The sequence below is a fragment of the Schistocerca americana genome, chromosome 1, assembly GCF_021461395.2.
Source record: "Schistocerca americana isolate TAMUIC-IGC-003095 chromosome 1, iqSchAmer2.1, whole genome shotgun sequence".
Classification (NCBI taxonomy): domain Eukaryota; kingdom Metazoa; phylum Arthropoda; class Insecta; order Orthoptera; family Acrididae; genus Schistocerca; species Schistocerca americana.
Window position 1 is genome coordinate 556,791,789 of NC_060119.1, and position 576,716 is coordinate 557,368,504.

At 42.9% G+C, this 576,716-nt stretch overlaps 2 protein-coding genes and 1 pseudogene across 2 annotated transcripts; 1 reads left to right on the plus strand and 2 right to left on the minus strand.

The window, feature by feature from the left end:
• The first annotated feature begins 342 nt into the window (after positions 1 to 342).
• LOC124576936 (peroxidase-like) lies at positions 343 to 169,346 on the plus strand. The gene is made up of 13 exons (XM_047131216.1): positions 343 to 418; positions 16,157 to 16,376; positions 27,908 to 28,122; positions 39,783 to 39,968; positions 50,122 to 50,303; positions 63,931 to 64,135; positions 115,525 to 115,722; positions 129,474 to 129,621; positions 146,058 to 146,214; positions 151,744 to 151,917; positions 162,231 to 162,429; positions 168,327 to 168,432; positions 168,789 to 169,346. Exons 1-13 carry the CDS (start codon positions 361 to 363, stop codon positions 168,853 to 168,855), a joined length of 2,115 nt encoding a protein of 704 aa, XP_046987172.1. The 5' UTR covers positions 343 to 360; the 3' UTR covers positions 168,856 to 169,346.
• Positions 169,347 to 206,245: 36,899 nt separating this feature from the next.
• LOC124606296 (cytochrome P450 3A8-like) lies at positions 206,246 to 469,185 on the minus strand. The gene is made up of 14 exons (XM_047138281.1): positions 468,958 to 469,185; positions 273,074 to 273,170; positions 256,315 to 256,367; positions 241,064 to 241,160; positions 221,364 to 221,474; positions 220,108 to 220,199; positions 218,488 to 218,645; positions 213,886 to 214,010; positions 213,660 to 213,785; positions 211,756 to 211,887; positions 211,519 to 211,607; positions 211,278 to 211,415; positions 207,859 to 208,027; positions 206,246 to 207,651 (listed from the first exon to the last, which is right to left on the minus strand). Exons 1-14 carry the CDS (start codon positions 469,026 to 469,028, stop codon positions 207,571 to 207,573), a joined length of 1,539 nt encoding a protein of 512 aa, XP_046994237.1. The 5' UTR covers positions 469,029 to 469,185; the 3' UTR covers positions 206,246 to 207,570.
• Positions 469,186 to 529,936: 60,751 nt separating this feature from the next.
• Positions 529,937 to 530,054, minus strand: LOC124560019 (annotated as a pseudogene).
• Positions 530,055 to 576,716: the final 46,662 nt, after the last annotated feature.

Consider the following 576,716-nt stretch of genomic DNA (forward strand, 5'->3'; position numbering starts at 1 on the left):
TATGCCTACCGTTCAGTTACACCGACCTATAGGACCGCTTGGGGGACGGGATGCCCTTCGGGACAGTCAAAAACAGCAAGGAAATGGAGAAGGACGTGAACCGCCCAGCTGCAAGTCCCTCCGCGGCTGTAATGGCAGTCCACCGAGTGAAATAAAGACCGGTGAGCGCCGGGACTCCCAAAACAGCCGGCGGCGGCGCGTTTTCAGCGGAGCGCGGCTCAAGGCAGGCGGCGTGCGCAGTGTTGCAGGATGTTGCTGGCGGTGACGGCGGTGCTGGCGGCGGCTGCGGTGGCGGCGGCGGGGGCGGCGGCGGGGGCGGGGGCGGCGTGGGGCGGCGTGTGCGGGCCCAACGTGGTCGCCATGGCGACCGTGCGCAGCGCCGCTACCCCCTGTCCTGGCGCAGACCTGCTGAAACAGGGTGAGTTCTGTAACTGCAGTCTGATAGCAAAGAAAGCTGTGGTGACAGTACAGTGCAGGGTCCTGCTCAGTGCCTCAGCTAAAGGCGCCCGTAAACGAGCGAACAGTTTGTTAAACTTCGCTACTTTCACAAATTATCATACTGTGTGAGGCTTTTTTTGACGTGTTTGTCAAACATAGACTGCATCTGTTTGTGAGAAATTTTGGTAGACGGTCGATTTGAGAAGATGTCGGACGTTGTTTGTGTTTGATGTTTTGGCGCACATGTTTAGCGAGAAAGCGTTTTTATAACAATTTATCTCACTTAGCAAAAGATTGTATGAACAAAAACAAAAGAGCACTTGCAGTTACTAAAATGGTAGAGGTGTTGCGTCTTTCGCAGCCATAATTTGGGCAGGGAAACGTTATTAAGCAAACCTGTATTTTAGGGTGAACATAGCCAATAAAATTAAACAAATAATCGAACCCCTCTGGTTCTTCCACAGGCGATGTATACGTTCCCATCTTGAGGTATTTTAATAAACTTCCTAAATCTCTTAGCAAGTTTTCAGGGATGTGTTTATCTCTCAATTTAAACCATCCCCTGAGCCATCATCTTGTTTTCTTTTTCTTCTTTATACACAATGTTAAAGTAGTGTCAAATATTACTCGACGCGATACGCACATTGTGACATTTGCGTCAAAAATGAGGTTAAATTTGATGAACTTTATTGGCTCATGTGCGCGCTTATTTACAAACCTGTGGATGGGAAACAGCGAAGCTTACAAACAAGTCTAAATCGACATCCATTCCTGCAGGACTGCTAATCCTGAAAGATATGCCAGAGAACGTCTGTGAAATTTGGAATGTCGAACATAAGGTATTGGAAGAAGTAAAGCTTTGAGGCAGGTGTTGAGTCGTGTTTCGATACCTCACCCGGTAGAGCACGTAGCCACGAATGGCCAAGGTCCCAGGTTCGAGTTCGTCTTTTTTTTTTTTTTTTGAATCATCAGTCGTCATACCGCCCCTACTTCTTGTCAGTGTTTTCTACATATTAATTTCCTCTCCGATTCTGTTCAGAACTTCCTCATTCTTTACCTTATCTGTCCACCTAATTTTCCGCACTCGTCTATAGCCCACATCTCTAATACTTCGATACTCACCCGTTCCGTTTTCCCACAATCAACTTTTCACTACCATACAATGCTGTGCTCCCGTCTAGTACAAAGTTTCAATGTGCCAGGAAGTTTCATATTAGCCACACTCCGCTGCAGAGTGAAAATTCATTCTGGAATGTTTGATCGTTTACAGGGGCTACAAGAAGATGTCCTGTCTATGGTCTTTACGTGGCACACTCTCTGGATCACGGGGTCCCGGGTTCGATTCCCGGCCGCGTTGGGGATTTTCTCTGCCCGGGGACTGGGTGTTAGTGTTGTCCTCATCATTTCATCATCATCATCATCATTCGTGATAGTGGCTCGATTGGATTGCGTGAAAAATTGAACTGTGTAAAAACTGGAATCTGTACGGGCTCTGATGACCGTGCAGTTGAGCGCCCCACTAACCAAACAGCATCATCACCACGTGGCACGCTCCTTAATTGTCACGCCGTAGGCAGCCTGCGACACATTTGCGGACACTACCTGCGCCAACGCCGCAAAAATACGTCGTTCCTCCGCAGATCCGGATCAGCCAGTCACACATTTCCGTTATCGCTGGTTGGCTGTGTATGTGACTGTAGGTGTGTGTTCTTCTTTTCTGTTGGCTTTGTTAGCAACTGTGCAATGTGGTGTATTCTAGGTGGAAAGAAAGATGGTAGAATCTACGTTTGGGGCACAGCATTGAATGGAACTGATATATGAACCGTAGACATACTGGAAAACAAAAGAATCGAAGTATCTAGATGTGGAACTATGTTGAAAATTAGTTGAAAAGTTAGAAATGAAGAGTTTCTCCACAGAATCTGCAAGGAGAGGAATATGTGTAAAACAGTGCAAAGAAGAAGGGGCAGGCTAAATGGACATGTTTTAAAACGTACAGTAAAACTTCCATGAGGGTTGAGGGAACTGTAGAGCGCAAATACTATAAGAGAAGATGGAGACTGGAATGTATCCTACAAAGGAGCGAAATTTGTGGCAGCTCATATCGACCAGTCAAAAGATTGATGACCAAAAACACAAAGAATGATTTTTGTAGGATACCGGAGGGAATACTCTAATAGCACTTACGTTTTTCAGTTAAAGCATTTGATTCAGTTAAGCTGTGTAATTACATTTCAAAAATTCCATTTTATTTATCAGTCCAATTTTTTCCAACGTCCAATCATCTGTTCAGTTGGCAGCTTATTTGAAACTTCCTAGCAAATTAAATCTGTGTACCGGACCGAGACTCGACCTCGGGACTTTTGCCTCTCGCAGGCAAGTGCTCTGCCAAGTGAGCTACACAAGCACGGCTAACGCCCCCTCTTCACAGCTTTACTACCGCCAGTACCCCGTCTTCTATCTTACAGAATTCACAGAAGCTCTCCTGCGAAGTTTGCAAGACTAGCACTGCTGCAAGAAAGGATGTTGCGTTACTGCCTGGCTTAGCCACAGCCTGGGGAATGTTTCCATAGTGAAATTTTCACTCTGCAGCGGAGTGTGTGCTGATATGCTCCATGGCAGAGTAAACATATGTACCGGACCAAGACTCGAACTTGGGACCGTTGCCTTTCGGGGGCAAGTGGTCTACAAACTGAGCTACTCAAGTACAACTCATGGGACCTGTCCCCACAGCTTTGCTTCCGCGAGTCTTTAAGTTTCGCAGGAGAGCTTCTGTGAAGAATGGAAGGTAGGAGACGCGGTACTGGCGGTAGTAAAGCTGTGAAGACTGGTACTTGGGTAGCTCAGTAGGAAGAGCATTTGTCCTAGTAAGGCAAAGGTCCCGAGCTCGAGTCTCGGTCCGACTAACAGTTTTAATCTGCCAGGAAGTTTCATATCAGCGCACTCTGTTCTGCAGAATGAAAATTTCATTCTTGAAGCTCATTTCTTTGTGGAAAAAACGCTATTTCTGGAGCCTATCATCGCCATAAATCGTTTGCAACGAAAGCATTCGGTCTGGAATCAGTTAAAAGAGATGATGCCTCGGTGCGTATCTGTGTCACCCTTCAGGCAGGAAATGAGCAGCTGTGCCCTGAGGCCCATTTGACACCGCTACCAGGGTAGCCCGGCACCCACCGCCAGTACTGAATAGGTCTGCAATACAGAACGCCTTGAGCAGGGATCAATACTCAGACTGCAAAGACGCTCATCACAAGGATTTCATAGTTTAGAGTCAACACGGTGGTATCGGTGTTTGTAGACTCCGAATACAAGAAACTCTCGTTAGGCAATCTCAGTATAGATGCTTAAACAAACCATTCAGGGTAGGCTTTAAGTCCCCTGTAAACGATTTGACTTGTTAGTCAAATTCGCTGTTTCCTATCCACTGACTTCCCAAACAAGGGCTCAGACGTAGCGATAAAGTTTGTCAAATTTAACCTCACTTTTGAAGCAGCTGTTACGCTCTACAAATCGTGTGACGAAATATTTTGACACTAGTGAGAACTGCTACTAACGCAGACAAAGAATGTCTTGCGTCGTCTTTAGTACATGCATCAAATACAAAAAGAAAACTTGACGTTGCTCATGGCGGTATACTCTACATCGCCTATCGCCCGTCCCTATTTTAGCGAAGGCTAGTTGTTGGTCTTGTTTGAGCTCAGTTGTTGTTTCGTTAATCAGTTCAGCTCTTATTTGCAGTTGTGTTTAATGTTAAGTGCTACCGTTTATTGTTTTTGTGCCGTGTGTTTTTGTGATAATTTCTAATTATGGATAAGCTTGTAACAAGAAAGAAGAGGAAAATCGATTTTCATCCACTAGCATTAAGATAACTACGCACTACTGTAATAGCCTAATTACCTATCTGTAGCAGTATAGCGTTAGCACTGGATTCATTATTTGGAGGCTGGTAGAGCTGTATTTCAGTATTTCACAAGGCAACGGAGCGGTAAATGTCATTACAAATAACATTAAATTAAAATAAGGGCATAAAAATACACTTGGATTCGTCTGTGTCGTCCAAAACTCACTTTGATTGATAAAAATATCGCCCAAACGATAATGGTTGCATATCTTTAAAAAAATTCCTCAATGTTCTATCATTAGTAGCCCATATGGCAAAATATCGCCCAGTCTGGTCACCTGGGCGGTACTCAATTATGAAAACTAGTTCTGATACGGAACAATGGGTGGTGAGCTTGTGTAGAGTGGAAGAGGTACGGGCTGACAGTACGCTCTCTAGATCGTTAGTTTCTAAAAGATTTTTCCAGCGGGTTGCTTGAATTCGTCCGAACCGATTGAGATCTGAATCCTTCCCTCCCCCTTTCGTCCAAAATCTATTTATGCTCCAGTAATACTGTAATAACTGAAACTAGCAATTCCATGTGCATTTAAATCTTAAAGTATGAGTGCATTCATACATTATCAAACGACTAAATATGCACAATTAAAGGAAAAAGAAGCAAAGTCAGAATTAAGTCTTTATTGTGATGCATTTTATGTTATTTTAAAATAATGTACAACCAGTTTTTCTAAATTCTCCACCGACTTGAGGTAACTCTGAGTCAGGTCGCTGAGCTAGCAATCCATGGATTCAGGAGGCGAGTTGGTTTGAGCCATCAGCCAGCAACACTGAAAATGATTTTCTATAGTTCCCTTTTTTCAGTTTGGACAAATATTAGGTTCAGTCCCTTACAATAGGCCCGCAACAAAATCCTTCCAATACCTTTCTTTTCTGAAAGATTCCAATTTCCTTAAACATGCATCCTCTCTGCAAAATTCTCCACATTTGAGCTCATGTATTTGTCTGTAGCGACATTCTTTAACGCAGAAAATGATCTTTCTTACACGGCAAGAGGAGAGAGAAGCGTACTTAAATCAGGAAATTTGGGAAAGTCTAGCATTGAATGATTCCGGATGCTTTGCGTTTTCGCTACCAAAAATTGTTCTAGCTTTTTTGTAGAAAAGAGGTCTCTTTATTCCAAAAGCCCTGTCGACAACAATCACGGTCTCCCGGTTTCCCCAAAATTAGCGCTCGTCCGTTCCTGATCACTTCCTCAGCTCAAGTCCAGGATGAAAGAAGAAGAATTAAAAATGACCCTGAAGGCTGAAGGGAGACTGGAGCGTGCCTGATTCTTAGTGGTTTGCCAAAATACAGCACTCCTAAGTAACGAGATTATCTCTTCACTTGATGAAAGCCCCAAGATCATTGTCGAATAAAATGGTTTATCGTCCTTTTTGCAAATTTTAAGAAAAAATGAAAAACAGGAGGTCTTTTTAAAGCCCTCTTTAACAAATCAGATCTCCCCTCCCCTATGCAAAATCCTGGCTTCGTGCTTGCGGTGCCCCAGGGAGCGATGAAATTGAGAGATAAACATATCCATGAAAATCTGCTAGAGGTAACCTGACGGCATCAACTTACTCCGCACGGAGCGTCAAACTTTTAATGATTAGTTAGAATTACTTCGCACTCACATTGAAAAAGAAGACACAGTTATTCGAAAATGTATCTTTTTGCACATGGTCCTCTAATGAAAGTTTATTAAAACACCGCAACGTGGGAAATATATCGCCCGTCGAAGAACCAGAGCTTCGACTCTTTTTTTTTTCCTAATTTTATTACACTCTCGCTTGCATGCTGTGCGTAGTCTGCGAAAGACGCAACACCTCCACCATTTTCGTAATTGTCAGTGATCTTTTGTTTTTATCCTTGATCGTTATTTGCACAGTTGTGGAAACGCACTATACAGTCAGATCAACTGAAACAAAGCTCTTTCTCGCTGAACGAGTGCGGCTAAACATCAACACAACAGCGTCCGACATCTTGTCTAACCGGCCGTCAATCAAAAATTCTCTCAAACACGTCAGTCACAGCCCCTTTGACAAGCATATCAAACAAACCTGCTCGCTGCCAAGTAATATGACACACTAGTCGTGTTTGAGAAGTTGTTTGATCGTTTACAGTGGCGCTAAAAATCCTGGCAATAAAGCTACTGTGCCCACAGGTTCCTCTAACGAGCGAAACGCAAGGAAAGCGATCTTGTTCTGTGTAGCATCGGAAGAATTGTACTCCATGCTATTTACAGACCTGAGTCACCTACTCATCTGTTATAATGGCCTCTCCTCACTTCTCGCATTTATCTCTCTCGCCCCTCTTAACCCCATACTTCCTACATAAATATATTACAATGTACTCAACTAGCAACTTTTGCAAAATTTATGTTTTTTTAGCTGTGAAACCAAGTGATCAAGGCCAGTGTATTCTTTACCGTCTATTTCTGTGCAAAGTCTTTGTTTGTTTAATTAAATGTAGATATCTGTAAAATGTAGACTGGCAATGGCAAGGAAAGCGTTTCTGAAGAAAAGAAATTTGCCGGCCGAAGTGGCCGTGCGGTTAAAGGCGCTGCAGTCTGGAACCGCAAGACCGCTACGGTCGCAGGTTCGAATCCTGCCTCGGGCATGGATGTTTGTGATGTCCTTAGGTTAGTTAGGTTTAACTAGTTCTAAGTTCTAGGGGACTAATGACCTCAGCAGTTGAGTCCCATAGTGCTCAGAGCCATTTGAACCATTTTGAAAAGAAATTTGTTAACATCGAGTATAGATTTAAGTGTCAGGAAGTCGTTTCTGAAAGTATTTGTATGGAGCGTAGCCATGTATGGAAGTGAAACATGGACGATAAATAGTTTGGACAAGAAGAGAATAGAAGCTTTCGAAATGTGGTGCTACAGAAGAATGCTGAAGATCAGATGGGTAGATCACGTAACTAATGAGGAGGTATTGAATAGAATTGGGAAGAAAAGGAGTTTGTGGCACAACTTGACTAGAAGAAGGGACCGGTTGGTAGGACATGTTCTGAGGCATCAAGGGATCACCAATTTAGTATTGGAGGGCAGCGTGGAGGGTAAAAATCGCAGAGGGAGACCAAGAGATGAATACACTAAGCAGATTCAGAAGGATGTGGGTTGCAATAGGTACTGGGAGATGAAGAAGCTTGCACAGGATAGAGTAGCATTGACAGCTGCAACAAACCAGTCTCTGGACTGAAGACCACAACAACAACAACAACAACATCTGTAGTACAATATACTCAGTTCTCGAGTCCAATATGAGTTCTTCCTGACACTATGGTAGTGATGTCGCCCTTCCTTTTCGATCAAATCCCCCCCTTAATTAGTTACCCAGCTCTATAGCCGAAGTTGCTCGTGCACGTCTGCGCAGTGGTGAATGACTCGGTGTTCAGCCGTTCCGAATCCTGGTGACGGATGGTATTTACATGGCCAATAATTGGACGGCTTGGTGAGGAGATATGGTGGTGTTTGACGGTGATCCATGCGTCAAATCGGGACGTTAAACTCGGTGGCTCCCCTTGGTACTATTCGAGAGCAGTAGGCTATGTGGCGGTACTGGGTTTCACCCTCTGTGTTCTCTAATCATCCTTATACAACACAAATAAAGCGTTACGCTACACACGCATCCATTACACTCACCTACACTCCACTGTTAAACATACAGAACAACTCTCACATATCGGCAAGGAAAGTGATCAGTGTATATGGAGGAAGAATACCCTTTCCGATAGGCAGCTGAACCCACCTCGTGGGATACCTCAGTCAACAATGCTAAACGATGCTCTTTTTCTTAACTAATATAACAATTCCGTAGTCAAGTCTGCAAGTAGAATGTAGTAAGATACTTTTGAGGCTACATGGATCTCTTTTTTTTTTTTTCGCTTGCTTCCTGGATTTAGAGGAACTGACAGCCAAGGTAAGTGTACGCAATACGCTCGAAAACCAATCTTGAATGGTGGGTTTAAGTTCTGAGTCTAGGTTAGTCAGGTGAGTGATCTGTGCCACCGGGCTCTGCACCGCGAAATCTTGGAATGACATTGTTTAAAATCTGAATACAGCCCCCAACTCAGGGTAAGACTACGCAGCACTGGTGGTGCCTTGTGCAGTGTTTCAGTTTCAATTCTCAAGCAGTGCATGGTTCTAGCCAGTGCCGGTGTACCCCCGTGTTGGTGAGCTTGGGTCAAACGGGGCACGCGAAAAGGCTGAGCCCTTACTGTCGGAGAAGTGAGGTACGGTCACACCACGAGACGTCTGCAGCGTGAGCATTGATGTGCACGGTAAGGCTCAGTCCCCGCTGTGGCGACACAATACGCAGTACGACACGTTGCAATAAAGGTCGCGTGACAGGTTGGTTATCCATGCGACACTCGTGTTTCAACTGGACCAATTCGACCAGCCACAGACTTCACGAATCTGCCTCTCTGTTCCAATGATCAGCTGCTCTGAAGAGGACGTTATTGTTGTTTATCGTTATTTACAGCTCCAAAAGCCGAAAAAGAAAAGGAAGTAATGGGTGCACCAATACAATGCTGCAAATCCAAAATGTAATTTCGCTGTGGTTTTTTGTGATCTCTCTCAAGATGAACACTAATTTCACGAATTCTACCAAATTAATCCAGACAGTTTTAACTTTTTACAAAAGTATCAGCTATTCAGACGAAGTATGACAAAAAATTTTGACTTACTGTTTCTCCTTTTGAGAAGCTACTCATCACAAGAAGGTATTTCTACAACTGTTCAATTTCACAAGGTAGCATATGATTCCACTTAGCTTAACGCGAATCCAGAAGCAACGTTGCTGGATCTGTGTAGCAGTGGGCGGCGAACTATGCACAGGTGCAGACATCTATCTAGCTTGAATACACATACGTGAGTGAATGCCTCAGCTTGTATTGGCAACATCAGCATGTGCGAAACAGAAACATGAGATTTCTCCGCGCTCATGTTTGGTGTGTCACTGCTGACCTCATAGAGGACAGCCTTCACCTATACAGGGTGTCAGGGGTGTAAGTGCAGATATTTCTACTCATGACTGAGGACACTGTACTGAACGACATTACATCAGCATATACTTCATTTTCAGATTAATAATTGTAGCTGTTATGAGTAGTATGTTTTTAGGTTGCTTAGTACCTCCAAGCAGATGTGGCACAAGCAAGCCATTAAATGTTTATTTGTCCCCGAACAGCAGGTCAGTTATTGAAGTGTGAATGTACAGTGAATAGTATATACTGACAGTTCAGACCGTTCAGAAAACATCAGGTGGTAAATTATGCATTGTGTTTGTAGGAAAACTGTTAGATGCAGATGAAAAACAACTAGACAGTGAAGTGGGTACACATTAACGTTCTAATTATCACCTGTACCCCTAACACCCTGTATATCAGATCTGTACTGAAGACTGGAAAGAGGTACCGCTCTCCTTCCAGTATTAAAAATAATGTCCATATATTAACTACATCTCGTATGCAGCAACATAAGATCTAAAATCCATCAAAAGGAAATTGGTGATCGACTACGTTTTTCACTGCAAGCTTTTCAAAATATGCGCCACTTAATGCTAAAGCATAACCAGCAAAAATAAATCCAGTTCATTAAGGAGCTACGATGCAATACTATAATATGTGGAAAAATCATGTTTTAGTGAATAGTTTCCTTAGAACTGAATGTGAAAGAATGCGTACAGGAGAACACAAGCGAACCTAAGATCAATGGTTTTTAATTTTTTGTGCAAATAGTAAAAGATTTACTGAGAGACTAAGTAGACAGATGGATATAGCTTTACTTTATTCGCAGATAGCAATCTCTTTTCAGGAAAATCGTATTGCTTAAAATTTGGTTTTCCCCTCCTCTGTCCATCCACGGTGTGACACTGTTGCATGTAGCGACCAGCACTTCATTTTGCGCCGAGTGATGTGACAGAAACACATGATGGCGTTGTTTCACTGTTGTCCCAGTCTGAGTCAGTCAAGTCGCTTCAACTAAGTTTCTGTATGGGTTGTTTCTGCATTGTATCGCGAATCGCATCAAGTATCATCGCATATTGTATCACTTCAGTGGGAACCGCACTTGGATGAAAGTGCCTTGTATGCATGCGCAACATGAGTAACCGAGTCCGAGCAGCATACATCAGCTGTCTTACTTTCACTATGGTACGTAGGTCAATGTCAGCAGTTCGAGTTGTAACGCTGACGCCATCTGACATTCTCACAAGCTGCTGCAATTTCTTCTGTCGCATGGTTAGCAGACGAAACGCTAAGATCGTGGAGCGAACAGTTTCCTTATAGGAAAATCAGTCAACACTCGGAAGAGTGATGAGTTCCAGAAATCGCTTGGTTTCTCCAAGGTAAAAAGTCACTTAGAGCTGAACAGTGGGGAAAATGGGACTGAGAAGTGAAGTGGTGTATTTACAATAATTGTGCAGCTTAATTGAATTAATCATCAATTAAACACATAAACTGTCGAAAGTCAAGTCTATAGATTTTCATTCTTAATGCTTCACTCATTTACTTGAGATTTTTCCTCAGGATATGAGCATCGGTTCCCATCCTTCCACGATGGAATTCTTACTTTCTTTACCGATTTCAGCCATCAGCAAACTATTCGTGACTGCGAAGTTGCTAACAAAACTACCAGAAACTAAGAAACTGTCTCCTACGGGTAAATGAAGAAATTCACGGAATCCACAGAAGCGTCTGCATCTACACTCCTGGAAATTGAAATAAGAACACTGTGAATTCATTGTCTCAGGAAGGGGAAACTTTATTGACACATTCCTGGGGTCAGATACATCACATGATCACACTGACAGAACCACAGGCACATAGACACAGGCAACAGAGCATGCACAATGTCGCCACTAGTACAGTGTATATCCACCTTTCGCAGCAATGCAGGCTGCTATTCTCCCATGGAGACGATCGTAGAGATGCTGGATGTACTCCTGTGGAACAGCTTGCCATGCCATTTCCACCTGGCGCCTCAGTTGGACCAGCGTTCGTGCCGGACGTGCAGACCGCGTGAGACGACGCTTCATCCAGTCCCAAACATGCTCAATGGGGGACAGATCCGGAGATCTTGCTGGCCAGGGTAGTTGACTTACACCTTCTAGAGCACGTTGGGTGGCACGGGATACATGCGGACGTGCATTGCCCTGTTGGAACAGCAAGTTCCCTTGCCGGTCTAGGAATGGTAGAACGATGGGTTCGATGACGGTTTGGATGTACCGTGCACTATTCAGTATGGAAATGTCGTGTGGCTACGGCCTCCCGTCGGGTAGACCGTTCGCCTGGTGCAGGTCTTTCGATTTGACGCCACTTCGGCGACCTGCGCGTCGATGGGGATGAAATGATGATGATTAGGACGTGTCCCCTCGACGATCACCAGTGGTGTACGGCCAGTGTAGGAGATCGTTCCCCACACCATGATGCCGGGTGTTGGCCCTGTGTGCCTCGGTCGTATGCAGTCCTGATTGTGGCGCTCACCTGCACGGCGCCAAACACGCATACGACCATCATTGGCACCAAGGCAGAAGCGACTCTCATCGCCGAAGACGACACTTCTCCATTCGTCCCTCCATTCACGCCTGTCGCGACACCACTGGAGGCGGGCTGCACGATGTTGGGGCGTGAGCGGAAGACGGCCTAACGGTGTGCGGGACCGTAGCCCAGCTTCATGGAGACGGTTGCGAATGGTCCTCGCCGATACCCCAGGAGCAACAGTGTCCCTAATTTGCTGGGAAGTGGCGGTGCGGTCCCCTACGGCACTGCGTAGGATCTTACGGTCTTGGCGTGCATCCGTGCGTCGCTGCGGTCCGGTCCCAGGTCGACGGGCACGTGCACCTTCCGCCGACCACTGGCGACAACATCGATGTACTGTGGAGACCTCACGCCTCACGTGTTGAGCAATTCGGCGGTACGTCCACCCGGCCTCCCGCATGCCCACTATACGCCCTCGCTCAAAGTCAGTCAACTGCACATACGGTTCACGTCCACGCTGTCGCGGCATGCTACCAGTGTTAAAGACTGCGATGGAGCTCCGTATGCCACGGCAAACTGGCTGACACTGACGGCGGCGGTGCACAAATGCTGCGCAGCTAGCGCCATTCGACGGCCAACACCGCGGTTCCTGGTGTGTCCGCTGTGCCGTGCGTGTGATCATTGCTTGTACAGCCCTCTCGCAGTGTCCGGAGCAAGTATGGTGGGTCTGACACACCGGTGTCAATGTGTTCTTTTTTCCATTTCCAGGAGTGTATATTTGCATATGCACAGGAACGTCTCACTCACTGCTTGCAGAATTGTCGCGTCTGACTACTACACGGTAGTTACTCAGCAAACTGGCTGACACTGACGGCGGCGGTGCACAAATGCTGCGCAGCTAGCGCCATTCGACGGCCAACACCGCGGTTCCTGGTGTGTCCGCTGTGCCGTGCGTGTGATCATTGCTTGTACAGCCCTCTCGCAGTGTCCGGAGCAAGTATGTGGGTCTGACACACCGGTGTCAATGTGTTCTTTTTTCCATTTCCAGGAGTGTATATTTGCATATGCACAGGAACGTCTCACTCACTGCTTGCAGAATTGTCGCGTCTGACTACTACACGGTAGTTACTCAGCGAACGTTACCAACACAGCTGGGCAAGTACCGTGTTTCGAACAGTAGCCAGCCCTTCACTGCCCATGTGGCAGAATGCATGTAGAATTTATCTTGAAGAAATTTTTAGTCTGAAAGACCTGCATACTGGACAAAATGCTAGGCATCCATAGGAAAAATCACGCAAATGCGATGTAATACCGCCTCGAGCCCTCATAATGTCCTTGATTCAGCGAGGAAGAGAGTCCACAAGTTTATTCCGGTATGACGCATCCAGCTGAAGCCACTCATTAGATTCCGTGGAGCTACCAAATTGCATCGATATTGGTTGCCACGTTAACCCTCGTTTTCAAATATCCCGACACATTTTCTGTGGGATTGTGATCAGGTGACGTAGGGGATAGTCAGGGTGTGGTAAGATGCCTGATGTTCGTCAAAACGAAAAACTGCTGTCGTCTTAGAAGATGGGAGTACCCACAGCATACTTATCATGCGGAAGTGGAAGTAAAGGTGACAGTTGGCCATTAATAAGGTGACCTGAACAACTCTGTTCATGTTCACGGTAATCTGAATAAGTGGACCCAAGTCACAATAAGGAAAACACCTCTCACATGAACTACACCCTACAAAGTCTGTCTGTTAAGCACCTCGGCAATGGGTCACCAGTGCACTCGACACCTTGCGTTATTTGAGAAGTAAAGTCACCACTCATCCAACCACAATATTCTCCTCAATTTTGTGTGTTGTCTGAGCCGCTGGAGACCACTGGAGATGTTCAGCATTATCTACCACTGTGAACAATGACCTTTTTCCGAGTTACCCAGCTCCGAATGTGCATTGTATTTCCCTTCGTAATCTTCACTCGGAAACTGGTAGAGATGGCATTGCATTCTTTGACAGCGGCGACTTCTGTCTCGTTTGAAACCGAATGTTAGTGACAAGGCGTGGCAATTGACTCCAGTCCCTGTCGGTCAGGATATGTTTAGGATCATATTACATGACTGTGAGTGGTAAACATTCCTTGTAAACGTACTGGACAGTCTGCGTTGAAACGACAACAAATCGGGTACCTTGACTTTCGGTGTGGTTGTGGGCGCCCAAACAGAATAGTTTCCTTATGCCATTCTGTCACGTCTCCAGGTCGGCCCATCTTACTACACTGCTTCCACCCAACCGAATGCTAAGTGCACGCAATTTCATTGCATGACTTACGTTAGTGGTCGAGAACCGCATAAAGCGTACATCATTTACAGCAGTGGTTCCTAACCTTTCTTAGATCAGTACCCCCCCCCCCCCCCTCGCCATCTGTTGACCCCTCCCCAACATTTATCTCCAACTTTAGCATCTAACTAAATTGTGGAATGAAAGACCTTTCTTGGAACACTTTTATTTTTAAAATGATGAAAGATGAATGATATTTAGTTGTGTGTGTGTGTGTATGTGTGTGTGTGTGTGTGTGTGTGTGTTGGAAAAGTGATGAAGGAATTCGTGGTGTATCGTAAGTGCTACCCAGAACTCCTTCTCAGAAGAGAAAGCTTACTATCCACAGTAAGGGTATACACTTGATACAAAACATGCTTCCCCTGCATTACTCCACTACACTGGGTACTTGCTTGACCTGCGCACTGGAACGTCATTTAACATGAAACAAGTTCAGATGTGTGCACTATACTCACTGTTCGTAAGTCATTTCATTGCTGCACTCCTTATTCTGAACTGGCAGAAATTGGAAGACGTCAAGCTGTTAATGCTTTGTATGTATCCACGCTAATACCACTATTACTATAATGAAACTGTGTACAGCACTATATTAGCCCTTATGTAGTTACCGCTGTGTCATGCTGTCAATTAATTCATTTCTCTGTTCTAAGCAAGTAATGAACAGTTTCTGGACTACTGCAAGTACTACACTGAAGCGCCAAAGAAATTGGTACACCTATCGAATATCATGTAGGACCCCCGCGAGCAGAAGTGCCGCAACCCGACGTGGCATGGACTCTACTAATGTCTGAAGTAGTTCTGGCGGGAATTGACACCATGAATTCTGCAGGGCTGTCCATAACTCTTAAGAGTACAATAGGGTGGAGACCTCTCCTGAACAGCACGTTGCAAGGCATCCCAGATATGCAGTTTGGCAGACAGCGGAAGTGTTTAAACTCAGATGAGTGCTCCTAGAGCTACTCTGTAGCAATTCTGCAGGTGTGGGGTGTCGCATAGTCCCGCTGGAATTGCCCAAGTCCGTCCTAATGCACAATGGACATGAACGGAGGCAGGTGATCAGACAGGATGCTTACGTACATGTCACCTATGAGTCGTATCTAGACGTACCAGTGGTCCCATATCACCCGAACTGCACACGCCCCACACCGTTACAGAGCCTCCTCCAGCTTGAACAGTTCCCCGCTGACATACAGGGACATGGATTCACGAGGTTGTCTCCATACCGTGCACGTTCATCCGCTCGACGGAATTTGAAACGAGACTCGTCCGACCAAGGAACATATTTACAGTCATCAACAGTCCAATGTCGGTGTTGACGGGCCCAGGCGAAACGTTAAGCTTTGTGTCGTGCAGTCGTCAAGGGTACACGAGTGGGCCTTCGCCTCCGGAAGCCCATATCTAAGATGTTTCGTTGAATGGCTCGCACGCTGACACATGTTGATGGCCCAGCATTGAAATCTGCAGTAATTTGCGGAAGGGTTGCACTTCTGTCACGTTGAACGATTCTAACAACTGCGCCAGACACTTGTTGCCGACCGCGGCGCTGTATTCTGCCTGTTTACATATATCTGTATTTGAATACAAATGCCTATACTAGTTTCTTTGGCGCTTCAGTGTATATGTCTCACTTTTATCATCAGCCGTGTGTTGGACGAAGCCCAGTATATGTGTTTAGTGGATGGACTATGTGAGGAATCTGTAACCTCCATAGTATTAACTGCGAAAATGTAATTATTGCTAACTTATACAATCAATATTAGAGTCTTACAAAATGGTGATAATAGCAGTGATATTTAAAAATGATTTAGTTTAGTGAGTGAAACAGAATCAAATCGTTTAGTTTTTGTCACTCAGAAAACTTCATTTTAGCCCTCAGGGGATAATTATTCCCAGGGTGGGGACCACTGACCCACAGCGACGGGTGTGCTCTTTTAAGGGATGGCTATATAGCGTCCGGTGAGCTTATGTTGATATTCTGTTTAGAGTTACGATTCCAGCAAGTTGTTAGTTTCCTGTACGTGCAGCTGACGTGGAGAAGCTGTCGCGGCTGGCATGGACTGATGATGAAGAGGAGCCCGAGGACGCGGTGTCGGCGCGGTCTGCGGCCAGCTCGGGGACTGCCGACGGTCTGGTGTTTGCCGGCCACCAGGCGCTGCCGGACTCCCCGGAGGTGCGCCAGCTGCTGCAGCGCGCCGCCAACATCAGGAGGCGAGCCAGGCAGCTGGTCGCACACATCTCCAGCCTGTGAGTGTACATGTCTGCCTCTCACAAGCCACATCTTACTAAAGCTTTTCAGTCTCCACAGCAGCTCTTGCTCCAAGCTGTTCCTAGAATCAAGTTATCTCAGAGAGTAAGTTTCAAGCCTAATAACGATGCAGATTAACCGAATGCTAGTTCGAGACATCCAACCTGACACCCAATGTTTGTCAAACATCCATGAACATATTGACCTCACATTGAAAAAATAATTCAATTTCCAGCCCTGACCAAAAATGTCAGAGCCATCTGTACAAGGTAGTCAATGACACAGTTCTGACACTGGGAAGAAGAAGGAAAACATAGACTTCACTTGATTCCTAGTACACTTTCTAACGTTTGCAACTTGGAGGCGACTATATGACTCATGTTGTTTTATGCATGGAACACATTGTAATTTGTAATTGGACGAGAAAAACGTTAGTCGCTATCACAAGGACTGTGCCTGGACGTACTTTCTAATGCAACACGCAACTCTTACAGTTGGTTTTCCGGACACTTCCCTGGTTTTGGTAACTAGCCAGGCACTGACCAACAAGTGAACGGCAGCACCCAGTGCTTGCCATGGCGTGATGGTGTGCCAGTGTATTTCTGCAAATATCCTTTATAAGGCATCGAGCCTTCTTCACTCTGTTAAACATGCAATAGGCTTAGTCATGTAAGAGCATTTTCCTATAGCGTGCCATTCGTTGAGATGCAGAGAGCTGAAGTGATTCGCTTTGCATGTGACCGTATGCATCCATTCATAGGTACACAGATAAGTTTAAAAAATAGGCGGGACAAGGACCTAAAGGCTGCAACATTAAAAAAAGAGATACATTTTCAATAATTAGGTAAGTATTTCCGTATAATATATTAAGAACAACGTAGATAAACTGATACATCTGCAGTCAGAAGCTCATCAAATGTGCCAACTTTGGGCTGGTAATTTTACCAATATGCTTCAACAAAATATTAACTGGCGTGACAAGAGACTTTACGACCTCATTCAATGGGCGACAAGGGTAAACGGAGGGGGGGGGGGAGGAAAATCGCGAAACATAGTTCAGAAAGCAGCAGTGTGGTGTTAATATACAACAATGAGGGCCACAGGGATGAGAATTTTCGAAATGTTCAGCTTGGACATGCGCTAGGTGTCTCTTTGGTTTATCAGCTGATCGGAACCTACTGGCACACCATATTCTGACTTACTTGCGCTATCAGAAACTCATTTCGGAACTTTCATGTCGACTACCATTTCTGGAGTGATATTTATAATCGATAATGGGAGAACAGCTGACTTACATGATGCAGAGTTGCTATTACAGAGTGAACATTAATAAAATCGACAAACTACAGGGACGGATTCCTGACTGTAAATGTAGGAAGGAAGGTCCTATGAACATGTGTTCTCAAAATGCATTGTTGCCACGATAGATGGCGCTGACGAATGACAGTTTCTCTGACCACGTGCCCTGTGTTCCTTGTGTGTTGCAAGCTGTGTGATTGACGTAGCCTACTGTAAGCAGCAGAATGGCCCGGTATTCATGTCGGGGACAAGCTGAGATGGTGTTGCGTGCGGCTAAGCACATACAAACGGCCGAGACGCAGCACGGCTATACAAAAGCAAGTACTCTCACAGACTCCAACCACATTACACAACATTTCAAGCTCTTTCCGGACGTTAGTGTGACCATGGGATCTTTCAGAAGTACGAATATGCAGAGAGGTGGCGCACTTTGCGAACAACAGATTTGGAGGACCGGGTTCTACAGGATGTTAAGACGAATCCTGCTACAAGTTCCAGCCACGTGGCCCGCCAACATGATGTGAGCCACAGTACGATTCTGTGTATCCTGCATGACAACTGCTACAATCCCTACCACCTGAAATCCCATGGAGGCCCTTTGATCGTCTGTTGTGACTTGGATGCAATGCTGCTCTGTTCTGTGTTCTGGGACGATTTGTTGTTGTAGCACGCATACCGTCCGTTTCTGGACACATCTTCACAGGACCATCTTTCCTCCATTTCCAGTCTGGAATCCGTACCTGCAGTTTGTGAGTTTAGATAATGTTCGCTTGGATGGGCTCGTAATGGATATGACAACAGTCATATAAATAATTATGGATGTTTCTTAGAAACACTTTGTTCAGTACCGCTTGTCGTGTATAATGTGATCTGGCGATGCACATTTGTGAAAATAAATTTAAATTTCTTCGAGTAGGTTCATTCTTTTACCTTTGTTGGCCAAGTGAAGCACGTGTAGGTTGTGTGCTATGTCTGTCACTTAACGTTCGTCTTCAGCTATGTATAAAGCAAATGTAGATTTGATTAAGTTCCTTTAAGTGAAGAGCATCCATGTATTATCAGAATCGTATATTGAAATTTCTTCCTGTTTGGCCAATGTATATCTTCGAAGGTGGAATGAAGTTAAGTTTGTGTATTTCTGGCAGATCGAATGACTTACTGTTATTGTTAATATTATGGATGGCTTTGTCCTTTATTTCGTTATTTGTGCAAAAGCTGATTCTGATATTTGTTCCTCAGAAAAAGTTTGCTACTTTATACGACAGTTTTCCTAAAAAGTGCCTGCATACATATTTGGATGTTAGTTGAGCTGTGGTGTTATTTGGTGTTGGTTTGTCTTTTTGATTGGTTATATGAGAATTCATTTCATTTCATTTGGACTGTAGTTATTACTGTAAACAATTGACACTATTAAGTATTAGTTCATCAATTTGGTCAGCAGTTTATTATGAGACTTTGTGCTTTCTTTTGAGCATTGCTGTTTATGAAGCCAATTAGTACTTATCTGAGTGGCATGAGTTTTTATTGATTGTAGCATCTGTGTATGTTGATTTTCTGTACACTTGAAGTTTATGTCTGTTATTGAAACTACTTTGGAAATCCCGGAAATTTAAATCTTTGACTGCCTGGTGTCCAAAATGAAGATGATTTTTTGTTTTATTTTATTCATTTCTTTTGCAAGGTCCTAAATTTTTTTCTGTTGTGCCACCAAATAAAATTATTATCTGATCAACAAATCCTTTATAATAGCTTTTATTAACTATCTGGCTGTTTTCTTTAAATAACTTCCATTTTAAGTAAATTAGCAAGGCAGCTGCCCATAGCTAGGCCATCTTTCTGTTGATAGATTTCATTGTTAAATGAAAAGTAGGTATGTGATAGTACTAGTGTTAACAAATCAATGTACTCAAATATTTCTAGTTAAATCAAGATTTGTGCTTAAGCAAGTCACTTTTACTAATTTCTATTGTTTTCTTGACAGGTACATTTGTGTAAAGGTTAGCTGTCTTTGGAATCTTTATGTCCTTTATATCATTCATTAGTTCATTTTGTACTGAGTGTGTCTCTTCAAATCTGTACGTATTGCTGTAAACCAAATTCAGTTTCTTGTTGATATTGTAAGTTGGGCTGCTCTGAGAATTTACAATAGGTCGCATCAGGCAACTCTGCCTGTGAATTTTAGGTTATGTTCACAACTGTGGTGCTGAAGGATTCATAACAGTGCAACCGATCAGCTATGGAGGAGGTGGTATCTGGTTGGGAAAGCAGAATAATAGTCACCACAACTCCAGAGAGCGGTGAAGCTTGACCAGAATTTATACATGCCTGCCACTATATATTCTAAATTAAAGCTATCCCCCCACTGGGTTTTTCTTCTGAGTATTTGGAAGTTAAATGACATACTGATTCACAAGGAAGATTTATAAATATTTTGTGCAAATTGACTGAAAACAGATGATTCAAGTCTGTATGCCAAGTCTAATATCAGTACATACTGGAAGGATTTTTATGCATTTTCCACTAACAGATTCACTCATTCACAAAGAAGGTTTGTGTGTAACTAATAAATATTTCGTAGGAAATGGGTAAACTCTAAGAATTTAACCACTAGTCCCGTTTTTCTTTCGGAATATAAAGATTAATCGCATGAACTACTGTAGGGATTTTGTTACAGACAGACTGATTCTCGAGGAGGGTTAGAATCTATAATTTATTACCACTATACTAGACAAGTCATATGGCTATAAATACTTACTGGTACCTGTGCAAAGCAGGGGTAAATCGCCACAAGTTTATATTTTATTTGAACACTGGAGGAAGTGTTCTCCATTATTACTGTTAAAATGTGAAATATCAGAAAATTTTTCAATTTGGACCCAAACAGCATGAAGGTGTACACCTTTCCTTTCCCCACTGCTCCGCTCACTTCGCAATATCTTTCTTATAAAAGTTTCCATTGGCTATGTGATTTCGCGATATGACAGGTCCCTTAAAGCCTCTGAAAATGACTCTCAATGATCCACACTTCTGCGATTAAGAAGATAAAAAGTGCTGGATACATTGAATTTGATCATACCTTGCAAGCTTGGTATTTGCTTGTTTCTGATCGCCTGTTAAATATTATATTTTCACGTACGTGTAAAAAAAATAAGAGCAAATAGTGAAAAGTTCAGGAAGGAGCATAAGCTCATTTTTAGGGATAAGTAAACTTCAAGAGGCACAAAGAAAATGCACAAAGAAAATTAAGATATGAAGTGTGTGTGTGGAATGTTGACAGAAAAACAAAACCTATGCAAAAGTGTGGTTTTTTTATTTGTCCCCATTTGTGCTTTTTTATGTGAAAATTACAAGTAGTTTCATCTAATCAGAAAGATCATTGTATATTTTCTAGATACCTATTGCAACAAATAATCGTTGCCGTTTTCCCAAACTTCGTTCTGATTCTTAAATTATGTGGTCTGCTATACCCCACTAACGTAGTAGTGCGGCTTCAAAGCCAGCATAGTTTATATGTAACCTGGATAAATAGACTAGTATTTCAAGTCCCCTCCTCTGAATACTAATTACTTAATTAACTACTGTGACACCTCTCACAATTTCATAGGACATTATCGACGAATTCAGAATAATGATGATTATTATTTATTATTGTTATTAATGTTTTTTTGGGTGTACAGCATACTCAGTTTCATGCACGCTTCGACAACCAGCACGGTCGTCTTCTTCAGGTGGTCTCCAACCAGATTGTGAAGTACTGTTGATGTCGAGCCGTTATTTATGGCCGTGTTAGGGTACCAGCACCCATTACGAAGTTTGATGTTCTTTTGCTACTCAGAGAGCTCACTTTTATTTCCATGAGACATATGTCTATATTCCCTTAGCGTTTTCCATCTTTGATGGACGGGATGGCCGTGGTGATGTTAGTAAAGTGAGTACTGGACCAAAAACCCTGTTTAAATCTAAACCTCCATCATAGATTAATATGTTTAGCGACTCCTATATTTCGATAGACTCCTTAATTACGTTGTCGCGGAAACTGGAAGTATTATGCTGTGATACTCGTCTCATTGTGTTCAGTTTTGATTGTGTTTGAGGCAGTGCTAAGGCAGAACTGGTTTGCTTGGTTGTTTTAGTCGGGTGTGTCGCTAATGTTCTGTGTGCGTCTCCACGAGTGCAGCAATAGCCTCCCTAACGTAAGACATGCCGTTGCGTCAGTTGTCGAAATATTGTGCATAAAATTAAACCGCAACTCATCTATATGCCTGAAAGCACACCACTAATCAATCTTCCTAAGGAAACCCAAGATCTAATAATAATAATTATTATTATTATTATAATGGGTAAATAAGTCAACAAATCACTTGGGCGTTACATTATAGAATATTGCTCAAGTGTGTGGACCCATACCACATAGGACTACCTACATCTACATCCATACTCCGCAAGCCACCCAACGGTGTGTGGAGGAGGGTACCCTGAGTACCTCTATCGGTTCTCCCTCCTATTCCAGTCTCATATTATTCGTGGAAAGGAAGATTGTCGGTATGCCTCTGTGTGGGCTCTAATCCCTCTGATCTTATCCTCATGGCCTCTTCGCGAGATATACTTAGGAGGGATCAATATACTGCTTGACTCCTCGGTGAAGGTATGTTCTCGAAACTTCAACAGAAGCCCGTACCGAGCTACTGAGCGTCTCTCTTGCAGAATCTTCCATTGCAGTTTATCTGTCATCTCCGTAACGCTGCTTCCTTTGTTTTCGGACTGCATTTCCTTAGGATTCTTCCACTGAATCTGAGTCTGGCATATGCTTTACCGACGATTAATTTTATATGGTCATTCCATTTTCAATCACTCCTAACGTCTACTCCCTGAAAATTTATGGAATTAGCTGCTTCCAGTTGCTGACCTGCTATATTGTAGCTAAAGGATAAAGAATCTTTCTTTCTGTGTTTTCACAGCACATTTCATTTGTCCACATTGAGATTCAATTGCTATTCCCTGCACCATGCGTCAATTCGTTGCAGATCCTCCTGCATTTCAGTACAATTTTACATTGTTACAAGCTCTCGATATACTACAGCATCATCAGCAAAAAGCCTCAGTGAACTTCCGATGTTATCCACAAGGTCATTTACACTCCTGGAAATTGAAATAAGAACACCGTGAATTCATTGTCCCAGGAAGGGGAAACTTTATTGACACATTCCTGGGGTCAGATACATCACATGATCACAATGACAGAACCACAGGCACATAGACACAGGCAACAGAGCATGCACAATGTCGGCACTAGTACAGTGTATATCCACCTTTCGCAGCAATGCAGGCTGCTATTCTCCCATGGAGACGATCGTAGAGATGCTGGATGTAGTCCTGTGGAATGGCTTGCCATGCCATTTCCACCTGGCGCCTCAGTTGGACCAGCGTTCGTGCTGGACGTGCAGACCGCGTGAGACGACGCTTCATCCAGTCCCAAACATGCTCAATGGGGGACAGATCCGGAGATCTTGCTGGCCAGGGTAGTTGACTTACACCTTCTAGAGCACGTTGGGTGGCACGGGATACATGCGGACGTGCATTGTCCTGTTGGAACAGCAAGTTCCCTTGCCGGTCTAGGAATGGTAGAACGATGGGTTCGATGACGGTTTGGATGTACCGTGCACTATTCAGTGTCCCCTCGACGATCACCAGTGGTGTACGGCCAGTGTAGGAGATCGCTCCCCACACCATGATGCCGGGTGTTGGCCCTGTGTGCCTCGGTCGTATGCAGTCCTGATTGTGGCGCTCACCTGCACGGCGCCAAACACGCATACGACCATCATTGGCACCAAGGCAGAAGCGACTCTCATCGCTGAAGACGACACGTCTCCATTCGTCCCTCCATTCACGCCTGTCGCGACACCACTGGAGGCGGGCTGCACGATGTTGGGGCGTGAGAGGAAGACGGCCTAACGGTGTGCGGGACCGTAGCCCAGCTTCATGGAGACGGTTGCGAATGGTCCTCGCCGATACCCCAGGAGCAACAGTGTCCCTAATTTGCTGGGAAGTGGCGGTGCGGTCCCCTACGGCACTGCGTAGGATCCTACGGTCTTGGCTTGCATCCGTGCGTCGCTGCGGTCCGGTCCCAGGTCGACGGGCACGTGCACCTTCCGCCGACCACTGGCGACAACATCGATGTACTGTGGAGACCTCACGCCCCACGTGTTGAGCAATTCGGCGATACGTCCACTCGGCCTCGCGCATGCCCACTATACGCCCTCGCTCAAAGTCCGTCAACTGCACATACGGTTCACGTCCACGCTGTCGCGGCATGCTACCAGTGTTAAAGACTGCGATGGAGCTCCGTATGCCACGGCAAACTGGCTGACACTGACGGCGGCGGTGCACAAATGCTGCGCAGCTAGCGCCATTCGACGGCCAACACCGCGGTTCCTGGTGTGTCCGCTGTCCCGTGCGTGTGATCATTGCTTGTACAGCCCTCTCGCAGTGTCCGGAGCAAGTATGGTGGGTCTGACACACCGGTGTCAATGTGTTCTTTTTTCCATTTCCAGAAGTGTATATATATTGTGAATAGCAACGGTCCTACGACACTCCCCTGCGGCACACCTGAAAACACACTTACTTCCGAAGACTTCTCTCCATTGAGAATGACACGCTGCGTTCTGTTATCTAGGAACTCTTCAATCCAATCACACAATTGGTCTGATAGTCCACGTGCTCTTAGTTTCTTCATTAAATCACTGTGGGGAACTGTATCAAACACCTTGTGGAAGTCAAGAAACACATCATCTACCTGGGAACCCGTGTCTATGGCCCTCTGAGTCTCGTGGACGAATAGCATGAGCTGGGTTTCACACGACTGCGTTGTTGAAAGCGTAGCACTAACATGGCGATCGAAATTAATATACGTATAACAGGGGGCATACCGACATATCTTCTGACTTACTTCAATTACTCATTAAATTAGCGTGGCACAGATATTCCACTGCTCTGATGATTTAAACGAGTTTTGTGTTGTCAGTAATAATGATTTGATACTCAACCTATCTGTTTAGAATGCTTTTCTAACAAGAACTTACAAATAAGTGGGCCTACAGACGCTGCTTTCCATGACGCACTTAACGCTTTTCTATTCTTTATTTCTGCTTCCCTTGTTACATGACAATGGAAATTGTGCATAATACACCTAGGATCATACCTTATACGATACTATAATTGCAATATTGCTTGTATAATGTATTAAAGTTATATTTAGCAAAATATTACAAATGAAGAAAATTGACCTTTGCCTAGACCTGGAGTCAAAAATGCATTGTTATGGGGCAAAATTCTACACAAAAAGAAAGTATTACAACTATAACAGACTAAAGGAGAATTACAGTATTTGTCAAGTTACTGCCATTATTAACTTGTATAATGTTTAACTATAGCAAAATCATCACAGTCATCATCATCATCATCATTGTCTCCATCATCGTACTCCTATTCAGTATCCAAACATAACACTAACATATTTTTATACAAAGCATTTTAACATAAGGAAATACATTGTATTATTATTATTGTTCTTATTATTATTATTATTATTTAGCCTTTTCGTGCCACCATTTTCTGAAGTTTTCCGGTGCAGTCCGTATTTCTGTTGCGTCTTCATTATAGACTTGATGTGGCGGAAAATTATATTTAGATTACAAAGTTTCCAAGTTGCTGAAAGAGGATTCATTTTTATTTTATTGAATCCGACTGTCCTCCCGATACTTTTCTTCGGCTGAATCAAAATTAAATTATGACAAGCGATGAATGAGAGAGCCCAGTCTTCCCCTGCCTCTTGTGTTTCTATATTCAGTGGGTGTTTTACGTCATTAGTTTCGACAGACTGGTATGGTAAATGTTGGAAGTGTTTAAACGTAAGGCCATAGAACATAGAATCCAGACTGATACAGCGCTCCATCAATTTAGTTTCCCCTGTGAAATAGTGAACTATAAGTTAAGGTCCATTCAAAATATTAAATAACATTAAAACCAAAGAAGTAAAAGAAAAACGTTTTCAGGCAAAGGTACACGTTTGGACATTTGCCCTGTGGCGCTGATTTCTGAACTTCCGGTATCAGCTGCCATATATGGCAACTTGCTAAACTAACAAGAAGCTTAAAGCGTGAGTTAGGCTATATATTTAAATACGAGGTGTTAGTGATTCTTTGGGATTTTGTTATAGCAGGTACCCATCAGTTACATGGTAAATACTTAGATCGAAAGCTCCAAAACCCTAACTCACATCATATCCCGAAAGCTTCAAAGCACAACCCACTAACACAATACACCTGACTCTTCCACAATAAAAGCTCTCAACCGAAGTTGCAGAGCTGCCACACTACACTTACATGTAGGATAAACACTAGATGTAGATGTTTGTCCGATGTATCCCTTTGCCCTCTCTTATCCCTATTTTTTTCTGGAATGTATTTAGTACTCAAGATTAAAGATTGAAACTACTTTTTTTTAGTAAGCCGAGTTTACCTATGTGATTAAAATGTTGGTTACGGCTGTCAGCTTTTTTACCTACTCTATTTAATTTATGCGAAGGGTAGTGAAAAGAAATATTCATTAGTTATCAGAAGTTTTTATATTTCAGCAACAAATTTCTGAGTTCACTTACTCATATTCTAGAATCTGTGGAAATGTGATTATAGTTTTATTTTGTTGCTTATTCTTACAGGCACACATAAATGCTGTGCAGTTAATTAAATCTGTTGTTTGATAACTGCTAAACAGTGCAAGGAAATTCATCATCACATTTTATTTCCTCATACAAAAATTACTGAAATGCCTGACTCTAAGTATTAGTTGATGAAGGCAACATGATTTTTGTAACATCGAAGAGGAGTAATATAGCATTTGCGTAATCTCGCTTGCAGAACCTCAAGAATGTACTTGGAGTAAGGAATCTCTGAATATTCTACTGCCCCTTTGCGTCACCCTCGTAGGAACCATGAAGACTAATTACAATACACACGGAGGCTTTTAAGCAATGATTTTTCCCATACTCCATAAGTGGATTACGAGGGTCACTCCAAAAGAAATGCACACTATTTTTGTAAAAATACAGTTTTCATTCTGCATGTGTGAAAGTTTTACAGTGTGTAGATACATCCTTCCCGCTTGTTTTCAAACTTAGTTCAACCCGTTACCGTGAGTGGCGCCGTCACAGCATGTCTTCAAGATGGCTGCTACACTTGATGTTCGTCAGAATCAACGTGCTGTCATAGAATTCTTGTGCTGTGAAAACGAGACAGTGAGAAACATCCACAAGAGGTTGAAAAAGGAGTATGGAGATGCTGCTGTCGATCGCAGTACAGTTAGTCTGCGGGCAAGCAGGTTACGTGATGAAAACGGGCACGCCAATATTGAGGATTGTCCTTGCAGCGGCAGGCCTCGTACTGCACACACCCCAGACAATGTGGAGAGAGTTAAAGAATTGGTAACTGCTGACAGACGCATCACAGTGAACGAATTGTCACGCTACGTTGGGATAGGCGAAGGAAGTGTTTGCAGAATACTGAAAGTGTTAGCGTTAAAAAAAGGTTTGTGTCAAGTGGGTTCCCGGGATGTTGACAGTGGCTCACAAAGAAACAAAAAACCAACAAAAGACACTGAAACACCCGCCTTACAGCCCTGACCTGGTTCCATGTGACCTTCATCTCTTTGGGAAACTGAAAGACTCTCTTCGTGGAACAAGGTTTGAAGATAATGATTCCCTTGTGTACGCTGCGAAACAGTGGCTCCAACAGGTTGGTCCAGAATTTTACCGTGCGGGTATACAGGCGCTGGTTCCAAGATGGTGTAAGATAGTCGAGAGGGATGGAAATTATATGGAGAAATGAAAATATTGTTCCTAAAGGATGTATCTACACTCTGCAAGACTTTCAGACATGTAGAATAAAAGATGAATTAAAAAAAAGTAGTGTGCATTTCTTTCGAAGTGACCCTTGAAATAGGAAAAAGTGGTAAAAGATGAGTCCTCAGCGGTACACTTCGTATCAGATTTCAGATGGTAGTTATAGATGTAGTAGATGTAGATGTAAATGTGGCTGTATTCCACAGACAGTGGGATCCATAGTTTAAAGTATCGTAATAAGCAGTGTAGCTTTAGCAACTGGCGCCCACCGTGTGATCGCGTGGTGTGGCGCAGCGCACCTCGTCCACCCCTTGAGCGGCGTGCCGTGTGCTGCAGGTGGCCTGCCCCTCTGCCCCTGGCTGGCTCGCTGCTGGGGGCGCTCAACCTGAGCTCCGTGCCCGCCGCCGACTGCCAGTACGACCGCCGGCCCAACTGCAGGCGCAGCCTCCGCTACCGCACGCTGGACGGCACTTGCAACAACCCGCTCAACCCCGTGTGGGGCGCCGCCAACACCCCCTACACGCGCCTCCTGCCGCCTGTCTACAGCGACGGTGAGTACCAACTCGGCCGCGTACTTGACAGTTGTTGTACAGCCCAACTGATCGACTTCATAGCTGGGAAATCCCAATAGGTAGATTCAGCCACCTAACTCAAAAGGTTTTTTTGCCTTTGGAAAGAGCCAAAGTCGTCTCATAGTTGTATCAGTTGAGTATCGACATGTCATTTTTGTGTTGTATGATGATGACAGAAGGAACACTGTACCAGCATATATCACTGTGTTGCACGCTGGAGTGTGTGCGCCGCCCTCGATTGTAATTAAAGCAATGGTGTTCGATGTCTATCGATCTTCTCCACTTATAAATGCAGCGACTGCACCACTCGATAACGCGATGACTCCCTTGATATGAAATGATAACCAAAAGTCCTTTGGGTGTTCGCGTCAGACTTTTCAGTTTGCGCGAACTTGCTGACTGTAGTTCCTATGCTCAGTTTGAGAATGGGCATTCAAACGTTGAGAATATAATGTCGTGAATCATCAATCCATCACCCAAGCCGATGTCACATCATGATTTTTGCGAGGATATTGAGTTGTTAATTATTATTCCGTCGTCAAGGCGTCACTACGTCGTGTATTCGACAAATACACAACGTAATTCCAGAAATAACATACCCTTGAGCAATGTTCAGAATGAGTCGTATTTCGGCGTAAACTTATTGCTGTTTACAGTTAAATTGTCACTAAATCATTTTTCACTTTTATGTTATCTGAAGAATCAGTTAATTTCACAAACACACTTTAAAGGTCCATTAAATGATGTATGCGATACGAAGAATTAAAGCTGAATTAAAGTTTATTGTTCTTCGTAATTATTTGTCCCTACACTGAGCACACACATCGATTTTTCATTCAGGAAATTTCGTCTGTTAGCATTAGCAATTTTCACTTTGGCGATAGCTTCTGACAACACGGCGCAATTGTAAGTACTTCATGATATTTATCTATTGCCTACTCAAGTCTAATAATTGAGTTTATGTCGACGATCAGTCTCTTTCTGTGTCCTTTGATGTTCGTGTCTATTAAGTATCACGAAGGCTAAGTCGAATCACATATCAGCAATCACACGAGCTATTTTTCTGTGTCATATATCAACTATCCCGTTATCTGTCTAAACGGTGAAGATGATTTTACTTCAGTCCGACTTCTGACTAATACTTCCAACCGTAACACTTTTAAGGGGACACAGTCGCGAACAGGCTCAAAAAAATCGATTTTTTTAGTCTTAATCTATGCTCCAGTTATTTGGTTACAAAATGCCGTTTGTTTCATACAAATCTGATTATTAGATTCGGAGTTATTAATTTGTTCGTGAAGCATGGTAACTAGCGCCACGTCCATTTTTGCTGTGTCTTGCGCAGTAGTCAGCATTGACTATAGTACAGCAATCAAATATGTTCCACGGATATAAATACTCTTTATTTGGGTTGCAAGAGAGAGTTGTTATTTTGATGTTTGCCAGCCTGTCTGCATTGTCGACTATCGTTTGTCAGTTTCTTCATCCTAGTTGTTTAGGTTTTGGTGATACAAATGTAATGATTTTGTGAAACGTTATAGCACAATGGGTAGGATAAGGAAGTTTGGATATAACCCTAAGTTTCGTGGAAATAAATATGTAAAAATAAACCGCGAAACTGCTAGTTTTGAGCAGATAGTAGAAAATAATATTGAAAGTGAAGTCAATGCGAGTGTCAGTGCTTCAAGCAAAAATCTTCTAGGTGCTGCTGGTTTTCCAAGTGTCTCTCAAATGCGTGACAATGCAATATGTGGTGTGAACAGTGTTTCTGTTGTTACTGACACAAACATTCTGTTCTTCATGAGGTTATTTCGTGAACTTATCGAAAAACACACAAATTGTAAAAACAGTGGTGGAAACTTTACTTTGCACGAAGATGTGGTGAAAACCAAGGGAATTGTTTGTAATTTAGTTTTTACATGTTTGGAATGTAGCTGTACTGCCAATACAATGTAATCCCACGTAACAAGAAGCAGATTGTACGAAAACAATATAGGATTAGTGTATGCACTTAGATCTATTGGAAAAGGGCGAAGTGCAGGTGCTGTTCTTTGTGCAGTGATGAACATTCCTCCACCTCCAAGAAAGTTTGATGTTTACAACAAGACTATTGGTGCAGTTGTAGCTGAGGTAAGTGAATCTACAATGTTGAAAGCAGCCAAAGAAGCAGTTCAGCTGAATGATACGAAATCTGATCCAAGGCAAATTTCTGCTGGTTTTGATGGCAGTTGGCAGAAACGTGGGCATACATCCCTAAATGGCATTGTGTCAGCAACTTCTTTTGATACTGAGAAGGTTCTGGATATTGAAATTATTACTAAGTTCTGTGACATCTGTAGCAAAAATCCCATTATACAACATGTGTGTAAAAAGGACTATGATGGTTCTAGTGGAGGCATGGAAGTGGCTGGTGTTGCTAACATTTTCAAAGGGTCTGTGCAGTCAAGAGGTATCCTCTATACAGACTATCTTGGGGACGGGGACAGTAAGGCTTATCAGAAAGTTGTAAAAGATAAACCTTATGGGCCTAGAGTCAAAGTTAATAAACTGGAATGTATAGGACATGTACAGAAAAGAATGAGATCACGACTTCTAAAGATATGTAAAGAAAAAAAGTTAGGTGGTAAAGGGGGCCTGACAAAGGCTGAAATAGACAGGATCCAGACTTATTACGGTATGGCCATTAGAAATAATTGGAACAATGTAGAAGCAATGAGGAGAGCCATCTGGGCTATATTCTTTCATAAAATTTCAACAGATGAGGAATCACAACATAACCTTTGCCCACGGAGACCTGACAGCTGGTGCAAATTCAACAATCCAGCTACATCTTCCAGCTATAAGCACAAACATTCAATTCCAGAAAAAATCCTGCTAGCTGTGAAACCCATTTTCAGAGACCTTAGCCAACAAGAGCTCTTGAAAAAGTGTTTCAATGGAAAAACTCAAAACCCAAATGAAAGTTTGAATTCTGTGATTTGGACAAGGCTACCAAAAACTGTTTTCGTTAGAAAAGAAACACTAAAATTTGGTGTTCATGATGCGGTGATGTGCTTCAATGCTGGTGTGTCAAAGGAGACTGATGTATTAACACTCTTGGGAACAAAGGATGGTATCAATACTGAAAGGGGACTGAAAAAGATTGACATGGACCGTATCCGTTATGCTGATATTTCTGCAGGAAATGCTACCAAGGAGGCCAGGATAGCCAGAAGATTAAAGAAAAGAAGATAAAGATCAAGAAGCTGAGCCACAGTATAGCCCTGGAATGTTTCAAAAGTGTGTCTGTACGACATTGTACATTATTTTCTTGCATGTAAAACTTTAATACCATTTTTCTCAAAACTACATTTTTTGACCTTCTGGTACACTTTTCTCAAAAACTATGACTGCTACAGACATCAGCGGCCGCCAGAACAAGTGTTTTGCTTAGACCATGAAGTGTTTAGGAAGAAGAGAAAGAAAAAAAAAGAAGAAGGAGAAGGTGCCCGTCATCCAGAAAGACATATTTACGAAAACATTTCATTAGCCATAAATAGTTCAACTACTGATAAAGCTCATTTTAAAAAGTGCGCATAGAATTTATTGGTGGACAATTTCTTCTACTGCAATAACGAAGTTCTTTGTTGTTGTTGTTGTTGCCTTCGGTCCTGCGAATGGTTTGATGAAGCTCTCCATCCTACTCTATCTTCTGCAAGCTTCTTCATCTCCCAGTACTTACTGCAGCATACATCATTCTGAATCTGCTTAGTGTATTCATCTCTTGGTCTCCCTCTACGATTTTTACCCTCCACGCTGCCCTCCATTGCTACATTTGTGATCCCTTGATGCCTCAGAACATGTCCTACCAACCAGTCCCTTCTTATTGTCAAGTTGTGCCACAAACTCCTCTTCTCCCCAATTCTATTCAATACCTCCTCATTAGTTATGTGATCTACCCATCTAATCTTCAGCATTCTTCTGTAGCACCACATTTCGAAAGCATCTATTCTTTTCTTGTCTAAACTGTTTATCGTCCATGTTTCACTTCCATACATGGCTACGCTCCATACAGATACTTTCAGAAACGACTTCCTGACACTTAATTCTATACTCGTCGTTAACAAATATCTCTTCTTCAGAAACGCTTTCCTTGCCATTGCTAGTCTACATTTTATATCCTCTCTACTTCGACCAGCATCAGTTATTTTGCTCCCCAAATAGCAAAACTCCTTTACTACTTTAAGTGTCTCATTTCCTAATCTAATTCCCTCAGCATCACCCGATTTAATTCGACTACATTCCATTATCGTCGTTTTGCTTTTGTCGATGTTCATCTTATACCCTCCTTTCAAAACACTGTCCATTTCGTTCAACTGCTCTTCCAAGTCCTTTGCTGTCTCTGACAGAATTACAATGTCATCGGCGAACCTTAAAGTTTTTATTTCTTCTCCGTGGACTTTAATACCTACTCCGAATTTTTCTTTTGTTTCCTTTACTGCTTGATCAATATACAGATTGAATAACATCGGGGACAGGCTACAACCCTGTCTCACTCCCTTCCCAACTACTGCTTCCCTTTCATGCCCCGCGACTCTTATAACTGCCATCTGGTTTCTGTACAAATTATAAATAGCCTTTCGCTCCCTGTATTTTACCCCTGCCACCTTTAGAATTTGAAAGAGAGTATTCCAGTAAACATTGTCAAAAGCTTTCTCTAAGTCTACAAATGCTTGAAACGTAGGTTTGCCTTTCCTTCATCTATTTTCTAAGATGAGTCGCAGGGTCGGTATTGCCTCACGTGTTCAAAAATTTCTGCGGAATCCAAACTGATCTTCGCCGAGGTCGGCTTCTACCAGTTTTTCCATTCGTCTGTAGAGAATTCGCGTTAGTATTTTGCAGCTGTGACTTATGAAACTGATAGTTCGGTAATTTTCACATCTGTCAACAGCTGCTTTCTTTGGGATTGGAATTATTATATTCTTCTTGAAGTCTGAGGGTATTTCGCCTGTCTCATACATCTTGCTCACCAGATGGTAGAGTTTTGTCAGGACTGGCTCTACCAAGGCTGTCAGTAGTTCTAATGGAATGTTGTCTACTTCTGGGGCCTTGTTTCGACTTAGGTCTTTCAGTGCTCTATCAAACTCTTCACGCAGTATCGTATGTCCCATTTCATCTTCATCTACATCCTCTTCCATTTCCATAATATTGTCCTCAAGTACATCACCCTTGTATAGACCCTCAATATACTCCTTCCACCTTTCTGATTTCCCTTCTTTGCTTAGAATTGGGTTTCCATCTGAGCTCTTGATATTCATACAAGTGGCTCTCTTTCCTCCAAAGGTCTCTTTAATTTTCCTGTAGGCAGTATCTATCTTACCCCTAGTGAGATAAGCCTCTACATCCTCACATTTGTCCTCTAGCCATCCCTGCTTAGCCATTTTGCACTTCCTGTCGATCTCATTTTGGAGACGTTTGTATTCCTTTTTGCCTGCTTCATTTACTGTGTTTTTATATTTTCTCCTTTTATCAATTAAATTCAATATTTCTTCTGTTACCCAAGGATTTATACTAGCCCTTTTCGTTTTACCTACTTGATCCTCTGGTGCCTTCACTACTTCATCCCTCAGAGCTACCCATTCTTCTTCTACTGAATTTCTTTCCTCCATTCCTGTCAATTGTTCCCTTATGCTCTCCCTGAAACTCTGTACAACCTCTGGTATAGTCAGTTTATCCAGGTCCCATCTCCTTAAATTCCTACCTTTTTGCAGTTTCTTCAGTTTTAATCTACAGTTCATAACCAATAGATTGTGGTCAGAGTCCACATCTGCCCCTGGAAATGTCTTACAATTTAAAACCTGGTTCCTAAATCTCTGTCTTACCATTGTATCACCTATCTGATACCTTCTAGTATCTCCAGGATTCTTCCATGTATACAACCTTCTTTTATGATTCTTGAACCAAGTGTTAGCTATGATTAAGTTATGCTCTGTGCAAAATTCTACCAGACGGCTTCCTCTTTTATTTCTCTCCCCCAATCCATATTCACCCACTATGTATTCTTCTCTCCCTTTTCCTACTCTCTAATTCCAGTCACCTATGACTATTAAATTTTCGTCTCCCTTCACTACCTGAATAATTCCTTTTATCTCATAATACATTTCATCAATTTCTTCATCAACTGCAGAGCTAGTTGGCATATAAACTTGTACTACTGTAGCAGGCGTGGGCTTCGTGTCTATCTTGGCCACAATAATGCGTTCACTATGCTGTTGGTAGTAGCTTACCCGCACTCCTATTTTTTTATTCATTATTAAACCGACTCCTGCATTACCCCTATTTCATTTTGTATTTATAACCCTGTATTCACCTGACCAAAAGTCTGGCCGGTCGGAGTGGCCGAGCGGTTCTAGGCGCTACAGTCTGGAACCGCGCGACCGCTACTGTCGCAGGTTCGAATCCTGCCTCGGGCATGGATGTGTGTGATGTCCTTAGGTTAGTTAGGTTTAAGTAGTTCTAAGTTCTAGGGGCTGATGACCACAACAGTTAAGTCCCATAGTGCTCAGAGCCATTTGAACCATTTTGAACTAAAAGTCTTGTTCCTCCTGACACCGAACTTCACTAATTCCCGCCATATCTAACTTCAACCTATTCATTTCCCTTTTTAAAATTTCTAGCCTACCTGCCCGATTAAGGGATCTGACATTCCACGCTCCGATCCGTAGAACGCCAGTTTTCTCTCTCCTGATAACGACGTCCTCTTGAGTAGTCCCCGCCCGGAGATCCGAATGGGGGACTATTTTACCTCCGGAATATTTTACCCAAGAGGACGCCATCATCATTTAACCATACAGTAAAGCTGCATGCCCTCGGGAAAAATTACGGCTGTAGTTTCCCCTTGCTTTCAGTCGTTCGCAGTACCAGCACAGCAAGGCCGTTTTGGTTAGTGTTGCAAGGCCAGATCAGTCAATCATCGAGACTGTTGCCCTGCAACTACTGAAAAGGCTGCTGCCCCTCTTCAGGAACCACACGTCTGTCTGGCCTCTCAAAAGGTACCCCTCCGTTGTGGTTGCACCTACGGTACGGCTATCTGTATCGCTGAGGCACGCAAGCCTCCCCACCAACGGCAAGGTCCATCGTTCTTGGGGGTAGGAAGTTCTTTGTACAAATGATTAATGTATATACGAGGGTAATCCCAAAAGCAAGGTCTCCTTTTTTTTATAAGTACAGAACTCTGTTTGTGTGTTAGTTGGTCACACTGTTATGAAGAGTGCTTCACGCGCTGTGTGTAAACATGCGCACGCCGCGTTGAGGCGCTCAGTCTTGGCTTGGCAGCCGTTGAGAATGGAGCTCCCGCTGGATGTTACTTCAAAGTGCGAATTGCGTGCAGTTATTCGGTTTTTGAACGCAAAGGGCACTGCGCCGATTGAAATCCATCGCCAATTGACGGAAGTGTATAGTGAGTCGTGCATGGATCTCAAAAATGTTCGTAAGTTGTGTAGAGAGTTTGCGGCTGTTCGGACGGAAATTCACGACAAACAAAGGAACGGGAGGCCGTCAATTTCCGAGGAGACAGTTTTGAAGGTTGAACAAAGCATGCGTGAAGATAGGCGGATCACCCTGGATGATCTCTGTATGTTGGTTCCTGAGGTTTCCCGAAGCACCGCTCATAGAATTTAACAGAAACATTGAACTACTGGAAGGTGTGCGCAAGATGGGTGCCACGCATGCTGACTAAGGACCACGTGCGGCAACGAGTTGGTGATTCCCGCGCATTTCTTCACCGCCTTGCAGATGAACAGGACAACTTTCTGGACTCGATTGTCACGGGTGACGAAACTTGGGCATACCACTTTACACCTGAGGCCAAGCAACGATCACACCAGTGGCGGCATCTTTCTTCACAAAAGCCGCGGAGGTTCAAACAAACACAGTCTGCCGGTAAAGTCACAACAACCTTTTTTTGGGGGTCCGAAAGGGGTATTGCTGGTCAACTTTATGCCCACTGGGGCCAGAATTAACGCTGACAGGTACTGTGAGACTCTGAAATCTTCATAACTTTCTGAACAGCATGGCGGCGAGCTGGTATGACATGGGCATACAAAAACTGCCACAGCGTCTACAAAAATGCATCGACAGAAATTGTGATAATTGTAGAAATAAACAGGTCTATGTACTTACAAAAAAATAGGAGACCTTACTTTTGGGATTACCCTTGTAGTATTAATAATATCAAATAACATAAGTGTTGCATAAATCTGACTTTTGCACATATATGTAATATGTTCAATGTAAACAACCTGCCAAATGATTTTCTACTTGATTACACAATGGCCTAAGGATTATCATATTCACCTCGGAGTATGAAAATTCATATGTTTTGTGACAACTCGTGATTCTTTCTTAAAAGAAAATATGTTTCAGTTTTTTATCTTAATCCGCACCCATGGGGGCTATTTCACTTAAGAGCTATGAAATATATATTAGCAAACCTCTTTCTTTTGCAAATATATGTTATGTATTGTTCTTTTATGACACCTACATCCTTGAGAATATTTCATGTACGTCGCTCATATACTGGCGCTGAATATTTCTTTCACCATCAGAATTCGAACTACCTCCAAACTGAGCTCTAGTGCACAGGCGTTGCGTTAGAAACATGAACTATGGAGGCGGATACAAAGATGGGAGAACTCAGGTCCCCGACTGATATTGATAAGGCGCGATGGCTCCTATCACATGTCAACTGGTTCTCGTGTCAGTTGTCTAAAATATTTTTAATATCACTCCTTCTGCCATTTTCTCAGTGGGGAGATATCTTCAGAAGCGAGAGTAACCCGCAGCATGCCTCAAGATTGTGTGACAGAACAATTGCTGTTCACCATTTTATAGAGTCTTTCAAATGGACATAGACTGGTATTCGAGACATTGTACATACGGGCCCTTGAAGTTTGCGTGTGATACGAGGTGCGGCTAGAAAAAAACCGGACTGATGCTGGAAAAAACATTTATTTACAATTTCATGTTATCTCCTTCAATGTACTCTCCTCCTCGGTCTCTACACCGCTCCATACGAATTTTCCACTGTTCATAGCAATGCTGCAGATCATTTTCGGTAAGTCCATACATTACTTCCGTCGCCTTTTCTTTTACTGCTTCAACAGTCTCAAATCTAGTTCCTTTCAAAGCTGACTTGATTTTAGGGAAAAGAAAAAAGTCACAGGGGGCCAAATCAGGTGAGTAGGGTGGATGATCTAAGATGGGAATGTTGTGTTTTGCCAAAAAAGTCTTCACTGACAACGCACTGTGAGCTGGGGCATTGTCTTGGTGAAGGATCCATGACTTTTTTCTCCACAAATCGTTCCGTTTTCTCCGTACTCGCTCACGTAGGGTAGCCAGGACGCTAATGTAGTAATGCTGATTCACTGTTTGTCCCTCTGGTACCCAATCAATGTGCACAATCCCTTTGATGTCAAAAAAAAAAAAACAATCATCATTGCCTTGAATTTCGATTTTGACATTCGTGCTTTTTTTGTCGTGGAGAACCAGGAGTTTTCCAATGCATCGATTGGCGTTTAGTTTCGGGATCGTAAGTAAAAATCCACGATTCATCGCAAGTAATAACATTTTGTAAGAAGGTGGGATCACTTTCAATGTTTTCCAGGATGTCAGAACAAATCATTCTTCGGCGTTCCTTCTGTTCAATTGTGAGACACTTTGGAACCATTTTTGAACACACTTTGTTCATGTTGAAACTTTCATGAAGAATCTGCCTAACACTTCCCTTGTCAACTCCTGTTAACTCAGACACTGCTCTGATTGTTAAACGGCGATCTTGTCGAACAAGTTTACCGATTTTTTCAATGTTTGCATCAGTTTTTGCTGACAATGGTCTGCCAGTGCGAGTGTCATCACTGGTGTCTTCGCGGCCATCTTTAAATCGTTTAAACCACTCAAACACTTGTGTTCGCGATAAACAATCATCGCCGTACACTTGTTGTAACATTAAAAACGTTTCACTTGCAGATTTTCCTAGTTTGAAACAAAATTTGATGTTAACACGCTGTTCTTTCTGTACACTCAACATTTTCCGACGCACAGACAAAACGTCAACTACTTAAAACAGACGCCACGGGCAGACTGAGTGCAGGAGGCAGATGAAACTCGAGCAGTAGGCGGAGCGAGAGTCAATTCACAGGCCACGCGACTTTCAGCCTTATTGCATTCGTTTTATTGTTTCACCAGTACTAGTCCGGTTTTTTTCTAGCCACACCTCGTACACCGGCTTCTGACCAGTGCAGTCTGTCTAAAAGTAATGTACAAATTCTTTGAAGGAGCAGCAGAACCACATAGATATGCATTGCCTTACAGAAAAAGCACTTAAAAGGGGATGAGGAAACGAAATGAAATGCCATGGACTGAGGGGGTACGTGATATTATTTCACTGATAACAAAATCGACTCAAATTTACAAAGAACTTGGCAGTGTGAGACCAATTGTCATTGTGACGCTGCACCCCCCTCTCGCCTGGATACATGCACTGACTCGGTGGGGCAGGGTGTTATAGAGCAGCTGCGTCCTCTCCTGAGGCAAGATGCCCACGACAGTTGTAACTGGTAATCGATATCCTGGGCAGCGACACTAGGACGGAGTTGACGACTGCTCTGTTCACATACATGTTCTGTCGAGGACAGAGCCAGGGATCTTGCCGGCAACGTGGATGCCTCAACACCGCGCAGTAGATTCATACAGACTAGCGTCGTGTCGTGGACCAGCACTAACCTGTTGAAAAATGGCGCCAAGATACTGTCGTATCGGAGACAACTCATGTTTCGGCGTCAGGTTCCCTCAATCGCTTCCAACCGCTATCTGCGGTCGCACCCGATGGTTTTTTTACACAACGATGCCAGGAGTAACATCGCTGTTCCTCCCCGAAACACTGGAAGAACGGGACCTCTTCTCAGGTCGCCGCCATACTCACTGACGATGGCCATTCGGGATAGTGCATGATTGCGATTCATCTCTGAACACAGTGCGATGCCATTTATCAGCAACCCACGCTTACCAGACGCCAAACCGTGCCGTTTGTGTAGAGGCGTTAACGACAGCCTACGCATAGGACTGTAATTCCCTAGTCCGTCTGCTGCTACTCTTCGAGCAACGGTTAGGAATGGCACAGAATGTTGCAGGAAATGCTTTACTTGTCTTCGGATGCCAGGCGCAGAAGTGACAGAGGTGTGATGTGTTTGGTGCGCGATACTGCAGCGCTACCTTGTGGTAGTCAGACGTGGTCGACCGGAACCTTGCCGACAAGTAAGCCTGCCTCATATCTCCATGCAATCCAATGTCGGACCGCTGTCACAAAAATGGTTCAAATGGCTCTAAGCGCTATGGGACTTGACATCTGAGGTCATCAGTCCCCTAGACTTTAGAACTACTTAAACCTAACCAACCTAAGGACATCACACACATCCATACCCGAGGTAGGATTCGAACCTGCGACCGTAGCGGTCGAGCGGTTCCAGACTGTAGCGCCTAGAACCGCTCAGTCACCCAGGCCGGCGACTGTCTGGAGATAGTACTTGTCACGATAAGTTTTTGACTGCTGACGTTAAACGTTTGGTTCGAGCTGGCCTTACAGAGCGGCGCCGGTGTTGCAGGGGTGCACGCGCCGCGGCAGTCTGCTCGCGGCGGTCCGCTGCCCACGGCGCGCCTGCTGAGCGCGCAGCTGTTCCGCGAGCGGCCGGGCCCGGCGTCTAGGGACGAGGTGCTGACGCTGGCGCACATGCAGTGGGGGCAGCTGCTCGCCCACGACACGGCCTTCTCCGCCATCCCAACCGCCGACGGTGAGTACCGACCCCAACACGCACACCCACCACCCTCGAGCACTAAAAGCGGATACACAAATGGTTATTAATGAACCGTTTCAGCTCTAATTAGTCCTTATTTTTAAACAGAAGAGCTAAAGGAACTGGTACACCTGCCTAATATCGTGTGCCACAACGCAGAAGTGCCACAATACGACGTGGCATGGACTCGACTAATGTCTAAACATTAACACCGTTAATCCTGCAGGGCTGTCCATAAATACGTAACAGTACGAGGGGGTGGAGATCTCTTCTGAACACCTAGTTGCAAGGCATCCAAGATATGCTCAATAATGTTCACGTCTGAGGGGTTTGTTGGCCAGTGGAAGCCTACAAACTCAGAAGAATGTTCCTGGAGACACTTTTTAGCAATTCTGGACGTGTGGGGCGTCGCATTTTCCGGCTGGAATTGCCCAAGTCCGTCGGAATGCACAATGCACATCAAAGGATTTTGTAACAAACATGTTCTTTTACATTGTAAACTAAACTCTAGGTAATAGGCACTATTATACACAATAATTAGAACACAAAGTCCTACTTTATCATAGGATATGTGGTTATGACGCCATAACTGAGAAGTAGCAACTTATATTGAGAAACAAATATGTTTCACTTTGCAAATAACATTTTTATGCAATGGGCTATATTGAACATAGTACAAGTTTAATATACAGTATTAAAGTATTACATGCTTAATTGTTGAAGTCTGTGGGGTAAGGAATAGAAAGGTCTATAATGTTTTAGTTTTGTGTATCAGTATGTGTCACAGTGACCGTTTGTGTGTATATGGTGGTTGATAGCATCAAGTGAAGCTTAAAAGTGGGGATCCGCTCAATTGTAATTGATCATTTAGAACCAGCTGCGTATTTTCAGCTAGATGAAAATTTATCTGAAGTGCTTCTAATAAGTCTTAGTTTTATTGCTTTTTTGGCTGCGTGTACTACTTAAGTGTGGATACGGTATTTTTGTCCTTTCTTCAGCGCATCTTCGGCAAGGGTGGAGTCTGACCTGCAATCTGCAGCTGCGTTTGTGTTCAGTCAGCCTAGTTGTTATGGCCCTGCCTGTTTGACCAATATGCAGTCTGTTGCAGTCACTGCAAGTGATTTTGTAAACACAACAGTTAATATACCTTCTTTTTCCTTGCTATTGATTAGGATATGGGCTGTAGTCTCTCTTTTGCCAATGGTATTAATCAGAACCTATCACGGTCATTTGCTAGCTTTTACTTATTGATTCCCTGAGACAAATGTACGACTGGCAATCAAACTATAAGTCCAGAGGGGAACAGAGCCCCCTGCTAACGAGCTAGCATCTGCGACTGGGCCACACTGATACGGGCAGCAAAGCCTTATATTAATATTAAATTAATTTTCACAAATCAATTTCGTGACATGGATCAGTTTCAACTAGTGCTGTTTTAAAGAAAATATGTCCATTAAGCTGCCATGACAGGAAATTATGCTAAAATTTATGCACGAATATGAATGCTGGGCCCATACAAGAGTTTTTGATTTACTTATATTGATAAATGTTATCTGACATGACGTCGCCCTCTGTTCCGCTAATGATCATTGCACTCGGGACCAATGTAACGAACAAATTCCGATCTGAAGGGAAGTGGCTTGCAAACGCTAGCACTCAAGCTGCACCACTAGGAGCGATTTCTATGGTTGTGCCCATGCACGTAATTGGCCATCCCAGGTTATTAATCTCACCAATAGAATTACTTCACATGCACTTCCGTAGTTCTGTACCGTCCCCTTTTTCCTCCACGCTAAAAAGGGACACACTCAGACACACACAAATACAAAGTTTCCCGTTTAAAGCATTCCTCCACTGTTGTGGATTATATTTCCTGGGAAACCTCCAAATCTCCTAAATTGTCCGTTTGAAACCTCTGTTCCAAAAGCTTGTGCTGCGGTGTACATATCTAGGTCCCTGTAGCTCCACGTCTGGTCTCCACCTAGACATACAGCAGTGCTTGAGGGCTACCTGTGAGACTTAAGCTTGGCGCTCCGTCTTGTCTGCCTGATAGAATCCTTTCGCCTTCATCGTACTAGGTTAGTCACAATCAACCACACCAACTCATAGATCTTTCACCCTGCTGCTAACATAGATAAGTTATCTGTCGTGTTCCCTCTCCTATATTTTCTGTACACTATAGACACTCCTAAACTCCACCTCCCATCTGTCTCCTCAAAAACGTTGAGACACCACTTACCTAGCTACGCGTCACCCCCCCCCCCTCCACTCACCCCAACTCCCCAATGTCTACCTTCAGCGCAAAATCAATCTCCTTGCATAGAGGTGCCACAAGTAGAAATTCGTTATACACTTGGGCATACTCAAAAACGCCTCACAGTACATCTACTCCCTTATGAAGGTCATCGTGAACAAGCAATAACATCTTGACAACTACGGTAACATTCATAAATATGGTACTTCAGCAAGAAGTAACTTAAGGTCGATTAACAATAGTTGTCAACGCATCGGAACGGAATGGTACGCGACGACAGGACTTTTATTAAGATCTGCAATACGTCCTAAAACACAGGAAAACTGCTTTTTATGAGTCCAGTATTCGTTTTAGTGCACAAACGTTACTATAATTTCCATTAAATGTGGAACTCTTTCATGGCAGTATAATGTACATAAAACTTTAAAGCATCACTAACTGAAAGTAATGTACGCCTCGAAGAAGATTTAAGGAAACGAATTTAACATTCATATGTGGCTCTGTTTTATTTGCATGAAATTATCATCTTTAGAGGCTCATCAATTGGTATGTAATGCCACGGTACGGACACAGTCACGTTAGATATATACGGAGGCGACAAAAGTCATGGGATACCTGCTAATATCGTGTCCGACAGCCTATTGCCGGCGTAATGCAGCACCTCGCCATGATAGAGGATGTAGGATCATTGTGCAAGGGTTTTACAAAGCCGGATCATGTTGTGGTAGTGGGTGGGGTGGGAAACAGTATCGATAGGGATCAGGGCTACAATATTGAGTGTGACCTAGCAAAAATATCATCTGCAATGAACTGTACAAATGTTGGCTTGGTTCCTGCTTTCATGCAGTATGATTGGCCCCAATTGAACAGCTCTGTTAGTGGGGTCAATATGGAGCTATATCAGCTGCTTCAGGCGGCTGGTTTGTCAGCCATAGGTTTGGTTCCTGTTGATGGAAATGGTAGGTGGGACTTCACAAGACATGGACTGCATCTCTGCAGGAAAGGGAAGGGTAAACTGGTTGGGATGATAGCAAAATCTTCAAGGGGGGAGGGGTTCAAATGGTTCAAATGGCTCTGAGCACTATGGGACTTAACATCTGTGGACATCAGTCCCCTAGAACTTAGAACTACTTAAACCTAACTAACCTAAGGACATCACACACATCCATGCCCGAGGCAGGATTCGAACCTGCGACCGTAGCAGTCGGGCGGTTCCGGACTGTTCGCCTAGAACCGCTAGACCACCGCGTTCGGCGGGGGGAGGGGGGCACTGAAACTCATGGGAGTATTTTTTTCGGTTAAGAACACTGGCCAATCATCCTACATTGATTGAAATTAAGCTTAATGAGAAGTTCAGAAAGCAGGTACTAGGGATGTGAAAATATCACAAGATTCTCACAACCATACAGTGAAAAATGATGTTAGTATGTCACAAGATTCAAATAAAAGCACAGTGAAAAATAAAGTTAATATATTGCATCAGAATATCAGGGGATTAAAAAAAAACAAAGTAGATGAGCTTCTTGTTTGTTTAGAAGATTTAGAAACTGAGGGAGGAATAGATGTACTATGCCTGTCTAAACATCATAAAGACACAGGTATGGAAATGGTAAATGTAATTGGATATAAGCTTTCAGCATATGTAAGTAGAGACACTATGGAAAGGGGAGGAGTTTGCCATATATGTTAAAATCTGCCATAGTGTGAAAAATTTGGAAACGAAAAAAATTTTGCATAGAGAAACATACGGAAGGTGTGCATGTGAGCTTAAACTAAATAATAGTACTTTTATAGTTGCAGTCATGTGTAGGTCCCCATTGGGAAATATTCAACTATTTTTTAAAAACTTGGATTCTTTTTTATGCTTTCTGTCAGCCAGAGGAAAGCAAATTATTGTTTGTGGAAATTTCAATGTCGATTTTCTGAAAGAGTCCAATAGAATGCTTGACCTTGAAGTATTACTGGGTTCTTTCAAGTTGACGTCAGTTATTGATTTTCCTTCTCAGGTGGTACAGGAAAGAAGCACATTGATAGATAATGTTTTCACAGACCAAGATAAATTTAATCAAATAAAAACTTTTCCTGTTAAGATTGGTCTGTCTGATCATGATGCACAGCTAGTTACAGTATATGATATAGCTCTATAGAGTAATGCAAAACAATCCTCCAAAATAGTGCGTTCAATTAATAATTTAAAAATTCAAAATTTTAGGGAAAGCTTGCAACAGTTAGACTGTGATGAGGTGTACAAGGAACATAATGCTAATTTAAAATTTAACCTATTTCATGATACCTTTTTGAGTATATTTGAAAACAGTTTCCCTAAGAAAACAGTAAAATATAATTGTAAGAAACCATGTAAAAATCCATGGCTTACTAAAAGGATAAAAAGTCTCATAAACAGAAAAGGTAAATGTATCTTATAGCTAGGAGGAGTAATGATCCAGAAACAGTGAAACATTATAAAAACTACTGCCCTGTTTTATGAGAAGTTATTAAAAAGTCCACAAGTATGTGCATTAGTCTGAGATTAGCACATCTGATAGTAAAACAATTTGGAATATTGTTAAAAGGGAAACGGGGCAACTGAGAGCAAAGGAAGACTGTATTTCTATCAAACACTATACAAAGTTTGTTAACGAAAAGTCAGAAGTAGAAAACATTTTTTATAATAATTTTTAAGTATTGTAGAGAAAACAGGATCCAGCTATTCAATAGAAAATGCAAGGCAGTATATGGAAGAGGCAGTACCTATGCAATTTGATAAAATTGAAATTCGACCCACCTCTCCTACTATAATTAGGAAAACAATAAAGTCACTCAAAAGCAAAAGCTCACATGGAATTGATGGCGTTTACACAGACTACTAAAAGCTTGTTCCCAACAAATAAGTACGATTCTCAGCCACATATGTAGTAGGTCACTGAAACAGGGCATTTTTCTGAATAGACTGAAATACACAGTTGTTAAACCATTGCATAAAAAAGGGGATAGATCTGATGCTAACAACTACTGCCCAATCTCACTTCTGAGAACATTATCCAAGATTCTTGAAAAAGTAATGTATTCAAGAGTAACATCATATATATGTAAAAATGAAATACTAACAAAATGTCAATTTGGTTTCCAGGAATGCTTTTCAACAGAAAATGCTATATATGTTTTGACTGATCAAATATTAAATGCATTGAATAACCGAACATCAGTCATTGGAATATTTCGTGATCTCTCAAAGGCTTTTGATTGTGTAAATCATGAAATTCTTCTAGATTAGCATAAATATTGTGGTATGAGTGGGACAGTGCACAAATGGTTTAATTCATACTTAACTGAAAGAATGCAGAAGGTTGAAATTAACAGTACAGATAGTCTGCAAAAACCAGCAGAGTCCTCTAACTGTGGAGGTATCAAGAACAGTGTCCCATAGGGTTGAGTATTGGGTCCCTTAGTGTTCTTATTATATATTAATGACTTTCCACTCTATATTCATGATGATGCAAAGCTAGTTCTTTTTGCTGATAATACAAGTATAGTGATCACACCCAAGAAGCAAGAATCAGCTGAGGAAATTGCAAATAATGTCTTTCAGAAAATTATTAAGTGGTTTACTGCAAATGGACTCTCCCTAAATTTTGAGAAAACACAGATTATACAATTCTGCACAGTAAATGGCGTAACACCATTGATAAATATAGACTATGAACGGAAGTCTGTTGCTAAGGCAGAATACTCAAAATTTCTGGGTGTGTGGATTGATCAGAAATTCAATTGGAAGAAACACGTCGATGATCTGCTGAAAAGGTTAGATTCAGCTACTTATGCTATTAGGGTTATTGCAAATTTTGGTGATAAACATATCAGTAAATTAGCCTACTATGGCTATTTTCATTCACTGCTTTCTTATGGCATCATATTTTTGGGCAATTAGTCATTAAGAAAGTACTCATTGCACAAAAGTGTGTAATCAGAATTAAAGCTGGAGTCCATGCGAGATCATCTTGCAGACATTTATTTGAGGAACTCGGGATATTCACAGTACCTGCGCAATACATATATTCACTTATGTAATTTGTCATTAACAACCCATCCCAATTTAAAAATAACAGTGAAGTGGATAGCTATAACACTAGAAGAAAGGATGATCTTCACTATTCTGGATTAAATCTCACTTTGGCACAGGAAGGAGTGAATTATGCTGCCACAAAAATCTTTGGTCATTTGCCAAATAGTAATAAAAGTCTGACAGATAGCCAACTAACATTTAAAAGCGAATTAAAAGAATTTCTGAATGACAACTCCTTCTACTCCATAGATGAATTCTTAGATATGAAGTAGTAAATGTAAAAAAAAAATTATTACTTTGTGTAAAGAAAACTTATTTTAAAGTGAGACGTTCCACACCATTGCGAAATTTCGTATTCATGATCTATGGAACAAGGATTAATGTATGTATGTATGTACATAGGCACAACAAGTCGTTGGAAGCCCCTGTAGAAATATTGAACCACGTTGCCTCTATAGCCGTCCATAATTGCGAAAGTGTTGCCCAATCAGGATGTTGTGCACGATCTGAGCATTCGATAATGTTCCATAAATGTTCTATGAGATTCAAGTAGGGCGATCAATGTGGCCAAAATATTCGCTCGAACTGTCCGCCATGTTCTGGCCTGAAGCATTGTCAGCTATAAAAGTTCCATCGTAGTTTGCGAATATGAAGTCCATGAATGGTTACAAATGGTCTCTAGGTAGCCGAACATAACCATTTCCAATTAATGATCGGTTCAGTTGCACCAGACGATGCAGTCCATTCAATGTAAGGCAAAGCCCACACCATTTTGGGACCGCCACTATGTAGCACAGTGCCTTGTTGACAACTTGGGTCCATGGGTCTACGCCACACTCCAATCCTACAAGCTCTTACCATCTGAAACAAGGACTCATCTACCCAAACCACGGTTTTCCAGGCGTCTAGGCTCTGAGCACTATGGGACTTAACATCTATGGTCATCAGTCCCCTAGAACTTAGAACTACTTAAATCTAACTAACTTAAGGACATCACACAACACCCAGCCATCACGAGGCAGATAAAATCCCTGACCCCGCCGGGAATCGAACCCGGGTACCCGGGCAGACGTCTAGGGTCCAACCGATATGGTCAAGAGCCCAAGAGAGGCTCTGCAGGTGACGTCGTTCAGTCAGCAAAGGCACTCGCATCGGCAATCTGCTGCCATAGCCCATTAACGCGAAATTTCGCCGCACTCTCCTAACGGATACGTTCTTCGTACGTTCCAAATTGCTTTCTGCTGCTAGTCAGACAGTTTAGCCTGTCTGTTAGCACTGACAACTTTACGCAAAACGCCGCTGCTCTCAATCTTTAAGAGAAGGCCATCGGCGACTGCATTGTCCGTGGTGAGAGTTAATGCCTGAAATTTGGTATTCTCGCACATTATTGAGACTGTAGACCTCGGAATATTGAATTTCGTAACTATTTTCGAAATGGAATGTCTCATGCGTATAGCTCCAGTTTCCACTCCGCGTTCAAAGACTGTTAATTCCTGCCGTACGGTCACAACCACGTCACCTGAGTAGAAATGACAGCTCCGCAAAATAGCAGTCCTTCTATACCTTGTGTACGTGGTACTACCGCCATCTGTTTATGTGTATATCGCTGTCCTATGACTTTTGTCGCCTCTGTATACCACCTGTCAAAAAAAAAGTTAAGCACTCAGGAGGGGAGGAGAAAATGAAATGAAACTTCAGGGGTTGAGAGAATGTGTGGTGTTATTTCAGTGATAAAAATTACGAGTCAAACTTACAAAAAACTTGGCAAAAGGTGCCCACTTATCTGTATGAAGCTGGACTCCCTCTAGCCTAAATGCTAGCTATTGTAGAGCTATTGTAACCTCTCCTAATGTACACTGACCCACAATTGTTGAACCTGGTCCTTGATATGCTGGATATCGTCAGTAGGATGGAGTTTTGATCCAACCTGGTCCTGCCAGATATGTTCTATCGGGGCCAGGACTGTGGAATGGGACCTCTCCCCATGTGGCCCCCATACTTAGCAACGACGACCAACACCCGGGATAGTGAAGAACCGCAATTCGTTGTTGAACACAATGCGACGCCATTCATCAGCAATCCATGGTTCCCGGTCACGACACCATTCCGAATACAGATTTTTTGTGTCGTGTTGTTAACGGCAGCCTACACATGGGACGGTAATTCCCAGGTCTGGCTGCTGATAGTATCAAACCATAATGTCTGAGAGAGTCCATTACTTGTTCTCTGATCTCAGACGCAGATGTGGAGGGGCTATGATGTTTTTGGTGCATGAACCGGCGATCCTCCCTTGTGGTAGTCAGACGTGGTCGACCGGAATCTTGATGACGAGCATACCTGCCCTCACGCTGCCTTACAATCCAGCAGTGGACCGTTGTCAGAATGGAATGCCACAAAATCTGGATATTTCTACGACTGGACCAGCCGGGGAAATGAAGACTTTCAATGGGGTCCCTTTCACATTCTGTCAGTTTGAAATGTTCAAATGGTTCCAAGCACTATGGGATTTAACATCTGAGGTGATCAGTCCCCTAGACTAAGAACTACTTTAACCTAACTAACCTAAGGACATCACACACATCCACGTCCGAGGCAGGATTCGAACCTGCGACAGTAGCAGCCGCGCCGTTCCGGACGGAAGCGCCAAGAACCGCTCGGCCACCGCGGCAGTTCTCCTCCAGCCAATGAAATTTCAGGTCGAAGACGTGTCTGGAGACGACCCGGACAGCGGTGGGATACCAACCTCACTCTCGCCCGCCATACGGCCCGACAGCCAGGAGTGACGGTCAGGGGTGCCATTTCTTTTCGAAGCAGGTCCCCTTTGGTTGTCATTCGCGACATCCTTACAGCACAGCGGTACGTCGACGATATTCTACGCCCCATTCGGTTGCCCTTCATGGTAGGCCAACATGGTCTTACATTTCAATAAGATAATACCCGCCCTCAGACGGCGAGATATTTTACTGTTGGTCTTCGTGCTTGTCAAATCGCACCTGGACCCGCAAGGCACCAGATCTTCCCAATTGAGAACGTTTGGAGCATGATGGGCAGCGGTCTCCAACGAGTTCGGGATTTTGACGATATGACGTGCCAACTGGACAGAATTTGGCACAATAATCCTCCCGAGGACATCCAACAACTCCGTCAATCATTGCAAAGCCGAATAACTGCTTTCATACGGGGCAGAGGTGGATCAGCGCGTTATTGACTTCCTCAAATGGCTCTAAGCACTATGGGACTTAACATCTGAGGTCATCAGTCCCCTAGACTTAGAACTACTTAAACTTAACCAACCTAAGGACATCACACACATCCATGCCCGAGGCAGGGTTCGAACCTGCGACAGTAGCAGCAGCGCGATTGCCGACGGAAGTGCCACACCGGCCAGTTTCCGTCAGGTGCTGATAACGCTGTCACGAGTATGATTACTAGACTTCTGACGCTATTCACGCTCCTTTCGTGCCCTACCAGGACCAGTAACTGCACAGAACACGAAAAACATTAAAGTGCTCTAGTGACCGTTCTTCCTGTCACAGACAATTACAGCTCTAAGCATTTACAGAGCCGCTGATGGTGAGTACGTCAACGGAGTTACATTGGTATTCAACCTTGTCTTATGGATGCTTCACTTTTTTAATCAGGCTACGGAGAACTTTGCTAGTTCAGGAACATCCGAGATTGAAGTGGACTGTGCCGCCAGCGAGCAGGTTGTACTCCTAAAAGTTGTTGCACATGCATCAGTTCGTTTTTGTTTGTCGAGGACACTGTTTTCGACTCCGTGCAGCTTTCCATTTTGTCGGCCACCGCTAGCTGCTGTCGTGTGGTGTCCACAGAGCAGGGCCGGCCCATCAGCTGCTGCTCGGAGACGGGCCAGCTGCTGGAGGACCCGCCGGACACGTGCATCGCCATCCAGATCCCGCGGGACGACGCCTTCTACTCGCAGTACGGCCGCCGCTGCATGACCCTCGTCAGGACGCTGACCGCCGCCGACTGCACCCTGGCGCCCTCCGACCAGGTCGGTACGCAGCACCGCTGGCGACTGTCCTCAGCGCTGCGTGTCCAAGTCGCCCAACTGGCGCCAAATACAAAAACTTGCAACAGGTGGCTCAACTACTGCAGACGGGGTCTCCCGGTCAAAAATGCGATAATGCTTTTTCTTTTCTTTCTACTCTACATGTTGTGTGGAAAACCGTACTCTGGTCTCTCGGTTGGTATAGTACTTTGTACGACCTGAAATGTCGCGGCACAACAAAGCCGTTGTAACAAATGTACCAGACGCCACCTGTCGGTAATACACTACTGGCCATTAAAATTGCTACACCAAGAAGAAACGCAGATGGTAAACGGGTATTCATTGGACAAATACACTCCTGGTAATTGAAATAAGAACACCGTGAATTCATTGTCCCAGGAGGGGGAAACTTTATTGACACATTCCTGGGGTCAGATACATCACATGATCACACTGACAGAACCACAGGCACATAGACACAGGCAACAGAGCATGCACAATGTCGCCACTAGTACAGTGTATATCCACCTTTCGCAGCAATGCAGGCTGCTATTCTCCCATGGAGACGATCGTAGAGATGCTGGATGTAGTCCTGTGGAACGGCTTGCCATGCCATTTCCACCTGGCGCCTCAGTTGGACCAGCGTTCGTGCTGGACGTGCAGACCGCGTGAGACGACGCTTCATCCAGTCCCAAACATGCTCAATGGGGGACAGATCCGGAGATCTTGCTGGCCAGGGTAGTTGACTTACACCTTCTAGAGCACGTTGGGTGGCACGGGATACATGCGGACGTGCATTGTCCTGTTGGAACAGCAAGTTTCCTTGCCGGTCTAGGAATGGTAGAACGATGGGTTCGATGACGGTTTGGATGTACCGTGCACTATTCGACGATCACCAGTGGTGTACGGCCAGTGTAGGAGATCGCTCCCCACACCATGATGCCGGGTGTTGGCCCTGTGTGCCTCGGTCGTATGCAGTCCTGATTGTGGCGCTCACCTGCACGGCGCCAAACACGCATACGACCATCATTGGCACCAAGGCAGAAGCGACTCTCATCGCTGAAGACGACACGTCTCCATTCGTTCCTCCATTCACGCCTGTCGCGACACCACTGGAGGCGGGCTGCACGATGTTGGGGCGTGAGCGGAAGACGGCCTAACGGTGTGCGGGACCGTAGCCCAGCTTCATGGAGACGGTTGCGAATGGTCCTCGCCGATACCCCAGGAGCAACAGTGTCCCTAATTTGCTGGGAAGTGGCGGTGCGGTCCCCTACGGCACAGCGTAGGATCCTACGGTCTTGGCGTGCATCCGTGCGTCGCTGCGGTCCGGTCCCAGGTCGACGGGCACGTGCACCTTCCGCCGACCACTGGTGACAACATCGATGTACTGTGGAGATCTCACGCCCCACGTGTTGAGCAATTCGGCGGTACGTCCACCCGGCCTCCCGCATGCCCACTATACGCCCTCGCTCAAAGTCCGTCAACTGCACATACGGTTCACGTCCACGCTGTCGCGGCATGCTACCAGTGTTAAAGACTGCGATGGAGCTCCGTATGCCACGGCAAACTGGCTGACACTGACGGCGGCGGTGCACAAATGCTGCGCAGCTAGCGCCATTCGACGGCCAACACCGCGGTTCCTGGTGTGTCCGCTGTGCCGTGCGTGTGATCATTGCTTGTACAGCCCTCTCGCAGTGTCCGGAGCAAGTATGGTGGGTCTGACACACCGGTGTCAATGTGTTCTTTTTTCCATTTCCAGGAGTGTATATTACAGTAGAACTGACATGTGATTACATTTTCACGCAATTTGGATGCGTAGATCCTGCGAAATCAGTACCCAGAACATCCACCTCTGGCTGTAATAACGGCCTTGATACGCCTGGGCATTGAGTCAAACAGAGGTTGGCTGGCGTGTACAGGTACAGCTGCCCATGCAGCTTCAGCACGGTGCCACAGTTCATCAAGGGTAGTGACTGCCGTATTGTGACGAACCAGTTGCTCGGCCACCGTTGACCAGACGTTTTCAGTAGGTGAGAGATCTGGAGAATGTGCCGGCCAGGGCAGCTGTCGAACATTTTCTGTAACCAGAAAGGCCCGTACAGGACCTGCAACATGCAGTCGTGCACTATCCTGTTGAAATGTAGGGTTTCGCAGGGATCGAATGAAGGGTAGAGCGACGGGTCGTAACACATCTGAAATGTAACGTCCACTGTTCAAAGTGCCGTCAATGCGAACAAGAGGTGACCGAGACGCTTAACCATTGGCACCCCATACCATCACGCCGGGTGATACGCCAGTATGGCGATGACGAATACACGCTTCCAATGTGCGTTCAGCGCGATGTCGCCCAACACGGATGCGACCATCATGATGCTGTAAACAGAACCTGGATTCATCCGAAAAAATGATGTTTTGCCATTCGTGCACCAAGGTTCGTCGTCGAGTACACCATCGCAGGCGCACCTGTCTGTGATGCAGCGTCAATGGTAAACGCAGTCATGGTTTCCGAGCTGATAGTCCATGCTGCTGCAAACGTCATCGAACTGTTCGTGCAGATGGTTGTTATCTTGCAAACGTCCCCGTCTATTGACTCAGGGATCGAGACGTGGCTGCACGATCCGTTACAGCCATGAGGATAAGATGCCTCTCATCTCGACTGCTAGTGATACGATGCCGTTGGGATCTAGCATGGCGTTCCGTGTTACCCTCCTGAACCCACCGATTCCATATTCTGCTAACAGTCATTGGATCTCGACCAACGCGAGCAGCAATGACGCGATACGATAAACCGCAATCGCGATAGTGTAAAATCCGACTTTTATCACGTGATGGTACGCATTTCTCCTCCCTACACGAGGCATCACAACAATGCTTCACCAGGCAACGCCGGTCAACTGCTGTTTGTGTATGAGAAATCGGTTGGAAACTTTCCTCATGTCAGCACGTTGTAGGTGTCGCCACCGGCGCCAACCTTGTGTGAATGCTCTGAAGAGCTAATCATTTGCATATCACAGCATCTTCTTCCTGTCGGTTATATTTCGCGTCTGTAGCACGTCATCTTCGTGGTGTAGCAATTTTAATAGCCAGTAGTGTAGTTTTATAATTAATATAAATGACGTGAATTCTGCTAGCCAATTTAATGTGACGCAGCATGTGAAGGTTGCTGTGTGTGGACGGTTACTCCTGTAAAAGAAATTATAGGTACGTTCTGGTACATTTGATGTTGATCGGCCAGGATAAAAAAAAGGTTTGCATTTGTGAAACAGTAAATCAGTATCATTATCGTTTCAGACCTGAAGATGGTTCTAGAGGAACTGAAACCGGTCATCTGAATAAACATTTTTGCAATCAAGACGGATTATAAGTAACATTAAATACGGAAACAACAACTTGACTGAACGCCTGGACGCTCACCATTAACCAGTCCCGCAAAGAAAACCTAAGAGATCACAGAAAACGGAATCACTGATGATCTTTCCAAAATGACTCTACGTACATGCAAAACCCACCACAGTTCGTGACCAGCCCATCGGTACTGAGCCACCGCGGTGTCATCTTCTGCCAGTTTGATGTGGTAGAAAGGAGCGTGGGGTAAGCACACCGCTCTCCCGGCCGTCGTCAGTTTTGGTGACCTGGTGCCGCCACTGCTCTCCCAGGCAGCCCCTCAACTGGCAAAACGAGGCTGAGCGCACCCCGTGCCTTTCTCACCAGCAAAAAATCCCCTGGCAGTTCCGGGAATCGAACTCGGGTCCTCCGCATGTGAGTGAGCTGTGCTGACCAGTCAGCTATGGAGGCCGACAAACTGAACGAGCAACATGAAAGAACTCGCGTTACTGGCCGAGTAACAAATACGCCACTTAGTGTCTATAAAACAACGTGACTACGCGCCTACGCAACTGAAAAAGTTTTATCAAAGCTTTTCTTCTTCTTCTTCTTCTTCTTCTTCTTCTTTACTTTTCGACCCTGATGTTGGTTTGCATCTGTACCCCATTCAACTCTTCTACCTTATTTCCCCATGATTTCCCCATACGTAACACAGCCTATATCATTAACACCCCGCTGCATCTATTACATCTTCGGTCGTCCCTGGCGATTCCTCATTATGCTAGTGTTACAATGATGTTTTGTGTCCTATGAGTTTTTCTTCTCTTACTTGGGTGTGCATTTACCGACATCTGGCTACCTATATTCTTATCAGCACTTCTTCACGGGTAGTTCTTACTCTCTTTCTGGTCTCTTAGAACCAAATATCCAAGGCTTCTAGCCGTGTTCTCTCTTGTTTCCTATTGTCCCAATTTCACAATCTTATAGGATCACACACCAATTAAATGCTTTCATAGTCCGTTTCTGGATTTCCAGACTGATGTTCTTGCTAGTAAATTCTTTCCCAAACTAAACGAAATTTTGGTCTGCTGCACTCTTTTCACAATTATCATTCTTGCTTCTACTATTCCTTGTCATCCTGCTTCCAAAATAGGCAGATTCCTGCAGTACTTCTAACTGCTCTCTTCCAATTCTTATTCTTAGAGGTTAATATCCTTCTTCAGCTCTTTCTCTTGTTAATTCTCATACCATGCTGTTTACGGGAAATCATTCACATTATTCTGAGGACCTCCTCTAGTACTTTTTCGTCTCCGTGACCAGAGGACTATGAATATCTTCTGCATATAACAGGAAGTCTGTCTTCCGTCCATTAATTTTGATACTCATCTCAGTCGTTTCGCGAACTTACTCTATAGTTTTATAGATATAGTTATTGAATATAAGAGGAGAGAAAACACGTCCTTGCTTTGCGCCTTTCCTAATTTTTTATTCTTGTTCCTTACGAATATTCCTAGTCAGTCACTTCGTCTTTGTAGAACCCAGGTAACTTTCTCATGTTTCTGTATTTTCACGTGCTTTCTTCAGCGCTCCGGTCAGCTTCTGCCAGATAACATTATCAAATGTCTTTTCCAGGCCTGCAAAAATAAGTTGGTTCATTTTTCTGCAATTGATACTCGATAGGATGACGATGAGTTTGGCTTTAGGAAAGGCAAAAGAATCAGAGAGGCAATTCTGACGTTGCGGTTGATAATGGAAGTAAGACTAAAGAAAAATCACACGTTCATAGGATTTGTCGACCTGGATAAAGTGTTCGACAATGTAAAATGGTGCAAGATGTTCGAAATTCTGACAAAAATAGGGATAAGGTATAGGGAGAGACCGGTAATATAATATACGTACAAGTGCCAAGAGGGAATAATAAGAGTGGACGACCAAGAACGAAATGCTCGGATTAAAAAGTGTGTAAAGTAGAGATGTAGTATACCACCCATACTGTTCAATCTATATATCAAACAAGCAATGATGGAAATAAAAGAAAGGTTCAAGTGTGTGATTAAAATTCAAGGTGAGAGGATGTTTATTATACGATTCACAGATGACATTGCTATCCTGAGTAAAAGAGAAGAAGAATTACAGGATATGCTGAAGGGAATGAACAGTCAAATGAGTACAGAATGTGGATTGAGAGTAAATCGAAGAAAAACGAAAGTAATGAGAAATAGCAGAAATGAGAACAGCGAGAATCTTAACATCAGGACTGACGGTCACAGAGTAGATGAACTTAAGGAATTCTACTACCTAGGCAGTAAAATAACCAATGGCGGACAGAGCAAGGACATTAAAAGCAGACTAGCACTGGCAAAAAGGGCATTCCTGCCCAAGAGAAATCTACTAGTATCAAACATAGGTCTTAATTTGAGGAAGAAATTTCTGAGAATATGCGTTTGAAGCACAGCATTTTACGGTAGTCAGACATGGGCTGTGGGAAAACTGGAACAGTAGATGTGGTGCTACAGACGAATGTTGAAAATTAGGTGGACTGATAACATAAGGAATGAGAAGGTTCTGCAGAGGATCGGAGAGGAAAGGAATATGTGGAAAACACTGACAAGAAGAAGGAGCAGGATGACAGGACATCTGTTAAGACATGAGGGAATGACTTCCGTGGTACTAGAGGGAGCTGTAGAGGGAAAAAGCTGTAGAGGAAGACAGGGGTGGGAATACGTCCAGTAAATAATTGAGGACGTAGGTTGTAAGTGCTACTATGGGATGAAGGGTTTGGCACAAGAGAAGAATTCGCGGAGGATTGCATAAACCCACCTCAAAAAAAAGAAGAAGAAAAAGGTGTCACAATACCATCTGTCTCACAATGCCATTGTCATCATCGGGATTAGCTGAGCGGTCTAAGGCGCTGCAGTCACTGACTGTGGCGCTGATCCCGGCGGAGGTTTGAATCCTCTCTCGGGCATGGGTGTGTGTGTTTGTCCTTAGGATAATTTAGGTTAAGTAGTGTGTAAGCTTAGGGACTGATGACCTTAGCAGTTAAGTCCCATAAGATTTCACACACATTTGAGCATTTTTTGATTAAAGGTAGTGAGGGTATTTTCCTTGTCACGTACCTATCTCAAGGTTTCTGAGTTTCCAGTATGCACACGTATGCGGGAAGGAGCCGATATTGTTGAACTGGCATAGCATGAATGAATGCTGCTATTATTGCATATGTGATAGGTAAACTGACGGCTGCGGTTGTTTGCTAAAACTGTTGGAAATTAACAATCGGATCCATTCACTTACTTACAGACATGACCGTTTTGTCCCAGAACATGAAATTGGCTGGAATGAAAGCAAAGCAGAAAATATGAGAACACCACTACAGCAGTTTCAACAAAATAGCATAATCAGAAGGCAGACATGTGGTAAATAAGAATGTTGAAGTGTTCAATAAATAACGAAATTTGTGCAGAAAGGTTGTCGCTGACAATATACGAGGTTTGTCCGGAAAATACGTATAAAAGTTGAATAATGTCTTTATGTTACAAGTTGCAGTCACCGCCAAGTGGGACTACTGCTGTAATCAATCCCATCAACGCTCAGTTCGAGTCAGAGCACTCTGCGTGAAGGTGGGAGTGTGCGGCAGCTTGTTGACAGTTACCGTTTTTCACCTGCCATCGGCATGGGGCTCTCTCTGATTGAGGAACAGCGCGTCAACATCAAGTTTCTTGCAAAGCTAGGCAAGAACGGCCGTGAGATTTTTGAGTGTTTGAAACAGGTATACGGAGACAATTCTCTGAAGCAACCAACCGTGAACAAGTGGTTAAAAAGGTTCCGGGATGGCCGAGAAGAAGTGAACGATGACCCTCGTCCAGGACACCCGTCGACATCGAGTTCCGATGCAAATGTTGAACGAATTCGGGCTTGTGTTCTTAAAGACCGTAGATTGAGAGTCGGAATGATTGCTGACGAGCTGTCAATCCCCAAAACAATCGTTCACGAAATCCTGACACAAAAACTTGAAATGAAGAAATTGTGTGCGAAAATCGTACCGAAGCTCTTGACGCAAGAACAGAAAGCAAAGAGGGTTGAGTGCTGTGAGGATTGGTTGGAAACAGAGGAACGAGGGGACTTTCTCAACCGAGTCATCACTGAGACGAGTCCTGGTTTTACGAATTCGATATGGAGCTCAAATCTCAAAGCAAGGAATGGAAACTAGCAGGAGAACCGAGAACAAAAAAGTCGCGAAAATCAAGGTCCAATGTGAAGACAATGTTGATTGTTTTCTTTGATTCTAGGGGCATTGTTCACAAGGAATTTGTTCCTCCCGGCCAAAGAGGGAACGGAAATATTGACGTTGAAGTTCTGACACGTCTCAGAGCTCGTGTGGCCCGAGTTCGACCGGAGTTGGCAAAAGGGGGCAGGTGCATCCTTCATCACGACAATGCGCCCGCTCACACGTCGCTCGTTGTGCGCGAGTTTTTGGCCCGAAGTTCAATCACCGTGACAGACCACCCGCCTTTTTCCCCCTATTTAGCCCCGTGTGACTTCTTCATGTTACCGAAATGCAAAATGGTACTTCGGGGGCGGCACTTGGGAGATCTGGAAGCCATCAAGGCGGAAACGACACGGCAACTGAACAACATCACAACTGAAGACTTTCAGCAATGTTATCAACAGTGGAAACGGCGTTGGCAGAAGTGTATCGCGTCTCAGGGCGAGTACTTTGAAGCAGACCATATTGTAATACCTGAATAATTGTAAAATAAAGTTATTATTCAACTTTTATACGTATTTTCCGGACAAACCTTGTACAGTACTGACAACTGTACAAAGCAGCTACTGCAGCGTAATGTTTCATGGGAATCGTTAACAAAAATTTTAAACGAGAAATTAAAATAGGGTCTGTCCCAATCGCAAGCAAGGTAGTGAAAACAGCCATAACTGGTTGTGCCCCAAGCCTACTACCGATATGAGAAACACAACTTAAGAATAATATCCAAGCCCGATGTATTGATAAATGGTTGGGAAGAGCAAGGGAGGTTTAGCAAGGATGATAACTCTTGTGAAGAAGTGAGCTCCCGACACGGGTTGTTTACCTGGCTTGGCTGCGAGTTATGACTAGTAAGCGGCAATATCTGACGATGCGGCAGCTACGGCGGTGATCAATTACTAATAACATCGCGTCATGGTTGGTGAAATTAATATTGCGTATAACGCGGCTTAATGCACTGAGGATTGCTTCAATTCCTGGGCTAGACAACACTTGCTAAACATGCGCTCCAGTCTGTATAGGAAACAGACCAAGACGGATGCCCCAGGCTAACAGCTGTTGAACTGATGGTCCGTCTCCTTTGCCCTGCGTGACATATGATCTGAACGAAGAGCAGGAACAGTGTGACAGTGAGGCTAAGTGTGCTTGCAGTTTTATTTGATCCACTTCCGAAAAACAGATGAGCGCCTACGTCTGCTTGTTATCAACCCTCTAGCGACGTTGGACGCGCGCCTGTAAGCACCCTCTGGAACTGGGAGGAACTGGTGGAATGGCATTCGGCAAGCACCTATTGTACATAGTAGGGAGGAGATTCTAAGTGGGGGAACTCCCCATTTCAATCCCCTCGGAGTTAGTGGTAAGATGGCCCAGCAGACAGACCGTCAAAATCTGAACACAGATCAAGCAAAAAAACAGGAAGAAGGTGTACTGAACCACGAAAAAAAATGGAAACAGTGAAGGATCAAAGCTACGGAAGAGTAATATTGAGCAAGCGTGAATAGCCGCGGCGTCGTGGGGAAGTGGTCTCGAGGTTCGGCCGCAAAGGGGGGGAGCCGTGTTCAAAACTCTCTCTTGCTATTTATTTTTTTGTTTCACAACATTATGAACTGTCCGTCCGGTCACTGAAACGTTTGCTCTCTTTCTGTAGTCTTGGCAGTTGCGCACTATACATTGGTTATAGAATATGGGTCTGTGGTAAGAATACGTTACCGTCGCAAGTAAATGTAACGAATAGTGTGAGCAGGCGAAATACCACACACACGTCTCAATGAAATGAAAACAACAACAGTCGGGTGTGAACTATGTTACAACAAAAGAATTCAAGTCAGAACTTCCAAAAAGAGAAACTGTTTAATTGTGAAACTGTTGCATTCATTTGTTGCACCTTGTTTGATTACTATTTTGTTTTCATCATTTCCCTGGTAGTGGTCACTTTCACATACAAATGAATACCTAAATCGAGCAAGAAGACAAATCTCACTTACTTTCCAGGGGTCCATTCTAGGTGTGCCGGTAGGAAACTCCTATCATATGACACATGTACTATCACTAATTCTGTGTGTGACACACCAGACGTGTTTCCTGGTTGACTCGTTGCCTTGTCATCAAACGTTTACGGTTCCCATTCGAAATGGTTCAAAATGGCTCTGAGCACTATGGGACTTAACATCTGTGGTCATCAGTCCCCTAGAACTTAGAACTACTTAATCCTAACTAACCTAAGGACATCACACACATCCATACCCGAGGCAGGATTCGAACCTGCGACCGCAGCGGTCACGCGATTCCAGACTGAAGCGCCTACAACCGCACGGCCACACTGGCCGGCCCCATTCGAAAGCCACTTGCTTGCGGCTATTAATAGAGAAGTTGTGTGGAATCAACTGACATTATGGATCCCTTCCTTACATATCGCTGTTGCGAATGAACCTTACACCGCGACACAGACACAAATTTGAATGCAGCGAACAGGGAGAAAAAGTGACACAACAGAGGTCTGAACACGGCTCATGTGCTTGGCAGTCCAACACCATGATCATATTTTTTCTTTACTAGGAGCACAGGTGGGGAATTAACCACGACACCGTTGCTCTTCCCGATTGCGCTAGTTGCACTTTTTGTCCCCGGACCGTTCAGGCTTTCTGTTTAGCTGTTTTTCAAAGTTAAGTGCAGCTTCTTCCTCTTTTCATGCTTGACCTTTGTTCGGGTTTTGACGGGCTATCCACTACGCACTCTTACCAATAAATCTGAGGGTGGTGCGATAGAGAATTTTCCTCGCAAGCAGCCGAGTTCAAAGCGTGCAAAGGCTGCTTCTCACTAGTCGCCATCTTGTGGATTTTAATTAAACAATTAACTACTACTGCATCAAACTGAAACTTTGGATACAGGGTGTAAATTTTAAGTTGACAAATCAGAATAACTCGGAAAATAAGCTTCACACGAAAAAAATGTGTAGAATCTAAAGTAGATTATTTTCGAGGGGGACATCTGCTGGTGCTAAAATTAGCCCGCCACCCCAGCCCCCTGCGGATGGGGCGGGAGGCAACTTTAAAATATCGAATGGGAACCCCCATTTTTCATTGCAGAATCAGATTATACATAAGAAAACTACGTACATTTTGTCTTAAACATCTGTTTTGATTCTTGGTAGTTGGCGCTGTTATTCAAGAAAAGTCATGTTCTCATTTGTGCGTGGAAAATGGTTACGGATATATAAAAAATAGTTATTAAGTACGTAAATTTTGATTCGCTGAAACTAAAACTCTCCCTCTCTCCCCATAGGGTGGGGTTTAAGACAGAGGAATTAGAGTTTTACAAATGTTGAGCCAAATATTAATTTTTTCCGCAGATTCAGATAAGTTTTGTTTGTTTCGTGGTCACGAGGCCACACAACTTCATATTCGGGTCAATATTTGTAAAATGGGGAGAGAGGGAGAGTTTTAGTTTTAGCGAATCAAAATTTACTAAGGAATTAAGTATTTTTTATTTATCCGTAACCATTTTCCACGCAAAAATGAGAACATTGGTTTTCTTGAATTACAGCGCCAACTACCAAGAACCAAAACAAATGTTTGGGACAACATGTACGTAGTTTTTTATGTATAATCTGATTCTGCAGTAAAAAATGACGGTTCCCATTTGAAATTTTAAAGTTGCCTCTCGCCCCATCACAGGGGGATGGGTTGGCGGCCTAATTTTAGCACCAGCAGATGTTCCCCTCGAAAATAATCACCTTTGGATTCTGCACATTTTTTCGTGTGAAGCTTATTTTTCGAGTTATTCTGGTTTGTCAACTTAAAATTTACTCTCTGTGTAGTGACTCCTGTACTTGGGGACGTTATTGATCACTCTCCTTGCCCGCATCTCGTGGTCGTGCGGTAGCGTTCTCGCTTCCCACGCCCGGGTTCCCGGGTTCGATTCCCGGCGGGGTCAGGGATTTTCTCTGCCTCGTGATGGCTGGGTGTTGTGTGTGATGTCCTTAGGTTAGTTAGGTTTAAGTAGTTCTAAGTTCTAGGGGACTGATGACCATAGATGTTAAGTCCCATAGTGCTCAGAGCCATTTTTGATCACTCTCCTTGCTCAGTCATACGTAATTAAACATATAAGAGAAGATGCAAAGAAGAGCGGCGCGTTTCGCCACAGGGTTATTTGGTAAGCGTGATAGCGTTACGGAGATGTTTAGCAAACTCAACTGGCAGACTCTTCAAGAGAGGCGCTCTGCATCGCGGTGTAGCTTGCTGTCCAGGTTTCGAGAGGGTGCGTTTCTGGATGAGGTATCTCCCTACTTATACCTCCCGAGGAGACCACGAATGTAAAATTAGAGAGGTTCGAGCGCGCACGGAGGCTTTCCGGCAGTCGGTCTTCCCGCGAACCATACGCGACTGGAACAGGAAAGGGAGGTAATGACAGTGGCTCGTAAAGTGCCCTCCGCCACCCACAGTTGGGTGGCTTGCGGAGTATAAATGTAGATGTAGATAAAATTCGACCGTAAAATTTTAATGAATCTAAACCAATCAGCAAATTAACATAAAAATTACGTTACTATTAAGGGGCTCCGGAACGCCCTATACTTGCAATGTTAAAATAACGCTTATAAATTACATCTTTCCTCACAAAGTATTTGAGGTAGGAAGTTGAACTTTTTACAGATTATTTATTGGAATATGGGCTAACACTTAACACAGGGATTTTACAAAATTTTTGTTCAGTTATTAAAGATGATTTTTTTTCAATTGTAATGAAAATTGACAACGTTTTTTTGCAATTTTTTATTTATATATTCAAAAATATACAGTTTTTTGGAAAAAGGCTGTGTTAAATTATGCAGAAGGTACTGTGTAACATTTACTGAAAGTTTGAATCAAATATGTTTGGAAGAGCCTTAGAAAACATGTAATTAGTATGAGAAAATAAAAGTTTTGGGAATCGAGCGACAAAGATTGAATTAACTTTTTAGTGCATTCCAGGTCCATAGGATGGATTATCTTCATCCTCTGCAAACTCCTCCTCCAGCTTCCTCTTGTTCCTCCTCCTGTTTACTCTTGCTTGTATTTCTAGACCCTTTACAGCCCTCTCTGCAGCCCGAAGGTGTTCCTTGTCTAAAGCAAGCATCGCTCGTTGTTGTGTTCGTAGATTTTGCTACCATTTTCTTCAGTTGCAGTTACTGCAACACTGTTCCAAAAGGTGGTCATGTATGAACACTTATCGCATTTCAGTTGTATTTCACTAGCAAGTCCTACGTGCTTTATTATGGAGAGTTCCAGACCAACTTCAATACAATGAATACATCTTACACAGTTTGAAAAAATTCCTTTGAGAACCGACATATCAAATATTTCATTCACATCCAATTCGCCCATAAAACATTCATAGTTTTCACTCATTGAACCAAGCTTCTTCTGTGAAGTATTTTCTTTCCCACTTTGACTGCTATGGGCAGGTATACTTGAGAGGTTAGGTTCACTCACTTGGTTATCGTCTTTATTGTTTACAGTAATAACACATACCTTTGGCTTTCCAACATTTCTCCTTTTCTTAAAAGCCTTCAGGGGATTTCTAATAACTTTACTTTTACTCATTATTATACTTCAACAAAACAGAGACTCAAGAAACAGAATTAATTACGAATATTTTCGAGATAACGACAGAGTAAATAAACATGAAACAATCGACAATCACACCAGCGATACATATTGAACCATCACAGGTTAGCCACAACACATACTTTATCTCACATCACTAAAATGTACCTGATGAACACGGACGTTAATAATAACTCCATTTGACAGCAGTTTAACAGCGCCACAGTGGGTCACGCCCATGCAGAACACATTTCAAAAAAAATTTAAAAATAGTTGTAGTCTTCGGAATTGAATAAATTACATATCTATTAAAAGGTAATAGTCTGCAGATTCAGAAAACGCAAAAAAGTAGAAATTGAACTTTTCATGATTTTGAGCCTTTCCGGAGCCCCTTAATATTGTAAGGGACATTGAGGAGCTACACGAGGTGTGAGTAAGGTGCGGCGTGTGTGGCCGGCAGATGAACCGGATGAGCTCGTTCCTGGACCTGTCCATGATGTACGGCGCCGACGAGGCGGCGTCGCAGCGGCAGCGGCTGCGGCAGCGTCGCGGCGGCCTGCTGACGTCACAGCGAGACGGGCGCGGCCGCGAGTTCCCGCCGCAGAGCGCGCGCCCCGACCAGGAGTGCTTCCTGCAGGCGCAGAACGACACCTGCTACACCTCCTGTACGTACCGCCGACTGGCCGAGAGCGCTTCTCTCAAGTAGTCATACTTTACTGGCATTCAACGCCTCTTAAAGCGATAATCGCATAACAAAGCGTTTCGAGGATCGACGGTCTCACAGTCAGGCTGCCAGTGTCCAAACCATCGCACGAAAGATACTAAAATGTAAAACAACCGTCATAATGTAAATGTATTGAGGAAGAAGTCATTTTCCTCCAAAATTGTTCTTTTCAGTCCTCGTTGCGAGACTCATCCCAACTCCCACCTAAGTACTTGACATTGAAGTTGACGAGTACTCTGATTCAGTAAACAAATGGTTCAAATGGCTCTGAGCACTATGAGACTTAACATCTATGGTCATCAGTCTCCTAGAACTTAGAACTACTTAAACCTAACTAACTTAAGGACATCACACAACACCCACTCATCACGAGGCAGAGAAAATCCCTGACCCTGCCGGGAATCGAACCCGGGAACCCGGGCGCGAGAAGCGAGAACGCTACCGCACGACCACGAGCTGCGGACCAGTAAACACTGAAATAAGTCACAGTACAGCAGCGGAAATAGTTTGTAACACCTGAAAGGCCCCAGACACTAAAACAGAACAAGACAGTTTCCAATATACTGAGGCGACAAAAAGCGATACACACGTATATACAGTACATGGCGGTAGTATCGCGTGCACAAGGTGTAAAAGGACAGGGCTTTGGCAGAGCTGTCATTTGTACTCGGGAAATTGACGTGAAAAAGTCTCCGAGGTTATTACGGCCGCATGACGTGAATTAAGAGACTTTGAACGCGGAGTGGTAGTTGGAGCTAGGCGAATGGGACATTCCATTTCGGGAATCGTTAGGGAATTCAGTATTCCCAGATCCACAATGTCAAGAGTGTGCCGAGAATACTAAATTTCAGGTATTACCTCTCACCACGAACAGTGCAGTGACCGACTGCCATCACTTAACAACAGAGTGCGGTGGCATTTGCTTATACCAAATTTCAGGCATTACCTCTCACCACGAACAATGCATTGACCGGCACCTGTCACTCAACAACAGAGTGCGGCGGCATTTGCTCATACCAAACTTCAGGCATTACCTCTCACCACGAACAATGCAGTGACCGGCAGCCATCACTCAACAACAGAGTGCGGTGGAATTTGCTTATACCAAATTTCAGGCATTACCTCTCACCACGAACAATGCAGTGACCGACAGCCATCACTCAACAACAGAGTGTGGTGGCATTTGCTCATATCAAATTTCAGGCATTACCTCTCACCACAAACAATGCAGTGACCGGCAGCCATCACTCAACAACAGAGTGTGGTGGAATTTGCTTATACCAAATTTCAGGCATTAGCTCTCACCACGAACAATGGAGTGAGCGACAGCCATCACTCAACAATTGAGTGTGGTGGCATTTGCTCATACCAAATTTCAGACATTACCTCTCACCGTGAACAATGCAGTGGCCGACAGCCATCACTCAACAACAGAGTGCGGCGGCAATTGCTTATACCAAATTTCAGGCATTACCTCTCACCACGAACAATGCAGTGGCCGACAGCCATCACTCAACAGCAGAGTGCGGCGGCAATTGCTTATACCAAATTTCAGGCATTACCTCTCACCACGAACAATGGAGTGACCGACAGCCATCACTCAACAACAGAGTGTGGTGGCATTTGCTCATACCAAATTTCAGGCATTACCTCTCACCTCGAACAATTCAGTGGCCGACAGCCATTACTCAACAACAGAGTGCGGTGGAATTTGCTTATACCAAATTTCAGGCATTACCTCTCACCACGAACAATTGAGTGGCCGACAGCCATCACTCAACAGCAGAGTGCAGCGGCAATTGCTTATACCAAATTTCAGGCATTACCTCTCACCACGGACAACGCATTGGCCGATTGTCTCCTCTTAAAGACCTAGAGCAGTGACGTTTATAGAGACATGTCAGTCCTTAGCGCAAGGGATACCGCAGAAATTAATTTAGGGTGTTGGACGAACTTGTTCTTTAAGATAGTGGGGCGAAATTCGGCGTTAATGGGCTATGGCAGCAGATTGCCGACGGGATTGCCTTTGCTAGCAGCACGACATCGCCTGCAGCACCTCCCCTGCGCTCTTGAGCATATCCATTGGACCCTGGGCGACTGGAAAAACGTGGTTTGGTCAGATGAGTTCTGGTTTCAGATGGTAAGAGCTAATGGTATGTTTCGAGTGTGACGCAGACACCACGAAGCCATGGGCTACAGTTGTCAACAAGGAGCTGTGCATACTGGTGGTGGCTCCGTAACGCTGTCGAATGTAAGTAATGAAATGTGCCCTCTGGATGACTATTTTCAGCCATTCATGGATGTTATGTTCCCAAACAACGATGCAATATTCATTGATTACAATGCGCCATGTCGCTGGCCAAAATTGTCTGCGATTGGTTTCAAGAGCATCCTGGACAATTCGATCGAATGATCTACCCACTCATCGAACATTTATGGGACATGACTGAGAGGTCAGTTCGTGCACAAAATCCTGCAGAAGCAACATTGCATGTACACACATAAATTTGAGTTTTTAAGACAGTATTTACAATTTTGAAAAACAAATGAAGTTTTGTATGTGTACCTTTTCACCACATGTTGTGGTTTTCCTGGATGTTTATGTTTTTTGTTGCAGTTGTGTTCTTTCACGATTTGTCCTTTGCAACCACATAGAACTTAACGTATAACAGTAATTTATTTCGAAATTTTACTACCAGAAATGTTGTGGTTATGCCTAACATTAAATAATTCTATGTGGAAGATTGTGTGTGTGTTTTTGCAATAGATTTTACTTACTTTTTCTGGTTTCCCCATTATCTTCACTGTGTAATTTTTATTGAAGATAATCGTGAAACCAGAGAAAGTAAGTGAAACACATAGCAAACACACACACACGCACACAGTCTTCCACACAGAATTATTTGATGCTAGGCGTAACCATAATGTTCCCAGGCGTAGAATTTCGAAATTAATTATTGTTCTGCATTAAGTGCTATAGTGTTGCAGATGACAAACTATGAAAGAAAACAACTGCAATAAAAGAAACATTAAAATGCAAGAAAACCACAACATGTAGTAAAAAAGTAAATATACAATACTTTGTTTGTTTTTCCAATTTGTAAATACTGTTTTAAAACTCAAATTTATGTGCGTTCAAGTATTAATGAGCTTTTCTCCAGCTTTGTAGAAAGATGATAAAACGCCACTGACGATGCTGGAACTTTAGCGAAACATGTCTGGGAAATAAAAGTAAAGATAAAAATCATGTTTTGCTCAAGGCGGATCGTTTCCCAAAGAAAAAAAAAAATGGATTTGAGAGGAAGCGCGGACAGAGGAGCTCCAGCCTCAAGAACGTTACCTACAGCTTGTACTGAAACCACATTGCAGTTATGAGAGCCGAATGACATGAAAAGGATTGTAATTACTAATGAAAAACACCTCAGTTGTATAATTATATGTTTATTGTCCTATGACCGCTTTGGTTCTGAGAAGATCTGTATTGATGTTCTAAGAACGAAAACGTTTCTAGCATAATAGATGTGTAATTATACAGCTGAAGTGGTTTTCATTAATCATTAAAATCTGTCAGCTGCGGTGCTCAATACGATCAGGATTCTTAACGAAAAGGAAGCAGTGGCTGAGAAGGCAATGAAACAGGATTGTAACCTGCAGGCGATGTTATTCAGTCTGTACACAGAACAAGTAGAAAGCGAATGACAAATTTGGAAACGGAATTTAAGTTCAGAGAAAAGAAATAAAACTGTTGAGATTTGCCAGTTACGTTGTAATTTTGTCAGAAATTTCAAATTACTTGGAAGATTAGCTGAACGAAATGGATAGTGTCTTGAAAAGATGTTATAAGATGGAAATTAACAAAATTAAAGCAAGGGTAATGGAATGCAATTGACCGAGATCAGGTTATGGCAGAGGGGATAAAACACTAAGAGTAGTAAATGAGTTTTATTATTTGGGTAGCAACATAACTAACCATGGGCGAAGTAAAGAGGACATAAAACGAAGAGTATCAGTAGTAAAGAAAACGCTTCTAACAACAGGAAATTTACTAACATCGAATATAAATTTACGTGTCAGAAAATACACTGAAGCGCCAAAGAAACTGGAGGAGGCACGCGTATTTAAATACAGAGATATGTAAACAGGTAGAACACGGCGCTGCGGTCGGCAATGCCTATAATAGACAACAAGTGTCTGGCGCTGTTGTTAGATCGGTTTCTGCTGCTACAATGGCAGGTAATAAAGATTTAAGTGAGTCTCAACGTGGTGTTATAGTCGACGCACGAGTGGTGGGACACAGCATCTCCGAAGCAGCGATGAAGTGGCCATTTTCCCGTACGACCATTTCACGAGTGTACCGTGAATATCAAGAATCCGGCAAAACATCAGATCTCCGACATCGCTGTGGCCGGAAAAAGATCCTGCAATAACGGGACCAACGACTGCCGAAGAGAATCGTTCAAAGTGACAGAAGTGCAACCCTTCCGCAAATTGCTGCAGATTTCAGTACTGGGCCATCAATAAGTTTCAGCGTACGAAACATTCAACGAAACATCATCTGTATGGGCTTCCGGAGCTGAAGACCCACTCATGTACCCTTGATGACTGCACGACACAAAGCTTTACGCCTCGCCTGTGCGCATGAACACCGACATTGGATTGTTGATGACCAAAAACATGTTGCCTGGTCGGACGAGTCTCGTTCCAAATGGACGTGTACGGATATGGAGACAACATCATGAATCCATGGACTCTGCATGTTAGCAGGGGACCGTTCTAGCTGGTGGAGGCTCTGTAACGGTGTGGGGCGTGTGCAGTTGGAGTGATATGGAACCCCTGATACGTCTAGATATGACTCTGACAGGTGACACGTACGTAAGTATCCTGTCTAATCACCTGCATCCATTCAAGTCCATAGGGCATTCGTCGGACTTGGGCAATTCCAGCAGGACAATGCGATACTCCACACGTCCAGAATTACTACAGGGTGGCTCCAGGAACATTCTTCTGAATTTAAACACTTCCGCTGGCCACCAAACTCCCCAGATATGAATATTATTAAGGATACCTGGGACGCCTTGCAATGTGTAATGTGCTATTCAGAAGAGTTCTCCCCCCCCCCCCCCCCCGTGCTCTTACGGATTTATGGACAGCTTTGCAAGATTCATGGTGTCAGTTCCCTCCAGCACTATTTCAGACATTAGCCGAGTCCACGCCACGTCGTGTTGACGCATTCCTTCGTGCTCGAGGAGGCCTTATCCAATATTCGGCAAGTGTACCAGTTTATTTGGTTCTTCGGTTCTTCGGTGTAGTATCTGAATATATTTTTGAAGGGTGTAGCGTTATACAGAAGTGAATCGTGAACGATAAACAGTTCAGACAAAGACTTGAAGCTTCTAAAATGTGGTGCCATGGAAGAATGCCGGATTAAATGTATTGAGGGCTAACTAAAGAAGAGATTGTAAGTGGAATTTGGGAGAAGAGAAATATACGACACAAGTTGAATACAAGAAGCTGTCGATTGATAGTCACCATGAGGCATCAATGGATTGTCAATACGGTAGGAGAGGGAAGAGTCGGAGGTAAAATTGTGGACGGACACTAAGGCTTGAGTACAGTAAGCACATTCGAATGGATGCCGCTGCAGTAGTTATGCAGATACGGAGAAAATTGCACAGGATAGAGTAGTGTAAAGAACTGAATCAGAGTGAGTATCCCGTCACCAGCATTGTGAAGCCTAGTGCAGGGTTGGCTCAAGTGACTGACAGCATAGGGGAGTTGCGTACGGATTTTACGAAGGAGGATGAGGTAGTGGTAGTGGGCAGTGCAGGGAACAGTCCTGATAGGGATGGGGAATATGATGAATGTGTTGACATGGTGGAGATAGCTACTCAAACTGGTTGCACAAATGTGCATTTCGTGCAACTGTTTCACCGTCATGATCGGCCTCATCTGAATGCGGCTGTTAGTCGCGTTAACATGGCGCTGGGGAAAGCGCTGATGACAGAGGGCATAGGTCACATCTCAGTGGTGCCAGTTGAGTCTATCAGTAGATCGGGATTCACTAGGCATGGCCTGTACCTCAATAGGTATGGGAAGGGGAGGCGGCAAAGCTTATAGGTGACAGTGTAGTGGGGTGTGATGGGATCACTCAAGGAAAAATTCCTTTAGTAGTTGGTGTTAGAGTTGCACCTTTTTTGAGACTTAATTCAGCTGACAAGTATACCTGCTTTAAGGAAGTTCCTCTAACTAAGGGCTCGCCTTCTGAGGATGTAATGTTTCCAAGTAGAGAAGGAATTAACATATTTCATCAAAATATAAGAGGTATTAGAGATAAAGTTAGTGAACTGCTTATAGATGTTGTCTCTGAAATTATTGGTATATCAGATCAGCAGTTAAATAATTTCACAATGCAGAGGCTTCCTTTAACAGGATACAGATAAGCTGGCTGTTTTTCAACGAGTTCCTTGCGGGATAGGGGAGTGGCTATGCACGTAAAAAACAGTATTCCATTTGACTCCGTAGATGTGTCACTGCACTCCACTGAACAGATATTGAAATGTTGTGCAGGGGCAATTGAATTTAGCGAAACTGAACTGCTAATTGTTGTTGTTTATAGGCCCCCTAACTCTGACTTCAGAGCATTTCTGCTCAAGCTAGAGATGGTTCTTGATTCACTTTGTAGGAAGTACCAGAAATTAGTTATATTGGTGACTTCAATATTAATTTCTACACGATTGTGCAAGAAAAAGGATGCTGGTGGATCTCATAAATTTATATGATCTGATGCAGACGGTGTTTTTTCCAACTAGGGCGCAGTGGAACAGTAGCACAGCCATAGACAATATATTTATTCATTCTTCATTACTAGATGGGCATTCTGTTAGTAAAAGGGTGAATGGCCTTTCAAACCATGATGCACAAATTTTAAGACTAAAGCCTTTAGTACTCAAACAAATGTCACATTTAATTACAAACTATGTAGGAAAGTTAATCCAACAACAATAGAGAGTTTTTTAAACCTTATCAAGGAACAAGGGTGGCAGGATTTTTATAGTGCCGATAACATAGATGATAAATACAGGGTAATTCATTGATAGTGACCGGACCAAATATCTCACGAAATAAGCATCAAACGAAAAAACTACAAAGAACGAAAATGGTCTAGCTTGAAGGGGGAAACCAGATGGCCCTATGGTTGGCCCGCTAGATGGTGCTGCCATAGGTCAAACGGATATCAACTGCGTTTTTTTAAAATAGGAACCCTCATTTTTTATTACGTATTCGCGTAGTACTTAAAGAAATATGAGTGTTTTAGTTGGACTACTTTTTCCGCTTTGTGATAGATGGCACTGCAATAGTCACAAACGTATAAGTACGTGGTATCACGTAACATTCCGCCAGTGCGGACAGTATTTGCTTCGTGATATATTACCCGTGTTAAAATGGACCGTTTACCAATTGCGGAAAAAGTCGATATCGTGTTGATGTATGGCTATTGCGATCAAAATGCCCAACAGGCGTGTGCTATGTATGCCGCTCGGTATCCTGGACGACATCATCCAAGTGTCCGGACCGTTCGCCGGATAGTTGCGTTACGTAAGGAAACAGGAAGTGTTCAGCCACATGTGAAACGTCAACCACGACCTGCAACAAATGATGATGCCCAAGTAGGTGTTTTAGCTGCTGTCGCGGTTAATCCGCACACAAATTGCGCGAGAATCGGGAATCTCAAAGACGTCGATGTTGAGAATGCTACATCAACATCGATTGCACCCGTACCATATTTCTATGCACCAGGAATTTGGATGGCGACGACTTTGAACGTCGTGTACAGTTCTGCCACTGGACGCAAGAGAAATTACGGGACGATGACAGATTTTTTGCACGCGTTCTATTTAGCGACGAAGCGTCATTCACCAACAGCAGTAACGTAAACCGGCATAGCATGCACTATTGGGCAACGGAAAATCGACGATGGCTGCGACAAGTGGAACATCAGCGACCTTGGCGGGTTAATGTATGGTGCGGCATTATGGGAGGAAGGATAATTGTCCCCCATTTTATCGATGGCATTCTAAATGGTGCAACGTATACTGATTTCCTACGTAATGTTCTACCAATGTTACTACAAGATGTTTCACTGCATGACAGAATGACGATGTACTTCCAACATGATGGATGTCCGGCACATAGCTCGCGTGCGGTTGAAGCGGTATTGAATAGCAAATTTCATGACAGGTGGATTGGTCGTCGAAGCACCATACCATGGCACGTTCACCGGATCTGACGTCCCCGGATTTCTTTCTGTGGGGAATGTTGAAGGATATTTGCTATCGTGATCCACCGACAACGCCTGACAACATGCGTCAGCGCATTGTCAATGCATGTGCGAACATTACGGAAGGCGAACTACTCGCTGTTCAGAGGAATGTCGTTACACGTATTGCCAAATGCATTGAGGTTGACGGACATCATTTTGAGCATTTATTGCATTAATGTGGTATTTACAGGTAATCACGCTGTAACTGCATGCGTTCTCAGAAATGATAAGTTCACAAACGTACATGTATCACATTGGAACAACCGAAATTAAATGTTCAAACGTACCTACGTTCTGTATTTTAATTTAAAAAATCTACCTGTTACCAACTGTTGGTCTAAAATTGTGAGCCATGTGTTTGTGACTATTACAGCGCCATCTATCACAAATGGAAAAAAGTGGTCCAACTAAAACATTCAAATTTCTTTACGTACTACACGAATATGTAATAAAAATGGGGGTTCCTATTTAAAAAAAACGCAGTTGATATCCGTTTGACCCATGGCAGCGACATCTAGCGGGCCAACCATATCGCCCTTTGGTTTCCCCCTTCAAGCTAGACGAGTTTCGTTCTTTGTAGTTTTTTCTTTGACGCTTATTTCGTGAGATATTTGGACTGGTCACGATCAATGGACCACCCTGTATATTGCTATCCTCAACACATTTCTCATGCTCTTTGAGAGTTTCTTTCCATTAGAACGTTCTAAACGGGGTACTAGCAGTAATAGGCAGCCCTGGTGGCTGATTAGTGGGATAAGGAATATCTTGTAGAACAAAGCGGGAACTATATCAAAATGTTAGAAGTAGTCACAATCAAGCTACAGTGGCCCATTACAAACAGTAATGTAAGGTGCTTAGTAATGTTATTAGGAACGCAAAAAGTATGTGGTATGCAAATAGAATAGCTAATTCGCAGGATAAAATGAAAACCATATGGTCAGTTGTGAAGGAAGTGTCTGGTCAGCAGCACAAGGTCGACGATATTAAGTCAGTTCGCAGTAAAAATATTTCTGTTACTGATAAGTCCAATACATATACGGTATTTAACAATCATTTTCTGAGCACTCCTGGTGAATTAAATAAAAATTTAGTTTCTACAGTGAGATTGATGTCTGAAATACTCCTCTGTGTTACAGACAAGAGGAAGGTTGAGTCAATAATTAAATCACTGAAGACTAAGGGCTCTCATGGTTATGATGGAGTGTCTAGCAGAATATTAAAGTACTGTGCTGCACATATTAGCCCAGTATTTAGCCACATTTGTAATTTTTCCTTTAGGAATGATCAATTTCCTGAACGATTAAAGTACTCAGTAGTAAAGCCGCTCTATAAAAAGGGAGAAAGGAATAATGTTGATAATTTTAGACCTACTGCTACGCCATCAGTGTTTGCAAACGTTATTGAAATGGCTGTTTATGTGAGTATAATTGAACATTTTATATCACACAATTTGCTGTCAAATGTACAGCTCGGGTTTAGAAGTGGTTTAACTACTGAAAAAAAGGCATATTTTCTTTTCTCTGTGCCGGCCGGTGTGGCCGTGCGGTTAAAGGCGCTTCAGTCTGGAACCGCGTGACCGCTACGGTCGCAGGTTCGAATCCTGCCTCGGGCATGGATGTGTGTGCTGTCCTTAGGTTAGTTAGGTTTAATTAGTTCTAAGTTCTAGGCGACTGATGACCTCAGAAGTTTAGTCGCATAGTGCTCAGAGCCATTTGAACCATCTTTTCTCTGTGGGTACTGGATGGATTAAACAAAAGGTTTCGAACGCTTGGTATATTTTTTGATTTAAATAAGGCTTTTTGTTTTGATCATAAGATTTTGCTCCAGAAGTTGGACCATTATGGAATACGGGGAGTAGCTCACAGTTGGTTCACCTCATACTTTAGCAACAGACAGCAAACGGTCATTATTCACAGTGTTGAGAATGGCTGTGATGTGTGGTCTGAGTGGGTTACAGTCAAGTGGGGGGTGCCCTAGGGATCAGTGTTGGGGCCACTCCTGTTCCTTATTTATGTAAATGATATGCCCTGTAGTATTACAGGTAACTCTAAAATATTTCTGTTTGCTGATGACGCGATTGTGCTAATAAAGGAATTTGTGGGCAACATTGGCTCTGTTTCGAATAGTGCAGTTCATGACCTAAGTTCGTGTCTTGTAGAAAATAAACTAACACTAAATCACAGTAAGACTCAATTTTTACAGTTTCTAACACACAATTCGACGAAACCTGACGTTTTAATTTCACAGAATGGTCATATGATTAGTGAAACTGACCAGTTCAAATTTCTAGGTGTTCAGATAGATGGTGAGCTGTCGTGGAAAACCTACGTTCTTGTTCAAAGACATAATGCTGTAATTTTTCCTATTCGAACGATATCTGTAGTGAGTGATCGTTCAACGCGAAATGTAGTCTACTTTGCTTATTTTCATTCGCCTATGTCGTATGGTGTTATATTTTCGGGTAACTCTTCCCATTCTAAAAGGATATTTTTGATTCAGAAACGGGTGGTTCGGGCAATAAGTGGTGTAAGTTCACGAACCTCTTGTCGACCCCTGTTTACGACTCTGGTTATTTTGACATTGGCCTCTCAATGTATATATTTCTTACTGTCATTTCTTGTTAAGAATATTAGCTTGTTGCCAAGAATAAGCAGCTTCCACTCAGTTAATAGTCGGCAAAAATCAAACCAGCATTTCGATCGGACTTCCTTGCCTCTTGTGCAGAAAGGTGTACAGCATACTGCTGCATCCGTTTTCAATAAGCTACCACTTGAATTCAAAAATCTTAGCAGTAATCCACGCACTTTCAAATCTAAACTGAAGTTTTTCCTCATAGGCCACTCCTTCTATTCAGTCGAGGAGTTCCTTAAGAAATTAATCTGATTCTTGTTGTATTGTTGATTGCGTTTACTGAAACTGATGATTGATTTTTTCGGGTTCATTAACATTTATTTTTATCTGTTATTGCTTTTCTGTTGTAATTTCGTGTAGTGACACGTTCCATGACCTTGGAGATTTGCTCCTCAATTTGGTCCTGGAGAACTTGGCGTGTAAATAAATAAATAAATAAATAAAAACCAGTATTCTGACTCAAGACCACAACAACAATGTTTGTTTATTTATCGTGTGGTTTTTAAGCAGAATATTAAACATAATATAAACAATGATATATATAATCAATTATGTCGCTTGTTGCCATCTGATGGGATATTCTGTAACTATGTGAGGAACGGTTTACCTGGCTGCTCCACAATCGAATTTTGCAGAAGGAGTCTTACTCCAGGTATGAAGAGAGTCCATGCTTCTGCCATGACTGGTGTCTATTCTATTAAACATTGTCTATGTTCTGCACAGTTGTTCAAAGACAGGGGCGTTCTTTATTATGCAGGACAAGTTCTGGCAATGTGGAGGTCAAGCCTCTGTCTAGTCTCGTTCCCATGAGTCTGTTAAGTTGAACTGAAACGTATGCCGTTCCATCAATGGCTGTTTTCATGGATGATTTTCTTGATCGAAATCGATTTCTGTCTGGCGTACCAACAGTCGTTCCTCTTGCACACCATTCATTACTGGAGCAAGAAAGATAGAAGTAATAATGATAAATGAACTATCCAGCGTGACACACCTTAATGTGGCTTGTGGAGTCTTGATGTATTTGCGGATTGTTTGTTCTTTAAATGCAGTGTAGCCATCAGATGATGATTTTTTTTGAGTCATCAGTCTTCTGACTGGTTTGACGCTGCCCGCCACAAATTCCTCTCCTGTGCCAACGGCTTCACCTCAGAATAGGACTTTCAACCTATGTCCTCGGTTATTTACCGGATGTATTCCAACCTCTGCCTTCCTCTACAGTTTTTGCCCCTTACAGCTCCAACTAGTGCCATGGAAGTCATTCCCTGATGTCTTAACAGACACCATATAATCCTGTCCCTTCTCCTTGTCAGTTTTTTCCTCATATCCCTTCCTTCTCCGATTCTGCGCAGAACCTCCACATTATTTACTTTATCAGTCCGTCCAATTTTAACATTCGTCTGTAGCACCACATCTTTTGTTCCAGTTTTCCCACAGTCCATGTTTCACTACCGTAAAATGTTGTGCTTCAAACGCATATTCTCAGAAATTTCTTTCTCAAATTAGGCCCTATGTTTGATATTAGTAGACTTCTCTAGGCCAGGAATGCCCTTTTTGCCAATGCTAGTCTGCTTTTGATGTCCTCTTTGCTCCATCCGTCATTTGTTATTTTCCTGCGTAGGTACTAGAATTCCGTAATTTCATCTAATTCGTGACCATTAGTCCTGAAGTTAAGTTTCCCGCTGTTCTCATTTCTGCTACTTCTCATTACTTTCGTCTTTCTTCGATTTACTCTCAATCCATACTCTGTACCCATTAGACTGTTCATTCCATTGAGGGGATTATATAATTCTTGTTCACTTTCACTCAGGATAGCAATGTACTCAGCGAATCGTATCATTGATATCCTTTCATCTTGAATTTTAATTCCACTCCTGAACCTTTCTTTTATCTCCATCATTGCTTCTTAGATATACGGATTGAACAGCAGGGGCGGAAGACTACATCCCTGTCTTATATCCTTTCTAATCCTATAATGAATGAACTATTCGAAACCGCTAATGGCACTAAACAATAACACGGTTTAGTGGTTGTTAGGAATTTTAAAACTTAGCAAGCAATCACAATACCATCAAAATTTTGTCGACGTTTCATAACATATCTTGGCATACAACTATGGTGCGTAAAAATGTCATTTACTGACCAAGTAGCCTTAACTTCGCTACGCTGTTGTTAATATATCATATGGGAGTCTAGAGGGCCCTGTGCCGGCGTCCAGCTGTCTGTTTACGAGCAGCCTTGGGCGAGGTCGTCGCTAGGTCGGTCACCCTAACGGGACGTGCTCAACATGACAGGTTATGCTAATGTGCGACCAGCCGGCGGACTGGTTAGCGAACTGCAGCCCAAGATATGCGACCGCGCCCTGCTCTCCTAGGTCACGGCCGCAGCCACAGCTGGGCCACGCGAGAACGCTGAGTCAGCTGCCGGGACAACCTGTAAGAGCACAGCCTAGCCGCTTACTGCCGCCCGCTGGCACCGCTACCTCCCCCCGCCGTCATTAGCGAAGTGCTCCGGCCACCGTCGTAGCCAGCGCGCTACGCACATGCTAGTGCAGGGCTTCCCAACGTGTGGTCCGCGGACCCCTTCGGGGTTCGCCGGCTCTTTCTAGGGGGTCCGCGGTCGCCCTTCACCAAATCGTGTAAAATAATGAGTAAAATTGTTGAATAAAAATGTGAAAAATTCATCACTATTTTTTTTCGTACTTCAGGTCGTATTCCCAAGCAGCCTTTGCGATTCCTAAGTGAGAACGCATACACAGTTTAGTGCCGGAGAATAAGGCTTCTCTGATCGACTGTTTCGCAACAATACGGGGGTCATTTGAGCGCTGGCTCACGGCGGTAGGTGCGCTTAAACCTTGGACGCATGCGCGGAGCAAGCTTTGTCAACCAATCACAGTGCTCGCTGGCACGTATGCGGCCCCAGGCATCATTAAACGTTAAACTTGCTTTGTCAGTGCACTACCTATTTCATAAGTAAACTTTTGATCTTCAAGTTGTTTTCATTCATCTCTAAACCAAAGACTATAGATACTTCGGGGTGGGGGGTGGGGGGGGGGGGCGATGGGAGTCATTGAGAACATGGAACTTGCATTAAGAAGCTTTCAGTTCCCATGGGTTTCGCTCTGAAATTTAAAGTTACTGTGCTCTTGACTGACTAGGGATCCGCCATGGATTTTCGACTCAAGAAGGGGTCCACCAGCTGAAAAGGTTGGGAAGCCCTGTGCCAGTGGTATAGGTGCGAACGTTGTCGAAACAAGACGTTCCTTCCCAGAATGCCTTCATCAAAGGAAACAAAACCGTTTAGTGTCTGATTGCAGGATTACTAGTGAACATCTTGAACATATCACCTCGTATTAATATCCAACAATATGAAATGGGACGATCATGATAAACAACACAATTTTAAAGGTTGTCCATTCATCTAAATACCTAGGGATTATATAATAATTTATTACGCCCAAAATCGCTTAAAAATAACATTCTTCACATTACCGATTTCGGTACCTGATTGCCATTTTCAAATACGATTAATATGCTCTGTCAGTATCTTTTAATGAGTGTCGATGTGGTATATATTCATTGACAACTATTCTACTAGATAAATTTAAGTCGTTGTTTAACGTTCTTACCTAAAAACTCGAATCTTTATTGACCGAGTCTCTTCAGCTTTTTACACGATACTCTAATAAACGTTCGGATGGACAGAGGCTACATATATTTTTTTGAATATATATAAAGAGGGATTGCTGTTATCAAAAATCTCGAAAAGAGCTTGCCCTATTGATCGATATACTTCAGATTTTTGCACGACAATCTAATAAACAGATTGGCAAAGCCTACATTTTCTTTTAATATATGTTGTTGTTGTTGTTGTGGTCTTCAGTTCTGAGACTGGTTTGATGCAGCTCTCCATGCCACTCTATCCTGTGCAAGCCTCTTCATCTCCCAGTACCTACTGCAACCCACATCCCTCTGAATCTGTTTAGTGTATTCATCTCTTGGTCTCCCTCTACGATTTTTACCCTCCACGCTGCCCTCCAGTACTAAATTGGTGATCCCTTGATCCCTCAGAACATGTCCTACCAACCGATCCCTTCTTCTAGTTAAGTTGTGCCACAAACTTTTCTTCTCCCCAATCCTAGTCAGTACCTCCTCATTAGTTATATGAGCTACCCATCTAATCCTCAGCATTCTTCTGTAGCACCACATTTCGAAAGCTTCTATTCTCTTCCTGTCCGAACTAGTTATCGTCCATGTTTCACTTCCATACATGGCTACGCTCCATACAAATACTTTCAGAAACGACTTTCTAACACTTAAATCTATACTCGATGTTAACGAATTTCTCTTCAGAAACGCTTTCCTTGCCATTGCCAGTCTACATTTGATATCCTCTCTACTTCGACCATCATCAGTTATTTTGCTCCCCAAATAGCAAAACTCCTTTACTACTTTAAGTGTCTCATTTCCTAAACTAATTCCCTCAGCATCACCCGAGTTAATTCGACTACATTCCATTATCCTCGTTTTGCTAATGTTGATGTTCATCTTATACCCTCCTTTCATGACACTGTCCATTTCGTTCAACTGTTCTTCCAAGTCCTTTGCTGTCCCTGACAGAATTACAGTGTCATCGGCGAACCTCAAAGTTCTTATTTCTTCTCCATGGATTTTAATACCTACTCCGAATTTTTCTTTTGTTTCCTTCACTGCTTGCTCAATATACAGATTGAATAACATCGGGGATAGGCTACAACCCTGTCTCACTCCCTTCCCAACCACTGCTTCCCTTTCATAGCCCTCGACTCTTATAACTGCCATCTGGTTTCTGTACAAATTGTAAATAGCCTTTCGCTCCCTGTATTTTACCTCTGCCACCTTCAGAATTTGAAAGAGAGTATTCCAGTCAACATTGTCATATGCTTTCTCTAAGTCTACAAATGCTAGAAACGTAGGTTTTCCTTTCCTTAATCTTCCTTCTAAGATAAGTCGTAGGGTCAGTATTGCCTCACGTGTTCCAACATTTCTACGGAATCCAAACTGATCTTCCCCGAGGTCAGCTTCTACCAGTTTTTCCATTCGTCTGTAGAGAATACGCGTTAGTAATTTGCATCCGTGACTTATTAAACTGATTGTTCGGTAATTTTCACATCTGTCAGCACCTGCTTTCTTTGGGATCGGAATTATTATATTCTTCTTGAAGTCTGAGGGTATTTCGCCTGTCTCATACATCTTGCTCACCAGATGCCAGAGCCTTGTCAGGACTGCCTACCCCAAGGCTGTCAGTAGTTCTAATGGAATGTTGTCTACTCCCGGGGCCTTGTTTCGACTTAGGTCTTTCAGTGCTCTATCAAACTCTTCACGCAGTATCGTATCTCTCATTTCATCTTCATCTACATCCTCTTCCATTTCCATAATATTGTCCTCAAGTACATTGCCCTTGTATAAACCCTCTACATACTCCCTCCACATTTCTGCTTTCCCTTCTTTGCTTAGAACTAGGTTTCCATCTGGGCTCTTGATATTCATACAAGTGGTTCTCTGTTCGCCAAAGGTCTCTTTAATTTTCCTGTAGGCAGTATCTATCTTACCCCTAGTGAGATAAGCCTCTACATCCTTACATTTGTCCTCTACCCATCCCTGCTTAGCCATTTTGCACTTCCTGTCGATCTCATTTTTGAGACGTTTGTATTCCTTTTTGCCTGCTTCATTTACTGTGTTTTTATATTTTCTCCTTTTATCAATTAAATTCAGTATTTCTTCTGTTACCCAAGGATTTCTACTAGCCCTTGTCGTTTTACCCACTTGATCCTCTGCTGCCTTCACTACTTCATCCCTCAGAGCTACCCATTCTTCTTCTACTGTATTTCTTTCCCCCATTCCTGTCAATTGTTCCCTTATGCTCTCCCTGAAACTCTGTACAACCTCTGGTTTAGTCAGTTTATCCAGGTCCCATCTCCTTAAATTCCCACCTTTTTGCAGTTTCTTCAGTTTTAATCTACAGGTCATAACCAATAGATTGTGGTCAGAGTCCACATCTGCCCCTGGAAAGTCTTACAGTTTAAAACCTGATTCCTAAATCTCTGTCTTACCATTATATAATCTACCTGATACCTTCTAGTATCTCCAGGATTCTTCCATGTATACAACCTTCTTTTATGATTCTTGAACCAAGTGTTAGCTATGATTAAGTTGTGCTCTGTGCAAAATTCTACCAGGCGGCTTCCTCTTTCATTTCTTAGCTCCAATCCATATTCACCTACTGCGTTTCCTTCTCTCCCTTTTCCTACTGCCGAATTCCAGTCACCCATGACTATTAAATTTTCGTCTCCCTTCACTATCCGAATAATTTCTTTTATTTCACCATACATTTCTTCAATTACTTCGTCATCTGCAGAGCTAGTTGGCATATAAACTTGTACTACTGTAGTAGGCGTGGGCTTCGTGTCTATCTTGGCCACAATAATGCGTCCACTATGCTGTTTGTAGTAGCTTACCCGCACTCCTATTTTTTTATTCATTATTAAACCGACTCCTGCATTACCCCTATTTGATTTTGTATTTATAACCCTGTATTCACCTGACCAGAAGTCTTATTCCTGCTGCCACCGAACTTCACTAATTCCCACTATATCTAACGTTAACCTATCTATTTCCCTTTTTAAATTTTCTAACCTACCTGCCCGATTAAGGGATCTGACATTCCACGCTCCGATCCGTAGACCGTCAGTTTTCTTTCTCGTGATAACGACGTCCTCTTGAGTAGTCCCCGCCCGGAGATCCGAATGGGGGGCTATTTTACCTCCGGAATATTCTACCCAAGAGGACGCCATCATCATTTAATCATACAGTAAAGCTGCATGCCCTCAGGAAAAATTACGGCCGTCGTTTCCCCTTGCTTTCAGCCGTTCGCAGTACCAGCACAGCAAGGCTGTTTTGGTTATGTTACAAGGCCAGATCAGTCAATCATCCAGACTGTTGCCCCTGCAACTACTGAAAATGCTGCTGCCCCTCTTCAGGAACCACACGTTTGTCTGGCCTCTCAACAGATACCCCTGCGTTGTGGTTGCACCTACGGTACGGCTATCTGTATCGCTGAGGCACGCAAGCCTCCCCACCAACGGCAAGGTCTATGGTTCTTGGGGGGAGCTTTTAATATATGTACTACCTTTAATATACGTAGTACATAAATATACAAAATCTATACTACTATACAATGACAGATTGTTCTTTAACGTTGTTACCAAAAATCTCGAAAAGTTCTTGACCGATTTGCTTTAAGTTTTTACACGATACTCTAACGAACTTTCGGATGGCCATGTGCAGTATTTTAATATATGTAATACATGAAGGGGAAGCGGGGAAACCTTCTTTCCTAAACTCGAAAAGTTCATGACCAGTTTTCTTCTCATGTTTACCCGATACTGTAATGAACTTTTGGACACACATAGGCTATATATATTGATGTATGTAATATGTATACATATTACTTTACATATTATATATGTAAAAATATGTCAAATATTTTTCGATATACTTGACAACAACGCTTAGGGAAAGCGTTGTTGTCAAGTATATCGAAAAGTTCTTGACAGATTTACTTCAAAATTTTACATTATACTCCAAAGTACATTAGTACAGACATAGGCTATATTTTTTTAATGTACCTAATATATAAATATATATTTAATACAGAAACGGAAACGTTGTTAGCAAAATTATGGAAAAGTTATTGACGGATTTCCTCCAAACCAAATTACAGGCCTGAAAATCTGGATGAAGACACCCACCCATGGGTGGCATTGCCTGACCCCTATGACGATGGATTTGCTGGTTCATTTTCTTGAAGTGGTGGAGATAATGTCACAAGGAACCAACGCAATATACTGAGATATTACGTGGCAATAGAAGCTAGATGCCACGAAACACGGGCCATAGATTGGCGCAATGTAGCATGTTGCTGTGGTGTATTTCCTCAAACTTGTCCGTCATTTTCAGATATTGTTTAAGCACGTTGGAAAATCGAACGTGAATTTTTGGATGCATGAAAACGTGCTCTTTTCAGCTGAGATTAGTTTGAAATCTATTGTGGAAAACATATTTTGCAAAAGCAAAATGAATATGATCTGTTTTCGGAATTTATACGAAAATGAAGTCTGAGCTGATTTTGCAAAAATTTACAAAGCAGTACGTGAATGGTATTTTATATTAGAAAATCTAATGTTGCTTAGTTGGTGTATTCAATGTTTCATGTTTATCATGCCCATAATGAACGATATATAAAGTTAAAACTTTACTCGCAACGTGATTTTTCCTGCTAATTTGCCTCAGTTTATGTAGCATTGTTAGGCCATGTTGGAAATAAAACCAACTGTTCGGGGGGGGGGGGGAGGGGTGGCCTTAAACATGTTGTTTAGAATGAGACTGGTTTTCAAGCTTTAATAGGAAACAGTATTTGTAAAGTAAGTGTGTAATATATCTTATTTAATAAAAGTTATCATCTTCTTGCCGGATTTGTAGATTACCGGAAAATAGTAGGTAAATGATGTAATGTGATGTTTTTATCCACTTGACATCTTGTGTACGAGGTCAGCGTAAAATAAACATGTTTTACAAGAAAATGGTTTTAAGACCTGAAGATGACAGTATAGTATGTTGAAACCGGCTGTCTTAAATTAAAAAAATATTTTATGCGATGTTGGCTGTTGAATGGTTTTCAAAAATTAAACAGATCGCTCTTCAGCTCTCTCAAAATGAGAAAATTCAAACTTTTGCTGCTGTCCTGATAGTGAAGTATAGGTCTTCAAAATATAGGTGTGGAATTGCAATGCGGTGTTCAAAGCAAACAGGAACAGAATGTGTACAACTGACTAAAGCAACATTTTCGCATTCAACATGTCTTCTACGTTCAAGCGTAATGTGCCTTTTCCAAACATGTAGTAACAAGTGCTTGTACTTCGTTGCAGAAATTTCATTCTATAAGCCACGACATGAAAATATGTTTTCACTTCATCCATCCTTACTCTGAGGGGTGCCAGGACAACAGCCGATATAAATATAAGCAATAATAAATAAACCAACAGCTGTATACTCATCTCTGATTTATTCCAGAGGCAAACGGCCCTGTGAACAACATGTTAACAGCAATGAAACACCTGTGGGCGCATAAAATTGTGGGTAACAAACTTCATATGAATTGTACATAATCATTATACATAATTATATTAAGGAGCTTATGACATTGTTCCACAACAATGAGCTTGTTTCTTCTCAGATGTACTGGGTTTATTTTATACACATTGTTTCGGCTACATGTAAACTGTGGCTTGCGGCTACATACAAATATTATCGAGAGATTTATCCTTTACTCCATAAAATACACTGACCAGCCAGAACATTATGACCAACTACCGAACAGCTGGTATGTCCACCTGTAGCAGAGACAACAGCGCCGACGCTCTAGGAATCTTCGTATATCTCTCGAGGGAATTGGCACAGCACCTGAGCGCACAAGTCACTTAATTCCCTAAATTCTGAGGTGCAGTGGGGGGGGGGGGGGGGGGGAGGGGGGGGGGCATGAGCTATGACGCAACGTCCAATCACATCCCAGATGTGTTCGATCAGGTTCAGATCTGATGAGTTGGGGAACCAGGACATCATTTGGAACTCGCCACTGTGTTCCTCGAAACACTCCTTTCACACTCCTGGTTTTGTGACATGGCGCATTACCTTGTTGAAAAATGCCGCTGCAGTCGGGAAACATGATCGTCATGAAGGGGTGTACGTAGTCTGCAACCAGTGTACGATACCCCTTGGTTGTCATGGTGCCTTGCACGAGCTCCACTGGACCCATGGACGCCCACGTGAGTGTTTCCCAGAGCGTAATGAAGCCGCCGCCAGCTTGTCTCCGTCCTGCAGTACAGGTATCATGGAGCTGTTTCCCTGGAAGGCGACAGATTCGCCCCCCGCCCTTCCCCCGTCGGCACGATGAAGAAGATATCGGGATTCATTAGACCATGCAACGCTCTGCCACTGCGTCAACGTCCAGTGCCGACGTCGTGGTGTTAACATTGGCAAATGCATGGGTCGTCGGCTACGAAGGCCCATCGTTACCCGTGCTCGGTGCATTGTGTGTTCACAAACGCTTGTATTCTGTCCAGCACTGAAGTCTGATGTTAGTTCTAGCACATCTCGCCGCCTGCTCTGTTTTGCCAGTCTGCTCAGCCTACCACCTTCGACGGGTGGCCATCCAACCCAACAACATCTGCAAGTGGTTTCATCTTGGTTTCGCCACGAGTTGAACGCGCTCACCACAGCACTCCTCGATCACCCGACAAGTTGTAGGTTTTCCGAAATGCTCGTGCCGAGCCTCCGGGCCTTCACAATCTGCCCTAGATCAAATTCAGATAGATCGCGCGCGTTCCCCATTCTACGCACGGACAGCAGCACACTCGCTGGTACTACATGCACCGTGCATGTGTCTGACTAGCAGTCATTTCTCATCAGGTGACGCTAATATCGCATGGACGGGTTTATATCGATAGTAGATCAGTGGTCATAATATGCTATCTGAGTGTCTGTTCCTTCGTAAGACAGACACACGCAGATTCCGCTGCTGTGAAACACTATACGTAAATTGAAGGGGGATCACTGCTATCAGCTGCAAGCGGGACACTAAGCGGAATCAACGACGACGAGCGAAAATGTGTACCGGACCGGGTTTCGAACCCGAGATCTCCTGCCTACTAGGCACGTGATCACAGCGCCATGCGGGCCACAGCGTGCACCAGTGTCCAGTGCCGATGGTCACGTGCCCATGTCAGTCTTAGTTGCCGATGTCGTGGTGCTAACGTTGGCACTGTGTGTTCAAACACTCTTGTAATCTGGCCAGCATTAAAGTCTGACGTTAGTTCCACCACTGTTCAGCGCCTGTTGCGTTTTTCCAGTATGCCCAACCTACGACGTCCAACATCTGCAATGAATGGTGGCAACCCAACCCCACGACGTCTGGTTATGTTTTCACCTTGGTTTCGCCAGGTGTTGAAGACACTCGTCACAGTACTCCTCGAACACCCGACAAGCGCTGAGCCTCCGGGTCATCACAATCGCTCGATCAAACTCAGACAGATCACACTCCTTCCCCATTCTACAGACGGATAGCAGGCTCACTGATACGACATGCACTGTGCGTGTGTCTGATTTGCAGTCATTCCTCGCCAAGTGACACTGCTAACGCCTGGACAAATTTGTATCGATAATAGGTCGGTGGTCGTAATGTTCTGGCTGATAAGTGTGTTTCTGGTGTTTCTATTGTTTCTGAGAAGTTTTGACTGGGGGATTTTTACTCTGTACCACGTCTGCCTGCTACTTTATGATACTGAGGAGTGTCGCTAACTGTTCGATTTAGATGTTACGTCCCATACATAAGTAAATATTGACGAAACTGAGAAGCGACTTTGCTCATTTTTGTGCCATTAATTTTCTTGGTCGGTTCTTGCGCTCGTGTAAAATGTATATCCGATCAGAATCTTCTTTGTTTTGGCACCACACACTATATTTGAGACGAATCTTTATCTGTTACAAACCGCATATTCTATTTTTTCAGTGACGACTTATGTGGCGTTGTGTATGTATGTCTCTTACTGCTTACTCACACAGTAATTTTTTCTATTTCGCTGCCTTTATTGGTCCAAATTTTGGATGATAGTTTTATTTTATTCATATCTTATTTTATTTCTTTCAGTAAGTAACATATTTGGATTCTGCACTTATTGCTTTGATGATATAGTACTATTTTTAAATTTTTCTATGCCAGATTGTTACATTTAGTTTTAGGGTCCTTACGGGAAGTATAAATAGCCAAATTCTTGAAAAAAATTAAATTTTTTATGTGGAAACGTTACGTGGAATTTGCTAATTAATTTTGTGACTTTAAATATATTTAATTTAATTTAGTTTATCTATCAACTATCAGAATACTAAATTCAAGCCATAAGAAGCATCGAAAATAATCTAGATGATATGAAGAAGGCTGTGTAGGCTACCTTTTTCCGTGAAATATCAAGATGTGACAAGCCGATCCATGACCTTCGTTCAGGTGAGTCTTGTAAATATAAAAAAAAATAGCTGCATCAGAAGTTTACCCACAAGAACTCTTTACCTGAGGCTACTAGAGTTCATAGACGTTTAGCAAATGCAGATCTATTGAGAAGAAATGCCTGGCAGGGAAAACACAAAATGTGAATGAGTCATGCAGAAATGTAGTGTGAACAAGAACACCTGAAAACGTGTTTGTGGAATTCCATACGTTGAAGCTTGGTGTGTATCATACTGTCATCACATTTAATGTCACATTTAATGATGATAATACTGGTTGACTGAAAGTCTTGGAACTGGAAGTGAAGACTGGTTGGAATACTCAAACCATACTGGAGGAACTGGACAGGGTGTGAACTACCAAAGCTGAGCTACGAGCCCAAAAAGTGTGCATGGAGGCAAGATTTCACAAGAGCGGGAAGAGGATGCATTCAACAATGTAGATGTTAAAGACTCCAGTGATTCCGCTTTTAATTATTGTTTCTAGTAAAACGTGAATTTCAGTTTAAAATAATTTGTAACTGCAATTTCCGAAAATCTAAATTTTCTCAGGCAAATGAACCGTTTTCTCAGGAAGTATAGGAATAGACTTTCGATTTTTTTACAGTAAATTTATAACACATTTGTGATACTACATCTCTACAATGGTAAATGTTGCCTGTATATTTTCAGTATAATGCTCAAAAATTTGTAGAAAAAATATAACAGAAAGATACAAAAGAAAAAAGTTCTATCCTAACTCCTAGAGTATATACGAAGCCAAGCTAGAGGACTAAATACACGAAGCGTGTATAAGTAACCTACAAAAATTTCATTAAGTTGCGTGATATACTTCTTGAGAAAATGGGTCGTTAAATTAGCAAATTTGAAATACTCGCCTTAATGTAATTATGTGTAATGTTAATATACAAATCGTATGAACTTTGTTACCCACAACATTATGTCCCCTCAGGTGTTTCACTGTGTTACTATGTTTTTCATAGGTCCTGATGATGGAATAATGAAAAAACGAAACATGTTGCCTCTGGAATAAATCAGAGATGAAAATACAGCTGTTGGTTTATTTGTTGCTGGTTACGTTAAGAAATGTGTGCTTTTCGTCCTATTATATCGATATTTTTTTCTTCGCGTTGTCAAAGTTCCTCTCTTAGATCTTGTATATGCGATTCCACTTCTGGTAAGAGGTGCAGTTTTATATGTGAATTGTTCACACCATTGCCTTTGTGATGAGCGACTTATGTTCAGAGCACATGTTTGTGCGGTTCTGAGCGTTCGAAGTCACGCACTTGCCTTGTAACTGCCACGGGAAGCGTAAAGCAGGGTGGTCCGATGGTAACATGAACCCCACTGCTCCAGCATAAGAGCTGTGTTTGTGAGTAGTCTAGCTGTGTTCGTGCAGGGGCAGCACGAGGTGAGGGTCAACGCGCAGAGTTCATGTCACCTGCAGAGGTGGCGCGGGGCGCCTGGTGGGAGCAGCACGATTGTCCTCCCGCCAAGACATGCAACACGAGCACTCCCACACCAGCCGCCGTCAGGACCCGTTACCTCGCCTAGGCTGTGGGCAGCCGAGAGCGGTCGCGGAAATGCCGGCGCGACGGCTGCAATTGATTCACCAGCAGACGGCCGGATCCAGGTGTGGCGGTAACGGGACCGCTGCTCTGGTAACAGGGCACATCGTCAGCAGATCCTGCTTACTGTGCCATTTCACTGCTCGGCCGTTTACGATTTGGGAAATGGTCGACGGGTGGAAGCTCACGATAAAGTGCATCGTGTTGACTCCTATTTTCACACGGAGTCCGCCCCTGTTAGCTGAGTGGTCAGCGTGGCGGAATGCCAAGCCAAGGGGCCAGGGTTCGATTCCCGGCTGGGGCAGGAGATTTTCTTCGCTCAGAGACTGGGTGTTGTGTTGTCCTCATCATCATTTCGTCCCCATCTCCGACGCGCAAGTCGCCCAATGTGGCATCGAATGCAATAAATACTTACCCTCGGCGGCCGAACTTCCCCGAATGGGGGACTCCCGGCCCCACATTGGTTCAAAAGGCTCTGAGCACTATGGGACCTAACTTCTGAGGTCATCAGTCCCCTAGAACTTAGAACTACTTAAACCTAACTAACCTAAGGACATCACACACATCCATGCCCAAGGCAGGATTAGAACCTGCGACTGTAGCGGTCGCGCGGTTCCAGACTGTAGCGCCTAGAACCGCTCGGCCACTTCGGCCGGCCCGGTCAACATTGCCGTACGCTCATTTCCATGTTCACGCGAAGATCTTTGGGATAGTGTCAATGTCCTAAGAAACAATCAGACGTCTAGGCTACATACAGCTATAGCTATAGTTAGTGTTCAGCGTGATGCGTTGTGACATAATCACATTGAGGGTCACAGCTATCAATTATTTCAAAATTTTTAAAAGTCTTTGGTTGCAAAAATGTTTCTTCACTCTATTACTGGTTTATATCGAGGAACCCATCATCAGATATGTCTAAAACAAGAGAACACAATCTGTTTGGTTACCTTTGATACAGAGTAGTACTGGAACTGGTAAAGGATGGCGCACGAAAAACCGGTCGAGATTATTAGATTGCTCACTGTCGCCTGTCAGCTGTCGTCTTCGTTTTGAAGTTATAGTTTACATTAGCTTATTTGTAATTCCCTTATAATCTAATTGTTTTTATTTATTTTTTATTGTATGTGCTCGTGGCGGTCAACAATTATTGTGTAATTGGCGAGCAGTCTGTACTCGGAGCCGGATTTTCGTGCGCCATCCTGTGTTCAAGTAAATGAAATGACAAGCAGCTAAAAGTCGCCAAAGGGCAACACACTTGGGTTCCTAATTTACGAGGGACGTTCGATAAGTAATGCAACACATTTTTTTCTCTGCCAGTTTCGGTCGAAAAAATACGGAATTTCTTGTGGTAGATCGTGGAATATTCCCGCTTAAGCCCCTATAGCTTCATGAAGTTCCGACAACGGGACGGAGCTATAAGTAGCCTTCAAAATGGCGTCTGTAACGGAGGTGTGTTCCAAGCAGAGAGCTGTCAGTCAGTTCCTTTTGGCGGAAAACCAGAGCATCCCAAATATTCACAGGCACTTGCGGAATGTCAGCGGAGACCTGGCAGTGAACAAAAGCACGGTGACTCGTTGGGAGAGGCGTCTGTCATCATCGAAACAAGGTCCGATTTCCCGCATGCTGGCCGGCCGCACACAGTTGTGATAACCTCATCAGTTGAAGAAACGACTTCAGCGTCTTCCTCGTCACAAAAGTACCAAAAAACTTCTCCTTCTCCATGACAACGCAAGACCTCACGTAAATCTGCGCACCCGAGAAGAGCTCACAAAACCTCATTCACCCTGCACCCTGGATCTTCCATCATCCCCGTTCCATGGGCTTGGCGCAATGAAGGATGCATTCCGCGGGAAGCAGTACCTGGATGACGGGGATGTTATTCATGCAGAAAGACGTTGCCTCCTACATCGACTAGTAGAGTGGTTCCGTACGCGCTTACAGGGCCTCCCAGTAAGGTGACCTAATGCATTGGCATTGAGCGGAGATTATGTTGAAAAATGGGGTTTTGTAGCCAAAAGCGTGGGAAATGATATGATGTATTGGAATCCTGAACAAAACCAACCTGCGTTCAGGAAAAAGTGTTGCATTGCTTATAAAATGTCCCTCGTAGTATGTAACTTGCAACCCACCCCAGCTTCGCGTGGGTAGCACTATCCACGGACGGACATCTCTCCGTAGCGGTAATAACCTGCCTTGTGAATCACTCTATCTAGTGGTGAAAACCATGTCAATATCCCTACAATAGTTCCAGAAATTAGGCTTCACGTACAGACTGCATAAAAAGGGCTGGGGTCTTAAACTTATAACATCTATAGATGATATGTAAGGATATGTAGACATAGCAGTCCACAAGCGGAAACACTTACCATCTCCCCTAGAATCTGGAATACAGAGTTTTTATCCATTAAAATCGTTACAAAATTCTTATGCACTTCTAGAATCCTCTGGGATATAATAAGTTTTTTTGTTTTATCTATAAAATTTAGTTATTATGGTACGACATGTCTTGAGACTGACCAACTCATTTATATAAAAAGCTGCAGTTTTAAGTCTTGCACCCCCGACGGATAAACTTCTGCTGACGCCCACGTATATAGATTTCGGTCAACCATTGTCGCTCTCTAGAGTTACGGCGACTGTTTACTTTACTGTTTTTCCCGCCAGATACTACCTTCTCTGTAGCTTACTAATTTGAAGCCTCCATCGTTGACACGTTGCCAATTAAATATGGAACAGATAACAATACATACATTACACACTCATTAATAATAATTATAAAAAATTGTATACATAAGTCTTCCTCGTGGTTTAGTCCATCTACTAATCAAGACCGTATCAAAATCCCTACAGTAGTTCCTGACATTAGTCTCCAGATACAGACAGAAAAACGTAGCGGTTGATTTTAATTGAGAAATATGTATAGACACGTAAAAAAAACTGGGCCGCGCGGAATTAGCCGAACGGTCTCAGGCGCTGCAGTCATGGACTGTGTGGCTGGTCCCGGCCGAGGTTCGAGTCCTCCCTCGGGCATGGGTGTGTGTGTTTGTCCTTTGGATAATTTAGGTTAAGTAGTGTGTAAGCTTAGGGACTGATGACCATAGCAGTTACGTCCCATAAGATTTCACACACATCATAAACAAAACTGTAGTTAAGATGGGCACTGTTAAAAGATGTAAAACATAATAAAACATTATATGGGGTACCTCAAAACGATTCATGCGGTAGGAAAAGACTATTTTCTAGATGAGCGAAGATAGAAACTAGAACTAAACTTACGGATAGAACTCCAGAGATTTTAGAAGGTGCAACTTTTACACGTATCGACATACAACCATGGAGTTCTTTATATAATCAAGTTTACAATCAAAGTTTTCACTTACCTTTCAATGGTCAATGTGCCTTCCATCATCTCGTACTTTTGGGAGCATTTCTGAAGTCTGTGCATTTATTGTTCTTGCTATGTGACGTCACAATTCACCCAAAGTTGTTAGGGGGGGAGGTACATGGACCAAGTCTCTCGCAAAGCCTGACAATAAATATTCACATATATATACTAAGATGGTATCTGTTCTTTCGGACTTGTTCGAAAAAATAGATATCATCGGTGACCATGCAGCTCGTTAGAATGAAATTACAATGAAATGAATACCCTTAGCTGCTTACAGGCGTTGACATACGTCAACGGGGACAGATGAAAATGTGTGCCCCGGCTGGGACTCGAACCCGGGATCTGCTGTTTACATGGCAGACGCGCTATCCATCTGAGCCACCGAGGACACAGAGGATAGTGCGACTGCAGGGATTTGTCTCTGGCAGGCCTCCCGCGAAACCCACATTCTCAACGTATTGTCCTGCACTACATTCATAGTGGCCCCGCCCATTATACTCATTACTCGCGGCGCGTTGCCGATTCCCGTAAGAGTTCGGGCACTGTTTGTGCATCCGCACAGAAGAAGAAGATGGTCAAGTGGCCGGTGAGTCTTAACTATATATATACTATGATGGTATCTGTTCTTTCGCTGACCATGCACTATGAATGTAGTGCGGGACCATAAGTTGAGAATGTGGGTTTCGCGGGAGGCGTGCCAGAGATAAATCCCTGCAGTCGCGCTAACTTCTGTGTCCTCGGCGGCTTAGATGGATAGAGCGTCTGCAATGTAAGCAGGAGATCCCGGGTTCGAGTCCCAGTCGGGGCACATATTTTCATCTGTCCCCGTTGACGTATGTCAACGCCTGTAAGCAGCTAAGGGCGTTCATTTCATTGTAAATATTCACATATCATGAGGTCAAGCGGCCTTAGGCACTGACGAGGCAATCAGCGTCATCGTCGAGTGATTTGGGCTCCACGAGGTAGGGTGCAGCAATGTAGACGAAAATCACGTCGCGCAACTGAATCTGAGCTGCACCTGTTGAAACGTAGAATGTAAAATACCTTTCACAGCTGTGTTATTGCCATCACGACTCGACCTCCGGTGGGTAATGAACTAGCGAAAACGCTGCGTGCACCAGTGGGATCCTTATACCGGAAATCAAATGAACTGACAACTTGCAATGGAGCCAAGCTAAACTTTTTGTTTCGATGCGTAAGTTAAAACTCTTCCAAACTCATATCTCCATTCGTTTGGAAGTGTTAGTATTGTGAAACCGGATAAAGTTTTTAAATCTCATGCATTTATTCAGTGCGTTCTTTTTGTTGTGATTTTTAGACCGAAGACGGATGCCCTCCACGCTGGTCAATCTTGTTTAAGCCTGTTCATTTATGAGTAGCTACTGCAACCTATATCTACTTTCACCTGCTTGAAGTATTTACATTTTGAAAATTTGTGGTAAGGTCTAATGGGACCAAACTGCTGAGGTCATCGGCCCCTAAACTTACGCACTACTTAATATAACTTAAACTAACTTACGCTATGGACGACACACACATCCATGGCCGAGGCAGGATTCGAACCTGCGACCGTAGCGGCTGATCGGTTGCAGACTGCAGCGCCTAGAACCGCACGGCCACTCCGGCCGGCTATTTACATCACACACTACAATTTTTTACTCACCTCCCTCCTTCGCGCTCGCCAGGCACACATTTCCCTGCGTCATCGTCCTTGATTCCTCAGTTTGTGTCCTATCAACCAATTCCTTCCTTTAGTGAAGTTATGCAATAAATTTCTTTTCTCTTCAGTTCCACTCACTACTTCCGTATTATTTATTTGATGTGTCCATCTGATCTTCATGATTGTTCTGTAGCACCACATTTCAAAAGCTACTGTTGTCTTTTTGTCTCAACAGCTTATCGTCCACGATCCATTTCCGTACAAGGCCATACTCCATACAAGTACTTTCAGAAGAGACTTTCTTGCACTTAAATTTATATTAGTTGTTAACAAATTTCTGTTTTTCAGAACTCTGTTCTTGCTGTTGCCACTCTAGATTTTATAGCCTCTCTACTTTCGCTTTCGCTATTGTCATTTACTCTGCTGCCCAAACAGCAGAATTCATCAACGACTTTTGGTCTCTAATTTCCTAATATAATATAATTCCCTCAGCATCGCCTGATTTAAACGACTACATTCCTTTACCATTGTTCTACTTTTGTAGATGTTTATCATATAATATTATAACAAGAGACTATTCTTTCCGTTCAACTTCCCTTCCAGGTCATTCGAGCTCTCCATTTTTCTGAGGGAATGTCGCCTACTCCAGGGGCCTTGTTTTCACAAATTCCTTTCTGTTTGCTGTCAAATTCTTCTCCTACCACCGTACTTTCCATCTTATCGTCACCTACTTCCTCTTCTTCTTGTATCATATTGTCCTCAGGTTTGTTTGGTTTGTATAGACTCTCGATATATTCTTTTCACCTTTCAGTTTTATCTTCTTTAGTTAGTATCGGTTTTCCATCTCAACCCTTACTATTCGTACAGCTACTTGCTTATTTTCGAAGAGCTCTTCAAATTTCCTGCAGGCGGTATCAATCTTTCCGCTAGCCATGTATGTTTCTACAGCGTTGCATTTGTCCTCTAGCCATTCATGCTGTCACTTTGCATTTCCTGATAATTTTATGTTTTAGGCGTCTGTATTTCCTTTTGACTGCTTTATTTGCGTAATCGCCATACAGCACGCAGTAAAGCAATGCCAACACAAAGCTACGCGTTTCGCGTATTGCATCTGACTGCCTGTGCGTAACCCTTTCAGATCTTTTACTTTTTTCGGAGTGAAAAATTTATTTTCTTATAAATTATGTTGTGTTTAGGCCTGAAAAGAGAAGAATGAAATATCTCCAGGAAAATACATTTCAGATTAGAAATCCAAAAATAATTCCAGTAGACTTCATAGCGACAGGGTAACGTGTTTGGGAAAGCAAGGAACCTCCCAAACACTATTATTTTACTGTTACAGACCGAGGGACATAAGGTATAAACGATACCTGTTCACAGCGTACCTGAGTGGTGTAGCTGAAGTTGAGACGAACAAATTGACACAGGACGTTTGTGGACTGGCAAGTCGCGAAACAGCCTCAGGTTGGCCTGCAAAAGCCACCTAAGCTGCAGCGCATGCCCACCGCCCGAGATTTTGTTTCAAATCGTCTTTGAATGTTAAAAATCTCTTGTTCTTGCACCCAAAAAATCTAAATTTGACGTTTATGTAAATCTGACCTAAATTACTCCCACTTTAAGAGCATTTAATTGGCAATTCAAAATTTTGTTTGCCTGGCCGTCTTAGACCTAGTACGAAATTACTGCGTTTGTAGGGGACAAGTTTAGATCGAATTGTAAAGGTAACTAGTTTCTGCATAACGTTTGTAAAAGTCTTTTTTCTTCCATTACGCTAATCGAAAAGTTTAAAGCAATAATGTTAACAAAATAACCAAGGCATAGGCATTAGAGAGGGAAAGGATTTAGAAAATCTCAAGCAGTTTTTGTAAGCCGATTTCAGATGGTTTCTCGCTCCAAATGTCCTGCATAAAATTATTTGTGTGGACTTTTCTCACACCGCTGTGGTACGTTATAAACAGTAACCCTGTCTTGTTTACTAGCAACAGATAATCGTCCGCCATTTTCGATGGGCTCTTTACTGTAATGCTTTGATATAACGTGAGTTACCTTACTGCCAAACCATTCAAATAACGTGATGTTACCTATATGTTGTAATCAAAGAAGCATCAACCAATTTCTTTCAAAGAATCATTTCTTTCGATCGGTCATACTGCCATCAGTACCTACTTACTGTTCACTCCAAAAATACATGCTCGTATCTAGCGAGGAGTCAGGGCAGGGCAATGCCCCCACCCGCACCGTCCCAAGAAAGTTCACAAATAGCATTGTACACAGATAGATCTATTTATCATCATAGTAGCAATCTCGAGAAGGCCAGAAACGTAATGGATATTGTCTAGAAGCAAGTGTACGTAGCGCAATTTAGCGTGAAATCTCGAAGCTATTTCGCCAGAATTCTCCATGTAACTGGAAATGCGAGATGGGTCTGGATTCTAAAAGCTTCCACTAGCGAGACATCAACTAGCGATAATTTTTGGTTAAACAAGTCAATATCAAAAAGTTCAAAAATGTTAATATATAAAGTGATCGTATGTGTCTTAACGACATCTGCCTCGCAGAAGAATAACATGAACAAATCCCATAGAAACTATATTCTCTCAGTTAAGTACATTTTACACAGTAGGTACTTATTGCCAAGTGGCAACATTGGTTTGCTTTCGTGATTCATTTGATAAACATAGTAGCTCAATAGTTTTGAATTTTATTTTGTAAGAAATTGTGCTTCGATTCTTCTATCCCGATTTCCTCCCCTTTGCACAGAACTAATATAAGATGCACTATTTTGAAAGACCCTGGCAGATTGTTCATCGATGAGCCAAAACATTATCATCACATGCTTACTAGCGTGCTGGTTCATCTTTGGATTCGTGTGGCATGGATTCGACAAGTCCATGGCAGTTTTCCAGATGTATGTAGCGCCACATGTCTACGCCAGGTCACGCAATTCCCTTAAATTACGGACCGATGGTTTGTGGGCGCAGTATTATACTCTGGGGAACATCCTCTGCCCCCCCCCCCCCCCCCCCCTGTGGCGCCTGAGAGCGACCTGGGTGTGTTCCACTGCGTTCAAATGAGGCGAGTCTGATGGCAATTACATCAGCATGGCTTCACTGTCCGTCTCCACAAATTACGATTGCGGCCTTGTGATACGGACAGTTATCCTGCTGAAATATGTCATCGCCGTCGGGAAAGACGCCAGACTCGTGGCGATGCAGGTGGTCCGCAATAATGTTCACGTAGTCCACAGTTATCATGGCGCCTGCGGTTACTACCACAGGTCCCACGAGGCCCCGGAGGATATGTCTCCCATAGAATAATACTCCCCCGCCAGCCTGCGTCCGTGGCATTGCGGATGTCTCTTGCAGCCATTCGCTGGATGACGGAGTATACGTACACGACCATCGATCTGGCGTAAGGAGAAACGTGATTGATGCGGCCAGATTATCTGTAGTCAAATCTCGATCGTAATCGACGAAATTGTTGGGTCAGCCGGCCGCGGTGGTCGAGCGCTTCTAGGCGCTTCAGTCCGGAACCGCGCGACCGCTACCGTGGCAGGTTCGAACCCTGCCTCGAGCATGGATTTGTCTGATGTCCTTGGGCTCGATAGGTATAAGTAGTTCTAAGTTCTAGCGAACTGATGACCTCAGATGTAAAGTCCCATAGTTCTCAGAGCCATTTGAACCATTTTGTTGGGTCAACGTAGGTACACGTAGGCGTCTTCTGCTGCGGACCTTCATGCTCGGCAATGCCTACTGAAAGATGTACTCCCCAACAAATGTGCCTGCACGAGCACTGAATGCGGTCGTCAGTTCTGCCAAAGGGAGGGAAAGCTTTCGTCTTTCATGTTGTGTGTGAAGAGTTGACATCCAACACCTTTCCTACTCGTGGTTCCACCGTTCTACAACAAATTTCCGTAGATGCTCACGATAGTAGTACGCGAACACACGATCAGCTTCGCAATTTCCGAGGTATTCCGAGTACGCCGTCGCATAACACTCCATCCTTTGTCAAAGTTGCTTATGCCAGTCCTCATCTGCGCCTCTTATTGGCCGTTAGAATGATTCCCCATTCCTCTCCGCTCCCGCCAGGATGGAATAAAACGTGTGAACTGCTTTTTGTTAGATTCGTGTACAGCTAGTAAGTACGGAAGTCCGGCGGGCAGCTGCAGTGGACACTGTGCATCCTCCTCAAGGTGACCGCTCCACTCTCTGCTTGAAGGGCAGCACTGATCCGCCAGGGAACGGCAGTCATTTATGTGCGCTCAGGAGGCTCGTGATTATACGGAGCGACCGACCGACAAGCCTCACTAAAGGTGGGGTGAGAATATTTAGGGGAGAGAAGCATTAGGTGGAGTGATGTTTTACGCATAGGTGTATTGGGTTGTATCTGTGGCGATGAGGGTAGCTGCTGGTGTGGACGCCGATAATACAGAAAGGTAATAAGAGGTTGAGACAGGGCCAAAGTATGAAGGTGAAAGGAGCAGGAAAGGATTTAGAGGGAAGGACGAACCTTGATGTGGGGTGCGACAGATAGGGATAGAGTTATAGCAAATAGGATGTAGGGCCAGATTACATTGTCGAGATGGAGTTTTCGGGGGGGGGGGGGAGGGAGGAGGATATGGAATGTGTGTAGGTTTAGGGTTGGTAGAATCTGTCGGTACAGACGTGGAAGCGTGTTAGGACTGAAAAACGGACGAGAGAATAGTATTGTTGTAGTAAGGGAGAGTGCATAGCGTAATTCTAGGATATGTAGATGTGTTCAGTGTGCACGAGGGGAGATAGGAATGTGACCAGCCGGTATAAGGTTCAAGTACCAATTCTTTCATGGATTTAATTTCAAGAAGGTTCGCTACAAAGCACCAATTTTGTTTCTAAAACACTGCCTGAAAATATGAAATGAAGCTGTCAGCAAGGGAACAATAAATGAAACGAAACTTCATGGTGTGAGAGGGCATATGATGATATTTCGATCACTACAAAACCGAGTCTAATTCACGAAGAACTACCTATCAATATGAGACTACTTATCAGTATGACGTTGCGCTTCCCCTGGCCCTGTTTCGTTTGGGAAGGATACCAGAAAGCTGTTGTATCCTCTCATGTGGCAAGTTGACCCACAACTGGTACTTAATATGCTGGATATTGGTGCTTGAATGGAGATGATGTCCGGATTGGTCGCCCACATTTGGGACAGATCTTGGATCTTGCTGGCCGCGCGAGAACATTACCATCATGCAGTCAGGTCATAGAAACAAGTGCTATGGTAGACGAGCATCACCCTATCGAATAATGGCACCACGACAATGTTGCTGCTGCAGCTCGCTATGCGTTTAAGGACACTAAACATCTAATGCCATCAGTCTCCTACCCACCCCCCGCCGCCCGCCTCCAGGACGGAATCACTGTAAGCCATATGTTTGCATTTAGAGTAAAATGCAAGTTCAAAATGGTTCAAATGGCTCTGAGCACTATGGGACTTAACATCTATGGTCATCAGTCCCCTAGAACTTAGAACTACTTAAACCTAACTAACCTAACGACATGACACACATCCAAGCCCGAGGCAGGATTCGAACCTGCGACCGTAGTGTTGTAACTGTTTGCTAACGTACATCTTAGGCGGGACGTGTGTTCCAGCCCGGTATTAATCTAGTGTGATGTAGGAAACCGCCTGAAGCCATCATCCAGACTGGCCGGCACACCGGCTCTCGTCGTAAATCCGAACTGGGACCGGGGGCCCTACTCGTTCTGGAAGTGGGCGCTTCAACGCTCAACCACACTGTAGTCGTATGGGAGGTAACACATGAAGGCACACGATGTCCATGACGTATCATTGTGTCGTGAGCGTTCCCTCACTCACTACCAGCTGTGACCTGAAATCATACCTTATGGCCTTCCATACCGACACGCCAGGAGTAACATCGCTGTGCCTCTTCAAAACATTTGAAGAATGGGACGTCTCTCCAAGTCCCCGCCATACTCGCCCGCTATGGTCACCTGGGGTAGTGGAGAACCACGGTTCATCGCTGAACACTGTACGAGGACATTCATCAGCAGTCCATGCATCTCGATTAAGGCACCCCTGCAAACGCAGCTGTTTTTGTATGGTCGTGTTACCGGCAGCATAGGCATGGGTCAGCAATTCTCTAGTCCGCCTTCTGCTAGTCTCCGACTAATAGTGTGGGTGAACACGAAATTATCCGGGGGGTCCATTACTTGTTCTCGGATGGCAGGGGCAGATAAAAAGTTGTACTTGATGCACAGAACGGTATGCAACAACTTCCACCACCAAACCTTAGCGAAAGGTCTTACTGAGAGCCCGAAAAATTCTATCGCACCTAAACTCATTAAGTGCGTCGAAGGTCTTCATCCACTTACTTTTCAACCAGTCTGGGAATGCAATAAAAGACAGCAGAAGGAAAGGAGAAGTCTTAAAATTTCACGTTTAAGAAACCATTCTCGTAGGAGGATCGTACAAACATACCGTCGTTTGACTGTCGTGCAGATTCCCACGTGGATGACACAGAAATAGGCATCCGTGGCGCAGAGTAAAAGCTGAAATCAAATAAACTGCCAGGTCCAGATGGAATCCCAGTTTGGTTTTACAGAGAGTAGTACGCTGCAACATTGGCCACTTATCTAGCCTGTATTTATCGCGAATCTCTCGCCCAGCGGAAAGTCCCAAGCGAATGGAAAAACTCACACGTGATTCGTGTACACAAGAAAGGCCAGAGAATTGACCTACATAATTGCAGACCAATATCCTTAACATCGGTTTCCAGCAGAATTCTTGAACAAATTTTGAGTTCGAATGTAATACATTTTCTTGAAAGAGAAAAGTTTGTGTCCACAAATCAGCACTGATTTAGAAATCATCGCTCGTGCAAAACTCAGACTGCCCTTTTCTCACGTGATATGCTACAGACGATGGATGGAGGGAAACAGGCAGATTACATATTCCTACATTTCCGGAGTGCGTTTGAAACGGTGCCCCACTGCAAACTTTTGACGAAGATCCGAGCAGAAGGTTCAGATTCCCTTATATGTGAGTGACTCGAACACTTTTTACGTGATAGAACCCAGTTCCTTGTCCTCGACGGCGACTGTACGTCAGAGACGAGCGTATTGTTAACAGTGCCCCAAGGAAGTGTGATAGGACCACTCTTACTGACCATACAGGCTGAATCACCTAAAACTTTTACCGCAAATATTACGAAAATGGGGAGTGCTACATAATGGATTGACAGTCAGTGGTTCGTATTTTTAGCCAATAAACAGATTCTAATAAGACTTAGAAAGTGTATTTTGGCCAACATACACTTTTTTTTGAAATGGAACAATGCCCGTTGACATTAACAGACTTAAAGTAGGGGAACGCAGAATGTCAGCGGTATTTGCTGCAGGATTAGAGTGCGCATCGTTTACGAGATATCGTATTTCGAAAATCTGCAGCACCGACACTCGTTTGTTTGTTTGCAGTGCGCTTGTATGTTCTATGAGAGCATTGCGACTTGCCAGTCAATTATATGTAACAGTCCAAGCAGTAGGTCGTGACTGGGCGATGGGATTTATCAATGCACAAGAAGCCTACATGTTCATGGTGTACGGAGAGCGTAGGAAGAATGCTGTTCATCCTTGTACGGCGTATGCGGCAAGGTATCCCAATAGACGTCAACCATCTTGGCAATTGTTCATCAGTCTCTTCAAACAGTTACGTGAGAGTGGCAGTGCAACACCTAAACAACGTAACAGAAAGAAACAACTGACGACAGGAGAGGGGAAGAGAGGAAATTAATGTTCTTGCTGTTGTAACAGTTGATTCGCACGTTAGCGCCCGCGGAACCGCACGACAAAGTGGCATGGTTCATGCAGATGTCTATGCATTGTCCATCGATATAGGTTCCATCCCTATTACATTTCTCTCCATTAAGAGCTGCATGGATACGATTATGAGAATCGTGTTAACTTTTGTCATAAGCGTTAAGACAGGATACTCCAGATATATCATGTATCTGCTGACAGTCACCTTTGGCTTCGTCGGGTGGAACCTCAGCGTTCATGTAATGTAAATATGTGGTGTGGGGTAGTGAACTAATAGCTCATAGGCCCGTTTTTCCTAGACGGAACACTGAACGCCCACAAGTATCGCAGTCTCCTAACCGATCATCTTCCACGGATGCTAGAAGACATGCCTCCTCATACTAGGAGGAACCTGTTGCACCAACATGTGGCTGTGCAGCCCCATAGTGCATGAAGTACTACAGCGTGTCTTCACGAATTGCTTCCAAATCGTTGTATTGGGCACAGAGGACCTGTACCTTGGCTGGCACGTTCCCCGAATTTGACGCCTGTAGAGTTTTTTTCTGTGGGGGACGCTAAAAGACGCTGTCTAAAAGGACATACCAACTGCATCCTGTAGTATGCAATGACATATTGCTGCAGCCTGCTCGGACATATCCGCTGCAATGCTAGCACGTATGCGCCAGTCGTTCCATACCAGACTGGAAGCGTTTATCTCCGCAGTCAGTGGTCATTTTGAACACAGCCTGCGACGGTCAATTGTCTTCTTACTCGTGAGACTCCACATAACTAGATATGCACTTGTGTTGTTCCTTAGCATGTGCTACGTATTGTACAAATGTCAGCGTGGGAACTTTTCAAAATACGAGAGCTTGTAAATGCCTGGCATTAGAGTCCTGCAAGAAACATCACTGACATTCTAATTTACCCTACTTTAAGTTTGTTATTGTCAATAGGCATTTCTCCATTTAAAAAGTGTATGTTTGCACAAAAAATACACTTTCTAAGTATTATTACGGTCTGTTTATTGGCTAACAATACGAGCCCCTGACTAGCAGTCCATTCCGTGAAAACGGCACATCAATAGAACTTTCCATTTCCGCAATATTTGCGATGCAAGTTGTAGGAGATTCGCCCTGCATACACAAATGATCTGACGGACAGAGACGGCAGCAATTTGCTGCTGTTTGCTGATGACGCTGTGGGGTATGGAAAGGTATCTTCGCTGAGTGTCTGGAAGAGTACAGAAGATGACTCAGACAAAATTTCTAGTTGGTTTGCTAAATGACAGGTATCTCTAAAAGTAAAAAAAAAAAAAAAAGTAGAGTTAAGGCAGACGAATAGAAAAACCAAACTTGTGACGTTCGAATAAAGCATTAATGGGGTGCTACTTGACACAATCAGATGGATTAAATGTCTACGCATAGGACTGCAAAGCGATATGAAACGGAATGAGCACATCAGGTTGGTAATAGGAAAAATGAGTGCTCGACTTCGTATGATTGGAAGAATTTTGGGGATATGTTGCCCATCCATGTAGGAGATGGCTTATAGAATGCTAGTGCGACCCTTTCTGGAGTACTGTTGGAGTAAGATTAGAGAAAACGTCGAAGCAACTCAGAGGTGTGCAGGCAGATTTGTTACCAGTAGGTTCCATAAGCACGCAAGTATTCCGGATATGCCTCGTGAACTCAAATGGTAAACGCTGGTGGGAAGACGACGCTCTTTTCGCATGGTACTATTTGCGGAAATTTAGAAAATCGGCATTTGAGGCCGACTGCAGAACGATTCTACTGCCGCCAGCGTACTTTTCGCGTAAGAACCACAAAGTAAAGATACGAGAATTTAGGGCTCGTACGAAGGCTTTTAGACAGGCCCCTCTCTCTATGTGCGAATGGAACAGGAAAGGAAATGAATAGTATTGGTACGCGGTACCCTCCGCCATACACCGCACGGTGGCTTGTATAGTGTCTATGTAGATATAGAAAAGGCGATCCTCCCTTGTGATGGTCCAATGTGATTGACCGCAATCTTGACGAATACTAAGCCTGCTCACACATTCCCATACTTTCTAATATGGAGTCATCGTCACATCTGAATGCCCCATAAATCTGGGTATTGCCCTATTCGAACAGCCGGTCAAATGGAGAGCCACAATGGCGCCCCTTTCAATCCCTCTCAGGACTGATGACGCTGTCTGACGCGAGTAAGCAGCATCTCTGTGTTCTTCACGGTGATCATTTAATATCTGAAGCTGTTCACTCTCCTTGTATACCCTGTCAGTCCTGAAAACAACACTAAACATCAACATCAATAACGCATTCTGGTGGCCGTTCTGCTTGCCACAAGTCGTAGTCATATTGACGACCGGCAGTGGCTTCTGGATGCTTCATTCTTTTTGCCAGCCATTGTATTTTTAGAGCAGGCTCATCTACTTCAAAGAAAAATTATAAGCTTGGAAATATCGGTACAGAATCTACCAGTGGTCGCTATCCACAGGCAGCGCAGCCTGTTGTTGATGGCAACACTGAGCGGCCGAGACCGCTTGCTTGGATCCTACGCTTTATTGTCGGACCTTCACACAAATCGTGACCCCCTGACGGTTTTGTTGATTACTCGGCATCATTCAAGGAGCCCGTAAAGCTGTAAACAGGGCGCGCCGTGTTGTAATCCCAGCACTGGGAATTACCACGAGTCTTGCCGGTCTCTCCGTATATTCTCGAGTTTCCCGGACCGTAAATACGGCTGCCCTTCCTTGCCGGATCAGCGACGCCCTTTCATTCCCACAGAGAGCGCGGCGGTCACCTTGAGGAGGCTGCGGAGTTCCCGCTCCGTTGGCACTAGGTGCGCGCGCTTCAATCTAACCAGCAGTCGTTCAGAAGCTCTCGACTATTTTGGCAGGTTCACACGGGAATTCTAGTCAACAGAACGACAGCCGTTATCACTTCCCGTTTATGTAACGACAGTCTTTGCTTTGGAACGAAGGGTAGCGACATCTCAACAAGTGATCACTTGGTGATTTTATCACCTGTCTGGAAATCTACTTCAATACTCTGCAACCCACCTGACGATGTCCAGCGGAAGGTACTTCTGGTACCGCTAACTGATCCCCGCTACCCTGTTCCACTCGCGAATAGAACCTGGGAAGAATGATTGTCGGTAAGCCTCTGAATTAGCTATAATTTTTTGGTCGTGACTATTTCGCGAGATGTACGTGGGAGGAAGTAATATGTTGTACCACTCTTCCCCTTGAATTGCTCTCTCGAAGTTTCAATAGTAAACCGCTTCGTGACGTCTGCCACTGGAGTTTGTTAGGTATCTCTGTAACGCTCTCGTGCCGACCAAACGACCTCGTGCCGAATCGCCCCGCTCTTCACTGGACCTTCTCTGTATCATTCTTAACTGGTAAGGATCCCATATTGATGAACAACACTCAAGAATCACTGGAACAAGCGCCCTATAAGCCACTTCTGCAATGGATGAGTTACGTTTCCTTAAGATTCTTCCTATGGCTCTAGGTCTGGCATCTGCTTTTCTTACTATTCGTTTTATGCAGTCATTCCTCATAAGGTCGCTCTCTATAGTTGCTGCCGGCCGGTGTGGCCGAGCGGTTCTAGGCGTTTCAGTCTGGAAGAGCGTGACCGCTACGGTCGCAGGTTCGAATCCTGCCTCGGGCATGGCTGTGTGTGATCTCCTTAGGTTAGTTAGGTTTAAGTAGTTCTAAGTTCTAGGGGACTGATGACCTCAGATGTTAGGTGCCATAGTGCTCAGAGCCATTTTCTATAGTTGCTCCTAGATATTTTACGGCAGGTACAGTCCTCAGTAATTTTTCATCAGTAGTGTACTTATGCATTACTGAATTTCTTTTTCTATGTAAGCTTAGTGCGTTACATTTATTTACATTTAGGATCAACAGCCGGAGCCTGTAACGTTCGTAAATCCTCTGCAGGTCGTGCTACAAACTCATATTGTCTTCTGGCGTTTCTACTTTCTTATGTACCATAATATCATCTGTTCTAGCTCTTTATTCACATGAAGTGTTCAGTGCTATTGACAAGGGGTTTCACATCGATTCCGTATTCTTGGATTTCCGGAAGGCTTTTGACACTGTACCAGAAAAGCGGCTCGTAGTGAAATTGCCTGCTTATGTAATATCGTCTCAGTTATGTGACTGGATTTGCGATTTCCTGTCAGAGAGGTCACAGTTCGTAGTAATTGACGGAAAGTCATCGAATAAAACAGGAGTGATTTCAGGCGTTCCCCAAGGTAGTGTTACAGGCCCTTTGCTGTTCCTTATCTATATAAACGATTTGGGAGACAATCTGAGAAGCCGTCTTAGGTTGTTTGCAGATGACGCTGTCGTTTATCGACTAATAAAGTCATCAGAAGATCAAAACAAACTGCAAAACGATTTAGAAAAAATATCTGAATGGTGCGAAAATTGGCAGTTGACCCTAATTAACGAAAAGTGTGAGGTCATCCACATGAGTGATAAAAGCAACTCGTTAAACTTCGGTTACACGATAAATCAGTCTAATCTAAAAGCCGTAAATTCAACGAAGTACCTAGGTATTACAATGAAGAACAACTTAAATTGGAAAAAACACATAGAAAATGTTTTGGGGAAGGCTAAGCAAAGACTGGGTTTTATTGGAAGGACACTTAGAAAATTTAACAGACCTACTAATGAGACTGTCTACACTAGGCTTGGCCGTCCTCTTTTAGAATACTGCTGCGCGATGTGGGATCCATACCAGATAGGACTGACGGAGTACATCGAAAAAGTGGAAAGAAAGGCAGCACGTTTTGTATTATCGCGAAATACGGGAGAGAGTGTGGCAGAAATGATACAGGATTTGGGCTGGAAATCATTAAAACGAATACGTTTTTCGTTGCGACGGAATCTTCTCACGAAATTCCAATCACCAACTTTCTCCTCCGAATGCAAAAATATTTTGTTGACACCGACCTACATAGGGAGGAACGATCACCACGATAAAATAAGGGAAATCAGAGCTCGTACGGAAAGATATAGGTGTTCATTCTTTCCGAGCACTATACGAGATTGGAATAATAGAGAATTGTGAAGATGGTTGATGAACTCTCTGTCAGGCACTTAAATGTGATTTGCAGAGTATCCATGTAGATGTAGATATGAACAGTCTTAACGAGCTTTCGAAGCTTTCTCCTTGATCATTTAAATACACTGTAAACAGTCACAGTTCTACTCACTTTCTTAAAGTGCCCTGGAAATTATCTATATGTCTGTCGTTTTTGTTCCGTTAAGGTCGATGTGTTGAGTTCTGTCTGCAAGTAAGTCTTGAATCTACCTGCAAATTTGGACCGATACTGAATAAGCTCGTATTTTTTCAGTAAACGCCAGTCAAATGTCTTCCTGAACTCAAGGAACACGGCATCAAGCTGAGCGCCGTTGTCTACGGCGCCACAGACCTCATGAAGGAACAGAGCGAGATGAGTTTCGCAAAAATCTCTGTTTGCAGTAACCATGTTTACTTTTATAGACGAGATTTTCGTTCTCCTAAACCGTCAAATTCTTCAGCATAAAACATGTACCATAATTCTGCAACAGACTTACGTCAACGTTAATGGCCTATAGTTATGTTCATCTCTCATACGAGTCGTCTTGAAAACGGGAATGACCTGCGCTTTTTTTTCAGTCGCTAGATACACTTCGTTGCTCGAGCGAACTACGATAAACTGCTGGCAGACGGGCAGCAAGTACTTTCGCATAATCTTTGTAGAATCTTACAGGTATCTCATCTGGTACTGATGCCTTTCCACTACTAAGCGGTTATAGCTGATTTTCTATTCCGCGACCGATTATCTAAATATCTGCCATTTCGACATTTGTACGATTATTGAATGAAGGGACCGTATTAAGATTTTCCGCGGTGAAAAACCGAATTCGGTATTTGGGCCTTCTGTTTGTTACCTTGCCTTTCGGTGCCAGTACGATTACTGAGTGATTCAAGGGGTGATTTCGAACCAGTTACGATTTTACGTAAAACCAAAACGTCTTAGCGTTTTTAGTCAGATCGACTGACAAAGTTTTACTTTCAAAGTCATTTAACGCCTCTCTCATTGCTCTCCTTACACTCATTTTCACTTTTTCAGATTTTGTTTGTCAACTAGGTTTTGCCTTCTCTTGAATCTGTAATGGAGCTCTATTTACATGGAAACGAAACGTGCTATTACGATTTATTTGATCGCAGCTGGCTGACGTTGGGCAGTGTCTCGTTTCAGCTACTACTTTTGCTACTCTGGATGGTATCATTTTCCTCACTGTCTATTACTGTTAAGATTATTTAATTATTTGGTTCTCGGCAACATACAGCCATTTAGCAACTTAAAAGGCAAATAGTTGACGTATGTTACAAAACATAAACTGATCACATAGTAGCGGTACAATTATAACAGAGGACTTTAGAAGCTAACTGTGATTAACATGCACGTAATATATTTTAGAGTAGGTTTTCGTATTTTAAAGGAAAAAATGGAAGAACAATATTACAACATTAACAATTATCAGTGTTGTAGGGGGACAAATACTCTTAAAAATATACACATATGCATTTAACAATGATTTGGACAAGCTGTGGAAAAAATTTACACTGCTATTTACCAGAGTTAATTGTTCTGCCAACGTAAGTTAATAAACAAAACGAAAACAACAGGAGCACTAGGAATACAAATGGTCAGAGGCTAAATCGAAATACTATATACGTATAAAATACATACTGACATGAAAACATGAAACACGTAAAACAAAAAATTTTTTGTAAAACAATAAACTGGTAGTCAAGATCGCAGGAATTCTTTTTATTCCATGATTATCGGTTTCGGCGAAACTAAAGCTGCCATCATCGGATCTTAGGACACATACAGGTTACAACATTAGGGCAAACAATGGTGATACTAATAGCTGCCTATAACACGTAGGCCTTACAAAATTGTCGTGAGTAGCATATAGGCGTCCATGAGAGATGTGCTACTTACGACAATTTTGTAAGGCCTGCATATTATAGGCAACTATTAATATCACCATTGTTTGCCTTGATGTTGTAACCTGTATGTGTCCTAAGATCCGATGATGGCGGCTTTAGTGTCGCCGAAACCGGTAATCATGGAATAAAAAGAATTCCTGCGATCTTGGCTACCAGTTTATTGTTTTACAACCATCTAGATCGCTCCCACATGAGCACAATGTGCTCCCTACAAAAAATTTTACGAAAATATTGTCTTGTTTAATTAACTTGATGAAATTTTTCCATGTTGTCACCGGTGTCGTGGCGTCGTCTTGGCGCTACATACTTAAAGTGTTCAACACTATCGGACGGGGTGGTTCTCCCTCTTTGTGTATATTCGTACGGCTCTAAACCCATGGCGTTACCAGTGCTCTAGGATACAGCATCTGCGCATATCCTTAATTCAATTGACTGAATTGTTTGGTGTTGCCTAGCATTATCTGCAGATACATAACAAAATAAAACTTTTATCCATTATCGACGTGGAACACTGCGACTGTGATGAATAAAGGTTTCCAGAAATTAATGTACCAAGTCGTTTTTTGTGTTAGTCTTCAATGTTTGTTTCCTATTACTGGTTTCGAATCACCTAACGATTCATCATCAGAAGGTGCATATTTATTGCCGCACCGGCACGTTCACAGGAGCTCAGTTCGTCAGTTCACCTGATGATGGCGACATGTATGATCGCCGAAATATTGTGCCCGTTGGACACTGTAGACCGGCAGTACACCCGTGGATATTTTGATTAAAATAGAATCTGATTCTACCCCAAAATACCAAGCTAAAATAAAAAAAAAACTGATGGAAAGCTGCAATTTTCTCGTAACATCCAAGGAACCAAACACTGCATAACAATGAACGCTACAACTCCATATCCCAGATCATAGTCCAGAATTCACAAACAAGGGCATCTTATATGTTCATTAGTCAACTCAGTACGCAGCAGTGGATCAAAAATGACTAAAATACTTCATGAAGTTCTTATAAATAGTAGATATTTACAACCAACTACTTTGAAAAAAAAAAAAAAAATATGAACTGACTGATAGAATCATAGATACTACCATAAGCAGTACAGCGAAGTTTACATCCCTTGACACTGGTAACCTCTACACCAACATATCCATAACAGAAACACTCCGAATAATCAATACTATAGCTGTGGCTAAGTTCGTGAAGTGCTGTAAACTTAACTTCACTGGAAAACATTCGTTGTGTTTCCCAGAATAATGTGTGCACTAAGAACAAACCGATAGCCACTTATAACTGTAAGTGATGCCACTAAACAGATCTCATAATGTGAATATATCCCGCCACATTCTGTACTTACATGTTTCGTGTTTACATCTCGCCACGGATGAACGACCCCACAGTGCTGCATGCATGCAGTAAATATGTACTACCCGAAGATGAATCGCCAGACGATCCGAAACCGGTAATGGAAAATAAAAACTGAAGACTAAAACAGAAGGCAACTGGTTCCAGAAATGTTTGGAGGCCTTTATAAGAAAACACTTTCTCTGGGAATGGTCTTTGAAACAGGCAACAAGACACTCAGAAACATCGGCCTATATTAGCCTCCACGCAGCTCCCGATGATTAGAGACTCATTAGGTTTATTGTTGTTGTTGTGATCTTCCATCCGACGGTTTGACAAAACTCCGCACGCTATTCTATTCCGTGCAAGTCTCTTCATTTCTGCATAACTGTTGCAAACTACACCTAATTGAATCAGAGAATTGGTGATTCTTTGAAGCTCAAAGTGTGTCCTATCGGTCGAACCCTCTTTTTAATCACATTACGCCATAAATTTCTTTACTCCCCAGTTCGATTAAGTACGTCTTCATTAGTTATTCGATCCAACCAGCTAATCTTCAGTGTTCTCCTGCAGCAACACATTTCATAAGCTTTTGTACTCTTCTTCTCCGTAGTATTTGTCGTCAACGAATTACTTCTGTACAAGATACGCTATAGAGAAATACCTTCAGAAAAGACTTTGTAGCCTTTAAATGTATTTTAAAAATTAACAAACTTCTCTTCTTCTGTAACGCTATTCCTGCTAATTGCCAATCTGCATTCTATATTCTATCTGTTTCGACCATCGTCAATTATTTTTCTGCCCAAATGTTACTTTTAGTATCTCATCTCCAAATCTAATTTTCCTCAGCACCGTCTCACTTAATTCGGCTACAGTCAATTGCTTTGTTTTATTTTCTTTACGTTCATCTGATAATATCTTTCCAAGACATTTCCCACTCCATTCAGCTGCTCTTCCAGGTCCTTTCCCTTTGTGTTAGAATTACAATGTCACCTGGAAATGTCAAAGCTTTTAGTTCTTCGCCGTAAAGTTTGATTCCCTTTCCACATTTCTGCTTGGTTTCTTTTACTGGTTGTCCAGGTGGCAGATTGAATGACATCGGGGATAGGCTGCAACCCTGTCTCTCTCCCTTCTCAACCAATGCTTCCCTTTCATGTCCTTCGACACCTAAAAAGGCAGTCTCGTTTCCCTACAAACTGTGGATAAGCTTCCGCTCCTTATATTTTACACCTGCTACCATAAGGGTTTAAGAGCCCACGTTCCAGTCAACCATGTCGGAAGCTTTCTCTAAATATACAAATCCTATTAACTACAGGGTTACAATGATAGTTTGTGCCAAATCCCTTGTTTATAAGAAAGGAACACATCAACATTATGAAATTGTTAGTGACGTCCCCATGGTAACTGGAGTACCTGATAATCACCGGATTTCGTTAACAAAACATGCAGTGACAGCAGCTGGTTTATGGAACTGATAACTGTGACTGTGGCTTTCTAGGCTCTAAACGTTCTGGCAAGGAACCACTACGACCGTCCTGCACGTCACTGCACTGCCCTCTCATTTCAACGAGCAGTCTGCTGATAAACACCCTCACCCACCCAGTGGGCACTTGCTACTTGTGAGCCAGCGCGTCACTTTTCAGGAGGGAAGGTCATGAAGATTTAATTATCACCTCAAAAGAGTGAAGCTACGTAATTAATATTTTGTTTGTTTATTGGTACATACGTGCAGCTCTGGCAAACACTGAAATCCCGGCGCCAGAGTACCGTAGCAAGCTGCTAGAGGACGCAAAACAAAATAACGGAGACCACTGAAACAGTGGTGTATCCTGTGGAAATTCGTTTTCCGCAGCGACGGAAGTATCACAGCTGTCTCAAGACAATCCGCGAGGTTAAAAAAAATCATCTGGATTTGCGTGACACAACTGCGGCCGAAAACGAATTTCCGTATGATACTCCACTCTTTCAGTGATATCCGTCATTTTGTTTTCCTTCCTCCAGCGACGTGCCACGGTACTGTGGCACAGAGATTTCAGTATTTGCCAGGCCTGCTGAAATGTACCAGTAAACAATCAAAATATTAATTGAGTAGCCTTACTTTTTCGAGGTCGTAATTAAAACTTTATGACTACAGCTCGTGTATAACTAAAACATTACCACTTCACTCAAGCCGGACGAGGTGGCCGAGCGGTTCTAGGCGCTACAGTCTGGAATCGAGCGAACTCTACGGTCGCAGGTTCGAATCCTCCCTCGGGCATGTATGTGTGTGACGTCCTTAGGTTAGTTAGGTTTAAGTAGTTCAAAGTTCCAGGGGACTGATGACCTCGGAAGTTAAGTCCCATAGTGCTCAGAGCCATTTGCATTTGCCACCAGTTCACTCATCATTATCCCGCTTTCGTACTCGAGGCCTTCAATTCAGGCTTGTGTAGTGGCGCTCGACTCGGAGAAACAGCGATTCGAATACTGGTGGTGGAAACCCTTCAGTGCTAGTGTTTGCTCATCAACGAGAGAAGAGGTGGTGGCGTACAATACCTCATCACCAGTCTTTGTGCCAGTATAGTGGATTAAATGCCAAATCTCTCCGTAGCGTCTTGTGAAGTGAAGGCATAGAAAGACGTGACAATAGTCGTGGCATACCTCGTAATATCGTGTCAGATCTCCTTTTGCTCGCCGTAGCGCAGCATCTTGCCATAGCAAGGGCTCAACAAGTCGTTGGAAGTCCCCTGCAGAAATATTGAGAATGCTGTCTCTATAACCATATAAAAGTGCAAAAATGTTGCCGGTGCAGAATTTTGTGAACGAACACACCTCTCCATTATTTACCATTAATGGTCAATGGGATTCTCGTCGGGCGATATTGGTGGCCAAATCAATCGCACTAACTGTCCATAACGTTCTTCAAACCAACCGCTAACAGTTATGACCCAGTGTCATGGCGCACGTCATCTATAAAAGTTGCATTGTTGTTTGGGTACATGAAGTCTATGAACGGCTGGATATGGTCTCTAAGCAGACGAACATAACCATTTCCAGTCAATGATCGGCTGAGTTGGCCCAGCCCATTCTCTGTAAACACAGCCCACACCGTTATGGAGACACCAACAGCTTGAACATTGTCTTGTTGACAACTTGGGTCCACGGCTTTGTGGGGTCTGCGCCACACTCTCACCGTACCAGCTCTTACCACCTGAAATCGGCACTCCTTCGACCAGGTGACGGCTTTCCATTTGTCTATGGCCCCAGCGATGTGGCCACGAGCCTAGAAGAAACGGTGTAGGCGAAGTGGTGCTGTTAGCGCAAAGGCACTCGCGTCGGTCGTCTGCTGCCATTGCCCGTTAATGCCAAATTTCACCGCACTGTCCTTACGGATACGTTCGGTACGTCCTACATTAATTTCTGTTGTTATTTCTCGCAGTGTTGCTTGTCTGTTAGCACTGAAAACTCTGTCCGCCCCGATAGCTGAGTGGTCAGCGTGACGGATTGCCGTCCTACGGGCCCTGGTTCGAATCCCGGCTGGGTCGGAGATTTTCTCCGCTCAGGGACTAGGTGTTGTGTTGTCTTCATCATCATTTCAACCCCATTCGGCTCGCAGGTCGCCCAATGTGGCGTCGAATGTAATAAGACCTGCACCACGGCGGCCGGACCTACCCCGTAAGGGGCCTCCCGGCCAATGACGCCAAACGCTCACTTCCATTTCCACTGAAACTCTACGCAAACGTCAATGCTTTCGGTAGTTAAGTGACGGTCGTCGGTCACTGTGTTGTCTGTGATCAGAGGTAATGCCTGAAATGTGGTACTCTCGGCACAGTCTTGATACTGTGGATCTTGGAAATCGACTTTCCTAACGATTTCGAAATGGAATGTTCCACACATCTAGTACATCTCCATCTATTCTAAATTGGTTAATTCCCGTCGTGCGGTCATAATCACTTCGGAAACCTCTTCACATAAACCACCTGAGTGCAAATGACAGCTCCGCCAGTTGACTGCCCTTTTGTGCTTTGTGTACGCGATATTACTGCCATCTCTATATGTGCATATCGCAGTCCCAAGACTTTAATCACCTCACTGTGACACAGTTGATGGTGATCCATCCATCGGATGGCGACCTTAAGCTCGGCAGCCTTATTGGTGCTATGTGAAAGGAACAGGTTGTGTGCCAGCACTCGGTCTCACCCTGTCCCTTCATCCATAACAATAGAAACCCAACATTACACTGTATAGCAACTCATCACAGTCATCCACAGGACACAGATCTCACACACACAAGTCAGAGGAAGGCAACGGCAAACTACGAGGGTGAGTCAAATGAAAATCTTAAATATTTTTTTAAATATTATTTATTGTGCAGAAGTGGTACAATGCTGTATCACTTTTCAACATAATCTCCCACGCTCAATGCAAGTCCACCAGCGCTTACAAAGTGTATAAATTCCTTTGGAAAATAATTCTTTTGGTAGTCCGCTCAACCACTCATGCACCGTGTGGCGTACCTCTTCATCAGAACGGAACTTCTTTCCTCAGATTGCGTCTTTGAGTGGTCCAAACATATGGAAATCACTTGGGGCAAGGTCTGGTGAGTATGGTGGATGAGGAAGACACTCAAAATGCAGGTCTGTCATTGTTGCAACTGTTGTACGGGCAGTGTGGGGCCTTGCATTGTCATGTTGCAAAAGGACACCTGCTGACAGCAATCCAAGTCGCTTTCATTTGATTGCAGGCCGCAGGATTTTTTAGGAGATCTGTGTATGATGCACTGGTGACAGTGGTCCCTCTAGGCATGTAATTCTCCAAAATGACGCCTTTTCCGTCCCAAAAGAGAGTCAGCATAACCTTCCCTGCTGATGGTTCTGTTCGAAACTTCTTTGGTTTTGGTGATGAGGAATGGCGCCATTCCTAGTTCGCTCTCTTCGTTTCCGGTTGGTGGAAGTGAACCCAGGTTTCGTCCCCAGTAACGATTCTTACAAGGAAGCCATCAGCTTCTCGTTCAAAGTGCCGAAGAAGTTCTTCACAAGGATCAACACGTCGTTCTCTCATTTCAGGAGTCAGCTGCCGTGGTACCCATCTTGCAGACACTTTGTGAAACTGGAGCACATCATGCGCAATGTGGTGTGCTGACCCATGAGTAATCTGTAAACAAGCTGCAGTGTCATTCAGTGTCACTCGGCGGTTTTCCTTCACTATGGCTTCAACTGCTGGAATGTTCTGCGGAGTCACAACTCGTTGTGCCTGATCTGGATGAGGAGCATCTTCCACTGAAGTCACACCATTTGCGAACTTCCTGCACCATTCGTAGACTTGCTGCTGCGACAAACATGCATCATCGTACTGAACCTTCATTCGTCGATGAATTTCAATAGGTTTCACACCTTCACTACGCAAAAACCGAATAACAGAACGCTGTTCTTCCCTGGTGCGGCACAATGTTTTAGTGTGCCCGGAAGTGTGACGTGCTGATTTGCTTCGCCGAGAGCGTAACGCGCTCGTCTGTGTGCGCGTGTTGCAGCGGACCTGCGGCTGAACCAGAACGTGCAGCTGGCGTCGCTGCACACGGTGCTGATCCGCGAGCACAACCGCCTGGCCAGGGGGCTGGCTGAGCTGAACCCGCGCTGGGACGACGAGAGGCTCTTCCAGGAGGCCCGCCGCATACTCGTCGCCCAGTACCAGCACATCTCGTACGCCCACTACCTGCCGCCCATACTGGGTGCGTAGCAACAGGTCTGGCAGCTGTCAGTCACACAGCTGTCTACTGCAGCTCTACACTATTGCATCTACATGACTTCTCTGCATTTCGCATTTAAGTGCTTGGAGAAGATTAGTTAGTTAGTTAGTTATATACATGTTCCATATATCGTTTCCACGATTCTTTTATCGAAATTACGTGGAACGAGTCAGTTTACAAAATATGTACTAGTGATTAGTGGCAACATTAATAAGCACATATCATTTTTAGTTCTACTCAAGCAACTAAACGAAAAAGTAGCTCCTTTCTCTCTTTCTCTACTTGTATCTCTCTCTCGGTCTCTCTCTTTTTTCTCACTCACTCTCTCTCTCTTTTAGAAAAAAAAGAGCGCCAACAGTTTTTAAATCGAAATTCGTCCACGGAGTTGAAGTAATTGTGCAGGACAAATGATTTTATGTTAGGTTGGATTTAAAGTTTCTTGTTACTGGGCTGCAAACTGAACCAGCTTCTGAACCTCTGATAGATTTAATAGTGGGTAGTGAAGGTTATAAGGTTATATTTTCTTCTAGAGTTGTGCTTACGGCCCTCACTGTTCTCTCTTAAATTGTCATGAACTGTTTATGACGAATTTTATTGCAATATATGTATGGTATTGTATTGTATGTTAACCGGGAGCCTAGAAACGACGGAGAGGCTCCGTCCCCGCCGCAGCCGCAGTGGTCCACAAGCCCCACGACGACTATCGCAGTCCACATCACCCCTCCGCCTCCCCACACCAAACTTCTCTTTCGGGGTTATTGTGCAGTTCGGTCCGCGGTGGACACCTCTCCCCTCCCCCCCCCCCCCCCCCCCCAAGGGAACATCTTACACCAGACAAGTGTGACCCTCATGTTTGCGCGTGGTACGGTAATGGGGATGTACGCCTACGTGGAGGAGAACTTGTTTACGCAGAAATCTCCGACATAGTGTAGCTGAGGCAGAATAAGGTGAACCAACTCGCATTCGCCGAGGAAGATGGAAAACCGCCTAAAAACCATCCAAAGACTGCCCTGCTCACCGGACCTAGACACAAGTCTGCCTGGTGGATTCGTGCCGGGGACCAGGCGCTCCTTCCCAGTCTGGAAAGCCGTGCGTTAGACTACACGGCTAATCGGGCGGGCTAATATATGTACTGTGACGAAGCAGTTAAAATACCTAGCTCCTTGGAGAGGTACCTATGTAACAAGGTCCATTGAACCACTTTCAGGCTTTTCATGACGGCTATACTCTCGAATAGCACCTACATTTTTCCGTAGGAGCTCTGTTTCCTCTTATGTCCGTGATCACTTCTCCCTGTGTAGGTGGGAGCCAAAGAAATATTTTCGCATTCGGGGTAGAAAGTTGGTAATTGAAATTTCGTGTAAAGATCTGGCTGCAGTGAAATACTCTTTTCTTTTAATGACAGCCACTAAAAATCGCGTCTCACATCCATAACACTCTCACCCCTATTTCGCAATAAGACAAATATGAGCCGCTCTTCTTTGAAGTTTTTCAGTGTGCTTCTTCACTCGTATCTGTGATGATCCCATAGCACGCAGCAATACTCTAGAAAAGGACACAAAAAACGTAATGTGGGTAGTTCCTTTAGTAGATCTGTTGCATCTTCAGAGCGTTCTGCCAATAAAACTCAGTCTTTGGTTCGCCTGCCCCACAACATTATATATGTGATCGTTCCAAGTTGTCCGTAATTGTAATCCCTAGGCATTTAGTTGAATCGACGTTCTTTAAATTCGAGTGATTTATCGTCTAATCGAAAATTATTATTTTTTTTTTAGTACTGGTGTGGAGCAGATCTTACTTTTTATTGCTCAGCGTCAGTTGCCACTTTTCGCATCATGCATATGTCTTGTGTAAATCATTTTGTAATTCCTATCGATATTCAGACGCCGGCCGGGGTGGCCGAGCGGCTCTAGGCGCTACAGTCTGGAAGCGCGCCACCACTACGGTCGCAGGTTCGAATCCTGCCTCGGACATGGATGTGTGTCATATTCTTAGGTTAGTTAGGTTTAAATTGTTCTAAGTTCTAGGGGACTGATGACCTCAGCAGTTAAGTCCCATAATGCTCAGAGCCATTTTGATATTCAGACGAATTGACTAGGCGGTAAACGATAGCATCATCTGTAAACAGTCTTAGAGGACTGCTCGTATCGTCCCCTAAATCATGTACACTCCTGGAAATTGAAATAAGAACACCGTGAATTCATTGTCCCAGGAAGGGGAAACTTTATTGACACATTCCTGGGGTCAGATACATCACATGATCACACTGACAGAACTACAGGCACATAGACACAGGCAACAGAGCATGCACAATGTCGGCACTAGTACAGTGTATATCCACCTTTCGCAGCAATGCAGCCTGCTATTCTCCCATGGAGACGATCGTAGAGATGCTGGATGTAGTCCTGTGGAACGGCTTGCCATGCCATTTCCACCTGGCGCCTCAGTTGGACCAGCGTTCGTGCTGGACGTGCAGACCGCGTGAGACGACGCTTCATCCAGTCCCAAACATGCTCAATGGGGGACAGATCCGGAGATCTTGCTGGCCAGGGTAGTTGACGTACACCTTCTAGAGCACGTTGGGTGGCACGGGATACATGCGGACGTGCATTGTCCTGTTGGAACAGCAAGTTCCCTTGCCGGTCTAGGAATGGTAGAACGATGGGTTCGATGACGGTTTGGATGTACCGTGCACTATTCAGTGTCCCCTCGACGATCACCAGTGGTGTACGACCAGTGTAGGAGATCGCTCCCCACACCATGATGCCGGGTGTTGGCCCTGTGTGCCTCGGTCGTATGCAGTCCTGATTGAGGCGCTCACCTGCACGGCGCCAAACACGCATACGACCATCATTGGCACCAAGGCAGAAGCGACTGTCATCGCTGAAGACGACACGTCTCCATTCGTCCCTCCATTCACGCCTGTCGCGACACCACTGGAGGCGGGCTGCACGATGTTGGGGCGTGAGCGGAAGACGGCCTAACAGTGTGCGGGACCGTAGCCCAGCTTCATGGAGACGGTTGCGAATGGTCCTCGCCGATACCCCAGGAGCAACAGTGTCCCTAATTTGCTGGGAAGTGGCGGTGCGGTCCCCTACGGCACTGCGTAGGATCCTACGGTCTTGGCGTGCATCCGTGCGTCGCTGCGGTCCGGTCCCAGGTCGACGGGCACGTGCACCTTCCGCCGACCACTGGCGACAACATCGATGTACTGTGGAGACCTCACGCCCCACGTGTTGAGCAATTCGGCGGTACGTCCACCCGGCCTCCCGCATGCCCACTATACACCCTCGCTCAAAGTCCGTCAACTGCACATACGGTTCACGTCCACGCTGTCGCGACATGCTACCAGTGTTAAAGACTGCGATGGAGCTCCGTATGCCACGGCAAACTGGCTGACACTGACGGCGGAGGTGCACAAATGCTGCGCAGCTAGCGCCATTCGACGGCCAACACCGCGGTTCCTGGTGTGTCTGCTGTGCCGTGCGTGTGATCATTGCTTGTACAGCCCTCTCGCAGTGTCCGGAGCAAGTATGGTGGGTCTGACACACCGGTGTCAATGTGTTCTTTTTTCCATTTCCAGGAGTGTATATACAAGGTGTGTCTGAAAAATTTCGTAAATGGTCGCAGAAAATAAAGGAACCAAAAACTAAGCCGGTCGGAGTGGCCGAGCGGTTCTAGGCGCTACAGTCTGTAACCGCGCGACCGCTACGGTCGCAGGTTCGAATCCTGCCTCGGGCATGGCTGTGTGTGATGTCCTTAGGTTAGTTAGGTTTAAGTAGTTCTCAGTTCTAGGGGACTGATGACCTCAGAAGTTAAGTCCCATAGTGCTCAGAGCCATTTGAACCAAAAACTAAAAACAAAACGCCTTTAGTGGCCTTCAAAAGAATGATCGTTAATTACAGTACACTTCTGACATCGATTGTAAGACTGTTGCAAACTGTTAGCAAAACGCTTTCTGTGCAACAGCTCGAAGCACCGCGGCCACGCATTTTGAAATATCCGCATCATTACAAGAAATGGGACCGGGTACTACTAATATGATCTGGCGACCAAGCGACAGTGAGTGGCGTGGTGTTCATCGTCTTCCCCGCCTCTCATAAAAAGACGGCTGACAAAATCCAAAATCAAGAAGATGTTGATTGTCTTTTTAGACAACAACGACTTAATCCGTAATGATTTCTATTCGAGGAAAGTGAAGAATACGATGAACACTGTGCCACTGACTGTCGATTGGTCCCCATATCGTATTGGTAGCACCCCGTCACGTCTCCTGTAATGATGCCCATCTCCAGCAAAGCGCGACCACGAGCGATTCCACAGAGTGGTTCGCAGTAAGTTTCCAACAGCGTTACAACCGATGTCAGAAGTTTGCTGCAGCTCATGGTGATCACTTTGAAAGTCAGTAAATCTATTTTGTATTTAAGCCTGGTTTATTTTCTGTAACCATTCACCGAACTTTTCAGACGCACCTCGTGGTTCAAGAATAGCATATGGCCTATAATACCTTCTTGGAGAACCCCAGATGTCATTTCTATTTCACTGTGTGATTTCCAGCCCATTACTCCGAAGTGTGACCTTTGTGACAGGAAATCACGAATCCACTCGCACTCGAACAACTAAGACGACACTCTGTGGCCACGCAATTTCTATAGAGAACATTGGTGAGGAGCGGTGACAAAAACTTCTGAAAACCTAGAAAAATGGAATCAGCTTAAGCTTTCCTGTCGACAGCACTCATTACTCATTATTTCATTGACGAAACCTTAAAAGGGATTACGCAAACTCCCTCATTAATAAAACTTGTAACTCTCTTTAATAATATAACTTTGTGTTATCCAAATTTACTGAGTGATGTGCTGTTGACAAAATGGTGTGCTTAATCAGTTTTATTGTAATCCAAAGAAAAATTAAACAACTTAATCTGGAAAAGCAGCATGTAACGCTTATAATGAAATCAATCCCTCTGAAATTTACTCAGTCTCGTGAGCACCGAGTTCATGGCCCTGTGCAATAAACTGATAAAATTCCCTATCCAAAAAAACAATGAAATACAATTTTCTTAGCTCTTGAGTCGCAACGGATGTAATCTTGGTATTCTGTTCTCTCCACAGTAGGCATACAAAACATTCAATCTTGGCTCAACGAAGTGCAATGCCGGCCGTAAAACAGCTTCATGCAAAGAATGTCAACGAAATCTTAGAGGACGAGGTACTGATAACAGGATATGCTAAGACCGAATTGCCGCACGGGATTAGCCGAGCGGTCTAGGCACCGCAGTCAGGGATTGTGCGGCTGGTTCCGACGGCGGTTCGAGTCCTCCCTCGGGCATGGGTGTGTGTGTTTGTCCTTAGGATAATTTAGGTTAAGTAGTGTGTAAGCTTAGGGACTTATGACCTTAGCAGTTAAGTCCCATAAGATTTCACACACACACACACACACACACACACACACACACACACACACTAAAACCGAATTCTTCATTTCGAAAATTGTATTCAAAATAAAGTTTCTTCTTCACAAAATCTAACATGAAACATTTTACGTTAACTTCAAAATCAGTGAACTTCTCAATTGTTCTACAATTCTCACTTACTGACGTAGTTAACAATACTTGGATTGTTACATGACAAAAGGTCTAACATCGTTTGACAAAACAAAGTACAAAATTTAACTTGTCTGTATCAGGGTTAAAAAACACACAAAGTATTACGAATCGGGTATACCTAATTAACCTATACATTAAATCTGATGGCAAATACTTGGGTTCTACATTAAAGGGACGGTACTGTTAGAATTAGCAAAAGCCACATTGCGTTGCTGCTTACTGAAAACTAAATATACAAAATTTCATTACCTTACAAAACTGTATTATGCTGCGTCCATAGGCCAACAGCTAAATTCTCACAGCTAGCCACTGGCTTAAAGTCTTACATCCTACCTCTAAGAGAGTGCAACGGGAACGTAAATCACATACAGGGTACAAAATCAAAGAGAAAAAACACTGAACTATGAGATCAATGGAAAACAAGGCGGAGCATAAGAATGCCGATGAACTGTGGAAGAATTTTTATACAAGTTAGTAATCTGCGTTGCGAAAAAAAGAAATGTAACTACTATTATTGCTACAGAGTGGTTGAGGGAACAGAATAAAAATATATATATGACTATTATAATATGAAAGAATTCTCAAAGCGAATGACTGGCAGAGCTGTCGCCAAGTGTAACGTTCTTTTAAAAAATAAATGGCTTAAATGTTATGTTGAATGTTGTCTGAAATGTAGAATGGATAGAAAACTCGAACTGTCGTGTGACGTGATGTAACTGCAATTGGCGTGCTTACTCTATGTTATTGCTTTCAAAACTTTACACGAATCGGTTGGGCAATGCAACTCTCAATACCAATAAAGAAATAAAGTCACTGCAAAATACTTTCAGCCCCTTAACCAGTGAATCCTAAGGCCCTGTTCAAAACTAATAAGTTTGGTCCCTGTGCATATAACAAATAAATTAAATTGTCTTACCTCTAAAGCAGCAACGGTGGAACGCGACATATTCTGGTCTCTCACAAAAAAATATGAATTCTAGCTACAGACTCAGCAGTGTGCAATGCTGGCCATAATACTTTAAATGCACATGCAACTCTTCTGGTTGAAAGAAAATTCAGCTTCTTTAAATATATATGACCTCGACTGGGAGGCGGTACTGATTACTGATTATGGAGAATTACTAACACTCAGTTTTTTAGCAAAATTATATTGCAAGTTAAGTTTGGCTTTTCAAAAAAATCTGACAATTGAAACTACATTACTCACAACTGATTCACAAACAATGAAATTTAAACAGCAAGTATTATATAACTTCATTAATCCAACATAAATGCAAATCATCAAATTACACATAGCTCTGTCAACAAATCTTAAAAACACTACAAAAATGAAATATCTAACTAGACTTTTTATCAAAACCGTTTACGTACATTCTGGGGTTACTCAATAATTACAAATTATCAGCCGAATCACTTATACTAACGGGCTGGAAACAACAGAAATACACTCCTGGAAATTGAAATAAGAACACCGTGAATTCATTGTCCCAGGAAGGGGAAACTTTGTTGACACATTCCTGGGGTCAGATACATTACATGATCACACTGACAGAACCACAGGCACATAGACACAGGCAACAGAGCATGCACAATGTCGGCACTAGTACAGTGTATATCCACCTTTCGCAGCAATGCAGGCTGCTATTCTCCATGGAGACGATCGTAGAGATGCTAGATGTAGTCCTGTGGAACGGCTTGCCATGCCATTTCCACCTGGCGCCTCAGTTGGACCAGCGTTCATGCTGGACGTGCAGACCGCGTGAGACGACGCTTCATCCAGTCCCAAACATGCTCAATGGGGGACAGATCCGGAGATCTTGCTGGCCAGGGTAGTTGACTTACACCTTCTAGAGCACGTTGGGTGGCACGGGATACATGCGGACGTGCATTGTCCTGTTGGAACAGCAAGTTCCCTTGCCGGTCTAGGAATGGTAGAACGATGGGTTCGATGACGGTTTGGATGTACCGTGCACTATTCAGTGTCCCCTCGACGATCATCAGTGGTGTACGGCCAGTGTAGGAGATCGCTCCCCACACTATGATGCCGGGTGTTGGCCCTGTGTGCCTCGGTCGTATGCAGTCCTGATTGAGGCGCTCACCTGCACGGCGCCAAACACGCATACGACCATCATTGGCACCAAGGCAGAAGCGACTCTCATCGTTGAAGACGACACGTCTCCATTCGTCCCTCCATTCACGCCTGTCGCGACACCACTGGAGGCGGGCTGCACGACGTTGGGGCGTGAGCGGAAGACGGCCTAACGGTGTGCGGGACCGTAGCCCAGCTTCATGGAGACGGTTGCGAATCGTCCTCGCCGATACCCCAGGAGCAACAGTGTCCCTAATTTGCTGGGAAGTGGCGGTGCGGTCCCCTACGGCACTGCGTAGGATCCTACGGTCTTGGCGTGCATCCGTGCGTCGCTGCGGTCCGGTCCCAGGTCGACGGGCACGTGCACCTTCCGCCGACCACTGGCGACAACATCGATGTACTGTGGAGACCTCACGCCCCACGTGTTGAGCAATTCGGCGGTACGTCCACCCGGCCTCCCGCATGCCCACTATGCGCCCTCGCTCAAAGTCCGTCAACTGCACATACGGTTCACGTCCACGCTGTCGCGGCATGCTACCAGTGTTAAAGACTGCGATGGAGCTCCGTATGCCACGGCAAACTGGCTGACACTGACGGCGGCGGTGCACAAATGCTGCGCAGCTAGCGCCATTCGACGGCCAACACCGCGGTTCCTGGTGTGTCCGCTGTGCCGTGCGTGTGATCATTGCTTGTACAGCCCTCTCGCAGTGTCCGGAGCAAGTATGGTGGGTCTGACACACCGGTGTCAATGTGTTCTTTTTTCCATTTCCAGGAGTGTAATAATTATTGAACATCCTTATTTGCCTGAAGATTTCTGCTTCCTTGTTCAACAATATTGACATACCTACATTAATCTAACTCTTGGTGGCTCCACACAGCACACCACAAAAACTGCCTACTCCATCGTCCTTCCATCACAGACAGCTACCTACGACTGAGCGCCCAGCGATCTCTTACTCCAACAAAGCAGTATCTTTGGCTTTGCAGTCGCGCGCAGTCAGCGATCCACGTTATCGAGCCTATCAGAGGCATTCATCGTTTATAGTATACTAGTTTCATTTTAATTTATTAATATTCTTATCTTATTCTGGTGCCACATACAAGTGTGCCCGAGTACACGCCTTTCAAACTCATTACCAGAGTAACAGATTTTCTGCACTGACATCGAGCCTTCTTAGCCAGACGAGATAGGGGTGGGGAAGAATAGAGGATGTTTCAGTTAAGGGTGAACACTTCTAAAAATCCGTAGACAATTCCTAGGGATGTGATACGTTTAGTGTAACTATTAAATTAATACTGTTACTGGGTTACTGTCTTGATACGGTGCCCCACTGCAAACTGTTAACGAAGGTCAGGGAATTAGTATTAGGCTTCCAGATATGTCAGTGGCTCGAAGACTTCTTAAGTAATTGAAACCAGTATGTTGTGCTTGACGGTGAGTGTTCACCAGAGACAAGGCTATCATCAAGAACGCCTCAGGGTAATGTGGTAGGATAGGTCTTATTCTCCATACATTGGGGGTGTGACGGGTAAGTGCAGATACTTCTATTGGTGACTAAGGACGGTGTGCTCAACAACATTACATTAGCATTTACGTCATTTTCAGACTAATAATGAGTTATTAGGACTCTATGACTTTAGGTTCTTTAGTACCTCTAAGTACACATGACAAGAGCAAGCCATTATTGCTTATTTTCCCCTGGGAAGCAGGTCAGATGTTGAAGTTTGGTGAAGTTACGACTGTGCAGAGAACATCAGGTCGTAAAAACTGTGAAGCGTTTGTGGGAAGACTGTTCGAAATCAAGAAAAAACAACCAACACGCTGATGTACGAACATCTTAAGGTGCCACAAATGAAAATATCTGCACTTGGACCCCGTGTAAATGGTCTGATGGACAGGGTGAGCATCAACTTGCGGCTATTTCGTGATGCTGCTGACGGGTGTGGGTAATTGTCAGTAAATTGAAGGTGGCGAGGGAAAGAAAGAACAGGAAAGGTGAGGGATCGCTGTTGTGAGCTGCTTTGGGACATTACGCGGAATCGGCGGCGACGAGTGAAATTGTGTACGGGACCGGGGTTCGAATCCGTGATCTCCTGCTTCCTTTTTTTTTTTTTTAAGGGATAGTGGACCGGTGGGGGCTGAGGGTACAAAGTGGGCAGGGGTCGAAACCCGAGGCCTGACTGCAGTGTCCCCTCATCACCACCGACCCTGTGGGGCACAGAAAAGTGGCAGACACAGGAATCAACAGAAGTGGAAGGCGTTGTTGTTGTTTATTTATTTGCATTTGGTCTTTGTAATATTCATTATTATTATGAATTTATGTGGAACATTGACCAGTGACAGAGAATAAAATATAAATGCTGAGCAAGAAAAAGAAAAGAAAAAAAAATAAATAAAATCCGTGCAAATCTACGACGCGCTCTCCCATCCGCAGAGGTCGGAGGTAGAATTGATCAATCGATCATACGTGGCTTAAACTCCGACACAGCCTGAGGGAGGGGGGGGGGGGGGGGGGGGAGGGGGTAGGTGCCCTCAGCTCCAGGCACCCCCAACTTAGTGGAGGCTTAACAAAGATCCCTCGAAAATAATCAGCAAATAATGTTCGGTAACGTAGCCTGTTTCTGAGAGCTGCATGGTCTGTTCGTAAATAGTTCCAGAAGTCGAGGTGGGATTCAGGTCCCTCATGAAAGAGATAAAATCCACGTAATTGCATGACATTTGGCGGCAGAAAATGTTTGTCCCCGGGTATAGAAACATTCGCGGTTCGATCGAGTCTGGTGGCACTCGGAGATAAAAAATGTAAATGTCTTGTGACTAGGGCCTCCCGTCGGGTAGACTGTCCGCCGGGTGCAAGTCTTTCGATTTGACGCCACTTCGGCGACTTGCACGTCGATGGGGATGAAATGATGGTGATTATGACAACACAAAACCTAGTTCCTGAGCGGAAAAAGTGTCCAACCCAGCCGGGAATCGAACCCGGTCCCTTAATATTGACATTTCTGTCCCGCTGACCACTCAGCTACCGGGGGCGGACACTCGGAGATAGCAACCAATGATTTGCTGCACGAAGTGCCAGACATTTTGCGAAGAGGCGCATGTCAGACAGTATTCATCAGTGTCGAGCTGCTGGCAAAGGAGACAAAGAAGGGACTCGGACAAACCAATGTTTTGCAGTCGCTGTTTCGTGGCAAACTTCCTGTTGACTGTGTGGTAGCACAGTGCCCGGACGTCCGTAGGGAGGAAGGGCTGGTGGGTGGTAGTCCACACTATGGGCCACTGGTTGGAGGGCTGCTTGGTCTCCATCACATTCCGGGGAACATGGCGCAATAGTATACTGTAAAAATCCTTAGTCCTGGGTGGGCGCGTATCCGGTAGACTGGTATGAGTGTGACTGTAGTCGACGAAAAAGGTCGAAATGTGAGACAAATGAGGCATGATGTGACCGACAGACACCGGTGGTGAGGTGGAAGCAGGCAGGAGGACGTCAAGCAAGCTGCGTGTTAGTGGTGTGCCCCGTCTGGTCCACTGTCTTCTCATGGTACTCATATACAAGGCCACAGCTCGCATACGGACATGGACGAGCCCGAGGCCACGATCCTGTAGGAGCAGGGTAAGTGTCTCATAACGGACTTTAAACATGGAACCAGCCGTGAGATAATAGCCAAAGGCCGCCTGAAGGCTACGCCCAATCACCGTCGGCAGAGGGAGAACTTTTTGTTTTTATTTTGTTTTTAAAGAAAATCTTTATTCCATTTCTGCGAGTTACTACCATGGTCAATGATAGTGTTTCCGGTAATTGGCAAGTGTCATGATCAATTAACCTTTGTGCGATTTTGCCTTCAGTAGTCATATTGAGATTAAAAGGGAGGAAGGAGGATTACATTACAACGTCTCGTCGTAAGCGAAATTGAACGTGAAGCAGAATCTCGAACTGGGAAGGATGGGGAATGAAGTCATCTGTGCCCCCTCTAAGGATTGCTCCTGTCATTTACGTAATAAATTTAAGAAGGTCATCGTTAACCTTAATCAGTGCAGCCTGATGACAGTTTGAAGTGCTGTATGGTAACTTCATAAGGAGAAAACAGTGGGAAAGCCACAACAAACATTATCTCAGACGATAGCCTGTACACGTCCACAAAATATATTGTTACTGGTACACATCTGGTGGCGCAAAGGACGTATTGTCTGCTACTAACTTCTTCACGGGGATGTGTCCTTTGCAGTTGACAAGTTGTACCAACAAATGAAATGCCTTTCAGTCTCTGAGTAACAAATGCGACCTGGAAGACAGCATCAAGGAGCTTGGCTGGGGAACATGCCTACTGCACTGCTTCTGATCTGGCACCCTCATGTGTTTACCTTGCTCGTCCCTTATCCAACCACCAAGAAAGGTGGTTTTGTTTTCTGTTGTTTGTTTGCTTGTTTTGTTTCGGCGATTGAGCTTTAGTCTCGTCTAGTGTCTCATCATAATACCATACAACGAATCGCTGTCTTAATTACACGTGAAGTCTTTTGTTATACTCAAGTATCTTTACCGGAATACCACGTAAATGCAACATTGTGGCTGTGAGAGTAGTTGCTGGATGAAACGCAGTTAACAGAGTAATCAGTGATACGATTTCATTAACATATTTGTTTATTTTCAGTAACAATTCCGCAGTGCCGGCCGGAGTGGCCGAGCGGTTCTAGGCGCTACAGTCTGGAACCGCGCGACCGCTACGGTCGCAGGTTCGAATCCTGCCTCGGGCATGGATGTGTGTGATGTCCTTAGGTTAGTTAGGTTTAAGTAGTTCTAAGTTCTAGGGGACTGATGACCTAAGAAATTAGGTCCCATTGTGCTCAGAGCCATTTGAACCAATTCCGCAGTCTTTATGTTTCTTACCTCTAGAGCTACTGGTTACTGAACGTAGCGAGACGTCGTATGATGTCAAAATTTCTAAAGATGTTCTGAGTTCGATATAGCTGTTTGTAGCTCTATCACAAAGCAGGTAAAATGATACCCTCACGCCAGTTCAGAGCTGAAAGCGTTCATCGCCTCCTCATTGCCCCTGTGACGGCTGATATAGATAATTCACAATGTAGACAACGAGTTTAGTTGTAGTTGCTGCGTGAAAATAATCTCCTTTATCTAAAAACATATATTTCATAAGTCGATGACACACCAAACTGAGTGGAAATCATTCAGCATCTTTGATTGGTATATCACGAATATATCAAGTGAATCTTGCGAGCTAAGTCTCTATCATCCCAAGACGTAAGAAAACTATCACAGCGTCACCAGACATGTTCCACTATGTTATCACCATCCTACCGTAGTCGTAGTAGGACGATTATATTTCTACAGGCAATGTCTTTCTTGAATGGGCCCATAATTTAGGAGTGCATCTTGTGCATCAATGTTGCAACGGCTTAATTACTTTTACTACGATGGCGTGAGGAGTTTTCTCGTATTTATGGTGATAAAAGGGGATGTAAAGTTGCACAGACTACCAGGTTGCAGGTCATCAATCACATCACACCAGAGGTTCACTGAGAAAGTAACTTGGAATCTTGTTTCCCTAGTGTCATAATACACAGGAAAGGAAACAATCGTAATCCACTGAGTTCAGATTCATTTTACTGACGGCGACATTTAGCAGGACATGTGAACAAATACTTTGTTTCAAAGTTGTGAAATACCCCGAAACACATTACCTATCGACATCAAACCAACATGGATTTGGAAAGCATCACTCTTGTGAGAGACAGCTGGCACTTTATTCGCAAGACGTACTGAGTACAGGGGCTCTCAAATTGATTCCGTATTTATAGAGTTCCAAAAAGGCTTTTGATATAATTCCTCACAAGCGGCTTCCAGCCACATTGCTTTCCATTGGAATTACATAAGAACGTCCAGGTCCTTCTGGTAAGATAACGCACGTCCCTACAATCATTTTGTTGCTCAAGAAATTCCCTAAACTCGTCAAAGTGAGTCGGTGTATGTTTGTTATACCCTGTAGTTCATGCTTCTGTACACGGAGGGCCTTGTGTTGCAGGAGAGCGCGCGATGCGGCAGCTGGGCCTGCGCCCTCAGCGGCAGGGCTACACGTACGACTACGACGTGTCGCTGCACCCCGCCACCATCAACGGCTTCAACGCCGCCGCCTTCCGCGCCTTCCACAGCATGATCGAGGGCAACCTCACGTGAGTACGCACATCTTCCCACGTATCAAAGTTGCTAGAGCCAGTCAGCAACCTCATGAATCCATGAACCCTGCATGTCAGCAGGGGACTGTTCAAACTGGTGGGGGCTCTTAAATGGTGTGGGGCGTGTGTAGTGGAGCGATATGAGCCCTGGCACGTCTAGATACGGCTGTTGACCGATGACTCGTACATAAGCATCCTGTCTGATCACCTGCATCCATTCATGTCCATTTTACATTCCGACGGACTTGGGCAATTCCAGCAGGACAATGAGACACCCCACACGTCCAGAATTGCTACAGAGTGGTTCCAGGAACAATCTTATGAACTTATTCACTTCCACTGGCCACCAAGCTCCACAGACATGAACATAGTTGAGCATATCTTGGTTGCCTTGCAACGTGCTGCTAAAAAGAGATCTCCACCCCCTCGTCTCTTACGGATTTATGAACAGCCCTGCAGGATTCACGGTGTCAGTTCCCTCCAGGACTAATTCAAACATTAGCCGAGTCCATGCACGTCGTGTTGCAGCACTTCTGCGTGCACGCGGGGGCCCTACACGATGTTAGGCAGGTGTAACAGTTTCTTTGGCTCTACAGTGTATATTACTGAGATGCGTAATAGTACCAACTGAAAAGCATCGAGTAAAGAAGTATCCGTGTCAGGGCGAAAGAGCATCATACCAAGAATTTTCGCTACCTTTTCCATGAATCTAGCTGATTTCCTCAGTAGCATCATTTCAAACCTTTCAAGCCATTCAAATACCTATCATCATTTCATAACTGCGATGCCAGATCGGATACGTCCAATATATTGCTTCAACCTTTGAACAGCACCCTACTTGTTATTGAATACCACTTAGCTCCCTAGAAGATATTAAACCTTAATCTACTTTATCTATTATCACTAGCTTCACACTTGGTATATTTCACCTATTTTCTTTCTGTGTCACAATGTAAACTATCTGTAGTTTTCACATCCTTTTCTATTTCTGTTTTCTTCTTTCCACCTCATCTGTTGATCTTTATCCTATCATTTCTTGCTCTACCTATGAATAGACCACTTCATGTACACATTAATTCCTTCTATACGGCGTCTAACTTTTCCTTTAGCTGTGTGTCACTACACAAATTCAACAAGAACGTAATGAGGAAATTGTGTTACAAAATTTACATGTGCGTGAATAAAACGGCAAAGAGCCTCCAAGAGCCCTCAGTTCATGAACATTGTTGATGTCACCAACACAGCATTGTTCAGCACTTGTCAGGAACCCCGATACCAATTCTACTGTAGCGCTTGAGGGTTAGGCAACCCCTTCGAAACCCTGTAGGTGGAGTTTGCCTACTTTCAGGCGCCACAGCAGCCACAACGCTGATTTTGTTCGAAATTTCTGACAGCAATGTTTTTAACAGGCTCATTAACGAGGGTGTTAATTCTGCGCCGCCCCTCCTCTCTCCCCCCTCCCCCCCCCCCCCCCCAGGTGGTCGTGGCACAGGAGGCCTCGAAATAGGAGAGCTGTAAAACCATGTACTCCCTTTGCTTCTTCGGATCATGTTCGAATTTCGTAGAATCGTTCTGAACGGCCATCTAGTGGTTCCATGCTGCATGCCAGAGCAAAAACTGTGGTCGCACTACACTCCAAAGGCGTCAGATCACATTCAAGGGGGTTGCAGCCCTACGATGTTCTTAGACGGTGAAACGCCTAGGGGGTGGCAGCAGTGCGAACGTTATCAAGAATTTCGTCCTGGTGCTCATAGCACTGCGAACTGCCATTTTCGACCGCGAAATGTATGGGAATCAAACTCCTAAGGGAAGGGGTCGTTCAATTGACGTCCTTTATGCCACCCTCTGAGGCATTCTCGTGTCGATTCTAAGTGACGATATGTCTCTAATGTTTTTCTCGCCCACCCATAAGAAAACGACTTGATTTCAACGCTGGTTGTCGCAGTTCCGACCTACACTGCAAAGGCATCGAAAGAAGGGATGACATGCGGGTAACAGCGGGTGTGACACCCTTCCCATCGTGTGACACGTCCACGGTGGCTTTGGGGAGAATTGTGGTGTAATTTGCTGTCAATGTGACGTCAGTGCAGCTCACGCAAACTTCTGAACTCTGGTCTTGGTGTTTGAAGCGTCACCGTGCCCAAGGGTGACGTCGCAGGACGCCATGCTTTTGTACCATCAGAGCGGAAGGTTGTAGGCACCTTTGAACTAAATTTCAAACTTACGCTTCGCAATAGGAGACAATTACGGAGTTTCGAATACACGCGGTTTTGGTTCAAATGGCTCTGAGCACTATGGGACTTAACATCAGAGGTCATCAGACCCCTAGAACTTACAACTACTTAAACCTAACTAACCTAAGAACATGGTTCCGGACTGAAGCGCCTAGAACTGCTCGGCCGCAGCGGCCGGCCACGCAGGTTTTTGGGAGTATAAAAGCAGGTATTTTTTACTAGTGACTGAGAGCAGAGTACTGAAAAACATTACGTCATTTACACTAATAACTATAGCTATTAGGAATACTATGTTTTTAGATTGGTTTGTACTTCCAAAGACATGTGGCAAGAGCAAGCCATTAATGCTTATTTTCTCGTGGGCAGCAGGTCAGGTGTTGAACTGTGATCACGTGGCCGCAAAACAGTCTACACCGACAGCCGTAGTCCACTTAGTGGTGCAGTTACACTGTGAAAGCATCAGGTAGTAAATTATGTGACACGTTTATGAGAAGACTGTTAAGTCCAGAGAAAAAATAACGAACACACTGAAGTGAGTACCAATGATCACAATATCAGGCCTTACATTCCTAACACCCCACATATACAGCGTGCTCCAGAAAGATGAGACAAACATGGAGGGTGTTTTAGAGGGTGTCTTGAGGAACCAATCGAGAAATGTCACTCAGCGACGCTAGACAGCGTCGAAGCTATAGGCGGCCGAACCTGCTGCTAGGCCACCCCTTCTCCAGCAACCATGTCTCTGTTCGCGAAAGAACCATAGGCGGAACGTCTCGCAGTTTTGTTTGTTAATCAGTGATCGCGAGTGAGTACTACAGTCGCCAGTGGAGAAGACGGAGCTGTCTGCTGCGTAGAAACTCCTTAACTCCTACGAATGCGATACTCTGTTGCCTTGGTGGTTGTTGGTTTCGGACATGGGTTTCCATACGCAGTTTATTTTTCTCCCGGAAACCTCTAAAATTCCCATTGTTTCTGGGTATACACGAGAAAAATAAACCGCAGGCGGAAATCCGTGTCCGGAGCTGTCATCCACCAAGGCAACAGAGCGTCGCATTCGTAGGAGATAAGGCCTGTCTACGCAGCAACTAGCTCCATCTTCTCCACTGGTGATCGTGGCAATCAGTCGAGATCACAGAATAACAAACAACATTGCGAAACGTCCCTTCCTCCGCCCGTCAGTGTACAAAGGCCAGCGCCTGTAACTTCTAAGCTCTGTGCCGTCGTTGGAAGACGTTTCTTGATATGAGTTCCTACCTCTATTTGTGTCCAAAGATACCTTCTACAACCCTTCTAAGGCTGTCGCAACGTTTCTGGGACACCCTGTGTATATTATGACTTGGCCGATGGCATGTGATGCCTCATCCAAGTTCAAGACAAAAGTGTTTGTATCAAAACCTAGTCCTGCCAATAGGTTTAATAGAAATGTGATTTACAAAACGAGGTTCTGGCGTGGCTGTAACTGCGTGCAGCGTTGCCAAGAGGAGGTAGCATGAACTATGTGCTGTACAGGAGCTGTACTATTAGATTAGTGAGACGAAGCAACGCCGTCGAAAAAGGATAAGCAGACTCGCGGATGTTCGAATTGCGTTCGCGCCAGACTTTTCCTTTTCAGTCAAAGGACCAAACTGTATCCAGTTTACACCTCCACAATGTCGTATCTTGTATATTTCTTTCTATTACTGTTACTTTTATTTAAACATTAGGAAATGATACGAACTTATTACAGACGTAAACGATCACTTTGTTTCGTCAAAGACAGAAATACAGATAACAGAAAATAATAGTGGATTCACAAAGATTGTCGGTATCGAATAAGGTACGAAGAAACACGATAGGTAGACAGCACTAGACAGCATTATTCCATTATTTTCATAATTCCATTATGTAGATTTGCCGCTACTTAAAGTACGAGCAACATTCAGTTTAAAGACATTCAAAGCGACGTCTTGCATATGCAAACACTTCGCCGTTCGCTGTATCGTACTTCGCTGGAGCCTTCTACGCAGGCACGCGAGTTATTAGGTCGTATCCATGTATGGGTAGAGTGCTCTAAAGTGATGGCCCCACAAATAAAAATATAGAGGATTAAGGTCCGGGGAACGTGGAGGCCAGAACATTGGGACTCCACGACCAATCCGTTTCCCTGTAAAGGCTATATTTTAATAGTTATGCACATTCATTCCAAAATGTGGTGGTGCATAATTATGCTGAAACCATAGCTGCCGCTAAACACCACGTGGAACGTTTTCTATTGCGTCAGGCAAAGAATTTTTGCAAAGAAACATACGATACAGGGGCGCATTCAACTTCTCCGGCGATAGGTAAGAGCCCAAAAACACTCCTCCTACGACTGCAGCCCATAGGTCCACGCCAAAGTAAGCCTGAAACCCACGTTCACGGGTGACATGTGAGTTATGTTCCGATCAATCCACGTTCAAGGGGACATGTGGTTTATGTTCTGATTAATAATGGCTGTTATGGAGGTTGAAAATTCCTCCATGAGTGAAGCTAGGTTCGTCAGTCCATATCACGTTATTTGTAAGATGTTCGTTATCTTCCACTTGGTGCAAAAGCCATTCACAAAACTGTACTCGTCGAATGTGGTCTTCTGGCCATTGGTGTTACCGTGTAATGATACAGACGCAGTTCTTCATCGTGCAACGCTTCAACAACTAATCTTTGAGATATTTGAAATTGCCTTGCAATATCGTGGATACGTCGCCGATGTGAATGGTTTCAAGAAACGCGTCCTCTGTTTGTGAAGTACGTCAAGTCCTTGGACGACCTCTGTACACTACTTACGGACAAAGATTACCGTTTTGTAGAAGGCGTTGCTCCAGGCGACGAAAAACATTCTTATCGGTATGTCGCCTTTAGGGTACCGTACAGCGTACGCATGAGCAACAGCAGCAGCAGCAGCTTGGTTTTCGGATGCACCCAGCAACGATATATATTCACGAAGATACGCAAATATTTCAATATGTTATTCTACAAGTAAAAGGAAAGAAAAGAGTTCATATAAACATAGGTTTGCAAATGTTTGGTTACCGAGTTACGGCTAATAAAAGATTTTCCTTGACATTTAGCAACTTCGCTAAATTAAAGGCATCGCAAAACTTAAAGTAAAGCACGATTTCATTAATTTTGTTGTTATTGATCTGGTGAATCTAATAGAACATGTCCCAGACGTGTATCTGCATTAGTTTTCCAGAACATCCAGAGAAGCAAGGACATAATGTTGTAAAATTTTTAATTTATTAACTACTTCGCCCAATTTCTTTTTTAGATTCCAGACAATTGCGCAAAGTTTTCAAAAGAAGTTGTAGAGAATTTAATTTTGGAAAAATGATAGTAATAACGTTAACTGAAACTGTATGAATGTGTCAGATAATCTGCTTTTATTAATAGCATAGCACACGTGAATTCATGTTAAACCGGAAAACTAACACGTTTCAAGGTTAGGAACCGACTAAAACAACTCACTATCGGTTGCCAACAATGACATAAACGTTTTTACATTCTTAATGGAAAGTAATTAAATTTACTTGTACAATAATCTTTGCTTCTCTGGATGTTCTGGAAAAGTATTGCATTAGATTCACCAGACCAATAACAACAAAATAAATGGATATCGTGCTTTATTTTAACCTTGTACAGTTTTGCGATCGCTTCATATTAGCGAAGTTGCTAAATTTCAAGCAAAATCTTTTATTAGCCGTAACTCCGTAACCAAACATTTGCAGACCTATGTTTATATGGACTTTTTCTTTAGTTTTACTTATAGAGTAACATACTGAAATATCTGAATATCTTCGTGAATCACCCTATGTATGTCCGCCCCCGGTAGCTGAGTGGTCAGCGCGTCAGACTGTCAATCCTAAAGGCCCGGGTTCGATTCCCGCCTGGGTCGGAGATTTTCTCCGCTCAGGGACTGGGTGTTGTGTTGTCCAAATCATCATCATCATTTCATCCCTATCGACGCCCAAGTCGCCGAAGTGGCGTCAAATCGAAAGACTTGCACCAGGCGAGCGGTCTACCCGACGGGAGGCCCTCGTCACATGCCATTATTATTATACCCTATATATCACTGTTTATTTTGTATTCAGTAGAACGTTCTTCATCATGATCAAAGGAAAGAGTTTCCTGTTATTAGTGATAATGTGAAAGTTTTTTTTATGAATAACAGAAACATTTTTTACGTAAGTTCGACGAAGTATTGGAGCACTGTTTCATATATTTTTGTTTTGTGGGTCACAGTCTGCCTTCGGCGGTGCTACGGCACGGACGTCTATTTACGTCGCTGCCGGAGACGTTCGCGCTCGCGTTGTTTACCTCTTCGGCGTACTCGCGCGTTTAGACGACTCGATATAGAATGGCACATGCATACCGAAAGTCGACTCTCAAGATCAGTTTTTCGAATGAATATGCGAGACCGAAAGCCTACGAAATCGAAATGTTCCTACGAGACGAAGTTAAACTTGACTACAACGAACTTGTCGGAATACACCTCTCCATAGTGAGCAGTGTCCTTTACGTCAAGCTGATTAACGATGCAGTATGTGACAGAATCATCCGAGATACTAAACATGGACTCAAATTTCGTCACTCTGATGGACATGTTGGAGAAGTAACTATTGATCACGCAGGACTGGGCTTACGAGACATACGTATTTTCGAACTTCCCTTCGAGGTTCCTTCTGACTTGGTCATTGACGCCTTACGCCCATATGGAAGAGTGCTTAGCCACGTTGAGGGAAAATGGTCCAACTTCACGACTTACCCCGTTCTCAATGGGGTGCGTCAAATCAGAATAGAACTGACACAACATGTACCCTCTTACTTGTTCATCGGCGGATGAAGAGCTATAGTCATCTACGATGGACAACCCAAAACATGCTCAGGCTGCGAGAAAGAGGGCCACGTCCGTTCCGAATGTATGCAGCGGAGGATAGTGCAAGTTCCAACCGGCGAACCCTTGCCTCAGTCCACGTTGACGCCGCTGACACTAACGTATGTGGACGCATTTCGAATAGATCCCATCCCGAAGAATGACCAGCTACAGAATCCTGACAGTTTACGGCAACCGACTGCAGCAGAGACCGCCTCCAGTGACGAAACGACGCACACTTCTACCGCTCCGGAGACGATGACGACCTTAACTGGACGGAAAGGATCGGTAGGAGGTACGGAAATTGATCCTGCGGTTGTGCCGACAGCTGCTTTCGTCCCTGAGCACCGGGAGTCACTTCCGCACTCGGATACGGAGGCGTACACGCGCAAACAACGATCGCCGAAGCGCCACAAGAAACGACGACTAGCGCCGTCGGATACCTGCTTACTGCAGTCCACGTCAGACGGACTTGGGTGTGACGCCGATACAGTGCATCCGGATGTGCAACGAGAGGTTCTACCTCCCACACAGCAGTACGACGCGAATCATGCTAGACAGGGGTTGAATACAGACACACCGGACGGAAAGCCGACGGAAGGAGTCCCTCCACCCACCGGAGCAACGCCACCGCCATCGGTCAGCCATGCCGGAGAAACACGGCGGGAGCTGGACCTCCAGCACAGGAACTGGGCCGACGAATCCGATACTGACCCACAGACCGACGACGCACCCGCAATGGCGAGTGCTGCGTCCACCGGATGTTAACCACACAGAAGATGCAGACTGCCGCACAGACAGCATGTCGCCGAGCAGCGGCACACAAATTAACATAAGCGTTCATGTGTGCTTTACGCACTGAGGAACAGGTAATTCGAACAGCCTTTATTAATATTAATACGATCAGAACGCCTGTCAAATTGCAATTATTACGTTGCATGCGTCGGACTTCGACATCGTTCTTCTGCAGGAAGTATGTGTTGAGAGCTTCCCCGACCTATATGAGTACGATACACACATTACACCTACTACCGACGGCGGAAGCGGAACAGCGATACTTCTACGTAGTGGCATTGTAGCCGAGGACGTGGTGTACCTGCCGTCAGCGCGAGGACTGGCGCTCACAGTGCTGGGAGTACGGGTCGTTAACATTTACGCACCGTCGGGGTCCTACAGACGGCGCGATCGATCCCGATTTTACGCAGAGGAGATTGCAACACTATTCTTAGGTCGGTATGAACATGTCTTATTTGGAGGCGACTTCAACTGCGTGCTCGCACCAAGAGATCACCACCCACGTTACACTTCATGCCCGGAGCTGCGGCAACTCATACAGGACATGAATCTCATTGATACATGGGAGACGATACATGGCGACAGACGTGGATACACCTACGTCACGAGTCACTCTGCAAGTCGTCTCGATCGCATTTACGGAACACGTCGTCTCGAACCTGCGATCCTCGATGCGGAATTGTGGCCTGTCGCCTTTTCAGATCACATAGCGATACATACATATGCACGGTCTCCCTGAGTCGTCAAAAAGTGTGGGGGAGTCGCAGTGTTTGGAAACTGAATACTGCACACCTCAGGGAACCTGAGTGCAGACGCTTAATCGAAGACACTTGGCACGTGTGTGAACGACGCATCCCGACATATCCGACGACGTTGCAGTGGTGGCTGGAATGCGTTAAGCCTGCATTGCGGCGAGCGTTAATTGCATACGGAAGAGAGCAGATGATGTGGAGGCGACACACGACGGAATTTTATTTCACGATGCTCCGCGAACTTTCAGTACAAGCACCTTCACAGGAGCGTCGTGCCGGTATAAAACGAGCACAGGCCCAAACAATTTCCATAACGCGCCGCCGTCTGGAGGGTGTCGCAATCCGTGCAAGGGCCTTTGAACGAGTCCGTGGAGAATCACCGTCGATGTATCACATTATCAGAGAAAAACAACGTAGCCGCAGAACCTTAATACAGACGGTCGTACTGCCAGATGGTCGCCGTATGACAACGCAAAAAGACATTGCCAGCGCTTTTGTGGAACACTACGGTCATCTCTGTGACGAAGCGGAACACGATCAGGCAGCCTTTCATGAGGTCCGACGAACGCTCTCCGCGTGTCTCGACGAGACGGCCAACCTGGAGTTAACAGGTGAAGTCACAGTTGACGACGTAATGGAAGCGATTGATAAGGGAGCGTCGCACAAATCGCCGGGGACCGACGGGTTTCCGTTGGAGTTTTATCGTACATTTAAAGATCTCATGACTCCACGATGGACTTCCATGTGCTGCGAATTGATGTCTCCCAACGTGCCTCTTCCACCCGCCTTCGTGGAAGGAATGATCATCCCCATCCACAAACCATCCGGCGGCACAGGGATACAGGCCTACCGGCCACTGACCCTTCTTAATTGCGACTACAAGATCTACGCCAGGATACTTGCAGCACGCTTTAAACGCGTAATACGCCAAGTGATTTCACTCGACCAAACCCAGCTAGGAGGAGATAGCAATATACAAACGGCACTCAGCGACTACCGCGATGTTATCGCACTGGCAGCAACATGTCGTCTCCGGGGAGCATTGGTATCGATAGACTTCGATCGCGCATTTGACAGGCTGAGCCATGCTTATCTCACGGACGTGATGACGCAAATGAAGTTTCCGGAAAGTTTTGTCACCGTCGTCATGAGACTACTCCACGGCGCCGCATCCAAAGTGCTCATCAATGGACGCTTGGTGGGGCCCATCACCATCTCACGATCGGTCAGACGAGGGTGCCCGCTGTCAACGATATTATATGCCATCGCTGTCGAGCCGCTGCTCTGCGGGCTCCGGAATCGACTCCAAGGAATGACCATAATACACAACAAGTTTATAAGCAGAACATACGCGGATGACCTAGTGTTTTAGCACGGTCAGGCGACGAGGCAAGAGTGGCCTTGCATTGGATTAATTTTTATTGTATGGCTACGGGAAGTCGCCTGCACATGGCAAAGTCGGGAACGGTGAACATCGAGAGAGGACTCCCGCCAGCAAGTGTAGCACCATTATAGCCGATTAACAAGATGAAATGCCTAGGAATTATCTTCACTACAGACGTTCGACGCATGGCGGCACTGAGTTACAGACATCTTCTGCGAACAATTCGTGCGAGTGTCCGAAGCCACAGGTTAAGGGCACTGGATAAGATACAACGGGTCATCTTTGCCAACACTTATCTAGCCTCTCGCATCCCCCACCTGGCACAAGTTCTTCCTATGCCGGTGGTGTTGGCCCGCCGAATCCTGGCGGCACTAGGATATTTTGTGAGCACAGGTCTGCTTTTTAAGGTCGGATACGAAACCCTCACCCTTCCTCGTAGTCGTGGAGGTCTTGGAATAGCCCACGTACGCGACCGAGCAGTGGCTATTTATGTAACCACAATGATAAAGATGTGGACACGACACCAGACAAGTCGGACGGGCACCTTGATGGACGAACTCGCTCCACCTTCACGTTATGCTCCGGTAGCGGTGTCTCACATCTCACCATCGCTTGCCCATATGCGAACCTTTTTTGTGGAACACAGTTATGTACATATGGAACTACCGACTACCAGGACGGCAACGGCACGTGATATATATCACATCTTGACTCGACGACGGCCAAATAATGCCGTAGAGCGCCGCCAACCAACAGTTACGTGGTCAGTGGTATGGCGTACAGTGCACCACCCACACCTTGATACGGGAACGCGCGCACTGTGGTCTCAGGTGATAAATGGGAAATACGTGACTCGTCCCAGGTTGCATACAATTCATATGGCGGACGGGCCACTGTGTCCGCAGTGCAATGTTATAGACACAGAGGAGCATCGCCTGATATGCGGACCTTCGGCGGACGTATGGTGTTTGGTCAAAAAAATGATAGCCTTCCTCCTTCGGGTGAGGCCGCAGGCAATAGAACCACGCACACTACTTCTCCCAGATAGGACATATTATCCCCGAACAAAGACAAACGCAGTGACCTGGATTCGAGGTTTGACTGTGCGTTATCTTTTCCGAGACGGCAGTAAGAATGTGCTCGACTTTTGGGCCTTACTACAAGATCATCACTCACAGCTTATGAGACATCCGAGATATCGAACATATCACGCAAATTTTTTGGGGAGTGCCTTGCTTGATCCTCCACCCAGTTGGGGTGTCCCGGGTAGGAGAATGTAATTATTGATTATAAGTAGCAGAACAAGAAAGGACCAGGACAGTGGAGAGGATCCACAACCACCCATGAAGACGTACCCGACACCAACGCGAGGTATAACTGGATTAGCGAGGTACGCGCCCAAAAGAGGAATGTAGACCGTAATTGTTTTGTACTCACAGAAGTAGGATTTTTTTTACTATTATGTAAAAAAAAAGTCCACTTATTTACGTTTCCCAGAAATATTTTATTTTCTAAAGGTCATCGTCTTATATAAAAAAAAATGCTAGCAGCAGTTTATGTTTGCTATTGTTACCCCATAAAAAAGATGGTAGAGCACTTAAAAAAATAAGACTGTTCGCTATAAGCGGGAAATCCGGATTCGAGTCACGGTCCGGCATAAAAATAAAAAAAAAATAAAAAATAAAAAAAAAAAAGGTCGGCGCGTCCGACTGTCAATCCTAAGGGCCCGGGTTCGATTCCCGCCTGGGTCGGAGATTTTCTCCGCTCAGGGACTGGGTGTTGTGTTGTCCTAATCATCATCATCATTTCATCCCCATCGACGCGCAGGTCGCCGAAGTCGCGTCAAATCGAAAGACTTGCACCAGGTGAGCGGTCTACCCGACGGGAGGCCCTCGTCACACGCCATTATTATTATACCCTATATATCACTGTTTTTATTTTGTATTCAATAGAACGTTCTTCATCATGATCAAAGGAAAGAGTTTCCTGTTATTAGTGATAATGTGAAAGTTTTTTTATGAATAACAGAAACATTTTTTACGAAAGTTCAACGAAGTATTGGAGCACTGTTTCATATATTTTTGTTTTGTGGGTCATTTATTTTACCATTTTTAATAGAAAATTGCATTGTGAAGTGCTATATGATACATCTGTATGATTTTATTTATTCTTACTGAAACATCCCTCTATTTCACTTTACATTTCAACAGTTTCCGAATAAAATTTGAATTAAACATCGACAATTTCAATTTTGATATAAATACTATTTATTTTTAAGTATCAGAAAAGAGGGTTAATATGTAGAACAAAAATGTTCTGTTGGTTACGCGGCCATTTATATATCCGCATTCAGTTTCTAGACAGTTGAGCGGTTCCGGTTTCTAGGGGAATCTGGTAAGACACTGATCGTAAACGTAAAGAAAGCGATCCGAGGTAAGCCGGCCAGAGTGAACGACTGTTTAGGCGCTTCACTCTGGAACCGCGCGACCGCTACGGTCGCAGGTTCGAATCCTGCCTCGGGCATGGATGTGTGTGATGTCCTTAGGTTCGTTAGGTTTAAGTAGTTCTAAGTTCTTGGGGCTGATGACCTCAGATGTTAAGTCCCATAGTGCTCAGAGCCATTTGATCCAGGTAACTACCGATAGGCATGCAACACACCTACCATATAGGTAACGCGGGTACAAACTTAACTGACCGAAGTTAGTTGGAAGACTGCCGTAGCCTACACTTACTTACGATAGCCCACCGTATTTTTACAACTATACTTATGTTTAAACGTTTATATGGTGTAGTGTGCCCAAAGTATTTTTGTATGTCTGTGGTGAGTTGGTGAGTAGATGGTTCATTATTACATATGTTCATCGGTATCACATGCACTGCCTGACACACACACACACACACACACACACACTCACTCACTCGCTCACACACACACACACACACACACTCACTCACTCACACACACACACACACACACACACACACACACACACACACACACACACACACAGAGAGAGAGAGAGAGAGAGAGAGAGAGAGAGAGAGAGAGAGAGAGAGGAGAGAGAGAGAGAGAGAGAGAGAGAGAGAGAGAGAGAGAGAGAGAGAAGGGAGGGTGGGAAGAAAAGGTGCTAAAAAAAGAGATGAGTTAGGAGCTACCTAGTAAGGAAGTCAGAGAAAATCGGTTCGGCACTTAATACTTCCCATTGCTCTATCAGTATTATGTGTAAACAGAGATGTGGATGGAGTTAAACTGAAATATAACGAAGTAGCGTTAGAGCACCGACTGAGCAATTGAGGTAGCATTACTCCACATCAGCACTGCTTGGTTGGTTGGTTGGTTTGGGGGAGGAACCAAACAACGATGTCATCGGTCCCATCAGATTAGGGAAGGATGGGGAAAGAAGTCGGCTGTGCCCTTTCAAAGGAACCAACCCGGCATTTGCCTAAAGCGATTTAGGGAAATCACGGAAAACCTCAATCAGGATGGCCGGAAGACGGTTTTTGAAAAGTCCTCCCGACTGCGAGTCCAGTGTGCTAACCACTGCACCACCTCGCTCAGTATCAGCGCGGCAACTGGCTATTGCAGTCCGTGCATGATGGAGAGGCTGATACGGAAATGCCCTTTTCTTTTTATGAAACACGGTCCCTTTTGTTGCGATATGTGGGGCAGGATAATCGACACTGGAGTTCGGAAAATCACCGTCATTTACATCAGCAGACTCTGCATGATGTGAAAATAAGAGTATGGGGTGGAGTTGGTGGAGCACAGATTACTGCACCGATCTTTTTCCACCAAACTGCAAACTCTGGTAAGTACAGGGTTATTACAAATGATTGAAGCGATTTCACAGCTCTACAATAACTTTATTATTCGAGATATTTTCACAATGCTTTGCACACACATACAAAAACTCAAAAAGTTTTTTTAGGCATTCACAAATGTTCGATATGTGCCCCTTTAGTGATTCGGCAGACATCAAGCCGATAATCAAGTTCCTCCCACACTCGGCGCAGCATGTCCCCATCAATGAGTTCGAAACGGTATGGCTTCTGCTTTAGCCTTTTCCGTAAGATTTTCCAAACCGTCGGCTGTGGTACGTTTAGCTCCCTGCTTGCTTTATTCGTCGACTTCCGCGGGCTACGCATGAAACTTGCCCGCACGCGTTCAACCGTTTCTTCGCTCACTGCAGGCCGACCCGTTGATTTCCCCTTACAGAGGCATCCAGAAGCTTTAAACTGCGCATACCATCGCCGAATGGAGTTAGCAGTTGGTGGATATTTGTTGAACTTCGTCCTGAAGTGTCGTTGCACTGTTATGACTGACTGATGTGAGTGCATTTCAAGCACGACATACGCTTTCTCGCCTCCTGTCGCCATTTTGTCTCACTGCGCTCTCGAGCGCTCTGGCGGCAGAAACCTGAAGTGCGGCTTCAGCCGAACAAAACTTTATGAGTTTTTCTACGTATCTGTAGTGTGTCGTGACCATATGTCAAGGAATGGAGCTACAGTGAATTTATGAAATCGCTTCAATCATTTGTAATAGCCCTGTATATGAACAACGTGCTGCAATCTATCTTGAGTGCTTACAATGAATGAAGCTATACAGTTATTTCGTGAGGACAAAGCAAGAACACTCATCGCCATTGCCCTTGTGACTATAATACAGCTCTTTTTGAGTATAGGAACCATTCTGCTTCAGGAGTCTGAAGTGCCAGACAGCGCAAGGCCTAATTTGCAGAATGAATTTTCAGTCTGCAGCTGAGTGAGCGCTGATTTGATACTTAGTGGCAGATTAAAACCGTGTGCCGGATGGGACTCGAACCCATACAGTTGCTTTTCACGGCCAAGTGTACTGGCGACTGAACTATCGAAGCACGACTTACGCTCCGCCCTCGCAGCTTTACTTCCGGTAGTATGCTTTCTTCCACGTTCTTCCACATTTGCATACAAGTCCGGAAATGAAGTACCAGTCATCGGAATGGCATCTCTCCCGGAAGAAAGGATATTGTGGAGAAATTAATTAGTTACACCGTTTCATTCGGGAAATAATCCCCTGCGGCTATGTCATTTCTTCACAATATCCTTTCTTCCAGGTGTGATAGTCCTGCAAGGTATGCAGAAGGACTTTTCTGAAGTTTCAAAGGCAGGAGAAGAGGTACTGGCGGATGTAAAGCGTTGAGGTTGGGTCGTAGGTCGTGAGCCGGTTGTAACGTCCCCTTTGAAAATTAAGAATGACTGTGCTGGTAAACCACTACGTTATTTGATACAGAAACAGCTGAGTAAAACTCAACGTACTCAGACAGTTTTGTCTTTGCTTATTCTGATCATCACTAAACTGGCACACAATATTTTAGCGGAACGCAATCTGACTTTCAATAATCCCTACCAAAGGATAAGCCCTGACTAACAATAACCTTTACCTTACATGAATCACTTACCTCACAAAAATCTTCGTTACTCGAACTACTGCAATACAGCTAGCGCCAATACTGCCAGCTAAATAAAATATTCTAACTACTGAAGGCACTAACTACTGAGAGGCATAGTTAGCAAATTAAAGATTTTGATAGAGAACAAACAATGTATTTACCTCAATAGTGTTCAAAAGTCTATATATATATATATATATATATATATATATATATATATATATATATATATATCAGTTCGTGACATTTCCTTTTTCTGACGGACACACATCCAGATCGTCCGCTCATAGTAACCTCTCAAAACTCTGCCATTTCTCTATCCACACCCACCACTGCTGGCGGCTCACCTCCAACTGCCCAACGCTACGCGCTGTTCGCATCCAACTGCCCAACACTACACTGGCGAATATTCCAACAACGAGTCCAGCCAGCCACAGACTGCACACAGCGCAGTCAGCGATGTTCATACAGAGCGCTACGTGGCTTCACCAACATAAAAACCTAAACAGCCTACTTAGACGGTAGCCACCCTTCCCCGCGAAAGGCAAAGGTTGCAAGATGGAGTCCTGACCGGCACAAAGTTTTAATGTACTAGGAAGATTGAACTAGTTTAGTTTATTTTTTGATTGCAATCGATATACCACCTGCCACACTGTCTGAGCAACGAGGCAGAGCGTCGTGTGGTGATTGGTGCCGGTTTATGGGAGTACAGTTTCCCTCTCAGCGCCGGGGACCGTGCTTTCGTTGAATATGAAACAACGTATATCAAGTAGACTGCCATTTAGAATGCACGCCCGCGGGTAGCCGTACTTCCTATACTGCAGTTGAAGTTTGCTGAACTCTAATACATAAATCTGGTGTTTTTAGTGCATTAATGTATGCAAAGTTTGTATGACCTTAATGCAGATCAGTGCGGCGCTTAGTGAAGAGTGCCTGTGTTTTTGCCGACAGGCTGGTGGACGGGGCGCGGTGCCCGGTACGCCACTACCGGTACAGCGACGGCTACTTCCGGCCGGCGGCCGTGCAGCGCGAGGACAACCTGGACCTGCTGCTCAACGGCATGGCCCACCAGCCGGCGCAGAAGCTCGACGACTCCTTCACCACAGAGGTACTCCCCAGCCATCCACACTAATCCTCTAGCGACAGCGACTCTAAAAAGTAAAGAGCGTTTGTTACTCCGGACTTTAAGATATCGTAACAAATTTTTTTACTATCGAAAAGAGTCTTGATCACAATTTATTTATTACGATGACCGGTTTCGACCACTACTGTGATCATCCTCAGACCTACAAGTCGTATACAAAGCTTTAATTTTTTTCTCTGAGTGTTGATCTGTAAGAATTATTATGTAATCTATGTGAATGGAGGTCTCTTACTACACCAGTAAATCGTATCTGTGCAGCATGTACTATACATGTTAGTTAACAATATTGCAGCCTACTCATTGAAAATCGTTTCAGTAAAGACATGTTGCTGCTTAATTGTACATCGTCTGACGTGACAGTCTTTGCCATTCCACTTTCGCAACAACTTCGTTAGAAAGAAGCCTGCTGCCACATCTTTGCACTGGGGTTTATCCTCACCATGGCAACCACTAGTTTGCCTATCGACTTTACAACAACTACAGTGGAAAGAAGCCTGCTGCTACATCTTTGGAACGGCGTCCAACTTCGCCTTGGCAACCAGTGGTTCCAAATGGTTCACTAACAGGCCTTGAGAGGGCAACTCATGTACTGTCAAAACGAAGTTCATTTGTCCTACATGTTTAAATATTTTTAACGCTTCTTAATTGACAATAACTGTTAATTAAGCTAAGTTTAGTGTGTGTTTATTTTCCTTTCATGACAATGTTTTTTTAACCAAGAAATTTTACATTGTTATTCGACCTGTAACCCATTGGTTACTAATGACATCATTCCGTCAGAAGTGGGCGGAGCCTCCTTTATATACAGTAAGACGTGCACTGGTTTCTCCAGCAGTGATTCTCCAGTAGAAGGAGGTCTTTACTGATTGGTAATTCATCGTTTTATAGCTTTATAACTTTATGTATTTTATTTAATGTATGTAGCCCTCTAATTAAAGCTTTGTATACGACTTGTAGGTCTGAAGATGACCACAGTAGTGGTCGAAACCGGTCACCGTAATAAATAAATTGTGATCAAGACTGTTTTTGATAGTAAATACTTGTAACGCTTTGATCACTGTTCACTCCCACAATGTATTCAAAAGCAAGTAATAAAATTATTCTACATGGACTGTGCGGCTGGTCCCGGCGGATGTTCGAGTCCTCCCTCGGGCATGGGTGTGTGTGTGTGTGTTTGTCCTTAGGATAATTTAGGTTAAGTAGTGTGGAAGCTTAGGGACTGATGACCTTAGCAGTTAAGTCCCATAAGATTTCACACAATTATTCTACAATTTATATTGATATCTTGGTTATTTTTCTACGGAGTCGCCGTTCAAATTCAAACATCTGTCGTACCGTTCAACAAGTTTTCCTGTGCCTCCTCCATACTCAGTTGCTACCAAGTTGTTGAAACAGTCACTAACGCCCTCTTTCAGTTCGTTGTCACTTCCGTTCAAAAAAGCCTTCAGTTTAGGAAGAAACATGGTAATCACTCAGTCAAATCGGGGCTATAAGGTGGATGTTCAAAAATGTCTCACTTATACTGTCGTAGAAAATCTGCCGTCAACGCAGTAGAATACAGGCGAGCGTTATGGCGAAGAAGGCTAATGCCGCTGGGCGACAACACACGCCTTTTGTTTTGAACGACGCTACGTAGACGGTGAAGGGTCTGGCAGCTGACCACCGCGTTATTGTCTCTCCGGTAGGTGTAAAGCCGATAAGTAGGATGTCCTTTCGATCCTAAAACGCTATGGCCATAACCTTTTTGGTGCTCAGAATTTATTTGGCTCTTTTCGGTTTTGTTGGGCATGGTGATGTCATTCCAGTGACTGGCGCTCTATTTCAGTGCTTTTATGCGAAACCCAGGTCTCATTGTCAGTAACAATGTAGTTCAAAAAATGCTTGCCATTGCTGTCGTGCCGAGTGAGAAAAGGCAGTGGAGTTCCCATTTGCAGTTTTTTGTGTTCTGTTTAAAGTCGAGAATTCCACACTTTTATATAGCCCAAATATTCACCAATAATTTCATAAAGAACTGACCGTCAAATTTTAGAGAAGCACGAGGCCAATCTATGAATAGTGAAATGCTGAATTTTTTCATCACTCCTTCAGTAGATAGTCGATCTGATCATTCAAGAATATTCGTTCCTCAAGTAAATGATCTTTCTTTCCATAAGCTTTTGCTATCTGAAGTTCCGATAGAGGGGGGTGGGGTACTTTTCTTGAATTTTATTACACTAGGTACCTCACACGTGACGGAATCTCTAATTTTATCACATATTTTAAACTCTCACAAATAAACTGTATACGACCGTTCGTGGCCACTGTTACCGTTGTTCATTATGCTTGCTCCAACGCTTATTTACATCTACGACACGGCGACGTAAGTGGGCGGGAGGGGGGTGGTGGAGGGGAGGGGGAAGGGGTGAGGAGTGGACATTGCGCAGCCCATCAGATCAATTTTTTTTTAAATTTTGAGAATGACTCTCGTCGCACTTTATTTGTTTTGTATGGCTATGTGGCACCTTCCGATCTAAAGCTCATGCTCACAAGTTATAAACTTTATAGAGAACGAAACACAGTCTGCAGGAACTACATGGATTTTGGAAATAACAGTATTTCAGAATCCAGCTCGTGCTGTTCGGCCACTAGACACAGAAAGCAAACATACGGACGCCAACGTTAATGTCGCGTTCTTTGACTTCCGGAGGTGTCCTATGCACTTGTCAACTGTCAGCTAATCGACAATATACGACAGTAGCGAATGTCAGACCAACTATGAGCTTGGGCTGAAGAGATCATAGGGAATAGTTTAAGAAATCATCAGACGTAACTCTGCACTTACCACAATGGACCACTGCTCTGTTCACAACAGATGCTGATGAGACAAAACATCATGAATTTGTGGGTACGTGATGCGGTAAGGAGAGAGTACAAACAGAGGAGAGACGCGTGGGGAACCACTCTAGCGACGATAATGGCCTCAAATCGGTAAATCCACTCAGATAAACGACTTAGAAAAGGGTCAGTTACTTATGACCCGACGCCTGGGAACGGTGGAACTACGAGTAGGCAGAACGCACACGCGTCATCGCAATACGTGGAGGAGGGGGACAGCGGGGGGAGGGGGGGGGGGGGGAGGAAGCGTGCCCGATCCTTAAAACAGGAAAGCGGTTATTTGTGGCAGATTTGACGACAGAGGTTGGTGCAGGTGTTGGGTGCAAGCACAACTGTTTCGGAGCACACCTTTCAGAGCACACTCAACACCTTAAATTACGACTGAAATGGACAAGAGGGCATATAATTTGACCGTGGATCTGTGGAAACGTTTCAACTTGTGGGATGAATCACGTTCCTTGTTACTCGAGGTCTGTGGTCGTGTCGGGATGCTCCGTCATCCAAGCAAAAGTTTGCTCGAAAGATCCACTAGCCCACAGACGCAAGTCATGAGGGTAGTGTTATGCTATGGGAACATTCATCTGGACCTTCATGAGACTTGCGGTGGTAGTCGAAGGCACCACGAGCTGTGCACTACGTGAACATTGTTGCGGACCCTCTTCATCACTTTATGCTTGCAGTCTTCTCCAACGGCTACGGTATCTTCCAGCAGGATAACTGGCCATGTCACTAGGCCATCGTACTTAAGTAGACTGAGAAGCACGGTAGTGAAATCATGTTCGTGCTTTGGCCATCAGATTCGCGTGGGGCACTATCAAAAAATGGTTGAAATGGCTCTAAGCACTATGGGACTTAACATCTGAGGCCATCAGTCCCCTAGACCCAGAACTACTTAAACCTAACTAACCTATGGACATATCACACACATCCATGCCCGAGGCAGGATTCGAACCTGCGACCGTAGCAGCCACGTGGTTCCGGACTGAAGCTCCTAGAACCGCTCGGCCACAGTGGCTGGCTGAACATGTTTTGGTCAAAAGGCATACTTGTAAAACCGAGGTCTCTTTCAACTCATCCATGTTGTTTTTGTGGTCTTCAGGTCTCCATGTAGAGGAGTAACTCTATCACGAGATCTCATGGTCACAGCTCGATTTTTCAAAGTGACGGAACTTTATGACTACCCTCACATCTGTTGTGGATGCAGCTGTCAGTTTATGCCATATCGCAGAAGCGTGGTTGGAGTACCTTAATTGGAATCTTTAATTAAATATCTGAATTTCGCCCTTTATGTGTGACACGAGCAAATCATTACATCAAAACAATGATAAAGGAATTCATCGACTATGAAATGAGGGAAAGACCTCAATAAACTCATTTTATTGCATATGTACATAATTAAATTGATAATAAAGAAATGGAATGAACGTTAAAAGTGGGAAGGCTAATGCCGTGGCAATTGGATAGGAGATCTTGAATGTGATTCAAGTGAAAACCTATCTGGACAATACATCTACATTTGCGAGAGTCGTAATGTGTATGCCGAAGATTAGTGCATAGAGACAGAAAATAGTGCAGAAGGAGAGGTGTGTGCATCTATTGGTGGATTTGAAAGCAGATTGAACCTGTCATCACAAAGAATTTTTAATTTCCTTAATATTTTGGTTTGGCGGCATCTGGACGCAGTGTTGGCCTTCAATGTGGCCCTAAACTTTCTGTTCTCATTCCTCTTTCTAAGATATTACCTTAACATCCCGTGTTTTTCAACGAATTTTGCTGGCTGTTACTCTCGACAATGGCGGTTCTTCCTGGATTCTGCCGTTAAGTGGCATGCATTCTGTGACTTCATAGCTTGCTCAAAGTAATCTCTGTTGTCCCTGCATGTACTGGAGATGTAATGTGCATTGCTTGGCTTCGGACGCCGGCCGGTGTGGCCGAGCGATTCTAGGCGCTTCAGTCTGGAACCGCGCGACAGCTACGGTCGCAGGTTCGAATCCTGCCTCTGGCATGAATGTGTTTGATGTCCTTAGGTTTAAGTAGTGCTACGTTCTAGGGGACTGATGACCTCAGATGTTAAGACCCATAGTGCTCAGAGCCATTTGACTTCGGACGGTTGGTGCCAGGGCAGCCTCCTTTCAAAACACAGCCCTGCCTGTCTCTATACCTGCCTGGCGCTTTCCGCCGCACGCGGGCCAGCGCGTGTTCTGTGAGTAGGGGTGGGGGATTGTCTCCCTGCAGATTAGGCCCCTACTGCGTTATTCCACGTTCTCTGCGGAGTCCATCGTGCTTTCATAGTGACTTCTCATTTGCCTGTGGATCAAATTTAAACAGGAAATTTTAATCGAAGTAGTTAAGTATTGGCAATTACTGGTACTGATTCACACTTCATTATCCGGCGAGGATTAATTTATTAGAATTACATTTAATCTCCCTTTTTTGTATAAGTTACGAGGCAGTTTGGAAAAAGCAGTCATGTAACACAGTATGGTGATGATCCATCTACACGAGACGCCATTTGTTGTACCTCTAGTGTGGGAGTAGTCTGCAGAGTAGTATTGTGCCTGCCCGTGTTAGAGCTCGTGTGCTGGTGTCTGGACAGTGGTGAGTTGTGGGCGTGTGCAGGTGACGCAGCAGCTCTTCCGCGCCGAGGACGCTGCGTTCGGCATGGACGGCGAGAGCCTGGACATCACGCGCGGCCGCGACCACGGGCTGCCGCCGTACCCCGCCTTCCGCGAGCTGTGCGGCCTGCCACCCGCCAACACCTGGAGGGACCTCGCCAACACGCTGGGCCACAACGTGAGTCGCATTTACCGGGACATTATCCCAGCTGAGTTCCTGGCCCATTTTCTCCTGTATATTTTACGTGTCGAACATCTGAAGAGCGCAAGTGGATAACGCTATAACGAGAGGACCATTAGACCTTTAAATCACGGATTTTTATGAGTTTTATATGTAAACTACTGGCCATTAAAATTGCTACACCAAGAAGAAATGCACATGATTAACGGGTATTCATTGGACAAACATATTATACTAGAACAGACATGTGATTACATTTTCACGCAATTTGGGTGCATAGATCCTGAGAAATCAGTACCCAGAACAACCACCTCTGGCCGTAATAACGACCTTGATATGCCTGGGCATTGAGTTAAACAGATCTTGGATGGCGTGTACAGGTACAGCTGCCCATGCAGCTTCAACACGATACCACAGTTCATCAAGAGTAGTGACTGGCGTATTGTGACGAGCCAGTTGCTCGGCCACCATTGACAGACGTTTTCAGTTGGGGAGAGATCTGGAGAATGTGCTGGCTAGGGCAGCAGTCGAACATTTTCTGTATCCAGAAAGGCCCGTACAGGACCTGCAACATGCGGTCCTGCTGAAATGTAGGGTTTCGCAGGGATCGAATGAAGGGTACAGCCACGGGTCGTAACACATCTGAAATGTAACGTCCATTGTTCAAAGTCCCGTCAGTGCGAACAAGAGGTAACCGAGACTTGTAACCAATGGCACACCATACCGTGACGCCGGGTGATACGCCAGTATGGGGATGACGAATACACACTTTTAATGTGCGTTCACCGCAATGTCGCCAAACACGGTTGCGACCATCATGATGCTGTAAACAGAACCTGGATTCATCCGAGAAAATGACGTTTTGCCATTCGTGCACCCAGGTTCGTCGTTGAGTACACCATCGCAGGCGCTCCTGTCTGTGATGCAGCGTCAAGGGTAAAAGCAGCCATGGTCTCCGAGCTGATAGTCCATGCTGCTGCAAACGTCGTCGAACTGTTCGTGCAGATGGTTGTTGTCTTGCAAACGTCCCCACCTGTTGACTCAGGGATCGAGACGTGGCTGCACGATCCGTTACAGCGATGCGCATAAGATGCCTGTCATCTCGACTGCTAGCCATACGAGGCCGTTGGGATCCAGTACGACGTTCCTTATTACCCTCCTGAACCCACCGATTCCATATTCTGCTAACAGTCATTGGATCTCGACCAACGCGAGCAGCAATGTCGCGATACGATAAACCGCAATCGCGATAGGCTACAATCCGACCTTTATCAAAATCGGAAACATGATGGTACGCATTTCTCCTCCTTACACGAGGCATCACAACAACGTTTCACCAGGCAACGCCGGTCAACTGCTGTTTGTGTATGAGAAATCGGCTGGAAACTTTCCTCATGTCAGGCGCCAACCTTGTGTGAATGCTATGAAAAGCTAGTCATTTGCATATCAGAGCATCTTCTTCCTGTCGGTTAAATTTCGCGTCTGTAGCACGTCATCTTCGTGGTGTAGCAATTTTAGTGGCCAGTAGTGTAGCTACTATGCTGGCGGTACTGGTTCAATCCTGATCAAATACTTTTTTTTCAATTTAATCGTAGATAATATCGTTATACAGTACATGTCACGTAGATCGGTACATCTGGTGACGTTAATGAGTCCGCCCATCGATTGCTCGTCACAATTCTCTACTTCTGACGGATTTTCTTGTTGCTGTCCTGCTGTAGAAACGCTTGCGTGTTCCATTTCACTGTACTGTTTTGACACGCACTGCACTGACGATGCATTGCGAACACCTGATGCTAACGAAAGATGCCTGATGGCGGTTTACACCGTCCGGGAAATCCGTAACCGCCCGACGGCGATAAAGGTTATTTTTGAATAATTTTGCATGACTTATAGTATTTAATGATATTCTGTTCGATGAACTTGAAAAAATATAGTATACGGGGGCAGGATTTGAAGCCTTATAGCCAGCATGGTAGCCATGAAACTTAGCCGCTGGCCTACGCTCGCTTGGTCGAAACATGACCAAAGCTGCACAGATAGGAGACACGCATAAAACTTCAGTATCGATTTTCTCGGAAACTGGGGGCCTTCGTACGAAAAGCTGCTTCCCAGGTACTGGACAGGTCCACTACTAAGACTCTACAGAATCCGAGATTAACGGGCCTGATGGTCCCCTTAACAGTGCCAAATCCGACATTTGTCACCAGAATGATCAACAATGTATCTGCAGAGTGAATTTTTCATTGTGCAACGGAGTGTGTGCTTGTATGAAACTCCCTGGCAGATTAAAACTATGTGCTGGACCGGGACTCGAACAGGAGACCTTTACCCTTCCCGGGAAAGTGCTCTACCGACATTTTTGTGGAAGGATTGGGTCGGAGGGCACAATGTGCAGGGGTCGTCTCGAGGCCTGGCTACGGTGACTTCGCACCGAAGGGAAAAAGGAGGGAAAGGTAGGTTCAGGACAAAAAGAACAAGCTAAACGCTATCCACAAGTAGGATTTTTTTATTTATTTTATTTGCATGTATACAAAGTCACGTTGTGCTATGAAGAAAGAAAAGGAAAGAGAGGTCCATCCTCCGATTGACTAAAATAAACATTCACTCTCCTAATAATTGCTAAGTAGAGTCCTCGCGTTGCCGGATCATTCTCGAGTATTTTCTAGTGTCTTTTGTTGAATTACTGCTGGCCATGGATGATGCAGCTGCGCAGCGGGTTGTGTAGTGCACTCCAGATGTAGTTCGAAAAATATTGTCTATATTTGTGGTTCCTAACTATCGCGCAATGCCGTTCCTGCACGTATTTTCAAAAATCGAGTACATTCTTTGGACCGTCACTGAATAAGTAATGGACTGCATGGCCTCGTATCCACGTGAAGGCATTGGTCTTGGCCATCAGACACTACGTCTATGACGACAAATGTCGGAGTTGGCACTTACAAGGTACCATCAGGCCTGTTAATGTTCTGAAGAGTTTCAGTGATGTTGTAGAGAACGTTCATAGGATTTGTCGACCTGGAAAAAGCGTCCGACAATGTACAATGGTGCAAGATGTTAGAAATTCTTAGATAAATAGGGGTTAACGTATAGGAATAGACGGGTAATATACGGTATATACAAGAGCCAAGAAGGAATAATAAGAGTTAACGACGAAGAACGAAGTGCTCGAATTTAAAAGGCTGTATGGCAAGAGCACCCTCGATGACGCATCGCAAAGTAAGCGGATCATCACTTCGATAAAGCGGTCCAGGTAACACATGCTCCGGAGAACAGCAATGAAGAATGAGTAATCAACTAGGTCAAACGGTTGATAACGTCGATAGATGCCTGCGCACTTGGTATTCATCGAACCTTCGCGAGCGTTATTACGTCCCTATATCGACAGAGAGCTACACGTATGTTTTGGGGACCCGCCAACAATCCTTGAATCTGCGAAACACCGTACTGTATTGTCCTCTTGAAACGTGTAGCCACCAATCCGGTGAAAAATTTTATGTCACTATTCAGCAGCGTCAAGAGCAGGCAATCATAGACATGAGACCCACCATTCGATTTATGAATAGGCACTGTCAGTCCTTCTATGTGACACTAAAAAAGTATTTAGAAGTTGATCCTCGCAGAGAAGAAAACATCAACCAGCTACTGTCAGTAACTTTATTTATTTACACAAACAGGGCCGTTACCAGTTACGTACCGCCAAGTTCACCATCAAAGGGCTGTGTATTAGATTTGTTGTTGTTTGCATTAGTTGTTGGCTGGTTTTTTCAACAACTAATGTAAACAACATCAGATGTAATATAAACGTGAACACCCTCTGACGATAAACCTTTCGGTTCGAGACTGATAGCAGTGCTATTTGTACGAATAAATGCCATTATTAACGGTGGCTAGTTGCTGTTTTCTTCTTTGCAAGGATCAACTTGTATTTTCTATACAGCAACTGCCTCAAAAATGTCATTTTTCCACAAAACAGCAGGAAGAAAGACTTTGCTACGATACAAATACCATTAATACTGACGCACAACGTTTCATTTGTGATGATACGAGCACAGACACATAACATTAGGTTTTTAACTAGCAGAACTGTAATCAACAAGCACCACTTCTCATGTATTGTATATTTTGGAGCTGTAGATAGACGCACACTGTGACTCGAATATCATGTGCCATCTACTAACACATGTTTCAAACACTTTCTTCATGGTTTAGCCCCACATGAAGTTTTGGAACATACAACAGAGTACCAAGAACACAATAGCACTGAAGACGCGTTTTATGAAAACAATGACACTTACAACGTTTTCTGTACCTCCACCGATGGATAACTATCCATTTAGTACTTTTACGATTTATCACTTTGATACCTAAATGATTTGCGTATTTCAATATTGCATACAATCTTTTCATAATCAGCAACCTGAAATTCTATCGTCATAATATTACACACAGAGTAAGAAGTATCTTACGAAATACGGTTGGAAAATATTCACAAAAAAATCGATATTCCAATTATGTAAGCAGTACCATATCGCGGGCAGGGTGAGATATGCGCCTACGGTGAAGGCGCAGCGACAGAGGGGGCGCAAAAACTGACTGAAAAGGACAGTCAAGAAAGAAAAACCTACTATAAGAACCTTTACCCTCGGCCCGCGATGGAAACGTACGCTGTTGCCACAGTATCATTTCGTCCAAGTGGCGTCGATGATAAATTGAACTTCTGACAGATGATATAAAGTATCAACTTTTGAATTGTCTGCGAAGTGCTGCATTCTCTACATAATTTCAGAACGATGTCTACTCATTACCTTTCGTAGGAATGTTCGAAAAACGGTGAATCGTAGGACCGGTAGAAATTTATCCGTGGGAGTTTCACCAATCACATCCACAAAATCAATCCAAACAACCGCTTTATTTCGTCCTTGCTTGTTGGCATCCATTGATTCAAACGTTTGGAATCCATTGTCGTTTGTGTAGCATTAATACTTGTTTGTCCATTGATTTGTTGAAATATTTCATGTGACAAAAAGTCCATAAAAATCTTCGACTTTGTTTCTGCACATTTTCATCACTTTGGCACGTTGGTACTCATAAAACGCACAAGGTTCGGCTTCTTGCCTCAAGGGTCAAACCACGTACTTTGATCAAACATCAGCTGAAGTCTCACTTTCGGATGATGGCAATCGTATTACACAGTGACGTTTACGTGGTAAAAATAACGCATTCGATTAATCACTGTATGCTCTTTGCGATATTTTTGCCATTACGGGCAACAAAGCTTTTTGAAAGTAATCCATGTGAACTGGTCCCTTTCTCAAACTGGACGTCCCTTGGAGGTTGTCTTCTTACCATGCCACGCCCATTTATACTCCAGCTGAACAATCGTCGAGTGGTGCACTTACATTTTGTTTACTTGCCCTGTTCGGCGGCAGCTGCCGAGCGAATTTTTTCGAGGGCAACGCCTGTGCGCCAGGTGGCACATACTGCGCGTCCGTAAGACGGGTTGCAGGCCTGCAGGCGCAACATTACGCGATCGTTTAGCTCAACACATGTCAAGTGGTCACCGGCACGCGGGACTGCCGCCTCAATGAAAAGCGCAATAAAATCGGCTCCTCGCTCAACGTGTTAAACAATGATGCTTAAATATCATCTTAGAGCAAAGTGATCAACAACTAAAAAGTGAACTAATTCATACAAATTTAAGTTGGCCGGTCATCTCCCTAATAGTGAAAAGGTAAAAATCGGCAGAAGTTTGAAGGGTTCGACCAGTAGTCATTTATTTTTGGTTAGCTGATCAGATAGCACTGTGTCAGCCAGCCATTGTTGACTGTCGTGTTACTGCATTGAACTTGGCTGTATTTCATAGTGACATGGAGTTTCTTTTCCTCGTGATAAGTGTAGAGAATTGTTGCAGTTAGGATCTTCGTTAAACATTAGCTGACAAGCTCAACATTGTCCAGGTAGTCATTTTGCCAATTTTGTACTAGAAATGGTAATTTCGAAAGAATTTCATTTACATACATTCGTGGAAACATCTTTTAAATTATGAAACAGTGTCTGTACGCTGGGAGCAGCTGTTCCGATTGTCTACAGTGCCTCTATGGTAACGCCCCTTCATAGCTCACAGACAGCTATTATTTTCGCCTGCAGCCGTTTGCGCTTCGCAGTTGAAAGCTGTAAAAAGCGCTGCAACGTGTCAGGGATTTTCTTAGATTGACTCGATGACAGGAGTGTCTTAGTAATGAAGATAAATGTACTAAAACTTCATGCATGATGCGGTATTTTCTCAAGCGTCTCTGATTATGATGTCATGTCTCCTGACATATATGTCATACAATGGCATAATTTTATAAGTACATATAGCGGCATATGTGAATACTGTCTGCAAAATGTGTTGCCGCTAGAGTTGGTAGCAAAGAAGTAACACATTTAAATTACATGCACAATACGGCAGTTTTTCACGCATCTCAGTGTTTAGAATGTCATATCTCCTGAACTATGTGTGGCGTCATGACATACGAGGGCGACTCAAATGAAAACCTTAAATATTTTAAAATGTTATTTATTGTGCAGAAGTGGTACATAATCCCCCACGCTCAATGCAAGTCCTCCAGCGCTTACAAAGTGCATAAATTCCTTTGGAAAAAAATTCTTTTGGTAGTCCGCACAGCCACTCATGCACCGCGTGGCGTACCTCTTCATCAGAACGGAACTTCTCTCCTCCGATTGCGTCTTTGAGTGGTCCAAACATATGGAAATCACTTGGGGCAAGTTCTAGTGAGTATGGTGGATGAGGAAGACACTCGAAATGTAGGTCTGTGATTGTTACCACTGTTGGACGGGCAGTGTGGGGCCTTGCATTGTCATGTTGCAAAAGGACACCTGCTGACAACAATCCACGTCGCTTTCATTTGACTGCAAGCCGAAGATGATTTTTTAGGAGATCTTGTGTATGATGTACTGGTGACAGTGGTCCCTCTAGGCATGTAATTCTCCAAAATGACACCTTCTCCGTCCCAAAAGAGAGTCAGCATAACCTTCCCTGCTGATGGTTCTGTTCGAAACTTCTTTGGTTTTGGTGATGAGGGATGGCGCCATTCCTTGCTCGTTCTCTTCGTTTCCGGTTGGTGGAAGTGAACCCAGGTTTCGTCCCCAGTAACGATTCTTGCAAGGAAGCCATCATCTTCCCTTTCAAAGCGCCAAGGAAGTTCTTCACAAGCATCAACACGTCGTTCTCTCATTTCAGGAATCAACTGCCGTGGCACCCATCTTGCAGACGCTTTGTGAAACTGGAGCACATCATGCACAATGTGGTGTGCTGACCCATGACTAATCTGTAAACATGCTGCAATGTCATTCTGTGTCACTCGGCGGTTTTCCTTCACTATGGCTTCAACTGCTGCAATGTTCTGCGAAGTCACAACTCGTTGTGCCTGATCTGGATGAGAAGCATCTTCCACTGAAGTCACACCATTTGCGAACTTCCTACACCATTCGTAGACTTGCTGCTGTGACAAACATGCATCACCGTACTGAACCTTCATTCGTCGATGAATTTCAATAGGTTTCACACCTTCACTACGCAAAATCCGAATAACAGAACGCTGTTCTTCCCTGATGGAAGTCGCAAGTGGGGCGGCCATCTTTATACTGTTTCTGCGACGGTATGTATGCATCTGCACTATGCTGCCACCCACAGGCCATTTTGCACACTGTTTGTAGCACGCATACCAACTTACAGGATAACGGCGCGAAATTTCGATTTGTTATTACAAATTTAAGGTTTTCATTTGACTCGCCCTCGTAATTTTGTAGGTGCATTTAGCAGCATATGCGGATACCGTCTTGAAATTTAATACGAATAAAAATTATTAGTACAGAAGTAATACATTTAACCGTCACGCATGGAGCGACAGCTTTTCACACATTTCATTGTTTATGATGTCGTATCTCCTAAACTGTGATAGGTAAGTGGTTCTTACGCCCACAGCGACGGAGCGAGGTGGCGCAGTGGTTAGCACACTGGACTCGCATTCGGGAGGACGACGGTCCAAACCCGCGTCCGGCCATCCTGATTTAAGATTTCCGTGATTTCCCTCAATCGCTTCAGACAAATCCCGGGATGGTTTCTTTGAAAGGGCACGGCCGACTTCCTTCCCCATCCCTCCCTCATCCAATGAAACCGATGACCTCGCTGTCTGGTCCCTTCCCCCAAACCAACCAACCCCCACAGCGATTGTTGCGTAACAGTAAGAGACATGTGTACCAAGTCTTGAAGTCGGTTAGGAGGAGATATGAAACTGCTCACACACACACACACACACACACACACACACACACACACACACACACATCCATCATTATCACATGTGCGGATCTCAAAACATGAGACGATTTCAATTTTGATCATGACACCATTTAAGCGTTTCTTACCACCTTGTGTGGCTTCTGCTTTTGAGAACGCATGAAGCATAGGGTTAAGGTGCCAGTACTGCAGGCGACAAGGAGGCAAGTGTGTCTTGTCCCCCCTTCCTCCCCACCCCCTCACCGCACAGATTCTTACGGTGTAGCAGTCTGTGTGGGGCAGGCTTTCTTCCACCGCTTCCTGCAATCCTCTGAGGCATTAGCCAACTTATAGTTAACACACAGAGTTCACATTGCTTCAGTGATCGCTATTTTACACAAACGCTTTATGCACCACACACAGTACACATACCCTAAATTACACACACACATTTTCATGCAACATTAGGACCATGACGATTGTATTGTATTGTATGTTAACCGGGGGGCTAGAAACGACGGAGAGGCTGCGTCCCCGCCGCAGCCGCAGCAGTCCACAACGCCACGACGAGTACCGCAGTCTACTTGACCCCTTCGCCGCCCCACACCGAACCACTCTTTCAGGGTTGTTGTGCGGTTCTGCCCCCGGTGGACCCCCCGAGGGTACGCCTCACACCAGACGAGTGTAACCCCTATGTTTGCGTGGTAGAGTAATGGTGGTGAACGCGTAAGTGGAGAACTTGAATGCGCAGCAATCACCGACATAATGTAGCTGAGGCGGAATAAGGGAAACAAGCCGCCATTCGCCGAGGCAGATGGAAAACCGCTTAAAAACCAATATCAGAATGGCCAGCTCACCGGACCTCGACACAAGTCCGCGGGGCGGATTCTTGCTGGGGCCCAGGCGCTCCTTCCCACTACTGAAAGCCGTACCATGACGATAGTCTTGCCTTTTTGTTGTGCACTTTCTATCTTCCCATCTGTCTGGAAAGATAAGTTCCTTTTCAGTTACCTGTCTTCTGACTGGTTTGCTGCATCTCACCACAATGTCCTTTCCTGTTGCAGTCTTTTCATTTCAGAGTAGCACTTACGATGCTCAACTATTTGTTGTGTATAAGGTGTTCGGAAATTCCCGGTACAAACTTCTAGGGCTTGTAGAGGTGTATGAGTACACAATGCTTTGAATGGGACTCCATGTCCGCATACTAACCGTTTCCATTATACGAAGGTTTCAATTCAGGTGTGTAACACGCCCACTCCTGCTGGAGGGAAAGAGAAAAGTCTCATAATTGGGCTCGTATGCAAAGTGTAATTTGCGAGGCTCCCGCAGCGTCATAGGAAGATCTGCTGGCACGAATTATGGTTGCTGTACAAGAAATGGAAGAGACATCGGCTATGACGGAGAATGCGTACAGAACATGCTTCGTAGGTACAATGTCTGTAACAATGTTGATGGTCGCCATATGTGACCGCTGTTGTAATGTATCAGTGCTGTTTGTACGTACAATGTACTGGGTTCTTTTTTGATTTGGAATAATGTGAATACGTAATGTTTAAGTGTTAATACAAACTGATGTGCTTAGGTGGAAAACGGATGATTCGCTATGTGTCCTTCCTAACTGTTATCTAATACTTGTAGTTCGTCACACCCGATTCAGTTCCTCGGGGGTACTGGATGAGCAGGTCAGTGTGTCCTCAGCGTGGTGTTATCTTCAATCAGTTTACCTGACGTAAGCCTGTAATGAATACTTGCAGACACGCCTGAACTATACTTCATTGTGCAAAAGTGTTTATGGCTCGAAACCGTGATATTGGCACCCCATTCTGTACCGTCTCGTTCCTATCACCTGCCCTTAACAGCTTATGTGAATGCCACAATTCTAAATGCATTGTTAAGTGTTTTGATGGCTGCGTACAGTGTGAACCGACCTTAAGATATCCCAGATCCTTTGAGAGACAGTGAATATATGAATAGTGCAATGTAAGATGTAAGAGCGTGTTACACTTTTTTGCGTGGTTTTCCACAGTCGGCGCGGCGGCTGTCGCAGCTGTACGACAGCCCTCAGGACGTGGATGTGTTCGTGGGCGGCCTGCTGGAGCCTCCAGTGACCGGCAGCCTGCTGGGGCCCACGTTCCGCTGCCTGGTGGCCGAGCAGTTCCACCGCTGGAAGCGCGGAGACCGCTTCTACTACGAGATGGGACAGCTGCCGCACTCCTTCAGCCCAGGTAACGCCAAACCACGAGCTGCTTTACTCACACCTGACCAGCTGCCTGACCTCAGGCTGAACAGCAGCTGGCTGAGCAGGCACTGATCGACGTTTCGTTCCAGAAAAGGAGGGTCACACGTTGTCACTGTCTACTCCCCCTCCCCTCTCGTCCCTCCAAATATTCTCGCCGCTACCCTTACATTTAACACACTACAGATGCTTATGGTTTAATAAATATAAACAGTAAAATACTAAAAAGTTTTTATTTATTAATAATAAGCAATCCAAAACATAGCGGCTGGTAGATGCCCAAAGTGATCTCACAGAAATCAGTATTGACCCACTTGTAACTACATAGTCTACATGTAGAAAATGAATAACATAACTTTATACCCAACAAGAATGAATTTGAGACGCAAGAAAGAAGACGGGCCCGAAGTGAAAAGTTGTGGAATTTTTCTGAAGATGAGAAGAACAAGATGGCCAGTGCTAAGTAATCGTTGCACATGCTCCACAGATGGCGAAAAGAAATATATAATAATAACTTGTTTAAATATAATAGAATATATACAGTATTTTAATACAATATTAATAATAATAATAATAATAATTTCTTGTTGTAAATGTATATTTATAAAAACAAAACTAAAACACTACACCACAGTGGTAAGACCAGAGTGTTTATATGGATCTGAATGCCTAACGATGAACTATAAGATGGATAAACTAGAGGTACTGGAAAGAAGGATTATTAAAAAAATAATGGGTGCAATGAAAACAGCAGATGGTTGGAAAATAAGAAGTAATGATGAGATCGACAAAAATATAGAGAAAATATCTGAACTAATGGCCAAACGAAATTAACCTTTTTTGGACATCTCTACCGAATAGATGGAAATAGACTAACAAAACAAATGCTCCTATATTTCTGGAAGAAGAAATCGACTATAGCGTGGATTACAGAAGTAAGAAAATGTCTTGAAAGAAACAAAGCCAAAGAATCGGAAATAGCAGAAAGAAACCGTTTTAAAAACAAAATACTAAATTTGGAAGGCTTTCAAAGCAGAAGAAATAAAAAATCGGGAACAACATGGACAGAAGAAAGGAAGAGACTTCATGGGGAGCAAATGAGGGAATACTGGAAAAATAGGAAACAACAACAAAAGAAGAAGAGGAACTGAAGTTGTTAACGTGATCCTAGTTGGTCAATACGATTGTAAAAAATAATAATAATAATAATAGTTTCACTTTAGCGATTAGTACAGTGTTTTAACAAGCGTCCTATAATTTACAAATGGCTCTGATCGACTTAACTTCTGAGGTCATCAGTCGCCACGAACTTAGAACTAATTAAACCTAACTAACCTGAGGACATCACAAACATCAATGCCCGAGGCAGGATTCGATCCTGCGGCCGTAGCGGTCGCTCGGTTCCAGACTGTAGCGCCTAGAACCGCACGGCCACACCGGCCAACTATAATTTACACTTCAGAGATACAGCATTTGAGAAGCATCAACACTATATTTGACAAGTACATGTCCCACGGATTTAATTCACTATATTAATAGTAGCAACAAACTCTCACAATTTTGACAACACCATAATTGACAGTATATAAAATTGAAGTTCACCTGTGTTCAGGATATCAGTCTGTCTTTCGTTTTTCTTAGTATACGATGCTTCCCCCCCTGTCTTCCTTTAATTACCTTCCTGTGATTTGCCAGTTCTTGCTAGTAGATTCAAGAAAACGGATATGTTGTCAAGAGGAGGTAAAGTAAGATTGTAAATGGGCGCTTTTAGCTGGCTGGAATGTTAACTGGCAGGCCACAAGCCTATCCATAAGTGCAGTCCCTCCCGCAGCAAACGGAGAAGTATCCTGTGTTAAGCATAGCTTCTAATTCCTAGAATTCCTGACGTTTTAGAGACTCTTAGTTTTCATACTCCTTTACGAAATTTAGGTTAGTTCGAAATTTGTAAACTGACATATTTAAAATACAAATACTTCTACCATGAATATTTTCTGCATAGTCACACACTTAAATATTCTCATACGTAATGGCTTTCATAGTTAGTTTAAAAGTGAAGTATCTCTAGAAGAAAAAGAACTTTTCTGCTGTCTCCACGATCATGAATGGATAAAAGTAACCTATTGCCGCCCCCCCCCCCTTGTCTTTTTTGTTGTCTATGTAGGTCGTATGTATGCAGGGTGTTACAAAAAGGTACGGCCAAACTTTCAGGAAACATTCCTCACACACAAATAAAGAAAAGATGTTATGTGGAAATGTGTCCGGAAACGCTTAATTTCCATGTTAGAGCTCATTTTAGTTTCGTAAGTATGTACTGTACTTCCTCGATTCACCGCCAGTTGGCCCAATTGAAGGAAGGTAATGTTGACTTCGGTGCTGCAATGGACGAGGCAATTCTTCGTGCAATTGACGATAACCCTAATGTCAGCGTCAGAAAAGTTGCTGCTGTACAAGGTAACGTTGACCACGTCACTGTATGGAGAGTGCTGCGGGAGAACCAGTTGTTTCCGTACCATGTACAGCGTGTGCAGGCACTATCAGCAGCTGATTGGCCTCCACGGGTACACTTCTGCGAATGGTTCACCCAACAATGTGTCAATCCTCATTTCAGTGCAAATGTTCTCTTTACGGATGAGGCTTCATTACAGTGTGATCAAATGGTAAATTTTCACAATCAACATGTGTGGGCTGACGAGAATCCGCACGCAATTGTGCAATCACGTCATCAACGCAGATTTTCTGTGAACGTTTGGGCAGGCATTGTTGGTGATGTCTTGATTGGGCCCCATGTTCTTCCACCTACGCTCAATGGAGCACGTTATCATGATTTCATACGGGATACTCTACCTGTGCTGCTAGAACATGTGCCTTTACAAGTACGACACAACATGTGGTTCATGCACGATGGAGCTCGTGCACATTTCAGTCGAAGTGTTCGTACGCTTCTCAACAACAGATTCGGTGACCGATGGATTGGTAGAGGCGGACCAATTCCATGGCCTCCACGCACTCCTGACCTCAACCCTCTTGACTTTCATTTATGGGGGCATTTGAAAGCTCTTGTCTACGCAAGCCCGGTACCAAATGTAGAGACTGTTCGTGCTCGTATTGTGGACGACTGTGATACAATACGCCATTCTCCAGGGCTGCATCAGCGCATCAGGGATTCCATGCGACGGAGGGTGGATGCACGTATCCTCGCTAACGGAGGACATTTTGAACATTTCCTGTAACAAAGTGTTTGAAGTCACGCTGGTACGTTCTGTTGCTGTGTGTTTCCATTCCATGATTAATGTGATTTGAAGAGAAGTAATAAAATGAGTTCTAACATGTAAAGTAAGCGTTTCCGGACACATGTCCACATAACATATTTTCTTTCTTTGTGTGTGAGGCATGTTTCCTGAAAGTTTGGCCGTACCTTTTTGTAACACCCTGTATAATATCCATCAAAATACCCGTCGGAGACGTATCCAGTTGAATTTCCTTTGAAGTTTTAGTTTTCATGACGTAAAGTGCATAAAATAGAACAAAGTGAATTTAAAGATGACCCTAACGTAAACGTTATGCTATGCTTCCACTTAGTCCCAAACTGCAACCTTTATTTTGCATTCACTTTCATTTGTTTCACCAACTTCACCAAATTATCGCCGTCCAACAAAACGTAGACCTCGCCCTTTACTACAGATCAATCTGAAACAACCTTGCATATTAAAACTGTGTGTCGGACCGAGACTCGAACTCGAGAGCTTTGCCTGTGGCAGGCAAGTGCTGTAAGGAGTCAGATACACAAGCACAACTCACGACCCGTCACTACACCTTCAACTCCAGCAGTACCTCATCTCCCACCTTCCAAACTTCACAGGACCTCTTCTGCAAACGTAACAGAAATGGCAATCCTGGAACAAAGAATATCCTACCTTCCAAACTTCACAGGAGTTCTGCTAACGTAGCAGAAATAACAGTCCTGGGACAAAGGATATTGCGGAGACATGGCGTAGCCACAGCCCGGGGCATGTTTCTTGAATGGAATTTTCACTCGATCTCGGGCCCTGAGCTCTGCAATATCCTTTCTTCCCAGAGTGTTAGTTCTGCATGGTTCGCAGGAGAGCTTCTTTTAAGTTTGGAAGGTAGGACACGAGGTACTGGTGGAATTGAAGCTGCGGGAACAGCTCGTGAGTCGTGATTGGATAACTCGGTCGGTGGGGCACTTGCCTGTAAAAGGCTAAGGTGCCAACTTCGAGTGTCAGTCTGGCACACAGTTTTAATCTGCCAGGAAGTTTCATATCAGATCAATCTGTTACCCCAATCAATAGTTCAGGTGGGCAGGGGACTCCAATTTCAAGCTCTGTCTCACGAATGTATTACACTAGATGTTTCACACACCTGCAGGAAAAGAAACTGAACTGTTTCAAACGTGAGCTGCTGTGAATGCACAATGTAGGTAGCTGGACAATGTAGCTGTGCATATGTATTTATGTGTACCTTATAGCTCTGAATTAGGATTCATCCGAAAACTGAAAAGGTATTCAGTGGTGTTTATGTCCCTGTCAATGAATCCACACCTCAACACTTATCTAATTTTTGCTTACACTACTTCTAAAATTTATATTTCACTAAGGACTTTCCATTACCAAATAAAAAATAATATTGTAACTATGACTAACAACAATATGTACAGGTAGATAGACTGGAGCTCATGTGATTTTCAAACTTAGGGTATTAAAGTAATGAATTTGAAAACAGTGTGCATAGCCTGGACAATTCTCATGGATCAGTGATAAGCTGGAAGGGAGACTCATGTCTCCCTCCCAGCTCTTATTCCAGAGTGACAATTGCCTTATACAGAAGATAACTCAGTGTTGTGTGTTGCGTTTACAAGGTCTGATACGAGGTGTTGACATCAGGAGATACTGCTTTAAAGCTCATGTATGTGAAAAATGTGTATCAACAGTGAGGAAGAAACTGGAGTTCAGCACCTCATTGACACTTACGTCAGTGATGTTGGAGTACATGCTGGATCAGGAAACGAAGCAAACATGGTCTATTTAAGGAATCGGTCCAGGAATGAGTTAGGGCCACCACAAAAACTTAAAGCCTCGCTCTCTCCCACCCAAAACCGTAAAAGAATCGTGAAAGAAACACCTAGTGTACTTCCTTAACCACTCTGAAATAGGTTCAATAAAATAGGGCTCTCTAACACTGAATTCACAAGTGCAGGATGATTTAATCGTGTATGAAGGAAATGTGCTAAGCATATCCTGCAGTTTCCCCCATTACAAGCTGTTCAGTTTGTCACTGAATATCTGGTATTCAATTATTTTGGTGAAAATTTGGTAGCCCTATCAGCACACGTTGGAAGCACTCAAAACATCCATGTAAGTGCCTGAGTAAATTACAGTTACTAATGTTTCCATTAAGAGGCTAGCATTCATTGCTGCATCTCCTTATCCTGACTGTTTTATATGTAATATTGCTGCAGTTAGGAAAGAAATATTGTGATAAACTGAGACTAAAATCCGAAATCACTCACAAACATTTGAAAATAAGGAAATATAATATTTTATTGAGCACAAGTAAACTCGAGTAATATGTATATATTGAAGAAAAAAGGCATGAATTAAATTGTAGTAGTCTCAAACCAATGAAATGTTTATGGATAGGATAAACTGGCAAAGGATGAAAAGTGATCAAGTATGCATGTGGGAAAAGTGGATTACAGACTGAAATACATTAGAAAGATTGTAGTAAGATATGCCTATACAATAGTGCCTACAAAACCTTCTCTTGTCTATGCTCTAGCAGGTTGAGCTGTGGATTATCTCACAATGTATTCTTTTGTAAATTTGTTTCTGAGCAACATGAGCTTACGTAATTGTCTGTATGTTGCAGCCCAATTGAAGCAGATACGAAAAGCATCACTTTCTCGGATGTTATGTGACAATGGTGACAATATCACTATGGTTCAACCTGATGCTTTCCGCCTTGTTTCTGATAAGTAAGTTGTATTTCTCTGAATAATGTAGAATTCTATCTGTTTAATAGCCCTCTCTTTGTTGTAGTGGTGTATCACTTCGTATTCCAATAATGTGACTGTTTTAATTCTTGGGGCTCCCTTCCTGTTGTTTTGTACCCCCTGGCCCTCTTTTTAGAGAAATTTGAAGTTTTTTGAGTTATTGGTAAATATTTTGAAAGGATTGAACAGTTCTTTTGCTTTTATCTGTCTTCTGTAACTTAATTATCTGTAAAGTTAGCAGTATTCTTTATATTTGCAGTATTTTATGTTGTTTTTCATGTTACTCACCCAGTTTTAGTGTGTAACTTTGTATTATCATGATGTTTGTATTTTTGCAGGAACCCACTGAAACCATGTGATAGTCCAGCAATTCCAAAGCTAGATCTTGGCCCATGGAAACAGTGATTCACTATCACAAGAAATTTATTATATTACTTTCATATGAAAATTTGTCACCAAAGGAAATCTTGTGATTTACCTAACAGCTCTATGTCAATTAAAAATGTCCACATTTTCATCTTCTTAGGTAATAAGCAGCATATGTTGGTACAGAAATCGTAATAATTTGGGAAAAGAATACAATTTTTGTACTGTAGTTGTGAGGCATATTTAATTCAGTTTTAAGAAACGAAAAATGCCAGATTGTTTTCATGTAATAAAGGCCAAGGCCTTTAATCATGCTGACATACTAGACTGCACCTACAGAAATAAGTTTTTAACTTAGTAGTGAGCCACAAGTGCAGCCCTTTACACTAACTTTCATTCCCGCAGAACTTCTCTGAAGTGATGAAACAGCTACTCATCAGCATTTCAGAAGAGTTTTTTAGATCATAACCATTTTGTTTACTGCAAAGTGAGGATGGGTGTAACCATGCACATCATTTAAAAATGTATTTATGGATTCATTCCACATTTCTGACATGTTCCACATCCAGGAGGACCTCCTCACTACGGATCAATTGGAATGAAAGTAAATCTAATCTAATCTAATTACAGATAATATCTCTGTAGTGGACTTCTTTTGTGATAAGCCCTGGTAACAGCCATGCCTTCTCCTCTTAGGATTCTAGCAAGTGCCTTTGAAAGGCCTTTAGCTCTGCAAGTGCATCTTCCAGTTTCTGTATCACCTTTGTAATTTTTGTTGTTGGAGTACTATGGCGTTTGTTTGCTGGGCTGCATTTTTACATCATGTGATTGTAAGCAAATAGAAGAAGAGGTACATTTCTAGGGTTTTCACACAAATCTCCAACTCAGTGTTCCATAAATTGATAACAAAAGCGAGTTACCTTTCTTCCCACGATTTTCATGTAATTGTTCTGCACACCTCTATACTACATTTCCCTTACTAAATTTGACACTTTGAGTCATAGCGAAATATTTTTGAATTTTTTTCATCCCATCAATCAGACTCAGTTTACAGGAACATGCATACTATATATGACATTTAATGCAGTATTTAAAAGAAAATTGTACAGATATCTAATCATAACTTTTTCTTGTTAGTGCAAACTTTTTCAGCATGAAAGAGTATAAGGATCCATCATCTAAGCAATATATGTAACAAAAGGTGTTGCTCTAAATTTTAAACATTGCCTTGATTTGCGTCAGAAGAGCCCATAGAACTGATTATTTAGGTGTTTGTTGCATTTTTATTGATTTCTTTCAAAGGAGCTAAGGTAACCAGAGAATGTAATCTGCACCCAGCACATAAACTGTCAATTTGTACTTTGTGCCAAGCACCTACAAAAACAGAAGTTAACCTATGTTTCACTAATTACTATAACCCTCTTCTCAAAAGAGTTGTAAGTGGTGCCCACGTGGACCTGAAATTGCTTCATCTCTCATTTTGAAACAAACAAACTGACAGCATAGCACAACATACATTTCATCCACCTACGATGCTACAAACGCAGTACTGCTACTATTAGACATGTAAGATTGGCAGTGGCTGGACACAAAACACTAATGTTCTGAAGCTTTTTTTTTTGAGGCCTTATAGCTTATACAACTTAATAAGTGGGAATCTCAGTGATCAAGATAAGTTGCAAAAATAGTATGTGCATGTGGGTTCCACATTTGTAATGCATATACTCTATATATAAATGCCTGTCTTCCAAAGACTGCACAATCGACTGCACTGTGAAACTAAAATAATGATGGAAAAGTATTATAGATAAACATCACAACTGACAGTCATATCATTTGACATTTTTGCCAATTCTCAGGAAATAAATGCAGATAGGTTATTTTGTAGCTGTACTTTGTACTAGATATGTCATGAATATTAAGTTGATACTAAGAGGCAACACTTTGTACTTGTCACTGTTCATAGCTATGGAACAATTAATCATTAATTTATTGAAATAAATTTATGTGATATTTGTGATTTTTAAACTAAGTTTTTATGTATGTTCATTTCTTGAACAACCAGATGTCAGATCTTTGTATCTGTTAGAGTAATGAATCACTATGTTTGTTGTTATTTATTTTTATTTAAGACTGGGTTCTAAAGAGGCTACTTTTATATTACCAAATATGTAAAATGATCATTTTTCAATAAATGTTTCTTTCTGTTTTTTTACGCTATAAGTTTTATGATAACTTATTTGAAAGTATTGGATTAAATCAATGTCACTTAGTTTTTATGAAGATGAGAATCCTTACAGAGGGGAATGGTGCAGTGATTACTCATATTGAGTAGGAACAGGATCTAAATCACTGCTGTGATCTTGATTTTCATTTCGCATTGTTCTTCTGGATTGCTATTCTGATAGTTTCAGGAGGCTTCCTACCTTTATGATTCCTTCAATTGCACCACAAACAATTACTCCTCCCCTTCCTGTTTTTTCATCTTTAGTAACCCTGATATTGACAGACATTTTAGCACTAATCTTTCCTTGGTTTTCGTACTAAACTTTTGGTATTTTGATGAAACCTGGAATATTCAGCAATTCTACCATGAACGTTTTGCTGACAGACAGATTAATTGCTAAAATGATGTGCTGATCACAAGTATTGTGTGAAATAAGACGACTACAAATGATGAGATGCATAGATGTAAATTCATAAGAGAAGGGGACAAAGATGTTATTTTATCTCTGTGGTGAGCACTGAAGGTTGAAAGGACACTTGCTAATCTCAACTGGAATTAGCATGGGCCATCATTCCTTATGCAAGGTTAGCGCAACAAACTCCGACTTTATGAGAAAGCTGAGTATTTCAGAATTACTTAGCTTACATCACATTGTTCTCATCAATGTCGAAACTATGTAGTTGTCTACTCCAGGATCATTTTCTGAACTGATGAGCTCTAGATAAGAGTTCTATGTTGTTACCAATTAAACACTGGCCTTATATTTAGTTGTAATCTTTTATTTATTAAAACATCATGTTTACTTTAACTCAAGGTAATAAAATATTTCAGCATAATAAACATTATTGCACAACATAATGAAATAAAATCACGTCTTTCATCTGTCACATGCAAATGACAAGCCACCAGCAAGACTGAACTACCTGAAGATGTCGGACAGTTGCTCCGAGGAAATATTGTGGAATTTGCACAACATGATCCGGTGGCAAACTCATGAACACTATTTACAATTTTGCCTTCGTTATGATGTGTAGTCACATCTTCAATTCCAGATTAATTATGGGCAGGCCATCGAAAAATACCAATGTTTGTACCAGAACTCCAAGTAAAAATAACAGCTGAATCTCGTTCCCATATAATTTCTTTATAATCTTTGAAAAACCTACCAAATATTTCTAAAGGATGAAGTACTTCGTTTTTCTTACTTTTTGTCTTCCCATTATTAAGGGCATGACCCTCCATGGTTAACTCGCTGGCTAGAGATGCAGTCAGTCTCATAAGGACAGATGAAGAAATAACAGGATGCTCTGTTCTACACAAAAAAATGTTTCCTTTCTTCAGCTACACCACATAGTTATCGATTAAATGTTTATTGGATATTCTATCATATGTTGCATAAACTGAACCATCAGTTCCAGTAATATAAAGCTCATATACAGTTGAGCATCATTAGGTTGAATCCAACCCTCCCCAATTTCTGTATCCTCTATGGAAGATTTAGATTATATTTAGTCTTCTCATTCACAGGGGATGAGTAAAACTGGTGGCTGTCAATCTTATTCATTTAATAAGGCTAAACTTTAATTAACACATTTTAAAACAATTGTCACACAAGGACTGTTGAAGACAATAAAATAATCATTTTCATCAGTAATAGTTATTTCTAAATCCTGTATAGTATCAATAATTTGTATATATACAGGATAATGTGGCTCATGAATTAGCGGTGCACCAAATTCAGTATTAGGCTTGAATTAAGCAATGATAGCTTCTCAATGAAAATGACTGGTATGCTTCACAAAAATTCCATCAACAAAATTGAAATTTTTATCAATTAACTCAAATGGAATAATTTTAGGAACGTTGTTAGCAACAGTTTTTTTACTAGCTTCAATAGTCTGACTCCTAAATCCAAGCACACTTCCAGTATTATTTCTGTATCCACATATAATTTAACATTGCTCTCAATATAACTCTATTTAAAATTTCATCTACTTTAATGCGTACATTAGACTTTCTTGCATTAGTAAATTGTTTCAAACTTTTCAAGCTGTATTGACTAACAAGAATATACATCGTTCCTCCATCAGAATACAATTAATTATTTTTTGTGTAATATTTGGAGTTAGAGTATATATAAAACCAACTAGCGCAATATTGCAATATTACTACAGTGAAGAGCCAAAGACACTCATACACCTGCATAATACTGTGTAGATCCCCCACGAGTACGCAGACGTGCTGCAACATGATGTGGCATAGACTCAACTAATGCCTGAAGCACTGCTACAGAGAACTGACACCATGAATCCGGCAGTGCTGTCCATGATTCCATAATAGCACAAGGGGGTGGAGATCTCTTCCAAACAGCATGTTGCCGACCGTGGTGGCCGAGCGGTTCTAGGCACTACAGTCTAGAACCGCTCGACCGCTACGGTCGCAGGTTCGAATCCTGCCTCTGGCATGGATGTGTGTGATGTCCTTCGGTTAGTTAGGTTTAAGTAGTTCTAAGTTCTAGGGGTGCTGATGACTTAAGCAGTTAAGTCCCATAGTGCTCAGAGCCATTTGAACAGCATGTTGCAAGGCATCCCAGATATTCTCAATAGTGTTCATGTCTGGGGAGTTTGCTGGCCAGCAGAAGTGTTTAAACTCAGAAGAGTGTTCCTGGAGCCACTCTGTAGATATTTTGGACGTGTGGGTTGTTGCATTGTCTTGCTGGCATTTCCGAAATCCGTCGGACTGCACTGTTAACATAAATGGATGCAGGCGATCAGACAGGATGCTTATGTACGAGTCACCTATCAGATTCGTATCTTGATGTATCAAGGGTTCCATATCACTCCAACTGCACATGCATCACACCATTAAAGAACCTCCACCAGTTTGAACAGTCCCATGCTGACATGCGGGGTATGTGGATCTGTGAGGTTGTCTCGATACCTGTATTCACCCACCCACTCGATACAATTTGAAACAAGACTCATCTGAACCGGAAATATGTTTCCACTCATTAACAGTCCAATGTTGGTGTTAATGGGACCAGGTGAGGCATGAAGCTCTGTGTCATGCGGTCATTTAGGGTACAAGAGTGGGCCTTCAGCTCTGAAAGCCCATATCCATGATGTTTCATTGAATGGTTCATATGCTGACACTTTCGATGGCCCAGCATTGAAACCTGCAGCAACTGGCGGAATGGTTGCACTTCTCTCATGTTAAATGATTCTCTTGAGTTGTCGTTGGTCCCATTCTTCCGGGATCTTTTCCTGGTCACAGCAGTGTCAGAGATTTGATGTTTTACCAGATTCCTGATGTTCACAGTACACTCGTGAAATGGTCATACGAGAAGATCCCTTCTTCATCGCTACCTTGGAGATACTGTATCCCATTTCTCATGTGCCAACTATAACACCATTTTCAAACTCACTTAAATCTTGATAACCTGCCACTGTAGCCACAATAACTGATGTAACAATTGTGCCAGACACTTGTTGTCTTATGTAGGTGTTGTGGGCTGCAGTGCCGTGTTCAGCCCGTTTACATGTCTCTGTATATACCAGTTTTTTTTGTGCTTTGGTGTATAACTGTCTTCTACAGGCACAGTCAATCTTGTTTTGAGAACAGATGAATTACCACTCAGTTGAAAAAGATGACTCATTTAACACTAATAAAAATTATATAATAAAATGACATTCTGGGAACGAGAAATTCTACATCTACATCTACATTTATACTCTGTATGCCACCCAACGGTGTGTCGTGGAGAGCACTTTACGTGCCACTGTTATTACCTCCCATTCCTGTTCCAGTCGCGTATGGTTCACGGAAAGAACGACTGCCGGAAAGTCTCCGTGCACGCGCGAATCTCTCTAATTTTACATTCGTGATCTCCTTGGGAAGTATAAGTAGGGGGAAGCAATATATTCGATACCTCATCCAGAAACGCACCCTCTCGAAACCTGAACAGCAAGCTACACCGTGATGCAGAGCGCCTCTCTCGCAGACTCTGCCATCTGAGTTTGCTAAACATCTCCGTAACGCTATCACGCTTACCAAATAACCCTGTGACGAAACGCGCCGCACTTCTTTGGATCTTCTCTGTCTCCTCTGTCAACCCGACCTGGTATGGATCCCACACTGATGAGCAATACTCAGCTATAGGTCGAACGACTGTTTTGTAAGCCACCTCCTTTGTTGATGGACTACATTTTCTAAGGAATCTCAATGAATCACAACCTGGCACCCGCCTTACCAACAATTAATTTTATATGATCATTCCATTTCAAATCGTTCTGTACACATACTTCCAGATATTTTAGAGAAGTAACTGCTGCCAGTATTTGTTCCACTATCATATAATCATACAATAAAGGATCCTTCTTTCTATGTATTCGCAATACATTACATTTGTCTACGTTAAGAATCAGTTGCCACCCCCTGGACCAAGTGCCTATCCGCTGCAGATCTTCCCGCATTTCGCTGCAATTTTCTAATGCTGCAACTTCTCTGTATACTACAGCATCATCCGCAAAAAGCCGCATGGAACTTCCGACACTATCTACTAGGTCATTTAAATATATTGTGAAAAGCAATGGTCCCATAGCATTCCCCTGTGGCACGCCAGAGGTTACTTTAACGTCTGTAAACGTCTCTCCATTGGGAACAACATGCTGTGTTCTGTTTGCTAAAAACTCTTCAATCTAGCCACACAGCTCTTACTTTGTTTATCAGGCGACAGTGCGGAAATGTATCGAACGCCTTCCGGAAGTCAAGGCAAATGGCATCTACCTGTGAGCCTATATCTAATATTTTCTGGGTCTCATGAACTAATTAATTTACGATTGCCTTGAACTTTTTCCATAAACACTCAACATTGTCAGTGTCGGAAGAGAAATTTTCGTTTTGATCTGTTAGGTAGTCTGAAATCTGCGTCCTGTTACTCTTGCTAAATATATAAACCTTGCTCCCTTTTTTTATATTCCTATTTACTTCCATATTCAGGGATGCTGCAACGGCCTTATGATAACTGATTCCCTGTTCTGCGCTTACAGAGTCGAAAAGTTCGGGTCTGTTTGTTATCAGTAGGTCCAAGATGTTATCCCCACGAGTCAGTTCTCCGTTTAATTGCTCGAGGTAATTTTCGGATAGTGCACTCAGTATAATGTCACTCGATGCTCTGTCTCTACCACCTGTCCTAAATATCTGAGTGTCCCAGTCTATATCTGGTAAATTGAAATCTCCACCTAAGACTATAACATGCTGAGGAAATTTATGTGAAATGTATTCCAGATTTTCTCTCAGTTGTTCCAGAGAGGAAATAAAAACATAAACATGGTAAGCTATCAATGAATTCTATTCAGTGTGTAATCATAGAAAAATTGAATGTGGAAAAATAACACTAATGAATGACACTTATATTTTGGCTCCAGGACAGTTAAATTGGAATAAAATCATACTCAGGATTATGAAAAGTGCAAATTCGAAAGATAAAAATAACGAAAAAATTGCTTCTTTTATTCAAAATAACGATGAAATTGTGCCCTGTATCAGTGACAAGCTAATTTGTTTGTAGTATTCGCCGATTTCACTCTCAAAAATGAGGATTGGTAAGAGAATATTTTACCAGAGGTAGACATATAGGAACAGATTGTTTTTATTAGGTCAAATATATTAAAAAAACGAAAACAATTAGTAAGAGATACTTTAAATTTTTTAAATAGTTTTAGACAAACTCAAACTACATTTATCATGAGTTTGTTGCTGGTGATTTAAAATCTGATGATTTTAAGAAGATTTGTAGTATATGTTGGAAAAAGGATCAGTTTGGTTCTTTTTACAGTAGACATGACAAGGAAGCAAAGTGAAGGTAGGTACAGATATCAAATACAAGATTTTTTACATCTTCATAAACATTACTGTAAATGTCAATGTAAATACAAAAGTTAAACATGTTAAACACAACTATAAAATATAAATCTTTAAAATTTTTTATCTTTAACAAATGTTTGTATTGTACGACACAGAGGTTGTTAAAATAGCTAAGCAAAATAGAAATAAAAAGGGAGATTTAGGAGAAAAATTTAAAAATTAAAGAAGCAACCACAAATGGAATATGACAAGTGTAAAAAAGAAGACCACTCTATTATTAATACAATCGAACATGTTAAACAAAGAATGAAAGGTTTAGGTGATAATGTTTTGAAAGTTATTGAAAGAAACAAAGAAGTAAAAAAATATATGGGTCCTTATACTCACCATCATTTACAAGAATTTAAAGATTTACCCCCAATTAAAGGGTACCAAAGACCACAATGTTATTGCATGCTAAGTGAATCAGGATTTTAAGATGCATTGAAGAAGCATGAAGTGGTTAAACATATAAAAAATATTTATCAAGCTCAGGGCTCTGTTAGGAAAAAAAAAGAAATATGATGCTAGAAAAATAAATATAAGTGAAAGACCTTTAAAGTATATCAACCTTGGTGAAGACACCGTTTTTGGATTGAAACTGTCTTCACAAATAAATGTGTTGGTGAATTAGCAGTGAAATTTGATGGAGGTAAGTTAACAATCGATGGAAAGAAATATGAAGGTAAAGATAGACTTATGAACCTTTTAACTAAAAAACAGATACTATAAATGGTATGGTCATTAAATTTGATTCAGTTTATTTATCAAATTATGTGCATATATTATTTTATTCAGCAGCATTAAATTATGATAATAATCCAAATAAAATAAAATTGAGAAGAGGTAAAAATTACAGTAAATTGATACAAATAGACCGTTGATATCTGTTTCCCAAGACCAAGACTATCACAACAAAATACAGATGATTTATCAGATTATTCTGCAAATGAAATTATTGATACCACTTACCCAAAATTAACATATTCAGATTCTTCAGATGAAAATTTGGTGAATGTTTAATAAAGAAATGTACAGAAAAACCAAGGGAATATATTTGAATGAATAACATGAAGGAAATAATTAACAGATTAGCAGCAATCCATGGAGAAAAACTGACTGAAAATAAAAATTATCATAATGGAAAAGTTGGCATAACACAAATGTTGACAAATAAATTTAATGTTTTTGTAATCAGCAATCCAAAAGAGATTTTCTATTTGATTAGATTTCTCAACAACATTCCTCACAAATTTTAGAAAAGTGATAAATATGGTAAATGTGAAGTAAACACTTTGATTAACAAACTTTCATTCGAAATGCACCTTCCTCCATGTGGTCCATGAACCAAGGTAGATGAAAGTTAAGCCAGGAATAAATGCACTAGATGAATTTTTAAAAAAACATCACATTGCCTATAGAGATAATAAAGATTCAGAAAAAAAGACGTTAAGCAGATAAAGATCTTCAGTTAGATGCAACAGGAAGAATGCATAAATCTGATGCTTTAGTCGAAAAATTATCAGCCGTAGTAGTCAGAGGAATAATGTATGGAAAAAAAAAGGTACAGGCATTTAACTTGATGAAAACAAGTGGGGTGTATAAAAATTTCAATATTCATTTTATACATTTTTTATCTATACTGGGTGTTACAAAAAGGTACGGCCAAACTTTCAGGAAACATTCCTCACACACAAATAAAGAAAAGATGTAATGTGGACATGTGACCGGAAACGCTTAATTTCCATGTTAGAGCTCATTTTCGTTTCGTCAGTATGTACTGTACTTCCTCGATTCACCGCCAGTTGGCCCAATTGAAGGAAGGTAATGTTGACTTCCGTGCTTGTGTTGACATGCGACTCATTGCTCTACAGTACTAGCATCAAGCACATCAGTACGTAGCATCAACAAGTTAGTGTTCATCACGAACGTGGTTTTGCAGTCAGAGCAATGTTTACAAATGCGGAGTTGGCAGAAGCCCATTTGATGTATGGATTAGCACGAGGCGATAGCCGTGGCGCGGTACGTTTGTATCGAGACAGATTTCCAGAACAAAGGTTTCCCGACAGGAAGACGTTCGAAGCAATTGGTCGGCGTCTTAGGAAGCACGGAACATTCCACCCTATGACTCGCGAAAGCGTCAGAGAAATTGCTGCTGTACAAGGTAACGTTGACCACGTCACTGTATGGAGAGTGCTACGAGAGAACCAGTTGTTTCCGTACCATGTACAGCGTGTGCAGGCACTATCAGCAGCTGATTGGCCTCCACAGGTACACTTCTGCCAATGGTTCATACAACAATGTGTCAATCTTCATTTCAGTGCAAATGTTCTCTTTACGGAAGAGGCTTCATTCCAACGTGATCAACTTGTAAATTTTCACAATCAAAATGTGTGGGCTGACGAGAATCCGCATGCAATTGTGCAATCACGTCATCAACACAGATTTTCTGTGAACGTTTGGGCAGGCATTGTTGGTGATGTCTTGATTGGGCCCCATGTTCTTCCACCTACGCTCAATGGAGCACGTTATCATGATTTCATACGGGATACTCTACCTGTGCTGCTAGAACATGTGCCTTTACAAGTACGACACAACATTTGGTACATGCACGATGGAGCTCCTGCACGTTTCAGTCTAAGTATTCATACTTTTGTCAACAACAGATTCGGTGACCGATGGATCGGTAGAGGTGGACCAATTCCATGGCCTCCACGCCCTCCTGACCTCAACCCTCTTGACTTTCATTTATGGGGGCATTTGAAAGCTCTTTTCTACGCAACCCCGGTACCAAATGTAGAGACTCTTCGTGCTTGTATTGTGGACGGCTGTGATACAATGCGCCATTCTCCAGGGCTGCATCAGCGCATCAGGGATTCCATACGACGGAGGGTGGATGCACGTATCCTCGCTAACGGAGTTCATTTTGAACATTTCCTGTAACAAAGCGTTTGAAGTCACGCTGTTACGTTCTCTTGCCTTGTGTTGCCATTCCATGATTCATGTGAATTGAAGAGAAGTAATAAAATGAGCTCTAACATGGAAAGCAAGCGTTTTCGGACACATGTCCACATAACATATTTTCTTTCTTTGTGTGTGAGGAATGTTTCCTGAAAGTTTGGCCGTACCTTTTTGTAACACCCCGTATAAATGAATAACTTCATAATTGATTGTGCATTGTTAACTAGTGGAAAAACTAAATCTAAACCAATTAAAATTAATCTCATTAATGATCGACAACGCGGCTTCCATAATTTTTTCATTGATGTACAAAAAACGAGAGCTAACAAAAAACGAAGAAGATAAAGGGTTAGCAACACAATAAGGGCATTTCTTCCAGTACTATTGGCTGCATTTTCATATTTAACTGCTCTTGGAGCAGTTGGTTCATTAGCAGGTGGAATAGCTGGTATTGAAAAAGCAGTTTGTAACAAACAAAAAGAATCATGAAGAGTTAGAAGAACAAAAAAAGAAAAAAAAATCTAGCAATGGAGAAGAAAGGAACTGCACTAAAAAAGTTCAAAAAATAATTAATAAGTATCTTAGTGTATTAAGAAATTTTGATGTAGAAAAACTTGTTAAACAAATAAAAATTGAGCACTTTTATGGAGTATATATGATTGCTGAATTACCTAACAGACCAAGTAATAATGAATGTGGTATACTAAATTTAGATACATCTGATCATTTTGGCACTCACGGGATATGCTATTGTAAGAATAATGATAAAAAATTGTTTTTAAGTCAGTTGGAGGAATTATTCCTGAAGACCTGGTTAGATGTCTTGATTCAAATCATATGTTCTATGATGGACAACGAATATAACATTTTAATGAAATAATAAGAAGTCATTTGTGTCTATCCATTTTAAAACTGTTTTCAGATATTTATTGGTTTAATGATACTTTTAATTTAATAAATGGACATTTTTGGAAATACGTTGTAGCCAAAAGATGGTATAAATAATGGAAAATAAGCTGGAATGAATTAGAAGCAAGAACTGATTCAAAAATCGAAAATTTAATCACATATTTTCATAAAGAATTACATAACATTTTAAAAGAAACTATAGGTTATATTAATATTAAAGATAGGAGCTTAGTAGATTTAAAAGATCCAATAAGTAGTTATGATGCAGTTACTAAAAAATACTAAGAAAAAGAATATGTTGCAAAACCTCAATCCACAAGTTTTCTTACACAATGAAACAACAATGCACTGTTTAATTCAACAAATTGCTTTACAAGAAATGAGATTAAAAAAGCTTTTACAGATTATTTCTCAAAGGAAGATTTGCCACCATACCTAAGTCATCTAAGTGATCTTCAAAAAAGAATGTGTGACAGACATAAATTAAAATTTAATTTTATCACTGGTGATAAAATATTGATATGTACATTTTAGAATGATGTAAAAATCGAGAAAACTATTCATTTTGTAGCCAATATTGATAGTGATCCATCACCTATAGATTTTAAAATAGAAATAAAGAGATATAGCGTTGTTGAACTGAAAATTTTGTAACAAACACAGCTCAATAATCCATCATTTGAAATTAAAATGAAGGATAAAATTTGTATATTTCGTAATCAATCTGTTAAAACTGTACCTGTTTCAGGTGAATTACTCATATTTGGTGAACTGACATTAGAATCAAATGATGATAAAGGCAAGTATGGCAAGCTGATCTAGCAGAAACAGATTCTGGCAAGTTGAAAGAAATATCAAAATAAATAAAGGATATAAAAATTTATTACGTGTTATTCATGTGTTTTCAAAATGTGCTTAGGCTACACCAGTGAAGGATAAAACTAGCAAGAATGTAGATGATGCATTTGAAAAATGTTTAAAGTAAGAAATGTAAGAAACTTACAAAGACATAATGGTACAGAATTTTAAAATAAATATTTCAAGAACAGGCAAAGAAACACAATATTAACCATTACTCAACCTTTACTGAATTAAAAGCATCTGCAGTAGAAAGATGTAACAGAACACTAAAAAAAGAAATGTGGAAGAGATTTGCTCTTCAAGGAAATTGTAAATGGGTAAAATGGTTTCAAAAGCAGCTGGTGAAAACAACAACACAAAACGTGCAACAACTGATGTTTCCGGTAAGACCAGTGAAGAATCCTGTGGACAAATCACAAGACAGGCAGAAAGTTATCAATGTGAAACAATGGTACACACCCGAGCTCAGTAAAATGAAGTGTATTGTAACAATGTGTAAGGACCGAATGAAATTAGCTTTTGACATTCCAGCTAAGGAATTACGTCACCACAACTACCTAAAAGCCAAAAAAGCTTATAGGAAGGCAGTAGTGGAAGCAAAAAAGGAATATAATGATACATACATTACAGAGGCCCAAAATCCTTGTAAAGCTGCCTGGAATCTTGTAAATGAGAACAGAAAGAAGACTACATCCTGCTTAAATTCATGTAGCCCTGATGACTTCAATGAATATTTTATCAGAATAGTGGAAAAGACAGTGAGTGAAATTCCACACTCTGACCTAGATCTGACTGCAAACTTAAGAAACGCAGACAGTTGCAGTATTCAAAACTGGAAGGAAGTACACCCTGAAGACATGATAAAAATTGTGAACTCCTACAAACATTCAGAAAATGTAGACATCTATGGCATGTCCTGCACACTGCTAAAGAAAATTATTACAGAATTAGCTCAGCCACTAGCCATAGCTATAAACACATGTCTATCTTCTGGTGTCTTCCCAGACTTCCTTAAACTGGCGAGCACAGTACCAATATATAAGAAGGGTACTGAATTACATTGAGGAAAACAACTTATTTCAAAACACACAGCACGGATTCCGCAAAGGGAGATCAAAAGTGACAGCCACACTGGACTTATTAAAAACAATTCAACAGAGTTTTGAGGAGAGAGACAGTGTGGCACTGACACTCTGTGACCTCAGCAAAGCCTTTGATTGCATATCACACACAACACTAACAGCCAAGTTAAGATGCTATGATGTTGGAGATGTTGTTCTATCAACATTCCAATCTTATTTCGAAAACCGAAAGCAGGTAGTATCAGTGCATGGAGCAACTTCTCTTGAACAAAAACTGGAACATGGAGTGCCCCAAGGATCAGTCTTAGGACCTCTCCTATTCCTCATATATGTCAATGATAGGAGCTGTAATAGTCAAATGTTGCAGTTAGCAGATGACACTAACCTTATTGCCAAAGGACATACAGCTGCAGAAGCTCTTGGTGCATGAATATGTATATATATATATACACGACTTTATTCACTATGAATGAAAGAATTAACATTTTTATTTTTTAAAACTGTTTTATCCTGATGATGAAGATACGTTTGCTACATCCATAGATCAATTAACTGATGAGAATGTGAATTATTTATACAATTTAATAAAGAAGACATTTGTATTGTTTATGAATATGCTTAGATCAGATTACTTGTACATAATGTTCATTTTTTTTAGTTTTGCGGGGTCTGGCTCTATAGACCCTGCAATTCCATAGCAGGCTCTGGTTTTCCAGGCCCTGGAATTCCACAGTGAATAAAGCTTAAAATATCATTAGTTATTAATATGGTACAAAAAATACAGTAGTTGTTTTTGTATTAAGTGCTTAGTTATACACCTTCTCTTGTTTTACTGTATGGGTATGTATTCTATTAACAATAACATAAATATTAAGCTTTCCCTCATCAGGATTAATGTGAATAAATTTACGCTTCAATTGCTGTTCTATGAATTTTTGTCTTTTAATTTATACTCTTAAGTTTCGATCATTATGATCGTTTTCATCATGCTGAACTGCAGTACTATATTCTGTGAAGTATAGATCAATCCTGTACTTTCCAACAGAGAACTGTGTTTCAAATTTTTGTCATTGAAATAGTTCATGATGATACCAACAAATTATTGTTGTTTTATTTGAGACACCAAATTTAGTTTCAAATCAAATTTACTTATAAGATTTTCTATCATATTTGTTGTTGTGATTGTCCTGTTTTTCTGTACAATTGAAGTAATGTCAATTTTGTTGATGAAGACTATGTGAGGATGCATCTTTTATGGATATCTAAACTGATTTTTAACTCTTTGAAAGTTTTCTTGTCGTTTTTTCCCACTTGGTCATGAATTGCTTTCTAAGGGTTAGTATATTCAAATATTTTGTAACATTCTTAGCTTCAAACCATGGGATATTCTCTATACCAGTTATATCAAACACTTGCTCATTATTAAATGTAAGCTTATTGTTGATGATGACTAGAAATGACTTGTTCAGAAGTAAACAATTATGTCAGTATTTTTAATTTACTCTCAGCTTCTTATTTTTGAAAAGATTTTTGAGTTTTTTTTGCCTTATAAAAATAAATCTAATAAATGGAAAGCTTAAAAACAAGTGAATTAGATGCTAGGGCAAACGGAACCAGGAATTAAAGTATATTCCAAACTGAGGAAAAAAATAACCTATTTATCTTAATAATAAGAATAAAAACAATACAAATGAACTAACAACTACCGAAAAGCAAATTATTCAAATGATTCATATTTTGTTTGAAAATTTAAATTTTGAACAATTATATTATTTGTATACAACAAATTAATCATACAGAGATATTGTTCTTGACTATATAAAAAAAGAAAAATGCATTTCCTGAATTTATGTGAAATATCCACTATCTGTAAACTGCACAAAAGACAGTCAAGATGGAATAGGTGGGCAGTAATACCACACAGTCAAAAATTGTCTGAAGGCTCTGTAAGAGAATTTCAAGGCAAATTAGATTGGGTTACTATGTCAATGTTCCAACCATTACCTAAAGATTTGGTGAGAGGATATCAATACAAAATCGATTGGGTTGATATATCAAGTGCACAAGTATTGTCTGAAGATTTTGTAATACAATTTGAAGATAAACTGAATTGGAATAGCATTTGGAAATGTCAAAAGTTACCAGTGTCATTCATATAGAAAATAATAATCACTTATGAAATAATAGATTCTTCACGGCAGATTTTTCATGTTTAATTAATCAAAATCTTAAATTTGTTAAAAAATTATAACTATGTGTTTCATGAAGAATATGTTCAAAATGGTTAGCAGATCATTAATTTTGTCCATTGTGTAGATATTTTGTGCAAAAATACATTTAAAATTTGGAGGTTGACAAATATTTCAAGCCCTGTTTATTCTTTGTAAATCAACTGTTTTGATGAAGAGTGAATACATCATTAATCAGTTCTCCTTGAGCCTAATTAATTAAAATATTGAAATAATTATGATAGCAAACAACTGGTAAATTATCTCTCATTTTCTGGTACAAGTTCATTGAGTTTGGATTATAGTTAAGTCTTAACATTTATGCAAAATCTGGATATATTCCTCTAATAATATTTAATTGTTTTTGTAGATTTCTTCTTTTGATGTTATGACATATTAATTATAATCATAGTCAAATGACCTTAAAGAACCAAAGTTGTTCTTAAATTCTGATCAGTTGTTTGAGGAACAACATGAGGTAATAATCTACTTCTCTGTTTATCTCTAATACTATTTCTAAAGCTTCACCAACTTACTCAGTTAAATACTGTATATGGTAACCTATAAAATGTCATTTGGCATGTTTTCCACCTGAGCCCTTCATTAGACATTAGATCTATCTAACATAAATAGCCCATTGGTACAAAACTACATGGAAATTTTTTCCATGCAGATTTATGTACACTGTAGAGCCAAAGAAACTGGTACACCTGCCTAATATCATGTAGGGCTTCCATGAGCACACTTAAATGCCACAATACAATGTGGCATGGACTCAACTAATGTCTGAAGTAGTGCTGATGGGAGCTAACACCATATATCCTGCAGGGCTGTCCATAGATCCATAAGAGTACAAAGAGGTGGAGATCTCTTCTGAACAGCACATTGTGAGGCATCCCAGATATCATCAATAATTTTTATGTCTACGGAGACGGTGGCCAACAGAAGTGTTTAAACTCAGAAGAGTGTTCCTGGAACCATTCTAGCAATTTTGGACATGTAGGATGTTGCATTGTCCTGCTGGAATTGTCCAAGTCCATCAGAATGGACGGTGGACTTGAATGGATGCAGGTGTCACTCATCAGAGTCATATATAGACATATCAGGGGTACCATATCACTCCAATTGCACACGCCCCACACCATTACAGAGCTCCCACCAGCTTGAACAGTCCTCTGCTGACATGCAGAGCCCGTCAATTCATCAGGTTGTCTCTACACCCATACATCTACATCTACATACATACTCCGCAATCAACCATACGGTGCATGGCGGAGGGTACCTCGTACCACAACTAGCATCTTCTCTCCCTGTTCCACTCCCAAACAGGATGAGGGAAAAATGACTGCCTATGTGCCTCTGTACGAGCTCTAATCTCTCTTATCTTATCTTTGTGGTCTTTCCGCAAAATATAAATTGGCGGCAGTAAAATTGTACTGCAGTCAGCCTCAAATGCTGGTTCTCTAAATTTCCTCAGTAGCGATTCACGAAAAGAATGCCTCCTTTCCTCTAGGGACTCCCACCCGAGTTCCTGAATCATTTCCGTAACACTCACATGATGATCAAACCTACCAGTAACAAATCTAGCAGCCCGCCTCTGAATTGCTTCTACGTCCTCCCTCAATCCGACCTGATAGGGATCCCAATCGCTCGAGCAGTACTCAAGAACAGGTCGTATTAGTGTTTTATAAGCGATTCCTTTACAGATGAACCACATCTTCCCAAAATTCTACCAATGAACCAAAGACGACTATCCCATTTCATATTGCTCTGCAATGTTACGCCCAAATGTTTAATCGACGTGACTGTGTCAAGCGCTACACTACTAATGGAGTATTCAAACATTACAGGATTCTTTTTCCTATTCATCTGCATTAATTTACATTTATCTATATTTAGAGTTAGCTGCCATTCTTTACACCAATCACAAATCCTGTCCAAGTCATCTTATATCCTCCTACAGTCTTTCAACGACGACACCTTCACGTACACCACAGCATCATCAGCAAACAGCCGCACATTGTTATCCACCCTATCCAAAAGATCATTTATGTTGATAGAAAACAACAGCAGACCTACCGCACTTCCCTGGGGCACTCCAGATGATACCCTCATCTCCGATGAACACTCACCATCGAGGACAACGTACTGGGTTCTATTACTTAAGAAGTCTTCGAGCCACTCACATATTTGGGAACCAATCCCATATGCTCGTACCTTAGTTAGGAATCTGCAGTGGGGCACAGAGTCAAACGCTTTCCGTAAGTCAAGGAATATGGCATCCGTCTGATACCCTTCATCCATAGTTCGCAACATATCATGTGAAAAAAGGGCGAGTTGCAACTTCTCTGTCTCAAGGAAATTCATTATATTCCAACTGATAATATGTTCGAGAATCCTGCAAAAACCAATGTTCTACCCTTGTTATATATGCGTGTCACCTACACTTTTTTCCAGTCGCTTGGGACTTTACTTTGGGCAAGAGATTTGCAATAAATGCAAGCTAAGTAAGGAGCCAATGCAGTAGAGTACTTTCTGTAAAACTGAATTGGAATCCCATCAGGACATGGCGATTTATTTATTTTCAACCCATTCAGCTGCTTCTCAACCCCAGGGATGTCTATCACTATATCCTCCATACAGGAATCTCTACGAGACTCAAACGGTGGTATGTTTGTACGATCCTCCTGCATGGAAGATTTCTCAAATGCTAAATTTTAAAATTTCAGCTATCATTTTGCTGTCTTCCATTGGCAGGCCAGACCGATCAGTGAGTGCCTGGATGGAAGCCTTTGACCCGCTTACCGATTTTACATAAGACCATTCTCCTGATCTTTCTTGTACCACGAGTGCAACTGTCTTTGCTTCCTTAGCATTCTCCAAATTGCACTGTTAAACCACGGTGGGTATATTCCATCCGTAACCCACTTTTTCTGCACATGCTTCTCCAATGCATGATTTACAATGTATTTAAAATTTGCCCCTAATTCTTCCACGTCCATCATACCAGAAGTAAATGAAGTTGATTCATTTACTAAGTGAGGTGCTAACAACTGCTTATCTCCTCTTTCTAGTAAGAATACTCTCCTAGCCTTCTTGACCAACTTTTTAACTTTCATAACCATAGTCGTAATGACAACATCGTAATTAGTAATCCCTGTCTCAGCACTGACACTGTCGATGAGGTCTGGTCTGTTCGTGGCTACCAAATCTAAAATACTTCCATTATGCATTGGCTGTCGATTTAGTTGCTCAAGACAGTTTTTGGATAATGTGTTCGAAAGCAATTCACACGACGACTTGTCTGTACCACCTGTAATGAATCCATAGACATCCCAGTCTATACTAGGTAGTTTGAAGTCGCCTCTGACTAGTATAGCATGATCTGGGTACTTCTGCGATACAGAGTGTAGACTCCCTTTGAATGATTCTAGAACTGTCACGGTGGAACCTGGTGGCCGGTAATAACACCCAACAATTAACTTTATTTCTCCTAACCCTGTTAAAAGTGTCCAGATAACTTCACAATCACACTCTACTTCGACCTCAGTAGACACAATATTTTTGTCAACTGCAACGAAGACACCACCTCCTATGGTGTCTAATCTGTCTTTCCAATACACGTTCCAACCCTCACTAAATATTTCAGAATTTCCTATCTCAGGTTTCAGACAGGTCTCAGTCCTGAGAATAATTTGCGTGCCACACGCTTCCTGGAGGGCAGTAAATTCAGGAACTTTATTCCGAACACTCTGAAAATTTACTGCTAATATGTTGATAGCTGAAGTGTCTTTACACTGAGCGCGTCCTGATTTCCCTGCCTGCATGTCGACTGGTGAGTGTTCAACAGGACACCCCGCACTACCGCCTAGCCTGAAAAACCCCCATGTACACGCCACAAGTACTCTGCTACCCAAGTACCCGCTTCCTATATGTAGGGCACCCTTGACCTATCTAGGGGTGTCCTACAATTCCCCACCCAATAGCGCAAGTCTAGAAATCTGCAGCCAAGACCATCACAGAGTCGACGAAGCCTCTGGTTGAGACCCTCCACTTGGCTCCAATCCAAAGGACCCCGATCCACTCTGGGAATGATGCTGCTCAATGTAACTTGAAATGACACTCACCTGACCAAGCAACATGTTTCCAGTCATCAACAGTCCAATGACGTTGTTGACAGGACCAGGCGAAGTGTAAAGCTATGTGCCATGCAGTCATCAAGGGTACATGAGTGGGCTCTCGCCTCCAAAAGCCCGTATCAATGATATTTCATTGAATGGTTCACATGCTGACACTTGTTGGTGGCCTAGCATTAAAATCTGCAGCAGTCTGCGGAAGAATTGCAGTTCTATCACGCTAAATGATTCTCTTCAGTCGTCATTGGTCCATTCTCGCAGGATCTTTTTTTGGTCCCAAGAGTGCCAGAGATTTGAAGTTTTATGAGATTCCTGATATTCATGATACGCTTGTGAAATGGTCGAACGAGAAAATACCCACTTCATCACAATCTTGGAGATGATGTGTCCCATCGCTTGTGCGCTGACTATAACTCCACATTCAAAATCACTTTTATCTTGATAATCTGCCACTGTAGCAGCAGTAACCAGTCTAACAACTGCGCCAGACAATGTCTACTTGACTTTAAAAAATTTTTGTAGTCACCACCCTTCGTACTACAGTCAATTTTAGCGCTAATTGTTGTAATGTTATGAGAACTATGTAATATGAAGTATGACTATCATTTTTAGTGTGAAAAAATTTTTTTAGACTTAAGTTAGGAGAAAAGGTAAGTGTACTAGAGTAGGATACTTTGTCTAATTTTTCCTGTACTGTGGTGGGGGAGAACCACATCCAAGGGAACTGACTGCAGTGCATTTCCTTGCTAACTGTCACTTGGACCTGTTGAAGGTGTGGACTACTTGGTGAGAAATTATGTTAATGGTCATTAAAAGTGTGAAAGTGCTTGTGAAAAATAATAAACACTGAGTAAGTGAAATTTTCTGTCTAAGCAGTGAACTTCAATGCACAGTGTAATTTAACTTTTTGCAACCCATGAGGATTTACTTTCTGAAGCAAGAAAGGACTTGTATCAAGTGATACGCATCTTAGAATGTAATATTTGTTTACCCAAAAAGGACATCACTTATGGTGAAGATGCATAATTTTTGATAAAAGTATAACTTGTGGATATTTTGTGTGATTGTACATTACACTACATGTAAGTATTTTGTATGGGGATTTACATATGGCCATTTCATATAAGTACAAATTTGGCAAAACATATGTTCTGTAGTTTTAATAAGATTTTGTATGTAATATTTTTGTATGTGTAGATTGTTAAACCCAATTTCTGGGATCACTCGTGGTCATTGACTTTTCCAGTTAGCTATTTGCAATATCTATTTGGTCAGTCCAATGAGGGGGTGATGTGATGAAGCAAGCTGGGAAACTTTTTTATAGGGTGAAATCAGTAATTGTTTTTTAACTTAAATTCTGTTGTTGACATATAAACAAATACAACTTCTGTACTAATTATAAACATTTGGACAAACGACTAATAGTATTCTTAAAGGATCTTTTTGGATCTATCCGAAAACATGTTAGCAAAGACAGCCCTTAATTAATTACAAAGTAATTAACAATTTTGTCAAAAGTATTGTTTGTATAAAGATAATTGTTAATTTCATGATTTAAACAAATAATTTGGCTTAACCCTTGTAGTAGAAGGAACTGTTAAAAAGAATCAATTTTTCAACGTATTCAGTTAATTTAATGAGTTAAGTTTTAATTGTAATTTCTGTAAACTTAACTTCGAACAATGTGTTGTTTCAGTACCTATTTTTGTGAGGATATATAAGGGCCCGATTTTTGGTCCCGAGACAGTCAGTCCATGGCTGAGTTTCAGACGAGGAACCTCTATTGGTTAGATCAACAACAATGCATCCACTTAACTGTGAAATAAGTGTTACACCAAGATGCCATGTGTTAAAACAAAGGCAGTGTCTGTTAAATACATACCTTCTTATTCTTCAAGAACTGTGTGGTTAAGTTTTTACTGCTTGTAGATGTACAACAGCAAACTATTGAAGCAGTATGTGGATGATCGTTTGCAACCTAATAATTAGACTTCTCTGAAATTAAACAATAGTACACTGATCATATAACTGTGTACTTTTGGGGGTTGGTGAACAGTGAAAGTAAACATTTGTGAAATGCAGATGTGAACCTGTTGGCTACATCATTTACAGTAGACAGTACTGCTCTTCCACCCCCTATTATTTCAGCCAGTGTAGCAATGCAGTATGTCGACACTGAGGACAATCACTGAAGAAATAAAGTGGGTGAACTGTCACAGTTGGCAAATTGGTCATTTTCATATGCTGAATGTGAATAACAGTATCACCACAACCATCATAACCAATGTGCAAAGCAGGTTTAATAATCTTTTGTATTTATTAACATGATTGTTTTTTGCAACACTACTTTTGTCAAACATTGTATTTCTGCATACATCCTTATGTCTTCCAGTAAGTAACCACTGACATCCTATTTCTTAAGAACATTCGGTTTAATAAACCAGTTTCTGACATAAATTCTCTCTCTCCAATATGTATTACTTGCTCTGGGTGTTTAATAAAATACTCAATTGTATCATCATACTCACAGTCAATTGTTTTGTTATTAGCTGCTTCTGAAACTTATTCAGTGGTTTCAGTAACATCCTTACTCTGCTGCTCTGTTCTCAGCAACTGTAACTGTTGATAAATGGTTTTACATACTGCAATAATTTTCTGATTTGTCTGCCAACAAGTTGTCACACACTACTGCTTATGCCAGATTTTTTTCAGTTTTTTTCTTCATCTAATCATCTGATTAGTTTTTATGTTGAACACCTTCTGCGTGTTATTTGTCACATACTAAGATCTGTAATACATTCTTCAATCACTGTAAGTTTTATGTCAAGACACAAACAAAAATTTTGTTTCCACGCTCTCTCACATATTGTATGGGAACTTCTTGCAAATTCATCCATACTGTGATGTACTGACACTTTTTCCTCATTTGTACATAGTATAGCAGACAGGCCAAGATCTATGAGGGGGGGGGAGGGAGGGAGGGAGACAGGGGGGGAGGGGGGGGGGTAGACCGCAGTGCTTCAAGTGGCAATTTCACGGGGTACAAAATTCATATTCTTGAAGAAAAACACCTTGCTTCATATTGTTTTATGGATTATTAATGTGATTTTAGTGTGCATCCCAGTTGGTTTTTGAACATTTTTGAACACATTCCAAGTTGAGTTTTTAACAAATCATAACTTGATTTTTGAATGTGTGTGTAGTGTACGTGATGTCTCTGCCAAGGGAATCCCCGTTGCATCTAGAGACAAAAAACTTAGAGAAAGTTATTAGCTAACAGGCAATAAAGAATGCAAATTTTCTGAAGACTTCTTATTCTCCCAGTCACAAATAATCCCACCCAGTATTATTTGGAATTTTTTTGAGGGGAGGGTAGGATGTCAGACTGGCTGAGTGGGAGCAGGAGAGGCACCACAGAATATTGTAATTTCCTGAATATATGTTCGACGGCTTCCATTACATAATATACATGTTTGAATTCCACTGAGTGAAATGCAGTGATGTGATAGAAGAATGCTGAGTGAAGAGGTGTGGCACTGCAATTTGGCACAGTTAAGACCGAATAACATGTCTTACATGTCTCTTAAAAAAAAAAAAAAAAAGAATAATATAAAGGAAAAAGCATATGACCCTACTCCCAAATTCCATGATAAAATTAAAAAGTTACTTAAAAACTGCAACTTCTTGTTGACACCATTAGAAGCAAAACACTGTATAGTGATGAACCCATCAGCACCAAAACTGAGATCACAGCCTAAGATTCACAAACCAGAATGTCCAATAAGTCCCATTGTGAACTCTATAAAATCACCAAAAAACTTAATGATATTATCCATAAGGCATATGTATTTGAAAATAACTACTCCATTAAAAACAGTTATGAGCTCATCAATAGTATAAAAGATATCCCCATCCCAGTCACAGCTAAATTTGCATCTCTTGACATAGTAAATCTATATACAAACATACCTGTCAAGGAAACAATTAGTTTAGTAAGGAATAACTTACTGAAACATGGGACAATGGGTAGAGCTAAAATCTGTGAACTCATAGAGATCCTGGAACTTAAATTGTCACACAACTACTTCCTGTTCAACAACAAGTTTTACATTCAGGAAGATGGGCTGGCAATGGGTAGTAGTCTTGCTGGCTTGCTAGCAGACATATATATCAATAACCTTGAAAATAACTTTTTCAGGTCCCAAACCCAACTAAAAGATAAGCTGCTTTATTACAAATGCTATGTTGATGACACACTCATTCTGTTCAATGGAGCAACAGAAGAAATAGATAATCTAGCCAAAGAACTTAATAAAATACACAATAAAATCCAATTCACAGTAGAACATGAAACACCAGAAGGCATTAACTATCTTGATCTAACAATCTCAAATAAAAATCAGGAGCATAAATTTCAAATTTTCAGAAAGCCAACAACCACCAATGTTCCATACACAAATCCTCTTGCCATCCAGACCAACATAAAAAAGCATTCTTTAGAACAATGGTTAATCACATGCTTAAAATCCCAATGGACACAAGTGAAAGACAAAAAGAAACAGAAATTATTAAATCAATTGCCTCCACCAATGGGTACAACCCAGCAATAATAGATAAACTAATCCATACAGCAAAACTAAATCAACCAACTGCTAAACAACCACCCACAAACAAGAAAACCACATTTGTTTGCCTGCCTTTCCTAGGGAAGATTTCTCACCAAATTGCCAACCTCTTCAAGACATACAACATAAAAATAAGTTTCTTCACCAACAACAAAATACAAAATAAAATCATACACAGCACCAAAACCAATATACAACAATATCAAAAGTCAGGTGTGTACAAGCTCAATTGCAACACATGTTCAAGCTTCTACATTGGACAAAATGGTAGAAGCTTCACAACAAGATTTAATGAACACATAGATGCACTCCGTCTTAACAACCTGAACAAGTCCAGCTTTGCCTCACATCTTACCCAACACAATCGTTCTGCAAACAACATAGAACAGAATCTCCAAATACTACATTTTGCCAACAAAGGCACAATACTTGACCTTCTTGAAGAAACTGAAATATTTATCTACAGAAATACAGCACCTGACAACCTACTCAATGATCAAACTGAACTGAGAAACAAATTTTTCCTTCAGAACTTCGAAGATCTACTAGTTCAAAACAAGTAACCACCCAACGAACCCTACACCGGCTCCCCAACCCCCCCTCCCCCTCCCAATGACCCACCCCCTCCCTCTCCTTACATCCTAACCACACTGGTGTCAATGTAATATACTACCACAGAATAAGACATGTGCCATATCTCTAAATGTTAAAGCCCTCCATTGCTAACATAAATCAGTACTTCATACATATTAATTCCAGCTGGAACAAACAGAAGCTGCCTTTACCAATATCCCAGATCACTCTAATGTTAGAATAAAAATAAGTCAACAGTTAAAGAATTTTTTTTCATGATTTTTTAAATATTAAATGTACAGCCATACAAACAGGTCTAATCCATTACAATCATTGTAACTCTTATACATATACCTTTAGCTAAAATAAACAGAATCTGCTCTTGATAATACCCCAGATCATGTTAACGTAATAACAGAAATAAGCCAACAGTTCATCTGAAGATTTGTTATTAATTTAAATATAAAGGTCCTAGTCATACAGACAGCTGCACCTCACTGCAGATACAATAACTCTGTATTATTGATTCCTTGGGATTCATGTTAATGGCAAACATGATAATTGCTACTAAATTAAAAAAAAAAAAGAAAGAAAAAAACTGCCTGTAATATACAAGTAGAAATAAGATATCAGATCACCTGAAATTTGTTCTTGTAGTAATTTATTTATTTATTTTTTCTTGTGCTCTCATGTTATCGCCATTCTGATTAAAATACTTGCCCTTATACTGACTTTAACACATGTAAAGAACAACAAATTACATCTCTGTACAAAGTAGGCTTATGCCATATCTTTCTGTCAAGATCTTTGTTACAAGCAACAGTTGTAAAGCGCATGCTGGATGCTGGTAAAGTGTCACTGCCAAAGTGTAAACTAATATAGTTTGTGTGAAAGTGTTCTGGATGTCAAAATGGAGGCAGACAGATACGAAAAAAGCTGCCTATACTGCCGCAGTAAGTAAAAACTAAATTTACATCCATATCGACAGATAAGCTATAGTCATGGTGATACATTATATTAAGTGTGACCCACCTTTCTGCCATAGAACCAGCACCCAGCATTATGCTACTACCAGTAATGGTGTAACTTCCTGAATCCTCCCGAAACCATCTGAAGATGCACCTGAAAAGGTTCGAAAACCGGTTCATGTAATAAAGCATTATTATCGGAAAAAGTGACTGGTTGCAGTTGTGTATAACTTATTTAAAATCAGTTCCTGTCTGCATATCCTTTGGTAGACGATATTTGGGTTGGAATAGTGTTTTTGAGAAAACACTCTCAAAATGGAGACATTCTGGATGGAGTACTAATGTCATAGTAACAGTCACCTGACCACAATCTGAAGGATCAACAAATACTTAGTGTATATTACTGGGTGCTGCCCCCCCCCCTTCCCCCCCCCCCCCCCTCCTTCCTCCCACATGAACCATGGACCTTGCTGTTGGTGGGGAGGCATGCGTGCCTCAGTGATACAGATAGCCGTGCCATAGGTGCAACCACAACGGAGGGTATCTGTTGAGAGGCCAGACAATTGTGTGGTTCCTGAAGAGGGGCAGCAGCCTTTTCAGTAGTTGCAAGGGCAACAGTCTGGATGACTGACTGCAAACAGCTGAAAGCAAGGGGAAACTACGGCCGTAATTTTTCCCGAGGGCATGCAGCTTTACTGTATGGTTAAATGATGATGGTGCCCTCTTGGGTAAAATATTCCGGAGGTAAAATAGTCCCCCATTCGGATCTCTGGGCGGTGACTACTCAGGAGGATGTCGTTATCAGGTTAAATAAAACTGGCATTCTACGGATCGGAGCGTGGAATGTCAGATCCCTTAATCTGGCAGGTAGGTTAGAAAATTTAAAAAGGGAAATGGATAGGTTAAAGTTAGATATAGTGGGAATTAGTGAAGTTCAGTGGAAGGAGGAACAAGACTTCTAGTCAGGTGACTACAGGGTTATAAACACAAAATCAAATAGCAGGAGTAGGTTTAATAATGAATAGGAAAATAGGAATGCGGATAAGCTACTACAAACAGCATAGTGAATGCATTATTGTGGCCAAGATAGATATGAAGCCCATGCCTACTACAGTAGTACAAGTTTATATGCCAACTAGCTCTGCAGATGACGAAGAAATTGAAGAAATGAATGATGAAATAAAAGAAATTATTCAGATTGTGAAGGGAGATGAAAATTTAATAGTCATGGGTGACTGGAATTCGGCAGTAGGAAAAGGGAGAGAAGGAAACGTAGTAGGTGAATATGGATTGGGGGTAAGAAATGAAAGAGGAAGCCGTCTGGTAGAATTTTGCACAGAGAATAACTTAATCATAGCTAACACTTGGTCCAAGAATCATGAAAAAAGGTTGTATACATGGAAGAAGCCTGGAGATACTGACAGGTTTCAGATAGATTATATAACGGTAAGACAGAGATTTAGGAACCAGGTTTTAAATTTTAAGACATTTCCAGGGGCAGATGTGGATTCGGACCACAATCTATTGGTTATGACCTGTAGATTAAAAGTGAAGAAAATGCAAAAAGGTGGGAATTTAAGGAGATGGGACCTGGATAAACTGACTAAACCAGAGGTTGTACAGAGTTTCAGGGAGAGCATAAGGGAACAATTGACAGGAATGGGGAAATAAATACAGTAGAAGGAGAATGGGTAGCTTTGAGGTATGACGTAGTGAAGGCAGCAGAGGATCAAATAGATAAAAAGACGAGGGCTAGTAGCAATCCTTGGGTGACAGAAGAAATACTGAATTTAATTGATGAAAGGAGAAAATATAAAAATGCAGTAAATGAAGCAGGCAAAAAGGAATACAAACGTCTCAAAAATGAGATTGACAGGAAGTGCAAAATGGCTAAGCAGGCATGGCTAGAGGACAAATGTAAGGATGTAGAGGCTTATCTCACTAGGGGTAAGATAGATACAGCCTACAGGAAAATTAAAGAGACCTTCAGAGAAAAGAGAACCACTTGTACGAATATCGAAAGCTCAGATGGAAACCTAGTTTTAAGCAAAGAAGGGAAAGTAGAAAGGTGGAAGGAGTATATCGAGGGTCTATACAAGGGCGATGTACTTGAGGACAATATTATGGAAATGGAAGAGGATGTAAATGAAGGTGAAATGGGAGACGTGAAGAGTTTGACAGAGCACTGAAAGACCTGAGTCGTAACAAGGCCCCGGGAGTAGACACCATTCCATTAGAACTACTGACAGCCTCGGGAGAGCCAGTCCTGACGAAACTCTACCATCTGGTGAACAAGATGTGTGAAACAGGCGAAATACCCTCAGACTTCAAGAAGAATATAATAATTCCAACCGCAAAGAAAGCAGGTGTCGGCAAATGTGAAAATTACCGAACTATCAGTTTAATAAGTCACGGATGCAAAATACTAACACGGATTCTTTACAGACAAATGGAAAAACTAGTAGAAGCTGACCTCGGGGAAGATCAGTTTGGATTCCGTAGAAATATTGGAACACGTGGACGATAAATAGTTTGGACAAGAAGAGAATAGAAGCTTTCGAAATGTGGTGCTACAGAAGAATGCTGAAGATTAGATGGGTGGATCACATAACTAATGTAGGATTGGGGAGAAAAGTTTGTGGCGCAACTTGACTAGAAGAAGGATCGGTTGGTAGGACATGTGTTGAGGCATCAAGGGATCACCAATTTAGTATTGGAGGGCAGCGTGGAGGGTAAAAATCGTAGAGGGAGTCCAAGAGATGAATACACTAAGCAGATTCAGAAGGATGTAGGTTGCAGTAGGTACTGGGAGATGAAAAAGCTTGCACAGGATAGAGTAGCATGGAGAGCTGCATCAAACCAGTCTCAGGACTGAAGACCACAACAACAACAACAACATTACCGGGTAAGAAGTTACTATTTCTATTCACCTTTTACTTAGTAATATCACACGACCAATCATTTACAATAAGCTGTTAGTGGAGAAGGTATTTCATCCATGATGATATGCTGCAGAATAAATGTTTCTATTACCTTGTAAGGGACTTTATAGATAAAGAGCAAAACACATACATGGTTTATATTTTTTCATTTATTTTGAAGACTTATGTATGATTGGGTACATAAACTGCTTTAAGTAAGACTAAATTCAATTCCAGTGTCCTGTATGTTGCACTTGTGTTCAGTATCACGTATCAATCACAACAGGTGATGTAATATCTGGATATAGATTCTTCTGATGGATGATATTCACATCATGCAATTTCAGTCACTTTTGCCATTAACTTCTCACATAAACTCTGAACACATGGTTGCCAGCTGCATCTTTGACAGATTGGTTTCTCAATTTCATAACTTGATACACCAGATTTTTAAAAGTATATTCCACTATGTGTACACTTTCACTATAATCATAAATTTTTTACAGAATGTGGACATCAGCTTTCACACAATATGTGATGTTCTAAATTCACTATAGGAGTCTGCATATTTCAGATAAATGTATGTATCTTTTATATAGTAGATTTTTCCCCCAATTATTCCCACTCATAGCTAATGAATATCACTCTTCTTTTACAATATTGCATGTTTGGAAAAACAACCACTGAATAAAATTGCTGTAACTACACTAAATATAAGAATATGTTAAGAAATATTATGCATGATGGGAGTCAAACCCAAGCCTTACAGCTAAAGAGCTGTCAGGCAATCAGTTGGATTTGAAATTGGGATTGTACTCTAGTGCATATAGTTATTTTCATTGTGAAATTTTACCTAAATTGGGTGAAATTTAAGAAAATTAAACATGACAAGATCAAACCAACAACCTTCTGATTAAAAATATGTTCAGAAATAGGGTAATCTTGCGCAGGAGTGAAAGGAAAAAAAACTAGACACTTTATGAGGAATTTTTATTCTCTAAATATGTCATTATGAAGTGTATGGGTCATTGCTCATTGCTAACCCAGATCTTATCTTCAAAAGTAGTGAAAGACATTTTTCAGTTTCTTTCAGTAATAGGCAATCAAGAGATTCACCCATTACCACATTACAAGTAGAGGATCTAAGGTGCAGCTGGGACCATTTAGTGGCTGTCTGTATCTGTGCCATTAGGGTTAATTCACTTTCATATACAGCTACTTGTACTAGCAGGAGATTCTGGGTTTCGTCTCCATCATGTGTAAGTTTCTTAAAATTCATTTTGCCACCCTTAGTGTCTAAACAGTTGCATTCCATACCTGCTGCCACAGCCAGGGCAGGGATTGTACAAGTGTATATAATACCCAGCAGTTCACCCATGTAGATAGTTCATTTCAGAATGTTGTTCACTATGACATTATTTGACTTCTAAAGGGTTGAAGTGAATTAGTATAGACATAGCAGCTGGTACACTGTGATGTAACAATACAATCTGAAAATGTTTGAGGTTGTATGATGGTGCAGTCCACTGAGACTGAGTGGGATTGTCTGCATGACTAATTATAGTCCATAGAGGGTCTGATGACTACAACAGAGTGTGACCTGTGTCTTCAAGAAATCGACATATTCAGCAACAGTCATTCCATTGCCAACTTATACTGAGGTGCCACACTAAACTTAACACCATCAAAGTCTGCGTACCGTGTGTATTTAAAGATATTAAGTGCTATCAACTTGAGCAATTTCTACAGTGCAATATAGTTAGCTATACAGATTCTGATCCTATGGTGACTACTTGCTAAAACAAATTTTGAAAATGTCATAAAATATTTAACAGAACAAAAAGTGACACATAAGGATGAATTAATAGACAAATATGTAGTTCCATATGTGTATGATCCTATAGACTTGAATTCTAGTTCTCCAATTGGGCTGAATGTGATACATACAGAATTTGTTTCTAATAAATAATTAATATTTAAACAATATAATATTTTTTTTATGAAGGCCTTTTTGGTTTTAAGCTCATTTTCTTTTTGATGCATATATCTGCAGTTCAAAAGTTAAGTTATTCATTTATTTGTAAAAATCCTTGTCCAAACCACAGAACATGGATGATATTTTATGAGTTTTTTACTTCTATGAATTCCTTCAACCAGGAACTCTGCCTGAATTCAGAAACTTGGATTGCTCTAACAGTTTCAAACCCAAACTGAGACATTGCTGGAGGTTTCTGTAATTTTCAACATCATTTATTTTGTTCCCCAACTGCATCATCAGCTTGGGATGGAACCATGTCATAGAATTTGGTTATCTGGACATACTGGTGAATCACTGTGCTTGTCATTTATAACACGTAATTTAGTACGCTGCCACAAACGGTATGTGCTATTCTGTGAGAGCTGAATACAAGACAGTAGGGTTTTCCTCATAGCCTGCTACAGGAATGAGAAGGCATTCACAGTCAGCATATATAATGAAATGTACTCAACCCTTGTGTAGAAATTCTTAAAGTTCAAGAACTTTTTAGCCTTAGTAGGTATCTCTCCAAGCACCAGGTACTGAGAGTAGTGGAGAATTGCAGTCTTTGGTACAATCTCAGGTCACACCATAATTACACTACAGTACTACAATTGCCCTTGGCAATGGAACTGGGAGTGTTTTGGCTCACCTCTTGCCATATAGAATTTTCAGAAATTTTAACACAATTAACAGTGACAACTTCCTAACACTGGAGCCAAAAGCTCTGAGTTCAACTCCTGTCTTGTTTAATTTTCTTAAAAGTAGTTTTTTTTCTGCAAATTTTAACACTCTCAATGTCTAAACAGTTACATTCATCATGTAACGCTCCCCCCGCCCCTGTCCCCACCTGTTCCATCCCCAGCTGCCCTTGCCCCTTGGAAGCCCTCTTTCTCATTTTTTTAAATCAATATATATCTTCAATCAGGTATGCTGATTGAATGCAATAACATAAGTGACTCTGCTGAGTTCCATCCCAAACTTGAGGCATTTATGAAGTTTTCTATAATGTTGTATGCATCTTGTTTCCCCCTCCAGCATTGTCAACAGCTTTGGGTGAGAACTGTTTCACGGTACTTGATGCTATGGACATAGTGGCAAACCATTGTGCGTGTCATGTAAACTATTAGTATACATCACACCTACCTACAAAACATATTATACATCAATATCAAACACCATGGTTGAGAAATCACCTAATTTCATCAAGATGATGATGATGATGATGATGGTTGAGAAATGACCCAATTTGCCAAATTCAGCACCAGAAAGCTGCTGAAAAGCTGTAAGAGGAAGAAACTGTTGCATGGTGTACCAGTATAAATTGATAACATCCAGGTACATGTTGTAACTTTAATCAGCAGATGTTTGATTGAACAGTTCATCCACTCCTTGGTTATTTGCCTTTGCATCTATGGAAAAATTGGCAAAGTCACCTGCTAATCTTGTAAGCAGTAAGTAGCAGCCTGGCTTGTAACCATTGGTTAAGAGTTTGATTCAACACTGATGTATTTGAGAAAGGCATCTCACAAAAGCTATGGCATGATGTAGTAGAAGGCAGGATCAAATGTGTATGTTTCACTGCATACATCCCAAACTTGCACAACAATATCTACAAGTGAGTATATGTCAGTGTTTATATAAAGTATTGCATATTCCCCTATGCCAAGAGATATTAAACTCCTGCCAGACATGCACCACATGTTCATATTCTGCATCCATTATGACATATCCTCCAAGTATACTAGAAAAAGCAGATATCAGGTAACCTGGTTTCACAAAGTTCCTCCACTGAGTCCAGATGGTCATATGGGAAGGTCCATTTCTTTGTTATAACCTGAAATTTAGTGTCATGAGGGTGTGCAGCTCAAAAAAGACCCATATACTCCTGATTCATGGTTTCAACAAGTTTCTCAAATGGTATCTGCACGAATCTTAGCAATTCCAGGAAGTACAAGTAGGTGGTAATTGTTCTTTCCAGCACAATTCTAGACCATACCCTAATTATATGAACCCACTTTCATAGTTAAGCAATTGTCCTAGGTATTAAACAAACAGACATGATGTAGTCCACGTCACAAACAGCTCAAGAATCCTCAGATAGTCCAAGATTATATGACCCATACACTTCATGATGACATATTTAGAGAATAAAAATTCCTCATAAAGTGTCTGGTTTCTTTTTCCTTTCACTCCTATATACTATGACTTCAGGTTACAAAATTTAACATGAACACCACAGTTTAGCGTTCATTGTTTGGCAGAGCAGCAATAGCTGTGGTGGTGGGAGTCAAGGTGGGAGATTTTGTAGTAAGTCAATAATCATAAAGCAGTATTTGGTAAGTGTACACTCCATAGTAAAATGCAGGTGTGACTACATAGTATTAGCCACAGCTCAATGACAATTTATATAAACTAGCTTCATCATGTCGTGACTCAACTGATACCTCTAAAATGAGGCAATATATCCTGGTGGACAGCTGGTTGGGAGAGAGGATGAGTGGCCACTGCCAAACTGTGGCCAAGAGCAAATTAGACCACCTCGTGGCACAACATGCAGCTGAACATCACACACTTGATTTCAATGGCTGCTTCATTACCAAAGCCATCTGGATTCTTCCCTCCACCACCTGCATTTCTGAACTACGCAAATGGGAGTTATCCTTACAATGCTCAGAGCCATTTGAACCATTATCCTTACAACACATTCTCTGCTCCCGTAATTATCCTGACCTCAATCTACAGTAGCACACTGTCCCCACACCCTCAACCCAACAGTTTCCACTCCCTCCGTCCTATTATTTCCTCCCCATTCTCATCTCCCACCCTGTTTATTTGCAGCCCTCTGCCAATGCTTTTCCCTACTCCATTCCTTTTTTCCCCCTTCCCTGGCCCATAACCTCCCAATGCTATGCCTGTTGGTATCTTAGTCCCTGCACACTCCACCAGACAGCATTCATCTTTCTCCCCACCCATACACTACTATCCCTTCCCCTTCCCTAAGAGATCAAGATTGCTGTTTGCATCCCACCTGACAGTTGCATTCCAGCCCAAGATGCTGGAGATGGCAGTCGTGTTCATCAGGTGTGCTTGCTTGTTTGTATGAATGATGTGTCTCTCTCTTTTACTGGTGAAGGCTGTGGCTTAAAGCTTTGTGTGTCTTTTTAACTGTGCCTGTCTGCAACTGAACATGTCTTCCTTATGGTAAATAGTAATCTGTCTTTTCCTACATTGTAGAATTTGCACTTAAATTGTTGTCGCTGCCACTAACAATGATTAAATAATGTGTATATTTTATTTTGATTATGCAATCTGACTGGAAATTAACATATAAAGCTACTAATATAATAACAAAACTGTACTTAAAATATGTGAATAACCAACTTAAATGCTCACATTACTTCAACTTTCAATATTGCTTTATAGAGACAGAGAGTGAGTGAGAGAGAGACAGAGACAGAGAGAGAGAGAGAGAGAGAGAGAGATAATGCAGTTGACCACAGTGGTACAACAATGGACTTGCATTCAGAAAGATGGCAGTTCAGACCCCCATCCAGTCAACTAGGTTAAGGTCTTCCACCATTTTCTTAAATCACTAGAGATTACCGGAGGTTTCCTTTGAAATGACGTGGCTGACTCCTTTTCCCTCACTCCCCAATCTCAACTTGGATCCACGTCCATTGACCTTATCAACTGGATCTTAAATGCTAATCTTCCTGATTTTTTTTCCTTTTCCTTCTATGTTGCTTAATCTAGGTAGACTTGCACAAATTACTGCAGATTGACACTCACTTTGAGTAAGTGATGCGCTATACAAATTGTACAGGTATTGTTTCAATTTGCTGAGCACTTCTGAGCAGAGGCAGCATTCCATTCAACATATCATGCAATTCTTGTTCACTTTCACTGAGAACAGAGATGTAGATAGTGAATTTCATCATTGGTATGCTTTCACACTGAATTTTAACCCTACTCTTAAACCTTTCTTTTATTTCCATCACTGCTTTTTCGATGTATAGGTTATTCATTCCATTCAATAGATCAAGTAACTTTTCTCCACTTTCACTGAGAATAGCAATGTAAACAGTGAATTTTATCACTGATATCCTTTCACACTGAATTTTAATCCCATCCTTGTCTTAGACACTTTAGATGCATCTCTTTCTTCTTCACCTTCCTTTCTTTTGTTCCTTCTTGGTTCTTCGGTATTCTATGGTACCTAACTTTCCCTATACTTTACTCTTATTTTCCTCAGAATTTCAAACATCTTATATCATTTTACATTGCCAGATGTCTTTTCTATGTCAACAAATTCTATGAATGTATCTTGATTCACCTTAAGTCTTGTATCCATCATCAAGTGAAACATCAGAACTGTCTCTCTGTTGTCTTTACCTTTCCAAACCAATTATAATCTCAAACTGATTGTCAGTTTCCTTTTCTATATTATTCATCATCAACTTGTCCAGTAGTTCTCACATTTATCTGCCCATGGTATTTTCAGGATTGCATAGATAACATTTCTCTGAAAGTCTGATGGCAAGTTTCCAGTCTCAAAGATTCTCCACACCAATCTGAATAGTTGTTTGGTTGGCACTTCCCCCAATGATTTTGGAAATTCTGAAGGAATGTTATCTATCTCTTTTGCTTTATTTAATCACAAGTCTTAAAAAAACTGTGTTAAACTCAGACTCAGTCACTCAACCGCCTGGGACTTCCACATGCCTTCTTCCATTATGTCATCAGACAAGTCCTCCAACTCATAGAGGCCTTCAGTGTATTCTTTTCCACCTATCTGCTATCTACTCTATATTTTGTTCAAAGGTTTTAATGACATTACGTGCATTTGGTCACTGAAATGAATTACTGGTAAAGGGTGAAAATCGAGAATCGAAGACAGATCTTCCACGTAACAGGAGTGGTTATGTTAACTGCCTTGGTCACCCAAGCATGCTTCCCATCTGACCCAAATTCACAGCCCGTTGTTACACACTACTGACTTAGTGTCACATACTCATGAACCCCTTGTTCACAGTTCCTGATTCCAATACGAGACTGAGCATTGTGTGCATCTGCACTGAAAAATAGGATTATTGGCCATCAACACTGTAGACTGGACCAATTCTTCCCATGACTATTTCTCCGCATTTTTCCTGTAGTCACTTCCTGCTAATTTTTTTCCTTAGTCACTTATACTGCTGAATTCCTGCCTTTCCCAGAACATTTTTGTACTTTCTCCTCTTGTCAATTGAGTTACTTATGTTTCCCAAGGTTTTTCCATAGCTACCTTTCTTGTACCTACACTTCTGTGATTCCTCATTTTAGAGATGTCCATTCCTCTGCAAATAAACTGCCTACTGTATTATTCATTATAGCATTATGCCCCAATTTGTAAAATATTAAACTTTTGTTGGTTATTCAATCTTTTTCTCATGGTTACTTCATCCTTGGGCACCCCTTTCTGGGATACAAAATGGGAGCTAATTCATAATCTTTTTCCAATGGAGGTAACACCAATACATTTTTTCAACTACAGGCCACTTACTGCAGTAGTTTCCATTGCCTTCAGCATCCTCATGCCATTGATATTTATTGCTGATTCTCCTGCCTTTTAGGGGTTGTTCCCTACCCCAAGGGCAAACAGTTGCCTTGAAGTTCTAGCCTCTTTGATGAGGCTGTTGGCAGAATGAAGGTGCCCATGTCTTCATCTGCCACTGATGATGATTTTCATTCACAATTTAGTCAGTGGCTGGGTTCAAACACTTGACTCGGAACATTTCGATTAGTAATCAGAGATGCTATGTTATACCATAGTTAACAACTGGTTCAAGTACTATGATCCAACAGCCTTTCATTTATGGCTTGTACTATCTACTGCAGGCAGGTACAAAAATGATACAAAAATTCTGGATACTGGTGATCTCCAGAGAAAGCTCTTTATTGTTCAGTAGTTGAGGAATGGTTGTTGCAGTTGTACTGAAAATAATATTTTTGCATTGAATATGATTGAAAAATAGTTTTGTGTGAAAGAAATTTTTTATTCAGAAGTAAGAAGACAGATCTCCACAAAATTAATGACAAAAATTTATCATAAATTACATGTACTCCTTAAAGAAATGATGTTTACAGTGCAGCAATCAAATACATACTTGAATTATGTTTATAAATACCATTAACAATACTTTTTCATAATTATTCACTGGTTTGTATCCTCGTGAAACCAAATTTGGAATACCAACATCACACTGTGACATACAGGCTTTGTTTTACAAGGAATTTGATTCTTACATGCTGTTGCTTGTTTCTAGTCTTGGCTAGATGTCCTGTTAAGTAATAACAGCAAGAAATTTATTTTCTTTAAAAATTATTATATAGATGTTAAAAAAATACCTGTTCTCATAAATTCAGCACCATAGCATTCAGTCTCATTTTATTACGCTTATCATTGGTTCTATCATTTATTTATGCTGATACAAAGGCATACATGACCAGTAATGACACTGTTTTTGATATGCAGTCTTTTACTGGTGTATGTCTCAATAGCTGCCATTAAGAAGCATTTGAAAATATCTCAAGTTACATGACTATCAGTATGTTTAACTGAAGAATGTCACAACTACATCAACAAAAATGTAGAATTTTCTGTGTTTTAATTTGTGTAAGTGTCTCATATCTATTATGACAATTTGCTACAGGAAAACTATACCCTACAGGGTCACATTCAGCCATTTTGCAGAACAAACAAATCCAGCAACTCAAATTTTATTGGTAGTTCATGGGGTTTAATGAAAATGTATTAAGCTACTTAGATACATTTGAAATGCATTCTTTGTTGCTCCCATGTGAAAGAATGCTTAAGCAGTTACGTACTTCTGTCGATTGTTAAGCATAATTTATATAGATACACATACTTTTAGCGTATTAAGAGGTTTCTAACCTAGCCACAATTTCAATTTACCATATGAAGTTGAAAATATTCTTATGCACCTGTCTTTCCTTTTAATTGGCCTGCACATAATATTAATTGCTGCTCTGCAATGTGGAATGTCTTCCTCTACCAATATACAGTAATTTAGGCACTTCTTAAGAAGTCAAACCAATAATTATATTGTATTGAAGAAGTCTTGAAATATTTCTCCCCTTTTATCAAAACTGTAAACTGAGTCTTGAAAAGTCTTATATGTGATAATACAAAAGTGGTAGTAAAAATAAAATTAAACTAGAAATGTGTAAACACAAATATCAGTGTTAACATTAATGGCTCAATGACATACAAAATTTAATTTAGTTGCTGTCAAAAATACACTGTGTTCCATTCAGCCTTGTGATCTCATATGTGTGCTTATTTGCGAAGCTCCACACTAATTTTCACTGGTTTTGGCTTCATGACTCCAGTGATCCCCTCCTCCAAAGGTGGTGGTATCTGAAAATATATTACCAGAAGCATGGGAATCAGCAGGCAAACAGGAAGGGCTCATGTTTTAATGTGGCTGTTCCAGTTACTAACTTTTAGTAATTTTTACTGCCTCCCACCAATAAATAAGACATCACTTGTGAACTTTGCAAATTGTAACAATAATAAATGATGTTTAATATTTAGCTGCTTATGAGTGAGTGATATAGTTCATACCTGAGTCTCCTCAGCTGGCACAAACTTGAAGTTCTTGATCAGTGTTGCAACTGCCAACTTAGCTACAAGGACACCATACTGAACACTGACATTAGCCGTATTGGAACCAGCCAGACCAAATGGTAGGTATGTGTATGGGTGACGCTTTTCAGCAATGGCTGGAGAAAACCTAAACATAAAAATAATCTATAGGAGCCTCCAAATGAACTGTATGTCCATAATCTAATGTGGCATAATATGGTATTTTTAGTTAGGTTTTACAGCATGATGGAGAGCGGAAACAATTCTGAAGAATAAACAAACTTAATTAATTGGCCAATGTGTCTTGATACAGTTCTGTATCCAGAAATTACAATCTGAAACATTGTCATTAAAAATGTAAGTGGCCCAAAGGGTAATATTGACAAATCAAGTACTGAAAACATAATTTATCATACATCTCAATATAGTCCTTTCCAGCATCAAAGGAAAACAATGACCAATTGAAACTACTGCTCAAGAAAGCCAACTGTTGATCTGGCTGTAGCAGTAACTAAGTTGTTAAAGTGATAAGGTACACACACTTCCATTTCAAAGTGGTGTGTGTTGTTACATCACAGTGGAAGCATAGAAAAAATGGCTCTGATCACTATGGGACTTAACTTCTAAGGTCATCAGTCCGCTAGAACTTAGAACTACTTAAACCTAACTAACCTAAGGACATCACACACATCCATGCCCGAGGCAGGATTCGAACCTGCGACCATAGCGGTCGCGCGGTTCCAAACTGCAGCGCCTAGAACCGCTCGGCCACCCCGGCCGGCAGAAGCATAGAAAATGATCACAGAAATATCAACACCGGCAGCAATGACAGTTGCTGCAAACGTCACTAAATTTGTTGATGATGAGAAGGAGAAAGGAATGACAATACTGATAGAACAGGCGATGAATTGGGGAATGTTGTAGTTGAAAGTCTGTGTATAGAACAGTTGATGAACTGTGGGATGTTACAGAAGAAAGTCTGTGCACGGCCAGTCTTGTCATCGTCAGTGCAGTTCCTGTCAGCCCTGTCTTCGCTGCCGCTTTGGCTGGCCCTGTGGCTCATCTCTGTGCACCTCCAGGTGTCACCAGGTGCTCCTGCGTGTCCACACACACCCCTGTGAGTTCCATTGTTGCATCTCACATACACAGGTGCCAGGGCGTTCAGTTCCTTTCCTGTGTCCCCTGGCTACCACATCACATGCATTTGCACCTCCTCTCATTGCCTTTGCCTCACTTCTCATGTGTTGTTTTTTTTTTCTTTTGGCATACACTGCACCTTCCACAGGTCCCCCTGTGCTGCTCTGACCCAGCCACCATTCCCAGCCAGCCACCAACAGCTTCTTCCAGGGCTTCCTCATCGGAGTTCTGTTGCAATCTGTGCCCTTGACTCTCCTGCTGCCTTTGGCCTTCCATGACAACAACCCGGCACCTCTTCTTTCACTGTAGCCACCCTTGCATTACCTGCTTCCTTCCTGGTGGGGGCCTCTCTTACAATGGCTGCATAATCTACAGAGGAAATAATGGAAAATAGGCACAGCAGAGACCATGCATCCTTAGCTACTCCTGATTGTGGCTCAATGTCTGCATCCTCTGGGTTGCTGCTCCTTCTCCTACAAATGCTCAACCTTCAGAGACAGTTATGTGTTTCACCAATACATCGCATGTTTGCATTTGGTGCTGATAGTAAACATTCTGTTTATAGACTCAGTGACAGCATGCAACACAACCACTAGGGACTGCTAACATCATCCATAGGCAGCACATGCAGCAACAATGATGGTGCTGCTATCGTGTTCTATCTTCCATCTGCGAGTCATGTGGTTATCAAGAGCCCATGAATACCCCTTCATCATGGTATACTTTAGCCATGTGCACCCCGCAGCAGCCAGCTGCAGTCACAGCTCTGCTCCAGGCCACTTGTACTGGTCACCTATGGCGTCCCATCTACAGCAGCCTCAGCTAACTCTACACCACACAGCATCATTCTGCTAAGCCACCCAGAAACCATCAGCACTCTCCCTGGAATCCAGTGCTACAATGTCATTGTGCAGAAGTTATTATGTCATGACATATGTCATGACCATGTCACAGCTGAGGTCTGTACAGACACTTGGTTTGCTACATTCATACTAGATCAAGGAGGAATATTTCGTTTACTGTTGTTTATATGGCACTTCACTTTTCTTTGTGAGGCTGTAGCAGATGTACAATGTCAAACCAGCTGCTGAAAATCAATCAGGTGTTTGTGAGTGACAAACAACAGACTCTTGGTTTTGCTACATTCACACTATACTAAGGATGGTCATTTCCGTTACTGTTATCTGTGTGAACTTCACTTTTCTTTGTGAGGCTGCAATAGATGTAGATTGTCAAACTACGTGTGGAACATCAATCAGCTGCAAGCAAGTGGCAGGATAAAACAAGTGTATGTGACCTTGTCAATCACCAGGATATCACATCGCATAAACATCATAATAACGATAGCACTGTGACTGTACCCGATGAACACCCTGACAATGTAACCTGAGGAGATTATGCAACATTAAATATCCTTACATTTTGTAATTCCAGTTACATATGACATTACTATGTTGCATATTTGTATTGAATGTCTATCACTTGTTAGATATAATTCACAGAATGGTGATGATTGGAACTTTATGATAAGGCAGTTTAGGAATAACTGAGTCGACTTTGCTGGGTAATTGTTCTGCTAGTATTACTTTGTTTCATTTCCCATCATTTACCTTTGACATTTTCAACTATGTTGATTATACTGTCAAAATTCTGTAATCACAGCTCACTACAGTGTATCAAGAAAGAGAGTCAAGTGATAAACAATAAATGAAGAAGCGAATGGCACTCTTTCCTTTCTAAAATAACATGCAAAAATTCATTTCTGTTGTGTGCACCCATTCTCCTTCCTTTCATTTCATATTCCCAAATTTTTTTTCCACTTCTTCAATCATTATTTTCAGAATTTCTTTTCTATACATCTAAATTAATTTTAAAATTTCCAGTAATTTTTCATGTTTGTTTTTCATTATTGTTACCAATCCACTATGCTAATTTTTTACTTTCATTTATTGCTTTTTGTGCTTTATGTATTTGATGCTTCTAAGGGTTTCTTCATACATTTCTCTGTACCTTTATTTTGACGTCCTATGTCACACTCTTTACAACAATGCAAAATGGAGCCCGTCTTCATGATAAAGTTGCTGATACAGATAAAGATGACTTGATGCTTGAAGTCATGATTGCTTGATGTAAATAATACAGAATTACAAATAATCATCAACTTCTCTCAAATGCCCTCCCACCCTTATCTCACTTTCTCTATCTCACCCCTTTGAAAGACAGATTTATGATAAGTTTTAATACTGTGCAGAGTATTTCACCTGTCTGGATTGAAAGTATGTGGCTCTGGATAGTAGTCCTCCAAGTGATGAAGAGCATACACTGGAATAGATACTATGGTTCCCTTCTCAATCTTCAGATTCTCAAACTCAGTGTTTTCCAGGCATTCATGCTCAATCCTGCAACAATTTCCAAAATGAAATCAAACTATTCCTGTTTATTATTACTGTAAATAAAATCCATAAATAAAATCCATAAATAAAATCCTTGTTCCCTAAGTACCTGTATTCAGATGGATACAAACGAAGCATCTCTTTCAGGAACATGTCGAGATATTGTGCATTCTGCACTGTCTCAAAGGATATCTCCGTCTGTGGAATGAGAAAAAGTCATTAAATTGCTGCTATCTTCCACCAGATCTTACATCTACAAGGGAACAAATTTTTATATACACTTGGAAAATTGTCTTGTGGCCAAATAAGTGCAGTACTCTCAGTTAAATATACAGTTTGTACTTACAGATGTCTGTAACTGCTTGTTAAGTTCAGAATGCAGTTTATCCTGAATCTCTGGTTTGGAAGCTAATGTGGCAACAGACAGTGCAATTGTAGACTTTGTTGCCTGTGCTGTATTCAGAAGAACAGCTAGTGACTGAAAAATATAGAATCTAAATAACAACATTGCATTTGCAGAGATAAATAATAAATGTATGCTTAAAATATTTAAGGAAGGATATCACTATTGGTAGATAGTCCAGCAAAGACAATAAATACATTTTTTAATTAATTTATTTTTTACTAAACTGCTACACAGGAAACGGAACATTTTGTAGCAAAGTAAGGATTTAAAGACCACTTACATCAGCATCATGATTGGGTCATCCTTAACGCACAATTTGTCACTGTACCAGCATGAATATTACAGTAAACTATGTTAGTATAACTTATTTTCTGTTTATTTGCATCTACAATCCTGCAATATTTTGTAAATGACAATATTTTGCACATAGACAGTTCAGGCTGGAAACATTTATGGTGTAGTCAATGTCTTAAAATAAAATAGCTGCTATTTGAATTTAAGATATGACAACAACATGTGTTCATCCACTTCAGCACTTGTGCTAACATATATTCATGTATTTTATATGCTGGTTCAATGACAGGACTTACTCATGGCATTGTATTTCCTTATTTTACACATGGGCTTCGCATCTATGATAGCTGTGCACTTGTGCTGCCCTCTTATTAGCGATGGCACCACACATTGGTTTTTCTCCACACTGTTGTGTGGATCATAACATGTTGCAGCTTGATAATGCCCAGATGAGCAAAATTAACTAATTGCTGATAATTGTTAATAATAATCTATTTAAAATTAACAGAACAGCTGATGCAGGAAAATGACTTCTTATAAGGAAATAATGTGGCCCTGGACCCTTACATAAAAAGAGAAGCACAATAAATACATGACATAATTTTAACCTTTTTTAGGAAGTTTATGGATCTAATATCACTTGGAACTGTAAGCTTGCCTTCACTTTCTAGCTGACAGAACGATTTTCATCTTATTTTGCAAATTGCATTGGAAAATCCACTATATTGATTGTTCCTTGAACATATGTTGAAATTAATGTATCTACAATTCATCAACTATTTTTATTGTGATTAAAAGAAAAAATTGCTGCTGGAAAATGGTTTCACTATTGTGCATTCAGCCCACTGTGATCAACTGAGGAACAAATTTTGCCAATTGATTTGAAAAATTCAGATGTTCATACAGATTATTTAACACATATTCATAAGATTTCTTTAAGTTCTTGTATAAGCAAAAATTTCCTTAATTTTGGTTTCATACTTATTATACATGATGCAATTTCGAAGGTGTAATCTGTCTTTGCTTAGCCTTGGAATAATCATTCTCAAAATATGTAAGAGTGTTTCTTTCTTTTTTTTTTCCCTCATGTATTATATCTTTCTAATGGTGTCTTCCAATTTAATTTGTACAGCATTTATGTAACATTCTCAAGCTGACAAAATAAGTCTATGAAAATTCATGCACCTCTTCCCTGAATATTCTTTCTTTATTCTATGTATTGAACTTGCTAATGGCCCAGACTTGGTAATAATAATGATTAACTGGCATTTTATGAAGGGTGAACCACAGTTCCATGAGATTCTTCTGATGAATATTAGTCAGTATCTACCTTCTGCTTAAACAGTTCTTATGTGGTCGCAGATACTTACGGAAATTTTCCATCAATGATAAAATGGAACATGCTATTTAAGTGTGGCATGCAGAATTACTGGCTTATTGTTTTTAATCTCCAGTTGTATCATGATTTGGACTACATTCTTAGTACTTCAAGATATCAGACACTGCTAATGAAAGTGAAATTAAATTTTCCATCTTTCTCAATATCTTACCTGAGCTACAATCGCTTCTTCATTCACAGCAGCAGCACTTTCTACCTCTTTGCCTTCATCTTTTGTTGTCTGCTTCTGTTCAGAAACTGTTTCCAATAGTAAGTCCACCAGATCAGGAACTCTCTTCTGTAAGTTCAATGCATGTTCCTCAATACAATTTTATACACATTTCTACAATAGAGTTCCTACTAGGAAGAAGTATAAAAACACACCAACATTTTCTTACCTCATCTGTTGACTTCTCTGCACTGATTTTTTCCTTAACAGTGTTATGGATTAAAGGAATGAGATACCTGGCAGCACTATTTCGTAGGACGAAACAGTCTTGAGAGTAAAATGCAGGAAGAACAACTGAAAAATAAATAACAGTTTTACAGTACTACCTGGGAATGGTTAAAATGCATTTCAGTCTCCCATGAGTGCTCAGTTGTTGTCCTAACATTAAATCTCATTCATTGATGATACTTTAGTTTTCCATTTAATTAAAAATAAACTTACTTGCATACAACAGAGAATATAGGTTTTCATGACTGTGTGGCAAAGTACACCGAAATAAGATGCATTCAGAGTTGTTTAGAAGTTATCCCCTATTAGTGACTGCATACCGCTCACAAGAGTATGGTGCAATAGAGAGGTTTACATAAAACTTGTATGTTGTTGTCCTATGATGTATGGTAGGTGTACTAAAACAATCTGAAATGATAGCTATAGTGCTTCACTCAGATCAGCTAAGAAAAAATTAATTTCAGAAGCTGTGATGATGTGTCATATTCAAGGAAGTACGTCAACATTTCTAAGTGTGAGCTGTGCTTCATGTCATTTTGAGACAATCAATATGAAAATGCATCATATTCACCAGCTGTGTTATGAGCATCAAGTCCATGATAATTCCATGGAAAAAACACCTGTGGATATAAACAGGCATATCTCCACAATCAGCCAATCCCTCTACCATGATAACCTTTTTCCAGCCTGAAATTATGTGATGCTTCTTGGAATAATATGGCAAGTCAACATTTTCTGAAACATCTTCAAGGAGATCACAGGATATATATTTTACAACATGTAGACAAAGAAAAATAATGTAATGGCAATGATAAATTACTACCCACCAACCAAGATTGGTTTGTTGGTGAAGGGTGGTACATATATTTATATGATAAGCCTCTACAACTACACTTTTCAGAAGACTACTCTTTAAAATGTACGAGATAATGTGAAGTCATGAACAAATATTGTAGGCAAGATATTTAATCCTGTCATACGTACTGTGTTCTTCAAAAAGTATGACCTGATTTCAAAAAGTTACGCTGCCTTTAGAAAAAGTACTGCATTACTTCAAGCAAACCACAGGTATTCTACTTATACGCTTTCTTCAATATTTTTCAAGCAATTATGCCTCAAGAAGTGTGATTGTGGAAGGTATAAAGAACAAACCTGAAAGGACACATCTGACTAAGGGTTCTATTACTGGCTGATGTTGTTGTTGTTGTGGTCTTCAGTCCTGAGACTGGTTTGATGCAGCTCTCCATGCTACTCTATCCTGTGCAAGCTTCTTCATCTCCCAGTACCTACTGCAACCTACATCCTTCTGAATCTGCTTAGTGTATTCATCTCTTGGTCTCCCTCTACGATTTTTACCCTCCACGCTGCCCTCCAATACTAAATTGGTGATCCCTTGATGCCTCAGAACATGTCCTACCAACCGATCCCTTCTTCTGGTCAAGTTGCGCCACAAACTTCTCTTCTCCCCAATCCTATTCAATACTTCCTCATTAGTTATGTGATCTACCCATCTAATCTTCAGCATTCTTCTGTAGCACCACATTTCGAAAGCTTCTATTCTCTTCTTGTCCAAACTAGTTATCGTCCATGTTTCACTTCCATACATGGCTACACTCCATACAAATACTTTCATAAATGACTTCCTGACACTTAAATCAATACTGGATGTTAACAAATTTCTCTTCTTCAGAAACGCTTTCCTTGCCATTGCCAGCCTACATTTTATATCCTCTCTACTTCGACCATCATCAGTTATTTTTCTCCCCAAATAGCAAAACTCCTTTACTACTTTAAGTGCCTCATTTCCTAATCTAATTCCCTCAGCATCACCCGACTTAATTAGACTACATTCCATTATCCTTGTTTTGCTTTTGTTGATGTTCATCTTATATCCTCCTTTCAAGACACTGTCCATTCCATTCAACTGCTCTTCCAAGTCCTTTGCTGTCTCTGACAGAATTACAATGTCATCGGCGAACCTCAAAGTTTTTATTTCTTCTCCATGAATTTTAATACCTACTCCGAATTTTTCTTTTGTTTCCTTTACTGCTTGCTCAATATACAGATTGAACAACATCGGGGAGAGGCTACAACCCTGTCTTACTCCCTGATGATCAATATGAACTTCCCAGTATGTTGGTGTCAAACTGAACAAACAAAGGATGTTAATGGAACTATTAATGGTAGTTCTTATTTATGTAGTTATGCATTAATTTTGTGAGTTTCAATTTCACTCATGCATTTTTTGAATGAATTGCCTTGTGTAAACACGTTTCATCTAATGATGGGACATACATGACAATCAGAAGTGGCTGCACTGACTGGGGCCATAAATGGCTGGTTTCTGAGGCCTCTATTAACTTTCAATTTGTCAGTGCTAGGCATCAGAATTGTGGCATCCCGAATCAACATGCTGATCATTCCATAAACATTTTTATGAAAAAATTACTAATGGATCAAAATGTTAGAAGACTGTATAGAGATCAGAAATCAGAGTGTGATATTAATAAGACAAACCTAAATTATTAGTAAATTAACACATTATTATACACAGTTTCTAGTTTAACCGCCAGATACAGTGCTAAAAAAAAAAAAAAAAAAAACCCTAACTAACCTACAAACTTCAATAATTTCAATCATAATCTGCTTGCACAATCAAAACAAAAGTAACAATGGTGTTCATGCTCTTCACAATGACAAGTAGGATTATTTGTATTGTCTACACTCTGAGCGAAACCTATAAAACGGAGATAGAGAGGCATTGCTCCAACACAGATATTACTGATTTTTACTGATATTTTAAATCTTGAATTCACATTTGCAAAAAAAAGGTTGTAAATTCTAATTTTTTAAATATTTTCAAACATATTCATTTAGCATCTCCACATTTCTTTCTTACTGACTTTGCTTTTGGTATATGACTTTATACACATGCATAGATCACTGAAACTGCTACTCTGTTCTCAGTTTTATTCTTTGACCAGAATTAAATGTTTGCATAGTTATTTCCTACATTAAGTGCCCCAAATGCTTGTAAACTACCACGAACAGTCAAACATCATGTGAGTTTAATGCTACTTTCATGTCTGCGGCATCTTGCTTTGGCTAACTGTTTTGCCATTATGTTGCATACACACTACCGATCTCCCATTTTGAGCCAATTAGGTCATGTACTTTTTGTACAGGTACATTGTTATATGCTATTTCATAATATATACTGTATCTGTTGAGTGTAGCTTTTAATCGTTATTTTTATGCCTATATTGACACGAGAATGTATAAGTACAATTATCCTGTTTCCATATTTAAACTTTTCAAATTTCAAAAAGATAGACATAGCGAATTTTCACTTATTAATTACAAAGAGGTGACTGAGGTTGTACATAAACACTTAACAATGTCTAGATTAGCTGAAACTAGATGTGATGAACAATAAGTTTCAGTAAATAATATAGACTCAGTGGAAAAATGTCTGTTTCATTCAGATGATATATATTTTATCAGTCCATATTTCAATATTTCAAATTCATCAGATTTATCATTACTAAGACATGTTTGTGTATATGCACACTGTCAAAATGATCAAATGGAAGCCCTTTTTTCTTTTATATTCTGAGCCACTTCTATATCCTGAGCCATGTCTATAATACATAATTTTTCCATTTAGTTGGTCTAAAAGATCTGCACAGTGTCACTAACAACTATTTTACCCTTTGACAGATTATCAGTAAAAAGATTCCCTTTTGCATCCCAGAAAGAATTGGCCATAACTTAACTGACATATTAATGTCACCTGTAGACTTGATGGCTACTTCATTTATGGTATTAACTAGTAGACGCAGGTCTCAGCAACAGAACAGATCAGTAAAAAAAATTAATTGGGCCCTTCTGAAAACAGTTAAAACATTTATTTTCTCATATGATATTGGTCTACGGTCTAGAACAATTGAAACAATCTTGTGCAAGTCTTTCTCTTTGTTAACTCTTTATGTAAAATTAGCCATATTTCCTTTCTTGATATGACTGTCACCAGATATTTTGTCCACATATAATTACCAATTGTCTAGTGCTGTCTTGTTCACTTTCACAATGGTATTATCTGTGATTGCACTTTTAGGCATTTTCATATAGTTCCTCTTCAAAAGAAGTATGATTGTATTTATAGTTCATTCAGCAATTACTTAATGGTTGAAGTTAAGAAGCATCTTCCTTAAATCATCTGCTATATTATGACAGAAAACAGACCACCAAAAATAAAGAACTTCTTGATTTTTTAATACTTCTGTTCACCTATCTGAATTCAGCACACACAATATGATTATATTAAAAAGTTGTATGAACAAAGTCAGTCCACAGTCTACTTCAGTTCCATTATTTCACAGCATTACAAACGTGAACCTTCAACGAAAGCATTTCCATCCTTGTGTATTTCTAAAAAGTTGCAAGACTTTTGTAAAACTAAGTTAACAGAAATACTAAACTGTATTTGCAAGCTTGGTAATGGAGAGCTTGCAGAAAATCACAAACAGTCTGGAAAACTTACATGGAAAAGATGCAACTGGATAAGTGGGATTGTCAATTTTAAGAACTTGTTCTAGAGTTCCAGAAAGTGCATTTTGGTCCACCTTGGGCTCTTCTGCCTGCGAATCCTTGTCCAGGAGAGTCAGAGCCAATGAATGAGCAAGGAAGTTACGAACAGCACTAGAAAAAAGTTATGTAGTTATTAGTATGCATACTCAATTTCATACCACTGTGCAATTACAGTATTCAAGTCTTAATGCGTTAATACCGGTAATAATACATTATCACTATATGCTCCTTAAGTATTACATCATGTCAATGCCCATTACATGTCACTAAATGCATTAGTAATATTACTATAACAAGACAGTTGTTTAATAGGAGGATCTTCCTTCAAGTTAAAAATTCATATATAGCAAGAAGGCTGTCATACTTATTATAATTACATATCTTTTAACAATATACAAGTACCGATCTTTATGAACCCTTGATTTCATCCTGAGGTACACACACACACACACACACACACACACACACACACACATATATATATATATATATATATATATATATATATATATATATATATATATATATATATATATATATATAAAAAATAAAAGATTCCATGACTTACCAAACGGGAAAGCACTGGTAGATAGGCACAATAAAAAACACACAAACACACACACAAAATTTCAAGCTTTCGCAACCAACGGTTGCTTCGTCAGGAAAGAGGGAAGGAGAGGGAAAGATGAAAGGATGTGGGTTTTAAGGGAGAGAGTAAGGAGTCATTCCAATCCCGGGAACGGAAAGACTTACCTTAGGGGGAAAAAAGGACAGGTATACACTCGCACACACACACACACATATCCATCCACACATATACAGACACAAGCAGATATATACAAGAAGCAAGTGGTAAAAAAATATCAAAAGTCTGATAATATAAAAAGGTTAACAGCTGTTAAAAACACACTACTGGATCACAAATGACAAAACTCAAATGGAAAAATAATCTAGCTTTCAGAACTATCAGTTCCTTTGCCACAGTAAAAACATAATGAAGAGAATGATGCAAGGAAGTAACACACAAAAATGAAGGTAGGAACAAAGGAAATGTAAGCTGAATACATAAATGAAAGACAAATATGTATGTTTGTACAAATGTGAAATTATGCAGGGGCAGAAAATAAGATTTTGAATACAAAGCTACAAAATGACAGGAAAAAACCAACAGCTGAAACCTGAGATGAGAACAGGCACAGGAATCTAATGTTAGATCTCCAAAGTGAAGTCAGCTCAGTACTGAGACCCAAACACACTGTGAAGGACCATTTTCTATTTTTACATCATTTTGGAAGTACTGATGCTGGAGGGATTAGCTGAGAATTATATTAAATTCCATATGATATTTCTGCACATCCTCTTTTATAGCATATATAAAATGTGCTAAAAAATTCATATCTAGTCTACAGTGTCGACTGGTATACATTCTAAGCCCACAAAATGAATTTACAATTATTTTAATCAAGTTATGACAAATGCAGTTCTCAGATTAATTTCAAGAATAAAATATTGGTTAGTGCATTTATAGTGATAATGCATACCACAAAGTAGCAACACAAAATATTATACTCACTATGTAATGTCAATGCTTGGTTCTGAAGCTTCAATGGATTTCTTAAGATTTTGTGTGAGAAACTCAAGAGACTTCAAAATCCTTGGAGTAAGCTGAAAAAAAATTAAAAGGTCAAAATTTTAAACTAGATTGTTATGTGTGTGCTAGATACACAATGATGAAACCTGCAGCAACATTTCGAAGCCTAATGCTCACAAAATGTGGATCAGGCAATGTACTATACATACACAATATTAAATGAAAGACTTTTAATATTTTTAAGAGAGTAAAATGTGTCTATAAACAGAATTTCACTCTAATGCACAAGGTTCCAGCAAGATACAGCTATGTTCATCCATATTGTGGATGTATATTCTCCATTAACTGTGACACTTCAAGTTTATACACTGCAATTTCTTTGCATTTCAATTCATGTTGCAAGGTACATCTCAAGTCCATAGAAATGCTGAATTATCATTTGTATGCATAAAATCTGATAAAATAGAAATTTATGGGCATTGTGATAAATAAACATCTTAAAGCTTCATCTATAAAGAGATTGGCAATAAGATTGTCTTAATAAAAGCCTCATAACCATAATAATACCTTCTGTACTACAACAAATCTACTTCAGATTAATCATCTCACATCTACTGTATGAGATTCAGATTTGGTGTGAGTCATCTGCAGTCTACCTTGAGAGGGTGCATAGGCTGCACAAGAGAACAGTCAGAGTAAATACTAATACAGGTAGATAACAATAAGAGTCATTCCATTAAATATAATTTGCTACCTATGTATTCTCTATGTATCAATTATGTTCACAATAGGATAACACAGAAGTAAGAAATAGAAAATAAATAATAAAAGGTAAAAAATATCATAATGATTAGACACAATGATTTCTATGCGGGGACCCAAAATGATTGTCATGATAAACAGCAAAACAGAAGACATATGATTCACATTCCATTTGCTGCCAAAAGACATTAACATATTTCCAAATAGTATTAGTCTACAATACTTAAATATTTTTAAGAACAAATTAAAGTAGTTGGTAATTAAAAGATGTTTACACACAAAGATTTCTGAATGACATTATCTATGGTACTATGTTTTGTATGTGCCCACTTTCACTACATAATTTGTTGTAAGTATCTGTCTAAAGATACCTGAATTAAAGTATCATATTTGAAATATGATTTTATTGATGTGAATCTACAAAAAATGAAGCCCAAAACAGAAGCTCACAATGAATCTCAAAATTATTGACTTACCTTCCTAAGTTTCTCACGGCTCAGGGCCACAACAACATCAGGTGATCCTTTTACTTCCCCTGCCAAAATAGAAAGGCTCCTCTGCACTAGAGGATTCTTGACAGATGCAGCCTGTAGATAGTAAACAGAACAGATGAATAAGCATCTGTTTTTCATACTGGTAGTAAGAAAACAATGAACCAGCACAAAGAACTACTTTTATTTATCAGATCAACTGCTAGAATTGCAACAATACTATTTATGTGCAAAACTGAAATGATGGAACTAGGTTTAATTGGTTGTCTACTGTGCCTTAAATACTTTTAAAAAACACACACACACACACACACACACACACACACACACACACACACCACCGCCGCCAACAACAACAACCATCTCAAAGAATTAGGGAATAAATAAATAAAAATTTTTTAAAAAATAAGGAAAACATAAATATACATTTTGGATTGCTCTTTGCTAATAAATTTTAGTCTATTTGTAACTTATTTCTTCTATAGTATGCTCAGCTGTAATTTTTCCTTTGTGTTTGCATTTACATACTAGTAAATATGGTAGGCTATACTATTTCCTTTCTTCATTTACACCTTTCAGAGGCCAGTCTTTCTGTATCTGTATAGGTACTCCATATTGTCCTTTTTTATTACCCTTAAGATTCAGTTTTCACTTGCTTGTAGGTACCAAATAACTCAAGTATCGTGGATGGAATTTCTTTGATTGATGTAGAAGTAACTTGGAGTGTGCCACAGTGAAGTGTATTAGGACCTTTTCACATTTTATATTTCACATAATGAAGACGCATAGTATTCTAGGAAATGGTAAACTCATAGAAACAGCTGGGTGTAACAGTTTGTAATTCTATGAAATGGAGCAATTACAGAGTGTCAGTTGTAGGCAAAGCGGGTCACAGACTTCAGTTCATTAGTACGAGGAACATTCAATAAGAAAGGCAACACAATTTTTTTTCTCAGCGAATTTCGGTTGAAAAAATGCAGACTAAGTTGTGGGACATTGTAGAATATTTCCGCTTCAGCCCCTAAGTTTCATGAAGTTCCTATATGTATCGGAGCTATGTGTAGCCTTAAAATGGCGTCTATAATGGAGGTGCATTCCAAGCAGGGAGCTGGCACTGAGTTTCTCTTGGTGGAAAATGAGGGAATCGGAGATATTAATAGGCTCTTGCAGATTTTCTGCGGAGACCTGGCAGTGAACAATAGCACAGTGAGTCATTGGGCGAGGTGTCTGTCGTCATCGCAACAAGGTCGCGTAAACCCGTCTGAATTGCGGCGTGCTGGTCGGCCACACTCAGTCCTGCATTGTTGGAATGTGTGGACATACTCATTCGAGGTGACCAATGGATCACGATCAAAAATCTCACTGCTCAACTGAAAGTCTCTGTTGGTAGTGCTAACTGACTCACCCACTAGTTGGGATACTCAAAGGTTGTGGCTGCTGGGTTCCTCACGACCTAAAAGAAGATCATACAGCACAAAGAACCATCTGTGTAGAACTGCTTGCGTGTTACGATGCCGATCGTCACAACTTTTTGTCAAAGATCGCACAGATGACGAAACATCGATCTATCACTTGGAACTGGAAACAAAACGGCTATCCATGGAATAAGGCAACATCACCTCTCCTCTGAAGAGAAAGTTCAAAGCTGCACCCTCAGCTGGTAAAGTCATGGCGATGGTCTTCTGGTAGGCCCTAATATGAAGGTGATGTTCTGCTGATGTCCTCCCTCATGACGTAACGTCCAACTGTGAAGTGTATTGTGCTACCCTAAGGAAATCGAGGAAGGGGCTTCAACGTGTTAATCGCCACAAAAACTGAAATGAACTTCTCCTTATCCATGACAACGCAAGACCTCAAATAAGGCTGCACACCCGAGAGAACTTCACAAAACTTCATTGGACCATTCTTCCTCATCTACCCAACAGCCCGGATCTCGCACCTTCTGATTTCCTTCTGTTTGCACCAGTAAAGGATTCATTCGACAGGAAGCAGTATGTGGATGATGGGAAGGTTATTGATGCAGCAAGACATTGGCTGTGATGTCGACCAGTAGAGTGGTACCATGCGGCCATACAGGCGGTCCCAGTAACGTGGCGTAAGCTGTCGCATTGGTTATTTTGAAAAATAGGGCTTTGTAGCCACAAGAGTGGGGAAGGGAATAATGTGCTGTACCATAAATAAGACTAAAACCAATCTGCTTTCAGAAAAAAATGCGTTACTTACTGAGCGCCCCTCGTAATGTACTGGGGAAATACAATCAGTAGACAAAGGAGATTGCTTGCGAAATACTTGTGTCATCTAACTTAGAATATGGCTTAAAGAGTGTGGGACTCACAACAGATAATACTGTCAGGGGATATAGGACGTGAACAAAGAAGGGTGACGAAAATGGTCATAGTTTCTTTGACTCATGGGTGAGCATCACAGAAATACTACAGTAACTGAACTCGCAAGCTGTTTAAGATAAACGGAAACTTTCCAATGAAAATCTACCTACAAAGTTTTGTGAATCATGAACCATGAATCAAGGAACGTACAACTCCCTAGGTATCATTCGGTAGGGACCACAAAGCAAGATTACCGCCCTGCTACGATGTCATTGTGCTTAGCCTACCGTGGTCGTTATCAGAAACACGTTACAATAGACAAGTAAGTGATGATACAGGAAAGCGCATCGCGTTGTGAATGGTTTCAACATAGCTGTTCATATCGAATTAAGTGGTACAGAGTGTCCTCGTGAAATATGACTAAAACTCACGATAAACCGTCGTAGCGCCCACTCTCTCAGGTGTAGTAATTTTGTGGTCGGCTAACAGGCTAATTCAATGCGCACGGAGACATTTGAGTAATCGTTCTTCCTTCGCTCCATACGTAAACGAACGGTAAAAAGCGCTATTAATTACTAAACCGGGAACTATTCTTTGTCGTATAATTCACCGTGGTTTGCAGAATATTGATGTAAATGTAGAAGTACTGCTAGCAATTCCATTTTTTTTTTTTTTTTTTTTTAGTAAACCAGTCCCATTGGCGTTTGTAAAATCTTTTTCGTCGAGTTCAGACAACGTAAATTGCAGCCAGTGTATACTTGTATTCGACGAAATTCGAAATTTGCTTCACGGCAAACATTTTTAACACTATGCTCTTTCTGTTTCTTCTTTTCTTTGAAAGGTTGCATCTGCCGTTTATTTGCAAAATTTCTACTGCAAGTTCTTCAGTTCTTCCCAGTTTTAAGTGCCATAATATCAAAGCTAGCTGAGACCTACCTTCTCTGGAAAAAAATTAATTCGTGTTTAGCTGTTATATTTTATCTCAGGTCCGAACACACTTCCTCAAACATTGCCGTGATTATATATCTGTTTTAATTACCGGTATCGTCGACTGCAGGGCCTTAGCAATTTCAAACTATTCACAAATTTCTCATGAGCTACTTTAAATATACCCATCTTCATTTTAAACAAAATAGCAATTTGTTTTTGCTGAAACTTATGTGCCATTGCGAGTAGAAGAATCAATTTACAGTACCTGTACGATACTTAGAAACAAAGAAACACGGAACTATTTTGACACTAAATTCACTGATCTCGACACACAGTTCACCACCTTCGAAAACTAACTACAGTGTTTTTGGCGATGGTGGCACTCAAAAACATACCATTTTTTACTTTAACAATGTAGGAAAACGTAGACTGCTACTTACCGTAAAGTAGAGACGTTAAGTTGCAGACAGGCAAACCTGAAAGACTCTCATAAAGCTTAGCCATAGCCCTCATCAGCAAAAGAGAAACACACACCATTCATACATAAAAGGAGGTACATCTTACGCACTCATGACCGCCAACTCCAGCATCTCGGGCCGGAATGCCTGTTTATATTCCTACATAGTATAGTATTTTTCCGGGACAACAGGGTTATTTCGTGTTACTTATTTTTCTTGTTAAACTTTATTCTCTGTATTAAAAATCTGAAATTTCACAAACGAAAAATACACCGACTTCAGGACTGTCCATACCTACGAAATCTATATCAAGAAACAAACTTGCTGATCAACATTACGCTAGAGTAGGCGTATGTGGGCAGAACAGAGTTGCCGATCAATATTATAAATGAACTGTAACTGTTGATTTACATACTTACAGAGAACAGTCCATATGAAACTCTTTTAAACTTCACTGTGAATTAAAAACAAAATAATAATTAAACTAAAGGAAGTACATTCGCAAGTGAAGATGTTTACACAGTGGCAAAAACTAAATCCGCTTTTGGGTAGCATTCAATAGCGTGCTGCGGCAACTCCTGCGTTATAACATGCTTAGCTCCTCTAAAACTTGGAGAGCGTAGCCAGAGGACATAACTCAGGCCCAACGCTGTGTTCGAAAGATCGCGGCGGAGTACTGTTTATGTCACAATTTTTCTCGAGGCGCGAGCCGCTTGTCTCTCGAAAATTCGTATGAGACCAATATCCGGATGTTTAGCTACCTGTTCCTTTACAGGTTCTGTCTTCTGTTGTCAATTTCTAGAATTATTTATAAAGAAACATTTAGCGAACATAAAACTGCTCAACTATTGTCGCGAATAGCAGAGCCAGTACGTGATCGCGTAGACGTAATTACGTGCATGTACTCGTTAGGTTCGTAGTTTGTTGTGACTCAACAATAAATACGTCACGTTTGTTGAGTGGAAGCTCAAGAGGAAGAAACTGCTCAACAACTCACCTCAGAATTTTTTGGAAGAATAATTGTACTTTCGTCATCATTATTTTAAAATTTGTAATCTATCAAAGAACTAAGTAAATATGAAAAATAAATCTTGAAGCTTGGTCTTTTTTTAGTGCGTATTACTCTTGAAGATATGTCAATTACATATGTGTCAGTAATGCTTTACATAATGACATAAATGGCCGGTTTTTTAGATCCGACAGTCTTTTTAGTGGTCGGTCTCCAAATTGCAAGACTTCGCTGCTCAATCTGTCCCCCAATTTTCGACGGTAGGTCTCCCGAGGTCATCCAGTGTGTGAGCAAAGTTTCTTCGAGTATGTACGGCAAATATCAACTGGTCCCACGTAAGAGGCCTGTGACCATTTTACAAATTTATAAAATTTAAATACTGTTGTGAGCGGAGAAAAAGACTTTTAGTCACTTGAAGTTCATAAACTCAATTTCATTTACGCGTATCAAGTAAACTCATCTTCAGAATATTAAAGATGCTTCCTATACCCCATATGGCATCATGTCTGAGTCATTGGTTTCAGACACTGTAGGCCATTCCATTCTGTTGGTTCCTGCCTCTTGGACGAAGATGTTCACAAGGTGATTGTGATGTGCCCTTGCGTTATTGTGAAGATGAAATACAAATCGAAATGTTGACTGAACGACTGGACAACAGAATGGAGGATCCTGTCCTGATACAGCACAACCCTCAAATTACCCTCGGTAGCGATGGGGGACGTCCAACATCGTACACGATATGGTCTCCAAACACAATTATCCCATCTTCCTTGTATATCTGAGACGTGCATCTGGTATCTGGCTCCCTCCAAACTCTTCTATAACGATCAAATGTCAGATAAATCTTCCACGTGTCGGAGCAGAGGACCTGACTGCATTATCATCGTTCTATTCATGGGCATCAATAAGGAAGACAAGAAGGGGCACTTGGCCCCTCTAAACATAAATTTTTTTATGCATAGCACAGTTCTTACGAATTTCTAGTAATGGTTGTCTGCAACTCTAGTAAATTGCAGATTTAACATCGCAGAAAGCGGCGGAAAATCATGAGACATTAGCAGTCAGCAGCCCCTACCGATGTCGTTTTATGCAACCTCTACTGTGTATGTGTTAGGAACCATATCCAGACAGGTGACAGCCACGTAATCGATGTATGATACACATTCCCTCCCAGAGTTTTGGTGACTCTTAGCCAGCAGAATTTATAAGGATTGGCCATGAGTTGCAAGGAATTTTTGGACCAAGATGTATCTTACTTCTGCCGTACTTACCAACTCTCTCCAACTTTCCTTCGTGTAACGAGTGCTGAAGTTATACAGGTTTAGGATGCCTCTATAGTTTAGTTCGTTTATAGTACTAAATCTTTTGCAAATGGCTCAGGAACTTTGCCTTATAAAGTGTGTTTCATCACAGAAAACAACAAAATTAACAGGAGATATCAAGATGTGAAGCATGGAAGTAACATGTTTCCAGTAAATAACCCAATGAAAAGATGATTCACCGCTTTTTGTACTAAAGTAGTACCATAAACAAAATTTTACGGTAGGTCCTAGATGTCTTTATACAGTTTATCAGTTGTTCTGAGGCATTTTGACATCTAGAGAGTGGACTGGCCAACGACACTGTTCAGACAATTAGGTTGCAAATGGTTCAAATGGCTATGAGCACTATGAGCGTTAACTTCTGAGGTCATCAGTCCCCTAGAACTTAGAACTACTTAAACCTAACTAACCTAAGGACATCACACACATCCACGCCCGAGGCAGGATTCGAACCTGCGACCGTAGCGGTCGCGCGGTTCCAGATTGTAACACCTAAAACCTCTCGGCCACCCTGGCCGGCAATTAAGTTGCATAAAACGACATAGGTAGGGGCAGCTGAAGCATGCTATATTGGTCTTGTCTCTGGGTTATGTGCTGGTAAGTTTTTACTTCCACACTTTCCATTTTGATATCTCTTGTCAGTTTCGTTGTATCAGATGGTGAAATCCACTTTATAGGGCAACGTTTCTGAACAGTATACGAAGATTAAGTACTATAAATGGAATAAACGTACAGAGACATTAGAAACCTGTATGATTACGCCCATAATTACACAAAAAAACTGAAGACACTTGGATAAGTATGATAGAAATATGGTATATCTTGTTGCAAAAATGTTTTGTAACTCATGGCCAATCCTCACTTGTATTTTTTATAGTATGACTCTGCTTGCTAACAATTGCCCAGATATCTGAGAGCGAACGTCTATCGTATATCGATTAAGTTAGTTGGGTTGAGTTGTTTGAGGGAGGAAACCAGACAGCGAGGTCATCGGATTAGGGAAGGACGGGGAAGGAAATCGGCCGTGCCCTTTCAAAGGAACCGTCCCGGCATTTTCCTGCAGCGATTTGGGGAAATCACGGAAAACCTAAATCAGGATGGCCGGACGCGGAATTGAACTGTCGTCCTCCCGAATGCGAGTGCAGTGTGCTAGCCACTGCGCCACCTCGCTCGGTATCGATTAAGTGGCTGTGTCCTGTCTGGATACCGTTCCTGATACAGATGTAGTGTAGGTTGCATAAAACTACACCGGTAGGAGCAGCTGAATCATTATGTATATCTTGAGTTTTTTAGTTGTCATACTAATCATGGGAAGTTATGTCGATTGCTTGACGTGGCGGCGGATTTGTGCCGTTGTAGTGTCCTCCATCCTTTGTCCATGGCTTCCTATGGGAAATGAAAAGAAAGTATGAAACCGGGGACCTTCTTAAACCGTATGCTGTGCAAACGGCATGGCTTCCAAGTAAAGTGACAGACTGAAGAGACAAGAACAGCCCAATATGAGGGTGGTTTTGGGAGATTTCACGCATTCTTCTTGTCATGTACTGGTCCTAAGTTACACTTAGTCATATAAAGTCCAAAACAAGGAGACAAAGTGTCACCAGAGTTGAATAAGTGTCTTTTAAAGAGTATACCCTGTTTCTCCACTTCCAGGAACATTCATGTTTTTTGATATTCATGAGGCTTTTCTCAATCGTTCTGACTTCTTTAAATTTCATAGGTTTAATTTTGATCTACCCTAACATTACTGGAATACGATCAATTTTTTTTTACTATATTGTCTACCTACATTATTAACTCGTTGGCTGCCTTGAATGTGATAGTAAGAGAATTAAACTTTTAAGACTGTAGAAATCAAAATGGTGGTACCCATATCCATACAACTAATATAAAAGATCTCTTTTGTACGTACCACTGAAGTACGCTTACAGCTTAGGTATAAAAGTAATCTACCGTACAAGTACTAAGAGATACGTTAACTATCAATCGTTAGATATAGAATAAGTTTTGAATACATCTTGTCAATATTACTTCTTGGGGCAGGACGCGTTTTCAAACCTATTCGAATGAGCTACACAAGAAAACGGTAATTTAGAATATCTCCTCTTTTGTAAAAATTTCTGCCGACGCCCATGGTTCCATTCCAGACGGTAGATAGATCTCTGTTGTTTTTCTCTGCCTCCAACGTAGCAATAAGTCGTATCGATATCTAAAAATTAAATGGATTCTACCAGCTACGATAAAGCACGGAAAAGACTCGCATTACTCTCTACGCATACTTTTGTCTCCCTCCTTTCGAAGACAGAGACCACACGATGACTATTCCTGTGAAGTTCTCGTTCGTCATTAAAAGTAAGAACGCGCTTTTTGTTAACAGGTCCGCCATTATCTGATCTCCGCTATTATGTGAGGCGTAACTAACATTATTTTTATGAGGCGTACCGGTGCTTAAACGTTATTTTTAGAGAACAGAATGCAACTCTTATTACTGCACTTAATTATTACTCGGAATATATCTGCGCTCAAAAGACAATAAAACAACGAGGTAATTTGAAAAGTCAGTCATGTCTTCTTTGTGTTACGATTGAAAAAGCATTTTATATTTCCAGAATCTTATCCGAACTAGCAACTTATTGTAGTATTCCTAGACCCAATTCAGAAACTATACGTTACTTAAGTCATTTAATTTTATGTGAGACAAGCGAAGTAAAGAAAGAGTCAAAAGAAATAAGAAGACGCACGAAAAGTATAAATAAAAAGGAATACTGTGAGCTCCTTTGCATATCGCTATATTGGAGTGTTGTATTGTTGTTGGTCGTGGCTGCCTCGACGCCAAATTCATCGGGCAGAGACAATTGCATACTATTCGGGTTGCCACAGCCCTGTGAGTTGCCTCCAAAAAGGCAGCAAATAGTTCTGTTGCATTCTCCTCGGGGGACTTGAGATATAATTTGTAGCTAGAGGTCAACGACTGGTGTTGCCAACAGCAGGCGACCACTACGAGGCGTTTTGTCTCTCAAGATTGCAGCTGAGTGTTTGAATGGCGACGTCGCCGTCGATGAGCGGCCGGGGGACCACATCTGTCCCTGATCTGCCTGGAATTGATCCTCCGCGTACATTTCCTGCAGCTGCTTTCACTTCATAGCACTGAAAATGTTGCTGACATCTCCGTCCGTATATTCTCCCTTCGTGATACTTTTCTCCATGGATTTCGTTCGGCAGTGGGGGACTGACGATCTCTTAGTCTGGTGACTTAGCCTTAGCCAATCAACAACCAAAACTGTGTAATTTATCCTTTCTTTTGTGTGAAACGTCCTGGCTATAATATGGCGGGAGAAGTGTGAGGCTAGCTACTTGGCTGCTACGAGACGCTGCAGCCTTCGCTACAGGATGCTTCTATTTCTGAATCGCAGCGCTGTTTATCGTCGGACACTGTAAACGTTTACTTCCAGCCCGTGCTAAGAAGCTATAATTAGTCAGTAACAGATCGTATGAGCTATGTCCTTAATGCCAATGGTCACTAGAGTATCGTGTGTTTTATTCGTCACATTCCTACAAGTCGCGTATGCTGATTAATACGAGTTTACTGTGCATTGTATGGAGAATTGTGTGTGTGTGTGTGTGTGTGTGTGTGTGTGTGTGTGTGTGTGTTCGCGAGCGCGCGCGCGCTCTCGCGCGTGGGTGGCTATTGTTATTGTGATGGTATGCATCAATTACAACAGCGAACTCAGAACACATCTGAACAAAAAAATACACTATATAAACATTTAAGGGCACAAGCTACTCACGAATGTCAGAAAACTCAGTCGAGTCGAACGTCCCGTCGGATGCTTCATATAGACCCTTGATACCATCACGTGGACGTCTGTCTGAGAACCATTTATAATGTAGGTCATTGTCTGAATATCGCCACAGTCACAGGTACTGTCAGTGCGATACACCCACTTGTGCATGCAAGGTATGGTCTACGGAGAACTGATGTATTTGCTACCCATTTACTATCTGCCAGCTTCATCACCAGGTTCACTTGTGTTTTGTTAGGTGATTATGTTATGTCAGTGTTCTGTGTAACGTGACACCAAGGTATTTTGGCTTATCGTTGTTTTTGACTATGCCAAGAGGGCCAAACCATGAGGTGATCTTTGCTGATGTTAGACGATTAGGGAGAGAGAAAAAGACATTTCTGTTCTCGAAGCATTTCGATCGAACTTCACTGCGCTCTAAATAGTAATTCTATGACACTGACTGTTAGCATCCGTGCAGTGATTTGTAACATCAGCCACATAAGATCCAACTGCTGAATAAAAGCCTCCTTTACATTGTTCCACAGATAACGGTCTTCAACGAAACGCAACCATGCCGCCCCTGCAAATTTATGGCTCTCTCACACCTTACTTTAGGTCGCCGCCTGTCTTTTCTCATTTGTGGGTCCAGCAAGGAATTTCCAAGAGCCATCTGCGATACGTTCTCCCTGCGAACTGTCTCGCCCCTCTCCATTTCTTATGTCTTCCTCTCCAGTCTGCTCTTCTTCTTTCTTCTCCTGCCTCTCTCTCAGCAATTTCATACATCCATCAGTGCATTCCTTGTGTACTAGCCGTGAGTTTTTGGTTTGCTTTCACATTATACGCCCATGCCCCACTTCCGCAAGTCTAATTTTGAAAAAAAGTATTTAATAAGACTGAATCACTCCAAAACGTGTTTACTCCTGTTTACGGACCAATACTTTTAACATGCTGCAGAATTCTTCATCACATTCTGTGTACGAATACAACTTTCTTTGAGAGAGAAAATCTTCTGCCCACAAATCAGCACGGATTCGTGCGAAACTCAGCTTGCTCTTTTCTCACACGATGTACTGCGAACTATGGGTGAAGGGCAAAAGGTAGATTCCACATTACCAGATTTCCAGAACTGCAGACAGATAACATAGATCTGAGCATATGGAATAGGTTCCCAGATATGTGCGTGGCTCGAACACTTCTTAAATAACAGAACTTAGTACGTTGTCCCGGACGCTAAGTGTTCATCAGAGACAAGGGTATCGTCAGGATGTCACAGGGAAATGGGATAGGCAGCTGTTGTTCTCTGAATACGTAAATGATCTGACGGATTGGGTGAGCGGCAGTCTGCGACAGTTTGCTGACGCCGCCGTAGTATTCGGGAAAGTATCATCGTTGAGATGACTTACCCAAAATTTCTAGTTAGTTTGATTATAGCATTTTGTTCTAGATCCAAAACATATAAGTTACTGTATATTGGAAGGAAAGACGATCCTGTTGCGTTCGGAAGCAGTATTACTCATAGTGGTGTGCTGCTTGATACAGTTACGTCGATTAAATATCTAGGCATAGCGCTGCAAAGCGATATGAAATGGAGCGAACGAGTAAGTGCGGCAGTAGGGACGGCGAATGTTCGACTTTGGTTTATTGGGAGAATTTTAGGAAAATGTAGCTCATATATAAAGGAAACCGCATGTAGAGCACCTCTGTGACTCATTCTTCGAGTGCTGCTCGATTGTCATCGAAGCAGCCGACTGCAGAGAAATTCTACTGCTGCCAACATACAGGGTGAGCGCAAAGTCTTTCCCTGATTATGACAATTTATTACAGAATAGCCGTTTGAAATAATAAGTTACATTTCATGCCATTACATAGGTTAGTGTAACTAGTTTTCTTTAAGACCACTTACGTTAGTAAACCTCAATGTGTGCTCAGTTGGTAGCTCGGAGAACGTCGAGGTGGTATTCCAGTTCCCGTCAGGTGTTTCGTAACATGTGTTCTGTCACAGTACCCACAGCTGCTTGTATCCTAGCCTTCAGTTCGTCGACGTCAGCAACTGGTGTGACGGGTACTCTGTACCTGACATAGCCCCAGAAAAAAAGTCAAGGGGCGTAATGTCTGGAGAGGGGAGTAATGTCCGGATCGGTGGATTGGAAGGAACGGTCCAACACCCTGGCCACCCCGCTCTACAGACATTACACCCCTTGACTTTTTTTTCTGGGGCTATATGAAGTTCAGAGTATTCGTCACATCAGTTGCTGATGTCAACGAACTGAAGGCTAGGATACAAGCAGCTGTGGGTACTGTTGTGAGCGTGGGGTTGATCTGCTATCCTGTTATTCTGCGCGACGGATTAATCTGAGATGTACCCTTTACCCTGTGGCTCCTGCAAGATGCAATTTCCACCCCGACACTACTACAGATGTCAGACAGACGCTCCTAACGTTCTAAAGAGAAATGCCTGAAAAACTTTCAGCAATAAATATCTTCTGGAGTCGTCCGCTGTAAGGAAATGACACAAAAATTCATAAAATTTCTTACGTAACTAGTGGGATACTTGGGTACTGGAGTAGTGCTAGTTAGTGCAAGAAAAACACGAAACTAACGAAAATTATTATTTATTTTGCAAAAAATTCTGAGAAATCACAATGGCACTTTTAGTTATGAATTGAACAAGTTATATCCTGGTTCTGTTCGGAATGTGAAGTTACCTCTCAAAGGTAGGATTCCCTAATGAAATTTCTATACAAAGTTTAAGATTGTTATTAACCTGGCAGAATGGCTGAGAGCCGCACCTACTCGACTTCAATAATTATCCGTTAGAATGTTGCTAGGTACCGTCGAGGCTGTCGCATGCGAAATGCAGTGAAGGGTACTGTTGTGGAGGAAATACGGGGCTCGCAATAGCTGTAGCGCAAAATACCGTAAGCTGCGATGACTGCTGTCTGCGCCGCTCGCTGCTGACAAATAAGATAACTCTCGTTCTATCTGGATTGACCTTCGCCAATCAAACTCTCCCTACGCCTTGATGAAGTCAAGGATTCCTATTTGCCCCCAGTCTAACTAATGGCGTGGTACACCAGTCAGATAACCATTCCACCGCGATGCCACTCAAAAATTCGCTCGCAGGCGTTTAACTATAACTCTGTCCGTTCACACCGCACAATAAATGTGTCGACCAACACAGTGAACAATGCTTTATCGCAAGGACACAATATAGAGTCGCACTTCGATTCGCTCTCGACAGAGGTGCTCTCCCAGTGAAGTACTGAGGAGAGACTTGTTCCTCGCTCAAAGAGCGGCAACGGAACGGCCTCTCTCCACGCCAGACGTGAAGGAGTATATCTTTCAGTCTCTTCCATTACTCCTTCAGCTCAAGGCGTCAGAAATATCGTCTGCCAATCAGCATTGTTCTTCTAAAACGGGAGAATGACGTTTCGTTTAAGGCGACCAATCCGGAAATCTGTAGTATCGGCGTTTGGCGTTTGCTGTCTCCCTGTGAAAATCTCTGAAACTGCGTGCTATGTGTAAAGAATGCGTAAGCTGGCCGCTCCCACACAATGTAGCAGAATTTGCTTTTAAGCCGAACACGGGGTCTTTCCTCCTTTCCCTTGGGCGAACGCTGTCCGCTCCACGAGCGGCCACCGACCGACGTAGATGGGTTGGGACTGGCCTCCTGGCGTGCGGTTGCCTCTCTCGAACTAAAAGCTCCTGTGACCGTCGTGTCTGGAATGTATGTGTGTACGTCAGCCTCGAGTATTTCAACCACGGTACGCACTTGCGATTTATTAGTTATTTGCATATCGTTTACATGAATTGATACACCATTGACTTTATCTTATCGAGTTTGGGTTCGAATGAAGCGCCTCGATGTGTGGAATATGATTGTGAGGGAGGAATATGTAAGCAATGAAGGTCAGGAGACCACAACGTCTTACACTGTGACAGAACACATGTTACGAAACACCTGGCAGGAACTGGAATACCACCTCGACGTTCTCCGAGCTACCAAGGGAGCACACATTGAGGTTTACTAACGTGAGTGGTCTTCAAAAAACTAGTCACACTAACCTGTGTAACGACATCGAATGTAACTTATTATGTCGAACGGTTATGCTGTAATAAATTGTTATAATCAGGGCAAGACTGTGCTCATCCTGTACTTCTCTAAAGGCTGTCAACTTTACGATAAGAGGAATTAGGACTTGTACGGATGCATACAGACAGTCCTTTTCCCCTGCTGCATTTGCCAACAGAACAGGAACGGTTGTGACTGGTAGAGGTGCAAGGTACACCACACGGTGTCTTGTGGAGTACGTGCGTACGAGAGCATGCTGAAAAGTAATGCCTCCAAACTTTTTATGTGAAAATTCTCGAAGCTTTTTAAATAATACAAACGTCATTAACGTTCTACATCTTTATTCACGTCTACATATTTGCAGCTCCGTGCCGCTAGACGGCTCTGGCCGTAACATGGCGCTGTGTAACGTAACTATGTCGGAGCGTGAGAGACGGCGCGCTGTAATCGAGGTTGAACTCTAAGAGTTCTTCCACTCATGGAGCACCCTCTCCTTCAGAATGACAGTGCCATACCACACACGGACGCCTTGGCTTCACTGTCATCGATCATCCTCCGTACGGTCCCGACTTGGCACGGTCTGACTTTTAGCGGCACGGTCTGACTTTCAGCCGTTTCCAAGATTTAAAGAGCATCTTAGATATAACTTAAAAATTGGTAGCAACGAAGCGGTGCAAGCATATCTGAGGTTTTGGCTCCGTCAACAAGTCTAACATTCTACAGTGACGATAAACAAACTGGTCACTCCTTGAAACAAATGTGTTCGCCGCCAGGATGGCTATGTCAAGAAAGAAATATGTGGACATGAACAACGAAGATGTAGAATGTTAATAACGTTTGTTTCATTTAAAAAGCTTAAGAGTTTTCACATAAAAAATTGGAGGCATTACTCATAGACGTAGATGAAGGTACCCTGCGCCGTACACCATGTGTTGGCTTGCGGTGTATGTACTTTTATGTATATATTTCTTGCCTCCCCGTCCGCACGTTGTCTTCACGTGATCAGAACTTTACAAAAAAAAAAAAAAAAAAAAAAAATTTTACTCTTTTCTGTTCGATTTATGTTTTATTTTAGTCTTATAATAAGTGATTTTGAGATCTGCATTGATCCACGCAGAAAGTAATACCGACTGGCTTTGCTATTTGACTTAATTGCAATTTACAAGTGACGTGCAAACTGCTTTTTCCGTTTGAAGACACGTTTTACAGTTTTCTTAGTACACAGCCCGTAAGCAAGTAGTGCGGATGCTGACACAGTAACATTCATTTCGTGTCCCTTAACGACCGAGAGAAAGTCTTTCTATTGGAGGATGATGATGTTTGCTTTGTGGGGCGCTCAACTGTGCGGTTTTTTATTGGATGCCACGTCGGCGAGTTGCGTGTCGTAACCTACCCCAGTTACTCAGCCGAGAGAAAGAGACCTACAGTGTAACGTGGAATCCGAACCAAGTGTCATTCCAGACGACACTTCACATCGTTAAGGAAGCATTTTTCTCTATTCTGTGCCATACTTAATTTCTTAATTCTTCATGAACACTGATAAGAAATAATATCAAATTCCCAAAAAATATCGCTACATTTGAATGGGGCCAAGTATTAGATTTAAATTATTCCAGTACCCCAAAAAGAAGTCAAATAAGTTTAAGAAGGTTTAAATTTTTACTGCAGAATTTTAGAATCTCGTTTCAAATATGTGTAAAAGAAAAAGGACGAGGAAACTTGAGGGGAATGGGAAACGGGCATCTGACAGGCTTCAACTTGCAGACAATATTTAGACGGGTCATAGTGTTGAAAACATACTTTCCTGTTACTAATTACGGAAAAAGAGCCAGTACCTCTAACTTAATCAAAATAGAAAAATGACTGGAAAGGGTGAAATTTAACAAATTTCATTAGTTGTTCTAGTATGTCCTTGTTTATTGCTATGAAAATCTGCCACACAAAACGGAAACCTTCGCTTACTGGCTTCTTTTTTAATGTCTTATATTAAATAAGTTACCGTTTGGATTACGCTGTGTACTTAATTTATTTTTTCGGGAGTTTCAGAGACTTAACAATGATTACCAAATTTATTTTCACCATAAACCCTTTACTTGTATACTGTTCATATTACACGCGACTTAAATGGAATAGTGGAGTGAAAGAGGTAACATATCTATGTAATAAAATATACGAAAAAGGTGAATGGCCGGATGACTTTCTCTTGGCAATACTGATACCGACTGAAAACAAAAAAGGAATGCCAAGAAATGTAAGTATTTTAGAACTATAAGTTTTATTTCTCATGGAAAAGTTTTATTAAGAGTGATAAATGGAAGACATCCCGGAAGACAGGAAAAAGTGTTACAGAGGAACAGCATGGATTTAGAAGAGGGAAAGGCACAACAGAAGCAAATGGACTGCTGAGAATTATAGATGAGAGATACATTGAAAGAGGAAGAGAAGTTTGTGCTGTTTTCATTGACTTGAAGAAAGCTGATTCCAGGAGTCCTGACCCATTCCTCACAAGCGGCTTCTAATCAAATTGTGCGCCTATGGAATATCATTGCACTTGTGCGACTGAACTCGTGATTTTCTCTCAGAAAAGTGACAGTTCGTAGTAACTCACGGGAAGAACGAGTGAAACAGAATTAATATCAGGGGTTCCCATAGGAAGTGTTACATGTCATAAGCTGTTCTTAATCTGTATAATGATTTAGGAGACAAGACAGCCCTCTTGTATTGCTTGTAGATGACGCTGTCGTCTACCGTCTAGAAAACTCACCATAAAAACAAAACTAATTACAAAATCATTTATACAACGTATCTACGTGGTGTGAAATATGAAAATTAATCGTGAGGAATGAAAGAAATTCCATTAAATTTTGTTTACACAAGAATTTAAAAGTTGTCGATTCACCGAAATGTTTAGGGATTACAATTATGAACAAGTTAAATTGGAACCATCATAATGAAAATATTGTGGAGAAGCGAATCAAAAGAGTTTATTGGCGGATCACTTACAAGATCCAACAGATCTGCTACCGCATTTGTCCGTCTCTTCATGACTAGTGCGCGGTATGGGCTCCGTACCGGATAGGATTGACGGAGCACAATGACAAAATTCAAAGAAGGGCAGCTCGCTTTTTACTGTCGCAAAATGGTGGAGTTTGTCGTGAAGATGATAAGCGAGTTTCGTTTGGGCAGTCATTAAAAGAAGAGCGTTTTTCGTTGCGGCGAGATCTTTTCACAAAATTAGTCACCCACTTTCTCCACCGAAAGCCAAAATATTTTGGTTTTATAATCCCTCTACCAAACACTGAAGTGTGAATTGCAGAGCCACCATCTACATGTAGATGAGGCGATGCATCCAACTAGAGAATAAAGCATCTTTCCTGCGGTTGATGAAGGTATTCGAGTTAGGAGGATGTTCACGTGGCATTAACTGGAGAACTGATACACCTACCATAGCCTTCCACGGGCGAACGAAATATCTGATCGTGTGCAGCCGTTTTTTCACTTGTACAAGTGACTTACACATTCAGTAAGACAACTTACCACCTCATCGTCCCAGGAATGCGTCAGACCTGTTTGAGGAACACCCCACAGATATGAGAGTTCTTATTTAGTCCAAGGTCACATGCAACCGATCCTATCTGGAACTGCATAGAGGGAGATGTGTCCACATTGGTCCCACTCCGAAAAATTTCCGTGAGGTGTAAGCGGCAGTGGAGTGGTCATGAATCAAGTGTCTGGTTGAGTACGCGCAACGATGCGTAGATGTCTTTATCAGAATGAAATAGAAACAAGAGTGACTGGGGAGGGGGGGGGGGAAGGGTAGGGAACCAACGCTACGCAACTATTATCTTACGGCCAAAAAAGACCTCTGATAACCAACAGCATTGTTGCCAGCTTTTAGGGGCGTCGCCACAGAAATGTTAACAATTGTGCGTTAGTGGAAGACGTGCGAAGCAGCCGGCGAAAGAAGACCTCTGACAACCAACAGCATTGTTGCCAGCTTTCAGAGGCGTTGCCACAGAAATGTTAACAATTGTGCGTTAGTGGAAGACGTGCGAAGCAGCCGCGCTGTCTGGTATCTTTTCTCGCCGTACAGACTATGGGTATGTCTCTCTTTTCCATAGTTCCTACTAAGTGTAGTGTGTAATGGCTCTGAGCACTATGGGACTTAACATCTGTGGTCATCAGTCCCCTAGAACTTAGAACAACTTAAACCTAACTAACATAAGGACATCACACACATCCCTGCCCAAGGCAGGATTCGAACCTGCGACTGTAGCGGTCACGCGGTTCCAGACTGAAGCGCCTAGAACCGCACGGCCACACCGTGTAGTGTGTAATGACTAGAAGAAAACAAAGAGGGTGGAACTGTGTTTGTTCAGTTATGTTCCACTTTTTCCGCGAGTGCAGTAAAAAGGGTACAATTGCTAGGTATATGCTACCATTGCTCCAGGCCACTACACAGTCAGTCACTGATAAAAATAAAGTTTCTCTTTCCAAATCGGATGAGACAGTGTAATGTATATGTGTGAGATAGTGTAATGTATATGTGCCTTCCCTTCACGTGTTTAAGCCAAGTATTATGCATGTTTATGCGATCGGGATTGCTCAGTACCAGCCACGCTACATGTACATTTAACAATTAAGCGTCAGCAAAGATCATTAGAGACGAAATCATAGGAGGCAATGTTGTGCAACCTTAGTAGGGACAAGATCCGACTATTCGGGAGTAGGATCTTACAATCTGAGACAGTGTTACGAGACAAACTTCCGCCACAATGTCCGCAAACATGACGTCAGGTCCGCCTAGCAACAGCGATCTGAACGCCCATTGGCTGAAAGTTTGGATATATATGAAACTAGAGAAGTGTCCTTACTGGCTGAGGGAGAAAGGTGGGGTGGTCTCTCTAGTCCTTCGGGAAGACAGCGCGAGTTAGTCGCGAGGAGCCACTCAAAACGCACGGTCGAGTAACCGGGGCGGCTCTAAAAGAACGGTCGCGAGTGCATATTTCAGCGGTTAAACAAGGTATAAAGTGAAGTTATTAGTTATCAGAACGCCACGTGTCGTGGGCAGTGTCTATCACTAAGTAAAGTCAGAAAACTGTGTTAATATGTATAAAGGGTCGAATATAACGGCGTAGTCCAAAGCCGCCATATTGCAAATGCTGATTCTGTGACGTGTGTGACGAAGCAATCTCTGTATTAAAACAAGTATAGTACAAACTTTGTTGACAATTAACAACTGGCAACCCTAAACACTCCAATTGAGCAGGATCACCACCTACATGGAACCTGGCGACTGAGCGCTACTACTGTGTGACGAGGGACTTACCGAAGCAGCGAGACATCAGGGTAGTGATACCGCCCAGAGAAGTACTTCCTTCTCGCTAAAATGCCACTGAGGGTGTTGTAACAGGCAGTACACTGCAGCAGGAAATTAAATAACTTGCGAACTGCGAACAGCAGTACGCATCGCAATGGCCGCCAACACCTGAAGTGCAACTGTATGTAACCATTTAAACGTGTTCTAACTTTAGCATTGTGGGTAGGGGCATTAACTGTACTGTTACTGCCGTAGACAGACGTATTTGGTATGTGAGAATAGCAATCAAGGAAACAAAATCACCCACACCCACACACCCATCCCCACACACACACACACACACACACACACACACACACACACACACACACAAACACACACACTCTCTCTCTCTCTCTATGCTGAAAGAGGAATCAGCTAAAAAAAAATAAGTGTGTCCGGGGAAGAGGGCTGAGTACTCACCCTTCGCGAGCGGAAATGGTCTCGCTCCTTGTCCAGAACGGCTTTGGCCAGATCGGCGTCCGCAACGATCAGGTTGGGCGTGCGACCATCGAACGTCCTGTAACACGCCAATTACCAACAGCGACGCTGAATGTTAAACCAGTTAAAAAGAACACAACAAACAGTATTACAAATATTCGATCAATCAGATTACTCCAACCACGCAGAAAGAAGTCAATAAAACTGCCAAAACATTCTTCGCCTATAAAATTTAAGGAGAGATCCCAGAGCGTAAAATTTCGATTTTTTTGTTTTTGTTGTGTTTGAATAAAGTCGTCTACATCTACATGCCTACTCTGCAAATCACACTTAAATGCCTGGCAGAGGGTTCATCGAACCACCTTCACAATAAATTCCCTATTATTTCACTCTCGAACACCTGTACCTTTTGTGCGAGCTGTGATTTCCCTTATTTTATTATGATGATCGTTTCTCTGTAAGTAGATGGTCGTAAACAAAATATTTTTGTATTCGGAGGAGAAAGTTTTGATTGAAATTTCGTGAGAAGATTACGCCGCAACGAAAATACCTTTGCTTTAATGGTTTCCACCCCAACATGTCTGACACTCTCCCACATTCCTCGATAGTACAAAACGTGCTGCCCTCCTCTGAACTTTCTCGATGTACTCCGTTAATACAATCTGGTAAAGATCCCACATCGCGCAGCAGTACTCCAAAAGAGGCAACCGTAGTTGTGGCAGTCTCTTCAGTACATCTGTTGCATCTTTTAAGTGTTCTCCCAATAACATGCAGTCTTTGGTTCACCTTTCCCAAAACATTTTATATGTATTCTTTCCAATTTAAGTTGTTCGTAATTGTAATTCCTAGATATTTAGTTGAACTGACGGCCTTTAGATTTGATTGCTTTATCGCGTAACCGAAGTTTAACGGATTCCTTTTAAAACTCAGGTGCATGACCTCACACTTTTCATAACATGGGGTCAGCAGTCAATTTTCGCACCATACAGATAGTTACCTGAACCGTTTTGCAATTGGTTTTGATCTTCTGATGGCTTTACTTGGCGATAAACGACAGCATCATCTGCAAACAACCTAAGACGTCTTCTCGGATTTACTCCTAAATCGTTTCTATAGACGAGGAACAGCAGGCAGCCTATAACACTACCTTGGAGAATGTTAGAAATCACTTCTATTGTACTCGATGCCTTTCCGTCAAATACTAGGAACTGTGACCTCTCTGGCAGGAAATCAGGAATCCAGTCGCATAACAGACGATATTCCACAAGCATGCAGTTTGATCACTGCGCAACGCAGAACTTAATTTTTGCAATAGTTTTCTCGCTATGTCATTTACAACACCATAGGGAGTCTGCTGTCACGCCTGGATATCTACTTTCGCGTATTGGTGAAAGCACTTCAATGCTAAGTAGTCACCTGGTTGCGATAAGGCGATCGAAACACTGCAGAATGACCCCCTTCAAAGAACAAGAATTTAAGAATTGAAATGTGTCAAGTATGTTGAAGAAAGTATGAGGAAACCGCAGAGACGTGAATTGCGAGGAAGCTGGAAGAGGGACTTGCAATCATTAGATGCAAATATATTCCACAAACTGCAATAAGACAAACTGCCTACAGCCGTATTACCAACCTGCAGTTCAAAGGTATCAGTGAGACAAGGATTCCACGAGTCACATTTACGTCATTTTTCTTCTAAGGATCCTTCATTTAGTCGCACGTTACCCGAGCATTTTTTCACACTTTCATTTGGGTTGTACCATTTTTTCGCGATACTACTTTGTTATTTCTCCATTGTGGTGCTAACTCGATAAGGATTCCAACGCTGGAGCAATGGCCACACTAGCGTCTTGTGGGTAAGTTACTTTACAGAGGCACTACACTTCCCCAGAAACGTCCCAAGGATTCTTAAGTTTTCTGTTCGCCTTCCCTAACACTGATTTAACGTGATTGTCCCGTGTCATATCGTACCATAGTATCATCTCTGAACATCTGAACGAGGTAATGTGCGTAAGATGTTCACCACCATGTTTTAATCGGGTACCATTGGGTCCTGTGTCTTGCATTTATCGGCATTTAAATATACCAGCCATTCATTACACGAATTGGAAGTTGAAAGCAAGCTTCCTTTCACACGACTGGTTTTTTACAAATTAACAGGAAAAAGAATAATGGCAAAGAGCATATTTTGCAAAAACTATGAATTTAAATCAATGACTTTTAGTCATGGACCACTTTATTTTTTGTAAATTTACAAGGTTTAATATTAAATTATGGAATAAATGTGTCTTGAAACTGAGCCTTGTAAATGAACAATAGCTCATACTCAGCTACTGTAAGAAAAAATATACATAAATAATTATTAAATTTAAGCACTGTGCTATTCATTCGTCTCTGAATTGTCATATTTGCAGTTGCACAGGAACAAATCTTGTACGAATAAAAAGACTGTAAAATGGTTCGCTTAGTGTCAATTCGAGGAGGATGGAGGAGGGGAGGAGGAGGGGATTAGAGTTTAACGTACCGTCGACAACTAGGTCATTAGAGACGGAGCACACGCTCAGATTAGGGAAGACAGGGAAGGAAATCAGCCGTGCCCATTCAAAGGAACTATTGCGACATTTGCCTGAAGCGATTTAGGGAAATCTCGGAAAACCTAAATCAGGACGACCGGACGTGATTTGAACCGTCAGTTCGATACAGTAATATAAATTCGACGGAAGTCGTAATAATGATATATGGAACATTGACTAACTAACTACGCATCTAACTGTCATAGTTTACCAAGTTTCAAACACACTGATGAGTCAAAACTTATGACGATCTGCTTAGTAGCGTGTTGGGTGACGGCGTATCCGGACGCTACCATCGACCTGGCGTTAATCTCGATCAAAGGTCACAGGGGCATCCGCAGCTAAACAAGGCACAGTTTCAGGAAGGCTATGTCGTCCAGGGTATCGCACACAGACTTCATACGACGACTTAAAAGGACGATGCGACTGAGGTGGGACGAGGAATCGAGCTGACGAACGAACGAAAGACAAAAGGAAACACTGCAGAGCGATGCATCCTGTGATCCCGTCAGCGCATAGGTATATGAAGCACTCGGTCTCAAGTCGATTTTATACAACCACTCCACGAGTGAAATTCAATCATGGTCGTTTTAAAGAAGAGTTACGTCTCCAGGGGCTGATTGACAACACTTTGTACTTCTGGAGGAGAAAAAGACATGAACCATAGAAAATTAGGATTCCCGAAAGAAAAAAAAGAGATCGTACACTAAATCAACTGAGAGCCTCGTATACACGGCTCCAAAGAATTATGACTACCTATGTAACAGCACCCTAAAAATCTGCATCTGTGTGTACGGCAGGGAGCAGGAAAACGCTGGCAACACTATACCATACGTGGGAGCGTCCACTCTGAGGAGGGGCAGAGCATAAGCAAAGAATTGCGTAGCCTGGAGTTGGATCCCTGTTACCCAATACACAGCAAGACAAATCGGATACACAAAATGAAGTGTATTTTAACTTTTTAAGTTAAAAATAACACACCTCTGGTTGCAATTGACTTTAATTTAAATATCATACATCGATAAGGGTAGTGTATACTAAGGTGACAAAAGTCATGGGATACCTCGTAAGACCTTATCGGACCTCCTTTTACCCGGCATACTTCAGCAACTCTCGACGCGGCATAGACTGAACAAGTCATTGCAAGTCCCCAGCAGAAACACTGAGCCACGTTGCTTCTATAACCAGCCATAATTCGGAAGGTGTTACCGGTGCAGAAGAATAGAAAAACTGATAGAAGCAGACCAGGAGAAGATCAGTTTGGATTCCAGAGAAATGTAGAACACACGAGGCAATACCGACCCTACGACTTATCTTAGAAGATAGCTTAAGGAAAGGCAAACGTACATTCATAACATTTTTGTAGTTAAAAAAAACTTTTGATAATGTTGACTGGAATACTCTTTCTAATTCCGAAAAGACAGGGAACGAAACGCTATTTCCAACTTGCACAGAAACCAGACAGCAGTTGTAAGTGTACAAGAGCGTTATAGGGAAGCAGTGGTTGAGAAGGGAGTGAGACAGGTTTGTAGCCTATCATTGATATTATTCAGTTTGTACATTGAGCAAGCAGTAAACGAAACCAAAGAAAATTTGTGGTAGGAATTAAAGTTCAGGGAGAAGAAGTAAAAACTTTGAAGTTTGCCGATGACACTGTAATTTGTTAGAGAAAGCAATGGTCTTGGAAGAGCAGTTGAACGGAATGGTTAGTGTCCTGAAAGGACGATATAAGATGAACATCAAGAAAAGCAAAACAAGGATAATGGAGTGTAGTTGCTGTGATGCTACGGGAAATAAATTGGGAAACGAGAGTAGATGAATTTTGCTATTTGGGCAACAAAGTAACTGGCGATGGCCGACGTACAGAGGATATAAAATGCAGACTGGCAATGGCAAGAAAAGGATTTCTGTAGAAGAGAAACTTGTTAACATCGACTAAAAATTTCAGTGTTTGGAAGTCTTTTTACGAAAGTGTTTGTCTGGAGTGTAGCCATGTATGGAAATGAAACATGGACGGTAAACACGTTAATCAAAAAGAGAATAGAAGCTTTCGAAATGTGGTGCTACAGAAGAATGCTAAATATTAGATGGGTCGATCACGTAACTAATGAGGAGGTACTGAAGAGAATTGGGGGAACAGGGAATTTGTTGCAAGACTTGACCAAAAGAAGGGAGTGGTTGATAGTATTGGAAGAAAGTGTGGAAGGTAAAAATCGTAGAGGCCGACCAAGACATGAATACAGTAAGCAGATTCAGAAGGCTGTAGGCTGCAGTGCTTATTCCGAGATGAAGACACTCGCACAAGATAGAGTAACATGAAGAGCTGCATCGAACCAGTCTTCGGACTGGAGATCACAATAACAGCAGCAAGATAGAGGCAGCATGGCTCAATATTTCTGCAGTGGACTCAAGCAGCTTGTTGTATCCATGCCACGTCTAGCTGCTGCACTACGCCGGAAAAAAGGTGGCCCTACACGACAGCCAATGGCTTTCGTCACCTCAATGTACAATAGGGAGAGACTTCAATCTGCCAGCTACAGAACGAGAGACTCGTGTGATCAAATCTGGTGACAGGGACAGGGAGTCGGATGACATTATTCTAAATGTCGTGTCCAAAAGTTACTTCGATCTAATACTGAAAGAACCATCTCGTGAGAGTAACGGTTTTGACGTCCAAGCAACAACCAGACCTGAAAACTTTCGGAATAGTTAACGCAGAGGAGGGCATCAGCTATCGTAACACACTGACAGCATCTACGACTACATGTGTTTTAATGAAAAGTAGGGAATTTTTTGCTTGCCGAGACTGACAGGATACAGCCTGCAAAATTTCTGAGTAGTCAACATCAAATATTCCGCTCTGACAACGAAGGTGTGAAGCACAAATAGAAAAAGCATTGTTCAGTATGCTGTATGTTCCGAGCAAAGTTTTAAGGGGTGGGAAAGATGTTTTGGTCTTACGTAAAATCAATAAGCGGATCGATATCATCTATTCAGTCACTCAGTGCCCTACTGGCACCGAAACGAAAAAGGACAGGAAGAAGACCGAAATATTGCATTCGGTTTCACCACGGAAGATCTACCAGGATCCTTCTTTTCGATTATAGCACGAACGTCGAAATGCCAGATACTGAATAACTGATCGTGGAATAAAAAAAGCAACTGCACTCGGTTAGTATTGGAAAGCATTTGGACCAGATGAGATACGTGTAAGATTGTACAGTGATTATGCAATAGAGCTTTCTCCCCTTCTAGCAGCACTTTATTATAGGCAGCAAAAGGGAGTATCTGGCGACTTGAAAAAAACGCACGTCACAGCCTCTTTAAGAAGAGTCGTAGGAGAGATGCACATAATTATACGCCTCTATCGAGGACGTCAATCACTTGTACAATTATGAAACGCTCGTATCATGACGTTCCTGGGGAAAGAAAACCTTCAGTATAAAAATCAACATGGCTTCCGTATAGAGAGATCTTGCGAAACTCAAGTCGCTCTGTTCCTGCACGACATCCAGAGCGCTGTAGACACCGGTGCTCAGGTTGATGCCGTGTTTCTTCACTTCAGGAAGGTATCTGACTCAATCACGCACTATCACTTTGTGAAGAAAAACATAACCTTTCGCCTTATCGGACCAGTTCTATAACTTCTTTGCCGAGAAATCTGAATATGTCGCTCTTAATGCCAGAAAATCGACAGATGTAAACGTACCTTCACAAGTACCCCAAGCAATTATGATCGGACCGTTACTGTTTCCGATATACACTGACGCGCCATAGAAACTGGTATAGGTATGCGTATTCAAATACAGGGATATGTAAACAGGCAGAATACGACGTTGTGGTCGGCAATGCCTACACTATGTGGTCAAAAGTATCCGGACACCTGGCTGAAAATGACGTACAAGTTAATGGCGCCCTCCATCAGTAATGCTGGAATTCAATATAGTGTTGTCCCCTTGATTACAGCTTCCACTCCCGCATGCATACATTCAATCAGGTGCTAGAAGGTTTCTTGGACAATGGCAGCCCATTCTTCACGGAGTGCTGCACTGAGGAGAGGTATCGATGTCGGTCAGTGAGCCCTGGTACGAAGTCCCAAAACATCCCAAAGGTGTTCTATAAGATTCAGGTCAGGACGCTGTGCAGGCCATTCAATTGCAGGGATGTTATTGTCGGGTGACTACTCCGCCACCACCGAATCCGAATTTTACTGTTGGCACTACACACGCTGACAGATGACGTTCACCGGGCATTCGCCATAACCACACGCTGCCATCGGATCGCCACATTGTGTACCGTGATTAGTCACTCCACACAACGCTTTTCCACTGTTCAATTGTCCAGTGTTCACGCGCCTTACATCAAGACACACGTCGTTTGGCGTTTACCGTCGTGATGGGTGTCTAATGAGCAGCCGCTCAACCATGAAATCCAAGTTTTCCCACCTTCCGCCTAATTATCATAGTACTTGCAGTGGACCCTGATGCAGTTTGGAATTTCTGTGTGATGGTCTGGATGGATGTGTGCGACCCTCTTCAACTGTCGGCGGTCTCTGTCAGTCAACAGACGAGGTTGGCCTGTACGGTTTTGTGCTGTACGTGTCCGTCCACGTTTCCACTTCACTATCACATCTGAAACAGTGGAACTTGGGATGTTTAGGAGTGTGGAAATCTCGCGTACAGACGTATGACACAAGTGACACCCAATCACCTTACCACGTTCGAAGTCCCATTCTGCTCTCTCACGATGTTTAATGACTACTTAGGTCGCTGATATGTAGTACCTGGCTGTAGGTGGTAGCACAATGCACCTAATGTGAAAAACGTATGTTTTTTTGGGGCGTCCGGATACTTTCGACCACATAATGTATATAAGACAACATGTGTCTGGCGCAGTTGTTAGATCGGTTACTGCTGCTACAATGGCAGGTTATCAAGATTTAAGTAAGTTCGAACGTCGTGCTATAGTCGGCGCTCGAGCGATCGGGCGCAGCATCTCCGAGGTAGCGACGGATTGGCGATTTTGCCATACAACCATTTCACGAGTGTACCGTGAATATCAGTAATCCGGTAAAAAATCAAATCTCCGACATTGCTGCCCCTGGAAGAAGATCCCGCAAGAATGGGACCAAAGATGACTGAAGAGAATCGTTCAGCAATTCTGCAAATTGCTGCATATTTCAAAACAGGTCCGTCAACAATTTTCAGGGTGCGAGCCACTGAAAAAAAATAAATCATCGGTATGTTCTTTCGGAACCGAGGGCCCATTCGTGTACCCTTGATGACTGCACGACACAATGCTTTACGCATCGCCAGGACCCATCGACACCGACATTGGACTGTTGATGACTGGCACTTGTTAGCTGGTCGGGCGAGTCTCGTTTCAAATTGTATCGAGCGGATGAACGTGTACGGGTATGGAGACAACCTCATGAATCCATGTACCCTGCATGTCATCAGGGGCTGTTCAAGCTGGTGGAGGCTCTGTAATAGTGTGGAGCGTGTGCAGTTGTAGTGATATGGGACCCCTGATACGTCTAGATACGACTCTGACAGGCGACACGTACGTAAGCATCGTGTTTGATCATCTGCATGCATTCATGTCCATTATACACTCCGACGGACTCGGGTAATTCCAGCAAGACAATACGGCGCCCCTCATGTCCAGAATTGCTACAGAGTGGTTCCAGGAACACTCTTCTGAGTTTAAACACTTTCGCTGGCGACCAAACTCCCCAGACATGGGTCGCGCGGGGTAGCCGCGCGGCTTCGCCCGTCAAAGGTTCGAGTCCTCCCTCGGGCATGGGTGTGTGTGTGTGCCGTCCTTAGCGTTAGTTTAAGTTAGATTAAGTAGTGTGTAAGCTTAGTGACCGATGACATCAGCAGATTGGTCCCATAAGACCTTACCACGAATTACCAAATTGCGGTTCAAGAGAGACGTACACCCCCTCGAACTCTTACGGATTTATGGACAGCCCTATAGACTTATGGTGTGAATTCCCTGCAGCACTACTTGAGACATTAGTCGAGTCCGTGCCACGCCGTGTTTCGGCGTTTCTGCGTTTTCGCGGGGGTCCTGCAAAATATTACGCAGCTGTACCAGTTTGACTCTTTAGTGACTACAAGCAGTAGGAAAGCCGGCTGCTAGACAAATTCACAGGAAATGTAATTCGTCCATGAAAAAAGTGATTTAAAAAATACTTGTTCGACAGATTCTTGAGCATTGTTCCTCAATCTTGGACTCCTATAAGGTAAGACTGATAGAAGAGATAGAGAAAATCCAAATAAGAGCGACTCGTTTCGTCAGGGGATCCTTTAGCCGACGCGAGAGCGTTACGGAAATGCTCAACAAATTCCAGTGACGTTGCAAGAGAGGCGTTGCACATCACGGAGAGGTTTACCATTGAAATTCCGAGACAGTACGTTCCAGAAAGAGTCGTACAAGATATTACTTGAGCCCACATACGTCTGACGTAACGACCAGGAGGAGGAAATTCGAGCTAATACCGAGGTTTGCCGATATTAATTGTGCTCAGTGCCATTCGTGATTGGTATAGGGTAGGGGGGATCGATATTGATGCTAGAAGTTCCCTCCACCATACAATATCAAATGGCTTTAGAAGTACCGATGTAGATGTTTTGTAATGAGCCGTGGAACTCCAACACCTTATCGGCTACACTTGGTTTCACCGTCCTTTAGCCACTTCCCACAGATGCTTACGACAACAGCAAGCGAACTGCCGACCAGCATCGCCGTTTCCGAGATGGTCGTTCCCAGCCGCCGAACCATAACACCCTGGCTTCTGTCGAAGTCGCCTGTATCGGTGGGTCTCCTCATTTGAGGTTCGTATCGTTGCTGGAATGGGTCCCCATTCGTGTCTGCTCCAGCTGTATATTTGCCTTACCGCGTCACCTACAAGCACCGCCAAGCGGCTACGGTGGGTGGAGGTCTTAACGATTTGGCTTATCAAGCATACATTAGTCTGGGCCAGGCTTCTATGTCGAGTGGGTGGTGCTGGTGATGATAGTTTCACTAACATCTGTGACCAGCGTTGTCAATTTTCAGCTTCTGTTACATCAGACAGACTATTGTGGACGTAGGGATCTTATTGACATGTCGAGTACGCTTGTTTGGCTTCGTTGTGTTTATACTTGATTATAAGGTCAAACAAATGGTACTGTAACGGTAGCATCTACGTAAGAGAGTTTACATTTAGCAACTTCGTCTTCCTGATACGGTCTTCCACACCGATACCAAGACTGTCCAACTCCACGATTGTCAGTTGTGGATTCAGTCAGAACATGAGTGTTTTTGAAAAGTGTAATCTGACCATCTCTGCTGAACCAGTGTTTAAGCACTGCAGAATTTAGATTGGTTGTTACCTTTTTTTTTCATGCAAGGCTTCGAGCAGAAGAGAAACAGCGCAACATTCTCCACAGCCATTCACCACGAGGGTGTGGGAGTGGGGAGGGGGGGGGGGCAGTTGTTACGATACAGAAGCAACCTTTAATTGTGAGAAAGGTAAATAACTTACAGAAACGTTTGATGCAGCACTCGATGCAAGTTCTATTTACAAATGTTCGGTGTGGCAACATTTTCTAAAGTGACGACTGTCCCACCTGTAATCAGTTTCCTGCTAAATACTGTCAAGCAGGTCTTGAAGTATGGTGGCAACTGCCTGCTACATCCGAGCATTATACCGATTCAACTTTACCGCAGATATGAAAGGTGTCTTCATCACTGTACACAATTTTATTACGTAAATCATCTTCACTCTCGAATTTTGTTAAACATCCCTACACAAAACTCAGCTTGTTTTTATTTCTCACTTCCTCTTAAACCTTGCAACAGTTGGAAATTGCAGGTTTTGAATGACAGGCGTTTCCGTAATATCTTCCAAACTGCAACACTAAGCCTATTCAATTCTCTTTGATTTACGCAGACTACGATTGTAAGACTGCCGAACTTGTTCAATTGCTGCGTCAGAGACTGCTGACCCACCCTGACCCGGCATCGTATGTGATATACAGCCAGTTATGGTGAAACGACTGAACAATTTAATAACAATTTGTTTCTCAGATGACGGCTTGCGACGCTTAGCCCTGAATTGTCCCTGAACTGCAAAAGCGATTTACAACCATAAAAAACACTCCGCAAGCTCTGTAACATTATACGACTCCATGATGACTGTTGGAATAACTCATTCGCGCATGCCACCTAGCAGGAACGCCGGGAACTAACAATGTTAGGGGGAATGTAACTTGGAGATATACTGCATTCAGTGCTCTATCAAACATTTCTGTAAGATATTTAGCCCTTTCACAATTAAAGGTTACTTTTGTATAACTAATTCATAAACACTCTGTACTAAAATCTTCTTCCATTACATCTGAAAGTCACTTCAAGGCAAATTTAAAAAGGATACCGTTGCTAGTTCTCAGAACATCATCTCAGAGCGAATGCTGTGTTTCTAACGACACTGACATCGACGAGACATTAAACACCAGCTTCCTTTCTTTTCGTTGAGCCTTCCAAGTTTGAACATACGTAGCGATCTTGTTTATAAGAAACCAGCGTGCATAAACCAACCTTTGCACGAGCTCCCAGTTTCCTATACCAGTCAATAAACCTGGTGTCACACATATATCTGTCGTCTCATAGCTCGCGCTAACGTTGCATGCGAGTCTTAACATCCTGGGATATTCGACACATGAGCCAAGTTGTTATAAGAAATATTTTTAAAAAGGAGACGAAAACACTCACCAGAGCTCACAACGGGACGGCGCCGTCTCGTCGTCACCGATTTCGTCCACATTTATCGTATATGCAGGGCTTGGCCAGAAAAAATGACAGTGACAGAGTGGGAGCTCCAGACGGCAAAGCTTTTGTAAAAAGTAGCATCTCTGAGGCGGGTCAGACGAGTGATGAGTCATTCATGTTTGCATGGTTTCCTGGCAGCGAGTGGCGCAATGGAGTACAGAACGCTAATCTGAGGGTCATGAGTTGGAGGCCCTATGGAAAAACTTTTCTAAATTCTATTTTAATTGACAGTTTTTATGTGGCACTCTAAGTAAACCGAAATAATGCTCAATGTATTGTATACATTAATATTTTCATGCAAGGCATTAAAAAGTAAGGCAAAGGAAAATATACGATTGCAGATTAACTTGCACGAAGGATTCTACCTACATCCTCCACGAGCACTCTGCAAATAACTGTCCAAGCACGGATTGTAATTACAGCATACAGGACTTCGTATTTTCTGAGTTTCAATGCGACCTCCGAGCAGTCCTTGTCAGTTGCACGCGAACAATAGGTTCACAGTCAGGTACAATCGGCCCGTTGCCCATTGGGGACAAGGCTAGTTACGGCCATGGAGCTCAATCGTTTGCCAACTTAATGTGAATTTATCGATAGTACTGTGAGAACACAGTGCGAATATTGTTTTCCTTTAGAAACTTTAAAACACCATGCCTAGAAATTTACTGCTTCCCCTGTTTCCAAGATGAATATCACCCCAGAATGTGTAGGACATTAAACGTAGAAAAATAAAAGTATTTAATTTTATGTGTGAAGTTCTCCTTTACACCTTACAATACCTTCCTGGAAATTTATTTGCATTCCCACATTTACCTTGGCGTTACATTTTCATGCCCTTTACAAAAAATATTAATAAATACCATATTCTGAGCATTAGTTTGGTTTATTTTCAGTGTGAGCAATGTAAAAATTGAAAAAAAAAAGAAATTAAAAAACCGTTTCCACGGAGGGACACGACCTCACGCCCTTCTGATTACCATTCCGCACCCTTTCCACTGCGTCAACCACTGCCTACAAACTACACTAGCAAAAATAGTTCATGCCTCGGCCGACCTGCGCCAAAAATGCTATTTTTTTGTAATAGCTCGGTCATCTGGAGCTCCCAATTCTGTCACTTTCGTTTCTTGTCAAGTCTTCACCGTTTGGACGAAATCAGTGATGACATGTAAGCGCGGATCCCTTGTCAGCCTATACCAAAAGAATCAGCGAATGATTTTCCACCTGGCAAAATATCCTCTCGTTACATACCGAGATTTTCAAAGACAATCTACGAGATATTACTTAAAAACAAAGTTAAATTATTTTGAAAGTGCTACTCAATGAATGACTGAGATCTCACTAAAAACAAGGTCCATTCGTGGCATCAGGGGCGTGTCGGATTATAGGCATTTGTAGAAAAGTATACTACAGAATCAGTGGGTGTTATGCTTACAGTTGCGTCTCAGAGCTCTAAAACATCAAGCCGACATGGACAAACTTAACATCCTGTGCTGCTCGGAACAGGCCTATGCCCTACCCGGCCTTAATCGTGTCATGCATTTCAGCAACATTCAAACTCCAGTCAGATGTGACAACTGCTCTCTAACAAAACTGAGAGAGTTGCGGGTTAATTTGGGTTTTCACTTTAATGTTATTTTTGATTTATATCTGTTTTCGGTGCAAGCAGTTCGCTATGTTTACTCTTTTTCAATGGAGTTGTTGTCATTTGCAGAGAAAATAGTGCGTGTTGCGTATTAATCATGAGTTTTTTCCTAACATTTAGTGCCGAAAACCCGGGATATAGAGTTCCGAAGGACGCACGTGTTAGCAGAAGATGAACAGGACCGGTTGTTGCCCTCGGGAGTGGAAGAGGTAGCAATAGTACCTTTAAGAAACATATAACGGAGGCAGCGAACAAAACAAGCCGTGTATTAGCTGCCTTATATCCTTTAATAAGCAGAAGATCGTCTCTAAATACGATAAACAGTCTCCTACTTTATAAATCGATAACACAACTAATCTTATTTTACGCCTGCCCCATATGGGGACATGCAGCGTCTACACATCTCATCAAAGTTCAGGTTGGCCGGCCGGAGTGGCCGAGCGGTTCTAGGCGCTTCAGTCTGGAACCACGCGACCGCTACGGTCGCAGGTTCGAATCCTGCCTCGAGCATGAATGTGTGTCATGTCCTTAGGTTAGTTATGTTTAAGTTGTACTAAGTTCTAGGGGACTGATGAATTCAGATGTTAAATCCCATAGTGCTCAGAACCGTCTGAACCATTTGAACCAAACTTCAGATTGTCCAAAATATGACATTGCGAATAATATTAAATGCTCCATGGTTCGTTATAAAAATAAGACATTGCGAATAATGTTAAATGCTCCATGGTACTGATTACATTGATTCACAATGACTTAGAAATTAAAAGTGTTTCAGAACAGATCCGCTCCATGTCTGAAAGTTTGATACCCAACTTGCTTACTCATCCATCACACCCATTCGCCAATTATGCAAGTGTGATATCAACGACCCCTCCGTAGCAGCGCGGCTGACTGCAATGCGATAGTTCCGGGTTCGATTTCCGATATTGTCAGCGATTTTTCTTTGGTGGCAGGACGGGAACGAGGTGCACTCAGCCTGTATGAGGCCAATTGATGAGCTATCCGACCGAGCGGTGGCGGCTCCAGGTCACGAACACCGACCACGGCCGGGAGAGCGGTGTGCTGACCACATGCCCCTCCGTATAACATCCAATGACGCTATTAGCAGAGGATGACACGATGGTCGGTCAGTAGCGATGGACCCGTGAGACGTGTTGACCGAATTTATGCTTATTATATCAATGAACAGCTACATTGGTTTTATTACCACGTCAGTAATACAAACTGACGCTCATGTTCAGCGCCATAACCACCGTTCCCACATATTCACGTGTGGGTCACATACACTGTAAATAATTTTTTGTAATGTTTCAGTACTGTAAATAAGACGACAGTGAGAAATTTAGGGTTGTAACAAGAGTCATACAAGGTGATTTCAGATAGCAAAGACTTGGCCTGAAAATCAGTTACAATACGACTAAATATAATGTGTAAACATAGTATCGAAAAGAAAGTAGTACACACTGAAAAGTAAAATCATTGACGAGATTTTTACCTTTACGAAAGTTAAGGACAAAGACTGGCTCGACCAGAAAAAAAAACAACTGAACAGTAGCATGGTTTTCAAAAGCTAAGTTTACGATACATCTGAAACGTAATGTTTATGGTCAATGGGTATTACAAGTTCTGGCTGTAAGACATGGATTTCTGATACAAAAACTATTCAAAAAATTGGGTTGCTCAGCGAGAAATGAAGAAATTCCACCTGGAAATTACTACGAGAGACAGGAAAACGAACAAATGGATCAGGAGACTAGAGCAGAATGTGTAAAAAGCAAAGCACAGCTCTGCGTTCAATGCTTGCCACAGTTAACATGAACTGGAGATAAGCAGTACAGGCATCCACGTGAATGAATAGTAGGTGAAACAAGATGTTTTACTGGATTTAAAGTGATAATAAGAGAACTATCGAGATGACGTTATGGAACGGACTGTAAAACATGAATAGGAAGTGCCTGAACGCCCGCGGATGTCTAAATAACGTATTCAGCACTTCCTGTGTCAGTCGTGTTGTAGGAGCAGACAGTGCTGTAGATTTCCCCTTAGCACAACCTAAGCTAGCTGGTGTTGTACACGGCAAATGACAGAGCTATGAAACTTACGTAACTGGTCGTTAACGCCTCTCGGTGTCTCTCCTCACACATCCCCTTAAAAAGCTTGTACTATATGGTTTACTAGCTCGTATAGGGTTACGTACTTACCCAAACACTTTCCCATACTGATGAACATTCTTCACGTCTTCCGCGCCGAACACCTGCAACAAAAGATATTGGTAACTATTTTCAAACAGTACTACAGAAGAAATTATGCACTAAACTTTTACAGCCTATTTAATTTTAGTCTTCCCGGACGTTAATGAAAATAACCATAATGCATCACTCGATTCATTTGCTGTACCAAATGAAACAAGAAAATTTGCGGATTATGTCTAGTATTAAACAGTCACTCCACAGGCTATTTACTAATCGAGCGCTGGAAACGGCATTTTCTTTTAATTTTCGGCTATGTATTAGCGAGATGTACAAGTATGGAGCTGAAAATATATTACGGCTAATGTCCAATTGAAACAGTGAAATTCTAATATTATACCCTCAGTATCGTATATTCAGTTAACTCGAGTGAGTACGAAACACACAACGAACTACAATGTAGACTCTTATCCTCTGGTTAATAGAGAATATTTGCAAGCTGTTGAATGCAGATGTTCTGACTTGGGTCATACTGCTGTTGGATAACTGCTTTCTTAGAGGCTTGAGACATTTAAAACGAAATTGTTAATATTTTATAAGTCAACACCCTGTTTTCAATTTTATCGGATATGTAAAACTGAAACTTCAGAGTTCTTTTACGTACCGTAATGATGTGAAATGAATCGTTCAATACATCTTTCCATCCGGAAAAATGTAATACTGTTGGGCAAGTTCGTCGTTACAAACATGAGTACTAGAGACTATAAGTAACTCCATGTGATGTCCACAAACATTTGTTGTGGTCTTCAATACGAAGACTGGTTTGATGAAACTCTCCGTGCTAGTCTAGCCCATGCAAGCCTATCCATCTTTGCATAACTGCTACAACATGCTACTACTTAAAACTGCTTACTGTACTCAGTACTCTGACAGCGGACATGGGTAGTGTTGGGTTGGGGTTCTTTGGGGGAAGAGACCTAACAGCGAGGTCATCGGTCTCATCGGATTAGGGAAGGACGGGGAAGGAAGTCGGCCGTGCCCTTTCAAAGGAACCATCTCGGCATTTGCCTGGAGCGATTTAGGGAAATCACGGAAAACCTAAATCAGGATGGCCGGACGCGGGATTGAACCGTCGTCCTCCCGAATGCGTCGGAAGTGTACACTAACATATTGAAAGTATCCGGACACTTTTCTATGTAATGCGGAATTTGTCATTAGTTGTATTGAGCGGCAAATCTACTGTACCAGTATACATTTCTGCATATCCTTGGAGAATGCACAGATGTCGTGTAAGTAGACCATACATTGCTTTGGCTTTTAATCCCCATAGCACTCAATCCAACAGTGGTTGCAAAGTTGCTGGAGCATTTTGCATTCCAAATGGTGTACGAGGGTACAGATAATACCCAGGTGGAATTGTGAATGCGGTTTTCGGACCATATTTCAATGCTACCTTTAATTGATGGTTCCCACTTTGCAGGCCCATGGTTATAACATTCAGTTATACTCAGCAGAGGATACGCATAAATCTGCTTACTGTATTCAAGCCATGGTCTCCGCTGTATTAGTTTTATTCTCCGCACACCCTACAGTACCAAAATGATTCACTGATCTCTCAGGATGCGTCATTTCAATCGAATCCTTCTTTTCGGAGAGTTGTACCATAAATTTCTTTTCGCGCCAATTCGATTCAGTGCCTCCTCATCAGTTGTCAAAGCTACCCATCTTATCTTCAGCGTTCTTATTTAGAACCATATTTCAGAGGCTTCTTTCCTGTTCTTGTTCGAACTGTTCATCGTCCAGATGTTAACAAAATTCTCTTTCTCAGAGTCGTTTTTCTTCCTGCTGCCGGCCTGAATTTTATATCCTCTCTACATCGACCGCCGTCACTTCCTTTGCTGCACAAATAGTAACACTCATATATTACTTTTAGTGCTTCAGTTTCTAATTCCTCGGCATCGACTGATTTAAATCGACTACAATCCATTACACTTGTTTTATGTTTGTTGTTACACAACTTATAATCTATTTTCAAGACAGTACCCATTCCGCTCAAGTGTTTTTTTTCCAAGTTCTTTGCTGTCTATGACAAAAAAAATTGTTCAAATGGCTCTGAGCACTATGGGACTTAACTTCTAAGCTAATCAGTCCCCTATAACTTAGAACTACATAAACCTAACTAACCTAAGAACGTCACACACATCCATGCCCGAGGCAGGATTCGAACCTGCGACCGTAGCGGTCGCGCTGTTCCAGACTGTAGCGCCTATGACAAAATTACAATGTCATCGATATACCTCAAAAGTTTTTAATTCGTCTCCCCCAACTGCAATTCCTGTTCCAAATTACTCCTCTGTTCCCATTACTTCTTGTTTAGTGGATGAACCAGCGGAAAAATTCTCCAATCAACGCATAAAAAAATGCGAATATGTTCCCGCTAATTAAAAGACTCTGAAAGGTGGGGGGTACCAGCTGCCTCACCTACCCTTCCTCAGCAACTTTTACAATTTGCACAAAAATTTTGCCATGCGAACATATTAGCACCATTTTTAGCGTGCACCTCACCTCAAACTCTCACAAGTTCCCCTAACAGTAATACACTCACAGCCACTAGTCCATCGCTATAAGTCTCTCATACCACCCACTCCCAGTTGCGCTTTCTCACTCACTCGTTCAGCTCAACTCATTGTTATTATTTCCTTGTGTCTCTCTGTTATTGTTTCTTGTGTCACAGCCACAGTCCCCTTCGTTATTTTCTACTAGTACTGTCTCCTCTTATTGTCACTGTCCCCCTCTCACTCTCTCTTACTGCTAATGTCTTATTCCTTCCTACTGCTGCTGTCTCTTCTCACTATCACTGTCTTTCACTTCCTCATTATCACTGTCTCTCACCACTTCCCTTTCTCCTTAGTCCTCGCCCCCACTCCCCTTTTTACTGGGACTGTCTCCTTCACTCTTTTCCTAGTACTGTTCCGTCACTGTCAACTATGTTCCTCCGCCAGTGTGCCAATCTCCTTCTTTCACACTGCCACCGTTTCCTTCGCTCTTTCTATGACACAACTACTGTCTACTGTCTACCAGTAATTATTGCTTTTACGTCTCTTTACTACTGCCACTGTCTTCTTCTTTCTCAGCATAAAAAGCTCAAATATGTTTGCGTGCTAATATTTTTGGGAAAAATTTTAAAAATGCTGAGGAAGGTAGAGTGGGGCAGCTGGTATCCCATTTTTAGTCAGTCTTTTAAACAAGCACATATTCAACTTTTTTGAGCTCCGACAGGAGCATTTTGCCGCTAATTCCCTTCTTTGCTCTGCCACCGCAGAGCGTGTAACTCATATGAAAAGAAATGCATTAATCTGTAAAATGTAGACAGTTTACTTACGTGAAACTCGAAAAGCGCAAAACAAATTGGACACCTCAAATCGGATTTTGCTTGCAAAAATTTTTCACATGTGCTTCAGTACTACTATATGGGGTTCCCAGACGATAACAAAGGCACTGTACAGCGTATTTCTCCGTGCTACGGTTCTTTTAACTACGTTTTCACCTTACACCAGATTTTACGTGTACATGTAGGGTAACTCTGAACCTCTGTATCTTAGAAATGGATAACTACATGAAGAGAATTTTCAGGGTTGTTCGAGATCGGCAACTTGGGAATACATCGTAAAAATTACAGACATTTGCTGTGCATAAACGTCTCGGAATCCACGGCTGGGTTTTAATACTCAGAAAACAACTTTATGAGGTGTTTTTCGAACACGGATAATTTTTTTTTTTTTTTTTCAAAACGGGGAGATAGCTCTTCTAGATATATTTCTAGATGATCTGTCTTTCAAATTTTAACAATTTTCTGGGGTTGTTTATTATTTAAATTTCGCCTCATACCAGATTTTATTAGTAGAAGTTGAGTAACTTTGAACCTCTGTATCTTCGAAACGGATAACGATATAAAGAAAATTTTCAAGGCTGTTCAAGATCGGGATCTTTCACATATATGGTGCAAGTTTCAGACATTTTCTGTGCGTAACCGTCTTGGAATCTTTGGCAGGGGTTTGGTCCGTTGGTGACGACGAGAATATGATGGTTCAAATGGCTCTGAGCACTATGGGACATTACATCTGAGGTCATCGGTCACCTAGAACTTAGATCTACTTAAACCTAACTAACCTAAGGACATCACACACATCCATGCCCGAGGCAGGATTCCAACCTGCGACCGTAGCGGTCGTGCGGTTTCAGATTGAAGCGCCTAGAACCGCTCGGCCACAACGGCCGGCACGAAAATATGATAAAAAGAACCTTTTTCTGGAGTTTTCCGAGGAACCGTCCATGAGCTAATGATGCCTCTGTAAATACCATTAAGCCGACCATAGAACACATCAAACGCAATAAGAAGCAAATGATTTGCTCCATTTGCCTAAGCGGGCCGAACTGTGTAATATTCAGACCTTGACCCTTTACTGTAGGATACTCATTGCCAGCCACAAATTCTCCACTGCGATACTATACTGTGCTCCGATATCACTGTTCTAACTTGTCCGCAAAGGGAAATATTTTATTTGTAGCTACTGAAACTGTATATGATTTTTAGAAACTAAAATTTGGGACCCATAACATAGCTTTTAACCGGCACACTACCTAAAATATCCATTAGCTTTACGTTCTGGTTCAAAATGGCTCTGAGCACTATGGGACTTAACATCTGTGGTCATCAGTCCCCTAGAACTTAGAACTACTTAAACCTAACTAACCTAAGGACATCACACACATCCATGCCCGAGGCAGGATTCGAACCTGCGACCGTAGCAGTCGCGCGGTTCCGGACTGAGCGCCTAGAACCGCTAGACCACCGCGGCCGGCTTTACGTTCTGGGACCCAATAATTTCTGAACAATTCTCGGAGAGAGGATAAATACTGGTACGTTTGACCGCGTGTGCCCCAGTCAACAGTCTGTTTGTTCTACGGAAAAACAAACAGCCTCAACGTAAAGCTGCGTGATACGGCTTCTCTAAGCTCCGCTCACACTGTCCCACTTGCCTACCACCAGAGCCGGCCGGTGTAGCCGAGCTGTTCTAGGCGCTTCAGTCTGGAACGGCGCGACCGCTACGGTCGCGGGTTCGAATCCTGCCTCGGGCATGGATATATGTGATGTCCTTCGGTTAGTTGGGTTTAAGCAGTTCTAAATTCTAGGGGACTGATGACCTCAGATGTTAAGTCCCATAGTGCTCAGAGCCGTTTGAACCACCAGAGGGCAGCACAGTTATTTTCCTTCGCAGTCCACCTGAAGTGTTTAACTCAGATTCTACGATTGTCCACCTAAATGGCTGCTGGCTAATTTGTTACCAATCCTCATCGAGTTTAGCACTTTGAATGATCTCGGTGTGTTCAGGGTGTTAATACTCTTAACACTCTGAGAGGTTTTTTTAAACCTTTTCTTCTTCTTCTTCACTGATAACTATGCAATAAGAGTGCAGCAATCAGTCGCCCTCCCCTTTTCTTAAGTTTTATTCCTCAAATAAAGATTTGGGCTAGTGCCTAGCCATTATCAATGCACTATTTTTTAATCTCGATGCATGTTAGTTCCGTGTTGTTCGGGCGTCAGTCACAGTTCTTTGAATACTACTCACTACTCAGTAGTATTCAAAGTACTGCGACTGACGCCCGAACAACACGGAACTAACATGCATCGAGATTAAAAAATAGTGCATTGATAATGGCTAGGCACTAACCCAAATCTGTATTTGAGGAATAAAACTTAAAAAAAGGGGGAGGCGACTGATTGCTGCGCTCTATCATTTATAAATTGCATTATGTTTGCATTTGGAAGACGAACGGAAAAAAAGGAAAAGGAAACGTACTTGCGTGAAGCCTGGGGTTTCACGGCGAGATAATAAAAGCATTAAACAAAATTTCTTACAGGAGCTGCAAGTCGAAGACGTAATATCGTATGAAAATTACTTGCGAATGGACGAGAGTACATTTCAATACGTGCTCAGGGAAATGGATCCTCATATTACGAAGCACAACACTCACCTCGGAAATGCTATATCTACTACTCTAGTTTACACTACAGCACTCGAATACCGCAATGCACATTGGCGACAATAATACCAGAAACGTGTCACACTGTTTATAAAGCACTGAAGGAGGAATATCTAAAAGCAAATAACTATTTAGTACATACTATATCCATTAAGAAATTTTTTTTCTGCAGAACTTGTAGATTTTCTCCTTTGAATCCTAGGGGGAACATCCTTGGCGTATTTCACATGTAATGGACTCCGTAATTCTTTAATAGATAGCGCCTCTTCTTATTCCATTTCTGTATTCGGGATGCCGCAAGTTATACAGTGCTTCATCTGCCTCGTACATTTCTATCAATTTCGTTGCAGATGCGATGCACCACGTAAATTTCGAAACGCTGTTGACAAACGTTAGATGTCAGACAACTGCAGTGATTCTAACGCTCCTAACGGTTACATTTCTCGCTGCCGTAAGTGAAAAACGAACGACGTCTTTGATCAAATGTAAAGCGACGCGGTAGATTTGGCCAAATAAATTGGACAGAAGGCGACATTTGACGAAAGTTTCCTATGACACTATGTCCAGTGCATTGGACAAATCAGCTTCGTCCAATAAATCTGTTAGTGTAATATCGGCCTAAGGAACGCTTCATGGGTTCTATTAGTCAAAAATTCTTCGAGCTAATCGCGCATCCGTGAAGATATGACGCTAGACTGTGTCTTGAAGGACTGCTTCCAGACCGTCCAGCTCCCTTGTGGTCAGGAACTGAATTGATACCTACTGCAGCCCAGGGTTTGCCGACACCACTACATGTCGCCTTCGCTTCGCAGTTGCGAGTCTTCGCGTGGGACGCAGTGTCCGCCTTGCGTCCGATAACGCGCTATCTGGTATTGCTTCCGGGAACCCCGCCGCACAATACGTTGTCTCCACAGGCGTACAAGCGTCCTCGCTCGTTCTTAAAAACCCAGTTCTTCCACAAGGCTTTCAGTTTCTCAGCAGGGATACAGCCACAGCGTCTCACTCAGAACTATGCGCTGCGTACGCTAGCAGTTCCATCAACAGCATTCCCTTCTTTCGTTCACTGCAGACTTCCGGCATTAAGCTAGTGCGCTTTCCTAAACTAAAGGAACTGCTGCTGCCTGTACTCGTTTATCCACCGCATGTCACTAAACATTATGAAACCGCTTTTGCTTAAGTAAAAAGTTTCATCAAGCGCACCTTAATTTTCTGTGTATAATTGAACTATCAAATAAGTTGTCAGTGTGTAATCACGAAGACAGAACGTTCTGTGCCCCAGTAATATAAAAACGAGAAAAATGGGAAAGTTTGCAGGCCGTTCAATCACTCAGCACGTCATAGCTCATGACAATAAGAGCCCTTTACATCTGTGCATCATTAGCCTCACGTCGTATGGGTAGCAAAAAGACGTGGCATGGACTCGGCTAATGTCAAAAGTAGTGCTGGAGGGAATCGACGCCATGAATCCTGCACGGATGTCCATAAATCCGTATGAGTACGAGAGGGTGAAGATCTCTTCTGAGCAGCACCTTGCAAGGCATCCCAGATATGCTCAATAATTTTCATGGCTGGGGAGTTCGGTGGACAGGAGAAGTGTTCAATCTCAGAAGAGTGTTCCTGAAGCCACTCTGTAGCAATTCTGGACGTGTGGGGTGGCGCATTGTCCTGCTGGAATTGCCCAACTCCGTCCGTCGGAATGCACAGTGGACATGAGTGGATGCAGGTGATCAGACAGGATGCTTACGTAACTGTCACCCATCAGAGTCTTATCTCGACCTATCAGGTATCCAATATCACTCCAACTACTCACGGCCCACACCATTACAGAGCCTCCACCAGCTTGAACAGTTCCCTGCTGACATGCAGGGTCCATGGATTCATGAGGTTGTCTCCATACCCGTACATATCCATCCGCTCGATACAATTTCAAACGTGACTCGTACGACCAAGCAACGTTTTCAGTCATCAACAGTCCAATGTCGGCGCTGACGGGCCCAGGTGAGGCGTAAAGCTTTGTATCGTGCAGTCATCAAGGGTACACGAGTGGGCCTTCGGCTTGGAAACGAGTGGGCCTTCGGCTCCGAAAGCCCATGTCGATGTTGTTACCTTGAATGGTTAGTGCGCTGACACTTATTGATGGCCCAGCATTGAACTCTGCAGCGATTAGCGAATGGGTTGCACTTCTGTCACGTTGAACGAGTCGTCGTTGGTCCTGTTCTTGTAGGATTTTTTTCCGGCCGTAAGGGATACCTGATACTCACGGTGCACTCGTGAAAAGATAGTACGGGAAAATCCCCACTTCATCGCTACCTCGGATATGCTCTGTTCGATCGGTCGTGCGCCGAGTACAACACAACTTTCCAACTCACTTAAATCCTGATAAGGTGCCATTGTAACAGCAGTAACCGATCTAACAACTGCGCCAGAGACTTGTCTTTTATAGGTGTTGCCGACTGCAGCGCCGTATTCTGCCTATTTACATATCTCTATATTTGAATACGCATGCCTATACCAGTTTCTTTGGCGCTTCATTGTATTTGTCAGTTACTAGTTGTACAAAGTTGTTCGTCGTAAGAGTATAAAACAAACGGAATTGCTAACGCGGCACGTTTTTTTTTATGTTTACATGTCTCATATTAAATTAGCTACAAGCCTGAAACTGACGCCTGGAAAAAAAAAATTAAGTCACATTAGTCATAAAAGGTAATAGACAGTGGCGCAAACTTCGCAAAATTAAATAAAGGTGACCGACAGGGATGTAGTCTTTCCCCATTAGTCTTCAATGTACACTTTTAGGATCCATATGTTGAAGAAATAACTAGCTGTACATGGAGAAATCTCAAAAATGCTTGAATTTACGGATCGTGTAACAGTGTTTGCAGAATCTGAAAATAGTCTCCGAGAGGTCATAGAATGCAAAAAATGGTTCAAATGGCTCTGAGCACTATGGGACTTAATATCTGTGGTCATCAGTCCCCTAGAACTTAGAACTACTTAAACCTAACTAAACTAAGGACATCGCACACATCCATGCCCGAGGCAGGATTCGAACCTACGACCGTAGCGGTCGCGCGGTTCCAGACTGAAGCGCCTAGAACCGCTCGGCCGCACTGACCGGCTCATAGAATGCATGAAGAAGGTAAAATACCTGTGTAATATAATAATAGGATGGTAGATCAGCACAGAAGTTTAAATGCAGAACTGCACAAGGTAAAATAGCATTCAAAACAGGAATAACAAAAACAACAAAAACCAAAAGATACCACGTCGAATAGTGTTGATTTCAGTACCAGGGAACAACATGTAAAAACATTTCTTTGGAGCGTAGTCCTGTATGGCTCGCAGACATGGACAGTTGCGAAGCACGAACGCAAAAGAATACTTCTAATGGACAGAGGGAGCGACCAGCGAAGTTTTTAGCAACGCGGCGGCGAAAGGATCGTTGTGGACGACTATCAGGGAACGGAGAGACCGACGGGTTGGATACCTACACAGATCTCTGCCTCTTCATTAATGAAATCAATGGTAGGAAAAGTATCTGGGAAATCAAGACTTCAGTACGTCAGGCAGATAAAATAAGATCTGAAATCGACGAAGTACTCCCAACTGCATACACTTGCAGAGGATAAAGAGAAAATAGAGAAGGGGAATTGGTGCCGAACACTTTGTGGATTGCGAACAAAAGAATAAGTAGAGGAAGATTGGGTACACACAAGTCTCCCAGAGGCGTAATTTGAAAAGTAAAAAGTGTTTCGATACTAGAGGTAAGCGAAGTACCAAACACGTAGGTCTCTTGCGTAGTAACAAAACGGTTAACAGAGCACTAGTTACCGCACGAACCTGGTGATGACACGTCGTGTTCTTTATGTGATGGTTTACGAGCTCTATTGTCGCTCAGTTCTAATGCACATTGAGGACTGTATGGAGTCTCCAAGTCTTCTTTGGGGTACTTGATGGGTTTCAGTTCGGCTATGAATAAAACACACACACACACACACACACACACACACACACACACACACACACACACACACATTCCACCACGTTTTCTTCCTGAAGTTAGGGCCAGATAATGATGATTACTCACGTGCGGCCTTGTACTGATCGACGGAGAATATTTCCGATGTCTCTCACAGTTCTGCACAGTTTTACGATGCGCTGTGGCACATTCGACATTGCCGTGACTGAAGATCACGTTCTAGCTGCTTCGAGACTTTCTTTGACTGTTCCCGACAAACAGGATCCATGTGGAGTCTTGAGGCAGTACACTATAAGCTACTCCAAGACAGACTGTACTTTGACAAGGCAAATGCGTGACGTTGAAAGCCCAGAACTGCACAAAAAATATGCTTAGAAAATAAGTCGCTCTTTAGAAAAACAGTGGTATGGGCCATTCGAGTGCAAAACGCACCTATTGTCTGCTAGCGCCACTTACAAGGGGAGGCCGCCAATTGTGAAATTCAGATTCGATTCATACTGCGCATAATAAAAGCTCATGGCCAGAGGTGTAATGTGGCAAAGCACCAAGATGCACTTCTCAGCCGTTGTCGAGAAAATCGACAGTTAAAAGAAACCGTTGCGGTGAAATACTCTCTACGATTAACAATTCTCTACAGCATAGTGGCGCAGCGGTAAGCGCTGGGGTTCGTAATCCGAAGGTCGCCGGATCGAATCTCGCGCCATGCAATTTTTTTTTATTATTAGTTTTTGCAATTCATATATATATATATATATATATATATATATATATATATATATACTATTAATGAATTGCTTATGCATGTTGGTGAAGGCGGATCGCTCTCCAATTGTACCGCCTCCATTTTTCCGTTTGTTTAACAGGGTGTACCAAAGCTGTCCCGTCCGCACTGATTTTCGACGATGTTATAAGTTGCGCTAGGGACCGCATCTACCTTCTTTCGAAGTTAGCAGGCAACTACGCTGTTATGGGGCGGCTCGTTTCGGCCCATTCAACATCTGTCCTTCAAGTGTAACGAGCGAGTAACGGAGTTTATATTTCATACCTGCCACAGCAAGTTTGTGTTCGTGGGGTCTCTATTCTAATTCGAACGTTTGACTTACGCTATACGTATTCATTTCTACGTCTTCCGTTAACTATACGTGGTTAACATTACGAAGACAATTAATAACATTTGTGAAATACAACTTTGTTTGTGGAAAACATAATGATGTTCGAAGTCGCCAGTTTTTCCACGACAAACGACTTTCAACAATTTATTATATGCATAATTGTTGCAACTGATTGCCGGGAATTACAATCAGAATGAATTACAAAAAACAAATACTAAAAAAAAAAAGTTGCATGGCGCGAGATTCGATCCGGCAACCTTCGGATTACGAACCCGAGGGCTTACCGCTGCACCACCACGCTGTAGAAAATCACTAATCGTAGAGAGTATTTCACCGCAAAGGTTTCTTTTCACTGTCGATTTTCTCGACAACGGCTGAGAAGTGCCTCTTGGTGCTTTGCCACATTACACCTCTGGCCATGAGCTTTTATTATGCGCAGTATGAATCGAATCTGAATTTCACAATTGGCGGCCTCCCCTTGTTAGTGACAAGATGGAGGTGCGCTAAGTAGTACTTCACTTGTATCAACAGTATAGCTGCAGTGGGGACCTTCTTTTGGACTGTCTGGTTATGTGTTAAAAGAGTACGAAGAGTGTACATCGGTATCATGAGGCGAATTAATCCCATAAATGTTGTCAAAATGTTAGAGGCGAATCTGGGAAGTGCTGCGTGCAGCAAGTACAATTACACAATCGTTATTTCATCGTCAAACTTCACCCTGTCCCGTACAAACAACATTCGGCACCAAGATATAAGCGTATGTTACAATATGCTTCGAAAAAGCCGGGTTGTGACATTGGCATACCAATATTGTCGTTAGTAAAGTTAATTATCGTGGCATTTGATACTGGAATAATTGAATGCAGAAGCGATATTGAACGTGAAAACTAGCTTTAATCAGATGTATACATTGTCCTGTTCATTTCTGCATTGACCACGTCATTTAAATGTCACATTTGCTCTTTGTAGACGGAACAACTGTGTAACACTATCAGGTCAGTAGAACAAGTTAATTTTTGAGATAGTGTAATTATTTTAAGCAGAGGGAAATACACCAATTATGTCCCGAGGATGAAATGTGTGTACTTTTGATCCTATTCTTACGATATTTTGTTTCTTGCTGTTACCATAGTTCCTCTCTTACATTTTTAATAGCTGACGGTTGAATTGTCTCTCGTGGTACAGTTTTACGAGCGAATGGCTCGTACCACTGTTTTTTGGGATGAGAGATTTATATTCTAAGCACTTATCGCGCACTTCTGAGCGTTGGAAGTCATTCATTTCCCTTGTAGGCGCAAATACAGTGCAAACATGACTGATATTAGACGTCTAATGCGCGGGTCTAACTGTCTATGAAACATGATAAGGATATTTGGTTTGTGGGGCTCTCAACTGCTTGGTAATCAGCGCCCGTACAAATTCCCAATCTCTTCACTGTCCAGTCTCATCACCTTTCCGAATGACGATGCAGTGACGAGGACAATACAAACACCCAGTCCCCGGGCGAAGAAAATCTCCGACCCGGTCAGGAATAGAATCCGGGACCCCGTGATCCAGAGGCAGGAACGCTAGCCAATAGACCACGAGCTGCGGACTGCCTGTTCGAATTAGGTAGTGGTTTTTCCCTATACAGACATCCCAATTTCGGTTTTCAGAGAATTCTAATTTTTTCCTGTCATTAATACTGACTTCACTTTTCACTTTCCATCTTCCTCCAATGTTTTGATTACGCTCACCATCTCAACAGGCATCACACGTAGTGGATCACGGGTAACCTTTGTAGCTGGACGGCAACCTTTTGTCCAGTGAATCTCATCCGATGTCATCTTAAGACAGTGAAGTTTGATCTCTGCCGATATTGTGGCGAGCAGAACTGCGCGAGAAGCACGCTACGTGTTCAGCGTATGAGCAGAGCTTCCACGGTTCAGCGTTTACAATAGCGGGCGGTCCTCCTTACAGCGAATGGTTCTGTAGCCACGCGTTCTGCTAGCCAGGCAGGCGGCTGTGGCGCTGAGACGCTCACCATCCTATGCCCCGTCCCCTCCTAAATCAATCACTCGCCACTAACACGACACACACACACATACACACACACACACACACACACACACACACACACACACATTCAGTGTGACATTTATGGCTTTAGAAGCCATGATATTCAAAAAATGTTCAAATGTGTGTGAAATCTTATGGGACTTAACTGCTAACGTCATCAGTCCCTAAGCTTACACACTACTTAACCTAAATTATCCTAAGGACAAACACACACACCCATGCCCGAGGGAGGACTCGAACCTCCGTCGGAATCAGCCGCACAGTCCATGACTGCAGCGCCTAAGACCCCTCGGCTAATCCCGCTCGGCCCATGATATTCCTCCCCAAAGTTCATTTCATAGTTTGGTTGAGATTGCATTAACTGAGGTATAACGTCGCAGTAGAGTGAGAGGCAGAGAATAGACGGTACGCTGCACCAGTTTAATGGGAGGATCCTGTCTCATTCCCTTCTCAACCACTGCCTCTCTTTCATGTCATTCGGTTCTTACGTATCTACAGTCCCGTTTCTTCTTTATTGCAGGAAAATTATGACCATTAAGCGAAGGGAAGAGAGAGCCAAGACAGCTTTGGGATATCAGATTTGGCAATCTGTCATACACCCGTAAACGTTGTATGGGCCTGAACATCGAATGTACATGACGTTAGATGCAAAAGCAAAATTGTCATTGAAAGTTGCTATTAACGGGCAATGGGCCTACGCCAGGATATCAGAGAGTAAACGTGTAGTTTCGAAGGTGGTTGTTAGTTGGTTGATTGGGGTTAAAGGGACCAAACAGCAAGGTCATCAGTCCCTTGTTTTAAAGGTGGTCCATTCGAACGGATTTACATCTCACAAGAGTCATAATGATAAAAGGTAAAAGGCTAAAAAACGTAAAAGTGCAGTCGTGTTGTCAATGGTGAAAACAAAAGTAGGGAAGTCTGCAAGTGGGCAACCCCAAGGCTATGATAGAGGCAGGAAATATCCCACTTCTGATTGAGTTCAAAAATGGTTCAAATCGACTACGCAAATTTAAATCGACTACAATCCATTACACTTGTTTTATGTTTGTTGTTATACAACTTATAATCTATTTTCAAGACAGTACCCATTCCGCTCAACTGTTTTTTTCCAAGTTCTTTGCTGTCTATGACAAAAAAAATTGTTCAAATGGCTCTGAGCACTATGGGACTTAACTTCTAAGCTAATCAGTCCCCTATAACTTAGAACTACATAAACCTAACTAACCTACGAACATCACACACATCCATGCCCGAGGCAGGATTCGAACCTGCGATCGTAGCGGTCGCGCGGTTCCAGACTGAAGCGCCTAGAACCGCTCGGCCACTCCGGCCGGCTCTGATTCAGTACAGGCAATACCATCTGCTATTTAAAACCATTCAAACGCTAGAATGTAAAAGTGCGTACTGCAAAAGCAGACTAACCAAACTCAAAATTCGATAAAAACAGAGTGAAAGGGAGAGAAAAGAGAATCTTGGCCGGGGAGGCGAGTCAGAAATCTCCAAACACAGCTTACAGTGGGAGACACCCCAACCCTCACCGTCCTGACCCTACTCCAGAGAGAGATTAGAAACCTTAAAACTGAAAATAAAAACCACTTTTACGGAGGAAACTGAGAACCAGTTCCACCATCCGAGAACCGTCTGCCAATATTAAAGGTAAAGTGCGGGGAAGTCCGTACTTAGTAAGCAGAGCCAAAAGGAGGGGGCATTCCACCAAAATGTGGGCTACTGATTGGAAGGCCCCACAACCAAATAGGGGTGGGGGGAGGGGTGTGGCTCATTATGCAAAAGAAAACCATGGGACAGCCGGATATGGCCGATGCGGAGACGACACAGGGTGGTCGAGTCCTTTCGGGAGAGGCGGAAAGAAGAACGCCACGGGGCAGGGGTCGCCTTAATCGCACGAAGTTTATTAGACAGGGGAGTAGCCTCCAAAGTGTTGGCCCATGACTGTGCGAAGTTCCAAGGTACTGCGTCTAGAGTCTCGCGAATGTGATCTAACAGTTTATGCAGTCAGCCCCATTCTGAGAAAAAGTTCCATCCCTTAGGAATAGGTAGATACACTACGTCAAGCGACTGCTGACTAAAGGCTTTGGCCACAGGATGGTGTTCGGTAAAAATTTTTGGGCTGACATGACTGGCTGAGACAGTGTTACAAAGTGTCGTGGTCGGAGGAGGCTGTGTTTCATGTTTATCGTGTTGTCAATGGACGTATCTGTCATTATAGCGTGTGTGAGAATCTGCTCATTTCTGTTGAAAAGGGACAGGGACGTCACAAGAGTGACAGGGTGGTAAGGGGTCACTACCTCTTTGACTGTTGGTCCTTGTACTGTTACGCATAACAATGAATGACGAAAGGTTTTTGGAGACGATTCAAGAATATTTGTAGCCAGACATTGCTCAGATGACATTCGCAGCTGGTTGCATAAAAGTCTCCCAGATTGATGGATTCACTAACATGGCCCACGTGAATGGCTGGTTCTCAGTCTGAATGTAAGCGCGCACTGTGATTTTTTTCCTTTGGAGATGGGCCAACGGAAGAAGAGCACAAGAACCTTAGATGAACTGGAAACAACAGTCAAACATATGCTCACGAAAGATCAACAGACATGTTTAGGGTATCAGCTGCTAGCGTACCGAACAGCTTAGTAAAAATGTTCTTGGTTCAAATGGTTCAAATGGCTCTGAGCACTGTGCGACTTAACTTCTGAGGTCATCAGTCGCCTAGAACTTAGAACTAACTAAACCTAACTAACCTAAGGACATCACACACACATCCATGCCCGAGGCAGGTTCAAATGGTTCTAATGGCTCTGAGCACTATGGGACTTAACTGCTGTGGTCATCAGTCCCCTACAACTTAGAACTACTTAAACCTAACTAACCTAAAGACATCACACACATCCATGCCCGAGGCAGGATTCGAACCTGCGACCGTAGCGGTCGCGCGGTTCCAGACTGTAGCGCCTAGAGTCGCTCGGCCACTCCGGCCGGCCCCGAGGCAGGATTCGAACCTGCGACCGTAGCGGTCGCTCGGCTCCAGACTGCAGCGCCTAGAACCGCACGGCCACTCCGGCCGACAAAAATGTTCTGCCGAACTCGCAAATCTCATATATACAAAGAAACGCTCATGGTCTTTTGTGTGTAATGATTAAGTTTCAATGCAGCCATTTAACTAACCATTAACTTAAAGTTATTTCAGAATACATTACGGTGCCTATAAGAATGGAGAAATGTCCTTCAAGTTCTTTTGAAACTGTACGATGTAGCAACTTGTGACATCGCAATGGTTATGTCGGTGAGAGGGAGGGCCTGTCTTACCTAACTTAGACCACATTCTGAAGTCCACAGCGACACCCTTTGATAGCGTATATTTTTGTAGAAATATTTATGCCCATCAGTGAAAAATTTCTCCATCGAAACCATGTGAATAAGATATTTACCCACAGTAAAAACTTTTGCTTAAAACTGCTTGGGCTACAAATTGTAGTGAAACAGTGCAGTTGCTAACAATAGCGAATTTTCGTAGGCTGCCCGAAATGGCTGAGTAGATACGGCTGCAGCTACTAGAACTTACCTTGTTCCAAAGTTTGTAGTAGTTCCCAAAGAGCGGCTGAGGCTTAGGGCCGACAATGCCTCTCTTCTCGAAATAGTCGAAGGTCGAAGTCAGGTATCTGCAAAACAAAGACAAAAAACACTGTCATTTATCACGCAAGTTAGTAGTGGTGACACTTTGACGCATATGATGCGATCTAGACATGTGCAATCTACCTCTCTTTATGACTTCAGCATCTTACATGGATTCCACAAGTCACCGGCCACATTGGAGATACAAGCTGTTACAGTAATCAGTCACCCGCACATCAGATTGTATAGAGAAGAACCAGTGTGGCGCACATCCCACTTAGAAGCTTTCTACATACCTTCAGAAGAATTTTGCGAGCATACAAGCGCTCTCGTAACTGTACAGTTCTCATAACTGGCCAATCCTTAGCAAAATTCAAGAGAGTTCGGACGGTGTATCATCTTGCTGAACTTGGTGGTCTTAAATGGGCTCTTGTAAACGAAATAACAGCTGCAAATGGGGTGCAGATTCTTCTACGGTGAGGAAGAAAGAAAGTCATTCCAAGTGGGCCTCATTTCGTCCCATACAAATATTCGCCATCAACGATCATATTCGCTAGTGACTCGTGTATCGTGTGTGAAAGTGAAGGCGAGTAATAGGAACTGAGCACAATATATAAACTCAGAGTAAACAAGTCTATTGAGGGATAGCAAAAGCGACGTACTTGACATCACAACTGGGGATTACATAGTAAACGAAGTGAATGTATCCTGCTACGTGGGAAATAGTTCGATTCTACACAGAGTACGCGAAAGAGCTTGCCCCCCCTTCTAACAGCCGTGTACCGCAAGTCTCTAGAGGAACGGAAGGTTCCAAATGATTGGAAAAGAGCACAGGTACTCCCAGTCTTCAAGAAGGGTCGTCGAGCAGAAGTGCAAAATTATAGACCTATATCTCTGACGTCGATCTGTTGTAGAATTTTAGAACTTTTTTTTTTTGCTCGCGTATCATGTCGTTTCTGGAAACCCAGAATCTACTCTGTAGGAATCAACATGGATTCCGAAAACAGCGATCGTGTGAGACCCAACTCGCTTTATTTGTTCATGAGACCCAGAAAATATTAGATACAGGCTCCCAGGTAGATGCTATTTTCCTTGACTCCCGGAAGGCGTTCGATACAGTTCCGCACTGTCGCCTGATAAAGTAAGAGCCTACGGATAGCAGACCAGCTGTGTGGCTGGATTGAAGAGTTTTTAGCAAACAGAACACAGGATGTTGTTCTCAATGGAAAGACGTCTACAGACGTTAGGGTAACCTCTGGCGTGCCACAGGGGAGTGTTATGGAACCACTGCCTTTCACAATATATGACCCAGTAGATAGTGTCGGAAGTACCATGCGGCTTTTCGCGGATGATGCTGTAGTATACAGAGAAGTTGCAGCATTAGAAAATTGCAGCGAAATGCAGGAAGATCTGCAACGGATAGGCACTTGGTGCAGGGAGTGGCAACTGACCCTTAACATAGACAAATGTAATGTACTGCGAATGCATAGAAAGAAGGGTCCTTTATTGTATGATTATATGATAGCGGAACAAACACTGGTAGCAGTTACTTCTGTAAAATATCTGGGAGTATGCGTGCGGAACGATTTGAAGTGGAACGATCATATAAAATTAATTGTTGGTAAGGCAGGTACCAGGTTGAGATTCATTTGGAGAGTCCTTAGAAAATGTAGTCCATTCGACCTATACTTGAGTATTGCTCATCAGTGTGGGATCCGTACCAGGTCGGGTTGACGGAGGAGATAGAGAAGATCCAAAGAAGAGCGGCGCGTTTCGTCACAGGGTTATTTGGTAAGCGTGATAGCGTTACGGAGATGTTTAGCAAACTCAAGTGGCAGACTCTACAAGAAAGGCGCTCTGCATCGCGGTGTAGTTTGCTGTCCGGGTTTCGAGAGGGCGCGTTTCTGGATGAGGTACCGAATATATTGCTTCCCCTACTTATACCTCCCGAGGAGATCACAAAAGTAAAATTAGAGAGATTCGAGCGCGCATGGAGGCTTTCCGGCAGACGTTCTTCCCGCGAACCATACGCGATTGGAACAGGAAAGGGAGGTAATGACAAAGTGCCCTCCGCCACACAACGTTGGGTGGCTTGCGGAGTATAAATGTAGATGTAGATGTAGAAATAAAATAGGCGTCATGGGTGCGGCGAGGAGGCCATAAGAAGCGGACTAGCACAGGAGAAGAGAGCATTTATCGTCATAAAAAGGAAACTACTATCAAACATAGGACTTAACCTGAGAAAAAATATGAAAATATACGTCCTAAGTTTAAAATTACGTGGATATCAAACATAGACTGTGTGGTAACCTGAAAGAAAAGAGATTCTAAACGTTGAAGAGGTAGTGTTACAGAAAGATGATGGAAACTGAGTGGGCTGGCAGACGAGAAATGAGGAATGTCAAGGGAAGGAAGTGTAGAGAACACAGACTAGGAGGGACAAGACGATACACAGAACGGTCGACAAGCCCTCGAGGAGTAGCTTCCATGGTACTAGAGGGAGCCGTAGATGGTAAAAATCGTACTACTCAGACATGGCGCGTAACTGGTGACTTTAGGTGTAGATGCTACTACGAGACATTGGCACACGAGAGGAAATCGTGGCAGGTTGCGTCGAAATAAAAGCCGAAGAGAAAAGAGCAGGCCCTCTAGTGATATACGGCGCTGGCTTTGCTCCGAAAGGAGCCTCAGCAGCGATGCATAATCATAGCCGCTTGTCGTCGGCACATAGCCTCATCAAGTCCCGAGCGTAAACGGGGCAGCTCCTCCATAAAGCCATCACTCCATTAACGGCACCAGTGCCTGTATTGGCTGCAAGAAGGACGTGGGAGGGTAAGGTGGCCACGTGCAGATTACGGAGTAAAAGCGTTTGAGAGGTACGTCAAAGAAGCGATAGAAGGAACTGAGCAATTCGCCGTCGTTTCTGTACGAAATGTGCTATGATACTCATTTTGAGGTTGGAGGTCACTCTTGTGTCCGTGTTTTTTTACAAATAAATTTGTTTTAGGATATGTTCCGTCTTGCGCGAACATACTTGGTACCCCTCAAAACCTAAAGGCAAACCAAGGTTCCAAACCCCCACCCAGAAACACATTCAGCTGTTCGCCATTTTGTTTTCATAATTTGTAAACAGTGATATCGCGCAATTTTAAAGTGCAGTTTCAAAATCAAGGATATGTGGAAACCTCCAGCGGTTAAAGTGTAAACATCTCGCATACTTCGCTGCCCCCTTCCCCCCCACACACATACTTATTCAACTTATTCAGATATGACACAGAAAGTTTAATCACGGTAGTCTAACTTCCATAGTCATAAATTTTCGGTGTAAGCAAGTTCTCTATTGAGTTCTGTATGGTTGCAGACGACGACACTATCAAAGACGAGCAGCTATGTCACAAAGTAGTACAACAATAAGCTTCAGAAATCACATCTTGGTTCTCAAGTTAGTGAATACTTCGCTAAAAAACTCAAAATGTACAGATAGTAGAAATCAACTATTTCTTTATTTAAAAGAAAGCAATGAAAAATCCACTGATGATGCTACAGCTTCAGCGAAACATGCATGGATAGAACAGAATAACAAATTGTGTTCGCTCAAGGCAAAACCTATCCAAGGACAAATTTATTATGGTAAAACACTACCTATACATTTTAAGGCGTCAGTTTTTCAACTGATCTGATGCTGTTATCCACTTTTCCATCTCCTGTGCTAATATTTTGTTCTCTGCGTAAGTACTATAGCCGGCCTCTGTAGCCCAGCGGTTCTAGGCGCTTCAGTCTGGAACCGCGCGACCGCTCGGTCGCAGGTTCGAATCCTGCCTCGGGAATAGATGTGTGTGATGTCCTTAGGTTAGTTAGGTTGAAGAAGTTCTAAACCAACGTTTCGACCCAAATTGGAGAATTGGAAATTTGTGGTAAGTTCTTATGAGACCAAACTGCTGAGGTCATCGGTCCCTAAGCTTACACACTAATTAATGCAACTTACACTAAGAACACACACACACCCATGCCCGAGGGAGGAGTCGAACCTCCGATGGGGGAAGCCGTGCGGACCGTGACAAGACGCCTCAGACCCCAATTGCGAAGAAAATTTTCAAGTGGGTTTGTAGCTCCTACGAATGTCCCACTCGCAGCCTTGCTCGCTACTGACTGCAGTACAAATTCGTTTCTACATTTGCATACAGATCTAATACATCTTTATCCATACTCTGTAAACCACTGTGAAGTGATACGTCCTACTGCACCAGTTGTTAGGACTTTTACCCGTTCCATTCACGTGTGTACATGCATGTCTGAAGGATACTGCAAAGTATGTTAGAATAACATAGGTGCTGCAGTTTAGTATATCATGCCTAACAACTGGGCTTCGACTTTAATTTTACGTCTCCTCCTGTACAGGACTCACAGCATCTGCGCGAACATAGGGAGTAGACGAAAGCCGTGACCTATGGAAGTCTGAGTCGATTCGGGGACCGTGCTCCGGTGGCTGAGGCAGTCGAAGCGACCACTCGCGATACAGGTTCGAGTCCCGGTCCGTAACAAGTGCAGCCAAAGTTTAGTCATATTCCAAATGCGAAAATGATCCTCGTGTCTCATATGGTTGTCCATCGCTGCCGTGCCTGTTCCTTCGGACATGCAGGCATGTACATTAGAGCAACGCAGGCAGTGCAGTTTCGTATAAACTGTGTCCATTCGTGTTGCCCTTCTCTGAATACGGTCAATACCCCTCGTGTCTTATTCAGTCCTACTTGGTACAGGTACCACACACTGGAGCAATATTCTAGGACTGAACGCACGAGTGATTTATATGCAATCTCCTTTATAGACTGATTGCCTGTTGCTAGTATTCCAGCAGTAAACACAAGTCTGCCCCCTGATTTAGCCACGACTAAGCGTCATTCCATTTCATGTCGCATTTGTATTAGTTTACCAATTCCAATTACGACTCATTGATTTTTTTTCGTTTTGTGAAACGCACACTTTTACATCTCTTAACATTTAAAAAGAGTTACCAATCTTTGCAGTACTCTGAAACCTTATCAAGATATTACCGAATATTTTGCTGCTTGTTTCAGACTGTACTTCATTACAGATAACTGCATCGTCTGCGAAAAGTCTGAGGTTACTATTAATAACGTCCGCAAGATGATGAATATACAACACGCACAGCAAGGGTCCCAACACACTTCTCTGGGTCACACCCACATTTACTTCTACAACTGGAGATGACTCTCCATGTAACATAACTTTCTGTCCTCCTTACCAAAAAATTCTCAATCCAGTCAGAAATTTCCGCTTGATACCCCGCACGAACGTGCTTTTGAAAATACGCGTACGTGCGGTACCGAGTCAAATGCTTTTCGGAAATCGAGGAATGCTGCATCTACCTCACTGCCCTGACCGTGGATTTCAGTACGTCAGGTGAGAAAAATACAAGTTGTGTTTCAAATGACTGATTTTTTCCAAATCCGTGGCTGTGGGAGTGGAGGAGGTCATTCTCTTCGAGATACCTCATTATGTTTGAGCTCACAACAAATGGATGTTAGGCACATTGGACGGCAGTTATGTGGATCACTTTTGCTACCCTTCTTCTAGACAGGTGTGACCTGTCCTTTCTTCCAAAATCAGGGCACGGGTTTTTGATCGAGGGATCTACGACAGATGATTTTTCCTTCATGTGGAGCCACAGTTATGTAATAGTTACGAAAAGATATAACTGCCAGTTGACTGTACGATACGTTTTATTACAAGATCTAGATTTCCGTCTTATGTCATTTTCGAGTGTTACAACCGGAATAAATCAAAACACAACAAAAGTACAAATAGCATGAAAGTTGGGCAAAAATGTAATTAATGTATAAATCACACTAATTGTTTCCTTACTTTATGTCAAAAATCATCTGACTTGTGTGGAACATAAGCCATCGTTATATATACAGGGTGTTACAAAAACGTACGGCCAAACTTTCAGGAAATATTCCTCACACACAAAGAAAGAAAATATGTTATGTGGACATGTGTCCGGAAACGCTTACTTTCCATGTTAGAGCTCATTTTATTACTTCTCTTCAAATCACATCAATCATGGAATGGAAACACACAGCAACAGAACGTATCAGCGTGACTTCAAACACTTTATTACAGGAAATGTTCAAAATGTCCTCCGTTAGCGAGGATACATGCATCCACCCTCCGTCGCATGGAATCCCTGATGCGCTGATGCAGCCCTGGAGAATGGCGTATTGTATCACAGCCGTCCACAATACGAGCACGAAGAGTCTCTACATTTGGTACTGGGGTTGCGTAGACAAGAGCTTTCAAATGCCCCCCTAAATGAAAGTCAAGAGGGTTGAGGTCAGGAGAGCGTGGAGGCCATGGAATTGGTCCGCCTCTACCAATCCATCGGTCACCGAATCTATTGTTGAGAAGTGTACGAACACTTCGACTGAAATGTGCAAGAGCTCCATCGTGCATGAACCACATGTTGTGTCGTACTTGTAAAGGCACATGTTCTAGCAGCACAGGTAGAGTATCCCGTATGAAATGATGATAACGTGCTCCATTGAGCGTAGGTGGAACAACGAAACTAAAATGAGCTCTAACATGGAAATTAAGCGTTTCCGGACACATGTCCACATAACATCTTTTCTTTATTTGTGTGTGAAGAATGTTTCCTGAAAGTTTGGCCGTACCTTTTTGTAACACCCTATATATATCTATATATATATATATATATATATATTCTTCAGTTACATAAACCAGACCTTTCGTAAAAGTGAGTGCATTTATGTGATATGTTAAATGGCTGGCGACTTTCAATCCTTACTAACAGGATAATTTCAAAACTTTCCTGCAATTTGTACTTTTATTGGGTATTCAATTATTAAAGTTGTAACACTCGGAAATGACATCAGGCTGAAATCTAAATCGTGTGATAAAGCATATCACACAACCAAAAGGCGACTATATCTTTTCTTAAGGATCTGCGATAGGTCATAGTTAGCAGAGGGGGCTAACTCAGCCGCAAACTCGGTTCTGAATCTGATAGGGATTGCATCAGAACATGCAGCTTTGCTCACTTTTAACGATTTCAGCTGTTTTTCAACGCCATAGACACTAATATCCATTTTAATCATCTTATCAGTGGTAAGAGGATTAAATTAAGGGCCCGCATCTCGTGGTCGTGCGGTAGCGTTCTCGCTTCCCACGCCCGGGTTCCCGGGTTCGATTCCCGGCGGGGTCAGGGATTTTCTCTGCCTCGTGATGGCTGGGTGTTGTGTGCTGTCCTTAGGTTAGTTAGGTTTAAGTAGTTCTAAGTTCTAGGGGACTAATGACCACAGCAGTTGAGTCCCATAGTGCTCAGAGCCATTTGAACCATTAAATTAAGGGAAATACTGCTGGGGTTTCCTTCCTTAAAGAACACTTGAAAACGGAGTTAAGCATTTCTGCCTTTGCTTTTTACTCTCGATTTCAGTTCCTGTTTCATCCTTGAATGACTGGATACTAATTTTGCGGCCACTAACGGCCTTTACCGACGACCAGAATGTCTTTGGGTTTTGTGACATTTCTTTTGGCAATATTCCGCAATGGAAGTCAGTGGAAGTTTCACACATTGCCCTCTCGACAGCCAAATGCGTTTCATTCAGCATCTCTCTATCTATATCCCAATGCTTTGTTTTACACTTACTATGCAATGGTCTCCGTTTCTGTAGAAACTTCTTCACAGTTACTACATACCGTGAAGGCTTCCTCATATCATAAACTGATCTGCTGGCTGCATATCCATCCAGCCCATAGTCAACTGTTCTTTTAAACTTGAGCCATACTTGCCCAACATGCTCCCGTCCTAGGCAAAAAGTTGTAAGTTCCTCATTTAGATACGAAATTACGCTTCTTTGCCTAGTTTGCTGAAAAGATCAGTCTTTCTACGTGTTTCAGCTGTCCTTTTTACTCCGGTAGTCACTGTTGCTATAACTGTTTGATAGTCAACGACACTACTTTCAGTGTGGATATCCTCAAAGAGGCAATGTCTATTTGTTTCCGTTAGATGTAACACATTCCTATCATGAGTGAGGTTCCGTATTATCTGCTCTAGGTTGTTTTCAGAGAAGGCGTTCAGGAATTTTTCACAGGGTGGAATTACATTTTCTTGGAGACATACTGAGTCTCAAATTATCTCCGTTAAGGATAAAAGCTAAATAATGTTAGGGAGGGCACTAGACGAGATTGGTTAGCTATGTTAGCAACAGTCCCGGCGAGGTGTAGTGGGTAGTATATCTGCCTAGTAATCGGGAGTCCCAGGTTCACGTCACAACCTTGGACAAATTTTAATACATTACTTCAGCTTCTATCTTTATCGAAGTTTCACAGGATGTTTAAGCATACTACCGCGAAGAGTCGTGAAGTTACATATTTTCAAAACTCGAGAACAGCTAGCCGTTGTAAGTTGGTGTCGTCTTCGTCACACCTTCTCCTACTCCTACAACACCTGCACCTACATAACTCATTTGTAGTTCACACTTAGCTGTTTGAGAAAAGGCTCATCCAACCACTTTCAGACCAATCCCTACTGTTCCACTCTCGAATAGCTCGTGGGGAAAAACGAACACTTAAATCATTCCGTGCGAGCTGTGCTTTCTCTTATTTTGTTACAAATGTCATTTAACCCTGTGTACGTGAGAGTTAAAAAGAATTATTGAATTCGCGGGATAAAACTGGTGCTCGAAATTTCGTGAAAAGACCTCGCCGCAACAAAAAACATCTTTGTTTTTATGACTGACGTCTCAACGCGCGTCCCATGTCATTGGTAGCTAGTGCTATGGCCCCACGGTGGAAGACTGATACACAATTAATTCAGCACCGGAATCCAGATACCAAACGGTTTTAAATCCTCTTCTTTTCGATTACAATTATTGACGCGTTTAGTAATTTCTATAGCCTGCTGACGATAGTCTATGGCAAAACCCCTCGTGACGGTCTTATTAAATCGAATCTGGAGGTCTCCTGGCTGCACAATGTGTTCCGCAACAAGAAGGAGGCGTGTGTTGACGATGTGTACCAGTCTTCTACTGTGGAGCACTAAGTCCATACAACGTAAGACGGCAATTGATGTTATGCACCGACGGGGAAATCTGTACGTGAAAGACTTAGGCACACACACTTTTCTTCCAAAACCGTCCTGCTTTAGGCCAACTGCTCGCAAGTTTAGGTCGTGCATTCTTTGAGCGCTGTCTCCCACCATTCCATACCGCACAGTGTGTACCTTATCATCAATCTTACTGAGACACTCAGCCAGGGGGATGGCCTCAGACGAATCACAGTCCAGAGCAACAAGCAACTGAGGAAAGAAGATAGTGTCGAGAGAACATGAGACACGGAACGATTGCCAGAAACATAAGGGAAATGCGACAATTACTTCGCACGTAATTTCAGCATTCTCTGTGGGTACAATAAACGGTGGACAAACACATCTGCATATACTGTACTCGCATTCGGGAGGACGACGGTTCAATCCCGTCTCCGGCCATCCTGATTTAGGTTTTCCGTGATTTCCCTAAATCGTTTCAGGCAAATTCCGGGATGGTTCCTTTGAAAGGGCACGGCCGATTTCCTTCCCAGTCCTTCCCTAACCCGAGCTTGCGCTCCGTCTCTAATGACCTCGTCGTCGACGGGACGTTAAACACTAACCACCACCACCACCACCACCATATACTGTAATCGCGATAGTGGTGGTATTGTACCGAAACAGCGCAGGAATACGACTGATTTTAAGAAGAGTGAAGATATCTGACGAATGATATGGTCTGCTTACTTGATAGACCAGAAACTTACGCACGCTATACCTCGAATCAACATTAACAAATTAACGAGACAAAACACTAAATGACTGTGGAAAATAGTCCAAGAACCAGACTCAGATGCGTGTAGAAGGCCACCAACGTTTGCCGCCGCCTAGGTCAACTGCCTGCTCCAGAAGCTAGCGCTATGTACGTAAACCTGTACGAAGAGACAGCTTTTGGTCCGGAGCGTAGAGCATTTGTTGGCTTGAGAGCAGGTAGCTAACATCTCTACCTTAAATCCGCCCCTGTAATATTATGTCATGAATTAAAATAAGGAAGATTAGAGTTTAACCAACCGTAGAGAACGAAGTAATAACAGAATGATTATGAGCTCCGATCAGAAACCATTCCCGCATTTGCGTTTCTGACCTCTGTGATTACTTCTGAACCTGAATCACTAATGCTCCATTAGCACCATCAGTCGTTGAACGTTGTTGCTCATTAATGGTAGGTGTCTCATTTCTATCAAAGAAGGCATAATTTTACCTTTTCGGATACATCGGAAGCATAGTTTTCAGAACTCTACTTAGTTTCCCAAAATCACTGTATTTCATTTTAATACATTTCTGTTCATACCTGTATATGTTCTTCCAGTGATGTATGGAGATGAGAGTAAGCCTAAATCAGCATGGACGGACGTCATTAGAAACTCATTGATTTACAAATGCGAATGTAGTGCCAAAACTTGCCCTACCTCCCAAGTGCTCTGCTCTGACGATTAAAAAGAGCTGACGCCACATGCAATGCATTATGGTACAACGTTTGGATTTTCCAGTAAAAAAAAAACGGCGTGTGCTTTACAAACAGACTATCCCGCAATATTCATTTATCAAATTTGAGAAATAACACGGAATTTAATCTGGATGAACGGATCCAGAATGAGATTTTTGGATGAACGGATGTTGATCGGTATCCCGGTACTCAGAATGCCTATGAAGCTCCCCACAACAGCGCACTCTAGCTCTCTATTGCACTGAGGGGACAAAACTCATGGGATAGCGATATGCACACATGCAGATGGTGACAGTATCGCGTACAAAAGGTATAAAAGGGTAGTGCATTGGAGGAGCTGTCATTTGTACTCAGGTGAGTCATTCGGAAAGGTTTCCGACGTAATTATGGCTGCACGACGGGTAAGAAATTTCACTATTTAGAGATCCACAAGTGTGTGCCGAGAATACCAGATTTCAGGCATTACCTCTCACCAGGAACAATGCAGTGGCCTGCGGTCTTCACTTAACCAACGAGAGCACCGGCTTTTGCGTAGATTTGTCAGTGCTAACAGACAAGAAACACTGAGTGAAATACCCGCACAAATCAATGTGGGACGTACGACGAACGGTCCATTAGGACAGTGAGACGAAATTTGGTGTTAATGTACTATGGCAGCAGACGACTGACACGAGTGCCATTGCTAACAGCACGACATCGCCTGCAGCGCCTTTCCTTGGCTCGTGACCACATCGATTCAACCATAGACACTGGAAAACCGTGGCCTGGTCAGGTGAGTCCCCATTTAAGATGGTAAGAGCTGATGGTATGGTTCGAGTGTGGCGCGACCCCACGAAGCCATGGACCCAAGTTGTCAACAAGACAATGTGCAAGCTGGTGGTGGCTCCATAATGGTGTGGGCTGTGTTTACATGCAATGGACTGGGTCCTCTAGTCCAAGTGAACTGATCATTGACTATTTTCAGCTACCTGGAAACCACTTGCAGTCATTCATGGACTTCATGTTCGCAAACAACGATGGAATTTTTGTGGATGACAATGCACCGTGTCACCGGGCCACAATTGTTCGCGATTGGTTTGAAAAACATTCTGAACAATTCGAGTGAATGATATGGCCACCGAGATCGCCCGATATGAATTCCTTCGAACATTCATGGGACAGTTCGTGCACGAAATCCTGCTCAGACGACACTTTCGCAATTTATGGACGGCTAGAGAGGCAGCATGGCTCAATATTTCTGCAGGGGACTCCCAACGACTTGTCGCTTCACTATATGGGGCAAAAGGACGTCCGACAAGACATTAGAAGGTATGACCTTTCGTCCCCTCAGTGTATTACGACTAAGGGCCAATTCATTGCTGCATTCGATTTGCATAATATTGTTGCAGCCCTTGACTAGAAGAAGGGATCTGTTGGTAGGACATGTTTTGAGGCATCAAGGGATCACAAATTTAGCATTGGAGGGCAGCGTGGAGGGTAAAAATCGTAGAGGGAGACCAAGAGATGAATACACTAAGCAGATTCAGAAGGATGTAGGTTGCAGTAAGTACTGGGAGATGAAGAAGCTTGCACAGGATAGAGTAGCATGGAGAGCTGCATCAAACCAGTCTCAGGACTGAAAACCACAACAACAACAAATATTGTTGCAGAAGAAGGCGAGTGGCGCAGTCGCTGTAGTGACGGTCAGAGGGCCAGCTGCCCTCTGTAATAAAATAACTGAGTTAATGGATCAACAACGAACTGAAACCGGTGTCTTTCGACGTCCGCCTAGAACAGATACAACGAACGAAAACGAACAAAATGAGATTTTTTTAAAAAAAATAGTGTAGTGGCTATGATACTGGATTGTTGCATGGAGGGTCGTGAGATCAAAACTCACCTGAACTACAGCATTTTGATTTCTATATTCGGTTCGAGTACATACTAGAAGTATCCACAAATGGCAAGAATCATTGTACTGGAATGTTTTGTAGCTGTATATATACCGCATGTGCTCTGGCCGGAGGCAGTTCGCTCCGCGCTCTTTAATGTGCAAGTGCTGAATAAACCTTCGTTAATTGAAGTTAGTGTTCGTCATTCATCTACTTATACCTTCCTCTACGTGACAATATTACAGATTCCTATTACGAATCTGTACAGGGTGACCAAAATAAAATGAGCCCTCAAAATATTTATAAGACTGACGCGGACTTGACCGTTGTTTGTCAACAGAATTGTCTATCACATGCAATTCTGGAAAACGAGATTCTGGTGTACCAATCGGTTGTCAAATTTCCGCGCATGCGCGTCTCTCGCGTGCTGTCATTATGTCTGAATGAGAGAGCGGAGCGGAAGTATGTAGCGAGCACTTAAACGCAACACAAAATGATACGATAAAACAGCGCGTCTCCATTATCGAGTATTGTGCGCAGCATGATTTGCGGTAAACTTGTAGACTTTACAGTAAATTTCATCAAAAACTGCCTGTGGTAAAATGGGGCAAAACAGGCTCTGCTGCAGTGAATAGAAACCAAGGATCAATCCCCACCTCAGACTTATTGTCAATAATTTTCGGACCGTGTTTACTTCGCGCGCCCTCTGCTTACTGGGAGATGTCTCAGCCAGCCAGAGCCGTACCGAGGTGATCCTGCACCCCTGGCAGAAATGCTAAAGCTGTCCCCCATCACCGCATAAAAACTATCTTTCTGCAACTTTTTTCTATATAGATTAAGGAAACTTGGTAACTTTTTAAGGCAGATTTAATAAAACAAGGGCGTCATTGAAAAACATTACTCAAATAAGCTATTACTTGAATGAAAAATATAGCACAAAAAATTAGATGTATCACTGTAATAAATAAATTACAAATTGTATAAACTTACAAAAATGTTTATGGCAACTACCGTATTATTAGTATGATGCATAATAAAGAACAGGTTTTATCCCCTACAAGAATTGTGTTGTTATTGCAATTCTACTTTTTATTCCCTTTCTTTGAACGATGTACATCTACATCTACATCTATACTCCGCGAGCCACCTTACGGTGTGTGGCGGAGGGTACTTATTGTACCACTATCTGATCCCCCCTTCCCTGTTCAATTCACGAATTGTGCGTGGGAAGAACGACTGCTTGTAAGTCTCCGCATTTGCTCTAATTTCTCGGATCTTTTCGTTGTGATCATTACGCGAGATATATGTGGGCGGTAGTAATATGTTGCCCATCTCTTCCCGGAATGTGCTCTCTCGTAATTTCGATAATAAACCTCTCCGTATTGCGTAACGCCTTTCTTGAAGTGTCCGCCACTGGAGCTTGTTCAGCATCTCCGTAACGCTCTCGCGGTGACTAAATGTCCCCATGACGAATCGCGCTGCTTTTCGCTGGATCATGTCTATCTCTTCTATTAATCCAACCTGATAAGGGTCCCATACTGATGAGCAATACTCAAGAATCGGACGAACAAGCGTTTTGTAAGCTACTTCTTTCGTCGATGAGTCACATTTTCTTAGAATTCTTCCTATGAATCTCAACCTGGCGCCTGCTTTTCCCACTATTTGTTTTATGTGATCATTCCACTTCAGATCGCTCCGGATAGTAACTCCTAAGTATTTTACGGTCGTTACCGCTTCCAATGATTTACCACCTATGGCATAATCGTACTGGAATGGATTTCTGCCCCTATGTATGCGCATTATATTACATAAACTCACTGACTATGTCCCTGAAGCAAAATTCAGCAGCTGTGTCGTATTCTGTCGACAATGAAATTCAATTTGACAATCATTTTCACCTATACTCGTCCCTAAGTAGCTTTTTATAATTTTTAATTTGCTGAAAGAGAGCTGACAAGATGCTGGAGACACTAGAATTGTCAAAATATCCTCAAAGGTATTTCCGTATTTCGAAAAGCACTTCGTACTCATACAAAAAAAAAACTGTGTCAGTGCTCTTCACGAGCTGTTTTTGCTGCAATCTGAAATCCGATATTTCGTCAACTAGACCAGTTGTATCTATATCTCTGCTATATTTGGCACCGAAATCGTCTGCGTGTTATTCAGAATAAGATCATAGCTCTCATTCAAGGCGTTCCCGACAGGAAACTAACGTGAGATAAAATGGTGTGTTGTATGAATAGAGAGCCTTCGGTTAAACAGCAATATTTGCTTTAGCTCGTGCCCGCCAACTTATCATATCCTACAGTTCCGTAGCGATGTAGCAGCAAAAACTCCATTGCTGAACATGAACCAGCTACGAAGCCGGCAGCTGTGTGAACAAAAGTACTGGTAAGACACAACTCACCTGAGCCTATTTCACAGTAGTCACTTCTTTATAGGCTGCTTGGACGATACGACACTGCGTTTTCAGTCTCGTGCCGATGGAGAGGCTTCTTCTCGTAGGCGGATGATATGAAGACGAAGAATAGGGAAACTCACTTGGTTCCCCTCGTCTAGCTCATTTTTGTTTCTTATTAACTGGCCGCGCGGGGTAGCCGTGCGGTTTAAGGAGTTTTGTCACGGTTCGCGCGGCTCCCCCGTCGGAGGTTTGAATCCTCCCTCGGGCATGCGTGTGTGTGTTGTCCTTAGTGTAAGTTAGTCTAAGTTAGATTAAGTAGTGTGTAAGCTTAGGGACCGATGACCTCCGCCATTTGGCTCCATAAGACCTTACCACAAATTTCCAATTTCTTATTAACTGGCCAGCTTTTGCGCCTCTGTGCCTACAACCTTGACATGGCCCAATTTCACCATGGTCTTGCTACGGCCCTGCAGCCAAAGTCCACTCCATTCACCTGCTTCAACCGCTTTTTGTACTGAGTTTCCGGAATGAATCTTTTACACTGCATCAGTCCGTGCGTTCTTTGTAACATCGTGGCAAAAAAACCGTGAGCCACGCTGGGACTCGAACCTTGCCTTTTGCGGGTAATGGTGTCACTAACCGCAATCCAGCCGTCACTCACAAAGCGTCCTCACTGCTTCAGGTTTTCAAAGTAGGAGGTGTAGTGGCAAAACAAACTATGAGGGCGGATTGTGGGTTGCAGATAGTAAGAGTAATGCCCACAAATGGAAGTTTGCGGTATTACAGAACCAGCCTGGCACACAGCTTGAATCAGCCAGGCCGTTTCTACACTGATGCCCGTCCGAAACATCACGAGCCCTCTCCATGGGGCTGTGCACTCCGTGTTACTGCTGATAACTCGTATTTCACGTGCTTAGACTAACGTCTCTTCTCGGATATAATGTTCCTTCCGCGCGTACATATCTTCTATAGCTTGCAATTCGTGTAACTACACATTCCTCGCTTTTAAGTTCAACACTTCTATCTATTTGAGACAATACTCCGCGTCCTTACGTCTCCTGAGAAGCTTACACCATGCGTGAACATTCGGCGGAAACTATAAATCAACCCGTCTTCGTTCACAGGGCAGAAATAAGACTGGTCTAAGCGGAATGACGAGATGTCTGCGAATAACGCCGCAGCAGAGCGGCAGAAATAAGACAGCGCTACTTAACCGCATGATTCACAGTTTATGTTTCACACGTACAAGGCCAAAAGCCGCACATGCTAGAACCACCGAAGCCACAGCTGCGTCGTACAAATCTGAGACGTGCGCTGCGGGCTGAACGTCTGCGTAAATAAAAGCTTCTACATATTCATCTACAGCCATAATCAGCAGCCACCTTACAGCGTGTGCCGGAGGTTACTTTGTGTACCACTGTCACTCCCCCTTCCCCCTCCTCCATTCCTGTTCAAAAAAATGGCTCTGAGCACTATGGGACTCAACAGCAGTGGTCATCAGTCCCCTAAAACTTAGAACTACTTAAACCTAAATAACCTAAGAACATCACACACATCCATGCCCGAGGCAGGATTCGAACCTGCGACCGTAGCGGTCGCGCGGTTCCAGACTCTAGCGCCTAGAACCGCTTGGCCACTCCGGCCGGCTTTCCTGTTCCAGTCGTGAATCGTTCACCGCAAGAACGGCTGTTGCTAAGCTTCCATCTGAGCTCTAATACCTCCAATTTTACGTTCAACAATGTAGAGAAAGACTGCTTTTTATCGTAAAGAAGGCACGCTAAGGAGCAGACAAGCACAACTAAAACACACCTAAATAGAGCTTTCTGCCACAGTCTTCATGATATAAAGTCAAACAGACGCCATTCATGCACACAATCAAGCACACCTCATGCTCAAATGACCGCCAATTCCAGCCTCTCGGGCCGGAACGAGCTTGCCTGTGCGTATGAATGGCGTGTCTTTCTTTTTTGCTGATGAAGGCTGTAGCCGAAAACTCTGTGTAAGTGTCCTAATTGTGCCTGCCTGCAGCTTAACGCGTCTTCTTTGCGGTAAGTAGCAATGTACCTATTCCTACGTTTTTGATATTCGTACCTGGGGCCTCCACTGTTCAATCTTACGTTCATTATGCTTTCGCGAGATGTACGTAGGGGGATGCAATATACTGAAATTCTCTCTTAGGAACGTACGCTGTCGGAATTGTAGCAGTCAGCCAGATCCGTGATGCAGAACGCCTCTCATGCACCGTCTGCCACTATAGTTGGCTGTTCATCTCCGTGACGCTTTCCCCCTTACTACAGGAGCCCGTAACGAAACACGCTGCTCTTTTTTGTGTGTTCTCTACTTCCTGTATCAATTCTATCTGGTACGGATCCCAAACTGACGAGCAATATTCAACTATTCGCCGATAAAAAGTTTTGTAAATTACATACTTTGTGAGTGGGTTACACTTCCTGAGAATCCTTCCAAGAATCCCAGTCTGGCATTAACAGTATGGCTTAGACACCAGTTAACGTCTCTTTAAAATCGTGCTGAGGGAGAAAATGGCTCCCCATCTTCATGCACAGTAATCAGGGAGAGTGTTAAGAGCTAAGCAAAGCTCAGTGGAGATTTACTCAGTGAAACAGTTTTCTTATAACAGAAAACGTTTCTATTTTTCCTTTCTCCACAGAAGGTAGTTACTGCTCTTCAATCTGAAGACTGGTCTGATGCACTTCTACATGCTAGTCTATCCTGGGCAAACATCTTTGTCTCTGCAACACTACTATAACCAACAACCATCTGAAACTAATGGAAGTATTCGAGTCTGAGTCTCCCTCTACAATTTTTTCCTGCCGTACTTTTCTCCACGACCAAACCGACTATTCCTTGACGACTGTCGACACGGTAGCTCAGCGTGTTCGGTCAGAGCTGGCTGGCCTCTGTAACAAAAAACTGAGTGGAAGGATCAACATACGAACTTGACCGGATGTCATGCGATGTCTGCAACGACCAAACACAACGACCAGAAACGAACAAAATGCAAAAAAGTGGTCAGCGCGATAGAATGTCAGTCCTAAGGGCCCGGGTTCGATTCCCGGCTGGGTCGGAGATTTTCTCCGCTAAGGGACTGGCTGTTGTGTTGTCATCATCATCATTTCATCCCCATCGACGCGAAAGTCGCTGAAGTGGCGTCAAATCGAAAGACTTGCAGCCAGCGAACGGCCTACCCGATGGGAGGCCCTCGTCACACGACATTTCCATTTTATCCCTTTCTTTAGTCTGGTTGCACCATAAAATTTCTTTCTTCCGGTATTCGATTAGGTAGCACCTTAATTCCTCATTGTTAAACTTATTTTCAAGTCTCTATCCGTTCCATTCAAGTGCTCTTCCAAGGCCTTTGCCGTCTCTGGCCTAATTAGAATATCGTCGGTAAATCGTTTCTAGTGCGTTTCTCGACCGACGTTTTTATAAAATAAAATTAGAAAGTCGAAACTACATATTTGCACCATGAGAAGCGGTCATTTTGCACCCAATGTTGCTTAAATGCGTCCACGGGATTTCCACATAGTAAGCACCAACACTGCTCCTATAGGTTATAACCTCATCCATCCTTCATTTGTCAGTCACTTAATTCTTACCCCCTGACGAAGAATCCAGTAAAGAGCTTTTTTGTCCATCGTCCCTCTACCATCCATTCGCGTACATGTCCCGCCCGAATCCATTTTCTCATATTATAATTTCGTACTATGCTCCTGTCTATATCTGTTTGTTTCCCTGTCAGTCTTAGTAGTTACCGACAAGCATCACTCTAATCCTTGCTGAGCGACATCAGTTGTAAAATGATTTTCTATTTATAAGTCCGTGTTTCACTGCCATAAGCAACACCTAGTATTACACTCTGATCACAAATTTCCCTTCCGAGGCACATCGTAGGCTGTTTTCAATACGCTATTTCGTTTTGCAAAGACATTAAACTCTCTTTTAGTGTTCCGTAATTCAATCGGTAAAAACGGCACCGTTATAGGATCACTTTGTTGTCTGTCTGTATCTCTGTATGAGAGTCCGACTACTAAAACATCTTTTTCTCAGGAAAGGGTAGGCATATCAAGTTAAAACTGATGTCACATACAAAGGTTTAAGGTCGCTTGGAGGTGTAGAAAAAAAAATCTCTTTCTCTCGGGAATGGGTAGATGTATGTATTAGAGATTTATGTCACATACCCTTCCCATGGTTATGTGGTAATGTAAAAATTTGAAGCTTTTAAATGATGCGCTCGCAATACACGGTCATTTACAACATATTCTGATGCTCGCAGAGGCTCTCTCATTAAAGTCTATAGGGTACTTTTTGTTGACTTAGAATCATAACATTTGGCCAGACGCAAGATTTCACAGCACAAATAAAAGGGAAAAAATTAGAAAATCGTTAATTTGTAATTATATCACAGGAAAAAAATATTTATTTTGTCATTTGTTATCTGACATCAAACTTTAAAACATTCCCGAATGCCTTGGAATTTCCGGAACCCATATCTTGTCAGCGTCAATGTCGATAACAGAGAAAATTCGTCGAAATTCTTGATTCAGGGGATGGATGAACTGTTTATGTAGATAATTAAGTTTGTACCGTACCCTCATACCGCTAGTCCTACTCGCACTAAGTTAGTTTTTTTCTTATTAGTATTCTGTGTAACAACTCTGTATATTCACAAAGACGTTATCATCAAAAATAGCTCAAATGGCTCTGAGGACATCAGTCCCCTAAAACGCAGAATTACTTAAACCTAACTAACCTAAGGACATCACACACATCCACGCCCGAGGCAGGATTCGAACCTGCGATCGTAACGGTCACGCGGTTCCAGACTAAAGCGCCTAGAACCGCTCGGCCACCCCGGCCGGCTACGATGTCTTCAGCTGCCCTAAATAAAAACTACACTGAAGCATCAAAGAAACTGGCGTAGGCATGAGTATTCAAATACAGAGACATGCAATCAGACAGAATACGGCGCTGCGGTCGGCAACGCCTACATGAGACAAACGTCTGGTGCAGTTGTTAGATCGGTTACTGCTGCTACAATCGCAGGTTATTAAGATTTAAGTGAGTCTGAACATGGTGCTATAGTCGGCGCACGACCGATGGCATACAGCATCTCCGAGGTAGCGATAAAGTGGAGATTTTCCCGTGCGACCATTCCACGAGTGTACCGTGAATACCGGGCAGGAATCCGGTAAAACATCAAATCTCCCACATAGCTGCGGCCGGAAAGACATCCTGCAAGAACGGGACGATCGGCGACTGAAGAGAATCGTTCAACGTAACGAAAGTGCAGCCCTTCCGCAAATTGCTGCACATTTCAATGCTGGGCCATCAACAAGCGTCAAAGTGCGAACCATTCGACGAAACATCATCGAAATGGGCTTTCGGAGCCGAAGATCCACTCCTGTTCCATTGATGACTGCACAACGCAAAGCTTTACTCCTCGCCTGGGCGCATCAACACCGACACTGGACTGTTGATGACCGGAAACATGTTGCCTGGTCGGACGAGTCTCGTTTCAAATTGTTTCGAGCGGATGGACGTGTACGGGTTTGGAGACAACCTCATGAATCTATGGACCCTGCATGTCAGCAGGGGACTGTTCAAGCTGGTGGAGGCTGTAAAATGGTGTGGGGCGCGTGCAGTTGGAGTGAGATGGGCCCCTGATACGTCTAGATACCACTCTTGACAGGTGACACGTACGTAAGCATCGTTTCTGTTAACCTGTATCCATTCATGGCCACTGTGCATTCCGAAAGACGGACTTGTGCAATTCCAGCAGGACAATGCGACACCCCATACGTCCGGAATTGCTACAGAGTGGCTCCAAGAATACTCTTCTGAGTTTAAACACTTCCGCTGGGCACCAGACATGAACATTATTGAGCATATCTGGGGATCTCCAACCCCCTCCCCCCCCCCTCCCCCGGTAACCTTCAGGATTCATAATGTCAGTTCCCTCCAGTACTATTTCAGACATTAGTCGAGTCCATGCCACGTCGTGTTGCGGCACTTTTGCATGCTCGCGGGGGCCCTACACGATATTAGGCAGCTGCACCAGTTTCTTTGGCTCTTCATTGTAATTGGCAGGTTGCACAACTACATTAATAAATTGCTCTGTAATCTTATTTATACACTACTTTGTATTTATGTAACTGATTTTCGGGTTTGTTTTAAAACTTTCTCTATTATGTTCTTACATACTTTCGTACATTTAAGCTGCACTACAGAGAAATAGTATAATGCTACGAAAAAGCGTAAGTAGGTTGAGATTACTCTGTACTTGATACAGAGACGAACCTACGTAACATCAGTTTTTTTTCTGAACTTGGTTGCTTTTACCGTATCGCAGTCTCGGTAACTTGGCTCTGTCTGAGAGGCTGGCGATTAAAAATACAGGTCAGAGGATGGAGAGAGACCTGGCCCGTATTGACGCCCGGCTGGGTCGCAGCCTCCCCTGGGAGTGACATGGCGACACCTGGCGCTCTCCCCAAAGGCGTGGCCGCGACCGTCTCCACACCCCTGCGTCGCACCTTGTTCCATTAACCACCCCTAGCGTGGCAACGCCCTGCTCGCAGGGGGGATTTCGGCGCACTCGCCGCTAATAAAGAGCCTATTCGTAGCAACTCCACCCGATTCGACGAACTTCTCCCACGCGCATTTTGTCTTCATCTTTTGATTTCGTGAAGTTTTTTACTAATTTTAGCAGTACTGTTTACACATGATTAAAAACATATAGAAGATAAAATCTGTGTCATAAAGGTATAGAAATGAACACGAGATATTGAATTTAACTGACGAAAGAAGAAAATACAGAAATGTTTGCAAATGAAGCTGGAGTGAAGGTGTCGTATCCATAGAGAAAAACAGCCGAGTCTAGTAAAGCAAAGTAAGCCACATCCAGTGCAGTAGCGGGAATCGGCAGGGTGCCAGGCGGCACTCCACGGCGAGTACACAGCCGGCGCCAGGATGGCGGCGGAGGGGGTGTTCTGAAAGGGGAACCTATACGTCATGCGAAGCCAATAACAGGCCAGAAACGCAGTATGTGGACAGATTCCCCTTTCCTCCACCCAGCCTATGGAAAGTTACTGAGGACGAGTGCAAATCAGAGCCAATGAGAAGGCAACTGGCCTTTAGCATCACGTGATGTCAGAGACAGAAGGGGATGAACGGGAAAGGCTGAGTAGGACTAGGGAGCACGGGGCTCATAAACAGAGAAGTACAGTCTGAGAATCAGAGCTCCCAGAAGCTCTGAAAGGAACTAGTGTAGGAACTGCGTTTGTTCTAGAGTGGGTGATATTCTTTACTCACACGAAGTGTTGAGTACTGCTGACAAAGGATTTCAAATTGATTCTGTACTTCTAAATTACCAAAAGGCTTCTGACACCGTACTTCACAAGCAGGTTGTAATCGAACTGTGATCTCAGTTATGCGACTGGATTCGTGATTTCCTGTCAGAGAGCTCACAGTACGTACTAACTGACGGAAAAGTCATTGAGTAAAAAAGAAATGATTTCTGCCGTTCCCCAAGGCAGTGTTAAAGGCCCACTGTTGTTCCTTATGTATAGAAACGATTTAGGAGACAATCTGAGCAGCCATCAAACATTGTTTCCAGAGGATGCTATCGTTTATCGCCTAGTAGAGTCGTCAGATGATCAAAAGAAATTCCAAAACGATTTAGGTAAGATACTGAAGTGGTGCGAAAATTGGCAATTGCCCCTAAATAATGGAAAGTATCAGCTCTTCCACGTAACTGCTAAAGGGAATCCGTTAAACATTGGTTACATGATAAATTAAAGGTCGTAAATTCAACTAAATGCCTAGGAATTACAATTACGACCAACGTAAATTGAAAATAACACATAGGAAATGTTGAGGGGAAGGCTAACCAAAGACTGCGTTTTATTGGTAGAACCCTTAGAAAGTGCAACAGCTACTAAAGAGACTGCCACACCTACTCTTGTCCGTCCTCTTTTCGAGCACTGCTGTGCGGTGTGGGATCCGTATCACACAGGATTAATGGAGAACATCGAGAGGGTTTAAAGAAGGGCAGCACGTTTCGCATAATCAAGAAATAGGGGAAAGAATGTCACGGAAATTATACACGATTTGCGTGGACATCATTAAAACAAAGGTGCTTCTCTTTGCGGCGGGATTCTTCGCACGAAATTTCAGTTACCAACTTTCTCCTCCGAATGCGAAATTTTTTTGTTGCGCCGACCTACATAGGCAGAAACGATCATCATAGCAAAATAAGCGACTTCAGAGCTCGCACAGAAAGATATAGCTGTTCGTTTTTTCCGCGCTCCATTCGAGAGTGGAATAACAGAATAATTGTGAAAGTGCTTCGATGAACCCTCTGCCAGGCACTTAAGTGTTATTTACGGAGTAACAGTGTAGATGTAGATTTACTTGTAGAAATTTAGTATAGACGGAACGGTGCCATCGAATCACCGTCTCTGTATAAAGACTTGGTCTCTCTGTGGGTAGAAAACACAAACAGTAAGGGTAGCAGAAAAGAAGACACTTTAGGAAATAAACTAGGAATTGTAACGCACTTCTTGATAACATCATTTCAAACTATCTTTCAGTCCTTATCCCATTTTGCGAGGAGGAATAGCTAGGTCAAGACTCCCTATCACATAGACCAACCGACCAGTTCACTCATAGCGAGCCCCTGTCACTCAAACCCGGACAATACTCACGTTCGCGACGCGATAAGAGGATACAGACAACTACAAAACGAGACTGACAGAAAGCACAAAATTGCTAAGCAACAATGGCGAGGGGACAAAAGAAAATTTGTTGAAGCATTAATTAGTAAGCTCATAGCAAACAATTAAAGAGACCTTCGATGAAAAGAAAAGCAGCTCCACGAACATCAAGAGCTCAGATGACAATCCAGTGTTAACCAAAGGATAGGCGAAGGCTGAGAGCTGTAAGGAACGTATACAAGGGCTCTACAAAGGAAATAAACTTCTAGCCATTATTATAGAAAAAAAGGAAGTAGATGAATACGAGATGGAATGGGTGACATTGCGAGAATTCTACAGAGCACTGAAAGACCTTAGTCGATTATTTATATCAGGGGCGTGTCACGTTGTAAGCACAGGAGAACAGCACAATGATGTACCATCTTTCATGAAGGCATTCCTTTTTAAATGTTTTAGGAAAGGAAGACAGAATTCCGCAGGCTGCGTGAATCTTTTTCTCTCTTGAGTTTACGCAAGAAAACAGTTCTACGGTTGGAAGTTGTATACAAATAAAACATTATATTTGCTTCGTTTCTCTGGAAACATATCTGATTTGATTTACATATCTTTTCCGTTCCGGTCCGGCACAAAGTTTCAAGACCTTCAATTATGGTTCATTTAAGGAACGCCGACTAGAGCAGAAGAATGAGATCCAGAGATATCCGTTATTGAGTAAGGAAGCAACTAACCCTTACAACTGAAAAGCGTTCTGCTTCGTCGCGTAAATTTCGTGTAGTTAACTATTATGAAAAAAAGGAAACACTTGAATAAAGTCACCTAGTTTTCTGATTGTAAAGTGCGTCAAATATTGTCTATTAAAAATCCCTGCAATTTCTCAATGCCCGTAAACCTTTGATAAAATCTGAAATCACTTTCAGTTAATCAGTCACTTCACTGTATCTCTTGCGCTATTTTGTAGGAAATAACTTTATCTTTCGATAAGTGTATTTTTCTCTCATATGAAATACAATCAACGCATTATCAGACTGAATTACACGTCGTATCAAAGGAAAAACAGCGGGGATAGTAACAGTGGAAGTTATAGTAATAGTAAACGAAACAATGCCTTACATTAGTACACATACTGAAAGAAAGCAATATACTGGTTACAGCTACATATTCCTTACACCTATAACTTCATTGTAATTTTAATATTATTTAATATCAATTTTAATTTCGTGAATACTGGTAATAATTTAATTTGCTACAGTAATAATTATTTAGATTGATGAATTCCAATTTCTTATCGGCCAAGGGAGTGGTTACACAAAGAACCGTTTATAGGTAATGGAGGAAAAAAAAACTTGAAATTTGTCGTAAGGACTATGAGACCAAACTGCTGAGGTCATCGATCCCTAGGCTTGGCGCTACTTAATCTAACTTAAACTAATTTACACTAAGGACAACACATGCTCGAGGGAGGACTCGAACCTCCGACGAGGGGAGCAGCGCGAACCGTGACAAGACGCCTGAGACCACGCGGAGGTAATGGAGGAAAGTGTGTGGGAGGGATGGCTTAAATGCAGGAAGCACGTTCAAATTCTTGCAGATAGCAACAGACGTACAGACTGAAGAGGCCTGTACAGGATAAGACTGTCGCGGAAAACAGAAGAGACGTTTGCAACATAGTGACGGTTATCTTCCATTTTGTTTTGAATTTTAAATAATGGTCACTAGATTGACGAAACTTTTCTTATGCCTCGAGACAAGTTTTTACTCTGTTTTATGTAAGCGTCTTCCGGTAGATTGCAGCGTGCATCGTCCTCCGTCTACAAGTGCTATTCTTCAAATACAATTAAACTAAAGTCGTATGAAATTGTTGGTTGGGGTAATTAATGAGCCTCCCTCACGCACAGTGGCACATTTCATTCGCAGATTGTGTGTGGTGTGTTAAGTGTGTCTGTACTATAAGAGGGCCTCTGAGTACTGAGCTTGTGGAGTTCACTGTGGGTACGAGACTGTGCCCACACTGTAATCGCGACACTGCGTTTCGTTTTCATTACCCACAGCAAAACCAGCTCCTCAAACGACCAGCCGAATACGATCTGAAATGAGTGCGAATACTTACGCTTACGTCGATTTCTACATAGTTTTTGCAATAGCAAGTTTATGTAATCCCATAAAAATGGACAATAACCAAAAAAACACCATATTTATTATTTGTTGTCCTGGGGACCCCAGAATGCACGAACAGTACATTACAGGACAGTTTATTTACAATTCTCTCATAACGTACAGACATTTATTGAATAATATTGTTTGCCTTTAATAAAATAAATTGCTAATAAATACCGGAACAGCTGTCCTGACCTGCAGAAAGACGTCGTAAGTCTACCCAACAAAAGTGTCTTATTTGCTGCATTTTCAGCCAAATCAGTGAATGCGGAACGTAGGAAACTTACGTGGAATATAGTAACTACATTATTTAACGTACTAAATAAGCCGCCACAACTGGAACTTCAGAAAAAATTATATGAACATGATAATAAATCGTCAGAAGCTATAAATCTGTTTCCCAGCACTGTAGAAAGCAGTTCTACAATTTTGCTTAATCTGAACCATAAACGGCAAGAATCTTCAAAACATTCGCTTTTGAAGCGAAAGTAATTACACTTAGGTCTACAAAAATATTCGTGTATTGAGAAATTCGAGCTAAGTGCAAGAATAGGCGAATCATTAGCCTCCACAAAAAAATTTTAAGCGTCAAGGAAACTGCCTATGACAACAGAAATATATGCTTCTCAAGCATAAAATGTGTGTTTATATTCTCTTGCTTTCAGCGGCATAAGCTGCAAATATACATATATTCGAAAGTATTTCTTCATGAACGAGTTGTAGCTTATATCACTGAATCAGTGTAAGTTGGCTGTTTTTAAATGTCTCGCCAATTACTAACGCATCGAATGCAAAAATATAACAACTACTTAGTTAAATACGTAGAAAATAATTATATACAATAATTATCCTTATAACACTTTTGACTGTCTGCTTTCTCGCCGCTTGGAGCGCTGGAGTCGCTCCATCTATCAAACGGTTATGACCTTCGCCCCAGAGAATATCGTGACAGTATGTGTTAGACCGTCGTATGGGTGACTGTGAATAGCACGTTTGAGGTTTATGTTATATTTGTGTTGATGAGGATGAGACAGACAGTGACAAGTGTGGTTGCTGCTGCCGGCACGTAACCTACTCCTCTCTAGTAGCAGGAATATGGCTGTTATGGCTGTTACGCTTAACGTTCTCACTAAACGAACGGATCACCGTCGACGAGAGTCAAGAGACTTCACTTCTCAAGACGTTGCGGACGTATCTGGAATTTAGCGCACGACATTGGCGCAAAGTCTTGTGATCAAGAAGTTCGCGGCACTACTTTTTCTTTTGCAGCCTTTGGTGGCCAAATATTTGCAATGAATACTTTTTCCACCGCCATTATTCGAACCAACTTACTTCATAGTTGAGCTCCACCGCAGAAGCGTTGGCGACCACGTTTACCGAGACTAGTGCTCGATATGAACAATATCATTCGTTCAAATCGTATTTTTTACTTGAGGAAGAAAGACACAAGTCACATAGGACACGATCAGGGACAATTTGGGAAGGGGTAAGTTGCGGGATACCCTTCAAGATCTTTGAAGTCTCTTAAATCAAATGATGGATAACTATGTAGCAGTGGCATGTTAACCATGTGAGTCACACTCACTGCGACGATCATTAATGCAGAAGAACGGAAACGATGTCAGCACGCTGGCTAGTTAGTCAGAACAAGTTCCAAACATCAGAAGATTTAAACCAGAAATTGAATTATTTTGTTCAGCCTGTGTAGCTGCTAAGTGAAGTTGGAAACACACTGAACAGCTAAACCGATACTTACGTCAACTGCCGGCCGGGGTGGCCAAGCGGTTCTACGCGCTTCAGTCTGGAACCGCGTGACCGCTCCGGTCGCAGGTTCGAATCCTGCCTCGGGCATGGATGTGTGTGATGTCCTTAGGTTGGTTAGGTTCAAGTAGTTCCAAGTTCTAGGGGACTGATGACCTCAGAAGTCAAGTCGCGTAGTGCTCAGAGCCATTTCAACTTACGTAAACTAAATATACTATTCTTAAAAACATTTATCGGACACAGTGGTGGGTGGCATCGAGCACATCAAAGAATGGAGAATTCTGTTCTCCAGTGAAATATATATATATATATATATATATATATATATATATATATATATATATATATATATATATCGAAAACATCTTACAAGTACAGCCCAGCTGCAAGGAACAGAACACGCTACAGCCGCTCAGCCAGCTGTATCCGTATTGATCTCGAAAAAGCATCTGGCGTGCCTGAGTGAATAGCGAGCGGTTTCACCTAATCTGTTGCCCCTGTAAAGACAATGTTTTTGAAGTAAGTAAATCAAAACTACGTCCGTTCTTCGGATTAATTTTTCGGGTAACGTTTTGTTTTAGTATAATAAAGAATGTTTTTAAATTAGAGTGTTATTTTTCATATGCTATTTTTATACCCCAATTTAAGGAAACGTTTCCGTACAAAAAAAGAATGATTCTTTTGCTTATTGGCTCAAATGGTTCAAATGGCTCTGAGCACTATGGGACTTAACATCTGTGGTCATCAGTCCCCTAGAACTTAGAACTACCTAAACCTAAGGTCCCCTAACTTAAGGACATCACACACATCCATGCCCGAGGGTCCGCAGCTCGTGGTCGTGCGGTAGCGTTCTTGCTTCCCGCGCTCGGGTTCCCGGGATCGATTCCCGGCGGGGTCAGGGATTTTCTCTGCCTCGTGATGACTGGGTGTTGTGTGATGTCCTTAGGTTAGTTAGGTTTCAGTAGTTCTAAGTTCTAGGGGCTGATGACCATAGATGTTAAGTCTCATAGTGCTCAGAGCCATTTGAACCATGCCCGAGGCAGGATTCGAACCTGCGACCGTAGCGGTCACGCGGCTGCAGACTGTAGCGCCTAGAACCGCACGGCCACTCCGGCCGGCTTTTGCTTATTATTGTCTCACATACTAGCTTGGTAACAGTGGGCTATCGTTTCGTTATTGATACCAAACGGCGACGTAATTCATGGAAGGACACATTACATTAAATTTCAGTTCTCCAGTTTATTTTCTACTATAATTTGTACAGAGAATAACTGTGCGATATTTTTTCTGTAGCAACAGACTTTTTGAAAACTTATATCAACAAAGTAAACTGAAAACTGAGCATTTCGGTGTTCTGATTCGAAAACTTTTTCCGTTTGACAGCAACTAATATGTATGATATGAAGAAACAAGTGACGCCACCCATTTCGCCGAAGACGTCTAAATAAAAGGCGAAACGCGTCATTGGGAAATAATTTTAAAAAATTATGGACTGCAACCAAGACTGCTTATTTCTTCATTTTAACAGAACTAGTTTTCAAAATATTTTATCCTCTTGCGTCTCCGTAACCACTTTTGAAAATTATTAGAGCAAGTAGCAGCGAAATTTCAAGCGGATATGTCAATATAAAGTAGTCTATGCACGTAAGCACGTAATATTTTTTTAAATACGTCTTTCATTTAAGTTTCCTTTGTAACAGTGAAAAAGAGAAAACCGTTGTTCAAATCCTCGTAGTAAGGGGCAGCTGGAAACAAACGGAAAGGAATATACGTCAGCCATGCCAATAAAAGCCCTTTTTTCTAGATAACTGAATTTGGCTACCAGGAAATGAGGCAATGGAACACGATTTAAGGTACAAAAGGGAAAAAAATAATTTAATTTTTGAAATGGAACAATGCTATTACGCGGTGCCCTCACGCCAGCAGGGCCCGCACGCCGCTGCTTTGGCCCCGAACACGTCTGCACCGCTCCCCTATGACGTCACTGTCACCTCGCACACCAAAATTATTCCAGCGTCCCACGCCGTATCAACTTTCTCGGGTCTCTGCAGCGCGGCTCACACATCTCTCCCGTCGGCCTCTCACGCATACGTCAGCCACCCACGCACTGTCTGCAAACATTTCCCGCTGAGGAATGCGCGCGCACGCCCCGTGCTCCAGCTGCGGCCATCGGCGCCGTTGCCACGGCTTCAGCTACTTCTCGTGCACTCGCTATTACGCGCAATCTCCAACTGCGCTCATTTACGTCGTCCATGCAACTGAGTTACTCCAAAGGAACGAAACGTGCAGGTGATCTAAACCAGTTATCGATTGCCGACTGCCTGACAAAATATTGGGATGGTGCATGAGTTATATGTTATCCTTCACTATTTACAACATTCTGCCAAGGCTGGGGTAACTTTTCGATTCCGCGGCTGTAGAAATCACGTGGTTTTCAGACAAAGAACTCGTCGAGTCACGTTCGGAGATCATTTTCAACTGCAAAGGAAGTTTCTTGTAGGTTTTCGATGGAGAGAGGATAAGGCGAAAATCTAAGGGCGCAAGATCCACTGAATGAATTCCCAACGTAACTCCTGTCTAGTGTCTTGTCTGTCTAGCAGTATACAGGCGGGCGTTATCGTGGAATAGCGTCACTTCACGCAATCTTCCTGGTCGTTGTTGGATTGCGTCTGCAAGAAGTCTCAGTTGTTGACAATGTTTGTCAGCAGTGATGGTTACACCTCGGGAAAGCAATTCGTAGTACACCACGCCGTCGTTGTTCCACCACATGCGTAACATTATCTTCTGTGGATGCTCGCACGCTTTTGTAGTGGGAGTTGTTGCTTGGTGTGGGCTCAGTCATTCCTTTCTTTTCCTTATGTTAACATAAAGACACTGTTTCTCGTCACCCGAAACGATAAAAGATAAGAATGATCGGTGTTGTTGCTGAGCCAGTTGATGATGAGCAGGTAGAGATGCACGTATGGCCACCTGCTTATTTGTGTGGTTATGTCTTAGAGCATGTGGTACCCATACACACCCGACTTTTGAACCTTCCCTAAGGCACACAAATATACGATAGAGGAGTGATCACAGTTAATCATATTTTTCAGTTCTCGAGTGCAATGACGTGGATCATTGCGACGTTACCGAGAAGTGTCATTAACAGCCTTTAATTAAGACAAAAAATGTGTGCGATCATGATGGAATATTTGATCACAGCCACTCAGAAAATATTAGGGATCTTAAAAGGAAAACCTTTACAATAGGTTCTGTTTCCATTTGGCAACCAATTCGCATGCTATTTCTACTTTGCGTCTGACTTTTTCCAAAGTCCAAGAAAGGAAAAGATACTCAGTACAGGATTTTGTTTGACAGGCTCACATTTTGTGACTTCTGAATAAGTTGGCGCTATAGCTGCCGTCTAAGATGAGTAATCTAATCAATATCAACGCTGACATATAGCATAAGAAAATGTTATGTCGCGGCACTAGACGGAATGTTTTTATGTCGAAGCGGGGAGTTGCCAGCTACTGCGAATCCCTGCTATAGACTTCCAAGGGAAACTTGAGCTTCAGCCAGGGAAATGAGGAACGAAATATGTTAGGAGAAGCCTAGATGTAGAGAAATAGCTGACGCACGAATATACGCTTTGCTGCCAATGCGATAACTACGTACCTCTATTCATTTAACTGCCATCAAAGCCCCACCATCGCCTGGCTGCTGCAGGAACGATCTGCACCACTTCAGTTCCGCCCCTCTTGTGTGCCTGGGGTCAAGAGGGCGCACCTACCAACCGTATCTTCTTCGGTTGCATCGAGGTGACGCCGCAGATTGTCCATTGCAAGATGCGTTGAAAACGAGACGCTGCTGACCAACTTCAATAAACGTCTTTATTATTAGAAGATTACAAGGCCAATTAACCCTGACACATATTAGGTGACATCATTTCTCATGTCATCAGGCTGTATTTATTAGACAAAAGTCTATAAGTCTACTACAAGCATCTCAGTTTGATCCGTATGTCGGATATATAATTCCCTTCTGTCTCGGCCAATGCTTGCTCCTAAGTCTTTTTGACAGCTTCCTTCTTTATACGTTCTAAAATCTGTAAATTTGTTTGAGTGTATCTTGACTAAGTTTAAACTCTAGCCTTACCGTATGCCCTCCTTGAGCGCCCACCATTACGTCAGTACCATAGTTGTCGTTCCATACGCGGAACGGAAACTGTACCCAACAACTCGCACTTGTTCCATCATGAAACGCATCTGACTCATCTGCTGTTTACCTTCCGCAGCCACTGATACGTAATCATCAAATTTTATCACTCTGAATTTTTGTGTACGTTAAATAACTCGCACATCGAAATAGCCCTCGTTTATTTTCTTCATTGCCTCTTCAGTATACGAATTTGACAATGAGCAGCCCTACCTTACATTCTCCTCATCTGGGCCTCCTTAATTAAGCTATCAGTTCAGACTAATCACGTATATCCCAGCAGTTCATAAGGCCCTGGCTATGAATAACATATATTTTATTCTATTTTACATGAAAAGCACGTCTCATTTTTCATGAATCTCTCCTAGATGTTTTCCACTGCTGCTTATAATACATCGACTGCAACTACTTAAGAAAGAAACCGGTCATCTCATTTTCGTTTCAGTTGTTCGATGAAATATTTCTTTTTGATACATGTGGTATTAGACTGATTGGGCAGTAACGTTACTACTGATCCAGTATCTTACGGCTGAAGCCTCTACATAAATTATTGCCTAGTTTTGCCAATTTCTGATGTTTTCTAGAAGGACTGTCATTTCGATCACCAAACAACTAGTTTCTCTAATCAAAACTTGTTTGTCTTCTCCCTACACGTTTGTAACAGCCATTTGACGTATATTTGTAAATTTTTCAGGCAAACACTGGCTCTAATGACCTTTCGCGTAGCTTATATTTTGGTGCAAACGTTTTATGCTAGATGCCATTTCACGGTCAAGTACATACGACGCGACAGCGTTTGTGAATACAGTTTACAGATATCGAAATAGTGTGAGTTCAAGAATGAATCTTTCACGCTTCAGCGAAAAGGTCACGTGTTGGAAAGTTCCTCGAAGATTAAAATTGCGTGCTAGACCAGGACTCGAACCCAGAACCTAACTTTTATACTGGGAATTCTCTTGCCAACTGAGTTATCCAGGCACAACTCATGGCCCTTCCTCACAACTGGATAACCCAATAAACAGGTGAGGGTCCTCGTCGAGTTCCGGTCCGACATACTGTTCTAAAATGGTTCAAATGGCTCTGGGCACTATGGGACCTAATTTCTGAGGTCATCAGTCCCCTAGACTGAGAACTAATTAAACCAAACTAACCTAAATACATCACACACATCCATGCCCGAGGCAGGATTCGAACCTGCGATCGTAGGAGCAGTGCAGTTCCGGACTGAAGCGCCTAGAACCGCTCGGCCATAGTTTTAATCTGGCAGGAAATTTCCGTGTTTCGCATTGTGTAGAGGTTTGGAAATTAACCCACTAGCTCGCAGCCAGGTTATCAGAAACTTTGCGCTACCCTCCACCTCTCCTTCATCGTAAAATACTGTCTGTGGAAATTTGTAAAACAACAAAGGTTCTAATTGGCTACTTCCGAGTGGAGTGTTATGAGACAGTCGTGCTCTAGCGTCCTACTCATAGAGCTGGATGATGGCTCTGAATCAAACATCGTCTGTGATATGATTTTCAATTAGCTCTTTGAAGATTACAGAGATACATTAAAGTCGTATGCCGAACCGGGTCTCTAACCTGGAGACTTGAGCGGGCAAAAATAAAACTACGTGTTCTCCGCTTCCGAATGTTGGAATGAATTCCGATCATGGAAACAGCTGTAGCGGGGACAGGCTGCACTTCTGCGCGGATTTCTGTGGCCGCCAGCGCGTGGGCGGAACTGCAAGCGCGGGGTTCAGTGACGTCCTTCCGGCGCGTCTGCGGCGCTGCACAATCGGCTTCACTCGCACGAGGTCACTGACCGCTCCGCGCAAGCCGCCTGCGAGTCAGTCTCCTGCACAGTGTTGGCATGTGCAGTCCTCGCGATGTTTCGTGCACATCCCGGAAGAGTGCCAGGCAGTGTCAAACAGGGAACGCAACTTGGTGCCAGTGGGCTGAGGTGGAAAGCCACCTATTACGCGAGCTGTCACGATTCCGGGGCGAGTTGCTCCGTTTCAAGAAAATCTTCCAACAGCCACACGAACTAATTATGCTCTTAATCTCCAGAAATAGTTTCGTTCCCCTAAGTAAAATGTCAATGCGAACTGAATAAAAGACGGTTTCTTGGGGAAAGACTGACAAAAATAAATGGAGCGTCTCATTTTATTTGTGCATGTTAACAGAATTAGTCACCAATCAAATGAATGTAGAATCTTTTCTTGAAGACAACAATAATAATGAGGATGAAAGAAAATATATCTCTGGTACCCGTGTTTCGAGTTAAGTAGTTAGGAGTTATTGGATTTTTCCTTCTAATATTCTGTAACATCACAAATCGTTGATGGTCAAGTCCGCATAGGTCGTTCTCCATTCACAAAAATTTTTCCCCTCTACAACAGCACCTGTTTCTATTTCATCCCGCGATCGAATTACTAGTTTTCTTAGCTCTTGCAATCTGAGACATCACAAAAGAATTGTTTGGAAATTTGTGGTAAGGTCTTATGGGACCAAACTGCTGAGGTCGTCGGTCCCTAAGCTTACACACTATTTAATCTAACTTAAACTAACTTACGCTACGAACGACACACACACACACCCATGCCCGAGGGAGGACTCGAAACTCCGACGGGGGGAGTCGCGCGGACCGTGACAAGACGCCCTAGACCGCGCGGCTACCCCGAGCGCCACAGAATTGTTAACAGAACGTTTCACATCACCAGTGTTCGCGCAGTAGCGGGCTGCCTAAGACGTAGTAGGTAAGCAGCGTACCAGGGAAACATAGCAGGTTGACTTACGCAGCTCACCTACTCGCCAGTTCGTCGGATGTTCCATATCTGGTTAGAAATGTGAACCTCTGACATTCAAGATCACTTACTATGTCACAGACCAGGTCGAACAGGACGCATATTTCATCACAACATTCTGAAGCTGGTGTGTAATATTTGGTGATTTATTTATATTAAAAATTGCGTGCTGTGATAATACACAGCTTCAACAGAATGCCGTATGTATCGAAGATGCATCATTATTGATACCGTTTCAAAAATGGTTCAAATGGCTCTGAGCACTATGGGACTTAACATCTAGGGTCATCAGTCCCCTAGAACTTAGAACTAATGAAATCTAAGTAACCTAAGGACATCACACACATCCATGCCCGAGGCAGGATTCGAACCTCCTGCGACCGTAGCAGTCGCGCGGTTCCGGACTGAGCGCCTAGAACCGCTCAGCCACCGACGCCGGCATTGATACAGTTTGCTACAGTAGAATATCCGTAAATGACACACCGGCAGTTCCGAAAGTGCTACCATAGGTTAAACCATTTTACTATGATAAGTAAAATTTCTGAGATGAATCGGTGAAGTCTGAAACTGTCAAGTTTAAACTCCGTGTCAAACTATGAAACGTGCATAGAGGGTGCACTTGTGAACACATTGCCCAGCAAAGATAGACGATCTAACCGAATCCCAAATGGACAAACTATTTAAATTCGTCGTAAATGTTCAGAAACCTTTTCTTTTTTCACATCTGCTGGAAAAAATCTAAGAGCACGAAATACTTTAAATTTCTTTTTCCAAAATGTTAAGCGCCACTGGATTCATTGTATCAGCTGGCTATTTGAAAATTCATCCACCAATCTTCCCAAAACCCAGCTTCTTGAAGCGTGCCTATTTTCAGCAACGAATTCAGTGGGCACAGTTAAACTTACACTCTATGGGGCGTAGACTGGACGAAACTTCATTACAGTTAAGACTGTGTGCTGGACACAGACTTCAGTTAGGATCCCACCAGCGTTGTCCGCGTTTGGGAATGGTCCCATTTCGCATCGCAGTTTGAATCTTCCATAAAGTCTCAAATTCCGTTGTCGTTTGCATATCACATGCAGCTAGCAATTGTCGTTGGAGAGCGCAATGGTCGCAGGTCGAGGTGATGCGTAGAAACTGAACAGTCAGATCGCTTGTGGGCGTGCACCAGCCCTGTTCAAGAACATCTACATCTATACTCTGCACATCAGAGGGCAGAGGGTATGTTCCATTGTTCCAGTTATTAGGGTTTGTCCCCGTTCCATTCACATATGGAGCATGGGAAACATGATTGTTCGAACGCCTCTGTGCGTGCAGTATTTATTCTAATCTTATCCTCACGATCCCTATGTGAGTTATATGTATGGGACCTTCATAGCCTGGCGAGGGCTCGTTTAGTACTTGAAGATTTCCATGTCATTTATTGCACGCTGAAAGACTTGCTGCATATTTTAAATGCAGGTCGCGTATTTTACAATTTTGCGTGTTGCAATACACTGTTCCATATTTCTAACGTATTTTTCTTGGGCAGTAACACAAGAGCAACAGTAATGAGTTGGTACTGGAATAGAATGAACAGAAATTGGGAAAAAGGAAACAGAAACAATTTAAAAAGAACCCATAGATGATAATACCTGGCTGTTCCAGGTAGGAGGGCATCGGAACAACTTCGAGCCAGTCCCAGATGGAGCAGCATTTTGCTTAGATCTAAGTACAAATGGTATTAATATGTTGTTTAGAATTTTTCATTTAATATAATAAATCAGTATACATTTGTCATATTAATTTTACTGTTCATTACTAGCAATGTAATGGCTTTTTCTGTGGGAGGGGAGCCTCGAAAATGTGTCGAGCCTAGCCTTCTCAGGAAGTTTCAGCTCAGTGTATTTCTGTAACGTAGGCCGTTATGAAGTTAAAAAACTATTTACATGTTACTTATAAGTACTTGACGAGTACACCTCCTCATACCGTGGCTGAACTCGTGGAATGGATACGTACAGCTATGTAGGACAGCCCACTGAACATATTTAATCAGTTGATGGAAAATTACATTCGTCGCCTGCAGGAATGCACGGAATGTGATGGCTACAATCTGCATGGTGTTATGTGTTATATTCAAAACACACACACACACACACACTATATATATATATATATATATATATATATATATATATATATATATAGTGTGTGTGTTTCACTAAATTTGTTAATTTGTTTCAAGGTTCCGTTCTTTTCTATTCATTCTGTCGGATCCTGTAGCAACTAGAGCGCACACAGACTCGTGCAGCAATCAGCATGCGCTCCGTACATGAATGGATGGAATGCAATGGAGAATACTCCCGGGCATGAATTTCAGAGCCGTTTGCGGAGTGTGGGTCCACCGACAAGTGCGGCTGACACGGCGACTGCAGGAAGCCGCCTGATTACGTAGCTATAGAGACCCCCATCACGCGCCACAGTCGGCCACGTGACGCAATCGATGCGAGCGCCTGGGCTCAGGGCGTGTCCCGCCGTCCTGCAGGCAGCCACTTGTCGCTTCCCGTGACTCACCGTATGACGTCACGCGCCGCCACCAGCTGGAAAGTTCCAGCAGGCCCGCACGGCGAGACGCTAACGATCCTAGGCCCAGCAGGCTTCGTCATAGAGATGTAGACGACGGCAGTTTTCCTAGTTGTCTTGGTCAGTTAAGATCGTAACCGTGTTACTTGCACGTTAGGCGTCTTGCCTACCTATCGGGCGTCACCTCATTTTGATCACTTTGTTTGCTTGTGCAATCAGTGTCTTTCTAAAATCCCCCAGAAGCACTGAACCGCCTAGAAGCTGAGTATACGTAAGGGCCGCGTAATCTATAGATCATTTTTGCAGTATATAGTTATCCTTCTCTTACTTAGAAATAAAGAAGTATATAAACAAAAATTAAAATTGTCAATGATTAATTCGGGTTTTATTCGAAAACTGTTGATTTATAACTTGAAACAGAGAGATGTTGTACCAAAAAAAGAAAAAAAAAATGGAATACTGATTTATCACGTAGCTATAGAAAACGCAATTTCCCCATAAAAGGTAAAACTAAAACAATAATAAAATAAAAATATATCAAATATCGCTTCAATACTTCGTCGAGCTTGTATAATACCTGTTTCTGTTATTCGTCAACAGTTTTCGTACTTATCAGTAATAGCTGGAAAATGTTGCCCACCATCATGATGAAAACCGTTCCACTCAGTATAAAATAACAAACAATTGCATAGATTTTTTATGGCTGTACATGTAAACTGTGCTTGCATCAACAGTGATTGCTTTGGTTACATAAAAGCGCAGAAGTTATGCGACCAACTAACTTTTATTACTTATGAAATGCATTTTATATTTGGTAAGAATATAAAATTCAAAATGGGCCAATAATGAGCGACGTGCGGTTCTAATTATATGAAAAACAAAGAGAAGTCGTCGGCGCCCAGTTTCTCTAGCATCATCTCCTGACAAATGATCAGGGTATGGAAATGGAAATCAGCGTTTGGCGCCATTGGACCGGAGGCCCCTTACGGGGCTGGTCCGGCCGCCTTGGTGCAGGTGTACGCCACATTGGGCGACCTGCGGACCGGGTGGGGATGAATTGATGATGGAGACAACACAACACCCAGTCCTTGAGCGGAGAAAATCCCGACCCAGCCGGGAATCAGTCACGCTGATCACTTTTTTTTGTTGATCTCATTTTGTTCTATATTGTTCGTTGAATTTGTTCGTGGCGGACGCCCGATGACACCCGTTTAGTTGTTCGTCGATCCGTTCACTCAGTTTTTTTTTACTACAGAGGGCAACTAAACCACCCAGTTATCGTGGCGGACATGATCAGGGTAGTAAGTATGATATTCAAATGTTTTACGTTTTTATGTTATATTTTCTGACATGCTACACACCCAGGAGTATCATCTCTTTTTTGGGTCTATGGAACGAAAACTGAATCTAATCTAGTCTCATAAATTCAATAATGGTTCAAATGGCTCTGAGCACTATGGGACTTCACTGCTGAGTGATAAGTCCCCTAGAACTTAGAACTACTTAAACCTGACTAATAGTGGCGGCATTTGCAGAAGACTTCTGCAATACCGTTCAATTTATCTTAATTTTAATATTTTCAATAAAGGTTTCTTTGTTAGAATGATGAAATCTTGCGCAGTGGTCGGTTGCATCGAAAGATACAGTACAAAGTGACCCAAAGTCTGTTACATTTGAAAATGCACTAATTCACGGAATAAGGTAGGTAGAGAGGTAAAATTTGACCCACATGCCTGAAATGAGGTGAGGTTTTACCGGAACCAAAAACTAGTGCAAGATCCCGCCAGCAGAGGGAGCTGGATACAAAACGTCACAATGACGGGTGTGAGGTACGCCAGTATGTTACAAAATCGCGTCATCGCTGATGAACACCTCCTAAGACAACATCCGACGTCAGTTTCTCGGCATAAATACTGAGATGCTGTTTGCTGTTCACAACATGGTCTCTCGACTACAGATACTGTTGATGAATGATGGCCGACGCATTCAGCATTTGCTACGAAGAACACCCCTTTGTTAAAAATCAATCGTTATAGTAATTATAGCTTTTTTATGATATGAAGCGCCACCTGTTGGTTTTCTGAGCACTTTTCTTGTCATCAACAAAACCCCATGTCATTTGAAGCATGTGTGCCAATTTTTACCTCTACCTACATGATCCCGTGAAGTATCGAATTTTCAAATGTTACGGACTTTTTGGGTCAACTTGTATGTGAAAAGAAGTAATATTCCACTTCACATGTGAAATAGTTTTAAAGACACAAATGGATTTGCGAGCACAGTTTACGAGACTGAGTCAGTGAATTTACTACAGACTGAAGTTGAGAAGTGATATGTTTAGCAAGTTTATGCGAACGGTTTTCTATTTGAGAGTCGTTATTTTAGTCTAAATGTTAAGAATTGAATAAGAAGGGTCGTATGTCTACTGGGGTTAGCCAAAAATATGGAAACAGCAGAAGCACAACTCATTATTCCACTTAAAATGTGCAGTTGGCATTCAAACCAGCTTCCATTCGTTCCGGAATGAATAAATATAGACCATGTATGGTTTTCGAAGGAATCCTGTTCCATTTTTCCTGCAAAATCGTGGCAGTTCCAGGTAACGATGATGGTAGTAGATAGCGATCACACATCACTCTCTCCAAACTAGATCACTTAGGCTCAGTAATAATGACATTTGGCGACATTGGTGGCCAGTGGAGATGCAAAGATTCATCCTCGTGCTAAGAAAACAGTCGTGTACTATGCGAGTTATGTGGGCAGGGGCCCTGTCGTCGTGGAATGCTGCACCATCAGTGGGGAACAAACACTGTACCGCGGGATGGATCTGATCAGCCAAGAGGCCAAATAGTTCTTCGCAGTAATGACACCTTGCGGAGTAACATTGGGGCGCATGGAATAACACGATACGGCTGTCATGTTTCACTCCTGCGTTGCAAATTCGGCCAGACGTTTGGGGCAGTGTGAAATAAGACTCTTCCGACCAAACGACTATCTTCCATTGTACCGTAGTCCAGGTTTTATGGCTTCAGCACCCCATTTCCATACTAGCATTTGCATAACTGAGGAGTGGTTTTGGAATTCCAGCTCCCTCTGCAATTCCCCTTCATGTTGCTTTGGTGCAGAGAAGGTTCACGACTGCGATATTCAGGTCTACAGCGACTTTTGCAGCTGCAGTTCTCCTAATTTTCGTGACATTCAATGACCGTTCATCACGACCAGTCAAAACACACTTCCGTCCACATTCTGACTTAGCGGATGATGTTTTCCCGCTTTTTCTGCATACGGTGTAAATCTTCGATACGGCGACTCTTGAAACATCGAACACTTCGGCTACCTTGGTCACGGAAGCAAACATCGTACGGGCACCAACAATCTGCCCACTTTCGAACTCACTTAACTCCGACATAATTCGCTCACAAATAGGTAGTACACTGCTCTTATCACGATTGACACTTGCAAAGTTTTGTGGATAATGCACAGGTTCGGGAAAGCCTGTTATGCCCGCGGTTGTGTCCTACCCTGCGTCTCGTAAAAATACGAGGTGCGGCTAGAAAAAAACCGGACTGATGCTGGAAAAAACATTTATTTACAATTATTTACAATTTCATGTTATCTCCTTCAATGTACTCTCCTCCTCGGTCTCTACACCGCTCCATACGAATTTTCCACTGTTCATAGCAATGCTGCAGATCATTTTCGGTAAGTCCATACATTACTTCCGTCGCTTTTTCTTTTACTGCTTCAACAGTCTCAAATCTAGTTCCTTTCAAAGCTGACTTGACTTTAGGGAAAAGAAAAAAGTCACAGGGGGCCAAATCAGGTGAGTAGGGTGGATGATCTAAGATGGGAATGTTGTGTTTTGCCAAAAACGTCTTCACTGACAACGCACTGTAAGCTGGGGCATTGTCTTGGTGAAGGATCCATGACTTTTTTCTCCACAAATCGTTCCGTTTTCTCCGTACTCGCTCACGTAGGGTAGCCAGGACGTTAATGTAGTAATGCTGATTCACTGTTTGTCCCTCTGATTGTTAAACGGCTATCTTGTCGAACAAGTTTACCGATTTTTTCAATGTTTGCATCAGTTTTTGCTGACAATCGTCTGCCAGTGCGAGTGTCATCACTGGTGTCTTCGCGGCCATCTTTAAATCGTTTAAACCACTCAAACACTTGTGTTCGCGATAAACAATCATCGCCGTACACTTGTTGTAACATTACAAACGTTTCACTTGCAGATTTTCCTAGTTTGAAACAAAATTTGATGTTAACACGCTGTTCTTTCTGTACACTCAACATTTTCCGACGCACAGACAAAACGTCAACTACTTAAAACAGGCGCCACGGGCAGACTGAGTGCAGGAGGCAGATGAAACTCGAGCAGTAGGCGGAGCGAGAGTCACGTGACAGGCCACGCGACTTTCAGCCTTATTGCATTCGTTTTATTGTTTCACCAGTACTAGTCCGGTTTTTTTCTAGCCACACCTCGTACGTTGATTCCAGATCTAAAACTCAATGAATGACTAGGATTGTGAGACGAAGAACTTTATTATCTAAGTCACTAAAAGAGTTTACTCTGTAATCAACCTCTTCTATTATATTACACTTGTTATCTGCACAACGTTTCGGTATCTGTACTGGATTAAGCAAAACTCATAAAACAAAAGCTTATTTTATGTAGATATTAGCATTATGCAAAAAACGGATATAATTTTTATAAAAGCATAATAAAACATTTCACATTGTTGAGGAATCGTTTCAAAAAAACTGTTTCCTGCCAAAACTGATTCCATTCCTATGAAAGCGGTGAGCTAAATTACTCTCAGTGCGAAAAATACAGGAATTCACTGAGTACGATATTTCTATAGTTTGCAGATATAATGAATTGGTTAGGTTAGTTCAGGTCAGCTTACGACTTCCTAAATTGATTATTACCTTTCCATCTGGCCAATTATAAAAATAATAACGACTATATCGCCACTGGGAATTTCAATGAAATTAGGTTAATTATACTGCTATGTATGCAAAACTAATACGAAAAGTCGTTCAGTTGCTAAAGTCAGTGTCTAATTTCAGCTATAAATGAGAATAACTGAAGTGTCGGCTCCTCTTCGCACATTGTGTAAAGAGGGAAACTAATTTTTGCCCTTCGTCACGAGACTTACATGCGTGTTTCAAAACTTAACACGGCAGAGGTACGACAGCGCATGGTCTACATGTATCTTTGGTCTAAAGTTCACTCTATGGATATCAGAATCTAGAAATTCAAGCCGGCCGGTGTGGCTGATCGGTTCTAGGTGCTTCAGTCTGGAACCGCTAAGGTCGCAGGTTCGAATCCTGCCTCGGGCATGGATGTGTGTGCTGTCGTTAGGTTAGTTAGGTTTAAGTAGTTCTAAGTTCTAGGGGACTAATGACCTCAGATGTTAAGTCCCATAGTGCTCAGAGCCATTTGAACCATTAGAAATTCAATGTAGGGTCAACACATCCGAGAATCGTAAACTTTAGCGTGTGCCGGTACAGCCTACCTGCTAGGGGGCACCGCACATTACAGCCGTGCAGCCGACTGTACTTCTAAGGTTTCCTGTTCTCGTCCACAACATACCGTTTCACTTTATCCGCTGCACTTCCATGCAAAACGATTTAAGTTACTTCCCTTAGCTTCTCGTGTAACATTTTATTTCTTGCTCAGAAGTATAAAAAAAATCTTTTGGGATTGGCATGTTTTCTTTGCTGTGCAATATTTCTCGAGCAAATTTTAAGAAATATAGTTTTCATGAATGCACATGCGTTTTTTTTTGCTTCAGTCCAATGTATGTTCCAGTTGCTTTTCACCTATTACATTAAAGATATCTTCAGAGAGCTTTTTAATAATCCAGTTTTGTTTTTGCGTGTGATAAGTGACAGCTATAACGTAAACGAAGCAGTCAGTTCAAGATAGATAACTTGTAATAATAGAAACTTATTCTTTTTTCGCTTATCATCCTACATAGTACAATTACGAGAGGTGGTAAACCTTCCATCCTGACGTGCTTTTTTGACCGTTTCCGACAACCAACTAGGTAAATAGCGGGTTGGTACCCATATTTCGCATCAGATACGCGCTACACCAACATTTAAAAAACGATCTCACTCTTACACAGGGAATTTAGAGAAATGGGAACACGCAAGGAAGAGAAGGAAGAAGGAGGAGAAGAAGAAGTGGGCAATGATGTATCGCAAGACAAGCGAAACAATCGCCTGTGAAAGGTCTGCGTACGTAACAGTTAAGTGTCAACAGTAGGAAAGGTTAGCGTGAACGCCATAACTACGTCCTTTGACACCAGCTTGCGCAATCTGTAACAAAGCACGGATTCACGATGTGCGAGGCGAAAACATCTAGGTAGTCGGGTGGAACAGTAGTTCATCACACCGAGTTGAAGCGAACCCATTCCCAGATAGCGTGTGCTTGGTGGATGACGAATGGATGGGGTTGAAAAGAAAAGAAGTCGCAGCGAATGGTTCTCTCTCTCTGGCCCCCTTCCCAGAACGGCGCTGGGCGTCGGCCAAGTCGCCATTCTATGCCGGAGACGATAAAATCTTAATTTTCGCCGAAGATCCGCGAACTCGCAAAGCAGTGGACACCGCGCCAGGGCCGTAAAGCCTGGTCGTATCTGCGCCAGCCTCCATACGGACGGTCTGAGGAGCTTCACTTGTCTCTGCATCGAGCGGCTAATTCAGGGGTTCTTCACCCTGTTTCCACTGGTGAGATCAGCCACATTCTTTCGGCAGAACCACCTCCAACAGCGGCGCAAACCTTTGCATGTTGCCACTTTTCGCATTAAGCTTTTTGACAGACTGATATTTTTTCTAGATGATGAAGTCTTTTCAACAAATATTGTTATAGACGCCGAAATGCCGAACCGGTAGAATTGAAGCACTTTCGTAACCATCCCAGCGGGTTTGGTAGTTCAGTCAACTTAGTTACACGCTATTATCACTATTATCATCTTTTTCATCGTCCTCATCATCAACCGCATCTTCATTATAAACCTCAACCTTGACGTTATCATCAACTTATCATCAGCCTCACCATGATCAACCCGCTCCAGTTCCCCAGGTATAGTGAAACAGAGCTTTCCACCTATTTCTGCGTAACTAATTGCCTTCATTCATTTTGCGCTGCAAATCCAGACCTCGTCCCTCTATATTATTTCTAAACTGTTCTCCCGCTTTCGAGTTCTTCTCAAGCTTCTCTCTTTGGGTCCACTCTTAAAGATGTCTAAACCATTTCAGCCTGTCTTGAACACGTATTTTAGTAGTATTGTTTACAATATACATAAATGACTTACTTGACAACATCGGTAGCTCCGTGAGGCTAGTTGCAGATGACACGGTTGTCTACAAGAAAGTAGCAACATCAGAAGACTCGTACGTACTCCAGGAGGACCTGCAGAGGATTAATGCATGGTGCGACAGCTGGCAGCTTTCCCTAAACGTAGATAAATGTAATATAATGCGCATACGTAGGGGCAGAAATCCATTCCAGTACGATTATGCCATAGGTGGTAAATCATTGGAAGCGGTAACGACCGTAAAATACTTAGGAGTTACTATCCGGAGCGATCTGAAGTGGAATGATTACATAAAACAAATAGTGGGAAAAGCAGGCGCCAGGTTGAGATTCATAGGAAGAATTCTAAGAAAATGTGACTCATCGACGAAAGAAGTAGCTTACAAAACGCTTGTTCGTCCGATTCTTGAGTATTGCTCATCAGTATGGGGCCCTTACCAGGTTGGATTAATAGAAGAGATAGACATGATCCAGCGAAAAGCAGCGCGATTCGTCATGGGGACATTTAGTCAGCGCGAGAGCGTTACGGAGATGCTGAACAAGCTCCAGTGGCGGACACTTCAAGAAAGGCGTTACGCAATACGGAGAGGTTTATTATCGAAATTACGAGAGAGCACATTCCGGGAAGAGATGGGCAACATATTACTACCGCCCACATATATCTCGCGTAATGATCACAACGAAAAGATCCGAGAAATTAGAGCAAATAAGAAGACTTACAAGCAGTCGTTCTTCCCACGCACAATTCGTGAATGGAACAGGGAAGGGGGGATCAGATAGTGGTACAATAAGTACCCTCCGCCACACACCGTAAGGTGGCTCGCGGAGTATAGATGTAGATGTAGACTGCCATTAATAGTCGGCCAGGAGCAGGTTTTAACAATTTGAAATATCAATTGAGTGATTATGTATCAAACATACACAAAAATGTTCCCATTCGGCGTCGGAATTAGGGTTTTTCGTGATTTCACTAAACCGCCTAAGGCGAATCCCGATACCGTTCCTTTCAAAAGAACTTTAGCTGTTTCCTTTCTCTTCTCTGTCATATCCGAGTTCGTGCGCTGTATCTGATGACTTCGCCGGTGACGGGATGTTGAACACTAATTTTGTTCTGTTTCCTTTACTCAATGTATCGCGAAATTAGGACGAGTAACCGAATCGTCGTGTTTTATTCTTGGTTGAGTTTTCATACACATGCCATGCAGCCACACGATGTATTACATAAGTGACACATCTGAAGTTTAGAATTTATTAATGTGAGGTTATTAGAACGCGACATATATAACATCAAATCATAAGAACACATCACAGTAGTGAGAAATGAATGTCATTATTCTAGATTATTGAGGAACAAAGGCATGGAGCTGTAAGATATACTAATTTCGTCTGGAATTAGAAAGCAACATTATCTTCTGACTATATGATGACTTCCGAAAAGACGTAGATATGACACTAAGTTCGAAATACTCGGTGGTATGGGGCAGAAGCTCTCTCGGTGGTGATAAGACACTCAAATTTATGTGCTAGTCGTAATCCATTAAAAATACCTATGACAACTCTGTATGATGTCACATTTCCCGAAGCCAGGACAGTGTTATTATTGGTGGGGATGTTGCATTTCGGTTGTTAGACTCTTGACAGTTTCTGATGGCTATACCACTGATACGAAAATAATAGGTCATCCATCTTATGATACTGACTTGCGCGAATGAATAGGAGAATATATGAAACCTACCGTGTGGAGACGACTGGGTATCGTTTGGCGCATGCCCAGTCCATAAAAAAGGATCTTCTGGAGGGGGCAAGGAGGGGCCACTGGTGACGCATTACAATAATGGCGACCACTTTTCTGACTTGTTTCGAAAATAAAACAGTCTAAAACGTTAATATATTTCTTTATTCATAAAGAATTTTCTGCTACTATCATTGTCATCAGATATAAAGACTACAGAAACATAAGAATGAGGAACGTCAGTTATACGTCACTCACAGTCGATAAAGGATGAAAAAATAAAAGGTTAAAAAATATAAAAGGGCGAGCCAAGAAAATGTAGAACTTTTAAAATGGCGTTCAGTGTCAGGTTCAATGAAACCTATGCCTGAACAGGACGTCAAATATTAATTCAGCTCAAAAAGTTTACAGAGACATAAGCGCAAGAGCATTTTTCAAATCATGCACACTAAAATGACAGTCTTTAATATTCCACACACTCTCAAATTATAATACACGATTTAAATGGGTCCAGTTGCACAGTCATAAAATTAGCTTTCCATATGGCAGAAATAAGTTCAGCTACAGATCATCTATGCATAGCAACAATATCTGCTTTACAATCATATGCATCAAATAGCTCCAAAAACGTTACTATTAAATACATTTTGCCTTAACATTGTGCTGTGACTATAAAAGCTGGTTTTGCACTTAAGTTACCCATGTCAGAAAAAATGGTTCAAATGGCTCTGAGCACTATGGGACTTAACATCTTAGGTCATCAGTCCCCTAGAACTTAGAACTACTTAAACCTAACTAACCTAAGGACATCACACACATCCATGCCCGAGGCAGGATTCGAACCGGCGACCGTAGCAGTCCCGCGGTTCCGGACTGCAGCGCCTAGAACCGCAAGACCACCGCGGCCGGCAACCCATGTCAGATCTAGATGGCCTTATACAGAAAATACCCAGAATGACCGCAAACTCATCCAGGAAATTTATTTCGTTTATTAATACGATGACTTTGCCTTCGTCTCTCCGTCTAATCTTCCGCCGAGCAACCATACGCCCTCGCTTTGGGTTCAGCGATGTCATCGGATGCATTGGAAGCTGCGGAGAAGTAGTTGCCAGCTGTTGCGTGTCATAATTTTATTTCAGTCCAGAGTCACTTTCACGGCTATTGCTGTGCGTGTCAGGAAAGGTCCGGAGGTTAGCTACTCCACCAGGAAAGATGGTCAACACACCTGCACTCTGAGTGTGGTGAAAGTTGAAGACGTTAGGAGAATTGGTCCTTGAGCTAAGGCAGGCCGTAGAAACTCCCGTACAAAACTGATAATACACACAACTTCTAACGATAATACTTAATAAACAAGTTACTATAAACCAAGCTTATCATACTGTAATTCTTACTCTTACTGACGATTCATCTTTACAAAATTTATTAGAAAGTAATTTCTGAGAACAAAGAAATGAACAGAATAAAAGTGATGATTTTAGGTGCACATGGCCACTCTACGAACTACGACTTGCGAGGACAAAAAGAAACTGTTTAGTAGTGGTAGTAGTAATTACGCAGTTTAGCTCGGTGCTCGGTGATGTAAATGCGAAACTTGTTATCAAACGAACAAGTCGTAGTTTTGTACTTAAAAATGATGACGTTAAAAGTGTCCCAGGCGACGTTTGATGCAATAGAAAATGACGTTCAATAAGGAAAAAACGGTGGTATCGAATATAATAGGTGCAGTGCTCGATACTGTGATTACACATCGCAATCTTAGTAGACTTTGGATTTTTTTCTGGCTTTTACGTAGCACTGATTTTCTCATATTTCCCGATGTAAATGTTTCCCTTTTAATTCAAATGGGCAAATAAATATGGTACCAAGCGTTTTCTTAAATAAAAGACCACGAATGTTCTTTTAATGACAAAAGTAGCGATTTCCACAACCATAATTATTTGCTGTGTTTGAAGCCGCGACCTGAGGAGAGAAATTCCAACTAAGACAATGAGACACCTTTAAAAGAAATGAGGCAAGCAGATATCTCTTCCTACATTCAGCGAAACAACAAGATGCAGATAGGTCTGACTCTCGCTGTTTATCCATCGCAGCCGCCCCCATGTAAGTTAACGTAGGGAACAACATGCGGAGTTAGCATATTTAGATGCAATAATATGCTGCGGCAGTAAACTTAAGTGACACAATTTCTCCTGTTCTGTCTGCTGAATTCCTTTGCTACATATTTCACGCCTGCGTGAATGCTTTGTTAGTGCTGGTTCCGTTTGGCGGTGATAACGCCGTTCTCAACTTTGACGGACTAGAACGACCTGCTTCCAACAACGTGTTCAATAAACTGAAGAATGAATTGGGGGACAACATTTTAGGAAGTGGCTGTTCACGTCATAATTACACCTAACGCTGTAGAACTGTCTCAGTCATTTTGAAAATATATGTAGAAATTTTTGCTCAGCAAGTATTCTCTCATTTTTCAATTTATAGTGTGAGAGCACAAAACTTTGTTTAATTTTGTGATTTTTTAGGAACTAAAAATAAGACAATACATTCTCACAGTAATTCAAGGTGGCTATCGCTTATGCCTGCAACTAAAGAATTTCGCAGATGTACGAAGTTCTTAAGTATTACTCCACGTCTGTATAAGATGCCCCCATTACAATTATGCTTCTCCTGGAAAATCCTCTGGCTGAAGGATACCTAAGGTTTCTTCAAAGTTCTCCAGTTATCTGTAAAAGCAAATATTGTGCACTGAAGTTGAAAAAAAGACTGTTGTGGAAGCGTATTCTGTCCTGAGTGATACTGCGTCAAGTCTGCAAGAAAGGGCTAAAATTAGATTCGTTCCCCTAAAAGTAAGAGAGGTCATCTCCAACTGCTCCAATTGTGACTATGGCCAGCTTGGTAAGGTGTTCAGAACAAATATGAATGCTTTTTATTCTGTTTGTAGTGGTTACATCAGTAAATGGATGAGGCAGTACGATTAGTTAACTGTGTTCAAGTGATTAATACATAGCAAAGAACTTGACTGGGAAAGTGTGGAAAATGCTGTACCTTACCTGAGAAACAGAAAATTTCTTGTAGAAGACTGTGACTTGTTTGATGAAGTAAATTGCCTAATAATGTTTCTACGTGCACAACTCAAATCGGAAACCAGATCAACATTTTCATAGAAAACTGTTTCTGATAGATGGTGTGATTTCATCGACAATAGTTGCGGAGATGAATCTTCAGAACTTTTGAAAATTCTACAATTCTTTTTTTGCAGTTCCTGCCCACAATAGAGATGTGGAAAGGATATATTCCTCATTAAATACATACTGGGCTGATGAAAGAAATAGACTCTCTGTACAATCTGTAACAAATTTGTTGATTGCAAATTAAAACCGTAACTTGACACTTGTTCTCAAGACCATGGTAACATCAAATCCAAGAAAGAAAAAATGAGGTGAAATGATTGTGTACATTTTTATCCGGGAGGCCCCATTCGTTGGAATTCGGCCGCCGGGTTGTAACACTCATTTCAGATGACTCCACATCGGGGGACTTACGCGTCGCTAACCCGGCCGGAAATCAAACCACAGCCCGCTGCATGGGAGGCAAACACGTTACCACTCGGCTAAGCAGACGGACGCTACGAAACAGTTAGTTAAGAAGGCTCCAGGTAGCGAGAAGGGTGCTTTTGTGAAATAGTAACTCACTTTTGATCACATGAAGATTGTTGGCAACGAACCCCCCCCCCCCCCCCCCTCACCCCTCCCGCCTCCGCCCATCGCCTATCGGTTCATTTGGAAATACGGTGACCATAAAATCAGACGGCTCCACCACAACCGACTGCATATGCGACAACGATTACGCAAAAAAAAGTTAGTGTGAAATTGTGTAATACTGGATATTAGCTGTTTTCGGTATCGGGAACTAGATACAGGCAAGACTATTTTAAAAGCCCAGCAGACGAATACAGCAGTTAGCCAGCAAGCCAGTTACATGCAAAGGGGTTCAGTGCGGCTGTTGACGATAACCTTGTGGAGGACAAACACCGGTTGTGGAACAGCGCTCTGTACCCGATAATCCCTGGCTTAGCTGCAGGCACACGTCCGCCAATGCTCACGTCACTTCCTCTTACTGAAAGTAGTTCTGCCGTTTTCATAGTTCATATCACCCTAATGAAATATTTGAATAAATATTCACATTTTATTCTTTAGAGGCGCAAAAAGCATCATTTTAAAGAAAAAGATGACATACTTATTGTGTTAAACATTGTTGATTCAGTATCTTTACTTTGGGATCGGCGGCTGTTATGAGCCTTTGACTGCTCTTATTTTTATTCGCATTTGGTATACAAACAACATAGTAAAAATTCTGACATACAGTTCAATTCAGATATATTCACAGAGAAGATTATGGACACAAATAACGCAAAGAAAATATACAAAGTAAGTGCTATATCACAATACTTTAATTATAAGTAACGAAAATATTAACGTAACCTACAAGTGTTGACTGAAGCATTAAACGTTTCACAACAAAATATTAGTATTTTGTAGCCCATTGCAGATGTTTAAAACAATTAGATGAAACAGTTTTGTGGAAAACAAATACAAATTCATCTGCAAAAGAGGTATAAATGTTCAAATGATTCAAATGGCTCTGAGCACTATGGGACTTAACATCTGAGGTCATCGGCCACTCCGGCCGGCGGTATAAATGTTATTCATATCTAAAAGATAACCAGCATTTAAGTGTCAACTGAGGAAGAATGACTGCAAAGATTAATACAACTGACATTGATAGCGAAACACTATAGTTGCGTTGTTCACGCACTTTTGAAATGAGAATGACTAATAAAATGTGGGATTTATCAAAAAACAAACGCCAATAGGATGAAATCGATCCGACTACGTAAGGAAGATCTGAGGCTGCTTGGTACATCATAGAACACAATTAGTAGCGATTATTGCAGACGGATGACCAACAGCGACGAGAGTTTTAAAAGGAGAACCTGAACCCAGTCTCAGTCTGAAAAACGATGAAGGACTTAGGTCGTAGAGTAAGAAACGCAGGAAACGCTGGATGTGTGCCGAAGCTCAAACATTAACAAGCAGTGCGAAATATGTTAAAAAACGGAAACTTTTGTTTTTTGGAAATAATTTCATTTATTCGTCGAAATAGACTGCATTAAATAATATACAATAATGCCTGCATTTTTTTCCACTCTCACAAATATCTCTGGGACTCTCCTTTTGGGATAGCTTTTCGCTCTCCCAGCAATGCGTTTTTAATTTCCTTTATGCTTTCACCGTGGTGTTTAAAACAACTTTTGGGTTTATGACGGCTTTACCCTATTCTTTTAAGTTGACAGCCTTTAAGCCTTTAATGTCCTCATTATTTCAGGGAACAGAAAAAACCACATGGAACCATGTCTGGCTTATATGGAGACTAGTGCATTACTAGATTATTATTTTGGCCAAAAATCTAAGAAGAAGCAACGAAGTGTGTGCAGGTACACGATCTTGGTGCAAACGCCATTAATTGTTTCTCCACAAAGAAAGTAGTACTTCATATTGGTCGTTCGACCTTGTAAGACCTCATGCTGCGCTACGCCGTTAACTTCAAAGAGCACAGTCAGCAGAACGTTCACACTGGACCGCACTCGTAGAGTTTTCTTTGGTCAGAAAGCGTCCACTGCGGCAATTTGGATCTAGTTTCGATGTCATATCTGCGAACCCACGTTTCGCCACCTATTATGACACGTCCAGTAGCTTCACGTCGTTGTTGACTTGTTCAAGCGAATCGTAAGCAACTCGTATTCGTCTCTGTTTCTGCTCGAAATTCAAAAAGTTTGAAACAAATTTTGCTGTTAGACATTCCGTAACCAAAACATCCGAAGAAAATTTCTTGGCGCGAGGTAGTTTATATTCCAATACATCATGAACGTCTTCTCTGATTCTGATTCGGCGATCGTTCAAAAGCCGGCCGTTGTGGCCGAGCAGTTCTAAGCGCTTCAGTCTGGAACCGCGCGACCGCTACGGTCGCAGGTTCGAATCCTGCCTCTGGCATGGCCGGCCGGTGTGGCCGAGCGGTTCTAGGCGCTATAGTCTGGAACCGCGCGACCGCTACGGTCGCAGGTTCGAATCCTGTCTCGGGCATGGACGTGTATGATGTCCTTAGGTTAGTTAGGTTTAAGTAGTTCTAAGTTCTAGGGGACTGATGACCTCAGATGTTAAATCCCATAGTGCTCAGAGCCATTTCAACCATTTGAACCTCTGGCATGGATGTGTGTGATGTCCTTAGGTTAGTTAGGTTTAAGTAGTTCTCAGTCTAGGAGACTGACGACTTCAGATGTTAAGTCCCATAGTGCTAAGAGCCATTTGAATCATTTTTTTGATCGTTCAAAATCATTTCTTTCACTTTTTTCAAAGATTTAATCGTTTGATGACGTGTGAGGGCGTCCAGAGCGCTTATCATCATGGCTTTCTCAGGAACACTTACACCAGTCGTAAACCATTAGTTTCTTCATAACAACTCTCCAAAAGTAGAATTTAACATTCCTAATCTCTTAGCAACATTTATACAAAAAGTAATCACTGATACTATCAAAACGAACGTAACTTTTTTGACAGCTGGCATCAAATTAAATATCTGATAATGAAATGATGAGGACAAAACAGACACCCAGTCTCCGGGCAGAAAATTCCCAACCCGCCCGGGATACTTGCAAATACTTTTCAGACATGTTTACCAGCATAATAACGAAAAAATCGCGCAAACCAGACTAATGTAACACTAGAAATTACAACATTCCTGTTACACCACGTATGTAGGTGGTTCCTCGTGAAGATGTTGTCACTATACATCTTATTTCGTAAAAGTGAAATCAAGTAATTGCAATAAGAACACTGTTCCATTTGGTTTCAAACATTTCCCAGTGTGGTAGGACTACTGCAGAATGAGTGGACCTGTCTGTCGGTCTCTGCGCGTCTCGTTCAGAGAAGCCTCTCGCACTGATTGCACCACAGTTCATGCGGCGAATATTTATATTCGACGCACGTTCACCTCCGAAGCTTCCCCAGTCCAGGGACAAAAGAAGTGACGCACGGCTGAAGAAACGGTGCTTGGCTGCGCCGTATACTCGAATACACTGAGCGCTAGTTACAAAAACAGCTTTAGTGATCTCCTACGTTGCTTGTGACGCAAAACATGGGGTGGGGGTTGAGACAGTTGCAAAGGCCGATCTATGAGGTCGTGTTAAAAAAAGTATGGAACAACAACGTGGGTGTCACTGAAGTTTTTATTCAAAAGTAATTAGCACAGTGCTGAACACAACTATCGCATTGTTTCACTAGCCGAAGGATTCCCTGTTTCTAGAATTTCTGTGACAGGGACCAGTGCTCTACTGTGTCCTTCTGTTCGTCGTCGAGATTGAAGCGCTTCCTTCGAGGTTTTTTTTTCTTGGTTTTTTTTTTTTTTTTTTTTTTTTTTTTTTTAGCGGAGCAAACACATGAAGTCACTGAGCAACATGTCCGGGCTGTAGTGCGGATGCTGAAGCTGCTCCCAGTTGAAGTTGGCCGTTACACTTTGTGTGGCCTTAGAGACGTATGGAGGTGCGTTATCGTGGACGGAATCACTCCCTCTGTGAGCACTCCAGGCAGTCCAGGCAGTTTGCTTCTGACGGGTTTGCATAGGCTACGGAGTGTCTCAAAGAACATGTCACTGTTCAAAGAACATGTCACTGTTAATGGTTTTTTCGTTCTCGAGTAATTCGATGAGTATCGGTCCTCGGACGTCGAAAAACACAGTGCCTGCTGAGGGCACAATTTTGAATTTTTTTTAGGGGGAGATGACGACACTACATTCGCATCCCTAGGTGAGGTGTCTCACTGCATTATCTCAAAGCAGCATATGCAAATTTCAACCAGTCTGGTTACGACGTTTCGTAACTTTTCATTTGAACGCTACTACCTATATTTTCAATGATTATCCGCCATTGTGAATTAGCAGCTCTCATAATGGGAAGGCTGGCTCAAATATGGTTTATGCTGAAGAATACATCCAAATTACATTATAATTATCCTAACTTATTGTCTATAACCGTCTCACGTGTCCTATTATTTTTTATGCATTAATGCAGCAATTTCAGTCAGAAATACTTGCAGTGCGACGAAAAGTACTACACTGACAAGGACATCGTGACAGCAGATTTTCGCCGACCCTTGTGGCCGAGCGGTTCTAGGCGCTTTAGTCCGCAACCGCGCTGGTGCTACGGTCGCAGGTTCGAATCCAGCCTCGGGCATGGATGTGTGTGATGTCATTAGGTTAGTTAGGTTAAAGGGGCTCCGGAAAGGCTCAAAATCATGAAAAGTTCAATTTTTACTTTTTTGCGTTTTCTGAATCTGCAGACTATTACCTTTTAATAGATATATAATTTATTCAATTCCGAAGACTACAACTATTTTTAAATTTTTTTTGAAATGTGTTCTACATGGGCGTGACCCACTGTGGCGCTGTTAAACTGCTGTCAAATGGTGCTATTATTAACGTCCGCGTTCATCAGGTACATTTTAGTGATGTGAGATAAAGTATGTGTTGTGGCTAACCTGTGATGGTTCAATATATATCGCTGGTGTGATTGTCGATTGTTTCATGTTTATTAACTCTGTCGTTATCTCGAAAATATTCGTAATTAATTCTGTTTCTTGAGTCTCTGTTTTGTTGAAGTATAATAATGAGTAAAAGTAAAGTTATTAGAAATCCTCTGAAGGCTTTTAAGAAAAGGAGAAATGTTGGAAAGCCAAAGGTATGTGTTATTACTGTAAACAATAAAGACGATAACCAAGTGAGTGAACCTAACCTCTCAAGTACACCTGCCCATAGCAGTCAAAGTGGGAAAGAAAATACTTCACAGAAGAAGCTTGGTTCAATGAGTGAAAACTATGAATGTTTTATGGGCGAATCGGATGTGAATGAAATATTTGATATGTCCGTTCTCAAAGTAATTTTTTCAAACTGTGTAAGATGTATTCATTGTAGTGAAGTTGGTCTGTAACTCTCCATAATAAAGCACGTAGGACTTGCTAGTGAAATACAACTGAAATGTGATAAGTGTTCATACATGACCACCTTTTGGAACAGTGTTGCAGTAACTGCAACTGAAGAAAATGGTAGCAAAATCTACGAACACAACAACGAGCGATGCTTGCTTTAGACAAGGAACGCCTTCGGGCTGCAGACAGGGCTGTAAAGAGTCTAGAAATACAAGCAAGAGTAAACAGGAGGAGGAACAAGAGGAACCTGGAGGAGGAGTTTGCAGAGGATGAAGATAATCCATCCTATGGACCTGGAATGCACTAAAAAGTTAATCCAATCTTTGTCGCTCGATTCCCAAAACTTTTATTTTCTCATACTAATTACATGTTTTCCAAGGCTCTTCCAAACATATTTGTTTCAAACTTTCAGAAAATGTTACACAGTACCTTCTGCATAATTTAACACAGCCTTTTTCCAAAAAACTGTATATTTTTGAATATATAAATAAAAAATTGCAAAAAAATGTTGTCAATTTTCATTATAATTGAAAAAAATCATCTTTAATAACTGAACTAAAATTTTGTAAAATCCCTGTGTTAAGTTGTAGCCCATATTCCAATACATAATCTGTAAAAAGTTCAACTTCCTACCTCAAATACTTTGTGAGGAAAGATGTAATTTATAAGCGTTATTTTAACATTGCAAGTATAGGGCGTTCCGGAGCCCCTGAACTAGTTCGAAGTCTGGATGACCTGAGGTCATCAGTCCCCTATAGTGCTTAAAGCCACTTGGACCATTTTTGAACAGCAGATTTTCTTTCGAGGTAAGAAAACAGGGACGGAAGCTATGGAAAGAGTCAGTCCTTGAGTAACATTTTCGTAATAGTCTTTAAGACATGTCGGATGATAGCTGTTCTGACTCTTTCCACAAAACGATAGTACACCCAAAAGTGAGCTTTTTCTGGCTGGAATTTTTGTCATCACGTTGGACGCGTCGCCAATTGAGCACTACTTCTACCGCGTATCTCTGTTCTCTGTTGGAGCAAGTACGAGTCTGATGGTCGGCTTGAAAAACATCACACATACAGGCGCCGCAGTTACATCCAGTGCTACCGAGAATCTTTCGTTTCCGCTGTAGGCCCGTGCAGAGCCCACGAGAAATATGAGCCCCCCCCCCCCCACACACACACACACGCACACGCGCAAACACACAGCACATACACTCCTGGAAATTGAAATAAGAACACCGTGAATTCATTGTCCCAGGAAGGGGAAACTTTATTGACACATTCCTGGGGTCAGATACATCACATGATCACACTGACAGAACCACAGGCACATAGACACAGGCAACAGAGCATGCACAATGTCGGCACTAGTACAGTGTATATCCACCTTTCGCAGCAATGCAGGCTGCTATTCTCCCATGGAGACGATCGTAGAGATGCTGGATGTAGTCCTGTGGAACGGCTTGCCATGCCATTTCCACCTGGCGCCTCAGTTGGACCAGCGTTCGTGCTGGACGTGCAGACCGCGTGAGACGACGCTTCATCCAGTCCCAAACATGCTCAATGGGGGACAGATCCGGAGATCTTGCTGGCCAGGGTAGTTGACTTACACCTTCTAGAGCACGTTGGGTGGCACGGGATACATGCGGACGTGCATTGTCCTGTTGGAACAGCAAGTTCCCTTGCCGGTCTAGGAATGGTAGAACGATGGGCTCGATGACGGTTTGGATGTACCGTGCACTATTCAGTGTCCCCTCGACGATCACCAGTGGTGTACGGCCAGTGTAGGAGATCGCTCCCCACACCATGATGCCGGGTGTTGGCCCTGTGTGCCTCGGTCGTATGCAGTCCTGATTGTGGCGCTCACCTGCACGGCGCCAAACACGCATACGACCATCATTGGCACCAAGGCAGAAGCGACTCTCATCGCTGAAGACGACACGTCTCCATTCGTCCCTCCATTCACGCCTGTCGCGACACCACTGGAGGCGGGCTGCACGATGTTGGGGCGTGAGCGGAAGACGGCCTAACGGTGTGCGGGACCGTAGCCCAGCTTCATGGAGACGGTTGCGAATGGTCCTCGCCGATACCCCAGGAGCAACAGTGTCCCTAATTTGCTGGGAAGTGGCGGTGCGGTCCCCTACGGCACTGCGTAGGATCCTACGGTCTTGGCGTGCATCCGTGCGTCGCTGCGGTCCGGTCCCAGGTCGACGGGCACGTGCACCTTCCGCCGACCACTGGCGACAACATCGATGTACTGTGGAGACCTCACGCCCCACGTGTTGAGGAATTCGGCGGTACGTCCACCCGGCCTCCCGCATGCCCACTATACGCCCTCGCTCAAAGTCCGTCAACTGCACATACGGTTCACGTCCACGCTGTCGCGGCATGCTACCAGTGTTAAAGACTGCGATGGAGCTCCGTATGCCACGGCAAACTGGCTGACACTGACGGCGGCGGTGCACAAATGCTGCGCAGCTAGCGCCATTCGACGGCCAACACCGCGGTTCCTGGTGTGTCCGCTGTGCCGTGCGTGTGATCATTGCTTGTACAGCCCTCTCGCAGTGTCCGGAGCAAGTATGGTGGGTCTGACACACCGGTGTCAATGTGTTCTTTTTTCCATTTCCAGCAGTGTACATACACACAACGAACTAGTCGCATTGTCCGCCATACTTAGCGGCACTCGATTCTGTGCAGGGCCTCACGGGAAATGTCAGTGAAAAAGTACCCACTAAAGGTCCTAAATTCGTTGTGTTCTATCTAGTTCTTGCATGAATTTAAACGTACAGTTAAGAATTATTAAACTCGTTTGAAACAGTTACTCGCTTCCACTGGAGACGGCTTCTGGCACTCTTTTAACACCTGCAGTATCACGTGCTGTGACTTCTGCGGCGTGGCCTGTTTTTCTCGTGGGCCTCGTCGCACGAGTTATGACGAGTCAGAGAACTGTGTCGCTCCGGTCGCTTCATAAGCGTCAGCTCGTCCCCTCTTGCCGAAGCATGCAAAAGTATAAGGCTAGTCGTGACGTGTTGTTAGTTAGGTAGATGAGTACACGATACTGGAGCTGTAAAGCAGCACTGGCGAGGTGAAATGACCAATAGTCAGGATCAGATGGCCTTTAACGAGACTGTCTTTTGTGAGACTGTGGAGAGTAGAAAACTAAAATTAACTGATGCAAAGTATACAATGGTAAAAGTGTTCCATTAGAGGAGGAGTGATATCTGGAATAAGTTTGATGCTATAGCCGACGCTTCAGACGAAAAACATACAAATTTCGTCTAATGCAAACAGAATGGTTGTATTCTTGTTTATTCCATCTGCATCACGAGAAAACATATGCACTGCGTCAAACGATAACTGGTTGCAGAGCAATGTCACTGTTGTGCCCCTGCGACACAGGAAGCATGCTGTTTCTGTATTGACTTGGTCATGGTAACTTGCGTTTATGGCCAACAGCGAGTTATGTAGCTTATCATTCATTTCTGTAATTTATTTTCATAATTAATCACGATTTAGAGATTGCGCTTCATCCTCATGTCAATGGAAAGACTCGGTACTCTCGTGAAAGAATGTGAATTTTAGAAGCATAAAATTAACAATTAAATCGTTTTTGTTTGTTCGACCTTCTTTCTACGAAACTACTATGCTTGTACGGTTAGTTGAGATTGAATTGTAAACGTAATTAGTTTAAGGATAATGTTTTTAAATGATGCTTTTTTCAAGGGAAAATTTAAACCAATAACGTTAAAGAAATAGCCGAATAAGCCGATGACGTAAGATCAAATACAGGGAATAATTGGTGTACTCCCAAATTTTTGTACAGAGGTAGGAGGGAGTGTCTTGAAGAACATACTAAAAAAGACCGTTGGGGCGAGTATGGGGGGGGGGGGGTGTAGGTATGCGTTTAAAGGTCACTTTTGTACATTTTTCTTGAGTAACTCGAAAACTACGGCTTCCAGCAAAAATGTATCCCAGTAAAAACTTAAACTGCGTTAAATTGCTTACAAAAAAGATCCTGGTCATTTCTTCTCTAGATAGAACGATGAGAGCGAGAGAATTTCGAAAATCTCGAGCGACGCGCATGCGCTGTAGAGTACGTGCTATTGAAGGCCAATTTGAGGTAGTTCCGCAAACTGATATACCAGAAGTGCCCTGTATCAAGTTGTCAGTCTCGACTTCCTCTGCTCGACTGAGTTATGTTTTACGCAGTCACCGTTTATACGCTCCACATTTACTGTAAATGTACTCACAACAATGAGGGAGGTGGCGCAGTGGTCAGCACACTGGACTAACACATTCGGGAGGATGACGGTACAAACCCACGTCCGGCCGTCCCGATGTAGGTTTTCCGTGATTTCCCTGAATGGCTCCAGGACAATGCCGGGTTGATTCCTTTGAAAGGGCACGGCCGATTTCCATCCCCGCCCTTCCCTCATCCAATGGGACCGATGACCTCGCTGTTTGATCCCCTTACCCAAATCAACCAACGAACTACAACTCAAAAAGTAACTTGTTCGTCGCCAATAAAAAAACACGCGGTCGCAACAGGTCCGTAATAACTGCACTATCTCTGGCTTTCACGATTCCACAGCGTGTAGCTTGAAGCAGTGCAGATGCCGACGCGTGTGATGCTAAGCGCTGGCGGAAGCGTCGGTTTGTTTTCGGACAGCACGCCTCGCGCAAAAACGGACCAGCCAGGACGCGCCGTCTTGTGACGTCATCACACGGTTCGACACAGCCGCCGGTGTCACCGCTCTCCTATTTCTTGCAATTTCTAACTAAACTCGCCACGTAAATAACTCTGTGCTCAGCCCCCCGCATCGCTAGTTTATTTCGGCTCTGCGCGTTTCCGCCAGCGGCATAATTCTGGCCGAAAAGCAGGAACGTACGTGCAGGCCTGACAAGTATTACACTGTATTTAATCAAAGGATGCGGTTAACACAAGTTCAGTAGGAGTTTGCGACTGGCTACTGAGCTTCCTACGGTTATCTCCGATTCCACAGGAGCAGGCACTGAGCAGATCGGAGTGAACGGAGGAGGCGATCGTCTCACCGCAATAGAGCCGACAAATAATTTTGTGATCGACGTCCCAGCGAGTCGAATGGTAGGAGCCAGCCACCACGCAATAATCGTTATTGCTCGAGGGTCGTGTGCTCGCTATGCCACCCGTTTTATACGATGATGCAGAGCCTTGTGGAGCCTGACTAGTTACACAACAACACTACATCCTGCCACGCCCAAACCTGCCGAGGTCATCGGTCCCTTGGCTTGCTCACTACTTAATCTGACTTAAAGTATCTTACGCTAAGGTCAACACACACACCCATGACCGAGGGAGGACTCGAAACTCCGAAGGGGAAGTCGTGCGAACCATGGCGCGGCTACCCCGCGCGGCAAATTTTTGAGTGTAGCCTACTTGTTGATGAAAACTAGAACGGCAAGAAAAATATTACTTAGTTATTCGCATAATTAAGTTCAGTTAATTTTGCTTTTAGAATAATTGCTAGCTTGGAAACAAACTTTTCTCAATATTTCCACTCGATAATATCTTAAGGAATAGTTTTCTGGGGTAACTCATCACTTTGAAAGGAAGCATTGATTGCACAAAAGGCAGCTGTGAAAGGAATAAGTGGTGTTTGTGCGTCGCCATCACGTAGGTGCCTCTTCAAGGAATTAAGAATTTAAGAGTACCTGATGTACCGGGCGATCAAAAAGTCAGTTCAGTATAAATTTGAAAATAGATAGAGAGGTAAAAATTGACAAACATGCTTGGAATGACATGGGGTTTCATTAGTACAAAAAAAAAAGTATTGCTAGACGCGTGAAAGATCTCTTGCGCGCGTCGTTTGGTGATGATCGTGTGCTCAGCCGCCACTTTCGTCATGCCTGGCCTCCCAGGTCCCCAGACCTCAGTCCGTGCGATTATTGGCTTTGGGGTTACCTGAAGTCGCAAGTGTATCGTGATCGACCGACATCTCTAGGGGTGCTGAAAGACAACATCCGACGCCAATGCCTCACCGTAACTCCGCACATGCTTTACAGTGCTGTTCAAAACATTATTCCTCGATTACAGCTATTGTTGAGGAATGATGGTGGACATATTGAGCATTTCCTGTAAAGAACATCATCTTTGCTTTGTCTTACTTTGTTATGCTAATTATTGCTATTCTGATCAGATGAAGCGCCATGTGTCGGACATTTTTTGAACTTTTGTATTTTTCGTTTCTAATAAAACCCCATGTCATTCCAAGCATGTATGTCAATTTGTACCTCTCCATCTACATTATTCCGTGATTTATTGAGTTTTCAAGTTTATACTGACTTTTTGATCAGCCGGTATATTCGTTAATGAAATATGTCGGAGATAATCCCTCGCAATTAGAAGAATAACCGTATCCATACTGACAACACTAAGAAATAAATAAGCTTTGTACTCATTACCAAAGCTGTCAGTAGCTCAGAAAGGGGCCCAGTAAGCATCAACAAATGTTTTTGATCATTTGCGTAATAACATGTGACTGATAAGTAGCAATGAAAGTTTTTAAGTCTAGCTTAAAACCATTTCTTCTGGCCAAGTCGTGCTTGTCCACAGCCGAATTTTTATTTAAAAATTGGTACCGTGTAAAAAAAAATTAGCTTCCAGCATAGTTGCACGAAAAAGACTGGAGATTTATATGTTCATTAATATTAAACGTAGGAGTCTCAGCCGCTTAGGAACTTCTAAGTGGTCAAAATGTGGCCATTCACTAAAACTGCTCCTGTGTACATGTCTTGTAACACGATTCGTTCCACATCACTTCGATAAAACGTCATTTAGATATATAGAAAACATGACTAACTAGCAGATCCTGCAAGTCCTATTACAGAAATAGAATAGCGAGAAAATGGAGGGGGTTGAGTAAGAGGAAGCTGAGAGGGATGTGTAAATTTCCGCGTGGCTGGTGCTATGTGCAGCGGGACGGCGCAGGGAGCGCTCAAAGTCGCGGCAAGGGCGACGGGGAAGGTCGGGGCTGGAACCAAACCCGCCGCCTCGCCTAGACTCCCTCACAAGACCGCCAAGGCCGCCGCCGAGCCGCAGAATACCGTACATCCTGCCCCGTCCGCCGTATTGTGTTGCCGCCGCTGTTCCTCTACTCCTTTTCTCAACGTGTAACATTCCACAGGCAGCCAGGCTATTCTAAGACGCTGCGGAGCAGCGACGGACGAGAAGTAAATGTGCAAGTGGAACAGATAGCTCTGTATACGACATACTCTATGTGATCAAAAGTGTCCGTACACCTAAATGTAAGCTTTAATGTAAGGGGTGTTCACCCTTCGCCTTTATGACGGCTTGAATTGTGATGGGAGACACTTCCAGTGGGGTGTCTGAATGTCTGTGCAGGACTGACAGCCCACTCTTCCTCAAGAAACCAAAGATGGTAGCAATGTTGGACGTGCGGTCTCCAGTGAAGCAGCATTCTGACTCATCCCAAAGATGTTCCATTGGGTTCAGGGCGGGGCACTCGGCAGACCTGACCATCTCTGGAATTCACTTGGCCACAAACAAGGTGTAGTGTAATGAAGAAACAATCGTCTCCTCACTGTTGCTCTACTGTACGCAGTATACGATGCTGTAAAATATGTTCGTTTCCTTCCGTATTTAGCGTTTTACTAAGTGCAATAAGGGGACCACTTCCTAAACATCAACCATCTCCTCTTTATTTCACTGTTGGCACTAAACCGGACGCAAGGCAGCGTTACCCACGCATTCGCCAAATACAAACCCTTCCACCGGATGGCCACAGGGTGTAGTATGATTCATCACTCTAAATCACTTGTTTCCAATCAAAATGTCCTGTGGCGTCGCTCGTCATCCCATCTCAAGCGTGGATTAACATTAACGGTACTGCTAGACCACTGTACCCTGCTATTTTTGACTCCCTACACACTGTTATTGTGCTAGCTGCACTGCCAGTAGCACTTTGGAACTCACGAGTGACTGCTTCCGTTGACTTCATGCGATTATTTTGAAACACCCTGCGTAATGCACGATGATCGTTGTCCGTCATTACAAGATTGCCGCATAGTATTGGTTTGGCTGTTGTTGTTCCTTCGCATTTTCGCTTCACAATCACATCACCAACAGTCGACTTAGGCAGCTGTGGACGGGTTGAAATGTCCCTAGAGGTGACAATGTCCCTGAGGTGACATCCAATGACTAGCCCATGTTCGAAGTCACTGAGCCTTCCTGACCGATCCTCTCTGCTATTACTGCTCCTCCAATGCGAAGAGAATACTTGCCCCCTTCTGTACTGGCAGGTCCGCCTCTCGTGACATCTAGTGGTCAATTCCGCATTACATAAGACTGTCCGGATACTTTTGATCGGGTAGTGTAGCTCATTCGCCCGAAACAGAGGAACACCAAGTACACTTTTTGAATGGGTCGAACATCGTGGATAGCACAAAAAAAACGGGGTGGAACATAATGAATAGCGAAGTCTGAGACGGGTGAAAGTGTACCATAATACAAGCAGAAACACCGTAATGAAGACGGGTTCGCAGTGGAGCCGTTTGCGCGAGACAGTGTAATCACGTTTTTTCAGACTAGGTGGGACCATAGGTCACCCAGACAACCGAAAACCCAAATAATATCGATATTTAAAAAGTGAGTGACACTGATTAAATGCCATAAACATACACGTCACATTTCTTTTCATGTGGGCCTTATCACGATCGCCGTACGTTATGCACTAAAATAATCAACAACTTTCTCCGGATTATTACGTCGTTTATGTACAGCACGATCACGCAGGAGTTTCACTAGTATTAGTTTGATGTGGCTTGTTTTTGGCCAGTGTTGTCTGTTGCCTCTGTATGTGCCATACTGCCTTCAGATTGAGCGGCCACTCTATCAGCTAATCCATCATCACAATGGTCATTGTCTACAGACGAACAAATGGCGATAATTTCGTTAACAGAAAACACGCCGTCATGAGTGTCACTGTCATTTCGCAGCCTGTCATTTACGTCATTAACATTTTTGTCTGAGCATTCTGCCATGAAATGTTTGCAAATGCTTCAACGAACTCCAACGGGTCGTTGCTAGTGCCTAGTGTTGCTACCTCTGGATCACGGGGTCCCGGGTTCGATTCCCGGCCGGGTCGGGGATTTTCTCCGCCCGGGGATTGGGTGTTTGTGTTGTCCTTATCATATCATCATCATTCAGGTAGTGGCGAAACTGCAAATGGAAAGATTGGAACTTGTATGGGCGCTGATGACCAAGATGTTGAGCGCGCCACAAACAACCACCACCATCACCATCTTTCTGTTCATGGACACTACCACCTTTCTCTCTGCTGTCATTTCACACTCGCAATAAACGGGGGCAATACAGTACCGTACAACTTACTGTTAACTTGCTAATTGACATGTCAGGATCTGTGTATGGAACTTAGCTCAACTGCAATTTTGCGAATGCGTGATTGCTAGTCAACGCTGACTAACTTAAGTGTAAAATACTGTCCTAGCTTGTACAAATGTACTTATAATGTTAGCTTCTCGATTAAGTCTCCATCTAATTGGGCTCAAGTTTCACCCATTGCACATACCAATTGCCAGTAGCGGTCCGGACTACACTTTCGCAATTTGTGACGCATGTTTACTTGAACGTTTTTGGTTACTTTGTCGTATAATCTTACCATTGTCAGGTGTCGCTGTTAGTTATGGGTAAGCAAAGACGAAAATGATAAAAAGTAGTAAAAACGGAGACTAGGGACTTGTTAAACGTAACACCTGGGAAGAACACATTGACGAATAGGTCACAGGATTCTCCTAGGTCAGAGAGTGACTGTGGCAGGGGAGATATCGGAAACAGACTGGTGCAGCGGAAGAAATTCTTTCTCCAACAAAATATTTCTATAGCATCGAACATCATCGTGCAATAGCCTACATCTGGAACACAACACAGAATGGGAGTGAAACGCGGACAATACGAAATCTGCTGAATAAGAATCCTATTTTTAATTATGTGAACTAAATAGGGCGCATAGGTCAACATCTTGATATTATTATGATCCTAAAAGATGCCATTTGGTGATACACTTTAAGGGCTTGAGATTTTTACAAATTTAAAACAAGAACTACAACACATCTTAAATGAGAAAAGCGACAATCATAATGAGGGCTATTCGACGTATTTTTTTGATTTGTTATGATGTCTCTTCTCCCCCTCCCCCTTTTTCTGTTGCCTCGTTGCGGTTCTTTGCCCCGCCGAACCCCTCTTGTTGAATATTTTTCATCTCATATTTGCGACTGGAAAGTTACGGACATTGTATGAGGGGTACCCGCCACAACGGGGCCATGGAGTGATTCCGTTCAAAGGTCATCATCGCACGCGTTGAGACATTTATCCCACTAGAAGACGATATGACCAATTCCTGTTTCGTAAAACGCGGTCGGGCGCTGACGGATGCACAAACGCATCCGCTCTTACACTTCTGACTTAAACCGACGTCCACGCAGGTCGCCAAAGACATGGAAATCACACGACGGAAGATACGGCTGTACAGGGTATGTTGCAGTACAGTGTTGCCGTGCAACAGGGTTAATCTGTCCGATTGCGTTCCTCGGCGTTCAGATTTTAAGGCAAGTCGCAGTTTCTCAAAAATGTCTTCATAGCGCTACGCAGCGAGTGTGGTTCCACTCTCGAGGAACTCGCCGAGCAACAGAAGGCCCCTGTAATCTCAGGTGTGCACAGCTTTGGATTTCTTTGACAGAGAAGATGTGCCATTTGCCCTGGGACTCGAAATGGCGACATCACGTTTCGTGCCGTGTGATGGTACGGAACAGAAACGCGTGTCTTCCCTTGTGGTAGCGCAGCAGACGATTCAGACTTGACGCCATTCTGCACGTTTTTTTTGTCCCTCCGTCAGGTAATGCGGCACCCCTGACGCAAATGGTCTTTGATGATGGCATACACGGAGCCATGGCTACAGCCCACCTGAATTTCATCCTCCGTGATTCATCGGTCTCACGAATAAGGCCGTCACATCAGGTGTAAGGACTCGACGGACCTGTCTCGGGCGCGGATCGCCTTGCAGTGATGCCCACTCTTCCCTGAATCTCCCCTCCCAGACGTGTACACACGTCGGGGACATGCAGTGTTCACGGTACGCTGGGACGTGTGACGATTAATTCCACATACTATGCCTCACCCCACCAGAAAACGAACCACACCTCTCCGCTCTTCTTTGCTTGCCTCCATGTCAAAAGCTGGACGAAGACACTAGATCAGTCCGCCAACAGTCGAGGTCATAACCCAACGACTGTGTGCATCTGTGATGTAGCACTATGCTGTTCTCCTATCACAGTCGTGACTAGTGATGAGGGCTGGGCAGATGTCCGGTGGGCAAGCATATATAAATGGATATTTGCTATCGAATTTGCCCAAAGCAATTTTAAATGCCAGAAATCTGAGCATTTATAAAAAAAAGTACTTTTTGAAGTTTTTACTGTCAGACTGTACAATTTACCAATTAAAACAAGGGACGGGACGATTTTTAACTAGCATTCCAACTTGCTGTAGCAACCAGGAGCGCGTCTTGCTGACAATTGCTTATCATTTATTGTGAATTGGCAGAAGTTGTCATAAAAATTCTGAGCGCATCAGTTACATCTGCTGCTACAGTGTGGTCCTTCAGCACTTTTGGATGTATCCACAGTAAAAAAAAAAGAAACAGGCTCACATAAGAGAGAGCTGCAAAACTAATGTACCCCTCGTATAACTGGAAGTTGATGAATGGAGCAGGAACACGACCTAAGCCTGTTGATCCTACGGAAGAACCAATACTGAACGGTCCAAGCAAAGAAATAATGGAAAGAAATCCAGTTGTAAGTGAGGAAGCAAATTCACGATAACCTGAGGCAGAATCGGAACTTTATGATTCTCCTTCAACTTATGAAGATCAAGTAACTAATCGAAAAATCCTTTTAATATTTTTGCAGTAGTCTAGTTTAAGTAAGAATACTCCTAAAAGATAGCTACTTAATATAAGCTATGCTTTATTTTAAAAATTACTTTTAAATTTGATTGTTGGTTTTTCTATTATGTACTACCGCAAGAACTGACCTCATTAACGATCTAAGAAGTTATGTTTACAATCCAATTTTTCCCCTAATAATTCTCTCATAACTTTCAAGCAGCTTTTTCAGCTTACCCAACCATTAACGAAGCAGTGTTGCAAAACATCTTTTTCAATACAAAATATCAGCTTAAAAATTTTTATAAGCACCGCGTATCGATTTACCTTCAAAATGCATAAATTCCCGGGCATTTATGAATTTTGGACACATGCCAAGGTATTTGTGCTGGGCATTTGCCCCAAGTTACAAGTGTCTAGGCGTTTCACATCACTAGTGGTGACAGTATGGAAACGTAACAGCACTGGGACCGCCTCCAGCGCGGTCTGTGCTTTACGGCGGGTATTCGGTTTTCATCTGACTGCTCATTAAACTAACGCAATGCTGCCACCAACCGGAAAATCGATTTGAGCACCACAGTGCCAGCCGTACGGCCTTCCTCCGACTTCTGAACTGACTCACCCTGCTAGTTAGAGGATACCAACAGTCTAACGTGGACTCCGAACTACGGTGCACCTTGCATTTTTCACATTAACAATCATTGCCAGAGGCAAAAGAAATGATAAGTGACAGATAAAAATTCTAGGACAGACCAAACATCGAACCAGAGCCCTCTGGATTCACAGTCTAACAATATCATTCAGTTACTTTTTTCGTAGAATTATTTTTTCGTAAAATAAATCCATCACGATATAGATTAACTCGTAGAGTAACGCTACTACACACTGGACTTGCATTGCATTCCGCGTAAAACCATGCAGATTTAGGTTTACTATGGTTTCCCTAAACTCATGAGCCGGCCGTTGTGGCCGAGCGTTTCTAGGTGCTTCAGTCTGTGCTCTGAGCGAATTGAGCCATTTGAGCCTAAACTCATGGAAATGGTCTGAACGGTTTCTTTGAGTAAGTCAAAGTCAATTTCCTTGTTCGTCCAACTGACTACTGTGACTGGTTAAATCAAGTGTAAAATATCTGTTAAATACAAGGTGTTTCTGAGAAGCTCGGAAGTTCGGTGAATAGTCTCAGAAAATAAAGCAAACAAAAGTTACAAGCCAAGTACGTTTTCTGGCCTTCAAAGTAACGTCACAGAGACTGAGCGACAGTCAGTGGCATGGTGCTCATCGTTTTCCGCGCCTACCTAGGTACAAGTTCATGATGAATCGAGCCCTTGCAGTCCAAAAACTCGATCAACATCGTCTTAATCTCGGAGTTTGCCAACCGACTTTTTTTGGGAGGCGGGGAAGACAATGAACTTTTAGCCATTGACGGTCGCTTGGCCTGCTGATCGTATTGGCTGCACCAGGTCTCATCTCCTGTAAGGTTGCGGATATCCCAACATGAAGCATGGGCACTGTGCTTCGAGCAATTCCATAAGAAGCGTTTACTGAACGTTTCGTAATTCCCATTACTTTGAAGCCCGGAAATGGTATTTTAGTTGTAACTCTTGTCTCCTTTATTCTATGAAACCATTCACCGAATTTTTGAAATGCTCAGGTACACCATGTACGGTACTATGTTGATGGTTGTAGAGTCCAGGTGACTCCAATAACAAAAAAGGCCCTTTCTCCCAGACAGGCCTGATCTGGCAGAAATAAGCTCCACGATGTGTGGCCACGCCCTGAGGAACTCCACACACAACTGGCGCCCCTCCATCTCTATTTCTGGACGATCCCAAGGGCTTTCTCTTTCGCATGGTGCCGCTTTCTGCAACTAACCAGCGTTTGTATTTGTATTTCCTAACAAAGTTTTTCCTTTGAAGATGTAGAAATTAGTCATTTCAGCTACAGATTTCCTACAACATTATATAGCTCCAGTCAGCGAAGTGTGAAATCACAGGAGTCCTTCGGATGTAGAGGAAGAGTTTTCATGATGTCTCGCACTTGTGGCTCGAATTCTGAAAATCTATACGTTATGCTATATAGTACTACAACAAACTTTTGCACAGTAAACTGAGCTACCGTTATTAGCAGTATAATACAAAAGTATAGTTACCTAAACCTAAATGCATTACCTACATCAAATACGGTAACAAGTTCTTTTTCAGGGTACCGTACCTCAACAAGTAAAAAGGGAATCCTTACAGGATCAAATCGTTGTTCGTGTGTCTGTCAGTCAAGACCAGTTTTTGTCAGGAACGAGTAGAAGTAACAAACTGAAAAAATTTGGAAATTTGTGGTTAGGTCTTATGGGACCAAACTGCTGAGGTCATCAGTCCCTAAGCTTACGCACTACTCAATCTAACCTAAACAAACTAACTCTAAGGACGACACACACACCCTGAGGGAGGACTCGAACCTCCGATGGAGGACCGTGACAAAGTGCCTCTGAAATCTTTTGACAAATACTAAGGTATATGGTCCCTTAGCTGCGTAAACAACTTATGCTTCTAAGTTAACGCAATCAAAAGATGTTACTATTTTGATACTAGCAACCTCTCTCATCAAAACTTATAGATGAACCATCTACATAGGCGTATATAATTAAGTTCGTGTGGAACCCTCAGAGTGCGAGTCCTACTCGCACGTTTCAGGTTCTTTTTGCCATTTCGGTAATCCTTAAATGCGTATGTTGCCGCCGATGTGGACACCTCATCATGGAAGTATGATCTCCAAATGCATTATTTCGTCACTGGTCACTTCACTATCTCGTACTACGACTACAATCGCACTCGCTTTGGAGACCAACTGCCCGCTTTGCACATGTATTACCCTGAAAAATCCATGGCGACACCTTTCCTTTTATTTTACTCAGAGACTACTTTAGATTTTTATTACAATCTCGGTAATGATATATCACTTTTTCTGGGTTTCTCGTAGTCTCATGTTGTTGTTGTGCTCTTTGTCCGAAGACTGGTTTGATAGAGCTCTCCATGCTACTCGAACCTGTGCAAGCCTCTTCATCTCCAAATAAAGACTGCAACCTACATCCTTCTGAATCTGCTTACTCCTAGTCTCCCTCTAAGACCCCTCCCCCCTCCCCCCCACCTCCGCCACACACACACACACACACACACACACACACACACACACACACACACACACACACACACACACTAAATATGTGATACCTTAATGTCTCAGAACGTGTCCTATCAACCGATCCCCTCTTTTAGTCAAGCTGTGCCACAAATTTCTAGTCTCACCAGCTCTGTTCATTAGTTACGTTATCTACCAATCTAAACTTCAGCATTCTTCTGTAGCAGCACAGTTCAAAAGCTTCTATTCTCTTCTTGTCTAAACTGTTTATCGTCCATTTTTCCACTTCCATACATGGTTACACCCCAGACAAGTACCTTCAGAAAAGACCTCGTACAGATTTATAAATGTAGCGCTAAATAACGAAATGGTATAGCGGGATGTAGCAGCCACAGTGGTAAATGACTGTACAAAGATAAATTTCGAAACAGGCATCATCCTAATTGGAAGAAATGTATTGCCACCGATGGAAACTTACGAGAAAAGACCACAGGTAACTGACCATTATCCTGGAGAAAGTCTTTTTTTGAAAACTGAGCATTATTCTGGAGGAAGTCGTTTTCGGAGAGTAGTGTTTTTGAGATGGTGTTAGCTCATCTAGGAGAAGGTTTATCAATATGCACACGTCAACCTGCCTGTCAAATGCACATACCGTGCGGATAACGTTGGTGGAATAGCAGTTAGACTGAGAGGTTTGAGTAGGACTCTCCACCTGAAGTTCAGTTCTGCCAGCGCAATACTGCCGTACGGAAATTCCAAATTTTATATTTTTTACTTTGTTTACTGTTTAGGCCGCATTCAACAGACGCAAGAGCCATGTTTGGTAATTCAAGATCCTAACACACTACTCTGATCACCAGCAACGAATCTCTAGAAACTTATGATCTGTAAATGACCGACTAATAGGCCTTCATTTGCTACCTGCATCCTTTAAATGTACCTAACCTAGTGCCCACTAGCGATGAGCTGCAACAGTTTTTGGACACTGTACCTCTTGTCCGCTAGTGCGCGTGGTTTCAACGCGACATTTTACCATCCCACTAAATATTAGCGTCAATGAGGATCTGCTCGCCTGACCAATTTGTAGCGTGAACGATTATATATTATGGATGTCTGAGACTTGGCAAGGTCTCTGGAACCATACAGTTTCATATTAATTGAAGCTATTGGTGACAATAATCAACTGAATTAGCTTTCGTAACTGCAATCAGCAGATAAAAGATATCTTACTTGCAGATCTTCTGTACCCTCAATTTGGCTCAACAGAGATCGAACCTACACCAGGAGTTCCTGACAGAAGAAGTTATATAATAAGGGACAGGGGAAGGCCACAAACACGCAGCAGACAAGCAGTACATCAACAGAACAATTGCATATTTTACCATAAAAATATCTGAATGCGAGGTAGCCTTATTACAGCATGCGACGACATCAGTCCAAAATTCCAGATTACTCGTCGGACAGCCATTCCCCGACTGGACTTAAAAGTTACAAAGGAAAAACAACTGAACAAAAAATAAAGGTTCGTTCAACCCCTAGGGCCTAGAGTGTTGTAACTAGTGAATCCATCTTAAGAAAAAGACAGAACAAAAGATACTGCTGTTTACCATGAGAGATAGGAGAAACGACGGTAAACGTGACCTCTCCTGTCCAGTCAGCATCGGTGGGTGGTGTGCAGACAGTTCGCAAAGAAAGTTGCTTGGGCACTTAATTACGGCGGTAATTTATACTCTTAAGGATTTCTAAAGATGTGATTTTATACACGACTGATTCTAAAGTAATGGAAATCAGCTCATGTTAACTAAGATGGCGGTGCCCTTCGTACTAACGATTTGACAACATTATGGCCGCGCGGAGTGCCCACGCGGTTTGAGGCGCCATGTCACGGATTGCGTGGCTCCTCCCACCGGAGGTTCGAGTCCTCCCGCGGGCATGGGTGTGTGTTGTCCTTAGCATAAATTAATTTTAAGTGATGTGTAAGTTTAGGGACCGATGACCTCAGCAGTTTGGTCCCTTACAAATTCACACACACAACATTATCGCAAACCTTCATCCGAATGAGATTCGCCTGAAAGCTGCAACCGAATGGGAAATGGGGTCCTGAGATCAGCTCTCCGACGTTTTATTGCCTCTGAGGAAACATAGGGAAGTGAAATGCCTCCTCCAGAAAAAAGTTGTTGAAAAGGGGAGCATGGGGTGGATGTATATGACTCCATGAAGCCTCAGTTGGACATTTTGTGGTGGTATCAAGAGGGTGCCTCACGAAGAAAAAGGTCTCCGACTCAAGTGGTGTACCTGCGGCTCCAATTTGAATGTAACTGCTCTGTACTTTAACTATTTACTGTACCCTCAATAACCAATTGGTTTGTATTTAGGACACATTTGCGAGTTCAGAAAACCAAGAAAAATTGAATATACAATTTGTATTTCAAGTTTTGCGACTTGTTAATTATCACGTAAGTGGCCCGCGGATCGCTTGTGATTGGATTTCTAGTGTTGCCTCCCGTATGATTACGTCATTGAAAACATTATTAATCGAATAATTAAGCACTGTTTCTTTGTAAGGAACTAGACGACACAGCCACTGACTCCTCTACATGCGTGGGTGAGACAGCGCGGAAAAATCTCAAGTGTGCAAGTGGTTACCTTTGTCGTTGGATGGAAAGGGGGGGGGGGGGGGGGGGGGTTCTACCCCTTAACAAGCGAAATTGCGAGCCTAACGCAAACACGTTTTTCCTATGTCGTTCGTGAAGTCGTTGGTCTGTGAAACTCTCATAGAAAATTAAGAGCGACTGCTTCTTAAGAGTCGTAGCTGCCTGTTTCCGTGTATAAAACGACCCAAGGAACATTTGAGAGAACGAAGTGAATTTTTCGCGCCTTTGTAATGAAACTCTCAGTCAATGTTTATAGCACTGTTTTCTCTACACTCTCGCTTTATTTGGGATACTGGACCATTCAAATTGAGATTTTCCACCATTTTGGCCACTACTGAGGATATTCATATGTTGCTCCTCACTCAGATATGTATCCACATATGCAAGATCTGAACCTGAGTGATGTGATCCAGCTCATGACAATAAACACGATTTCCATTCAAATTACTGTATCGGTATCCTCGTTTCCGATTCTTATTTCCTCTTGCCTTTTGAGTGTGCATTGCTTCTCCTGCAACCTCTGCCCAATTTTAGGGTTCATTTATATCGATATAACGCGATGTCCGGAGGTTATCAACAGCCGCCTTTAAGAGTCGCGCGTCGCCCCTCATTAAAGCCGCCATCGACACGGGCCCAGTAATTTCTCTGCCTAATTGCTAATTCGGAAGGGACAACTCATTAAAGAGTCGTTGATTAAGAAATTATCGAGAAGGACACGGCTAAGGTTAAATAAAAACTCACTGCCCGAGAGTCCGAACTTAGCCAGGTAAAAAGAATGCCGATAAGTTTTCCAATGTAGCTCCATTTAATTGACAGTAAAAAAATATATTGTTTAAGAATATAATTTGAACTAATGTGACTACAAATGTAGGTTGCTACCTTTTATTAAACAATTATCAACATCTACAGGATGTAATGATCCAAAATCGGATTAGATTTTACAGTGGTCATAGACACTTCAGATGCAAAGCAAAAATTTTGATAATACACTGCGACTTGAGATTTAGCGTAGAACAATGGTGCACATTTAAAAAAATGGTTCAAATGGCTCTGAGCACTATGGGACTTAACAGCTGTGGTCATAAGTCCCCTAGAACTTAGAACTACTTAAACCTAACTAACCTAAGGACATCACACACATCCATGTCCGAGGCAGGATTCGAACGTGCGACCGTAGCAGTCACACGGTTCCGGACTGCGCTCCTAGAACCGCGAGACCACCGCGGCCGGCGGTGCATATTAAAAACGGTAGATCACCTCTCCTGTTGGTTATAGGCGTGATGATAATTTTTTCCATTGCAAGGAGACGATCTGTCTACCTGCGTATCGAGATCCATTGCACAAGTGTGCATGAGGCACGTTAAGTACAAAGCAAGTAAAACAAATTTTTCCACTCAGGCTGAGATATGTATTAAGACATCCTCTTGTAAAAGTCTTACTGTCACATACAGTCCGAAACCGAGTACTCGCGTACCAGCTACGACGGTAGGCTCGTCAACAATTAACACGTCACAGAGGCGGGAATGTAAATTTAAACTTTCGTTAACCTACCATATCCGCACTGTCAGGCAGCTACTATCATGGCGGGAAATGTACATCACACGGCGGTACACTAGGAGGAACTGTATATATTGTAGGAGGTGGTAGTGTAGACTAATTGGAATAAAACACTACATATAACATGACATTATGATGTCATTAGGAAGGGGTCTTAACTCAAATATTTTTCCACTCGGGTTGTAATATTTATTATTATCCCTCATTTGCGTACAATGTTAATGAAGTCTATTTATTGAAAGGGTTTGTTTCTTTCTACTGAGTATAGCTCCACTATGACGAACGCGACAGTTTTTATTGATTTGAGGGGCAGTCAAATGAAAATCGAACAGCTGTCACAAAGGGACCATGAAATGGTTCCATTCCAAAGTAATCACCACTCGCATTAAGACATTTATCCCACTGGGAGACGAGATAATCAATTCCCGTTTCGCAGTCGGCAGCTGGTGGATCCACAACCGCACCCGCTGTTCCCATTCCTAGTCCGACCGAGACCGACATTCACGCATGTCTTTCTTCAGGTCGCCAAATATGTGAAAATCACACTGTGAAATATCTCCGACGTACGGAGTAAGTCGCAGTGTTTCCCACCAACCAAATCAGTCCAGCGCAGCCTTCGTCAGCCAGGCACTTAATTAGGAATATCAGACTAAACATGTAGATGTAGATGCAGATGTCGACTGGCAGTGCGTGGACGGGGGTTATCGTGCAACAGGATGATTCCGTCCGACAGCATTCTTGGGCATTTTGACTCGACGAGCAGAAGACCCTGCAATCGAAGGGGAAGGTCATTATGACCTTACGTGGTGCCAACACTTTGAGCCAAACGACAAAGTGAACAGTGGCGACATCTCATATCTCCACCATCCAAGAAATCCAGAGCTATTTACACAAGTTCCGGTAAGTTACACGTTAACGCCCAACCCTGCATACCAACCCGACGAAAGCTATGCTGCGACGATTTGGTTAGGAAACACTAACATCCTCGGTACCGTTTGATTATAAAACATCGGGATAAATGTCCCAGGGGGATAAATGTCTGAAGCGTGTGGTGATTACTTCTGAATGACTATTCTATACTCCTGATGTAACAGGTGTTCGTTTTCATCTGACTGCCCCTTGCAGATCCGTTCGCACAACTTTACGCACAGCATGCTGGCTTGTGAAACAAGAATGTGATCCAGGTACAGAACGAGTTCTTTCCGGATCGCTTATAGCTTTTTTATTATACTATCTTACATCATATGCTTCGGCTCTTGCCATCTTCGGACACCGTAATTAACAACAAAAGCTTTAGAAAACAGAGATTCTACATATACGTTATTAGCTAACAGTGGAAGCTCACTCAGAACTTGCCAAATAAAATTCAGTGTCAATACTTGGTGTCACATTCCGAAGCAAAACGTCAGCTGTCTATTCAGCTTGTTCTTCACGTAGTTTCCACACTGTTCTTGACTGTAGTAATCATAAAAGTACAAGGCTATGTCAAACAGCAAACAGAATAGTTTGATAAAGAGGTGATGCATGATTAGGAGTGCAAGTCGTGAAACACAGTCCTCTCTGACTGGATACTAGGAACGTTCTTGGCACGTCCTGATGGGCGGTGGGAGTGGAATGTCGCAAAGCGTGCGAACACGTCAGCTTTAATTCGTGCTAACTTCACAGAGGATGGGCAGGCGCAACATTACGGCTTGCTCAGCACCAATTCGTGTTACCACCGTCGTATGGGCAGTGCTATGCCTGTGTTCCACCCTCGTAGTGCCGATCCCTTACTTATATAGCCCTCTTGAAAAATTAGGGCCTACCATTCTTATAAGTATCTTACTAGTTTAGTAGTTCAGTGGCCAAACGTCCAAAACGAAGCCTAAAGTTCCAGTCCTTTCAGTCACAGTTTTTTTTCTGGCAGTTAACAAAACTTTCGTATTTCTCTGTACCTGTAAAAAATGTCAAATTTCAACCCGGTTCTCATTGCATGAATTGAGTATGTCGGTTCAGAGTCAGACGAAGGCATGGAAAATCCAACGATTAGTACTACCGTGTAAAGCACTCATGTCAATTCGGCAGTAATGTTTCATATAAGTACTACGGAATTTCTACACATTCCGCTGCCTTATCGAAGGCGACACACGAAGTACCTCAGGTAAGACAAGCTGCGATAACCTGATTACATTTACGTGTGTCCCTAGACTGCATTATGTTTACTATTAATTTGTAGAAACTCTTTTCAGCACCTTGGGGTTAGGTTCTTCTCAATTTCATGTGTCCCCATACTGCATTCATTGTGTTTCCTATTAAACTGCAGAAAATTCTATCAACTCCTTGGGATTAGATGTAAGTTCTTTGCAAAAAAACCTGATTTCTATTTTCAAATAGTTAACTCACAAAAAATACTAACAGATCCATACTATAACTACTAGAACAAGTTCCTGACGCACTTTTCATGTTTCTTACTCTCTTCAGATTATTCACGCGACGCTCACACTAAAAGACAGTATCGATGTCGAACCCAATAACTTACGTTAAGAAATCATGACAGAGTTACTTTAACAACGGTCCAAAAAATGGTTCAAATGCCTCTGAGCACTATGGGACTTAACTTCTAAGGTCATCAATCCCCTATAACTTAGAACTACTTAAACCTAACTAACCTAAGGACATCACACACATCCATGCCAGAGGCAGGATTCGAACCTGCGACCGTAGCGGTCGCGCGGTTCCAGACTGTAGCGCCTTTAACCGCTTGGCCACCCCTGTCGGCTACTAACAGTCCAAATGTCATACAATATTCAGCAGTTTCTTCTACCCATCAAAATACTACACAGTGTCTATACGATGTCTAAAAGTCTGCCTAACACGCTACGTAGTGCTACGAAACATAGTAAAATAAGCAAGTACCACTTCACCCAAATAAATCCCTACACTCATCATCCAAATCGGATATCATTGCACATGTCCACTTTATAATCCCCGTGGCCATATTGCTCCCACAAAAACCACACAATTTTCAGCGAACAACAACTCGTAATACTGAAATTGCCAAGAGTCACTGCACACTTAACCTAAATCTGGTGAGCAGACCACCATCCCCCCTCGGTACTTCAGCGTGCGCTGTACATTTTCCGGCTATAGTTCGCTGGAACACGTTCTCTTCTGATTGGCTAATCCCAGTTATGCTCAGTCATAGTTTATGTTCTCTTATAACTAGGTCGACCCCCTATCTGCCGGCCGGCCGTGGTGGTCTCGCGGTTCTAGGCGCGCAGTCCGGAACCGCGCGACTGCTACGGTCGCAGGTTCGAATCCTGCCTCGGGCATGGATGTGTGTGATGTCCTTAGGTTAGTTAGGTTTAAGTAGTTCTAAGTTCTAAGTTCTAGGGGACTGATGACCACAGCAGTTGAGTCCCATAGTGCTCAGAGCCATTTGAACCATTTGAACCCTATCTGCCGGCCGCGGTGGTCTCGCGGTTCTAGGCGCGCAGTCCGGAACCGTGCGACTGCTACGGTCGCAGGTTCGAATCCTGCCTCGGGCATGGATGTGTGTGATGTCCTTAGGTTACTTAGGTTTAAGTAGTTCTAAGTTCTAGGGGACTGATGACCACAGCAGTTGAGTCCCATAGTGCTCAGAGCCATTTGAACCATTTGAACCCCCTATCTGACCAATCATAGGTCTTAAATGAAATTGAGGTCTGCTGCCAAAATATGATCTCAATAAATGCCAGGTAACAGTATCTTTACATGTCAAAGATAGGTGCAAAGATATTACTTTCCGCATGATGGTACTGGTTGCTTTTACATTTTAACTTCTACTCACTGTTACGTGTGCAACATTATGCACACGCTCCGACATATTTAATCGCTCACACATTCAAGATTCATTCTTCACCTACACTTACTATTCGCTCCACACACTTTCTAATTACATATTAACGAAGTACTGGTTTTTGCAGCAGAAAGTATTGATCTGCAATACATTTTGTGTTATTTAAAAAATCATTGAAGATATTTAGTTGAAAATTAATTGTTGAACTCCTTTTCCTATATACATCATTGTGTACGGTTCCGATAATTTTTTTTCACTGAAATAAACAGAAGTAGAATCGCAGGTTGGCGTATGATTTAACATCTGGATGCAAGGTTGCAAGTGGAATTACGCCACGCCAGCTGATGCGTGTATAGCTTGGGAAGAGGTCAGTGTGACACCTCGACACAAGTTTGCACTAGCAAGCAGAGCTTTGCTTAGGTTCTTTAGAACCCTAAAAAAAAAATGGTTCAAATGGCTCTGAGCACTATGGGACTTAACTTTGTGGTCATCAGTCCCCTAGAACTTAGAACTACTTAAACCTAACTAACCTAAGGACATCACACACATCCATGCCCGAGGCAGGATTCGAACCTACGACCGTTTAGAACCCTAAATTAAGGCGAACAACCCGGAAAAGTTGTAAGTTAGAATATTTTTCAAATCAAAACCCTATAACGCAGTATTAGGGTTTATTATTCCATTGGCTGAAATTTCTGTTTCATTTACTAGTATGATATAACGGATTAGCTTATTAACTTCAGTATGAATAACGAAATTTTTTAAAAAATGAACAAAAAGTTGAGATTCACGTCTATGCAAAAATCAGATATTTTTTATTTTTATTTTTATTTTTTTTAAAGGAACGTATTGTAAATATACGGAAATGTGTTAGGCAAATATAAATAACAGAAGGAAATAACAAGTAAGCGAATTTTTTGCTATGTGCAATTCGAATACAATACCTTCCCAAAATATTAGCCTGCTGTCTTTGACGGTAGTGACAGGTACATTCCCGGAATAACCTCGATGTGATAGTTATTGTTAGGACTGAACCATCGAGTACAAACTTACACTTTTAAGTGACCGTCGTATGCAACTTCATCTTTATAGATTAAAAGTGAGGCCAAAAGCTCTAGCCCCTACTTCCAAAGCTATGTGATGTAGACAACTACGCTGTCGAACTTCCTGGGAGATTAAAACTTCGTGGCAGACTAGGATTCGAACTCCGGACTAGGTCTGTTGATTTTTTTTAAAAAAATCGGTATCGGCCCTCGATATGTCAAAAAAAGGTTTCGTTAAATCGACCGGTAAAAATACCGGCTGCATGTTGTAAATATACTACCAGTTTTAGAGCTGTATATTTAAGTATTGATTTATTATTAGATAATCTGTATATCAACAAGCTAGAAGCTTGCTTGTCCCCCCTAGAGAAAGGATTGAAAGGAAGACGATAAATATTTACGCTTGGCGATATATCACTTTGCTAACAATGGTGACTACATGTAAGTGGCACAATAAAAGGTGTCCGGTGGGTCCGTCTTTCGGTTTCGTCACATATCGGATTTGTCCGGGACACTTCATGTCGACTTCCTTGGTTTTTTTCTTCATTTCTGATAGCGAACTAGCAGTTGTATTGTCAAAATTGGTTGGTGAAGCTAAACGTTGGTGTTTCTGCTAGCAGCGCCAAGCGCCGATTACGTCAGCATTTCCCCTCGCGTGTCTCCTTTCACCGCGAAGAGCAATCTTGTCATTTAGATTTTTGTCCATCATTTACTGCAATTGTTTTTAAGGGATGCCGATGTGAAGAAATAGCACACCAGCTGCTTTAAAAATTGGTTTTAAACGCAACTGGTGTGCTATTTCTTCACATCGGAAATCGTGGTATTCCATTCACAATGCCACCCCCAGGGCAATGGGACTACTACTTTGCACCACCTATACTTGTTTCACACAGTCAAACAGAAAGACTGGACGTGATGAAAAAGTAGTACGCCTCCTTCACTCAGTAAAAGTAAAATGATGTTCTACTACAATTTTAAAAGAATTTCAAATATTTACCGAAAATTGCGACAAAAATATGTTGTTGTTGTTGTTGTGGTCTTCAGACCTGAGACTGGTTTGATGCAGCTCTCCATGCTACTCTATCCTGTGCAAGCTTCTTCATCTCCCATTAACTACTCCAACCTACATCCTTCTGAATCTGCTTAGTGTATTCATCTCTTGGTCTCCCTCTACGATTTTTACCCTCCACGCTGTCCTCCAATACTAAATTGGTAATCCCTTGATGCCTCAGAACATATCCTACCAACCGATCCCTTATTCTAATCAAGTTGTGCCACAAATTTCTCTTCTCCCCAATCCTATTCAATACCTCCTCATTAGTTATGTGATCTACCCATCTAATCTTCAGCATTCTTCTGTAGCACCACGTTTCAAAAGCTTCTATTTTCTTCTTGCCCAAACTGTTTATCGTCCATGTTTCACTTCCATACATGGCTACGCTCCATACAAATACTTTCAGAAACGACTTCCTGACAATTAAATCTATACTCGATGTTAACAAATTTCTCTTCTTCAGAAACGCTTTCCTTGCCATTGCCAGTCTACATTTTATATCCTCTCTACTTCGACCATCATCAGTTATTTTGCTCCCCAAATAGCAAAACTCCTTTACTACTTTAAGTGTCTCATTTCCTAATCTAATTCCCTCAGCACCACCCAACTTAATTTGACTACATTCCATTATCCTCGTTTTGCTTTTGTTGATGTTCATCTTATATACTCCTTTCAGGACACTGTCCATTCCGTTCAACTGCTCTTCCAAGTCCTTTGCTGTCTCTGACAGAATTACAATGTCATCGGCGAACCTCAAAGTTTTCATTTCTTCTCCATGGATTTTAATACCTACTCTGAATTTTTCTTTTGTTTCCTTTACTGCTTGCTCAATATACAGATTGAATAACATTGGGGAGAGGCTACAACCCTGTCTCACTCCCTTCCCAACCACTGCTTCCCTTTCGTGTCCCTCGACTCTTATAACTGCCATCTGGTTTCTGTAGAAATTGTAAATAGCCTTTCGCTCCCTGTATTTTAGCCCTGCCACCTTCAGAATTTGAAAGAGAGTATTCCAGTCAAAATTGTCAAAAGCTTTCTCTAAGTCTACAAATGCTAGAAACGTAGGTTTGCCTTTCCTTAATCTAGCTTCTAAGATAAGTCGTAGGGTCAGTATTGCCTCACGTGTTCCAATATTTCTACGGAATCCAAACTGATCTTCCCTGAGGTCGGCTTCTACTAGTTTTTCCATTCGTCTGTAAAGAATTCGCGTTAGTATTTTGTAGCCGTGACTTATTAAACTGATAGTTCGGTAATTCTCACATCTGTCAACACCTGCCTTCTTTGGGATTGGAATTATTATATTCTTCTTGAAGTCTGACGGTATTTCGCCTGTCTCATATATCTTGCTCACCAGATGGTAGAGTTTTGTCAGGACTGGCTCTCCCAAGGCTGTCAGTAGTTCTAATGAAATGTTATCTACTCCCGGGGCCTTGTTTCGACTCAGTGCTCTGTCAAACTCTTTACGCAGTATCATATCTCCCATTTCATCTTCATCTACATCCTCTTCCATTTCCATAATATTGTCTTCAAGTACATCGCCCTTGTATAGACCCTCTATATACTCCTTCCACCTTTCTGCTTTCCCTTCTTTGCTTAGAACTGGGTTTCCATCTGAGCTCTTGATATTCATACAAGTGGTTCTCTTTTTTCCAAAGGTCTCTTTAGTTTTCTTGTAGGCAGTATCTACCTTACCCCTGGTGAGAAAAGCCTCTACATCCTTACATTTTTCCTCTAGCCATCCCTGCTTAGCCATTTTGCACTTCCTGTCGATCTCATTTTTGAGACTTTTGTATTTCTTTTTGCCTGTTTTATTTACTGCATTTATATATTTTCTCCTTTCATCAATTAAGTTCAATATTTCTTCTCTTACCCAAGGATTTCTAGCAGTCCTCGTCTTTTTACCTACTTTATTCTCTGCTGCATTCACTACTTCATCCCTCAAAGCTACCCATTCTTCTTCTACTGTATTTCTTTCCCCCGTTCCTGTCAATTGTTCCCTTATGCTCTCCTTGAAACTCTGTACAACCTCTGGTTCTTTCAGTTTATCCAGGTCCCATCTCCTCAAATTCCCACCTTTTTGCAGTTTCTTCAGTTTTAATCTACAGTTCATAACCAATAGATTGCGGTCAGAGTCCACATCTGCTCCTGGAAATGTCTTACAATTTAAAACCTGGTTCCTAAATCTCAGTCTTACCATTACATAATCTATCTCAAACCTGTCAGTATCTCCAGGCTTCTTCCATGTATACAACCTTCTTATATGATTCTTGAACCAACTGTTAGCTATGATTAAGTTGTGCTCTGTGCAAAATTTTACCAGGCGGCTTCCTCTTTCATTTCTTCCCCCCAATCCATATTCACCTAGACAAAAATATAACATGTAATAAAAATATCGGCACTCGGTATTGCCATTTCGATATATAGGAAAATAAAATTTTCGGTATATATATCGATATTTTTGGAAGAAATATCGATACGCCGATATTTTATAAACAGCCCTACTCCGGGTCTTTGCCTTTGGCGGGCGAGTGCTCTACCAACTGCGCTACCCAAGCATTACTCATGACCCGTCCTCACAGCCTTACTTTTGCCAGTACCTCGTCTCCCACCTTCTAAATTACGAGTCTCATTCCGGCACACAGTTTTAATCCGCCAAGAAGTTTCATATCAGTGCACATTCCGCTGCAGAGTGAAAATTTTATTTTGCTATGTTGACTCTATCTTAACTTTGTGCCTTTAACGGGTTATATTCTATTGTTGAGAATGGCTAAACAGCAGAAACTAAGCAGAAGTGAGCACTGTAAGAGGATATTTTAATCCTAAAAATAACAGCAAATGCGGCAAACTGAAATCTTTCAAGAAATTTATCGCAGTCTAGCACCCGTTCAATTAAGATATTTTCACAGAAAGTAATAAAAAGGATCTTACGCAAGATACGACGTAAAGATTGGGACCTTCTACGAACACAAGCTGTTTTGCAATCTCGTGTTTCCAAACATGCTTCAACAGCGTGGCAGGGTGTGCGAAGCAGAGGCAAAACGGCTGGCAAAGCTGCGTAAGCAGACAGCGGAATCCCGAGCCCTCAGTCCGCCGTAGCTCTCTCTGTCTGGGAGCGCGGGGCCGGAAAGAGCCCGCCCTCGCACTGCCGGCTTATTCCGGCCGCCGTGCTGCGCTGTGCTGAGCTAAGCCAGAGCCGACACGTCAGCAGGGTTGCAAATCGCCGAGACCGCCTGGCCGCCGCTGATAGCGCTGGCGGGGCTCCTCCCAAGCGGAAAAGCCCCTCTCTGAGCGGGCAACTGGTTCCTACTACGCAAGGCGCGCAGGCAGTTCAAATGATTCTGAGCACTATGGGACAACATCTGAGGTCATCGGTCCCCTAGAACTCAGAACTACTTAAACCAAACTAACCTAAGGACATCACACACATCCATGCCCGAGGCAGGATTCGAACCTGCGACCGTAGCGGTCGCGCGGTTCCAGACTGTAGCGCCTAGAACCGCTCGGCCACACCAAAACTGTCCACTGGATTGCTTATTTGTAGGCGCTAACATATTCGATGAGATAGAGCAGAGAGTTAAGTATGAAACTGAGACAGCTCAGCTTGCAGGTGCAAGCTTTAATTATAACTGTTCTACAAACCATTAGCAGGCTTCCCTTTAGCAGTTGGACACTGGCACACAGCAGTGACATGCAGCAAATTACCACTGGTTCTCTGATGACCTATTGTGGATTACACACGTACTAGTGGTAGCAAAAAGGTTAAGGCAAAACAATTGTTCTGGTGGCGGATGGCATGTTTCGATCGTACTTGCATTGCTGCTGTTTGATGTTCCGTTCCATATCGACATACGTACTCAGCACACCACCATACGGTGAATGGTATTAGTGACATACCATTGCCTCCCCCCCCCCCCTCCCGCTACCCATTTCTAAAACATTCGAAGATGGTAAGTAGGAACAAAGGTGGCTCGTAGTCCTTAGTTATCAACCTGAATTTCTCTTTGTCATGGAGTCTTCCCCACAGCAACGAAACGGCAAGAGGCAGCACTCAGCTTCAGATCGTAGTTGGCCTGTAAGCTACCACTGGTCCGACTACGGATAATGACGTCCAGATGTTCTCTCTGTATCATGTTGCTTACCTGTAACTCTTAACATAAGGACGCTAAGCGGTCTCGTGCTGGCATTAAATGTACGTCAAATCTTTGTCTGTTTTCCCACAGCACTCTGTCAAAATGACGCAGTGTTCCTCTTTTTTCACGCAGATCTACAACATCCTTAAACGATCGAGATGGTGTGCAGTGGTAAGACACTTGAGTCTAATTTGGGACGATGGCCATCCATATTACGTTTATCCGTGATTCCCACAAAATTTTAATGCAATAGTCGAGAGGGTTCCTTTGAAAACGTTGAAGGCGGTTTCCTTCTTCATCCTTCTCGAACTCCGTCTCTAATGACCCAGACCTCTACCTCTCTTCCCTCCAAAATCGATTAAATTAGGGACGTAACTGTACGTGAATTGGCCTCATAAATACTTACGGTACGAACGAGTACAATCATTATGATGAACGCAACAGGAATGTGGAAACCGTGTTATTGGCAACTTTATTTGCCTAGAGCAAATAGTCCGAGACTCAGACCTAATAAAAACGGAGTAAAAATGACTTAGAATTCGTTCATAACAATGAATGCTGTACTTTCGTAATAACTGTGCTTCAGCAGTGGTTATTTTCAATGTATTTCTATAGACTTCTTCAGGACGACTTTCGGGTACATGGGGAAGCACTATAATACAGTCGGCGAAAGAGAATCCTCTTCAATTAGAGTGGGCTTGGGCGGCTGCTCTGCGCGTCTACCCTAACCAATCATATAACGCGATTTTGAATACATCTCTCGGCAACGCCTCAGTGTAGCCGCATCTCTATGGACGACTATTCTTTTTGTTTGCGAGTAGTCGTTACTTCGCAACAGTACTAGTAGCTGTCATGGATCTACTATTGCTGATTTCACTATGGTAGCCAATACTACCAGCCATTAGAGGGAATACAGATCGAATCAGTTGATTTTAAATCTGATCGCACATTCAGACAAAAGAGGAAATTACGAATCCAATGACCGCAAACAGGGGTCGCACGCGTGCGTATTAATTCAACTGAAAAACAGTTTTACCTGTTAAATCAGAAATCCCAGACCCACCGATGTGTTGCAAAAGTAGAGGACCATCGGATGGATGATAACGTCGGAATAATTCTGTGATATCTGTTAAGAATAATATTAAAAAATCGCGTAATGACGTGGGCTGTTGCAAGAAAAGAGAATCCGTTTGGTTCAAATTTGCTCTTTGCTCATTCTGTCGCAGAGAAACATATCTCTTCTCGGCGCCCTCAAGCTAGCACCATAATGGAACAGTCAGCTATAGAGTTCGGAAGACGCCTCCGCTCCTATCCCCATCACAAGGAAGTAGCAAGAGAGATCAGCACAACCTCACCTACAAATGGACTGCGTGCACTACGGTCCGTTTAGTAAGCGTTGGCACATCACCTAGGGGTAATAAAATTAGCGAAGAGGCGTTCTCCACACCACTCTTACTTAATTCCCCGCCTCGCCTTCCTTATGTTGGACGTTCGCGAAGATTGGCGCAGAAGTCTGCCGCCATCTCGGTTTACAGCATCTTCTGACGTTCATCACCTTAGAGTCAGACGTGCCAAGTCTAATCGCGGCAGCAGGTAAATCGCATTCTGAGAAGATGTATACGAATAATACGGGTACCGCTCCAAGTGACCATGCGCGTAGGGATACCAGGCTTTTAGCCATCCTGTCTGTCCAAATATGTAAAAGTCCAGCATGTCTGACTTTTGCTAGACTTTTTACTGGTGGGTACAAATACGCAACTGAAGCCCTTTCCAAGCTAGTGACGTAAACACGAGACATTAAGTGCAAGGAGGAATGAGGAGATACCACAAGAATATACAGAAATACCGACGAATGCTATTCCTATGTCTTTGTCCTGTGCTTTTCTTCGTTGGCCGAACGAGCCTAACGCGCAATGTCACAGCCACGCTACGCGCACAGCGAGCGACGCTATGTACAATGTGCCGATCAGCTGGTGCCAAACTGCCCATCCAAACCACGTTCGAGCGAATTGTATCCGTACTGAACTACAGATTGTTATTTTTGCATAAGTCTAACTGAAATGACGAACGTTTCTGAACATGATTTCGTTTGCCGTCCCAGAAGAATAGCCAGTTCAAAAAATGGTTCAAATGGCTCTGAGCACTATGGGACTTAACTTTTGAGGTCATCAGTCCCTTAGAACTTAGAACTACTTAAACCGAACTAACTTAAGGACATCACACACATCCATGCCCGAGGCAGGATTCGAACCTGCGACCTTAGCGGTCGCGCGGTTCCAGACTGAAGCGTCTAGAACCGCTCGGCCACACCGGCCGACGAATAGCCAATTATTTATTTTTTAAATAAAGAACTTATAAAATTTTAGAAATCATTCAGTTAATGGACCTTAAACATCGATCGGTATAAAATATTACAATTCAGTAACACAGTCTCGATCACAACAGAAGTTTGTTTAGATTGGTTTCGGTTGACGTCTGTGCTCTTACCAGTATTGCCCCGTCCACCGCCACCAATCGCCATCATGGGGCTTACCGTATGCAGACGGTCTAAATTATCGACCGAAACTATTTGCCAGCCTAAATAAATTTCTGAAGCGACCGATATGGTTTTACTGAAGCACTTATAGTTTATATTGACATCAGCTTATATGAGGAAGAAAACTGAGCAGTATGAGCACAGACACACACATCCATGCCCAAGGCAGGATTCGAACCTGCGACCGTAGCGGTCGCGCGGTTCCAGACGGAAGCGCCTACAACCGCTCGGCCACACCGCCCGGCGCCAAGTAATCATTCACCCGCACCATCAGCCCACACTGGGAGCCGCCTGGAGACAGCACTCTGAGACCGATTTGGTACGCTTGCCGCACACTTGGCCCTTTGCAACGTGTCTCCATTATCTCATGGCCAACCAGCGTTTCGCCTCTTTTTCTCTGAGTAGTTTTATGCGCCGTTTGGCCCAGTTAGAATTCTCGGGGAGCTGGAATGAGCTTTTCCATTTATCAGTTGTATTATTTTTTTATATGAAGTCTTTCCCTCGTAGAGAACAGGCCGATAATACTTGAAGTCATAACTGGAACGTCAACGATCCTGTATTGTAACGCAACAAAGAATAGTCAGTCCAGGCCGCAAATGGAGTTTAGTTTTATGCAGCGCTAATCGGTTCCAGTTATACATAGGCCACCTTCAGACCAGTGATGTCTCCATTGGTGACGTGTGGAGTCACGGCGCGGAGCCTATGTATGTGCTGAAGGCCATCTGACGGCTTAACAACGACTCCGCTCAGCTACTCCACACATCACCAACTAACATGTACGACTGAAGCCGGCTATCTTAACATAAAACTAATCATCATTTGCAATCTGAACTTACTATGATACCGGCGGAGGTTCGTCCTCCCTCGGGCATGGGTGTGTGTGTTTGTCCTTAGGATAATTCAGGTTAAATAGTGTGTAAGCTTAGGGACTGATGACCTTAGCAGTTAAGTCCTATAAGATTCACACACTTTTGAACTTACTATTTTTTCTTACATAGCAGTGTCGTAATCCGGCGTTGCAGATTGATGTTTTTTTCACTCTGTAAAGACTGCCTCCTATTTCTTTGTCTTACTGAGACAATTTATCAAAATTTATTGAATTTTTGCCTGTCTCGTTCTTTTATATAATTTTCTCCACGTCCCTAATTCTTCCACTACTGTAGGTTCCGATCTCTAATGCAGTCAAGGAAACAGGAAGATCTTTTCAGGTAAGCAAATACTTATCTGCAGGTAGAGAGAGGAAATAACACAGCAGCAGGTCTGATTGACAACTTCATTAACATACCACCAATGATACTCCATTTATTTTTATGTCACATTTAGTTAGCTCCTACTGAGTAGTTCCTACCTCCCCTTCATTTATTAACCGCCAAAAGAGTTGTAGACTTGGTAGCGAACCTTAAAGTTACAGATTCTTTTCGTAACTCTGTGTTTCGTTCAGATATACAGATGAGATCCGCCTGTAGCATCTCAAAGCGGCGTATCATGCAGGGTGATTTAGCTGCCCCTGACGCTGTTCGTCTTATGCAACCTGCAGTGTTATAGTTAGCCTTTAGAAACGACGCGCGAAATTTTCATATTCTCGCCCTCACTGCGCGCAAACTATTAGTCACACAGGAAAAATAAACGGGACCTTATTGGAGGAAATCTAATGCAGTTAAACTCACTGTGGGATACGTTTTCGCTAGACGCCACAGCTTTAGAGTTATTCAAGAAAAATGTACGAAAGAGTCCTTCAAATGCAGCCCCACTCCCACACACAGCCCCCACCGGTCAGGATTTCTAGTATGTTGTTTTGTTCATGGCACTCCCTCCTACCACTGCACAAATACTTGCGACTGCACGACTTATTTCTCAAATTCGATATCTTTAGATCTTCACCGACTAGCCTTATTACATAACCGGCTTCATTGAGCACTTGCAAATCGTAAAATTTGTGTAAATTTTACCTAACTTTTTTTTAATGTTAACAGCATACGATATACAAGCACATCGTTGTATTCGTCAGGCCTTCAGGTTACCAAAATCCTGTGCTTGTAAGCATTAGGTTTAGATCGAATTGTCAGCGTAATTAGTTTTAGCGTAACGCTTACAAAGGTCGTTTTCCTTTCACTGTCCTCACGGACATGTTTAAATGAAAAGGGCTAACGAATTAGCCGACTATGTTGCTAGCCTAATCAATAGACCAAAAAGGGTCGAATGTCGGGAATAGTTAGTGTAGTTGGAAATTTTTGTACAGTGGTAGGAAGGAGTGCCACGAACAACATACTAGAAAAACCGACTGGTGAAGGATGAGTGTGGGATGGAGGTACGTTTACAGGTCACTTCCGTACGTTTTTCTTGACTAACTCTAAAACCGTGGCCTCCAGCGAAAACGTGTCCCAGTACAAACTTTTACTACGTTAACTTCCTAAAAAAAAAGTCGGGCTAATTTTTTATGTAGGAGTAATAGTTTGCGCGTAGCGAGCGAGAGGACATGAAAATCTCGCGCGTGGTTTATAACAGACAGCTGTACCATTACGTGTTGCATAAAACGACAGCGGTCGAGGCAACTGAATCACCTTGTATATTCCGTAAGAACCCACCCTATTATATTCTTATTGCAGTAATATATTCATCTGATATCTGGTTTGTAATGAATTGCAGTTGAATGTAATGGTAAATAAGACATCCCTCCGTACAGTGTAGATTACTTTACTGACAGCATTTTAAGTTAATAAACAACTAATAAACAACTCGTGAACAACAGCATCTAAGCCGGCCGCGGTGGTCTCGCGGTTCTAGGCGCGCAGACCGGAACCGTGCGACTGCTACGGTCGAAGGTTCGAATCCTGCCTCGGGCATGGATGTGTGTGATGTCCTTAGGTTAGTTAGGTTTAAGTAGTTCTAAGTTCTAGGGGACTGATGACCACAGCTGTTAAGTCCCATAGTGCTCAGAGCCATTTTTTGAACAGCATCTAATTCAGTATCTCTTAAGACAGTGTGGCGTCGAACACAAACATCGGATTAGTATAACTTACCTTACAGTTCATTTCCTGTTCTAAGATCTACGCCTCACTGTTGTAGCATCATTAGTGTGCGCCGTTGTAACTACAGAAAGTAATCAGGACCCACCTGAAAAGAAAGACAGACGAGGTTAGGAATATAAACAAAACGCTTAAATTCAGTTTCAAAAACGCTGTACAATGTGTAAAAGCGTATTTTTTGCTACAACGGGGATCTGAGATTTTTATTCCATTTTATTCGCGGATGATATAAGGATACACTGGATGGGTATATGCGATCTCCTCATTGTTATTAGTCCATTTTATCTTCATGGTGCCAGTAGTGGGTTAAACAGTATTCAAAAATCTCTCTCAAAGACCTATACTTGGAAGGGGGTTTTCAGGAATGACAAAATCTTTTTAAAACGTAACTGATTATTTTATTCCGCTGCAATGAGATGTCCAGAAGCAGCTATCTGGTTATTCAAATTGTTTCACATTGTCGATATGTCGTTCGGCTTTCGTGTCACTGTTATTTAAACACTGAGAATCGTTACAGTGTTCGTGAGGATTCTTCCTGTGTCGATTGACGGGAACAACGAAAGAGTCAAATTTTACGTGGAAAAGGGGAAATAATTGTGAAGTACGTTTCTACTTTTGAAGAAATGCGTATGGATTTGATGCTCCGTGACGAATGCAGTGCCAGAATGGCTGTAGCGATTACTAGGTGGTCGTCAAACAATCGAAGCTTACCGTCGACGAGGAAACCCTTCAACCTCAATTGCTGGAGCTCGCCATTATAAAATGGAGGATCGGGGCGCTTCGACCGTTTCCCGAATGCTGGAGAACTTGTACAAAGCGTTGGATTCTCAACTAATTCATCTCTTGAGACTTTAGCTGAACAAGTTGACATGCAACGAGATGCAGCGAAGTTTGTTTCTCTCTGACGACTGATCAGCTGGAGGAACATCGCGAACGTTTGCGAGGAACTACTTGAACAAGCAGGCGATGTCGAAACATGATGCTGGCAATCTGCACAGCACCGGCCACAAAATCGTCTCATGTGCTTAATACACACGAATGTTGTCTTCTCCTCCTACCGAGCGGATAGTTAGGGTTTTCTGAAGGTGCAGCTAATGCACTTCACACACGAAGACCCGTTACTTTCATATGTTATTTCTGAAATCTGTCGTATCGGTAGCAATTTATTTTTTCGTAAAACCTCGTAGACATGAATCAAAATCTTTTCTCGTTGCTCTTTAACGGTTTTGCGCGCCTGTGCTTCAGTGCAGAACGGCGCAGTAGCCTCACACATTTTCACAGCACGTACGAACGACAAGATTACTGTAACACTACTGGTACGACAGAGAAAGCGAATGTTCAATTACACCTGAAACATGATCTACACGAGTTAAAGATTTACGAGGTTGACTGGCAAAAATAGTGAAGACGTTTCGTGCGTTAGAGTGCCTCATTGTGCCATTCACACTAGAATAACAACGAAATAACTGATGCTAAATAGGGCTATTTCCACAGTCGTCACAAAGCTCGACTGCCAAACGCTGAGCTTTCTCAGCGGGTGTTTTTCCCAATAGGATTGAACAAAGTCTAGTATCTGCAGCACAGATAATGTCACCGCCACACTGTAAGTTCCTCCATTTCTCTTCCTCTTGCCCCTTTTCAAAGGACTCTCCATGGGAGAGCAATGTTTTATGGTGTCAGCACTTAATACTTTGCCTACCAGCGATAGGTTGGGTTCTAGGCGCTTGTGTCCGGAACCGCGCTGCTGCTACGGTCGCAGGTTCGAATCCTGCCTCAGGCATGGGTGTGTGTGATGTCCTTAGGTTAGTTAGGTTTTAGTAATTCTAAGTGTAGGGAACTGATGACCTCAGATGTTAAGTCCCATAGTGCTGAGACCCATTTGAACCATTTGATGGGTTGGGTTGCGGTGTGCCTCACTTTCTTGGGTGGGGTGACTTTTTGTGAGCTTCGTCATTTTTTATTATTCGGTTTGCTGCAGTGGGTGCGCAGCATATTCTGCATTTGTTTGTTGAAGTTTGCGCAGGCTGCATAGAGCTGTCGAACCAATCCGTGTACCGGTCTGTTCTCGGGTGCACGGCTGCTAGTTGATGGAGCGTGTCCGTGGAGTGAGTGCAGTGCAAGTGATGCGCTAGATCGCCTGGAGACGGCCGATATGGGTATCGGCAGCATTGTCCCACACAGCTGACGCACATTCCAGGAGAGGTCTCGCTGGAATGGCCGATTATAATGTAAATGTCTGTCGGTTTTTGTGGCTAAGTTCCTACGGGACCAAACTGATTTATTCATCCGTCCCTAGGCTTACGCAGTACTTAATCTAATTTAAACTAACGCTAAGAACAACACACATACCCACGCCCGAGGGAGGAGTCCGCAGCTCGTGGTCGTGCGGTAGCGTTCTCGCTTCCCGCGGCCGGGTTCCCGGGTTCGATTCCTGGCGGGTTCAGGGATTTTCTCTGTCTCGTGATGACTGGGTGTTGTGTGAGGTCCTTAGGTTAGTTAGGTTTAAGTAGTTCTAAGTTCTAGGGGACTGAAGACCATAGATGTTAAGTCCCATAGTGCTCAGAGCCATTTGAACCAGACTGCACATGAGTTCGCTACTTATTAAGCTTAAAATCGTCGCTTAAAGGGAGCATTGTCACTGTCCACTAATTAATCGTCGTTAGAAACGATTTGTCGCCTGGCTGAAGGATATTGAAAATAAACTGCATGACAATCGACGGAGTTGTCAGTCACATTTTCTCTGATGTCTCGACAGATATTTGCACTTTCGTTGTTGTAACATGTATCTGGAGTCAGCCCAAACAAATACCGCTCATCGCTGTTTTAATGCTACGCCCAGTGTCGATGAAAAGTGTCAGCTTGTTTCCCGTTACAAACAAAATGATTTTTAAAGAGGAATTCTACGTGCCGGCTCCACAGAGTGTTTCCAAATTCGTCTACTGAGATATTGGTTTTACCTATATGTGATTACAGGGACAGTGAAACACGAAGAATAACCAGCAGCCCAGCACCGGCAGCCCCGCCCCAGTCCGCGCTGACTGCTACGGCGCTGCTCGGTCGCTGCTCCTGCACTGGTCACTCTTCGTGTTTTACTGTTTCTGTTAATACATATCAGTAAAATAAGTGTCGGACTGGACTAACCTGGAAGCGCTCTAACACATAGGCACCTAAAATTTAGATTCACAAATCATTTTGTTTCGAACGGGAAACAAACCCACTCATTCCGTAGACGCTGGGCATCGTATAAAAACACGCGTTGAGCGGAATTTCTTTGAGCTCACACCAACTACACGTCGAAAAAACGAAATTGCAAGTATCTGCTGAAACACCAGAGAAAATGCGTTTGACGTCCCGCAGGAGAGACTCCTTTGAAAGAAATAAGATGAACGCCGGCCGGTGTGACAGAGCGGTCCTAGGCGCTTCGGTCTGGAACTGCGCGACCGCTACGGCCGCAGGTTCGAATCCTGCCTCGGGCATGGATGTGTGTGATGTCCTTAGGTTAGTTAGCTTTAAGTAGTTCTAAGTTCTAGGCGACTGATGACCTCAGACGTTTATGTCCCATAGTGGTCAGAGCCATTTGAGGCAAGTAAGGTGATCAATTTTTTTTAAAACTGTCAGCTTTTTCTATTTTTTTTAACAGACCACGTATCTGCCGGTTCTCTTAAACTTCCTATCTATTTAGATTTATGCATATTACTGTTACATTACTTCGCTAGTTGACCAGCCTGTGGCCACAAACGTTGAACATCCCCCTTTAACCCAACTCATTATTCCGGTACAGACTCAAGAGTGCGCCGTAGACAACCCTAGTAAGGCTGGACAGCTGTTTCCCAGTAAAGCTCCATTGTGCCTAGAGCGGGCTACTAGATTCACAAAATGAGTGTGAATTCCTATGGGACCAAACTCCTTATCTCATCGGTCCCTAGACTAACACACTACTTAAACTAACTTACCCTAAGAACAACACTCACATCCATGCCCGAGGGAGGACTCGAACCTCCGGTGGGAAGGGTCGTACTAGATTCACAAATGCCGGTACATCTAGTACTGCATACACCAGTATGTTAACGGTGTACAGACCGATTCGAGCCAGGCGTTGTTACCTTCTAATTATAGAATGGTGCGTCTCAACACTGTTATCACCTCAGATGTTTTTTAGTTACTCGGAAAGCCGTCGGTGGTAAACAAGCACTTCAGTTACTGTAGGAGTTTTGTTTTGCACTTTCTTCCAACTTTCGTTTAGTTTTTTTTATGCTAAAACCCCCCGATTGTTCTCTTTCGTGACAGTGAGGTAGCTGCGCGAGATACATGAATCACATGCGTCTTTGCAGTTGTTGAGCCAAAAAGTTTTCAGAATCCGACGGCGCCGCTCACCAGCATCGTGCACCTGCCGGAAGAACAGGTGCCAGCAACAGCTGCACCAAATGGATGCCAGGAGCTGGCACGCGTACCTGCGAGGTTACAGTGTTTGCATTTGTAACACTCTTACAGAGTAATTTTTTTGCACCTACAGCGCACCTGTCGTAACTGTGCCTTCAAGTAAACTGACACTGGAGCGTGATTACATTGCTTTGGTTGCGAGAAGGAAGTAATCCACTATGCGTCGCAGCCTGTTATGTGATTCTGATTGCTGATGATTGGAAGGACAATAATAAAAAATCTTAAATCGGTCAACCTGAAACTTGATGTGAGCACTACAGTTTTTAAATAGCCATGATCCTACTGGGGTAGTATGCCTTTGTGTTCCTTTGCCCTTTCAATCGACTTTTCTAGCGACGATCTACAGTTCAACGGACTTGGCATTTTTCACATTTACAAATCATTTGGCAGTGGTGAAGGAAGTGATAAGTTACAGAGAAAAGACTTTGAGCGGTCTGAAGACAGAACCACAGATCTGTATATTTGTAGTCTGATAGCTACACAAGTTAATAATAACCATTTGAAATGAAACTCCGCCTGTAGAGCACGAGTAACTGCTCCCTCCCCTTGTAAGGGCCTGTTGAGTGTTCTTGGTCATCGTTCGGGCGTCCGAGATGTTGAATTGACTCTTCTCGGTTGTGCGTGTCTCCCCGTAGTCTCGTAGCTATCTTTTTTTACATTGCCAGCCCTCTTCTTCTACTATTTCAAGGAGGTACTTAGCTGGACGGCTGCTTCAATAAGGTACTTAGCTAAGTTCGCCTGAACATGATACGATTCTTCCATGGGCCTTGTTTTGGATCTGCAGCTTGCGGAGGAGTGTATTTGCTGCGTTTTTCTATGGCAAGCGTCTGCTGCGGCAAAAATAAGTACCTATGGCATTCAGTAACTACTCCGACAGCCTTATACACTTTGCGAGCGAAATATGGGAATACAGCCGCTAGCTGTTATTGGTGTTCTCTGGTCGATGGAGTTGTAGAAATTACGTTTCTGGATTCCAATAGGTAAGAAAACGCACAGCCGACTTCCTTAATGGGCGGCACTAGTAGGCATGTGACGCCAGAAAACATGCAGGAACGACCTGGATGCATATGACTGATGTTAAACTGCTACTGCTGCTGCTGTGATGATGTTGATGATAATGATGATTAATGTCATGTACACAGCCGTCATTAGTGTTCAATGCGACGTTCACGAAGTGCGTGTTATGTTACACCTACAGGCGGCGAACACTAAAGAATGCTACGTGCGTGATGAATTCAGCAGCGCGAGGTTAATGAGCAGCGAGCGAGTGAGTCATTTGGCGCGCACTGCGCTGCGCCGAGCTCTACACAAACGGCGCTCTTCGGCCGTTGGTTGAGTGACGTCATCTTCCTGGCGCACGCCCTGTCCAGCAACGCACGACCGTGTGCGTCGAGGCCATCCGTCGTGACATCACAGCCACATTGGGGTCTGAGCGTTAGCACATGAAGCGAACGCCATGGACTCATGGCTATTTCAGCTTCTTAAGTCAGCTTCCGACCATACGGAATGCCGTTTACCAGACAACATGACAATCGCATACCCATTCACTTTTTGAAGTACATAGTGATAAAAATAAAAAACTGCTATGAGTTCATCTCGGCACGTGGTGCTGTCGTAGGACTCATTAAGTTTAGAATGGGTGTGTTCAAACCGCGTCACCGTTCGATGTGAATGGCATGAAAATTACGTACGGCAGATTCTGTGCTCTGCGTTGAACATAAACAGCACTTCGAGTTAAGAAATTCGAAAGCATCAGCGACAGTGGTATATATCATTGCGGCAGGGCATAAGATATGCTTTGAAGACATCAAAATACTATCCCATTTCGTACGTTGTTTCTACCGTTACAAAGAGGTAGGAATTTCTATATGCACCAGTAGACTTAACAGGGACAGTCGCTGCAATCTCAATGGAGTATAGGGAAGGGCCCAATAAAGAAACAAATAAATAAAAAAAAAACTTAATGAGGAAAGGGAGCGTTGTTGGTGGGACAGTCTCTGTTCCCCCGCCACTCCAACAATGCCGCACAAAGGGGATTGAATAGGGACTGTACTTCCTTCACTGCAGGTCTGCTGCACTTGTACGTACAAAACCCGCCATCAATTCCGCACCCTCCTCCCCTCCCTCCCCACACACACAAAGTCCTGTAAAATCACTGCCTATGATATGTCAGATCGCCTCAATGTACGGGACGCACTTTCGTGGTCTGAGAATGAAGAGTGCAAATGTTTCTTTGAAAGTTGCCGCTTATACTGAAATGTGATGCGGCTTGATCAACAACTGCATTAGCAGCGCGGGATTAATCGAGCGGTCTTAGGCGCTGCAGTCATGGACTATGCGGCTGGTCCCGGTGGAGGTTCGAGTCCTCCCTCGGGCATGGGTGTGTGTGTTTGTCCTTAGGATAATTTAAGTTAAGTAGTGTGTAAGCTTAGGGACTGATGACCTTAGCAGTCAGGTCCAATAAGATTTCACACACATTTGAACATTTTTTGAACAACTGCATTTACCACGCAAGATGGTGCATTCACCAGTACACTGCACTCGCACTGGCAGGACAACAGTTCAGATCACTGCCCGGTCGTCCTGCTTTAGGACTTCTGTGATTTCCCCAAACCACTTAAGGCAAATGCCGGGATGGTTCCTTTGTAAAGGGCACGGCCGACACCCTTCCCCAACCTTCCGTAATCTGAGCTTGTGCGCCGTCTCTAACGGTCTCGTTGTCGACGGGACGTTGAATTCTAATCTACTTACTACTACCTGGAACATTTTACACAAAACTGGAATAACAATGGTCAGCTGCGTCTGCAGCTGCTCTCCCCAAAGCCACCTCACGGTGTGTGGCGGGTAAAGATCAGGCTGTGCGCTAGTTTCGCGATATACTTTTCAGGGCTCTCCGCAGACTGAGGAGATGTGACATTGCTCACGAAACCAGAACGGGTCAACGAACCATGTGATAATGTGTCAACTCTGCTCGAGCAGAGGCACACAATTTGGGCGTAGACTGCCAGCCTCGCGAGAAGGCGGTGGGCTTCTTCACCCGCGTCTCTTTGGCGGTCTAACTTCTCGTGGCCGACTGCCATGCCACAACACGCTGTCATTACAATCACTAACAAATCTTACACACTTGTCCCTGTAAAAACTTCCAGCAGAAAGGCTTGCACAAGGCAACGATCTACACTGCCTGACAAAAAAAATGTGAAGCACCCAGAAGGTAAGAAGGAAACGAAACGAAACTTCACAGCTGTGTGAGAGGATGTGACGTTATTTCAATGATTAAGAAATCGATACAGATCTACAGATAACTCATTATTATGACGTTGCAACCGCTCTGCCCTGGATGAGGTCATTGATTCGACGGAAAGGTGTGACAGAGCCGTTGTATCCTTTCATGAGGCAAGATGTCCCACAGCCTTTGTAACTGCTGGTTTATGTCCTAAATACCGGCACTGCGACGAAGTTAACGTTCACACATATTGTACGTGGCACAGATCTGGAGATCTTACTGCCGTACGAGTACATAAAGAACATCAGGCATTAAGTCACAGTGTCACGTGCCATGTACGGGCGAGCATTGTCCTGTTGAAATGCCACCACGACACTGTCGTGAGGGAGGCAACACGCAGGATGTCCGTGACACATCGTTGTGCTGTTAAGTGTTCCCTCAGTCACCGCCAGCCGTGACTCGAAATCATACCCTGTGGCTCCCCATACCATAACGCCAGCAGTTACACCGCTTCGCCTCTTCAAAACATTAAAAGACTAGGAATTTTCCCCAAATCGCCACCTTTCTCACTGACGATGGTTAGCTGTGGTAGTGCAGAACGGCGATTCATCACCGAATACAGTGCCACTCCACTCACCAGCAACCCATGCCTCCCGTTCGCGACACCATTTCAGACGAAGTCGTGTGTGTTGTGATGTTAAAAACAGTTTGCGTCTGGGACGGTACTTCCATAGTCCACTTGCTCCAAGCCTCCGACCAATGGTGCCGGATGTCACACAATGCCGCAGGTACTCCATTACTTGTCACGGATGGCAGGCGCAGATGTGCTTGGTGCACAATTCGGCGCTGCTTCCTTGTGGTGGTCAGGCGTGATCGACTGGAGCCCTGACGACAAGTACGTCTGCCCACACGTTCTCATATAAACATCGGGCCAATGACACATCTGAAATGTCCCACAAATCTAGATATTGCACGATTCGACAAGCCGGCCAGATGCAAACGCACCATGATGCCCATTTCATACTCATGTCAAATGATGATAACGCTATCTCACACGAATACGCGATATCTACATGTAATTCACAGTGATCACTCACCATCTGACGCTCTCCACGCCCCATTACATACCCTACCAGGCCTGGCAACAACACCAAACAAGAACAATGTTAATGCCCTCTGGTAGCTGTTTTATATATCCCAGACAACTGCAACGCCAATCATTTGCATGACTGCGGATAGCTTGTACGTGTAAGAAGCTGTGTTGACATTGAGCATGTAGTCTAGGTGCTTAACTTTTCTTGTCAGACATTTCATGTGGGAACTAAGCAGAGCCGCTGTACACTGAAGAGCCAAAGAAACTGGTATACCTATCTAATATCGTGTAGGGCCCACGCGAGTATGCAGAACTGTCGCAATACGACGTGGCATCGACTCGACTAATGTCTGAAGTAGTGTTGGAGGGAAATGACACCATGAATCGTGCAGAGCTGTCCATAAATCCGTAAGAGTAAAACGGGATGGAGATCTCTTCTGAACGGCACGTTGCATGGCATCCCACTTTGGTGGCCAGTGGAAGTGTTTAAACTCAGAAGAGTGTTCCTAGAGCCGCTCTGTAGCAATTCTGAACGTGCAGGGCGTCGCATGGTCCAGCTGAAATTGTCCAAGTCCGTCGAAATGCACAATGGACGTGAATGGTTGCAGGTGATCAGATAGGATGCTTATGTACGTGTCACCTGTCCGAGTCGTATCTAGACGTATCAGGCGTCCCATATTACTCCAACTGCACACGTCCCGCACCATTACAGAGCCTCCACCAGCTTGAACAGTCCCCTACTATCATGCAGGGTCCATGGATTCATGAGGTTGTCTCCATACCCGTACACGTTCATAGGCTCGATGCAATTTGAAACGAGACTCGTTCGACCAGGCAACATGCTTCCAGTCATCAACAGTCTAATGTCATTGTTGACGGGCCCATGCGAGGCATAAAGCTTTGTGTCGTGCAGTCATCAAGGGTACACGAGTGGACCTTCGGGTGCGAAAGCCCATATCGATAATCTTTCGTTAAATGTTTCGGACGCTCACTCTCGTTGATGACCCAGCATTGAAATCTGTAGCAGTTTGCAGAAGGGTTGCACTTCTGTCACGTTGAACGATTCTCTTCGGTCGTCGTCGGTCCCGTTCTTGCAGGATCTTTTTCCGGCCGCAGCGATGTTGGGGTTTTGATGTTTTACCGGGTTTCTGATATTCACGGTACATTCATGAAATGGTCGTATGTGAAAATCGACAGTTCAACGCTACCTCGGCGATGCCGTGTCCCATCGACTATGACACCACGTTCACACTCACTTAAATCTTGATAACCTGCCATTGTAGCAGCAGTAACCGATTAACAACTGCGCCAGACACTTGTATCAGTTTAGGCACTGCCTACCGCAGCGCCGTATTCTGCCTGTTTACATATCACTGTATTTGGGTAAGCTTGCCTATACCAGTTTCTTTTTGCGCTTCAGTGTATATACCAACATTTACAGAAGCAAGTAAAATGTAGAAAGCGAACGTATCTACATACACTCCTGGAAATGGAAAAAAGAACACATTGACACCGGTGTGTCAGACCCACCATACTCGCTCCGGACACTGCGAGAGGGCTGTACAAGCAATGATCACACGCACGGCACAGCGGACACACCAGGAACCGCGGTGTTGGCCGTCGAATGGGGCTAGCTGCGCAGCATTTGTGCACCGCCGCCGTTCAGTGTCAGCCAGTTTGCCGTGACATACGGAGCTCCATCGCAGTCTTTAACACTGGTAGCATGCCGCGACAGCGTGGACGTGAACCGTATGTGCAGTTGACGGACTTTGAGCGAGGGCGTATAGTGGGCATGCGGGAGGCCGGGTGGACGTACCGCCGAATTGCTCAACACGTGGGGCGTGAGGTCTCCACAGTACATCGATGTTGTCGCCAGTGGTCGGCGGAAGGTGCACGTGCCCGTCGACCTGGGACCGGACCGCAGCGACGCACGGATGCACGCCAAGACCGTAGGATCCTACGCAGTGCCGTAGGGGACCGCACCGCCACTTCCCAGCAAATTAGGGACACTGTTGCTCCTGGGGTATCGGCGAGGACCATTCGCAACCGTCTCCATGAAGCTGGGCTACGGTCCTGCACACCGTTAGGCCGTCTTCCGCTCACGCCCCAACATCGTGCAGCCCGCCTCCAGTGGTGTCGCGACAGGCGTGAATGGAGGGACGAATGGAGACGTGTCGTCTTCAGCGATGAGAGTCGCTTCTGCCTTGGTGCCAATATTGGTCGTATGCGTGTTTGGCGCCGTGCAGGTGAGCGCCACAATCAGGACTGCATACGACCGAGGCACACAGGGCCAACACCCGGCATCATGGTGTGGGGAGCGATCTCCTACACTGGCCGTACACCACTGGTGATCGTCGAGGGGACACTGAATAGTGCACGGTACATCCAAACCGTCATCGAATCCATCGTTCTACCATTCCTAGACCGGCAAGGGAACTTGCTGTTCCAACAGGACAATGCACGTCCGCATGTATCCCGTGCCACCCAACGTGCTCTAGAAGGTGTAAGTCAACTACCCTGGGCAGCAAGATCTCCGGATCTGTCCCCCATTGAGCATGTTTGGGACTGGATGAAGCGTCGTCTCACGCGGTCTGCACGTCCAGCACGAGCGCTGGTCCAACTGAGGCGCCAGGTGGAAATGGCATGGCAAGCCGTTCCACAGGACTACATCCAGTATCTCTATGATCGTCTCCATGGGAGAATAGCGGCCTGCATTGCTGCGAAAGGTGGATATACACTGTACTAGTGCCGACATTGTGCATGCTCTGTTGCCTGTTTCTATGTGCCTGTGGTTCTGTCAGTGTGTTCATGTGATGTATCTGACCCCAGGAATGTGTCAATAAAGTTTCCCCTTCCTGGGACAATGAATTCACGGTGTTCTTATTTCAATTTCCAGGAGTGTACATATATACCGCCCAGTCCACACTGTGGCTTGTGTCGGTAGCTACTTCTACTAAGTGTCCTTCCCCAATTTGCCTATTCGATTCAAGAATAGTGTGCAGGACAAACGACTGTCGCTAATTCTCCTTAGAATCCTAAATCCTCTTAGTTTATAGTCTGTTAATTTATGGGGAGGAATGTGGATAGAGGTAAGACGTTGTCGCACTCTTCTTGGAAAGTACAGTCTACGAATTTTAACAGTAACTCTTCCGTTACGCAGCATCTGCCACTGGAGTTTGGCGAGCATTTCCGTGTGTATCTGTAAATTTAGATGCGCAAGCAGCACCTTCGTAAATAACTTTCTTGGAACGTATGTGTAAATCTCGTTTTACGTCTTAAGAGCGCTGAGAACTGCTTATTCCAGAAGCACCCCGTTCGAGGAAGAGCTGCCATTGCAAGCTAAAGCGGTGAACATATTCATTGCCTGATAAGACTGGCCATAACTTTTCGCTCTGCTTATCAATTCAGTAGCGGCATACTTCGGTCTAAGGGGACAGCAAATAGTCAAAAACCTCTTGCTGGCGACAACTGCTATGCCCGTTCTTTGGCAACTACTCTAGCCCGCATTTTTCCCGGGGCATGACGTAATCACGTGACATGATGTCACCCTCACTCACAGGCCGCGCCTTTGGAGGCGCAACGCTCCTCGCGCGGCTTTAAGAGATGTGTTATCCGAAAAGAAGGAAGCTAGCGTCTCGTTGACGACTAGGTCATTACGGACAGAGCACTGGCTCAAACCGTACCCACTGCGCCGTCTCACTTGTTTCTGTTACTCAACTCAATCAGCACAATTATTATGTTGCAGAGGCAGCAAAGAATACAATCAAATCCATCAGTCTTGACCAGCAACGCTGACAACTGGGAGACTTTTCTCAGCATTCCGCACACAGTATGACGACTACGACGTCATACAATTACCCGTACTTTAACTACGGAATTACCGGCAATTAGACCGGTATAAGACGCTTTTGCGTCTGGATCTTGTTATTAACAGCTTCAAATGTACTATTAATAACATGGTAACATCAGTACACAGTGAGGAAATTACGGTTTTCAGTCAAGGTGTAAATACAGCCGCTTAAAGTGCGATGTATAAATTAAAACAGAACATTGTCACGGCAGATTAGTCCGAACTGTCACCTTTCAACCTAACCTAGACCTCAAGCTACGCTATAGTCTCTCAGCACAATCTTCATTTTTTTAAAAGTTTTGGTGACAATGACGTCACTACTCAAAGCAAAACGATAGTATTGCCGATTTCACAAAAAACCCGATGCCTCCACTGTAGTGCATGTCGGCCACTAAATGTATCTTACAACTCAGAAACCACATTGTCAGTATGTTTTAGATATCATATGACACGAATAGGCAATGAAGAGTCATTTTCGATATTTTACCTTATCCGTTACACGAAAGACACTACATTCAGACCTCCCAAGAAGTAGGAAGAGAACGGAAGATAGATTATTGTCAGCTGCTTTTACAGAAATCAATAAGCAAGCAAGAGGCCAGGTCTCTGTTACCGTAACATCCGTCCCTAGGATCACAGCAGAAAGCGGTTCTACGTACTTAAACGTGAATTAATTATTATCACTAAACTCCATACTGTCAGGGGGCGTTGAAAATTGTGTGTGTGTGTGTGTGTGTGTGTGTGTGTGTGTGTGTGTGTGTGTGTGTGCGAGTCTCCAAAACTAAGAAACGAAGAGTGTGGTCACATACCCAAATGTAATTTCTTTTTCATAGCAAAAGACATACGTCGTTTCTAGGCTGTACACGACGTATACTGCGACCCCGGTACCTGTCTCTGTTCTCTCTTTCCAGAGCTGATGTCATATGCCTCAGTTAGCTGAGATTAGCTAACATCTTAACAGAAGTGATCTAATGGCAGTCGCACAATGCTATCACCACCTTTGAAGGTCTAAGGAAGAGTATTCATTTCGTGTGGGCAGACTGCAGAAGTATTCAGGACGAAAAACGATAAGATCAGCATCCTGAAGCAATGGTCCGGCATGAATTAAATTTTATTCGCATATAATGAAGATTGTGTAATACAGTTTCTGTCGGAGAACGTTTCACTTTCTTGTTCAGCCCCTTCTAACTACAATTCAGTGTTGCAATGGCGTAGATAGGCGATCATTACGATAAAAATCTCCTGCCAGATTAAAAGTTTGTGCCGTACCAGGACTCAAACTTTGACTCTTTGCCGTTAGCGGGCAGTGATTATACCGACAGAATTACCAACGCAGATTCACGCAGTTCGCCCCTATTTTCCGAAATTCATATAAGCCCTCCTACGTACCTTACAGTACTAGCAGTCGTGGATGTTACTGGCAAATGTCATACTCAGGCTGAGCATGAATGGCAACGTTCCGGGTTCGATTCTCGGCCGGGGACAGTTGTAATGTGCTATAAAGTTTCAAAAACAGTGGGCGTTCCGCTGGTGAGTGAAAGATTTGCGCTGGGATCATTGGGGAGTAAGATATCATCTTTGGAAGTAGTATTCCCGTTACTTCCACCGCATGGCGGAGTCTAGGGAAATTGTCTGTTTAGTACCATACATGTAGACACCATTGGCGCAGTCTGCACGCATGGTAGTAAATAATAATACAGATTACTCATTCAGTTTTCTCTGACTAGCAAGTCACACTGAATGTGGTTCAGCGTTTAGGTATTGCACTTATTCAGTGTGTTTGACTACTATTGGCATAAGCGAAAGGGGCGAGTACAGGACAATGAAACAAATAATCCTAACAAACAATGGCGCGGAAATCAATGGTTTCCTCTATACGACTTTTGTGACTATGTGCGTTTAACAGTTTATAATATAGTCCCTGAGGATCCAAACTGCAGATATGCACTTGCGGACAAACAAATTACAAGTGTTACGCATGGTCACTGTTCGTGTGAAGGAAGGCAACACCAAGTGTCATCACTGAAGCTCACACACGTTCAAAAAGATCAGGCGTGTTTCTAATGCATTGACAACCAACCACAATGCGCCCCCAGAGTTCATCGACACTATCAATACCAAAGTTTTTAAATAACAAAAAACATATAGCGGATTAAATTGGGGGGGGGGGGGGGGCGATCTGGTAGGTGATGGTACTGGCGAGCCACAACCGATATTTTTGTCGTTGAAATCTTATTCACCAGTACTTAGTTATCCGCAATGATGATAAAATCAAGCCGGCCGCGGTGGTCTAGCGGTTCTAGGCGCTCAGTCCGGAGCCGCGCGACTGCTACGGTCACAGGTTCGAATCCTGCCTCGGGCATGGATGTGTGTGATGTCCTTAGGTTAGTTAGGTTTAAGTAGTTCTAGGGGACTGACGACCATAGATGTTAAGTCCCATAGTGCTCAGAGCCATTTGAACCATTTGATAAAATCAAGCGAGGGCAGTTAACCGCTTTGTAGCGTACGCCCAATGGCGGTGTTTCATAATAAACGTAGCCTTAGACAATAACACAGTCGTTAATATTTGAGATATATACGTGGTATCGGACCTACGTTTATTAGTATTATTTACTTACTTCAGTGTAGTCTACTCGCCCCTTTCGATTGTACCTATAATAGTCAGGCACCCTGTATGATATTCATGAAATGCCTAGAGTTCAGGAGTCTACAATAACGTTATAATTTATATGAAACTACAATGAATGTTCCATGATGCGAAGCTAATGTGGGATGTTTTAAATACTATGAACATGATCAACGTAGATGATAGTCTGATTGGTATGTGCCAACTTAAAATGATTTTCTGCGAACACGTGAAGGCTTTTCATTTTCCTTCCTTGGGATCGCAATCATGTAGAACTTTTTGAAATGAAATTTCGCCACTAGACTTAAATTACGTAAGGAGTGAGTCAGAACTCTCCATTACATTGAAAACAATATATGAAACTTAACGCTGTTCTTTGCATTGTGTAAGATTGAAAATAAATAAGCACTCAGATATCGATAGTAACAATCTGAGGGCGAAACATGGGAGCGCTATTCTGAGCATTGTTGTGCGACGAGGTCTGGCTGCGAGAGTGGAAGTAGTAGTGTCGGTCGAGAGCTCGAAGCAGAAGACGTGTCACGCTGCCCTCACGTCGGTGAAGGCGGGTCTTACCACAACACTCTTGGCCTGATTTAATTTATATGGCCAGGAGAGATTTAGATGGCTTAACTACGCTTAAAGACGGAATTCAAGGTAAAATTCGCGAGCACAGCGCAAAAGCAATTGCAGGGTTAGTCTCGCGATTGTTAGTCCGAGTTTGCAATAATCCCATGTTTTGCTTGTCAGTTAAAGGAGCCTCCTTATCCTCCAAAAAATACTAATTATGCTCCACACCTAATTAATAAATATGCTGAGGTTGTTAAATGTTAATCTAACTTTCAAATTTAAATAATTTTGCTTATCTGTCACTCAGCCATTATTGTTACTTATATGATTATTGTACTGTCATTGTGAGGCATTTCGCCATTATTAATACTTCGTCAAGATGATTTCTGAAGCCGGCCGAAGTGGCCGTGCGGTTAAAGGCGCTGCAGTCTGGAACCGCAAGACCGCTACGGTCGCAGGTTCGAATCCTGCCTCGGGCATGGATGTTTGTGATGCCCTTAGGTTAGTTAGGTTTAACTAGTTCTAAGTTCTAGGGGACTAATAACCTCAGCAGTTGAGTCCCATAGTGCTCAGAGCCATTTGAACCATGATTTCTGAAGTTTTTAAATAGACTTCATATATGAAATCCCATCTTACAAGTTATTTAGTAGTTAACGGGGCCCAAACGAACTCCTTTTTATTAAATTCATTCTTAGTAACAGTAAGCTTTAGCCGCTGCTGCTGCGAATTTCTGTAACCACACGGAAAAAGGCAGTCATCTAAAGAGGTGAGTGCAAAACTTAGGGTCAAAACAGAGACACTGACACACCACAACATGCCATGTACTCTAATCCAGTAAATTCCGCTGCACAAGCCAGATTCTGTGAGACCACAACAACAACAACAAGCCAGATTCTGTTGTTGTTGTTGTTGTTGTTGTTGTGGTCTTCAGTCCTGAGACTGGTTTGATGCAGCTCTCCATGCTCATACAGTAAAGCTGCATGCCCTCGGGAAAAATTACGGTTGTAGTTTCCCCTTGCTTTCAGCCGTTCGTAGTACCAGCACAGCAAGGCCGTTTTGGTTATTGTTACAAGGCCAGATCAGTCAATCATCCAGACTGTTGCCCTTGCAAACTACTGAAAAGGCTGCTGTCCCTCTTCAGGAACCACACGTTTGTCTGGCCTCTCAACAGATACCCCTCCGTTGTGGTTGCACCTACGGTACGGCTATCTGTATCGCTGAGGCACGCAAGCCTCCCCACCAACGGCAAGGTCCATGGTTCATGGGGGGAAGGCCAGATTCTGTATCACTTGTAAATTCTTGTTCAAAAACGCAGTCAGACAGCTTAGGTATTCATTGTTACATGTTCATTTGTTCCCATAGTTTTTTGTATTCAAATACGCAGTCAGATAGCTTATCCAAATGCTAGTTTTAAGTTTTTAATGTAACAATCTGTTGAGGGCTTAAATGACAGTGAAACTGACACTCATACAGCACGCACACGGTGTTATGCACGTTAGATTCCGATTACTGATAGCTCAGGTTGCTTATAGAGTCCATTTTCACAGACGAACATAGTCATATTTCTAGTGGCTGCGTTACATATTGGTTGCGTAGGCTTTACAATTACTGTTGTAATCACATCACCGTGCACATTGTCAGCCTTATGATGTATTGTCGATATGTATTCACATCCTGTAATGTGACAGCTGTTCTTTAAGGACAGAAATACGTTTTTTTTCATTATGACATGTCACACAGACATGCACTTGAGAATGGCTATAACGCGGAAATCATGATTGTATGAAATAAATGAACTGTAATTTACGGTGAGGTGGCGGAAATTTCTTTCAAAAACGTAAGAACTGTTTTTCAACACCTCTCGAAAATGTTATGGTAGCGTAAGGTGAACAGTGACGAAATCACGCTGCTGTGCAGTAACCCGAGGAGGGTGTGAGGGATCATATGGGAGCCGAGCCCTGGCTGACCTCTCGCTCGCTTATCGATTTCCTCGGAAGCGACGAACAGCGGAGATTCCCCAGTGTGTAGCCTAGCCAGGCAGACAGCGCCCAGCCACTGTACCTAACCACCCTACCAACACCACATATTTCCAAAGTCTGGCACTTCTGCGACGACGAAAGCAAGCTACACCAGCATCATTTCCCCAGAATAATTGCATATCAACGAAATACACAGTGGCATTTCACACACACAACTCTAATAATGTTAACTAGAAACTTAACCCCGTCCGAACAGGTCTCGGAAGACCCTAATGGTACTGGTCATCCATAGACCATAGGCGTCACTGGATGCGGATATGGAGGGGCGTGTGTGGTCGGCACACCGCTCCCAGGCTGTTATCAGTTTTCGTGACCAAAACCGCTACTTCTCAGTCAGGTAGCTCCTCAGCTTGCCTCACGAGGGCTGAGTGCGCCCCGCTTGCCAACAGCGCTCGGCAGCCTGGATGGTCACACATCCAAGTGCTAGCCAAACCAGACAGCGCTTAACTTCGGTGATCTGACGGGAACCAGTGTTACCAGTGCGGCAAGGCCGTTGGCACGACTTTAACTATAGACCGATGAAAATTATTTGGTTGGCACTTCACGCCTTGGAACTTCGTTCCTCCAATCAGACTTCTCAACGTCACACACCACTTTCCTATCCACCGTTGCCGTAACGTTACAACAAAGAATCCGTACACCTGCTGTTTCCGAGTATATTTGCATCAGAAGAACAAAGTGACTGACAGTTTTGACCTTAAGTATTTTTGTCAGTGGTGTGTCTAAATTTGGTCTTATATACCGATTGCAACTACAACCGTTTTAGAATGGTCTAAGGTCGTAACTGCATTCGTGAAAATTGTAATAAATAGTAGAGTCGACGGAGAATAAGATGTCATTTAAACAAATTCTTGGAGACTGTGAGCCCACAGCAGATACAATTGGGTTCATTAAAAACTTGACAACACAGTCTTGATGTTCTACAATAACATTTAAAATTTCGCTATGAACCGGCTTTCGGGTTCTTACGCCATCGACAGATAACTTAACGATAAACTGATAGTCCACAGAACTTGAAAAATGGTTCAAATGGCTCTAAGCATTATGGGACTTAACATCTGAGGTCATCAGTCCCCTACACTTAGAACTACTTAAACCTAACTAACCTAAGCACATCATACACTTCCATGACCGAGGCAGGATTGGTACCTGCGATAGTAGCAGCCGCGTGGTTCCAGACTGACGCGCCTAGAACCGCTCGGCCACAGCGGCCGGCACACACAACCTGAAGGAGACTTCATAGCCGTACATGGATGGTTCTACAAAGATACCCCTAAAGTGTCATAAAATTGCACTATCGGAGGACACGTGGCGGGCACACACCTGAAGTAGCCTGGCGATGCCGAATGAATTCGTTTACAGCTCACGAAAAGAAAAGATTTTGCGGTGTCGGTGATCGAATTCGTGTCCTCTGCCTGCTGGTTACTCGCTCTGCAGCAACTCAGACGAAAGCAGCGTTCTGCACACCTGAAGTAGCCTGGCGATGCCGAATGAATTCGTTTACAGCTCACGAAAAGAAAAGAGTTTGCGGTGTCGGTGTTCGAACTCGTGTCCTCTGCCTGCTAGTTACTCGCTCTGCAGCAACTCAGACGAAAGCAGCGTTCTGCACACCTTAAAAGCTTTTATAACTGCCTACGCCCAAACTGAATTATCAGCTCTGAGTCTTAAATCAGACGATGAAATAAGTTAGTGTGTTCTTTCCATCTCCATCACGTATCTCCCCAAAACGAAAGATTACTAACGTGTGAAGAATAGACACCCTCATTGTTTTTGTTTTTTTAGGTGAAGCTAAAGTGAGGCTGGAGGTGACATTCTGCAAGTGCGGCGCCGCCTTATCTGTATGCAGTGTTTTTATCGCGGCAATAACGTGGGCAGCGCAGTGTTACGCCATCGCCCGGGTTCTAAGCAGCCGCTGTGGCTACGGCAATGCTGCCATGTCGAATTCCGAGCCAAGGACTACAAATTCGAATCTTGTCTGCTGCATTTAAGGTATTCCGTACTTTATTGGTTGCAAAAACAATGTACAAAGACTACTCTGAATATCGATAATAAAAGATTTCTGATTTTCTCCCTACGATATTTTATACGTAAATCATTCATAGCTCCGATAATTTGCTCATAAAACGAACTCTTGACTTTTTCAGGCTGACGTCAATCGTAGAGGAGATTGTCATCATACAGCCTGAAGACCTGATGGTTTCTACTTGGAGTAACTCTATGGCAGAGGCTGTGAAAGCCTCACTGATTGCTTTTAAACTCAATTAACACAATTTCCCCGTAATGCAGGACATCTTTGCCCACAAAGTCATTTTATTATTATTATTATTATTATTATTATTATTATCATCATCATCATCTAAACTAAATCAGCGAATATGTTGTTGTTACAGTCTTCAGTCCGACCAGAAGATTGTTTTGATTTAGCTCTCCACGCTACTCTATGCTGTGCAAACCTCTTCGTTTCCAAATAACTACTGGAATCTTATTTGAACTCGCTTAATCTATACGTCTCTTGGTTTCCCTCTGCAATTTCTACTCCCCCCCCTCCCCCCAACCACACTTCCATCCAATGCTTAACTGACAAAATATTGATATCTCAAATTGTGTCCTATCAACCGATCCCTTCTCTTGATTAAGTTATGCCACAATTTCTTTTCTCACAAAAATGTGTGTGAAATCTTATGGGACTTAACTGCTAAGGTCATCAGTCCCTAACCTTACACACTACTTAACCAAAATTATCCTAAGGACAAACACATACACCCATGCCCGAGGGAGGACTCGAACCTCCGCCGGGACCAGCCGCACAGTCCAAGACTGCAGCGCGCCTCAGACCGCTCGGCTAATCCTGCGTGGCTTTCTTTTCTCCCCAGTTCTATTCAGTACCTCGTGAATTGTTACATGGTCTACCCATCTCATCTTAAGCATTCTTCTGTACCACTTCATTTCAAAAGCTTCCATTTTCTTCTAGTCTGAACTACTTAGCTCCCGTGTTTCACAACCTTACGAGGGTACACTCCACTGAAATGCCTTCAGAAAAGACTTCATGAAACTTAAACTTATCTTCGATGTTAACAACTTTTTCTTCTTCAGAAACGCTTGTATTGCCAGTCTACATTCTATATCCTCTCTATTTCGGCCATAATCAGTTATTTTACTGCCCAAATGGCAAAACTCATCCACAGCTTCTAGTGTCTCACTTCCTAATCTGATTCCCTCAGCATCGCTTGATTCATTTTGAAGTTCATCTTACATCCTCCTTTCAAGACACTGTCCATTCCATTCAGCTGCTCTTCCAAGTTCTTTCCTGTCTCTGACAGAATTACAGTGTCACTGCCAAACTGCAAAGTTTTTATTTCTTCGCCCTGAACTTTGAATTCTTCTCCAAATGTTTATTCGGCTTTTTTTACTGCTTGCTCAATGTAAAGGCTGAATAACATCGGGAACAGATGATAACCCCTTCTGACTCCCTTCTCAACCACTGTATCCCTTTCATAGCATTCGACCTTTATAATGGGCGCCTGGTTTCTGTACAATCTGTACACAAAACCTTTCATTTCCTGTATTTTTCCCCTGCTGCTTTCAGAATTTCAAAGAGTGTATTCCAGTAAACATTGAGAAAATTTTCTCTACAAAAGCTATAAACATAGGATTGCCTTTCTTTAACCTACCTTGTAAGGTAAGTCGTACAGTCAGTATTTCCTCACGTTTACCAACATTTCTTCGTAATACAAACTTCGGCTTCTATCAATTTTTCCATTCGTCTGTCAGTAACTCTGGTTAATATTTTGCAACCGTGACTTATGAAACTTATACGCCGTCTAGAAAATACATAGAAAGAAAAACTGTAGCTGTCGCACCGGAGTTTGAATCCAGGTTGTCAGCTTGAGTAATGTGGCACCTAGCATGCCGAAGCCAGAGTGCGAGAATTTTTTTGTTCGATAATTATTGCACAGTGTCTTTAAAACCAGTTTTCACATTAAAGACACAAAATATATTTGAAGCATTCTCTGAGCGTTTGTTGTACGTGACAAGGCTAGGGGAGAGTTTGACAACTGTGCACGTTTCCTGGTCGTGTGGAGTCCGCTGTTATTTTAGAACTTGTTACAATAGATTTAATTGTTATAAATCAAAGTAACATTTGTCAAATTCTACTGATACGAGCAAAAAAAAAATTGAGATGTTTATTTTTTTGTTCCATGTAATTGCCACTATTATATCCTGTGACAAGTTCCTTACAAGGTAGATGTATTCGCACCGGTAAAAATTTCCTCATTCCACACGATGAAACGAAAGTTTTCGCCATCATTCTGCAAAAATTTCCAAGTGACATACTTTTCTTCTCAGCTGAGAGACAGACTGGCAGTGGACAAGGACATCAGCACGTCTATTCTGCCGTTGCAAATACGCCAGCAGAAGCAACGACTCCTTCCATACGTCTGCCAACTGCCATTTACCGGCACGCGCACACTGAATTGGGATAAGCATTTCCTGCCATTTGTTCTACTCAGTAGGCGTAGTTCCTCATGGCTTTCTCTTACGAAGTGAATGAATTGTCCTGACACGCATTTTTGTTTAGTAAAACTCCTACGAAAAAGAAAGTAAAACCACAGAAAACGTATACATATATTTGTTTAATGTGCTTTTACTTTCGTTTTTGTAGGAGTTTGGCTGCAAATACATACACGCACGCACACACACACACACACACACACACACACACACACACACACACACACACACACACACGCAGTCACAGTACGGCGGCTGCTTCCATTCTATGCTATACTTAGTTCAAACGTTCACATGTGTGTGAATGCTTAAGGGACCAAACTGCTGAGGTCATCGGTCCCTAGACTTACACACTACTTAAACTAACGTAAACTAACTTATGCTAAGAACAACACACACACCCATGCCGGAGGGAGGACGTCATCGACTAAAAAAGAATCGATATCTGGCGTTCCCCAAGGAACGCTCCTTGTGATTCGAAGAACCCTCTGCCAGCACTTACGTGTGAACTGCAGAGTGTTTATGTAGATGCAGATTACGCGCACTCTCCTGTCCCGAGAAGGAACTGCTGTTCGTGATCTATATGAATGTTTAGGAGACAATCTGAGCAGCTAACCTGATTGTTCGCAGACGATGCTGTCATTTACCGTCTAGTAAAGTCATCGGAAAATCAAAACCAATTGCAGAACGTTTGAAAAGATAACCGTTTCGTGCGAAAAGTGGCAATTGAACCGAATAGCGAGTCCACATTATTGCCCCTCCCTGACATACCTATCTCTCATTGAACGTTATTATTATAATTATTATTACACACGTTATAGGCCTTTATCAGCCCACGCGAAGCATTTATGACTACTTGTGCTTCCTGTTCTTCCACTACTCTCTCATTTGTTCGCTAATGGCCCTCTTCCTTTCTTCGGTCCACTGTGGTCTTTGGGCTTGAGGTGCTGTCTTCTCTGACATTACTGCCCACTCGTGTTTTGTGTCTATAGACGTTTTTGTCTGTGATGTCCGCTGAATCCACCTGTGCTTTTTCTTGATCAATTTTGACTTGTGCCATCCAAGGTGTGTTAGTTTTGAGCCTCTGTATGTATCTGAGTATTCTGTTGGTGAGTCTGGTCTGTGGGAGTCCGCTGATTATTATTATTATTATTATTATTATTATTAGGTAATGTGGAACGATATGTAAAAATAAGGTGCTGCCACGTCAAGAATAACACACGTCCGTCGCCTGTCTGCAAAGTCAACGTTCTCCAACAGTGCGGGTTAAAGTGGATAGCACTACAAGCTTGCCGATCAGAATTCCCTTCATATTGTGATACTAAAACGAACCTACAGCTTCTGTTTCTGTACCTGTTATCGACAGCGAACCTCAGTGTAAATTTGATTTTTTTCTATGATTAATATATTTTTGCTAGTCAATTACAGACACATCAATCGTCTGGCTTACTTAAACTAACTCCGATATGATGTACCAATGCTTCCATGTTGTTTCCCAGAGGTACCTAGGCGAATTTTGGTGTGGTTAGAAATTTCGCCTCATAAAATCATCATCATCATCATCATTTAAGACTGATTATGCCTTTCAGCGTTCAGTCTGGAGCAAAGTCCCCCTTATAAAATTCCTCCACGATCCCCTATTCAGTGCTAACATTGGTGTCTCTTCTTATGTTAAGCCTATTACTTCAAAATCATTTTTAACCGAATCCAGGTACCTTCTTCTTGGTCTACCCGACTCCTCCTACCCTCTACTGCTGAACCCATGAGTCTCTTGGGTAACCTTGCTTCTCCCATGCGTGTAACATGATCCCTCCATCTAAGCCTGTTCGCCCTGACTGCTACATCTATAGAGTTCATTCCCAGCTTTTCTTTGATTTCCTCATTGTGGATACCCTCCTGCCATTGTTCCAATCTACTAGTACCTGCAATCATCCTAGCTACTTTCATATTCGTAATCTCAACCTTATTGATAAGGTAACCTGAATCCACCCAGCTTTCGCTCCCAACAACAAAGTTGGTCGAAAGATTGAACGGTGCACAGATAAAGAAGCAAATATTTTAAAAGAGTTTGTACGATTCCCAAACACATAACGCAACCTCCTTCCGTTTTCACACGGAATACGAGAAAGGTGTCAGGTACTGCAGTCACGAATTAATGCCTCGCGCAGTAAAGACGTACCGTCCATGAGCGGCATCGACATCATGTATACAATCTAGGAGGAGAAGGGGAAGAGAAAGATGCGAATGACATCCATCATATAGTAGTGCACATAATTTTGTGACACGTAACGATCGTATTCATACTGTTGGCAGTCTCAAGTAATGTCAAATTCGGCTACGCTTTGTAATTCGGTTATCGTTAAGTTCGCTGGCCGCTGTGGCCGAGCGGTTTGAGGCGCTTCAGTCTGCTGCTACGGTCGCAGGTTCGAATCCTGCCTCGGGCATGGATGTGTGTGATGTCCTTAGGTTACTTAGGTTTAAGAAGTTCTAAGTCTAGGGGATTGATGACCTCAGATGTTAAGTTCCATAGTGCTTAGAGCCATTTGAACCATTTTTTTGTGAAGTTCATATCGTCTTTGTCTGTAATTGGCTATTGCAAAAAAATGGTTCAAATGGCTCTGAGCACTATGGGACTTAACATCTGAGGTCACCAGTCCCCTAGAACTTAGAATTACTTAATCCTAACTAACCTAAGGACACACACATCCATGCCCAAGGCAGGATTCGAACCTGCGACCGTAGCGGTCGCGCGGTTCTAGACTGTAGCGCCTAGAACCGCTCTGCCACCACGGCCGGAAAAAATACTTTCATATTTTCACAAAAAATCTCATCCCCTTTTTTCACTCTTAGGGGTGAGCGTTCAAAAACACTGAAACACGTGTTTATGTACTTGTAACCGGGAAATCAGATACCATTGTTCATAGAAGCAGCTTTAAAATACTTTAGCAGTTGTTTAATAACGATATATTTTCAAAAAAAGCTTTCACCCACTATTTCACCCCCATAGGATAAAATTTCCAAAAACGTTGAAACCTGGAGTTCTTTATTTCTGACCAAGAAACCAAATAACGGTTCTCGTACATCTAGCTTCAAAACTGCCTTAATAGCGACATTTTTCAAACAAGGTCTTCATCCCCTATTTCATCCCCCTTTGGGTTGGAATTTCAAATAATCCCTTCCTAAATGACGCCTACGGTATAAGAGTCACACCTTCCTAAATTTCAAGTTTCTATCCTTAGTGGTTTGGGCTGGTGGTTCATGAGTCAGTCAGGATATTGCTTTTATATAGAGAAATTTATGCATTAGCAATAAAACTGGATTTTATTTTACATCATAAGGATGAAAAAAAAAACAGTAGTGAAGTATTTTCCGAATTAGCTTCTATAAAAACGGTTACTGATCCTGCAATGTGAGAGAAAAAATTTACAGAGAGAACCGTTGCAGTGTTATCGCTCGCAAAATCAGAATAATCGTTACGAGAAGATAGGAGGAGGAAGGACCACAGCGCACACTCGATACCGTACACAGGCACGAGGGAGCAAGAGCTATATGTCTGTCCGCCAAGTGCTGCGGCATCCCGGCCCACACAGTGTCGCCTCAAATGTCACGAGGCCGAGGGAACGACAGTAGTAAAGGTCGCCGAGATTGGAGCTGGCTACCAGGTCGATAGGAAGCCACTCAGGGGTGCACTCAGGAAATGAACTGCATGCCACCAGCGGTACCAATTCCTCGGTTCTACGGAATCAAAAAAAATCCCTAACCAAAGAATTACATCATATAGTGAAATTGGGGAGAGACTGTCAAAGATACGTTATGCAAGTTGGGACTGAAATCATTAAAGCAAAGAGCGTTTTTCGTTGCGGTGAGATCTTCCACGAAATTGCGATCACCAACTTTCTCCTCCGAATGCGAAAATATTTTGATGACGTCCAACTACATATAGAGAAATGATTATCATAATAGCGTAAAAGAAGTCAAAGTTCGCACGGAAAGACTTAAGTTTTCGTTTTTACCGTGTGCTGTTAGTGAGTGAGACGGTAGAGAAATAATGTGCCAGACACTTAAAGCGCGAATTGCAGAGCAGATATATAAATTTAGATTCAGAATAAGTGTAAAGAAACGCTACTGGACGTAGAAAGGGTGGGGTTCCATACTCAGGTCTACGATTACGAGATTATCTGCAAGAGTTTGACAAAGTAATTGTGCTTGATGTGACGGCTAAATGGTTTCAACACATGATAGCATCTAATGAGACTTATCTGTAACGCCAATTAGTAAACACCCTATTTTTCTTTCCCCGTCGCTACATGTTGTACATATTTTGAAGACGAATAGAGCATTTTCGAGATTGAACAACAACTTGGATTGGTAGTACAGTGGGTAATCTCCTCGATGAATTTACGTATTCGTAATAGAAGTATGAGCAAGCAGTAATGGAAACAAAAGAAAAATTTTGAGTTAAAATCCATGGAGAAGAAATAAAAACTTTGAGGTTTGCCGATGACAATGTAAATCTGTCAGAGACAGCAAAGCACCTGGAAGAGCAGTTGAACGCAATGTCAGTGTCTTTAAAGAAGGATATAAGATGAACATCAACAAAAGCAAAAATAGGATAATGGAATGTAGTCGAGATAAATCAGGTGATACTGAGGGAATTACGTTAGGAAATGAGATGCTATTTGGGCAGCAAAATAACTGATGATCGTCGAAGTAGAGAGGATATAAAATGGAGTGTTGCTATGCCAAGGGAAGCGTTTCTGAAAAAGAGAAATTTGTTAACATCAAGTATAGAATTTAAGTATCAGGAAGTCTTTTCTGAAAGGATTTGTATCAAGTGTGGCCATGTATGGGAGCGAAACGTGTACAAAAAAAAAATGGTGCAAATGGCTCTGAGCACTATGGGACTTAACATCTGTGGTCATCAGTCCCCTAGAACTTAGAACTACTTAGACCTAACTAACCTAAGGACATCACACACACCCATGCCCGAGGCAGGATTCGAACCTGCGACCGTAGCAGTCCCGCGGTTCCGGACTGAGCGCCTAGAACCGCTAGACCACCGCGGCCGGCGAAACGTGGACAGTAAATAGTTTAGACAAGAAGAGAATAGAACCTTTCGAAAGAAGATTAGATGGGTAGCTCATCTCAACAATGAGGAGGTACTGAATAGAATTGGGGAGAAGAGGAATTTGTGCCACAATTTGACTAGGAAAAGGCATCAGTTAGCAGGATACGTTCTGAGGCATCAAGGGATCACCAGCTGGAGGGTAGCGTGGAGGATAAAAATCGTTGAGGGAGACCAAGAGATGATTACACTAAGCAAATTGACAAGGATGTAGGCTGCAGTAGGTAGTTTGAGATGAAGAAGCTTGCGCAGGATAGAGTAACATGGGGAGCTGCATCAAACCAGTCTCTGGACTGAAGATCACAACAACAACAACAACAGAAGTACAGGTGAGGGATTACACCTGAAGATTATTCTTGTTCAGTATTTCCCATACATGTTTCGGTGGTGTTGCATCTATGGAAAATGATGAATAAGAAGTTGTGTTTCGTTCATTCCTAAACCCTCAAGTACCTAATTTTAGTGTTCGAACAAACAGTGACGCAAATGGTGGCCTTTTTATGGAGAAACAACCTCAAGATAAGGTCTCTGTACGTCCATCTTTTCTGATATGGTTGCGCTACTCGGCTGTTCGACACAGGATGTCAAATCAAACACCTTTCAGCCGTCTAGTTTCCAAACTTATTTTATTTGGCTAAGAGTTTCGGCGAGTTACTTCGCCATCTTCAGGCCCCTGACCGACGTGTAGGAAGATTCCACCTCGGTTCTGGTCAGTCGGCAGATGATGGTTGAACTGATCGCTATAGCAAGCCGAAATCTACTAATACCAATAATGCTGGCCCCTGTTTTGACCAGAACCGAAGTGGAATTTGCCTACATGTCGGTCAGGAGCCTGAAGATGGCGTAGTAAATCGCCGAACTGGTAGCCAGATAAAATAAGTTTGGAAACTAGACGGCTGAAAGGTGTTTGATTTGACATCCCTCAAGATAAAGTATTTCCAAAGTGATGGTATAGTGTGTTGGTAGCAAAACGCTGGTTCACGTGCAGTCAAACACAAAACTGTTGTTGTTATTATTATTATTATCGACTTTCTATGTACGTGAAGGAAAATTAAGTGTGTTGGGGTATCATAAAGAGATCGCGTTGACAAACCAAAGTTGGCAACCACAGACATCAGTGAGGGCTGCCATCCGCAGCAACGTATAGGAGGCGCTCCTGGAGACCACACCAGCTGTCATAGCACTGCAGCGCCCTCACGCTGAGTTCAATGTAGTGTAGAGCTACGAAAAGCTTTGCCACAGTTCGAGACCGCTACGGCATTCAACATCATAGTATACGACGAAAACTAAACTAAATTCCTCCCGAACAGGCCATGAAGGCCCAACGGTACCGACCGGCCTCCGTGTCATCCTCAGCCCATAGGCGTCACTGGATGTGGATATGGAGGGGCATGTGGTCAGCAGACCGCTCTCCCGGCCGTATGTCAGTTTTCGAGACCGTAGCCGCTACTTCTCAATCAAGTAGCTCCTCAGTTTGCCTCACTAGGGCTGAGTGCATCCCGCTTGCCAACAGCGCTCGGCAGACCGGATGGTCACCCATCCAAGTGCTAGCCCAACCCGACAGCACTTAACTTCGGTGATCTGACGGCAAGGCCTTTGGCAGTGTACGACCAACGTGATAGTTAAAGTTACTGATGGACTTGTTCATTTAAATGTGGCACATTGCACTGCAGAAGAGTAGTTTGTTAATCTGTGCATGAAGTGATGCTTTAACAGTCAGTGACAGTTGTAAACAATACAGAAATCCTGTGGCAAAGAAGTGTGTCAAACTTAAGTAAATCTGTTTTTCATTTATGTGATAAAGTGAACTAACATTTCATGTGTTGTAGTGTAATGCGCCACCTCAACGTGCAATCAATGAACCCACAGTTGCGGCCAGCGATAACGACGTAACTGGTGTGAGGGCGATGTTGTCTCATGTTGGTACCAACCAACCGCGAGACGAACCGAGCTATTGATTCAGGCGCTGAACTTGTTTTCTGAAGAGAAAGACAAAAGGTTAAGTTTCAAAGTCCCGCTGGCAAACGAGATTATCGGATTTAAAGATATTGCTCGGTTGTAAGAAGCTGGAACAAGATTTAGGCCTACCTTTACGGCGATCGGTTGAGTGATGTCAGGAAACCACAAAAATCGGAAAATGGAAAATCGGACAGAGATTTGACCCCTAACTAATCTAAAAACTAGTCTGGTGCCCTAACTAATGCGTCACTTTGCTATGCTGATCTATAGCATTAGGGTTCAAATAACGTTACATTCATTCTTCTCTGCGGTCAGCGTCAAGGTTCAGCTCGTTTAACGGAACCACGGCCGGTTTCTTTTCGGATTCTATCCAAGTTAGCTCTAGCGATATCGGTGTGAACTTGAGCTCGAAAACTCTTTTTCCATTTTCTCGTGTGTTTTCATAATGTAACTACCTATCTCCTTCATTATTATTACGACTATTTGAATATGTTTACTGTAAATTAAACACGTCATTATTATTCAACAAACCAATTATTAGCTATGACTGCTATTTGTTCCTGCTTTAATTATTTGTTTGCCCAAGTTGTCTTTTTTTACTATATTTCTACTGCAGTGGGGGGGGGGGGGGGGGGGGGAAGTTCAAAATGGTTCAAATGGCTCTGAGGACTATGGGACTTAACTTCTGAGGTCATCAGTCCCCTATAACTTAGAACTACTTAAACCTAATTAACTTAAGGACATCACACACATCCATGTCCGAGGCAGGATTCGAACCTGCGACCGTAGCGGTCGCGTGGTTCCAGACTGAAGCGCCTAGAACCGCTCGGCCACTCCGACCGGCGGGGAAGAAGTAGGTGGGAAAAACAGAACTGGTGTGCTTGCTAATGCCGCTGCCAAATGAAACTGCGACTTGCTTTTTGAAAAAAAGGACACGATATATATAAAGTTTTTGTGTGCAATCTGGACGTATATGCTGACACTGAATTTGGGTGGCGACTATGTGGAGAAGCAAACATTTGTAGTACGCGGAGACGGGGTTTTCTGCCCCTTCATCAAAGAGTGCTGCAGTCTGGCGCCTCAGCCAGCTGTAGACAGCATCGCTGACGTCATCGTCGTTCGCGAAGTACTGTGGAACTAGCCAGGTTTTTCTCTTGGGGAAGAGAAGATAGACACTTGGTGCGAAGTCTGGACTTCATGGAGAAACTGAAAAGCCTCTCAGCCAAAAAGTACGAGTTTTTCCTTCGTTCAATTTGCATTGTGGGGTCGCTCATTGTCTTGAAAGAGAATGATTTGTTCGGTAACCATCTCACGCCTTTAAAACTTTGCCTGACCTTCGGAGTTTCGTAAGGCTCTAACAAGAAACCTGTCATGTCACAGTATTCTCACATATTCTTCCGTGAAAATTCATCTTCAATGCCAAAAAAAATTATAACCATCATTTTACAGTTTTGGCATTGTCTGCCTCTATTTTTTTGGGTTTACAGGGAGAATGTGTGTCTTCACTGTTCGGAATGTTCTTTACTTTCAGAATTCAAATACTTTTCCCGTATCTCATCCCGGGTCACGATTACGTCCTTCTCTTTCATTGTAGCGCTGTCAAGGCCGATCCCAATCTTTCACTTTGTGAAAATTGGTTACAAGTTTTGGTACGCATCGCACACAAAACTTATAGCAGCTTAACCTCTCTGTGAGAAAGTTACAGAGGATTCCACTTAATATCTGAGGCACATCTACATAAAGTTCGGAAATTCTAGACCGACGTCTCTCACACACAACTTCACAATCTTACAGAAGTTCGTCAATCATTTCTGAACATTTTCGTCGACCACTTCGAATTTTCTGCATCACTCCCACACAACGCCATCACTGATAACCCTGTCTCCACACACACGATACAATCGATGACCAATCTCTGCGGAAATAACCCCTTCTGCTTGCATGAAACGAATGACAACGTACCTCGCGACTGCCAGGAAACACAGTAACATCTCCCTTTTGGACTGCTTGCTTGCTTACACTCTGACGAACGCAACAGTCAGCTGGCGGACACAACGTGCCCTTTTACAGCCACGCAGGGGCCAGGAAGCTACAAGCAGTTGTTTATTTCTAATAGTCAGTCGGAGGGTAATTTCTGAATAGGCCTCGTATAACAATCAGACACGTTGTCCTTCTCTTTATCTACAGGTTCGACCACCACACGCCAATACAATGATACCAAAGATAAATTCTGTGCACGTAAATTTTTTTTCTGTGCTTCCACAACTGCCTGATTATGTTTTTCCACCACGACAGACGCACAAAAATGGCTCTGAGCAATATGGGACTTAACATCTGAGGTCATCAGTCCCCTAGAACTTAGAACTACTTAAACCTAACTAACCTAAGGACATCACACACATCCATGTCCGAGGCAGGATTCGAACCTGCGACCGTAGCGGTCCGGCGGTTCCAGACTGAAGCGCCTAGAACCGCTCGGTCACACCGGCCGGAGAACAACAATCGCCGTATAATATTTATATTTTCCCTAGTTAATTGCTTAAGGCAAACGCCGGGATGGTTCCTTTAAAAAGGGCACGGCCAGTTCCCTTTCCCAATTTGATTTTGTGCCCCGTCTCAATGATCTCTCGCCGCCATGACGATAAATCCTAATTTTCCTTCGAAGCAAGATACCAGAAATTTGAGATGGTAGCGGTTACAGTAGAACACATTTTTTAAGGTGTCATACAGTAAGCCAAAAGTGACACCCACACAGTTTTTTTTTTACAGATCTACACGAAAGATAGTAAAATCGCTACCATTGTGGTCCTCGCATAATCAGTATTGATGTCACAATAATGACGACACAAATGTGCATTGTGAGTGACTTGCTTGCCTTGCAAATCACAAGGGAATATTTTGTTGATCGGTTGAAACAAGTATAAGAATATTTCTGTGTATATTTCACTTATGTTCTCGTTTCATTATACTGAGGATGTAAAATTTGTTTTACGTCAGAACTGTCCTTTGTTAAGCCTATGTAACATTGTACCAGTATACAACTTAAAGTACTCTACACTCGGAATTGTCAGAGTTAACTGTAGTACAACGTTTCCAATGTTGACATGCCTGTATGTGCACCTTCCGAAAGCCAGTAAATTAAGAAGGTCAATGAACAAGGGACTCTCTAATGGGAGCATGGATTAGTAAACAACAACAACAAATTACAAATTAAACAAGTGAACAGTATAATTTAACGGCTAAATGTGCTGTTTCCTAATATTTCTCTTCAACAACAACTGTTGCAAACTAAATAAAGCAATTATGCTGAGTGTCAGGTTACATGTTCTTAAGTCTGTGTTGTGACAACTGTTGCAAGAAGAATGAACATGTGTGCCCACTCAATAGCTGATTTAGGAGGAGCAGTCAAATAACAGCGAAATAGATGTAAAAAAGTAAACTCTTTATTATTTCAAAGGTAATAGTCACAATCGTTAATAAATTTATCCCTCTGAGAGACAAGCCGGTCAAGGCCTTCATGGAAATTGTTTGGAGATGGCCGTCTGTTTCCATCGGACGCAGAGGTGCACGCCTGGGTACAGTCACAGTTCCATAGGCAACCGCAAACATTTTTCCACGAAGGCACTGGCCGTCTTATATCTCAGTGTGGGAAACGTATTAACAGTTATGGCGATTACCATTGAAATAATAAACAGTTCACTTCTTTTTTCCACCTGTCTCATTGTCAATTGACTGCCCCTTATAACTGGTTTTGCCAATTCTGGCAAATGCTACAAGTAAAGTAAACATTTTTGCTTTCTGTCATGTTAGAAAATGTTCCGTTTAATCTGCTGTTGTGAACAACGAGGTATCTGGCGTTTGCTCATCAATCACAAACTTCATTTCCTCGAAGTACTAAATGGTGCATTCATATACATCTTCGAGCCCACCTTATGATCTTTTTTTCAGTTCTTTGAGTAAGTTCGCTCGGAGCGAACTGAATTTCTCTCGGAATTAGCAGGAACTGACCTGCATTGATTGTGCAGTACCACCATTACACCGTACAGTATATTGCGCAATCTATAGAACGAGCGTCGATATTTTTAAAGATCCGCAGTCTTCTTCAATAAATAGCACAAACCGTCAATACTCATCTCAGACGGTCAATATTATGGCACAATACACTGTTTATTTTATTGCCGCCGTTCTAGCCACAGAATTTCCAATTGGACCAGACCGATCGCCGTGTCGTCCACAATCCAACGGCGTCGGGTACGCCTTTTGGGCAAGTGGGGAAGACAGCACATCGCACAGCCGACAGTTTTCGCGTTAGCAGATCTGGTGCCGCTGCTAGTGTCAAGCAGCTGCTCAGCTGTCATCACAAGGCTGAGTGCACCACGTTCTATAATCCGTTCATCATAAGAATAAACCTGATGTAAACAAATACAAACGCGATGATTGGTCAGAAGCCGTATCACACGTACACTGATGTTGTTACGCAGTTGGAAGAAGGGCCTACTTATGTATTAGATATATTATTACTAAGTTACGTTAAATGAAACTTTAAGATATTCAAATGTATTAACAGCCAACAATGCTTTTCTTAATCACCCTTTAGCTACGTAGTTTTTATTTCAAAAATCATGTACAGTCTGCAGCGTTGTGCTCAGATTGTCGCGCTGTTACTGCGCAGTATGAAAATGGCTGTGGCTGCTTTCTGTTCCTAAAAAAACACGCTCGTGGAACCCGGTTAAAAGGTGCCGAAAATAGCTGTTCTTAATGTATTTTATAAATTTACGGAGATAATCGGCTTTGAAGCTTTCCCAGTGTTGTATATAAAGAATTTTATACACACGCCCAGATTGAACGTGTAGCGCAGTCGGTAGCGTAATGGAATGTGAAGAAAACGCGGTTACTTGTGCGTTGGTACAGTTCTCTCCAATATCCTTTTTTTCTCGTTCAATTTGAAATACCTACATCTCGTACTATAAAACTCATCATTTTTTAAGAATAATCCACGTCTTCTTGTTTCTAATTACATATTGGACGCGAAATTTCTGTTTCCATTTCAAATACACATTCTTAATTATCGATGTCTTTTGAAACACTGTTCATAAAAGTTGTTTAAATTAAGAAAAAACAATTTAATTTTCAAGGCAAATATGAAAAACCAAATCCTCTTTATTTGGACTATGTCCATCGTTTTATACTGTAGTGTCACCGCCAGACACCACACTTGCTAGGTGGTAGCCTTTAAATCGGCCGCGGTCCGTTAGTATACGCCGGACCCGCGTGTCGCCACTATCAGTGATTGCAGACCGAGCGCCGCCTCACGGCAGGTCTAGTCTAGAGAGATTCCCTAGCACTCGCCCCAGTTGTACAGCCGACTTTGCTAGCGATGGTTCACTGACTACATACGTCCTCATTTGCAGAGACGACAGTTTAGCATAGCCTTCAGCTACGTCATTTGCTACGACCTAGCAAGGCGCCATATTCAGTTGCTATGTTGTTTTTCATGTTTCTACGATACTTATCTACCTCTGTGGTATATGTTGTGCTGGCAGAGGAGCCAACACCGTGTTACTAGAGGAGGCCGAAATGCACGCGTTTTAGCTCACGCAGGCTGGCGTGACGAGGGAAGAACTATACTGACGTGAGATCTGGAACATGACAAGGAATTAGAATTCAGAAAGCGGACGAATTTAGGTTGATACTTAACTTTAATCCATTAATGATGAACGTCGCTCTTGACGGTACATGAGTCACAATATTATCTGTACAGAATACTGTGATGAAAGCTCCTTCATACAGTGAAAGTAAATTTACGTTCTACTACAAATTCAACAGAGCAGTTTCAAATATTTACCGAACATTTCGAAAAAATATAATACAAAATAAAAATATCGGCACTCTATACTGTCATTTCAATATCTATTTATCGCTGTAGAGGGTGTACCCGATATATCGATATTTTATACACAGCCATAGCTTCTAACCGTGTTGAGACGTGCGAAAGAGACGAGTGAATTTTAACCCAATTAAAGCACATTCAGTGAATGACATTAGCTGGTGCTCCAACATGGGAACAAGTTGCAGAAACTAGAGATTTTATGTAGCGAAACGTAAAGGTGGATGGGTGTAAATTCTTTGATCAGAGGCTTTTTTTCCGAGACGTGTCCATACAGCCATCTCAACATTGTAACGTAATCAAGATGGTACAAGCGCAAGGACAACGCAACATCCAGTCCCCAAACGGAAAAAATCTCCGATCCGGCTGGGAATCGAACCTGGGTCCCTTCGGTTCGCATTCCGCCTAACTGACTGCGCAGCTACCGAGGCGGACAAGTGACAAAATTTCACAAAATTGGTAAAAAAATGCTACTCTGCCTCGTAAAGCATTTGACACGGGAAAAATGACAGCTTATATCAAATCGCAGCATGATGAAGAATTTAATTTGGAATTACTGGAGTTAGCTGAATATTACTTTGCAGTCCATGATGCAAAGCTGAGAGGGTGATGGCTAAAGCAACATAATAGTTTCACGAAATGTTTTTCAAGAAAAATAACCTTCTTGATAAAGTGGGTTCAAATCAGAACTATTAGTACTTACCTACAATTGTTTTTGTTACTCTGAAAGCGTAATAGAGATGTTTTCGTTTTCCGTCCCAGAAGAATAGGTAACTCTTTATTTTGTGTAGCGAAGAACTTCCATCCTTTTGGCAGAAGATTATTTTCTGGAGAAGACTGGGCAGTTTGTAGTTATCATAAGTGCCAAATTAAGACTATTTCTACTAAAACAGGGAGACCAATTCTGAAGGCAAACTGTCCTGCTAAATATAACGCCCAATTCGACTTTGCTCTCTTTGGGCAGTGTAGTCCTATCCCGACGGGAGTCAGCCGCGCAGGCCACTCAGCTAAGGAAGCGGACGCAATACTTACTATAGAGTAGAAAATATTATGCGTGTTAGGGTCCCTTTAGTAGTTGTCGCTAGCTTTAAACTGTAACGGGCGCACAGTTTTGACCCAGCAGCTCGCGGCGGAAGCGATTCTTGTAGAGAGCTGTTGCTGGGTTGCGCTGTCAGGAAGAGGCAACCCAATATGGCGGCGCGGTGGGGGCGGAAGCGGAAGTTGCTGAGAATAGCGGCGCCGCGGCTCATTAGCGGCCGAGCCCGCAGCAGCGAGGGCTCTCTCGCTACTTACTATAGACGCCCCACCGCAGCGCTGTCGTCTGGGTCGTCTCCTTCCCTGCCTGCGTCGGTTTCCTGTGTTTTCTGAAACACTTCTGGCTCTTTTTCTGGCTTAAAAATGTCACTAAGCGCCCGTGTTGCCGAGTTCACTAAGGCGCGCCTGTGCGGTGGCGCTCGACTCTGGAGCTTCGTCGGTTCGAATGCTGGTGGCGGGTGAAATCGTAGTGACGGTTTTTGTCCTGCAAGGGGAGAAGAGGTGGTGGCGTAATGTTCATGACCAGCAGTGTTTTCGTCAATGTCCTGGATTAAATTCCAAACTAATATGTGTGTGTGTGTGTGTTTTCTGTTCTTGTTACACCTGCCGCAAATGTTATGTTTCCTTCGAAATTTAAATTCCAAACCTGTCCGCAGTGTTTCATGAGGTGAGGGCGTGTGACCTCTTTATGGCGATCTGTCCGTAGGATGGGGACGTTAAACTCGGCGGTCCCCTTTCTGCTATTCTAGAGCAGTAGGCAATGTGCAGGCACCAGGTATCATCCTCTTCCTGTCATCATCATCATCATCATCATCCAACACAAACACAATATTACATTATACACGTATCCATTACTATCACCTACGTGGCACAAATACACACATGACAACTCTCCCCTAACCGGAGAGGAGAGGACAAATTTGGACGGAGAAAGAACAGTTTTCCCACTAGCTGGACAAACCCTATGCCGTGAGATACCCAAGCCAACAGTGTCACATCAAATTAATATTTTTTCACGTCGGTGCTTCCTGAATATGGAGTATGTTATGGCAACATCACCCAAAAAAATTCTGTTTGGACATTCAGGGATGGCATAGGAACTGAAATTTAGGTTAGCAAAGCAAAGACCGAAAAACTGCCCGTTCGAAAAACTGCCCGTTAACTTAGTTTGCAACTGAGCCTTTACAAAGAATGGAAATAGTGTACTGCCCCAGTTTAGGTCTCCCAGCACAGCGAAGATAAGACATATACACTGCTGCACATTAATATTCTGATACGTCAGCGGAGAAAGAAACAAACGTCCAATTGGGATGAAGCGTACTGCATGCTTGGATACGAAAATTATCATCATTACAGCGCATAAGTAACGTCAGCTACATTCTGCATAAGCTCTAAATGCAAAAAGGGCGAATCGAAAATCGATAAAAGTGATTTACACGTACAGACGGACAAATGATTACAATTTCATAAAAATTGGATGATTTATTTAACAGAAAGAGCTTCACAAACTGAGTTCGTCGATAACGAGCTGGTCCACCTCTGGCCCTTATACAAGCAGTTATTCGGCTTGGAATTGATGGACAGAGTTGTTGGAGGTCCTCCTCAGGGACATCGTGCCAAATTCTGTCCAATTGGAGGGTCGGATCAACAAAATAACGAGCTGGTTGGAGGGCTCTACCCTTACTGCTACAAGCGTTCTCAACTGGGGAGAGATCCGGCGACCTTGCTGGCCAAGGTAGGGGTTGGCAAGCACGAAGAAAGCAGTAGAAATATTCACCGTGTGCAGAGGGCCGGGGGAGGAGGGTGGCATCATCTAGCTGCAATGTAAGCCCAGGATGGATTGCCATTATGGGCAACAAAACAGAGCGTAGAATATCGTCGACGTACCGCCGTGTTGAAAAGGTGCTGTGGATGACAGCTAAAGGGATCCTCCTATTAAAGGAAATGGCACCTTAGACCATCACTCCTGGTTGTCCGGTCATATGGTCGTCGACAGTCCGAGGTGCCTCCAGACTCGTCTTCGGCCTGAAATCTCATTGACTGGAGCAGAACTGTCTTCATTGATTAGTCCCGCTTCTAACTGTGCTCAGGTGACCAGCCGAAACGTGCCCGGAGACCCCCCCATATAGAGATGGGATACCAATCTGACTGTAGCCCGCCATGTGGCCCAATAGCGAGGAGAGATGGTCTGGAGTATCCTTTCTTTTTGTAGCATCACCCCTTTGGTTGTCGTCCACGGCATTCTTACAGAGAAGCGGTACGTCGACGACATTCTACTTCTCATTTTGTTGCCCTGTGTGGCAAGGCATCCTGGAAATTCGGCAGAGGGTGTCTTGTCGAGATACCGTAATTGTTGTTTGCTTGTGAGTTTGAGTATTGTTTCCACTAAGGTGGAGAAAAGTTTACTAGCAGGTGTCTAATTTCTACAGCACAGAAACGCGGGCTATCGATATTGTGGTTTGTTGTTTGGTGTTATTGCTGCTCGAGTTGGTTGGCACCCCACAACTCGTGCGAATTAGTATTGATGGGTTTAGAGAGGTCTTAGGCATACACGATCGCACTGGCCCCGTTCGATCACATCCGAGAGAACGGACATTGTTCATTCTGCCTTGTCACATGTCATGAACCTTCGCGGGGTTAAGTGTAGCCCTACGGGCACTGTGCTGACGTGTGGAGTGCCACGGACTGTCAGCAGCACTTCCGTTGAAGCGACAGCAGTGGAGCACCCAACGACAGCAATGAACGCAAGGGTGACGGAAACACATCCTCTCTTCTGCCTACATCACGATGGACGTATCCGCTTGTGGGGCCTCCGAGGAGAACGAAGGTTGCCAGACCTCATTTGTCGACATCCGAAGAACCCAGCACATGCCAAGATGGTACAAGGTGCCACTGGGTACACAATATGCTCACCTCTGACTCGCGTAGCGACTAATGTGGACAGCAGCCGTTACATTTCTGACGTATGATTTTCCCCTGTCTCTAGGCTCACCGTGAAAGTATCTTCCAACAAGATAAAATAAGGACGCGTGTAGTCCGTGCTGTCCTGATCTGCAGTTGTCCTGACTAGCACCCTCTCCAGATATCTAGGCCTCTGGAACCATCTGGTGATGCGCTGCCCCGAGATTGGCACGCCGTCACATGTTAGCCACTACGACAGATTGAACTCCGGCATAAAGTTCACACATCGTCGAATGACGTGTCCGTATTTGTCATCTAATCGACTCGATACCGACCTAACTTGGAGCTCCTGTTACTGCCAGAGGATGCAGCTCTGTGCACTGATGTCGCACTATGGCTGTCTCCGAATCACCAACAAAAATTTGTCATGTACTTATCCCCACTACACTATATATGCACGCAAGTAAATTTAGTTACATGCTACCCGACATTGCAACTTTAATGGTTCGCGGTGTAAACATTTGTGTCGGCGGCAATGAGAAACGCATGTTGTTGTTGTTGTTGTTGATGTTGTGGTCTTCAGTCCTGAGACTGGTTTGTTGCAGCTCTCAATGCTACTCTATCCTCTGCAAGCTTCTTCATCTCCCAGTACCTACTGCAGCCTACATTCTTCTGAATCTGCTTAGTGTATTCATCTCTTGGTCTCCCTCTACGATTTTTACCCTCCACGCTGCCCTCCAGTACCAAATTGGTGATCCCTTGATGCCTCAGAACATGTCCTACCAACCGATCCCTTCTTCTAGTCAAGTTGTGCCACAAACTCCTCTTCTCCCCAATCCTAGTCAATACCTCCTCATTAGTTATGTGATCTATCCATCTAATCTTCAGCATTCTTCTGTAGCACCACATTTCGAAAGCTTCTATTCTCTTCTTGTCTAAACTATTTATCGTCCATGTTTCACTTCCATACATGGCTACACTCCATACAAATACTTTCAGAAACGACTTCCTGACACTTAAATCAATAGTCGATGTTAACAAATTTCTCTTCTTCAGAAACGCTTTCCTTGCCATTGCCAGTCTACATTTTATATCCTCTCTACTTCGCCCATCATCAGTTATTTTGCTCCCCAAATAGCAAAACTCCTTTACTACTTTAAGTATCTCATTTCCTAATGTAATTCCCTCAGCATCACCCGATTTAATTCGACTACAATCCATTATCCTCGTTTTGCTTTTGTTGATGTTCATCTTATACCCTCCTTTCATAGATTTGCTAAAAATCGCAACAAGTCTCCAATGCTCTGTACGCTCAAACAGTGATGTGACTAATACCTCAAAATTGTGTTTATCACGTTTATTGTTTGACTTGTATGCGTAATGCAGGCGTCGGGGAAAAAACTGGAAAAAAATGAGTAATCTATTCTTGAACATAAATGCAGATGCTAGCCAAGACTACAGGTTGCCCTGTTGTATTTCACCACGAACGACACTGTGAAACGCCCTCAGTACTTCGCAAGTTCCACTCGTGATCAGAACAGTGCTCTGAATAGTTGTGACTGCAGTATGTCGGAGCTAAGTGAATTCAGACGTGCGCGAATTGTTGGCGCTCGTATGGTGGGTGCTTCGGTAACCAAGGTAGCCGAAGCGTTTGGTGTTACAAGAGAGAGCGTAGCGTAGATACTGGGATAAGCCACAGCGCTCACAGTTTTGTGTGTTGGATGACTGTGACAGACGGTGATCAAAGAGGATTGCAAGGAAAAATTTGAGGACGACAGTTCCAAAAGTCACTGCAGAACTTAATGTCGTATTCGCGAATCCTGTCAGCACCAAAACACGAAGGGAGCTCCATAAGCAGGGATTTGAAGGACGAGCTGGAATTCCAAAATCGTTCTATCAGTTATGGAAGTGCCCACAAAAGAAGAACGTGTTGCCGAAGCTGCAATACGTGGACTATGGACCAATGGAAGAAAGAAATTTCGTCCGATGAGTCTTGTTCCCCGCTGTTTACAGCTCGTGGCCGAGTTTACATCCTAAGAGGGAAACGTGGCTGGGGCTCGGTGATGATTCAGGCAGCATATCGTGGAATTCCGTGGGTCCAGAATTATTCTGGCAAGTATTATAATGAACATACTGGCTGATCATGGCCATCCCATGGTAGAATGTTTCTTCTCCGAAGGTGGTGCTGAGTTGAAAGACGACAGGGCTCCCGTGCATCACACAGTTCACTTCGTCCAGGACTAGTTTTGTCAACACGTGGATGAAATGTTGCATCATCAGTGGCCACCACCGTCTCCAGATTTCAATTTTATTGAGCCTTTGTGGTCTATTTTGGAGAGAAGGGTGCGTGATCGTAATCCACCTGAACTTACCACTGTTTTGCAAGAAGAATGGTACAAGACTCCACTGAAACCCAACAGCACCTATATTTTTCCTTTCCGTGACGCCTGGAAGCTGCTTTGAATGCCAACCGTTTTCCTACACTGTATTAGGCGTGGTGATGTTTCCATATTTTTGTCCGCCCCCTGCATCTTCCACGACTGGGAAGAGACGAAACCAAGAGACATACTTCACATGAATAACATATTTACGACGACAATCGTGTTGGCAGACTATCAGGTGATAACTAACGAAGTAATACGATCTTACAGTACTAAAATATTGATCAACTCGAAAACAATGGCTATGCAACGACACTGCTGGAGGATCACTAAAATAGTCCTGTTTGCGGAAAATTGTATATGAACCAGTCAGACACGTACGCTAGAAGTCTAGACAGAGCTAACCGAAACTCGACCAACATAATTTCCTTAAGTGTTTTGTCATACGAAACCCGTGATTTCTGGGCAGCTGTTTTCAGAGTGATTATAGTTTCACGATTTATTTGTTTTTTTATACCTCCATTATCTTTGTTTCTGTGAAAATACCTACACACGGCTGGTATTGTGCCGCTCTTCTATTTCATTTAGTGATCCCATACACGAGGCGCATATGGGCAAACTCTTAGTCAGTAAACCTGTCTACACTGCTACTACGAGAAAAGGTGACATCTTTCACCCGAAGTCCTACAAGGCTCGAAACTTATTTCTTTCCCTCTCCGTTTGGGACTTTCTTCACTGCAGCCCAGGTGTCGTACTTGCTATCCTATTTCAGAACGGTGACGAATATTAATCACGACCGGGAACACTTCCTTCCCAACATTGGTCACAGTATCCTTGCATCTACACGGATGGCTCTAAAGGCCAGGCGGATATGCGATATGCTCTCTTCAGCCCCTCTAGCGACACGTACCAAATGTTTGCACTGTCACCTGAATCGTCTATCCATATGGCGGAGGTACTGGCCATCAGGGAAGCTATTTACTATGGCACGCAAGCGTTCCCTCTCATATTCATCCTCACGGACTCACAAAGTGTGTTGCAGAAACTACAACACCCAGCGTTTGGTAAACTGACTAACAGATATGTCTTGGAGGCGGTAATAGGCGAGCGGACGTTGGGAACCGTCGTCCGCTACTTTTGATAAAAGGACGCCATAATGAAACTATTGACGACCTCGCTAAGGCAAGCATTACGGAAGGATAGCCCCCAAACACCAATCCCTCAAATGAGTTTCAATTCGACTGTCACGAAAGCTGCTTATCACGACTGGGATTGTGAACTGCACGCATCGCAGCACTGTAAAGACGGCGGCCATATAACGGAACGTCTCTTAGTTCACTTGGGTGAATCTTAGGAGACGTCGGTGGGACCTCTTATCAACATGAGGCTTGGGACATGGGTGCTACCCGCCCACCTGTACCGATTGAAAATCATTGCTTCCGGACACTGTGACCAGGATACAACGGCGGTGGGGGTTCCAAACCATGCCATACTGGCGAGTTCTCGATCGCAAAAGCGGTCTCGCAGAAGAAACTGTTTGCGAGGAACTAGCCCTTCCCTACAAGTGCAACTGCTTTACTTCACTGGTTCGATATATGTAAGTATTATTTGCTCGCAAACTATTAAATTTTAAAAGACGCTGGTATCAAGCTTTGACCTATAAGTTGAGTGGATCTTGTCCTCCATGGAACCAGCCAGTTTATAAAACTTCTGAGATACCCTTTCTGTTCAAGCCACATAGTTTTTCCTTATTTTCCAGTTTTACAATTTTGTATCGCGTCTGCAGATATACAGCATTCAGTGAGCAAAGCGGTACTGCAGAATGCTCACAGTTCAGAGTAAGATTTCAATTCCCACGCTGGCAGAATGAGCACATGGACCATATGGCGTAGCCAATGGAAGATGGTGTGCCTAGACATGAGAACGGCCGTTACGCTAGCAGCGACGCACTTAGGTACAAGTACAGTTATTGTGGAGCGAAGGTAATCTTGCTTAACAAATATTTGCTAAGAAAAGTTGCTTTTTACGTTACAGATATTAGGAGAAGCATACAGGTCATAATTACTTACAACAATATTAACGCCAGAAATCGATCATCTTAATAAATTAATAATGACAAATGTACGTACCACCAGGAAATATCACAAAAGTACGAGATATAGGCTGCGCGCCATATTTGTCGCCGTTAGGATGCCATCCTATCTAATTCTGTCGTAATATCATGCTCTCGGGAAATTATTAGTTCTCAGTTAATCATTATTGATTGTGTCGATATTATCAGCTTTTGCTGATTAGTAAGTAAATACATCATAACAGCATCTCTTTCGAACGTCATTAGAATAATATAGCTTCCTGCTTCACCATTTTTAATCGAGAAAGCAGAGCTGCACTTTACAGAGAACTCGACGGCACTGATATTGCTTCTGCGAGGAATCCAAACTCCGAGAGCTTCTCGGCAAAACAGGTAGGTAGAATCCTACATGACGACTCTCTAAGATAGTCCAAGGACAGATAGTCATAATCCTTGCAAAATTCGGATGGGAGAGCACGACCAGCCATACTGTACCTCTTTTACACCATCCTCTTGACTAAACAGACGTTTCTGGAGGTTTATTACAAGTGCGGGGTTCTTGCAGACTGGGACGTCTGTTTGTATTTTTACTTTGCATTAAGAACTATCTCTGTGAACGACGCCGCTGTTCAGCTTTCATTTAAAAGTTGCTGTGGATGTCATTCTCCTACAGAACCATCCCGGTTTGAAATCTAGGTCGTATTTTGTGTTTCTGCTTTTTATTTTGAATTTATCTTCGTTCTTAACAGTTTTATCTGGCTGTATGGTGTTCGTCTTTGCGTGCTTTTATTTTACATTAAGAATATATGTTTTTCATTGAATTCCCTTTTACTGTTCTTGTGTGGAAGTTGCAGTTGTATTAACATGGCACTTCTATAACTGTATTGGCTGTGTGGTCTTTGATGACCGAAGCCAAAAATAAATAAAAACATCAGCACTGCTGTGTATCACTTAACGTGCAGCTAACACCGCTGGGAAAACAAACCCGAAAGAGAACAGAGCGAAAATGAATGCAAGCTTGGGTGTGAACAGTGAAGTGGGCATAAAAATGGAAATGTCGTGTAACTAGGGCATCCCGTCGGATAGATCGTTCGCCGGGTGCAAATCTTTCGATTTGACGCCACTTCGGCGACTTGAGCGTCGATGGGAATGAAATGATGATGATTAGGACAACACAACGCTCAGTCCCTGAGCGGAGAAAATCTCCGACCCAGCCGAGAATCTAACACAGGCCCTTAGGATTGACATTTTGTCGCGCTGACCACTCAGCTACCGGGGGCGGACGAAATGAGCATTATCGTTGTCAACAGCAAGTAACTTGAGTGAATGAAACAATTTTTTCTCCAGAATCAGCGTAGTGTATGCAGTTATAGAACTCCCTGGAGATTGAAACTGTCTACCGGACCGGGACTCGAGCCCGCAACCTTTGTCTATCGCGGGTAGATACTCTTGTTTCCGAACAAGGCACACAAGGCATACGGTCACATTTGTAATATTGCGTGTAGAGGGTATCAAAACAAATATTTCATATTTTGAGAGGTAATAAAACGGAGCAAAAAAAAAACGCGGTAAACATGGGCCTAAAGTGCATACCTTAATAGTTATGCGCAGTTGTTCAGTAGAAGAAATGTTTTTCACAGACGCGAGGATGAATAAGTGGTCGTAGCGCTTAAGGTATGCATTTTGGTGCCCAAATATACACACTGTAAATGTTCAGAGCAATACGGATACAAACATTAATGTGGAGGATAACTGAAAGAAAATTCAATTACTGAACAGCGTACCACCCGAGAACACAGGTCCCTTGTAGGAATATGCTTGAAAATATCTCCCGAACTTCCGAATTTTGTCGGTGAAGTTCGGGTCCACCAACGATACACAATGTGCAGATGGCAACAAGGTTTTAATTTCCTGAAAGTCGAGATTATTTCCGCCGAAACAGTGTATTTGTTTTCGTGCTCTGGCAACGATTGCTGGTTCATCGGCAAGAGCTTTCAGATTTGCGTGAGCTGTGATTAGATGAGTTACCAATCATGAGATATGTCATAGACCGCACTATGAGACGCTCTGGTTATTGTTTGGCCGTCGTATTCTGTACATTCATCGACCTGTCCACTTGAAAATGGCTCTACGTCCGAAATTATCCTACATTAATTTACGTAAAGTTTTGTTTGTTTTTGCAAATAATCATGTCACCACCACCACCACCATCATCACGTCCGCCTTGTTGATGTAGGCATATTTTTGTGTCAGTCACCATAATATGTACCATCCAGTGTAGCTTTTTATACACTCTTTCCCGGGATTTTTTCTACCAAGATTTTTTTTTAACGAAAAAGCTTTTCTTCACTGTATCATGTTAATCAACGTCCTTTCCTCTTTAATTTCTTTTAATATTTGTCCATTAAATTACCTTTCAGTCCGCGATGCTTTTGTGGCTCTTCTCGATATCTACGTCTCTGTTGCTTCTTATTTCCAATCAGCAAAAACGGAACGTTTATGGGACCACTTTGTTCTCCATCTGTCTGGCCCTTGTTAAGACACCTTCTCCTCGGGAACGCGCAAAGGTATCAATTCGAAATTTATGTCAAATACTAAGGGAAATCAGAGCTCGTATGGAAAGATATAGGTGTTCATTCTTTCCGCGCGCTATGCGAGATTGTAATAATAGAGAATTGTGAAGGTGGTTCGATGAACCCTCTGCCAGGCACTTAAATGTGATTTGCGGATATCCATGTAGATGTAGAAATGAGGCAGTGTGAAAAATTTAACCTCCAGTCAATGCAGCCAAAAGATATGCCAATTTATATAACAAATTTTGATGTTCGTAGACTGACCCATCAAAAACTATAAATGAACTATTTGTGAACATAATTCAGTTTGTAGGGAACCCTCATGTTGTGAGCGCTACTAGGAACCGGCCGATTTTTCCCCGTCTATCTGCCTACACCCTCCTTCGCAACCATAGCTTAAAACGCTCCGAATAAATGTTTTGATGAATTCAATCTTTGTTTCTGCGAGGGTGAGCTGAAAAGTAATACCTCCGAATTTTTTAGTTTGTTCTCAATATCGGTTGAGGTATTACACGCCATGCATATTACTAGGTCGACTTTCCCGTTTTGCTGGGGTTCCAGGAGCACCCTCTCCTTCAGCATAATGCCTGACCACACACTAGTGCTGTGACATCTGCAGCAATCCGAAGCCTTGGGTTCACTGTCACGGATCAACCTCCTTACAGCCACGACTTGGTCAGACCTGATTTTCAACTGTTTCCAAAACTAAAAGAATACCTGCGCCGACTTTACTTTGATACTGATGAGCGGAGGTGAGGCTGTGGCACCGTCAACGAAGTCAAACATTCTACTCTGACAGCAGCAACAAACTGGTCTCTCGTTGGGAGAAATGAGTTCGCCGCCAGCGTGTGTAAATACACTACTGGCCATTAAAATTGCTACACCACGAAGATGACGTGGTACAGACAGCTCGGAGACCATGGCTGCAGATACCATTGACGCTGAATCACTGCAAGACTGCGATTTATTGGCAGAACACTTAGAAAATGCAACAGGTCTACTAAAGGGACTGCTTACACTACGCTTGTCCGCCCTCTTCCGGAGTATTGCTGTGCGGCGTGGGATCCGTTAGATAGGATTGACGGAGTACATAGAAAAAGTTCAAAGGAGAACATTCGTTTTGTATTATCGCGAAAAAAGGGAGACTGTGCCACGGATACGATACACGTTTGAGGGGGGAGAGGGAAGGGGGGGGGGGGCGCACGTCATTCGAACTTCGACGATTTCCGCTGCGGGAGGACCTGCTCATGAAATTTCAATTACCGACTTTCTCCTCAGAGTGTGAAAATATTTTGTTCCCGCACACGTCCATGGGGAGAAATGGCCATCATCGTAAAATAAGAGAAATCAGAGCGCGTACGGAAAGATTTAAGTATTCTCTTTTCCCGCGCTCTTTTCGAGAGTGGAACGGTAGAGTAGTAGCTTAAAGGATGAACCTTTTGCCAGGCACTTAATTGCAGAGTAGTCATATTCCAGTCGGTGTAGAATTAAGATGTGAAATGTTAATAACATTTTTTATTTAAAAAAAGGTTTACGAGTTTTCACATAAAAAATTCGGAGTTCTGAACGGCTATTTTGCCACTGCGATTGTATAATATCCATTATACTTCTGTTACCATCTGCGATGGCACTTCCCAAACGACAAAATTCAGGTATTTGTATTAGAATTTTATTTCCTGTCTTAATGTTTGCCCTTATTTGTCTGTCCGATTTCTGGAAATAATGTGTTTACAGAAATTTCAAAGACTTGTTGAATCAAACCGCAAAAAAATCGAGTGTCGCTCACAGTTAAGATGCGGGACCACTGTGATGACGCGGGAAGACACACAGCAGTCCGACCTTGGACTTGAGAACGCTGCCTCGTCGGTCGCAGCGTGGGGCCGCGCCAGAAATACAGGCGGCTCGACACTGAGTCACACCGGCTGTGCTGCAGCACCGCGGGGGCGTAGCCGCGGGGCCTGTCGCGGGTGGGCTAGCCGCACACCCGCGGCGTTGCAGCCGCTACACACATCCGCCCCCGAGGACACTTCGGTGAGGCTCGTCTCGGAGCTTGCTTCTTATACTGGGTCCACTGGGGACCTGACACATAACTAGGCAGGCCACTGCCCCTACCCTCATAGTAAAGAAGAATGGTTGTCGATCAGAAGACTGGGTCCATTGGAGACCTGACACAAACTAGGCAAGCCTTGTCCCTATCTGCATAGTAAAGTAGAGCAGTCACCAATCAGAAGATTGGGTCCATTAGATTCCTGACACAAACTAGGCAGGCCACTGTCCCTATCCCCATAGTAAAGTAGATCATTTGTCAATCAGAAGTTTGGGTCCATTGGAGACCTGACACAAACTAGGCAGGCCTTGTCCCTCTCCAAATAGTACAGTAGAGCAGTCATCGATCAGAAGATTGGGTCCATTGGATCCCTGACACAAACTAAGTAGGCCACTGTCCCTATCCCCATAGTAAAGTACAGCAGTTGTCAATCAGAAGTTTGGGTCCATTGGAGACCTGACACAAACTAGGCAGGCCTTGTCCCTCTCCAAATAGTACAGTAGAGCAGTCATCGATCAGAAGATTGGGTCCATTGGAGACCTGACACAAACTAGGAAGGTCACTGCCCCTATTTCCATAGTAAAGTAGAGCAGTCTACAGTCAGAAGATTGGTTTGAACACCCCAGTGCTTTACCGTTGTAAGAGTACCTACAGTTTAACATGGATACGGAATCAAAGTGAAATTCGGCAGCCGGCCGGTGTGGCCGTGCGGTTCTAGGCGCTTCAGTCTGGAGCCGCGTGACCGCTACGTTCGCAGGTTCGAATCCTGCCTCGGGCATGGATGTGTGTGATGTCCTTAGGTTACTTAGGTTTAAGTAGTTCCAAGTTCTATGGGACTGATGACCGCAGATATTAAGTCCCATAGTGCTCAGAGCCATTTGAACCATTTTTTGAAATTCGGAATTTTTCACATCAACAAGATTTGTCAGAGTGGAAGGAAACTGAATGTGACAAATAAAAATCCTAGGATTGACAGGGGATCGAACTCGAGACCTTTGGACTTAGACTGGTACACTGAGGGACGCCCATTAATTACGCGATTTCAAAATACGGGGGGTGGGGGTCGTCGAGGGGTCCGGCAAAATCCAGCCAAATCTCATTTAAAGAGGGGTGGGGGCGGCAATGAAAATCTGACGTTGACTTTTTACTTTTCATTATATACATTATTATACAGATAACATTTTGTTTTGTATAATTAATCCCGAATACAAAGATTATTACAGCGCTCCCCATTCATTATGGCCTCTCTGAACTGAACTGAAAACGCTTTACGTGTGTGCATGCCCGACATTCCCCGATTTTAAATACGTGAGTGTTAGATCCATTCGGGGCGTTCTCTGCGGCGCTGATCGAAATCACTGCGTGTTAGTCATGATAAGCTGCAACGAATATAATGTCAATATTATTGTGTTCATGATGAGTTTGTATCAAAACTTTCACAATGTGTCTCTTATGCCGGCTAATCGAAACATGTATGCGTTTGAGGAAGGAAGCTAAACCGAAGTTAACCAACAAGAACTCTGATTGTGATTATATAAATCAAGAGATCGAAAAGCTACGTAATGGTACAGTTCAAAGGAAGGCGCAAACAATGTTCTCTTTTATCTGGAAGGTAAGTTAAGGGCCAATGACACTTAATGCATAAATGAATAAAAGGTTTATTTTTTAGGGGTTCTTCGAAACAGTTAATACTCTTTTCGTGGAGCCTTTTTGCCCGTACGTCTGTCCGTCTTAATACTACTCAGGATTGGTATGTTTAAAACAGCGGTTTTAATCACACATTAAAAACACTGTTTGATACACTTTATAAATAAAACACGATTTTATTAACGCGTTTCAATTAGTGTTTAAAAGGAATAAAAAAATTCATTTTTACTTATTTTTACATGGCTTGCCTTAACCCTTACTTGAGGGGGCGGGGAGGGGGGGGGGGAGGATGGATGGATCCCACCACATCTAACTGAATGCCCACACGAAGAGGGGCAGAGGGGGGAGGGGTTGGAGATGGGCGGCGTCCAAATTTTACAGAAACTCCTCACGTAATTAATGGACGTCCCTTTTGCACTGAGATTCCGAGCCACATAGCGTGAGGAAAGTACGATCGACGCTAAGATTGTTGCAGAAAAGGTAGCAGAGATTGAACGTTACAACTGCAGATAACGTGAGCTCAGGTCTGTACCGATGAAAAACATCTTAAACCACATTCACAGAACCTAAATCAAAGACCATGTTCCGTGAACGACGTGATAGTCGTAATCGAGAAAAGGATTCAGTAAGGAGATACAAACAGTCGGTTATTTCCGCCGAAGTGGCTATTTATTTTCTGCGGGCGACCAACGGCTTTAGGGTGCACTCCTCGTCTGAATTCAGTGTCAGCCGTGTTCTCCATTTTCACTATTCAAAGAAATAAAGTGTGTCAAACTGAGTAATAGCGATTTATTTTAAGGTGTTTTACACATTCGTGTCTATTCTGACGTTTGGTGCACAGGGTATGTTGCAGACTCCCTTCCCAGACGGCATGCGAATTCGCATTAAGAGCTGTGCAGACCAACCCTGGGGTATGTTGCAGACTCCCTTCCCAGACGGCATGCGAATTCGCATTAAGAGCTGTGCAGACCAACCCCACGGTCTGCTGCAGCCAATGGCAGAGTGGATGTGCTGACGTGTGGGCGGATCGCTGCGCAGTAACCGCAGAGCCCTGTGGCGGCGCCGCCCCGCATCACATCACATCTGTGGCGGTCGATAGGTCGCGCCGGCGAGTCGATGCGTCCGTGACCGCAGGGAACCGCAGACGGCTGATCGATGGATGGCAGCGCACTGAAAGGACCAGCGCGCGGGGCCGTCAACAAACACCGTGACGCGAATCGCGCAGTCACTGCACGCCAGAGCTATTTGCGAACGATCTGTGGGCGACGCGCCTTAATGGCGCTCATTCCTAACCAACAGTACTAATAGAGCTCAGGTCTGCGGTGTTAGTGGTAGTGCGAGCGCCTCTGAACGATCTTCCGCACTACGCTGTTGCGCTTCTCTAATGCACTGGCACCGTTCATTTCGATCATTCTTTGTACTGAGTTGTTGGGAAAACAACTGAAGAAGAAAAGAGAGAAATACGTAAGGGGTACTGAGCAAGGAAACTGTAAATGATGAAAACAGTCTGTCACTGAAGACAGGATGGTTTGCGGCTGTCTTCACAGAGCGTCGTCGGCCGCAAGCGTAAACAAACGAGAACTTTGACAAACAGGGGGAGGGGGGGCGGGGGTGAGGAACTGTACCAAGACCAAGATCAACAACGACAATCTCTCTTACTGTGCTGGCAGCCTATCGCTGCGACATTTGCTTCTGCAAAAGCAGACTTGACGCAATCACAGAACTCGCCGATCCCTGCCTGTGGTTTTGAGAGTCGTATTCAACCCTGTGATGGACCAGAATTAGTTTCTTCACTCATTTCAAAGTAAGAAACTTAAACAACAGGCAATACACAACCCAAAGCAAGACGAAGTGCACTAAGCATTTGGGAACGGCTACCGCAAAATTGCTTGCTTTGGTGGCAGTGTCGTACATACTTTTACTCTCAGTGTACAGCTATTCTGTCATTGCAAATTGTTTAATACTCACTATACTCCTATTACGATCTGTAATGGTACTTCCCAAATGGCAAAATTCATTTATTTAGTTTAGCATTTTATTTCCTGTCTTAACATCTGCCCTTATTTGACTGTTCGTTTTTTGAAAATAATGTCGTCTTTAAAGAAATTTCAAATAATTGTAGTATCAAACCACAAAAAAACTCGAGTGTCACTCACAGTTAACATGCGGGACCACTGTGACGACGTAGGAACACAGGTAATAGTCCGGCATTTCATGCAACCACAATCAAAACAGCCCCGACGTAAACTATCGCGTTAAAATACCCGCATAATACCAATATAAGGGCCGTTAAGTTGTGCAAAAAACACCGAATCAAAATCATCCTTTGGTTTCTGATGCTTTACTGCCAGCTATGTTAGCAGAACAATTTATGGGAAAAGTATTGGTTTAAATGGCTCTGAGCACTATGGGACTTAACCACTGAGGTCATCAGTCCCCCAGAACTTAGACCTACTTAAACCTAACTAACCTAAGGACATCACACACATCCATGCCCGAGGCAGAATTCGAACCTGCCACCGTAGCAGTCGCACGAGACTCGAACTCGGGACCTTTGCCTTTCGCGGGCAAGTGCTCTACCATCTGAGCTACCGAAGCACGACTCACGCCCGGTACTCACAGCTTTACTTCTGCCAGTATCTCGTCTCCTAAAGTTTGGAAGGTAGGAGACGAGATACTGGCAGAAATAAAGCTGTGGGTACCGGACGTGAGTCGTGCTTCGGTAGCTCAGATGGTAGAGCACTTGCCCGCGAAAGGCAAAGGTCCCGAGTTCGAGTCTCGGTCGGGCACACAGTTTTAATCTGCCAGGAAGTTTCAGTCTTCGGATTGATGCTGTTGATGATGACGATGTCGATGACGAAAACTTACTGATGCAAATCACAAAATCTTCTTACAGTACTTTCCTTCTCATACATGTTTAGGCACTTGCGTGTCTTTATCGGCGGAAGCTCATTGACCTCTGATCATAAGCTAGCTAAGTTTCGCAGGAACTTTATTTATTGGTCGGATGTTTTACATCGTTGTTATCTTGATCTCTTGCACATGGAGGCGCAAAAACTCTGCAACTTTTAATTTTATTAAGTGTGCTCATTCGTTTCACTAACTAGTAATTAAGATGTCAATAAAATGTAACAGCCCACTGGTAGTGGCACAAGTGTACTGTAACAAGAATGGGCAAGAAAATTAAGTAAGCAGAAATTTTTGGGTGCATGAACAGGTGAAACTCAATTCCAAAGCAGATCGACAGTTTCTAGCCAAGCTCAGATGTAGTAGTCTCTAGTTGTTGAATTCATAAGTACATCTTACGTGCCTAGTACTGAAAACAGTTAAGGTGGGGGGTAACTAATTTTCACTTGTGTAGCTCACTCTCAGATCTCAAGCTAGAAGTAGCGTCGTACGCTTTGAAAAACGAAATTTGAATACATATAATGTGTGTGTGTGTGTGTGTGTGTGTGTGTGTGTGTGTGACCTTAGGTGTGTGTAGGGGAGGAAAGGGGAAAACTGGGTACCATTGTGAAAGATTTACACGTCACCGGCAGTAAGTCACAACATAAGGCCATAATGTAACATTACAAACACTCTCGCACTAATGCACTATCGCAAATAGCTGATCAGCTATCAAAAACTCTTCTTTTTTCGACAACCCCTGTGAAAGCAAAAGAAAAAAATAACGATTCTAAAATTACTGACGTATCTAAGGACCGAGCATAGTTACTGGAAAAAAAATGAGAGGCATACTAACGGTTTCCAATTCCCCTAACAATAATATTACAATAATAAGACGCACCAGTTTTTGCCTTAGTTTATGGTTATCAAATTATACTTCCTTTCTATACTGATATGTGAAGGAGATGTGTATTTCATTTACAGACGAGAAAAATTCTTAGAGGCTTACTTTAAGACGAATACTCATATAGCAAAGAAGAGATATCAGTGAAGTGCCCGATACGTGTAATGTGTGAGAACTGCTAGAGAAGAATGGTGATAAACTTTGTGGAGCGATAAGAGATAGGAAATGAAAATGTTCCCCCTGGAGTCGGAGAGGAAAGATGAATGTGAAAAAAGTTAGCAAAAAGCAGGTACAGGATAATAGGACGCCTGTTAAGACATTGCATAATCGCAGAATAACTAGGACGATGTTTCAGTGCGTCGTAGTGGTGGAAATTTTAGGAGAAGATGGAAACTCGACTGTAGCCACCAAGTAACCGAGGACGTTGGGTGTAAGTGCTACACAGATTAAGGGATTGGCAAGGGAGAGGTGAATCACATTAAACCAGTCAAAAAACTGATGAGCCGGCCGCGGTGGTCTAGCGGTTCTAGGCGCTCAATCCGGAACCGCGCGACTGCTACGGTCGCAGGTTCGAATCCTGACTCGGGCATGGATGTGTGTGATGTCCTTAGGTTAGTTAGGTTTAAGTAGTTCTAAGTTCTAGGGGACTGATGACCACAGCTGTTAAGTCCCATAGTGCTCAGAGCCATTTGAACCATTTTTTTATGAAAAAACTGATGACAAGAAACTGAAAAAAGGGCTTTCAAGCAAGTAAGGTCCATCTACATTTACATCACTACTCTGCAACTCACAATTAACTGCCTGGCAGAGCGTTCACCATTCCACTCTCTAACAGCGCGCGGCAAAAACGAACACTTAAATTTTTCCGCGCAAGCGCTGATCTTTCGTATTTAATTACGATGATCATTTCTGATGGTGGGCTCCAACATAATATTTTCGCATTCAGAGAAGAAAATTGGTGACTGAAATGTCGTGAAAATATTCTGCTGAACTAAAATTACCGTTGTTTTAATGAATGTCGCCCCAACTCGCGTATCACATCCACGGCGCTCTCGTTACAATTTCTTAATAACACAAAACGAGCTGCCCTTCTCTGAACTATTTCGATGTCCTTCGCCAAACATATGTGTTGCGGACCCCACAACGCGCGTCAGTAACTCCAGAAGAGGATCGACAAGCGGAGTGTGGGCAAATTCTTTAATAGATCTGTTGGATGTTCTAAGTGTTCTGCCAATAAATCGAGTTGTAGATATAGACGTTAAATTATTTGGAAATTGTTTCTCAATTGCCGTCGATACTATTCCTCAAAATGCAAGCCACATCTGATCAAAGCTTACATGGTCAATGTGAAAGGAGTGGTGTGAATTTTTATCTGCTTTTTTTCAATAGACAAATTTTGCCTTTCTTTTGGTGGATTTGGATGCTACGGCATTGAGTCTTTGTAAGCAGGAACGTACCTCTCCTAGCTACGAAAAACTGGTTCTCTTATTTAGAATTTGTTCTTGAACACAGATATATTTGCGTCTTTAATATTGAATAAACCGAAGCATTTGCCTGTTGAAGAACTTCCACAAGAGATTTGTACTGATTTGCGATACTGTATTTCGCAAAATAGTCATTCTCTGATAATTACGTACAATGCATCAGTTACGTCATCAAACAAAGTATATTTCGGTTTCAGTAAAACTGTTTCTAAGTACAAATACAAATGTAGTGTGCGATGAGCAGTATTGTCTCCCTCAAAATTTTTATTAATTACAGGAAGTCATGAAAGCTCGATAGCGAACACGATGCCATACAGTGGTCAATACGATCCACGTGCTGGTTACACAGCTTCAGTAAACCTAAGTCCAGAAACGACCAGCTCAAGCATTACTCGATAGGGAAAGCGGAACGCCGTAGAAGTGCAAATAAAAACAATGCGTTATCTTACACAGCAAACAAGCGAACGTCGCAAGACAAAACAGGAAATTTACCGAGAGGAGATTCCAAACAGCCGTTATCCGAAGAGGAAGACATTTCTTCGCCGTTGACTTTAACTTGTGTGAGAGGAAGAGATAACAGCAGGCAGTACTGTGCTAGAGGGAGGGAGCAGTTATGTTAGCCTTCATTAAATAAGCGTCAGTCACGCTGCTCAAGGCACACGCTTTTAGAGTAGTGATCGTGGTGTGTGCCGTTTAGGATAAGAGCTCCTCATATATAAGTAAACCGCTATTTCCCCGTTCTGTGTATAATTCAGGATACAATCATACAAACGGTGAACATATGTCCGTACGATCGTGTTCTGCACAGAAGGTGGCATTCCGGTCAAGGGACAATCACACCAAACGTGATAGTGTTCGCCGGGTAGTCTTCATCCACAGTTCCTGTGTACACAGTCACAGACGGTGCAGTATGACGTAGAGGAGACGCCTATCAAAATCTCTGCGGTCGAAGGCCATAGGAAGAATGCAAGCAGGAAATTCGCAAACCCATGTGGCCCGATGGCTTAACGTGAATGGTTCTATTGCTTCTCAGATATGGCGACAGTTTATAAAGACCGAAACTGTATCCCGAAGACCAGGGCAGGGCCGACCATTTGTCACATCAGAAAGAGACGACGTTATTTGGCTGTAAGGGCACGACGATATTACCTTAGTACTGCACGCCCACAGCATCCACTGGGCGTGTTGTATCGAGGCAAACGGTAAACAGACGGGTTCGGCAGAGCGACCTTTGTTGTCGGAGACCTGCTGTCTGTATACTTCTGACGCGTCTTCACAGAAGGGAACGTCCAGAGTGGAGTCGTCGGCATGCCACCTGGAGGGCGAACGGTGACGGCTGTTCATTTCACAGATGAGTCCCGACACGGTCGGGAGAGTGATTGTCGACGCATTCGCATCTGGAGAGAACGTGGAACTCCATTTAGCGTCTGAAACACTGTGGAAAAAGTCCGATGTCGAGAAAGATCCCTAATGTTGAGGGCAGGGATTATGTTAACCATACGAACACCTCTTCACGGAATTATACGGGTGAATAGGCAAGGTTTAACTGCTGTCAGGTATCGTGGCGAGATCTTGGGACCTCAGGTGCGCTTTTGCGAGATGCTGCGGGCTCAGACTTCGTATTGACGGACGATAATGCTCGACTTCATAGAACACATGGTCGTGCGGTAGCGTTCTCGCCTCCCACGCCCGGGTTCGATTCCCGGCGTGGTCAGGGATTTTCTCTGCCTCGTGATGACTGGGTGTTGTGTGCTGTCCTTGGGTTAGTTAAGTTTAAGTAGTTCTAAGTTCTATGCGACTGATGACCATAGATGTTAAGTCCCATAGTGCTCAGAGCCATTTGAACCATCATAGAACACAGGTGGTTGACGTTTTCTAGGAAACGCAAAACACTGCCACCCATGGCGGGAGCCGCTCGCTCTCCCGGCTTAAATTCCATGGAACATGTCTGGGATGCACGGGGAGATGGGTTGCACTACGTCAGCTTTCACCAACCACTCCCCAAGACTTGCGAGCAGCTCCGCAGAAGCATCGGGCCTTATTGCCTCAATATGAGATTAACGACATCGTTCACAGCATTCCCCGTCGTTGTCGAGGCTATATTGCTGCCAGAGATGGTCAGACCCCGTACTGAGCACGTTAACCTGTAGTCAGAATGTGTGTGCAAATCCGTTAAGTTGGATAAAAACGGAGAACATTTTTGTCTACCCTTATGCATGTTGCGTTCTGTATTCTTTACATTGTTTCTACTTTACTATCACCTGCGTATACTGTTCTGTGGCAAAATAAACGGAACATTGCAAAATTTACGCTTGCTGCTTTACTTTTAGAGACTAATGTACTATTTTAGACCTTGTAGCTACGAACAGGTCTGACTTTAGCGTCAGCATAGCAAGAGGGATTAGAGCTCATGAAGCCATCATACCGACGGTGGTTACTAAAATTAATGAATCAGCGAAGAAGGCTAGATGATTATTTCTGCTGGATATAGCAGGTGAGGAGTTGTTAACTTCACACTTAGACAATGAATTGGCATCATTTAGTTCCAGTATGACGGAAGTAGAGGAATTAAGGGCAAAGTTTGAACGCATTGTAAACTGTGCTCCGTGTGCCTAGTAAGTTGATTAAAGACGAAATTCTGAAAATGCTAAGGAAGCAAAGACTGCTGCACTCTCGCTTCAAAACAGAGTGCGCAAATAACGACAGACAAAAGGTTAGAGATCCCTGTATCTGGAAAAACATCTATACGTCTAACTTATAACTACCACCGTTATATCTTAGCAAAAGATATGGCCGAGAAAATTCTGGCCCTATGCAAAATTTGTATGCGAGTTTAAGGTTTCTGTCCTATCACTCGTCGACCAGACTGGTGTGGCAGTAGAAAATAGCAGACGTTTAAGAGATCAATCACGCTGGAGGATCGTACAAACGCACCGTCATTTGACTGTCAGACTGCAGCACGGATGACATACTAATAGGCATCCATGAGTTTAGAGTAGCAACAGAACTGAAAACAAATAAGGCGCCACGTACGGATGAAATACCAGTTCTGTTACACACAGCGTTTGGACCCTTTCTTAGCTTGCACTTATTTTCAGTCCGGTACTGCGCTGCTACTAAGGTCGCAGGTTCGAATTCTGCCTCGGGCATGGATCTGTGTAATGCTCTTAGGTTAGTTAGGTTAAGTAGTTCTAAGTCTAGGGGACTGATGACCTGAGATGTAAGTCACATAGTGCTTAGAGCCATTTTAACTCTCTGAATTACTGAACATATTTTGAGTTCGAAATTAATAAATTCCTTTGAGACAGAAATGCTTCTGTCCACAAATTAGCACGGATTTGGGAAGCGGCGCTCATACGAAATTCAATTTTGCCCTCTTCTCTCACGACATCCTCTCACGACCGTGAATGAAGGGCGGCAACCGGAATCCACGTTCCTGGATTTCCGAAAAGCGTTTGCCACGGTGCCCCACTGCAGGCTGTTAGTGACAGTGTTTGTTAATGAAGGTACAAGCATACGGAATAGGTTCCCAGGTATGAGTGAGTTAGACTTCTTATGCAACAGAACCCAGTACGTTGTTCACGAAGGCGAGTCTTCATCAGAGACAAGTGTACCGTTAGGAGTGCCCCAGGCAAGTGTGACAGGACGCTGTTGTTCTGTATGTGCAAAGTGGTCTGAAGGATAGGGCGAGCAGCAATCAGCGGCCGTTTGCTGATGGAATGGTGTGTTGTATGGGAAGTTATCGTCGTTGCGTAACTGTAGGGAGTGCCAAATTACTTACGCAAGTTTACTGTTTGGTGTGATGAGTGGCAGCTCGCTTTAAACGTAGAAAAACGTAAGTTAATGCACACCAGTAGGAAAAACAATCCTCTACGAATACACCATTCGTAGCGCGTCGATTAATTATCTTGGCGTAACGTCGCAAAACACGTAAGGACGATAGTAGGGAACGCGAATGCAGACTTCTTCGCTTACTCGTGTTGGCGGAATTTCAAGAAATTTTAGCTCATTTACAACGGAGGCTTGTGTGACCCATTCTTGAGTGCTAAGGAAAATGTCTGAGCAATTCGGAGGCGGGATGCTAGATTTGTTACCGATCAGCAAGCAAGTATTACGGAGGAGCTTTGTGATCTCAGTTGGGAGTCCTTGACGTGAAAGCGACATTGTTTTCCGCGGAACTACTGAGAAAATTTAGAGAACCAACGTCTGAAGCTGACTCCAGAACGATTCTACTGCTTGTAACGTATATTTCGCGTAACGACCACGAAGATAAGAGAAATTAGGAAACGTACGCAGTCATATAGATGGTCGTTTTCCCCTCGCTCCATTTGCGAGTGGAACAGGAAAGGAAACGCCTAGCAATGGTAGCCTACAATGTACACTCTGTCATGCACCGTACAGCGGCTTGCGGACTGTGTATCTAGGTAGGTAGAAAAGTCTGGATCGTAACTTTTATTTTATGTTCTTAGGTATGACGCATTTCAATAACCACATTCAGAATTGCGCTATATATATACAAAATAAATGGCCCTTATCGCAACGTGAAATCAAGCAATGGATCAATACATGCAAAGAAAGTACTTACAATCACAGAAACGAAACAGCTGCAAAAAATCTAACACATCAAAAAGGGCACTTATCAGTTAGTGGTTTGCTGTTATTCCCAGACAGATTGTATGAGCATCTTCCTACTATACATACCTGTAAATTTACTAACAGTTTCATATTATATTGTCAGTTCTTCACTGCTCTTTTATGGAGCAATAAAGTCAAAATTTTATTTCTGCGTAAGATAAATTTTTATAAAACATGTATAGACTGTATTCTCATACATATAAAAGTTCCTATAATTGACGTTTCTTTTGTATCTCAGTTAGACGGTAATTTGATATCGTATATACTATTATATCTGTTGCTATTTCAGCTTATTTACGACGTTCATGTCTGACCGCAAGATTACTTCTATGTTAGAAAACATCATTCTCTGGAATGCAGTACAGTAGCAGTTCTGCGTGGCATGGATCCGGCAAGTTTTTTGTAGGTCTCAGGAGGTATGTGACACCAGACGTCTACGCACGGGTCTTGCAGTTCCCGTAAATTACGGGACGGTGGTTTGTGAACTCGGAACAGGGGCCCAACGGCGTCCCAGATGTGCTCCATCAGGCTGAGATCAGGCGAATTTCGTGAGCGCTAGTTCGCTTATCATGTTCCTTGATCAATTGTAGCACGACTATGGCCTCGTGATACGGCAGATATTGTCTGGATGATGCCATCGCCATCGAATAAGACATCGAGTATGAAGGGACGCAGGTGTTCGGCAATAAGGTTTACGTAGTCCACAACAGCCATACCGTCGGTCGCATGTAACTCTAGGTGAATATACCCCGTGGTATAATACTGCCAGCAGCAGTCTGCACCGAGTGACGTGGCACAGTGATTACCACACTGGACTCGCATTCGGGAGGACGACGGTTCAATCCCGCGTCCGGCCATCCTGATTTAGGTTTTCCGTGATTTCCCTAAATCGCTCCAGGCAAATGCCGGGATGGCTCCTTTGAAAGGGCACGACCGACTTCCTTCCCCGTCCTTCCCTAATCCGATGAGACCGATGATCTCGCTGTCTGGGCTCCTTCCCCAAACAATCCAACCAATCTCACCCAAATCATAAAACCAACCAACCAACCAACCGATCTGCATCTGTGGTGCGGTGCATATTTCGAGCAGCCTTTCGCTTGGATGATGGCGCGAACCTCGACCTGGTGTAATAAGAAACGTGAACCATCCGACCAGTGACACCTTTCCATTGATCCACGGCCCGGTCTCGATAATGAGGTGTCCACTGCAGTCGTTACTGACGACACTGTTGTATCGACACGGGGCCACTAAGGAGTCGTCTGTTGCGGAGCATCAGGTTCAACAACGCGCGCTGAACAGTGTGCTCCGAAAATCTTGTGCCTACACCACCACCTCACTGTGTCGTCAGATTTGCCACATGTCGCCGCCTATCCTGTTTTACGTTCTCTGATTAGATGTGGACGACGAACACCTAGTCGCCTGTTCGTGACTTTACCGACCTTTAACCAGTTCGCACAGATGCTCACAACAGTAGCACGCGTACATCCGACCGGCTTCGCCGCTTCCAAGATGCTCGTTCCCAGTAGCCAGACCGTTCTTTGCCTTCCCTTAAGACTGCCTCACGTGGTCGGCATTGTTGTACGGGTTTTGGCAATGTCAGTCAAAGTTCGTTGCAGGATTCTCTGCCTGTTGTTTACCTATATGGATGTGGGAAAGTACCTAAAAGCCAAATTCAGGCTGGTCAGCTCACCATCCCTCGTCATTAATCCGCGTGATGGGTTCGAACCGGCGCTGGCTGGCCTCCCTGAATCCCAGAACCGGCACGTTAATGCGCTCTGTTACCTGGGAGAGTTGGGCCGTAAAAATCTGTCCTTTGTCAAAGTTGCTTATGCTAATATATCTCCCCATCTGCGGCTCGTTTGGTCGCTAGAATTTTTCCCCATCCGTCTGCGTTCCGCTTCTATACTTTCGTTATCGTGTCAAGTGCTCGCAACGGCGCAAGGTGGCATTCAGTCTCGCGGTCAACAGTACTCATTACGTTTTGGCTCATAAGTGTAATGCCGAGAGCGTATCTACAGGGATGTGCACAAAAATATTGAAACACCAAAAACACAACACATTACCGTACCTAATACGGCGTACAGAAACCGTTGACATTCAAAACAGCTTCCACTCGTCTCGGAATGGCTAAGAACAGGTTCTGCATTGTTTTCAAGGGAATGTTATGCCGTTCTTCCGGCAAACAGTGGTAAGTTCAGATAGTGATGGCGATCGCGCATCTATTTGTCCAAAACAGATCACAATGGCTCAGTGATACCGAGGTCACATAATAGTTAGCAGTAATGCGACCTTGCAAGAGAAAGCATGCAGCCCATGACATACCACGATATGCCTCCCCTAATCATCACCGGACTCCCGCCATGTTTCATTCTCGGGACGTAAACTCCGGCAGAAGTTGGAAACAGTGCCTCGTTCGGCTACTACCTCCGTAGTGTTCGTCGAGAACTACTATCTGCACTGCTAGTGTGGTGGCCTTATATAGCACATGTGGCCCATAGACGGGTTGTGATTGGTCGGTAATTACGTAATGCTGTCGTAGGTGGTGTCAGCGTATAAGCTGGGAGCGCCTCCGGTCCCGCAGTAGCGTGAACATTGCGACGAATATCTCTGCTGCTTCTCTGCATCGAGATCTCGATTACATGCGTCGATGAGATTATATCCTCCGTTACGGTCGAAGTTCTTCTCACATATTTTTATTTTTACAGCCTATTTTATTCTCGATTTTTAATATGATGCTGATGTTCTGCACAGCGGTCGGAAATGGGAGGGATGGACTGACCGATGCTTCCACGCTCTTCAAGGAATGCTAAAATCCTAGGGACCCCGAGATTCTCCTTTATCTTCGTGGGAGGCTGTAAAATAAGTATTGAGATCGTTCAAAGCTCGAGTTTTTCTCCTGAACTGTCGCGGCAAGAAGTCCAGAATGTTCTATACAAGATTTATTCGACCAAATGATTTTCTTCCATTGCTTCATAGTCCAGGTTTTATGGCTTCGGCGCCGGCGGGAGTGGCCGAGCGGTCATAGGCGCTACAGTCTGGAACCGCGCGACCGCTATGGTCGCAGGTTCGAATCCTGCCTCGGGCATGGATGTGTGTGATTATGTCCTTAGGTTAGTTAGGTTTAAGTAGTTCTAAGTTCTAGGGGACTGATGACCTCAGAAGTTAAGGCTCATAGTGCTGAGAACCATTTGAACCATTTTTTTATGGCTTCGGTAGCACGTTTTCCTGTTATGGATGTTTGCATCGCTGATATGTGGTTTTGGAATTCCATCTCGCGATGAAGTTCCCTGTTTTTTGCAGCTCCCTCGGTGTTGTTTTGATGTTGACAGGGTTCGGAAGTGCGACATTAAGACCGGCAGCGACTTCTGCAACGGTCCTCCTCTAATTTTTCGTCACAGTCCTCTTCAATGACCACCCATCATGGTCATTCAACACACGCTTACGTACGCGTTGTGACTTAGCGGATGATGCTTTTCCGCTTTCGCTATGTGCGGTACAAATCTTCGACATGGTGTTTCTAGAAACACTAAAAACTTCTGCTGCCTTGGTTACGCATGCATCCAACAAATGAGCACCATGAATTTGCCTATGTCCGAATTCACTTATCTCCGACAACATACACTGATAAGAAGACTGTTCTGATGACAACTGACTTGCAACGTACTGAGGACACTGCACCGGTGCAGCTCGTGGTCAGATACTAAAGCGCAACGTGCAGAGTCGGCTAGCATCTGCATTTACGTTCGAGAATGCATTGCTAGTGGCTTTTCCATATTTTTGTCCTACCTCTGTGTGTCTCGCGAATTAAAGACCGCGCCGTAATAGAAATTCGAGGACGTATGGGGGCTTGGTGGCATCTTTGTTACCAGGCATTATTCGCGAATGGAAAAAAGGGAAGGTAGATTGCGGTGTATGGACGCAGATGCAGAGGTAGCAGCAGGCAGTAAACCTGGAAACTCGCTATCAAGATGAGACGTGGCGTGGAGGTGGTGGCGAGTGACGCTCTGTGCAGATGTGCGGCAGGCAGCGACAAGCTGCGCCCACTCACCTGTCCCTGCAGCTGCGCAGGATGCACGATGCGTAGCAGCGCCGCCAGGGGCCCTGCGGGGTAGCAGACGCGAATACTCGCTACGCCTTATACTTCCAACAGGAGCTGCCGAAGGCAGAAATCTCATTTTCTGGGCTGATTTTCGCTACAAATTGAGGTGGAGCAGTGGCGACGCATTAGGGATGGCGATTATCTCTGAAGCAACCGGATCTCCACCGGTTGTACTCGTCTCCGGTTAAACCTGACTGTTAAAACCGCTCAAAATAACTGGTTTCTGAAATAATAGATTCCCGTTTTTTTTATTGCTACTTCTTCCAGTAATTAACGTCGACTTCGAACAAATACTGAAAATTCTCGTGCAGATGAAGTAGGAGATCACGATCGATATGGGGTAGAGGCTTTGGCAGAAATCAGTCTCATTGTCTCCAATAAACATTGCGAGTATGAAGGAGAGAGGCGGGACGACTGTGAAAGGTCACAAGTTGATGACTTTCCCGCATCGTCATTTCTGGGTAGCGTTAATTTTTCACACTGAAGCAACCACAAATCTTAGGGTTCAGTTATTATCCTAAGTTTACAGCACGTCCATAAAATTAAAGAAACACCAATCAAATTTATCTTCTCTTCCAAAGAACATTGCGGATCTTTTCTCGTTATATGATGTCGCAAGTTTGTTGCCCCTCCTCCCGCTTTTAACCTTTTAACCCATTGGAGCGTTGTACTCCATTGCTACCGCACGTCGTAAAATACTTCCATCATTGTGCAACACAACTGACATTCGAGGATGACAGCTAGAAACTGCCCTATAAACCAGATGGTGGCAGCTCTTTAAACTGCATACACACACATTTGCTGTCTACTAATACACTACGCCACACGGCAACAGGTACGTTATTGTGTCTGCAATACTGTAAGAATTCCTGCGTTACCTGTTTGTTGCTAGTTTGTAACTGTAGGTGTCGTTATTAAAACGGAAAATGTACATAAATCGAAAGCCAACAACGATATTTTTTAAATAGCGATATATCTGATTCCAGATATTTTTTAAAATATCAAATATCTTAGATCGAACCCAGGTCTTCCGCATGGTAGTCAGCTGCGCTGATCAGTCAATACGGAGGCGGGAAAAAGATTCTGGAATGATTACATGTTAGGCCTCAAACTGCTTTTGCTAGCACTACTAGATGTGGGTTTGCCATGCGTCATTCTTGTTGTATGAATGATTCTGTACATCATCTGTTCCATTTTCACCAGTAGGAAGAAATGAGATTATCAGTACCTTCATAGTACTTTTATCAATGAGAACATACCGTTTCCTTACAGATTCAGTGAACTCGTAACGGGGAGTATCAGTAGGAAGGAAAGACGAGGGCTAGGGGTAGGTTGTTCGAGATGACGCCTATTAGTGCGAGCGAAACTGTCTTATTATAGCCGGCCGCGGTGGCCGAGCGGCTCTAGGCGCTTCAGTCCGGAACCGCGAGACTGCTACGGTCGCAGGTTCGAATCCTGCCTCGGGCATGGATGTGTGTGATGTCCTTAGGTTAGTTAGGTTTAAGTAGTTCTAAGTTCTAGGGGACTGATGACCTCGGATGTTAAGTCCAATAGTGCTCAGAGTCATTTGAACCATTTGTCTTATTATACCCAACCAAAACACATTTATAGACCCAACTAGACGGCACGTGTTGCGGAAAAGTATCTGACGTAATTACCGGTGGAACACTGTTTCATTTCAAAATTTTGGAGATTCTGTGTGGTTAGATAACTTATCTATAAGTAATGGCACAGGACTGTTCCTGTATACGAAATCAGCGAATGTTTCCTTACTAGCTACTGAATGGGTACAAAAGCCTTTACCACAAAAAGAGAGAGTGAGTATAGTAGTTTGCAAATTAGCCAGCAACGCACGATGTAGGGTTGTTACCAAGCAGTTAACTCTATCTAATTCAGCAAATGTGTGAGCAATTTAGAATCTCTTTTTATCTAATAACTTCCTCAGTTAAATAAATGAAATGAATAAATTTCTGGTTAGTCTAATACTATTCATCTTTTTTCTCGTCATTTACGATAATTTCGCCCTCATTACCCACCACATTATAAAACATGTAGCACCCAGATGTTACAATCGCTATTGATACGAAATACGGTAGAGCGCGGACACAGGGCGAAAATCATTTGTGAGAGCTGAAATCCTGCAGCCAAACTCGCATTTCCAAAATAGATATTGACCACCTAAGAGCGGTATTTGGAAACCTATTTACAGAAAACCGTATTTCGGATTATAATGTAATCACAAAGATTACACGGAGAGTAACAAACTTAGTGTGGTCAAACACCAATACTGGCTTGCCTGCCAATGAAAGCAGAAAACAACATTAACGATTAGCTTTCACTCGATGTTGAGGTCATTAATACATAAACTGTACTACTCAGGGGTACAAAATAGACTGTGATCTTCTTATACGATTAATGCGAGCTTCATGTGACGGACGTCAGACTGCGTCACATGTACGGAAGCTCCATCTCTGTATTAAATGGTGCAAATGGTTCTGAGCACTATGGGACGTAACTTCTGAGGTCATCACTCCCCTAGAACTTAGAACTACTTTAACCTAACTAACCTAAGGACATCACACACACCCATGCCCGAGGCAGGATTCGAACCTGCGACCGTAGCGGTCGCGCGGTTCCAGGCTGTAGTGCCTAGAACCGCTCGGTCACCCCGGCCAGCTCTGTATTAAAAAAAGGGCTACAATGGTGCATGGCTTAAGAGTTACAGGTTGCCTCTCTGGCGCCTTTCAGGCACAAAAAAGTCTCAGATTCAATATTTCATGTAATTATTGACCGAAACCAAAAATTTAAAATTATCTACCCTTTAAGAAATATAATCTCAATTTAGAAGTTTGATACAATTAGTCAAACATTAGTTAGAAACGATTTATATTTGTTGAAGCAGGTAACTCACGACGCATAAATTACACAGCTTATATTCATCCAGTAGTGAGAGACTTAGCTACTTGCAAACAACTTTACACACAACTTCAAACTTTTACGAAACTTTTTCGCGCTGACATCTCTACAACGCAATGAAAGGGATAAAAAGGTGGTTCGCTTAGTGCATTTTCGCTGTTCATGTAGCAAAACACTTCATCCTCAGGCAAGAAATTTTAATTTGTTGTTCCTTTACTTCTAACTCCATTCGCAACACGTTTTACAGACAGTATACACATGTACCATTGACAGTACTTGCAAAATTACATAATTGTACCGCACAACGTTCACCAGTATGACCTGTTACACATGGGAGTTCCTTTCTTTCAAGAATCGGGACGGGCAGGTAGAGCGCTTGCTGGTTTCATATGGAATCAGCAAGGATCAAAGGGTTCGAAGGCGCCGCGCCTGCGTGGCCAGTATTAGGAATGCCATTTCCTCATTTCATTGCTTTTCCGCGAACAATTTTCCGTGAACAGAAAACAACCGCCTGGCGACACCACAGAGACTGCGGGACACACAGCCATCCCATCGGTTCGTGGAAATTCGTGTATTCCGTCCATTCTTGGAACCTTACTACATGTAAGAGTTGGCAAAAGGAAGAGACGAAACGTGAAGAGCTCAGAGACTGAAAAGTCCGTATTGAAAGTAACTATCTGTTTTATCTGTAACACTCTAAATATAACTTAGCGCAAACTGACCGCTTTCGGCAATAGGTAATATCAGAACCATATTCATTCCACAACTCTCTTGTCCTAAACTATCATGTTATGCAGTTCCTTTTCGTCTCCGGAAAAACAATGTCTAGCATAATTTACAGATTAATATAATTGGGCTACTTTTTCTGGAGATAAGTCTCAACTGCAAAAAGAATAGTCAAATGGCTCTGAGCACTATGGGAATTAACTTCTGAGGTCATCAGTCTCCTAGAACTTAGAACTACTATAACTTAAGTAACCTAAGAACATCACACACATCCATACCCGATGCAGGATTCGAACCTGCGACCGTAGTGGTCGCGCGGTTCCAGACTGAAGCGCCTAGAACCGCTCGGCTACTCCGGCCGGCAAAAGAATAGTCAGATTTTGAAGATTACACAGTGACAACAATTATCATTAAGGTAACCTAATAAGGCTAAATACAAAAGCTCTCCACAAAGCAAATGTGGGTTTGAACACCACAGAGCTTTACTAGGCTTTATGGTATGTGGCCTTGCCTTCTATGTGTTCTGAACTGACTTACACAGCCAGTTATTGTGAGACAAACGTAGATACCGAACCGTGGTGCGACTTCGCCATTTTTCAGATATTTCTGAAACGATGAAAGAGCTGAAAGACATCGCAAGTTATGCAAAATAATCTTTGGGCGAATGACAACTCGACTCTCATGCGTTCGACAACATTTACGCACTCAATAACTGAGCCACAGATTAGGCGAAACAATTCTGAACATGGTATCCGTGCAAACCCCCCATATGTGCTGAACTTGCATTATAATGAACATGTAGGGACAAAGCCAACGGCCTTGCCGCAATGGTAACACCGGTTCCCGTCAGATCACCGGCGTTAAGCCCTGTCGGGCTGGGCTGCCACTTAGATGGGCGACCATCCGGTCTGCCGAGCTCTGTTGGCAAGCGGGGTGCACTCAGCCCTTGTGAGGCAAACTGAGGAGCTACTTGATTGAGAAGTAGCGGCTCCGGTCTCGTAAGCTGACATACGGCCGGGAGAGTGGTGTGCTGACCACATGTCCCTCCATAGACATGTGTGAATTCCTAAGGGACCACACTGCTGAGGTCATCGGTCCCTAGACTTACACACTACTTTAACTTATGCTAACAACAAAACACACACACACACACACACACACACATTCCCGAGGGAGGACTCGAACCTCCGGCGACAGGGGCCGCTCAGTCCGTGACATGACGCCTCAAACCGCGTGGCCACTCCGCGCGGCGCCGCTCCATACCCGCATCCCCCGTGACGCCTATGGGCTGAGAATGATACGGCGGCCGGTCGCTACCGTTGGGTCTTCCAAGGCCTGTTCGGACGGAGAGTTTTAGGGACAAAAGGCGGTTGTGCCAGACTGGGATCAAACCTGGATTTTCTGATTATATCAAACAGTCGCATAAGCCAGGTCCTCAAATTACCTCCAGGCCAGCGTCACTCAACCTTTTACAGTCCCTGATGACCAATGACTGCGAAAGTTATTTTCAGATGTTTTCTCACGGAGTAAAAGGAATAACACCACTAGCGAAACGGAATAGGTGGAGAACTACAGCTTACTCTGTCACATAGTACGAGGCTTGGAACTTTAATAGTGGCAACTATTTATTTACAGCTCGTACAAAATAGATACGTGTTCCAAAGATTTACTGACCTTCAGAGTAGTCACCAGCATTGTGTATAACCCACTGCCGGCGATGTAGAAGTCGCAGGATACTCTTAGCAGTGCGTACAAAATCGATACGTGATTCGAAGTTTTACTGACCTTCAGAATAGTGTATAAACCGTTGCCAGTGATGTGGAAGTCATAGGATACTCTTAGCAGTGTGTTGACAGTTCGTGCGGCGTTGTCTAATGCCCGACGAATTTGCAGCAGTTCTGAATCGAATGCCGTGAAGTGTGTCCTTCAATTTAGAAATCAAACTGAACTCACGAGGGCTTACGACAGGGGAGTGCAGTATGTGGTATAGCACTTAGCAGCCCCATCAGTCAAACAAGTCAGTAACAGCTTGCACTGTACCTGCTTGAGCATCGTCCTTCAAATTGATGGTCAAGTCCTGCAGAAAATGTCAACACTTCTGTCTCTATGCTGTTCACTTTCGGAACACAGCCTACGACCAGCTTAGAGACAGAAGTGATTACACTATCTTCAGCCGTCACCACGACAGGAGCGGCCTCTAGAAGAAGAGAACATAAACGCCGCTCCTGCCAGCCTCGGCGTACAGTAGAAGATGCACACTGGTAGAGCCGTCATCCTAACTGTTATACTGAGACTTGCGCTTGGACTTAAGTACTTGTATGGACATTGTATATAGGCAAGGACACTGACTGTTTGCATGTCGCCAATCGCTTGCGACACGTTCTTGTAAACCAAAATTAAGTATTGTCAGTCTACTTAATTGTAATAAAAACCATTAATGTGATTTGCTTGAATTGTTGCATAGCTATCCGAGAAAGCAGCGGACTATAGACGGCCTATACGAGACGATTGGGCAGGACGCCACACTTTACCATTATCCAAACTTCTGATCGCCTCATACGAAGCAATGGCTCCACAGGGGTTGGGTTGGGTTGTTTGGGGAAGGAGACCAGACAGCGAGGTCATCGGTCTCATCGGATTAGGGAAGGATGGGGAAGGAAGTCGGCCGTGTCCTTTCAAAGGATCCGTCCCGACATTTGCCTGGAGCGATTAAGGGAAATCACGGAAAACCTAAATCAGGATGGCCACTCGGAATTGAGCCGTCGTCCTCCCGAATGCGAGTCCAGTGCTAACCACTGCGGCACCTCGTTCGGTTGGCTCCACAGACTAAATAATGAAAAGAAAGTACGATGTCACAAAAGAGTGTTTTAGCTATCTTCAGTTATAATTTATTTAGTCTGTTCCTTTAGTCTACAGTGAAGGTGTTCACAACCATAAACGAGTCATCAGCTTCATTTGAGATCAACATGTTTCTGAAATGACTTCGTAGACTCGCTATTTGCGGTGGGAAACCCTATGAGGTAGTACACCGCACATTTGGCGGGGTTCTGTGTCGATACAGTCGGTAGCGAATTAGCACCTGTCTCCTGCACGAGACGTAGCATTACACAACGAAATCCCCTAGGGATAGCCAACCTCTACGTGAACATAGTCGTAGTATTTTGCGATGGACACACCATGTCTGTGCATTCCGGCTGCTAGCAGTCTTTTCCACGGAGGAGTACTAATCACGATTTTTTTAACTACTTGAGGCATCAATAGCTATATTTCTGTACATCAAGGAAACCCCTACACAGCAGATTGGATAGTTAAAGAACCTGTTTTCTCTTAATATATATTTGAAAAAGTGCGGTTAACAAATGATGGTGTGAACAGCAAGGCTTGCGACACTTGTTTCCACGTGGAATAGGATTCATTGTTTAATAAAGTTTGAATTCCGTCTACTTTCCAGTCCTGTATGGTGACGACGAATTGTTCAAAATATATATAAGTTTCCAGAATGAGATTCGCAGGAGAGCTTCTGTAAAGTTTGGAAGGTAGGAGACGAGGTACTGGCAGAAGTGAAGCTGTGGGGACGGGGCGTGAGTCGTGCTTGGGTAGCTCAGTTGGTAGAGCACTTGCCCGCGAAAGGCAAAGGTCCCGAGTTCGAGTCACGGTCCGGCACACAGTTTTAATCTACCAGGAAGTTTCATATATAAGTGTGCTAAATAATTTTGGTGTACAAAGTGTCACAGAATACTCTTTTGTAAACCGTCGTCGCCAGTTTTGTAAAGCCTTCGCCGCTACTGCTGCAGAGGCCGAGTTGCCACTGTTGTTACGGTAGGCCGAGTTAGTGCGTTCCTAAAACGGCTGCTGGTGCAGTATACCGCTAAGACAATTTCTCCCTGAGACTATAACACAGCTATACCCCAGGGTCAAGTAACAGAATAGGAGAACGAAGGTTCTACAACATTCCAACAAATTAGTAACAAATGAGTTAAAAAAGGTTACACATCTCCGTGACAAGTTGAATAAGGAAGTCTGCAACAGTGCTTGTAATATAACACAAAAAAGGCCCTGAACGACGTTTCCTGTCTAAGTGAGCCCAGGACGATGATCTATAACCAAGTGGGCGAGAGCTGCACTTCTATCTTCCGAGTAGACGGCTTCTTTTCGTTTCGTCCGGTCATTGGCGGATACTACTCGGACGACAATTGGCCGAGGCTGTGTCGATATCTTCATCCACAGCGCCGCCCGTGGCGCTGGTGGAACTCGCACAAGTGGCGGGCCTCTGTGGCACGGGCACCAGCTCGCATCTTTGCGTCAGTGGTGCTCCTGCCCTGGCTGTGTCTTGTTCCGACGACGCAGCACACCCTAACTAGTTTTTTTGCCTAGCTAATGCCCAAGATCATATGACGATAGACGAGGTTCGACATCCCCTGCACACAGTTTTTCACCAATTTTAAACTGAATAAACAGAGGCGAAAAGTGAAAGGCAACGCCGTAGTCGATACACCATTACAAACGAGATGCGCACTTTGCTTTGTTGTTCTTAAGAAATACCAAGACACGTTCATACGATTTACAGACCCACAAAAGCGTTAGAGAAAGTAAAATGGTGCAAGATGTTCAATATACTACAGGACACGTAATATACAATATGTACAAGAACCAAGAGGGAAAAATAAGAATGAGAGACCAAGAATTGATTGTTCGGATTGAAAAGGGTATAGGACAGGGATGTTGTCTTTCGGCCGTAGTCTTTGGCCCCTGCCATTCAGTCTACACATCGAAGAGCAAATGTTCAAATGTGTGTGAGATCCTAAGGGACCAAACTGATGAGGTCATCGGTCTCTAGACTTACACACTACTTAAACTAACTTATGCTAAGAACAACGCACACACCCATGCCCGGGTGAGAACTCGAACCTCCGGCGGGAGTCCGTGACAAGGCGTCTCAAACCGCACGGCCACTCCGCGCGGATATCGAAGAGCATTGGCGGAAGTAAATGAAGGTTCAGGAGTGAGATTAAAATTCAGGTTGAAAGGACATCAATGATAAGATTCGCTGATGGCATTGCTATGGTCAGTGAAATGCGAGGAAGACGTGGAGGAGCTGTTCAATGGAATGATCAGTCTAAGGAGCACACATTATTGATGGACAGTAAATTGAAGAACGATTAAAGTAATGAATAGTACCAGAAATAAGATTATCGATAAACTAAATATCCAAATTTAGGACCTCTAAATGACCGAAGTGAAAGAATTCTGCTACCATGGTAGCAAAATAACAAATGACGGGCGAAGCAAGGAAGACATGAAAAAAGACTAGCACTGGCAAATAGGGCATTTCTGGCCACCAGAATTCTTCTAGTATTAAACATCGGCCATGATTTGAGGAAGAAATTTATGAGAAAGTGCGTTTGGAGCACGTCATTGTAGGTTAGGGAATCATAGACTGTGAGAATACCGGAAACGAAGAGAATCAAAGCATCTGAGATGTGGTTTTATAGAAGGATATTGGAAAGTATGTGATCTGCTAAAATGAGGAAGTTCTTCGTAGAATCTGTGAAGAGAGAAACATATGGAAGACATTGTTAATAAGAAGGAACAGGATGATAAGACATGTGTTAAGACACGTGTCCATCGAGAGAGCTGTAGAGGGGAAAATAACTGTACGGGAAGACTAAGATTGTAATATGTCCAACAAATAATTGAGGATGTCGGGTGCAAAATGGTTCAAATGACTATGAGCACTATGGGACTTAACTTCTGAGGTCTTCAGTCCCCTAGAACTTAGAACTACTTGAACCCAACTAACCTAAGGACATCACACACATCCATGCCCGAGGCAGGATTCGAACCTGCAACCGTAGCGGTCGCGCGGCTCCAGACTGTAGCGCCTAGAATCGCTCGGCCACTCTGGCCGGCTGTCGGGTGCAAATGCTACCCTGAGATGAAGAGGTTGGCACCGAACTGAATTTCGTAGTGGGACCCATCAAATCAGAAGATTATAAAGAAATAAGAGAAATGAACTAAGTCAGGTAGATGATTTATAAGGTAAATGATTTATAGTAATGTTCTTTCGAGCTGTGAATCTCGTGTCAGATGCAAAGCTATTGAATGTGACTGGTACACACTGTGGCGGCTACTTCTCTTTCACAGTTTTTGTGCTTGTGTTGTTCACTATGTTTATGAAACGAAAGACGTGGAGGCCAAATGCCAGTATTACTGTCAGCAAAGGTGAGCGCAGGCCCCGTAACAGCAGGATAACGCCACAAAGGAAGATAAATTGCCTAAGCTGTAGCTTAGGTTACTGTCGTGTATGTTAACACGGTATGTCACCGCAGGAAAAGTTACCGTATATAACATTTAACTGATCGTATATTACAGCATCAGCCCGCGTCATGTGGAGCGCTCTGTGCTAGTTTATGTACAGGTAAGCGCTGCAGCTAGTAGCTATACCTGTTTCTATCTTATATTTTAATGAATTTTAATAATACTCTCTGTTCGTAACTTGAGCGCCTGAGCTCGTGATGGGTGGAATGTGTTTTACGTAATGCAATCCATATTTCTTTTAGGACTTCTAATCGCTTTATATTCACAATTGGCAGCAATATATCATTTGTTGTTAAAAAAATTTAGGTAACTCGTTGTTTGTCTGAAGAGCATACCCTTAGCGCTGTCGAAACCTGAATCAAGTATAAAAATAAATAAAAATGAACAACTGATTGGCTGTGTACTTAATTAATTGGAAACCTCCTTGTAGTTGCTGCTAACAGCCATGTTCAAGATTATGCGAAGTTATTTCAGCGACTGCAAAATGGAGTCACATTCACCAACAACACCCCCTCTGATCTGGATGGCAATGGCACACGTGTGCTAAGTGCAGAATACGGCGATCCTACCCTCTCGTGGTCAGACACGGTCTACCAGGACCCTGACGTCGAGTATGGCTGCCCTCAAGTTCTGGTGCAGTCCAACATTGGGCCACTGTCGCATCCGAATGCCCCACAAACTTGGATATTGCACGATTCGACCAGCCAGCCAAACGGGGACCCGCAGTGACACTTCTTTCACAATCCCAGGTGCTGATAACACTCTCAATCTGTACGCAGCATCTGTGAGCTCCTCAGAGCGATCACTCAATTTCTGACGCTGTTCACGTCTACCATATACCCTACCAAGCCCGGTAACAGCACTAAACGCTGATGTATACTGGTGTCTGTTGTACCTGTCACAGCGAGCTGCAGCTCCACTCATTTATATACCGGCCGATGTTGTGGGCGCATACAATGTTACGTCTCCTGGGTGCTTCACGTTTTTAGTCAGGCAGTGTATTTATACAAATGTCAGGACTATTGCTTTGAAAAGGACACCGTCAATTTCCTCCGCATTCTTCTCGAATACGAGGTTGCCTATCCGAGTCTGTGACCTCACAAATTCCCGGGACACTAATCTTAATCCTCGTTTCTTCTTCACAAGAACACACGGAAAGGCATAACAGAAATACGTTGTTACAACATTGAATGAAAATTTTGTTTCATCGCCTTCCCTGATGACGTCAACGACGCAAACGGTTAACAGTACAGAACACACACCAGGAAGGAGCGTCCACAAAGCGAAGCCGTCTTCCGCCGCACGCTACTGTCGGCGTATTCCAGGCACACACGGCGCGCCCCGTCAGCCAACACGCAGTAAAAGCGTGCTGTGCAGCGTAGCACGTGCGTCAGCTTCTGACGACGAAGTGTTTGCGGCGGCCGAAACGTGCGCTCGGCTACAGAGCTATTAAGTCGCAACTCTAACGGGTTCAAATAGGCCGCTGTCGGACTATACCTACAGCAGGTCGTGCGAATTTTTGCTGTCGTGGCGCCGGGCTCAGTGGCCGAGTGGTTCTAGGCGCTACAGTCTGGAACCGCACGAGCGCTACGGTCGCAGGTTCGAATCCTGCCTCGGGCATGGATGTGTGTGACGTCCTTAGGTTAGTTAGTTTTAAGTAGTTCTAAGTTCTAGGGGACTGATTACCTCAGAAGGAAAGTCCCACAGTGCTCAGAGCCATTTGCACCATTTTTTTTTTTTTTTTTTTTTTTTTTTTACTGTCGTGGCGCTAGTGCGGTTGCGCGTTACTCCAAGGTATTTTGGCCGGAAAGAGGAAGAGAGGTGGTGGCGTTAAGTTCCTGGTGGCGCGACTTCAATACCAAAACACTACGCAGCGTCTCGTGCAGTGAGGGTGTGTGACACTGTGGATGGTGACCAGTCAGTCGGATGAGGACGCTAAGCTCGGCGGTCCCTTTTACATTATTCGAGAGGAGTAGACCATGAGCCGGCATCGGGTTTCACCGTCTCCTTTCTCTCATCATCATCATCATACAACGCGAACATGACAGGCCACTACTCACACACTAATTAGTCACCTACCCTCAACAGACACACTTAATAAAACGCACACATACCGCGTGAAAAAGCGTCACTGTATACGCAGGAAGAAAACTATTTCTGATTAGGCGGCTGAAGCTACCTCTTGACGCCTCCCAGCAGATAACGACATACTGTAACATTCTTTCTAATTCACTTGCTTATGAGTGTATATCTGTCGTGTCCACAACGCAAAGCAAAGTCCTGGAAGCAGAATATAAAGAAACTGCAGTAAGACTGAATCTGGGCGTCGCAAAAGAAGCCTAGAGCGCCACAGTAAGGGAGGTCCTTAAACGATACGTGAATGAGTAAGGTGACAGATCAACGATGCTATGTCCTTAGGAAATGAAAGTGATGAAACAGAATTAACGAAAAATCTCCTTATAATAAAGGGGTAAGAACTGAGGCTGCGGGCGGAAGCTGCGACAGAGAAAAAGAGGAGACCCGAGCTGGGGAACCACTGCTTGATGAAAGGAGACTCAGGGGCCTAGTACGTACTTAGAGATCATATAGGGAAAGGTTCCCTACCCCCTCCAATACAGATCTCAAAAACACCCGAAGAACAACGCTCGATGGCAGCAAATAGGGTGAAGAGAAGCCGTTCGACATTACGTCATGTCAGGGACTGGTGACGTCGAAGAGGAAAAGGAGACAAACGAGTAAAAGTCTGGGTGAGTGAGAAGCAGTCGTGAGTGGACGCACGCCGAGTTACATGCTGGAATCGCTGGGACACGCAGTTATTAGTTTGCAAGGATCCGGTACTCTGAAAGATTTTATACGAAGGGTTCAGTAAGCACATAGAACAATGACAAGCAACTAATGTCCCTATAGAATGACTTGACTCTTACAGTGGTGGCACCTCTAGTAGGAAAGTTAATTCTGTAACTGGCATTCTGAGTAAAACTTGAAGACGTCAATTTATCTCCTGAGTCGACTATTTTCTTCATTTCCATCTCATTTCGGCCAACTGTCTGCATTCCCCACAGCACGAACTTCTGTCACTCAGTCCATTACATAATCCACGAGCAGGGCGCGACATATTGTCTAACCAGAGGCTAGAGCCTCAGTAACCGCCAGAAAAGGACTTTGAATCTTATGGTGTTGGAACCCAGTTGTTCGATATTTGTGTTCTTCCACTCTACCGAGCACTGGGCTTACGGTCACGCTGCTCATTCATATGCCGTGGGCTCAAGATGTGAGAAAGGAGCACCGGAAGAAAGTGACGAACAGTCCGTTGCGCCATTGGACAGCCGCTTTCTGGGCCCACCGGCCGCCGCCCCAGACTAGGGTCGGTCTCTCGCAGAAGCCTCAAGGCCGCGGTGAGCCGCCAGCCGCTCGGCGCTGCCATGTTTGGAACTCGCGGCGCGCGGCTATTTTTAGCACCGCCCTGGACGCTGGGCTGCCGCCGCCCACACACCACGCAACAAAGGGCAAATACAGGCTACGCCGGCGTACACAAAGGCCCCGTGCACCAAAAGCATCGTCACTCTGTTATCTTCCGCTTGGCGCCGTTAGGTGTTTCTGATCGGCTGTATTCGCGTCTCGGTCATCCTTCCGGCGATATTGCACCCTTCCATTAAAGGTACAATTTAGGACGTAATCTGAATTTTTCACCTGTTCACTACGCAATTTCGAACAAAACACCAGGTACGGCCACAAACACCACGTACGAAATGTGCATCGAAATGTTACTTTGTAGCCGGCCGATGGTGGCCGATCGGTTCTAGGCGCTTCAGTCTGGAACTGCGCGACCGCTACGATCGCAGGTTCGAATCCTGCCTCGGGCATGGATGTGTGTGATGTCCTTAGGTTAGTTAGGTTTATGTAGTTCTAAGTTCTAGGGGACTGATGACCTGAGATGTTAAGTCCCATAGTGCTCAGAGCCATTTGAACCTTTTGATTTGTTACTTTGTAAACGTATAAAAAGTAACCCCAATTTTAATTAACTTCCGAAAATATTATAAACAATTTTACATACTGTATATAAATAAATCTAACCCGAGAACAGTTAGGAACTAAAATTGGGGAATATCTAGCAGGCTTAATACCAAACAGATCCTGTACGGAACAAGTCTTAATTTAAGACTAATCCTTAGCTACTGCAATGTTATATCTGGCTTTTACAAAAGTACGCGCGAGATTTTCATATCCTCTTGCTCGAGACGTGCAAACTATTAGTCCTACAAAAAAAAAAAAAAAAAAAAAAAAAAAAAAAAAAAAATGAACGCGAACTTTTTTGTTCATAATTTTAGTTAAATTTTGTGCTGGGGTACGATTTACGAGTTACTCAAGAAAAACTTGCGAAAGTGACACTGAAAGTACTTCCGCCCCAACACTCGTCCCTCAGCGGTCAAGATTTTTCGTGGCACCCGTTCCTACTACACTGTGCAAAAACTTCCGAATACACTGTCTATTCCCGATATTCGACCTTTTTCTGTCTGTGTTGACTGGGCTATTACGCCACCATCATAGTGGGTATTTAGTTAATTAACTTTATTCAAATGGTTCAAGTGGTTCAAATGGCTCTGAGCACTATGGGACTTAACAGCTGAGGTCATCAGTCCCCTAGAACTTAGAACTACTTAAACATAACTAACCTAAGGACATCACACACATCCATGCCCCTGGCAGGATTCGAACCTGCGACCGGAGCGGTCACACGGCTCCAGACTGAAGCGCCTAGAACCGCACGGCCACAGCGGCCGGCTTGACAATTCGAGCCAAACTTAACTGTCACAAGCATACTATCTTCTTTGTCAGAAGGCCTGACGTATATAGCGATGTAATTGTTTATATTATGCTGTTAAAATTCACAATACTGTTAGGTAAAATTTACACAATAGTCAATTGTACAATTTGTATGGGCTCGATTAAGTCGGTGGCATAATAAAGTCAGTCAAGGAAGATCAGAAAAGGTCGAATAAAGAACTAACTTCGTGCAGTCGCAAATTTTTGTATAGTGGTAGGAGGAGTGCCATAAACAACATACTAGGAATGCTGACCGTTCTGGGCTGATTCTGGGTGTGGGGGCGCATTTGAAAGTCACTTTTGTACTTTGTCCTTGAATAATTCGAAAACTACGGCGTCTAAAGCGAAAACGAATTCCAGTCCAAAATTTAAGTGCATAAAATTTCCTACAAAAAGGGCTCTGTTTCTTTTTCTTTTGTTTGTGCGTAGCGAGCTAGAAAATATGAAAATCTCGTGTGTTGTTTATAGAGGAAAAATATAACAATGCGGGTCGCATAAAACGACAGCGCAGGGGCAGGTGAATCTCACTGCTTAATAAGCCACTTTGCGATGCTGCAGGCGAATCTCATCTGCATATCTGAATGAAAGACAGTTGCGAAAAGAGTCTGTAACTTACACAGCGACTCGCTACGAAGTCAACAACTCGTGGGGTGGTTGATACATGACGTTGAGGTACGATATTAAAATAAATGATGGAGTATCATTGGTGGTATTTTAATGAAGTTGACAATCAGACCTGCTGCTCTGTTATTTCCTCTTGCTACCAGCAGGTACGCAAATAGCTTACCTGGAAAGATTTTCCTGTCTCCTTGAAGAAAACTTTGCACGTGGTTTTTGAAGGCCACATGTAACATTGCTGGCTGCAAGGAACAGTAGTAATAGAGGCACCGGACTCACGCTGTATAACACATTGTGATTCCATCTCGGTAATAAATGAGAGCTTACGAAAGCACTGCAATAAGAAACATTGCAGAAGAAAAACCTTTAATATAAACTGTTAAATAAACCTAGCTGCTGGAGGCGAATTGCATTTATGGTAGTAAATCGTTTGTTTTAGCGAGCTTCTTTTAAACTTTGTTAAGGAAGACTGCTGCGGAATTCTAGTATTCGTCCAACAAATTTGATTCTCCTTCAACTGCGGCATCTGTCACTGCCGCTGTCATTTACGACAGCCAGCAACTCGAAATGTCATCCTAGCCAAGAAAGATATTTTTCGACACTTTTTCCCGAAGTTTCCACACGTTCAGTTTGATCGTCGGCAATAGATGAGATAAATGAGCTCGCATCCAGAACGGAAACGACTAAATATACGACAGTGTCCAATATATGAGAAGCAGCGCGATGGGCACAAATTTACCATACTTCCCCCGCACCTACATCTGCATGACTATCCTGCATTTCACACTTCAGTGCTTGGCAGCGGTTTCACAGGACCACTTCCACACTGTTTCTCTTGTGTTACACTCTCGGCGAGCACGTGCGAAAAACAATGCTCTAGAAGAGGCAGACAAGTATAGTGTCGGCAGTGCCTTGGGCTGATTTGTTGCACCCTCTGAGTGTTCTACCGATGAAATGCAGTCTTTGGATCGCCAGATTCATCGTGTAACCAAAACTTAACAGACTTTGATGACTTCACACTAATATTGTAAAAGGTCAATTGCCACTTTTTTCACATACTGATATCTTCTCTAAGTCATATTGTATTTCGTTTTGATGTTTTAAAGACTTTATTAGACGGTAAACGGCTCAGAACCTAAAGAGCTTGTCTCCTAATTCGTTCATACGCAGGGTGGTTATAATTAAACTTTCGATACTTGAAAGGGCCCCAATGAAAAACGAGTGATCTCAGGACGATGACGCCGGCCGCTGTGTCCGAGCGGTTATAGGCGCTTCAGTCCGGAACAGCGCTGCTGCTACGGTCGCAGGTTCGAAATATGCCTCGGGCATGCATGTGTGTGATGTCCTTAGGTTAGTTAGGTTTAAGTAGTTCTAAGTTCATTATGGAAAGCAGAGGGCCTATAACGTTGCCTTGGGGAACCCAGATATAAATTTAGTTTTACTAAATTACTTCCCAACAGTAACTACGAGCTTTGACCTTTCTCACAGTACTTCACGAATGAAACGCAGAGCTGAGGCGATATTCCACAGACCCGCAATTTTATTACAAGTCGCTTGTCAGGAACTGTGTCAAAAGCCTTCTGCAAATTTCGAAGTATGGAATCAATTTTAGAGTCCTTGTGCAGAGCTGTAATGTAGGCTGCGCGGAAGGACCACTAATGGGCCTAGTGTGGACCTGCAGAACCTCTTCAGAAGACACGGTATATTGCGGAAAACTATCCAAGTCTGTGGGATTCATATTAGATTGAATAAAGTTGGGGGGGGGGGGGGGGAAGAGTCAAACAAATGTACTCATGAGGTACTGAGTTACCGACAATTGTTGTATACAATTGAGGAGAAAACGTTCATGTCATGGCATATGGAATAGTTCGACGGTTCGACGTAAGGCGGAGGGACAGTTGAGCGAGGGATATATACGTACATTAATCGCTGTCAGACTGGGTGTGCGACGCATCTGTGGAGAGTGTGAGCTTGTCACGTGTACTGCATGTTGTGTGAGAAATGATTGGTGTTGTTAAATGAATGGACAATGTAGCGCTAGCTTAATTATGCAAAGTACAGTTTTGAACGGTTATACGAATTAAAATACGATAATTGCTTTGAAACCGTTTGGCACTGGAAATAGCCGAGGTTCCAAAAGCGAAATTCCCTTTGTTACTTGTAATGTATTATATAATGAACACTATCGAATAGTTAGAATGGGTAATTGGCCATAATGGAAATTTTTGGGACAGTTACGTTTTTCTTTTCTTATTTGCGCATTAATTTTTCTTTGATGAGCATTTCAAATCAGGTCTCTCAAGGCCTTACAAATATGCAGGTATCCCAACGACAATAAAAACTATGAACAATGCGAATTACAAATGTTAAGAAACTGTCACGGGGATAATTTCTGGGTCAGTTCCAGTGTGAGTTGCTTTGCAGAAGGGGACATATAAAGAAGAATGCGTATCAGTGATCGCTGTCGGACATCCCAGTGGTACGGTGATTGTGCATACAACTGTGCTATGCATTATAGCGAGGCTTGTAGAGAAAAGTAATGTAATAAGACTTTGTGGTTTGCATACTCTTGCGGAACCAAAGTTCCATATTTTATTCAGCAATCACAGCTACTTTATGGGCATGAAAAACCAAAGGATGATACTGTGATTATATTTTATGCTTCGAAATGGGGTGTCATCTGCTGCTATTTGGTTTCCATCACTGTTTTCAGCAACCTGCCTTGCCGCAGTAAAAGACTTCTGATTCGAAAAGGAAAAGACCAGCGTTCAACATATAGTCGGTGAAGTTACTAGAAACGCAATAACAAGCAGGATGAACGAAGTCGACGAAATGATTATTCCGAACGTGATTTAGTGGAACCACCTAAAACGTAAATTAAGATGGTCGGACGTAGATCTGAACCCTTATCTGCCGTACAATGATTGAACCACTGCGAGCGCTCGGCATTTCACTCTTCTCGGCGTGACAAATAAACGATATCGCTTCTATTAGTCTAAGTTATTTCTTGTTATGATAGTTGCTCTTTCCACCCACAATATCTTCGCCACTATTCTGTGCAGCCATATTTCAGAATAGTTAGTTCCTCTCTAGAGTAGCGGGTATGAGCCTTGTGGTGTAAATGGGAAGATAACTAAGAGTGCGTGACTGGATGCCTGCGTCTCTTTAACAGGGGCCTCATAACTTAAGCGTCTGCCGCAGACTTCTCGGTCCGTTAGACGGCGCCATGTGGGGAGGGAGGGGGGAGGCATTTCTCCAGACGAGCACAGCTCCTCTGTATATGGAAACGAGGAGCAAGTATGCAGAACTAACGCCTACATTAAATAGCGGCGGGTGAGTTACCGTCTGGTTGCTGGGAGCGCTAAGAACTTCTGCTGCGAGAACAACGACCTCTTTCAATCTATCAAAACCGTCCTCACATCTGAAACGCTACGAGTATGGCAGAGTGTATTTCAGTTAGCTGCAAATGCACATCCACTCTGACTATTCAATGATTAAAGCGTGAGAATAAATTGGTTGTTTGTATCAGACACTTAAACACTAAATTCGTGTGAAGAAAATTTTAACAGAATGAAGAGCATGAGAAAGCTTCTGATAGGCTGTAGTTTTCGGTTGAGCAGTGAGTCGTACTAGATACTTCAACTGATAGAACTCCTTACGCACTAGCAATCGTCCGAATTCCACTCCCGACCCGCACCTGGACCCGACAAAAGGTTTCAACGCGTCACAGACCTCACAATTTGTGCTGATAGTTGTAGCTGTTTACTGTGTGGAAGGAGGAGCAACTGCAGATATGAAAGACAAGTAGTTAGCAGAGAAATATTAGCCGTGTTGGTCACAGACAGAGGAAACAGTTCAATCACAGGTGTCTGCCTCCCCTTCACGGTCTGTCGTTCATACGGTAAATAGCAGCAGCTCGCATTATATTTACAAATGCAAGATATGCGCGTAAACTATTTTTTACCTGTTTTGGTATACTAACTTTACGTCTCTGAACTAATTCCTATTGTTTAACTACAATGGATGTACGTGAAGCAACGAAAACATATCTCCTCTGTACGAAAACAAAGCGTAATAATTCTCTAGTACCGTTTGAAACATTAGTGATCCTTCGAATAGGAAGAGAGTGAGTGGCTTGTTTGAAAGAATCCATGTAAGTCTTACTGATTTCTAACCGATCAGTTCTTAGAGGGCTTCACAGAGCTCGTTGCTCATAAGCGGAAATGGTAAGAGAGCAGACAATATTTATCTCGCCAGACATTACCTACCTGTTTTCAGTAGCCAGTATATGGGAAAACCTCCAAAATCCTACTGTTTGGTACAATAAACATTTCTCGTGGAACATAAGGCCAAGATAAGTAAGTGCGTATTGTAACAATTCCTTTTCCCAGAGCTCCATCGAGTAACATTATAAGAAGAATAGCGAAGGAATATCAGGAATAGATGGTACACAGTACCGTGCACATCATCAGACAGTGGTTTCAGAAGTCTCCAGTTACGTGCCGCGTCAGTAAACCGCGGACCAAAAACTAAAATTCTGTTTGCAGCTCTGATTGTCTCACCTATGACGTACTGTAATTCGATGCGTGCCCTGTTAGTTTAAGTCTGTTGCTTTGGGCGTAGTTTAACAACGGAGTTTCCTCTTCTAATTCCGCCTGGCGGTGTACCGTAGAGGATATTCACTTAGTCTCAATCTGCGCTCTGATGTATCAGAGATTGGGGGAAATAAAACTGCTTGATGTACGGACAGATTCAGATATGTAGCTCATCAGCTGATAGTGTGTATTTCTGTTTGCACCAGGGTTTAACTTGGAAGCTCTCTGCGAGCTGCCGTAGATTTAACGAGGTTTGACTGGAGTCGCGCCAAAAGCTTCGGGCGAGAAACATTTTGAGTCTAACAAGGGAACCTCCCCATCGCACCCCCCTCAGATTTAGTTATAAGTTGGCACAGTGGATAGGCCTTGAAAAACTGAACACAGATCAATTGAGAAAACAGGAAGAAGTTGTGTGGAACTGTGAAAAAATAAGCAAAATATACAAACTGAGTAGTTCATGGGAACATATGCAACATCAAGGACAATAGGATTGCAGGAGTGCCATGGTCTCGTGGTAACGTGAGTAGCTGCAGAATGAAAGGTCCTTGGTTCAAATCTTCCATTGAGTGAAAATTTTTATTTTCAGTTTATGTGACAAACTCTTATGTTTTCATCACTTTTTTGGGAGTGATTATCACATCCACAAGAAAACCTAAATTGGGCAAGGTAGAAGAATCGCCAAGTGTACAAGTTGGGAGTGATTATCACATCCACAAGAAAACCTAAATCGGGCAAGGTAGAAGAATCGCCAAGTGTACAAGTTAGGTGGGTCGACAACTTATTCCTGTCATGTGGTGCACATGCCGTCACCAGTGTCGTATAGAATATATCAGATGTGATTTCCTATGGAGGAATCGGTTGACCTATGACCTTGCCATCAAATGTTTTCGGTTCCCATTGGAGAGGCACGTCCTTTCGTCTACTAATCGCACGGTTTTGCGATGCGGTCGCAAAACACAGACACTAAACTTATTACAGTGAACAGAGACGTCAATGAACGAACGGACAGATAATAACTATGCAGAAATAAATAAAGTGAAATTTTCACTCCAGGGAAGACTTGAACCAAAGACCGCTCGTTCTGCAGCTGCTCACGCTACCACGGGACCACGGCGCTCCTGAGCTCATATTGTGCATGATGTTGCCTATGTCGCCCATTGACTACTCAGTTTGTATATTTTGCTTATTTTTTCACAGTTCTACACAACTTCTTCCTGTTTTCTCAGTTGATCTGTGTTCAGTTTATCAAGGCCTATCCACTGTGCCAACTTATAACTAAATCTGAGGGGGGTGCGATGGGGAGGTTCCCTTGTAAGTAAAGGAAACTACTATTCGTGTGACGAAGTGAACAACAGTCACATGAATGTAGACAAATATTCATTTAAGGGTACATTGATGGCTTCAGGAACTTGATATGCTGATTCCTTGCTATAAATTGTCAAGGTGAGAATTCTGTGAAATGTAGTTGAAGAGGAAGTACTTATCTACCCTGTTGGCCAAAAGAGTGACAACCACGAGAAATTAATTGAAACAGGATAATACTAAACAGCGCAATTAATAATTAAACAAGTTGCAAACCAAGAAGGCCAAATCGGTACTTTACAATCCGATGTTTCTGGGAACAGGACAACAGTACTCATAACGATCGTGAACGTCAGCGTGCATGCAGAATCTTTGGAAAAGAGAGAAGAGAACGAAATGGCATTGTGGATCTGCCAGTAGCTGGTTACAGTGGTTCCTGGACAAGGCAACCCACAGCTACGCCAGGCTCTCAAAAGCATATGGTGGACACTGATGTTACTCACAGCTGATGAAACGGGGCAACAGCTGCTGGTAGGGGACAAGGCCAGGTGTGCGGCTGTGGAGTGTGATGGGACTGCAGATCTGTGGCGGCACGTGTGGTGTGAGGCCACTGGATTGCTGGCCCTGAATCTACATCTGCAGTCTTCGGTTTATATGCCTACCACAGGCGGTTTACGAAGAATTTCATTAATGACACGGTGTGTGAAGGCGAAAGTGGCAATTTAGATGGAAGCTACGCACGATTCAGGAAATATCTTTTACTGCCACCCGTTATCGTAAATTTTCTTCTGTTCCCTCACATCGTTACAACAACTGCTATACTTCTCTGAGTTCAAGCATTTCACAATCACCACACCAGACGAACTCTTCTCACCATAACTTAAATCAAGGCTACTGTCGTAACGAACAGCAGCGAAGATACATCAATGTATTTTTCACATTCGTGTGTGCATACAATGATTTTTCCCTGTGGCTTTTTTCTTTTTTGTATTTATGTTAAAAAATAAGGCAATATGACTGTATGTTCATTTCCTTACCTGTAAGCGACCTATCTGTAGAACATTGTAAATTGCTTCACATATTTCGATGCTTCACATGTTTCGGGTATAATGTTCCCAAGCGCCTGAGATGGTACGATAGTACAAATGTCTCCCAGTAGCTGGAAACCTCTGTATCGCTTTACGTATTCACGAGGAGAAATCGCATTTCAACTATGTCATGTTTTCTCTCAATTAATGGTATAACCAATGGCAACAGTTTCTTTATAGTGTGTGTTAAAGGCGTGTCATGCAGTATTTGTGCCAGCCACTTCGAACCAGTTTCAGTTCGCTGAGCAAATTCACGAGTGAATATGTTTATCTTTCTAGAAACCACTCGCGCGTTTTATCTTACTCTCTAATAATATAGCTAAAGCAAAAATTGGGATCGCATCTTTATCGCTGGGCGGACATAGTGACAGACGATTTCACCTACTTGCCGGTCTAGATTTAACTAAAGGTGTGGCTGGTGTCCGGATAGGGTTATCCGGGCATGTCCGACTTTTCGCGATCGCATCCGGCGAAACATATACAAGTCCGGCCTGTCCGGCGTTTTTTAGGCGTATTTCGCGACAAACCAGAGATGGCACAACTACGGCGAGTTCCGAGCTAATGACGTAAGCACAAGGAATAAGTAAAAGGAGATATAAGTAGACGATGTATCTAAGGAAGAGGACGTAGATGAAAATGAGAAGGGAGATACGATGCTGCGAGAAGAATCTGACAAAGCAATGAAAGACGTAAGTCGAAACAAGGCCCCAGGAGTAGACAACATTCCGTTAGAGGTACTAGTACCCTTGAGAGAGACAGTCATGACAAATGGTAAAGTCTTTCGTTTGGTGACCAAGATGTATGAGACAGGCGAAATAACCCTCATACTTCAAGAACATTATAGTAATTCCAATTCCAAGGAAAGCAGGTGCTGACAGGTGTGAAAATTACCGAACTATCAGTTTAATAAGTCACGGTTGCAAAACACTAACACGAATCCTTTACAGAAGAAAGGAAAAACTGGTAGAAACCGAACTCGGGGAACATCACTTTGGCTTCCGGAGAAATGTACGAACACGCGAGGCAATACTGACCGTACGGCTTCTCACACAAGATAGATTAAGGTACGGCCTGGGGGTTAAAAATCGCAGAGGGACGTCAATAGATGAGTAAGGAAGCAGATTCAGATGGATGTAGGTTGCAGTAGTTACTCGGAGATGAAAGGGCAGAGTAGCATGGAGAGCTGCAAGAAATTATTCTTTGCACTGAAGACCACAACAACATAGCTACACCTGTCTACACTATCGTAGAAAAAGAATCATTAAGTTGAATGAAAGTAAATTCTTTGATATACGTTAAAATTTCAAGAAATAAAAAAAGACGACTCTGCGTTTAAGAAGCTGCTGGCTCAAGAGCAGTGGGTAGCTAATTTCAAAGCACATCATAATAAATAATTTTACTCATAATTATTGAGACTGGTACAAAATTACTTTGATATTCTAGGCCAAAATGCCAACGTCGAAAAGGTATTGTCTTTCATAAACGTCCCGTGGACAAAGAAACTCAGTAAAATGCAAACTGACACTACCACAAAGATGATATACTTCTGTAATTTAAAATCATTCTGTTCAGGGTTCCACGAAGTGAATTCCAAGAAAAATAACATTCTCTGTAAAATGGGTTTAAATGAGAAGTATTAATACCTAACTATACATTGTCATTTCTTTACAAGTCTAACTGAAATGACCAAAGGTACTGAATATCTTTTCGCTTCGTATTTCAGAAGAACAGACAATTATTTATTTCGTTTAATGAACAACTTTTCGTTCATTTTGATATAAGATTATCTTAGGAATTATCTGAACAATTAAGAAGACTGAGCACTTAGTTTCTATCGTAATTCCCAAATTAAAAGTCTCTTTCCGGATTATTTTTTAATTTAAACACATTTAAGGCTGATGTATGAAAAACTGACTGCAACTGAACAAGTTTAAGGTTGATCTCGGAAAAACTGTAACTGATTATTAATAAACAATTTTTATTTTTTGTCTGTATTTCTATTTAAAGTCAGTAATCCGGCTTTGAGGTAAAATGTCCGGTCAAATGTAACGCCGAGTCCGGCTTTTCTGTTTCACGACCGGATCATCTCCGACAGAGTGTGAAGGCATAATGCGCCAATCCTGCGGGGAGATATGGAGGCCGTTAGTGTCGTAGCGCCACCAGCTCACGACAAATCGTAATATTACTGTCAGTCTCCCATCATTGTGTCTTACTTTGTAATCAATAGTACTCCGAGTGCTAGGTGGTTGAAATATGTTTCTCCGTCGATCCTAAAATAACTCGAGGCGTAAGAGTATACTGACGGCTCACACAGTAATTTAATGCGGCAGTGCAAGTTTCTCCGTTTCAGTAACCAACCTTACAGCACACGTCAAATTTCTCATTTTTTCGAGTTACTAAGCCAAAGTCGGTCATAAAACGAGCAAATAGAGGTCTTCCGAGCTCCACGTAGTCGAAGCACGAACTGGTACTTGTACAAGCACGCTTGGACTGTGCAGAGAAATAAATGTTTGTAAGCTTGAAGATTCATGCTTGCCAGCTCACGTGGACGCCTTTAGCAGTCAGTGGTGTTTGCGACTGCTCACTTCCCGACCCCCACCGCTTTTGACACACGCCAGCTGCGCAGCGCCTCAGCTGCTGCTGTCAGCCGCAGATCCACAGACAGCTGGCCCTCATCGCTTCCCCACTGTTTGCAGTATGCCAGGGAAATGCGGTCACAGAGATACGCGGACAGTGGGGTTTGCCGTGATTTGCGGACATCACCTTTGCCGGGTAGTTTGGGCCCAAGAGAAGACCTTCCCCGATGTGGCGGTGTCCGCAAATGTCCCTATTCCAGCCGTCTTTGCAGACATTGCCGGTACATAAGGGGCCTCCACACATTCAATATTTATTAAGTATACTATATTTTCAGTCTTGCCTATTATATTGATGTTCTAGGCGCTCAGTCCGGAACCGCGCGACTGCTACGGTCGCAGGTTCGAATCCTGCCTCCGGCATGGATGTGTGTGATGTCCTTAGGTTAGTTAGGTTTAAGTAGTTCTAAGTTCTAGGGGACTGATGACCACAGATGTTAAGTCCCATAGTGCTCAGAGCCATTTGAACCATTTTTTATTATGTTGATACACAGGACGATTCAACCAGGCTGTTTACCAGAGATATCTCAAAATGTTCAAACGGTTAGAACTATTGCTGGTCTTTTTAAATCCACGGAAAACTGAAGCATATGCGGATTTTTTAAAAGACAACTGTCTATATAGTTTTTTAACGCTGTTCTAGCGCTACTGAAAGACGATGACTGCTGCGTTGTAAACTTTTATGCACCATAAGAAGATACATTTTTTATTGCATATGGTTTTAGCGCTTCTCAAAATATTCGCTTTTAAAAATTACGCACTTTTGCATGCCTTCAAAGAGATTACGTAATTTTTTTTCACTTTCATTTCCACAACATGGCTTTTGAAAAATTCTACAGCTTCTTGAGGTGATGAAATAGCTGTAAACACGTTTAGTTTGAGAAAGAGGAACAAAAACATGTCGTTAGGCGACAAATTCGGTGCAAATGAACAGTGAGGCATTAACTCGATGTTTGTCTCCGCCAAATAATAATTGTTTGACGTGTTCGCATTGGCTTGAAAGCAAATGATGCGCCCTTTTTTGTTGTTTACCTGTACTTCATATATGACAGGTAGCAAAAAGTTAATACTGTATATCGTTCGGCATCAACTGTTCGTACTGATACGCTGAACAGAAGATTAACTGCGACGTGTCCAGGTTAACCACAGAAACAATCGTCACTTTCTTGAAAGTGCTTCGCGAATGACCCATTACTGCTGGGTTTCTGTTCATCTTTAAATACTGAGGCAGCTGACTGCTGTCTAGATTTCAGCTCATACGAATAAATCTAAATTCCGTCTCCTATAACGTTGCTGTAAAATGATATTGCATTTCCTCGGTCGAATTTTTTGAGCATGATTACATCAACTGATGCTGTTTGTGAGCTTGTGCTGAACCTGTCGGATGCAAATCTTCTCCGCGGCTAAATCTTTATTGAACTCTGACGTACTGCAGTCTTCGAGGTACCTAAGAAAGCCTCTGTTGCTGTTGTTGTTTTGTTGTTGTTGTCTTCAGTCCGAGGACTGGTTTGATGCAGCTCTTTGTGCAAGTGTATCCTGTGCAAGCCTCCCCATCTCTACAAAACTACCGCAACGTACAACCATCTGAAGTGGCTTTTTCTATTAAAGCCTTGTCCTCCTCTACAATTCCTTTATGCATCAGAATATGTCGTACCAACACACTCCTTTTAGTAAGCTTGGCCATATATATATTTCTTTCCTCCGCCAATTCGATTCAGTACATTCATTAATTACTCGATATATCCATCTAATCTCCAATATACTCCTCTAGTACAACATTTCAAAAGCTTCTATTGACTTTATGTCTGAAGTACTTATCGTCCACCTTTCACTTCCGTACAAGGTTACACTCCATATTAATACCTTCAAGAGAACACATACATTCATGTTCGGTTTTAATTTTCCTTTCTCGAAAATGCTTTTCTTGCTGCTGACAGTCTGCAATTTATGTCCTCCGTAGATCGGTCATCGTCACTAATTTTTCTACCCAAATGGCATCAGTGATCGACTACTCTTAGTGTCTCATTTTCTAACCTAATTCTATATACATCCTTAGTGTCACGGATTCGAGGAGTGCACTGGAAAACCTGGAAAAGCAGCAACGGGTCTCCAACACTAACCGCCATGTGCTCGAGGTAATTAAGTTAATCAGTGTGAAAGTCACTTCAAATCAAACAATCTAGACATCATGCCACTACTATAAGTTAACGCTATGACAGACAATGCCGTAAGTTTCTTAAAGCCTTGATCAGAGCAGGAATTCCTCAGCCTAAATCTGTGACGTCTGTTTCGCCAGCCGACCACTGCGGACTACGTCACTGTTGCCCGGTTTCTGCAAGAAGCGGATATCCAGCTACGCAAAGGTTCCAGCGTAAGAAGTTGTGATAAGTGGGCTGTGTTGAACGTGTGAATATAGAGTGTACCATGACGTTTACCTGGAATTAACGTAATTTTTAATGCCTGTATTGCGTATGGTATATTGTGTACAAACTCTGTAGTTATTCACTTCTCTGGCTGAATGGTAATGCCAAAGGCCAATAAATTATATTTAAAGAAGAAAATTAATTCTACCACCATCGCCGAATTGTCCGCCCCCGGTAGCTGAGTGGTCAGCGCGATAGAATGTCAGTCCTAAGGGCGCGGGTTCGATTCCCGGCTGGGTCTGAGTTTTTCTCCGATCAGGGACTGGGTGTTTTGTTGTCCTAATCATCATCATTTCATTCCCATCGACGTGCAAGTCGCAAAAAGTGGCGTCAAATCGAAAGACTTGATCCCGGCGAACGGTCTACCTGACGGGAGGCCCAAGTCACACGACATTTACATTATTTATCGCCGGATTCAATTCTGCTACATTCCAATACTCTCACAACCTCTTTTCAAGAAACTATCCATTCAATTCAATTGCTCTTCAGAGTCCTTTGCCGACTCTGAGAAAATTACAATGTTGTCGATAAACTTCGTATTTTTTTCTTGATAGTAATACCTATTATAATTGGTGGATTTGGTAATTGACTTGTACCATTAATAATCGGTGCACCAGTAATTCACTTTCCAATTTCTCCCTGGTTTCCTTTACTGCTTGCATACTATACAGACTGAGTAACATCAGGAATAGTCTACAACCCGGTCTCACTCCATTCCCAGCTATGTCCTCCTACAACTACGGCCTAGTCTCCGCAATATCCTTTATTTCAGCGATGCTAGTAGCGCAACGTATACAGTAGGACTTCCGTGAAGTTTGGGAGGTAGGTGGTGAGGTATTGGCAGAATTAAAGCTACGAGGGCAGATCGTCAGTGGTGCTTGGATCGCTGTCTGTAGAGCACCTGCCCGTGAAAGGTAAAGGTCGTAGGTTCGAGTCCAGATCCGGCGCACAGTTTTAATCTGACAGGAAGTTAAGCAACTTATCTGGTGGGCGCAAATCGAAGTATATGACTTATGAACATCCCTAAATTGTCACGCAGGAACCCCCTCCGCGGGTAGCCGGCCGAAGTGGCCGTGCGGTTAAAGGCGCTGCAGTCTGGAACCGCAAGACCGCTACGGTCGCAGGTTCGAATCCTGCCTCGGGCATGGATGTTTGTGATGTCCTTAGGTTAGTTAGGTTTAACTAGTTCTAAGTTCTAGGGGACTAATGACCTCAGCAGTTGAGTCCCATAGTGCTCAGAGCCATTTGAGCCAACCCCCTCCGCTCCTCCCCCCCCCCCCCCCCCCCACATCTTAGGTAAAACTAAACCATGCTTGTCTCGAGTACGTATGTGTCACAGGGATGCAAATCCATCCTTAAAACTGTGTGATTCACTACTCAAGGCCAGCATGACGAAGCCACTGGCAGCGCTCCGGAAGCGGGGAAATGTATGTAGGCTCGGCAGTCTTCCGGTCTGGTTGCGGAGGAAGGGAACAGACACTGTGCACTCATTCCGCCATAACAGTGCACGTACAGAGGTAGAAGACATTCGTTTAAAAGCGTTTTCAAGGAGATGCGCACAACCGAAACGGTACGTTCAAAATGTCCGTTTCATGGCACTTTTACTTGCAGCGCAAGTACAGTCGGAACAATGAATTATTAAATTTGTACGTGATTTGGGAGTATACAGGGGGCAAAATTTCATACACAGAGCTACCACTTCTGGCACCAGCAATGGTTCTTAACGTGGTTGTGAATCGAGGAGGAGAAGGGAGAGGAGGAGGAGGAGGAGATTGGTGTTTAACGTCCAATCGACAACAAAATCATTAGAGACGGAGCACACACGCGGATTAGGGAAGGATGGGGAAGGAAATTAGCCATGCTCTTTCAAAGGAACCATTTCGGCATTTGCCTGAAGCCTTTAGGGAAATCACGGAAAACCTGAATCAGGGTGGCCGGACGTTGGTTTGAACCACTGTCCTCGGTTGTGAATCGAGTCCAGATGAACTTAGGTGAAGATATACTAGCAACGTCATTACAGTCTGTTTCAAATGTTCGACAGAGATCGTCAGTCGTAGTGCCTGGCGAGTGGTGAAAGCAAGTATCTCTACAACCCATGCTCAGATGTTTTTAGTGGGTGAGAGATCTCGAGAAAGACCTGGCCACGGCTACAGCCCGACACCCTCTCTGTCGACATAGGTCAGGGCATCACGGACAAAATTACGTCCGCCGCTATCTTATTGAAAGACAACGGCACAGAACTCCAAGATACGGCAGAGCCACCGGCATTAACACGTCAGAAGTGTAACGGCTGCTGTCCATAGAACAGGCTAAGCGAACAACAGGCGATCGTATAGCGTACCCAGTGTCTCGCTGTCCCATCACGCCAGGTGATGGTCGCATACGACGATGATGAATGCAGTCTGGCAATATTCTTCCTTCTTGTAGCCTCCACACTGTGATGGATCCTTCCTGATACCGTACACAGAACCAGTAGTGCCATTCATGTGTCCAGTGCTGTCGACCTTTCTCTGCTGTCTCATCAAAGAAAGCAGCAACAATGAACGTCGTAATGGCAGTTCATGGCGCTTCGGACGTCGTCGAATTGCTATTCTTCTACGATCAACAGGTGCACACTGCACGTCTCCTACCAGTGTGCTGATCATCTTGGGCTCGTTCCCCCTGTATTTAACTAGATGACATCAAACAGCCAATTATTGGCCACTAAAAAAAACAACTGTTCGTAACATTCTCGGATGTCAAGTGCACAATAAAAAGAATGGGCCTAACTCATGATAACACTAGAAGGAGGGTTTATGAACTTTCCCAAATGTGGAAGGTCGTCTAAAAATCAAACATATAAAGCCAACAAGAGGGTTGATGCACTTCTTAACCGTTCATGAGCCTTGTCCTGCTTATGTCTGCAGGAAGTGGAAAGGACCATCACAAAATTCAAATGGCTCTGAGCACTATGGGACTTAACTTCTGAAGTCATCAGTCCCCTAGAACTTAGAGCTACTTAAACCTAACTAACCTAAGGACATCACACACATCCATGCCCGAGGCAGGATTCGAACCTGCGACCGTAGCGGTAGCGCGTTCCAGACTGTAGTGCCTAGAACCGCTCGGCCACTCCGGCCGGCAAAGGACCATTACAGAGTGTGAATGTGGAAAGATATAGGGCACTGAAAACGTCGTGTCTGAGTGACCTACAGAGGCCCCCTATACTCTAAGACAAAAGATGGACCACCAAAGAATTGTCCGAATGGGCTGGAAATCGGTAGATGTGACGTACATGTACAGATAAACAAACAATTACAGTTTCAGAAAAAATTAATGATTTTTTTCACTGGAAGGAGCTTCACAAATTCATAAAGTCAATAACGGGTTGGTCCACCTCTGACCCTTGTGCAAGCAATTATTCGGCTTGACCTTGATTGGTAGAGTTGTTGGAAGTCTTCCTGAGGGACACCATACCTAAGTCTGCTCAAGTGGTGCGTTAGACCGTCAAGATCCCGAGATGGTCGGAGGGCCCTCCCCGTAATGCTTTAAATCTTCTTAATTGGGGACAAATCCGGCAGCCTTGCTGGCCAACGTAGGGTTTGGTAAGCACAAAACAAACAGTACAAACTCTCGTATGTGCGGACAGGATGGGGGGGAGGGGGGGCGCATTATCTTTCAGAAATGGAAGCCAAGGATTGCTTTCCATGAAGGGCAAGGAAACTGATCGTAGAATTTCGTCGACGTACCGCTGTGCTGCAAGGATGTAGCAGACAACAACCAAAGAGATCCTGCTGTGGTAAGACATGACACCATAGACCGTCAGTCCTGCTTGTCGGGCCGTATGGGGAGATATAGTGAGGTTGGTATCCCACCGCTATGTGCGGCGTCTCCAGCCTGGAGCAGGACCCTCCAATCATCTCGGGTTTTGACGACCTAATGCGCCAACTGGACAGAATTTGGCACGATATCCTTCAGCAGGACGTCCAACAACTCTAAACAATGAATCGCAAGCCAAGTAACTGCTTGCACAAGGGACAGAGGTAGGCCAACGCTTTACTGACTTGCTCAATTTGAGAAACTCTTCCTCTTCAATTAATTATGTAATTTTTCTGGCATTGGACTAATTTGTATGTCAGCACATGTACATCTCATCTACCGGTTTCTGTGTAACTTGGATAATTCTTTCCTGTTTTTGTCTTACAGTGTACTTAGACGCGGCTGCAGAGTCGCGACAGGCGGTTTCATCAGGAAATGTAAGTGACCTGCTTGGAGATCAGACTCAATTTGCCATTCTGAAAAGACTCCTCCAGGCAATCTCATTGAAATCGTGTAACGATTTTGTAAACACATGGCTTCACAGCGCACCTCGCAGTCCGCTGCGGAGTGAATTGGGATACCGCCTAGGTCGGTGCCTTTCGAATACGCTAACTAAAATTTCATCCTTATTTTCACAACAGAAGAAAGCCATTTGTGCAGATTACGAACGGTGCATCTTTTGCGCGCATCTGATTTACCGAACTTTTCTGGCGGAGATCGCTACACAGCATGGTTATAGGATGTGCAAGTGCACGTTGTCGCCATCCTTCAGACTTTGAAAAAGATCCAGTTATTGGCACGCGAGACACAGGAGCATCGTACCGACAGGTCGCAAAGGCAGATAGCTGTAGTGCAATTTCTACAGAACGAGTGGTGACGAGGCAGACCCAGGGCAACAGTGTGACAGGAAGAGTAGACAGGATTCCTTTTTGAAGGACTCCACCGCGAGAAGATCGTACGATTCTGAAATCATGACAGAGATTACAGGCAAGGTGTGCTCACGAACCGTCGGCTGTAGAGTACTAGAACCAGGGTTGCGACATCGAGTTGCCATACGTCGCTTGCTACTGACCCCGTATCAGAGACAACAGACGCTGGCACGGTGCAGAGCAGACCTCAACTGGAAGCCAGTGGCATTCTGTGGCGTTCAGCTCCGAGTCTCGCTTCTGTTTGTGACGGTCAGTTCGACGCCAACGTGTCCGCAGTCGGCCTGGTGATCAGTGGAATTTGTGATTCGTGAGATCCACATCTCTGCGCCTCCTGGAATCGTGGTGTGAGGAACATTAACTAACACAACAGCACTGATTTCGTAATTGTTAAATGGAGGCTGAATGCCCGCTAGTATGTGAATATGTGGCAAGACAGGTAAATTGTCTTGTACATGATGAGGATAAAAAATAGCATCTTCCAGCGGGCTAATGCGAGGCCCCATACTGCAGTTCACACCACAAATGCTTTGAAGAACGTACGGATCCTTGACTGGCCTTGTCGGTCCACTGATTTGTCACACACAGAGCATGTCTGGGATGCATTGGGAAGACGTTTGCTTTCTTACCAAGCTCCAGTTAGCTATCTTTACGAATCGAGACAGAATATATTTAGGCGAATGGCAAGAATTTCCTGAAGATCACATTCGGAAAGTGTTTGCTTCCACGCTCATGGGCGTCACACCTCATACCGACGATGGCGGACATCAGTTCCGAATGGAATGGAAGTCTGATCATTTAATATCTCATTTATGTGATTTACATCTCCACAAACTACGATAAACATCGGTCTGGAACTTTATGGTCTGACAGGTTTCAGTTCCCTATGTGTAACAGCTTGCACAGAGGCGTCCTCCCCACGCTCCGCCCTTACATGCAACGGGAGAACCTCTAATATATTAATATATTCCATAACAAAAAGTACCCTTTGCCACACACTTCACAGTGATTCGCCGAGTAAAGATGTATCGAACTGTTACCTCCTCTTGCCTCGTACTTGGTGCAATAATAGTACGTACTGGGAGTTAGCTTTCCGTCGTTGCATTGACAGACTAATATCGCACAAGGAGGTTAGGAGGCGAGTGGTGCGACCAACCCGTGGCGAGCCCCTTGCCTTGAGTCAGCTGTGCCCACTGGAGGGTAGCCATATACATACCCAGCGACGCCACGCCTAGCGCAGCCGAGCAGGTGTACGCCTGTTTGCCCGCATAACGAAGTGGCCGGCAGTCTGTCATCACCTCTTACAAGTAGTGACATCACCACAAACACGCTCTGCTCCACAAGCGCTCCTCAGTAATTTTTAAGCTCTATTTCTAAGTTAGACAATTCCAGTCATTCCAAGTGTTTCGAAATGTTATCGAAAGTTTTTTTAAAAATTAATAGAGGCGTGAAACACTTTAGCAAATTCAAACTGTGTGTTGGGGCGGGGCATGAACCCAGCTCCCTGCCCGCACACGTAGATCTAATCTACCAGCACTACATGTGCACTGTAAGCCTTTCGGCGAGATGTTTGGTAGCATTAGGTAAATCGATACAAATCTGTGTTGATCGATATTGACAGCTTTCCTATCGCTATCAACTTCAGAGTAGAACACTGTGCGTAATGGTCAAAAATGATAACACATGATTCGATTTCAAACTCAATTACGCACAACCTTTTCCCGACCCTTACTTTTATAAGTTACTTATGGTTTCGTGAACGTAAATTCGATACCGCCCTGCTGCACCCGAACTCCACAGGGATTCTTGTGCTTACAGTCCGTCGCTGAACTATCATGGTTGTAAGAAATGATGAGGTGGATACTAGCTTTATAAAGCCTGTGGCATATAGCCTACGAAACAACAGAAGTTAAGCGTTGTGATCCCAGTTCGGCTTGCAAAACCCCCTATCCAGAACTTTCATAACTGGGGACACGGCTGTACAGAAAAAGATTTATAGAACGACGACATTCTTCAGCGTATTACTCAAAATGAATACACAGTCAATCTGCTGTCATAGAACCATATGAATGAGATTCCCGTTCTTCATAACAGACTTCCACTCTTCGGCAAAGCTATGTGTTTTTCTTCTCGACTGACATAAGTTACCCATCCTTAACAAACGAGCTAGCTCAACAGCCGTATCCCACATTTAACTGTGCTATTCTGGCCGAGTAAAATTTCTGTTCGACTTTGCATTCACATAACATCAATTTGTATCAACGCAGAAACAAAAGCTTATTATGCAAACTAGCGTGACGACTAGCTCATTACGTAGAAGAGAGACACACACACTAAGGTCTGGACAAAGATCGGAGAGCAAATCAACTGCATTCTTTTCAACTGAACGACGATAGCTCAACGTTCACGCAAGTAAAACTTTTTATACCCCATGACAGCAACCACAAACGTTATCAATATGGTGACCAGATGTAGGAATTGCGCACTGGTGGATATGATTTACAGTCACCTTTCTCCGGCACGTTATCCAGTGTTAAGCGTGCTACCGTGTCTGGAAGTATTCTACCTGCCGACATGTCCCGTCATAGAAAGACGGGCACGAAACACTCGCCGGCCATTGTGACCGAGCGGTTCTAGGCGCTTCAGTCCGGAACGGCCCTGCTGCTACGGTCGCAGGTTCGAATCCTGCCTCGGGCATGGATGTCCTTAGGTTAGTTAGGTTTAAGTAGTTCTAAGTCTAGGGGACTGATGACCTCAGATGTTAAATCCCATAGTCCTCAGAGCCATATGAACCATTCGAAACACTCATCAATTCCAATGTGCGCCATAACAAGAATATTACCTCTTCTCGTGGCATAAGATTCGTAGGCTCCGCTACCTCACAGCCAGGCTGTCAGCTTCCAATCTAATCTAGACATCGGACTACGCCACAGATCAGAATGTCACAACTAAGGCTTCATATTCACATTTCTTGACTTCGAAACAATCAAACAGTCACATTCGAACCGAGCTTACACCTCGGCCTGCACTACAAATCAGTCTATCACCACAACCTGAATTACTAAACTAATACTGAATCCAATTAAATATTGTTAGGTTCCTGTGCTAGTGCGTTTGCGCATGTGTGACGTCACACGACATAATTACGACACTGGTCAAATCTTTATCCTTCGAATGCCTTGACTGGCGCCTACTTACGGAGAAATAACCACCGCGACAAAATACATATATCAGACCTCACATGGAACGAGTTGGGTGCACATTTTTCCCATGTGCAACGGGAGAGTGAAACGGTCGGCAGCCGCCCGTTGTGACCGCGCGGCTTGAGGCGCCATGTCATGGATTGCGCGGCCCCTCCAGCCAGAGGTTCGAGTCCTCCCTCGGGCGTGTGTGTGTGTGTGTGTGTGTGTGTGTGTGTGTGTGTGTGTGTGTGTGGTTCTTAGCGTAAGTTACTTTAAGGAGTGTGTAAGTCTAGGGACCGACGACCTCAGCAGTTTGGTACCTTAGGAACTCACACACATTTGAACATTTTGAAACGGTCGACAAATGACCTCATAGTGGTTCTATTAACCCTCTGTCAAGCACTTAAGGGCGAATTGCACAGTAATCATGTAGAAACAGAAAGCCGACAACCGTTATCGGTTGGTTCAAGACACCTCTTTATTGTTTCGATGACAGTGGTAATTGTTTCTACAGCTTAGCAGCAGTGGTTGGATCATAAGAGACATGGTGAAACACGATGCCAGCACATGGCGTATCAGCAATAAGGGTCCCGCCGAGCTTAATATCGCAATCCGATAGACCTGTCACCATCAACACTGTCACATGTTCTTTCCCTTCAAGACACTGTGCTGAAGTTTGGAATCTGATCGACGACTTCAGTGACAAGTCAGGCGATCGTGATTCTTGATCCACAGTCGTTACTCCCATTGCCAGCTAGATACTGGAGATAAAAAAATTCTTCTCCCACAAGAGCTCGAACCGAGTACCCCAGAGTCGAATTCCAACGAACAAAACTGACTCAAGCCATCTTCTCATGGGATGTGAAAAGGAGCGTGGGCGAGGAGCAGGTGACGTCTCAGCATGAAATTCCATGTTCCACTACAAAGGCATAATGTGAGAAAAAAGGATGTGGCATGTCAGATTTTTGTCTCACGGAGAGGAACGTCGGCACTGGTATGCAACATGTTTTTACGTTACAAGTAGAAGAAAGGAGCCGCCATGTTGTATGGCGTTAAACATGGTATTTGGTGGATTTTATTTATCACAGAGTACATGGTATGAGTATTAGCGGTTTCAAACCATCAGAAAATTCAGGATCTATAGAAAATGCGTCGTTTTAGCTACTATTTGTTATAATAAAATGACAGGAGATTGCATGTCGGTAGCTACAGGCTCCCTGTAGTTGATGTTCGTAGTGTTACAACTAGGGTGCTACGAATGTATGCCATTTCAGTGCTACGATTCAGTGAAGCTCTATCAAAAGCTCGTCTTTTTCTTTAGTTCCCATATTAAATATCATATAATGACATCTGTAGATACAGTATTTAGACAGTGTATACCACAGTTGCAGAAGCGGCTGCGATGTCGAAGCTGTGGCTCAGTTAAAAGCGCCGTGAGCTGAGAGTTGTGGAAAGAAAGGTAACAGGTCCACCTACATCCAAATTTTTTTCACCTATGTTTTCTTAAAGATTCTGGATCTTTGTTATTTATTTAATAGAAATATTGTCTTAAAATGCGAGTGCTAACGACTGGAATGTTTCCTCAGTGGCCAGAAATCTTGACGTTACTGCCAGTCTGTTTCTGAAAGAAAACACAAGCTACACACACAATGTTTTGGGTATTATGAAGCTCCCTGTAAAATTTGTGTCTTGCTAGTAAATATAGTTTTAAATGATGGTAAGCAGCTACGGAAAAAGCTCCTCTTCTATACGAGTGAAATTACGAAACGAATCTCGATCTTGAAATGTCTGATGAAGTACTTCATTTTAGAGTGTTGATAGTCAATACAACATCGAGAAAAATTGATATTACGCATCCACAAATTAACGATAAATACTATACCTTAGCCATATAAAACCGAAAGTGGTTTGAAAATACAGCTGAGTTTACGAATAACTTCTACTAGTATCCCAGATCGTTCAGCAGCATTATGTAGTGCAGTGTAGTGTAGCGTACGTAGACATTATGTTGTGTTCCGCTATTCTTCGAAAACCGGTAACAGAGTTAACGCAGCTGTTATACGCTCGTTCTGTATGGTTTGCTAGGTAAATAAATCCGACAACGGCCGCTTGAGAGCGCTGAGACCGCAAATCACGTTAACCAGCTCGTCCCGTGTGCTGACGACGCTCCTGCTCTCCTGAGGTCAGACTGCGTCCTCTCCCACGTCAGCGGTTCTACACATGCACCAATTTAACGGCCGCCCGAATTTCGTGGCGGCCTACTCGCTGCCCGACCAACTGCACTGAGCGATTACAGCTCCACCCTGTTCCTACCACCGACTGCTAATTATCTTACTTTCACTCAGATTAAGTTTTAGGCGATGCCACTTAATAGTACACGGATGCAAAAAATTGAGATTTGCCTTCGTGGTTTTAAAAACTATATATGCAAAAAAAAAAAAAAAAAAAAAGCCGAGAGAAAGCTGTGGAGAAAGAAACGACTCGTGCAAAGAAAGAAAATCAGTTACGCTCTGTTACTTAAGAGGCTGGGAGCAGCTGATTTTTGGATTTATTTAAGAACGGATGAAATACGCTTTTCGGAACTGCTGAACGCCATCCGACCACATTAATCAAGAAAGAACTATAGCTGTAAGAGGCTGTACGCTGCGGGGAGAGGCTGTTTTGCTACATTACGCCTTCTTGCCGCTGGAAGAATTTGCAAGTGCCTCAAACTCATTGCAGTTGTATTCCCACAATTATTGTATAAAATTATTCCCGAAACCTGCATCGTGATTTATAGTTGCCCGAGGATAGTGAAAACTTTATGATTTTATTTATGTATGATACATAAAGGATTTTCCTTATAAGTTTAAGAAACTTGTATCAGATTACAAGAAGGAAGACAACAAATTGTGGTGTCCCACATCAGGCAACAAATGCAGCAACAGATTCATCAGAAAAGTTTGTAACTGTTAGAACTATAAAAATGTCCTACACTTTCCTCATAGCACAATGCGTGGCGATAGACTTCTAACAACGAGGCAAGTATTTTATGAATAAAACTCAATCAAATGCCTGTATTCCGTATCGGAAATGAAATCTAAAACCTAATCTGTCTGTGTGTGCCAGCCAGGGTGGCCGAGCGGTTCTAGGCGCTACAATCTGGAACCGCGCGACCGCTACGGTCGAAGGTTCGAATCCTGCCTCGGGCATGGATGTGTGTGATGTCCTTAGGTTAGTTAGGTTTAAGTAGTTCTAAGTTCTAGGGGACTGATGACCTCAGATGTTAAGTCCCATAGTGCTCAGAGCCATTTGCACCATTTGTCTGTGTGTCGTTTTATAGATTTCATTTCCAATATCTGTCGGAAATAAAACCTAAAAGCCAAGATACAGAGTCGTCGGACACTTATCCATAAAAATATATATCTCTTTTACTGCCTGTGTACCACATGAAACCATTAAGGATTCGTTAAGTGCTTCATTTCTTGCACCTCTACTCCTATACTCCTCGCACTATGTGTTCCACAAAGATCTGCAGTCTTCGAACTTCTGCATAATGCCTGTCATCAAAGTTCTGTCCGCCTGACACTCCTTCATCTTAGCCATATTTGAACAGCGTTTAATCTCCTGCTCAAAGAGAAATGACGGAATTGTTGACTGGCGGTCAGCACGACACTGCTACAGACGGCACGTTTTGTTGGGCAAATAGGGTGGGGGTTGGGTGATCATACCCAACCGACCGCCTGGTATGATAAATCCGTAGCTCGGTCAGCCAAAAAGCCCTACAAACATCCAATTTGTTGATCGGTCTATCAATTGGTGAATACTGGCGGGAGGGGGGGGGGGGGGGAGCAGCTGGCTTTAGAAACTTCAGCTATAGAGGGGAGGGGATAGGGGCAGGGAGCGGGGTTGATAAAACAAACTATTTTCTAGCTGGATCCAGCAGCATTTTCAGCTTTTTCATCGACTACGCTGTTCTCGACAGGAAAATAACGAAGCCGGAGTTAATACGGAAGGCTTGGATAGCGAAACTTCCTGGCGTATTAAAACAGTGAATCGGAATCTGGAAATTTGCTTGCCTCCGGATAATGATCATCCCGATTGAGGTATCCGTGCACGACAAACAGCCCTACTTTTACCGGTACCTCTCTCCTACTCTCGAAACTCCACAGAAGCCCACACAGCTTTCAAGGCTAACACGTATGGAAGGAAGGAAGGAGTTAAGTTCGGCACACAGTTTTCATCTGCCAGGAAGTTACAAAACAACGCACACTTTATTACAGAGCGGACGATTCGTTCCGGTCTTACAGACGGCGATCTTAGTGTACTGAAGGGCAAGTCTCATTCAAATGAATAAGTGCAATATAATATCCACGAGCACGTGAAATAACCAGAAAGTGAAGGGCAATTCTCATTCAAATGAATAAGTGCAATAGACTATAATATCCACGAGCACGAGAAAGAAGCAGAAAGTGTCCGGTTGCAACGTAAGTGACAACTACCTGCAGCAAATCACGTCGTTTAAATTTCCAGGATTATTATCACAAAGCAACGTGAAGAGACGCGTGCTCGTGAACTTAGTTGCAGTGGAAGTAAAAGAGAGTCGTGAATTTCGATGGGAGTGTTCTGAACGAATCGAAGTGTCTTTTAAGGGTAGTTTATAGAAGAATCTGGTACGACATATGCTAGAGCATTTAGGGACCTTATCAAGACGGTCTACCACAAAACGCCTAAGTATTTACCGAATTAGGTGGATCAACGATTAAGACACTGGACTCTCATTCTGCAGCGCGGCAATTCAAATCCTCGTTCGACCATCCTCAAAAATGTTCAAATGTGTGTGAAATTTTATGGGACTTAACTGCGAAAGTCATCAGTCCCTAAGCTTACACACTACTTAATCTAAATTATCCTAAGAACAAACACACACACCCATGCCCGAGGGAGGACTCGAACCTCCGCTGGGACCACCCGCACAGTCGATGACTGCAGCCCATTAGACCGCTCGGCTAATCGACCATCGTCATTTAAGTTTCCTGTGATTTCCCAAGAATGCTTGAGGCGGGTAGCGGGATGGTTCATCTCACAAAGATTTCCCTGATTTCCTTTTTCGCCTTGAGTTCCGTGTGCAATGACACCGTCGTCAAAGGCACGTTAAAACCTAATCTTCATTCCTCCACCTTGGAAGCTAGGTTTGTTACAAGTCGGTGTAGCACATACTTCTGTCTCTGAGGACGTGTTTAAGGGGACCAAACATATAAGCTCATCACATCACTATTCAAACCGCCCCCCTTCCCCCCCCCCCCCCCCCCAGAACGGAATCAGAGCGACCCATCTGTCGGTGTATTGAGGAATCTCTATGTGCAAATGTGAGAACGTTTTTTAAATGTTTGTGTAGCGTGTACCTTAGGCGGAGCGTGGGTACTAGCCCAGTGTGTGAGAAACCGTCTCATCAGCCTGTCGTCAACCCTCGAAGCGCATTCAATACGGGTCACGCTCCTCTTCCCGTCTTCTGAAAAAGCCGACTATCCGGGCAAGTATACCACATACTATAGTGAGTAGAAGTTACGTAGTGGCCCTCTCGCATTTTCGTAGTTTATGGGCGCTGTACGTACATAACGTGCAATAAAATTTAAGTTAATGACTTGACTATCATATAAAATAGATTTTGTTAATTAACCCTGCAATTTTAGTTTCCCTAACGAAAAGTGCATTAAATCTGGTTGAATGAGTTAAAGATAGCACGAATGTACACATTATCTTATGCTACAGATGCTTTGTTACCTAATCTTTTATATCGGAATCTCTTTCGTTGGATTTTGCAACTGAGAACCAAATTGTCGGATGCCACACTACCTTACACGTTTTTATTTCAATTTATTCGTCTCCGGGACATACCCATGCTGCTATCTCAACAGTCCATTGTCAATTATGACCATAAGATCGTAAGGACAACACCTAGACCTCGAGTGGAGTAAATTTCGACCCGTCCGGGAACCGAAGCCAAGCCCCTTCGGTTTGCAATTGGCCGCGTACGCGCAGCTACCGAGGCGGAGATAACCTAGGAAGTGTGATGTACGCTTCGGAGATCGTCCTATCACCACAATCAAGATTCGCTAAGGGGGTGGGGGGTGCGGTTCTATCAAACTCTAGCCCAACAGTGTATCAGATATGCTCTGTGATGTGAAATAGGTGTTGTTGTCAGAAATCTGACGTTTTCAGGAGACGCTGTTTGGTAAATTTAGAAAGCTGATACTGGTGGTAACCTCGCTCCACCATGCGGAACGGATATTTGCAATAAAGTTCCCTCCACCACGTGTTTAGTTGCCTTGTCCACTACAGCTCTCTCTCCGGTATATTTACTTACTGTTGAAAGCTGTTATATTTAATTGGCACGTTATCGATGTTACCGGGAATCGAACCAGAGACCTCGGTGCCTTCTGCCCAGGCTCCTTCCCCGCAGTGCGGCACAGATGACGTCATTGTGTCAGTAGGACTCACCTGTAGACAGCAGCGAGCGCGACAGCTACCAGCGCCGCGAGGACGCAGAACGCGGTCACAAAGTCCACCATGGTGCTGTGGTATAAAGCTGTCTGCAGCTGCAGTCCGTTCTGTGCTGCGCCGGCGGGGCTCAACTGAATGGGCCGCTCGGTGCAGCCACAGGTCTGGAGCGGCGCGGTGGGCGCGGCTGGAGGCGGCAGGGTGGGGGCAGCGGGGGGCACCCCTCCCCTCCCCTACCACCCCCAGACGCAGCTCGCCTTGCAGTGCGCGCGGCGCATTCCTGTCTGCTGGAAATAGACGCCGACGCCCCCGTCGCCTCCGAGTCTATTCTGGAGGAACACCGAGTCCCCTGGAGTTCTTGCTCGCTGACCGCCGTGTTCCGCAGCAAATGAGTACTGCTGCACTCTGCCGCCGATATCTCTGCCGTAATAACAACTTGCGGACACTTATAAACTGCAGTCCCTAGCTGCGTTTTTTGCCTGTATGTGACGGCTAATCGCCCGCATCTCGTGGTCGTGCGGTAGCGTTCGCACTTCCCATGCCCGGGTTCCCGGGTTCGATTCCCGGCGGGGTCAGGGATTTTCTCTGCCTCGTGATGGCTGGGTGTTGTGTGCTGTCCCTAGGTTAGTTAGGTTCAAGTAGTTCTAAGTTCTAGGGGACTGATGACCATAGATGTTAAGTCCCATAATGCTCAGAGCCATTTGAACCATTTGACGGCTAATCGCATAAGCTATTGTAGGGATTTTGATACAGTTTTCATTAATACAAGGTAGACCTGATGTCCCGATACCCTCCAGCATCGAAAATTAATCGATTTGATTTTAGTGCTATTTTGTCGAGAACTGACATTTTGAGACAGTGGCTGCGTTCAAAATACAGGCTGATTCTTGCAGAGAGAAAAAAAAAAAACAGCAAACACTTTTAATAATGCTATTTATTCACATAAATACTGCAGCTACTGGTTTCGAAGAAGGAAGGGGAGAAGATTGGGTTTAAGGTCCCGACGACATCGAGGTCATTAGAGACGAAGCACAAGCTTGGAATGTGTAAAGGATGGGGAAGGAAGTCGGCCGTGCCGTTTCAAAAGAACCATCCAGGCATTTGCCGATAGCGATTTGGGGAAATCACGGAAAACCTAAGTCTGAGTAGCCGGACGTGGGTTTGAACTGTCGTTCTCGTGAATGCGAGTCCAGTGTGCTAACTACTGCGTCACTTCACTCGGTATCGGTTTCGAACGGTTCATCATCAGCCGGCGTGTTCACGTTAAGATACATTTTTGTTGTAGCTTACATTCTACTCCCCCTTGTAGTGAAAATTTCTTGGGGTAATGGTGCCCTACAACCAACAACTGTCCCTCATAACGATTTCGGGCGAAGTAAACAGATCACGAAAGTGAAAACGTTTTAGTTACTTATGTCAAAAATTCTGCACCATAACGTTGGAATGCTGACTGCTTGTGTTAATGCAGTACCGAAAACTATACGCAGCATTTTTTTGATATATATGTACACACATAATGTGAGGCACCACTCACACTCACCAAAAGGTTTAGACACATGGAAGAATGTTCACAAAGATGGCGATATCACAACTTTAAAAATGGCAAAGAATTTCTTTGTCAGAGATGTTTCGATGTATGCAAGAACGTCACGCTAGAAACTTACAAACCAAAAATGTTTCATTGCTTAAAGTTTATATTACACGAGAACTTCTTACAGTTACGATAACAAATAAAGAAGCCAGTTTGTTATAAAATGTTAGTAGAGTGACATGACACGAATATTATGGTACACGCTGGAAGCATTATTTACTTTGCATCCAGTGTATACCATAATATTTACATGACAGTAACATTTTCTAACAAACTAGCTTCTTTATTTGTTTATCTTAACTGTAAGCAGTTCTCGTGTAACATAAATTTTAAGTAATGAAACATTATGGTTGTGACATGGCGATCTTTGTATACTTCCTTCCATGTGGCAAAACCTTTTTGGTGTGTGTGAGTGGTGCTTTACACTACGTGTGTAGTTCATATGTGTCAAAAAATTGCTGCATATAGTCTTCTCTAACTGCGTGAATACAAGCAGTCAAGATTTTAAACACGTCTGAAACAGCAACTGTTGAAATTCTTCACGGTAAATGATGACAGCCAAAACAGTTAATAAATCTTTATCCTGCAACTGTTTTGGCTGTCATCATTTACCGTGAACAAGCAGTCAACATTGTAACAAAATGGCGCGAAATTTTCGACGTAACTAAAACATTTTCACTTTCATAATTTGTTTACATCGTTCAAAACAGTAATGAGGGGCAATTACAGTTAAATAGACAGTTCCTCAAGTCACTTTTTGGTTGCAGGGCACCACTACCCTAAGTCATTTTCACTACAGATGGTATTAAAAAGTGGAAACCGGTGTAAACTACAACAGAAATGTATCTTTATATGAACAAGCCGTTTGATGATGAACCTGTCGGCTAGCAACTGGTGACGACGCTGTCTATGTGAATAAATAGCATTGTAAAAAGTGGCTGTTGCTGTATCTTCTCTGCAACGATCAGCATGTGATTAGATTTGTTTTAGTACAAGTGCATACTTATGTATATGTCGGTATGTTCCTCGTCATGCCGCAGACACATTTCCATATGACTCCATGTTCTTCTTGACATATTTATGAGCACGTCCATTGTTCTTGTACGAAATGCATCTTCAACCGCACTGCCCAGTTCTTCTTTTGTAGCGTAAACGATGTGCAGATACAAGCGCATTAATGATTCCCCGTAACTGGTTGTCAGATGTAATGAGATCAGGACATCTTGGTGGCTATTTCAAGAGAGCTGGTGTTTCTGATGAACCACGACCTACCCACCGTCCCGGAAAGTGTTCATATAGGAACTCGCCGACTGCAAGAACACAGTGGGAAGGCGCTCCGTCTTGGTGCAACCACATGCGTTCTGTGAGGGCGCTTTCTTCAAGCTGGGGTGCTAACCATGCTCAAAAGAGGAAAGGCCCGGGGACCTGATGGGATACCAGTTCGATTTTACACAGAGTACGCGAAGAAACTTGGCCCCCTTCTTGCAGCGGTGTACCGTAGGTCTCTAGAAGAGCGTAGCGTTCCAAAGGATTGGAAAAGGGCACAGGTCATCCCCGTTTTCAAGAAGGGGCGTCGAACAGATGTGCAGAACTATAGACCTGTATCTCTAACGTCGATCAGTTGTAGAATTTTGGAACACGTATTATGTTCGAGTATAATGACTTTTCTGGAGACTAGAAATCTACTCTGTAGGAATCAGCATGAGTTTCGAAAAAGACGATCGTGTGAAACCCAGCTCGCGCTATTCGTCCCGAGACTCAGAGAGCCATAGACACGGGTTCCCAGGTAGATGCCGTGTTTCTTTGAATTCCGCAAGGCGTTCGATACAGTTCCCCACAGTCGTTTAATGTACAAAGTAAGAGCATATGGACTATCAGACCAATTGTGTGATTGGATTGAAGAGTTCCTTGATAACAGAACGCAGCATGTCATTCGCAGTGGAGAGAAGTCTTCCGAAATAAGAGTGATTTCAGGTGTGCCGCAGGGGAGTGTCGTAGGACCGTTGCTATTCACAATATACGTAAATGACCTTGTGGATAACATCGGAAGTTCACTGAGGCTTTTTGCGGATGATGCTGTGGTATATCGAGAGGTTGTAACAATGGAAAATTGTACTGAAATGCAGGAGGATCTGCAGCGAATTGACGCATGGTGCAGGGAATGGCAATTGAATCTCAATGTAGACAAGTGTAATGTGCTGCGAATACATAGAAAGATAGATCCCTTATCATTTAGCTACAATATAGCAGGTCAGCAACTGGAAGCAGTTAATTCCATAAATCATCTGGGAGTAGGCATTAGGAGTGATTTAAAATGGAATGATCATATAAAGTTGATCGTCGGTAAAGCAGATGCCAGACTGGGATTCATTGGAAGAATCCTAAGGAAATGCAATCCGAAAACAAAGGAAGTAGGTTACAGTACACTTGTTCGCCCACTGCTTGAATGGTGCTCACCATTGTGGGATCCGTACCGGATAGGGTTGATAGAAGAGATAGAGAAGATCCAACGGAGAGCAGCGCGCTTCGTTACAGGATCATTTAGTAATCGCGAAAGCGTTACGGAGATGATAGATAAACTCCAGTGGAAGACTCTGCAGGAGAGACGCTCAGTAGCTCGGTACGGGCTTTTCTTGAAGTTTCGAGAACATACCCTCACCAAGGAGTCAAGCAGTATATTGCTCCCTCCTACGTATATCTCGCGAAGAGACCATGAGGATAAAATCAGAGAGATTAGAGCCCACACAGAGGCATACCGACAATCCTTTCCACGAACAATACGAGACTGGGCTAGAAGGGAGAGCCGATAGAGGTACTCAAAGTACCCTCCGCCACACACGGCCAGGTGCCTTGCGGAGTATGGATGTAGATGTAGATGTAACATGTGTACAAAAATAATGTGCCCATTGAACCTCGCTTCAAAAATGTACGGTCCAGGGAGACGATGTAATGTCATCACCGCGCATACCATTACGTGAGGGTGGTTCGGGTTCCTTTTTAACTCTACTGTGTAATGAGGATACTCTTTGGAGCAAATGGCTATATTTTTAGCCCGTGAGCTGCCATAAATGGCCCATTCATCCGAGACATAGCCTTGGCACGGTTCACTGCATTTCGCGAATGAGTGAACAAAGCATAGCACGCTAAAACGCGCTCATTCCGGTCTGTAACCGATAACTCGTTCACCAACGTCGGTCGAAAAGGTCTGAAGTAAAGGCTCTTTTTCATGTGATCTCGGTACACCGAGCATGTTTACATGTAGATTTCATAGGAGACTGTTCAATAGAAGTACACACTTCTTTTTTCTTGTGTCTTCTTCCTACCACTCCGCGGCCTGTCTTAAACTCTCCCAAGAGCAAAAGCACGTCTTTCCTATCCAGAAGCGAGGTGGCGCAGTGGTTAGACACTGGACTCGCATTCGGGAGGACGACGGTCCAATCCCGCGTTCGGCCATCCTGATTTAGGTTTTCCGTGATTTCCCTAAATCGCTCAAGGCAAATGCCGGGATGGTTCCTTTGAAAGGGCACGGCCGACTTCCTTCCCTAATCCGATGAGACCGATGATCTCGCTGTCTGGTCTCCTTCCCCAAAACCAACCAACCAACCTATCCAGAAGTGTTGCCTTTCGCGGTGGAGCCTAATTAAATCATTCCTGGAATGCTCCCACAATATGTCACATTGTCTGCCCCGTATGTTGTCGTTCATGCACCTACATACTTATCACTAAGCGCTCTTCGGTAGTGTAACCATGTCCGCTCACACCTGTCGTGGTTACAAATTAAAACTCGACTGCGACTGTGAAAACATGAAAACATGAATTCCAATAATTGATAAGACGTAACATAGCTACCAACTCCTGTAATAACATTTGCTACTAAACAGGGGTTACAGGGGTACGGGGACTTTCGCCCGACCCGTAGACGCTGATTCACGAGGAAGGTTTGTGTGCGTCGTCCGGCAGTCGATATTAAAGGGACCCACACAAGCTCAATATTTATGGCGCAGTACTGAGTATTGCGGAATAATATTAACCGTCTCAGAGCAGTATTGACGATTTGTGCAGAATGTCAAAGGAGACTGTAGAGCTTTAAAAGTAACCACGCTCGCTCATTGTATTGCGCAATGTTTTGTAGCGTGTAAGGGCGATGTTGTGCAATGCACGACAGTTGCTGCTGAGACTTTGCGATTTGTTAACGTTTACATCTGCATCTATATCTACCTCTACATCTACATCTACATAAATACTCTACAAATAACCCTTAAGTGCCTGGCACAAGCTTCATCAAACCACCTTCGCAGTAATTCACTCTTACTCCAATATCGTGCAGCGGGGATAAAACGTACACCTGTGTCTTTCCGTGTGAGCTCTTTGATTTCCCTTATTTTACGATGACGATTGTTTCTCCCTGTGCAGGCCGGCGTCAACAAAATATTTACGCATTCAAGGAAAAAACTGATAATTGAAATTTCGTGCTGCAACGAAAAACGCCTTTGTTTTAATTATATCCACCCCAAATCCTGTGTCATTTCGGCGACACTCTCTCCCCTTATTCGCAAAATACAAAACCTGCTGCCCTTCTTTGAACTTTGTCGATCTACTCCGTCAATCCTATTTGGTAAGTCTTTTTAACAGATCTGTTACATTTCCTAAGTGTCCTGCCAATGAAATGAAGTGTTTTGTTAGCCTTCCCCACGACATTTTCTATGTGCTCCTTCCAATTTAAGTTGTTCGCAATTCTAATTCCTAGGTGTTTAATTGAATTTCGGTCTTTAGACTTGACATTTATCGTGTAACCGAAGCTTAAAGGATTCCTTTTAGCACTCATGTGAATGACCTCACACTTCTCGTTATTTAGAGTCTACTGACAACTTTTGCACCATACAGATACATTTTCTAAGTCGTTTTGCAATTTGTTTTGATCTTCTGACGACTTTGCTAATCGATAAATAACAGCATCATTTGCAAACAACCTAAGACGGCTGCTCAGGTTGTCTCTCAAATAGTTTATATAGATAAGGAACAGCAAAGGGCCTATAATACTACCTTGAGAAACGTTCAAAAATGGCTCTGAGCACTATGGGACTCAACTGCTGTGGTCATCAGTCCCCTAGAACTTAGAACTACTTAAACCTAACTAACCTAAGGACATCACACACACCCATGCCCGAGGCAGGATTCGAACCTGCGACCGTAGCAGCAGCGCGGCTCCGGACTTGAGCGCCTAGAACCGCACGGCCACCGCGGCCGGCGTATTGAGAAACGTCAGAGATCACATGTTCTACTGTTCAAATTTGTGTGAATTCCTAAGGGACCAAACTTCTGACGTCACACAGTGCTTAGACTAACTTATGCTAAGAACATCACTCACACCCATGCCCGAGGGAGGACTCGAACCTCCGGCGGGAGGGGCCGCGCAGTCCGTTTATGGCGCCCTAAACCGCGCGGCCACTCCGCGCGATTGTTTTACTCCATGACTTTGCGTCAGTTACTACGAACTGTGACCTCTCTGAGAGGAAATCATGAATCAAGTCACATAACTGAGAGGATATTCCATAAGCACACAATTTCACTACGAGCCGCTTGTGTGGTACAGTGTCAAAAGCTTTTTGGAAACCTAGAAATACGGAATCAATTTGAAATCCCTTGTCAATACATTCAACCCTTCATGTTACTAAAGAGCTAGTTGCGTTTCACAAGAACTATGTTTTCTAAATCCGTGTTGACTGTGTGTTAATGTTCAGACAGATACTGCGTTTCACAAGAACTATGTTTTCTAAATCCGTGTTGACTGTGTGTTAATGTTCAAACAGATACAGTGACGCCTTGTGGATATTAAAGACAGGTAAAGGGAAGCATTTGATGAAGTGCATTGGGAGGCAGGAGGTAGTTTGAATACATATTTAATAGTTATTCAGTAACTAGCAGTAGAATCATTCGACAAAAGTGTTTAAGTGCCGGGAAATAACACTTCACCTGCTAATTTGTTCGATTCAGGTGCTTGAATTATTTATTACACAAATACACAACAGCATTAGCTACCGCTACTCTACAGTAAAGTATCTTACCCTTGTCAGATTTATAGGTCGCTTCCAGCATTGCAGAAAGTGAAATTCGATGAGTATGTGAACAATAGCTTTTCTGTGTACGTAAATTGTAACGAAATTCACCAATTCCCTGAAAGATTTCTCGTTCATCCTTAAACAATTCCGATAGTCAGCTGACTTTGCTAAAAGTTCTCGTAGCATGTTAGTATGGCCGTGTGTAGAATACTTTTCAAGCCACATTTTCACCCATCGTCACCTCATCTAGGTTTTCTTTTCTTAACGTAGTGACTACAGTCCCATATATGCGGGTTATACATCATCAGGCGCTAACGTGTTCGCTACGATGGCAGAGTTCTAATTTACTTTTTTTGCTGGTGTAAATATTGCGCAATAATGTTGTTCCGTTCTTGGCCGTACACTTTCGCGCAATGTATTGACAAAATATTATTGCATAACAACTACAGAGCGTGTGAGAGCCCCCTTTTTGTATTAATAGGTTTGTTTATAAGATAACTTTTTGTTTTGCCAGTAACGATTTTTTTATTTGTTTCTTGCTCGATGCTTTTAGGGAAATGATTTCCACTTTCAAGTGCGTCTTTTTGTATATGATGACATTTAGCGGCAGGGCGTGGCCGCGCGGTTTGAGGCGTCATGTCACATATTGCGCGGCCCCTCCCGCCGGAGGTTCGAGTCCTCCGTCGAGCATGGGTGTGTGTGTTGTTCTTAGCATAAGTTAGTTTATGTAGTGTGTAAGTCTAGGGCCGATGACCTCAGCAGTTTGGTCCCTTAGGAATTCTCATACATTTGAATATTTTTGATGGCATTTATGCGAGAAGTTCGCTATGCGCGAGGCGCTGCATTATTCTGGTGCCTTACTGTAGCATGAAACACATGCAATCTTGTAATTAATGGTGGATCTTTATCTATAGTTAATGGCGAATTTGGAAAAAGGCTTTACTTATGATTTTCTTGTATACATTTGTGGACAAACTTACACATATTAAGCCTCCGTTACACAATTTACAACTGAGGGAGGTAACGCAGTGGTTAGACGCTGGACTCGCGTTCGGGAGGACGACGGTTCAAACCCGCGTCCGATTTAGGTTTTCCGTGATTTCCCTAAATCGCTTCGGGCAAATGCCGGGATGGTTCCTTTGAAAAGGCACGGCCTGTTTCCTTCCCCATCCTTCCCTACTCCGAGCTTGTGCTCCGTCTCTAACGACCTCGCTGTCGACGGGGCGTTAAACACTAATCTCCTCCCTTACACAATTTACAGTGCACAGTACGCGTTCAAAGGAGCAAATGTACAATAACAAACACTCACAAAAATATTTTACATGTAGTATACAGAGGTAACACTACAGACGAGACACAGAGTATGTATACTGTTCTTTCGTGCAGAGGGTACTTTTCATATCTTGCTAATCAAGAAAATAATGATTTAAGTCACATTACGTCTCGCATAAACGCCATGATACACAAAGAAACGCACTTGAAAATAGAAATCATTTCCCGAAACGCTTCGTGCAAGAAGTATGTAAAAGAAATTCGCGACCGACTGCAGAAAAAGTAAATTTTATAAACAAAGCCATTGTTTTCACAGTCGCAGGCTTTCACAAACCATCACTAATGATTAAATGAAAAAATTATTATCGTTCAATTCATTATTATTACGCAAGCGGGATGTAATGTCGCTTTAGTGACTTGAATGAGTGCTATCATGGAGATGGTAAATGCGTTTTTGATACCTGCAAGCGCGACTGATTAGCGACAGAATTACAAGTACGTGCTACTTCCGTCGCACCAGCAACTGCCTACTTCGTCCGCATGAACAGAGGGCGCTTACATGATCACCGAAAGCTTCCAGAAAGTGACCACGAATCTATTCTAGGACTCACTATCCACTGGAATCTCCACTTCATTGTCTGACTCCTTTTTGTAAATCTCATACCATATAAATAATTTTCGGTATAAAATCACTCACGCTATCAACGTTTTTATTAAAATATTTACGAATAAACAATGCAACGATTATTACATTGAGAAGAGTAGCAATTTAACATGATTTACCACCGCCACCACCACAACCACTACTACTTCTTCGTCTAGAAATGGTAATAGTAGTAGTAGTGGTGGTGATGGTGGTAGTTTTATTCATCCGTAAATCACGCGTACAAGAATACTGGACATGTGACTATGTAGACTTTCCCGGCCTATTAGTATATCAAATTCTTGTCGGGTTTCCAGCCGGATCAAACAGTCATCTAGCACAATATTTCAGCGGTCCACCTGGCCGCTATGATCAGATGAGAAAAGCTACGCTGCTCTCGCCTGATGATGGCGGCCAGGTGGACCGCTGAAATATTGTGCTCAAATGACTGTTTGATCCGGCTGGAAACCCGACAAGAATTTGATATATTGGACATGTTTTAACGATATCCATTGTTGCTTTCCTTTTGTCATAGGGGTCTTGGCTTAACTCCATAAGTTGATGATCTCGAAACTTCAGACTTGGAAGTGACTTCAAACAACCAGATGTACTACGTACATATGTTAAAACCAAAATCAGTATATTACTTTAATATTCACAGACAGCCCACGTCCCTTTGTCGAAACAACTGTAGAAAATATCACCTGTTAGAAGACAAGTACGACACAAATGGGAGAGTTTTATCCTGGAAGCTACATCGTTCCTCCTCTACTGTTTTAGCCAGATAAGACACTAACCTGCGTCTGATGCTGTTGTCCCCCTTTCTGACGCAACCAGTGGGCGCACCTCTGAAAGTGCTCCACTGAATCGGTCTCGTGGGATGTCTGTCTCGTGGGTGGACGAAGTCGATGCCGAGGATGGACGTTCTGGAGGTCTACAGGGTGATGGAACCCTGGCGGTCGGGTCGACTCCCCCCCTGTCACAGTAATGTTCCCTTCCACGGGCGTCTGGCGGGGAGCTCACCGTGCTTCGTCTGTGTTTACATTGCCCGCCCACCTGGCAATGGCAGCTTTTCAGACTTATCGCTTACCCACGTCAATGTCAATAACATTCACGCGCGCCATAAACTGGCATTACTCCATGAAATGCTACATTCTGCGGACGCCAACACTGCTCTCCTGCAAAGACTGGAAAGTTACACAGGTCACACCAATATTCAAGAAAGGTAGTAGGAGTAATCTACTGAATTACAGGCCCATATCGTTAACGTCGATATGCAGCATGATTTTGGAACATGTATTGTTTTCAAACATTTTTTATTACCTAGAAGAAAACGGTCTATTGACACACAGTCAACATGGGTTTTGAAAACATCGTTCCTGTGAAACGCAACTAGCTCTCTATTCACATGAAGTGTTGAGTGCTATTGACAAAGGATTTCAGATCGATTCCGTATTTCTGGATTTCCGGAAGGCTCTTGACACTGTACCACACAAGCGGCCTTTATTGAGATTGCGTGCTTATGGAATATCGTCTCAGTTATGTAACTGGATTTGCGATTTCCTGCCAGAGAGGTCACAGTTCGTAGCAACTGACGGAAAGTCATCGAGTAAAACAGAAGTGATTTCTGGCGTTCCCCAAGGTAGTGTTATAGGCCCTTTGCCGTTCCTTATCTATATAAACGATTTAGCAGACAACCTTAGCAGCCGTCTTAGGTTGTTTGCAGATGACGCTCTCATTTATCGACTAATAAAGTCATCAGAATAGCAAAACAAATTGCAGAACGATTTAGAAAAGACATCTGAATGGTGCTAAAATTGGCAGTTGACCCTAAATAACGAAAAGTGTGCGGTCATCCACATGAGTGATAAAAGGAATTCGTAAAAGTTCGGTTACAAGATAAATCAGTCTAATCTAAAAGCCGTAAATTCAACTAAATATCTAGGTATTACAATTACGAACAACTTAAAGTCGAACACATATAAAATGTTGTGGGGAAGGCTAACCAAAAACTGCGTTTTATTGGCAGGACACTTGGAAAATGTAACAGATCTACTCAGTAGACTACCTACACTGCACTTGTCCGTCCTCTTTTAGAATACTGCTGCCCGGTGTGGGATCCTTACCGATAGGACTGACGGAGTACGTCGAAAAAGTTCAAAGAAGGGCAGCACTTTTTGTGTTATCGCGAAATATGGGAGAGAGTGTCACAGAAATGATACAGGATTTGGGCTGGACATCATTAAAAGAAAGGCGTTTTTCGTTGTGACGGAATCTTCTCACGAAATTCCAATCACCAACTTTCTCCTTCGAATACGAAAATATTTTGTTGAAACCGGCCTACATAGGGAGAAACGATAACCACGATAAAATAAGGGAAATCAGAGCTCGTACGGAAAGATGTAGGTGTTCGTTCTTTCCGCGCGCTATACGAGATTGGAATAATAGAGAATTGAGAATATGGTTCTATGAACCCTCTGCCAGGCACTTCAATGTGATTTGCAGAATATCCACGTAGATGTAGATGAAGGTGCATGTTGAAGCTTTTAGTTATTGCACGGCTTTACGCTACACATTTCCCATGCTTGCCCTGCTGGTAGTGGGTCAGTGATCATCTTACGTGACGGTATCTTCACTGATACGGTTGCCTATCTCCAGAATACCTGAGATACGACTCTCACGTTTGGAAGCATCAGGATCATCGACGTCTATGCGCCATCTGGTTCGGTTTGCCGCCGCAAACGTTCCTTTTCTTTTCGAGAAGGTCACACTTCTCTTCCTGGGTCGGCAGGATGCATTGATCATGGGAGGCTACTTGAATTCCAACCAGTTACCCAAAGACGAACTGCCGTGTCACTCTCCGTTCGCGGTGCTAGCGGCAGTTGCCCAGCACATCAACCTTGTGGACTCCTGGGAGCAGGTTCATGGGATCATCCGGGGTTCACGCATTTCACTAGCCATTCTTGGGTTGCGTTGGGCTGGGTTGGGTTGTTTGTGGGAAGAGACCAAACAGCGAGGTCAGCGGTCCCATCGGATTAGGGAAGGAAGTCGGCCGTGTCCTTTCAAAGGAACCATCCCGGCATTTGCTTGGAGCGATTTTAGGGAAATCACGGAAAACCTAAATCAGGATGGCTGGATGCCTAGCCATTCTTCCAATCACCTCTATCGTATTTATATCTTCTGCAGTATTGTCGTTGGGACACATGAAGCCTATGTGTGTGCCGTCAATCTCTGCCGCCGTAAGGTGTGGCTCAGTCGGGCCCCGTGGAAACTGAGCACGCTCCATCTTACTTCACCCGACTGCCGGCTGTTCATTGATACCAAGTCGACAGCTTGTCGTCAACGCTGCGATGCCTATCAGCCTGCTCTGTCATGGTGGGTCCTCTGCGCAAAATCTGCCCTCCCCAAGGTCTTGTTTGGTTAAGGAAAGGAGGTCGCGGCGTGGCGGCGATGAACGCAGGATTTCTATTCCACCGTTCTTCTGGGATGTACGATGATGACGTATTCGCCAGGGCGTCAGGCAATGGTGAATCGTTCCAAGGCACAGGTCAACGCCCTCTCGACGCCAGCTTGAAGGAGCTATGGTCAGGGCTAGCACACCCGACGGGCCAGCGCAGAAGCGTCCGTCTATGTACCTCGTGACTGCGGAACTGCCCCACCGTCGGAAGACTTTAATTAATGCTCTTCCGACTTACGATGGATGACATTTAGATGTTCAACCCCCTTTAGGGTCTGCGTTACCCACATATTATGTTACGCTGAACTCTGTACAACGTCACCACTCCGCCAACATTGCGGCTGTCTCCCGACTCCCCTTCGCCTCGGTTCCTGGGGAAGCAACGATGGGTCTGCTAGCCGATGTCACAGAGTATGAACTCCATGATGCTATCATGGTGGGTTCTACGAACAAGTCGCCCAGTCCTAATGCCCACCCACTAGAGTTTTATTGGACATTTCGTCTCCTACTGGCCATGTCTTTTTCTGCACTGCTCATGTGGACGATGTCGTCTCATTCTTCGTAACGGTGCTGAGAAAAGGGGGTCCTGTCGTGGGTTACCACATACGGCGAACCTTCTGTTAGCTGCCTTAACGTCTGCAAATCGATTTGACATCATGTATCCCACACGTGGCACAGACATTCTCCATTCCGCTATCCATAGCCCGCCACATGTTAGCAGCTTGGGTTCGTACATTTGCCATGGCTTTCTGTTTAAGATTCGTCACGAGAGACTCAGCCTCCCACGTTACAGTGGCGGTTTAGGCGTGCATCAGGTCCCTCAGAGAGCGATAGCCCTTTTCATCAGCCCTGTAGCGCCGTTGTCCCACGAACCTCATCAGCCTGTTGCTGGAGGCGCTCGCTCCACGCTCTCTGTCAGCCCCTATCCAACTTTCAGACGTCCCACAGCCCTTTTCTTTTACTGCTGCTTTTTCCCCTCGAACTGAGTTATGTCCGTAATGTAGCACTGCAAACACGCTTTAAGTCCACGAAGACGATCCATGTCTTCCTTCAGCAGAACAGAACACTGAATGTGGTTGAGGAGAAGCATCACAACGTCCGTTGGAGTGCCGTCTGTCGATCGGCGGGCAATCCTTTCTTTGCCACCGACGTCCAGTCTGGATGCTACCTTACTGTCAATGGGAATCAAGTATGCTGGTCACGCCTTCACGGGATTCACCTTGCAGACAACCCAACCTGTGTCGCCTGTGATGTTCTGGACACGAACGAGTATTGCCTGATTCTTGTTGCCACAGATGCTGGCCCTGATTACCTCTACGACAACTCATCAGATACCTCCTCACGTGCTCCTCTGCCTGGACTCTCGATACTTCCCACAAATGAAGATGAACTACTAGAACTGGGCTTGTGGACACAGACTTCACTATTTGTTTGCTCATGGCGAGAAAAATGTACTTGATTTTTGGCACTTCCTTAATGAACGGAGTTGTACAGTTGTCCGCAACTCCAAATACAGACAATTTTTTTCTAATTTTCTTTGTAGTTTTCTTCTTAACTCATCCTGGAGTTGGGGTGTTTCTGCAGTGAACGGTTGATCCACGCATTTTCTGTTCTTAATACCTATCACTCTATGGTAGCCAGGCCTCAGGTTGAGACCTGACAACTTTGCCTACGCCCCCTCCTTCTGGGTGCAAGGAACGTTCCAACCGGGAAAAAGTCCGTTAAAAAAAGTCTGTAGCACGCTCACCCGTGAAAGACAAAAGGTAGCACGTTCACATCTCTGTCCAATGTACCGCTTTAATCTGCCAGGAACTCTCACACTGAGTATCTCTGTTTTCCCAGCCTCCAACGTAACCCTACATCTACATATACATCTACATCCATACTCCGCAAGCCACCTGACGGTGTGTGGCGGAGGGTACCCTGAGTACCTCTATCGGTTCTCCCTTCTATTCCAGTCTCGCATTGTTCGTGGAAAGAAGGATTGTCGGTATGCTTCTGTGTGGGCTCTAATCTCTCTGATTTTATCCTCATGGTCTCTTCGCGAGATATACGTAGGAGGGAGCAATATACTGCTTGACTCTTCGGTGAAGGTATGTTCTCGAAACTTCAACAAAAGCCCGTACCGAGCTACTGAGCGTCTCTCCTGCAGAGTCTTCCACTGGAGTTTATCTATCATCTCCGTAACGCTTTCGCGATTACTAAATGATCCTGTAACGAAGCGCGCTGCTCTCCGTTGGATCTTCTCTCTCTCTTCTATCAACCCTATCTGGTACGGATCCCACACTGCTGAGCAGTATTCAAGCAGTGGGCGAACAAGCGTACTGTAACCTACTTCTTTGTTTTCGGACTGCATTGCCTTAGGATTCTTCCAATGAATATCAATCTGGCATATGCTTTACCGACGATCAACTTTATATGATCATTCCATTTTAAATCACTCCTAATGCCTACTCCCAGATAATTTATGGAATTAACTGCTTCCAGTTGCTGACCTGCTATTTTGTTGCTAGATGATAAGGGATCTCTCTTTCTATGTATTCGCAGCACATTACACTTGTCTACATTGAGATTCAATTGCCATTCCAAGTACCATGCGTCAATTCGCTGCAGATCCTCCTACATTTCAGTACAATTTTCCATTGTTACAACCTCTCGATACACCACAGCATCATCTGCAAAAAGCCTCAGTGAACTTCCGATGTCATCCACCAGGTCATTTATGTATATTGTGAATAGCAACGGTCCTATGACATTCCCCTGCGGCACACCTGAAATCACTCTTACTTCGGAAGACTTCTCTCCATTGAGAATGACAGGCTGCGTTCTGTTATCTAGGAACTCCTAAATTCAATCACACAATTGGTCTGATAGTCCATATCCTCTTACTTTGTTCATTAAACGACTGTGGGGAACTGTATCGAACGCCTTGCGGAAGTCAAGAAACACGGCATCTACCTGTGAACCCGTGTCTATGGCCCTCTGAGTCTCGTGGACGAATAGCACGAGCTGGGTTTCACACGACCGTCTTTTTCGAAACCCATGCTGATTCCTACAGAGTAGATTTCTAGTCTCCAGAAAAGTCATTATATTCGAACATAATACGTGTTCCAAAATTCTACAACTGATCGACGTTAGAGATATAGGTCTATAGTTCTGCACATCTGTTCGACGTCCCTTCTTGAAAACGGGGATGACCTGTGCCCTTTTCCAATCCTTTGGAATGCTACGCTCTTCTAGAGACCTACGTTACACCGCTGCAAGAAGGGGGGCAAGTTCCTTCGCGTACTCTGTGTATAATCGAACTGGTATCCCATCAGGTCCAGTGGCCTTTCCTCTTTTGAGCGATTTTTTAATTGTCTCTCTATCCCTCTGTCGTCTATTTCGATATCTACCATTTTGTCATCTGTGCGACAATCTAGAGAAGGAACTACAGTGCAGTCTTCCTCTGTGAAACAGCTTTGGAAAAAGACATTTATTATTTCGGCCTTTAGGCTGTCATCCTCTGTTTCAGTACCATTTTGGTCACAGAGTGTCTGGACATTTTGTTTTGATCCACCTACCGCTTTGACATAAGACCAAAATTTCTTAGGATTTTCTGCCAAGTCAGTACATAGAACTTTACTTTCGAATTCATTGAACGCCTCTCGCATAGCCCTCCTCACACTACATTTCGCTTCGCGTAATCCATCTCATACGATCTTGCTTGGCACATACTCATCTAACGCATATTGTACGAAGGTTTTGAACTTTGTCCACTGATCCTCAACACTATCTGTACTTGAGACAAAACTTTTGTGTTGAGCCGTCAGGTACTCTGTAATCTGCTTTTTGTCACTTTTTCTAAACAGAAAAATCTTCCTATCTTTTTTAATATTTCTATTTACGGCTGAAATCATCGATACCGTAACCGCTTTATGATCGCTGATTCCCTGTTCTGCGTTAATTGTTTCAAATATTTCGGGTCTGTCACCAGAAGGTCTAATATGTTATCGCCAGGAGTCGGTTCTCTGTTTAACTGCTCAAGGTAGTTTTCAGATAAAGCACTTTAAAAAATTTCACTGGGTTCTTTGTCCCTGTCACCCGTTATGAACGTTTTAGTTTCCCAGTCTATATCCGGCAAATTAAAATCTTCACCCAGAACTATAACATGATGGGGAAATCTACTCGAAATATTTTCCAAATTATCCTTCAGGTGCTCAGCCACAACAGCTGCTGAGCCAGGGGGCCTATAGAGACATCCAATTACCATGTCTGAGCCTGCTTTAACCGTGACCTTCACCCAGATAATTTCACATTTCGGATCTCCGTCAATTTCCTTCGATACTATTGCACTTCTTATCGCTATAAACAGGCCTCCCCCTTCACTGTCCAGCCAGTCTCTGCGGTATACATTCCAATCTGAGTTTAGGATTTCATTACTGTTTACGTCTGGTTTCAGCCAACTTTCTGTCCCTAGTACTATATGGGCGTTGTGACCGTTTATTAATGAGAGCAGTTCTGGAACCTTTCTATAGACGCTCCTGTAGTTTACTATTAGCACATTAATATTGTTATTCCCTGTGGCATTTTGCCTACTCCTACCTTGCCGCGTCTCAGGAGGCATCTTGTCGGGCCTAGGGAGGGAATTCTCTAACCTAAAAAACCCCCATGTGCACTCCACACGTACTCCGCTACCCTTGTAGCCGCTTCCGGCGTGTAGTGCACGCCTGATCTATTCAGGGGGACCCTAAATTTCTCCACCCGATAGCGGAGGTCGAGAAATTTGCACCCCAGATCTCCGCAGAATCGTCTGAGCCTCTGGTTTAAGCCTTCCACTTGGCTCCAAACCAGAGGACCGCGATCGGTTCTGGGAACGATACTACAAATAGTTAGCTCTGATTCCACCCCGCGAGCGAGGCTTTCCGCCTTCACCAATTCCGCCAACCGTCTGTACGAACTGAGGATGACCTCTGAACCCAGACGGCAGGAGTCATTGGTGCCGACATGAGCAACAATTTGCAGTCGGGTGCACCCAGTGCTCTCTATCGCCGCCGGTAGGGCCTCCTCCACATCTCGGATGAGACCCCCCGGCAAGCAGATAGAGTGAACACTGGCCTTCTTCCCCGACCTTTCCGCTATTTCCCTAAGGGGCTCCATCACCCGCCTAACGTTGGAGCTCCCAATAACTAATCCCTAAATCATATCGAGAATGCCTATGAAAGCAGGGGCTTTATTAACATAAGGAAAGAAACGCACTTAAATGCAAGAGCACGCTGGCGATAATATTATGAACCAAAGAAAATATAAAATAAACGCTAAGATAATATGAAAAGCTATTCTGAGTCTTCTGTGTGTTATTAATATTGAAAGTATTTTATGTTCCCAGCACCAGATACACAGCGGATCAACGAATTATTTTATTGCTATAACATTCCAAGTTCTAAGTCGGAGACGGCACGGCACATAACTAGCCTATATGGTTTTCTGCGACAAATAAAACAAAAACATTAGTACGACTCTTCATACCAAAGACATAACTTTGCAAAAGACAAAGAAAGAAAGGAAGGAATATCTTGAACAATATACTACAAGTTTGAAGGTGTACATGGTGTTCCTCTCAGTCCCTACCATACGGTAACAGTGCGCCTTCCGAAATCGTGGAAGGTCAGTTGTCTTTTTATAAGCACAAGTTGGGATCAAAATTAACCTCGTAAAGAAAAGCAGAAATTACTTTTTATTTTGTGTTACATCAAAGTCGCCGTAACAATACAGGTATACTGAAGAGCCAAATAAACTGGTACACGTGCCTAATATCGTGTAGGACCCCCGCGACCACGCAAAAGTGCTGCAACACAACGTGACATGGACTCGACTAATGTCTGAAGTAGTGCTGGAGGGAACTGACACCATGAATCCTGCAGGGCTGCCCACAAATCCTTCAGGGAAGGAGCAGCACGTTGCAAGGCATCCCAGATGTGCTCAATAATGTTCATGACTGGGGGAGTTTGGTGGCCAGCTCAAATGTTTAAACTCAGAAGAGTGTTCTTGGGGCCACGCTGTAGCAATTCTGGACGTGTCGGGTGTCGCACTGTCCTGCTGGAATTGCCCAAGTACGTAGGAATGCACGATGGAAATGAATGGATCCAAGTGATCAGACAGGATGCTTACGTACGTGTCCCATCAGAGTCGTATCGAGGCGTATCAGGGTTGCTATATCACACGCCCCACACCGTTACAGAGCCTCCACCAGCTTGAACAGTCCTCTGCTGACATGCAGGGTCCATGGATTCATGAGGTTGTGTCCATACCCGTAAACGTCCATTAGCTAGATACAATTTGAAACGAGACTCGTCCGACCAGGCAACACGTTTCCAGTCATCAACAGTCCAATGTCGGTGTTGACGGGCCCAGGCTAGGCCTAAAGCTTTGTGTAGTACATTCATCAAGGGTACACGAGTGGGCCTTCGGCTCCGAAAGCCCATATCGATGATGTTACATTGAATGGTTCGAACGCTGACACTTGTTGATGGCCCAATATTGAAATCTACAGCAATTTGCGGAAGGGATGCACCTTCGTGAGGTTGAACGATTCTCCTCAGTCGTCTTTGGCCTGGTTCTTGCAGGATCTTTTTCCAGCCGCAGCGATGTCGGAGATCTGATATTTTACCGGATTCCTGGTATTAACGAAACACTCGTGAAATGGCCGTACGGGAAAATCTCGACTTCATCGCTACCTCGGAGACGCTGTGTCCCATGGCTCATGCGCCGACTATAACACCACGTTCAGACTCACTAAATCTTGATAACGTGCCATTGTAGCAGCAGTAACCGATCTAACAACTGCGCCAGACATTTGTTCTCGTATATAGGCGTTGCCAATCGTGGCGCCGTATTCTGCCTTTGAATACGCATGCCTGTACTAGTTTCTTTGGCTTTTCATTGTATATGCTCAGTCCTGAATATTCACACATCATCAAATCTTTTAGTGATAAGTAAAATAATACACCTGATTGTACACTGACATTAAAAATACGTTAAGTAAGTTACTAAAAAATGTAGTTACAAACGTAATCAGAGGCTGTGAACTTTGTGCGCTCGTCTGCCAAAAGCTACGGGAACGTGAAAAATTAGTCCGATGGTTTCATTTGATTGATCGTAGCGTGACTTACCTCAATGCATTAATAATCAGTCCGAAAATCCCATTCCCGATTCTTTAAAGAATCGAACTCCTATGTATAATTTGCGTTCATTTTAAGAAAAGTTAGTTTTTCTCGCGTCTCAATATTTATGAAGTAACATCCCATGACTATGTGTCGTATAATTATATTATTTTGCAAGAACATTCAGTGGCATTTATGGATTCTGTCTGCAAATGCTTCGCGGATAGAGTTAGTAGTAAAGAAGTAATACATTTAAACGTCACGCTTAATGCAGGAGTTTTCTTGTATGTACAGAGAAAATGGAATAAGCGGTAATGTTTTTCTTTTCTTTATTTTGTGGGGGATGTCTACCAGAAAAAGTTTCGGAAATGTTTGAAATCGTGTATAAGGTATGCAGGAAGTCGTTAAGTCGCCTCACTTTCAAATAATGTATCCATATAGTCTGGCTGATTTGCACACCGTAAGTTATGCTCCCTCAGGACGTATAGACAGTTTCTACATTAAAAACTTGACATACTGCGTTAAACTTTTAACTTAAGTTTGTATCTATTAATGAGTAGATTATGATAGCATTTTAAATTTTTAATTCTATTGATAATTATATGATATACTGAAAATCAAATTTTTGTTGCCCCTGGGAGCCTTTAAATAGGCAATCTGCAACTGGTTACAACCGACCGTTTAGCAGTTCAGTAATAGACCTGTGGACGTGAATTGTGTTGCTTTTGGCCGAGCTTCCAAAGGCACTATTGCACTGTTCATCACCGCGAGTTGCAATTTTTCGAAGCGGTAGTGTTCTGACCTTCTACACTCATCTTATATACGCGATATTAGCACGATTTTATTGACACAGCAGAAGAAGACACAGTAACAAATTCCTTTCCAAGACCTTGTTTATCGTAACAGAGTCGTGTATAGCTGGGTTATGTCTGGCAAAATTTTCTTGCTATGATCCGCAGATTTATTGCGGCTGCAAAAGGACTTCGAAACCAATATGTTACATGATATCAGTGCTCGACAGTGCTCGAGATTATCGGCACAGACGAAAACAGTTCTTCTGCCACGGAGAAGTGTCCTCATCTTGAGCCAAGCATTAGCTGCAAAACTCCAGTGCACAAACTTAAACATTGTGTCCTTTCTGTCATATTTCGCCGTTTTCGAGCGCATTTTAACGCTACTTTTATTTAGAAATTCTTTCACAGTTCATTAGAAAAATTCATTAAGTAAGTGCTAGATCACAAGGATCTCCACGACCCGTATAATTTTCAGAGGCAAAATTTCGAAAACTGTATTACACATTATCGAAGACTTTCCTTGAAACTGACATACGAAAACTGGCGCTGACAAAAAAGCAGTCTTTACAAAAAAAGTTCCAAACGCCCACGGCTTTGTAAATCCTAATTTTTTGTGGATTGTAAATAACGAACGAAACAACCACATGTGGCTGAAGAAACCGTTCTGGCATTTCTATAACGGATTAAGGGAAGCTGGAATAATAAAGTTTTCACAAAATAGAACAACAGTCTGTACAATTCATTCAGGTGACAAATACAGAGGTCGGACGAAAAATGCGGTAGCGTTCTCGCTTCCCGCGCCTGGGTTCCCGGGTTCGATTCCCGGCGGGGTCAGGGATTTTCTCTTCCTCGTGATGACTGGGTGTTATGTGCTGTTCTTAGGTTAGTTAGTTTTAAGTAGTTCTAAGTTCTAGGGGACTGATGACCATAGATGTTAAGTCCCATAGTGCTCAGAGCCATTTGAACCATTTTTTTCGGACGAAAAATATACGGATGCTTGAAAGTAAACGGAGATGCTTGCGAAGCCTGCAGGTTGCGCTTTTGTATTTGAACACGAACGGCAGGGGTGCAGTGTCGTCAACATTTGTAACTGTCAGTCTTGGTCAGAACGCTGTACTGTGTAGTTGTCGGTGCATTTTGTCGGAGCTAAGTGAATCCGAACGTGGGCAGATTGTTGTTGCTTATATGGGTGAAGCCGTAATCAAGGGAACCGAAGTGTTTCATGCTTCAAGAGGCATCGCATGGAAGATTTATATTGCATACAGGGAATGAGGAAAATTGTCATCCGAGAAGGCACAACACGGATGAAAGTATGTTTAAGAGAAGGTGACAATCGGTCATTGAACAGCACAGTGAAGATAAATTAGAGGGAGACAGCTGAGAAACTCACTACACAACTGAATGTTCCACTCGAGAACACTGTCAGCACCAAGACAACGCGAAGGGAACGCCATAGGCAGAGAATTGCAGGGCGACCTGGAATTCCAAGCCGGCCGCAGTGACCGAGCGGTTCTAGGCGCTGTAGTCCGGAACTGCGCGACTGCTACGGTCGCAGGTTCGAATCCTGCCTCGGGCATGGATGTGTGTGATGTCCTTAGGTTAGTTAGGTTTAAGTAGTTCTAAGTTCTAGGGGACTGATGACCTCAGATGTTAAGTCCCATACTGTTCGGAGCCATTTTTTTGGAATTCCTAAAGCACCTGGACCATAGAACGATGGGAGAAAGTCACTTGGGTGGATGAGTCTTGTTTCAAACTTTTTTTCAACTTCTGGCCGAGTTTTCGTCCCAAGAGTGAAACATGGTGGGGTTTCGATGGCGATGTGGGCAGCGAAATCGTGGTATTCCATGGATCCCCCGATTACACGGCAATATCGCATTACTGCCATGGTTTATGTGACAGTTTTGGACGATCTTATTCATTCCGTGTTACAATGTTTGTTTCCCAATGAGGACACTACGTCCTAAGACGACGGGACCTCTGTTCACAGCCGGCCGTAGTGGCCGTGCAGTTAAAGGCGCTGCAGTCTGGAACCGCAAGACCGCTACGGTCGCAGGTTCGAATCCTGCCTCGGGCATGGGTGTTTGTGATGTCCTTAGGTTAGTTAGGTTTAACTAGTTCTAAGTTCTAGGGGACTAATGACCTCAGCAGTTGAGTCCCATAGTGCTCAGAGCCATTTTGAACCTCTGTTCACACCACTCGGCGCCAGGGTGAATTGTCACATTTCCCCTGACCGCGGCAGTCACCAGATCTCAACGTTTTTGAGCCTTTGTGGTCTGCTTTAGAGACGTGGGTGCGTGATCACTACCCACCTCCTCCTCTATTTTGCAGGAAGAATGCTATATGATTCCTTTTCAAACGATAAAGCAGCTACATTTATCCATTCCGAGACGACTAGAATCTACGAGGATGAGTCAAATGAAAACCTTAAATTTTTAATAACAAATCGAAATTTCGCGCCGTTATCCTGTAAGTTGGTATGCGTGCTACAAACAGCGTGCAGAATGGCCTGTGGGTGGCAGCATAGTGCAGATGCACACATACCGTCGCAGAAACAGTATAAAGATGGCCGCCCCACTTGCGACTTGCACCAGGGAAGAACAGCGTTCTGTTATTCGGTTTTTGCGTAGTGAAGGCGTAAAACCTATTGAAAGTCATCGACGAATGAAGGTTCAGTACGGTGGTGCATGTTTGTCACAGCAGCAAGTCTACGAATGGAGTATGAAGTTCACAAATGGTGTGACTTCAGTGGAAGATGCTCCTCGTCCAGGTCAGGCACAACGAGTTGTGATTCCACAGAACATTGCAGCAGTTGAAGCCATAGTGAAGGAAAACCGCCGAGTGACACTGAATTACATTGCAGTATGTTTACAGATTAGTCATGGGTCAGCACAGCACATTGTGCGTGACGTGCTCCTGTTTCACAAAGTGTCTGCAAGATGGGTGCCACGGCAGCTGACTCCTGAAATGAGAGAACGACGTGTTGATAATTGTGGAGAACTTCTTCATAGCTTTGAACGAGAGGGTAATGGCTTCCATGCAAGAATCGTTACTGGGGACGAAATCTGGGTTCACTTCCACCAACCGGAAACGAAGAGAGCGAGCAAGGAATTGCGCCATTCCTCATCACCAAAACCAAAGAAGTTTGAAACAGAACCATCAGCATGGAAGGTTATGCTGACTCTCTTGCGACGAAAAAGGCGTCATTGTGGACCATTATATGCCTAGAAGGACCACTGTCACCAGTACGTCATACACAGATCTCCTAAAAAAAGTCATCTGCGGCCTGCAATCAAATCAAAGCGACGTGGATTGCTGTCAGCATGTGTAATTTTGCAACAAGACAATGCAAGGCCCCACACTGCCCGTACAACAGTTACAACAATCACAGACCTGCATTTTGAGTGTCTTCCTCATCCACTATACTCACCAGACCTTGCCCCAAGTGATTTCCATATGTTTGGACCACTCAAAGACGCAATGGGAGGAAAGAAGTTCCATTCTGATGAAGAGGTACGCCACGCGGTGCATGAATGGTTGAGCGGACTATCAAAATAATTTTTTTTCTAAAGGAATTTATGCACTTTGTAAGCGCTGGAGGACTTGCATTGAGCTTGGGGGAGATTATGTTGAAAAGTGATACAGCTTTGTACCACTTCTCCACAATAAATAATATTTAAAAAAATATTTAAGGTTTTCATTTGACGCGTTCTCGTATAATAGTAACGGTTCTCCTACACCGTATTTGGCATGATAATATGTTTTAGTTTTGTTGTTCCCATATCTTTGTTCAAATCGTGTATATCGTGTGGCTGGTGAGCTCTGTGGTTAAAAACCAGACAACTGATTCAAAATTCTGTGAGTCGTAGTAGTTCTACCTGTCACTCATCACTTCTTTCACCTATGGTAGTGTTTGTTACTATGAAAATCCCGAGTAGCGTCGTGTTTCTGAGTCTACGTTAAACAGTAGCTGCAGCTGTAACTGTCAAGGAAAGTCAATTCAAACGTCGGAGGAATGTGAAGACATTCCACCTCTAATAGGACAGGCCTACTAAACACAAAACAACATTCGGGTTGAGGGCGGAGTGTTTTAGTCTCAGATAATCTGTTGGCCAAACATTTTTCGACTGTGTGGTGGACAAGACCAATAATTTAGTACGTTATAGGGAAGAAATTGATTCTTCAGGACAATCAATAAATACGTTGTGTAAGCGTGTGCTTTGTCATTGCGAAATAATTAAACTCATCGAACAACATACTAGTCACTCCCTTAAAAGTTGGCCGGGTTTTTTGTATCAATGCAGACCGTGCACCTTGTTTACCAGGAATGGTGAACCATGTAACATGGCTTAACAACGGTGGTCGTGAGAATATGCTAACGGATGAGTAAGGGAGACGAGTGGCCGGCCTTGTCAGTGACAACAAGTTTTTATTTCTTAGGGCTGAAGGTAGATCAACATCTTGTGCAAAAATTTCACGACAAGAATGACGTCCATTGTCTCTGACACTGATAACCGAAGGTTCGTTTACTTTGCTTATATCCACTTTATTATGTCGTGTGGTGGTATACTTTACGAGAACTCTGTGCACTCACCAAGAATATTTTCAGCCAGAAATGGCCGGTCAGGCCATTTTGCTGTGTCACTTTGCGTGCTTCGTGTAGGGCCGTTGCTGAATTGTCTCTGAAGTCTACTTCCGTCGTTCCCGTACATGTAACAGGCAGTCAAATGAAAATGAGACATGGAAAACAATCATGTAAACTGTTTATTATTTTAAACTGTTTATTATTTCAAAAGTAATCGTCGTAACTATTAATCACTTATTTCGCTTGAGACAAGACGGTCAATTCCTTCGTGGCAAAATTTTCGCGTTTGCCTACGGAACCATGACTGTACCCTAGCGTGCACCGCTTCGTCCGACGAAAATCGATAGCCACGACTATCTTTCTTCAGAGCTCTAAAAACACGGAAATCACATGGGCGGAGATAGAGACTGTATGGACGATGTGCAAGGCCTTTCCAGCGAAACTTCTGCAGTGTAGACGGACGGCATCAGTCTGTTGCACGATAATGCCTGCACATATGTTGCCACAGTTGTTTCCAGGATGCTGCAAAAGTTTCGCTGGGAAGTCCTTACGCATGTACACATCCTCCATACAGTCTCTATCTCCCTCCATGTGATTTCCATATTTTTGGACTCCCGGAGAAAGATACTGGTGGCCGTCGATTTACTTCGCCTCATGCCTGGTATAATTGACGTTCCGTAGGCAAACGCAAATGTTTTTCCATGAAGGGATTGACCGTCTTGCCTCACAGTGGGATGAATGTATGAACAGTTGTAGGGATTACCTTAGAAGTAATAAACAGTTAACTTAGTTTTAGGATTCCGTGCCTCAACCGGTAAAAACGGAGCCCTTACACAATCCCTTTGTTGTCCTTCGTATTTCTGTTTCTTTGACTGTCCGACTGTTAAAAACCATTTCTCCCAGGAACAGGTAGAAGTATCAAGTTGAACTTACGTCACATACTCAGGTCTATACTCCGTTGGCGATGTATAATTGAAGATTATAACTCAATGAAGACAAAATACACTACTGGCCATTAAAATTACTACACCACGAAGATGACGTGCCACAGACGCGAAATTTAACCGACAGGAAGACGATGCTGTGATATGCAAATGATTAGCTTTTCAGAGCATTCAAACAAGGTTGGCGCCGGTGGCGACACCTACAACATGCTGACATGAGGAAAGTTTCCAACCTATTTCTCATACACAAACAGCAGGTCACCGGCGTTGCCTGGTGAAACGTTGTTGTAATGCCTCGTGTAAGGAGGATAAATGCGTACCATCACGTTCCCGACTTTGATAAAGGTCGGATTGTAGGCTATCGCGATTGCGGTTTATCGTATCGCGACATTGCTGCTCGCGTTGGTCGAGGTCCGATGACTGTTAGCACGATAATGCACGACCGCATGTTGCAGGTCCTGTACGGGCCTTTATGGATACAGAAAATGTTCGACTCCTGCCCTGGTCAGCACATTCTCCAGATCTCTCACCAATTGAAAACGTCTGGTCAATGGTAGCCTAGCAACTGGCTCGTCACAATACGCCAGTCACCACTCTTGATGAACTGTGGTATTGTGTTGATGCTGCATGGGCAGCTGCACCTGTACACGCCATCCAAGCTCTATTTGACTCAATGCCAAGGCGTATCAAGGCCGTTATTACCGCCAGAGGTGGTTGTTCTGGGTACTGATTTCTGAGGATCTATGCACCCAAATTGCGTGAAAATGTAATCACATGTCAGTTCTAGTATAATACATTTGCCCAATGATTACCCTTTTATCATCTACATTTCTTCTTGGTGTAGCAATTTTAATGGCCAATAGCGTATGTGGCCATTTACATCACATATTTTGATACTCGGAAACCCACTCATCAAACCCTATAGGATACTTCCCTTTGGTCTATAATCAGAAACATTTGGCTTGAAGTAAGTTTCATCTACAAGTAAACGAAGAAATCATAAAATCGTTAATTTAAAATTAACATGAAAAAAATTCTTTTACCATTTGTTATCCGATGTCAAACATGAAATTAAAACAAGACTAGTTCTGCATTCAATCTGACTGTTCCACAACGGTGAAAGCCAAACGTCTGGCAAGGAATGACTTTACTGCCCATGTGACGCGTTTCGGAATTTATCCATCATCAGATATCCAGGAGCAATTACTGCACGGAGACTGGTCTGCGATTGTTTATTTCACATACAGCTTGAAACGCCATATCTACCTACTCTTGGATATCCGATGACGGATAAATTCCGAAACGTGTCATATGACCAAAAAAGTCATTGCTTGGTGATTTTTGACGTTCAGCCATTGCAAACGAGTCAGCCTGAATGGAGATCTACTGATTATGATAATAATGATCAACTGCCTGACTTTATGTCACATTTATATTTCTTTCTTTCACGTACGCCAGAGTCCCGCAGCGATCGCAGGGTCGGCGTAGTTACAACGGATTTGGCAAGATTAGTTTGAGGGGGGGTCGGATGCCCTTCTTGCCGCCACCCCGTACCCCCAGGGATGGAATCAGTGTACCCCAGCTGTATGCATCTAGTGTAAATCGTGAAACAGTGCGAACGTGTTTCAAATGTCTGCGACGCGTGTAACTGAGGCGGAATGTGGGGACCAGCCCGGTATTCACCTAGCGGTATGTGGAAAACCGCCTAAAAACCAAATCCAGGCTGGTCGGCACACCGGCCCTCGTCGTTAATCCGACGGGCGGAATCGATCCGGTGCCGGCGCGCCTACCCGAGTCCAGGAAGCAACGCGTTAGCGCTCTCGGCTACCCTGGCAGATTTTATGTCTCATTTATATTACTGACATAAAAACATTCGCGGAAATCTTCGAATTCCTGGTGCCAATATTTTACCGGTATCGACGTCGATAACAGGCAAAAGTGATCGAGATTCTCGATTCCCGGAATGGAAGAACTGTTTGTATACATAATTAAGTTTGTACGGGACCGTCACTGCGCGAGTCCTACTCACGTCTGGGTAATTTTTTTTCATCGGTCTGTTTTTCATTTGACTGCTGCTTATATAATCCATCATGAAATATGTTGTTGGCAATAGTGACGCTTTGAGAAGAAACTGCAACATTCATTCATTGAACATTAGGTGTAAAAACGAAATACACTTGTGCAATGCTTCCTGAAGCATTGTACAGAAAGATGTGCACCATTCATCAGATTTCACTTTCAAAAGACTTCCAGTGGAACTGAAAACATGGAGTGCCAAACCGCACGTATTCAACTCCAAGTTGGAAAGTTTCCTTGTGGCATACTCTGTTCTGGCGTAATCACAAGCGCCGGAACGAAGATGAAGAACGCAAGAGAAGAGAAGGTGGTGAGACGACGTCGGCCAGTGGTGCGCTGATCAGGAACGCACCACAACAGGAGCGGCCTCTACAAGAGAGGAATATAAGCGTCGCTCCTGCCAGCCTCGGCCGCGCAGTATGCGGACAGTATCAGCGCAGTTGTAGACCGGCACTCGCAGAACAGTTATTAGTGATTCATATCCATTGCTTGTTTGGACTTTGTCTATAGCGAACATACTATTTGCGTGTCGCCCATCGCTTGGGACACTTGTTGGAAATACAAGTTAAGTATTGTAATTATTCTTATTTGTCATAAAAACTATTCATTTAATTTTGCTTGAATTGTTGTATAGCACTTTGAGAACGCTGTATCCTTTAGGCATCATATACGAGACGAGTGGGCAAGACCCCACACACTCGTTCTATTCTGTGCTGTAGTTCCTCGCAGTTGGCTAAGAACTTTTCTCTGTGATGTGTTATTTATTTCTGAACTATGTTTCTTTCATATTTTATTAACCTGTTATTTAATTATTTGCGTATAAATTATTTAATTGGCAGTCCGTAAACTGTGTACTGACTCGTTCTATGACCAAGTAGCTGTGGCTCGCACGGTCCCACGGAAATTTATAAATAAATCTATATAAATAAAAATGAAAGTCTCTTTGTGTGTTTGTCCTCTGTGCGTTCCTAACAAAGCCATTGGATCGGGAAAAAAGTGTACGACACATAGTTCGGGAGTTACGATATCATAAACAATGAGATGCCACCGCCGGAAAATACCCAGATTTACGCATCCACTATTTGAGAAAGACAGCACTTAGCGACTGGGCAACAAACTCTACAAAATTTGTAATTCCAAACTTTTACGAAAGTTTTTCTCCATGACATCCTCCACAAAATGATGAAAGGAAAAAACATTATCGCTTACTACATTTTCGCTGCGTGTGCCATAAGTCTGCCACATCAGACATGACCTTTCAATGTATTTCTTCGTTACTACTAACTATATTCGCAACATATTTAGCACACAGTACCCACATATGTCACTAAATGTGTGGGAAAATTCTTATCATGGTACGACACATAGTTCAGGAGCTATGACGTCGCAAACATTGCGATGCGTGAGACACTGTTGCGTCAGACATAACGTTTTGTTCTATTACTTTTTTACTCCTGAAGCTATTCGCACCACATTTCAGAAACGTTTTAATAAAAAGTATATAAAACCACGGGCGTATTCCAAATCAAAGTTGAATCAAAGTTTCAAATCAATAGGTCAAGACTATTCCAAGATTTGCGACCAAGAACATTTGCATTTTCTATTCGTTTGTTATTATGTAGGAAAGAAATGGTTCTGAGCACTATGGGACTTAACTTCTGGGGTCATCAGTCCCCTAGAACTTAGAACTACTTAAACATAACTAACCTAAGGACATCACACACATCCATGCCCGGGGCAGGATTCGAACCTGCGACCGTAGCGGTCGCGCGGCTCCAGACTGAAGCGCCTAGAACCGCTCGGCCAATTATGTAGGACCTACCACATTTTTGTAGCAGTCCACCCGCGTATGCAATTCGAGCACGTCATATGTGAAGGGACCTCACTAAAATACTAATAATAGTATTACTGTCATAATATCGTTGGTTAGAATACTACTACGAAATCTAAACCATACGAAACTTTGCAGTCCTACCCTTTCACAGATTAAAACTGTCAGAAATACTGTCATTGAAGCTACTATCCCCCCAGATTCAGCAGCTGGAGAAATCTCTCCTGGATTTCGTATACTAATGATATCAGTCGGTTTACTCATCCACTTTAAGTGGCTTCATTTCCCAGTAAAGATTTCGTTTGCAGTAACAATAAACAACGCTCAAATACTGAGAAGACAGGGGAAGTGGAGATTGACAGAAAGCGCGAGGGGGAGAAGACGAACAGAAAGATGGAGGAGGAGGAGGAAATGGACAGAGGGAGGGGGAGGGGTGAAGAGGACATGGGGAGAGATTGGGGACGGAGGACGGAGGATTGTGAGAGGGGAATGGAGGAGGGGATGGACAAAGTGGAGAAGAGGGGGAGATGGACAAAGAATAAGGGAGGAGGAAATTTGGACATATATACTATCCCCTAAGTATTTAAAAATTGCGAAGCGTTGTAACTTTCGCTAAATAAACCCCACAGGAACTGGAGATCAGTAAAAGGTCTGTCTCAACCAGTTTCCGAGCGAATATTTCGAATGAAACTGCATGTAAAGGATATTTGGATTTGCCTTCGTGAAAGTCCAATGTTCACAGAGACACATATAGCTGCACGTTTTCAAAGACCAAACATCTGTAAGCGCGTAGTATTAACCGAAGACCTACGATTTCGCCTCTTTTCATATGATGCAAGGGATCGACGGCACCGATTGCCCAGTAACGTTTTTAATCTGCAGTTGTGGAGTGAGTAGTTCACGTCGAAGGCAGTTCTCTGAAGTTTTGGAAATGTTTTTCGTGTGTTATCTTGGGCCCACTTATTCAGGTAGTCGACTGCATATGAACCAGGATGTTTATTTCACCATTGTCGGTGACCAAGAGTGATGCTTTGTTCTACATGTTCATGATGAGTAAACATTAGTCACTACCGTCCTCTAAGGTGACAACAGCCGTGTTCACAGGACAGACCCACAACTTCCTGATGTGAGGAACAGCCAGGGACTTATCACATCTCGATTGGGCCTCTAACTCACCTAATCGTAAACTCATAGCCTGAGACTATTTTGAGCGGAGTGTAACGTAACAACCAACATCCCCACAATTTCGTAGCTGTACAGGATCGACACAGACGGAAAAAAATAGCAGCACCAATGAGTTGTGCGATGTAAACAAAAGTTGGTAGGCGTACTTCTACATCTGAAAGACGATGTCTATTTTAAATTCGTGCCAGTTGCACAACAGTGGCGTTAGTAGCTCAGGTTTTCTGTAAATACACGATGTAATGGCCATGAACGTTAGTTATATTTGAGGTTGGAGGTGGTGAGTTGATTCTTGACTAATAATGCCCTTAAGGCGACAAAGACCCCATTATCAACACGCCACTGACTTTGAACGAGGTCGTCTAGTAGGAGCCCGACAAGCCGGATGTTCCTTTTACTATACTGCAGAAATAGTTGGCAGGAATGTAGCCACTGTAGAAGACTGCTGGCAGCGGTGGTCACAAAAGTGTACGGTCGCAAGAAGACCGGTCTTCGGGCGGCCACGTGGCACTACCGAGAAGGCAGACCATTGTGTTAGGCGTATGATTCTGGCGCATCGCACTGCATCTGCAGGAGCAATTTTAGCGGCATTTGGCACCAAAATGACACAACGAACTGCTACAAATCGGTTACTTCAAGGACAGCTCCGAGCCAGACGCCCTGCAGCGTGCATTCCATCGACCTCAAACCACCGCCATTCACGACTTCTGTGGTGTCACGTGACAGCTAATTGGAGGGCAGGGTGAAGGTCTGTTGTGATTTCTGATGAAACCTGGTTCCGCCTCGGTGACAGTGATGTCCGTATGTTGGTTAGAAAGAGGCCAGTTTGGTCCTGGAACCAACCTGTCTGCGTGATAGACGCACTGGACCTACACCTGGAGTTATGGTCTGGGGTGCGATTTTGTATGACAGCAGGAGCACTGTCGTGGTTATCCCACACATCCTGACTGCAAATCTGTACACCAGTCTGGCGATTAGATATGTTGCGCTTCCGTTCATGAGAAGCATTCCAGGGGGTGTATCCCTACACGATCACGCTCGACCACATACAGCTATCGTGACCCACCATGGTTTACAGGGTGTCTACATGTTGCCTAGGCTCGCTCGATCACCAGGTCTGTCTCCAATCGAGCACGTATGGGATATCATCGGACGACAACACCTGCGAACAACAAACAGCATTAACCGTCCCTGTACTGACCGAATAAGTGCGACAAACATGGAACTCCATCCCACAGATTGACATCCGGTACCTGCACAATACAATGGATGCACGTTAACATGCTTGCATTGTTAATGCACCAGCATTTCACATTTGCAGTAGCTCATCTCGAGCTTACATTATCCTGTGATCTTGTGAAGTTAATCACTTCGATATGTTACCCAGACACACGTATTCCCGAAACTTTACTACTTTACCTTAATCGTTTTTTTGATATTGCGATTTTTTTCCGCCAGCGTAATTCATTAATCAGTGGCTTTAACTGGGTATGAGGTACTTGGAGAAAATTGTGCTTTCTCTTCCTTGTCGAATTGCCGTTGTTATCAAGGTTGGATCCGGGGTTACACGGCACTAGTATGATGTCTTCTGGGGTTGACTAACTTTGTGTCCGGCGTGCTATTGTTCTTACCTGTCGCTGTCATGAGGCAGAAAGCAGGACTCGGACTGCGCCTGGTGACTAGGCAACCCGAATTTCTGTAAAGCGTTGTGGGTAGCATGATATCTAAACTTTACAACACCAATATACAGATGCTCGTGAACATTTTGGCAGGTATGTGACATCGTCATCATTATACTGGATGTTTCAAATTTCCTATTAAAAACTTCTAAAGATTGTAGAAGAGGCTTACTACACAAAGTTTTTATAAGGAACCGTTTTCTAGAACGTACTGCCCAAGGAGTGTTTCAAGGATCTGGCGATAGCCGCCAACACGTTACGTTGCTCTGCAAACAGCTCGACTGTTAGTATGTTACTTGTAAGCAACTAGCTGCAGTCAGCGTTGTGGGCCATATTGTGTTGTGTTTACTTTGTCTGCCAGCCTGCCAGTTGTTTCCTTGGCTTGCTTTTGGTGACACTTTGCACAGATATTTTTTTTTTTTTTTTTTTTTTTTTTTTTTAAGGCTACTGCATCTGAAACTATGTTTCGTTGAAAAATTCTAATTTTGAAACTTTCTTTTTGCTATGGTACCACGTTATTCTTTTCAACTAGAGCCGATTAGTACGGCCCAAGTAGTATCGGTTAATATGATAAGGTTCATTTATTGATTACATTTTTAATAGGGGATGACGCATAGTTTTAAGATGATGACAGAGTGGAATTGCCTGAGGAGACTATGGTATTAGCCATTCGTGTTATTTTGGAGCAAAAAACCAGCTAGGACTTAAGAAAAAGACTACCACGTACAAGGAACACGTGACGTTGGAGAATCTCAAGTTATGGTGAACGTAAGACCTCTTTCTGGTCTATCCACGGTAACTTTTGGGGAAAGACATGAAAAAGCTGACAAATCGCACGGGAGATTTAGATACTCGGTTAATGCCATTATTACGGAAAAAATTTCTTAATATTTTCCATAACCTAACAGAAAGGTTTGAAGTATCGCACAGATCTAACAAGAATAGTAATGTGGCTATGGAAAGACACCTGGAGTTAAACTAAGCGAAATGGTGAAGTGGCGTTAATTTACTGAAAACTGCAGTCTACCAATTTCACGTGTTCTTTGGAACTCAGTAGACCTCTAGTGATAGATTTTTCGTCAAATGTAATGAATTCTAAGAATAAAGAAACGCTGCACGACGGTCATGATACAATGTAGAGCGCATTCTATGCCGTGAGAGTGCAGAGATGCTCTGAATTCACTGTACGTGTGTACGAGGGCTAGGAGCATCAGTTTTGTGCACTCACGAGGGTTTCACGTTATTGTTATTGTGATAATTCCATATTTAAAACTACTACTTGATGTAAACATTGTCAAAAATACTAAACAACTAATTGTTTTTACTGAGGCGTTGATTGACGACCAGCCTGGCATTTTCCTAAACGAGCGTAGAAAACTGCTTAAAAGCGACAGTCAAGCTGGCCAGTGTATCAGCCGTGGCTATTCGCCCTGGGTGTGGCCCATGTCCGTTTCCGGCAAGCTAGAGAGCTGCTAATAAGCTATTTGTGCGGTTCAAGTGTTTCGCCCTCCCACTTGGAGTTATTGTTGAGCGACCACGCTTTGAATGATCACACTGATGTTAAATGTTGGGTACTCGGTGTCGGTAACTTTTCTTATTTTCATTCGCTAATGTCTTTAGGCGTCATACACTGAAGCGCCAAAGAAACTGGTATAGGCATGCATATTTAAACACAGAGATATGTAAACAGGCGGAATACGTCGCTGCGGTAGGCAACGCCTGTATAAGAAAAAAAAATGTCTGGCGCAGTTGTTAGATCGGTTACTGCTGCTACAATGGCAAATTATCAAGACTTAAGTGAGTTTGAACGTGGTGTTATAGTCGGCGCACGAGCATGGGAAACAGCATCTTCGAGGTAGCCATGAAGTGGGGATTTTCCCGTACTACCATTTCATGGGTGTATCGTAAATATCAGGAATTTGGTAAAACATCAAATCTCCGACATCGCTGCGGCCGGATAAAGATCCTGCAAGAAAACGACCAACTACGACTAAAGAGAACCGTTCAAATTGACAGAAGTGCAACCCTTCCGCACATTGCTGCAGACTTCAATGCTGGGCCATCAGCAAGTGTCAGCGTGCGAAGCATTCAACGAAACGTCATCGGTATGGGCTTTCGGAGCCGAAGGTCCACTCGTGTACCCTTGATGACTGCACGACACGAAGCTTTACGCCTCACTTTGGCCCGTCGACACCACCACTGAACTGTTGACGACTGGCCGCACGGCTCTCTTTTCAAATTGTATCGAGCAGATTGACGTGTACTGGTATGGAGACAGCTTCATAAATCCATGGACCCCGAATGTCAGCAGGGGACTGTTTAAACTGGTGGAGGATCTGTCTGATCACTGCATCCTTTCATGCCCATTGTGCATTCCGACGGACTTGAGCAATTCCAACAGGACAATGCGACAACCCACATGTCCAGAATTGCTACAGAGTTGCTCCAGGAACACTCTTCTGAGTTTGAACAATTCCACTAGCTACCAAACTCCTCAGACATGAACATTATTGACCATACTGAAATGCCTTGTAACGTGCTGTTCAGAAGAGATCTCCATCCAGTCGTACTCAGGTATTTATGGACAGCCCTGCAGGATTTATGGAGTCAGTTTCCTCCAGCACTACTTCAGACATTAGTCGAGTCCTTCCCATGTCGTGTTGCGTCACTTCTTCGTGCTCGCGGGGGCACTATACGATATTAGGCAGTTGTAGGAGCTTTTTGGCTCTTCAGTGTGTTACGAGACAAATCTTCAACCAAAAATGAAGTGTTCGTTGTATAGAACGGTAATAAGTATATCAGGCAAAAAATAGTAACCTACAAGAGAGAGCACGCTAATACCGTGTAACACCGCCTCTAACCGTCATTGTGCCTTAATTCGGTGATGAGGAGAGTCCACATGTTTCTCCAGATTTCACACCTCCCGCAGAAGCTACTCATTGAAGATTAGACCCCGCAGAGCTACCAAATTGCCGTGCTGTTGATCGGTAGGTTTCACCCGTTGACCCGAATAGGCCCAAACGTGGTTGTTGTTGTTGTTTCTGCTGTTGTTGTGATCTCTATTCCAAAGACTGGTTAGATGCTGCTCTCCATGCTACTCTATCCTGTATCCTGTGCAAGCCTCTTCATCTCCGAGTAACTACTACAAACTTCATCCTTCTGAATCTGCTTGTTGTATTCATCTCTTGGTCTCCCTCTACGATTTTTACCCCCCACGCTTCCCTTCAGTAGTAAATTGGTGATCCCTTGATGTCACAGAACGTGTCCTACTAATCGCTCACTTCTTCTATTCAGGTTATGCCATAAATTTCTTTTCTAATTAGTTACGTGATCTACCCACCGAATCTTCAGCATTCTTCTGTAGCACCACATTTCAAAAGCTTCTGTGCTCTTCTTGTCTAAACTGTTTAGCGTCCATGTCTCACTTCTATACATTGCTACTCTCCATACAAATAATTTCAGAAAAGACTTCCTGGCACTTAAATCTATACTCGATGTTAACAACTTCCTCGTCTTCAGAAATGTTTTTCTTGTCATTATCAGTCTCCAGTTTACATCCCCCTACTTCGACCCCAATAGTCGTTTTGCTGCCCAAATAGCGAAACTCATCTACTACACTAAGTGTCTCAATTCCTAATCAAATTGCGTCAGCATCACCTGATTTAATTCGATTACATTCCATCATCCTCGTTTTGCTTTTACTGATGTACATCTCATATCCTCCTTTCAAGACAATGCTCTACCAAGTCCTTTGCTCTGACCGAATTGAAATGTCATCGGAAAACCTCAAAATTTTTATTTCTACTCGATGGACTTTAATTCCTGCTCCAAAATTTTCTTACGTTTCCTTTACTGCTTGCTCAATATACAGGATCTCTTAATTTAGCGGACCAGCTGAGATGTGATTGGGTGCCTGAGTGTTCATCGAACTAGGAACATATGCGTGCAGTCCTGTGAACATGGCTGCCACACTCTTGCAAGACGGGAGTGTCCACAGGACACTCTTGGTGTAAATGTAGGTAAAGGGCAATCCTCGGTCACTGAGAAGCTAAAATAACCATCCCTCATCATGAAATTGGATTCAATTAGGAAGTTTGTGCGCGATGAACACACAACAACTTGCAACCAAGGGAAACTTCAGTATTGCTCGTATAAATTTGAAGCCTTTTTTTTTTAATTTTTGCTTATCGATTTAAATCACAGAGTGATCCTCTTCAGTGCAAGACTAAGTCAATGGACTGATGAACTCAAAGAATCATGCACACAATATAACTTCAAACATAGGTACCTATCGTGAAGAACAAGCCAACAAGCAGGTAAGATCCAGTTTGAAATCGATATGTAGTAATAAAACACTGCTCCAAATTTATACGACCAATGCTGAAGTTTCGCTTGGTTGCATTACTTGTTCGTGTTCGTTGACCAGTTCTACATCGCCTGCAGCAGTCCAAAGCACCGTGTCTTTTTAAAGAGGGTGAGAAATACACTGCCTAGCAAAATCAGTGGAGCACATAGAAGGCGAGAAGGAAACGAAACGAAACTTCACGACTTGAGAGCTATGTAATGTTATTTCAATCATTACAAAATCGATTCAGATTCATAAATAACTTGGCAATATGAACCCACTAATCAGAATCATGTTCCACCCTTCCCAGCCTGGGAATATGCAGTGATGTGGTTCGTAAGGATGTCATAAAGTCATTGCATCCTCTCCTGAGGCAAACAAGCCTATAACTTTTGTACTTTTCTTATGCGGTCCACCACGAATTCCTGTCTTGTGCAAACCTTTTCATCTCAGAGTAGCACTTGCAACCTACGTGCTCAATTATTTTCTGGGCGTATTCCAATCTCTGTCTTCCTATAGTTTTTGTCCTCCACAGCTCCTCCTAGTACGATGGAAGTCATTACCTGATGTCTTGACAGATGATCTAACATCCTCTCCCTTCTCCTTGCCAATGTTTTCCACATATTCCTTTCCTCTCCTATTCTGCACAGGACCTCCTCATACGTTATCTTATCGGTCCACCTAATTTTCAACATTCGTCTGTAGCACCGTATCTCAAATTCTTCAATCCTCTTCTGTTCCGGTTTTCTCACAGACCATGTTTCACTACCACACAATGCTGTACTCCAGACGTACATTCTCAGAAATTTCTTCCTCAAATTAAGGCCTATGTTTGATACTAGTAGACTTCTATTGGCCAGGAATGCCCTTTTTGCCATTCTGCATAGGTATCAGAATTCCTTAACTTTATCTACTTCGTGATCATCAATACTGATGTTAAGTTTCTCGCTGTTCTCATTTCTGCTACTTCTCAGTACTTTCGTCTTTCTTCTATTCACTCTCAATCCATATTCTGTACTCATAAGACTGTTCATTCCATTCAGCAGGTCATGTTATTCTTCTTCACTTTCACTCAGATAGCAATGTTATCAGCGAATTGTATCATTGATATTCTTTCATCTTGAATTTTAATTCAACTTCTCAACCCTCCTTTTATTTCCATCATTGCCAGGAAAAGTAGGGGGCGAAAGACTACATCCCTGTCCTACACCCTTTTCGAACCGATTGCGGCTTGTGGAATCTTGGTGTATTTACAGACTGGTTTTCTTGTAGATGCAATGTAGCCATCGGAGGATGATTTGTTGTGACTCATCAGTTTTCTGACTGGTTTTATGCGACCTTCACGAATTCCTTCCTTGTGCCAACCTCTTCATCCCAGAGCAGCACTTGCAGCTTACGTCCTCAACTATATATTGGATGTATCCCCGTCTCTACCTTCCTCTAAAGAGTCTACCCTCTACAGCTCCTTCTAGTACCATGGAAGTAGTTCCCTGATGTCTTCAAAGATGTCCTTTCTGATTCTGTGCAGAACCTCCTCGTCCGTTATCTTATCAGTCCACCTAATTTTCAACTTTCGTCTGTAGCACCATATCTCAAATGCTTCGATTCTCTTCTGTTCCGGTTTTCCCACATTCCATATTTCATTACCTTAAAATGCTGTGCTCCAGACGTACAGTCACAGAAATTTCTTCCTGAAATTAATTTTGCACATGGCCCTTGATATTCACGATACTGGCAACAGGACGAAGTTGACGTCCAAGCTGGCAACAAACATGTTCTATCAGGGACAGATCGGGAAACCTTGCTGGCCATTGGAGTACCTCAACATCGCGCAGACAGTTCATAGAGATACGTGCCATGTGTGAACGAGTATTGTCCTTTGAAAAATGGCGCCACGATACTGTCACATGAGACGTAACACATGAGAATGCAGGATGTTCGTGACGTACCGTAGTCCCGTCATAGTTGTTCCCTCATTCACTACCACTGCGACTTTAAGTCATACCCAATGTGTCCAGAAACAATGACGCTAAGATTAACACCGTTGTCCCTCTCCAAAACATTGGAAGAATGGAACTTCTTCCCACATCGCCGCCATGCTTATCGACGATGGTCATCCGGGGTAGTGGAGATTCATCGCTGAAGTCAATGCGACGCCATTCATCAGCAGTCAATTCTTTGAGGTCACGGCACCATTCCAAACATAGCCGTTCGTGTTAATGGCAGCCTACGTGACGGACGGTAACTCCACAGTCCGGTGCTACAAGTCTCCGACCAATGGGTGGGATTACACAGAATGTTGCATTGACTCCATTACTTGTTCTAGCAAGGGGAAGTCCCCATCGCTCCCGCCTCATATTTAGTGGTAACCCAGAGGATAATCCGTCAAAAAATGAACACAGATCAAGCACGAAGACTGGTAGAATGTATACTGAACAGTGAAAAAGAAGCAAAATCGAAACAGCGAAAGGTCGACGCTCGAGATGTGCAACATCGAGCAATGTGCAAGAACAACGGCGTCGTGGCTGTGGGGTTACGGTGTTGGACTGCCACGTCGGAGATCCGTGTTCAAATCTCCCTCGTGCCCCACTTTTTTTTTCCACAAATTTTTTGAACTGTCCGTCCGGTCATTGACGTGTCTGTTCTTCTGTAGTCATGGCAATTGTCATACTGTACATTGATTATAGAAAATGAGTCACGTGGTAAGATTATATTATGGTCGCAAATACGAGTAAATGTGATGAATAGTGAGAGCAAGCGAAATGTCGCATAGACATCTCACAGAAATGAAAACAACAAATAAACAGGTGTGATCTGTGTTACAACAAAGGAATTCAAGAGTCAAAACTTCCAAAACGGAGCGCGAGAGTCATAACATGTGCTACCTTTGTGGAACAAATAGGAAGTACCTACGTGTGGACTTCCTTTTCTTATACCTCGCCATTGCAAACGGACGTTACTCCACGACGCAGACACAACTCTGAATACAGCGAACAGACACGTCAATGATCGGACGGATTTTCGCGAAGAAAGAAAAAAAATGAGTTACGTGGGAGATCTGAACACGGATGTCCCCATTCGCAGTCCAACACCGTAACCGCGCGACGACAACGCCGTGGCTGTTTACAAGTGCTAGATGTTGCACATCTTCAGCTGGGACCGTTCATTGTCTATATTTTGTTCTTTTTCATAGTTCAGTACACGTTATTATCATTTTTATGCTTGATCTGCGTTCAGTTTTTGACGGGCTTCCCACTGAGACATCTTTCCACAAAATCTGGGGGGGGGGGGGGGGGAGAGGGTTCTATGAAGAGTTTCCCTAGTAAGATGGCAACTGCAGATGCAAAGGCGTTACGACGTGCTTCATTCACAATACGGATTTCCTTCCTCCTGGTGATCAGACGTGGTCTATTAGAAACTTTAGAACGAGTATAGGTGTCCCAGTGTTCCCATGCAGTCCATCATCAGGCCATATCCACATCCGAATGCCTCATAAATCCAGAAATTGTCCGTTTCGACCAGCCGGCCAATGGCGACCCACAATGAGGCCTCTTTCAAACTCTCTCATGGTTTGATAATGCTGCCTCAGACGAGTGCACTGCACCTCCGTATCGTTGACAGTATTCGCTCAACATGCAACGCTGTTCATACCCCTCATATGTCCTACAAAGCCTGGTAACAACATTAAACACTAGTGGCCATTCTACCTGTCACAGAGAACTGCAGCTCTAATTACGTGGGGAGTTGGAAAATAAGTTCCCCCTGTCGACTCCAGTCAGAGTTGTTTGTGAAAGGAAAAAAAGGAGAATGAGACATTAAAGATAAGACATATCTTTATTTTTCTACATAATTTCCAAGTACATTGAGACATTTGTCATACTGCTTCATAAGCTTGAAAAAGCCTTCCAGGAAAAAATCAGGGCGTTCATACGGAAGAATCGTTGAACGGCTTGTTTGACCTCAGCATTGCTGCCAAAGCGCCTTCCGCCGAGAGTCTTCTTCAAAGCAGGAAGCAGATGGAAGTGACTTGGTGCGAGATCCGGACTGTAAGGCGGATGGTGTAGGCACTCCCAACCAAGATTTGCAATATGATTTTGCGTTGCTGTCGCCGTGTGCCGTCTCGCATTGTCATCCAACAGCAGAACGCCAGATCTGAGAAGGCCAGGCCGCTTTTTCCGGATCACCCCTTTAAATTTCGACAGGGTGGCACAGTACCGCGCAGCATTGATGGTTGCATCCTCCAGAAAGTCCAGCAGCAAAACTCCTTTGGCGTCCCAGAAAACAGTGAGTAGCACTTTACCTGCAGACGGAGTGCTTTTGAACTTCTTTCGGACAGCTGATGACGCATGTTTCCACTCCACGGATGCGGCCTTCGATTCGGGCTTGTAATGGTAGACCGACGTTTCATCCCCCGTCGCAGTCTGAAACAGATGGTCATTGCCAGATTCATGGTAACGCAGGAGCTGTTCCAGGCTGAACGCCATGTCGCCGTGTGGTCTTTCGCCCATATCACACAACTCTGCCCACAGTTGACAGGGGAAACTTATTTTCCAACTCCCCCTCGTATTTATGTACCAGCAGACACTGTCTGTGTAGTTCAAATGACGTCCAATGATTTCTTCTCGGTGCTTCAACTTTTTTGCAGGCAGTGTATTTTTCCGGTGAGTTTGTATGTTATTCGCTTACGACATGATTAATAAATAAATAAATGAAGCGCTACACAGAAGGGATATGTGGAGTAGACATTGCGACTTCAGTGCAGCAGGCATGGCAGAGTGTCTCCCATTGCCTCCTGTCTCCGGAACTAAGAATAGCGCATCCTCCCTCGTGGCCCGGACCAGGCTAGACTAGCCGTGTCGCGGCGCGTACGTCTTCTTCCTCCGCCCTGTGCCGACCTCGTCTCTGTTTCCTGCGATCCGTCACTCCCCCAGGCAGGCAGTACAGCGCCCCGCTATTTCCGTTCACATTCTTCCTTTCTGTCTCTAACTGCTGCCATTAGTCTCCCGCCTTCCATCTGAGAACGCGTATGGTGCACTCTGTTTATACAGTAAAAAAACGAAGCACTATTAAAGGCAGTCCTTGCTCAACACTGTGTGTAACGATTTTAGGCAGCCATGTAGAGTTTCACTGTATTTGAAAAACGGCATCGTGCAAGAACCAAAATGAATATTTATTCACAGACAAATAGGTTCGGTCAAGCGATCATCTTGCGATCACGGATTAACACGCGTCAAGTTTAAGGGAATTTCTTTGGTGTAAGATACATAATTGTTCTTAGTTGCTACAGAAACAGTCATCAGTTTATGATACCATTTTCACCAGATACTATGCTTAGCATAGTAATAGACTCTCCATCTTTGCCCTTGGACTCTGGTAAAAATGTGTAAGGCAACACACACACAAATACACATACCAACGTAGATACTGCAACTATAAATGATTATGCATACGAAGCCAAGGAATCTGCCTCAGACTGTGATTGTGTGTGTGAAATCTTATGGGACTTAATTGGTTCAAATGGCTCTGAGCACTATGAGAATCAACTTCTGAGGTCATCAGTCCCCTAGAACTTAAAACTACTTAAACCTAACTAACCTAAGGATATCACACACATCCATGCCCGAGGCAGGATTCGAACCTGCGACCGTAGCGGTCGCGCGGTTCCAGACTGAAGCGCCTAGAACCGCTCGGCCACTCCGGCCGGCGGGACTTAACTGCTAAGGCCATCAGTCTCTGAGCTTACACACTACTTAACCTAAATTATCCTAAGGACAAACACACACACCCATGCCCGAGGGAGGACTCGAACCTACGCCTGGACCAGCCACACAGTCCATGAGTGCAGCGCCTGAGACCGCCCGGCTAATCCCGCGCGGCTACCTCAGACTTGCTGTATTGTTAAACACTGATCTGAAGATGCTTGGGTGAATAAATATTCATCACAACAGGTTATGACGGTTCGATAATGCTGTCCTTTAAAGATTCAAAAGCAATGGATGAAAACGACAAACTAAACAAAAAATTGGAATAAAATCTTGTTCAGCTACTTACAACTAATACACTGCAATATACGATATGACTCGTTTATACATCAAGCAGAATGCTATCGTGTCTCATCTGCGCTTAAGTTGTAGTGATACAATTATATGATTTGTTAGCGCAGAACTGGACGTGTGCTATCGTCTGATGTGGTAAAAAAATACACTGATAGCTAAATTACTTAGAGAAACTAACCAACTAACTAACTAATAATTTGCCGCTAACGTGCAAATAACTGGATTTAAATTAGAATTTAATTACTATCCGTTGTCATTCAACCGTTCTTTGTGACTTTCATTTTACGTGACCTGTTCCTTAGTAGCCTCCAACAGGTCCTATAAGCACATTTTATAATGGTATTACGTAAGTATATATGGTACCAGCGGAAAAATGTTCCTTTCGGTACACAAAAAGGCGAATATGCTCCTCTTTATTAAAAGACTCTGACTGAGAAATGGGGTACCAGCTGCCTCATTCTACGTTCCTCAGAATCTTTAAAATTTTCGCAGAAATATTGGCATGCGAATATATTCGCGCTTCTTTTAACATGCAATTCACTTTACAGTTCCACGTGCTGCCCAACTATACTCGCTCACACCAACTAGTCCACCTCTGTCTCTCACGCGCATCCCTATTGCCCATTCTCACTCACTTATTCCACTCAGTTCATTATATTATCTCTTTGTGGCTTTCCAGTTATCATTGTCTCCTGTCTCACAACCACAGTTACCCTTGTTCTGTCGTTCTACTACTGTCTCCTCTCAACCTCACTGTCACTGTCTATCTGCTACTATCTCATTCATTCCTTCCCAATGCTGCTGTCCCTTCTCACTGTCACTTTCTCTCTCCTCCCTGTTGTCATTGTCATAGATTTTATCCCTCATCATCACTCGCTCTCACCCACTCCTACTCTTTGTTCCTCTCTCACTGGCGCTGTCTCCTCCACTCTTTTCCTAGCACTGTTCTCTCACTATCAGCATGTTCCACTGTCACTGTGCTCCTTCTCCCTCACTATAAAGAAGCTCCAATTTGTTTGCATGCCAATATTTTTGCGAAAACTTTTAAAGGTGCTGAGCAATGTAGAATGAGGCAGCTGATACGCCACATCCGAGTCAGAGTATTTTAGTAAAGAGGAACGTATTCGTCTTTTTTGTGCTCCGATAAGAGTTTTTTTCCGCTGGCTCCCTTCTTTTACCTGCCATGGCAGGGCATGTCACTCATATGAAAAGAACATGATGGGTCAGTGACATTTGGATAGGTTACGTACCGGTATGTGAAACTGAAATAATGCAAGACTAATTTTACACCTCCTCCGACCGGACTTCACACGCAGAAAGCTTTTTCATGTGGTTCAGTACCGCAACGTGGAGGCCTTAGAACTCTTCTGATGATGATGGAGACACTTTACATTTTATGTATCCGTGTATCGTCACTTTATGAACTTTGCTTCCGCTTCACATCGGATTTTACATGCACAAGTAGGGTAACTTTGAACATCTGTCTCTCGGTAACGAATTAAGATATCTAGGTTTCAAAGTTATTCGAGACCGGAATCATAGAAATACATCGTAAAAATTACAGCCATGTACTGTGCGTAGCCGTCTGGTGTTCGATCCACTGCTGACGTTGAAAACGTGGTAAAAATGCTCTTTGGGGGTTTTCTCAGGAACCGCCCATGAATTTACGCAAATGCATCATTAATTCAAGGGTATACCAATCAGTTTTATTAAATCGTGGGTGTATTACGGGGCTACCCGTCATGAATCTTAAGAAAATATCGTAAAAAGTCAAGCAATTTGCTGTTCCTAGACGTCTTGGAATAGCCGTCTTGGAACCGCGGGTGGTGTTTGCTACCAAAAAAATCGTATTTTCAATATTTTTTATGCTAAAGGTAATACAGTTTTGACGAATTGTACCCGCAAAATTTACGCAAATGCATCATTCATTCATTCATTCATCACGTGTGTACTCGTCAATTTAAATCGGGGATATCACGGATATAACCGTCATTATCAGTGAGTTTATTTAATAATTTTTACGTGTGCATTTTACTCATACAAGTAGTGTAACTTTGAACCCCTGTATCTGGGAAAGAGATAAAGATATCAAGAAAACTGTTAAGGTTATTCGAGATCGGGACCTTAGGCATATACCGTAAAAATTCCAGCCATTTTCTGTGCACAGCTATCTTGGAATCCTCAACTGCGTTTCGGTCCACTAGTGACGACAAAAACATAGTAAAAAAAACCGTTTTTGGTGTTTTCCGAGGAACCACCCATGAACTAATGGTGCCTGCGTAAGTCGCATCAAGCCTGCAGTAGACTACATCAAAAGCAAAAAAGAATGAACCGATTTGCGCCATTTTCCTATGCAGGAAGAAATGTGTAATATTCATACATTGACTTTGTGCTGTAGAATAGTGACATTAAGACGACTCTTCTGTTGGGTATACAAATGATACCTAGCCCAACAACTATACTAAACACTTGACTCTACCTTTTATCACCAATAGAACCCGAGGCATGAGCACCGGAAAATCTCATTTTTATGTTTGGCGTTTCAGAAATTTAAGATTTTTCAGTTTCTTATAACAATAATAATATTAGTAATAATAATAACAATGATAACATCAACAATAATTGTGACAATATAGTCGTTGCCCACAATTTTAAAACAATGAATGACATAAGTGAGAAAGAGAATAGAGGAACAATGTCGTTGACGGCGTTAATTAGAGAATGGCAGGCAATTCTGTTATGGCGTAAAGTCAAGCGCCGGCAGGTCGGTCGGGGACGATAGAGCGGAGAGGGCTGTGACAAGACGTCAGACAATTGTACGCTCACCTACCCCACTCCAGGACGACAACGCGACGGCAGCGGCCTCTGTGCGAAGAGAACATAAGCGCCGAGCCCGACCCGCTGCGGCCAGTTCTACAGCAGCTTGAAGACTAGCAACTAGGTAGAAGCATCAAAGCTCATCACTTTCCTCGTACATTCTATGTAGCTCAATCTTGGAACTGTTATATTCAAGAACACTGATTATTTTGTCTGTCCCCTTTGCTTGTGACACACCTGTGTATTTCTCGAAGTTAAGTACTGTAAATCATTTTTCGTAATAAAACCCGTTAATACGATTTGTTTGAATTGTTGCCTAGCGATCCGAAAAAACAGGTTTGCTAGACGCCCCATATTCGACGACTAGACGGGATTCAACAAGTTCCATGTGGAGCGCAGAAGTGCATCGAAAGAAAAAGGCAAGAGTGAGGGCGACGTAGAGAGTGAAGTAGAAGAAGAATAAGGGAATGAATTGGAGGACACTGAAATGGGTACTTATTGTACATGCATGAAAGCAAATCAGGAGGATGTTGTGATTGGAATGTGTTGAACAACACTTACTTTCCCTGTCACAGAGACGCTTGTTTGAATTGTACTAGATGAAGCCAATCTTCTTATGCCAAGTGAGAGGACGCAAAGATAGTGCAAGGGCGTATTTTGCGTTTGTTGTTTTGTTCTTTAAGGATTTGGAATAAAAGACTGATAAAGGAAGAGTTATTGTCTCAAGCAATGCTGTGCTCTGTGTCCTGTTCCATGGTAGGTGATAAGTTCCTGTGGAACCAAACTGCTGAGGTCACCGGTCCCCAAGCTTACACACTGCTTAATCCAACTTAAACTAACTCACGCTAAGGACAATACCCGCACCCACGCCCGAGGGAGGACTCGAACCTCCGACAGGGGGAAGGGGGGACGGGGGGAGGGAGCCGCGCGAACCGTGGCAAGACGCCTGAGACCACGCGGCAACCCCGCGCGGAATGGTATAGTAAATTACCACAACCCGCATGTGTGGATATTTCCAAACCATCGAGCAGTTATGGAAATGAGGTATCACGATAGCTTCAGTATCAATGTTTGGACAGAAATAGTTGGTGATGGTCTCACAGGGCCACACACATAGCCAAATAGATTAACTTCTCCGCGATGAATAACCAACACTGTTGCAGGATGACTGTTAAGAATGCATTTTACAGGCCATGTATTCCACTATCAGAGGTATCTTCAGTTTTAACTTTCGACTCGTTCGTTCCCAGACCAGGGTCCCTTGCCTCAGTTTTATTACCATTCACCATCATCCTTGAAAGTTTGTAACATCACCGTGGAAGACTCTGTATTTTATTTCTTACTTTTAACAGATCATTTCACAAAAATTTTGACAATTTTTTCAAAATTGTTTACAAAGCTAGACCTCACGCTGATCAGTTTGAGACCCCTTTTTTCCATTTCGCACTCTTCGTTTGACTATGAAAATTCGGACAAAAAATTTCCCTCAAATCACTAATTAAGCTTTTTTCACTAACAAGAATACTTTAAAGCAGTTAAATCTTTGCTTGCAAAACTAGACCTAACGCTGGTCAGTTTGATATCCAATTTGTGCATTTCACACTCTTCGTTTGGCTATAACCAGTCATACAAAAATACGTTGTAAAATTTCTAGGGTATTCTGTTTTTGCTCCCTTCAAACATATGACCAAAACCCTGTCTCTGTTAGCCTTCCAGGCAAGATCAGCATCACGACGGGTCCTTTCGCTGATACGAGCTCTGTCTTCTTGCTCTAGTTTAAATACAACGGCTTCGCTTAAACTTCTCGTCTCAAAAGGCGGCCCTTGTGTAAAATCATCCCAGCACCCAGCCAGAGGCCCTCTCTCTCTCTCTCTCTCTCTCTCTCTCTCTCTCTCTCTCTCTCTAGGCGGACAACTTTTACGTTTGATTCTGATCGCTGCTAACTGCTAATTCGTACACTGAGATCAACGTTGAGTTTGCAGTGTAATAAAAGGTAAATGTTTCCATGATTCCTTTGTCTACGATACAGTCCAAAAGATGGAACAGGGCCGCGCAGGGTAGCCAAGCGGTCTGAGGCGCCTGCCACTACTACTTTTAGTAATAAAAACGAATATGCCTCAACCCAGAATCAAACCCTCGACCTCCTGGATGCCAACCCAAAACACTGTCTACTGCACAGCTGTATTTGCTGACAGAGAGAGATACCGTACACGTGATTACAGTGTTGCCAGATTGCCAATATTTAATGTCCATTTACTGCCCGAAATATACGCAGGACGAAATTTTGTGACAGATTCCTCACATACTGGCAATACAAAAATCTCTGAGTGCCTTGCCCACTGGAGTCGTCGTATCTTCATTACAGCGACGATGTTAGACTCTTTGTAAATATCATACAACACTGTATTGTGACGAACCCTCCATTTTGCACTCTCATTATCGTAAATTGGTCCAAACATCTTCCGAAAGACTTTTCTTTGAAATATCATCAGTCTGTTCAGATCTTGCTCGGTTGTACTCCAGGTGGCACGTCCATATAGTACTACTGGCTGCAGGAGTGTTTTGTAGATGTTTATTTTGACATATCTTGACAAACTTCTAGTTTTGAGGAGAGCATTAAGGCCGTGGTAATAGCGGTTACTTTCCTGTAGTCTTGCCTGTATTTCCATTTTACTGGACGGTTCATCTCTGAATACTGTGCCCAGATATTTGAACTCCCTGGCTTAACGATAAGAACCTTCAGTTGTTTGTAAGGGTGAAAATGTAGAACCATGTATTCCGCCTTGTCACGATTGATTTGTAGTCCAGTTTTCCTCGCTGATGTTTCCAGAATGTCAGCCATTTCCCCTAATTCTTCTTGTAACCCAGATAGTAGTACTATATCATCGGCATATCCGAAGTACTTGATGTTGACATCCCCGGTCTGGACTCCTGTGAGTTCATTTGATGACATCTCTCGAATTACCTTCTCTAATGCAAGATTGAAAAGAACAGGTGATAGTCCATCTCCATGCCGTATCCCAGTTCCTAATTTTAAATGCTTCAGTCACCTTATTTCCAATTTTTACCTTTGCTGTACTATCCATCAGGCAGGCCTTCGTGAGGCTTAGTAGTTTGTTGGCAAAACAGAACTCTTCCACACACCTCAGCATACTTTCCCGATGAATGCAGTCATACGCTTGTCTAAAGTCGCCAAACAGCATGTGTAGTTCTTGGCCAAACTTCCCTTTTTTTTCTACGATCTGGCGTAGGACAAAGATTTGGTCGATAGTCGATCTCCCGTGACGAATGGTTGGATTCGATGTAGAAGACTGTCTGAGTAGATCTTATAATAAATATTAAGCAGGGTGATACCACGATAGTTTTCACATGTCTTTCGATTATTTTTCCTGTGGATGGGACAGATTAGTGCATTCCTCCAGTCTTCTGGAATGTTTTCAGTGCTCCAAATGGTCTCTATTAATTTGTGAATCCTTACCACAAGGCATTCACCCCTTTCCTGAATTATTTCAGTATGGATGTCATCTTCTTCTGGGCTTCTGTCCTTATTAAGCCGTTTTATCTGCTTCCTGATCTCTTCTACAACTGTAGTATAACCGAAAAACTTATTCCTCCTTGCGTCCGCAACCACAACACCAAATGTAGTTTACAACAATACACTTCAAACATTTAGATGCTATACAAATTAAATGATAAAATACACATTTTTCCCTGTTCAGAAAACAAATGGGAAAAGAAAAGCGAAGCGTTTGCTATTCAGCTAATGACTTGTATGAAAATAAAAACAAACACTTTTACTCACATCAGATTAAGGGAGCAAGACAATATAAAGCCACAGATCATTTTCCATTTTATTGTTCGAAAGCTTTTGTTCAAGTTTGGTACAATACTGAAAATGATTTTCTAATTTCATATTTTAGTTTAGCTGAAATAATATTGGCGTCGTTCTTCCACCATGTGCTCATTCAGAGGTGTGTGCATTTCTTTCACACCTTCACGCTAATTAAACAAAGCCGTGATAGTACTGCTGTCATTCTCTGCAGTAACTCTCATAGCTCCTACGTACAAATTATAGGAAGAATAAGAAGAGCAAGAGAAAAAACAGTAATGGATGAAAAGGAGGAATAAGTGAAGGAGAGATTTACAATGAACGGTGAAGCAGAATGGTGAAGTCATTATTAGTGACCGCTTCTACTTATGCAAAGTATTGTGAAGCGCATGACGGAGTCTGGTCGCTAAAGACCCCTCCGCGGGGTCACCTCCGGAAATTTTGTTATTGTTTTTACTTCCTCGTCGTCATCTTTCCGGTAACAACGGCAACGACGAAGTCGAGGCTGTAGACCAGTCAGAAGAGCTCACTAAATCATGCAGTCGATAGTAGCGACGGGCGGTGTGTACAAAGGTCAGGGACGTAATTACGCCAGCTTATGAGAAGTGCTTACCGGTAATTAATTGAAGAAATTTGCAAGCCCCGATCCCGAGCACGTAAAGGCTCAGCGAGTTACCAGACATTTCAGCCTCGGAAGGCACGCTAATTGTTTCAGAGCAGCGCGCGAGCGGTCCAGAAAATCAGCCGTCCTCACACGGGTGGCAGCTAACGTTGGCGTTGATGCGGACGGAATACCCGACCCCACAAGGAAGAACGTCGTCGGCACACGGGACAAACTGGTTAACGTGATTTGCGCCTTCAACTTTCTCCAGCTGCTGTTGTCTGTATTTGGATGGGAACCAACACAGTTTCTTTATCAAAATTTTCATCCCAGCTTCGGTTTTAAATTGGATATAGGAAAGGTATAGTGTCTAATGTCAGCTTGTGGATGCGCAGTATCCATATTCTCGAAGTTGCATTGACTACCAGCACTCTGAAATAAAGTACTTCAACACACAGACTTCAAGATCGCGATTCGTCTCGTAATTTCATTCGTATAGAACAGGAGAATTTTTCGTAGCTGATCACCTTCACTGAAAAACATATTTATCGGCAACATACAAACCCAGAAATAATTATACGGGCTGAAAAAAAATTTACGCAATGGGGCTTCGCAGCGCAATTCCTCAGACCCTGCCAATGCAAAAATGTCTGTCATAAAATTTCGTCCTAGGCATATTTCGGGCAATAAATGGATGTTAAAGATCGTCAATCTGGAAGTACTGTTATCACGTGTACGGTACCACCTCTATCAGAAAACGACAAAAATGCTGTGCACTTGGTGCAGAGGATAGCGTTTTGGGCTAGCGTGCAGGAGGTTGAGGGTTCGGTTCTGGGCTGTGGACTTTTTTTTAATTATTTCCTGAAAGTAGTCTGCATGGTACGGTATCTGGCGTCTTCACCGTCATACAGCGATTACAGTGGGTGTCGTACAAAACATTTGTGGTTACGTATTACGAACACAGAAATGGAAGTACAATCGTTTACATTGCTCAGCTTTAAAAGAAGCCTTTCGCATGTCGTTGACGCGAATTGTTTCGCACCACTGCATCTACTAGATTCCAAACCTATTTTCTCTGTACCCTCCCCCAATTGTCCCATCGATTAATACCAATTATTATTCTTGCCACAGTCAGGTCCATTACTTTTCGTTATAGCCTTACGTCACGAGTAGGGCTATCAGAGTGCCTTGCAAATAATTTCGATGGGATCATCGGGGGTGGGTGCACAGAAAACAGGTTTGGATCCAGTAAATGCATTGGTGGGAAACAATTCGCGTCCACGGCGTGCAAAAGGCTTCTTTAAAAGTTTATCAATGAAACCGATTGTACTTCCGTATCTGTGTTTGTAGTATGTAATTGCAAATGTTTGGTAGAAGCCCCACTGTAATCACAGTATGATGATTAAGAATGCCAGATACCGTACCACGCAAACTACTTTTAGCAATAATAACAAATATGCCTCAACCCAGAATCAAACCCTCGACCTCCTGCATGCCAAACCAAAACACTGTCTACTGCACAGCTGTATCTGCTGCCAGAGATAGATACCGTACATGTGATTATAGTGTTGCCATATTGCCAATCTTTAATCTCCCTTTACTGCGCGAAGTATACACAGGACGAAATTTTGTGAGATACATTTTTGTATTGCCAGTATGTGAGGAATCGCGCTGTGACGTCCGAGTGCGCGAATTTTTCTTCACCCTGTATATATTTTACAGAAAGTTTCATAACAGCAAAAACTCCCAGCCTGTAACTTGTGTTTTCTTTCAGAGATAGAATGAGACTGTGTAAATTACTAAGGGACCAAACTGCTGAGGTCATCGGTCCCTAGGCTTACACTCCACTTTAACTTACTACTAACTTAGGCTAAGGACAACACACACACCCACGATCGAGGGAGGACTCGAACCTCCGACGGGAGGGGCCGCGCAATCCTTGACATGGCGCCCAGACCACGCGGCAGTGGGTGTCACCTTGAGATTTCTGAACACTCCTGTCGTTAGCGTTTGCAACAATAATTGTACCAAATAACATTATTTAAAATAAATAATGTCGACTTTTCAAATACTGGTATTAAATGAATAAGAAAGACCCAGAATCTTTAAGAAAACAATAGGTGAAAGAAAAATTGGGTGGAGGTCAACCTGCTAACTTTCTTTTTACAACTCTCAGTTCACAGCCCCATCAGTTGTGCTATAGCTTCGACATTCCAACCGCTTCTCCTATTGTGGTACACACGGTCTAAATATTGTATCTACAAATGTTATTATTTGATATTTAGTATGAAAACTGTGCCAAATGCAGGAACTTTTGGTAGAATATCATTGAGGCGTAGCACGGAAATGGTATACTTTCGTAGCACACTATAAACATCAACTACAGGAAGCCTGTAATCATGGATATGTAGTCTCCTGTCATTTTATTATAACTAACCGTAGCTAAAACGACGCGTTTTCGAGAGATCCTCAATTTGTTGATGCACTGAAACAGCTTATATTCCTACCACGTACTCTGTTGAGAAAGAAAACCCACCAAATTCAGACTTTTCTTTCCATGAGGCAAAAATTTGATATGCCAGATTGTTTATTTCACGCTGTGCAGTGTATTGGAAAGCCGAATTTCACGCTGTGACGTCACAAGATTGTCGTCCACCTGCTTTTTCACGTCTCGTGAGAGAACAGCTTTGAAGACACAGATCTGTTGTTGCTTGATCTCGTGCGGGTAGTTGCCTCCTGTCCCACTATGGAGAAAAATAATCACTGACAGCTACAAGGGTGTCACGCGGCTGGTTAACAGGTTAGAGACACTTGCGATATTGGAATCAACCATTCAAATTTCCCCGCTAACAATGCCGTGTACGGGGAACTACTTTTTTCTTCCATTACTTTCAAATAGGCAGTTCGCCAGCCAATAGTTACGTCTGCCATCACAGAGAGCGCTGAAACCTGAAACAATTTTTTTTTCTGCATTGTTATCTCATTTCCTTACAAGGGGGGCGGACTAGCAGCGTATAAAAACAGCTCTTCATCCAAAGGTTACATAAACTGTATTTAAAGGTAGTTAAAAAGTATAAAAGGTGACAATAACAGATGATTTTGTAAAAAATGCGTAGATAGACGATACTGACCATTTTTACATAAAAACAACCGACAATAAACGACGATTCATCCTCTCTTATGCCAGCATTGCCTAGATCTCCGCCCCCCCCCCCCCCTCTCCCGCTTTTAAACGCCCTCCAAATCCTAGAACGCCATGCGCTCCACCTTCCCTTCCGTATCCGTCTTCCTTCCCCCACACAACTCCTGTATGAGCTCATCCCTTTCCCTCATCTCTTCCTTTTCCTCCAACATCTCTGCATCCTTTACACTGTCCACTGGATTGATCCCCCCCAACCCCCTGGTTTCCTCCTCCTCTCCATCCCCCACCCATACCCGTGCCTCTATCGCTGTATCCCTCCCTCTCTCCACCTCCAAACCCTCCATCTCCTTAATCAGTGCAACTTCCAGCTCCTCCCCCCCCCCCCAAGATGTTGAACTTTGCTGTGACATCTAACCCTCCTTCCAACTGTAACCTGGCCTTGTCCCCCCCCTTCCCCAGGGCCCCCCTTTTCCTCTCTCCTCCATCTCCCAGAGCGGAATTTCCTCCTCCCCCCCCCCCCCCCCGAGTCACTGCACCGTCTCCAACTGTTTCCCTCCCACGTCCCTCCCTCCCCGTCTGTCCTCTGCCCGTCCCCGCCTGTATCCTGCCCCTCTCCTCCCCTCTCCGTCCCTTCTTCCCTTTTCCCTCATTTCCATGCCCCTGGCAGATCCTCTCAGTTTGCTCATCGTCATGAGAGAGCTACATCCGTGTTGTGTTTGGTGCTGTTCTCCCGTGATGTCAAGAACTGTGATTCCAATTGTGTGCTGGACTTGTACATAGTGTTACCGTCAGTGACTGTTATGTGCTACGCCGTCCATCAATACTTTTATGCTCCGGTCATACTTCGCCTTGAGTTCTTTTAATTGTCCAAGTGTGTAGTTTTTTTGTGTGCACTACATTTTTACGGTTTTTATCTTCATTTTACAGTCGTCCCCTTTTTGTCTGTTCTCTTCCATAATGTTCCCCCTTTTTATATATATGTACGCCATATTTTAAATGTCTTCTATTGTATACTTAATGTCTTTTGGCTGAAAAGTAGCGCATATGCTGCTGCCAGCCCGCCCCAGATGGAGCGTTGAAATACAACAACTGAAAAAAAACGATGATTTTGTACAATGCACATAGATGGAAAATACTGCTGGTTTTTAAATAAGTTTGACGATTTTATATTATAGTCAAAATATAGTCACAGATGAACGTGAATGATGCCACGGTGTAATTCTGATGCTTGCTGACACATGAAAAAACTGTGATGATGGAGGTGCAATGATGCGTATGACTATGGGTCCCTGTAGAGCTGCAGGTAGCGACTGGAAGTCAGTAAGGTGGTGAAGGGGAAGATTGTGGAGCGAGAACGGTGAGGAGTTGGAAAGAGGGGTATATCTCGGGACGGATTTCATCATTAGGGAGTGAGAGTCGATTAAAATTCCGGCGGGAGTGATTAGATGGGACATGGAAGGTGGAGTATGAATGCAGTGCCGCAGCTGGGTACCTGTATAGGTGATTGGTGACTCAGAACTATCTGATACATCCGCCAGTATTCAAACAGCGAGCACACGATTTAAGTAACTGCACGCCGACATCGGACTGTTACAGTTATGACACAGCGTTCTGACAGTTACCGCCCAGCAGTCGTCAGCAGTGAACGCCGGCATTCTAAATGGTTCAAATGGCTCTGAGCACTATGGGACTCAACTGCTGTGGTCATTAGTCCCCTAGAACTTAGAACTACTTAAACCTAACTAACCTAAGGACAGCACACACATCCATGCCCGAGGCAGGATTCGAACCTGCGACCGTAGCAGTCGCACGGTTCCGGACTGCGCGCCTAGAACCGCGAGACCACCGCGCCCGGCTCGGCATTCTCTACAGTTGTCTACAAGTCATCTGCGGCGTCGACCAGTCCAGTCGTCGCGCAGTTTACGCTGAGTGCCTAACATTACTCCAACTGATAGTTACAGTGTTTACTTATTGACAGACTCAACTTGAACTGTTTGAACTTTAATTATACAGTTAGAAATCATCTAATGTGTTAGGTTAGATTAGGTTCATCACTGCCCCCATCCTCTCAAAGAGCAAAAGTTGAGTATCTATTTGTGACGTGCATTCTTTAAATACTTGTCTGTTATTGCAACAAGTGTTGCCGCTACTTATTCTGTTTTAGAGATGTTGCCCTGTGAATAGCGTGTATTCAGCGTGCAAACAGACCACATACATTTAGCTACAGATATTTGTGGCAGGTGGTTCGCTTCCTGCTGCCTTTATGATGGGCACCTGCCCGAGGTGCACACTAAGAACTGACAATGGTCGCGCTCCACCAACCACAAAATCAAGAAAGAGCTCACAGTTAAGCACTCTAGTAAAATTGAAATGATCGTGTGGCATTGTCAGCTGGGAGACCCCATCTGGGAAAGATCGACGGCCGAGTGCAAGTCTTATTTCAGGTGATTCCATGTTGGACACCTTGCGCGTCGGTGATAATGAGAACAACGCAACACCGATTCCACGGGCGGAGAAAACCTGCAATCCGGCTGGGAATCGAACCCGGGTCTGCTGCATGATACACAAGCAACTTAATACTACTTCTTCTTTTTGTTGCATTTGTTCGGGGTGCACATCCCATGGCAGATGTTCAGTTCATCGTTGATCCCTTCACTCAGTTTTTTATTACAGACGGGAAGCTAACCCTCTGAGCGAACACGCTGAGCTGCCATGCCGGCGGTACTCAGCCTAGTAGGCAGACAGTCTTCTAGTCTCTGGATCAGAATACTGTTCGGTTCAAACTACAATATGCAATTATCATTACCGTCATAGTCACCACGGCCATGGATACAGTCATGGTCATGGTCATGGTGGTCACGGTCATGATCACCGCTGTCACCCATCTGACAACAACTGCTGTTAGAGGCATCCTATGTCTGGTCTTCAGTTACATGAAAACCATGTCTCTCCAGCGTATTTGCTGATGTCATTCACCCTCCTCCCATTATAAAACACCATTCAACAGCCAAAATCGCATAAAGTATTTCTTCATTTAAGACAACGGGTTTCAACAGATTTTGCTGTCATCTTCATGTCTCTAAAGAAGGGCATACACATCGAATATGTCTTATAAGTTAAAATGTAACATTTGACATAAAAGTTTTAGTTTGGTATTACGAAAAACGGACCTGGACCTGTACATTTACATACCTTAAGATCTTTTTGCTGTAAACATGTTCATTTTACGCTGAACCTCACGCACAAGATGTCAAGTAGATAAAAATAGCACATTATAACGGTTTGTCATCGCTAAAATATTAAACAGAAACATAAAACAGCTTGAGGGCCATGTCCATATACACATCGCTCACAGATGCTTGTTACATCATACAAACACGGCACAAAATAGCAGTCTGTTTACATATGGTGGACATACTCTAAAGAGCGCGAATCCACTTTCAGTGGTGTACAAATTGCAACTGACAGGTTGTATGGACCACCTCTGACATCAACTCCAGCCTAGTGCCATTATGCTGATATAAATGATCTTTTAGAAGTGTAGTGCACCAACGCTCTTTAGAAGAACATAGACTTTTTACACCCTTCCCAACCGAATCAATGCATCGTGCATCCAGGCCAAAGAGGGTGCAACGTTATAGCCGGCCGGAGTGGCCGAGCGGTTCTAGGCGCTACAGTCTGGAGCCGCGCGACCGCTACGGTCGCAGGTTGGAATCCTGCCTCGGGCATGGATGTGTGTGATGTCCTTAGGTTAGTTAGGTTTAAGTAGTTCTAAGTTCTAGGGGACTGATGACCTCAGAAGCTAAGTCCCATAGTGCTCAGGGCCATTTGAACAATTTTTTGCAACGTTATACTGTCAATTGGACTCGTGCGGCCATATCTTTGTAAATTTGACTCCATTTTGTAATCGCTCGAAATAACATCACATATCGCCTCAATCTGCCAAGTTTCATTTCTTTTCCTCCTCTCTTTCTGGGTGCTGCGTTTTTTCCTCTTGAAAAAGCCTATATACCACATGTGAAAGAGAAATTAACCTAGCAGGCTAAACGAAGCTCTAGGAGAGGCTGACCTCTGACGAGAAACAGCAATTCCTTCTTCATTGTCATGTATCGAGTCTTCAACGCACATTGGATGGGTAGATTGCCACTGCTACGTTTCTGATGTGCCCTGATATGGGCAGCTGGTAATTTTCTGCAGTTACAAATGTCCGGTTGATCTTCCTGATAATCCCATTCTTGACACTGTCCTGGGATTTGTCATTTCGAAGTCGCAGTCGATCAGCAGCAAAAGGCGGGCTGCCAGAAACAGCAATTATAACTCTGTAACGGAGGAGTCCGCACAATAGATAAGTGGAAAATGTTGCAGTAGTAGTGTCTGAAAAATTTTCTCGGTGTTCTAAATACTCGACGATGTTTCGGGAATGCAGCTGGCCGTCATTTTCCACCACGCACGATATTTTCATCTGGGCGCCCGCGAGACGTCGTCAGTTTGTATCAGTCCGACTCTATCGGCAGTAGATACTCGTCTTTTATTTCGCTCTATAATGTAGTAACGTTCGACTGCCTCAATGAAAACTTTCGCTGAGTGGTGAAATTAGACAGCAAGAGGGAGATAATCATATTAATTAATTGTTTTGGAAATCTTTTAATGCGGAGTAACGAGTCTCCATGCAGTACCTCAACCCTCCAGGATATGGAGTACTTGGACGAAGAAGGGGTGATCGGTAACGGTAATACAACAACAGCTCGTACAGCAAAGAATACACAAAAGCTGTGGCCGATATAATCGAAGATCATACGTTTATTTGTTAACGCAGTATTGCATCCACACATGACTGACATAATACTTTTAGTTGCTCCAGGCTAGGATAACAACGAATTTTAAAGAAATAATTCGATAATACCAGGCAATGTTTTTGTAATTGTGGTTTCGGAAAATAGTCAATATTTATTTGTTCAGTTTCACTTTTACAAGTTGAGTGGATTCTAGACTGCGTGTGACGATTAATTTAATCATTTACAATGCAGTGCAGCTTTTTTTGTTGGTCATTTAAGTAATATTAACGTTTTGAAGGAAATATAATTATGCTTTGCTTGTGGTAGATTGTTCCTTGGAATTGTTATTCACCTGGAGCGGCGAAAATTTGTTTATTGTAAGTATTTAGTGTGTTTAGGTAATCAGATGCAAATTTAGGGAGCCAGTAAAACTTTAAGCACTGGACACGCTACGCATAATCGGGGATTTTTATGTTAGGCACCTTTTTATGGGTGATTCACCCGAAACAGATTAGCATAACTGACGTTTAGCTTGGAGTGAGCGTTCGCGACTGGAGTTAGACTTTTATCTGTTAAACCCAGTCTTTCAGGCCATTAAATAGGAGAAACGCCACAAGATTATCCGTCGAGGATTGACGTCGGGTAGCCTATTTTCTTCTTAAATGTTATTCCAGAGTCCCGCTCTTCACCCATGAGCATTAATGAAATACGCAAACATGGTTCACAATATATAAAACATGGGCGTGTTTTTAAAAACGGTTGATTGTACATTTAAGATTTCAAGTAAAATTTTGTTGTTTGTTGTGAACTAGAGCCACCTACGATCATTGTAAAAAAGAAAAAAAGACCGAGCACTTTGCTAGAGATGCTGGAAGAGAAATTTTTGATGGAAGACTGTCTTCGAAAGGGTGTGATGGAAGAGTTGGAAAGAAGGATACCGGACCAAGCATTTCGAAACAACGGAAGGAGGGCTGGAGAGGGGCAGAAGGCGCACAGTTTATTAGAGCACTGCATGCCTTATGGTAGTAACATTGAGATCAACGACACTGCCGAGGAGCACCGACCTCGATAGCAAAAATACAAAACTCAGCTGTCCGGTGGGTTACCGCCAGACGTGGCCGTCAGCCTGCTCCGCCGTCTTCACTGAGACTAAATCATGAACTCTTTAATAACGTAATCCTAAGATTATAAGAAGCAATCAAATGAAAACGAGACAGATGGAATAGAGTAAGCAAACTGTTTATTATTTCAAAAGTAATCGCCATAACCGTCGATACATTTATCCCACTGTGAGATAAGACACTCAATGCCGTCGTGGAAAAATGTTTGCTGTAGCCTGCGGGACGATAATTGTACCTTAGCGCGCACCTCTTAGCCCGAAGCAAATCGGCAGCCACGAATGTGGAAATCGTATGGGGAAATATAAGGACTGTATGGAAGATGTGTAAGGGTTTCCCGGCGAAACTTCTACAGCGTAATCGAAACAACAGGCACTAAGCTTCAGGGAAGTCATGATGACATTTTCCTTTGACTGCAAGGGCTCATTGACTTTCTGGAGCACAGCGCCGCAATTAACACACAGCGGTACGCGGCACTTCGCAAAAATCGAAGCGTGGCATCAAGGCCAAACGCCCAGGAATGTAGATGGACGGCATCATTCTGCTGGTGCACAACACTCGCCCATATATTGTCAAGGTTGTTTTGATTATGCTGCAGAAATTTAAGTCCTTACGCAGCCTCCTTACAATTCCGCCCTCTATCCATATGATTGCCATACTTTTAGATCCGTGAAGAAAAACATTCGTGACCGTCGATCAGCTTCGGACGAAGAGGTGAATGCCTGGGTGTAATGAAGGATACGCAGGCAACGGCAAACATTTTTCCACGTCGGCACTGTCTTGTCTGACAGAGAGATAAATGAATTGACAGTTATGGCGATTACTGTTTAAATAATAAACAGTTTAAATATGTTTTTCTATCTGTTTAGTTTTCATTTTACTGCCACTTCTAATTATCCACCACTCCGTCTACAGGCCACAAGTGGCGGATAAGAGGGGCGTGGGGTCAGCACACCGTAATGATGGTATTCTTGACCGAAGCCGCTACTATTCGGTCGAGTAGCTCCTCAGTTGGCATCACGAGTCTGAGTGCACCCCGAAAAATGGCAACAGCGCACGGCGGCCTGGATGGTCACCCATCCAAGTGCCGACCACGCCCGACAGCGCTTAACTTCGGTGATCTCACGGGAACCGGTGCAGTCACTGCGGCAAGGCCGTTGCCACACTTATAATTATCAGTAGACAAAATTTCAGTTTTATCTTATTTAGTAGTAGTAGTAGTAGTAGTAGTAGCAGTAGTAGCTTTATTCATCCGTAGATCTCTTTTTACAAGTATATAGGACATGTCAAAGTATTTACAAGTTTAGATTAATTTATAATAAGCTAATTCGTATACACATAAATTTACAGACGTCTAGTTAGAGACTATCATTAGATTTACTCCTGGTATACAATCCTTTTCTTATAAATAACTTATTAAATAATGTGATGCCGCACTGTTCACTTATATCTCACTATCAGTCACTGCACGCATTATACACACATTGTTTCATAACACTTCACTCACTACACACACAAACACACACACACCGGTGATTTCTGGGCATTTTCCGTACCACAACTTCCCATTTGCTATCCTGAAAAACTGAGTCAGCATCCCTCTACAATCTACAGTGAGTGAGATGTTGAGCTCAGAAAGAGGAAGAGGTGTTAGTGTTGCACTGTGCATAGCTTGTGGGTAAGTATTTACAGAAACGGAAAAAAGAAGAGAAAAAACAGTGTGAAGGTGTGAAGATGTTTTATAATAATAATTATTACTATTATTATTTATTCGTATAACATGTTTTTACCAAACCCCTACTCTGTTTTATCCAAGTAATCCTTCAATGTATAAAATGTATTACATAACAGCCTTTTTAAACAAGTGTATTTTTGCAATTTCTTTAATCTCTTTTGGTAATTTATTGTACAAAATTTTCACTGTATGCCTTGTGGATACTCAATATTCAGCAACGACAGACTTCGTGTGTTGTAAAAGGTGAGTTGTTTGACCTACACAAGGTGTCCCGGGAGGAATGGTCTATACTTAGGGATGTGACAAGAATGATCATTCAAACTCTAGTAAACACCGACGCCAAAACTCATACCTTAAGAGCGATGAGCATTTCTTTATCTTCTATATTGTGAAATAAACCTATGCTGCATGCTCTTTGCTTTCCATATTTTGAGAGATGGTAGTATGGACCACAACAAGAATAAAAAGTCCAGTGAACGTGAGCTCTAAAGTGCATACCGAAACACATCTCTTCTACTGAACAAATGTTCGTAGCTCTGAAGTTATGCCTGTTAGACCCCATGTTTACTTGACTTTTTTTTTTGCTTCGAACGGTCTTTCCTGTCATGTCCCTGAGTATAGACCTTTCCTCCTGTGACAACCTGTATGCGCCTTACAACATTAGCCAGATATTTTTCCAGACCTCTTTGCTAATAAACCGTCCCTCACCAATTCTCAATTTACTGATGGGTCCTGATTGCCTTCAACGAGACATTGCCAACGAATGAAGAAATGTGGATTTTGGCGGCAAGGTATCCTCCTTTTCCGATTGCTGGTTTTCCCTTGAAATGATACTTCCCACATGATCTGCCAATCTGCAAGTTTCTTATGCACACTCATGGTTCGCGACGGGTGATGACATCTCGAAGACTACATGTAAATCCGTGCGGTAAACTGAGTGACATAGAGTGTCATCAGAACCAGAACACGCGAGAATAGCGGATAACCAATCTTTTTTTCTGTTTTCGTGGTAAAGTTCTTACGAATCGAGTTGCATAGCGTAAAAACTACATTAGCATGTCCTCTCCGTCGGGCTACGCTATGATAATGTCATCTATATATCTGCAAAGAGAAATTTAGTGCAAGGGCAGCATCGCGGCAGATAAAACGTACGAGGGCGTGAAGTGAAAGAAGCGAAGATTGTGCATCAGCGGCGAGGTGCGGTGCGTCACGGGCGGCCTACCTTAAGGCGCCGGCTAGTGACGCAGGTAGGCGCCGGCGCCGGGCCGCTCCTGAAATCGATAGCGACGAGACATCATGTGGCCTGGCCTGGGCTCATGGAGTACTCGCCAAAAAACCACTAGCATGCAGTTCGTTTACTATGTAAACGGGAGCGTTGATAGGCTAACTCAGGTGACACGAGCGCTCACAGCAATCTTAACGAGAGTTTCCTGTGCAGCGAATAGTCCTGCGTGACTCGAAAAAAGTGCAGGTCACTTGTCTTTACAAAAACGCTGAAAGATCGCTTGAGTAAACCGCAGGCCAATACTGGAGCCAGCGTTACAGACAAGATCGACGACGTGGATGAAGATGAAATGAGAAATATATAGACCTCAGCTGTCAACAATGGTAAGAGAGAAGTTAGTTAGTTGTGAGAAATTGCGCTTAAAGTTAAAATATAATTTCATAAATAAGGTATTTTAAGCAAATCCATTGCAATTTTTTTTTCAGATAAGTCGTTGTCTGTAAATATTTCTAGAGTAACAACATATTTTGAAAATCGTAAATTCCATCCAAAAATTTTGTTCTTAAAAATACGTCAGGAGGGGCTTAACATTGTTTCACTATTTACTTGCAGACAGCGTCCACTTGACATGAGTTACCATTTATTTATCACTGTTTATTTGTTGGGCGAGTTAACGAAACATTAGTGTGAAATCTCTCAAAAATACAAATATAAAAGTTCTGATTTGTTTCTGTGACAGTAAGATTTTCATTACTTCGTTTTGAAATAATAAAGTATAACAACCTCAGAAAGTAATATATGACATTAAGGCTGTCCCTTAATATTTCCGTCCTCACACTGTCACGTAAATTCACTTAAACAATGGTAATGGATACATCTTAACATTGTATTCTTGCATGAAGAACTAGTCACATTTACCGGATTAGCAACAAATTTTAAAGGACATTTGCGTTCAGGAACATATTCAGAATCTTTATCTTAGTCGTCGTTGTCTTCATCATCCTCGGATTTATCCAAATGGTCTCTGAAAAGCATTTTCCAAGCAAGAAATTCGCACCCGTTACTACAACTAGCAGCCATGTTTTTGGCGCTATTTACATGCACACATCTTAACAATGTTGCCATCAGTGGAAATCTGAAATTAGAGCTAGAACTTATATTTCTCGTTTTAACGTAGAACTACACTCTAACACACACACAAAAAAAAAAACGATGTACCACGAATGAATTACCCGAATGAGACGGAAATCGATAGATGTGATATGCATGTGCAGACAAACAAATGATTACAGTTTCAGAAACATTGGATGATTTACTCAAGACTAAGAGCTTCACAAATTGAGCAAGTCAGTAACACGTTGGTCCAGTTCCGGTCCTTATGCTAGCAGTAATTCGGCTTGGCAGTGATCGACAGTGTTGCCGGATGTCCTGTTGAAGGGTATTGTGCTACATTCTGCCCAAGTGGAGGGTTATATCGTCAAAATCCCGAGGTTGGCTGGAGATTCACGCTCATAAAGCTCAAAACATTTTCAATTGGAGAGAGATCCGGAGACTTTGCTGGCCAAGTTGGTATTTGGTAGACATGAAGACAAGCAGTAAAAACTTGCGCCATGTTCGTGCGGGCACTATCTCGTTGAAATATAAGCCCGTGGTGGCTTGCAATGCAAGACAACATTACGGGGTGTAGAATAGTTATATTCATTATTAATTCTGTATGTGACTGTGCAAGAAAAATGATGTTGGAAGATTCCTAAATTCATAAGATCTGATGCAGGCTGTGTTTCTTTCAACCAGGGTGCAGGGAAACAGTAGCACTACCGTAGACAATATTTTTATTCGTTTTTCATTAGTAGATGGGCATTCTATTAGTGAAAGAGCGAATGGCCTTCCAGACCATGATGCACAAATTTTATCACTAAAATATTTTAGTACTCAAACAAATGTTACATATAATTACAAACTATATAAAAAAGATAATCCCGCGGAAACAGAGTTTCTTAAACCTCGTTAAGGAACTAGACTGGCAGGATGTATAGAGTGCCAATAACATTGATGACAAATATAACGCTTTCCTTAGCACATTTCTCATGCACTTTGAGAGTTGCTTTCCATTACAACATTCTAAACACTGACTAGCAGTAAAAGTCAGCCTGGGTGGCTCACTAGTGGCATAAATATATCATGTAGAACAAGGTGGAATTATATCAAACTGATAGAATAGTCAAAATAAAGCTACAATAGCCCATTACAAACAGTATTGTAAGGTGCTTAAAATGTTATTAGGAAGGCAAAGTGTATGTGGTACGCAATCAGAATAGCTAATTTACAGGGTAAAATTAAAACCATATGGTCAGTTGTGACGGAAGTGTCTGGGCAGCAGCACAAGTTTGACGATATAAATATAGTTAAATAAAAACTTAGTTTCCACCAGGAACCATATTACTCTCTTGGAAAATGCGTTTCTGTGATTGATATCTGAAATACTACTCTGCGATACTAACAAGGGGAGGACTGAGTCAATAATTAAATCAATGAAGACTAAGGACTATCACGGGTATGATGGAGTGCCTAGCAGAATATTAAAGTACTATGCTGCACACGTTAGCTCTGTACTTAGCCATATTTGTAATTTTTCCTTTAAGAATGGTCAGTTTCCCGAACGATTAAAGTACTCAGTAGTAAAGTCGCTTTATAAAAAGGAAGAAAGGGATAATATGGACAATTTTAGACCTATTTCTATGACAACAGTGTTTGCTAAAATTATTAAAAAGACTGTGTATGTAAGGATAATTGATCATTTTATATCACACGATTTGCTATCAAATGTACAGTTCGGCTTTAGAAGTCTTTTAACAACTGAAAATGATATATTCTCTTTTCTCTGTGAGGTACTGGATGGGTTAAACAAAAGGTTTCCAATGCTTGGCGTATTTTCTGATTTAATTAAGGGGTTTGATTGTGTTGATAACAAAATATTGCTACAGAAGTTTGAGCATTGTGAAATACGGGGAGTAGCTCATACTTTAACAACAGACAGCAAAAGGTCATTATTTACAGTGTTGAGAATGGCTGAGTCGGGCACGGTCAAATGGGGGGCTGCCCCAGGGATCAGCGCTGGGACCACTCCTGTTCCTTATTTATATAAATGGTATGCCCTCTAGTATTATAGTCTGGGAGACGAGTCTTTGGTATTGACAGCTCGGTAGCGTCTTTCCGTTGCCTAGCGACCGCAGGCAGGCAGCCAATGACGGCCTCACTTTGAGCGGGCAGCAAGGGCCACGTTGCCGCTCTGAAACCCGGCCGCGCGCGCTTATGAAACTTACCAGTCTCGCGTGCAGGCGGTGCGGTCGTTTGTCTGAAGTTGAATTCGCAGTTTATTTTGTTTTTGTTGTTTTTAGTGTTTCTTTGTTTATGTGTCGTTGTAAACAATGTCTAGTGCGGCGGGTAGTACCAGCCCAACACAAGAAGTGAAACGGAGAAAGAAAAGTGTGCTACACACCCAGGCCCGTGAATTCGTGTGCTCTGTGAGGGATTACTTTGAGAAAGAAAAGGACAAAGGTGGGCCCTTAATTCCTGTTGTTCAGGTTGTGAAGAGAACTGCAGCAGCATTGAAAATAAGTAAGAACACTGTTGTAAAGATAGGGAAAGAACAGTATAGTGTAGATTGTGACGAGAGTGGCACAACAAAGCTGCACACACCAGGAAAGAAGCGACCGAGAAATAAGCAGGTGACAGCTTTGGACGATTTTCAGAAAGACGCTATTCGTCGTCATATATACAGCTATTATAAGAGAAGGGAACATCCCACTCTATCTAAATTACTGGTGTCGCTTCAGAAAGACGATCTTTTTAAAGGGAGCAAATTAGGCTTCAGCTATTCACTGTTTAACGGACGCAAAATATTAATGGAAAGGACAGATGTAGTTGCATGGCGGTGCAGATTTCTGCGCAGGATCATGGGTGTGGAATTCGAAAGTATAGTGTGGTTAGATGAAACTTGGGTCAATGCCAGCCATTCTTTACGTAGAGGCTGGAATGATGGAACGCCCAAGGGGACAATGGCAGTGCCTGTTGGCAAAGGAGGGCGTATTATTGTCTCACATGCAGGAACATCGAAAGGTTTTGTGCCAAACTGCTTGAAAATGTTTCGGTCAAAAAAGACGGGAGATTACCATGAAGAAATGAACAGTGTATTATTTCAAGAATGGTTCGAGACATCGCTTATGACGAATCTGACAAGTCCATCAGTGATTGTTATGGACAATGCGCCTTATCATTCCGTTGTTCACGATAAGGCACCAACCTTGGCAACAAAAAAAAGACGATATCATTCAGTGGTTGAAACGGCGAAAAGTAGATTTCAGAGAAGATTTAAGGAAGGCGGAACTGCTCGAAATTGTGGCACAAAAGAAACCCCAATTTCTAACATATGTAATTGACGAGATTGCTAAAAGGCACGGGCATGAAATCGTTCGGCTTCCTCCACACCACTGTCACTTCAATGCAATTGAAGGAGTGTGGGCGCAGATAAAAAATTACATTGCTGCAAACAATAAAAAATTAACGATCTCTGAAGTGGAAACTCTCCTTCCAGCAGCTATCAAAGTGACAAGCGAGACGTGGGCTAAAATTGTAAACAGCACTGCAAGTGCCATCAGAGAGGCGGCCAAAACCGAAGGGGTTGTGGAAGAATGCATCAAAAATTTAATTATACATCTGGGAGAGAGCAGTGATAGTTCGAGTAGTGCTGAGGAAGACAATGTCAAATCAGATTCTGACAGTGATGTGAGTGGTGTTTTTTCCATTACAGTAACTACAACGTATTCAGGAATGTAAGGAGGGAGTTTGCTATCGATCTACAACCAGATCATCATATTGTGAGTACTTTCTTCAGATTATAACTCTTAATACACTGACAAATTATTCTGTAGCTTGTAGTAGAACAAATTAATAATGCTAATACTTAACAATGGAAACCAAAACTGCTAATGTTCAACAACTTGCGAAAATAGTTTTCATTTCAGTTGTGAAGTTTAACAAATAACTTTATTATGTTTCAGCATCTTAGATACTTGTACTAAATAGCTCTTATCAGTTTTCGAGATAATATATTTCAAGCATCAACTTTAAATAAATTCACGCGTGTCAATACGACTTGTATTTTGTCTCGCTTTTATTTCTGCTGCTAGAGAATGCGTTTAGCAGACAGGGCGCCGCGTGCTGTGAGCCACGTTCGGCAACAGCGCCGTCTGCCCGCCGGAACTGTCGGTACCAATCACTCGTCTCACGGACTATACATGTAGTTCTAAAATATTTCTGTTTGCGGATGACACTAGCTTGCTAGTAAAGGATGTAGTGTTCAACATTGGCTCTGTTTCAAATAGTGCAGTTCACGATATAAGTTCATGGCTTGTAGAAAATAAAGTAACACTAAACCACAGTAAGACTCAGGTTTTACAGTTCTAACACACAATTCAACAAAACCCAACGTTTTAATTCTACAGAATGTGCATATGATCAGTGAAAGTGAACAGTTCAGATTTCTAGATGTGCAGACAGATAGTGAACTGTTATGGAAAGCCCACATTCAGGATATTGTTCGAAGGCTTAATGCTGCCTTTTTTACTATACGAAAGGTGTCTAAAGTAAGCGATAGTTCCACATGAAAAATAGTTTACTTTGCTTATTGTCATTCGCTTAAGAGTTATGGTATTGTATTTTTGGGTAACTCTTCTCATTCTCAAAGGATGTTTTTGGCTCAGAAACAGGCAGTTTGGGCAATAAATGGGGTAAGTTCGCGAAACTCTTGTCGACCCCCGTTCACTGGTCTGGGTATTCTGACATTGGCCTCTCAATATATATATATATATTCTTTGCTATCGTTTCTTGTTAACAATATCAGCTTATTCTCAAGAATTAGCAGCTTTCACTCAGTCAGTGCTAGGCAGATATCCAATTTTCATCTGGATCGCATCTCCTTGACTCTTGTGCAGGAAGGTGTGCAGTATACTAATGCATCGATTTGCAATAAGCTACCACAAGAAATCAAAAATGTTAGCAGTAATCCACGCGCTTTCAAATCGAAACTGAAGAGTTTCCTCATGGGTCACTCATTCTATTCTGCCGAAGAGTTCCTTAAAAAAATTAAGCTGATTCGTATGTTATATTGTTGATTGCGATTACTTAAACTTATGGCTTGACTTTTTTTGGGGGTTATTACTCTTATGTTGTAACTTATGTACTGACACTTTCTAGACCTTGGATATTTGCTCCTCACTTTGATCCCACGGAACTATATGTGTTAAATAAAGAAATATCGTCGACGTAATGCTGTGGTGTAAGGGTGGCGCGAATGACAACGAATGGCGTCCTGCTATGAAAAGAGTTGGCAGCCCAGACCATCACTCCTAGTTTTCGAGCCGTATGGCGGGTGACAGTCAGAATGGTATCCCACCGCTGACTGGAGTATAAATGTCTTCAGTGATAAGTCTCAGTTCGAATTAAGCCCCGATTACCAGCGAAGACGTTTCTGGAGACGCCCCAGGTAGCAGTGGGACACCAACCTGTCGCTCACCACACGGCCTTACAACCAGGAGTTGTGCCATCATTTTATTGGAGGACCGCTTTGGTTGTCATCCGCGCCACCCTTACTCTCCACAGCGGTACGTCGACGAAAACGCTCCGTTTTGTTGCCCTTCATGGCAAGGCAAACTGGATTTACATTTCAGCAAGACAATGCCCGCCCACAGATGGCATGAGTTTTTACTGGTTGTCTTCATGCTTGCCAAATCCTACATTGGCCAGCAAAGTCTCCAGGTCTCTCCCAAATCGAGAAAGTTTGGAGCATTATGGGCAGAGTCCTCCAACTAGCTCGGAACGTTGACAATCAAACGCGCCAATTGGACAGAATTTGGCACGACGTCCCTGAGTAGGACAACTAACAACTCTTAGTCAATGCCAAGCCGAATAACTGCTTGCATAAGGGCCAGAGGTGGAACAACGCTTTACTGAGTTGCTCAATTTGTGATGTTCTTGATCTTGAATAAATCATCCATTTTTTCTGAAATTGTAATAATTTACTGCATTTGTCTGTACATGTACATCACATCTACCGATTTCGACCCATTCGGATAATTCCTTCGAGGTGCGTCGTTTATTGTCTTAGAGTGTATTAGCTAGTGTGAATAAAGCACGTAAAGTACGTAATTTGACACGCAAAAGTTCTGTTTCTCAACAAATGTCCCTTACAGCTTTTTAAAGTGGAGGTCTTCAAATATTAGTATGAGAAAGATCTGAAAGGGCACTGAAAGACCTAAGTGGAAATAAGGCGCCTGTAGTAGACGACATTGCCGGAAAGGTATCGAGATCTGTTGGAGAGCCAGCCATGACAAAACTATCCCACTCGATACGTAAGATATATGATGTAAGGTGGCTATAATTTCGCACCTTACAAGCACTCATCCACATACTTTGCCATGTTCTACAACCACATTAGGTATTATTTGAAAGGCAGTACATCGTATATATGAATACTTAAAGGAGACTGACATTGCCACATACGCCTTGCAAACAATTGTTAACAATGCTAGTAGAGGTTGGCACGACAGTGGAAATGAAAGGGCAGATGGAAATCAAGCCCTGGGTGGAAGGCCCACACAGGTGTGTTGGTCCTACTTAAACACAGGAAATAGCAAGACGGACGTTGTAGCACCTAAGCGCTGGAGGACAATAGAGTCGCGACCGGCCGATTTGTAGCCGAACTGGTAGGATTATACTACGGAAACTACGAAAATCTTGGACGCAGGTGAGAGGAACTAAGAAGCAGCACCTTGGAAACTACACAGGCTGGGTTACTTACAAGGATTTCTACTCAGAAGCGTACCATTGTACGAGTATAGGTGGGCAGTGGGCTGGCAGTATATTCGGGAATATGATTCGTTTTAGAAATTACTATGGTGGGGAGCCAAGCCTTGCTGGGAAGCCAGCGCTGGAGAGACGGGGTCTTCCGTTGTGAGCGCCCTTGTGTGACGGTCGCTTGATATCAGCTTTGTTGATACAGATGGACTTGCTGTCTTTGCTCTCAGGAGAGTTTATAGTTAGAACAATTAGGCACTGTTCTGTTGCGAACCTGTACGATTCTGGACATCACCTCTGGGTTGGAAGTCGTCGTTGAGTACGCAGCGTTCAGTAATTGAGAGCACTTCCTCTGCCTATACTTACGTTGGGATGTTATCTGAACTCCTTCCTTGTGGCTGGGAGTTCGCGTTTCTTGTCTGCAGAACACAGAGAGGAGAAGACAGTATTAGAGTATATTAATCAGATGACCGCCTTCTGCCGTACTAGTGTTTGAAAGAGTTTATTTGTGGCTGGAGTTCTTCCGTCGTCGCAGACGAGTACGAGAACCATCCCTTCGACGTACCGGACGCAGTACATACGGCGATATCGCAAATTGCTTCGGCTTAGTAGGGCTATAGAAGCTAAACAGCTGTGATCACGTTAGTTTATTTCCACTGAGGTTCCACACCACCGTAGATCATCTTTCAAAGCAGTGTCTTCTAGTGTTTGGTACGTAGATGATGTCAGTCATTTCACGTTGTTGATATTAGACCGCGCAGTCATAATAAGGGACAGAGTTGGGTAATTGATTAGTAATTTTACTTAGGAAATATAAACTTTGTAATATGAAGGTTTTTGTTTTAATCTATAATAAATATACAAGCAGGAACAACGTTTATCATTTAGTAGGATTAGTTGCCTTTATCATTCATTTATGTTTAGACTGTAATTTATAGAATTAAGAGATCCTAAGATTTGCTTCAGGGGTTAGTCAGACAGAGCCAAATCTTCATTTTAGCGTTTATTATTTCCGTTGCGCACATTCATTTTACACCCGCCTGGGGTGGCATCATAGAATGAGATAGGTGATCTGTCCACAGACTACAAGAATAACGTATCAGTTCAGATTCCTGAGAAGGCAGGTGGTGATGGCCATGAATATTACCGAACTATCAGTTTAATATACTTAGGTGAGAAAAGGAGTGGGATACCTTCTAATACCGTGTCGGACTTCCTTTTGCTCGACGTACTGCAGCACTCGACGTGGCATTGACTCGACAAGTCGTTGAAAGCCCCCTGCAGAAATAGTGAGCCATGCTGCCTCCACAGCCGTCCATAATTGCGAAATCGTTGCTGGAGCAAGATTTTGTGCACAGACTGACCTTTTGATTATGTCCCATAAATGTTCGATGAAATTCATGTCGGGCGATCTGGGTGGCCACATCATTCGCTCGAACTACCCAGAATGTTCTTCAAACTAATCTCTAACAAATGTGGGCCAGTGACATGACGCATTGTCATCCACACAAATTCCATCGTTATTTGGGAGCATGAAGTCTAAATGGCTGCAAATGGTCTTCTAGTAGCCGAACATAACCATTTCCAGTCGATGATCGATTCAGTTGAACCAGAGAACCCAGTCCATTTCATGTAAACACAGACCACATTATTGTGGAGCCATCACGAGCTTGCACAATGCCTTGTTGACAAGTTGTGTCCAGGGCTTCGCGGGGTCTGCGCCGCATTCGAACCCTGCCACCACTGAAATAGGGACTTACCTGATTAGACTACGATTTTCCAGCAGTCTACAACTACAGCAACATCTACATCTACATACTTCGAAAACTAACGTACGGCGCATGGTGGAGGGTACCCTGTACCACAACTACTCGTTTCCTTTCCTGTTTCACTCGCAAGTAGAGTGAGAGAAAACACTGCCTATATGCCTCCGTATGAGCCCAAATTTCTTGTAGCTTATCTTCGTGATCCCTAAGGAAAATTTATGTTGGCTGCAGCAGGATCGTCCTGCAGTCAGCTTCAAATGCCGGTTATCTAAATTTTCTCAGTAGTGTTCTTTGTTATGAATGTCTCTTTCCTCCAGGGAATCCCACTTTATCTCCCTCAGCATATCCGTAACATTCGCATGCTGATCGAACTTACCGTTAACAAATCTAGCAGCTCGCCTCGGAATTGATTCGATGTCTTCTTCAGTCCGGTGTGGATCCCAAACACTCGGGCAACACTCAAAAATAGGTCGTAATAGCGGCCTATATGCCGTCTCCTTCACAGATGAACTACTCTTTTCTATAATTCTCCCAGTAAACCAAAGTCGACCACTCGCCCTCCCTAGCACAATCTTCACATGCTCGTTCCATTTCCTATCGCCTGGCAACGTTACACCCACATATTTAAACGACGTGGCCCTGTTAAGTGCCGGCCGAAGTGGCCGTGCGGTTAAAGGCGCTGCAGTCTGGAACCGCGAGACCGCTACGGTCGCAGGTTCGAATCCTGCCTCGGGCATGGATGTTTGTGATGTCCTTAGGTTAGTTAGGTTTAACTAGTTCTAAGTTCTAGGGGACTAATGACCTCAGCAGTTGAGTCCCATAGTGCTCAGAGCCATTTGAGCCAACCCTGTCAAGGAGGACACTACGAAAGTTGTATGAGAATGTTACGGGTTTGTTTTTCCTACTTATCCGCATTAACTTACATTTTTCTGTATTAAGAGCCAGTTGCAATTCATCACACGAAATAGAAGTTTTGTCTAGGTCATCTTTTATCAACCCACAGTCTGCGTGCACTCGGCACCTGTGAAAATTTTGCTGCTGTCTCGCTTTTTGGGCTAATTTTATTTGGTTGTTTCCTGGGGTTTGACAATTTCTCTAGCGCATTTCTGAGAACTTGTAATATTTCAAGTTATGAGTGCTGGTTGAGTTTCAGGTTTCACTAGTTCACAACAGTCAGACTTGTATTTGTGTGTAGACTTTTATTTGTGGTTAGGGGTTCAGCTGGAACTCGTAATTATTTGCGTTAGCCTCAGTTAAGGCTTGTGTTTATGCAGGATAACAAACTGTCGAGGCTCTTATTTATTCCTCGTTTATCAAACAATAATTTACTTGGGGCTTCAGCATTATAGGGGCTCACAAGTCACTCTACTAATGTTAACACTTTATTTTAAGCAAACTTGGTGCAATTGTTACCAGTTCAGGCTCACAGTACACAACAGTAATCAGTGTTTATGAAATCTGTTTACAGAGACTTTCAGTTTTCTTGCAAACTGTTCATCTCGGCTTCAGTACTTTATAATAGTTTGCCACGTTTATATTACTTATTTGTCCACTTATAGGAAACTGGGTTCAGTTCATTTACCCGGTGAACTGAAAACGGCAGATGTAACTATCCCGCTGGACAACACAAAGCCATAGACAGAAATTTGGTTGCATTCAAATTCAGCCCTGCCCTAGGGGCTGTATGACTTTTTATTATCCCTAGGGTGGCTGCATCGTATTGTCAGTGCTATCTCCAAAGTAATTTAGGAATCCAGAGCCATCATGAGGCAATTGCTGGCAAGAATGACTCAACTGTTACTGAAAATTGGTACCAAAAACTTCAGGCGGCAGAGCCATAATGTTATGATGTAGTTTATTGTAGAGTTCCCAGTTTTGCTTAAATTAAAGGCCTCCTCTCTTATAACAAGATTATTACTATCGACTGTCCTGATTTCAATTACTCCTTTCAGAATACAATACAAGTAATAAGATATAGCAGCATTTAATAGCATCTTGTCACATCCAACTGTGTCCATCAGTCAACTATTGCTCTGGTTGTTGTAACCCAGTGTAGTAGCGATGTTCCACACACCTGTTCTGGACTTTGTGAACAATCTGGCCTATATAACCTCTCACACAATGTCACGGTACTTTATTTACACCTGGTTGATTTAGCCCCAGATCATCTTCAAGAGTCCAGGAGAGCTGTAATCTTAGCCGACTAATTAAACACTCATCTTTGTGTTAAATATTCTGAAAACTTCCCTATTTATGGTGATACAATCCCAGCATAAGGCAGAAAAGAAACTGATCTACGTTTATCTTCATGTGCCTCTGGTGATGCTCCAAACTCAAAGGCCTGACAGGTCTACATCGTGGAATACCCGTTCTGCATTACCACAGATTTCAGTTGTTGATTGTGCTACGATACGCCGTCACGTGCTTCCATTTAATTTCTTTCCCCAAGTCCATGTTCTACAACTACTTTTTCTTCCCTTTCTTTTCCAAATTCTATACCCTGTTCATAATTAGGTCTTCATTCCCTTTAAGAAACTGAATAATTTCTTCAATCTCTTCATGCAATCTTTCAATCTCTTCTTCATCTGAGGAGCTGGCAGCCATATAAATATCGTACTACGAGGTCTGTTCAGAATATTCCGGAACGTTCGTAATTTCGCGCCAGTAGTGTGTTGGAACGAAATGCGGTTGGCATCCCTGTGCACGCCTGTGTTTAATGTGTAACTGCCGGAAGAGTCATTGTTGTACGAGTATGTCTGTTAGCTGTTCAGCGCAGCATTGAGTAGAACGCTGTGTGGCACACTTTGCGAATTTAGAGATGGAAGAGTTAGAGGAGCAACGCGTCTGCATTAAATTTTGCTTGAAACTCAAGAAAATCCCTACAGAGACACACCAAATTATGCAGCAATCCTACAGTGACGAGTGCTTAAGCCATACTCGGTGTTACGAATTGTTCACACAGCTTATAAATGACCGTCGTTCAAGACGCCTTTTGACGTCTACCGACGATGTCACGTCAGGAACTTCAATGAAATTGTGCCTGCCAATCGAAGACTGACTGTCCGAGGCATTTCAGAAGAATGTAACATTTCAGTTTGATCATGTCATGAAATCCTGACACGGCTTCTTGGAATGCATCGTGCTGCCGCCAAGTTCGTCCCACGGTTCATGAGTCAAGACAACAAAGGCTGAATCAACACAAGAAAGGGCCGGCCGGGGTGGCCGAGCGGTTCTAGGCGCTACAGTCTGGAACCGCGCGACCGCTACGGTCGCAGGTTCGAATCCTGCCTCGGGCATGGATGTGTGTTTTGTCCTTAGGTTAGTTAGGTTTAAGTAGTTCTAAGTTATAGGGGACTGATGACGTCAGAAGTCAAGTCCCATAGGGCTCAGAGCCATTTGAACCATTTTGAACACAAGAAAGACCTTCGCCTCGCAATCTGTGAAGAGGTTTTGGATTGCGTAAATGAGAACGAGGTTTTCCTTAAGTGAATCCTAACTGGTGATGAAACGTGGGTTTGCGGTATGATGTTGAGACCAAGAGTTCAGTCTTCAAAATGGGTCGGGAATTGATCTCTAAGACCAAAAAAAGCTCGTCAGGTCAGATCAAACGCCAAAGCCATGCTGATAGTTTTCTCTGATTTGGAAGGATTAGTTCATCATGAATTCATGCAACAGGTACAAACTGTTAATAGATGGTATCAGTGCTGTTTTTCTGGGGGAACACTGGCGGATGCGTACCCCTGAACTTTTTCGTCGTCAAAGTAATTTTTTTACGATGTTCAAAACTTGGAAGAGTGTCAAAGATTTATTTCACGGACGTAAATTTTTTATTTCATTTTTTCGTGTTGGCAACTGCAATACGAACGATACCAGTGCAGTTTTTGGTGGGAAAAGCGATATCATTCACTGTTTCAAGCATTTTGAAGCTCAAATAAAGCAGGCGATACCAAGAAACACCCAAACAAACAACAGAACGTGGTATCGAACACTTCAGTTTGCATTAACTCAAGTGAAGCATGTGATTCCCATCAACCCTGAACAATAAAAGTAAATGGTATCGTACACTTGAATTGACCTGTAATACACCTCAAATGAAACAGGTGAGTCCAATCAACCCTCCGACATACAAAACAATACAAGGAAATATTACCGAACACACATTTTAACCTATATCATATCGCATATCCGTTTAGCACTACCATTACCCACTATTAGCGGGCGAGGGCACTACACGCTTGTAGAACTAGCTGCCAGCGATTCAGTTGTCAAGAACAGTTGCCGCAGCTTCGAAATGGAGTCAACTGAAGAGTCCGATACCTTTTTTTTTTTTTGTAGTTCGACATGTTGATGACGGGTGGTATTCCATGCTTCAGTCATAAGTAATTTTCGCTGCATTGTATCCAATGTCGGAGTACCCTCAAACTTTTTTTTAGAAAAAAAAGCACTGGATGGTACTATCGGGACGTGTTGCAGCTTCAGCGAGAAAATGTGAGAAGGAAAGGGCCTGAAATGTGCTGACGTAATTCATGGATCCTGCATCACGATAACGCACGCGCTCATTCATCCCTGTCGGTGCGCGACTATTGTACAAAAAATGAAATCACTATGCTGCCTCATCCCTCTGTACTCTCCAGATCTGGCCCACGCGGCCTTTATTTTATTTCCAAAGTTGAAAATCCCGTTAAAAGGCCGAAGATTTGCAACGACAGACAATATAAAATAAAATTCGCAGACGGCGCTTCGCGCGAACCAGCAAGAGTCGTACCAAGACTGCTTCCTGAAATGGAAACGGTGTTGGAAGCGGTGCATCAATTGTGGAGGAGAGTATTTCGAAGGAGACCACGCATAATAAGTAAAACGCAAAGAGTAGGAAAATTTGATGGACAAAGTTCCGGAATTTTTTGAACAGACTTCGTATAGCAGTTCTTAGTTTTGTGTTTACATCTATATCTACGTCTACATATCAACTGTGCAATTCACACTTAAATGTTTGACAGAGGGTTCTTCGAACTACTTCACGTTATACCTCTTCCGTTCCACTCTCGAACAGCGTGCGGGGAAACGAGCGCTTAAAAGTCTTAATGCGACCTCTGATTTCTCTTATCTTATCGCGATGATCATGTCTCCTTGTACAAGATATGTTCACGTTCAAACGAGAAAGTTGGAGAATGAAAATACATGAAAAGATCTCGCCGCAACGGAAAACGTTCTTGTTTTAATGACTGCGACGCCAACTTGTTTCGCAACAGTACTAAAAGAGTTGTCCTCCTTTGAACACTCGATGTCGTTTGTCAGTCCTGTCTGCGAAGGATACCATACCGCACAGCAATACCATAGAGGACAGACAATCACAGTGCAGGTAGTCTCTCTTTAGTGGATTTGTTGCATACTCTAAACATTCCAACAATAAAACGCAGCCTTTGTTTTGCTTTCCACATAGTATTATTTATGTGATCGTTCCAATTTAAGTCGTTTGTAATTGTTATCCCCAGGTATTCAATTAAATTGACAGTCTTTAGATGTGAGATTTATCCTGTAACTGAAATTTAACGAATTCCTTTTCGTACTCGTGTGGATGACTTTTCATTATTTAGAGCCAATTTCCAACTTTTGCATCATACAATTGGTTTTGATCTTCTTATGGCTTAACTAGAGGATAAATCTGCAAATAATCTACATAGATGTTCAGTTTGTCCCCTAAATAATTTATATAGCTTAGGACCAGCAGAGGGGCTTATAAAACTTCCATGGAAAATGCCAGAGATCACTTCCATTTTAGTCGATGAGTTTCTATCAACTAGTACAAACTGTGACCTTTCTGACTGGAAATCACAAATCCAGTCGCACAACTATGGCGATTATCCAAAGTCATGCAATCCGATTAGCAACCACTTGTGAGGAACGGTATCGAAAGCCTTCTGGAAATCCAGAAATATGTAATTAGTTTGAGATCCATATCTTCATGAAAATAAAGAGCTAGATGTCTCTCACAAGAATAATAATTTCTGAATCCATGCTGACTGTGTGTCAATAAAACGTTTTCATGAAGGTACTTCATAATTTTTGGACGCAGCATATGTTCCAAAATCCTACTGCAAGTCAGTTTCAGTGATATCGGTCTGTAATTCAGCGGACTGCTCCTATTTTCTTTCTTGAGTGTTAGTATGATCTGTGCAACTTTGCAATCTTTAGATACCAGTATGGATATTTTGTCAAGAGAGTGGTTGCATATGATTGCTAGGTATGGAACTATTACATCAGAATACTCTGAAAGGAATCTAATTGGTGTACAGTCTGGACCAGAGGACCCCCCTTTATTAAGTGATTTGACTCACTTTGGTCTACCAAGGATCTCTACTTCAAAGTTACTCATGTTTACAGTAGTTTTTGATTTGAATTCTAGAATATTTATTTTGTCTTCTTTGGTGTTTTGTAATTCCACTTTAGTGGTAGCGTCATCAGTAACATTACCACCACTATCGCACAGTGAAGATATTGATCATGTCTAGCTGATGGTCTACTTTACATATGACCACAATCTCTTTCACAGAGTGTTCACTACAAATCTGTCACAGCTGCAGCATGTATATTTTCATGACTAGTTTCAAACCAGCTGGTTCATTCTCAAGCCTGACCTGCTGAGGCTGTGCTGAAAGTGCCTGATCTTGATTAACCATCTAAAATTGGCAATATATGCATCACACAGTAAGGGTACATAATGTCACAATATATATATATATATATGGTCACCGTACCTTCAATTTACTTCTGATTTGTATAGTGATCACATGTATATTGTGACATTTATATACTGTCGCTCTGTCATGCCCGTGTTGCCAATTTGAGATGGTCCATTGAGATCAAGCACTTTAAGTGCAGCTTCAATTGGTCAGGCTTGAGAATGAACCAGTCAGTTCGAAATTAATCATCAAAATATATGTACTGCAACTGTGACAAATTTGCAATCACAAAGACTTCATGAAATAGAAGGGTTGCTGGTCCAACGTCAACAAAATGTAGAAACTGCAAAAGGATCTCTTTGGATTTTCTGCCAGGTTTTAAGACAGAGTTTCGTTGTGGAAACTTGTAAAGCATCTCACATTGAAATCAGCGAGAGTCTTCTTCGCTATGATAACACATTCATTACATTTTTCATAGTAGTTGGTTCACATTCACATTTTCTTATTCATTGTTAGACCAATTCCATTGTTACACCAATTTAATTTAGTGTTGATATTCTGCATTCACCTGAGCAAAATTCCTACCATATCTAACTTTGAACTATCCACCTTCCTTTTGATGTTCTCTAAATTACCTACCCGACTGATGAATGCTCTGTGGGGCTGACTTATAGAATTTTGATTTGCGATTTCTGATAACAACATCCTGAAAAATCACGACCAGAAGAATCAAGATTTAAAAATACACTACCAGCAGTACTACAACATTCTATCCTGTGTCACAAAAAATGCAAAAACCATATACTATGCACAAAAAAATCAAAATTCCAAGAACAAGGAGCATTATTAGGAATGAGCCAAATAAAATCAGTTGGACAAATAATATTCAACTCCCATATGATAGTAGCATCATGACAGATGATATTAAATTCAAATAATTGACAATGAAAATTAATGTATTCTTTCTAACAGTAATCAAAAGCACAGGGACTGAGAATGGTCTATCACAGGCAAATCCATTAGATTTACTGAGGCACACATTGCATACCCCACCACCAGATATCAGTTTCAGCAACAGTATGAGTCACCTGACACTGTTTACATATATGAACTGATCTTTGTATGATGTTACTCTGGGTCTTCCAGATTGTGGAACATATGCACTGGCACTAGTTTGCTTGACCTGCTGCATTGAGTACATCACTTTAGATTGGGGTAGATAGGTAGGCCAACTTTTGTTGCTATTGCCCTACTTGAACAGTCTACCTGATGCAGAACTATAATTACATTCTTCAAATTCCAATCTCTTTCTTCCATTCCATTAAGAGATAATATAGAATGAACCTGATCAGGTATACAAACATACTACTGTATACACACAGTGTACTGTAAACTAATGTGAACTGATTGCTACACAGACAGCTGCAGAAATAAGGCCTGCCCAAATTGAACTCTCTTGGGTAAAGGCTCGTCAGCATTGTGGATACTCATCAGTGCCTCTCTATGAAAACAACCAGTCAAATAAACAGAGGCACGTAGTCTCTGCATCTTTATCTTGTTTAATTATCAGATTATTCAAAATGAAATCCCTGTTTTAACTACAAATCCATAATTGGGATAGGCCATAGAAAACTTTTGACTGGTAGGGTAACAAGCATTTATTTTACGATATTGTGATTCCAATATTATGTATGCCTATAACTAGAAGTGTCATACAGAGCTTCAGGCAGTCCAACCTACCAGAGGGAACAGTCACTAAGTTTTGGTTAGTCTGTGGATAGCTATCAAAATGTAAAGTTCTTTGTGAGTCAGAGCCCAATATTGAACTACCAGACAACCTATGTTTCATCAAGTCTGGATTTGGTGTTCAATTAGTGCAGCAACTATATAGTCTAAGTCAGGGCTGAACAGTATTTATTTATTTATCTGTCCATCTGTAGACAATCAGGATTGTATGCATGTTGTCAATATAAGTATATACAATAGGTATATAAATATATAATTATCACAGTTGGAATCCATGAATATTGTAACATGAAGATACATTGTTACACCACTTAATAATACAGTTGATAATTTTTACATGTATCTATATATGTACATCATTCCAAGTAATCGTTGACAGTATAAAAACACTTTTCCAAGAGATACTTTTTTTAGCGATTTCCTGAAGTTATCTTTTTCGCTTATGTCTTTGATCCCTTGTGGAAGATTGTTGTACAATTTAATTCCATTATAGAACATGCTATTTTGAGCTTTTGATTTGTTTGTCCTACAGAGGTGTAAGTGTTATCTGTGTCTGGTTTCATGTGCATGTATGGAACTGTTTATCGGGATCTGGTCAATGTGTTTTTTTTTTATGTATATTACTTTCTGCAAAATGTATTCACACAGAACTGTCAATATACCCAAAGATTTGAATAACTGCATGCAATGGGATCTATTTTTACTCTTCGTTATGATTTGTACAGCCCTTTTTTTTTGCACCTTAAATATTGTTTGTCTGTTCTGCTCTGTTGATCCCCAGAATGATAGGCCATAACTAATTATAAAAAATAGAGGGAAACATTCCACGTGGGAAAAATATATCTAAAAACACAGATGATGTGACTTACCGAACGAAAGTGCTGGCAGGTCGATAGACACACAAACAAACACAAACATACACATGCAATTCAAGCTTTCACAACAAACTGTTGCCTCATCAGGAAAGAGGGAAGGAGAGGGAAAGACGAAAGAATGTGGGTTTTAAGGGAGAGGGTAAGGAGTCATTCCAATCCCGGGAGCGGAAAGACTTACCTTAGGGGGAAAGAAGGGGTATACACTCGCACACACACACATATCCATCCGCACATACACAGACACAAGCAGACATTTGTAAAGGCAAAGAGTTTGGGCAGAGATGTCAGTCGAGGCGGAAGTACAGAGGCAAAGATGTTGTTGAAAGACAGGTGAGGCATGAGCGGTGGCAAATTGAAATTAGCGGAGATTGAGGCCCGGCAGGTAATGAGACGAGAGGATATATTGAAGGGCAGGTTCCCATCTCCGGAGTTCTGACAGGTTGGTGTTAGTGGGAAGTATCCAGATAACCCGGACGGTGTAACACTGTGCCAAGATGTGCTGGCCGTGCACCAAGGCATGTTTAGCCACAGGGTGATCCTCATTACCAACAAACACTGTCTGCCTGTGTCCATTCATGCGAATGGACAGTTTGTTGCTGGTCATTCCCACATAGAAAGCTTCACAGTGTAGGCAGGTCAGTTGGTAAATCACGTGGGTGCTTTCACACGTGGCTCTGCCTTTGATCGTGTACACCTTCCAGGTTACAGGACTGGAGTAGGTGGTGGTGGGAGGGTGCATGGGACAGGTTTTACACCGGGAGCGGTTACAAGGGTAGGAGCCAGAGGGTAGGGAAGGTGGTTTGGATGAACTAAGAGGTTACGAAGGTTAGGTGGACGGCGGAAAGACACTCTTGGTGGAGTGGGGAGGATTTCATGAAGGATGGATCTCATTTCAGGGCAGGATTTGAGGAAGTCGTATCCCTGCTGGAGAGCCACATTCAGAGTCTGATCCAGTCCCGGAAAGTATCCTGTCACAAGTGGGGCACTTTTGGGGTTCTTCTGTGGGAGGTTCTGGGTTTGAGGAGATGAGGAAGTGGCTCTGGTTATTTGCTTCTGTACCAGGTCGGGAGGGTAGTTGCGGAATGCGAAAGCTGTTTTCAGGTTGTTGGTGTAATGGTTCAGGGATTCCGGACTGGAGCAGATTCGTTTGCCACGAAGACCTAGGCTGTAGGGAAGGGACCGTTTGATGTGGAATGGGTGGCAGCTGTCATAATGGAGGTTCTGTTGCTTGTTGGTGGGTTTGATGTGGACAGACGTGTGAAGCTGGCCATTGGACAGGTGGAGGTCAACGTCAAGGAAAGTGGCATGGGATTTGGAGTAGGATCAGGTGAATCTGATGGAACCAAAGGAGTTGAGGTTGGAGAGGAAATTCTGGAGTTCTTCTTCACTGTGAGTCCAGATCATGAAGATGTCATCAATAAATCTGTACCAAACTTTAGGTTGGCAGGCCTGGGTAACCAAGAAGGCTGCTTCTAAGCGACCCATGAATAGGTTGGCGTATGAGGGGGCCATCCTGGTGCCCATGGCTGTTCCCTTGAATTGTTGGTATGTCTGGCTTCGAAAGTGAAGAAGTTGTGGGTCAGGATGAAGCTGGCTAAGGTAATGAGGAAAGAGGTTTTTGGTAGGGTGGCAGGTGATCAGCGTGAAAGGAAGTGCTCCATCGCAGCGAGGCCCTTGACGTGCGGAGTATTTGTGTATAAGGAAGTGGCATCAATGGTTACAAGGATGGTTTCCGGGGGTAACAGACTGGGTAGGGATTCCAGGCGTTCGAGAAAGTGGTAGTGCACATTGTTGTCTACCAACCCAAGTTCACCACAAGATCAACATAGCCCAGCTATAACCAACACCGTTTCGCCTTTTTTCACACCTGATCTCCAGTTGCTTTCTAGTTCACCTTATCTCTCGCCATATATTTTTATTTTCATTTTCATTTCAGCCTCATGTTACACTTTCCACCTTCTACACTCCTGGAAATTGAAATAAGAACACCGTGAATTCATTGTCCCAGGAAGGGGAAACTTTATTGACACATTCCTGGGGTCAGATACATCACATGATCACACTGACAGAACCACAGGCACATAGACACAGGCAACAGAGCATGCACAATGTCGGCACTAGTACAGTGTATATCCACCTTTCGCAGCAATGCAGGCTGCTATTCTCCCATGCAGACGATCGTAGAGATGCTGGATGTAGTCCTGTGGAACGGCTTGCCATGCCATTTCCACCTGGCGCCTCAGTTGGACCAGCGTTCGTGCTGGACGTGCAGACCGCGTGAGACGACGCTTCATCCAGTCCCAAACATGCTCAATGGGGGACAGATCCGGAGATCTTGCTGGCCAGGGTAGTTGACTTACACCTTCTAGAGCAGGTTGGGTGGCACGGGATACATGCGGACGTGCATTGTCCTGTTGGAACAGCAAGTTCCCTTGCCGGTCTAGGAATGGTAGAACGATGGGTTCGATGATGGTTTGGATGTACCGTGCACTATTCAGTGTCCCCTCGACAATCACCAGTGGTGTACGGCCAGTGTAGGAGATCGCTCCCCACACCATGATGCCGGGTGTTGGCCCTGTGTGCCTCGGTCGTATGCAGTCCTGATTGTGGCGCTCACCTGCACGGCGCCAAACACGCATACGACCATCATTGGCACCAAGGCAGAAGTGACTCTCATCGCTGAAGACGACACGTCTCCATTCGTCCCTCCATTCACGCCTGTTGCGACACCACTGGAGGCGGGCTGCACGATGTTGGGGCGTGAGCGGAAGACGGCCTAACGGTGTGCGGGACCGTAGCCCAGCTTCATGGAGACGGTTGCGAATGGTCCTCGCCGATACCCCAGGAGCAACAGTGTCCCTAATTTGCTGGGAAGTGGTGGTGCGGTCCCCTACGGCATTGCGTAGGATCCTACGGTCTTGGCGTGCATCCGTGCGTCGCTGCGGTCCGGTCCCAGGTTGACGGGCACGTGCACCTTCCGCCGACCACTGGCGACAACATCGATGTACTGTGGAGACCTCACACCCCACGTGTTGAGCAATTCGGCGGTACGTCCACCCGGCCTCCCGCATGCCCACTATACGCCCTCGCTCAAAGTCCGTCAACTGCACATACGGTTCACGTCCACGCTGTCGCAGCATGCTACCAGTGTTAAAGACTGCGATGGAGCTCCGTATGCCACGGCAAACTGGCTGACACTGACGGTGGCGGTGCACAAATGCTGCGCAGCTAGCGCCATTCGACGGCCAACACCGCGGTTCCTGGTGTGTCCGCTGTGCCGTGCATGTGATCATTGCTTGTACAGCCCTCTCGCAGTGTCCGGAGTAAGTATGGTGGGTCTGACACACCGGTGTCAGTGTGTTCTTTTTTCCATTTTCAGGAGTGTAGTACCATGTCACCCTCACAACATCCCCACAGTGACCCCATTAAGTTTTATTTACATTCCCTCTGCAAACATGCCTTCGCCCTAGCCAGATTACACTCCGATATTTTATTTTCTCAGGCTTGTCTGACATTTGGCATTACCCCCAAAGGCCTCACACAAAGTTCCCATCTCTGGCTGTAATCCTTCCTTCCATCAGTCCCTATACCAGTTCCAAACTGAACAATCCATTGCCCTCACCCACCTAATCCTTCACCTACACATCAACTCAGCCAATGAACACACCCGTCAACTCCTATCCTTATTAAAAGTCCTCAATCTTTCCTGTCCCACATCCACACCGGCTGTTCAGAGCATCCTCCTACAGGCCAATCGCAAATTAGAACAGCATGCTGCCCCCCACCTCAAAAAACTATCCAATCTCCTGGTTTCCCACCTCCGGAAAGGCAACTCACTCACCCTTCACAACCTTTCCAGCAAACCTCAACCTCCTCTCATTGCACACAGACCCAGTCTCTCCCATCTACTCAATCTCCCACTTCCAGCTCCACTCCCCCCAAAACCTCAAAATTCCAATCAACACAATCTGGAACCAACACCCTAACTCAGTAGTTAACCTTTCCTCCAAACCTCTCTCCCAATCCAAAACCTCTGTCCTATCCAAAGGCCTCACCTTCAGCCCCATTCCCAGATTCAACCAAGCAGCCCTTGTCAAAGATTTACTGTCCTACACCCGTACACTCTGCTGGAAATATCACTTTGCCACGAAGAAAAATGATCCTAATCCTACTCCTAATGGTCCAACTCCCCAAGACACTATCCAAATTGAACCCCGCCTGGAACAGTTCCGTCCTCCGTCACAGCGGGACCCACCTCCTCTTCCTCAAAATCACCCTCTCCAAACTTTCCAGGAATTTCTGACTTCCAGCCTTGCCTCTCAATCCTTCTTAAAAAACCTTAATCCTACTCCCAACATCACCACTGCTGAAGCCCAGGCTATCCGTGATCTGAAGGCTGACCGATCCATTGTCATTCTTCCGACGGACAAGGGTTCCACAACCATGGTACTTGATCGTCGGGAGTATGTGCCTGAGGAACTGCGTCAGCTTTCAGACAACACTACATACAAAGTTTACCAAGGTAATCCCATTCCTGATGTCCACGCAGAGCTTCAAGGAATCCTCAGAACCTTAGGCCCCCTACAAAACCTTTCACCTGACTCCATCAACCTCCTGATCCAACCAACACCCCGCACCCCTATCTTCTACCTTCTTCCTAAAATTCCCAAACCCAATCATCCCGGCCATCCCATTGTAGCTGGCTACCAAGCCCCCAAAGAACGTATCTCTGCCTACGTAGATCAACACCTTCAACCCATTACATGCAGTCTCCCATCCTTCATCAAAGACACCAACCACTTTCTTGAATGCCTGGAATCCCTACCCAGTCTGTTACCCCCAGAAACCATCCTTGTAACCATTGATGCCACTTCCTTATACACAAATATTCTGCATGTCCAGGGCCTCGCTGCGATGGAGCACTTCCTTTCATGTCAATCACCTGCCACCCTACCAAAAACCTCTTTCCTCATTATCTTAACCAGTTTCATCCTGACTCACAACTTCTTCACTTTCGAAGGCCAAACATACCAACAATTAAAGGGAACAGCCATGGGCACCAGGATGGCCCCCTCATACGCCAACCTATTCATGGGTCGCTTAGAGGAAGCCTTCTTGGTTACCCAGGCCTGCCAACCCAAAGTTTGGTACATATTTATTGATGACATCTTCATGACCTGGACTCACAGTGAAGAAGAACTCCAGAATTTCCTCTCCAACCTCAACTCCTTTGGTTCCATCAGATTCACCTGGTCCTACTCCAAATCCCATGCCACTTTCCTTGACGTTGACCTCCACCTGTCCAATGGCCAGCTTCACACGTCCGTCCACATCAAACCCACCAACAAGCAACAGTACCTCCCTTATGACAGCTGCCACCCATTCCACATCAAACGGTCCCTTCTCTACAGCCTAGGTCTTCGTGGCAAACGAATCTGCTCCAGTCCGGAATCCCTGAACCATTACACCAACAACCTGAAAACAGCTTTCGCATTCCGCAACTACCCTCCCGACCTGGTACAGAAGCAAATAACCAGAGCCACTTCCTCATCTCCTCAAACCCAGAACCTCCCACAGAAGAACCCCAAAAGTGCCCCACTTGTGACAGGATACTTTCCGGGACTGGATCAGACTCTGAATGTGGCTCTCCAGCAGGGATACGACTTCCTCAAATCCTGCCCCGAAATGAAATCCATCCTTCATGAAATCCTCCCCACTACACCAAGAGTGTCTTTCCACCGTCCACCTAACCTTCGTAACCCCTTAGTTCATCCCTATGAAATCCCCCAACCACCTTCCCTACCCTCTGGCTCCTACCCTTGTAACCACCCCCGGTGTAAAACCTGTCCCATGCACTCTCCCACCACCACCACCACCTACTCCAGTCCTGTAACCCGGAAGGTGTACGTGATCAAAGGCAGAGCCACGTGTGAAAGCACCCACGTGATTTACCAACTGACCTGCCTGCACTGTGATGCATTCTATGTGGGAATGGCCAGCAACAAACTGTCCATTCGCATGAATGGACACAGGCAGACAGTGTTTGTTGGTAATGAGGATCACCCTGTGGCTAAACATGCCTTGGTGCACGGCCAGCACATCTTGGCACAGTGTTACACCGTCCGGGTTATCTGGATACTTCCCACTAACACCAACCTGTCAGAACTCCGGAGATGGGAACTTGCCCTTCAATATATCCTCTCTTGTTACCCGCCAGGCCTCAATCTCCGCTAATTTCAATTTGGCACCGCCCATACCTCACCTGTCTGTCAACAACATCTTTGCCTCTGTACTTCCGCCTCGACTGATGTCTCTGCCCAAACTCATTGCCTTTACAAATGTCTGCTTGTGTCTGTGTATGTGCGGATGGATACATGTGTGTGTGCGCGCGCGCGCGCTAGCGAGTGTATACCTCTTCTTTCCCCCTAAGGTAAGTCTTTCCACTCCCGGGATTGGAATGACTCCTTACCCTCTCCCTTAAAACCCACATCCTTTCGTCTTTCCTTCTCCTTCCCTATTTCCTAATGAGGCAAAAGTTTGTTGCGAAAGCTTGAATTTCATGTGTATGTTTGTGTTTGTTTGTGTGTCTATTGACCTGCCAGCACATTATATATAAAGATGATGTAACTTACCAAACTAAAGTGCTGGCATGTTGATAGAGACACAAACATACACACAAAATTCAAGCTTTCACAACCAATGGTTGCTTTTTCAGGAAAGGAAGGAAGGAGAGGGAAAGATGAAAGGATGTGGGTTTTGAGGGAGAGGGCAAGGAGTCATTCAAATCCCGGGAGCGGAAAGACTTACCTTAGGGGAAAAAAAACACACACACACACACACACACGCACGCACGCAGATATGTTTTTATAGAAATATTTTTCCCACATTGAATGTTTCCCTCTATTATATTAAGATGTTACTGTCATCAGCAAACAGTAGTGACTCATGTTTGACACTTGGGCCCAACACACTTCCTTGGGGGACTCCTATACTGATGTATTCTGGGCTCAAAAGGTATTAAAAGGTATGATTTGAGTAAGTTTGAGTTATCTCCATGTGTTGGACCCTGTTTTGCAGGTACAGATGAACCACATGTTTGTTACTCCTCTTACTCCTTGTGCATTTAGTTTATTTAGCAAAACTGTGATCTACTGTGCCAAACACTTTGGCCATAGCAAGGAAGATGCCTGTTATGTGGTCTCCTTTGTCTAGTGCTTGGAGGATAACATTTGAGAAATGAGCTACACCTGAATTTGTGCTTTTGCTAACCCAGAAACCAAATTGCTCTTTACTCAGAAGATTGAACTTTGTTAAGTACCCCATGAGCCTGTTTTTCATTATGGTCTCTATGATTTCTGGGTCACCTTTCTTATATATAGATAGGATTTTTGCATGCTTAATTTGTCTGGGAAGCAGCCTGTGGAGAAGGATTCGCTGAAGACGTGCAATAAAGGGTCATTGATGTTGTCTATTCAGTCCTTCAGTAAGGCACACAGGTACTTCATCTATGCCTGCTGAATTTTTACATTTTAGGTTACTCACAACATTGCATACTACTTCTGCTGTGGTTGGTCATAGCATCATTGTGTGTGGTATGTCGTTCAGCATTTGTAAATGCTTCATTTTCTTTAACTTCTGTTGTTGTTTAGTTGCTATGTTGCTGAAATACCAATTGGCAAAGTTTGTTAGTTTTTTGGGGTCATTTATTTTGGTATCATTGTGTGGAAACTGTTAACTGGCTTTAATTTTTTCCTATTAGTTTCCTGTTTGGTGATTTTCCATGCTGCTTTGATTTTATTATTAGCTTTTTCTATAAATTTGTCATTTTTGTACCTTTTAGCCACTAACAATACTTTTCTATATATATATATATATATATATATATATATATATAAAAAACAAAGATGATGTGACTTACCAAATGAAAGTGCTGGCAGGTTGACAGACACACAAACAAACACAAACATACACACAAAATTCAAGCTTTCGCAACAAACTGTTGCCTCATCAGGAAAGAAGGAAGGAGAGGGAAAGACGAAAGGATGTGGGTTTTAAGGGAGAGGGTAAGGAGTCATTCCAATCCCGGGAGCGGAAAGACTTACCTTAGGGGGAAAAAAGGACGGGTATACACTCGCGCACACACACACACACACACACACACACACACACACACACACACACACACACACACACACACACACACACACATATCCATCCACACATATACAGACATATTTAAATAGGTATTTAGATATGTCTGCTTGTGTCTGTATATGTGTGTGTGTGTGTGTGTGTGTGTGTGTGTGTGTGTGTGTGTGTGTGTGTGTGTGTGTGTGTGTGTGCGCTCGCGCGCGCGCGCGAGTGTATACCCGTCCTTTTTTCCCCCTAAGGTAAGTCTTTCCGCTCCCGGGATTGGAATGACTCCTTACCCTCTCCCTTAAAACCCACATCCTTTCGTCTTTCCCCTCCTTCCCTCTTTCCTGATGAGGCAACAGTTTGTTGCAAAAGCTTGAATTTTGTGTGTATGTTTGTGTGTCTGTCGACCTGCCAGCACTTTCATTTGGTAAGTCACATCATCTTTGTTTTTAGATATATTTTTCCTACGTGGAATGTTTCCCAATGCTGAATCAATATGGTACTTTTTCATTGAGCTAAGGTTCTTGAGGGTTCAGAGGATTTCCTTATTCAATTGGTTACCCAGCTGTTATTGTTGCACGATCTAGTGATTCTTAGAACTTTAGGAAACACTTCAAATCTGAATTTAAATATTCACAGAAACTTTACAAACTTCCCATTTATAGTAGTTTCTCTGTACACTTCCTCCCATGTTTCACTGTTAATTTGTGAGGCACCTAGAGCTCTTTTTGACTTAGAGAAAACACTACTGAACTTGTGTATTTTAGTGTTATTATGTAATTCTATGCCTAATTATAATAACTGACTGGAATGATCTGAGATGCCAAGGTCATTTATGACAATGTCACACCTATCTTTCTGTATGTCCATTAGCATGTGGTCAATACTTGATGCTGAATGTGTGGTTATCCTAGTGGCAGTGTTAATTAATGGTGACACATCATAGGTGCACATAATGTTCTGAAAACTATTGCATGACATATCTGGGTTCATCATGTTAATGTTTAGATTTTCAGAAATGATGAATTTGCCTTTTGGGCTGGAGACATATCTAATGCTTGGGTTAACTTTGTAGTGAATGTGTCCATGTCACCACTGGGAGCATGATAAACACACAGTACAGTTAGTCTTTGGAATACATCTAGGTTTTTAGAGAAAGCTCATATTTCTGTGTGTTTATCCTCACTTAATACCATAACATCATTTCTAGTTTTATACATAGTCCCCTCCTTCACGTATATGCATGATCCACCACATTTCACAGTGTTTCTACTGCAATGACAGGCTATACTCTATCAATTTTGTGCTACATTTGTTGATTCTGAACTGTTACACCAATGTTCTGTTATGCAAACAAGTGAACTGTCAATAGACTGCTGTTCCACTTTTCATTGTTGCACTCTGTTTATCATGCATTGCATATTTTGGTGGAAGACTGAGAAGAACTGAGCGCTGCTTACCTTGTAATCTTTACCTTTCTCTTGCCTTGGTCTAAAAAAATTCTTTTGGTGATGAGGTATTACAGTTAACCTACTGATTGATGCACTGGCCACTGTTTCCTCTATTGGATCCTCACATTTTCTTGCTGTTTTTACTGAAGGCGATTCTGGTGCTGCTTCTTCTTCTTCTTCTTCTTCAAGTCAAGAGCCTGGCTGCGCTGATGCTGTAGCTGTGACTGACTCTTGTTAAGGAGCTGTTATGGAGTTTTCATACTTCCTTGATTGAAGCTGGCTGTATAGCAACTGTATTTCTTGCAGCATGGTAATCTATCTGTATTAGTTTTGTCAGCGTTTTGCTGATGCATGAATTCCCAGTACTGTTATAGTGTTGACCATACGTCGTGAACAGATCTCGAGTTCGGAAGCTCAAAGAACATTATGTTTTGATAAAACTTGCATATTTTACAAAATTGTCTGCTTATTTTTGTAAGCTCCAAATTTACAACTGAGTTGTCCTGGAGATCATGTGTGTGAGGCGTGCTTGTCACTACAATATTTGGCACTTTGAGGTTCAGTAGTGTTGTTTATAGATACACTGTTGCAAATTTACCCTCGTTTCAGAATACATCGTTGCTTCCACCCATGACTATGACTGTAGTAAATGAAGCGTGCCTATCACGAGAGAGCCCAGTGACACAGCAACAAGCAACATGCCAGCAATCTCCTCTCAACAGCACATATTTAGATCGCCACCGCTGACCAGAGGGCCTCACTAACTCACTGTCACTGACTCACAGACTCACTCAGGATATGACAGTATAAAGCGACCAGATTGAGACTAGCAGTGTGACTAATGTTGTAATAGCAAGATTACTGATATTGTCTGCAAGAGGACTAATACGGATGAGCTTGTAGCACAAAACATGGACCGCATTAAAATTAAGTAGCAGCTATTTGTTCACGCAAATAGAAAAGAAGAATTTCAACATGACTTCAGAGATTTAAGTCCATATTAGTAATGCTTAAAGGTGACAAGGCATATTCCCTGAAAGACTGAAATATGCACTAGTAACATCCATTTATAAAAGGAGAGATAAGCAGCTGACCTCTAATTGTAGATCCATTTCCTTCCTTTGAGTGTTCTCAAAATTTTTTGAAAATGTAGTATACGTTAGAATATTGAATCATTTTCCTTAAACTAACATTTTTGAACACATAGTACACAATAGAATATTGAATCATTTTTCTTAAACTAACATTTTAAGAAGTAATCAATTTGGCTTCTGTAAAGGTATCTTTAGTAAGAAAGCAATGTATGATTTCACAAACTCAGTTCTGGTAGATCTAGACGAGAGAAAACACCCTTTTGCCATTTTCTATGATCTTGCCAAGACCTTTTTTGTCAGGTTCATAAAATTCTACTAGGGAAACTAAAATTCCCTTGCATGAATGATATCTTATCTTAACAATAGAGAACAAAGGGTCATATTAGAAAATGGTACAATAGGAATAAGTCTAAAACCAGAGTAAGCAAAAATTGCACCTTCAAGGTTCAGTGGTTAGCCCACTCCTATTCATGAGCTAATAAATAATTTACCTGAGATATTTGAGGACTCTTAAAACTATGTTTGCTGATGACACAAGTATACCCACACTAGACACAGCCAGGAGAATATTTGGACATGTTTACAACTGGTTCTCAGCTAAAAGCTTAAGCCTTAGTCTTACGAAGCTCTTACTAAGGAATTCCAAACAACGAATGATGACTTACAGGCACTAGAAGTAGAGATCAATCTGCATAGACAGAATGGAGCTCGATGTGTGAAGTTCTTAGGTATCTAGATGGACAGTAAACTGAGTTGCTATCAGCACATGGAAAAATATTCAAAAAGCTCACATGTGCCAGCTTTGCATTTGAAAATCTTCCTCATTGTGTTGACCTGCAGTCAGATTTGCTTTTATGCCTCACATACTTTCCTCAGTAATATCCTGTGGCATAACTCTATGGCACAATGTTGCTATGGTCAGAAAAGGGTTTATTCTGTAGCAGCATGCATTCAGAATAGTTTGTAAAGTTGATAACCAAATATTTACTGAAGCCTTCTCAAGGACATAGGAATTATTGTACATGCATCACCGATACATGTACTCCATAAAGGTATTTGTGGTTCATAACATTACCCTGCTGTGACAAGTATTAGACAAAAACAGCAGTTGACTTGTATGAGTGAAGGAGCAGCAGCATTATTTCAGACTTATTGTCATACTTATTGTTAGTGCACTCTACAGAAGTAACCAACATTGGCTGCCTCTGCCTGTGAATGTAAAACATGACTTTTTACACTTCCCTGAAGAATGTTTAGAATTCTTCATTCCCTCTTCTTCATGATGTGTGATTGGGCATGATATGTTGATGAATGAATTAATCAGTTTATAAAATCAGTAGATGAAAAATTTAACTATTATAAAAAAGAACTGACACAAATTAGAGACACCATGTTCATACAGAGCATACTGAAAATATAAAAATTGTAATTGAGGGAGTGAGCAGATAGGTTTACAATCTTTACCTTACAAGTAAGCAGTATCAAACAACTAAGCTCATCCAAGCCAAAAAAAGCTGCTTGCGAAACGTAGTACACAGAAGGTGCTCGAAAATATAAGGTAAGATGGGAAGATGTTAGGCATGATCAATGATCATCCTTCCAGCCAAATACATCAAAGTTTGCTTGAGCCAGAAGAAGTGAATGACTACTTCAGAGACATCTGCAAGGGATCACAAAACACTTTCTAAATTCTTTAATGCATAGTTCACTTGGCCACTTACCCACTAAGTTTAATCTTCATGGAGTTTTATTGAATTCACTCAATCTCAAAAGTTGTCTTAGCATTCTAAAAGGGTAGTAACAGTTCCCCCAGATCTATTGGTCAGTCTGTTATGTCAGTACTCTCAAAAATGGTTGAAACACATATACACATTCAAGTAAGTACTTATTTTGAAAAACATTACCTTCTTTGAAACAATCAGTTTGGCTATTAGCCAGGTAGAAATACCACTGTAGCTGTTTTGAAAATAAGAAGAACGTTTTATCTGTAACACTAAGAAAACTGGTGTTTTATGGCTTGCACAGATCTATGTTAGCAATAGTTTTCTCCCACCGGAACATCAGAAAGCAGTTTGTCTCTGTTAGAAATCAATCATTTTAATGAATAATTAGTAGTGGTTTTCCACAGGGCTCTGTCCTGCCCCATTGCATTTCACAATCTCTTATGCTGATGATATAGCACTGCTTACTTCACATTGTGACTTCTCAACTCTTGACAATATTACATTATAAACACTTGATTCCACATTAAATTGGTTTTGCACCCATTAAACTTGTTTATAATCCAGACAAAGTTCAACAGCTTCTGATAGGTTTATCTAAGAATATAGACAATAAATGTGTCAAACATTTAGGAATTCATATTGATACCAAAATTGAATTGGGAATAATGTATCAATCAAATTTGCTAATAGGTCTTCATGAGTGTACTAGTTCGTGTGGAAACAGAGGCATGATGAGTAGGCCTAGTAATTACCTCTATATGACATATTATGGGCTCTTTCAGTCACATGTTTCATATGGCTTACTCCACTGGGACAACTGCTTCATATCAGAACTATTAAAAAAGAAAAAAAAAAGAAATAAATTGTCTCTTTAATATACAAGGCTGATCCTATGCAGCAATGTTTGCTTCTTTTTAACAGGCTTAGAATACTTATAGTTATAATCTATGTATCTGCGTCTCTGCACCCTTTGTCAGAACCAACATTAAAGAATGTTTCACCAGGGAAACAATTCACAAACATGGTACCCGTATCAAAAATTAGGCAAACAATGTAATCCCAAATTGCAGGCTGAAAAGCACAAAGAACTCCCACAACATGAATGCGCTAAAATTAATTATTAAAAATCCCTCTCTTTCCTCAGTTCAAGCCATTTAAAATTTTAAGATTGAAATTATGTAACTGATACAAAAGCCATGTTACAATATAAATGAGTTTTTTGATATGAACAATATTGATTTTAGTACCAGTATTTAAGAATGTAGACATACCATTTTATTTGAGTACATTAGTGTTACGTGCATATGATGAATCCTGCTCCATTAAAAATATCAGTGGCAAATAAATAAAAATTCAATACTGTTCACATCTTATTCACCATTTCACTAAGCACAGAAGTATGGATTGATGGCAACATTACTTAATGGGAGCCATCCAATGTGTTAATCAAATATCATACAGATCAGAATAGACCCACAAATGCAACCAACTTTAGCTGCAACTCAAGCTGTATACAACACAACAGAACTATATTTGATAAGTTTTCACAAGTAATTAATACATTTCTACATAACTGTTTTACCCCAAGCCAACAGCCTGTGCAATATCCTTAACCACTACAGACATCTTGATGGATTATATTCTCTAATGACAATATTAAATATAATGTATGACATCTTGATGGATTATATTCTCTAATGACAATATTAAATATAATGTATGACAATGTTAAATATAATGTAGAACAATGTTACACTGCAGGTTTGCTTACTGTTAGTAACTGTGTATGCTAGGAGGAAACTGTAAAAATGTGTGATGATTAGGTCCCATACTCCATGGAGCATAGGGAACTATGCCTACTAGGTAAGGTCTTAGTGGAGGTAGTTTGCCATTGCCTTCCTTCGACCGCAGTGGGGATGGGGATGATGATGATGATGATGATGATGATGATGATGATGATGATGATGAAGATGAAGATGACACAACACCCAGTCATCTCAAGGCAGGGAAAATCACTGACCCCACCAGGAAATGAACCCAGGACCCCCATGTGCGGGAAGCGAGAACACTACCGTAAGACCACTAGCCTACCATAAAAAAGCAGTACAGAATGGCAGCTGAAACAAGAATACAATAAATAAAAAAACCAAATATTCACTTGAGACAAAGTGAAGTAAATGCAAGCTAATATCATAGTATATCCCATAAAGCCTTAAGTCCATTGTCACAGTTACCAATTTCTGATATTATGGGCATGTTCCTTGATTTTTAATAATCTTTCCTAGTAATTTTGAGTAATTTTTGTAGTGTAGAACTACTGTAGGCTACTCATTCTTGCAAGAAGGTACATTTCCCTTTTCCAATCACAAGATACTGTAATCTCTCTGTAGTGGGTCATATTTTATTCTCTCTCTCTCTCTCTCTCTTATTCTCTCTCTCTCTCTCTCTCTCTCTCTCTCTCTCTCTCTCTCTCTCTCTCTCTCTCTCTTTTTTCTTATCTGGTTAATGTCCTGATTAGCTTATGGAAATCTATTTTCAAATAATGGAATAGACTAAATTTTATGTTAGCATTTTGTTCATTATAAATTTCATCCCAGATGATCTCTTCTAAACTGTTCTTAACAACATTTCTTATGGAGTCATTAATTATTGTAACTGACTTTCACTGAAGAGTATCCTCACTGTAAGACACTATGTTATTTATCCTAACTAACTGTGCATCATGATCAGAGAGAGCATTTGTTACTGGGTAAACAGCTGTTTTCTTGATTTGAACTTCACCAAAGAAAACATTATCAATTAGGATCCATTCACCCATGCTGGAAAGTTTGTTGCAGAGATCAAATTGTAGGATCCAAACAATGTTTCCACATAATGTTTCCTATCATAATCTGTGTTGAAGAAACCAAAGACTATTAGCTGCTTGCTGCTGTGATGGACAGCTCACTAAGGAAGTCAGATTCTTCATAAACTGTTCAAATTTTCCCACTGGTGATCTATATCCAAGTACAATTAAAAATAAGCTATTTTTCTGTATTAATTCACAGGGACAACTTTTGTGCTGATCACTATAAAATCTGCTTGTCACAATGTTTTTGAACTCATGCTCTGTCTTAATTATGTAATGTCTCTTTTTTCCCATATCAGTTCCACATCTCATTCTCTTCCCGTATTAGTTTCACATGAGTAAGCTACTCCACTGTAATCTTTTACATGTAATTTATCTAACCCTGTGGTTATGTGGTGCTCAGAGAGACACAGGATGTCTATCTCTTCAGAGTTCTCTAAATTTTCCAAACAGGTAAGGTCTTCTTTCTTATTACTCAGTCATTAATATGCTGATGAAATAAGCTAACCTTACTTTTCTGAGCATTCTTAAGTATTTTGTGGGACTCTTCTGTTATTTTGACTGCTTTCAAAACAGCATGTCTGAATCCTGATTCTGACCTAACAAAAGTGTCTCTCGGACATCAGTAACCATAGGAATCTTGCTTGTGTGATTGTGGCCCCCCTGTATATTATCTGCAATAAGCTCAGCCAGTCTATCTTCCCCTACCCTATTCAGATGTAGGCCATGTCTGACATAACCCCATCTACGAACTGCAGCAGCAGGCAATTTACTCATACGCGATTTCATTTTAGTCTGCAGTCACCTGCTCAACCCACTGTTCACAGGGCTCACAACAGTATTCATACAGGACTAGACATGATACTGCAGGACCACCACAAAATTTGCATTTACATGTGTAGTTGCTAATCATATTTCATCCAGATCACCCCTAATACTGTAATTATTGTTGTGGGACTCATCAGAAGAACATCTGTGAATGCACATTGAAGCACAGCATCATTCTGTGGTGATGAGTGCATGGACAATCTTCTCTGATTTTTATTACTATTCCTTGTATTGAATTAGATTTTTCAGTTCATGGTGTTTTAGCTTAAAAATAAAGAGTTATTGCCTAACTACTTTACTGAATCTCTTTAGTGGACAGATATAACCTTTAGTTGGCTTCAGAAGTGATCCTGTATATTGAATTCCACTGCAGATGAACAAATGCAGCACAGTTCAGTATTGTCTACCGCAGACATTTGTACCTGTGTGACACACAGTACTATAGATTAGTCTGATGCTATGTTAAAGGACATTGAAGATTTATGAAGTGACATTGCAAACCAGGAAAGTGCTGCATTGAACTTTTCTACTGCATCAAGCAACAGCAATTCGACAGATAGCAGCAGCAAGATGAAAATACATTCACTGCAGTTTATTCCTTATAAACCTGAATTGTGGCTTGCAGTGCTCAATCTGAATTTCCAGCACTATAGTGCTGTAAACAAAGATACCAAATTTATGATCACTGTTAGTACATTTGACACTAAAACAGCAAAGATCAGTGCAGACATAATACTGTGCCCACCTGCCACACAGAAGTATATGCATTTTAAACAATGATTCCTTGAGTGGCTATATCAGTGAGTGGAACAACATATCCAACATACACTACATGATGAAAAGAGAGAGGATAAGTCATCTTTGGAATTTTGGCTGCACCTGTGAAGCTTGGTCTATGACCCTGAGTTGCCAGATATAACACTGCAACCTGTGTGGGGAACACAGTTGCCAGAGGCAGTTAGAATGGCTGTGGCACTTTCCCATGCAAGTGATATTTCATTGTTGCTCTCAGTAGCTGACAAGGTCTACATGCAGGGCATACATCACCTATGACATTCACATGCAGCAGTAACAGTGTCAACAACCAGACATAACTCAACAACTGGACAAGCTACAAAATCCCATTGATGGCTTACAGTGACAAATATCATTATTGCTCGGAGGCAAGGTAGGCACATACAAGAAGAGCACGGAAGATGGCAATGTGTCTTAGGAGCATATCTGCTGGTACCACCATCAGTTCAAAACCAAAGTTATGTGGTTATTACTATATTTTAGTTCATGGTATCTGAGCTTAAAAAAAAAGGTTATTGTCTAACTACTTCATCATTGTGTCTTTTCAGTGCACAGAGATAACTTATAGTTCACTGAACTATCATTGCTCAGCTAAACTGTCATTGCCAGGCTCTTCCTTGCTGCTCCTACTACAATAACCTGATCCTCTTTGCCAAAACCTTTGCACAAAAACCCTACATCCTCTAACACCTGACTAAGGCTAGCACTAGTACCCTGTTGCTGATTTGTCCTGTACCATCTGGCCTCCACCCTTCTCACGGCTACTATGTAGCAGCAAGAGTCTTTCTTCCCACTCCTTATGGTACCATGGGATAAATTTGATTACTTTTCTGTGTAAACACTAAATTTAAGTCAGATTCAGTATCATCCTGGACATTGTAATGTATATTATCAGCAGACTAAATAAATAAATAAAATCAACAATCATAAATGTTTTATTTTTACAATCCATAAAATGACATTATGTCTCAAAATATTTTGTATTAAAAACAATTACTTCAAAACAAAAGAATCTGAACTTACTGCTGAAGTCATTGTTTTCCTCCACATATAGAGTATATATCTGAATTAAATGTCTCTGGTGGTGTGCCTTTTTGTTGTCTAGATTAAGATCAAAAAATCTTTCTGCAACTATATATGTGTCAAGTGCCAATGACTAGTTAAGTGAGTAACTACAGACGAAATGAAACTTTCTATAAAAGTGCTTGCTGTCCAGACTCACAATACATGAAAATGCAACAAACAATAAAATGAATAACACATTTAGATTTGTCTGTGTTGACATGCTGAAGAAAGTTGAAAGTTGGTAGCATAATTAAATACTTTGTCCACTAGTTGTATTATATTATAATTTTTAGAGCACCCAGAAAAATTGACAGACTGATTATTGAACAAAATTAATCACTTACAGTATGGCACAAAGCTGATACCTAATCGTCCTGCAGATTTAACTCTGATCTGTTGGTTCCAAAGATGAAAGTATCCAACTCTGTTTCTCTCCATATAAAAATGTCAGCATATTTTGGAAATAATATTTCTTTCCTCTTTAGCAGAGTATACATTGTAATCAAGATTTTTGACAAATTAAAATTACAGGCTGAACTGTGATTTAAATCCAAATGTTCATTTATTTATATCTGAAAACAAAGGTAATGTGACTTACCAAACGAAAACGCTGGCAGGTCGATAAACACACAAACATAATATATTAATATGTATGTATGTATGTATGTATGTATGTTTATGTCCTGAATCTTTGAGGTGCATATACTATAGCCTAGATGTTGGACAAAATGACATTACATTAATATACTGTTACATTGAGTGTATACATTACATTTATAAATTGTTGTATTGCTATATTGTTACATTACATTTTATATTGTTACAACAGAAATTAACTTATTTTTCAAGATACCGTGTTACTGAGTAAAAACAGTTTTCCAAGAGATATGAAGTTACAGATTTTTTAAAGCTATGGATTTTGTTTATGGCCTTTAAGTTATTAAACAAATGTGAACCTGAGTGATACACCTTTCTTGCACATTGCGGTATAACAATGATGTCTGTGTATGTCACTATTTGCCCTTGTATGGTGTTCATATACAGATTTATTTTGAATAAATACATTTCCATTTTTTAGCATGCTTTTTTTTAGGTACATGACAACTTCTAGTATATAGATACATGGTAGGGGTAGAATCCCCAGTTATTTAAAGAATGGTTTGCATGATTTTAGGCTGTTAGCATTTTTCATTATCCTCACTATCTTTTTTTGTTTCCGGAATAATGTTATGCTATGAGGAGAATTTCCCCGGAATATGATGCCATATCTCAATAGGGAGTGTATGCAAGCATAATACACCACTCTAACTGTTTCAGTACTTGTGTTGTTCCATATAATCCTCATTGCGTAAGTCATTTTTGATAGTTTAGAATTTAATGATGTGATGTGGGAATTCCATTTAAAATTGTCTTGCAAGAAGATGCCAAGAAATTTTGTTTCAGTGACACTGTTAATTCTTTGCTTTTCCATGGACATGTTTGGTTTTAATTTGTTTTTATTTTTTTCTGTATGGAAGTGTAAGACGACTCTTTTTTGAGGGTTTATCAGTAATTTATTCCTCATAAACAACTGTGACATTTTCATTTGTGACTTTAGCATTTAAACTTAGTGCCATTACGTTTTCACATTCAATTAATATGCTCGTGTCATCTGCAAAAGCACTGGTTAGGAGTGTTGAACGTGTAGGGGGAAGTCGTTTATGAAAATTAAGAAGAGAAAAGGACCTAAAATAGAGCCTTGTGGTACAAAAAGGTTAATGTGGAAGGTTTCAATTGATAAGCTTGGAGTTCGTTTTTTCTCATGTGTTTTACCTCTGCTATCAGAGTGATTTTCTAGGTAGGATTTCAGCCACTCTTGGGGCAGGCCTCTTACACCATACCACTCTAACTTTCTTAGGAGAATTTCATGGTCTATTAAATCAAATGCTTTTGTTAAATCCAGGAAAATCCCTGAAACGCATTTGTGATTACCACTGAATTTAAAATATGATTTATGAGGCTAAAAGTGACTGTTTCAGTACTGCACTGAGGCCTGAAGCCATTCTGACATCCTGAGATCTTTTTTTTTTTTTGTTAAAGAAATCAGTTAATTGTGACAGAACTAGTTTTTAAATGATTTTTGAAAAATCTGAGAGGAGTGACACAGGCCTATAGTTGAACATCTGCTGCCTATCACCCTTTTTGGAAAGGGATACAACTTTTCAGTTCTTAACTGTTGTGGGAAAATACCACTTGATAGTGAAGAATTGCATATATCTATCAGTGGTGCAAGTATCTGTTCAGCTGATACTTTTATAATATAGTCTGGCACATCATCAACTCTGGCAGAATATTTATTTTTTAATGACTTTATGGTGTTTACTTATTGGTCGAAGAAACATGGATGTATTTGTTACACTATTTCCAGAAATTTCCTGTAATATTTTGTTTGATGTTTTTCCCATTTGTTCCTTCACTAGCTCACCAGCAATATTGGTGTAGTAAGTATTGAAGTGGTTAGCAATTAATTTTGGATCAGTGATCTTGTTGCCTGCCTGTCACAGTACAATACTTTTGTGTGTTTCCACCTTTAAACAGTAGTCTCTGTACCATGTTCCACATTGTCTTAGCTTTGTTTGATGATTCCATAATAAGTTTGTCATTTTCCCTTAATTTTGCTTTCCTTATTACATGACTCAGAGTTAACTTATATTTTTTGAAGTAGTGAGCAAATTCAGGGCTACTATCTGATAGTACAAAAAGTTCTCATTTTCTTCTACACGATACTTTGATACCTGATGTAATCCAAGTTCTGGGTTTGCTGGGGCCTTTACAAATTATTAGCTTTTTTGGAAATGTAATTTCAAAACAATGCCTATAAATTTCAATGAAATTATCCAGCTTTTCATCTGTGTTGTAACTGTTGTAGATTTTACTCCATGAGTGGGTACTTAGCATATGTTTGAAGTGCTCAATATTTTGCATGCTGAATTTTTTTCTTGTAGATAACACTTCCATTCCTAGACAAGTCAATACTTCCATATACGGCAAGTAGCTGTGCATTGTGATCACTGTAGCCAATATTAAAGTTTTCTGAGGGGTGCATGTCTGTATTCACAAAGATCTGATCAATAAGTATAGCACTAGTTTTTGTTATGTGTGTAGGGGAGTTTATTTTAGTGCACAGGTTATATTCTTGAATAATATTAAGGAATTTCTCTCTTTGGGAACTGTGTGCTATGAGGTCAATATTAAAATTGCCACACAGAACTATAGTTTTGCAAGTATTTTTAAGTTTCCCTAGTGCAAGGTCGAGTTGTTGTTTTTTTTTTTTTTTTTTTTTTTTTTTACAGAAAATGTCTTTCATTCATAGTCAGTTTGCTACCAATCATGCTGCATGATCATGTCTCACAGACTGACTCAAATCTTCAACTTCCCAGGTGTCAATTCAGCAACATAGTGGAGAGCTTCTTCAGAGTTTAATAGGTATGTGAAGTAATTAGTGATAAACTGACATTTTTAAAAGTTCCCAAAATTTGCTAACCATTTAGACAGAGATCATAGAAGAAAAGTAATAATAGTAGTAGTAGTTGTAATAGTAGTAGTAGTAGTAGTAGTAGTAGTAGTAGTACCAATAGTAGTTTTATTTGTCCATGGAACATTTTTATCAGGATATTGAGCATATCATGGCATTTTCAGTTAAAACCAACAAAAATAAAACATAATTCAGGTATTTACATACTTATAGGTCTATGAGGTGCTACCTGAAATACCCAAGAATTTCATTGTACCAGTAAACTAGCAGCAGTATGACATTCTGCTCCAGATGTCTTAAGGTACATCTCTTAGCTACTGTGGCACAAAGTTTCATCATCATTGGTTCATGCAGTTGCGAGCTGTAGTGGTATGTTCAGGATATGTTTCAATACTTCTCTGAATTGTGAAATGAGTAATGTGAAGGAGTAGCAGATTTTCTGTTTCAGGTGAAAGAAAATGGCAGCTGAAACCCACTGCATGCCGGAATAGGCATTTGGTAAGAGTGCATTGAGTCAAGCAAGAACGTTTGAGTGATTGAAGCACTTCAAGGAGGCTAAGAATGTGTGGAAGATGACAAACATTCTGGTTGACTGTCAACATGAACAGCACAACAAATGTTCATGAAAGTGTGTGATGCGATTCATGAAGACCGAAGGCCGACAATTCAGAGTGTTTGTAACAAACATTGTCTGTTGATATAATACATGTGAAATGATTCTATATTGTAAATGGGCAGTTTCCCTGCAAAGTTTTGAGGTGACAAAAGGAAAATGTTCACTTCAAATGGCCGGACTCTTGGTAAAAGAAAGACTGGTTGACGAAACATGACAACATATCTGTGCACACCTTGCTTGTTGTAAAGGAATTCCTGCCAAAAAAAATAAAAAAATAAATAAATGAAATGGTAACCACTCTTTCTACTCACCAGACCTAGCCTCATGCAACTTGCACCTGTTCCTGAAGATGAAAATCGTGTTGAAAGGGTGACATTTTGTCTCCATTGAAGACACCCAAGTGGAATCACAATTGTTCCTGCATACCCTTCAACCTATGGACTTCCAATGCTTGGATCATTGTATACATTCCTGAGGTGACTACTTTGAAGGTGATGAACGTTAGGGTGCATGTATAGTTTTCTGATCTTTGGACTAAAATTTTCGGATATTTTGGGTAGCTCCATGCAGTTTGGCAAGGATGGGATAGGTCATCAAGCATGCATGGCCTTATAGTAGGAACCAACTTTAAGGATACCATGGAAAACCTCAGTCAAGATGGCCAGATGGATACTGGAGCCTCCCTCCTCTTGAATACAAGGCCAGCCTGTTTAAAAATGTTTATCCCTACAGAAAAATACTGTTTTCCAAAGAAGTTATTTAATAATGTAAAAAGCAAGTGGTGGACAATCCATACATTTCATGGTACCGATACCGCTCACACTACGCAATATATATATTATTTCAAAATGTTAGTCTAAACACACTATCAGCTGACATCAGGACCAGGCTGATGAAGATTGGTTTCCTGAAAAAATGAGTCAGCATTCCTGCATAATGAGTAAGATGTTGGGTTAAGAAAGAGGATCAGATGTTAGAATTATCTATTTGCAGACCTCCTCCCAAAGTGTGGTATTTTATCTGTGTAATACTTCTTTGTATAGAATTTATTGATAACATTTATTGCACAATTTTACTTCTTTGTAGAAAATGCTGTTTTCAGTCTTATGTTTACCCTTTCCTGGTAAATGTAGCTTTGGTCTAGATATTGTTCCAGTAGCACACAACCACAAACAATGACTTGATCATAACATTTAGAAATAAATTATTGGGGGAACACTGGAGAAATTTACAAAGTACAGAGTGAAGATGCAAAATTTAACTCTTTCTTAGACATATTTCTACAACATTGTGAACCTGGATTTTGCCTAAGGGTACAATGTAACATGTTAGTCTAAACACACTATCAGCTGACATCAGGACCAGGCTGTTGAAGATTGGTTTCCTGAAAAAATGAGTCAGCATTCCTGCATAATGAGTAAGATGTTGGGTTAAGAAAGAGGATCAGATGTTAGAATTATCTATTTGCAGACCTCCTCCCAAAGTGTGGTATTTTATCTGTGTAATACTTCTTTGTATAGAATTTATTGATAACATTTATTGCACAATTTTACTTCTTTGTAGAAAATGCTGTTTTCAGTCTTATGTTTACCCTTTCCTGGTAAATGTAGCTTTGGTCTAGATATTGTTCCAGTAGCACACAACCACAAACAATGACTTGATCATAACATTTAGAAATAAATTATTGGGGGAACACTGGAGAAATTTACAAAGTACAGAGTGAAGATGCAAAATTTAACTCTTTCTTAGACATATTTCTACAACATTGTGAACCTGGATTTTGCCTAAGGGTACAATGTAACATTAAATGAAAGTAGGGAAGGGGGATAGATGTCATTTCCAATTAAAGTATCTAGTACTAGGAAGACAGAGCTCTATTCACAGGGCAAGCTGCAATTAAAAGTTTAAATTCCACCAACATCTGTTCTGCAAATGCCTTATTGAATAAGGAATGAACAAAAACAGCAATGTGAGTGAAATTAGATTTCAAAAAATAATCACAATAAAATAATGACACACTGAAAGTAATTGAACATTACATCCAACTGTTACTTCTTCACAATGGCAGCAAATATTACACCCACTAAAAAAATAATCAAATGCAGATGCCTTAGATTTACTTCAGCAGAAACCACATGCACCACCAGCAGCACTATTTTCAAACATACAATCCCTCATTTGGTTATGCAGGTCATGAAGTTACTGGAAAGTATTAATTCTGCTGGATATGATGATGTTTCTAGTATGGTACAAAAATCTTGAACTGATAACAATACCCAAAAGCTTTCTTTGTAATCAAATGTTGACTCAGGGTATATTTCTCAACAGACTTAAATATGCTGTAGTTGCATCCAGCTATAAACTGGAGATAAACAAGTCACCTCTAATATGGGCCCATTTCTCTCCTCCCAGGTATTACGAAAGTGTTTGGGAAAGTAGGATATGATAAAATACTGGCTCATTTCTCTGAGGAGAAATCGCCAACTGCTTCTCAGTTTGTCTTTTGTAAAGAGCACTCCATAGAGAAAGCCATAGAAGATCTCACAAATGAAGTATTAGGAGAGCTAATAAGCTGTCAGTATATTTAGTGACTACCAAAATCTTTCATTGTGTAGAGTAGAAAATTTTACTTGGTAACCTATTATATTATCACATTGAAGACAAACCTGTTGCATAGATGGACCCTTACCTTCATAAAAAAATTATACAGTCATGTTATGACACTATGTTAAAGGAATTAATTCATTTATTTATTCCAACAACTGATCATGTATACACTTACAGTAACAATTAGACATTTTTTTTTATATTTTACATGTAGGGTGTAGGATACCACACTACTGTATTGTAGAATTCTTCTATTTCATAAACATAACTGTTTATTGATAGGTTCTGTAATACATCTCAAAGGAATTGTAACGTAACTTTCCCACTGCCAGGGTTCGTTTATGATACAGCTTTTGAGGTAGGGTATTTGAAACTATTTTGGGACTTCTTTAATCTAGTACATTCTAAGTCTATATTATTTTTGTTCCATAATTGTGTATGGAACCTATGTAAGTTAAAAGTCTCTGGATTTTTTTGAGAAAGGAGAGAAGCTTTAATACATTGGGAAGGCATAGAGGCATAGTTAATATATTTTGTTCTTTGAAGTGAGTCCAGTGTGATGTTCTGTTGGGAATGCCTGTAATTGTTCTCACAAAATGAACACAACAAGAAAATTCAAGAAATTGTAATTAATACAGAGGTTCAACAATGTGTCATTCATGAATGGAACAGGAAAGGGACACCAATTAGTGGTACCAGAAGTACCCTCCACCACACACTGTCAGGTGCCTTGTAGAGTACTGATGTTGATGTAGATGAGGTCAATCAGAGGTGACACTGTAATATCAATGATATATTTCAAAATGTGATTTTAGAAGCCATAGATGTGTGTTTCAACACAGTTCAATGTACAATCTTGCAACTAACCTCCGTCGACTTGGAAATAACGTATCTCAACTTAGGTAGGCCTACATTGTTCAAACTACCTTCAGAATTATTTTTACACATGTTTGAGGTAGCAGATTTTTTCACAATTTGCACAATTCAGGAAGAAGCTATTAAGCACTGCAGGTGAAACTGGAGTCATTTGTTTCCTTTCTAGGGATGCTCCCCTCTTTCCTACTAGCATTTCCCTCCCCCCCCCCCCCCCCCTCTCTCTCCCTCTCTCTCTCTTTCTCTCTCTCTGAGTGAGTGAGTGAGTGAGTGAGTGAGTGAGAGTGTGTGTGTGTGTGGGGGGGGGGGGGAGGGGAGGGGAGGGGGGGGGGGGAACTCTGTATAAATTGCTGCCCTATATCTCTGCTTTGTAACAACAGGATCCTCAGCTT

Excerpts from the sequence above, each read along its gene's own strand:
- LOC124606296 (XM_047138281.1), bottom strand. The coding sequence starts at position 469,028 with ATGGTGGACTTTGTGACCGCGTTCTGCGTCCTCGCGGCGCTGGTAGCT. Across the intron at positions 241,161-256,314 it reads CAGTATGGGAAAGTGTTTGG|GACGTTCGATGGTCGCACGC; the intron begins GTAAGTACGTAA and ends GGCGTGTTACAG. Across the intron at positions 221,475-241,063 it reads ACCATTTCCGCTCGCGAAGG|GCTGCATCTGTCAAGAATCC; the intron begins GTGAGTACTCAG and ends TACTATCTACAG.
- LOC124576936 (XM_047131216.1), top strand. The coding sequence starts at position 361 with ATGGCGACCGTGCGCAGCGCCGCTACCCCCTGTCCTGGCGCAGACCTG. Across the intron at positions 419-16,156 it reads CGCAGACCTGCTGAAACAGG|CTGACGTGGAGAAGCTGTCG; the intron begins GTGAGTTCTGTA and ends CTGTACGTGCAG. Across the intron at positions 151,918-162,230 it reads CCAACACGCTGGGCCACAAC|TCGGCGCGGCGGCTGTCGCA; the intron begins GTGAGTCGCATT and ends GGTTTTCCACAG.